The sequence below is a fragment of the Cryptomeria japonica genome, chromosome 1, assembly GCF_030272615.1.
Source record: "Cryptomeria japonica chromosome 1, Sugi_1.0, whole genome shotgun sequence".
In the NCBI taxonomy this organism is placed as follows: domain Eukaryota; kingdom Viridiplantae; phylum Streptophyta; class Pinopsida; order Cupressales; family Cupressaceae; genus Cryptomeria; species Cryptomeria japonica.
The window spans coordinates 700,538,947-701,115,662 of record NC_081405.1 but is presented as its reverse complement, the minus strand read 5'-3'; the positions used below and the strand labels follow the sequence as shown (position 1 = coordinate 701,115,662).

At 36.4% G+C, this 576,716-nt stretch overlaps 2 protein-coding genes across 2 annotated transcripts; one reads left to right on the top strand and one right to left on the bottom strand.

Annotated features, from left to right (window-relative positions):
- Positions 1-105,755: 105,755 nt before the first annotated feature.
- LOC131044650 (uncharacterized) lies at positions 105,756-108,213 on the bottom strand. The gene has a single exon (XM_057978014.2). The coding sequence runs from the start codon at positions 108,043-108,045 to the stop codon at positions 106,492-106,494; it is 1,554 nt and encodes a 517-aa protein (XP_057833997.2). The 5' UTR covers positions 108,046-108,213; the 3' UTR covers positions 105,756-106,491.
- A 272,145-nt stretch (positions 108,214-380,358) lies between these two features.
- LOC131044614 (kinesin-like protein KIN-14I) lies at positions 380,359-389,775 on the top strand. Its single transcript, XM_059221547.1, is given in 19 exon segments — positions 380,359-380,772; positions 382,332-382,495; positions 382,871-383,014; positions 383,677-384,006; positions 384,198-384,257; positions 384,457-384,525; positions 384,684-384,914; positions 385,015-385,096; positions 385,224-385,319; positions 385,414-385,593; positions 385,679-385,785; positions 386,237-386,530; positions 386,533-386,699; positions 386,917-387,170; positions 387,255-387,418; positions 387,726-387,923; positions 388,033-388,709; positions 388,946-389,118; positions 389,319-389,775. Coding segments are annotated over 19 exon segments (3,675 nt in total). The 5' UTR covers positions 380,359-380,600; the 3' UTR covers positions 389,432-389,775.
- The last annotated feature ends 186,941 nt before the right edge of the window (positions 389,776-576,716 follow it).

Genomic DNA, 576,716 nt, shown 5'->3' with positions numbered 1-576,716 from the left:
CGAATTGAGACCAAAACAACAATAACCAATCCATAAATCATCCCGATAACGTGTAGAGAACACGTTAACATGATACCAGTCCATAACCTAGATAGGTACCAGACCTAATCTGGGTCCACCATGCTAAAGAAATGTCTTCAATCAGTTGAAGCATGATCACATAACATCTTTAGCATCTTGAAATCCATCTAGAAGCCGCACCAACACCACTTATGCATCTTGCCAAAGATTCTCAGTGAAAGCTCTGCCGATTAAACCTTAAATCCATGCCGGTAAGGGTTTACAAGAGTGTATGATAGCATCTAATCACCAAGTCAATACCAATTGACCAAAACATGTTCCAGAAGCATGTAACACATAAAATTAATCATACTTCATTGATCCAAACATGCCGAAAGTGTCCAACAGATAGTCCCTTCTGCCGGTAACACTAGATCTTCTATCGGTAACCAAAACTTGTTTGCCGGTAACCAACCATAATAGCTAGTGTTGAAATCAATGAAAAAACATCAATGCAACACATAATCAATTCATCCATATTGCCAATAACCCCCATGACCAATGGTTGTAGGAATGACATTTTGAGTTGATGTAGCCATGATGTTTGAAGTGAAAGTAGGAACACTATCCATTGAAGTGGTCAAAGGAATAGAAGAATTGATTTGATTTGAAGGTTGTGAATTAACCTAAGTTATCAACACAACTCATGATAGGCATGACATTAGAATCAACAATATGAGCAATACCACACAATATATCAATTCCATTCTAATCACTTTGAATCATGTGTTTAAGGCCTTCAATTAATGGAAGAGCTTCACTATTAGGGTATTCTTGGGACATCCATTGTTGAAAGTTATCAAATTGATTGTCTAATTTTGAAATTTGATCTATGAAAACTCTAGTCAAAGCTTCTTCGTGTTCATCATGGGTTTCATCAATTAGATAGATAGGAATATGATCAGGATGGGAAGAAATAGCATTATCCTCATTAAAGAAGTCACCCAAATTAAGCTCCATCTCCTCGGTAATTAAACCTTGGGAGGCCTTAATTCTAATGCTTTGTCTAACGAGGATAGTGTAGGTAGGACTATTAGTGGTGAAACTCATGCACTAGAGGGAAAATTGAAATTTTGAATTTTGAACAAAGCTTACAAAATTGAGTAATGCAAAATTTAAGAAAATAACGATTAAACAATTTGAACTTTGTTGGAAGAAGGAAATGACACAATTTCCAAAATAAATCAAAGGAAATTGGAATTTTAAAATTAGGGCCAAGGGGATACCACTTAATTTTAAAATCAGAATTTTTAAAATTAGGGCAACTTATAATTAACCTCTTAATTTTAAAAGTTTTCTTGAAATTTGAAATGTTAAAATTTGAAGGTGTAGACACCTAAAATTGTCTTGTCTAATTAAATGCAATATTTTTATTTATTTAATTATTTAAGCCTAATTATTCTATTAATTAAATAAATCTTTATTTATTTAATTAATTCATTTATCTTCTTATAATCCTTTTCTCATTTAAATAAATACTTTTATTTATTTAATTAATCACAGTTCTTCTATTAATTAAATAAATCTTTATTTATTTAATTAATTCATTAGCCTTTTCTACCCATGACACATGTCATTTATCTCTTAATTTCTACACTACCTACCCTCTTTATTATTTTCTTATTTCCTCTACCTACCCTTTAATCCTAGCCAACCATCTATCTTTTACACCTCTTAATCTTATCCCTCCATTTCCTAAAGTGTCTTCTATATAAGAGGATGCTTCTTTCATTATCAACCCTCCTAAGCATTCTAATTGTCTAATCAATCTTATGCAATCAAGCCTTTTTGCGATCAAGCTATCAACCACATTTCCATTCTTTGTTGAGCTCTTGTGCACAAATAAAATATGAGAGAAAATATATCAAGCAAGATCAATGGAGATAAGAAGAATGGAGATTCAAACCCTCGTGGACATGTGATGGTATAATCTTTGTGATTTTGTTGATTTGCATTGTCTTAGGTAATCTTCATATGTTATGGTGGATCTTTGTTGTTGTTAGGCTAGGGTTTTGTGGTTGAATTCATTTAGTCTTTCAATATCTTTGTTTCCATTATCCACTTTTCACCATACACATTTTGGCACACCCGGTGGGACTCTTGTCCTTTTGCATTTAACATTTTTGGTTGCAGATTTTGTGTTCTTTAAAGTTGCAGATCTGACATTTTCCGACAACATTTCGACTTTTCATGTCTACACCTTCTGGAACCACATTTTTTTCTTTTCTGCTGCGTCTATGCTCTCCTGAATCGCGTTTGTGTTTTTGGTAGTATTTTCATTTTCTAGATTGCAGGCTCTCATTATAAGCACGTTTGTGGGAAATATAATCACGTCTGTGATAATTTTAACTGTGTCTGTATTCTGCAAGATTTTTTGTTTTACTTTTTTGCAGAAATGCGTTTGTGAGGTGTTAAAACATGTATGTGTTCCAGAACTGTATCTGTGGTGGGCAGAATCACGTCTATGTTTGGTTTTCATTTTTCATTTTTTTGTTTCTTCATTTAGGGTTCCATTTCGCCATTTTCTTGCATTTAGTGTTTCAAATCTAGTTTATGTGAGCTAATATCTTGTGATCCAACTAACGAAGTGGTGCAGCTTGTCTTTGAAAGCGAATCATGTGTTGAAGGCCCCTAATTTTCACAAAGTGTTTTGGGATTTTTTAAAAATAAACTTAACTTGTTTGCTTGTAGGAAGGGGTAATCATTTGAAAAAACCCAAACTACTAACAAATATTTGTTGCAGGATCTTGGCAATGGTTTTCTTTTGATTTTCATTTGTGTGCCTTGTTTTCATAGATTAGCAAACACTTCAATTGGTGCACTAAAATTGAACCAATGTCTTTTGTGTCTTGAGCAATAGGCTCTTTGTGTTTAATATTTAGAGGGCCTGCCTCCCCATGTGGTCACTAGGACTACTAGTGAGGAGGGAACGACCCAAGTGGTAGTGAGGCAAACCCCCCTGTTTTGAACCACTATAAATAACTGTATCCATGGTGAAAGCCATGGGTAACATGTGCTGATTAGTTCATACCGACACTGTCTCCCCATAAACCCGTTTGATCAAATTTATTTGATCAATAGTAGGGCATAACCCCTACTAGTTGAGAAACTTCTATATTTACAGAGCTGAAAGTGTTGCATGTATGGCCACACAAGCAAATGCCCTTACTAGCACCTTTTTGTTCTAGAAAGCCAAAATCCTTCTATTTGTTGGGGCAGGAGGTCGGACCTCTAGAGAAGCCCACACACATATGGTTCTTATTAGAGGTGCAAAGTTCACTATGAGGAGTTTTCTTGGGGATTGGTGCTTGGCTGTCCCAAAGAAGTGAGTGCCGAGGGTGGAGCCAGTGGGGTCAAAAACCCAAGTATCCGCTTTGAATAGCGTAGCCTTTGGGAAAACCCCATGTGGGATCAACAACTATTGTCCTGGCCAACCATAGGAATTGTGCTTGTCTTCTTTTAAACATTCAAACATTCAAGATCAAACATCGAAACATTGTGACTTTTGTGTCTTCAAGTGTATGCAAAACATATTTTACATCAAACAACACACTTTCTTTTGAGTCATTTTGAGTCTAAACACTTGCAAACATAGAGTCCTCGTCAACATTGTGTCCTCTTGTCACGAAAAAATGGTCACAAATTCAGATTTGGTCACAACAACAACTTCACAAATTGGAAAAATTGTACTCAGATTTTATAAACGCGTTTGTGTTTGACAAAAACATGACTGTGTACTATAACCATGTCTGTGTAGGACATAAATGCATCTGTGTCATCATTGCAAACTATATTCACAAGATCTTTAGAAACGTGTCTGTGCAGTATCTAGTCAATTCCGTGTTGGGTAACCGCGTCTGCGAAGTATATAGGCACATCTGTGTTCAGTATTGGGAAAATACAGTCTAGCAAACAAGAGCAATCAGTTTCAGAATTCTTGAGCTTCCTAGGTTATTTCTTCGGATTTTCATCTAGAATTCAGCCTATTTTTGGATCTCACAAAGTTCATCATTTCTTTACACCTTGCATTACATTCACATTTGTATAAACTTGAGTCAAAAGGTCATTTGCTTGTCCTCATCTTGCTTTGTCAACACAATACATACAACAACATTTTGCTAAGTGGTCCCTCATCAAGGTCTATCACCTTTGGGTCTCATTTGGTCTTACTTAGAGTCAAGGTCAACTTACCTCATCAAGAGATCTATCATCTCTTTGGAAGTCACACCTACTCTACTACATACATACTTGGTCTTACAGTTTGGACATTGCAAGTACACCTCAGATTTATTTACATTCCATCCAACTCTTGGTCTTCCATACTCTTTCCATTTTCATATAGTCTCACACATCTTGGTCAATACCTAGTTCATGGTTGAAACCCATTCCCAAAAATCTAGGAGAGAAGATAAAGAGGCCCAAGAGTCTGCAAACATGAGTGGCTATGAGTACGACAATAATATCTTTTTTAATTCTGATCATATCACATTACCTAACATGGACATCTATAGAAACATTCAGAATGTTGAGAACATGGATGATACAAACAATAATGATACACAAAATGACAATGTTGACAATATTTCAATTTATTCAGCAAAGGTGGAGGAAACTATTATGGATCCCCATTATAATAGATTGGTTGAAAAGATCATGAGAAGAGATAGACAATATTTCCTACGAGTGATGGCACAAAGTGGAGCTAAGATACTTCACGATTTTGACATGTCCCAAATATTAGAAAATCGACCTACTCAAGAAAGTCAAGTCAACATAGATCAAAGGAGATCTAATAGTGGAGGTAATAGGGGACCACGTTTCGTGCTTGAGTCACCAATTTTTGAAATTTTGCTTTTTGAAAAAGGAGGGAAATTGAAAATTTGAATTGTAGGACAAAAGTTAAGTCTGAAAACAGTCACAAATCTGAAAATTAAATGGAAATTCAATTTTTGCACAATTTCAAAATAATTTTTAAAAATTAGGGGATTTTCAAATTGAACAAGGCAATGAAGAAATTGAATTTGACAAACAAAGCAATTTTCAAATCTAAGACAATAACAAGCAATTTTTGCAAAACACAAGTTCAATTTCAATTTTAAAAACTAGGGTTCTGAATGAATTAACCACTAAGTTTGCAGAAAAAATTAAACTTGCAAATGAAAAATATGCAATGATTTTCAAGATATAAATCATGTAAGACATCATGTTCACCAAAATGTAATGTTGGAAAAGGTGAATGATGGAGAGATCGAGAGGAAATCTTTTCTTCCCTCTGAGGAGAGATGAAAGTTTCACTTCGGATTTTCCTTCAAACACATTTTCCACATTACATTGGAAGAGGGAGGGAAATACACTAGATTCAACCTCTAGAGAAAGAGATTGAATTCTGAGTAATGGTAAGTGAATCCCCTCTTTTGAGATTGAGATTTGAATTGATTGAATTATGTGCTTAGGACCAAGTGGAAAAGTGACAAAGATCTGACTATAACTTTAGATAGAAGCATACGATGAAGATGTGCACCTGGATCTGGCAATAATCTATCGAGACGAAGCCACCCTGCAAATTTGAGAAAAAACTCGCCTGAACCGTGGCGGGAATGTACATGGTCCTCCGAAAAATTTGCAAAATGAAAAGGGTTTTTCCGCCTCTGCAAATGGAGTCTAAATCCAAAAGTACAACCGTGCACTTGCAACCTACACATAGAAAAGAGAGGGAAAAGTGTTGGGATTGAGGGCTTGCCTTTAGGTCAAACCCTAGTTTTGGAATTAAACAAATGATGAAAGAAAGTACTTGCAAGTAAATGTAAATGAAAGACTGAACTGTAAATCACCTCAAGGGAGGTTGTGATAGAAATGTCGATAGAATTGCTTGTATGAAGTTGAATGTTGGAATGAATCTCCTCTTCAATGGTTGTGTTGGTTCCCACACGGGTTTATACTGTGGGAGGCAGAAACCAAGTTGATTCTTCAAATATTCATGGAGAGGCCAACTCCAACTATTAAAATCCTCAAGAACTTGGACCAACTGATAAGGATTTTTGCCAATCCTTCTACACTTTGGGCTCTGCAAGACCCGAGAGGGTGATCCCTTAGAAAATTTGTGATCTTTGCGCCACATTCACTAATTATGCTAGAAACAAAGCAGATAATCTCATAAACAAGCTCAACAACAAAGATAATGCTCAAGAATGGCGAATTCATTAGTGATCCTCAACCCTATCTAGAGCATGATTTAATAGGACAACTCAAACATACATAAAACTTGGAAATATGTCTCGATTTTAATGATTGGTGACAAACCAAAAGTGAAATAGATAGGAAACTGCTAAAGCTATGACACATGCTAGCAAATATCAGTGCCTTACTCCATTGGGCTCTGAGTCTATGAAATATTACTGAAACTTGATAGAAATTTATATTATAGCTACTTAAATCTTAAATAACACTTCCTTACAATATCATTCCATTTGCTATTTCTTACCCAAACTACTAATCAAATCCTATTACAAGATTTATCTCTCTATAATCTCATTCGAGCATTTTAATTAACCCCTTGGATTAAAGCATGGAATAGAAAATTACACACATCATAACAATGCAACAAGCGAACGAAACCCTTGATTCCATTAACTCAAAAGAAAATAAAATCATATACAGGAGCTCATAAGGATTTGAAAATGCACCTGTATTAATTTCAAAGGCTATCTTCTATCAGATAACATAGTACATTTCATTTACATAAAAACCCATATGAAATTTGAAACTAATGATTGTCTTCTATTTTCTCTACAAAATTACATTACAATTTTCTGCTATTTTACTCATGACTTCTCAAAACTGGAACCTAATCCTGCAGACCAAACCTACATAAAGAGACCCTATTTAAATATTTTGGAACCCTTTCTAATGGCCTTGATTTCCCTTTTATAGAAAATAAGGGCGCAACAAGCTTCAAGCCTAAGGACACATGTCACCAGAAAATTTAAGCCAAGGAAGCCATATGTAATTCTGTTACAAAATATTCCTTATTCATACGTCGATATCCGTGATGAAGTGGAATCAAAATCTTCAATTGATTATTGGTAGAAACAAAAATGCTTGAGCCATACCATTATCTCCCTGATGTCTTTGGATGGACCTTGAGATGCTCATTCTATCCTATAGAGCATTTCCCTTCTTGGAAGGGAAACTGGATCCTGGCAAGAATTAAAATTGCCCTCGAACTAGAGGAAGAGCTCCAACCTTTATTCCCAGGATCAGAGAAAGTGGAAAGGGGAACTTAAGGGTAAACATAATATGTTGAGAAGGGGTCACAACTTGCATGCCATCGCAGAGATGACTGGCTACCACTCCCCATTCGAACAAATCCTTCTTTTAGTTCCCTGCGGGCTCCTTCCTCAAACACCTTGTTTGCTATTGGGAGAGTAGAAGCAAATAATGTGTCATGGGTGGCTTCTTTTGATAAGAAAAGGCTTTCATGCCCCCTCTGACAATCCTTCAAACTTTCACAACCCCTCTGACAATGAGCAACCTCATACTAGAGAAAGAACATCCATCCAGTGTCAAAAGAAATGCAACAACTCGATGCATGATCCTATTCAAAAACCATCTTCTTTGCTTATGAAAAACCACTCTCAGAAAATGAAAAAGTTTTTGTTCTTTTCTACCCATTGAATCACCACCCCACTAAATTTATAACCGAAAATCAATTTAAAATGGCGGTGCTTATTCATGCAAAAAAATCATCATCCCGATACTTTCTACTCATCCTGCGAGCTATGGATTCTAGAAATCATGCCTATCAAACCTAGGTCACTGTCACATCTAGGCCATCAATCCACTACCTCCTACTCAGGCTCATCTTACGCAAACAATTTTGTTTTGATCTTATTCATCCTTGAGTGTACAATTTTTGCTTCATAATCCTTGTCAACAAGCGATCTCTGATTTCATTGGGGAACCCGTGATCCTTCATCTCCAACTCAGAAGCTATCCCAATCCCCTTATGCCTCTGAAATAGTCGTCCCTTCTTGTCAAATCAACCTTGACCCAATAGAAACCTTCCAAAGGGTCCCTCAGGGATGAGTTGGCATTCAAGTGTCCCAACTTGTTGCTATCTGTTCCATGTCGACAAGCCTATATTCTGTCCATTCTATCTTTCCTATGCGGGCGATAACCAATACCCTTAATAACCCTTTTATTTATTCGGTTTGAAACTTTGCCATAGATCTTGCCCAGCCCGACGAATCGAATAATCACCAATGGTCAATCTGACATTGACTCTCCATCGTGGCATGTGGACTCATTAAATCATGTGATATAGGAATTCTAACTCATCTTCTAACCCAACGCTGTCATCAGCCACACCGTCGGTCTTCTCGGTCAGCCTGAGACACATGGCATCATCTCGTGATGACGCGGTCCATAACCTTCTTGCATTTTCCTTCACGAGGCCACGAGGAATGTTGGATCTGTTCTCTCTTTACCTTGCAGCCACGGTGTCCGCCAACCTTTCTGAATCAAACGTCAAGCACCTTTTCGCCTAGATTAAAACATCTTCATCCATTATAAGCATGTGCAGATAGAAAACCTTTAGTAACTCGAACTTTACCCATTGGGAAACGGTAGTATCAAATGTGTGAAATTTCAAACTGCTAGCTTTCCCTGCCCACTCAGGATGCGTGGCATCATCTCGTGATGTCACAGTCCTTATCCTTTTTTCACTTTCGACTATGGGGAAGTGCGGATCGTCAGATCTACCCTGCCTTTAGCCGCCGATCGAAAACAACTCAATGCCTAGGAAAAACAATGGCCTCGCCAATGGTAGCCGACGCTTGGCTTAAGTGGAAAAAAGTAATGGAGGAATATAACAGGCTTAGGTTTCTTTTACAAGATTTAATTGGAAATTCATAAACCTTAAACCCTAAACCTTGAACATTGAACCTTGTAACACAGGACAGAGGGCAAAAATAATCTAGAATGACCAAAATCTTGACTAAAACATGAAAATTTTGCAGTCATTTTTAGGACTATCAGGTTGAATCCTTGAATTGAATGCAACACCTAGCCTTGAAAGGAGACTTGAGAATGCTCAATGCTAAAAGGAATGCTTGACTTCTCTTGAATGTTTGAATGTGTGATCCCATGTATCTTTGTTATATCCAACCTTATGCAAATGGGAGGGGGAATGTGACTTATATACTTGTCAATTAGAGCTAATTGACTGATTTTCCATCGCAGGCCGACACTGGGGGAGTTTTCCCGCTCAATGCACAACCACCAAAGCATAATTGAAAAGGAAGCATAATTGAAAAGGGTCCTGTCCCAAAATGGGGTAGGGATAGGGGCACCACGCCCCTGTCTTGCCCTTTTTTTGAGGACATGATGTAGTCTAGGAAGTGTGGATCACAAGAAAGATGCGGTTCTCAGGCATCAAGCAAGTCTCTGATCTCCGATCAGGCTTAGGGATTTGAATCCAGTGCGTGAGGACCCTAATGTGGTTGACAATTGCAAGGGTCACAATTTCATGACACTATAGAAAGATATGATGGTGGAATAGTTAGATTTGGAGATGACAAAGCCTGTGTGATCCATGGGGGAGGTTCTTTTTTTTTTTATGGTAAGCATAACACTAATGATGTCTTTTATGTTGAAGGTTTGAAGCATAATCTTTGGAGTGTTGGAAAGATGGTTGATAAAGGTTATGATCTAAAATTCAAGGATGGTAAATGCAAGATCTTGAATGCCTTTGGTATAGAGATTGCATTTGAAACTAAGACTGAAGGTAACATTTTCCATTTGAATGTTGGTGAGAAAAGCTATTTGATTGCTCAAAATGACAAGAATTGGTTTTGGCATAGGAGAACGTGTCATGTAAATTTTGATTCAATGATTAATATCTGTTCTACACATGTTGCTAGATATCTGCCTAAGATTGTTAAGCCTGCTAATCCGATATGTAAGGAATGTTAGTTGGGTAAGCAAACAATAATTTCTTTCAAGAGAAAACAATATACATATGATGGATTGCTAGATTTTGTGCATACTGACCTATGTGGACCTACAAATGTTAGAAGTGTTCAGGGTGATAGATATTTTAGGCTTCTAATTGATGATTATTATAGGATGATGTGGGTTGTCTTTTTGAAGGAGAAATCAAAAGCATTTGATAAATTCAAGATATTCAAAGCTAAGGTTGAGATTGACTTCGGATTGAAGGTGAAGTGTCTGAGATCTGATAGAGGTGGAGAATTTTGTTCCGGTGAGTTCAAATTATTCTATGAGAAGCATGAGATTATAAGACAATTATCTGCTCCTAGAACCGCTTGGCAGAATGGAGTTGTTGAGAGGAAGAACAAAACTATTTTGGATGCTGCAAGGACTATGTTGATTGAAGGGAATGTTCCAAAGATCTACTATAAAGAAGCTATTAGTACTATTGTTTACACATTCAATAGAGTTCACATTAAAGGAGATACCAATAAGACCCCTTATGAGCTTTGGTTTGGTCATGTTCCTACTGTGAGATATTTCAGAGTATTTGGTAGCAAATATTATATCAAAAGAGATGAGGATATATGAAAGTTTGATGCTAGAAGTGATGAAGGATTTTTCTTGGGATATTCAACAAAGAGCAAGTCCTACCAGTGCTACAATAAGAGACTGAGAAAGATAGTAGAAAGTACAAATGTGAAGGTGGATGAGAACCTTGGGAAAGAGATTAGAGCATGTGGTTATGATGATGGACAACATATTTTTTTAGCCCATATTTAGCCTGAAGAGCCTAAGCAGAATGATCCAGTAGAGACTATGAATTTGAATGTTGTTGCTGCTGGTGAAGGAGAGAGGAAACTTGAGAATCAGAACAATCAAAAGACTCCGAGGTATGTAAGACTGAATCATTCTAAAAAATCAGATTATTGGTGATAAGAATAAAGGTGTGATGACTAGAAGAAGGTTAGCTGCTGAAGAAGTATGCTTGATTTCCAAAGTTGAACCTAAAGATGTTGCCGAAGCCTGAAAAGATGAAAGTTGGATGAGAGCTATGGAAGAATAATTATATCAGATTGAAAAGAATAACACTTGGGAACTTGTGCCTAGACTTAAGGATAAGAATGTTATTGGTACTAAATGGATATTCAGAAACAAATTGAATGAAGCTAGTGAATTTGTCAGAAATAAAGATAGACTAATCTGCAAAAGATACTCACAGAAAGAAGGGATTGATTATGAGGAGACTTTTGCTCCGGTTTTCAGACTTGAAGTTGTTAGACTGTTGCTTTCTTATGTTTCTTATAAAGATTTCAAGGTATATTAAATGGATGTCAAATCTACCTTTTTGAATTTTGATCTAGAGGAAGAAGTTTACATTAAAGAACCTGATGGATTCTCACTGTCAAATGATAGAGACATGGTTTGTACGCTGAAGAAAGCTCATTATAGATTGAAACAAGCTCCTAGAGCCTGATATGCTAGACTAGATAAATATTTGTTGAAATTGGGATTTAGTAAAGGTGTTGCTGATAGTAATCTGTACTTTAAGATAGAAAATGATAACATCTTGATTGTTGAAGTCTTTGTTGATGATATAATCTTTGGTGGTGATGATAATTTGAGCATGAAGTTTTTCGATGATATGCAGAAGGAATTTGAGATGTTTATGATTGGTGAGATGAATTTTTTCTTAGGTTTGCAAATTGCATAGACAGGAAAAGGTATATTTATATCTTAAACTAAATATGTGAAGGAATTGAAGAAGAAGTTTGGATTAGATGACTCCAAACCAGTTGGAACTCCTATGGTGACTGGTTGTAAATTGTCTAAATTGATGACTCTCCTAAAGCTAATTAGAGTTTGTACATATCTATGGTTGGTGGACTATTGTATTTTACTCAGACTAGGATGGACATTATGCATGTTGTGTGCATGTCTGCTAGATATCAAGCTGATCCAAAAGAGAGTCATGTCACTATTGTGAAGAGGATATTCAGATACTTGAGAGGAATTGTAGATTATGGTTTGTGGTATCTGAGGAATGATGATTTCATGCTATGTTCCTACACTGATGCTGATTGGGCTAGTGATGTAGATGACCGCAAGAGCACTACCAGTGGAACATTCTTTCTGGGTAAGAAATTGGTTTCATGGGCTAGCAAGAAACAAGATTCAGTGTCCCTATCTACTCCTGAAGCCAGGTACATTTTTGTTGCTAGTAATTGCACTCAGGTAGTTTGGATGAAGCAAATGTTGAAGGATATTAGAATTATTTATGATGAGCCTACTGTTATATACTATGATAATTCTAGTGCTATCGATATGTCAGAGAATCCAGTGCAACATCCAAAGACTAAACACGTGTCAATCAAATATCATTACTTGAGAGAGAAAGTCAGTGAAGAGAAGGTGAAACTAGAGTATGTATCTACAAAGGAACAAATAGTTGATATTTTCACTAAGCCTTTCTTGCAGATACATTTGTCTATTTGAGAGACAAATTAGGGGTATCCACCCCTCCTAATGAGAAGTAGATGCATTAAGTTACATCAATCTGGTGGATTTCAGAGCCTTATCTTTTTATCCGGATTGGTGAGTTGGTGTCGCTCCTCTGGTGGAGTAGTTTGTTGATTCAGTTATGCATTTTAGGGGGAGAGATATTCACGTCTCTATTTTTGGGGAGAGAGTTTGGTTATCTATTTTACAACTTTGGCATTGCTGTCAAAGGGAGAGAGAGATCATGTGAAAAATTGCTTTATCTATCATGATCTTAGAGGGAGTTTGTTGGAGATATCTTCTTTTCTTTGCATTGATTGTTTTTCACATTCATATGTTGCCATCAATGCCAAAGGGGGAGATTGTTGGATAATGTTGGTCATTGCTGCTACCAGGATATGTTGTTGTCATTGATGTCAACATATTCCCATGATTTTCTCTGGTGATTGCAGAGGGAATATTTTCTAATCCGGTTTGCTAATCATTGTTTTGTAGAGTTTGGTATATCCTCTGGTATATTATGGTGTGATCAGATCTTGTGCTAAGATTTTGGGATACTTTTTTGGATGATCTTGTGTATCTTCATTTCAGATGGTTCATGATTTGGTTCTCCGCAAGTTATCTTTCTTTGTGACAGTTGATGATTGGTTGTGTTCTTGAGCTTTCAGACGTTGACTGATGAAGATTTAAAAAGTGGTGTTTGTGCAACTATTCCAGATAATTCTAACGCACTTGTTGGTGTTTCTTAGTCATGTCCTATTTGTTTTGGCAATCCGCATTGATTGTTGTGCAATTTTTTGGTGGTTTAAATCAACCAGTGATGATTTGCGTGTTATGCGGTATTTCTGGTGGTGTAGTGTGTTGCAGTTGATCTTGGCATGATTTTCGGTGGAGTTGTGAATTTGAAAATTTGAATTAGGACCATGTTATTCTATGAAAACCATTATATTTCTCTGGTGGTCGATATTTGTATCTTGTGATATAATTTTGGAATTGAGGGTTGAGGGTTTAGCTAACCTTGTTATAAAGGTTGATGAATTGTATATATAGGCGGTATAGTCATGTAATTTAGGTGTCGATGTTGTGTCTACATTATCAGAGAGAGGTTTGTGCATGAACAAGTGATTTGTCCTTCGGTGTTGATTTTGTGATGAGATTGGTGTTGTAGGGCAGACATCTATGCTTAACTGGAATTGTAATAAGGCATTTTGAGATGTTATTCTTTCAGTTCACTTCTTTTGGATTGTAGTCCGAATCTTATTGTAAGTCAGTGAGACTTCCCTGAGGGTTGTAGCCTTCCGTGCCATTATATTTGAGTAGTGAGCTCTAGGCAGTGTGCTTGAATGCATGTGCATTCCCCATTGTAACATTTTCACATACTACTGCAGAGTATCATCTTACTGTGGGTAGGTTCCCACCATGGTTTTTCCCTTAATCAGGTTTTCCACCTCAAAATCTTAGTGTTGTGTGTTGTGCTCTTAATTTGCTTATCTGTTTTATTACTACAGTTTGTCAAATCTGTGTTTTGTGATAAAGTTTGTTATTCCGGTGAAGACTGATTCACCCCCCTCTCAGTCTTCCTTCTTAGTTGTTGCTAACAGTTATTAGATCCAAGTATTTTAGGGATTACCTATTTTTCCTCTCATGAGATGATATCCATGGAGGGTCTTGTATATGGAAAAATATTATTAAAATAAGATTAATCCTCAATAAGTGTCTCAAATAGAAAATTCATAACAAGTTTGTTAAGTTATAAGAGACTTGCGGTTTCTAAATTTCTCTTTAGTTAATGTTATTGGATACATCCTATTTATATTTAGCTTAAGATTATTTGGGGTTTGGCTAATTGTAATGGTGAAATTTTTTAGGGTTTCCACAATTAGATGAATGAAAAATGCTAATATTTAGGCTTAGGGAACATTACATTAAAAGAGGGGTAAACCCAATAGATCTAGTCCAAAATCAACAAGAATAGGGCTAAGAATCCTTTTGAATTTATTAGGTTTGAATTGATTGCCCTCTTTTGAGTTGAATTGTAAAATGCTAAAATTGAAGTAATTATGTGTGAATAGTGAGTTATAGTCATCAAATCGAGCCACAAACCTGGATCTGAGAAATGTAAGTGTATTCAGATCTATTTCTAGAAAGAGCTCCTAAAATGTCAGGATCGGTATGCCAGTCGCACCAATCCTCCGCACTTTTTGTCGTAGGGGAATATGTTCTTCTCTGTAAATAAAGATAATCCTAAAGATCATAGCTCCATACCTACTTCCTACACATAGAAAGAAGGGGAAATAGGTTGGGAATAAAGGTTTTCCTAAGTCAAACCACAGTTTAGAAATTAAGCCTGAATGAAATATTGCAAATACTGAAATAAACAATAGAAAGATATACCTCAGATTTGCAATGATGCTTTTGTTCTTGAATGTAGTCACATATGTATGAAATGGCATGAACATGAAAAAACCCTAATCACCCACACATGCTTGCATATGAATGATGTAATTTTTCTCCACAATGGTTGAATAAAGAGTATGCAACCTTTAAGATCTCTAAAAATGCCTGATGATGAATGCTTCAATGCTTGAATATGGAGACTTAGATTGAAATGATATGGTTAACGTCTTTATATATTAGATCCTAGGTCAATTTATTGATTAGGCCGACCTCCAACGGTCATATAGAACAATAAATTTCATTTCCCGTCGGAGAGATAGGTCCCATCCTTCTCTTGAAAATTGGGCCCCATTGAGGGGAACCAAGGCACTAGGTGCTCTCCTCAATCAGGGACCAAAATTGAGTCCTACAGAGGAGGATACCCCTCTAGAGAGTCATTTGGTAGGTGTATATGGTATAAAAATTAGAGTTAAGGCACTGAACAAACTCGGATAGGAGATGAGGGGGATATACGCTTAACTAGGGGCACAAACATGAGGTGTAAATTGGCTTAGTGACTATTTATGATGCTACATTTAGCCCCCACTTTAATAGGAGTATGAGCCTATGCAAATACTCATGGTAAAGTAGATGGAAGATAGATGAAGGAGATGGAGAAAAGGAGCATAATCACAAGGAGTATAAAACATCACTAATTTCAAGGAACAAAGCCCCCAATCTTAGGATCTTAACTCACTCAAACACATGCAAGGGCACACAAAACAAGACAAAAAAAAAAGGAAAACAAAGGCCAAAAGACAAACAAAGACACAAGAGATAAAAACCAAAAACCAAAACAAGACCTCAAGTCAACTATATGAAGAGACCTCGATATCAAAATTTATCAACAACTAATATCATTCTTGAAAAAAATGCCATCTCAAGAACACAAGTGATCACATAAAATAGCAAAAGCACGCCTCATCCATGAACCACCAATAACAAAGATATGAGATCATGAGAAGAAAGAAAGAGAGTGTTCTAGATGTATTTTTCTATGTGATCCATGAGAAGAAGAATAAGAGAGGACATGGATACATATTCTAGTTGTGTTTTTCTAGGTGATCCATGCTAGGGAGGAGAGTAGTAATAGTCTAGTTGTGTTTTACTAGTTCCAATCATCCTTGTGTGTGTGTGCAAGTGATGTTTGGTTTCAAGTATATAGCACCCCGAATAAGAGTTTGTTTCCTTTGGTTTCAAGCATGATTCAACCTGTTTAAGACATATAATGCAAATGCAAATGCCAAGGGGTGAATGTTTAGTTTCAAGAACATCTCGTATACGAGTTTTTTTTCTTCGGTTTGAAGAATGTATAATCTTGTTTGAGGCATATACATGCCTGGTTTCGCAGACATCTCATGTATGAGTTTGTTTTCTTTGGTTTCAGTATCATGCACCTCGTCTAAGGCATACATCAATGTTGCATTTGGTTTTGGGCATGAAGCATCTCATATAAGAGTTTGTTTTCTCTGGTTTTGAGTCTGAACTGCGTTTAAGACATGCAAAGATATGGTACAAAGAGGGCAATATACATGCCCCCCCCTTTAGATGTCAACATATCCGTATGTTGATTTATTAAGAAAGATAGAAAAAAAGGATAGCCTCCTTCAACACCAAGGAGATATCCTTTAGGAAATAATGTCATAAATTCAAGCTAAAGAGGGAATACTCTTACAAGCAAGGATAGGATAGTTGAAAAGGAGATATCTTGCAACAAGTGTAAAGGGAACCTTGCAAGAGAAGAAATATTTGCTCAAAAGACATCTACCTCCAAGAGAATTTCTTGAAAAAACCTACCAAAAGAAGGAAGAAGAAAGAATGCCTACCTTTCTCCTATTGCTAGGTGACAGGGATTCTTCATAAAGGATAAAACACTTTCGACCTGAAGTGAGAGGTAAATTTATAATAGATATACATTAACAAGTGAAAAAGAGGTTGTAGCCAATGATATACACCTCTTTCATTAGAGTGAATCCTTGAGAAAACAATAAATTCACACAAGGAATGACATCAAATCGTAAGCAAACACCACTCAATAAAGGAAAAATGGATCCTTAGCAAGGAGAGAGAGAAAGAAATCATTTCCCCCCGAGAATAAGGACAATTAGAAGAGTTATACAACCTCTAAGGATATATTATACATAAGAAAATACACAATATACTCACATGAAGGAATATTCCGTTCAAGAATAGACATTAATATATGTAAAATGCAACTCTATGGATGAGGTAATCTTCAAAGGGAAAGAGAAATAATTAGAATGAAAGATCACATATTTTGCTAAAGAGAAATATTAGTCATGAAAGACATACCATTCCATGCAAGAAAGGATATCAAAACATGAAAAGTGCAACCCCTAAAGCGAATACTGACACTTTAGATAGAGCAAAAGAAAAGGATAAGTTTCTTGCCCCCCAAGTATAGAGAGAAGAACTGCTACCCCAAGATGTTTGATATTGAAAAAGCATAACATCTTATGGAAAAGAGACTCCAATTAAGTTAAAAACTTGTGTCATAGGGTGAGGAACAACATGAGGGGTGAATGGAGTGCTAAGGCATTGCCTTTTCACCAAGAAAAAGAGCAAGATCAGTGTGTGAGGTGTGCAAGAAAGATCATATTGTTCTTGAACAAATTATTTAAATGCTTTACACTTTCCAAGAAAGTGAGAACCACCACGATGAAAATGGTAATGTTCACTACCTTCTTTATGTTTATTTCTAAATTTTACAAAAGGAAAAATAACATTCTTATCATACTTCAATCTCCAAAAGATTCTAGTTGCTAATTGTTCTCAATCATCAATAGGTGTAGATTTAGTCTTTTGAGATGTAGGACAAGGGTTGTTAGAAGAAGAAGGATTGCCATCTATGATTTTAACAATTCCATTATCAACTAGTCTTGCATACTTTTTTGAAAATTTAGACAATCATTAGCATGATAGTCATGAGTCTGATGATATGAACAAAAAGGAGCATTTGAACAAGAAGCACCCTTAGATGGACGATAAGTTTTATGTCTTGTGAGATAATCCTTAAAAAATTTAATTCTAAGGAGATAATCCATAGAGGATTCATGATAGTTTCCTAGACCTTCATTATTAATTTGTGTAGGAGGGTTTATAGGGACTCCAATTCCTTGTTCAAATTTCCCAAGTCCTTGTCCTCTAAATCCTTGTTTTGATATGATGTTATAGCCACTCTTATAAGAAGTTCTTAATTGAGAAGGAGGAGGAACATTATAATGGATCTCTTTAAAATTTGTAGTGTAAGTATATTAGAAGGAGCAAAGGGAAAAGTAGATGAAGGAATGTCTTGTGTAGGGAGATTTTCCTTTCTATGATCATGCATATCCTCTTTGATGGGTTGGGAAGGAAGATCCCTATCATCTAAGACCTCATCTTTACTTAATGTTATGTTGGGAGATACATCATGAATGAAATGCATAACATAATATTCTCTACAAATATTTTGGTGACCAAGATATGCTCTAGGAGAATGCGGTGGATCTAGAGAGATGGAAACACCAATATTTTGATCTTGCCCGCTTTGCACTAGGGTATGTGTATGAGAAGAACATGGTGCCATGTTGCTTTTCAATTATTGTTCTCCATTAAAGAGGTAATTGATAGAAGTATTAGCTTGTTCTTCATTCACATTAGATACCCTAGGAGTGGTATGTTGGATATTGCTGCTGCTAGGATATGTTGTTGTCATTGATATCAACATATTCTTGTATTCTGGTGTTGCTGAAGAGCTATTTTGGTATTCCGGTGATTGTATTGCATTGATATAGTTGATTTATCTATTTGGGATGCTGAAATAATTCCTTATTGGTTTCAGTGATCCAGAAGATTGCTTGATCATATTATTTGATCCGATATATAGTTCAATCTTTTTGTGCAGTGGTTGGCAGAGTTTGGTGTTTGATCCAGTGAGCTCTTGTATGATCATATTTTTGGTTGTAGATTTGGGAGAATGTTTTGGATGTTTATGTGTATCTTCAGTTTAGATGGTTCATGATTTGGTGCTTCGCAAGCTATCTTTCTAGTCCGAATTGTTGTTGTTGAGTGTTCCTGTGAGTTAGCGTGTTGATCGATGAAGATTTGCATAAGTGATGTTGGTGCAGCTATTTCAAATGGTTCTAATGTTCTTGTTGGTTTTTCCTAATCATGTCATATTTATTTTGGTGGTCCACATTGAATTTTGTGCCCGTTCTTGGTGATTTTGATGATCTGGTGATATTCTTCGTGTTATGCGGTATTCTTGGTGGTGTAGCGTGTTGCGATTGATCTTGGCATATTTTTGGTGATGATGCACAATTGGAGATTCGATTTAGGTCCATGCTATGTCATTTATATCATTATATTAGTCCGGTGGTTCACATATGTATTGTGTGATGTAATTTTGTAATTGAGAGTTGAGGGTTTTGGCTAATTGTAGTCAAGGTTGATGGATTGTATATATAGGTGGTATAGTCATGTAATTTGGGTGTCGGAGTTATGTCTACATTATCAGAGAGTGGTATATGTGGTGCTTAAGGGAATTTATCCTTCGGTGTGTTTTATTGAGCAGAGATTGTTGCAGGGTAGACAAACATGCTTAACCAGAACTGTCATCATGCATAATGAGATGCTATTTGCAGTTCATGTAATCCAGATTGTAGTACGAATATTATTGTAAGGTAGTGAGCTCTAGGCAGTGTGCTTGAATGCATGTGCATTCCCCACTATAATATTTACACATACTACTGCAGAATATCATCTTATTGTGGGTAGGTTCCCATCGTGGTTTTTCCCTTAACTGTGTTTTCCATGTCAAAATCTTGGTGTTATGTGTGTTGGTGCTATTGTGTTTATCTTTATTGTTGTTGTTGTTGTTCAAATCTGAGATTGTGCTTAAATTATTTAATGCAGTGAAAACTGATTCACCCCCCTCTCAGTTTTCCTTCTTGGTCGCTGCTAACAAGGTACAAGTATTAGGTTTTCTATTAATATCTCTAGGATTGGGATCTACCAAAGATTTTATGTGATTTATATATGTAATACATTTCCCTAAAAACATCATGATAAGACAACATACAATATAAATGAAAACTTTGAGATCTAATTGATTGAAAGGAAGGAATTTGGAAATTCTAAAAATACAATATGCCAAAGTGCTATGAATGAAAAAAAGCAATGTGAAGCGGAAGAAACCATTATCCAACATATGATTACGATAAATGTAAGTAAAATTAAATATAATAAGATGTGAAATAGAAAATAAATAAGACTTGTTAAGTGTCATTATGAATGTTTAAAATCAGACCCGAAAATCAAATTGATGAATTATGCCACTCACAAATCCAATTAACCAAAATAAATTAGGGGTTTAATGAATAAACCTCTAAGTTTATGTAATTTGATTAAAATAAGATATATGAATGTAAATTTAAAATTTAAAATGTTTCCAAATCAGATCTAAAATAATTAATCCAAATTAGACAACTCACAAGCTCAATTTTAAAATTAAAAATTAGGGTTTTTGTTGGTTCAACCTCTAAATTTTTGAAGTTCAATTAGAAATTAAACTTGTAAATGTAAATTTGAATTTTAAATTGTATAAACACTCAGATGTGTAAGGAATCAGGTTCACCAAAATGTAATGGTGAAAAATATTCGGGTTTCCACAATTAGATGAATGAAAACTACTAATATTTAGGCTTAGGGACCAGTACATTAAAAGAGGGGTAAACCCAATAGATCTAACCACAAATCAGCAAGGACAGGGCTGAAAATCCTATTGGATTTATTGGGTTGGAATTGATTGCCCTCTTTTGAGTTGAATTGTAAAATGCTGAAATTAGGGTAGATATGCTGAAATTGAAGTAATTATGCCTGGACAGTGAGCTACAGTTGTCAGATCGAGCCACAAACCTGGATCTGAGAATTGTAAGTGTATTCAGATCTCTTCCGAGAATAAGCTCCTAGAATGTCGGGACCGGTATGCTAGTCGCATTGATCCTCTGCAATTTTTGCTATCCAAAGGGGAATCTATTCGTCTTTGTAAATAAAGCTAATCGTAAAGATTGTAGCTTCGTACTTGTTTCCTACACAAATAAAGAAGGGGAAATAGGTTGGGAATAAGGGTTTTCCTAAGTCAAACCCCAGTTTAGGAATTAAACTTGAATGAAATATTGCAAATACTAAAATAAACAATAGAAAGATATACCTCAGATTTGGAATGATGCTTTGCTTCTTGAATGTAGTCACATATGCTGTATGAAATGGCGTGAACATGAAAAAACCCTAATCACACACACAAGCTTGCATATGAATGATGTAATTTTGCTCCATGATGGTTGATGAAGAGTATGCAGCCTTGAAGATCTTTGAAAATGCTTGATGATGAATGCTTGAATGCTTGATTGCTTGATTGCTTGAATATGGAGACTTAGATGGAAATGAATTGGTTAATGTATTATATATGAGATCCTAGGTCAATTTACTAATTAGGCTGACCTCCAACGGTCATATAGAACCATAAATTTCATTTCCCATCAAAGAGATAGGTCCCATCCTTCTCTTGAAAATTGGGCCCCATTGGTGCCCTGGTTCTCCTCAATCAAACACCAAAATTAAGTCCCAAAGATAGGATATGAGGGGGAGAGGCGCTAAAGTAGGGGCACAAACATGAGGTATAAATTGGCCCGGTAACAATTTACGATGCTACACTAATTAACTGGAGAACTATAAGTTTTGTAGAAGATGAAAGTATCTCTCCATTCTTAACCAATTCCTTGATATCATATTACTCATTAACAAATTCTATAGCCTTCTAATATCTTCCCATGTGCCTATTTCCCTCATGATGATGAGCTTGTTTAACCTAATTCATCCTTTGGATATTAATTTGTTTCCTTTGAACTCCTTTTACTTTTCCCCCTCTTCCAACATGCCTTGGTCCTCCCTTTAGTTTAAACCTTCTATACTGAAAGTGAACTTATTTATTTGGTTAATCATTCAAGACAAGGTCCTTACCATGGATAATTTAGTTAAGGGATGATTTATTTTCTAGTAGATGTGTTCTAAGTGAGGGAGAGATGGAAAATTTTCACTATATTTTCCTTGACCATCCTTTTACTTAAGATGTCTAGTGCCTTATTCCCTCTTATATTTCCCTAGATTGGATATAACCCCCATTTATTCTTTAAGTTATTTCTTCATGGCCTTTATTTCTTACTTCCTAACCATTTAGATAGTTTTAAAAACTTAACTTCCCCCATGTTCTAAAAGGCTTATTATATAAAAGGAATGCTAGGTTTTTTTGAAGATTCCAAATCCTTTGAGTGTGGTATTTTTTATAATTATTTTATCCATAAAATAAATCTATTGTGTGCCTTAAGAAAAATATAGAGCACGAGTCCCCTCATGTGTATTATCCTTTAGACCTAAGGTTTTTGTGGGATATAATTTGAGGTCAATTTGGTTTCCTACCTTTAGATTTATACGTCGTGTAGATCCCATGTTCATTACCTTAGCCTCCTAGTTTAATTTGTATTTTAATGGGGTCTCTTAAGGTAACCTAGGGAATTATAGAGTGGATGTTGTTATTAGAAACCACATCATAAGAGTTGGTGGAGCTATCTCTATCCATTCATGGTATCAAAGAAAGCATCTTCTGAAACCTACCACAACCCTCATGGAATTATGCTTACCCGTGATCTAATTTTGCAACACTTAGTAGTTGAGGGGGATTCTTTGAACATCATGAGCTATCATGATAAAAATTATGCTTCTAGCCGATCTATCTCTAACTTGATTATGAACTCTATACATTTTTTAAATACCCTTCCCAATATGGAGATCAAACATGTATACCATGAGGGTAATCATGTTGATTTTTTTTCTAATTAGGGTATTTTTGATTAAAAATATATAAAGCAAAAAGGGGTCTATAACTTTCAAGGGAAGCTATTATCTTAATTAATGATGATTTCCCTTGAGACAGATAATGCAAGGCCTCTAACTCTTCCCATCCTTGAAGAGGTAATGGTTTGATGAAGCAGTATAATCAACAAACAGTTGGCCAAAAGATATCTTCCAATGCACATTATCCCACACAGATCTCCACATGCCATGGTGAGACCCAAAACAATACTCTAACTCATTCTCCAATACATATATGGAACAAAGAACATGATCCATTCAAGATAGCCTAATCAGACACACAAAACTTACAACACAACTGAATATTCCAAACATAAATCAATAAAGCTCTCTTACGCAATAAAGAATCTACCAAAGAAGCACTCTATGAATATTATACTATTGGAACTGAGGAAAAATCAACTCTACAGCTCCCAAAGATCACCTACATGCAAACCTGTCACTGAAAGAGAGAAGCAAAAAAGCTATGGAGGCCAGAATTCAAAGATCCAAAAAAGAGGAGTCATTTTGATTGTGCAACAAGAATGCAATTCAATAATTACAGTTGTTATGAAAATACAAAGAGAGAATCCTTATAAGAGGATACTTGAAACCCTAAAGGAGAAAACCCTAAAGAATTATAAGATTCCTAAGTTTAGCTTAAGCATGGAGTATAATAGACTAATAATTAAATAAAATATTATTAGCTAATAAAAGATAACTCCAACACCCCCCCTTAAGATGAACTTAGGGAGTAGCTAAAAAACAACTAAGGACTAAAAAAACATGTAAAAAATGCATGAAAGCAACAATGGGTGCCGACAACTAGGCCTGATGAGGTACCCAAGTACAATAAAAATCTCTGTAAAGTGGAGAAAAAAGAAAACCCTGTGGGAACAAAACTCCTCTCCAAGAAGAGATGAAAGCTCAAGTGAAGGACTAAGAAGCCTCCAAATAAGAGTGTTCTAGAAGATAGGAACAAGAAAAAATATGAAGAACGCCATTGAAGCATGAAATAGCTGCAAACACTATCGAAGAGTAACTGCTGATCTGAAGAACCTCCACTGAAATAGAACATGACCAGGTAGAGAATACTGTAATTTGCATGAGTGCCCTCAAATGACACTACTCAAATCAAATGGCAAACAAAGGCAAACAATTGAACTCAAAGATACAGATGACATGAAACACCAAAGCCTGAAGAGCTGATTAATCAAACCAAGGAAGCATTAGAACAACATGATAAACCTCCCCATAATGCTGAAAAGGGAGAGGGACATGTACACTAAAAAGAACGGCCAACAAGAACTGCATGATGAAGAACTGAAAACATTGAAGGTGCGGAGAAAGTACATAGTATCGTGGAAGGAACACTCACTTGACACACATTATGACACTAATATCATGGAAGGAACACTCACGTGACAAAGGTAGATGTCAAACAAAGGAAAACATCAACCCCCTCATGGCACTTTATAAGTAGTGCATGTACAGTAAGGCACAAGATGTGCAAGATCTCAAGTATACTATGTATGATGGAACTTTATCTCAGTACGTTTGCATAAATAAAATGCTACAATGATCAGAAGAGACAGAAGACTAGAAATAGAAAGAACAACCAAAGACGAGACATCCTACTCAAAGAAAGAGATATCAGGACCTGAAACATCCAATATATTCACTAGAGTGCTGGAAAACAAAAAACTGAATAAAATATACTTGGAGAAGAATCTAGAAAGAAAACTCATATGAATGGAAAGAACACAGAACAAGCTTTCCAACAATATAAAGTTTTTGAAAAATGGAGTTCAGATGCTCAAGTTATGTCTCCCAGAGTGCAAAAAAGAACTTCTAGCTTTGACAGCAAAAAATACTATCAAAAAATAAAAATCAGAAGATCAAATCTCCAGATCTAAAGAAAGCTCGAAAAGAGTTTTCCGACGATATAAAGTTGTTGAAAAAGCGCCTCTATATGACCAAGTTATGGCCAAAAGAAAAAAACCCCTCTTTTAGGGCATAAAAAGGGTAAATTTTTTTTTTTTTTTTTTGACTAAAATTTTCTGACGCATTTGTAGGTATAGCGGTACAGATTTTTCATGTCTCAAAAAATGTGCCAATAAAAAATATGCCCCACATGCCCCTGTCACCGAAAATAGGCAAATTATATATGAAAATTCATGGAATCAGCCTTCTGAATCCAACTATGAGGTCCTTTTGGCACTAAAATGTACCCAAAAATCAACTACCCCCAGAAATGAAAAAAAACAACTGTACAAACCCCCAAATACTCAGATCTGAAGAGCAAGGCCCAAAAACTCTCATGAAGAGAACACGAGCATGCAAATCTGGAGCTCTGATACCATATTGGAGTTGAGGAAAAATCAACTCTACATCTCCCAAAGATCACCTACATGAAAACTTGCCATAGAAAGAGAGAAGCAAGAAAGCTATGGAGGCCAAAATTTAGAGATCCAGGAAAGAGGAGTCATATTGATTGTGCAACAAGAATGCAATTCAATAATTACAGTTGTTATGAAAATACAAAGAGAGAATCCTTATAAGAGGATACTCGAAACCCTAAAGGAGAAAACCCTAAAGAATTATAAGATTCCTAAGTTTAGCTTAAGCATGGAGTATAATAGACTAATAATTAAATAAATAATTATTAGCTAATAAAAGATAACTCCAACATATATGAGTCGTAAAATCACATCCACAAAATTGCAACATATCTGGAGGCCACCAAAGACTTTTCAGACCAGTCTAACATACGTTCTTACTGCCAAAAAATAAAAATAACTATTTGAATCAAAATACCATAACCAACACCAAAATATCAATATCAATCTCAATCTGCAATGCAAAACACATATACAATAACCAAGAGCATATCTGGATGAGAATCCATCCAGATAACAAAGTTTGACATCAATGACAACCATACAAATTCATACTTCCAACAAAAATGGTATGAGGGTAATAATTATAGAGGTGTGAAATAATGAAGCTTCAAACACTAATTAAAATAGATTAATAAAACACCAGATGGATTGGAGTTAAACTCTAATCAAATTTGAAATGAAGATATGATAATATGAAATATTATATCTAAAAATTAGTAATATAAATAAGATAAAAATCCTAGGATAAATCTTAGAGGAATTTGAATGTTGGGTTCACAACAATTAAAAAAAATAAAATATCTCTTTATATAAATCCTAGGATAAATTGATTAAATAAGAATTGTGGTAGTGCCTTCTATGTCTTAGGGTTTTCTTTGCCCAGTTTAAAAAAAAAGGGTTTTAATATTATATCCTAGCTTAATCCCTAAGCACTCTTGGCTTTGCATCTTTTTTTTTATTTCATATTTGACCTTCTCCTAGTTAGCGGTTACCTAAGTTACAACTTACATGTCTTTTATGTCACATTGGTTACCAACACCTAATATTTCCTAAGTATTAGAAATGAATGCTAGTAATTGTGGTCCCCATTTTCAATTTGATCTATTATCCGATTGGCAACTCCTCATTGTATCACATTCTTTCCTTCTATTGTATCTTCCTATGTTGGCCTAGTAGTGGTGGAGAGCTTGTGCTCTTGAAAGAGAGGTCACAAGTTCAAATCCCACAAGGGATAAGGTATGTATGCCTTGTTTGTAGCGCAGTTAGGTGCCTCTCCCAAGGAGTACGAGGTAGTCTCATATTGGTGTAACCCTATTGCAAAGTTTGTACCGTTGGTCTCCTTGTGTTGTGTGACATAGTGCTTGGGTTTGCGACTTGGCTTAACCACCTCCTTTGGATTCATTAATTCTCATGGTTGTATCGGGCATTAATAGACCAATCTTTTGGTGCAACTGAAATCATGTTTCTAACAAGTGGTATCAGAGCCTAGGTCACGGGTTGAAACCCCTCGCTTACACTGGGGGGGATTGTTGCAAAGTGTTGTGCCCTTGGTCTCCTTGTGTTGTGTAGGTCAGTGCTCGGGTTTGTGACTTGTCTTAACCTCCTCTCATGGATTCATTAAATCTCATGGTTACATCGAGCATTAATAGTTCGATCTTTTGGTGCAACGACAATCGTGTTTCTAACAAACCCATTTGTAGATTCATATATAGATTGCTGGCATCATGGACTATAAAAGATCATTTCCTTTCCTTCTTTCCCCCATTGTCACGATCCTTGAAGCCATGGGCCCGCAAAATGATGACACTTGTTACACATGCTATTAGAGAAAGACTCAATCTTTTTCTTTATCCTTCAGCCTAATGGGGTGGCTCCACATATCCTCCAAGCTGGCATCTACATGGATGATTTTCATTGCATTGTTTTATTCTCTTATATGACATCTTCATAAGGTGGAACCTCAATCAAAGATGTGAGTATGCGAGATTTGGATGCGTGACAACCAATCCAACAATTTTCCTCACCCCCACGCTTCACAAGTTCACTATGCAGGCCCAATTTCAAGGTCATGAGCATGTAAAATGGCACCAAGTGTCTGTGCCTAATTTCTTCTAGTTGGTGTGCATGTGGTCGATTTTGATTGGATCATACTATAATTACATATTTCATGTTCTCAAAGGTGGGCTGACCATCAAAATGTGACTAAACGATATTTCACCATGTGGCTTAGTGGGACCATTGTGTTGTCTTATGCATGATTTAAGTTAATGTATTAATAACTTAAACCTTTTTCAAAATTGGCAAGATGTGACAATCATTAATTTGTCTACTAGCAACAATCAACAGTCAATATTCAAAATTACAAAGAATGACTAATTAGGAATTGATGGTTCACATGAATGAGCCTCAATGGCATTTCTAGTCTATATCTGTTGATCACCCAAATAATTATGTCATTATTGCATTCATTTGGAGACGTTTGAGGAGATAGCAAGAGCTTTGCTTGGTGAATTTATAGAATTTGAGTGGTGTGATCACCAAAGAAGAAATTAGGGTTTACAACATTGACAACAAGTAGGTTCAATTTCTCATATTTTTGTGTTTTTTTAATATTTGAACACCGATTGAAGACAAGTAATCATGTAATATGGCCTATATGTTGATGTCATTAGAAAATTGTTTTCATGCTCCTTGGTGTGTCCAAGAGGGGCTTATTCTATATATTTTCTAGATGTTCTAAATGAATCAAGGTTTATCCTTAAATACAATACCCTAGCATGCAATTCAAACATTTCATGATTCAAATCAACTTATAAACACTAAGTGGAAAGAAAACTTTAGGTCTAGGATTTAAATTTGAGTTTAAGAATTTTGGAGTTATTTTTATGATTGCACATATAATGGAGATCATTTATAAACAATAGATTTAATTTTAAGTGGATAATAGATAAAATTAAGGATTGGGTCTGAACCTTAAGAATTAATATGAATGAAATTATATAAAAATCAGATTCTTTATCAATTTCTACACAGAATATACAATTATGCACACTAACCATCACATTAAAAATAAACCCTATGATTTAGCCTTGACCAATGCTCATAAAACCTTTTTTAAATGACCAAGAAACAAACTACACATGATGCTCAATATATGCTATTGACTAAGGCCTAAGTTACACATGACATTCAATGCACATAACTTAATCAAATGCATATAATTAGCCAAATATTTCCATAAAACGAATTCTTTATTTAGTTAGTCGATGAAAATAGTTTTGAATTTGAGGATATGATGTATATGGTCTCTTCATGACACTCTTTTATCTTCTCTTGCACGAAACATGCACTAACATCAATAAACACAGACACCTTAATCCTACATTAAGTCAAGACAATAATAGTTTATGAAGATTCTTGCAATCTAACAACATGGATTGCAAGGCAACCTTCACATTATAATCCGATTTAATGGAAAATTTGCATCATAAGTTTTTCTTTCCAAGTAGGAGGCTTGGACATCACCCAATAATATATTCTTTTTCAACTGATTTATGTAGTTAAGCAAAGAATCAGACCAGAAGTATCATGGAGAGTTGTGCAATTGACAGATTATAATGTTTAGTTAATAATATTTTTGTCTTCAAATTGCAATAAATGGAATCTAAGCATGATCAGAAACTGTACTATGAAGAAATTGATAGGGTGAAGACAAAATAAAATGAATAAAAACATGGCAGACAGAGATTGCAAACTTCTACGTTCATTGTTTCAAGTGCATTTATTTTATGGCATGAAATTATGAGATGTGTTCCTTGCATGTGAACGTAAAATTTATCTATTCCACAGTCCTCAAGTAAAACTTATCTGTTCCTTGCATGTGAACGTAAAACCTTTTTTTTACCAAGAATATTCTGTGGGCGTTCAATTTTGAAGCAAGTTGAGGTAAGATTAAATTTTTGAGATGTGGGTAAAGGTCTGTAGATTATACACATTATATAAAGATTGGACAGTCGAATTCAAGATCAATAGAGAGAAAACCCACTGCCCAAGCCAACTCTCCTACTTATCGCAGGTTATATGAATGTAAAACTTATCTGTTCTTGCATGTAAACTAAAAAAACTCACTATGACTATTATTTTGCTAAAACGATAACAGTCATGATTAATAAATAGTTAATGGCACACATATTTGATTAGGCAACAACCCAAAACAATAAATCTTGTAATCTACAAAACTCTAACTTAACTCTGTATACTACAAGCCAAATATTGTACCAACATACAGAATATTCATGCAATTGCATGGTTGAAGTTTTTGTTTACTGCATAATGAAATATATTACTGCTTTTTGGAATAGTATATTATAAACTTTGGTAGGTGATTTTTTGAGAATCTAAAGCAGTTTTGAAAAGTGTGTGTTGGAAAGACACAGTCGACCATTCTTACAAAGTCTTATAATCTATCATTTTTCAATACTTGCTTTCCCTAGACTATCCACTTGTTGAAAACAAGCAAAGAACTCAAGTGAACATATTGTTTGAAAGAGTTCCATCTGATATTCAGAAGAGCTGCTCCATCTTATATTGAGGTTCTATTTTAGAAATAACTAATAAAAAGATGATGAGATTCGTTATAATTATCTAGAGTGTCAACTTGTTCAGGTATCTTCATTTGATATGCTTCTCAAAATTATCATTTTATTTTTAGAGTATTTAATGGATTCAAGCTCTTAGGATCACTTGCAGCATCAAAATATGCTTTGCATAAATTTTAAAATAAGAGAAAAACAACATCTGATTATTGGAAAAATGGATTGATTAAGATACATTGATCGAGAATATATGGTCTGCTGGTGAAGTTGAATGGCTCCAAATGAGGCCACCAGGGATCAAGTCTTGTTGAGTGCAAGCTTCGACATCATAAGGGATATAGTCGGGATCATTCCTCGGGAGAATTTGGCGGAATTGATACCCCTCATTCCTTGGCTCTTAGCTGAAGAGCTTTTGTGCCCCTATATCGAGTGGTTAAAACTACTTTGTGAAGGCCCTCGCTGGGGCGGTGTGCTTGTAGGTTTAAACATCCATATATATATATCCATTTTGAAACAAGTTATATTGAAAAGACAAGTAGCAATGTAGTCAAGGAATGCCAATCATGGTAATTGTAGATTCACTAATTCAAGTCAGTTGACACTTTAAGGGCTTGTTGGTGTGAGACCGTCAAATTTGTAGTCTAAGTAGAAGAAATTTATAAGAAACTATAAACATAAAAAGAGCTGCATGAAAGATCAACATCTACAGAATTAGCTTCCATAAGTTTTGGACTTCTAGCTTAACTGCATAAGGGATCCATGCAAGATTAACCCAACTTTTAAGCATTCTTTAGATGAGATTCTACCAATAAAATAATCTATGAGTAAATTAATCTAATCATTTGGATGCATTGCCAAAATTGAGAGCAGAAAAGATAACATTCGAGGAAGTATCATAAATCTTATCTCATGAAAGACATAAGAATTTTGTTATAGATTGAAAAGATAGTATAAAATGAAATATTTAAACAAAGAATACAACATCACTGTCAAATTAAGCTCTCTCACCCAAAAACAAAATTATGTATCTTTTGATTTTCAAAACCAACTGTACCAGTTTTTTTAATAAATAGTTTGAATAATATACATAAATATTATACTTTTCAGAACAAAACCAGATTACAAACCCTTCTTACATTAAAATTAACTATGCATAACCTCATTACATTGCAAGAGAAGAAAGAGTTTAAAACAACACGTTATCATATATTCCAATTTAACAGACAATGGGGATTGTATTGTTTGAGGAGTCAACTTAACAAAAAAAATAAAGCAAAAAATCATTCATCCATAGTATAGAAGAATACAGAAAAAGAAGCTAAAGAATTCAACTCAATTAATATTATTTACACAGTAGGCTCATCAAATTCAAGGACACTGCTATTAGAAAACAAAAGTAAACTTTATACATCATTTAAGAAAGGCAATATTCGAAGTCTTAAAAAGAATCTTGAGATACAATGCACTAGAGTGGAACTTAAGTACAGGAATAAGTTTTTAGTTAGACAACTCTGCAAAATAATCACTATTTAAAGAAGTTATCAACTTGATTAGTATTATATATATTTGTAAACTTCCCCAGTCTTGTTCTATTTCAAACCCTGGTTAAGACCCATCCCTTCAATACTGGTTTAACACATGTCAAGCACATATAAATCTTATACCATTTATGTACTAACTTTATTCTTTTTAAGATAAATTAACATTTAATTGTACAAAGGAGGTGACAGTGAGTACAATGGACAGAAATTGTGTATATGATTGAATGATAAACAATAGTATTATGATCTTGAAAGACAATATGAATGGAATCCAATGAATAATGAATGGAAGCCATGGACACATTTTGGGTAGGTGAAGATAAAAGCTGAAGTAATGAGAAACTTGGTTGTAACAGACAAAGCTTGCAAATATAACTAAACACAATGGACAACATATGTTTTGGTAGATTACATTATTTCATTGAATTGGCATTCATACTTGCATGTGATCTTACTGTACATACCCATTTGATTAACCTGCTGAGAAGTTTACAGGCCCACATTACTTGTTATCTTATTATGGGTATAATAGTCATGATTACTAAAGAAAGGAAGAATAAGGCATGATTGAATATATGCAGACCCGAAAATTATAACATATTAGAGAATATGCATGATTGAATAGATGCAAACTGGGTAACATTCAGACATAATCATAACAAATTTCAGAATATGCATGTTGTTCAGAAATAATGAAGTTATCTACTGCTTTTAGATTGGTGAGATCCTTGTTAAGTTATTTTGAGCTAAAAAGAATCTAAAGTAGGTTTAAAAGTATGCCAAAAACAAAGACAGCGAATAGACCATTCTGGAAATCTTAAATATATTGTTTACAATATTGAATATAGTATACATTTCTGTTAAAATGCAGTGAAGAACTCATTTTATTATTTGAAAGAAACCAAAAATACCACTATAAAAATGTTTAACCCAGGTTAACAAAGAGAACTTTGAGTAGTTAAGAGTACCTACCAACTTCAAGAGACAAAAACTTGCCATAACAGGAAAGAATAAACATTTTTAGCATTTACATTCATATTGTTAATTACATTGTATTGAACAATGCATACTTCATAGTTCATAAATAACAGTTAAATCATAATAATTCTCAAATTTTTTATTACAGTCTATTTTAGACAAAGTCAACCTACAAACTAAGTATAAAGTTCCAAAAAATTAAATGTAGCCAATGACTCTTGCTACTATGAAGAGAGCTATATTAGAGGGTTGAATGTCTTGACGATGAAACTCCTAAGTTAGAGGCTCTTCTAAGTCGTTCAATCACCACTATCATAGTTGCATTCCTTCATAATCAAGGACATTATTTTTTGCAATCCATTCAAAATTTGGATCAATCTTGTCAAGGCCAATTGGCTAGTCATCCTCAATGGCACTCGAGTTTGTTCATGTAGAAATTAGTCTTGACAAATGATGTGAAAAGAATAATGATTATAATTATAATTATGATTGCAAGTATTTCAAAACTCTAGCCTTGAGGTTTATTTAGCTTCAAGTGGACGTTGTCGTGAATAAACACTAGGTCGTTCGTCCATTGTTGTGTTAAAAAATGCTCATACAATGTTTCAAAGTAAATGAACAAGCCATGGCTATCTCTAAATGTGTCTTCTGATCCATCTAATATTTTTAGCTTCTTGGCCAAAAAATCCCATCCATGCACTAAAAGACAAATAATATTGATATGATATCATATAAGATATATGAAAATCTTATTACCTTCAATGTACATATCCATAATATAGAGAGAGCATCCAATGTTTATAGAATTACATAGTTAAATTATAGACTCTAGAGCCTCACATTACATGACTCATTCATTTTATCTACTTGCTCAACTTGTTCTAATATTAGTACCTCTCAAACTATAGTGTGTAACAACTCATAAATTCTAGTTTTGGGATCACGGTCCTATTGGTGTTTTCCAATTGAGTTCCCTAGAATCCTCTAAAGACCATCCCACACTCATGATGGAGGACTTCTAGGCTAGTGGCCAACAAACAAGGTTAAACCCTAAAGTCCAAACCTTCTACACTTTTGGCTCTGCAAACCAAGGAAGGTAATCCTATGACAATATCTCACAATTTATCTTTCGAAACTTGATATTGCACTTTTACCATATATATTCTCATGTGAGAAACCCAAAGTTTATGATGCATTCTTTTAGGCTAGGTTTTTTTGGATTTAATTTCCTTTTGATCAAAGAATGATAAACCATAAATTAAACAGAACTAAGAGAAAATAAAGTAAAAGAAAATAGATGTTTTTATTTTATTTTTGAATTTAAGAGAATGCTCTAAAAACCCTTCAGACCAGTATCTTATAGGGCAATGGAGTCCAATTAGAACACTATCATTTGTAACTTTTACACATATGTTTTCAATCCAAGGACTTAACTGATTCAATGCATTACATTAAACCTCCAAATGCTACTTGAAATGCAATTCTTCTTCAAGATCCTTAAAACAATATTCAATCCTTTGTATCCTCATTATAGCATTTTAACCATTTCCTTGAAATCGAACAAAAACCAAGACATGCACTACATGAAACATACAGAGATGAAAAAACTAATACTTTCTTAAGTACTTCAAAAGGATCAAATATAACAATAAGACATGACAAACACACTAGATAGACTCCAAAATCCATTTTCATTATCTTAAATGAAAAGTATTCTTTACAATTGCAAGATGATATGTCTGGATTTCTACTATCAACACCTAATACCAAACACTACTCCAAATTCTCCCTTAGAGAATGGCTCTAAATTCCCTTTTATAGGAGCAAGGGAGCGAACAAGCTTCAAGCCAATTGTATTTGACAATCATAAATGCACATCATCCTAAGAATTAGGATGTCAGAAGGTAGTGGAATATCAAAATAGAAAAGAAGTCAGAGAGAGGGGAAAATCTTTTTTTAGTAACAAAACTTGTTGACCAAATACATTCTTTATGAATTCCATTCCTCGGAGCATAATTGTGGCCACTGCTAGGGGAGAAGAAACATTTATTCCTTGTTGTTGCGCAAAATAGTACTGTGACTTGTGATACAAACTTCAATCTTCTCCATACTTTGCATCCCACTATCCAAATGTTGCATTGTCAAGCCAAGGATATTTCAACATCACATCCAATTTCTCAAGGTAGCAAGTATATTTTGAATCCAAGACTAACCTTGAATCCATTTGATATCTCTCACATATAACTTCAAATGTATAAAGTTCATCTAACAACTGATTCAACTTCTCCATATTCAATTCATCTTCTTCATACACAATTGAGAATATCACTATTTATATAACACAAATGTGAAATAAAACATGAAATAGGCTACACCATGCTACAACTTCATCCCCCTTTCTTCTAGAGTCTTTTGTCTCTTGGTAGTTTGCCAAAATTGCCCTAATTTCTTCCCCCATCCCTTTTTCATGACCTACCACTTTTTCCACCTTTTCCACTTCCTTAGAAATGCCAAAGATATCCCCTAAATGGTTTTTGGTGCCAAAAGGTATTTTTTTGAAATTTTTAGCTTCCCTCCTAAACTAATACAACTTTCGAGTCATAACTTTTGATATAGGTACCTGATTGAGACCCCTTTTTTTAAACTAAAGATATCGATGTGCACTACACGACACAAGTTGCAAATTTAGAAGTGGTAAAGCATTGATCAAAGCCTCATTCGATCATTTAAAGGCCCAAAATTCAAGTTTAATATTATAGTAATATTTTTTTACCTTGAAAATTTAATGTCTCAGTATCTACAAATGAGTTTTAGCTAATTATTTTACCATATGTTGATTTTACAATTTTGGAGCTCTAGATAAATTTCTAGATCAAGATGTGCTCAAATTCAAATATTTTAAATGTAGATGCCTTTCTAATTCAACCCTTTTAGGGTATTTTAAGGGAAATAAGCTTCATGGTACTTGGTGTCATCAAAAGATTTAAAGTAATTTATATTCAACTTAACACATTTAGATTTATTTAAATTATTTTTAGAATTAATAAATTATAAAAGTGTGCAAAACTATTTTATTTATGGACCAAGGACAAGCAAAAAATCATAATCTATAACTAATGATGTGTTTGGACAAAAGGTGGAAAATTTTGTGCATTATCATCTACCATATAAGAAAAATTAGTACCTAGGTTAAAGATAAGAAACCATTTTTTAATGGAGATGATGGGTATGCAAGGTTTCAAAATTGTTTGTGGAAATCTTAAAAATAAGTGTTCTACACATTATCATAGTTAATAGTGATTTTTTCTAGGCTAGGTATAATTTATTTATCTTCAATCATGTGTGAATATTAAATATTGTTAAAATATATGAAACTGTGTTGTTCAATTTTGTGTAAATGGTTTTTACAATAGATAAAAATAAGTGATGGTTTCAAGTGTTCTATTATATTTATCACTTGTTAAATGATATTTTCTCCTTACTTGATATGCATTTTTTATGTGTAGTTTTTTTTGAAATTATATTGCATTTCATCAATCATTTTTTCATTTACAAGCATAATTAAATTTATTCTCTAAAAATCATTCCAAAGTTGGTGCATATATGTATTTCAAATAATTGTTATTACAGACATATTAAATTGACACATTGTCATTTCAACTAATTACCTAACTATTTCCTCCATAATTGATTAAATAAATCTCTATTTATCAAATTAATCATCCATTTTCATTCCTCATTAATTGAATAGCATTTTATTATTTAATTAATAAAATTACTATTCATCCACTATTCACCCAACCACTATTTCTATGCCCTAGATCATTTAATCATCATTTTTCTATAATCCACCTTAGATAAATAAATGCAAATATTTGTTTATCTAAGGTCCTCATCCTCATCTAAAAAATTAAATAAAAATATACTAGTTTGTTTAATTATCTTTTTTCTCGCACTTTTTATTAAGTGAGCTAAAACCAATTAATCCATTAATCTTGCACTTGCACATTCTAAACCCTTATTAATCCCATCAAATCATGCATATACTCCAAAAGTGTATATAGGTATGAGAATTTCTACACAAGGTATGAGACTATATGTATAACATGAGTCAAATATTTGTCCATACTACCAAGGTACTCCAAAGTACCCTTTCATCCTATTCATCCACTTCTTTCACTGGAATACTTAGCCATTGATTTCCCTTAAATATTGGACCCCTTCATCCTCATCAATATGTGGAGACACTTTCCATGTCCTAACCAACTCAATCCTCTCACCCAATTTGATCCCTTGATCCCTCAAATTGATTAAATTCATCCAATCCCTCATCCAAAAATTTATAAGTTTGATGCAACCCAAGCCATTTTCATCTTGTCTCGGAACGAAACGTTATGTTGCTAGTAAGACCACTCACATATCATCAAATTAATCATCTTGAAGCACAACCACCATAGCTTGGTGAAAAAGGGTTGTTGGTGAGCCATTTTCATCAATATTTTTCTAACTCTTATACTTAATCGAAATGTCACATATATTGTGAGTAGGATATAGATTAACTTAGTTTGTCTTGTTCTTGTATGATCCAATTCGTATGTACAAAGTCACCGGGTTGTTCCTCCCAATTGCTCCTCTACATATATAATCGACCTCAAATTTCTCTTTTACTTTTCTTCTTTCCTTATTATTTTCATGCCTTAAATTTTAAAAAATACACAAAATATAAAGATTAATCATATGAGGGAGATGCCCCAATCAAATACAAAGGGGATTCATATTGTTGCATGTGATATTATCACATCTATAGCCAAAATTATCATCATCTATTGATCAAGTCAAATATATTTTACAAAGGATTGATTTAGCAATCTCAAATGCTAACAAAATGCATTAGAACATGTAATGTCCCCTTCTCAAACCTGATCCTTTCTGCAACCGTTGGTCTCTTTCTAGGAAGCTCGGAGGCCAGTCGGAGGGTAAAATTAGGGTTTCCTATTTTTGAGGAGGTTTTTTTGGATGGGTTCATCGTCGGCTTTTTCTGATGGTTCAGAGGGCTTCGCAACGATGTCTTCATCTCAGTTTTTGGAGCAGTTTTCAGAATTTACTATTTTTAGTAAGTTCTATTTTTGGCAGGGCTCGCGTGGCATCGGGCAATCTCTACATCCTGTTCAGTTAACTCCAGGAGCATGGTCAGGTTCTAGCTTCAGATTTTGGAGTTGTGTGGTCAAGTAACTTTATTTTAATTAAATAATCATTATAATTATAAAGTTGCTTATCCCCCCTTGGCCCAGTCCAACAACTTAAAAACATCACTTAAAAGGGGGACTTTATGGGTGGCGCCCTCATGGAAGATTTAGTTAATATTTTATCCTTGGCCAAAGTCAAAACATGGCGAAACTTACCAAGGTGATATTTTTATATTATTTCATTGACTTTTTGGCTAGGTGTGATGGCGCCATGTTGAGGAGGGGATTAGGGTTTGCCTTGGAAATCGAATTAGGGTTTTGAGGAGGCAAGTGAAGCTATTTATTGGAGTCTTGGGAGGATTGAAGGGATCTTTTGGCAGAATTTGTATTTGGGCAGCCGTCTGGCTCTGGACATGCTTCAAGGAATGGAAGCCTTCTAGCATAGGCATCTCTTCTTGCTTGAAAGATAGCAACTAGGGTGTTTATATTCTCTATGTAATTGCATTTAGCCGTAGTTTATCATCAGAGTTTTCATTGTAATCATTTAGGCTTATAGTTCATTCAGTTTTCTGCATCTAGAATTCCCGCGACTAATTTCATGTTTTGTTCACAACCAGAAAATACAAAAAAATTGCATTGTGGGTATTAGTTCTTTGCATTTGCCTCACCTAGGCGTTGCATTTCCTAGGGTTTCAGCAAGTTTGGTTCATGCATTTATTTTTAATGACAAATCGTATTTTGCAGCCAGCCGTACCATTTTAAATGCATTGGAAATCGTGCCATTTTTCATTGTGAGGGTTTTGCAGTGTTGTTTGAGTCTTTCGCAGGTTTCCACGTCACCAAGGCATTTTGCAATTAGTTTCCGGAGGAAAGAAGATTGTACGAGGACGAAATGAGCTGTTGGCAGTAATCCATGGGTTCGCGGCTGAATGTGCAGATTTATGTTGAATCAGAAACTCTCTTCTAAAAGGGGAGTTGTGAAAGAATTTCTTTTGATTGTACTCTGACCAGTAGTACTGGCAGTCTTGAACTGTGATCTTGGTTGTAATTGTCAAGCTAACCAAACTTATCTTATCTACCTCCATCCTATGGTAGCTCCTCTCCCTGTTGGGATTGAAAGCACATCCTGGATGTCGAGTGTCTTTTCAGTTTCTGCAATCAATTAAATTCAAGCATTTAAGTTTCACTCTGTCATATGGTAGCCCCTATCCGTCTGGAGTGGGTAGCACATACTTGGCGTTGAGTTCCTTCCAGTTCTAGATTTCAGGAACCCTCTGACCAATGCTCGCCATCCCGGCGCCATACTGGTTAGAGTTCTTTGCATAAGCAACTAAGACCCTCTGACCAATGCTCGCCATCCCGGCGCCATACTGGTTAGAGTTCTTTTCATAAGCAACTAAGATCCTCTGACCAATGCTCATCCACACGGTGCCATTTTGGTTAGGGTTGCTTCAGCAAATCAAATACTTTTTCTCAGAACTAATTGATCACTCATATAGTTGTTGTAATTAAGTTGATCAAAAATTTCAAAAAAATTGGCTAGGGATATTTCAGTGGTATCAGAGCCAAGATTCTGCCATCCTTTGAGCAACTTGTCTATGAGTGACAGAGAAAAACGATATTGGGCAAGAGAAGATAAGAAGGTTGGGAAACAATTTCAGTTTCATCAGCCTCCTGAGGGTCAAACAGCCTCAGAAGTCTTGTGGGCTCACTGGGAGTCTTCTCAGGAATCTGATATGGCAGAGGGTGAGAGATCAGTTGGGGGTAATGAGAGGCACACCCACAACAGAGAAGATAGCGGAAAGGAAAGGGAAAGATCTCTGAGTCCCGGGAAGAGGTTTGAAAGAAAGATGGATGCTTTGATGGACATGGTCTCCCTCATGATGGGAAAAATGGGTCAGAACACCACTCCTCAGAATAACTCAGGCCATAGAGGAGAGTATAGTGCTTCCAAACCGCATGATGAGCATGTAGGCCGAATAGTGCCTAATAATACCAACATTTCTTCCAGACCGTTTAAACCCACTTTCTTGGCACCTACAATCAACCAGCTAGATCCCGAGGAGAATGCTTCATTTGTGGAGCAGTTGAGACTCGGTAGAGCAGAGTATGATTCTCTGCCTGATGACATCAAAATGGATATGTCCTATAATGATTTTATGGATCATAAAAGGAAAAACAAAGGACAAGGGAGGTATTATGACCAAAGGAGATCATTCAATCAAGGGGATTTGTACCAAGCTGTCAACAAAGTCATCCTTCCACACTTTGATGGGAGTGAGACTAATTCAGCCCGCGCTTGGATTCAGAAGCTGGATAACTAGCTAGCTCTTAGGCCAATGGCAAAAGAAGAAGCGATTAAGTTCGCTACGCTGCACCTGGACGGAGTAGCGCACGAGTGGTGGTACCATGGCCTCATTACTCTTGGTCATCGATCTATCACAACGTATGATGAGTTCACCACTAGGCTCATCGAGAGGTTTGAGAAGAAGGATCCTGAAATCCATTTCAGAGAGCTTGCTCAACTGAGACAATATAGTACGGTCGAGGCTTACATTGCAGAGTTTCAAAGGCTCTCAGTCATGGTGACTGGAATCACGGAAAGGAGACTGGTGATTTTGTTTAGTGAAGGGTTGACAGAACCTCTCAAAGGTTGGATCAAAGCCTTTGACCCTCCATCACTGCAAGAAGCCATGAAAAAGGCAAGGAATATGGAGTGGGCTGCTCCTAAGGCCAAGTTTCTGTCAAATTCCCCCTTTCAGAAAAGGGATAAGGGAAAAAGGCCTCAGCATAGACCACCCTTGAGACCTCAACACCAAGAGTTCAAGAACCGCAATCCAAATGTTACCAGGTTGGATCCAGAAACCCTGAATGAACTTAGAAGGAAAGGGTTATGTTTTCGGTGTAGAGAAAAATGGTCTCAAGATCATGTTTGCCAAAAGGGGGTTAAGTTCAATCAGATTGAATATTATTCTGCTGGTGAAAGTGGGTCTGATTTATCCGACCAGCAATCTGATTATGAAGAAAGTGAAGGTGATAGAGCCCCAGAAGAATCTGGAGATGAAAAGGAGTGTGGTGGAGTCTTGGCCCAGCTCTCTAGTTTTCAAAGAAACGAATCATTCAAGGTTCGTGGGATGATCAAAGGGCAGCGAATTGTTGCCTTGATCGACACCGGAGCAACACATAACTTCATTGATGAAGTTGTAGTAGCCAAGAAGGGGCTGCAAACTGAAGAGTTTGAAGGGTTCAAGGTCATGGTTGCAGATGGATTTCATATCTCTTGCACCAAGAAGATTTCAAACATGACCATGCAGTTGGGAAACTACGAAGTCAAGGATGACTTCTACGTAGTACACATTGGGGATACTGATGCTGTCTTAGGTATTCAATGGCTGCGATCTCTTGGAGAGATCTCCTTGAATCTGCAAACTATGGAGTTAAAGTTTCAATCAGATGGGAAGAGAGTAGTTCTAAGAGGCATGTCTAATGGAGGTCCGCGAGTGGTGTCATTCAAAAGAATGGCAAGACTGATCCGTCATGATCAAGTTGAATGGGTTGCCGAATGTATGATCCTCCCTGCAAGTCCCATTGAGGCTAAGCGTGATCAACCTCCTGATATCCAGTCACTGCTTGCAAAGAAGAGTGCAGTTTTTGCCGACTTGCCTCCTGGACCTCCCCCTGAACGGGGTTCAGAACACATTATAGAGCTCAAGGAAGGAGCTAAACCAGTGATCACAACTCCATACCGGTATCCAAAGAAGCAGAAGGATGAAATAGAAAGGAATATTCAAGAACTCCTGGAGATGGGTTTCATTCGCCCAAGCAAGAGCCCCTTTGCTTCAGCAGTAGTGCTTGTTAAGAAAAAAGATGGGACCATGCGCATGTGCGTGGACTATCGTGCTTTGAATCAAAGCACCATCAAAAATAGATACCCCATTCCCAGAATTGATGAACTCATTGATGAGTTACATGGGGCCAAGTTCTTTTCGAAGATCGATCTGAGGTCGGGCTACCACCAGATTCGAATGAGGGGATCTGACGTGGAAAAGACAGCCTTCAGATGCCACTATGGCCATTTTGAATTCCTAGTCATGCCCTTTGGGTTGACTAATGCTCCAGCCACCTTCCAGTCTTGCATGAACCGTGTCTTTCAGAATCAGTTAAGGAAATTTGTGCTGATATTTTTTGATGACATCCTGATTTACAGCAAGACTTGGGATGAGCACCTTAAACATTTGGAGGTAGTGCTTAGTACCCTAGAGTCAGAAAGTTTGTTTGCAAAAGCTTCCAAATGTGAATTTGGAATGGAGGAGTTATTGTACTTGGGTCACATAATCAGTGCTGGGGGAGTAAAGGTGGATCCGGAGAAAATAAAAGCAGTAATGGATTGGCCACCTCTCGAGAACTTGACTCAATTAAAAGGATTTCTAGGTCTATGTGGTTTTTATCAGAGGTTTGTTAAGGGGTATTCCTAGAATGCAGCTCCTCTTACTGATCTCACCAAAAAGGGGGCCTTTGTTTGGTCCGAAAGAGCTCAAGAGGTGTTTGATAAATTTAAGAAAATCATGAGCTCGTGTCCAGTTCTAGCCATTCCAGACTTTTCCAAACCATTTGAGTTGCAGTGTGACACATCAGGTGAAGGAGTTGGCACTGTCCTGATGCAAGACAAACACCCTATCGTGTTTGAGAGCAGAAAATTGAGGGGTGTGGAGAGATCCTATTCAATTTATGACAAAGAAATGCTTGCCATTATGCATGCATTAGCCAAGTTCAGGCAGTACTTGGTGGGAAACAAGTTCGTGGTAAAAACAGACCACAATAGCCTCAAGCATTTTATGCACCAGAAGGATTTAAATGAGAGGCAACAGAAATGGGTGAGTAAGCTGCAAGCTTACGACTTTGACATTGAATATGTCAAAGGGAAAAATAATGTCGTGGCCGATGCTCTCTCCAGACGGCCTCATCTTAGCTCATTGTGTGAGCTTACTGCAGATTGGAGAGACATGTTGCTTGCTGATTATGCCAAAAATCAGTTTGCAACCAGCATTTTAGAAGGTACTTTCCATGATGAGAAGTATCAGGTGGTTGAGGGATTGATTCACTATAAGGGAAGAATCTTTTTGGTGGCTGATTCTAAGCTCAAAAGAAAGATCCTTGTGAATTTTCATGACATCCCAGTTGCTGGCCATCAAGGTTTTTTCAAGACCTATAGGCAGATCCGCGAAAGGTTTTCTTGGAAAGGTCTGAAGAAGGAGGTGCAACGCTACATTCAGGAATGTCCTGTTTGCCAAGCGAATAAGAATGAGCATACATTGCCCGCCGGATTGCTGCAACCACTTCCCATTCCCAATCAAAAATGGGAAAGCATTTCAATGGATTTCATCACTGGGTTGCCCAAGGCCCAAGGGAGGGATTGCATTTACGTGGTGGTTGACAGATTAACCAAGTTTGCTCATTTCTTTGCCATTACCAGTACTTTTTCTGCAGCCCAAGTTGCAGATTTATTTTTTCGAGAAGTGTTTAGGCTTCATGGATTGCCAAAGAATATTGTAAGTGATAGGGACAGTAAGTTCCTAAGTACATTTTGGCAGGAAGTCTTTAGAATGAGTGGTACTGTGCTGACTCCAAGCACAAGTTATCACCCCCAAACTGATGGGCAAACTGAAGTTGTGAACAAGTGGCTGGAAGGCTACTTGAGAAATTATGTGTCAGAGCAGCAGAAAGCTTGGGTTAAGTGGCTGCATATAGGCGAGTACTGCTACAACTCTACCTATCATATGTCAATCAAAATGTCTCCCTTCTTGGCACTTTATGGGTATGAAGCACCCAGCTTTGCAGATTTGGTGTTTGGGGATAGCAAAGCCCCTTTAGCCAAGGATTTATTGCAGCAGAGTCAAGACATAATGAGGTCCTTAAAGGATAATTTGCAGATTGCACAGAATCAGCAGAAGTTATATGCTGATCAGAGACGGGTAGAGCGTTCTTTTGAGGTTGGGGACATGGTCTATCTCTGGTTACAACCTTATAGACAGTCTACTCTCAAGAAGAGTGGAGCTGAGAAGCTGAAACCGCGCTTTTATGGACCATTTAGGGTCATCAGGAAGATTGGGGCTGTAGCTTATGAATTAGAGCTACCTTCAGATAGCAGAGTGCATAACGTCTTCCACGTGTCTCGCCTCAAGAAGGCACTTGGACACAATGTGGTTGCTTCTTCACAGTTGCCACCGTTGGACGAAGAAGGTCTATTGATTCTAGTTCCCGAGGAGATACTTGATGTCAGAGAACGTTCTTTGAGGAATAGAACTGTCAGAGAATATTTAGTGAAGTGGAAGAACCTACCTTTGGAGGATGCAACATGGGAAAATGATGAGATATTACAGCATCCTGGGTTGCGATTGCTTGAGGGCAAGCAATCTTGGGGAGGTCGGACTGTAATGTCCCCTTCTCAAACCTGATCCTTTCTGCAACCGTTGGTCTCTTTCTAGGAAGCTCGGAGGCCAGTCGGAGGGTAAAATTAGGGTTTCCTATTTTTGAGGAGGTTTTTTTGGATGGGTTCATCGTCGGCTTTTTCTGATGGTTCAGAGGGCTTCGCAACGATGTCTTCATCTCAATTTTTGGAGCAGTTTTCAGAATTTACTATTTTTAGTAAGTTCTATTTTTGGCAGGGCTCGCGTGGCATCGGGCAATCTCTACATCCTGTTCAGTTAACTCCAGGAGCATGGTCAGGTTCTAGCTTCAGATTTTGGAGTTGTGTGGTCAAGTAACTTTATTTTAATTAAATAATCATTATAATTATAAAGTTGCTTATCCCCCCTTGGCCCAGTCCAACAACTTAAAAACATCACTTAAAAGGGGGACTTTATGGGTGGCGCCCTCATGGAAGATTTAGTTAATATTTTATCCTTGGCCAAAGTCAAAACATGGCGAAACTTACCAAGGTGATATTTTTATATTATTTCATTGACTTTTTGGCTAGGTGTGATGGCGCCATGTTGAGGAGGGGATTAGGGTTTGCCTTGGAAATCGAATTAGGGTTTTGAGGAGGCAAGTGAAGCTATTTATTGGAGTCTTGGGAGGATTGAAGGGATCTTTTGGCAGAATTTGTATTTGGGCAGCCGTCTGGCTCTGGACATGCTTCAAGGAATGGAAGCCTTCTAGCATAGGCATCTCTTCTTGCTTGAAAGATAGCAACTAGGGTGTTTATATTCTCTATGTAATTGCATTTAGCCGTAGTTTATCATCAGAGTTTTCATTGTAATCATTTAGGCTTATAGTTCATTCAGTTTTCTGCATCTAGAATTCCCGCGACTAATTTCATGTTTTGTTCACAACCAGAAAATACAAAAAAATTGCATTGTGGGTATTAGTTCTTTGCATTTGCCTCACCTAGGCGTTGCATTTCCTAGGGTTTCAGCAAGTTTGGTTCATGCATTTATTTTTAATGACAAATCGTATTTTGCAGCCAGCCGTACCATTTTAAATGCATTGGAAATCGTGCCATTTTTCATTGTGAGGGTTTTGCAGTGTTGTTTGAGTCTTTCGCAGGTTTCCACGTCACCAAGGCATTTTGCAATTAGTTTCCGGAGGAAAGAAGATTGTACGAGGACGAAATGAGCTGTTGGCAGTAATCCATGGGTTTGCGGCTGAATGTGCAGATTTATGTTGAATCAGAAACTCTCTTCTAAAAGGGGAGTTGTGAAAGAATTTCTTTTGATTGTACTCTGACCAGTAGTACTGGCAGTCTTGAACTGTGATCTTGGTTGTAATTGTCAAGCTAACCAAACTTATCTTATCTACCTCCATCCTATGGTAGCTCCTCTCCCTGTTGGGATTGAAAGCACATCCTGGATGTCGAGTGTCTTTTCAGTTTCTGCAATCAATTAAATTCAAGCATTTAAGTTTCACTCCGTCATATGGTAGCCCCTATCCGTCTGGAGTGGGTAGCACATACTTGGCGTTGAGTTCCTTCCAGTTCTAGATTTCAGGGACCCTCTGACCAATGCTCGCCATCCCGGCGCCATACTGGTTAGAGTTCTTTGCATAAGCAACTAAGACCCTCTGACCAATGCTCGCCATCCCGGCGCCATACTGGTTAGAGTTCTTTTCATAAGCAACTAAGATCCTCTGACCAATGCTCATCCACACGGTGCCATTCTGGTTAGGGTTGCTTCAGCAAACCAAATACTTTTTCTCAGAACTAATTGATCACTCATATAGTTGTTGTAATTAAGTTGATCAAAAATTTCAAAAAAATTGGCTAGGGATATTTCAGAACATTATCATAAATATGGATATTCATATGTTCTTAGTAAGGAAAGAAGAATTTTGTTATATGTATGTATGTACGTAATGCATATATAAAGTTTAAAGTTATTATCTAAAATATCAACGTTCTACTAGATGACAATTCAAAAAAAAGTTTAATAATTTAAAAAAATAAAATTGTTTTAGGGGACATCTTAATAAGTTCTAGGTTGAAATCCCTATGAAAAAGCATAACATGGTTTTTATGATTATACATATAACCTAATTAATTTGCAATGTTGAGCAATTACAAGTTAGGGACAAAGGCACTTGCTACCCATTAATAACCTTAAATACTCTTTTATATATGTAGGAGATTTTTTATGGCTCCTTTTTATGGTTTTAGTGTAATTTATTTTTCTAACACCCTCTTGAGCTATGCTTTCGTGATATAAGACTTCTAATATAACTCGTATATCATGTTATTTCCAATGAACTAGCGAAGACATGATTTAATTTTTTTGTATAAATATACATATATGTTGATAATCTTAAAAAAAATATTATTGTTGTAGACTCGTTATCAATGCATATTAAAAGAAATGCAATTATTGAATTATGGTAATGTCCAACATTATGCTCCCCCTCTTGTGGGTAAGAAGATATCTTGAAGCCCATATAGGTATTTGGAAGATGGCAAGTTCCTACCATGACAAAGGTAGTTAGTGTAATTTGACATCCAAATTGGGAGCTTCGAGGCACCTAACATAATGTTCCAAAATAGTTATTTTTCCCTTAAGGGGTTAGATATTTTCCCTTAAGGGGTTAGATAGTGAGGAAATGCTTCTTGATAATTATTGAATGAACTATATTTTGGAATGTGAGGGATTTCAATGACCTCCCTTCAAAATACTTTGTTCATGATATTCATTCTAATTTTTCATATTTAGACATTCTTGTCCTGTAGGAGGTTAAAGTGTCAAGTTTTTTCCTTTCTACAACATGTTGAGTTTTTTGGCCATCCATTTTTTTTTGTACACTAACCATGAGGTTTGTCATGATAGAGTTGTCACCTTTTTCTCACCCAAGTGGAATCAACTATTGGTTGATTATGGATGTGACCCCACTAACCAGGTAGTGTGGGCTCTTTTCAATGTTAATAATCATTCCTTTGGGGTGATTAATGTTTATGCTTTTAATGATGATGTTCTTGAGAGATCTCTTTGACACTTGCCAATTCAATTTTGTCACGAATCGTTTTATTTAATAATGTGCAATTTAAAGATGTAATGTGATTTTGAAATTTAAAATAGATTAGATCATTCATAATCTAGTATGAGGAAATATAGTATGCTTTTTACTCCTGCAATTGATATGAAATTCGACATTTAAATATTCTTTTGGGTTTGTTAATATTGATAAACTTTTGAGTGCAAGTAATGCAGGATGAGGTGAAGGAGGTTGAATGCGAGAACATGAATCAGGTAGAATTGCTTTTAACTAAACGACTTCGATGGAAAAGGGAATCTCTCAAACACCACATTAGGATTTATAATTTGCATCTTGAAAATATGGATGATTTAAATGACCTTATTTGAGTGTTTGTTCAAATTGAAATGATGAATTTGGAATGAGAAGTAGATTGATTTAAATGTTTATACATGTGCATTAATTGCATGATGTGAGTAGTGTTTGAATTAAATCTAAGTTGTGTGAGTGATTGTGAAATATTATGCTTTATTGTTAAAAGAGATAGAATGTATAAACGATTCAAAAATGAATATTGACCCTAGGTTTAATGTTCTTTTTAGATATGTATAAATGTATGAAAATTGTACTTATAAGTTTACTTTTGAAAATTGAATAATAGTATATATATATATGAGAAATTTATTCAATCATTTACATACATCAATATCCAATTATCGTGAAATTTGACTTCGTCAAGAATTTTGTTTATACATATACGTAATCATTTGAGATTAAAAATATATACGGATTATATGTGTGTGTGTGTGTGAATTCTAATAATAATTTGATCATGTACTTGTAAATATGTATGTAATTATTGTATATGTATTTATGAAATTAAATTATGTAATGAAAATCCGATATATATATTTAATCAAAGAAAGGGTTTATCAAAGAATTTATTAAACAAAGTTTAATGTTTAATATTAATAAAAAGTCATTAAATATATATATATATATATAATATAAATAAATTATTAAAAAAAAAAAAAAACCATATTACAAATATATTATTGTTTTATTAAACATGTTAATAGTAAAAGGTGGCGGGTTAAGGGTAAACGACTGTTTGAAGCCAAAGGAAGAGCCGCTTTGGTCGGTTTGTTAGTCGACTCCCTCCACCCACGGTAGCCGTGGTCAAAACATTTACGCAGGCCAAGGCATGATGGGAGACTTAACACTCCCACGACCCTTGGTGGGTGACTTGGCATGCAACGTGACTTGGCATGCAACATGACTCTTCGGTGTATAAGCTGAGAAGTTGGCAATTAGTGTAAACGCCTCCATGATCCATGTTCGACTCAAGCAGCAATCAAAGCTCCAACTGAAATGGTTGCAAGTTTAAACAATAAAAAAGACTCGAGCTTGCCACAAAACGAGGGTCATATTTAATTTAAAGACATGCGTGGAGATTTCAGTTATAACCAACTAATAAACATGACAATAGAAATAATGGTAACAGTAAATAAGGCCCAAAGGATAGCAGCAAACGTAGCTGAAGATTAGAATAAATAGACGTATAAACACACACATTCTTTCATTCTTTCTCACAGGGAGAGGGGAGAAGAATAAGTTGGATATAGAGGAGAAGAATAGTTGGATAGAGAGATAGTTGGATATAGAGGTAAGAATAGTTGGATAGAGAGATAGTTGATATAGAGATAAGAATAGTTGGAGAGAGAGAGAGACTTGCGATCAAGGCATGGAATCATTTGACGAAGAACGACAAGGTCAAAATCTTACAATCCACTCTAAGTTTCCAAGAGGTTAAAATCCTTTGTTTATGTTTTATTTTATTTGTTAAATTTGGTATAAAATGTGTAGAAATGGAAGTTTAGATAATAGATATGTACGTCCAAATGGGTAGCAATTTTTATTATTTTATTTGAAATGCTTTGTAAACCATTGTGGAATAGAAGAAAAGAATTTAGAGAAAAGATGTTGTTAATATCGTATTTTGCACAAAAAATAATTAGTTCTATTTCTATTTTAAGAATGTGTTTGCATACTTTTGGTTATATATGAGATTAATTTCATACATGTATAACACCTTCTTTTGTATGTACTTTATTTAGTCGAAAGATTGATTTTAAGATTATTGCTTATAAAAGTTTATCGTTTTCCAAAATATGAAAGATTGTCTTCGATAGATATATATTAGACAAGTAATGATTAGTAAGGAAAAATGATATCTCTTTTTTTGTTTTAAAAGAAAGATTGTATTCTCAATGGAATTTGTGTTTGAGGGAATCAAGCTAGGGTTAAGCTTGAGTTAGAAAATTTACCTTTCGGGACGGGTGCCAAATGTGGATGTTTTAGGGAGAATAGTTGCTTTTTCCAACTATTATTTTGTTGTGCATGGCATATACTCAGTCGAGTTATTGTTTGAATTATCCATAGAAAATGATGGAAATTCCATATTTATACTCTCTACCACATCCTAGTATGATAGCGAATGCTTGTTTCTTAGAATGAAGTAGGAAAAATGAAAATGCATATATTATCTAGGCATGCACCAGATTCCCTCTTGCTTTCAAATTCTTTGGTTAAACCAATTCGTGCAGGGTCGGGTATTCTTGATTGACCAAGAATTCCGGGGAAGCGTAAGCTTCAAGGTTGGGCAGAAAAAGCGCCCGATTCTTGTTCTCGTCTGCGTTCAAAAGACAGAAGGAAGCGACTCAGACTAAAGATCGATGGGTGCATCTTCTTGTATATTCTTAAGGCAATTTGGAAGCCTAAGTAGGAAATAAGAACTTCTTAGTATTGGATATTGTATTATTCTTGTGCATTATTATGATATATCTATGAATGTAATTTATATCCATTTTCAATGTTTGCTTATATCTTGTATAAAATATGCTTAGAGATTGAAATTTAAGTTTATTTATGAATAAAGAGTAATTTAGGGTTAGATCCTAGATTGATGTCTTTACAAATTCTTGTCACCACTTGGATCTTGTGTAGGGATTTCAACATGATTTAGATGCTACATGATAAATGCGAGCTTTTACAATATGTTGAACATCTAGAAAAAGAGAGGCTTGGTTTTTTATGTGCAATAAATTGGGTCTTTTCAACCCCAACATTGGGTATCACTATGATCACATGACATGGTACATTTATCACAATTTGTGATCCAAACCTAACAAAGTCTAAAAAGGCTCAATCAACTTTGATTTTGGCTCAAACATTCTTTACCATTGGAAATTGTTACTCTTTGTCAACAATCCATTTGTAGATAGTCTTGTTTGATCATTTTTTGGAACAATTCTAGATTGAATGGTAGATATCCACTCATAAAGTCTTGAAGAGTTATTTTTTTCTCAATACATCTATTCTCCATAAAAATGTATATTAAATGTGTATAACATTTTGAGCCATGACCTTTACATTGTGTTAGGTGGATAGCTTGGTGGAATAATTTCTTAACCCACACTTCATGGATTCTTCATATTTATGGGCAACATTTGGATCATTTCCATCACCACTCATTTGAAGCCACCACTTAGGAGCTTTGCCTTGCCATAATCACCCTGGAAGCTCAACAATTTGACTTTATTGCCCAACTTTGTCTAGCTCAACTATGACAATAGAACAAAATTATGGATTCTCATGTAGCTTGTGGCACTCAAATCAATTTTTTGTTGTATTGGCTCAAGAACAAAGATAAGATCTTCAAAGAGTTCTTTCAAGCCTTGCAAGCTCACCATACTTCCCATACTATTAAGCATATTCAAGAAGGATAATAGTTTGTTCAAGAGATTCTTGATATCCTCCAGGCCTTTGTTCATCACTATGAGAAAGTTTTTGTGGCTCGAGATTGCATTCCTACAAGAAAGAATGCCTTGCAACAATGTCATGTGGTTGTTCCTTTCCAGCTCTTAAATTCCCAATGCATTATTCATGACTAGCTTCTTACTCAATATGATATTAACAAAACAATGTTTTATATGGACAATGATAATGCCCTTATCTTATATAGATTCCCTTATGAATTTTACAAACCTTCTGGGATATGGTTGGCAGTGGCTTGCACATTTTTTAATCTTGAAGCCATGTAAATTGGATCATTAGACAATCTCATTAACAAAAGAAATATTAAATTCATACCTAAAATAGGAGATCCAAAAGATATCAATAATTGGGCCCATCACATTGTTGAATGTGTCGTACAAGATCATAGCTAAAGTGCTAGCTCTTAAGCTTCATTCCATGTGACCTTTAATTATCCAACTAGAGAAAATAGGTTTAATTAAATCTACATTTATTTTGGATAATTTAATTGTTATGCAGGAAGGTATGGAATGGGACTGCCACTCTCAACAACCTTTCGTGTTTATCAAAATTAATTCTTTTTTTATGATTGCGTAGAGTGGCCCCTCATATTGGCTATGTTACAGGCTCTTGGATTTGACCCTCAATTCATTCAAATGGTTCAAATGCTTTTTGCAGATGCTTCTACTTGAATTACCATCTCAAGCCAACAATCTATATCTTCTAGTCTTTTTCAGTCCATTCACGGTTTATCTCTTGCTCTGGCTCTCTATATTTGAGTTGTTGAAGGTTCGGGAAATTTAATGCTAACTCAAGTTGCCTCTCAATCCTATGGAGGTGATTTCCCTTCCTAATTCTTCTCAACAACTTGTGAATGGGCATTTTTTTATGACTCTTTTCTCACTCTCCTTGAGGAGAATAATATCAAACTAGCTCTTCACACTACCTAGACATTTTTTGCCAAGATTTTGGCTCTAGTATCGAATGGCACAAGAAATTGTGTTACATATAATCTTTTCTTCCCAAGTCAGTTTGCCTTGATCGATTCAATTAGGAATGAATTAACCATAGGATTTTTATATTTTTGGGGAATCCTCTTTTCTTTCCATTCTACTCCTTTATAGCTTTGGTAAACCATGATTATGAGAATTGAGAAGAAATTACACTAATGCATTATTGAGTGTCTCCCTTTGATTAGGAAATTTTAAATTCTCTAATATTTTGGAGGTCACTCATGTTTATTATTCTTCATGTTGGGTCCCTTTTAAGGCTTCTTATTTGAAGGTCGAGAAGCTCTTTGGAAATTTTTTATGGGCTTATAGTGATGGGGCTTTCATCATGTTACCTAGAAATTTTGTTGCCTCCCTCATCAGACTGATGGCTTGGGATTGATTTCCATTCACTGCCAAGGCATTGCCTTGTGTGCCAAATCGATCATTAAAGATCTCCAAGGTAATGAAGCTTAGAAAATTATTGTTCATCGCTAAATTAGTATTGGCACACCTCAAGGTCGTCCATCTTGGAAAGGCTAAGACATAGAAATCTTTCTAATCATGAGAGAACATGTTTTCATACACTTTTGTTATCAAAAGTATTTGGAAGGCTTGGGAAGCCATTAATCCCTTCTTCACTAGGTTGGAGATGATTTTTGTAATGGTTTATCCATTAACCAATAGTACATTTGTTGGTCATCAGTTCTCAGCTCTCAATGGAGACTGCATGATCACTTACCATGGATTCATGCCTTGAAGTTCTTCAAACAAGGAGTGAGATTTTTCCCAAATTTTATTTACTAGGCCACCAAGAATTTTATTCCATGGCTAGAATTCAAACCTAAATTTAAGATTACTAATCAAGACCAAGAGTCTTATCAATTGGTTATTGATGTTATCCCTTAAATGATTCACAAAGTTGGGGTATAATGTCTCAAACCTTGGTGGAAGGACTAGAAGTGGTATCCAAACACCCCCTTTTGGAATTATGAATCATCTAAAGGTTATTCTTGGTTGTCTCTGTACTTACACATGGTAGATTAACTCAATCTCTACTAGCAAATTCAGTCCTCTCAAGGGACTTAGCAAAAATATTTTATAATATTTGATTCATGGTGTTGGAGCCCAAATTTGTTCACTTTACTCAGTGTTTTTTATATCAAGGCCTTCCTTTGGGGACTCACCTTGCTTGCATGAGAATTCCCAAACCTCATTTTCCTTTCTGTGGTCAACTCAAAACTCTTAAACATATCTTTTGGTTTTTCCCTCAGGCTTAGATTCATGCTCTTTTAGATCTTTCAAACTTGCCCCTTTTTCTTGGAACACAGTTTTTGTTGGAGACTAGCCTTGTCTCCTAGGCAAATATACCCAAATTTGGATTTCTTTTTAGGATGGAAATTATTTTTAATATTTGGAAAGATAGGAATGCTACTCTTTTTATTCATTGTGCTATTGAAAAGCATTTTTTGTACATTAAAGTAACCACTTTCTCTAATTTTCTCATGCAGATTTAGGCACAAGCTAACAAAGTTGCACTTGAATTTGCCCATCTCCAGGAGTTGTTGGACCATTGGGGCAATGTACCCTACACCATTGCCTAATTTCCTCTTGACTTCGCCTCCCCTAGAAGGCATTAGTGTAGGCACAACCACTTGTCTAGGCGGGATCATGGAAGCCATGGAGATCATGATTCTCATTCCCATGGTCTATTGCCTTGGAATCATAGGGACTTCTTCTTCTATGAAGAATGGTGTTAGCCTTCGCTTTCATCATCTCCTAGATAGGACTCTAGCTAATTGGACACTAGTGAATTCCCTCATCTACAACTAACAATTTCCTCAATCCATGCTCAACAGTCTCCCAAGGAGAATGAAGAGGACATTGTCTCTCTTACTAATTGGAAGGCAATTGAAGATGCCACTGCAGTGATGTTTGGGTGAAGCCTAATTATTGGAACCCTCCTCCTCCACCTGACATAGCCTTAATGGGTTAATTTTGTTTGTAAATTTGACCCTTGTTACTTGATCCTTATGTTAGACTCTACAATTGTATCATCTACCACCCTCTTTTTTTCAAATATTATGTTGGATGCTAAATTTCATCATGTAATCAACTAGAAATCAAAGGGAAATCACGAATCCCTATCCTAAGAGAATTCAAACAAAAACACAATGAAATAATGCAAAAGCAAGAAACAAGAATGTAAAATCTGTCAATCAATTCTCCCTATTATATTCCATGATTGCATATTGCTTCCATTGTTCTTATCCTCTTTGTGGTATGATGGCTCTCAGATATCGCGCTGGCAACCTGCAAATGACACAAAGATTCCAAGTTCGTGATTCATCGTGATTGTGAGGAATTGAATGCTGAATTTATAGAATTTTGGATAGGATTGATTGAAAGGTGGAATAGATTGATCAAGAAGTGGAACTCAGGTGAGCTCACATGAAGATTTATAATTGAACTGTTGATTTGGAGGTGGAACAGAATAGATCGAATAGATTAATTGAGTTAACTGATTGAGAAAAAAGCTGATTGAAAGATGAAAAAGAATGATTGGAGGAAATAAAGAGGAGGAGATAGTTAACTGATTGAAAGCTTTTTGGAAAAAAACAAAGTGGAGATAGAAATAGAGATGGAAAGATAATGATTTAATTAATTAATTAATTGAATTAATTAATTTAGCATGTGCTTGCACTTTGACTTTGATTTTCAATTTAATCTTTGCATGAGATTTAATAAGAAATATTGAATTTATTTTAAATTCAATTTGTTATTTGAATATATTTAAAACTTGACTTTGAAATTAAATTTGATTTTTGAAATCATGCATATGTATTTGAAATTAGAAGAAATTAAATGAAATTAGAATTTGGGGATTTGGAATTAGAAGAAATAATTAGTTAATTAAATAATTTAAACAAACTATTTAATTATTTAGAAATTGAATGTAATTAAATAATAAAATTTATTTAAATTAAAGGATTAAAATCCCTATTAATTCAATAATAAATATTTAACTAATATTTAGAAAAGGGTTGAATGATTAGATGATTAGAGATAGAATAAAAAAATGAAATAATTAGTAGTTTAAATTGAGGATTAAAAATAACAATTAATTAAACAATAATATTTAATTAACATTAGAAAATTGTTGAATGATTAAACAATGACAGAATTGAAATTCGAATAATTAGTAAGACGATGAGGAAATATGAAATTAGAAGAATAAGATTAATTAACTTAATTAAATAATCAAACAATTATTTAACTAATTTAGACGAATAATTAGTACATGATTAAAAAGACATTTTTAGATGTCTACATAAGGAAAGACTTCTATACAAACCTAATCCTACCATAATTAACCTAAATGCTTGTAATTTTTATTAAATATTAGACCATAAATTAACCTAAATGCTTATAATTTTTACTCAATAAACCTATGATAAAGTAAATTTGTGCTTTTATCAGAGAAGCACAAATTCAAATTCAAAGTGAAGTAGGGTCTATATGATGATGGCCCACAATCACTTCCTATAAACAATTTTGGATGGTATTATACAATTCAAGCTACTCAACAAGTCGATGTTCCTATATTCATATAATTTAACATATACTTAAAAGAAAAAGGTTGACACTAGTTGTGCATATGATTGACTCGTAAATTATAATCTTTAACTTCATAAAAAGTTGAGCTCTTGAAAGACTAAACTATATAACATATAACTAAATAAACAAATGAGCATAGATTTAGAAGATCTAGCCAAACTAAAATAGTGAGAACATGGTATTGGTAGGCATAGACAAAGATAGCATATAACTAAAGTTACATAACAAACCACATCTATTGTAATATAAGAGCATACTAGATATCTCATATAATCAATGGAGTTCATGCTTGCATGTGATTCAAGAGCACATGTTAGCTGTATTTTTTGTATAAGTAAATAAGGGAAGACTTCTATACAAACCTACTTCTTTTTGACTGGTAAGAAGTGTTTTTCTTCTTCTGAAAGTCTAAAGTATGTTCTAAAAGGCATGTCAAGAATAAAAAAAGAGAATAGAGCATTCTAGAAGCCTTTATTATGTTGCTTTTCTATACAATATGCATTTCTCTTGTTTGATTTCCAAAAAGTACAGCTGAGAGATCAGCTTTACAAGCTTGACTTTACCACTATAAAACAGTTTTAGTACCATCTCTTTAGTATTGCTTGTTTTTTAATCTACTGAGTTGGCTGCTTCAATCGAATGATCATACATTCCTGACAGTAGTAAAGTAGATTCTCCATAATTTGAGCATTACAGTCGAAGAGACAGGAATGGACAAGGCTTAGATAAAAACAATGGTATTTAAGGAACTATCTCTTCTGTCCTCCTTTTTCCTGACAACATGCTTATGCAAAATGTCTTAGTTTCCCTTTCAATCAGGGGCTATATTTTATGACTCTATGCCCGTATAGCATTTTTTCTCAGAATAAAATCAAAAGTTAGGAAGGGTTGTTACTATTCGTATGTATGTATGTACGTACGTACGTGTGTATTCGTTCGTATGTATGTATGTATTCGTTCGTATGTATGTATGTATTCGTTCATATGTATGTATGTATGTGTGTGTGTATTTGTTTGTATGTATGTACGTATGTATGTAAATTTATGATATTTGATTTTTAAATAAGTATATATTAGTATTTGAAAGATATTTTTGAATGAATTTGTTTGACAATAAGAGTAATTGTCAAATTCAGGTTTTACTTTCAATAATAAATTTTAATTTTAATGTATAGTTTTTTTGTTGCATCTGTTTGTATTGGTAGTTTGACTACCCAAAAGAATTGATCGTTGTGTTTATTTTCTAACATTCTACTTATTATATGCATATCTTGCTTGTTTTTAATTGATATCCTTCAATTCTTGACTCTCGATCAAAGAGATTTCACCCTAAGGCTGCTCTCATATCAATTAGTTAAAATGATTCTATGACTTTGATATAAAATCCTCCAAAAAAAACAAAGAAATAAAAAAATTGCAAAATAGAGTCTTTATTTTTTGAGTTTTAATTTAAAGAGTATTGCCATTCCTTAGTTAACCTTGTAGGTGGACTAATTGATCTCTTTTGTCTAGAGTCAAATATTATAAAACCAAATTCTTTCATGGCCAATAATGCTTGAAAAAATAATTAATCAAACCTGTAATCTAGAGATTTACCGCTTTTTTCACAACAATATCTTTAATGAACATTTAATCAAAACACGAAATCGCTCCTGCAACGTCAGTTTTGAGTGGGGTTCCCACTCTTGCAACTAGTACTAATATTACCTCTACTTTTGCTCTTGTCACTACTACCATGTGCTTGCCGCTTGTGAGTGTGTGTTCAATGCTATTTGGATCTCAGCCAGCTATGACTCCTATTGTACATGGGATTTCTATCAACGTTGTGGGTTGGTGTGTAGATTTGTTGGTCTTTGGCCTTCTCTCTCAGATCTTCATAAATAGGTGATGGATTCTTGGAAGCCCTTAGTTGCTAGTAACATTGAGATTTTTCCTTGTGCTTAAGGTTATTTTCTTGTTGCTTTTGTTTTTTCTTCTGACTGTGATTTGGAATTGTGCAAGATGTAGGCCTAGGGTGTTCACTCCCTCTCAGCCAAACCTTGGAAAACCTCCTTTAACCCTCTTACAGAATCACTCAGTGTGCATCCAATGTGGGTTTGTATTCCCAATCTTCCGCTTCATTTTTGGGAGAATTCTTGTTTTGAGGTCATTGGCAACTTTATTGACCGCTTCTTGTAGATTGATGATACCACCTCCTCCAAGGGTCTTTTTACCTTTTCATGCATTCTGATCGATATTGACATCTCCATACCTCTTTCTAGGGATGTCGTTCTCATGGTTGGGGATAAGACATGGACTCCTTCACTGGATTATGAGGGTCTCCTCTTTTGATGTCATCGTTGCTTCTCTATTGGTCACTTGGTCGCAGATTGTTCCCTCTCATGTTGTAAAGGCATTGCCACTTGGTGGAAGGATTCTAATAGTGATCACTTGATTATCTAGGCTTCTGATTCTTCCTCAGATGACTCTTTACAGGCTGCACCTGATGACTCCTCGTAGGATGATGTTTTGCTTCCTATTGTTGGTGTGGCCTATTTAGGCTATATGGATACTTCTTTGCCTCTTGCTGTTGGTGTGGCCCCATTTGGCCCCATGGACATTACTCTATCTGTGGCTCCTATTTTGCTCCAGCCCTTGGTGGATGATGTGTTTCCTACTCAACATTCTACTCCTTATCTTGGCAGTCTCACTAAGGGGATTTCCCCTCTTGCTTCCCTTTGTGATGATGTTCCAAATGATAGTATTTCCTAGACTGTTGTTCATTGAAGTTAAGGAAATAGCATCAATCAGCTGTGGGTGAAATTTCTACCCACTTTTGATGTGGGTTGCTAGTTGTTCTGCTAGTGTGTTGTGAGTGGTATGTTATGGCATGTGTTGTCAGTAGTCTATTCTTGACCAATCTTAAGTAGTCTTCTTGGCTTGTCTTTGTATAGGGTCAACACCATTTTTTTGTTGCTTTTATCATAGAAAATAATATCTTCATACCAATTACCAAATGCTAGAGTAGAAAGCAAATCATCTTTATGATATTGTTGCTTACAAAAACTTAAGTGAAATTGGGTATGTTAGAATAAACTATTTTATGATAACAACACCTAATTGAAATCTCATCATATGAACTTCAGATTGGTTGTAATAAAATATTTTTATGCAAGGTATATCTCTAAAGTTATCCCATAAAGTGACATTAGATGAAATAACTAATATAAAAGGTTAAAATGGTGAAATGAGGAAGGAAGTATTTATGTGATATGGTCAAATAGTATATAGGGATCTTCATATGAAGATATGGAAAATCATAATGCATAATTTTTCATTCAAAACTATTGCTGAAGATTCATATATTAGTTATTTGACTAAACATTGGGCTCTATATATATGAATGTGATAAAGATGTCATACTTTTCCACATTCGTACTTTAAAATGAATGGTGCATTGGAGGTTTATTTTTTCATTTAAAATGCAATTGTTTTGTTGAGAATGTCAAATGCACATTGTTGTAAAATTATAGGTTTTCATATTGTAATAAAGTCATCTTAGTGACTTAATTTTAGATTAAAATATTAATTAGTTGGGAGCTAGCCTCTCATAGATAGTTTGAAAAGTTATGGAATGTTACATGTTATAAATATTTCCACAAGTCATTGTAAAACCTAGCCTATATGAGCATTAATAATACTATTTTTATTTGTATACTCTAAGCAACAATGGTTTAATATTTCAACACCCAACACTACCATTTCTCATCATGTTTTTTATATTAAAAGAAACAAAACAAGGGTGCTGACCCTATATAAATTCAGGTCGAATAGGCCATTAATAGCAAGTCACAAGACCACTGTGAAAAACTAAGGCCAAACAAACCTTCAATAGCACACTAACAAAACACCTAGGAAGCCTACTCAAGAGTGGGAAGAAACACCCACAACTCGAGAAAGAGAATTAGGTGGGGAAGAATTACCTTTTCACCTACGACAAACAATAATGTAAGCAATACTATTGTTAGGAACACCATTACAAGTCAGATCAAGCTTGGGGAAATCCCTTTAGAGGTTGTGTCAACATTCGGAGCAAGAGGTTGCTGGTAAACAGGAGCAATAGGAGTAAGAACCACAGAGCTTGAGGAGGCTACACTAGTAACAAGAGGGGTGCTAAGATCCAAGGGGACAGGGGATGCCACAACATCAGTAAGAGGCACAACCTCATCTTGTGAGGAGTCATCATCGACATGTGAAGAGTCATCAGAATTAGAAGCCTTGACAGTCAAATGATTATTAATTGACAACCTCATCTTGTGAGGAGTCATCATCAACATGTGAAGAGCCATCTGAATTAGAAGCCTTGATAGTCAAATGATCATCATTAGCATCCTTCCACCAAGTAGAAACACCTTTACGACATGAGAGAGAACAATTTGTAGCTAAGTGACCAGTTGAGAAGCATCTATGAAAATGAAAGGGGAGGCCCTCATAATCCAACGATTGAGTTTGTGGTTTATCCCCAACCATAAGAACCACATCCCTAGGGAGAGGCATAAAGATGTCAATGTTGATTAGAATGCGGGCAAAAGTAGAATGACCCATGAAGGAAGTGATATCATCAACCTTCAAGAAGCAGCCGATAGAGTTGCCAACGACCTCACAACAAGAATGCTCCCAAAAATGAAGAAGAAGATTGAGAAGACGAACCCACATTGGACACACATTGAGTGGTTCAGTAAGAGGGTTCAAAGGATTTGTCCAAGATTTGACTGAGAGAGAGTTAACTCCCCAAATCCACAACTTGCTCAACACCAAGTCATGAGCACTAGAAGAAGCAAAGGAAGTAATAAAAAAACCCCTAGCACAAAGGAAAATGTCAATGTTACCAACAACAAAAGGCTTCCAAGAATCACTCACCCAATGATGTAGACCTAGGAGGGAAGGCCATAGCCCAACAAATCTTGTTGATAGAAGGCAACATTTTCCACCACATCTTGACAACAAATCATAACAAGGGAGGTCTTGGCACAGGGAAGAGGATGAGATTTCCACTTGGGGGGATGGGCAATAACAGATCTAGCAACATGTGCAAATCTCTTCCCACAAGCATTAGAAAAAAGTCTAGGAGGGGCCCCAACACTCACAATAGCTTTGGCAAGACCACCATCAACAACCCACCCACAACTAAGCGTGCATGTAGAGGACAACAAATTAGGGCATATTCTAGTGAATTGTATCCAACATGTTAGGGATCTTATTGATAATAAGTTGAAGAATAATACTATTTTGACTCCCACTAAGAATGAGATAGAAAGGTGTGGTTTAGTACACGATCAAGATTCTCCTCACAATGACAATGTGAAGGAATGTCCTTTTTTCTTAAAATTAAGTAGGCATAACTGAAGGTTGGAGGCACCATAATTTGGAGCAATATTATCAACTTGATGTAGCTTCTCACCTAGAGATGACACCCTGCATTAGAAGCACCAATTTTTTTGTCTCTTTGTGGAGCAAAGGGGGTTTTGGCAATTTTATGATTTGACAATTTTATGATTTGTGGATAATTGAGTGTGTCTTGATTGACAAAGCCAGGAGTAAGTCTCAATTCATAATTGGTTAATTTCTTCTCTTGTGGATGATTGAGGAATCTCAATTCACAAGAAGGGTGGTGTACATATGAATAGTCAAGTATGTCTTGATTCATAGGTATCATTGGACAATCAAGGAATTTGGGGTGTTCTAAGAAGATTTAGTTGTCAACCAAGATATTTTCGTTGACGAGTAATTTGGGGTGTTCTAGATCTAAGCAAAGAGATTAGGTGGAGATGGTTCTACTAATTTCTAGATGGGCTACTACAATCAATACATTTTGCAATGCTTTTTCTTTCTTCTTGTTTATAATGATGCATTGGAGGTTTATTGTTTTCATTTGAAACACATTTGATTTCTTGAGAGTGTTGAAAGCATGCATAGTATAGAGTGGTCTAGTTAGTTAACAAAATTTTCATTGTTGTTTTTATTTACTACTAACAAAGTCGGATCAACAAGCAAAATGGGTTCTATAGGAGCTTTATGTTGGAGAGGTGGAAAAATAATATTGGTTAAAATCCTATTTTATCCCCAATAATGATGTGTATTGATGTAAAACTATCATTGTGTAGGCCTAAACTAAATCAAAAGAGTGTAGATATTTTAAAAATGTGTGTAATTGGTCAATCCAATGGCATGAGTGTAAAAATAGATCATAAAGGTCACAAATGTGATGAAAAAATAGGCTTAGATAATATTGAAACACATGTTATTGATGATAATTCAAGTGATTTTTTTGTCACATGCAGAAATGTCTTGTGGTTTGATTATTCAAAATCTTGTTTTTGGTAATAGTGAAAATAGGGGTGAGAGGTGCAAGACTAAAAAAATAATATTAACTTGAATGGTGAAAAATTTGTGGACATTAGAGAAGATGATGCTGGTGCAGGAGCACCTAGTTTTGAGTGTATTTTCTTCATTTTGGTGTTTTAGTCCATAGTTTGATTTTGGATTGTGAATAAGGGACTACTCATAGGTCCACATGTGTTTTTGATATGCATTGGTAGGTTGGTTGTCAATGAGACCATGCATTTACTCAATTTTGGCTTGTAAGCCCTTGTAAGCCTAAAATGGCATAAATGTGCATTTTGGTGTAAAACATATTGAAAAGCCTTATTTGGCATGGAGACATGTCATGTTATTGGTTTTTAGTCATCCTAGGTGGTTTAGAAGGAGAAACAAAGCATGAAATGCAAAAATGCACTTTTTGGCAAAAGTTGTCAAAGTTGATTGACAACATTTTGCAACGTTTAGCAATTTTTTTGCAACTTTGAGCAAAGAGTTGGTTAAGCAACCGATGGAGAGTTAGTTAGGCCCAAAATGGCATATAAATTTCTTGAGTATGAATGTAATCAGGTTGGTGAGCATCTGGAGGAGATCAAAATACATCTTGAAGACCATTTTCCAAGTTTTTACCTTGTGTTTTCTCTAATTTGGAGCTGCAGTCCGTACTTCATGGATTGATTGCATTATTGTTCTTTGATAATTATTTTGTACATGTTCTTGTAGTGCTCAAGAAGCATCTAAGTTAGTCTTTGTTGTAGGTTTGAATTGAGTTTTTGATTTTGATAGCTCTCGGCCTGAGCAAGGGTTTGGGAGGCCCAAACATGGTTCTAGCTTGAAATCCCTTGAGTTTCTCTCAATAACCCTTGGGAATCAAACCATGGAGCCTTTGTATAGTGTAAATAGTCTTTGTTTTGATTTGGAGGTCATTGAAAGGCCATTGGACATCATTTCCTAGGCAAGCTCAATCATAGCCTGGTTAGGAAGTGATTAAAATTTTGCCATTGCTTGCAGGGATGAGCAGGGTTGGAGTTGCCAAGTGTTTGGCATGAGCAAGTGGGGTGTGGTAGAGCCTATGTGAAATTTTGGAGGTGTGGCAGATCAAGAAAGACATTAAACCCTCGAAGAAGACCAAAAAGACTCTAAAACCTTTCAAAACAAGCCATTTTCGGGTTCCGTACCTGTACAGTCATACTGAGTTTTCTGACTTCATGAATATTAAAGTTCTTCCAAAAGGGTACTCAGAAAATAAATGAGTTTGTCTGGTTCTTTGGGATAATTTTGAGTTATTCCTCAAAAACCGGTTAGGTAGGGCTAATTGGGGCTCTAGGGCTACTAGGCCTAGAAAATAGGAAAAGGAAAGAGCGATGGAGAAAGGGATGAAACCCAAACACAGAACTAGTTGATTGGCCTTGTAAAACCTTATGGACACCTACTACAACCCCTGCAAGCATATGTTAGGAGTTTGATGGAGTAAGGTTGGATTTACCCTTGTGAATCTCAACCATGCCTAAGCAACTGGTAAGCACATACTGAATGGGAGCACTCCTAGAGAGTTTGGATGTTTAGTTGGTTGATAGACCAGGGTGTAACGAAGGGAGTCCACTAAGACATCACTTGTCTTTCTTTTAGAAAAGGATTGACTCTCTTTGAGAACCACTCCCCATCAGATGCATTACACCCAACTAGAATTGATTATATTTAATGTTGCTTTGGATTATCATGTCTTGTAAGATTTTATTTTTTATTATTTTTGCTATTATATGTCATATTAGTGTGATAATTATGTTGTAATGTACATAGCCCATGTTCATTTGAAGTTATTGTTGGAGATATGCAAGATGAAAAGGCTTCCACATACTAAGAATCCTAAACACGTTGGACAATAGTTCGAAAGAAGCCATGTTCAAAGTAAGCCTTAATATATTAAAGAATGTGGTAGAGGATGCTTTCAATTGGTTCAAGGGAAAGTCAATTACTAGCAATATTAAATACAACATGCCAAGTTGTAACCATTCTAAATCATAAAAGATGGATATGAAATGCTAGAAAAGATAGATCAATTTTTTTATATAACATTGTGATTAAAGAACAAAAGCATTAGAAAATTCAAAGAGGAAAACTTGTTAGAGAGTATTAGACAAGGTTATAGAAAGGGATTCTCTCCAAAGGAATAAATTGAAGCTTTATTAAAACTACAAAACACAAATTAATGTCCCTAGTTTTTTTTATCCACATATAGTAGATGTATATATAAAAATTAAACATAGATGACTTTACATTGCTATGATAAAATAGTTAAATCAATGTAACTTCTATACATGCCCCATTTACTAGATGCATGTCCATATGAAATATATTGGTCCATAAATAGTGCTCTTATAATGTACATAAATCTTATATATTTCAGTCACCACTTAGTTGATTAAGTTCTTGTGTATAATGAAAAGAAAACACAACACAAGCCTATTTTCTCAAATGTATTATTATTATTGAGTGCAAATGTCGACAAGGAACATTATATCAGCAAATAGAAAGCAAGAACAAGCATGAAAATGAAGTTAAAAAAAATCAACTTTAAAAAAATTGATTTAAAAGAAAACTCCAAACAAGTTAAGACTCAGCTCCTAATCAATAACTTCTTGTTCTATTATTGAGATTTAATTAATTATCTAATACACTACCAGTACAGTTCTATTACAAAGATTTAATTCCTCCTTAGAAGATTGATTAATTATCTAATACTCTACCAATACAATTAAAGACAACTACTAGCAATTATACATAAAAGGTACCCCTTAATATAGCCCAAGGCTTCCAAAAGAAATCCAAAAGGAAGCCTAGACATATCTCAAAACACTATGACAAAGAATTCCAAACGTTCCATCTCCTTTATCCATGGCCTTCATATGTTTTTCCCTATTTAGGATGGATTCCATTGCAAATAAAACTAATCTATCTAAATAGTCATCATGGGTAATTTTATGGTTATAGTTGAGTTATATTACATTTTTAATCAAGGTTGAATTAGTTTTATTATGATTTTATTTAAATGAATCTTGATATCATTCAAGTGACTTGCTATACCTATTTTTACCATCTTAATTTTTTGTAATTTTTTTTTTAATTTTCAATTTAGGAAAATGAGCCTTATGTTTTTCTTATTACAGGGAAGTTTATAAAAAAATGTATAAGTGACAACTTTAGTCAATATAAATACTATCAGTTCTAATTCATTTTGGATTATACTTGAACCTAATTACAAGGTCTTTTAATCCCCCCAAAAATATGAAATCAATAGCTAAGAAAACAATTCCTTCACTTTACATTTTGGATACCATTTCTATTTTCCTATTTTTCTCTCTTTAAGACCAACCTACCATGTGTCATAAACCCTCCTTGTCATCCTCTTTTTTACATATATAACAAAATCCCTCCCCATTTATACTTTAGAATCAAACATAAGGTCTTCAATTGAAGGTAATGACAATTCTTCTACTTCGATTAATATTAAATGCTTGAAGAGAAATAAGTTATTTGCATTCATTACAAAATAGCCCTTCATGTAAGGCGTAAAACTAGTTTGAGAACATTCATGCCCACATTTTTAAAATCTTCAAATGAACCATATTATAGCTGCTTGTGCTTCCTTGCAATTGAAGGCATATTTCTCAAACTTCCTCAATAGAATTTTAAATCTTGTGAATTTTGGAGTTGATTTTTTCTTCTTAGTTCAACCCTCATTTAAAATTGTGGGTATATATAACCTATCAAACTTGTAGAGCATCCCATCTTGGAGATAGCAATCTTCTTGAAGTTCAAAGTCTGGTATTTTTAGCTTCACAACACATTGAAATGCATCCCAAAAATCCACATCATGCCTATAGGCTTCCACATAATTTTTTTTTTTTGTAAAAATCATGTTGATATAATATACCTAACAACAAACTAAAAGGAGGTTTAGATAAGATAGCAATCAATTTCTTGGTCACAACCCTCTCATACTTAATGATTAAATATAAAGTTTGCATGAAACTCAACCATATATAGTTCTTTTCTTTTTGCAGCTTAGATCAATCTTGCAAGTATTGAAGAATACCATGATTCATATGCACAATGGATTCCTTGCCTATCAAGTTGTACCTCGATTTCTCAACCACATGCATTAGAGCATATATTTCTTTTTCATAAGTCCAACAACTTAAAAGTGAACCATGATTTTTTTTAGTATTAACAATTGGAATTACATCCTTCTAGTAGGATAGCCCTCATAGCATACTCGCATCCAATTTTACCTCAAAATACTACTACAAATCAGGTAAATTCAATTCTTATAGCTAATTTTCTATATTAAATATATGATTGCTTTTTCTTCTTATCCCAAGTATAATTTTTACCACCCATTGTAATAAAATATGTGTGTTATTATACAAGACAAAACATTTTATGACCTTTGTCAAATATTAACCTATACCCACAAAAATCCTTGTTTGGCCAAACTAGAAGGATTAGACTAATTCAAAGGGGCCTTGAAATTTGATGTTCTCGATAGTTTTTTCTTTCTAAAATAAAGTGCTTTCGAAAGAAGCTAAAATGCGTCTTCAAAATTTTAATATGAGTTTGCAATCAGATGAAAGGTAATGTTAAAGATTTTTTTCCTCTTTAAGACTAATTCAATTATAGATTTTTTTTAATACATAAAACCAAGTGTTACCCTAAACCTCTATTTATTACTACTCCATACTTCCATGGTTGACTTTTGAACATGTAAGGAAGGCTTGTTTTGAGTAGCCTTACGTGTTTTCATTCTCTTCTTGCTAATAATCATTCTCTTCTTGCCAATAAGAAATTTCTATCTTTCTTGAATAAGACCACTTTTTTAAAGTTGCCTTCAAAAGAAAAATAAGATGTTGAGAGAAAACAAACTTATGATTTGAATAGGGATAACCAAAATTACAATGGAAGGTAGTGGTTCCTTGAATAGGTAGGGGTCACTTTAATCATTCATAAAATGGAAAAATGATATATTCAAGTGAAAAAAATTGAAAATGTGTTTTTGCATATTTGAAGATGATTTAGTAATTTTTGCATTATTGAAAAACAAAACCGTAAAGTGCAAATATATGATTTCATATCATAGACAAATTTTCATACATTTTCATATTGATCAAGCATGACCTGACTATCTAAGGCCAAATGAACATAATTAATTACATAAATATCCATATGACTCATTATAACTAACTAAAGAAATCTGTGCCACATTTCAGCTGTCTCCATTACCCCATAATATCATATATCTGGATACATAACATCGGTCTCACTATTCCATTTCTTTTAACAATAGTTACCTCCATTATTTTTCACTGCCATAAGCTTCTTCCTCTGCTTCTCGACATAGCTTTGGAGCTTTTGCAGATGCCCGAAGCTTCCAATTTTGTTAATTGTAAAGAACACCCCAATAATAAAGACGAATATATGTAGAGATTATCTGACAGAGACAAGTCCAACCTGCCCACAAATATCACTATGCACCAACTCCATAATTTGTTTTGAATCTGTATATGCTTGTGGCAAACTTCACCCTGCAGCTTCCCATATGTGCAGCTCTTGCTGAACTAACAATCACATAAACTGTATAGAGCCCCCAGAAAACATCAAATTGTGTAAACTTTGCTAACTAAGATTCAATATTCACTGGTAACAAAACATTAAGTTATCAATCAGTGTCTGTTAACTGCTTATTACCAATGCACCTACTGATTTCTTCTATGTTGAACTTGATGTTGATTATTAAGTGGCACTTGCTCCACTATTAGAATAGCTACCTGTATCCTTGGATTGTTGTTAATGGAGGGCAAGATTACTTCATCCAACTTGCACAAAGTTATAATGTTCACACAAAGAGACAAAAGAAACTCAACATCATTCTACAATCGCCCTTTGCAACATTTGTCACTCATCTTGCTCATTGAAAGTAAATCCCCACCAAACCTGAAATATACACAATGGCCGTCCATTGTGTTTCTTTCGTCTCTAAACTAAATCATCACAATTCTACTCACAATGTCCTGGTGTTCCAGTCATTACAAAAGACACTCTATTGTGTCTTTGATCCTCATAATTGTTGAAGCGCTCCTTGCAGCGAGCCACTTTAAATAAGGCTCCAAGTAACTGTCAGCCTACAATCGCCACAATTTCTTGGATGGTATTTTAGTCTTCATCCTCTTCAAGGTTGTGAGATATGGTTGGTGTTGGTTTCATCTTCTCATTAGTTAAACTATTCTTCTTCTCTGACAAGATTGGCTCTTAATATGTCCCTTACTGCTGCACTTCCACAGACCACTTTACTCAATTATTTCTGGCTTTTACCAAGAGACACATATTTTGACTTCTGTAGTTGAGGTTATTGAGTTGGAAGAATTCTGCCATTATTTAACTGGTACATTTTTAAATTTTTTTTCTCTTTTAAAATAGCACAAATATTTACAAACTGCATTTGAGAATGTTGTGAGAGGGTAATTGGTAAGCTGTAGCTCTTGGAAACAAGAGGTACTAGGCTCAACTCGCAATAGGAATTTTCACCACTTCCCAACTGGAAAGTATGTGCTGGTTAAACTTAACTTAAGTTTTCTAACTAGAGTCATGTCAAGTTTGATCTCTTTTACTACTTGCTGGTGATACATTGCTTATGTTGTCTCACTAGACTTAAGTCAAATTTGATGCCTTGAAGGACCTTTGGTGAAAGGAGATATGTTGAATTAGCATCCTTCGATACACTTTCTTAAAGCATTTTTTTGCAATAATTGCCCAAGGAAAATTTCCAGCTTCTATTTGTTACTTCCTCTGTTACTAATCATGTGACAAGATTGTCCAATCAACTTGATAGACAAGGCAAAGTAACACACTGATCCTACTTTGATAAATTCAGACCAACTATTATCAATTGGCTTACTGAAGTATTGAAAGCATTCAATTGATTAATAATGCTTCCTGTTTTCCCTTCTTAAAGAGATATAACCATTTTTGAATAAATATATTAAAATAGAAAAAGATACAAAGGAACAACCAAGAAAAATTAACCGGCAATAAGCTGGCAAAAGATGCCAAAGAGGCTACAAAAAGCTTTCTTTCCCCTTGCAATGCAAACAAAGGAGCAAAAAGGAGGGTTCTGATTCAAATTTGAGGATTTCTTTTACGTTTTGCACAACAATCCAATGGTCACCCTCAGAACCCTCAACAGAAAAAGGAATGTCTAAAATCCTTTGATCCTCACGTTTCTTCTCTTCCTCATATTTTTGAAAAACAACAGGTTTTTTTAATGAAACTATCAATGGAGTTGTAGCTTTGTTCTCTTTCTAGCCTTGAGGAGTAGAGCAAAATGTCACTTTCAATTGACCATGATGTTTATGATCATGAGGTAAAATCTTTTGGGGTGGTGTTGTGATGTTTTCACACATCGCCCCATTGCAAATGGGGACCCCTCTTTTCGCTGGCTAGGTTAGGTGTTTTGGTCAGTCTAGTGTTCGTTCGCTTGGCAACATTTTGTGGTCTTTAGCTTTAAAATGAGAAGGTTTTGTCATGACAAGTCCAAGGGTGATTTCGGGATTGAAAGAAGAAGTCTTGAGGGGTGAGGTTGCAATCTTGCTTTAGTTAGTGCAAAGGGTGGAATTGAAAGGTCCCCTTACAATTTCACCCAAATTCTGCATTTGATCTTTATATCCCCTAGTTGCATTGCAAAAGTTGCTTAAACCCTCAAATGTCTAACTGTGTGAAGTGATGAAGTCATGCATGAGCACTGCAAAGTTCCACTTTTATACATGGATAGGTGAAAGTTTCACTTTTATACGTGGACAGGTGAAAGTTCCAATTTCTTTCACTAAGTGATGAAAGTTTCCAAATCATACATGCCACCTTGTGATTTCCAATTTCTTACATGGAATCATGCAAACTGCAAATTCTTACATGAGGTAGCTAGAGGTTTGATTATGTGCAAAACAAGCTTGCAAATTCAGTTTCCACGATGTGAAATCTTGAGCATTTTTGTGCAATACTGTGGTAAATTTTGCAAATCATTGAGTAGGGATGAATCTTCAAAGTGGATCAAGGAGAGCACTTAAAGTTTAACATTTTGCAAACAATGCATGAGGTATGCTAATCTTCGCCCTTGTTAATGCACAATTCCTTGTTGATCCCGACCCTTGTTTTGTGCAAGACAACATGAAATCTCTGCCCTCCTTAGTGCATGCACACTAGAAATCTCCGTTTTCCTATGCATGTGCATAGGTAATTTCCGCCTTAGGCATTCATGCATGTACCTTGTATAAACCCACCACCTCTTGCTTTGAATAAAACATGTAAAACATGCAATATGAGTCAACCTTAAAAAGGTTGTCAAGACGTATGGGTGAAAGGGAAGAAGGTTAAAGAGGTTGGCTCATAGCAAGAGCCTTTAAAAATGCAATGGTAGGGTGTACATAGTACATGACACCCTCAAAAGTCCAAAATCCTACATGAAGGCATGAAATCCCCAAAATCTTTCATACACGATAAGTATTAAATCCTGAATTTGTACACGACACCTACAAAATCCTGAAATTATACATGAAGGGAAGCAAATCTCGATAATCAGTGCAAAGAAGATTTAAAATTGCAAGTCAGAAATGAATGCTAACATTGAATCCCACTAGGTGTATATATATGAAATGCAAGGTGTAATGGTGCATAAGGCCGACTTCGGTTTTACTTTAAAAAACAAAAATCAAAACATGAAGTTGTAAGGATCAATTAAGGCCGACCTAAGCATTAAGAGAAATAAAACATGTAAAATGAAATCTAAGATGCAAGGTGACCAGCTCCTTATTGAGAATTGATGATTATATGAGGGCATGTATAAATATAAGGTGAAAACCATCATTTTTTCCTCAATCAAGTGCAATTTCAACAAAATTAGGAGCAGAACTTATTGTGAATGCGACCAACAATAAAAGTAGGTATAATTTGAAGAGGGTAATAATTCTGAAATTATACATGTCAAGAGTTGATTTCCGATTTTATACATAATTGTGAGATTATGCTTGAAGCAACCAAGATCAAAGAGACCACAAGATAGCACAATGACGAGAGATAAAATATGACAAGAATAAATTGTATTCCTATCAAGATGCAAAAGAGATCAACTGGATCAATAATCATTATTACAAACAATGTAGATGAGCTTGCTTATAAAGGCAAGGCTAAGAGACAAGAGAGCACACAATGATGACATGTGGCTCAATGAGATGCAAGGGTAGTGTCGTGATGTATTCACACATCGCCCCATTGCAAATGGGGACCCCTACTTTTTTCGCTTTGTGAGGTTTTGCTTTCTAGGTTTTAGAGTTTTGTTAGTTAGCCTTTGCTTTTCGAGTGTCGCCAAGGGGATCACTAGGATGGCAGGCTTTGCTTGAGCCAAGGTGAGTCTTTGGGGCCCCAGAATTAGGGTTTCTTTGAAAGTCTTCCTTGGGGCCTGGTTTTGCTCTTGTTGCTAATTGTGTTTTACTTAGTGAGTGAATATCCTCTTTGAAGGTTTGAGTTAGGTCAAGTTGGTGAGTGATGAAGTCTGGAATGTCATCCTGATCTTCAAATGCCCTGAAATTTGGCTGTCTAGAATGTCTTCCTGATCCTGAAATTTGACTAAGTTTGGAAAATTGAAGAATATTCCAAAAACTAGATTTTGCATTATAACTCCTGGAGGTTCGAAACCACTCTCAAACATCCTGACAGTATATATGGAATATAACTTAAAGTATAAGAAATATCACTTATACTTAAATGTTATATTCCATAAATGAATCTTGGCGGAGAGGCTAAAATGTCAAATTAGAGCGAATTTCAATTTCGCTCCTGACCCTTCCAAAGGGTCTAGAGCGAAAATTCACCAAGGACTTGGGATCTCACCTAAGTCAAAGAGTGGTTGAACGAATGGGCAAGGATATGGAAGAATATGCATCAAGGCGTGAGTCTAGGCCAAAGTCAAGTCAATTCCAAAGTAAATCAAGCCTAGAATAGGAATTTCACTCCTGACCCTTCCAAAGGGTCCAGAGCGAATTCCTTTGTAAGACACTCTACATTGCCCAAAGTCACAAACTAGCTCATTCCCAGGCATTTGTGAAGGCAAAACACTTATTTGGAGTGAAGAAATGTGAAAATGAAGTCAGGATTTGAGCCCAAGGAGGAATTTCACTTCTGAACCTTCCAAAGGGTCCAAAGCGAAATTCATATAAAACCCTATTTTTCACAAAATCTTGAGCTATGTGTCAACTTAAAGAGCAAATTTGCATGGTCATGATGGAAGGAAGCCTAACAAAGTGTGTCCAAGGCATGAAAAGGAGAAAGGAAGTAAGAAATTAGCTCAAAATGAGAATTTCGCTCCTAACCCTTCCAAAGGGTCCAAAGCGAAATCCTCATTTGACCCTCAATTTTGGCCTAAGGCATTAAAAATGAAGATTTTTGAGCCAAGTGGATAGCAAGTGAACTTGAATATGGCGAGAGGAGGGTGAGTTTGATCAATTTTGAAGATGGATTGGATGAAAGAAGTGAGAAATCAACCCAATCTATGAATTTCGCTCCTGACCCTTCCAAAGGGTCGAGAGCAAAATTCCAAGAAGACACCTTTTTTCTCTTGGTTTGCACTAAAAGTCTTGTTCCTTAGACATGTTGTGAAGTTTTTAATATGTTCTTGCCTTGAGAAGTGATTGAAAGTGTTGAAAAGTGAGGATCTTGTCCAAGATTGTGAATTTCGCTCTTGACCCTTCCAAAGGGTCCAGAGCAAAATTCTTCATAAACCCCATTTGCTTCCAAGTTTAGGCCACAAACCCTGTTCCTTGGGTGAAGAATGATATATTTTTACCTTGTAAAGAAGATTGGAGTTGAAAAGATGGAGAGTCAAGCCTAGAGTTGAAATTTTGCTCCTAACCCTTCCAAAGGGTCCAGAGCGAAATTTCACAAAACCACTCTTTTCCCTCAATTTTGTGCTAAGTCAAGTGGGGACTAAGGTGAATTGAGACTGGGGATGTCCTTATGAGTGACTTGGAGTTGCTAGCAATCAATGAATTTGAAGGAATTGAGCAAAAACATGATTTTGGGTCTAGGGCGAAATTCTTAAAATCACCTATTCTCCCTTCAAGGCAAGTCAAGTCTTTGGTTTTTATGGCTTGGATGGATGTGAAGTAGTGTTTCCTTGACCTTTGAGGTGAATTGAAGGGGAAAAATGATGAAATAAGCTCAAAATATGAATTTCACTACTGACCATTCCAAAGGGTCCAGAGCGAAATTCCTTAAAACTACCTATTCCTTTCATTTTTATGCCAAGCTAAGCCTAGACCAAGGTGGGAGAAGTTGGGAGATGCCCTTAAGGTTGCCCTTGAATGGATTGTCACCTACAGAAATGAAGATTCTAAGCTTGGACAAGGATTTCGTTCCTGACCCTTCCAAAGGGTCCAGAGCGAAATCCTAGATAGGTCTTGTCCCTGGCCATAATTTTGAGCGAATTTTCCCTCTTAGCCATTTTTGAGGCAAAGTAAATGTTGTCCAGAGGTGAGAGGCAGAGTGAGAGGAATGGAGTTAAGTGGGGGAAAACAAGCAATCATGAATTTTGCTCCTGACCCTTCTAAAGGGTCCAGAGCGTAATTCTTCAAACCACCCTTTTCCTCCTTGAGTGAAGCTAAAACTTTGATACCTATGGCATGGTTGAAGGTGGAGTGAGGTATTCTTGCCTTGTGGGGTGAATTGAGGTAAAGGAAGTGTAAGATCAAGCCTAAAACTTGAATTTCGCTCCTAACCCTTCCAAAGGGTCCAGAGCGAAATTCTCAAAATGTCATTTTTCCTTCAAGTTTGTGCTAGGCAAGGACAGTGATCAAAGTGAATTAGACTCAAAGATGGCCATAGGCATGTCTTTGAATAGGTTATGAGTCCAAGGGGTAAGGATTTTGAGCTAAAGAATGATTTCACTCCTGACCCTTCCAAAGGGTCCAGAGCGAAATTCTCAATTTCACCTAATTTGCTCATGATGAAGATTAGGAGATCGATTCCCAAGCCTTGGTGGAGAGAAGACTAGTGTATGCTTGCCTTGGAAGATATTTCGGAGTGGAGGAGTGATAAAACTTGAGCCTAAACTAGAATTTTGCTCCTGACCCTTCCAAAGGGTCCAGAGCGAAATCCTCAAAAACTCCATTTTTCTCCAATTTTGCATCAAGCTTGATGTTGGTTGAGGTTAAAGGGATCCTTAGACATGCATTTGAGCAAGTTGTGGTCACAAGTTGTGAAGATTTTGTCCTAAAATGCAAATTTCACTCCTGACCCTTCCAGAGGGTCCAGGGCGAAATCCTTTGAAACCCCTATTTTTCACCTTGTTTGAGCTAGGCAAAGGGCTAGTTGTGAGATTATGATCAGAAGAGGTTTGAAGGCTAGGCATAAGATTATGAAATGATGAAATAAGGTCTAAATTGGCTAGAAATGCAAATTTTGCTCCTGACCCTTCCAGAGGGTCCAAGGCGAAATTTTATGGGGCTTGTCCCTGGGAAGGATTTCGAGTAAACTTCATTTTGATGTCTTCTTGTTGATGATTTAAGGTAGAAAATGCTATGTTAGAATGAATTTATTATGTGTCCTTAATTATCTTATGATTTGTTTTGCAGATGAAAGAAGACTAGGCCAGGACAAGGACGACCTCTTCCAGTCCGTCATCATCAAGGACGTTCCACATGCAAAAAGGGAGGATTCAAGGTGCGTTGAAGCGTCGGAAGACTAGGGGTGTTCAAGGAGTTCAAGTTAGCCTCAAGACCTCATTCTACCACAAGATGACAAAGAAAGGCTTCGCTAGCACTTCAAGGCAAGGTATGCTACCAAAGAAGGAAGACTTGATGATTAGAAAGCCTCATCAAGCACTTGGGAGTAAAAGAGGTACATCATTTATCAAATTGAGACAGAAAAGAGGATCAACCAAGTCACAAGCATTAGACAAGGTGGCCTCCCATTCATCATTCCTCCGGTTGGATTGGTCCACCTCAGCATGACCAGATTTGATGTACCTAATTTACCGAAGGCGGCACAAACTCTGATGTACCTACCCTTGCTTCCTATTGGTCCTCACCCTTGGAATGTAATTTTCTCATTGGCTAGAGGAAGTTTGTTGCGACAAACCCTAATTAGGGTTTTTATCTTGTAATCCTAGCCATTGATTCTAAATCAATCAGAGCTGTCTGTTTGTAAAGGGTCTCTATATAAAGCCCTGGGACCTCATTTGTAAAGGTTAATAGGGGGTTAAGAGATAGTAGTCAGAGATGATTAATAGAGAATAGCAAATAGAATAGCAATTAGAGTAGATCAGGAGGACAAGGCAAGAAATTGTTGCCATTGATTGTAAATAAACTCCATTTTCATTGAAGTTATGGTGAAGTGGGTTGTTTCTTTGCAATATGCATGGTCTCTTGTTGAATCTTCATTTTAGATGATAGATAATTAAATTGAATGAAAGAAGTTATTGAATGCACTCGCATGGAATCCACCTAGTCCAAACTACTAGCCTTTTGATGACTGTAAGAGCGCCTTGCGTGGTCAATTGGCATAGAACGAGCTTAATCCCGAGTCATAACACCTCTATTGTTCATGCATTATCTTGAATGGTGATCAGTATCTGATGGTGTACGATTTGGACATATTTGAAACATCCCTTAGAAGATCGCATTGAGTTGGTGTTGAATTGTTCAACCTGATGGTGAGACCTAGCCTAGTAGGACTCCACCTAGTTGTTCATCCATCTTCTTGCATTCTAGGTCTTAAAGTAGACTCTCTAAACCCTGTACCTTTTGCCATTTCTTTATCTTCCAGTTAGTAAATAGGACTTGTGATTCCAGTAAATCAGATGCTCAGGCAGTCAAATGTAAGTCCCCTTGTGATTCCAGCAAAATCACATCATACCACGAAGAGCTGATCCACACGTAGAGACCCTACATACAAGAACCTTGGAATTGCCTTGATTGATCCTTCGGCGAGATCCTTAGCAGTTGGGAAACTTTGTTCAAGAGAGGATAAGGTACCTTTAGGTATTTTATTTTGTGTTTGGTCGTGTACAAAAAACACATCAATAGGTAGGTAGGGGTAGGTAGGAGAAATGGTAAAATATTCCACATGAGGTGGATCACCCACCGAAGGTGGAATTATCACTCCACAATAAGTGGATATGATAGAGTAATAACAAGATCACACCATAAAAGGTGGAAATTCTCCTACATACACACTCTCAATGTATGCACATCTCCCTAAGTGTCTCATATGCACAATGGCATGCATGTACCTAAGTAAACTTAAGTAAAGTGTAACTATATCCAACATGAATAAATAATTACACCAACACCCCCCCTTAAGTGCAACTTAGGGGAATGCACTTAAGTCTACAATGCAACTAAGCAATGCAAGATGGGTCCCGGCTACATGGCCATGTTAGGTACCCATGTACAAATGCAAATGCAATCTTCCATAAAGCAAGGAAAGAGAGAAAAACCCTCCCCCAAAAGAGAGACGAAAACTATACAAAGAACTCTCATATGAGAAGGACAAAACCCCATGTGAGGAAAAAGCCCCCCCCCCATATGAGAGAAGAAGAGAAGTTAGGTAGCCCTCCCCCAATGTAGAATCTGCACCAATGATAGAAGCTCGAAGATGTATGAAGAAACTGCTCCATGAACGTCGAACAACGTTCCTCCCCTTGGGAAGAAACAAAACCAAAGGTGTATCCATGAACTCTCCCCAATCATGAAGGGGAGATGTAGGAAAAAAACTCATGATGAATCAAGTCTCTGAAAACTGCTCAAGTGTCCCCATGTCAATGCTAAAAGATACCCCCTCCAAAGGTGGCGAACTAATCCACACTGCTGAAAAAGGTACTCCAAGATCTAGGGGAGATGAATGTAGAACAAGTCCCAAAGACTCACATGTCTCCTCTAAGGATAAAGAGACCTCCTCCAACTATTGTAAATAAGTATCCACAATCATGTCAACCTCAAAAGAATGATCATGTAGAGAATGAACAAGAGGGTCAGAGTATTCCCTTGCAACAATCGAAGAAGGATCATCTTCATCAAAGAGAAGATGAATGTCATCAATGATGTCTCCCAAATCTACAATGTAGGACTCCACAAACAAACCTGCAATGTTTGTCAAGTACTCATCCTAAGAATCTAAAGCTGGAAGACAAGGTATATCCTGTTGTAGTGAATCACAAGAAGGCAAAACTGTCACACTATCCAAATCATCAGGTGCAATAGGTAATGTGATATCAATAGGAAGAGATGAAACACAAGGCTCAAGAACAGGGTCACATGTGAGAATCCCCAAGTTCAAGTACCTAAAGTTCTCCTCAAAATCTGAATCATCACAAGAAGTGTGATCATCATATGTAGAATCATCATATGTAAAATCATCCTCATCACTAGGAACAAAATCTGAAAAGGAGTATAACCGAGATGCATGATCCACCACCCCACTTGCAATGATAACTCTACTATCCATGTCTCTAATGAAAACCGACTCAGGTGTAAACTCCACAATTCTCTTTGTTGCCCCATGTGTGATTTGATAGATGGAAAGAAGATTGTTTGTCAAGTGGGGTACACACAACACATCATTGAAGGAGTTATCCCCAATGGAAATAGTTCCTTTCCCAATCACATCCATGTATGTATGATTGCCCATCAAAATCTGTGGCATGGTGCAAGACTCAAATGTAGAAAACATAGACTACAAAGATGCCATATAATGAGAAGCCCCTGAATCTAGAAGCCATCTCCTTGAATCATGACTTGTAGTAGCACAAAGAGCTTTTCCTTTTCTTGTCCCAAAAGAGTGAGTCTTCCCACTTGTTAAGGCCATGAATACTTGCCCTTTCCCCTTTGATTGTGAGGAAGTGGAAGGTGATGAATCCTCCTCCTTGTAGGCATTAGGCAAATCAACGTTGTGCTTTTTGAGGATGTGTGTGACCTTATCAATCTTCTTAGAATGACAATGATGCTCCTCATGACCAACCTTTTTACAATAGGCACAAGTAGGTCTCTCCTTCTGTGGTGAATTGTCCTTCTTGGAAGAGGATGAATCCCCTTGTTGTGGAGAAGGTGGTGCTTTGTCCTTAGGCTTTGACTTGCCTTTCTTCTTGTTTGAGTTATCCTTTCCTTGATTTCCTTTGTTCCCTTGATTTGCCACTAATGCTTGAGACTTAGAAGTCTTAAGAATGCCCATGATTATCAACTTAGTTTGCTCCATCATCAACATGTCGGTGAAAGCATCAAATGTAGGCATTGTGTAGCTTGAACCCATTGTCATCCTATGGGTTTGGAAACTAGAAACAAATGTTGCATATTCTTGTGGAAGCTTGCCCATCAAATTGAAGATCAATTGAGTATCCTTATCAATGCCACAATCCTTGAGTTGTACCCTCAACTCTTTTGCCTTAGTGACATAATCTTGCATAGTATCAAAGTTCTTGGGATCTAACATGGTGAGATTACTATCAATTTGATATCCCCTAATCTCATCCACTTGACCATACAAGTCTTGAAACTTTTGCCAAGCATCCTTAATTAAGGTACATTTTTCAATATGAAAGATGAGATCCTTTGATACATACTTTCTTGAGGTACCAATTACCATGATGTTTTTAGTGAGCCAATCCAAGTGACCATTGGGATCAGCCTTAGGATCCGCGGGAGCAACAATAAATCCATCAATGTAATGAGTTAATCCTTTTTCCATAAGTTTACTCCATGCATCAATTTTCCAAGTAGCATAATTATGAGGAGTTAAAAGAGGAAACTTAGGAGAACCCATAGCAGCAAAATGAAAGAACACAAGAGCAACAAAGCACAAGAGACCCCCCCCCCAAAAAAAAAATGATGATTTTGGCACTTTATATGTAGTGCGTGTACAATAGGCCACTTGCAAACAATGGAAAAGTGGACTTCTGATTTTGTTTTACAACTGCCCCAATAGGCTAAGAACTACAATGCAAAAGACTAGAAAGATAGATCTATGCAATACAAGTGCCAAATTGGCCAGAAAAGACCATATGCTGAAAGTACAATTTCTACTCAAAATTACTGTAAACTAACAGAAGATTATGAAAGTAGAAGAAAAATCATACACTTAAAAAAAAGGGCACCTGAAAAGGAGTTCATATGAGCCCAAACGGAGTCCCGAAAGTTGCAGAAACGGGGATTGGACAGCTACAGTCACCAAAAACTGAATTTTCTGAAAACTCTGTCAACCCAAATCAGAAAATAACACCACCTCGTGAAAACACACGAAAAATTAGCACATTTAAAAAAAATTGCACCAAAAAAGGAGCAAAAATGAGCAAGATATGGCCATTTGAAGTTGAACTGCAAAACCAAAAAGCCCAATGGTGAGGGGGTCAAAAATTTTGAAAAATGATGACATCAGCAAACCACTAGATTAAATTTGGCGATCATATGACCATCACAAAAAAATTCACTCCCTTGTTGATTGTGCATCCGTACTGTACGAACTGCTGACGTGTCAATATGTGATTGGCTGATATCGATGACGTGGCAAGTACAGTCAGGTTGATGTGTTAGGTACGACTGGTGACATGGTAGTACAGACTGCCTATGTGGCGTTGTGACTAGACTAATGATTGCGTGTACAGAGGAACACGTGGATGTTGACATGGCAAAAGGTACTATCGATGACATGGCAGTACGACTTGCTAATGTTGACTACCAACTGAGAAGTACAAACAGGTGACGTGTCCGTGGACAGGATTGTCTGTGTGGCAGGATGACGTCAACATCGTATGCTGACCGTGTATACCGCGTAGACGTATCAGAATGATCCACGTGGCAACGAGTGGTAGGCTAACTGGACACAAATTTGGATGCCGCGTGGACTGCGTGAGAGGTGCACCCGTGGGCTAGTGGCCGCTTGCCACGTGGCAGACGCAGGTCAAGGGAGCTGGGCTGACGGCAGCACACAAAGCAGCAATGATGGCGGCCAAAAAAAAACACAGGGAGTTGCCATCGACGGTCGGGAGGCAGTCGGGAGGCGGTCGGCAGTTGGGAGGTGGTCGGAAGTGTTGACGTGTATTTTGTACACGATCATACACAGAATAAAATACCCAAAGGCATCTTATCCTCTCTTGAATAAAGTCGCTAACTGCTGAAGATTCGCAAAAAGGATCAGTTAGGATGACTCCAATGTTCTTTTTGGTAGGGTCTCTACGTGTGGATAAGCACCAGTGGTCGTTGTGATTTGCTGTGTCCTCAAGGGGCCTTACGTTACCGAAGATTTTGCTAAACTAAACAAGCTTTTCAAAAAAAATAAAAAGAATAGGGTTTTTGCAAGAGCTCTAATCTAGTCTAACCCTAAGAATGGCTTCATGTGGACAAGACTTGGCAAGATTCGACCAACTTCGATTTTGCCATGAAATAACAACTCAATTGAAATTGATGCGATCTTCTAAGGTAACAAATGATTTTTCAATACATCAAAGATCAAAGACACTGCCACGAAGGTACATATCCAAGATACAACAATGATTGAAGGTTAAGTGATTCAAGTATTCTACAGTTGACCACGCAAGGCGTTCCTACAATCAGCAAGAAGCTAGTGGTTTGGAAAGCAAATCCTACCAAAGATCAAGTCCAACACTTTGTCCTTCGAATTAACACACTACTTTGATTGAGAATGATTCAAGAAAATTGAACCATGAAGATAACCAAGAAAATTGCAACAAAACACCATAACTTCAATATTTCATTGATTTCAAAGTCATCATGTACAACAATTGTTTGAATTCTTTCTTCAAAGCTCAATCTTGCTACAAAAGTAAATTGCTTCTAAACTCTAATCTCTCTAATACATCAATAATCTAATCTTCTTCTTACATCTAATTATTATCAAAATGAAATGAAATGAGGGTATAAATAGCACCCTCAATTACAATGAATGGTCTAGATCAAAAAGCAGATCAACGGTCAAGATCATGACACCTAAACCCTAATTAGGGTTTGTTACAAAAGTTCCCCTTTTATTGCACAACATTAAATGCATAGCCAATTATTAAATTTGGCACGAAAATCTAGGAGACATAAACCAATGACAACTAAGGTGCCATGTCATCTATAACAACCTCTCATCTAGAATCTTATTCCCTTTCCAATGCTCCTTTTTAGCATATGCAATGAATCTTGACACGATTCCTTCGATCTCAGCAATTGGAATCTCGGGAAGATTCTTCATTCTTTCTTCCAAGTGGATGACCTGATCAAATGCATCCAGAAGAGCTGCGTCCCATCCAGGTTCAAGTTCTTTAGTCTTTTCAATCAGGAGCATGGTAGCAAACATCTGGTCCTGTTGCTCATCTTTGATATTGGCGTCCTTGCAAAAGATGACCTTGATTCTATCCTCCAATTCCTGCAAATCCACATCTGTCTCAACTTCGATCCTCCTGCCAAGAATGGTACGTAGTACCTCAAATACTCTGTCCTGGATCGGGTTGATCACCTCCTCAACATGGCTACATCTAGTACTGATGTCCTCAAAGAGAACTTCCTTCATCTGGAGTAAGGTTGACCACTGAAGCAAACTATGAGGTCCTCCATCCATGATCTTTTCCTGCGCTAAGACCTTCCTCGATGTTTGTCTGATTACTTTCAAGACAGGAATGATAACCTCTTTGGTATGAGCAAAAGCAGCTACTGTTATCATCAAGTTGTGGATAATCTCAAGAACCTGGATAGCCCTATGAATAGTCTTCATCATCCTTGTTGTAAATTCTACGGCAACTGTATGAGATTTGTCCATCCAAGTACTCATACGCTGGACCATACTCTTGAATCTCTCTGCCTCACCAATTGATTGAAGGGGAAGTGCCTGTATGGGTGATCTTGCTGGATCCTGACGTCCTAAAGGTTGATTGAGATGGCTGAAATATGTTCTCCATGCACCAACCTCTCTCTCAAGCTTCCTATTCTTCTCCATTTCTTCCCTAAGCTTGTCTTTCAAGGCCTCAAATGAATCGGTGGCATCATCAAGTGTCTGCTCAGCTGTGGATGGACCTAGCTCAAATGTCTCTATATCATATTCCTCTGCTAAGATCTCACCTTCATACTTGTCCACTGCCGGTGTAGCTATCTGCAACTTTCTGGATCCAGTTTCATCTTTAATCATCTTGGACATCTTGGTAGCCTTCCTCTTTTCTGTCACTTCCTAGGAATGTCCGACAAGGCTCTCCAAGTCAATTACATTGTCTTCGTCCTCAATCACGATCACCTTAGTTAATCTTTCCTTCAACCAATCTGGGATGGCAGATCTTGTCTCTTTAACCTGTATTTCCTTGGGCAATTCTTCTTCTCTGGGAGGAGATGTTACTTCATTATTTTCCCCATCTTCATGCAACTCATTGTCTTGAAGAGATCCACCTATTGCCTGTCCTTCTTTATCATTCTGTACCATTGACTCCATAGAATCTTCCACTTCAAGTGTCCTCTTCTCAGGTCGAGAAGATGTGCCGGATGAACGATCTCGGTTGGCCCCTTGCTTCTTCTTGGAAGATTCTCTCTTTTCAGGTCTCTCTTTCCTCTTCGAGCCTCTTGGATGGAGATCGCCTTCACTTGCACTTCGAAGGTTGCCTTCATTTGTATTTCTGGGATTAGGATTACCTTCGCTTACACTAGCTCCACCTTCGGCTGGTTTCTCTTCCAAAGTGAAAGTCATAGCTATGCCTTGCTCTCTCAACTTCTGATGCTGCACATCAACCCATCTGCGAGTACAAGACAAGACTGGAGCCATCAAAGCATCTAGATCCACGACCTCGGGCTCATTCCAATCTAACCTTACTGATTTGCTTTCTCGGTCATAGGATGACTGGAGATGTCTGCCACTGTCCTGAGCTTGGTCGGCCACTCTGTAAATCTTGCATTTCCTGATGAAATCCAAAGGCAATCTAGAATGCATCTTTCTTTTCACTTCAAGATCGTCTAAGAGATTCATCATAAAATCTTCTATCTGAAATTCATGCTTAAACTTCCTACCGACTGTCTCCTCTATATATCCATGTGGATCAAAGCTTTCTCTCAAGGCAAAGGATGAAAAAGAATACAAAGCTAACTCCTTCTCTGCGTCATCCATGGCTAAAGCATTAGGACATACCTCAACTGAATTGCCTAAGATGATAGGTACAGGAACTCCATTTCCATGTCTGTGTCTGAATGCCTTCGCATAAGCTGCCAACTGTCTTGTTACCTCAAGTAACACTATTCTGTCTGTCGGATATCTCGGCAACATGTATGGAGGTGAAGGACATCCATGAACTCTGATATAAGTAAACTTCGGAAATTGGATAAACCAAGCACCGTACCTCTTTACTAGTTCCTGTGCATCCTGTGATAATCTGTTGTGAATCCCACCTTGCAACGTCCTCGTGATGTTCATCGTGAAGGTATCATTAACTAACTTGTAGTTGCTTCCTGGCGGATGATGCAAGTGGACATAGGAATCACAAATTCTGACCTCGCCGGGTCCTCTTCCAATCACTCCTCTGTGAGGTAGTCCTGCGTACTCAAAGCTCCTAATCAAGGCATATATGACGTATGAACTCATGTGGAAGGACTTGGTAGCTTTTAGTCTCCTCAACTGTACGTCCAAGCAATGGCTAATCATCCTAGCCCAATGAATTGTTCCTTTTCCCTGAACTATCACCTGGATAAAGTAGAACATCCACCTTTCAAAGTAGAAGGCTTGAGGGGCTCCTGTAACTCGGTTGAGCATTGTAATCAAATCTCTGTACTCCTCCTGGAAATCAATCCTATGTGGTGTGTTCGGGATCTTGCTCAGGCGAGGACGACTCTTGAGTAACCAGTTCTTGTTGATGATGCTTAGGCAAGCATCTGGATCATCTTCGTACATGGACCTGGCTCCTTCGATGCTCTTGTATATCATATCCCTGTGCTCTGGAAGATGGAAAGCCTCACTTATAGCTTCCTCTGAAAGATATGCTAAAGTGTTTCCTTCCTTGGACATGATCGTTCTGGACTGAGGATCATAATGACGAGCACACTCGATCATCAACTCATGGCACTGAACTGCTGGAGGGAAGCCGGCCGCCTTAATGATGCCACTTTCAATTATTCTCCGGGCGATAGGTGATGGCTTACCAATGTAGGGGACCTCTCGAAACTTCTTCGTGCTGAAGTTGCCCAAGTTGGTATCTCCAATGTTGCTCCATTTAGACACGATCTTGGTCTCCACTTCTTCGGTCTTTTGATCTTCCTTCATGAGAGCTGGACGACTGGTGGATGCTCCCGCCTTCGGGGTCGCCATACCTACACAACATTTCATAATAAGTAACTAGATATTGCAATGCATAACATGGATTAGATTAAAGATTAGGAAACTTCATGATAAGTCTTTGAGTTATCATTTCCTAAAAACAATTGAGCTACTGGAATTCAAAATTTCAAAATTCAAAATTTGGGAGCAATGACGATCAAAATTCAAAATTCAAGGGATCCTCGCCATACCTCACTTGAGAGTTTAACTCTAAAATGCAAAAATGAAGAAAATCGTCTAGGCAAAACTCGAAATTTGGTGGCTTCAACGTGATCTCTCTCAAGCTAGCAACTTCGCCACCTTTGGGGGGTCTTTGATGTGATCTTTAATGTCTTTGGCAAGTTCGCCTTACTTTGACTTCAAGTTCGCACTTCCTTGATGATGTTTGCGCCTTCCTTGGAATGGAAATTCGCTCCTTGTAAATACAAATCGCACTTCTCCAAAATCGCATATGGAAGATGATAAAATGATAATGTGAAAATGAAAATTTTCACCCTCCTTTTATAAGCGCTCACCTCTCATTTACCTCTAGGCCGACTTTGCCAAGATAAAGAAATTAAAATGATTTTTAAATAAATAACAAGGGCCGACTTTTACAAAATATTTAAATCCAAGCACTCCAATTTGATTTTTATTTAAAATAATAATTAATTCATTTAATGCCTTTGCAATTAATTAATTCGATTTTTAAAATAGGCAAAATTACTTAATTAAATATCCAAGCACAATTTTTTAAATGCTATCAATTTGATTTATCGATTTTTTCTAGCATTTAATAAAATTTAAAAAATTGTTTTAGCGCCAAAAATTAGGAGAAGGGAAAGGTACAAACCCCATCGCTCTGGTCCCTGACTGAGGGACAGGAGTGAACATCATTTTGGCCTTGATTCTTGTGCTTTCGACGTTCAAAAACCATCATCGTCACGTTGAAACTGGCATATTTGTAAGGAATTTCGAACTTGATTAACTTGGTTTCGTAACTGAATGTCTCTTGTGACCATCATTGCCCTGGTCCCTGGCTGAGGGACAGGAGCGATCTTGGTATTTTCTCCTTGATCTTAGCTTCTATGATCACCTAATTTCATCATGAGGAAGAAACAACGTTATCTTTTCGTTCCATGCTTGTTCTACTTGTCTTTAACAAGGCATTTTGGTGCTTGAAGGATCATCGCCCTGGTCCCTTGGTGAGGGACAGGAGCGAACCTTGTATCTTAGCCTAAATTTGTTGTTTTGTAACCTTTGTTTCTTGTTCATTGCCTTCCAAACGATATCCTTGATCTTGTGTATCCTTGCCTTGTCATGATTTTGAAGGAAAATGAATGATCTTGTGAAAATCGCCCTGGTCCCTGACTGAGGGACAGGAGCGATGTTGTCTCCTTGGCCCAATTGATCACCTTTTGACATTTGATTTCTTTGCATATCACCTTCTTAAGACACCTTAGACCCTGTGCAACCTTGTACAATCTTGACTTGGCATGATTTTGAAGGATTTGGCCAATATGGTAAATATCGCCCTGGTCCCTGACTGAGGGACAGGAGCGAATTTGGGCATTTGGTGCAATTCTTTCAACTTTAGCGGTCCTTGTAACTTTGTTCTTCGTTGAGATGCTTCAAAACGTCCTTGCCTTCATGTATCCTGACTTGGAGTGGTTTATACTTTGAGTGAAAGGCAAGATAATCATCATTTCGCCCTGGTCCCTGGCTGAGGGACAAGAGCGAATTTTCATGTGCAAGCTCAATTACACTTTGCCAACCCCAAAATTTATCTTCAATGATCTTGTTGTGCATCCCTTCATTCATCCATGGCTTGGAATTCATTCTAACTTGGCAAGAAATTGACCTAAGGCAAAAATCGCTCTGGTCCCTGACTGAGGGACAGGAGCGCCTAGGCCAATTTGAGTCTCCTATTGATGTCTTGTAATCTTCAATTTGTATTCAACGGGTTCATTTCACCCTCCTTTCTTGCTTCAAACTCAAAACTTGCTCAATCTTCACCCAAATTTTGCCCTATGAGGAATTTCGCTCTGGTCCCTGGGAGAGGGACGGGAGCTACACTGAATTTCGCCCTGGTCCCTGACTGAGGGACAGGAGCGAACTTTGCATTTTTGGTCCATTTTCCTTCACGAAGGCACTTCAAGTTATATTCAATTGATAAAACATATCTCCTTTGATCTCTTCAAATCGTCAAGTTGTTCAAATCCTGCAAGGACAAGGCAATGTTTGATTTTGAGCTTCGGTCCTTCACTGAGGGACAGGAGCGATTTTTGCTCCTGGCACATTTCCATGCTTATGAAATTCTTCAAATTATATTCAATGGAAAGATCATGCCTCCCTTTATCACTTCCACTTTGAAATTCATTTGGATCCTGCAAGGACAGTAAGATTTTTGAAAACGAGCTCCGGTCCTTCACTGAGGGACAGGAGCGATTTTGCTCCTACAGGCCAAAATATCATGATTTCGGGATCACAACCACTTCACAAGGCAAAAACAAGACCTTTCCAATACCTGGGATCAAATATCAAAATTTTCAAAATTTGGTCAAAATCACTCAATTGGACAAAATTTGCAATTTCATCATTCACACTTAGACAAATTTAGACTCTTCATTCAAAATTCCAATTAAAAATAGACCAACTCACTTAGCCTCTGGCAAATTCACTTTATTCAAAATTGCATCCTACGAAAGGAAGCTTGAAAAACTCTCAAGATTGACTGGACTCTGGCCTGAAAACGTCAAAACGGGAACCCTAAGGCTTGACCCTAAATCCAGACAACTGACAAACTACCAAAACCCTAAAAAGCAGAGAAAAAGAACAGGCAAAACGAGCAAAAAGAAGGGGGCCCCCATTTGCATGGGGCGATGTGTGAAATGGTCACAACAGGAAGTCAGGGGCCAATGGTCGGCGGTGAGTTGATGGTCACTGGGAGGACCGAAGAGTGGTGTACAGGCCAGCCGAAGAATGCAGCATGGGAGTAGACGCAGAGAAGCTGAAGACGGAGCACGAGTTGCCCGTGGCCGGCAGGAGGTGCCAGAGCCGGCAAAGAAAAAAGTCGGGAAGTGAAGATCCGATGATCGCTGCAATTCCAGTGTGGGCGGTGCTGGTGGGGGCCGTACTAAGGTACGGTCCCTGCAGATTTTGAAAGCGACAAAGTACGAGATGGGGGGTGGTCACGGGACCCCCCCGAAAAATATAATTTTTTTTAATTTTAAAAAATAACTTTTACAATGTAATAAAAAACTGCAAAAACAATAAAATAATTATGGAATTTGAAAAATAATTTTCATAGAAAAATTATATATTTTTTTAAACAAAAATCGTACCATATAGCCAAATTGGCTAAAATTTTCCTCCAAAGCCCCAAATCTGATTTTCACCCAATATAGGCGAATTTATAGTCAAAATTCATGGAAATGGCCACTCAGACTCAATGGCGAGGTTAGATATGGTCTAGGATGCCTCCAAAAGATGCTTCTCCTCAGATCTACCTCTTGACCTCCTTCAAAATCTCTCCAAAGGCTATACAAAGGTGCTCCAACCAATTTGATACCATGTGAGATTATGCTTGAAGCAACCAAGATCAAAGAGACCACAAGATAGCACAATGACGAGAGATAAAATATGACAAGAATAAACTGTATTCCTATCAAGATGCAAAAAAGATCAACTGGATCAATAATCATGATTACATATAATGTAGATGAGCCTTCTTATAAAGGCAAGGCTAAGAGACAAGAGAGCACACAATGATGACATGTGACTCAATGAGATGCAAAGGTAGGTAGGGGTAGATAGAAGAAATGATAAAATATTCCACATGAGGTGGATTACCCATCGAAGGTGGAATTATCACTCCACAATAAGTGGATATGATAGAGTAATAACAAGATCACACCATAAAAGGTGGAAATTATCCTATATACACACTCCCAATGTATGCACATCTCCCTAAGTGTCTCATATGCAAACTACAATGTTATGCATATACCTAAGTAAACTTAAGTAAAGTGTAATTATATCCAACATGAATAAATAATTACAGCAACAATAATTCCTCTCTAAACCTGATTTTATGCATGCATCATTAAGAATCCTGCAATGTATGCAAGAGCACTATCAAATTCCGATTTTATACATAGTGTCTCTCAAATCCCGAAATCATGCATGGGGGTTGGAAAATCTGAGGTCTTATACAAGAGTACATGAGAATCCTAACATCAGTTGCAAGGTGGCCTCTAGATGCCGAAAATCGGATCACAACAAGGGAAATTTCATCCAAAGAGAGTTAAAGGATGATAAGTTGATTAGCACAGGAATCTATTTAGAAGTCTTCAAACTGCAAAGTCTCAGATTCACACTTGGATTTTACATTTCATTAGCATAAGGATTTCATTTACTATTATGATTTATTGTGTTTACTCTTTTCAGGTGATGCATACAAAGAATATGATAGATGAAAGGAAATCAAGTTATGCAAGGATGAAATTCACAATGCAAATAGAGGTGTTTCAACCACAATAATAAGGACGTCTCAATATGCAAGGAGATGATATCACAACATCAGGAAGGACTTCACCATGTGAAAGAAAGATCAAAACAATGTATGAAGGTGAATGGAGGACTCAATGAAGAGAATGACCTTACAGATTCAATGTTTCAACTACAATATGAAGGATTCATCCACACAAGAGGAGTGCAACTCATGCCAAGGTGGAGGAACTAGTTACATCAAGGGGCAAGGTCAAGAGCTAAGACATGAAGGACTGCACAAAGCAACAAATCAAAGTCACTCAAGAAAGTCATGACATTCAAGGCTTGCACTAGAACATGACGATGATGAAAGCTCAACACATTCAAGGAAGGACTTAAAAGAAGGTTCAAGATGTCACAACAAGAGAAGAACATTGCAAATGGAAAATGTTACAACAATCTTGAATTTCATTTAGAAATCCAAGATCAAGGTCAGTACAACAAGGAAGTAATTCTGGTCAAGGACATCATGCATAAGTGATGATAAGAGAAGGACAATGTAAATGCAAATGGAGGATACACTTGCAACAAACACACATGAAGAACAAGCATTGATATCATGAAGGTGATGAAAGAAGGAGATAAATAGCAAGGAATGCATCGCTCCAATAGATAGTTTCAGAAGAGTTAATCAAAGATAGAAGATGATGCAATTTGGAAATATGAACCATTACAATCAGTCAAAAGCCACATGATGATGTTAAGTATCAAGAGATATTGCTTGAAACACAATCACTTCGTTGCGATGATCTAAAAGGGGCATGTTGAGTTGGGGGCCATTCATCATCAAACTAATCAAGAATTCAAAGTCAACATGTCCAGATTCATTGAACCTAGTCAAAGAAAGAAAGAAAGAAGTTACAACTAATTTCCCATTGGTCCTAGAAGGATGTGTAATCAAGCAAACTTAATTTTCTCATTGGTCGAAGAGGAGTTACTTATAACTAACCCTAATTAGGGTTTTGTCATGTAATCTTGGCCATTGATTCCAACTCAATCAGAGTCATTCATTTGTAATTGAGAATCTATAAAGGGCTTGCTCTCCTCATTTGTAAAGGTTAATAGACAATAGTTAATAGTTAAGTAACAAAAGAGTAGTTAGCCTTATAAGTAGAGTAGAAGGGAAGACAAAGATTGTTGCCAAGGCTTGATGGAATAAACATACGACTTTCATTGAAGATATGGTGGATTTTGTGTGTTATTTCAACATGTTGCATGGTTTCTACTTGTCTAGTTTAAATTTGAGTTTAGTTAAAGTTCATTGATCTTAATGGAGAAATGCAATGATATGTGATGAATTCCTTGGTTCATACTTTTTGTGGTTTGCTAATTGTAAGCTACAGTATAAAGCTATCTTGAACCTTGTTATTGTGGCTAAGTTCGATTGTGAATACTTGTTCAAGTTGTGTCAGCATTGGGTATTTGGATGAGTGTTTATAATAATGAAAATCATTCACTACCTTAGGAGATCGCATCAGTTTTGTGTAGTTGTTATCATGATGAAGCAAAGCTTGGTTTGAAGGATTTTGTCTATCAAAGCATTATTTGTTATCATCATTTTCCTCAGGTGTTAACATAGATTAGTCTTTCAAAACACTTTCCCTTTTGCCTTTTGTTTGAGTTTGAGTTAATGTAGTGTTGTGACCATTTCACACATCGCCCCATTACAAATGGGGACCCCTGCTTTTTGCTTTCTAGGGTTTGTTTTCTAGGTCTTTAGGGTTTTGTCTGTTAGCCTTTGCATTTTAAGTGTCGCCAAGGGGATCACCTGGATAGCAGGTTCTGCTTGAGTTAGGTCAAGTTGGTGAGTGATGAAGTCTGGAATGTCCTGATCCTGAAATTTGGCTAAGTCTAGAAAACTGAAAATCCTCCAAAAACTAGATTTTGCAATATAACTCCTGGAGGTCTGAAACCACTCTCAAACATCTTGAAAGTATATATGGAATATAACTTAAAGTATTTCTTATACTTAAATGTTATATTCCATAAAATTATCCTGACAGAGAGTTCAAAAAGTCAAATTTCGCTCCTGACCCTTCCTGAGGGTCCAAAGCGAATTTCGCTCCTGACCCTCTCAGGAGGTCCAAAGTGAATCTCACCCCTGACCCTTCTAGAGGGTCTAGGGCGAAAATCAACCTAGGACTCATTCCTTGCCTTATTTGACCAAATTTTGATTTGCAAAGCATTTTGTTTGGACTTTGAAATTGATTGAGAACCTTGAAGAAAATGATGGATTTTGGCCAAGATTAGGAATTTTGCTCCTGACCCTTGCTGAGGGTCTAGAGCGAAATTCATTATAAATTTCATTTGCCACCTTGTTTGAGCTTGAAACCTTGTTCCTGGCCTTGAAAACGATCTTACCTTGCCCTGTGAAGTGATTTGAAACTTGAAGATTAAGCAGTTTAGCCTAGATTGTGAATTTCGCTCCTGACCCTTGCTGAGGGTCTAGAGTGAAAATCTTATTTGAGCCTATTTGTCACTAACTTTGGCTAAATTTTTTATGTGCAGGGTCTCCTGGAAGGAAGGTTGAACATCATTCAAAGGTTTGGATGCTTACAAATTGATGAATTTTGGGCAATAAAAGCAATTTCGCTCCTGACCCTTGCTGAGGGCCCAGGGCGAAATTTTGAATAGCTCTCATCTTGCATGGAAAAAAGTCAAGTTTTGGACATTGACGAAACAAGGACATCTCCCTTTACCTACCTGAGAAAGTGTCAATTTGAAAAAGTGAAGGATTTTGTTGAAAATGCAAAATTCGCTCCTGACCCTTGTTGAGGGCCCAAGGCAAAAATCTTGTGGGAGATGTTTTTGCTTAGTATTGGAATGTCAAAGGGGTTTCAAGGCAAAAAAGTGAAACATTTTGGTCTAAATGGCAAAATTCACTCCTGACCCTCTCTGAAGGCCCAGGGCAAAATTCTCAAAAACACTTTTTTTTGCAAAGTCAAAATGATGTTCTATGATTGGAATGGATGTGAAAAGGCATGTTTTACCCTTTGAAGATAATTTGGATGGCGAACAAGAAGCAAACAAGCTAGATAAGCAAAATTCGCTCCTGACCCTTGCTGAGGGTCCAGGGCGGAAAACCTAAAATTGGATTTTTTCCTCCAGAATTGAGCAAAGCTAGGCCTATGAATAAGCTTGAGATGATGTTCTAATGCCTTGGAAAGTGATTCGAAGTTAGAAGGATAAAGGAGTTGTCCTAAAACCAAAAATTCGCTCCTAACCCTTGCTAAGGGTCCAGGGCGAAAATCACAAAAACTACATATTTCCTTCAAAATTTTGCTAAGGCAAGGTTAGGCTAAGGTAGAAAAGACCTTCAAAGCATGATGAATAATGATTTGCCTCTAAAATTTGATGATTCTAAGCTAGAAAGGAAAAATCGCTCCTGACCCTTGCTGAGGGTCCAAGGCGAAAATTTTGAAAACTCTCATTTTGCCTTGCAACAACAAAGCGAATTTGGATGGGATGGATAAGGAAGGACGTTGCCCAATGATGAGTAAAAGTTTCAACGAAAAATGATAATGGATTGAGCCTAATTTGCAAAAATCGCTCTTGACCCTTGGAGAGGGTCCAAGGCGAAATCTACACTTCCACCTAAATTCCTCATGCAAAATGTCAAAATTTGAAGTGCAACACCTTAACTGGATATGAATTTACCCTCCAGGAGATTTTGGAGTCAAGATGCGAAATATTCAAGACTAAAATTGGAAAATCGCTCCTGACCCTTGGAGAGGGTTCAAGGCGAAATTATTTGCAAGCTTCATTAAGCCTTGTTCAAGAAATTGATATTCTCCAATTTGCATTACATCGCCAAAATTGCTCATTTGGAAATTAAATTTAAATTCGCATTAATTAAAAGGCATTTTGCATTTAATAAATTAATTTTAAGCCTTGAAAAAATTGAAATTTTCCCTTAGAGGCATCTAAAATTAATTTTTAAAATTAAAAAAATACAAATGAGTGCTCAAAAAACATTATTTTACCTTTATAGGCAAGTCGGCCACCTTTTCAAGGAAATTTTATTTATTTTACCCCTTATTTGCTAGGTCAGCCACATGGTAAATCAAGGTGAGCGCTCTATAAGAGAGGAGTGTTGTGGACAAATGCAAATCATTCATTCATTGTGTTAAATGTGAATTTGAGGAGCAAATTGGAGAGGCGAATTTCTTGCTAGATTGGAGGATAATTTCTAGATTTTGGAAGGTATTTGAAGGCAAAATTTTGCTAAGTGTTGGAGGCTAAGGAGGGTGGAGCTCTTTTGAAGACTAATGGAGGTGTAATTCATCCAAGGGAGGACTATAATCTAAGCCTTGTCCATCAAAATCCGGTCTTCTTTCATCATTTGTCAAGGTTTTGTAGTTAAGCATTCAAGGAGGAGGTATGAAGGATCATTTTGAAGTTCTTATTCAAGACTTATTGTGATCTCATTGCAATTTTGTAAAATCTATGTTTTGAAAATCCAATTTTCATTCATAGTTAATTAGGAAATGATAATTCTAGATTTATCATGAAGTTTCCTAATTAATATCTTAAATCCTCCTTTTGAGCCTTATTTTCTACCCTTTAATGATCAAGGACTAATTTTGAAATGCTGTGTAGGTGTCAAGATGGCGACTCCAAAGCCTAGAGGATCTACAAGTCGGTAGGTTCTCATCAAAGAAGATCAAGCAAGGATAAAGGCGACCTCCTCCAGTCTAGCATCGACAAGGACGACCTTCTTCGGTCAAGCATCATCAGGAATAACTTCTCCCAATCCAGCATTCCAAGGCGAGGTACATCAATCATCCTGCACATCAAAGACAAAAGAAGTTAGAGCAAGGGTTTGTTGAAGAAGCAGATAGTTTCAAAAGAGTTAATTAAAGCTAGCTTCTCAACAACATCAAATTGGTGTCAACCAAGTGTTAGACGAGGTGGCATCCTAGTCATCGCTCCTCCAGTCAGATTGGTCCACCTCAGCATGTCTAGATTCAATGTACCTAACTCATCGGAGGTGGCACAAACTTCGATGTACCTACCCCGGCTATCCATTGGTCGAATATTCCAGAGAAGACATGTGTCCAATTAATACAATTATTTCATTGATCAGCATTAAGTTTGTTGTAACAACCCTAATTAGGGTTTTCATTGTTGAATCTTGGCCATTGATCTCAAATTGATCTTAGCCATTGAATTGTATTAAGGGCACTATATAAGCCCCGACTCTTCATTTGTAAAGAAAATGGAAAAGGAGAATAGAAAATAGTTAGCTAATAGTGGATAGTCAGTTGATAGAATAGCAATTAGAGTAGAATAGAAAGAGAAGGCAAAGATTGTTGCCAATATGTTGTTGTAAAAAACTTGTAAAGCTTCATTGAAGAAATGGAGAAATTTATGGGTCGATTCAACAATTTGCATGGTCTCTATACTTCTCATATTTGATTTCATGTTATTAGATGAGTGGAAGAAATATGTTTGATTGATGGTGAAATTCGTATATCCATACTACTAGCAGTTTGTTGATTGCAGACTTGCCTTGTGTAGTCAACTGGAATCATTCAGCTTAAGCTTAACTTCAATTGTCGCTTCTTCATTGATATGCATCAGCTTGATGGTGTCTATGCCTGTAGTGATGATCTGAACATCATAAAGCTTTCCTTTGAAGATCGCACTAACCTTGTGGAGATGGTCCTGGGATGTCAAAACAAGACTTAGTTAGAATTAAATCAAAGATCATTCATTGCTCTTACATTCTTAGTGTTAGGATTAGATCCTTTCCTCGCCCTCATCTTTTTTCCCTTTTTTCAAATCTAAGCCAATAAAATCTTGTGTTCCAGCAATATTCAAAGCAAATCAGACGTTTAGGTCGACAAGTGTAAGTCCCCTTGTGATTCCAGCAAATCACATCATACCACAGAGAGCTTATCCACACGTAGAGATCCTACAACAAAGAACCTTGAAGTCATCCCGATTGATCCTTTCCGCGAGATCTTCAGCATTCGGAGGCTTTATTCAAGAGAGGATAAGGTACCCTTTAGGTATTTTATTTTGTGTTCGCATGTGCATAAAAAACACATCAACATGTAGGAAGAAAGCACCATTGAATTGCTACATCAGATGATCAAGTTCTAGCTATGATTCATAAACGTAAGTCCCTTTGTGATACCAGCATATCACATCATATACACAGAGTCTATCCATTTGCAAAGTCAAGAGTTGACTAAAGAAACCTTGGGGTTATCTTATTTGATCACATTACTTAGCATATAAGGTTCCTTGTTCAAAAGAGGATAGAATACTTAGTATTTTATTCTGTGTTTGAAGTGCATAAAAAACACATCAACAGGTGGTCTATAAGGACATCTTTCCACCATGAGGCTTGTTTGATTGATTTACTTTTGAAGTGATGGGTTGCAGCAACATGACCTGTTTCTTAACATATCCTACAGTGGGGGGGAAGTCCTTTGAAATCCAATAATTGGTTCCAAGACTATGCCACTGTGTTCAGGAGGCTCGAGAAATTAATTTTGACTATAAATTTGGCCATTTTCAGTACACTTGGTTTTGTACCTAGTAAAAATCTTGTACCTAGCTAGTTCCTAGTGGGGACTTATTCACAAGACTTAAGTTTACTTAGGTCCTAGGTGTCATTCTAGAAGACTTAGTTTACTTAGGTCCTGTTGTGACGTTTTCACACATTGCCCCATTGCAAATGGGGACCCCCTTCTTTTTAGGCCCTCCCGATTTTTTTGGCTTGCGTTTTTGTGGTCTTTTCGCAGCAGTTTCGTCAGTCTATCTGCTTTGCAAGTGTTTGGGAGTCATATTGGTCAAGTATGCCTTTCGTTTGAGCAAATTCGGCTAAGCCTAGGGCTTGTTTTGTCTCGTTTTTGGGTTTATGCCTTTTATCCTAGATTTTAGGGGTTTCTGTTAGGGTTTTGGGAAAACTGAACATACGACTGGAATCAGGACCCTTCAAGGGACCTCCCAGTAAAATTTGAGCCCAAACGGAGCAACTTTCTATTTTTAGAAAGTCCCTATTTTTTAGGGATTTTTCTGAGTCCCAGAATGTCGCCATTTTGCCAAAAATCAAACTTACTATTTTTAGTAAGTTTCTATTTATAATAAGTCATTCATGCGTCCTGTTTTAGGCTCTAACTCTGACATTTTGGAAAGTTTCTATTTTGGGAAAGTCTATTTGTGGCAGGATCAGGCTAGCAGATAGCGAAGAATCAACATGCACAATCACTTCTAAATCTAGAAAGTTGAAAGCAGACAGGCAGGGGTCTAAAATGGCTAAGTATGAGAATCATCCCTGAAGTGGAAGGCACAAAATTGTTCTAAGTCTAGAAAATCCACCTTCAAAATCCCAAAGTGGCATCTCAGCACAGACAGTGGTCAAAATTTGGCTAAGTTTGGATCTCCTATTCCAGAAGAGGAAAGCAAGCATGATCATCCAAGTCCAGAAATTCACATCAATCCACCAATGTCATCCTGATCTGAAAATGGCCTGAAATTTGACTAAGTCTGGAAATTTGGAAGATCTTCCAAAATCCAGAATTTGCATTATGATTCCTATGGACCTGAAACCACTTTCAAACATCCTGAAAGTATATATGAAATATAACTTAAAGTATAATTATACTTAAATGTTATATTTCATATATATATCCTGACGAAGAGCCTGAAATAGTGGAAAAATCCATCTCTCCATGGACATTTCCAAAATGCGCCCAGGTATGGGCTAGGGCGCTAAAACCAAGAAGTAATTCACAAGTGCAATTTTCCGCCTCTCCATGGACATCTCCAAAATGCGCCCAGGTATGGGCTAGGGCGCTAAAACCAAGAAGTAATTCACAAGTGCAATTTTCTGCCTCTCCATGGACATCTCCAAAATGCGCCCAGGTCTGGTCTGGGGCGCTGAATCCATGAAGGCATTCACAAGTGGAAAATTCATGAATCCTTGGCGTGGTAAAATTTCACCTGAGCTAAAAAAAAAAAAATTGAAATTTTGCCTAAGACACGGAATCCAAGGAGTCAATGAGGAATAAAAGCAGAATTCCCCTCGGGCGAATTTTCAGTTATGCTATTTTTTCCTGGCCAAATATGGAAATTTTTATAGATTCCGAATCGGGATGAAATTCTTCATCCAATGAACCTGGCTCCTAAATTTTAGGAGGATCCCTAAAAAATAGGGATGTTGAAAAGGAGACATGGACAATTCACAAAACAATGAATTCCTTCCTCAGGAGGAATTTCCACCCTGGCCTTGTGGGGGGGCCCAGAATGAACAACGCACAAAGATATGAATTCCTTTATTCAGGAAGAATTGCACCCAAGAAGAAGAAATTCCAAGAAAGGTGAAAATTTGGCTAAGTGTCGAAAATTCCCTCCTTCAGGACAAAATTCCAGGAAAGGTAAAAAAAAATTGACTAAGTGTTTGAAATTTCTTCCTTCAGGACATAGTTCTTAGAAATCGTAAAATTTCTAAGGCAAGGAAGAAATACACCCAAGGATGAACTGAACATAAAATTTCTAAGGCAAGGAAGGAATCAGGGATGAACTAAACAAGAAATTTCCCCTCCAGGAAAAAAAAAATTTGAAAAATCCATGCTCGGGCATCAAATCACATCCAAATTTCAAAAGTTTTACAGATTTGTATTTGTAAGAGAATTTTCTCTCTCTTGGACCATGGAACCCTAATTTGGAAATTTTCCTAAAAAATAGGAAATGTGCAGAATTGATGAAAAACCTTCTCTGAGCAAGGAAAGTTGAAGAGAATTCAAGAAAATTCTTCCTAAATCGAATTTTCCCTCTCCAACAATTCCAGATGTGCAGGAGCGGATATACAATGACGGGGTCCACTTGCATGGCGAGGATCTATTGAACACATGGCAGTAGAGTGGCGCATTCATTACCGGAATATTTGACCAAATGGCGACCCGGTCATTGCATGTTGAATTTATGGCAGATTCCTTTTGCATGCAGTCGCCGCATGTGGAAATGATGGATCATTTATGACATAATGGGGTGATTTTTGCATGGATGAATATTCAACGCATGTTGGACGAATTTGAAGGAGGTGGTGCATTTAATGCGCAGTGGATGCTATTTTGGGTACTTTTGAATTAATTGTATATGGGCATGATGGGTTATTAATTGGAGATTCCCACCTTGTTGCATCATGTGTGGAGAATCTTTTGGGCAAACCCTAATTAGGGTTTTGCATGTAGCCAGGGCTTGAAGCCTATATAAGGGGTGACCCCCCTCATTTGTAAGGGAGGGATCTTTGTATGAAATTGTTGCGATAAGTTTTGAGATAATAACAGTGAAACATTGTTCTCTGATGGTGTCCACTTAAATTATTTTTTCAAAGCTTGCATGGTTTCACCTTCCTCACTTAGATTAGAAGTAGTAAAGTGCTTTGATTTCAATGGAGAATGTAATGGTGTCTGATGAATTTCCATGGTTCATACTTTTTGTATCTTGCTGATTGTAAGTTGCAGTGTAAAGTTAGCCTGAGCCACTAAACTTGTGCTAAGTTCGGTTGTGGACAGTCGTTTGGATTATGCCGTTTTGGGTATTCAAATGCTATTTCTCGATTTGAAAATCCTTCAATATCCTCAGAAGATTGCACCGGTTCTCACGGAGTTGTAGTTGAACTTGGCAAAGCAGAGCTTGGTTTATTTGAAATTTGTCCACCAGAGCACTATTCATTGTTATCACTGCCCTTAGGAGTAGATTTAGATCCTTCTGAACCCTTTCCCTTTTCTTTCAGTTCATTTTAGTCCATTCGAAGCAATAGCATCGCAAAATTGTTATATCCGATGATGGAGTTCCAGCCACAACAAAGAAGTGAAAGAATGATGCAAACGTAAGGCCCCTTGGATTACCAGCAAACACATCAGCCAACTGAGTCACGTCCACGCATTGAAGGAACCTTGGAGTCAATTGTTTGAACTTCTTGCAATCTTAGCATACAATCGCACTTTGATCAAGAGAGAGTGAAGTGACCGTTAGGCAACTTTATTCTGTGTTAGACGCGGTCATAAAAAACACGTCAACAGGTCCTAGATGTCATTCTAGAAGTATTAGTAGTCTAGATAAGATCTTATCATATCTTATCTTTATTTAATACTTGTTACCTAGATCATTTAATATTTGTTATGTTAGTTGTCTTATGTCATAAGATTAAGACACATGTCATGATCTTGTCTAATCTTATGCTATTATTGTAGAAAATGTTTTGTCATTGATGTTTGTTTTGGACATCTTTTAGCTGAGTGTTGTTTTATGTCAGCATTGTCTAGCTGTTTGTTTCTGATCGTTTCAAACTATGTTTGATCTGAGCATTTTGTTCAACCTTTTCCTTCAGTTCATAGGACTACAGGTGGCATTGTATTTTCATTATGTCTTGTTTGATTGTTATGGCAGAGATGTCAGGTATCCTCTGTCTCTTCAGATCAGTTTCACTTAATTGTGGCAGTGATCAGTTACTTCATCGATTCTCTGGCTTGTTCTTAATTTTGGCAGTGATCAGTTACTTCATCGATTTTCTGGCTTGTTTCAGTTGGCAGTAATCAGTTACTTCATCGATTCTCTGGCTTGTTTCAGTTGGCAGTGATCAGTTTATTGATTCTTTGGCATATTTCACAGTCTTAGTGTCATTTTTTTTGTGGCTGTGGCATTAAATTTGTATGTTTCAATGCTTTAGAAGATGTCACATCTGCATTTCATGTGTAAGGTTGTTCTTTTCTGATAATGCCTAGGAATATCTTGTCTGCAACCTACTATGTGTGTCAGGATGTGTAACACTCTTGCTCAGAAAAGCATTTTCTTCTGTATGGTGCGATTTCAAGTTTTGGAAGAATTATTATTTTTTGTGAGTGCAAAAAAAATGGTGTTCTATCTTCTTTTGTGTGATTTGGAAGGCAGTGGATAGTGAAGTGATGTATCGTGAAAGAGACATGAATTAATTTTGAGGATTGTTTTTGAATGATGTGTAGAATGTTCTTAAGCATGATGTCATGAATATAAGATCTGAGTTTTTGTTTGCTGAGCTGAGATAAGTTGTACCTCTGAAAAGATATTGGTAGTATACGTGTATAGAAAGTTTTTCAGAAAGCAGTCTGTACGTGTGTAGAATCTGATATTGGAAGCATACATGTTTAAAGGAGTTACTGCTATGGGTGCATAGTGTAGTTGTTCGACAGTTTCAAGTGAAAACTTTAAATGAAGATTGTCGTGATCAGTTTTTTAGGGTACTGAGTTCATACATTGAATATGCAAAAAGGGAGTTCTTGACAGTGGATTGTTGACTGTATGTTGTCTACTCAGCCCAGGCATAAAGATCATTATTTGTAGACAGTGATAAGTTGCTCTATTTTATATGCTGTTTTGAGTTGTGTAAACAGAAAACCTCTGTCTCAGAGTGATATCAATTTGCAGGTCAATGTATTGAGATATAGGAGTTTTACTCATTCCGAGTAAAACATTGTGCATGCTGGTTGTTTAAGTCTTTTTTTAAGAATTGAGTTGTTGCTCATTGATCATCAGGTTGGTGCCATGCAACTGAGATTGAAGTCTCAGATTGTAGTGTTGGAGCACTTGTTGTAATTGGGTTGGAGCCCATTTGAGTTAGTGATTACCATGGTTTTTTACCCTGTTGGGTTTTCCACGAGATAAAACTCTGCGTCTCTGTCTCTCTTATTTCATGCTGTTTATTTTTGGTTCATGTTGTTAAAAACACTGATTCACCCCCCCTCTCAGTGTTTTCCTATTTGGTTTTCAATTACCTTGCCTATATAAGGAAGGTACCTCTAGCATTGTAATATATCTCATATCTATCAATCATGTAGTCATCATATTGTATTCTTGATTTGGTGGAATAGCATCTTCAGTTGTTGCTTCTCTCTTGTCATGTGGAGGTTATTTGGTGTTGCAAATTAATGATCCCTGGTGCGCTCACTTCAACATCAATGACCAACATGTCCAGAGATTTGTGTTTCACTTTCAAAAGGGTTTACAATTTCACTTAATTTGGGCACATGCCCTCTCATCCAATTTTTGCTAATCCTTATCTGGCTACCTTACAAACCTCTCATTGTTTCAATCAATGTGTCCTCATCTTCAGCATCCACAAACTAAAGTTTTGGCAATTGAGTCTCCATCCTTGAGGTGGCAGGTAATGTCCCCTTTTGGGATTTACCTGAATTTAGTCTTGAAACAACAAATCCAACTCAAGATGTGAAATGCATGATCCTTGGTAATATAAACTTGTAATAAAGTTGCCAATTCTAAAGTCCCTTATTGGAATTATTTCTGGTTTAGGACCTACACACATCATTAATCACTAGAAACTTATATTAGTACAATAAACATTAATAATCCATAATAACATTTGATTCCATAAATCCATCAATAATATATAATTCAACATCAATATCATTTTGAGCAAGTATATTTTGATAGTTAATCATATTAGGAATTCATTGGGAATATCTTGCAAACCGCAATCTCAAGGACAATTGGCTTTGTATTGCAAGAGCATGGGTAGATCTCCAATCTAACCATCATCAGGTGGCGTACTTGATAAGACTATCGAGCCCAAGGGCACTCAATGCCCCCTAGCCCACGAGAGTAGCGGTTCAATCCATCTCAGGGTGGTACTTGATGAGACTCTCAAGCCTAGGGGCATTCAACAACCCCCGGCCCACGTTTATGGCAAGAGTAAGATCCCCTCCATCCCTCAATCCACCTTGGAGGTTGTCCTCCTTGTTGAAGCCCAGGGGCATTCAACATCCCCCCAGCCCACAAGTATGGCTCCAACCATCTTGGAGTGTCCTTGATGGGACCTCAAGCCCAGGGGCACTCAACGACCCCTGGCCCACAAGCATAACATTCATCTTGGGGTGGCGTGCTTCAGCCTTGTGAACTCGGAAGGCTGGCTATCCTTCCCATTTGCAAGACATTGATATAAATTCAAAATATATTGCTAAAGGAAAATCTGCTATAATAGGGGATAATAAATACCTCTTTTATTCTTTGAAATCACTCACTAGGAGAAATAAATAAATATAGGTTGGGGCTGAAGAAAATTAATAAATATGCTGGTCCAATATATATATGGCTCCTATGGATAACATTTCAATATCTGAAGGGCTGGGGGCCTGGCTCAATTGGCAAGAGCTTCCTATGGTAGGCATGAGATCATATAGTCCAATCTCCCCCTAGCCCAGGTGGTACTAGAGAGTGTGTCATGCCAGTGAGTGACTAATATTTCAAGACTGCCATTTGAGCTTCAAAAACTAATTTTTAAATTTATCAGAAACTGATAACTTTGATACAATATGATGGACAACTTTAGGATAAGGGATTGCTAAATACTAGATGACTCATTTTTCTGGGTGGATGCTGCAAAACAATATCAACCTGCATAAAAGAAACCAGCAATCAAAACAAATCAACTGGACAACACAATCCATTAAATGTATCTCAAAGAATTGGCTTCAACTCTCTCAAGTGCATCTTGTTCTCTTCACAACTAAGACGTGATATGCACATCTCGCTTTCCCACAAAATCAGATATGAGATGGGCATGGGAAACACCTAAAAGAAGAATTGAAAGAGAAGATTTGTATATCCTGCATTTCAGGGGTAGTTGAAACAGAGAGGCATTTCATACTAGAATACAGCCTAGATAGATGCCTAGAGAGTCGACTTCATGTTTGAGCTCTATGAGGAGATGACAATAAATTTTAATTAACACGGGATCAATTCTTATCAGAATCAATAGAAGAATATCAGCCCTTCAAAAGGAAGCAACATTGTCTTATACTTAACCTTTCAGGATTTGTATTTTGGTCTTTGTGTACTCTCCTTTTCTGCTAACTTGCAAAGTAAAACTTTCACATAATTGGTGGAGCTGTAAGCCTTGCGGTCCCATAGATCTTTGGGCCTTGTGAACATGATCAAGAGTAATTTCATTTCCTTTTTAGTACTGCAACATGCAACTACGGTTCTATGCCAGAGTTTATTTAAAATTGAGATTGCTAAAATGGCATTTGAATATGGAAGGGACTCACTATACCATTCCTACACCCAATACTGTTAATATGAAGCTTCGTGCACACTGCATGTGTAGGTTTAATCATTATGCAAATAAGGAAGAAAGGGCCAGTAAATCAATAAAGTAATTTGTCCAAAAGTATGATAAGTCATCATCTACCCATGAAAAAGCATCAAACTCAAGTTTCGCACGTCCCAAGATTGATTTCAAACACCATACCTTTTGGAAAATGTTCCTTCCCATTAAATTATTTCTTTCAATATCAACTCTTTTTTAGCATCATAAACAGAGTACATTTAAAAGATAAGATGCAGATTCTTTTCTTAGTTCCAAATCTGAAATAAATGAAACAAATGAAACAATGCAAGTTCTCACCACCTTGTACATACATTTAAACACATCAATGGCATTACCAATAAGCTCTGAACTTTTATGGAAGCTGAGACCGTCTATTTATAATTTAAATTTTTGTTTAGGCTGTTATTTGTGAGTTTCGATACTTTTCATCGGATTGCCAAAGTCTGGTTTGAAGTGTCCATTCTGCTTCTTAATCAAGGGGTAAGACTTGTGTTTCATTTCCACCTGTAAAACTGCACAACATACCACAAGTTTTTGGAGGTCCCAAAAAATGCATTGTAAATTAGTCAATATCATATGGTTGTTGCTCAGTTATATTTGAACCAAATTTGGGCCATATATATTATAATTTATTGCTTGAAATGGCAAAGCTTACAGTTTTTGATGGACCTAGTTCAAACTAAATTTGAGAGCTATCAAAAACGTTATGTGCAATGGCTACATTTTGTTTTGATTTTCATTATGCGAACGCCTAATTTAAATGAGGCTACTTATATTTTATCCAGCCATAAACAAAATAAGCAGCTTCAGAATTGTTACAGAATAAAGTTTTCAATGGGAATTTAACAGATATGCAATATTTTGTTAAGTTACACAAACGGGAAGTCAGGTAACTCTGCCTCTCTCTAATAGATTGTTATGTTAAGGTATACCAGACATGTCAAGGCCCAATGCTATCGTGTGAGTATACTAATGAGAATGCTTTTGTTATCGATTCTTAAGTGCTCTCATGTAAGAGTAGTTGGTCTAACCATCGAGCCACATATGTCATCAGTCTAGTATGTTATCACCAAATGCATCACTGGTCCAATATGAGACCATGCAAAAGTGTCACATAATAAGTTTAGGCCAAACAGACCTTGATTGTTCCGTTGTACAAGTCGCACATTGCCAAACATATGTTTGGCTTAAACAAGCAAGATTTGTATTTCAAACTAACCATACACATATCTATCTAGTATCAAGCAATGCCTCATAGACAAAATATCTGATGTCTAAACGTCCAGATAACAGATTCATGTCCATGGATGCCTCGTTGGCCCCAACAATTACTGAAACCATGAGAAACATAAATTTAACAGTTTCAGGCTCAAAAAAACCTATAGACTATTCAGATCACTAGAAGGGATACAGTATCTCCCCTACTGTTGCAAAGTGACTTTTTGGGGCATTCTTCAAGTAATTGAATTGGGCCCATACCTTCACCTTGGAACCTTGATCAGGTTAGTTTGCTAAACTCCTAGATTATGTTTAACACACAATTAAGACTAATCAAGCACAGAGAATTTTTTTCTTAAAATATAAATGTGAATAGTCAATAGAGACATCAAGCTTCCATGATCTGTGATGTTAAAGATGAGTTTTATAGAAAAACTGTGACTATAGTTGAAAGATCTAATGTTTCCTACCGTGCTTTATGGTCCATCATCAAGATGAATGATAAGATTACAAACAAAATCTCCTGTAAGAAAATGAACCAATCCACTATAGGGCTACAAAAAGCTTAGTGCTAGCTTGGAATCATCATTCCACTTTGATATGGATCATTTTAGGCTCACCTAGCAAGAAATTTCACTAGTTTTTGAGTTGTCATGGCAAGTTTACTAATTAACATGCTTATCAAGCCACTATCTTCGTTTGATGCCCATCATAACATTTTTCTCCATGTGAGGGCTAGCTTATATAAGTTTCATATACACATGGTGGCAACGTTATAGATATGCATTAATCTAGCATGGAAAGATAACTTTTACTTCTTAACAATTCATGTTCCTTTCTTCCTCAAAGTTAGAAATGGAATCTATAAGAAATAATGAACAGCAAGCTGCATGTTATGAGATTTATATTTCCCTTCAACATTTACTCCTTAAAAAACATGTCTACAACTTAGTATAATACTATAAAGGCTACCATTACTGATAGTGGTAGCTTAGTGCCCCCATCAGACTAGCAAGGATTATCCTTCAGAGACATTGAATAGCAGTAGATAGGTCATATCTTTCACATGTCTACAACCTAGTATAAAGGCTACCATTACTGATAGTGGTAGCTTACTGCCCCCCATCAGACTAGCAAGGATTATCCTTCACCGACACTGAATAGTAGTAGATAGCTCATATCTTTCATATAACAAGCATACGCGCAGCTGATCTTCCATCCTATAACCATCAGCCTTTACAAAACAAGGCGTGTCTTTGGATTAACCATGCATTTCCATTTCCCATATTCATTTTGACGTGCATATAAAAATTATACAAACAATCCTTGTTCGCCATGTCTTATAGAGTGTCAGGAGTCAGGACTAACATTGTGAGTACAAAGTGCAGGTTCAAGTCCTGTGTACTCTTGAGTCTTGGCCTTAGATTTACCAATTTTGGCTGGTCATAATTATAACTGGTTCTTGCAGCAAGTAGTTTTATTGCATGCTTTAGCTTGAAAGGTTCAACTTCAGAAACAGAACACAAGCAATTTGGCATAACGCCCAAGAGGTTACTTCATTTCCTTGTTATTGGAAACAAGAACATATATTAAACTGGGGAAAAGGAAGAGTTCAAAAATCAATACAAGAGCTCATAAGACAAACTCGGAAGCACAATACACAATAAGTACAGATTACCAGACTGTAAATGAAATGGAATACTACTCCTCGAGCATCAATGACTTTAGAATAATTGTTTCATCAAAGGATAATGCCAATGGAAATTTAAAACTTCTTCAGTAGGAGACATTTTCCACAGCAAGTCAAATTGTGATATTGCTATCAGGATTCAACTGTGATATTTCTTTTGTAGTTAGGTAAACATTAATAAAATACATAATGATCAAATTTCGAGAATCTGAGATAACATCTACAAGAACATGTTGAGCTAGATGAATTAATCTGTGTACTATGTGGCAGTATGTTTATATTGCCCTGTTCCACTAAAACCTTTGAACTAGCTAGAAGAACAATTTCATTCTGAAACAAAGATGCCAGAATGATAAGGGAGCAGACTTGTGTTTCCCATCTCTAATGACAATCCATCAACTGTCTCGTGACGATGTCCAGCTAATTCACTTTAGCTCTGATAGAAAGGGTTAAAATCTTCTGTAAGGACTCTGATTCACTCCATTATGTAGTAGCACTCTTAGTAAAGTGGATATGATAAAACATGGATGGATTTCTCAACAAGGCAAACTGGAACCCAAATTACTGAACCCAGGAAAACTTCACATCGAATTTATGCTTTCTTCAACCACACATTCCTCTCTGTGATATTCCATCACAATTAAGTGCTCAGCAGCCCCATTTTTGTGAACTAGGAGAGATCCTCTGTTAATAGGGCCTCCCCTCTTCCATTCCCACATTTCTGCAAACCTAGACAGGTTTAAAATTTCTATAAGCAATAACTGCATTAAATGGATCATTTGCCATTCTCCCCAGTAACCCCAAAACCCAGCCAAATAAAGACTTTGCTTCTGATCCGGGTAATTTTTTCACCACCTCTGGCTGTGTGAAGCCTGTGACACATTGAAAATACTGCACAACAAGCTGAATTCTACTATAATCTGTACCCTCTCTCCATGCACTGATTGCTTTCTCATAAAACATTCTATTGCTAAAGCTCACAATGCACAACCCACCAGGTCTAAGGATCCGATAAATCTCTGCAAAAACTTTCTCCGGCTGCTGAAGGTATTGAACACTAACTGTGCACAAAACAGCATCGAAGCTACAATCGTTGGCCTCTAAAGTTTGATCTTCATTTAGGTCTTTTACGAAAAAATAATCAAGCCTAGGGTTCCTTGCAAGCTCTTGGGCATTAAGACCGTGGCCAACTACTTTCTTGTATTGAATTTCAGGTGGAAGATGGCTTACCCAAGAGCTCATCAGGTCTAAGACTTCTGCGCCGGGAGGAATTCTTTCCCTGTATAGATCTGTGAGAGTGGATATGAAAGCATCATCAACATGAGTAACAAATCTTGGGAATGAATAGAAGTCTCGGTCTGATGACCTATTAAGTTTTAGCCTTTTGTCATTGCTGAGTACCAGACGGTTGGTTTGGCCCCCAGAAGTGGGGCTGTTGGAAGCATCATAACTGTTGTAGGTTTTGTTGACATTCATACGGGTCTTGATTTTGTTGGTATTGCTATTGCTATTGAAATTCAGATTGAAACTGTTTTGGATTGGATAAGCATTGTTGGTATATCTTACGCCTGCTGAAATTTTGTGGGTGCCATCGTAACAACTAAGGATTTTTTTGGTGCTCAAAATGCGATTATCATGGCTAGCTGAAGTGAGGATTCTGGCATTATCATTACGGTAGTTGGTTTTGTTGGCATTCATATTGCTGTGGATCCTGTCGCAAGATCTGTTTCTATTATTATTGAAATTGGTGATGGCATCATTAAAGGTTGGATGGAAATTGGCATACATATTGCTGCGCATTGAATTAGCATTGTTATCGATGTTTGCTATAGTTTTGTGAGTGCCCTCATAACAGTAAGAGATTTTTTTGAACTTCATACTGCTATTATCAATTTGGCCTACTGAAGCGATGTTGGTACCACCACAACTGTTGCACATTCTACTGAAATTGACATTAAAATTGTTGTGAATTGGATTGGCATTGTTGATGTTACTTTTTAAGCCTGCTGCAATTATGTGGGTTTCTTCATAACGACTTTGGATTTTTTTGATGTCCGTATTACTATTATTGATTTGGCCAAGGGCAGAAATGCTGGTGCCTCTATACACGTATATTCTACTGGAATTGATGCTTCTGTCTTTCATATCTGTATTCATGTGGCCAGCTGAAGTTCCCATTACAACTTTAATATTGCAGGGAGTTTTGTTAGAAGGGAGCCTTGTATTGAAACAGAGAGAATGACATAAGGCATACCTGTTATCACACGTGACCATTGGCTTCATCTTTATTGCTCCTGTGATTGTAATGCAATGTTGTTAAAAGTTTTTCTTGTTGAACCTTGGCAGCAGGAAAGAACATAAAAGCCATGTAATATTAGCCTGTAGATAAGCCCCTTACGGATTGAGTTAAATGGACTTTGAATGGATACGCATGGGAGTTGTGGAATCTTGATAGTCGTCCATATTATTTCTTTTCAACCTTGAATTAAATTAAACAAGACAAGCATTGCCTCCACCGAGGAAATTTACAATGGCAATCAAATGCTAAATGTATTGTGGCAAAATAACATCAGCAATAGAAGGGAAAGCCTTCATAACCCAAAATCTGACTTCAAGTATGATCCTCTATCTACAAGACAACTTTTGTTAAGAGGGGCTTCAACAATAGGTTCAATTCCACTAAAATTTGAGCCTATCTAGTATGAGAAAAAATTGCAGTTGCATGATTCATCTAAATAGAATAATTCATTAAGTTTTCTATACCAACATCGTAAGATTCACATAAGAAGTAAAGAGGAAGATGTGGGAAGTGGCAAAAGAACAAAATCCCAATTGGAGATTGAGTCAAAACAAACTATAAAAGAACCAGTGGCACAAGGGTATATTTCAAATCGTCCTTTACTAGGTCGCCACTTAAGAAATCCACCTATTTAAATTATCAATCCAAGGCCATTTTTTGTCAGATCTATCGCAAGATGGTCATATAGTGTGTTCTTCAACCAAGAGGAATCTCTCTAGATCTTAATGTGATGGCAATCATAAGCCAAATATCCTATTGAAAAATAATGCCAACAACATAAGGTAATGTCTTCATAATCCAAATTCTAACTTGAAGAATGTTCTTCTACCTACAAGACAACTTCTAACAATAGGGACATGGACAAGTCCAATTCCACTAAAATTTGAGCATAGGTGGTGTGATGAAAAATTGTAGTTGCATAGTCCACCTTAACAAAATGACCCATTGAATTCCTAATATTGACATAGCAAGATTCACACCAAAAGTGAAGAGGACAATGTGGGAGGTGAAACCAGAGTAGAAAATCCCTTGGCACAATGGTAGATTTCAATTTTTTGTTGTGTAAGAGGTCACCATTGCTAAGAAACACACATATTTAAATTTTAAATCCCCAAGACAAGGCCAAATTTATTTACTCTACAAAGTGAAACCATCATTAATCACATCCATAATAATATGTTCTTATAGTGCGTAGAATCCTCTAAAGTGGAACCATCATCAACCACCCACAATAAAATGTTCAAATAGTGTGTTCTTCCACCAAGAGAAAGCTCTTGAGACCTCATGGTAAGGGTAATCAAATGCCAAATATTTTGTGGAAAAGCATTGTTATCAACCAAAGGAAATGCCTTCATAATAAAAAATTTGACTCCAAGAATGGTCCTCTCCCTACAAGAAAACTTTTGTTAAGAAGGCTAGGACAAGTCATATTCCACTAAAATTCGAGCATAGGTGGTGTGAGAAAAAATAGTAGTTGTAGAGTCCACCTTAACAAAATGACCCACCAAACTTTTGTTAAGAAGGGCTAGGATAGGTCCCATTCCACTAAAATTCAAGCATAGGTGGTGTGAGAAAAAAACAGTAGTTGCACAATCCACCTTAACAAAATGACCCATCGAGTTCCCAATACCAACATAACAAGTTTCACACTAGAAATGGAGAGGAAGGTGTGGAAAGTAAATCCAAAATAGTAGATAAATGGGGTGAAAATGGATCCTTAGCCTAGAAATGCAAACTAGGAACTTATCCATTCACCATTTCTAATCGAGGATCATTTCATTGAGGGAACAATCAATTAGGTCCAACTTCAACTCTCAAGGAGAGTTGGGCATTTTTGTTATTTGTTCCCCTTTTTTATTTGATATGATTATGATCTAATAATGCTCTCTCTATGAAAAATAAAATAATATTGATAAAATTCAACATAAACAAATAGATACAAAACTAGAAACAAACACAGAAGTACAAATTTAGAATTAGAAGACAAAGAAGAACCTATAACTAAAATCTGGAGTTGAAAGTGCTAGACCAGTGAGCTAGGCGCCCTAGTCTCTGATGATATGATGAAAGAATAAGTATCTGGTAGAATACTAAGGAGGGGGGGAGAGTGAATCAGTATACTGAAAAACTGATACAAACTCCCAAACTCACAAAGTAAACTTTCACTGTCAAGATCAATACTCAAAGATTACCAACATCATCCGGTTTGATTGTTATACCAACTCAATAGTAAACAACTTCAATCTTGTAAACATAAAAAATGCTTAATCAAATATCAACATATTCCATCTCTCAATGCTTCTAGTTATCATGCCTTATCAGAATAGTTAAGTAGTTAATCAAATCAACAAATAAGATCATAACCACAAAAACATTCACCACTTGAAACAAATATTTGTAAGGGGAAAACCCAAATAGGTAAAAACCATGGTGAGATGAGACTCACAAGGATAATTATCTGAACTCTTCTGAAGTTTGCCCTATTAGGAGCCAAGCCTATTAAAGATTTTACAATAAGTCCTGTTAAGAACTGATTCTATTAGGAATCGCCCGGTTAAGGGATTTACAAAAATGCCTTGATGAAAAGCACAATACCCTGTTAGGAGTAACCTCAGTAGAGGGTTTGAGAAATCCAAACTAATGGACCACCTTGTTAGAGGATTTATGAAGTAACCAATCTTGTTAGAGCTTACCTGGTTAGGGGATTTCAGTTATGTTGTAATTGTTAGAAAACAACAGGTTTTCTTGATCTGTTTGAATAGCACTACATTTGCTTGATCAGATCCTTCTTAAGCTTCAATCTGCCTTCACTCAAACTGCAGATCCATTCTCTAGTTTGGCAACCACACACTCAATTGATTTTTGCCAACTTTGCCAACTCTTTTTCAAAACAACTTCATCGACCTTAAATACAAATCAACTAGGTCCGTAACACAACAAAAACCTAATTCTCATCATCGAGATTACAAACAAGTCGGTACAATCTTGTGTTGGTATTTTGGATGTGTTGCACTAGTTTTGTCATTGATGTCAACACTTATCAACACCTATCAGCACTTGGAGATCTTTGGTTATGTTCACCGATATCAGTGACTTATGCACAGTCACTAGTATCTGGTTCACCGACAGGTTATATTGTTCACCGGCACTGAGGATGATTTGTTATCATCTAGAGATTACTTGGTTATGTCAAAGACATTGTTTGGACACTTTGTTTTGGTGATTTGGTCATTGATCTAGTCGGGTTTGCATATTTGTTGTTACCGACAAATAGGTCTAGGTTATGGACCGACAAGCATTATCAACACGACACGTTATGGAGATAATTTATTATTGTTGTAAATACATTGAGCCGACATCATGCATCGCATATTGATTCATTTGTAATTTATTTAATTGTAATATTATTTGTAAGCCGACCTACACATTTGGTCTTAGGTTTTGGTATATATGTAAGATCTCATTTATGAGATTATGTAGAAAAGTGAGTGGTAAGAGGATTGTAATAAGGTATATGTGAATATAAGCAGAGCTATAAATGCAGACATCATTTGAAGATTCAAGGAAGGTATGAAGAAGACAATCAGAGCTTAATCGGTACTGAATCCAACATATGAAGATGTTATCCTGAGCAGTACATTATCATTGGATTTAACCATCCAATTGTAGTCAGTGTGACTCCCATTTTGTGATTGAGCAGTGAGCTCTAGGCAGTTGGCCTTTCTGCATGTGCAGACCCCATATTGTACACACATACTATCTGCAGTAGTATCATCTAATTGTGGGTAAGGTTTCCCACCGTGGTTTTTCCCCTTATAGGGTTTCCACATACAAATCTCTGTGTTATGTGTTGTGGATGTTATTTGTCTTTCTGTTTCATGCATTAAACTTTATCGGTATTGCAATTAACTGTTAAACTATTAACTGGCATAAAGTTTGGTTTACTAGTATTATGCACTAAGTTTGGTTAAGTTATATTTGGGTTAAAATTAATATACAACTGATCCCCCCCCCTCTTAGTTGCCTCTGGGTCCTAACATCTTGACCGTTAGAAATCATAACAATCTCTTCACATTAATCAAGAAAATTCTAACCGCTTCATCGGACTTGTAACTCATCACGCGCTATGCATTTGATGCAATCCACTTTGCTCATTCACAAGACAATCAAACACACCAAAATAACTTGAACTTATCCTCATACAATGATCACACGTGTCTCCATCTTTACCACTCAACATTAGATCTTAAATCAACAAACTTTGATCGGTTAGGGTTTGACACAAACAATTGACAGGGTTTACCGGTTACATAACATAGAAAGGTTTAACCTTATACACCGGTTTAACTTACAAACTACCATACTAGTTTACAACATCTTCCATAAAGTTTATCACACCGGTTACAAGACAAAAGCAATAACAACAATAACATCAACAATATCATGAATACCATTACCGGGTCAATTAACATCAATGACAACATAACATATCATTAATGCAATCTTTATGCAAATGCCAACAATCTCCCCCTTTGGCATTTATGGCAATACAAATATCAATGCCTCTGATTATTGTTGTGGATGGGTGAATAGGAATCCTGGTTTACATTACCAAGTATTCACCATGCTCTGTCTGCCTTCAGCCTACCGCTGGATTCCCTTTGCTAGTCACATAATTCTTCTCCTCAATCACATAATTCTTCTCCCCCTCTGACAACAATGCCAAATTGAAAGTAAAACATGTGATGTTGAATTTTCACTGTGCATCAACAACATACTACAACTTGATGCTCCCCCTGTGGAATACATCCACTGCTTCATCAATCCATGTAAAATTCTGCAAGTAATTTAGGGACTGATGCAATCAACATCATGTTCAACTGACCTCATGAAGAGGGACAACCCCCAACTGACTTCTAAGATACTCAAATGTAGTCTTAGGTAGAGGTTTGGTAAAAATGTCTACAAGTTGCTCCTTGGTAGAAACATGCTCTAAGATAACATCTTTACTTTGAACTTTTTCCCTCAAGAAGTGATACTTCAATTCAATGTGCTTAGTCCTTGCGTGCAAAACAGGATTCTTAGAAATATTAATGGCACTCGGATTATCACATAAAATCTTTATAGGTTTTGAGATCTTCATCTTAAAACCTTCCAAAATGTGTCTTATCCAAATACCTTGTGTGCAATTCATATAAGTTGCTACACACTTAGCTTTAGAAATAGATTGTGAAGTACAACTCTGCTTTTTACTACTCCATGAAACTAGCCTTCCTCCTAGAAAGAATGCTCCACCGATAGTACTTTTCCGGTCATCAATATTACCTGCCCAATCAGCATCAGTGTATGCCTTCAAATCAAGATTTCCTCCATATGGATACCATAATCCATAGTCAACTGTACCTTTCAGATATCTAAAAATTCTCTTGGTTGCTATCAGATGTGCTTCCTTTGGATTCTTCTGAAATCTGGCAACAATACCAACTACATGGGCAATATCTAGTCTGTTGTGAACAACATAGTGTAATTTGCCAATCATTGACCTATATTCTTTTTCATCTACAGACTTAGATGCATCTTCCTTGGACAACTTACAACCTGTAACCATTGGGGTTCCAACTGGTTAATAGTCACTCATGCCAAAAGTCTTCAAAACCTCTTTCACATGCTTAGATTGAGTAATGAAAATACCATTCTTCATTTGTTGTATCTGCAAGCCTATGAAATTTTTTATTTCCCCTACTAATGACATTTCAAACTCATTCTTTATTTCATCTGCAAAATTGTTGTTCATAACATCATTACCTCCAAATATAATGTCATCAACAAATACTTCACTGACCAGTATTTCATCTCCTTCAAACTTGAGATAAATGTTGTTGTCATCACTGGTTCTTGCAAAACCTATCTTCATCAGATGTGTATGAAGCCTTTCATACCATGCTTTGGGTGCCTGCTTTAATCCATATAAAGCTTTATGCAATCTACATACCATATCTTCCTTATCTGTCAATGCATAACAATTAGGTTGCTCTACATAAACCTCTTCTTCCAATGTCCCATTCAAAACTGCAGACTTAACATCCATCTGGTATACCTTGAACTTTTTATGGGCTGCAAATTCAAGTAATGTTCTAACTCCTTCCAGTCTTGCTACTGGTGCAAAAGTTTCGCCATAATCTTCTCCTTCTTCTTGCGCATAACCTTTGCAAACTAATCTTGCCTTATTGTGAACTACAACACCATCTTCATTTAACATGTTTCTGAACACCCATTTAGTACCTATGACATTCTTGTTTACTGGTCGGGGTACTAGGGTCCAAGTGTTGTTCTTCTCAATTTGATCCAATTCTTCTTCCATTGCCTTAACCCAATGATCATCACCAAATGCCTCCTTAGCACTTCTAGGTTCAATGGTGGAGATCATGCAATAGTTCTCTCTTATCCTTCTTCTAGTAAGTACTCCACCATCCTTATCCCTAATAATCTGCTCAGGACTGTGATTCAGTCTCACTTATCTAGGAATAACATGATCATTCTCCTCGGGTTCAACTTCTTCATTATCTTCTTCTTCTGAATTTATCTGTTTCGGTTGAACAAGTGCATCAGAATTTGCCTTACAGGTTTCAAATTTAACTATTTCAAGCTCCAAAAGCAAAATGCAAGGATCTTCATCCTTTTTCTCTGAACTGGTTTCTTCTAAAATTTCAAGACATTCATCTACTCGAACATCAACACTTTCAACAATTCTCTGTGTCCGGTTGTTGAAGCATTTGTAGGCCTTACTCTTGGTGGAATAGCCAATAAATATGCCTTCATCACTCTTAGCTTCAAACTTGCTTACATAATCACCTCTTTTAATAAAACACTTACTACCAAAGATCTTAAAATAACTAACATCAGGTGATCTTCCATACCAGTATTTATAAGGTGTCTTGTCCTTACCTCTTTTCACTAGAACCCGGTTCATTGTGTAGAATGATGTACTTACAGCTTCTATCCAAAATGTTTTCGCAACACCTCCTTGTATCAACATTGTCCAAGCTGCTTCAACCACTGACCGGTTGTTTCTTTCTACTATACCATTATGTTGTGGTGTCCTTGGTGCAGAAAGTTGCCGCTTGATACCATTCTCATCACAATACTTAGTGAACTCCACAGAAGTGAATTCATTGCCTTGATCTGTTCTCAAATATTTTATCTTTTTGCCACTCTCTTTCTCTGCTAAGGCCTTGAATGCCTTGAATTTACCAAAAGCTTCATTCTTATCCTTCAAGAATGTGACCCACATCATCCTTGAACAATCATCAGTGAAGATCATGAAATATCTATCATCTGAAATGCTTCTAGTTCTTACTAGTCCACATAGATCTGTACGAACCAAATCTAACAAGTTCTCTACTGAGAAGGACTTGCTCCTGAAAGTTGAAGAAGTCATCTTTCCTAATTGACATTCTTTGCAAAGAGCATTAACCAGTTTGTCTAGCTGAGATAGACCTCTTACTGTCTTTGACTTGCTCACTTTAACAATGTTATCAAATTTTATATGACAAAATCTTCTATGCCAAAGCCAGCTATCATCTATCTTTGCAATCAAACAATTGCTAACTTTAGGATTAAGATGAAATAGATTACCTCTGGTTTGTTTCCTGATTGCAATCAATTCACCTTTGTTGTCAAAGATTTTGCACATACCATTTCTAAACTCCAGTGGATATCCTTTGTCATTCAGTTGTGCCACACTCAGAAGATTATGCTTTAGACCTTCAACCCAATAGACATTGTCAACACTTCTCTTTCCATTAAGAGAAATAACGTCCTTACCTTTAACCATACAGGGTGATTCATTGCCAAATCTGACAACACCACCATCAAATTTCTTCAAGGAAAGAAATTTTCTCTGATCACCTGTCATGTGATGTGAACAACCACTATCAATGATCCAATCATCAGAGTTATCCATCCTGGACACTAGTGCTTTCTGATATGATATCTCTTCCTTAATAGCCACAAACACAATATCTTCACTAGCTTCATCATCAGATTCATCATCAGTAATACCACTATCAACCGCTATAAGACAATCTCTCTTGCCTTTACCCTTATACTTCTTAAATTTGTCTCTCTTGTATTCATTTTCACTATTAGGGCAATTTTTTGCTATATGACCAATCTTATTACAAGCAAAACATTTCAACGGCAGCTTACCTCTATATTTGTCAGTGCCTCTAGGAAGTTGTTTTGCCAACAATGCTTCAAGCTCCACTAAACTATCTTCGTCATTAGCATCTCTATTGGATCTGGATTCATAGCTATGGTCGATATCTCTATTTCTTCTCACAGATGGGTTAGAAACAAAAGCTCGAAATGCAGATTCAGATTTCTGTACACTACCATCATAGCCATTTAACTCAAAAGTAGTAAGTTTGCCAATGATAGAGTCAAGAGTTACCTTAGTTTTGTCAATGGATTTCAGCTCCCGAATAGCTGCAACTCGGATAGCATAGACTAGTAACAGGGTTCTCAGTATCTTACTGATCACTATGGCATCTTCCACTTTCCCTCTTGCACTCTTTATTTCACCAACTATCTCTTTTATTCTTTGACCATACTACTGGATATTCTCACCTTCAGACATTCTCATGTCATCAAACTTTCCTCTTAAACTCTCCTCTTTAGTAATCTTAACATGTTCATCACTGCTATAAATCTCTTCAAGTTTTTTCCATACTTCATATGCAATTTCAAGACCATGAACATCTACATATTCAGCATCAGACAGTGAACTTATAATAGCCTCTAATGCTTGATGATTCTCTTGTTGTTCTTTCTTCTGATCATCAGCCAGGATACCAGTAGGTGCAATATACTTAGTTTCTACATGATCCCAATACTGACTACCAAGACTCTTAATGTAAATCTTCATCCTATCACTCCCAATTATATATTTCTCTTTGTTGAACTTAGGACCTTCTTTCTTCGTCATGATCTACAAGATCTTTTCCTCAAGCTGTTAGACTTTTAGGTAAAGAGGACTTGAGATGCTCTGATACCAATTGATGATATGATGAAAGAATTAAGTATCCGGTAGAATATTGAGAGGGAGGGTGAATTAGTATACTGAAAAATTGATACAAACTCCCAAACTCAAAATCAAACTCACAAAGTAAACTTTCACTGTCAAGATCAATACTGAAAGATTACCAACATCAACCGGTTTGGTTGTTATACCAACTCAATAGTAAACAACTTCAATCTTGTAAACACCAAAAATGCTTAATCAAATATCAACATATTCCATCTGTCAATGCTTCCAGTAATCATGCCCTATCAGAATAGTTAAGTAGTTAATCAAATCAACAAATAAGATCATAAACACAAAAACAATTACCACTTGAAACAAATATTTATACGTGGAAAACCCAAATAGGTTAAAACAACGGTGAGATGAGACTCACAAGGATAGCTATCTGAACTATTCTAAAGTTCGCCCTGTTAGGAGCCAAGCCTGTTAAAGCTTTTACAATAAGTCCTTTTAAGAACTGATTCTGTTAGGAATCACTCGGTTAAGGGATTTACAAAAATGCCTTGATGAAAAGCACAATACCTTGTTAGGAGTAACCTCGGTAGAGGGTTTGAGAAATCCAAACTAATGGACCACCTTGTTAGAGGATTTATGAAGTAACCAAGCTTGTTAGAGCTTACCCGATTAGGGGATTTCAATTCTGATGTAATTGTTAGAAAACAACAGGTTTTCTTGATCTGTCTGAATAGCACTACATTTTCTTGATCAGATCCTTCTTAAGCTTCAATCTGCCTTCACTCAAACTGCAGATCCATTCTCCGGTTTGGCAACCACACACTCAATAGATTTCTGCCAACTTTGCCAACTCTTTTTCAAAACAACTTCATCGACCTTAAATACAAATCAACTAGGTCTGTAACACATCAAAAACCTAATTCTCATCATCAAGATTACAAACAAGTCGGTACAATCTTGACCATTAGAAATCATAACAATCTCTTCACATTAATCAAGAAAATTCCAACCGCTCCATGATCACCACTTCATCGGACTTGTAACTCATCACGCGCTATGCATTAGATGCAATCCACTTTTCTCATTCCCAAGACAATCAAACGTGCCAAAATAACTTGAACTTATCCTCATACAATGATCACATGTGTCTCCATCTTTACCGCTCAACATTAGATCTTAAACCAACAAACTTTGATTGGTTAGGGTTTGACACAAACAACTGGTAGGGTTTACTGGCTACATAACATAGAAAGGTTTAACCTTATACACCGGTTTAACTTACAAACTACCATACTAGTTTACAACATCTTCCATAAATTTTATCACACTGGTTACAAGACAAAAGCAATAACAACAATAACATCAACAATATCATGAATACCATTACTGGTTCAATTGACATCAATGACAACATAACATATCATTAATGCAATCTTCATGAAAATGCCAACAGTCTCAAGGTGTTTTTGTCAATCACAAGCTTCAAATTATAGATTAAGAGGCTCTATAGATATTTCCCTCCAAAATTCAGCTTAGAAGTGTCAGATAGGTGAGCTAATCAACATATTCCAAGGGTTTTTTCCTATTCAATGTTTGGGACTATGCATCTTAGTCTTCTCTGTGCAGTTCTAAAACTTTTGGTTGTTTGATTTGCACCAACACACAAGAAGAGGGAAAAAATTGTGCTATATAGGGGCATACCTAATTCAAACCTAGTGTTGGTATTTCCATCTCCACAAGAACAATGATAATGTTAAAGAGACCTTACCCATACTAGGGCAGAGGCTAAATCATAATTCAAATGCTGAAATGAAATGATATTACCTTAGGAATTGATTGATAATGGTGGTGAATCAATGCTCTTTAAACAAGTCCTTCAAGTGTTGATGCAATAACATGACAAGACAAGATGATACATAACAAGGTCAATCATGAAAACATACTTGCATGCAGGTTGTTGTAGCTTGTTTCTCCATTATGCTCAAATCTAAAGACAATAGCCCAATAAATATTGCTTGATAGGAATGATGTTTAACTTATGACTTTTTAGGTTTCTTATGAAAGATAAATGATTGCTTTATATAGGGTTATCAAGGTTTTTTTCTAATTCAAGTTGGCTTCCAATAGGCAAATGAAAATATCAAGATGAGATATGGCGATAATCGATACTCACACATGTGTAAATTTGGGCCCCATTTAGAGAGACTAAGGTGCTAGGTGCCCTAGGTAGTCCATTGGGAATAGGGTGCTAGATGTCATAGTCCACTTAAAAATGGAATAGATAAAGGTGGTTGCAAATTATCACGTCCTAGGACATAGGATATGGTCATAACATTAGCATATGATGATGATTTTGGTAGGATAGGGCCAAAAATAGGCTTAAAATGAACTAGGAGAGACCACCACAAAGCAAAGGCCCCAAAAAGTGTAAAATTATAGGGGGATACAAATTATGACTCTATATTTTACCCCTACTTTAGCGAGAGTATGAACTTACACTCATACTCACAATAAAGTATGGAGAGAAACTAGGACCAAGACTAACAAGATATTAAATGTTAGTCAAGAGAAGCAAGCCCCCCAAGCTTGGGATTTTAACTCACACAACAACATCGAAAGTGGGGCACACAAGGAAAACAAAAGGACACAAATGGGGTTAGTACCAAAAACAAAGGCTCCAAGTTGAAGAGACCTCAATATGAAAAATGTCTCAACTACAAATATCATTCTTGTAATGTTATTATCAGAGCACAAGTAGACTTATAAAAAGAACAAGAGCATACACCAATTGATGAGACAAGGGTCCGTGAAATTCCAACTAGAAATATGCTAGGGGTTCATGGAGAAAGAATGAATTCCACTAACCAACAAGGCATGTTATGTTGGGTGATTCATGTTTGCATCGTGGATTATATTGGCTAGTGAGTTGTGTTATAATAGGCGATCCATGAAGAAGGGCATGGATTCTATTGGGAAACAAGTTTGCATTATGTTGTTTAATCCATGTAGTGCAACAAATGATTACACTAGAAAGCTCTATTGTGATAGGTAACCAACAACGATGATCATGCTAACAATCCATGTTATGTTATATGACCGATTCTCAAGGATAAAAAAGTGTTAACAATGATCAAACTAGCAACCCTCACTATACTAGTTTATCAATGCTTAAAGGAGTGTAAACATGTTTGCTAAAGGATCAAGCTAGCAATTTGTGTTATGCTAGAGGATTAGGATGAGTCATAAAGATTCCATTCCATAGTCATAAATGATTCAAGGGATCACGGTAGTAAGCCACACTATACTAGATGATCACAATAAAAGTTAAATGTCATGCAAGTTTCTAGAGATATAATGATAACCATGCCTCAAGTGATGTTATGGAACACAATACCATAAGTTTGGAGGTACAAAAATTAATAAAATAAGCAAAAAGGAGGCCTCATATTCTCCCTCTTAAGATGCCAACATATTCTCATGTTAATACATCCTTCACCTTCACCACCAAGGAGATATCCTTCTAAAAAATAGATGGGTTCCAAGATAAGAAGAATATCCTTACAAATGATACAAATTTTTAAGAAAGATATTATTGTAATAGATACATCTTGCAACAAGGATAAAGGAATCATTTTTTCAGGATACATAACTATCAAAGAGGGAGGAATAGATATTTGTCTAAAGATATCTATCTCTATAAATTGAGATCTTCAAATAAATATGACATTTCATCACTAAAAGGGGAGGGAGATCAATAATACACAACTTCCCAATTGCTAGGACAGGGGATTCTTTATGAAGGATTATACACTTTCAACACCAGGGAAATATCATTTATAAAAGATATAGGTTTTCAAGCAAGGAAGAGATCCTAGGCAAGGATACACACCTCCAATCAAGGAGAAAATTCTCATGAAGGAAAAACAATTATATGCAAGGAAGGATAACTTTATAAAAGATACAACTTTAAAACTTGGGAAAGTGGGTCCTAATGAATGATACATGTTTGGAATTTATTCTTTCCCCCTAGTATATAGAAAAAAGCAATACATTATTATGATGCTACCTAAGTGTGATTGCACATGAAATTATACCATCATGAATGACAATGAGCCCCCAAGAGGTAAGTTGTGAATGTCACATAGTGAGGAGCAACATAACATGTATGAAAATGTTATGGAATTATATGGGAAGCCAAATTTGTATGAAGATTAATATCAATTTTTATAGGAATGATACCATTATGAACAAGTCTTCTAACTTCCTTTTCTAATTATCTACAATTAGCAGTTTCATGATTATATATATGATGATAAGGACAAAATAAAAAATATATGTGATCAACTTTTTTAGTTTCATAATTCTTATAAGGTGGAAGAATGGTTGACTGGTCTCTCAGGAAGTTTACAAGATTTGGTCCTCTTTAGATAAAGGAAAGTCTTTAGGTACCATGCCAATTTCATGTGAGGGAAAATGTTTTTGTATGTTTGGAGGTAATGAAGGATAAGGTGGAGGTAAAGGAGAAGTAGGGAATCATACACCCTATGTGTAATGACGAAATATGATATTTATAGGGACTTTAATTCCTTGTTCCATTCATCCAAGACCTTGTCTACTATATCCTTGTTTAGAAAGCATGTCAAAACCAACATTTTAATGTGTATGCAACTCTAATGGGGAAGGACTTTAATCATAAACCTCATTAAAAATGGTAACGTAGGTATATTTTAAAGTACCAAAAGGATGAGTAGATGAATAGGGATCAATCCTTGTGGGAGGATACACATATTTATTAGCAAAATTTGTCCATTTGGAAGGTAAAGGAGTCCTCTTTCATTGGGTTATTCTTATGAATTTCACCATTGTTTTCATCTTCATCTTTACTCAACATAATTTTAAGTGGCATGTTATTAAGGAAATGAGTAGCATCATGTTGCATTGAAATGTCTTGATAAGCAAATTAGTTTCTAAGAGAGGAATATGTATCTATGTCCATCAATGTGTTAGATTTGGGTTGCCAACATTTAAGTCATGTTCCTCTTGCACCAAAGTATTCTAATGGGGGAGGTGACTTTTAGGAGAAGAATCATCATCATTCTTTAATTCTTCATCTCCAATAGATAGATCATTGAAAGAAGTGTTAATGATATACTCTTGTTGCATCAAAATCTTTTCATGAATAAGATAATCTCTGGGAAAGGGACAAGTATGATCCGTCAAGGCTCCATCTCTAAAAGGGAGAATGTTAGAATGAATAGAAGGTAAAATGTTATCAAAGTGTTAAAATGTCAAATAGGCCATCATCACATGAATGATATATCTTTATTTTAATGCTAAAAAAGTGACGCACACACACTTGCTTTCTATGCCAAATTGAAATGAAATAGAAACTATTTGATTGATTAAACTATGTGATTTATTAACCAATGCAAGTAATGGCTTTCAGAAATCAATGCTTCCAAATCTAGAAATTTGATGCAAAAATGATATCTAATACTAAAAAATCTAATGTAATGCAAGTATAAGATACACCCAGTTCACCAAAATGAAATGGGGTGTAAATGGATCCCTAGCCTAGAAATGCAAACTAGAAACTTATTTCGATTCACCATTTCCAATTGAGTCTCATTTTATTGAGGGAACAACCAATTAGGTCCAAATTTAGTTCTCAAGGAAATCTAGACATTGTTGTTAATTGTTTCCCTTTTTTATTTGATATGATTAGATATAATTATGGTATGATATCAAAAATTCTAGGTAAAATGATATGAAATTGATAAGATTCAACATAAATATATATATAAATAAATAAATATATATATATCTATATATATATATATATATATATAGAGAGAGAGAGAGAGAGAGAGAGAGAGAGAGAGAGAGAGAGAGAGAGAGAGAGAGAGAGAGAGAGAGAGAGAGAGAGAGAGAGAGAGAGAGAGAGAGAGAGAGCTAGAAACAAACATAGAAGTATAGATCTAGAATCAGGAGACAAAGAAGAACCTAAAACTAAAATCTGGAGCTAAAAGTTTTGGACTAGTGAGATGGGCATCTTGTCTAAAGGTATTTTCATCAATTGAAAGATTTAGATTTTAAATCAAGAAGCTTTGTAGATATTTCTCTCTAAAATTCAGCCTAAAAGTGTTAGATAGGTGATATAATTAGCATAGTCTAGAGGTTTTTGCCTATTCAAAGTCTAGGACTATGCATCTCAATTTTTTGTACACAATTCTACAACTTTTAGTTGTCGATTTGAACTTGCTCACACAATCAAAGGGAAAAAAGTTGTGTTGTATAGGCCCTTGCCCAAGTCAAACCCCGTCTTGTTGTTTCCACCTCCACAACAACAATCATGATGTAAAAGAGAGCTTACCCTTGGTACAAAAGAGGCTAAATCATAATTGAATTTTTGAAATGAAATTATATTACCTTAGGAATTGATAATAGTGGTGATGAAATGCTCTTTAGACAATTCCTTCAAGTGTTGATGCAATAACATGAGACATGACAAGACATCAAAATTCCAATCATTGAAACATGCTTGCATGTAGGTTGTTGTAGCTTGTTGCTCCATAATGCTCAAATCTAAAGAAAATTGCTCAATAATGATTGTTCTATAGGAATGATACAAATTATAACTTCTTAGGTTCCTTATGAATGATAAATGATTGATTTATGTATGGTTATCAAAGTATTTCCTAATTCAGTCTGACTTCCAATGGTCAAATGAAAATATTAAGATCATATCATAAATGGTGGGAATTAGCACTCACACACATTTGAATTTGGGCCCCTTTTGGAGGGAATAGGGCATGCAATGCTTTAGTCAATTAGGAATAGGGTGCTAGGGGTCATAGTCCACTTAAAAAGGGACTAGAGAAAGGTGGTTGTGGAGTATCAGATCCTAGGACATAGGATCTAGTCACAACATTAGCATATGATGACAATTTTGGCAGGATAGGGCCAAAAATAGGCTTAAAATGAGCTATGAGAGAGCAAACCAAAGCAAGGGCCCAAAATAGAGTGTGAAATTGTAAGGGGATACAATTTATGATAATACAAGTAGAAATCTCAATGTTTTAGTGAGGGGATTAAAATAAACTAAAAGTTTTAGCAAGAGAGCATATTGGCCCTAGAACCATGAATAAAATCCCAATTATAGATCAAGTCAAAGGAAACTACAAAGAAACCCTTCACACAAGGGTATATTTAATTTTTTCTTTTCTAAGAGGTCACCATTTCTAATAAATAAACCTACTTAAATCCCCATGCGAAGGCCATTATTTTAAAAATCTATAAAGAGTAATCATCATCAACCACATCCAAAATAAGATGTTCATATAGTGCACAAAAACCTATAAAGTGGAATCATCATCAACATCCACAATTAGATGTTCATATAGTGTGTTCTTCCACCAAGAGGAAGCTCTTGAGACCTTAAGTTGAGAGAAATCAAATACCAAATGTCATGTGACAAAACAATTTCAACAAAAAAAGTGAGTACCTGAATAATCCAAAAAAATAATCTAAGACTGATCCCCTTCATACAATCCAACTTCTCTTTGGAGGGGGTTGGATAGGTCTACTTCCACTAAAATTTGAGCATAGGTAGTGTTACAAAAAAATTTGTTGCATGGCCACCTTAACAAAATGACCCACTTAGTTTCCAATACCAAGATAACAAGATTTATACCAAAAGTGAAGAGGAAGGTGTGGGAGATAAATCCATATTAACAAAAAAGTCAATATTTTAATGAGGACTAAAATAAGAAACCTAAAGTTCTAGAAAGAGAGCATGTTTACCCTAAAACTAAGAAAAAAATTCGTAATTGGAGATCAAGTCACAAGAAAATAGAAAGAAACCCTAGACACAAGGGTAGATTTCAATTTTTCATTTTGTAAATGCCACAGTCGCTAGGAATTATACCTATTTAAATCACCAATCCTAGACCAATTTTTTTAAAAATTTGACAAAGTGAAACCATCATCAACCACATCCACAATAATATTTTCATATAGTGCACACAATCCTCTAAAGTGGTACTGTTATCAACCACATCAACAATAAGATGTTCATATAGTGCATTCTTCCACCAAGAGGAAGCTCTCAAGACCTTAAAGTGAGGGAAATTAATTACCAAATTTCTTGTAGAAAAATAATGTTGCCACTAGAAGGGAATCTCTTCAAAATCCAAAATCTATCTCCAATAATGATCCTCTACTTACGAGACAAATTTTGATGGGAGGGGATCTGCTAGGTCCATTTCCACTAATAATTTGAGGATAGGTAGTGTGAGAGAAAATTGTTGTTACATTGCACACTTTAACAAAATGATCCGCTAAGTTACCAATACCAACATAGCAAGATTCAAACTAGAAATTAAGAGGAAGATGTGGGAGGTGAATCCAAACTAGTAGAAAATTAAAGTTTTCCCTGAGAGGATTAAAAGAAGAAATCCAATTTTTTTAGCAAGAGAGCATGTTGGCCCTAGAAACAAGAACAAAAAAATTCAACTTGAGACCAATTCAAAAGAAACTACAAAAAAACCCTTGGTACAAGAGTAGATTTCCAATTTTTCTTTCATAATAGGTTACCATTGCTAGTACTTCCACCTATCTAAATCACCAACCTAAGGGGAAAAGTTTTAAAATTTCCAGATTAAAACCATCATCAACCACATCCCCAATAAAATTTTCATGTAGTGTGTCATATAGTACATAAAAGCCTCTAAAGAAAAACCATCATCAACCACATCTACAATAAGATGTTCATATGATGCATTCTTCTACAAAAAGGAATCTGTTGAGATGTTAAGGTGAGAGAAATCAAATATCAAATGTCCTATGGAAACACAATTCCAAAAATAGAATGAAATGCCTTTGCAACCCAAAATATGACTCTAGGAATGATCCTCCACCTACAAGATAACTTCTATTAGAAGGGGCTTGGATAGGTCTAATTCCACTAAAATTCAAGCATAGGTGGTGTGATAAAATTGTGTCCACCTTAACAAAAGGAATTGTTGAATTTTTAATATAATCATAGAAAGATTTTCACTAATATAGAAGAGGAGTACGTGGGAGGTGAATCCATACTAGCAAAAAAATCAATTTTTTTAGTGAGGATTAAAAGAAGAAACCCAAAATTCCAACAAGAAAGCATGTTGGCCCTAGAACCAAGAATAAGAAATCCCTATTGTATAAGTCAAAAGAAACTACAAAGAAACCCTTGGCACAAGGATAGATTTCAAATTTTTCTTCCATAATAGGCTACCATTTCTAAATTATCCACCTATTTAAATCATCAAGCCAATCCCCAAATTTGTCAAATCTATACAATGGAAGCATCATCAACCACAACCATTATAATATTTTCATATGGTGTGTTTAAATAGTGCAGATAAGCCTCTAAACAAAAACTATCATCAACCACACCCACAATAAGATGTTCATAAAGTGTGCTCTTCCACTAAGAGGAATCTTTGAAGCTTGTAAGGTGAGGGAAACCAAATAGAAAAATTGTTGTGATAAAACATCAATAATAGAAGGGAATTCCTACATAATCCAAATTTGCCTCAAAGAATGATCCTCTATATACAAGAGAACTTTGGTTGGCATGGGCTTGGATATGTCTAATTTCACTAAAATTCAAGCATAAGTAGGGTGAGAGAAAGAAATTGGCAAAATATTTCAAGCTTTTAGTTAGAGTATTATAAGAAGAAACACAAAAATTTAGCAAGAGAGCACGTTATCTCTAGAACCAAGAACAAAATCCCAATTGGAGATCAAGTCAAAATAAACTACAAATAAATCATTGGCACAACCTGGTATATTTTAATTTTTCCTTCATCAATAGGCCATCACTACTAAGGAATCTGTGTATTTAAATTACCAATCCAAGGGAAAAATTGTCAAATCTTTAAAGTAGAACAATCATCAACCACATCCATAATAAGATGTTCATATGATGCATAAAAGCCTCCAAAATGGAATCATCATCAATCACATTTATAATGTGATGTCCATATTTGTAGCGTCCTAAAATTGTGACACTTGCGATTTCGACTACATTTGGGTCTTCACGATGGCGGTGCAACACTGAACCTGAATGGAGACCCCGAAACTTGCTTATGACACCAAAAACTGCATTTTTCAGCACCCTGGCCTGATCCTCCTTGCACCCTGCTGTCCCTGGAGGTGGGACCATGGCGCCCAGCACCCTGGTCCTTCAGGACTAAGGCGCCCAGTGCCCTGGTCCCCCAGGACCATGGCGCACAACGCCCTAGTCCCTGGCCCTATTTTGGGCCCGGTCTCTTATGGGGCTTCGGGTCTTTAAGTTTGCAAATTGGAAAATAATGTTTCCTGGTCGGCCTAAGGTCGGGAAAATCAGTCTATCAGCCCTAATTGACAAGTATATAAACCACATTTCCTCTCCCATTTGAGGAGGTCGAAAAAGAGGAAGACATGTGTGCAAAAGGCGGAAGCGATATTCAAACATTCAAACATTCAAACATTCAAACATTCAAACATTCAAGCATTCAAGCATTCCTTCAAGCAATTGAGCATTCTAAGTCTCCATTCAAGGCTAAGTGTTGCATTCAAGACAAGGATTCAACCATTGAAGAGGAGATCACATACAACATACAACATACTACATACATTACACCTTCGCATGTAAGAATACAAACATTCTTACAACAAGGTATCAGTACTTGTTTACATTACAAACATTTACATTTACAGCATTCTCATTTCTTGGTTAATTCCAAAACCGGGGTTTGACCTAAAGGAAAACCCCTCATCCCTAACCCCCCAATCGTCCTCTCTTTTTTGTGTGTAGGTTGTAGGTACGCAGCTGTAATTGAAGATCTGGAATCCTTGTGCAGAGACGAACAGATCCCCCTTCGTTTCGCAGATTTTTCGGAGGACTGTGTGCACGCCGGGCGCCATCGTCCCGTCAACTTTCGCTCAAATTTGCAGAATAGCACCATCTCGACATTTTACTGCTAATTCCAGGTCCGTAGCTTCATCCCATATCCCTATCTCTGTTTATAAGCGAATCTTTCCTACTTTACATGCATTCCTAGTTCAATCTTTCTATCTACATTCTTTACAAAAGAGGGTATCCTTGATGTCTTAACCCTTGAAACTCATATAGAATCCAATCTTGCATTGCGTGGGATTGGATCTTGTGGGTTTCAACCCCTCTTTTGAATGTAAAGTCTCCCCTAAGTGAAAACCATCAACCCTAGTGACTCTCCCTTTCTCTCTCCTTGGAGTTGGGGAGGGGAGAACGACTAGGGTTCGATTTTTCCGCTTTACATTTTAGTGAACCCGACGTGAACATCCTCATTCTGATTATTCATGGTTAGATCTGAAAATTTTGCTTTCCTAATTATATTTCCATGTTTGATCTTTTGCAAATTTTAGAGGTTGATTGCATAAAAACCCTAAAATTTTCTTTTTAAGTAATTAAACTTGTGAAATGTTTAATTGTTAATGCTTGTTTCAGATCTACCCTTATATTGCAAATTGTCAATTCATATTTGTGCTTTAATTCTGAAAATTAAGTGGTTAAATGTCAAAACCCTAATTTTTAAAACCTTCTTGATTCAACCTTTGACTGATAATTTCACTAATCAAAACACTTCCAAATCGGCTGTAACTTTGGATTCCGCAATAAAATCACAATATCTTTCATCCCTAAAAATTTGGAAAAAAGTTGCGAGGACCGTGTGCACCCCGAGCGACATCGTCCCCGACATTTTTTCCGAAATTTTGGGAGCTAGATCTTACTGTATTTTTCTGCTAAAATCCAGAATTTTGGCTGATTTTATCAATTTTAACACTTTCAAAATTAAAGTCAAAGTTGGTCTAGCGATTGCTCCGATTGAGGCTTCTAATCATTCAAAAACTGTTGAAATTGAAATTCATATCAAAATTGTGTTTCTTACTGTCCTAAATCTGAAAAGTGTGTTGGCATTCATTCGAAATTTCAGTATTTTATTCAAATTTTTACAGTTTGTGACTTTTGAAATTAAGTGTTTAATTGCAACAACCTTGATTTCCACTTTCAAATTCGAATTTTGCATGAAATCGAGTCAACTTTTAAATTTCAAAGCCTGCATTGCTTTCAGTATTCCCTCTAAAATCATAAAATTCAAAATTTCAGTTTCCCCCTCTTTTTCAAAATTCAAATTTTACAATTTTCAACAATCTTGGTAGGGTTCAATTTTGAGATTGCAACTTTAATTTGGCCTATCTACAGATCATAAAATCACTCAATTTTTTCAGATTAGCTTTAAAATCATCATAACTTTCATCCCTGAAAATTTCGAAAAAAGTTGCGAGGACCGTGTGCACTCCGTTCGCCACGGTCCCGGACATTTTTTCCGAAATTTTGGGAGATTGTCCTGATTGCATTTAACAGCTTAAATCTAGGAGATTGGCTGATTTTATAGAAATTTGCTACCTCTAAAATTCAAAATCTTCTCTCTCTCTTTAGTGCATGAGTTTTACAACAATAAGCCCTACTTACACTATTCCCGTTAGACGAAGCCTTAGAATTAAGTCTTTCCAAGGTGTAATTACTGAGGAGATGGAACATAATTTGAATGGCCTTTTTAACGAGGACATGGGTAATTCCTCTAATCCTCTTAATGATGAAGAAGTTCTCCATGAGGTTTCTGTAGAACAACTTTCAAAATTGGATAACCAATTTGATGATTTTCGACAATGGATGTCTCAAGAATACCCCGATAGTCAAGCTCTTTCATTAATTGAGGGTCTAAAACGTATGGTTCAAAGTGATAAGAATGGAATTGATATTTTGCGTGGTATTGCACACATTGTGGATTCGAATGTGATGCCTATGAAGAGTTGTGCCGAAACCTTAGGTTATACACAACCTCCTACTCAAGTTAATCATTCTATTCCTTTGACAACTCCTATTGCTAGTATACCTACTTTTACATCAAACATAATGACTACTTCAATACAAGACATTCCGCCTATGATCACCAATCATGGGGGCAATCCCTCTTCTTCAATCAACCCGCTTCTTTCATTCAATCCGACTTCTTCATTCATTCCTTCAATAAATGTCCCTATTATATCTCCATAAATGAACATGACACAAGGGGGCAATTCATTTAACCCTTCCATTCCTCCTTGTAGTGTTCCTCCTTTCCAATCATCTCCTATGACTAACTATCATAGTGTCCCACCACCTTACTCTCTACCTTCTTTCAATAACATAACACCTCCATCACAATCTAACACGTCTAATATGAACTCTTCGACTGAAGCAACCATTAACAATCTTGCACAAACTGTCTCTTCTTTACAACAACAAATTGCCTCTATGAATCAATCTAAGTTTAGTGTGCCCACATTTGATGTTGCGAGCCCACTTTCTCTTGACATTCTTCGAGCTATTCCCCCTAAACATGTTGAAATTCCGCATTTGGAGCTTTATAATGGTAAGGGTGATCCTCTAACACATGTTAAGACCTTTCAAACAATATGTACTGATTTTGCTTATGACCAAAGGTTGCTTGCAAAACTGTTTACTAGAACATTAAGAGATAAAGCCCGACAATGGTATTGCTCATTGCCTTCCTATTCTATTACTTCTTTCGAACAACTTGCAAATGCTTTTATTCAACAATTTCAAAACAATATAAGTCCTAAAGTTACTTTGATTGATTTAATGCATTGTAAACAAGGTGTTAAAGAAAAAGTGACTGATTTCATTGGTAGATATAAGCATTTGTATGCTCAAATTTCTTTTCGAGTACTTGACAATGATATTCAAAGAGTCTTTATTTCTAATTTACAAAAAGATATTAGAGAAAAACTTTTGTTTTCTGAGTTTACTTCTTTCCAACAGTTGTGCGCAACTCTTCACAATTATCAACTGACTGTGAGTCAAATGGAACAAACAAATCCTATGGCTCTGAGTGATAAGGGTGATAGTAGTCAACAACCATTTGGGAAGTTTAAACCGAACAGAGAGTCCATTAAATTCAATGAAAACATCATCAACAACAATGTGACTGCAGCATCAGGTGTGCCTCCTATTTCTAAGTTTTTCAAGAAAGAAAGAAAGTTTACTCCTTTGAATGAATCATTGCATAGTATTATGAATAAGTTATTGGAACAAAATGTGCTTACTCTTCCTCCTATAAGGCAAATAGACCCTACAAAGATTAATTCACCCTATTTTGATAACAAATCTTTTTGTCAATTTCATCGTCATCCTGGGCATGATACTGAAAAATGTTTTGCTTTAAAGGGTAAAATTCAAGATTTGATTGATAATAATACTATCTCTGTTTCTGGTGTGAATGATAAAGGCAACACATCTGTAGCTCCTCCTAACCAAAATCTTAAGATTTTTACTAATCCATTGCCTTCTCATACCTCTAATGCGATTAATACTAATGATTCCTCTGTCTCACTTGATAATCTTGTGTCTATGACTCCGAATGTGATTAACTTTGTGGAATAGCAGAAAATCCCTAAAGAACCTTCCATCACCTTTGATTCTAGTGAAACTATCAGGGCACCTGATGGTCCTTTATATATAATTGCAAAAGTCAAGAATACACCTTGTCGTGGAGTGCTTATTGATCCTTCTTGTATGGTTAATATCATTACTGAAGAATTCCTTTTTACTTTGCAATTGAATCAAGTGGTCTATGATGAAACAAATGTGGTTGTGAAACTATTTGATGCATTTTCTTCTCCTGCAATTGGTTCTATTACATTACCTATTGAGGTCCATAACAAATCCCTTGATGTGGACTTTGCTATTATTCCATCATCCGAACAATTTTGTGTGAAGCTAGGCTATCCTTGGCTATCTTCCATGAAAGCTATTGCTTCTCCTATTCATAAGTGTTTGAAATTTCCCCATAATGGTGAAGTTGTTACTGTCAATCATAGTCTCTTTAAACCAGCTGAAAGAACTTCTAGCATTCCTATTGATTACTTTTGGCCTAAACAATTCCAATCTCTTCCTCCGCGAAGTGATCATCTTTTCAAATCTTATCAAAAGTGGAAAAAAGATATGATCCTATCTCTAAGTGAACCTAGAACACCCAAACTTGACATTCCTATCATTCTTGAGAAGGAAGTTCTTCCTTTGAAAGATAAAACTAATGTCTTTCCTCAAGAAGATTCCCAACCCATTCCTATGAATGTGACTATGCCTATGACTAATAAACTCTCTAAAAGTAGACCTATCCCTCCTCGTCATGATGGACTTGGTCTCCTTCCTAAACCAAATATTCCTCCCTTATATGGAGCAGTTCCTCCTCCTTCCTCTTATGGAGAGAAGAGACCTTCCTCTTCTCCTATTGTTCAACCTAAGAGACCACAACCTAAACACCCAAGTGATAAGGATGAGAACATTCCTCCTCCTCAATCTTCTCAACTTCCTACTAAGACTAGACGAAATCGTTCTGCACGTGAACGTCGATGAAAGCGTCGTCTTAGAGCTCAAACTTTGCAATCCCCAAAAATACCTTCAGCCAATATTATTCCATTTTCTCCTCAGCCAACGATTGAGCCAAAATCTCCTAAACATAAGATGCATGATGGTCTTGATCCTGTGCGAGTTAAAGATCCTATTTTTGTAAATCTTGATGATGATATAGATGAAAATGTTATTCATGATGAAAATGTTACTCCTGTTCATTCTGAAAGTGAATATGAATATGTTGATGTTGATAACCATTTATCTAACGAATTTTCTAAAGCACTTATCCTAGCTCCTAGACAAGAACAACGTGGCTTGGGGTATGAACATAGCCCTTGTTTGGATCTTGTGATAGCTCCATCTGCTGTGTTGGATGTTCCTTCTCTAGCGTGTTTCCTACCTTCCCGAAATATCGATCAGCAAGATCGGGGGGTAGATGACGTGCTAGACTAGTTCATTAGCATAGCAGACTCTCTCCTCCTCTCTTGATCTCTTTTGTTACTTCTTCTATATGTTATTCTCATTCTTCTATTTGTTGTCCTTAGTGTTGTCTACTTGAGGACGATGCAAAACATTGAGATCTCTTTTGGTCTCTCTCATGTTGACTCAAAAGACACATGTGTTCCCTTCTTCTAGGTGACCTTCCTTGATTGGGGAATGAAGAACAATTATGCATACATACATATGATATACATGAATTATCATACAGCATACTGACCCCGAGGAAAGCAAAGTCACCTTGTGCTTTGTGTTTTGTGTCTATTATCCTTAGGCTTATCTCACACTTGGGGGCTAAATCCTTGTGATAACGTGCTCCTTTCTCATTTCTTATATGTATCACTACCTTAAAGCAATCACCCCCAGTGAGGCATGTGCGATCGCTTTAACGTAGGGGGGCATACATCCCGTTCATATCTTTTCAAGATACTTGAAAATTTCTTGACAAATTTAGCTTTGCCTTGAAAATTTTTGATATCTTTCTTGCATGACTCATAGTGAGGGAACCTTACTACTGACAGTCATGGTTCTCCCTCGTGATCTTCCCTTTTACTTTGTCAATCGAAGTCGTAAGATCCTTAGTCCACTGGGGGCTTGGTGTATCTTGCCTCCTTGACGTGGTGAAAGTTTTTCAATGTTGTTTCCTTGTAATTTACCGGAAGTATGAGCGTACGCTTATACTCCCGCTAAAGTGGGGGCTAAATGTAGCGTCCTAAAATTGCGACACTTGCAATTTTGACTACATTTGGGTCTTCACGATGGCGGTGCAACACTGAACCTGAATGGAGACCCCGAAACTTGCTTATGACACCAAAAACTGCATTTTTCAGCACCCTGGCCTGATCCTCCTTGCACCCTACTATCCCTGGAGGTGGGACCATGGCGCCCAGCTCCCTGGTCCTTCAGGACTAAGGCGCCCAGCGCCCTGGTCCCCCAGGACCATGGCGCCCAGTGCCCTAGTCCCTGGCCCTATTTTGGGCCCGGTCTCTTATGGGGCTTCGGGTCTTTAAGTTTGCAAATTGGAAAATAATGTTTCCTGGTCGGCCTAAGGTCGGGAAAATCAGTCTATCAGCCCTAATTGACAAGTATATAAACCACATTTCCTCTCCCATTTGAGGAGGTCAAAAAAGAGGAAGACATATGTGTGCAAAAGGTGGAAGCGATATTCAAACATTCAAACATTCAAGCATTCAAGCATTCCTTCAAGCAATTGAGCATTCTAAGTCTCCATTCAAGGCTAAGTGTTGCATTCAAGACAAGGATTCAACCATTGAAGAGGAGATCACATACAACATACAACATACTACATACATTACACCTTCGCATGTAAGAATACAAACATTCTTACAACAAGGTATCAGTACTTGTTTACATTACAAACATTTATATTTACAACATTCTCATTTCTTGGTTAATTCCAAAACCGGGGTTTGACCTAAAGGCAAACCCATCATCCCTAACCCCCCAATCATCCTCTCTTTTCTATGTGTAGGTTGCAGGTACGCAGCTGTAATTGAAGATCTGGAATCCTTGTGCAAAGACGAACAGATCCCCCTTCGTTTCGCGGATTTTTCGGAGGACCGTGTGCACGCTGGGCGCCATCGTCCTGTCAACTTTCGCTCAAATTTGCAGAACAGCACCATCTCGACATTTTACTGCTAATTCCAGGTCCGCAGCTTCATCCCATATCCCTATCTCTGTTTATAAGAGAATCTTTCCTACTTTACATGCATTCCTAGTTCAATCTTTCTATCTACATTCTTTACAAAAGAGGGTATCCTTGATGTCTTAACCCTTGAAACTCATATAGAATCCAATCTTGCATTGCGTGGGATTGGATCTTGTGGGTTTCAACCCCTCGTTTGAATGTAAAGTCTCCCCTAAGTGAAAACCATCAACCCTAGTGACTCTCCCTTTCTCTCTCCTTGGAGTTGGGGAGGGGAGAACGACTAGGGTTCGATTTTTCCGCTTTACAATATTGTATGTTTTTCCACCAAGAGGAAGCTCTTGATACATTTAGGTGAGGTAAACAAAAAAACAAATGTCGTGTGGAGAAAATAGTAGCAATAGAAGATATTGGCAAAACATTTCAAGGTCTCAGTGAGAGTTTTGAAAGAAGAAATCCAAAGTTTCAGCAAGAGAACATATTGGCCCTAGAACCAAGAACAAAATTCGAATTGGAGATCATGTCAAAATAAACTACAAATAAATCATTGGTACAAGGGTATATTTCAATTTGTCATTCATCAATAGACCATCACTGCTAAGGAATCCACCTATTTAAATTAATTCAAGGGAAAATTTGTCAAATATCCAAAGTGGAACAATCATCAACCAAATCAATAATACAATGTTCGTATAGTGCACAAAATCCTCCAAAGTGGAACCATCATCAACCACATTTGTAATATGATGTCCATATAGTATGTTTTTCCACTAAGAGGAATCTCTAGATACCTTTAGGTGAGGTTAACAAAAAATCCAATGTCTTGTGGAAAAAAATAGTAGCAATAGAAGAGAATTCCTTCATAATATAAAATATGGCTTATCCATACCCAATGATGACATTTTCCTTTGAACGACACTTTAAATCATACCATGTCCTAGTGATTTTACACATGAAGGATGAGGAAAGGATTTTTGTGACCTAAAAATGTACTTCATGATAAAGGTGAGAGATGTCATATGATTTGAAACCCTAACTACTCTATTAATAGTACCCTTGGTCATATTTCCATTTTCAATAGAGGTCCATGTGGGTTCACATACCCATCATTAAATAATCCCATTTTTCTTGCAAAATCTTTTGAAATGTGTGTCATCCAATTCAGCATAATAATGATTTAATCATGTAGAGAGTTAGGTTATGTGAATAGTTAAAAGAGGTGGGAATTCCAAAGTTTGATTGTTGGGGGAACTTCATGACTTGTACCATAAGTTAAGGGTTAGGGTTCAAAAGATAATTATTCTAGTAAGGGATAGTTTTCCTCTTTGACAAAGTCTTATGAAGGAATAGGGTTTGGTACAGAGGTATGGCATTATGAGAAACTCTAAAGCCTCAATGAGGTAAGAAGCGAAAATAGGGAATGAGTGGGAGGCATGATAATATGGGGAAGTCTGATACCCCAATAAAAATATAGGAAAGGACATTGCTAGAATGAGAATATTTATAACATTTATGACTTACAAATACTTATAGAATTGGAAATGTTGGGAAAATAATACCGGTTGATCAAACCATTTCTTACACAAACTGTGAGAAAAAAACATGCATACAAGCTTATCGAATAATAAAATGAAAAGATCAAAGACATACCATAATATTATATAAGATATACCTTGGGAAAACCCTCAAGAGATGAAAAAAAAGAAACTCAACCTCGAAAAGAATCCATACTCAATGTATTACCCAACATTAACAATATTACAATACACTTACAAATTTTCCATGAATACTTTTGAAACATGAACTCCTCCAATGCATTATTCATATTACCAAGCATGTATCTACACATCCTATGCCATGCTTCACATATGCAATCTTCAAAAGAATGATAACGAAGACAAAAAACAAAAAACCAACCCCACCAACCTCAACTGCTAAACATGTGCTTACTTTTATAGAATCAAGCTCACATAAAGAACCTAAGCGGCAAGGAAAAACCGCATTCCTCAAAACTATTGATTCCAACATTTATTCATATTTATAATAAACATAGTGATATAATTTAGAATGCCCAAATCTCAAACTCAACACAAATGTATCAAATTTATAGTACCACGTCCTAGGACTCTATTTGAGGCCATACACAGATTTATTTAATTTATAAACCAAATTACTTTTACCTTTTACCACGTAGTGCTCTAGCCATGTCATATAAATATCCTTCTCCAAATCACCATGAAGGAAAGTAGTTTTCATATCCATTTTCTTAACCTTTAAATCATAAGCAACAACAATAGAAATAAAAAATCTACCGGATGCCTTTTTTGCAATAAGATAAAATATCTCACCATAATCAACACCCTCAACCTGAGAGTAGCCCTTCACAACCAACCTCACTTTGTACTTTTCAATACCTCCATCTGAATCAATCTTTTTCTTGAACACACATTTACAACCAACAAGTTTCTATCCTCCAAGTAATGGTACAAGACCTCATGTATTACTCTTTTTCAAAGATCTCATTTCTTCTTCCATGGATATTTTCTAGGATTCCACATCATTCATGTATCTAATGCCTCTTCTACAGATCTAGATTCATCCATGTTAGTATTCAAAGGAAAAATGCATCTCTAATCATTAGGTGAATACCTTTAAGGTGAATTTCTATGCCTTGTATACCTTTGCATAAGATGTGTTGGAGGTTCTTCCTCCTCTTCTAAAGTTTCAGAGCTAGATGAGTTGTCCTCAACTTCTTGTCTAGATATGGGTCTCAATTCAAATTTCTTAGGTGTAGAAGGAAGTTGAATCACATCTTCCTATTTAGTTTGTTATGGTTTCATCATAATAGGAGGGTTAGTTTCTCTAAAAAAAATATTTATACTATGTATTACCTTCTATGCAATAGGATCCTGAAGCTTGTATCATTTTACGCCATAACTATACCCGATTAAGATACATTTCATAGCCTTGTTCTCCAACTTTTTTTTCTTCTCCTTTGGCACATGTGCATATGCCTCACAACCAAAAACTCTAATATTTCTCAATGAAGGCTTATGACCGAATCATGCCTTCATAGTCATTTTATCAACAAGAGCTTATGTAGGAGACATGTTAATTAGGTAGCAAGCAATGTAAACAACTTCAATCCATTTTTTTTTGTTCTAGACTAGTACCACTCAATATACTCCTAACCTTCTCCATCAGTGCCATGTTCATTCTTTCTAAAATCCCACTCTTCTATAGCGAACATAGACTGGTCTTCTATCTATGAATGCCACAATATTTATAGAACCTATCAAAAAACATTAAAAAAAATTCACTACCATTATCAGTCCTCAAACATTTTACTTTCTTTTTAGTCTACAACTTATCCATTGCTTTAAATTATTTAAATCAACTAAAAATCTTTAGATTCTCTATAGAAAACGTACCCATGTCCTTATGCTATGTTTATCAATAAATGAAACATAATGTGTGGTTTTTGCAATGGAAGGAACATTTATAGGACCAAACACATCAGGATGAATAAGATCTGACACACCACAAGATTATGAGAACTTAAGTAAAAATGAATGTAGTTATATTTTTTTTATAATTGGAATGCTCACAAAAATCAAAATCAATATTACAATCATTCAAACCTTCAACAAGGTTTTTATTTTTCAAGGTCCTTAGACCCTTTTATCTAATGTAGAAAAGTCTTTGGTACCACAGCATAGTCTTATATACAAGTAACTTAGTTTCAAAATAAAAAGAACCAGGCTTAGGTACCTAAAAGCCATAATCGTTTGTTGAAGGTGAAACCCTCACCTATTCTAACAAAGTATTCATAGACTTACTTTTCATATAAGTACTATTATACTCAACAATGTGTGAATCTAGCTTATAAAATGTTCCAAATTTGACACATCTAGAAATCAACATAGCACCTCTAACCATTCTGCATTCTACATTGGAAAAGACTACCTACACACTCACATCTATTAGTTTGCTCATAGATAAAAAAAAATGTGCTAGTATAGGGATATATGAAATACACCATTAATATTTTTTATTCTACCATTAGGAAACCTAACTTTAACTTTACCACAACCAACAATATCTAAATGAGAATTATCACCAAAGTATACCTTAGCTCCATTAAATTATTCATGTTCAAAAAATTAGTCTCTATAGAGGTCATATGTGAAGATGCACCTGATTCAATTAACCATTCATCATTCCTTGCACGAATGACCAAGTTTACAATGAATACATCACCATATTCCTTCTTAGACTTGGAATCATAATCAAATTTATTCCTTTTCTTCTTCTTTTCTTGTTTTCTCTCCTTACGAAAGTACCTAGACTTACCAGAATTCCAACAAATAACTTTAGACTTTGCAAGAGATTTGGATCTCCCCTTCGACTTGTATTTATTATGCTTCTCATTCTTCTTGCCTTTCCCGTTAAGTCTTCCACAAACACTTAGGGTCTCCTTGAAATTGATGGATACCTTCATCCTCATTTGTTTAGAAAGCAAAGACCCCACCACATCTTTAGTCTTCAAAATAATAAAAGTATCGTCGATAAACATAATGAGAAAATCTCACGAATCAAGCAAAGAACAAGGCTAGTTCTGACATTTCTCCTCCTCATCCATCTTGACACCAACAGATGCCAATTGAGCCACCAACATATTGAATTCTTCTAGGTGGTTTTTAATTTGTCCAGCCTCTTCCATTCTCAAGGAATATAATTTCTTCCTCAATAAAATCTTATTCACTAAGGATTTGTCTTGATACATCTCATCAAGTTTCTTCTATAGCTTCTTTATAGAGGACTCTTCATTGAAATTGATTAAAATAGAGTCTATCAAGTATAATTTGACTAGACCCTTGGATTTATGGTTAATATATCATATTGAGTAGCTACAATAAGATATGTAGGTATAAATACATTCTCATCAATAGTTTCCTGCATATCTCAATTTATTAAAAAATCCTCCATCTTTAGCTTCCACATCTCGAAATTATTTCTAAAAAATTTCTCGACCTCTATTCTCCTTAACAAAATTTATATAGATAAAAATACCTACAATAAGGTCATGAAGTATCTTTTTCACAAGTTGATGAGAGAAAATAATGTTCCATTTTATGCCATATTCTAACCCATTTCTTGCTTTTATCATCTTTACCTACTGCATTAATTGCTCAATCGATAGGGTTACTAACCCTAATACACCGTTTAATGATACATTCAATATTAACAGGTGTAAAACCGGTTGACAAACTTTCAAAAAACCGATAAACAAAGATATCAAGATTTCTCTCAGAATAACTCAAAAGTGAAAACTTTCTTACCACTCATCTTTCAAGGGGTCTGGAAGTAGATTTACCACTATGCTCCCCTTAGCCCTGTTGAAGGGCTTAATTTACTAGTGTAGAATTCTCCACACTGGGTGAAGGATTGGGTTCTTCTTTAGGCATATCATCACTCTTCTTTTTCCAGATTCAGTTCATCTCTTCTCTAATTTCCTCAATATTTACCTTTTGCTTACCCTTCTGGTCTATAGAATGATTAATCGGTTTGTTCTTTCTGGTTCTACAGAACTTCGCCATGTGTCCCAGTTTGTGACAATGATAGAAGGCCATTCCAGATGATCTCCAAGGTCCTACATTGCCTCTTCTAGTTCTCCTTCTGCAATTCATAGCACACGACCATAATTATTACAAATGGTGCAAATGACATTAGTTACCTTTTCTATCTCAAATGGACTAAACTGGTTGACATAGGATTTATGCCAGTTCATGTTTCCCCAGTTGTCATAGATTCTCCTTCTATTACCATTAGGTCTTGGATTCATGTGAGGTACTAGATTATTAGCTCCATATCTGCATTCAACTAATCTATGTCCATACATGTTGCATGTAAAACAATGACCTTGAAATCTCCTAGATACATACCTAGTATTTACATTGTAGTCTGTATTCTCATTGGGTCTATTTCTACACACATTTTTTGTATGTCCAGGTTTATGACAAATAAAGCAAACAGGATTAAAAACTCTCTTACTGGTAGGCTTGTTAGCCTTCGGAGTAGTTCTATCCTTGTGAATGTTGCTCTTTGTACCAGAAGACTCTCCTTTCTCAAATGTATTAAAGCCTAGTCCAGATGTGTCACCTTTCATCCTCTAAGATTGGATTTGTTCATATAGCATAGAAGAACTTTTATTGAAATTTTCCAGCTTTCTATTAGCCTCAGTGATTTCTCTTGTAGGATCTTCATTGTGTTTTGTCAGAGTCTCTCTTAGGGATGTTGCCATTTCAAGATCTAGTTTCAAAGCCTCTTTTTCTTCTTTTTCTGCATGCCAATGCTCATGCAAAGTTACATTCTCTTGTTTGATCTTAGCAATCTCATGATATCTTTCTTTGATTAGGTCTTCAACTCCCTTCCTAGCTTCCAACTCTTAACTCATGCAAATAGTTAGGGCTTCTAACTCTCTTCTCATATTTAGCTTCTCACCGCAATTTTTCAACTTCTTCAGCTAATGCATCAATGTTAGCTTCATCTGAAGAACTATTATCAGATATCTCTAATATTTTTTTAGACAACTCTCTCCTTTTGACTTGTGAAGCTTTAAATTTGACCCTTAGGGTTTCAATCTCTTCCTTGGTAGCTTAAGCATTCTAGCCATCTCAAAGTAGCTCATATCCCCCATGGTGGCGTTAGGGTTTCCTTCCAAGCGATTAAGCCTTAAATTTTTTTGGCCTTGATACCAATCGATAGACTTATAAAGAACTGAGAGAGGGGTGGGGGGGGGGGGTGAATCAGTGATAGTAAAAACAATACCACTTTAAACACTAATCGGTTGAGATACTTAACAAGTTTACTAAACACTATGCATGCAATCGAAAATGATATTAAAGCATCCACAATAAGTAAAACATCCACCATAACACAAGTATTTATACATGGAAAACCCAAATGGAAAAAACCATGGTGAGATGGAACTCACAAGTTAACTATTTGCAGTAATAGGTAACAGACCAGTTAAGGTCTACAAAAAAAGCTCTTCTAGGAGCGAATCCTATTAAAGATCCCAAAGCTCTGTTAGGAGCTATACCCTGTTAAAGGTAATACCCTGTTAGGAGTAACCTCGATAGAGGATTTCTGAATCCAAACTAATGGATCACCTTGTTAGGGGATTTGTACAATGAAGATTGTCAGAGCTTACCCGGTTAGGGGATTTGACTGTTGTAGTGATTAGAAAACAACATGTGGTGTGATCTAGAAGTAGCACAACTTGCTTGATTAGATCCTCTTCTGCTTGCTCAAAACTGCATCACCAATTTCATTACCAACATATTCTGCAATACCTTCAACTTTTATCTTGCATCATACCATATCAAAATAGTTCATCATAATGTCATTATATAGACATTAGATTTCATGTCGGCTTAGGAATTATATCACAATTTCCTAGGTGCAGTGTATCTGGACAATCTAACATAACTCATCACAAATTGCCGCCAAATTTTTCGGTTAGGGGTAACTCATCACACAATCAATGAATATGAGTTGGAACACCTATACTGGTTTGGAGTTAACCACTATCAACACACAAACCAATTGTTCTTCATTTGATTCTTTGATGGTTCCGTTGAATCTCCAAGTTGGTGTCAAGCCATTTCTGCATATACCGGTTGTCTACATATACCATCTAGACACCTTCTAACACCATCATAAACTAAACATCAATACCGGTTGCAATACAAGTAATCTTTAGAAGTAATACTAGTTTGTCTTAACTAAGATGACAATGTGAACATATGTGTGTATATATATGTTCCACCAATGACAACACATGAAGTCATCTATTACGATCATCATCAAGCCAAAATGGAACTTGCGTCAAACCAAGGTGATGATTTTATACTTGCTCTTCCTAATGAATGTAACATAAACTATCTTGATCTTCCATTACCATTTTCATAGGCGTCTACAAATTTTATTTCTATGGATGAGAAAGAACATATAATTAATGAATTTTTAGGACAATGGAATTATGAAAATGAAGATTTAACCATGTGTTGTTCAAATGATTGTTGCAAGGAGGAAGCTAAGTGTGCATGTCAAGTTTATTAAGAGGATGTGCTAAAGGACATATAATCTATAAGTGAGCCTCATCAGAATAAAGGTAAATGTGAGCTAGTATCCTTTGTGACTCATAGACAACCTCATGCATCAAATTGGCAAGATCAAGGTATTCTTGATAATGTTAACATGTCTTATCATTTCATTGGATTAGACATACAATGTGTTTCTTCACAAAATGCTTCTTCACCTACTATGTATGGTGAATGGAAAAATGCATGCTCACAACAACCACAATACCCATCACTACCATCTTCATCATATCCATCTTATTTATTACCGCCCACTCCATATCTACAACAAATTTTACCATTTTCATTATCCCATTCATATCATCTACCATACACATCCACATATCCACCAAAGGCAACCACGATGCCTAATGACACATTACATAATAATATTGTTGAAACTGCATATAATAATGAAATTTTGAGGATCCCTTTACATTTCACTCATGTGCTTGAAATTGATGCATCACAATTTGAATCTACGACTAAAGGATGCGATTTTTATTTGATTGAATTAGAAGAACAATATGATCAATTGAACAATAATCAATTTAGTTCTTCTTTCTACTTAGAAAATCACAAACTTTAGAAGGAATTCACACACATAAATGAACAATTCAATTTGAGTTTAATTTTACCATTACAATCATAAAAGTGTGTGCTCAAATTAATCTTGCAATGGGATATGTTGAACCATGTGCATTAATGATTCAAGAATTTTGTGGAATGAAAAATTAATGCCTACAAGATCTATCTTTTAATATTTTTTTCAAACATTTAGATCTTTGGAGGCCTATGGTAAAACTGTGTATTCCTCACATACTCATTGATTTAGGCCCCGTCAATAATTGATTTTATTCTCAAACATAACAAGATGGGTTTGGATGCATTAATTCCCATACCAAACATTGATAAGGATATAATTTTACAATGATATAATGCTACAAAATAATGATTGTTCAATGAGAAGGATAAAGGTATTAATATTTGTATCTTTGTCATTCTTGACTTTTTATCTTACGATGAACATTCATTAAAAAAAAAAAACTCAAGGTGTGATTTAATATATCATTGTATCTCTTGATTATTTAGATTATCTTAAGATGACTATTCATTGAATAAGGCTTAAGGTGTTATTACATCATTGTCTTTATGAATTCTTTAGATTATCCTAATGCCCCCATTCAGTATAAAATTAAGTTGGGGGGTGAAAATTGCTTAAATTTTGGAAATCCTTGGTTGATTCTTGACAAAGACTTCATTGATTATTTCATTGGTGCTTCTAGTATAAATAAATATGTGAGCTTTGGATAAAATCAAGGTATGCATTGTTGTGTTAGTTTGAATTGAATTTATATCATGTTTATACAAGCATTCATTGTAATTCATCCATTTTATTATTATTAAGTATTTATTCATACATATAACTCTACCATTCATTTTTTCATATATATATGGTGGAGTTATTGGATGGATCATATTTCTTTACTATACTTGATATGATTAGTCATGAGAATATGGTTGTAGGATTCTTTCAATGGTTACGCGATATTTTTGTACTAATTGATGATACTTCTCTTCATGAGCTCTTGGAGAATTTTGTTAGCCTTGCTAACTAGATGATGAGGTTTCTTTTGTGCTTCACTCTTGTAGATCACAAGAGGATTTTTGTGTCAATGTGTTTCACACTAATGGCATAAGTTCTCTTTTTCACCACCCTTGATGCTTCACCATGTGGAGGATAAAATGCAAGTCAGTGTCACCATGAATCTTGCATCACCAATTTTCTTGGCTAATTCTTCCCAAGCCACACATCCAGAGATAACTTGAAGACATGTGGAGGCCTTACAAGGAGCTTGCACATATTCTAATGTAGGTATATATACTTCATCATAAGGATTGATTCATCCTCCATCTAAAGCTATATGGATCAGTTGAGAGACTCCCATTGGTCTTTCACTCCATTGCCTTATCTTTGGAGAATTGCTTATGTTGTGAGTAATTATTTCAACCGAGTGCTTGGGCATGTATTCCAAACTTCTACAGTCAACTTTCAGATATGGTGGCATGCACTAAATGGGATCATATTATGGAATCATGTTATACATGGTCACTCTTGATGAGGTATATTTCTTGTCATTGGTCATCTTTTGAAGCTCTGCATCATGTAACTAGTTTCAATAATTTGAAGGGCTTCCAAAGGAACTCCTAGGTTTGGATGGTATCACTTTAAAATCCATATTAGAGTTTCATATTCTTTGATCATTATATGCAGTTTTTCATAAGAAAAAAAGCAATAAATTCTAACATTGAAAACCTTCGGGTGTTGTTAGACAACTAGAATTTGAAAACCATTTTTTGGTAGATTGTAGTTGAAATAATTCTTAATGATGAAAACTATTATTATAGTGCCACTAAGCGGTGAGTGATTGAAAATTGATTTACCAGTGCTCACTTGTCATTATCAAAATAAAAAAAAAAAAAAAAGTTAAAAAAGTAAAAAAATAAAAAATAAAATAAAATAAAAACAATGCAATAATCGGTGGTCTTCCTCTAGACTCATAATTTTGCAGGTACACTCAAATACTTCTATGTAGTCTCACTCTTTGAGTGTTTCTAGCACCTCTTGTCTCACTTATGTCAATATGCTCCAGTTTCTTGTGGTCACCATGACTTTGCTCACCTATAGAAAGTGCTACACATTTAGTTCAGGTGTTATGGAAAGTGGATTCACATCCCATTAGTTTGAACTATAATTCTTCAATCAGATGGAGATATTTCATGGAGTTGTAGTGTTAGTCACAATTTTTGGTTCTTCCCTTGCTAGTAGTTCAGAGTTGTTGAGTTATTTTGGCTACCCTACCTTGGCATAACTGGATGTGCGAGTTGGTAAAACAATCAGTTTTATTTTCATGGTTTTATCTCTTAACTTCATTAACATTTCTTATTATATTAATCATATATGCAACATCTATTCCTATCCTCTCCTTGTTTCCCGAGGATGGTCAACCCTTTAAGTTGCGAGGGAGTATACCATCCTTATTATCTATCATTTTAATCCATTATTTCACTTCATCGTTAATTATCCCATCATAGTATTCATTGTTCCACCCTACATGACCATTTCATATTCCTTATTATTTCAACCTTCATATTCCTTATCATTTCATCCTTCATGATTGCTTATCATTTCACCCACTTTACATATTTGAAAGTGAAGATAATTTTTCATGATACCTCCTATATATAACATTTGAAAAAATGATGTTATAAAGAATGGAAAATGAGAAAAAAGAATTTGAATTGTAGAAGAAAAAAAAAGTCAAAAGAAAAAAAAATGAAAATGAAAAGAAATAAATCATGAAAAATAAAGTAAGCAAAACCACAAGGCTTATTTATGAAGAGATGGTGAAACATAATTGAAAGTAAAGCCATGGAGATTTCTATGAAAGGGTATTGAAAGAAAATTTGAAACAAAAGGTGGTAGGAGATATAATAGTCAAGGGTGAAAAGGAAGGCCAAAGCCATAAATCCAAAAGGGCTACTAGTTCAAATCAAAGACCTCTTGATCATATTGATTGCACGAGGATGTGCAATGTGTTTTGTTGGGGGGAAAGATGAGAGCAAATAATGTTCCATTTTATTCCATATTCTAGCCTATTTCTTGCACCCTCATACCCATTCCATATCATACCATTTTGTCACCTTTATGTTGCATATGGTTAGGTATATATAAGAAGTATTTGATATAGTTTTGAGATTAAATTATGAAAAATAAATATTGATTGTTTTTATTAATAGGCATTTTTATTTCAAGTCTTGAAGAATATATTTTGTAGCATGTTGAAGAAACGAGAAGAATGGAGATTTCCTACAAACTTCTTGACATCTTCTTCATAGGAAACTTCTTGTCACCTTCTTCATAGGAACCTTCCTATCACCTTCTTCACCACAATACAACTTGTGCTCACTATTGTAGTTTCTAGTTTCCATGGTTGGAAAATATGTTTCCTGCCTATATTCTTTAGCTATGTGGATGTATTTCATGTACCATTAGTATCACTTGTGCAACCCGTTATTTCACATATGTTCAACCAAGTCGCCACTTCAACACATATAAGTTTCTATTAATTGTTGTATTACTGCCACATTAGATTCCATTTGCAAGAGCTAATTGAGGAGAACCTATAATGTATGTTACAACTATTTGGAAGAAACTGAAATCTTCCTATTTTCTATGTCTTGTCTGATATTATAACCAACTATTGTTATAACAAATTTGTTTTTAATCCCTAGACAATAGTAAAGGTCTCATGTAGACCATTGTATTATTTAGTATGTTGGTTGCAAGAAAAAACCAATCTGGTACACATTTGTTAGAGCTGTATAAGTAGCGTAAAGTAGATTTTTTGCAAGCAAATTTTATGTAAGTAGATTATTGTATGCAGACTACTGTGTATCTTTAGATAGATAAAAGATTATTTTCATGATCATCATAGTGTAAGAAATTCATTCCATTTCATCACTAGTGAACTAAGGAGGTAGATCCCACTTCTCGAGACATCTGGTGACTCCATAGTTTAGCAGTGTGTTTATTTCCATTTTTGATTTAATGTTGTTTTTATATCATTTGTGAGCGTGGTTTGTTATTTATTTAAATTCTGTAATTGTTATAAGTTGTTGTTGTTCCTGTCACTAGGAAGTGACAGTTCTTGTCGCTAGAATTATTTTACATTGTTGTAGGTTTATTTTCCCTAGTTGCATTCATTCCCACTCATCTCATGACTTTCACCCCTTTGTGGCATACAACTCCGATACCTTTTGCAATTTTACATCCTAGATTGACAGGTAGACCAAGCTGAATCTAGTGATTAATTCCTCTAATTTTTGTATCCCAGTGTTGGCCTATCACAAGCTCCCACTCAAATGTAGATTAGTTCAATAAACTCAACAACCTACAATTGAAACCAAAGGTGATCAATCTCTAATACCATTTGAAAGGAAGTTAAGGTATCAGAACAACTTCCTACACTAACCTTGAAAGGAGGGTTATGCAAAAAAATTTAGACATCCACAAGTTATAAAAAGTTAATAGATTAAACATAAATAAAATGCATACCAAAACATAGTCATTTACATGGGGAAAACCCTTTTGGGAGAAAAACCCCTCACTCAAAAAACTGCCCAATATATTATTCAGAAATCAATAGAATGTAATATACTTGTAGATAAAGCTTCTCACAGGAGTATCACCAACTAGAGATCTAGAGTAACTCGAAAACTATAAGACTCTTACACACAACCTCCATCTCATGTGCCTAATATATGTGAAATATAGTACATGAATCTATCAAATGGTATTCCAAAACCACGAGCTAAAACCACCCAAAAAATGGTGCCCAAATTATCTCCAATCCAAGGTGCCCTATGATGTGTCAAAACATACACCAACACATGTAGCTTCCTTGTACAACTCATTTGTGTCCAACACATTTTTATATTTCCTATTGACCCAAATTTTGAAGCCCATAACTTTTGATTTGAGTGTCCGATTGATGAAGCGTCAAAAAATTTGTGAAGTGATCTATCAAGCTTATATAACCAACTACACTAGTTAAGATTGTTTTTGGGCTTGTCTAAAGCCTCTAGGGCCTTCAAAATTAACTTTGAAACTTTTGTTTTTAACATTCAAAAACATAATCTTTAATATCTTCATATCTAGATATGACCTTGAAACACAAATTTATCGACATGCTTATTTAGCCAATACACAGCTTTACGAATTTTTTTGGACTAATCTATGCTCAAATATAAACTTACTATAAACAATAAACTTATGTAATTTCAAGGTTAAGACATCATTATCCTAACAATTATGTCCTCAAAAATGAGAAAATAGGACATCCCTAAGTTGCCCATGGGAAAATGATTCTTCAAACAAAAGTTGTCAAATTGTAAAAATTATGAAAAAAATAGTAGCATTGAAAAATAGACAATAAAAACATGTCAATGTGGACAATTAAATGTTAGGGAAGTCCTATGTTCATTTTCCAAGTCACTTGATCAATGAGGAGCACACTATTCCAAGGTTGCCACTAAAGAGCTCTAAGAGAAAAAGATTACCAAACTATGATAAATTAGTTCTCTTAACTCATATCATGTAGAAATATTTCATCTAAACCTGCAATTGGATATGAAATCCATCCAACTAACCTCTCTTAGTATTTTCCAGTTCAATCATGTTTGATTATACCAACATTGAATGCATTCTTGCAAAAATTGTCAATGAAAAGTACTGCAAAAATGACAAGATTAAAAACTTTTTGTTTCATGCATCATGAAAAAAAATTGATCATACCAACAGGTCAAGGTGGGATAGTAAAATTTCTAGGGAAGGCCTATTTTGGTTGCCCAAGTGACTTGATAATTTTGGAGTGCACTATCTAGCGTAGTCTCTAAAGAGCCCTAAAAACTAAAAACTACCAAACTATGATGAAGAACTGGGAGCTCCTGGCATGTAGGAATGTTTTGCATGGACCTATAAGTGGATAGAAAATCCCTTCAAGCTAAATGATCTCAATTTTCACCAACTCAACATTTTTTGAGCATTCTAGCATCAAATGCATTCTTGCAAAAATTATGAGTGGAAAGCAGTTCAAAAATCAAAGGAAGAATATTTTTTGTTTCATGCATCATGTAGAAAAACCAACTATATGAACACATTAAGGTGAGAGGGTCAAAACTAGGGAATGGCTCCTCGTATTGCCCATTTCCCTCAACGATTTCAAAGTGCACTAATATGGGGTAATCTCTAAAGATCCCTAAGAGAAAAAAATGCAAAATTGTAAAATTATTAGTAGTTTTGACAAATAAATAGCATGAATGTGTCAAGGTAGGTGTAACGTCATAAAATTGTGACCTTGCAATTTTTGACCGCATTTGGGTCTTCACATTGGCAAATGAATCCCTAAGCCTGATTGGAGATTCGAGACATACTCATACCACTTGAAACTTGTATTTTCTTGCACCCCGCACTACCTGATCTCACTTCCTGTCCTAAATTAGGGCAAGACAAGGGCGTGGCACCCCTATCCTCCTAGGACAGGGGCATGGTGCCCTTGTCCTTGGCCTATTTTGGACCCCCTTCACTCAAATCCTGCATTGGGCTTGTCAATCATGAGCGGGAAAAGGTTTTCCTATGTCGGCCTAAGACAAAAAAATCAGTTAGAAACCCTAATTGGCAAGTATATAAGGAGCATTTTCCCCTCCTATTGACAAGACATAAGTTGATGATAAGAGAAATTGATCACAAGTGAAATCAAGAATCCAAGCATCCAAGCATTCTTTTCAAGTATTGAGCATCTCAAGTCTCCTTTCAAGGCTAGGTGTTGCATTCAAGTCAAGGATTCAGCCATTGAAGAGGAGATCCCTATCAACATTCAAAGCATTCAACTTCACATATCCTTTCAAATAACTCCATATGCATTTCAATTGCATCCTCTCTTGAGGTTAGTTCTACTTCAAACATTTCTTTTCATTTGCTTGCAAGTATTTTTCATTATTTGGTTAATTCCAAGCGGGGGCTTGATCTAAAGGCAAACCCCCAATCCCAACAACATTTCCTCTCTTTTATGTTTGTAGGTTGCAGGTGCACAACTGTAATTGCAGGTTTAGACTTCATTTTCAAAGACAGAAAAACCCTTTTCGACACAGATTTTTGAGAGGACCAAGTACACTTTCAACCCGATCCTGATAACTTTCACTCAAATTTGTAGGGGAGTTTCGTCTCGACATTTCACTGCTAATTTCAGGCGCACAGCTTCATCCCGCATCTCTATCTCAAGATATAATCATTTCTTTGTCATCTTCATACTTAATCTCAAATTGCTTAATTCAATTTGTCCATTTTAAAAGAGGGTTACTTTACTTTCTAAATTCATTGTCAATTCACTTAGCATTCAATCTCTTTCCATTGAAATTGGATCTAGTAAATTCTGTATATGGTGAAAATGGATAACAATAATAACAATATTGAAAGGCTAAATGAATTCAACCACAAAACCCTAGCCTAACAACAACAAAGATCCACCATAACATATGAAGATTACCTAAGACAATGCAAATCACATGAAATCACAAAGATTATACCATCACATGTCCAATAGGGTTTGAATCTCCATTCTTCCTATCTCCATTGATCTTGCTTGATATATTTGCTCTCAGATTTTATATGCACAAGAGCTCAACAAAGAACAGAATGTGGTTGCAAGTAGGATTGTAGTGTAGTCAATTGCATAAAAGATGATTAGCATGAATGATTAGGATGATTGATTAGAATGATTGATTAGAATGAATGATTAGGGTTTGATAATGAAGGAAGCATCTCCTTATATAGAAGACACTATATGAAATGGAGGGATAAGATTGAGAGGTGTAAAAGGAGGTCGGCTATGATTAGAGGGTAGGTAAAAGAAATAAGAAAATAATGAAAGGGGTAGGTAGTGTATGAATTAAGAGATGAATGACATGTGTCATGGGTAGAAAAGGATAATGAATTAATTAAATAAATAAATATTTATTTAATTAATGGAAGAAGTGGGATCAATTAAATAAATAAGATATTTATTTAATTTAGGAAAATGATAATTTAAATAAATAAATGTATTTATTTAAATGAGAAATAAGGCTGGAAGAGGATAAATGAATTAATTAAATAAATAAAGATTTATTTAATTAATAGAAGAATTAAGCTTAGATAATTAAATAAATAAAATATTTATTTAATTAGACATGACAATTTTAGGTGTCTACATTTTGCCCCTCTTTGAGACAATGCGGCTTGTCGCGTTGTTTCAAAGAAGATAAGATGAACTGATACAGAGTTGCCCTAGAATGGGAATGATATGCCCCCTCGAGAGATTGGATGAAAATGTCTGAAAAGATTGCAGACAATCTCTCGATAAGAAAGACAAGATAGAATGGATTGACCGGATAAAGTGACAAAGTCACGGGATAACGAAGATTGACTCGGGAAATGAATGTGAGGGCTAGGGTAGGCTATAAGATAGACCACGGGGGAAAATACATCCTCATTGTCATCTACACATTCACAAGAGCATATTGCAGAGCAAAAATAGAGCAGGAGCAGTTAGCAGCGATGGCTTTCACTCATAGATTCGATCGCGTTCGTCGATTTCAGAGGCCAGCAGAGGCAGGAGAGCCGGTAAGTACCACCAAACCTCCTCATACTTTGATGCATTTAATTTTGTCATTAATGCATGTCGAATAGGGTAATAAATGCGCTTAGACTAGGGTCCAAAAAGTGTCAAAAAACGTCCAGGCACGTCTGTGTCAAGAAGGCGCGTCTGTGTTTTTCAGGTGCGTCTATGCAGTCTTTGAGCGCGTTTATGTCATGTAAGCGCGTTTGCATTTGAAAAGTATGAATTTGCATCTTCTAGGTCAAATCGGCAGTTCTGTGATGAACATATGTTGTCGATTGGATAAGCTGCTGAGGGGATACACTCAAGCAGGTCCTCTAGGAAGACTAGGATAGATCAAGGCACTTTGTGATGAACAGTGAGTACCAAGATAGAGTACTTTGTGATGAACAGGGAGTACTAAAATATGAGCAGCACTTTGTGATGAACAGGGAGTGCAAATGTGAGTAACACTTTGTGATGAACAGGGAGTGTCACACACATAGTACTTTGTGATGAACAGTGAGTACCACTAGGATAAATAGCAACACTTTGTGATGAACAGTGAGTGTCACTAGGGTAGATAGCCATATGCATTTAGATAGCGAGTAGCATTTTGTGATAAACAGTGAATGTCACTATAACTGACATGATCGAGCTGTTTGACTGCAAGAGTATTTGCCGATGCTAGAGTCATGGGAGAGATTCCCGTCGACGCATAGGTTGCAACCTGAGTTGTCGCTCGAGGACATAGCTACCATCGAGGAGATGGGTTTGAGACATGTGCTGTATGTGCCTGAGTTTTGGGCAAACATGGGTTTGCTGACTGCACTGGCTGAGAGATGGCACTCTGAGACGTGCACGTTTCATCTGCCGATGGGTGAGATGACAATCACCCTGGAGGATGTATATAGGATTATGCAGATACCGATTGATGGGGAGCTAATTCTGTACGATCGAGACGGAGACAGGGATGCCCTTAGACGAGTGTTCTAGGATCCAAGACTGGAGATGAGGGTGGGACAAGTGGCATGGGATACCATGACATGGAAAGGATTAGCACTACCAATAGTGTTGGCAGGAGTGATCAGTGAGTTCCTCTGTATCAGTTTTGTACCATTTTGTATAATGATGTAGACACCTACGAGTGATTGTAGCCATATGATTTTGACATCATTGTATCATGACACTTTATATATATATATATATATATATATATATATATATATATATATATATATATATATATATATATATATATATATATATATATATATATATATATATATATATATATATATATATATATATATATATATATATATATATATATATATATATAGTAGTCACATAAATCTGTCCACTTAATTAAATGAATACTTAGTATTTATTTGATTATTTAACCATCAATTAATAATTAATTAAATTAATATTTAATTAATTCATCTTAACCCTCTTCTCCTATTAATTAAATAAATTATTCAATTTATTTGATTTAATTCACTTAACTAAATTCATACCATTAATTAAATAAATAAATCATATTTATTTAATTAAATCTTCTCTCACATTTAAATAAATTAATATTTATTTAAAACCCCCAAAATCCCACCTCTCACATTTAAATAAATAAATCATTTATTTAAAATCACCTTTATCCTCCACCCACTTGCATTTTCCTACAGATACAAGTTGCACAATTATTTTAAATAAATAATTTATTTAAATCACCTTTATCCTCCACCCACTTGTATTTTCCTATAAAAGCAAGTTGCACAATTATTTTAAATAAATTATTTATTTAAAATCCTATTTATCCTCACCCACTTGAAACCTTTAATGGTTTCCCTTAAAGTATTCAAACTTGATGGCTTTAAAGTCTTCAAACTTGATGGCTTCCTTCTATAGTCTTCTTAAGACTTTAATGGTTCCCCTCAAAGTCTTCAAGCATTTTAATGCTTTATCTTCCTTTTTCTCATTTAAATAAATTAATATTTATTTGAATATTTATCCAAATACAACTTGCACACATTTATTGAAATAAATGAATTTTTATTTTAATAAAATCCTATTTTCCCTCACCCACCAAATCCACTTGCAAAATCTAATCCCCTTCTAGATTCTTCTAACCCCTTCCTAATTAGCTTAATCCATCCCCTAATTATTGTCACATTCCTAAGCAAAATGGAGTCACTTCTCAAAGCCTAAAAGTCTTGGATAACCTTTGAAAGCTTCCAACCTTCAACCACTAAATGGCTTAAAGTCTTTGATAACCATTGAAGGCTTTCAACCTTCAACCACTTAATCCCCAAAGTCTCCAATAACCATTAATGGTTACCTCAAACCCTCCCACATGGTTAAAACATTTGTTTTGACTCAACCTCTACCCAACCCAAGGGTCTCATCAAGCCTTTAATGCTTTGACCATGATTATCTCTTAATCATTTGCACAAAGGTTTATCCTTGGATTAACTCTTAATCCAATGGGTAATCTTAATTTGGACTTGACCCTTACCTTCTAGATAACCATGAGGTCTTCTCAGGCCTTTAATGCCTCCAACCTCTTCTCTCAACCCAATCCTATGTTGACACTTGTCACCATTTTATTGGTGCCAATTGTGCACATGGATCCCCAACTTTCAAACTTGGCCCTTGATTAAACCATTCAATCTTAACCCTTCATTTCCCCATTTCTTCTATAAATAGAACCCTTCTCCTCAAGCAAAAGGAAGCATTTTAGAGTATTGTTGTTATACTGGCATTAGCATAGAGCTTTTTCATAGCATCACTATCTACTCTTGCATAGTATTTGCTTATCATATTCAACCATCTTGAATCTCCATATGGCATCCATGGCTAGTGCTAAAAGCTGAGAGCTACACTCATTTGAGACTTGGAGAGGAGAGAAACAAGGGAGAAGCATCAAAAGGCATCATGGAAGCATCTTAGGGAGGCTCTTCTCCTTTCTTTTATTTTGTTAAACTTCTTTCATGCTTTTTGAAATCTCTCTTGATATGTTTGGAATGGTTTTTAGTTCTTTGTTTTGTTTTTATGGTTGAAACTAACTTATTAACATTGAACTTTGTTGTTGCCTTGTCCCCATTTCCATGACATCATTTGGTGAACCCGACGTGAATCCAACACCAAAAAGATCAACTTTTTTTTTTTTTTTAACCAATAACATGTTTGAATGTTGAAAATGTCACACAGGTTGCGCTTTTGACACTGTTTTGGTGCATTTGACATTATTTTGGCGCTATTCACCCTATTTCAGTGCTCTTTCCTTCTCTGTCTTTCCCTTTCTTTTAGTGTGTTTGTGTTAAATAGTGCCTCTGTTCAAACGCAGACTAGCGCTATTGTAACAAAATGTTGTACAAATCACCTTGTAACCAAAAAAAATAAAAATTAGGCTTGTAGAAGCCCACCAAATAGGCGGATTTTACTAACTATTTTTCTCTTTTGTGCAGATTTAAATTAGATTAAAAAGTAGATTTATATTTTTTACTAACTTGTTTTTGAAGTTGGTTTTAAAAATGAATTCACTTTTTATTTTGGTTTAAAATTAACTTCACATTTCAAATTTGGGCTTTTAAAAAAAGAATCACAAAAACAAACACGCAAATTTTTTTGTTGCAAAGTTAGGAACAAATTCTTTTGGTGCTTAAAATCAACAAGGCAAATTTTATTTCTTGCATCAAGATAAAACTTACAATCCACACTTCCATTTTTGGTGCAAATAAAATTCACAATCAACTTGTCTCATTTTTAAAGCAATTTTACTTCATGCAAACGTGTTTTTCATTAAGTTGACCAGGATTTTCAAATTCTAGTTTACTCCAACAATTGCCTTTGAAAATTAAAAAGAACACCATGATTGTTGGAGCAACATCTCCAAATAGATAGAAAATCATTGCGATGACAAATTAAAAGGAACAAGTGAATTTTGTGTTTGGCACACTTGTGCAAAAGAGTTGGTCGAGTGGTCCTACCTCTAACACACACTATCCTCTCCCTTGGCTCTCGTGGTCCTAGGTGCAAGAGAAAAGTGTTAGTAACACTCAAAATTTTATCTTTTTAAGAGAGGCCTGCCAAGAGACACATCACTCTTGGGAACGACCTCGAGCGGTAAATCCTTCAAGCCGCTATAGAAATCAGGTGTGAGCGAAAGCTGTAGCCTTGGGTATAGCTGTTCCTACAGTGTAACTAGCTGAAAGGACAAATGGGCCCCACCACCAGTTACAAGGCTCTTAAGTGAGTCACTGCAGAATGAACTTATGTCCAAAAACATCGAACATGACTAAACACCTTTAAGTAGTAGCCCACCCGTTTTATTGATTGAGGATATTTGAGATATAATTTAGTGCAAGAGCATAGATGGTTTTGCTCCCAAGATACTCACCATACATATTTCCTTGAGTAGAAACATAGCTTTTTGAAAAGTCACTTGTGGCTTGATAAAAGTGGTGACTCCCCCATCATAGGGATCATCTATTTGTTATGCTCGTGCAAGACTTAGTATATCACATCCTTACCTACCAAGGCCGGATTCATAAGGTATGTAGTACCAAAGTCGAAGAAATATCAAGATGTGGGCTAAATTTATCACAACTGGCCATTTGACCTTAGGGATAAAAAGTGTTTGAAGTGTGTTCGTTTTACAGACCTAGTGCAAATTGAGCCGACTTCAGGCTTTGGAAATACACCTTAAAATAAATCTAAAGGAAGGGTCAAAAACAAGTCCAAGGATTGGGTTGATCTAGACCCATACTCATTTGTGTCTTTGAGGCTACAATCTTGTGTTTGTGTGCTTGCTTTGTTTTCTTGTCAAAGAAAAATCAGAAAATCAATCCCAAAAACAAAGTATTCATCCAACATCTGTCAACACAACCAAAAATACCAAAAACAAAGTACAAACAACAAAGAGACAAAATTTATGACCATTCTTCACATCTTGCGAAAGAAGAAGTGTCATCAGAATATTACCTTGAAAAGAAGACCATTAAGCTCAAAGGCTTTGATCAAAAGGAGGAAATTCTTCTATCTCAATAGACAAATCTTTGTCTCACATAGAGTCTTTCTACATCGCATGCGTCTCTATCTTCAAGGTAAAACAAACGAGTTTGATTCCGAATCATTGAACCGCAGAGCTTTTATGCAATATAGAGCTTTGAGTTATCACAAAAATCAAGGAGGAAAGATTAATCCCAACTTCTTCCCAAACATCTGTATCACCTACAACACAGCTCGAGAAATGCCACCAACTCCTGAAAGGGAAGAAGTAGAGTTTGTTCCATTTGTAACACAAAGTTTTTATTGAAGTTGAAAACAAAACATCCATCATCTCATTCATACATCATTATTCCATCATCAATTCATCCCAAAACTCTCAAAACATTAAGAGGTTCTTGTCCCAAGTTCTCTTTTAGATATTGCTTGAATCAAACACATCACATCACTTTTTAGATTGTTTCTATATCTAGGATAAGCTCATCCTAAGAGACACATCTACGTAGGTTAAAACTAGTTCATGAGTGAATCCTCTCATTGCTAGGTAGTCTAAATCTGTAACACATCTCAGATTTCTCTACACCTTATCACATCCAAAATCTATCAAAAAAAGCAAGCAATTCAAAGAAGGAATTTCGGTTACATCTATCTCAAAGTGCTAGAGATCTACATACAAACACAAATCACCAACCATCAATCTTTCATTTCATCAACAACTCATCATCATCTTCAATCAACTTCAAAACCAAACTTGTAAACAAAATGGCTCAAACCCGATCCCGATCAAGGCAACGAGAAATAGAAATTGAGGAAGAAGAGGACAACCTCAATGAATTTCAAGAAGCACTTGGAGGAAATGTGAATGACGAAAACCCAAGTACTCCCACTCCTTCAACAATCGAAAGGGTTCAGCATAACCCTCATTTTAACAGATTATTTGATGAAATACTAAGGAGCAACGCAGATGCTCACTTCTTAAGACTTGCTCAAGAAGGAGCCAAACTCCCCTCAGACTTTGATCTTGCCCAATTAAGACAAGCATCAGAAAGACAAAGTCGCAATGAGGAGGAAAGGCGTAGAGATCCCATCAGATATAACATCCCTCGAGGTAACCCACCACCTCCTCCTCCAAATGAAATGGAGATGTTGCGGCAACAAGTTGAGAATCTCGCCCAACAACTTCATAGTGGTGTTAAGACCAATCAATTCTCACTTAACGACATCTGTCTCTATCCATTTGATAGGAATCTTTATATGCCACCCTTTCCACGCGGGTTCGAAACACCAAAATTCGAAAAATATAGAGGAAAGGGAGATCCCCGTGATCATGTCCGAGAATTTCATTCCGCTTGTCTTGAAGTCGCATATGAAGACACATACTTAATGCGCCTTTTTCCCCAAAGCTTGGGAGGAACAACCACATCATGGTTTTCCCGACTACCAGGTGGCATTAGAACATTTGAGGAACTCATCCAGAAGTTCCTATCACATTACTCTTATAATATTGAACGCGACATCACCATGGCTGATCTATGCAACACCAAACAAAAACCAGGTGAACTATTCTCAGTATTCCTGCAACGATGGCGCCAAATGTCTAGCAGACGTTCTCTTCAGTTACCTGAACGAGAACTAGTGGAAATTTTCATTTCCAACTTAAACGAAGAAATGGAATTTCACCTGGATGTCAAAGACACAAACTCTTTTAACGATATGATCACCAAGGGTATAAAATGTGAAAGGGCACTCATCAAAAAAGGACTCATCAAAATCTTTAATGAACCAAAAGATGCTCCTCGCCCGCGCTTCAATAGCGATAAACCGAACTTCTGGAACAAGAATAAGAATATCGTCAATGATGGAGTTGTGGATGCCAGGACTGTCCAAAATGCACAACCTGTGGTTTGGTTTGCAGGACAAAATCCTCCACCTCAAAATAATACACATGGTCCTCCTAATCAAGGTCGCATCACATCTCAGGATGAACCAAGACCTCGTCCACAAAAACAAAAATGCACTTACACTCCCTTAGGGGAACCCATTGAAACAATGTTGCGACAACTCCTCTCTCAAAATTTGGTCACTCTACCTAAGCTATCAAACTATGAGCCTCAAGTCAAACCAGCATGGTGGAAAGATACTGAACACTGTGAGTTCCATCAAGGAAGAGGACACAAGACAAGTAATTGTCACCGATTGAAAGATCTCATTCAAGATCTTATTGATCGAGGAGAAATTGAGATTGAAGGACATGATCCAAAAACGACAAATAATGATCACCTGATGTTCAAGAATCCACTTCCATCACAAGATCAAAGGGGTCCTTCCACTTCCAGGCGAGGCACCGATACCACTGACTATACACAGGCTGCGTATAACTACACTGTAAATCACCTATATGATGCCAGTGAGCAAATTGCAACTATAACCTTCAAAAATCCCACCTCAAATTGCAATGTTGTTACACGTCGTGGCAAGGTCACCATCAAGGCAGCTCCACAGGGCACCACCTCCGTCCCAAAGCAATATAATCTTGTGGAACAATTAGATAAAATGCTTGCGCTCATATCCATTTTAGAACTATTGCGCCTATCACCATCTCATAAAACAATCTTGGATCAAGCACTCCAAGAGGCGTCAGTCCCTGCAAACCTGAACACAGACCAATTTCAAGCCATGGTTGGAAATCTAAAGTCATCACCTTGTCTCACTTTTTCTGAAAGTGACAACTCTTCCTTCCAACAACCTCATAACGCCTCACTCCACATTGAAGGCTTTGTCAACCAACACAGGATCAAGCGAGTCTTGATAGATAATGGAGCAGGCCTAAACATTTGTACACTATAGTTGGTCACAACATTGGGATATGCAATAGAATCAGTGGATCCTCGCAAGAAGATCACCATCAAGGCCTATGATGATGCAGAGCGTTCATCCAAAGGAGCGGTGGTGCTACCAATCCGAGTGGGCCCTGTGGTAAAACACATAATTTGTCAGGTTCTGGACCTTCCTCTGCCATATAATCTATTATTAGGAAGACCTTGGATACATGCCATGCAAGCCGTTCCATCTACCTACCATCAATGTATCAAGTTCCCACATAATGGTGCAGAGATCACAATCCTGGGCGATGCAAATCCCTTTGCATTTTGCCATAATATCAGCCATCAACCAGAGATTACTGTTCCTAATAATAGGGAAGCTATTTCTTCCACATCATATGTAAATCCCGCCTCTCTTGCCAGTTCAAACACTCCTATACCCAAGCAAGAAAAGATTAAGATGAAAGTCGCAGAGGAAGGTCCTGGAGAATACAACTTAAGTCAGCTCTTTTGTGTGGGACAAATGCCCACTTCTCCTAGAACACATGGTAAACCACAACAGTTACTCCAGCAACCACTAATCACGCCTGCATGTGCCTTGACGCCTTTCATCCTTGGAAAGAGTCAAGAGGAAGAGACACAAGATGAGGACATAGCGGAATGGATCTATAAAGATCCCATCACCACTGAAAAACCGCAAGTTACACTTCCTACGGAACAGTATGGTAAAGGCCTCCTCATTATGCAAAGAATGGGGTATGATGGCCAGAGTGCTTTGGGATCCTGCAAACAAGGACGACATGAACCGCTACTGCCAGAGTTCAAGCCCAAAGGTAATACAGGCCTAGGCTTTGAAAAAGAAGTCCTTCCTAAACTCAAATTCAAAGGCAAAACCAGTAAACCATTTTGCCCACCTACTACAAAGAGGACACCTTTCATAATCAAAGCACCATCAAGCCATATCCCCACTGCCCCATTGAGGCTCACAAACCCAACACCACCATCTATAATACCAAACATCCCACCAATCGAACCAATACTCCCATCCGCAGCACCCATCACATCAATAATACCAGTAGCAGCAACAACTCTATCAAAACCCGCAGCAGCATCTATGGCACCGACAGTATCAGCAAAAGCAACTGAGTCAATATTACCACTACTCCTTGTGCCAGATTCCTTGATCCCCACCAAACTTCCTGCAACACCGATTACTACAAAGGTCCATAAACCAATCACGCCTGCAGTATTCAACTCCAGCGACATCCCAGTATGGTATAGCAATCGGATGCTGGAAAGTGATTCAGAGACTGACTCACATGAGTGGGAATTTGATTCTGTACAGCTTAACACTTTAGATGAGGAAGACACATCACCACCTCCGCCACGCAAAGACATCCCTGTTTACGGAGAAGCACAGATAAAAACCACTTGGGTACCTGAGCTGGAAACATCTTCCACAGACCCTACGTCTCATCCTACGCCGAATTCTGACAGGGAGAGTACCATCAATGACCTTCACCACACTGTCTTAACCCTCACTGATACATCTAATGAACTTAACTTAATCGATGAGGTAATGCCCATTATCCACCCTGAACTCATCGAATGGAACCAACCAAATCCCCCATGTCTTGACCTCTTCCAAAACGATGAGGCTATCATTGACTTTTTGGAATTAAGGGATAATCTACCAAGCGGGGATCACAAAGTTGGATTCGCCATTGAACTTAATAGCGCAACATACTTCAGGGTGGATGCCAAACCCTTCAGTTGCAAAAATATAACATTAAAACATGGATCTTCCAGTGAAAACCACACTGTGGCACTGTTTGATCCAACAAAAGTAAAAAGAAAGAGCGTATCCAACGGTGAAAACCTCTCTGAGGCACTTGAGGATGAAGGGTTTGACATTCTCCCTGCTAGTACACAACAGGAACAATCGACGATTCTCATTGAGGAGACTAAAGAATACAATGTGGGGACTCCTGAAAACCCTCATATCATACATCTGGCATCTCTTCTCACTCCAGAGGAACAACCTCAATTTATAGAGTTCTTCCAACAGCGTCAGATCAACTTTGCATGGTCATATGCAGACATGCCTGGGCTTGATCCTGATTTAGTCATGCATCATCTCACAGTAGCAAAAGGAGCCAAACCTGTCAAGCAGAAGCTTCATAAGATGCATCCTCAGATTGTCGTGCTAGTCGAAACAGAACTTAAGAAACTCCTGGATGTTGGTTTCATTAGACCAATTGATTATGCAGAATGGATCTCCAACATTGTACCAGTTGGCAAACCAAAAGGGGGCATCCGCATTTGTACAGACTTCAGAGATCTGAATAAGGCATGTCCTAAGGATGACTTCCCTCTACCAAATATCGACATCATAGTAGATTTGACAGCAGGACATGCCATGCTTTCACTCATGGATGGCTTTTCAGGATACAATCAAATAAAGATCGCACCAGAGGACCAACATAAGACAGCCTTCACATGTCCATGGGGCACATACTGCTGGAATGTAATGCCTTTTGGTCTAAAGAATGCAGGAGTGACCTATCAAAGAGCAATGACCACCATCTTCCATGAAATGATGCATACTATGATGGAAGATTATGTGGATGATTTACTAGCAAAATCACTTACTAGAGAAGGACATCTTCACATCTTAGATAAAATCTTTGATAGACTGGAACAATACCATGTTCGACTCAACCCAAAGAAATGTGTCTTCGGAGTGACCTCCGGGAAGCTTCTAGGATACATTGTCTCAAGCAAAGGTATTGAGGTCGATCTAGCAAAGGTTAAGGCAATCATGGACATGCCACCTCCAAGGAATATCAGTCAGCTAAGGACACTACAAGGACGGCTTCAATCCATCCGTAGATTCATTGCACAATTGGCTGATAAGTGTCACCCATTCACACACCTGCTACACAAGAACATCCGCTTTCAGTGGGATGCCCGATGCCAGCAAGCATTTCAGGCGCTTAAGGACTATCTCATGAATCCACCATTGTTGATGCCACTAGATCCAAGTAGACCGTTGTTACTTTATATCTCAGCAACAAGTACAACACTGGGTGTACTACTGGCACAACATAATGCAGAAGGAAAAGAGTGTGCTATTTACTACATCTCTCGCACACTGGTGGGCTATGAACTCAATTACACACCTATTGAGCGAGCTTGCCTAGCAGTAATCTTAGCAGCCACTAAATTGCGACACTATTTGTTGACACACAAGGTACAACTCATCGCAAAGATTGATCCACTCAAGTATTTACTCAGCAAAGCAGCATTGACAGGTCGCTTGGCCAAATGGGTAATGATTCTAAGTGAATTTGACATCGAGTATGTGGACCGTAAAGCTATCAAAGGGCAGGTCATTGCAGATCAGTTGGCCGATGCACCACTCATAGGAGATCATCCCCTCATTTCCAATTTTCCAGATGAAGAGATATTCATGATTACAGAAGCACAGTCATGGAAATTATACTTTGATGGTTCATACACTAGGCACGGCTCGGGGGCAGGCATTCTGTTTATCACACCTCAAGGTGATAGCATCCCGAAGTCTTACAGGCTCACATTTCCATGCACAAACAACATAGCAGAGTATGAGGCCTTGATCATAGGACTCAGATTAGCCATACAATGGAAATTAAAAGAATTGCAAGTATATGACGATTCCCAACTAGTCATTCGACAAGCAACAGATGAGTATCAGACCAAAGATGATAAACTCATGCCATACAAGCAAATGGTGGACAATCTAAAGACATCATTTACTACTATCACTTTTGAGCAGATACCAAGAGATCAGAATCGAGCTGTTGACGCCATGGCTACCATCGCATCTCTCTTAGATCTTCCACAGAATTCAACACGCTACGAGTTCTTGGTAGAACAACTTTGGATCCCCGCTTATGATATCCCCGAATCTGAAATGATATGTTGCCTTGTTGGTTCTGAATCCCCATGGTACGGTGAGTTCTACACCTATCTCCGCGATCACACCCTTCCTCCCAACCAATCAAATAACCAACGTAAAACCTTCATTCGCCAAACTGCTCGATATACCATTATTGCCGAAACCCTATACCGACGCGGTCTTGATGGTACTCTCCTTCGATGTCTGGAACAAGGTGAGATAACAAAGGCTTTGGAAGAGGTACATGAAAGAATTTGTGGGACTCACTCAAGTGGTCCATCACTAGCCAAGAAGATCATGCGAGCTGGATACTATTGGCCATCTATGGAAAAGGATTCCTACTACTTTGTCAGGAAGTGCAAAAAATGTCAAGTTCATGGTGACCTAATACATGCACCAGCTCAAGAAGTGCAACCAATCACAACACCATGGCCTTTTTGTCAATGGGGCCTTGACCTTGTGGGTAAGATTCATCCATCTTCATCCAACGGCCATAAATTCATTATTACCGCCACCAAATATTTCACCAAGTGGATCGAAGCTGTTCCACTTACCCAAGTCACTGGCAAGCAGATCGCCTCATTCATCCTCAATTACATCATCTGCCGGTATGGTGTGCCCATGTCCATTGTCACAGATAACGGTCTTCCTTTCAAAAATCAGGATGTTCGTGAGCTTTGTGAGAAATTTCATATCCAACACCGCTTTTCCACTCCCTATTACCCACAAGGCAATGGTCAGGTCGAAGCATCCAATAAAAACATATTGAGGATCCTAAAGAAGACAATCAATGATGTCGGCCGTGATTGGCATGTTCAATTGAATCCAGCGCTATGGGCATATCGAACTAGCATTCGGACCCCTACAGGTGCAACTCCTTATTCATTGGTCTATGGTGTTGAAGCTATCTTACCTATTGAGGTCGAGATACCATCACTATGGGTTTCCTTGCACAATCTCATTGATGATGAAGCTTACAGAGTCTCACGTCTTCAGGACTTAGAGTTACTTGATGAGAAGCGACAAGCTGCATACAACCATCTCAAAGCCTATCAGCAGCGCATGAGCAGAAGCTACAATCACCGAGTTAGACCTCGTACATTTGAGGTAGGTGATCTTTTTCTACGAGAGAATCCTCGCAACCAACCAAACCGAGAACATCAGGGCAAGTTTGAATCAAACTGGCTCGGCCCATATGTTGTCACTGCTGTATTCGGGTCCGGGGCATATCAGTTGGCTACATCAGACGGAGAACCGCTCGCAGATCCAATCAATAGCATGCACCTCAAACGGTTTTATACCTAAGGTGTACAGAGCATCAGGCTCCCCTGCATATCAGAAAATACCAAAAACATTCAGAAAAATGTCCTAAAGAAAATACAAAAAATATTCAAAAAAGTAAAGAAAAAAAATCATGCATCCAAACAGTGAACAACCACTCCGGTGGCACCTTGGGTAAGTACGATGGCGAAAACCTGGCAAACAGGCGCCACTCGTAAAGGCAATGGCTCCAGTATCTTTCAGGCTCGTTGCGATCACATTCATACATACACACATCCATCCATCTAACCATGGCTTGTTATTTGATCTGTCATCCAAGAAAGTACTTCATGCGTCTAGCATCCCGCTTTTTCATAAATCATGTCCAACTTGGGGGCAATGCCCTTACAATCTAGATGATGGAAGTGGATTCTACATTACTGGTGATTCATTGGCAAAAACATTCAAAAATGTCTCGCAAAATACAAAAACATTAAAAAATGTCTCGCAAAATATCAAAAACATTCAAAAATGACTCACAAAATCCACAAACATTCAAAAACTATTACACAAAATCCAAAAACATCGAAAAACCATCGAAAATCACCCAAAAAACATGACAACACCTTGTACATATTCATCTGATCAGATACAAAATACTCACACAAATGACCACTTATCAATCGACCAACACAATCAACACCAACAATCCAAACTGTCTTAAACAAGGATGCATCCTTCCTTATCAAAACAAAGACAAGATGACATTTTCTTTGACAAGAAAATTATGTTAAGCTATCAAATACTTGGTTGATTTGTGAGTACAATCGTTTGTTTATCTGTATTAGGATCTTTCAGCATTGTTTTGTATCATTTGCGCATTACTTCCGATGAAGTTCTGGGGCATGTACTAATGGTGTCTACGTGGGAAGTTCACCAAGCTACATGATCTTATGCCAAATGTAGTCATAGATCATTACGGCTTGCTGACTACAGCGTATACCTCGACCATATGAGCATGAACCATTACCAAGGATCCATATTCTTTATTCTTTATGTATATATTGTTTGTTTGCAGGTACAATTCTCTTTCTTTGGTTCCTCCTACCTCATCCAAACTAGATAAAGGTTTTATCTCTTATTACGGTATGCACTTGTCTCAGGATATGATCAGCCTAAGATCAAGGAGGACGATCCAAGTCATGCATGAAAGGAGATAATCCTTGTCTTTTCTGCAAGCAATACTCAGGTCAACTTGATCCATTATATCAAGTTGCTTGTATTAACTTGCTATATAAAATCCATGTAAGAAATACTCTAGTCACCTTGAATCTTTATGTCAAGTTGCTTGTATTTTCTTACAACATTTTAAAGCTCAATGATGAAAAATAAAGCACCATGGATCATCATTCCATCTCATCTGTATATATTGCATTTCGTTGCATTCCAACCATCCATACATTCATAATAGCTGCATATCATTCATACATAGTAATGACAATGGATACTCTATTTTTCCTCTTCTTCCATAGGAATGAGTCATAGGTTTTCCATATCTTCTATCTAACATCAAATCCCCCCTCACCCTCCCTATCTTGATCATCAACATCATCCTAATCCCTTCATCGCTTCCCATCCTCACTCATCCACAAAATTAAGCCAGTTACTCTATCTACACAGATACATCGACTCCCACACACCTAGACTATCAACAGATACTCTGATCAAGTATCTTTGGGTCTCAATAGGTAATCGATTATGGTAATCCTAGACTACATCAGGCATTTATCACAATGACCTAGTCTCAACGGGGTTGCCATGATTCCCCACAACCATCCATCACACGCACACACTATCAATTGATCAACCAATCAAACACAATCCAACGGACAATTACATCAATTGTCTACGTCTCAACGAGTATTTTGCTTCATATACCTTGACTTCATCGGGCAATTACATCAATTGTCTAAGTCACCATCAGGTCACTTTGATTCACTTACTCAGACTTTATCATGTCCAAGCGACCAACTGACATCAACTGTCACGCTTTGACTTGACCGGGGCAATTCAACCGATTGCACCAGATTGTCCAACCAATTTTGATCAATTGTATAGCATCAATCAAAACCCTACACTACATCTGCTATGTATCTCTTGCATGACCTCAGGGTACTCGCTGGCTTGTTGTTTCTTCATATTCACTCCATTTTCTCCCATTCTTTCATCATTAGTTCTAATTTCTTCTATTCTACCTCCCCTCCGCTTTTCATTCTTTTTCGAGAGATCGCCCGATTTTTCAAAAAACATTCGGCCCATCTCTCGAGGGGGCATACCACCCATTAAATTTACATTTTATGGGGCATTTCTTCACACCTATTTTTCTTTCTTTGAAACGACGCGATAAACCGCACCGTCTCAAAGAGGGGCAAATGTAGTCACATAAATCTGTCCACTTAATTAAATGAATACTTAGTATTTATTTGATTATTTAACCATCAATTAATAATTAATTAAATTAATATTTAATTAATTCATCTTAACCCTCTTCTCCTATTAATTAAATAAATTATTCAATTTATTTGATTTAATTCACTTAACTAAATTCATACCATTAATTAAATAAATAAATCATATTTATTTAATTAAATCTTCTCTCACATTTAAATAAATTAATATTTATTTAAAACCCCCAAAATCCCATCTCTCACATTTAAATAAATAAATCATTTATTTAAAATCACCTTTATCCTCCACCCACTTGCATTTTCCTACAAATACAAGTTGCACAATTATTTTAAATAAATAATTTATTTAAATCACTTTTATCCTCCACCCACTTGTATTTTCCTACAAAAGCAAGTTGCACAACTATTTTAAATAAATTATTTATTTAAAATCCTATTTATCCTCACCCACTTGAAACCTTTAATGGTTTCCCTTAAAGTATTCAAACTTGATGGCTTTAAAGTCCTCAAACTTGATGGCTTCCTTCTATAGTCTTCTTAAGACTTTAATGGTTTTCCTTAAAGTCTTCAAGCCTTTAATGGTTCCCCTCAAAGTCTTCAAGCATTTTAATGCTTTATCTTCCTTTTTCTCATTTAAATAAATTAATATTTATTTGAATATTTATCCAAATACAACTTGCACACATTTATTGAAATAAATGAATTTTTATTTTAATAAAATCTTATTTTCCCTCACCCACCAAATCCACTTGCAAAATTTAATCCCCTTCTAGATTCTTCTAACCCCTTCCTAATTAGCTTAATCCATCCCCTAATTATTGTCACATTCCTAAGCAAAATGGAGTCACTTCTCAAAGCCTAAAAGTCTTGGATAACCTTTGAAAGCTTCCAACCTTCAACCACTAAATGGCTCAAAGTCTTTGATAACCATTGAAGACTTTCAACCTTCAACCACTTAATCCCCAAAGTCTCCAATAACCATTAATGGTTACCTCAAACCCTCCCACATGGTTAAAACATTTGTTTTGACTCAACCTCTACCCAACCCAAGGGTCTCATCAAGCCTTTAATGCTTTGACCATGATTATCTCTTAATCATTTGCACAAAGGTTTATCCTTGGATTAACTCTTAATCCAATGGGTAATCTTAATTTGGACTTGACCCTTACCTTCTAGATAACCATGAGGTCTTCTCAGGCCTTTAATGCCTCCAACCTCTTCTCTCAACCCAATCCTATGTTGACACTTGTCACCATTTTATTGGTGCCAATTGTGCACATGGATCCCCAACTTTCAAACTTGGCCCTTGATTAAACCATTCAATCTTAACCCTTCATTTCCCCATTTCTTCTATAAATAGAACCCTTCTCCTCAAGCAAAAGGAAGCATTTTAGAGTATTGTTGTTATACTGGCATTAGCATAGAGCTTTTTCATAGCATCACTATCTACTCTTGCATAGTATTTGCTTATCATATTCAACCATCTTGAATCTCCATATGGCATCCATGGCTAGTGCTAAAAGCTGAGAGCTACACTCATTTGGGACTTGGAGAGGAGAGAAACAAGGGAGAAGCATCAAAAGGCATCATGGAAGCATCTTAGGGAGGCTCTTCTCCTTTCTTTTATTTTGTTAAACTTCTTTCATGCTTTTTGAAATCTCTCTTGATATGTTTGGAATGGTTTTTAGTTCTTTGTTTTGTTTTTATGGTTGAAACTAACTTATTAACATTGAACTTTGTTGTTGCCTTGTCCCCATTTCCATGACATCATATATATATATATATATATATATATATATATATATATATATTAGATGATGCATCTTTGCGGCAGCTATATGCATGTGTACCTATGTGATGAGATGTTCTTATGTGATGCTTATGATATGGATGCAAATATGTATATGATGTAATGCAATATATTTTTTTTTTGTTCGTTTATGTTTTATATGTGTATGCATGATGCAAATGTGAATGTAAGTAATGCGGATGAATATGATAATGCAAATGTAAATTGTGCTAACAGGTGTTGTGTGCAGGATGTGATGCAGTTGTGATATCTATATGTATGTATGAAATGCTTATATGTGGTAATGTAGGTGCAGCTACATGAAATGCAAATGTTTTTGGTGTGTCATTATACTCAGTCATGTGATAGTAGGCTACATGGACTTGAGAAGAACGATGGAAGTCAATCAAGAAAGGGGGATGGAAGACAGAAGATATGAAAGTGAAAGAGCTTCTTGTGCGTTATCATCATTGAGCTTTATTATGACAAAATAGGTTATGACAATCGAGGCATATGTTCAACCCAGAAAGTCATTGTACCTGTTTGCATGGAGATAAGATAGTCACAAACAAGGAATGCCCCAATTCATACTAGACTCACAGTGTCCTCATATCCTTGGACAAGTCATAGCATTACTAAGAGACAATCCACAGACAGAAAATACAAATAGGTGACGATACCCCATCCTCGCCTTTCTAGTCAAAGACATCCTGGAGATAGAATCTCTAGTCAAAGACATACTGGAAAAGCTAAAAGACATGTCACTAGAAAGATAAAATCAAAAGAAAACCAAGACTCGACACCAACACCCACTGTAGTCCTCAAGTTTAGTGTCTCTTGTCACATATATAAGTCTTATTTGATTGTGGTCACAATGTTTACTTTCACAGAAAGGATAGATAACACTGAACCATAATGTTGTCTGAGTCTGTTGAAAGATTTGATTTGTTTAAGCCCATTGTTGCTGCTGTGTCTCATCTGAAACTGACTGAATCCATGAAACTGATACTTTTTAGTGAAGAAGACAGAACTTTATTGCGGATTGGCGATGCAGATGCTTTATTGCGGATTGTGCGAGGATAGATTGAAGGAAGCTAGAAGAAACTGTACTCCTCGAAACATGTGATGTTCTTAGTTCCACACCCATCACTAGACGTAGGATTTGCCTTAGCCACAAATAGGATCTGATTTATTATGGATGGAAAGGGATGAAAAGGAATGTTTAGTATGAATGGCTAACCAATCTTGGGTAGATCAATAACAAGCCATGATGGGAATGGGTAAGTTTATTATGGATGAATTGGTCGTGAGTGTGTGCAAAGTGAAATGATGAAAGAGAATCCTAAAGGAGGGAGGAGCAATCTCTCTACGCATGGCGCTGGTGACCCAATTTTCACCATGGTACTTGCCTAGGGCGCCACCGAAGTGGTTTTCACCATTGGATGAAATTATTTCTCTTTACTTTTTTGATTTTTCAATGTTTTTTGTGTCACAAGGCACCTGTTTGCCAGGTTTTCACCAAGTAACGATTTTTTTTGTTTTTATAATAAATTTTTTTTTGTATTTTTGTATTTTTTGATTTTTTTGTATATTTAAATTTTTTTTTTGATTTTTTTTTGTATTTTTGAATTTTTTTTGATTTTTTTGTATTTTTGAATTTTTTGTATTTTTGAATTTTTTGATTTTTTTTTGTATTTTTGAAATTTTTGAATTAGGATACTCTGAAGAGCTATGTGTAAAACCTGCAAAGGTGCATGTTGTTGATAGGATCCTCCAAAGGTTCACCTTCTGTAGTTGAGAGCTGATATGCCCCAGATCCATATGCTGCTGTAATGACGTAAGGACCAAGCCAATTTGGTTCGAACTTGCCCTTCTTCTCTCTATCTTGTTGATTTTTGGGATTTTCTCTGAGAACCAAGTCACCTACCTCAAATGTGCGAGGCTTGACTTTATGATTGTAGCTGCATTGTTCCTTGACTGAATGATGTGTATCTTGACTGAATGTTTTCCTCGATGAAGGAACTCAGATAGAATTACTAGTGTGTGGACAATACAGGCCCGTATGCGTGTCACCTGAAGAAGTTTGGGCATCCCTGATAACAAAGTCCTTCAAGGAAGCTCCATTAAAGGTCCATGATGTATCGCCAAAAGGGAAATGATGTGTGGAACAAGTGGATGAGTGATGAAGGCTTATGATTGTGAAAAGAAGTGAAAGTAAGATGACATGATGGAGACTTAGGATCAACAAGTATTCTTTTTGGCTTGAAATTGTAGAACTTTTGCCCCCAGTTATTTTGGTATTAGGGGAGATCATCTCTTGTTCTTTTTTCTTCATATGATTTTTATTCTTGACTTTGATTTTTGCAGAGTCCAATAGCTTTTGATTTTGATTTGGACTAAAGGACTTTTCTTTATTATTGACTTTTAGATTTTTCTTTTCAAAGCTTGCTTTTTGATCCCCAATGAGTAAGGGCTTTTGTAATTCTTGTTGATCCAAGTCTGGAAGTGGAGTGGAAATGGAATGAGTGGATGAAATGGTAAAGCTATGTGAGCTCTCAAGAGGACTGGCGATACACTCAATAGATTCTTCGCTGGAACCACTCTTAGGACTATTGATATCAAGAGATGCTTGCACCACTAGAGGAGATTTGCATTCAAACTTAGTAGCCACAACACTAGGTGGTTCACACCCAGTTCCTTGGCATTGCAAATTGTTTGTAGATTGTTCCTATTGACAAAATGTGTTAGGAGATAGTGGGAGTTGATCAACATGAAAGATATACTCACCACATCCTAGGTCTTTAATCTTGAACTTTTCTTTTAGCTCTGCTTGTTTTGATGTAAAAGCTTTCAAGGATTCTGGATCCACATATGCTGAAGATGGAACAACTTCTCGATTAGCTAGAATTGTTATTTCTGATCTAGGTCATAGATTGTTGCAATATATGAATGGATTTGGATCCCCTTTGACGGTCACTTCAACTCCATTGTGTGGAAACTTGATAGATCGATGATATGTAGATGGGACTGCTCTCATCTCATGAATCCAAGGACGTCCTAGCAATATGTTGTATGTGAGATCAAGGTCTAGGACTTGACAAATCACATCTTTTGCAACTGGCCCAACTCTGAGAGGTAAAATGATTGTGCCCTTGGATGAACGCTCTTCATCATCATATGCCTTGATGGTGATTTTTTTTGTAGAATTCACAGCTTTATCAGAATATCCCAATTGTTTAATTGTGCTCAATGTACAAATGTTTAGACCTGCTCCTCCATCTATCAGGACTCGTTTGATTTTATGTTTGTGTAGGAAGGCTTCAATGTGTAATGGTGCATTATGTGGCTGACTTACAGAGGCGTCATCGGCTTCTGTGAAAGTAAGTGAATGTGGAATGGAAAGGTATCCCACCATGGCTTGAAACTGGTCCACATTCAGATCAGTAGGAACAACAGTATCTCTCAAGATTTTGTCAAGAATGGCTTTATGTGTAGGGGATATGCGTAAAAACTCAAGGATGGAGACGAGCGCGGGTGTCTTCCCTAACTGTTCTACAAGGTCATATTCAGGTTTGGTTGATGAAGAAGTGGTGTTTTTAGTTGGAGCACCTTGCAAAGTGATTTTACCTTGATGAGTTGTGACATTACATTCAGAGGTAGGTTCAGAAGAAGATCCAACACCTTTTAAGACAATCCTAGGTCTCTGAGTAGAATTCTCAGACGCTTTGTCCTTGATGATAATGGTAGAGACATAATTGTCCATCGAGATGTGATTGATGGTTGAATCATAGTTGTAGGATGTTCTGGTATAGTTGGTTTGATCCTCTGTGGCTTTAGCTTTTCCCTTGTCATGTTTTGGGAATGGTTCCTTAAACATCTCATGTTCTTGATTGGCTGAATGTCCCTCAATCTCAATATCACCTCTATCAATGAGATCTTGTATGATGTTCTTCAATCGATGACAATTTCCTGTCTTATGAACCTTGCTCTTATGAAATTCACAATACTCATCATCATTCCACCAATTTGGTTTGACCTTTGGTTCATATGGCGGGAAATCTGGAATTGTGATCACCTTGTTTGCCACTAACTTCTTGAAAACTGACTCAAGTGGTTCTCCCAATGGGGTGTACTTCCTTCATGATCTGGAAGTTGTTTGAGTATTCATTTGATTGTTTGTAGAACTTGATCCAGAAAAAATGAATTTGGGTCGCACTGTGTTGGCATCAACAACACCATCATTGACTGTGTTATTGTTTTTATTCCAAAATCTTGGCTTGTCTTTTCCTTTAAAGTCGTCTTTGTTTTCCTTGAATATTTTAATGATTCCTTGTTCAATTAGGACCTTTTCTGTCACTAAGCCTTTTTCAATGACGTCCTTGAAAGTGGACAAACAAGTTTTCCTTAGATCATAGCCAATGTCTTTGTTAACATTTTGTGTGAACATCTCTACCATTTATTTTTGTGGAATTTCACAAGAGCATCTGCTAGCTAGATTTCTCCATCTTTGTAAAAATGATGCAAAAGATTCTCCCTCTTTTTGCTTAGTATTGCACAAAGTAGTGATTGATATGTTTGTCTCTATGTTGTAGGAGAAATGTTGAATAAATGCCTCTTCTAAGTCACCCCATGACTTAATTCCAGGTGGAAGTTGGGAGAACCATTCCATAGCTTGATCACCTAAGCTTTGTGGGAATAATCTCATCAAATATGTCTCTTCTGCTGCTACCTCAATGCAAGCTGTGAAAAATTGTCTTATGTGTGCCTTAGGATCCCCTTTTCCTCTATACTTATCAAATTTAGGCATCACAAAGTGTGTAGGAAAAGGAGGCATTGGAATGCTCTTGTCAAATGGATAAGGACATATGTCTCTCATTGTGTATGTTGGCTTCGGTGTATTTATGTCCTCCATTTTCTTTTGTAAGTCCCTGATTTGTTGCTCCAAATTGCTCTTAGGTGGAGATCGACTTCTTGGACGATATCCTATGCTTGAGGCACCAATTGGAGGAGGAGCATGTTGCATATATGGATGATATTGATCATACACATGTTCATATGGAGGAGGTCTATAGTGATGCTGCATATATGGAGCACTTGGTATAGATTCATGTTGAGGAACGAAATATCTATTTTGTCCATGTATACCATACTCTACAGGCATGTCATGTTCTAATGTGCTAACCCCAAATTTGACACAAGGTTTCCTAGTGTCCAAATTTTGAGCATGCCTTTGAATATCCAATTGCTTTGGTGGTTGATCCTTAGCATTGGTATGTGATTGAGCATATCTGTCTGCATAAGACTTCCATAATGGTCTGCGAAGGTGGGTATCATATGTTTGACCATGTGTATGTGGGACCTCTGGTTTTTGAAGCAAAGCTGATGGTGATTCAGGTACCATATGTGGTCCTCTATTTCCTCCACTATTAGGTCTCCTTTGATCCATATTGGAGTGAGGTGGTTGCAAAGGTCTATGTTCCATTATTTGAGACATGTCAAAATCATGAGGTATCTTGGCTCCACTTTGTGCCATCATTTGTAAGAAGTATTGTCTATCCCTCCTCATTATTTCCTCAACCAATCGATTGAAATGGGGATTCATAATGGATTCTTCCACATCTGCTGAATGTACTGAAAAGTTGTCCACATTGTCATTGTGTGTAGCATTGTTGTTTATAGTGTCCATGTTCTCAACATTTGGAATGTTTCTATAGACATCCATGTCAGGTAATGTAGTATGATAAGAATTGAAAAAGATATCATTGTCATACTCATAAGAACTCATGTTTGCGGACTCTTGAGCCTCTTTAGTTTCTCTCCTAGATTTTTGAAGACAGGTTTCAACCATGAACTAGGTATTGACCAAGATGTGTGAGACTAGATGAAAAATGGAAAGAGTATGGAAGACCAAGAGTTGGATGGAATGTAAATGAGTCTGAATTGTACTTGCAATGTCCAAAGTGTAAGACCAAGTATGTATGTAGTAGAGTAGGTGTGACTTCCAAAGAGAGGATAGTTTCTCTTGATGAGGTAAGTTGACCTTGACTCTAAGTAAAACCAAATGAGACCCAAAGGTAAGAAACCTTGATGAGGGACCACTTAGCAAAGTGTTGTTGTATGTAGTGTGTTGACAAAGTATGATGAGGACAAGCAAGTGACCTTTTGACTCAAGTTTAGACAAATGTGAATGTAATGTAAGGTGTAAAGCAATGATGGATTTTGTGAGACCCAAAGACAAGTTGAATGCTAGATGAAAACCTGGAGAAACAACCTAGGAAGCTCAAGAATTTCGAAACTGATTGCTCTTGTTTGCTGGACTGTAAAATTTTTCCAATTTGTGAAGTTGTGACCAAATTTGAATGTTTGACTATTTTTCGTGACAAGAGGACACAATGTTGATGAGGACTCAATGTTTGCAAGTGTTTAGACTCTCCAAGAAAAGTGTGTTGTTTGATGTAAAAATGTTTTGCATACACTTGAAAACACAAAAGACACAATGTTTTGCTATTTGGTTTTGAATGTTTTGAATGTTTAAAATAAGTCAAGCACAATTCTTATGGCTGGCCAAGACAATAGTTGTTGATCCCACATGAGGTTTTACCCCCGAGGCTACGCTATTCAAAGCGGATACTTAGATGTTTGATCTCACTGGCTCCACCCTTGGCACTCACTTCTCGGGTCAGCCAAGCATCAGTCCCCACGAAAACTCCCCGTGGCAAACTTTGTATCTCTACTAAGAATCGTATGTGTGTGGGCTGCTACCAGAGGTCCGACCTCCTGCCCCAACAACTAGAAGGATTTGGGCTTCTAAAACAAAAAGGTGCTAGTAAGGGCATCCGCTCGTGTGGCCATACATGCGACACTTTTAGCTCTATAAATACAGAAGGCTCCCAGCTGGTAGGGGTTACGCCCTACAAATGATCAAATAAATTTGATCAAACGGGTTTATGGGGAGACATAGTGTCGGTATGAACTAATCAGCACACGTTATCCATAGTTTTCACCATGAATACAGTTGTTTATAGTGGTTCGAAAGAGGTGGGTTTTCCTCGCTACCACTTGGGTCATTCTCTTCTCACTAGTAGTCCTAATGACCACACGGGAAGACATGCCCTCTAAAAATTAAACAAAAAGAGCCTATTGCTCAAGACACAAAAGACAATGATTCAATTTTAGTGCACCAATTGAAGTGTTTGCTAGTCTATAAAAACAAGGCACACAATAAAAATCCAAAAACCCTTGCCAAGGACCTGCAACAAAGATTTATTAGTAGTTTGGATTGTTTGAAATAATCACCCCTTCCTGCAAGCACACAAGTTAGGTAAATTTTAGATCCAAAAGACTTTGTGAAATAGGGGCCTTCAACAATGCATTTTTTTGACCAATTAAAAGATCTAATTCATCATAAAAAAAGACCACCCGTAAAATTTCAAGAGATTTCCAGAAATGTAAGAAAATCCAAAAAATTTGCTAATTTGCTCCAAAAATTAATTTTTTATGAAAAATCATAAAAAATTCATATAAAATGCAAAATCAATCCAAAAACTCTGAAATTTTTACTGGAGAGTCTTGATGGTCTTCCAAACTTGTACAAAAAATTTTCTGCAACAAATCTAAGCAGTTTGTGAGATATGAGTAAAATAATGCAAAACCCTAATTTTCAAAGATCTGATTTTTGAGGAATGATTTTGTATCAAATTTAAAATCACAAAGAACATATCCTATTTATAATTCTGAGAGATTTCCAAAAATGTAAGAAAATCTGAAAAATTCACTAATTTTCTCTCAAAATTAATTTTTTATGAAAAATCATAAAAAATTCATATAAAATGCAAAATCAATCCAAAAAATCTGAAATTTTTATTGAATCTTTATGATACTTTGTCTGATTTGCACACAAAAGTTTATGTCAAAATTCAAAGCTGGTTGTGATATCTGATCAAAATAAGGAAAAACCCTAATTTTTAAAGATCCAATTTTTAGGGAAATATTTTGAATCAAAATTAAATTCACAAAGAACAGATCCTATGTATAATTATGAGAGATTTCCAAAAATATAAAAAAATCCAAAAAATTCTCTCATTTTCTCTCAAAATTAATTTTTTATGAAAAATCATAAAAAATTAATAGAAAGTGAAAATGTGCTCCAAAAGTTTTGAATTTTGGATTGAGAGCTCCTGATACTTTCTTCAACCGGAAAAAAAAATTTGGTGCAAAATTTCCAAGCCGTTTATGAGATATGATCGAATCTCTCCAAGATCTTGATTTTGTGTCCAAAACCCTAGCTGCACAAGGTTATTCTCCAAATTGTCTTACAAAATAGCAATATAGGGTTAGAAAAATCTGCAAAAAAAATAGATCTAAGAAAAATCCATGTCCCACGGGGCGTGGCAAAATGTATATGGTGAAAATGGATAACAATAATAACAATATTGAAAGGCTAAATGAATTCAACCACAAAACCCTAGCCTAACAACAACAAAGATCCACCATAACATATGAAGATTACCTAAGACAATGCAAATCACATGAAATCACAAAGATTATACCATCACATGTCCAATAGGGTTTGAATCTCCATTCTTCCTATCTCCATTGATCTTGCATGATATATTTGCTCTCAGATTTTATATGCACAAGAGCTCAACAAAGAACGGAATGTGGTTGCAAGTAGGATCGTAGTGTAGTCAATTGCATAAAAGATAATTAGCATGAATGATTAGGATGATTGATTAGAATGAATGATTAGAATGATTGATTAGAATGAATGATTAGGGTTTGATAATGAAGGAAGCATCTCCTTATATAGAAGACACTATATGAAATGGAGGGATAAGATTGAGAGGTGTAAAAGAAGGTCGGCTATGATTAGAGGGTAGGTAAAAAAAAATAATAAAATAATGAAAGGGGTAGGTAGTGTATGAATTAAGAGATGAATGACATGTGTCATGGGTAGAAAAGGCTAATGAATTAATTAAATAAATAAATATTTATTTAATTAATAGAAGAAGTGGGATCAATTAAATAAATAAGATATTTATTTAATTTAGGAAAATGATAATTTAAATAAATAAATGTATTTATTTAAATGAGAAATAAGGCTAGAAGAGGATAAATGAATTAATTAAATAAATAAAGATTTATTTAATTAATAGAAGAATTAAGCTTAGATAATTAAATAAATAAAATATTTATTTAATTAGACATGACAATTTTAGGTGTCTACAAATTCAACCCCCTCTTTTAAATGTAATGTGTGTGAGAGGTTGAAAAGAATCCTTTGTGAAACTTTCGCTCCTTTCTTGAGGAGGGTGAAGCTTTCCACTTGATCTCCTCATTGTTGGTATTTTGGTATGGTTTTGTCATTGATGTCAATACCTACTAAACACTTATCAACTCTGGCACTTTGGAGAATCAACAACATTCATCGGCAAGCAAGTGACTCATGCACAGTCACCGGTATCTGGTACACCGGCAAGATATAATGATCACCGACACTTGGAATGATATGGAAAACACCTGGTAATGTCGAAGACATCGTTTGGACATCTTGTCTTGGAGAATTGTTTTTTGGTATATTCATATTTGTATATTTGTTGTTATCGGCAAATAGGTCTAGGGTTACACCGACAGGTTTATCTTTTCCAGATCAGCACATGATGTTATGGAGATGATTAATTATTATTGTAAATGCATTAAGCCAACATGTTGAATCGGTTATTGCATCAGATATTGTATTATTTGCAATTTTTTTTTATTGTAATATCTTGTAGAGCCGACCTACTAAAATTGGTCTTAGGTTATGGTATAAATGTAAGATCTTATTTGTAAGATCAAATGTGGGATGCGAAAAAAGATTGTGTGAAGGTATATGCGAGAATAAGCAGAGCTATACATGCAGACATCATTTGAAGATTGAAGAAGGGCTTTTGTGAAGACAATCAGAACTACACCAGTACTGAATCCAGCATATGAAGATGCTATTTTGTGCAGTACATTCTTATTGGATTTAACCATCCAACTATAGTCAGTGTGACTCCCATTTTGTGATTGAGCAGTGAGCTCTAGGCGCTTGGCCTCTCTGCATGTTCAGACCCCATTTATGTACACTTACTATCTGCAGTAGTATCATCTGATTGTGGGTAAGGTTTCCCACCATGGTTTTTCCCCTTATAGGGTTTCCACGTACAAATATTGCTTTTATGTTTTGTGGATGACTTTGTCTTTATGTTTCATGCACTAATCCTTACCGGTATAGCAATTAACTATTAAAACTATCTACCGACATGTTAAACTGGTTTACTGGTATTAAGCAGTAAGTTGGTTAAGTTGTTTTTGGTTTGAATTTATTTGACAAATGATTCACCCTCCTCCTCTCAGTTGTCTTCAGGACCTAACAATTGGTATCAGAGCTTAGTCCTCTTTTGCAGAAGTTTAACAGCTTGAGGAGATCCAATGTCTACTAACTATTTCAGGATGGACAATCCTAAACTTGATGGAACCAACTATGGCATATGGAAGATCAGAATGGAGACACATATAAATTGCATTGGAAATGATATCTGGGATGTTACAAAGAATGGTTATACTACTCCTACTCAGAGTCAGCCCACTCCACCCAACTTGACTAAAGATGAGGAAAATGATTGCAAAGCAAGAGAAACACTTTTGAGCACATTATTAGATCAACAAATCATGGGACTATCAGATAGGTCTACTGCTAAAGCTATTTGGGATCATTTGGAAACACTGAATGAAGGATATTCCACAGTCAAAATTGCAAAACTTGAAAGCTTCCGGGTCAGGTATGAGCATTTGAAAATAGAAGAAGATGAAAAGATTTTTGCTTTTATGGAAAGAGTAAATGAGATTGTTTTGGGTATTAAATATTGTGGAGGAACCTTAAGTGAGGATGAAATTGTTTCAAAAGTTTTAAGAGGATTGCCACCAGCATATAAAATGAAAGTCACTACTATAAATGAGTTAAGAACAATGCCTAGTACATCAGTTACTAGGGATACATTAATTGGGAAACTTTCAGCTTTCAAAATTGAAGAATTTGGTCTTGTTGCTACTATAAAGACAGATTTGGCCTTTAAAGCATCAACATCATCTGCTCCATCATTTGACAAATCTAATTGGAAAGCCTTTTATGCAAGAGAACTTGAAGAAAGCAGGAAAGAGAATGAAGAACTTGAAGAACTTGAAGCACTATTTCCAAGAAAAATGTTGAAAGGTCCAGTTGGAAGTAAGTATGAAGGTAAAGCACCCTTTAAATGTTTTAACTGCAATAAGATTGGTCAATGGCTTCAAGATGCCTTGATAGACATGCTAGACTAAGAGAAGAAGCTAGAAGAACATACAAGCCTAACCCTGAATATCAGAGATACAGATTTAAGAAGAATAAAGACAAATCTTATTACATTGCTGATGAAGGTGTGACTGATGATTCTGATGAGGATCCAGCAGACAATGGATGGGTTTTTGTTGCTATAATAGAAGATCAACTGACACCTACTGCTCAACCGATAGAACAGGCCTTGGCAGCTAAAGTTGAAGTAAAGGATGAATGGATCATTGATTCAGGATGCTCACATCATATAACAGGAGACAAAGGTAAATTCTTGAACTTTCAAGAATACAATGGAGGCTTAGTAAGATTTGGAGATGACAAAGCTTGCTCAATCAAAGGTAAGGGTACAATATCTCTTGATGGTAAGCATAACACTGACAATGTTTACTATGTTGAAGGATTAAAGAATAATCTTTTGAGTGTTGGTCAATTAATTGAGAAAGGATTTCAGTTACAATTTAAAAATGGAAAATGCAAAATCATGAATAGAACTGGTTGGGAAATTGCAACCGGTAATCAGACTAGAGGTAATATCTTTCATTTGAATAACAGTGAAAAGACATGCTTGAAGAGACTCTGTCATGTAAGCTTTGATTGCATGGTGAAGATCAGTACTACTAAGGAAGTTAGAGATTTACCTAAAATTGTCAAACCTCAGAATACAATATGTAAGGAATGTCAATTTGGAAAACAAGTTAGAGCTAGTTTCAAAAGTATTTCAGAAAAATCCAATAATGCTCTTGATTTGATTCACACTGATTTATGTGGTCCAACTAGAACTAAAAGCTTACAAGGTGATAGATATTTTATGCTAATCATTGATGACTACTCTAGAATGTGTTGAGTTACTTTTCTTAGAGAAAAATCAGAAGCACTTGGAAAGTTTAAATTGTTCAAAGCAATGGTAGAAAATGAAACCGGTAAGAAAATCAAATGTCTAAGATCAGATCAAGGAGGAGAATTTACATCTAAGGAATTTAATACATTCTATGAGGTGAATTGAATCAGAAGACAACTATCAACACCTCGGACACCACAACAAAATGGAGTTGTTGAAAGGAAAAACAAAACTATCTTAGATGTAGCAAGAAGTATGTTATCAGAAGAAAACCTACCACATTTATATTGGAGAGAGGCAGTTAGCACAACGATCTATACATTCAACAAAGTTCACATCAAAGGTGAAACTGGTAAGACCCCTCATGAACTATGGTTTGGTAATACTCCTACTCTCAAGTATTTTAGAATTTTTGGAAGTAAATGTTATATTAGAAGAGATGAGTATATTGGAAAATTTGATCCTAGAAGTGATGAAGGAATATTTCTTGGTTATTCATCTAAGAGCAAGGCATATAGATGTTTTAACAAAAGATTACAGAAAATTGTTGAAAGTACAAATGTAAAGATTGATGAACAATTTAGAGGAACTTCAAGGTATATAGACTTTGAACCAGCAATAGAAATTTTGACAAATGAACCTACTCTAAATCCACTAATATAGAATGAAGATCCAGTTACCCCGGTATCATCTGAGGATTCCACAGTAACTGAGGAACAACAACAAACAAAGACACCCCGGTATGTAAGACTAAATCATTCTGAAGATCAGATAATTGGAAACAAGTTTAAAGGAGTTATGACAAGAGGAAGATTTGCAAATGAAGAGGTATGTCTTATTTCTCAAATTGAACCATCATCTGTTAATGAGGCATGTGAAGATAAATTTTGGATTAAAGCTATGGAAGAAGAATTAGAACAAATTGAGAAAAACAACACTTGGACATTAGTTCCCCGGCCTAAAGATAAAAAGGTAATTGGAACCAAATGGGTATTTAGAAACAAACTTAATGAAGATGGTAAGGTTGTCAGAAATAAAGCAAGACTAGTGTGTAAGGGATATTCTCAGAAGGAAGGAGTTGATTACAATGAAACCTTTTCACCGGTAGCTAGAATTGAGGTAGTCAAATTATTTTTGGCTTTTGCAGCACACAAGAACTACAAAGTTTATCAAATGGATATTAAATGTGCATTTTTGAATGGAGATCTTGAAGAGGAAGTCTACATTGAACAACCTGATGGATTTTCTTTGACAGATGACAATGATATGGTTTGCAGGTTAAGAAAAGCTCTGTATGGATTGAAGCAAGCTTCAAGAGCTTGGTATGCAAGATTGGATAAGTATCTTTTAAAGATTGGTTTTACTAAAGGAAATGCAAACAACAATTTATATTATAAAGTAACTAATGATGACATCTTGATTATAGAAGTATTTGTTGATGATATAATCTTTGGAGGAGAAGATGGATTATGTAAAGAATTTTCTATTAAAATGCAACAAGAATAATGTCTATGATTGGAGAAATAAAATTCTTTTTAGGATTGTAGATTTCACAGATTGATAAAGGTATATTCTTGAGTCAATCCAAGTACTTAAAAGAGTTACTAAAGAAATCTGGGATGGAAAACTCTAAACCGGTAAGCACACCTATGACAACAAATGACAAATTATCACAAAGGGATGAATCTACACCTGTTAATCAAACTAGATACATATCTATGATAGAAGGTTTACTGTATTTGACACAAACTAGACCTGAGATTATGAATGGAGTATGTATTGTTTCAAGATTTCAAAGTAATCCTAGAGAAAATCATGAATCAACAGTAAAAAGGATTTTTCGGTACTTACAAGGCACTATAAATCTTGGATTATGGTATCCTAGAGATGAAAAATTTGAATTATGTGCATATACAGATGCAAATTGGGCAAGAGATGTGGATGATAGAAAAAGAACCACCAGCGAAGCATTCTTTCTTGGAAACAGACTAGTTTCTTGGCTGAGTAAGAAACAAAGTTGTACATCTTTATCAACAGCAGAATCATAATATGTTTAAGAAACAACTAACTATATACAGGTACTATGGCTTAAGCAAATGTTGAAAGACATAAAGGTAAAATGCAAGGAACCTATTACTATCTATTGTGATAACACTGCAACAATTGATATATCTAAGAATCCGGTATTACATTCTAAAACCAAACATGTTTCTATCAAGCTGAATTTTCTAAGGGAAAATGTTGAAGCAAAGGAAATAAAACTGGTTTATGTGAATACTAAAGAGCAGATTGCAGATATCTTTACTAAACCTCTGCCTAAGGAGACTTTTGAATATCTTAGAGATCAGCTTGGGGTCATACCCCCACCGATAGAGACTTAGGAAGTTGATGATTGTCATCAACCGATAGAATTAATAGAGAAATCTTTTATTCCGGCTTTGATGGGAAGCTACTTCTTAGGGGGAGTAGTTGGTATACTAAATTGATTGTATATGAACTTGGTTTTGTTGTAACTTTGGCATTTGATGTCAAAGGGGGAGAGATTGGTATGGAAAAACTTTGACTTTGAAAAACACAAGGAAAACACATGTTGCTCCCAGGGGGAGAGATTGTTGTTTGGGAGAGATTCTTACTCTCTGTATCTGTATTTTGATTTCTAGTTATGATCTCTTTTTGGAGATTGTTGGTTTTTGGTATTTGGCATTTCTGTTTTGGCACTTTGATGGTTTTTCCATCTTGTGTTGCCATCAATACCAAAGGGGGAGATTCTTGGTATTTTGGTATGGTTTTGTCATTGATGTCAACACCTACTAAACACTTATCAACTCTGGCACTTTGGAGAATCAACAACATTCACCGGCAAGCAAGTGACTCATGCACAGTCACCGGTATCTAGTACACCAGCAAGATATAATGATCACCAACACTTGGAATGATATGGAAAACACCTGGTAATGTCGAAGACATCATTTGGACATCTTGTCTTGGAGAATTATTTTTTGGTATATTCATATTTGCATATTTGCTGTTATCGACAAATAGGTCCAAGGTTACACCGACAGGTTTATCTTTTCCAGATCAACACGACACACTATGGAGATGATTAATTATTATTGTAAATGCATTAAGCCGACATGTTGAATAGGTTATTGCATCAGATATTGTATTCTTCGTAAAATGTTTTTATTGTAATATCTTGTAGAACCGACCTACTAAAATTGGTCTTAGGTTATGGTATAAATGTAAGATCTTATTTGTAAGATCAAATGTGGGATGCGAAAAAGGATTGTGTGAAGGTATATGCGAGAATAAGCAGAGCTATACACACAAACATCATTTGAAGATTGAAGAAGGGTTTTTGTGAAGACAATCAGAACTACATCGATACTGAATCCAGAATATGAAGCTGCTATTTAGTACAGTACATTCTTATTGGATTTAACCATCCAACTGTAGTCAGTGTGACTCCCATTTTGTGATTGAGCAGTGAACTCTAGGTGCTTGGCCTTTCTACATATGCAAACCCCATTTATGTACACTTACTATCTGTAGTAGTATCATCTGATTGTGGGTAAGGTTTCCCACCGTGGTTTTTCCCCTTACAGGGTTTCCACGTACAAATATTGGTGTTATGTGTTGTGGATGACTTTGTCTTTATGTTTCATGCACTAATCCTTACCGGTATAGCAATTAACTGTTAAAACTGTCTATCGACATGTTAAATTGGTTTACCGGTATTAAGCAGTAAGTTGGTTAAGTTGTTTTTGGTTTGAATTTATTTGACAACTGATTCACCACCCCCCCCCTCTTAGTTGTCTCCGGGACCTAACACTCATCACCCTTTTTTCACCACATTACATTTTGGTGAACTTGACGTCTCACATGCTTGACATTCAAAATTGTTGCATATTTTTCATTTACAAGTTTAATTTTCTTGCCAAGCTTAGTGGTTAATCCATTCAAAAGCCTAGTTGTTAAAATTGAAATTGAACTTATGTTTTGCAAAAATGCTCTCTATTGTTTTAGATCTGAAAATTAAATTGCTTATCAAATTCAATTTATTCATTATCTTGTTCAATTTGCAAATCAAATTTACAAAATTAAGTGGTTAATTGTCCAAACCCTAATTTTCAAAATTCAACTTGAGCTTGTGAAAAAATTGGATTTATATTTAATTTTCAGGTTTAGGATTATTTTTAGATTTGTCTTCTTGACTAAAATTCAAAATTTCAATTTCCCTTCTTTTTCTAAAATTCAAAATTTCAAAATTCAGTGGTTAGGTCCTCAAACCCTAATTTTCAAATTTACTTGGATTTTGTGTAAATTTCAATCAATTTCAACCAATCTTAGTTTTCTAAATATTATTCTAGGTGGACCTATCTATTAAGTTTGACCTTTTTCAAATTTGCAATCTTATTTCTTATCTTTTTCAAAACCTTAATAGGGTCCTATTTTGACATTCAAACCTTAAATTCTCCTATCTAAACTTTGTAAAATCAACCAATTTTTTAGGGTTATCTCTAAAATCATCGTAGTTTTCATCCCTGAAAATTTCTGAAAAAGCTGGTCAGACTAGGTGCACTTTCAACCTGGTCCTCAACTTTTTTCTCAAAATTTTGGGAGACTGTTATGACTGTATTTAATTGCTTGAATCCAAAAAATTGGCTAATTTTTTGAATTTTGAACCCTCTAAAATAAAAAATACTTCTCAATTTCAACATCACAACTTTCAAGAAAACATTTAAAATTAAGTGGTCAATTATAATCTGCCCTGATTTTAAAAACCTTAATTTGGTTAATTTTAATTTTAAAATTAAGTGGTGTCCAATTGGTCCTAATTTTAAATTTAAATTTCTTTTCATTCATCATAAATTATCTTGGAAATTGTGTCATTTCTCCTTTTCAAAGGTCAAATTGTATAATCATCATTTCCTTGAATTATTCAATTTTGCAAACTTTGTTCCCAAAATTTAAAAATTCAACTTCAAAACTCAAATTTTTTATCTAGTGAATGAGTTTTACCACTATTAGTCCTACCTATACTATCCCCGTTAGACAAAGCATTATAATTAAGGCTTCTCAAGGTTTAATTTCTGAAGAGATGGAGCCTAATTTGGGTGACTTGAAATATTTGGAGGATGTTATTAGAACTATGAAATAACAGGTGGAGGAGGACAAAGACAACTTCAACACCCAGATTGCCCGTAATGAGAAGGCACTGAAAAGCCTTATGAACCACAACCTCTAGGTCCTTAAATTTTCTTCCCAGAATATGAATGCGCTAGTGGATCATTTGGAAAAGAAAAATCAGGAGAAGAACCAGGTAATTATAGAAGATGCTCCAACTTCCAGCCCTACCCACCAGAACCCTAGGTGTAGAACTAGGCAGACTACTGCTGAGAAGGACACGAAAATGAAAGAGAGTCAGATTGGACAGGAAAACAACGACCTGAGGGAAGCGGCCAAGGTGATGATTCTCTTGGTTCAAAATGCTGAGGAAACTATGAAGAGTTTTTAATTTTCTTGTAATGCTGGACTTGGGGTCAATTTCTTGCTGGCCTCTTGCTGTCCTTTTCTCTGCTGCTGCTTTTTTTGCTGGTCTTTTGCAGCCGTCTTGTTTTATTTCCTTCTTGAATATCTTTTGAATGTAATCGGGTTTCAGGTCCCTTGAAACTTGCTTTTACTTAATCAAAAACATCCCTATCTACCCAATTGATGATTCCAATGATGAAGAAGAAGCTTTTACTAGAGTTTCCATAGATCAACTTTCAAAATTGCACAATCAATTTGACAACTTTCAACAATGGATGTCCCAAGAATACCCTAATAGTGAAGCTCTTCCATTAATTGAAGGTCTAAAGCGCATGATTCATAGTGATAAGAATGAAATTGATATATTGTATGGCATTGCCCATATTGTTGAGTCTAATGTCATGCCTATAAAGAGTTGTGCTGAGAACTTAGGTTATTCACAACCTTCGACACAAATCAATCATTCTATTCCTTTGACCACTTCAATAACTAGCATTCCTACTTTCACTTCAAACATCATGGCTACATCAACTCAAAATGTCATACCTACAACTATTAGTCATGGGGGAAATCCCTCTTCCTCAATTAATCCTCCATATTTATCTATGCCTTCAATAACTATTCCTATTGTTTCTCAACCAATCAATGTGACACAAAGGGGCCATTCATCCAATCATTATATCCCTCCTCTTAGTGTCCCATTTCCTACTCAATCATCGCCCCATGCCTAATTTCCATAATGTTTCTCCACCTTATTCTCAATCAATGCCTTCTTTAAACAACATCACACCACCTTCCCAATCAAACATGTCTAACATAAATTCCTCAACCGAAGCAACCATTAATAACCTTGCTCAAACTGTGTCATCATTGAAACAACAAATTTCTTCTATGAGTCAATCCAACTTTAGTGTGCCCACATTTGATGTTGTGAGCCCACTATCTCTTGTTATTGTTAGAGTTGTCCCTCCTAAACATGTTGAATTCCCTCAAGTGGAACTCTATAATGGAAAAGGTGATTCTTTAACACATGTCAAGATATTCCAAACTTTGTGTATTGACTTTGCTTATGATCAAAGATTGCTTGCCAAATTTTTTACTAGAACATTAAGAGATAAGGCCTTACAATGGTATTTCTCTTTTCCTTCCTATTCTATTACTTCTTTTCAACAATTGGCAAATGCTTTTATTCAACAATTTCAAAATAACATAGGTCCTAAAATCACTTTGACTAATTTAATGCATTGTAAACAAGGTGCTAAAGAAAAAGTGACTGATTTCATTGGTAGATATAAGCATTTGTGCTCTCAAATTTCTTTTCAAGTTCTTGATAATTATATTCAAAGAATTTTCATTTCTAATTTATAAAAAGACATTAGAGACAAACTTGTCCTTTCTGAGTTTACTTCCTTTCCATAGTTGTGCACAACACTTCATAATTATCAATTGATTGTGAGTCAACTGGAGCAATCTACTCCTATGGCTCCAAGTGATAAGGGTGAGAGTGATCAACAACTATTTGCGAAGTTCAAATCAAGTAAAGGCTTCATCAAATTCAATGACACCATCAACAACAATAATGTAAATGCTACAACAGGCGTGCCTCCTATTTCTAAATTTTTCAAAATAGAAAGACAATTTACTCCTTTGAATGAATCTTTTCATAGCATTATGTCTCAGTTGTTACAAAGAAATGTTATCAAATTTCCTCCAATAAAACCAGTTGACCCTTCTAAGGCAACCTCACCTTACTTTGATAATAACTATTTTTGTTAATTTCATTGTCAACCTGGTCATGATACTAAGAAATGTTTTGCATTAAAAAGTAAAATTCAAGACTTGATTGATAGTAATACTATATTTGTGGCAGGTGTGAATGATAAGGGAAACACATCAGTATCTCCTCCTAATCAAAGTCTTAAGATTTTTACTGATCCTTTACCCTCTTATACCTCTAATATGATTGAGACTGAACATACCTCTTTCTCTCCTTCTGATTTCACTACCACGACTCAAAATTTGGTGAATATGATAGAGAAACAAGAAACATCTAAGGATCCATGTATCACATTTGACCCTAGTGAGACCATTAGAGCACCCGATGACCCTCTATACATAGTTTCAGAGATTCAATTCAAACCTTGGCATGGTGTGCTTATTGATCCCTCTTGCATGGTTAAACTCATCACTGAAGAATATCTTTATAATTTACATTTGCATCAACTGATATATGATGATACTAATGTGATCATTAAGTTATTTTATGGATTTTCTTGTCCTACCATTGGTTCTATTCTATCACACTTCCTATTGAGGTTCATACTAAATCTATGGATGTCAACTTTGTTATCATTCTTTCATCTGAACAATTTTGTGTGAAGTTAGGCTATCCTTGGCTATCTTCCATGAAATCTATTGCTTCTCCAATAAGTGTTTGAAATTTCCCCACAATGGAGAAATCATAACTGTTAATCATAGTTTATTTCGACCAACCGAAAGAAGCCCAAGTGTTCCTATTGATTACTTTTAGCCTCAACAATTTCAATCTCTTCCACTGAGAAGCGATGCTCTCTTTCAATCTTATAAAAAATGGAAGCAAGATATTATCTTATCCTTAAGCTAACCTCGCACCCCAAAACTTGATATTCCCATCATTCTTGAAGATGAAGTTATTCCCTTAATGGATAGAACTAATCTTCCTCCTCAGAAAGATTCCCAACCTATTCCTATGAATGAAACTATGACTTCTCCTAAGAAGAACAATAATGTTCCTCCTAAGGTTAGACCTGTACCTCCTCCTCATGATGGACTTGGTCTCCTTCGTACACCAAATATTCCTCCTTTATATGGTGCAAATCCACCTCCTTTCTCTTATCGAGAGAAGAGACATGCCTCTCCTCTTGTCCAACCTAGATGACCTCAACCTAAACCTCCAACCACCAAAGATGATAATATTCCTCCTCCAACAAATATTTCTCCTTCAACAAATATTCCTCTTTCTTCTTAGGCTTCCACTAAGACTCGACGAAATTGTTGTGTGAGAGAACTCCGATGAAAGTGTCATGATCGAGCTCATGAAGCTTTTCCTCAAAACATTCAATCTCCTAAAACTCCAATAGTTGGCATGATTCCATTTTCTCCTCAACAAGATATTGAACCTAAATCTCCAAATCATAAGTTACAAAAAACATGTGATGATTTTACTTCTATTCATGTTCGAGCTCCTCTTTCTATAAATCTCGATGAAGAAATAGGCGAAAATGTTATTCATGATGGGAATACAACTCCTAATGCTTCTGATAGTGAATATGAATATGTTGATGTGGACAAAAATTAATCTGTAGAATTTTCAAAAGCCTTAATCCTAGCTCCTAGAAATAAACAAAGTGACTTACCACATGAGCATAGTCCTTGTTTGGATCTCGTGATAGCTCCATCTATTGTGCTCGATGTCGCTCCTCTAGCATGTTTCCCGCCTTCCTGAAATAGTGATCAGCAAGATTAGGAGGTGGATGTCATGCTAGACTAGCTACATTAGCACCATAGATCCTCTACCTCTCTCTCTTTTCTTGTTGTTTTGTGACCATTCTTCTATGTGTATCCCTATTCTTCTATTTTCCCTAGTAATTTCCACTTGAGGATGATGCAAACCATTGAGATCTCTTTTGGTCTCTTTCATGTTCACTCAAAAGACACTTGTATTCCTCTTCTTCCAAGGTAGTTTCCTTTCTTTGGGGAATGCTGACTATTATATGCATATATATACATGATATACATGAGTTATCATACAACATATTGACCCCGAGGAAACTGAAACCACCTCATGCTTTGTGTTTTGTGTTCATTATCCTTGGCTTTATTCCTTGATTGGGGGCTAAATCCTTGTGATAATGTACTCCCTCTCTCTTTCTCTCTTGGGTGTATCCTACCTTAAAGAAATTGCTCTTGATAAGGCATGCACAATCTCTTTAACATGGGGGTATATACTCTGCTTATATTTTCCTTCTTGATACTTAAAGATACTTAGTGAACTTGGCTTTGCTTTGTAATTTTTTGTATCCTTGTTTTTCAGGACTCATAGTGAGGGGAACCTTACTATTTGCAGTCATGGTTCCTCCCTTTTACTTTGTCAATCGAAGTCATACTTAGTCCACTAGGGGCTTGGTGTATCTTGCTTCCTTGACATGGTGAAAGTCTTTCAATCTTGTTTCCTTGTACTTTACCGATAGTATTGGCGTACGCTTATATTCCTGCTAAAGTGGGGGCTAAATGTAGCGCCATAAAATTGTGACCTTGCAATTTTCGACCGCATTTGGGTCTTCACATTGGTGAATGAATCCCTAAGCCTAACTGGAGATGCGAGACATACTCATACCACCTGAAAATTGCATTTTCTTGCACCCTGCACTTCATGCTCTCACTTCCTGTCCTGAATTAGGGCAAGACAGGGGCGTGGTGCCCCTATCCCCCTAGGACAAAGGCATTCTACAATAGGGGCATGGTGCCCTTGTACTTGCCCTATTTTGGGCCCCCTTCATTCAAATCCTGCATTCGACTTGTCAATCATGAGTGGGAAAATGTTTTCCTATATCGACCTAAGATGGAAAATCAGTTAGAAACCCTAATTAGCAAGTATATAAGGAGCATTTTCCCCTCCTATTGACAAGACATAAGTTGATGATAAGCGAAATTGATCACAAGCAAAATCAAGCATCCAAGCATCCAAGCATTCCTTTCAAGTATTGAGCATCTCAAGTCTCATTTCAAGGTTAGGTGTTGCATTCAACTCAAGGATTCAACCATTGAAGAGGAGATCCCTATCAACATTCAAAGCATTCAACTTCACATATCCTTTCAAATAAATCTATCTACATTTCAATTGCATCCTCTCTTGAGCTTAGTTTTACTTCAAACATTTCCTTTCATTTACTTGCAAGTATTTTTCATTATTTGGTTAATTCCAAGTCGGGGTTTGACCTAAAGGAAAACCCCCAATCCCAATAACATTTCCTCTCTTTTCTATGTGTAGGTTGCAAGTGTGCAACTATAATTGTAGGTTTAGACTTCATTTTTAGAGATGGAAAAACCCTTTTCATCATGCAGATTTTTTGGAGGACCAAGTACACTTTCAACCCGGTCTTGACAAATTTTTCTCAAATTTGCAGGGGAGCTTCGTCTCGACATTTCGCTGCTAATTCCAGGTGCACATCTTCATCTCGCATCTCTATCTCAAGATATAATAATTTCTTTGCCATCTTCATACTTAATCTAAAATTACTTAATTCAACTTGTCCATTTTAAAAGAGGGTTACTTTACTTTCCAAATTCATTGTCAATTCACTTGGCATTCAATCTCTTTCCATTGAAATTGGATCTAGTGAATTCAACCCCCTCTTTTAAGTGTAATGTACGTGAGAGGTTGAAGAGAATCCTTTGTGAAAATTTCACTCCTTTCTTGAGGAGGGTGAAGCTTTCCACTTGATCTCCTCATCACCCATTTTTCACCACATTATAGTAGGTAGGTAAATGCTAGGGAAGGCCTCTTTTCATTTCCCAAGTCAGCCAATCATTCTAGAATGCACTATTTGGGGTAGTCTCTAAAGGGAACTAAAAGAAAAAATGTAAAATTTTTAGTAGTTTTGACAAATGAGCAATGTAGACAAGTCAATGTAGGTAGGTAAATTCTTCGGAAGGCCTCTTTTCATTACCCAATTCCCTTGATCATTTTGGAGTGCACTATCCAAGGTAGTCTCTAAAGAGGCCTAAATTTTTTTAAATTTTTTTTATAAAATTGTTAGTAGTTTTAACAAATGGGAAACATGGACACATCAAGGTAGTTAGGTAAATGCTAGGGAAGGCCACTTTTCATTTCCCAAGTCACCCAATCATTCTATAATGTGCTATCTGGGTTAGTCTCTAAAGGGCCCTAAGAACAAAAACTGCAATAATTATAAAATTGTTAATGTTTTTGACAAGTGGAAAACATGAACATGTTAAGTTAGGTAGGTAAATGCTAGGGAAGACCTCTTTTAATTTACCAAGTCACCCAATCATTCTGGAGTACATTATTTGGGGTAGTCTCTATAGGGCCCTAATAGCAAAAATCGAAAAAACTGTATAATTGTTGATGGTTTTGACAAACGGGAAGTGTGAACACATCAAGATAGGTAGGTAAATGCTAGGGAAGGCCTCTTTTCATTTCCCACTTAGTCACCCAATCATTCTAGAGTGCACTATCCAGGGTAGTCTATAAAGGGCCCTAAGACCAAAAAATGCAAAAAATGCAAAATTGTTAATAGTTTTGACAAATGGGTAGTTTGAACATGTCAAGATAGGTAGGTAAATGGTAGGGAAGGTGATGTAGTCATAGATGGATGGTCTAGAATAGAAGTGTCCAATCATGCAACATAGATTCAACACAACAAAATACTCAGTAAGCAAGAGGATCAATATATTTATCATCAAAAACACCAATTACATCATATGAATTGGTATTCAAAATAACAATGGCTGCACAAGCTTGATGTAAGGCATTACAACTTTACATAGGGTGCAATGGCTGGTCACAGTCACAAAAATTGGTAGAATTAAACTCTCAATGTGGATGTTATATCTTCATGAATCTATCTACTAATTGTCATGAATGATTACAGGAGGTTATTAAATACGCCTTAAAAGTTCTACAAAGGATCCACATCGGCCTCAAAGGTCTCAAACTTGAAGAATGATGAAACATGTAGGTCGACCTCAAAATAAATTATGGAAGGAGAAAACGGAATGCAAACCACAAGAAAGGATTCTCCTAGGTCCCAAATGTCTCAAATGATGCTCCAATCAAATCCACACACCACAAGAAGGGTCCATAAGTGAACTGGAACCATAGACATAGAATGTTGTGACAAAAGAATGAGATTTTAGATGTGATAACTTGATGAAAATCAAAAGATCTCTAGATATGATGTAGATGACCATACTCATAGTGTGAATCCAGATTTGCAAGGCAAGAAGAAACATATATAGTATATAATGCAAAGAGAATGTCGAGATAACTACAAACTAAAATGCAAGAAAGGGAGTATTTTTGGTTGATGCAGGATTTCTTGGTATCTAGGGATTCTCTTGCATCAAAAGGTCTCTTTTCAATGCCCAAGTCACCTAATCATTCTAGAGTTCACTGTCTGGGGTAGTCTTTAAAGAGCCCTAAGAGAAAAAAATGTGAAATAATTAGTAGTTTTGACAAATAGGCAGTGTGGACACGTCAAGATAGGTAGGTAAATTCTTGGAATGAATATTTTCATTGTCCAAGTCACTAGATTATTATGGAGTGCACATCCTGAGGTAGTCTCTAAAGAGCCCTAAGAGCAAAAAATTGTCAAATTATGGCAAAGTCATTTTGGGAGCTCATGGCACATAGGAATGTTTCGTCTAGAACTACAAGTGGATATGGGACCCCTTAAATCTAAAATATCTCAATTTTCATCAACTCAACACAATTTGAGCATTCCAAAATTAACTGCATTCTTGCAAAATTTATCAGTGGAAAGCAATGCAAAAATTGAAAGAATCGTATTTTTTGTTTTGTGCATCTTGGAGAAAAATCAACTATACCAACTAGTCAAGGTGGGTGGATAACGGGTAGGAAGGGCCTTTTTTTATTTAGGGTTTCCCATAATTATTCTAGAGTGCACTGTCTAGGGTAGTCTCCAAAAAGCCCTAAGAAGAAAATAGTTAGAAACTATGACGATGTAGTTCTCAGACTTCATGGCAAGTAGAAATGTTTCATCTAGTCTTGTAAGTGCATTTTGCATCCCTCCAAAGTAACTTCTCTTGATGTTTGTCAACTCAAAACCATTTGATTGTAGCAACATCAAATGCATTCTTACAAAAACTGTTATTGGAAAGCAGTGCAAAAATGACAAGAAACATATAAGATTTTTCAATCTATGCATCTTTTCATCATAATCGTCATAATTTGCATACATTCTAGACACATGTAATTAACATTACATATACAAGTGAAATTCGTGAACATACATTCAACTAGGTGCATACACATAAAATTTGTTATTCTATGCATCTTTTCATCATAATTATCATTATTTGCATATATTCCACACACATAATAAACATTACACATACACGTGATATTCATGAATATACATAAGTAGGTGCATACACATAATATTTGTTAGTCTATGCATCTTTTCATCATTATCATCATAATTTTATTTCATTCCAAAGACTCAATCATGATTACACATACATGTGACATTTTTTAACATACACATGACATTCATACTCAACATAATTTATCTTCATTATACCATCAATATAACCAATAGTGCCCATTGTTAGGTCCAACTAGGAAAGCTAATGTACTGAGAGGGGAGGGGTGAATCAGTACTTCAAAACTTTTCTCCAAAAACAATCTTACTGATAAACATAAATTGTAAACTACTAATCTCATAATACAAAACTAACACATAATTATAGAAATAACATTCATACACATTTCACTCCATAACACAAATATTTTGGTTACGCAGAAAGTCTTTGTTAGAGAGAAAAATTGCGTTGGGGATGGCACCCACAACTTCACTACTACAATAATAAAGGTTGCTTGGTTAGAGCTACATGTTTAGCTATTTCTGATAGCTTACCCTGTTAGGAGTATCAAGATCTTTAGATCTACCTTGCTAAAGGATTTTACAACACTTATACAAAATGATGCACTTGGTTAAAGGCTTTACAATTTATAGACTTTATTAGAGTCTTTTATCCTATTAAAGGTTTCTATTACAACTCAAATGATTCAATAAAATATTTACAAATACCTGCAACTTTACATCTGAAATGTTATAGCAGATTCTATGTGCTCAATATGAAATTACCTTGCTCATAGCATACCTCAGTAATTGATAAATCAACTCGGTAAACCCTTCAGTTTACTTTTTCCCTTAAACTATTCTCTGAAGACTTTCTTAGTGACCTTTGAATATCTCTGTCAGTTGTAGCAGTCACAACTCAATGTGTACTCTTATGATTTTCCTTTTTAAGTCTTCTATCACACATGTCTCTCTCTTTTTGATTCCAAATCACTCTGTATAAATAGATCTCTGGGACGGTGATCTTGTTCATGCTTCGATCTTACAAACAAGATTCATTGAATGAATAATCATAGAAATTATTTCATTGGATAAATTTCCTCAAAATCATACAAAATCTTGAAGTGCTATTTCCTATATGGTAATGGTTCCCTGTTCCTTGATTCTTGCAACACGTTTCCACATATGTGTCCAGGTTCATTGAATCTGGTAACACATTTCTACTCGGTTCAAATTACTCGGTATACCTTCTTTGCTGCTCGGTAGACATAGAACGTTACTCGGTAGACAACTCGGTGTATACTTAACTTTGTGACTCCTTTCTTCTGTAATCGAGTGCTTTAGTGCTTACCGACTGAATATTTCGGTAGTATTAACCGACTAGAGTATATAGGATGACTTTGGACATAAAACTAATGACAACTTAGTTAATAATAACAATCTCCCTCTTTGACATTAGTTTGGTATGTTTGACAAAACTCGTTTCAAAGTCATAACTCAAAATATTTATACTTACAAAATTTGACTAGAATGACAGTATATACAATTGTCAATAAATAGTAACATATTCAAATATATACTCCCCTTATCAATATACTGTAATGCTCCTGTGATCAATGCTTGGTGTTCTATGCTCTGTGTTCTATGCTCCCACTGTCAAATTCAACTATACATTCGGATAAATTCAACTATACATTCGGATACTCTATTTTGCTTAGTATACTGTACACTCTTATACTCGGTACATACTCAGTATACTCCCCCTTTTTGACAAACATCAAAACTAGTTACCATTAGGTGGAGGCAATTGGTCAAAAATAGATTTATACTTTGTACTGGCATCGGTGAGAGTAGTGGAGAGTGCATCTTTGACACTGTCCATTAGGGAATTCTGAGCTGTAATATCAACTAATAGTGAAATCAAACCATCTAAAGTGCTTCCCTCTTGTTGAGTGGATAAGTGGGTAGCTCGGTTGATCTGCTCTTGGACTGATGATAAGTGGGGAATAAATAAGGTCTGAAGAGTCATGATATCCATCCTTATTTTGTGCTCTTCATTCCGAAGTTCTAACTATTGAGCCATAAGAGTTTGCAGCTTGGTATAGAAATTCTGAATAGAATTTGGCTCGGTGGTCAATGTATTGGAGAGATCGGTGATCTCTTGTTCAATAACTTTGGTCTTATGCTTGATATCCTTAATAAATAATGAAAAATGTACAGAGCTTCTGAAATAAATAAAGAATATGTTTGAGTTGAGGGGAAAACTTAGCAATGAGTCTAACAAGCTTGACTTTACCTATGGCAATTGCTTTCTGCACTTCTTCAATCATTTTGGTTGTCAGCTCTTTGTCCTTCAACTTGCTTAGGTATTCTGATGCATCTACTCCTGATGCTTCTAATTTAGTGAGTAGCTCATCTAGTTGCATATGGATGGTAGCATCTTTATTCACGATAGCTTCAGGTAGCATGTCTGTCAAAAATGCTTTAACCTTCTGAAGTACTCGGTTCTTCTTCTGAATAGCCATTTGTCTTTCTTGTTCTGCTTTGGCTTTACATAGTTCTCCAAATTCAATAAGTGCTTGCCCTTTCAGTTTTGAAATGTCAAACGTTTGGCAACACAATAGGTTTTGACAGATCTACCTCAAAACTATGCTTCTTCACCTTCTTTTCTTTGGATGATGAGGCTTTCATCGGTTGAACAAGTACAATGGCTTTGGAGGCTTGTTCATCCTCGATAGGTTGCTCGGTAGAGGCAACACTTTTGTCAGTTTCTTTAGCCTCTGATGTGTCCTTCGGTGATTCTTTGCTTGGGGTCTCAATGGCAATAGTTTCAGTGCATGTAGGTGCTTGAGAAGTCTGTTCCCCGGTGGCCTAAGAAGTAGATTCTCCTTTTGTAGATTATTGACCCTCTTTGCCTTGATCAGTGTCTTGAGGTTTCTCGGTTGAAACTTGCTGAGTTATAGGAGGATAGGACTTGTCTTGTTCCAAAATTGATTCACTAGATACCAGTTTGGCATAGGCATTTCCTTCTCTCATCTCTTGTTCCAGTGTCTCAGTGTCCATGACATCCTCATCTTGTTGAATAGTTGAAGAAGGATCTTTCTCGGTAATGTCAACTATTTCAACTTCACCTTGAGTTTCTTCAGTTTGAATTTTGAAGATTTCTTGCCATTTTTCTTTTGTTTCCTTTTCGACTTCAAGATAAAGTCCATTCATCATTTTCAAGGTTCTATGCTTGACTTGAAAGTTTGTCTGGTAGTTTTTCAAATGATTTCTAATATCATCTACCGACATGTCTGGAAAGAGATGTACTAAAACTCTTTCTCTTATCTACTTCTCCGAGTCCATAACATATTTCCATCTGTTGCCAATGTGAGAATATAATGCATTTGGAAGAAAATTACTTACTTCCAATGAAACTACTCAGAATTTAAGAAGTGCGCATACAACTAACTCTTCTATTTGTCTCTTTTCTTCTTCTGTCTGGGAGTCATATTTTACATACCTGAATGACCCAAATCCACCATATTGTTTCAATTTGGCACAAAAGTTGTCAACACTGTGTACATATTCCTTGGTGCTTTTAACAATCTAAAATTTATTTTTGTCTTTAGATTCTGTGTCACTTGACTCCTTATTCAAAATGAGTCTCCTGGTCGACTTTCTATAAGTCTTTGTAACTTTAGGCAATTCAACCTTTTTCTGTTTCTTACTGGGTGACACTGCAGATGATCTAGTGTTAGGACGCTTCACTAGAGGAGTCAGTGATACCTTTGGTGTATCCTGTTTCTTCCTTTTCAATATTTTTCCCTTTGGCAACTCAATGCTCAGAGTAATTTCTGCTTCTTGAGCCTCAAATTCTTCCTCAATTATGAGTTGATCACTCTTTATAGGAGTGGAGGTAGAACCTTCTCCAAATTTCTCAGTTAGCACTTTGATCATTTTAGTGGCTTTCCTTGTAGCCTTTGGTACAACTATGCTCATTTTTCCTTTTTCTTTGACCTCTTCATAGGTACCATACCTGATCTTGGTAGCATGCCTTGGAAGTGACAGAAAGGCATCTATCTGCCATTGAGAAATATTAAGATCCATCTCATAACCCATGGATGGTAGAGATTGAGTTCTAGGATCTACTGCATTAACATAACATTAGTCAGTGTCTACTTCAAAATATATATCATTCTTATATTTTTCCACTAACTGAGGTGGGATTCTGTATCTGTTATGCATCTTTTCTTGAAATTTGTTGAAGTAGTCATCCATTATCTCATTGAAATTATCACCTAACTGATTGATAAAGTCATTTATTTGATGGGTGATTGGTCGGTGTAACTCCCAAACTATGTTACCGACTAATGGGAAGAATTTTTGAAAATAGAAAAACATGCACACTAAGAGTGACCCAAACTTTAGTGAGTTTTCCGAGTTATTCTTCTTAGGTTTCCTTATAGTGTTGAGATTTTCAAATAGGTTTTTCAACAACAATTCACATAGATCAATTTTCATACCCTTTTTCACAATCTTGTAGGCCAGATCTACAGCTGCACAAGGTACACTGTTTTCTCTTATTGATTGAAAGAAATAATAACCAATGACTCTAATTGCAAACTTTATCTCTGCATCAGTAACATTATTCAATTTAAGACCTTTGCAATCAGACTCAACTCCAGTTAAAGTTATCAATTCCTTCCGTGAAATCATTTTTTGTGCTCGAGCATGGTTGTATATAGGGTATCCAGTTATTATGTGAATGATCTCCTTGGTGATTTTGAACGGTTGTTCCTCTAACCACATAAAGTCATCATGAACTCTGCTCAAAAGAAATTTAACCCATTGGGGTTTGAAGACTCGAGAGTAGGTTAGGGCTTCGGTCAATCCCTTGACTTTGATATGCTCATACTTGCTATCTAGGATTCCATCAGTGCATAACTCATCATACATGTCTTTGATCTTGGTATGACCTAGCTCTTCAACATGACACTTAGTGTAGGATTTGACATCTTCAACCAATAGAACCCTATCCGGAATAAGAGAAAATGCAATTTTCTCATCGGGTTCAGATGCAACTTTGGGAGGTAAGGAATACTTCAGTGAGGGCTTCTCAATATTCTCAACTACAACAGGTTTCTGCAGCTTAGGAGCCATTTTAAACTTTTATTTCTACTAATGAAAGAGCTTAGGGTTTTAACTAACCAAAAAATGCTTTTGACTTAGTAAATATAATGCAGATGCTCACAACTGATATTGATCGGTTAACTGGCTTGAAAATGTGTTTGAGATTACTACATAAATACCTTGAAATTCGCTTGGGAGTTGTTTGATTGCCTTTGAATCACTTAGCTTTGCTCTTTTGATAACTGGTAAGTGTAAAATGACCTCGCGAAGAGCTTTAAGTACACATTTTACCTTATTGGGCTTTGTGCAGTTAGGTAAGAAAACATTAAATGTATTCGATTCCACTAAACCGATTAACTTCCTTTTTATGCTTTTACAGACTAGACATGTTTCCTGCACTTACCGACTTCTGTGGTACTCCAAAAGACTAGATAGAATTTCAAACTTGCTAATGCATCTTAGCTATGCAGATTTTGAAATTAAGTACATGATAAAATAGGAACTGTTAAGATCTAACCTTGAGAGAATGCAACCCCTTCATACCTTTACTGATTAATTTGAAGTAGATGCACCTAACTCGGTAGGTAAGGTGATTTCTTCATTTTCTGACTCAATTTCCTTCTTTTTCTAGATTTTCTGTAGTTTGATTTTTATTTCTTCAATATCTCCTCTGGGTTGATCTCTTCAATCTTTAGCCAAGTGTCCAACTTTATGACAATGAAAGCATACCATACCAGGATTTCTCCATGATCTTCGGTGGTTCATTCCAAACCTTATCATGTAGTTGGCACTTATATGTCCATATCTTCCACAACATTCACACCATATTCTTGTATTGTAATCCCATGGTACTACAGTATACTATCGGTTAAGATTTGTGTGAATTCAGTAGCTTCTAGTATTTTCTTGGTGTGAAGACGTCATATAGTTTTTTTGCTTAAACCAACACTTCTCGGTACTGTGTCCATATCTATTGCAGTTTTTGCAAAACCCCTTGAATTTTGCCTTCTAAAAATTGCTAGCAGACTTTGTCCTACATTGTTTAGATGTGTGACCATACTTATTGCAATTGTAATAATAACCATCAAACCTAGTGACATTCGGTTTCTTACCTTTTCTAATTTGGCACATGTTGGTAGTATGTCTTTGTTTTCCACAATAGTTGTAGATAGCCTTCTTTCCATTGATGTTCTCCTTGTTTCTAGCTTGCTTTGACGATTCCCCTCTCTCGGTGGTGTTAATTCCTTTCTCGGTAGAGTTTTTTCTTTTGTAACCGAGTCCTGCATCTTTGTTGGGTCTTCTTATATTTAGTTGCTCATCCAACATCCTTGATGCTTCATAACTTTTCTTCAGTGTTTCTTTTGATTTCTTCTCTGCTTCAAGTTCATTGGTCAATCTTGATAATTCAAATTTCAATGCTCGATTCTCATTTTCTTTTAGATTTGCTTCATGATGTGCATAACCCAATTGATCAGAAAGATTATGTTGAATTCCAGTCATTCTTGTGATTTCATCATTCTTTTCAGACATGAATGCTTCTAGTTGTTGTTTTTCCCTTTCCATGTCTCTTATGTTATCCTTAGCTATTCTTAATGCATCTGTAAAGCGGAAAAATCGAACCCTAGTCGTTCTCCCCTCCCCAACTCCAAGGAGAGAGAAGGGAGATTCACTAGGGTTGATGGTTTTCACTTAGGAGGGACTTTACATTAAAAAGAGGGGTTGAAACCCACAAGATCCAATCCCACGCAATGCAAGATTGGATTCTATATGAGTTTCAAGGGTTGTGATAGCAAGGATACCCTCTTTTGTAAAGAATGTAGATAGAAAGATTGAACTAGGAATGCATGTAGAAGCAAGAAAGATTCACTTATAAATAGAGATAGGGATATGATATGAAGCTGCAGACCTGGAATTAGCAGTAAAATGTCGGGACGGTGCTGTTCTGCAAATTTGAGTGAAAGTTGACGGGATGATGGCGCCCGGCGTGCACACGGTCCTCCGAAAAATCCGCGAAACGAAGGGGGATCTGTTCGTCTCTGCACAAGGATTCCAGATCTTCAATTTTAGCCGCATACCTGCAACCTACACACAGAAAAGCAAAGACGATTGGGGGGTTAGGGATTAGGGGTTTGCCCTTAGGTCAAACCCCAGTTTTGGAATTAACCAAGAAATGAGAACTGCTGTAAATGTAATGTAAAACAAGTACTAATACCTTGTTGTAAGGATGTTTGTATCCTTATATGCGAAGGTATAGATGTTGTTGTATGTTGTATGTTGTATGTGGTATGTGATATGTGATCTCCTCTTCAATGGTTGAATCCTTGTCTTGAATGCAACACTTAGCCTTGAATGGAGACTTAGAATGATCAATTGCTTGAAGGAAATGCTTGAATGCTTGAATGCTTGAATGCTTGAATGTTTGAATATCGTTTCCACGTCTTGTACACATATGTCCTTCCTCCTTTTTTCATCTACCCCCAATGGGAGAGGAAAATGTAGTTTATATACTTGTCAATTAGGGCTGATAGACTGATTTTTCCGACCTTGGGCCGACCAGGAAGTGTTATTTTCCAATTTGCAAACTTAAAGACCCGAAGCCCCATAGGAGACCGGGCCCAAAATAGGGCCAGGGACCAGGGCGCTGGGCACCATGGTCCTAGGGGACCAGGGCGCTGGGCGCCCTAGTCCTGAAGGACCAGGGCGCTGGGCGCTCTGGTCCCACCTCCCGGGACAGCAGGGTGCAAGGAGGGATCAGGCAGGGTGCTGGAAAAATGCAGTTTTTGATGTTGTGGACAAGTTTCGGGATCTCCATTTAGGTTCCGTGTTGCATCGCCATCGTGAAGACCCAACTGCAGTCAAAATTGCAGGTGTCGCAATTTTAGGACGCTACATTTAGCCCCCACTTTAGCGGGAGTATAAGCGTACGCTCATACTTCCGATAAATTACAAGGAAACAACATTGAAAAACTTTCACCACGTCAAGGAGGCAAGATATACCAAGCCCCCAGTGGACTACAGATCTTATGACTTCGATTGACAAAGTAAAAGGGAAGATCACGAGGGAGAACCATGACTATCAGTAGTAAGGTTTCCTCACTATGAGTCATGCAAGAAAGATATCAAAAATTTTCAAGGCAAAGCTAAATTTGCCAAGAAATTTTCAAGTATCTTGAAAAGATATGAACGAGATGTATGCCCCCCTACGTTAAAGTGATCACACACGCCTCACTGGGGGTGATTGCTTTAAGGTAGTGATACATATAAGAAATGAGAAAGGAGCACATTATCACAAGGATTTAGCCCCCAAGTATGAGATAAGCCCAAGGATAATAGACACAAAACACAAAGCACAAGGTGACTTCGCTTTCCTCGGGGTCAGTATGCTGTATGATAATTCATGTATATCATATGTATGTATGCATAATTTTTCTTCATTCCCCAATCAAGGAAGGTCACCTAGAAGAAGGGAACACATGTATCTTTTGAGTCAACATGAGAGAGACCAAAAGAGATCTCAATGTTTTGCATCGTCCTCAAGTAGACAACACTAAGGACAACAAATAGAAGAATGAGAATAACATATAGAAGAAGTAACAAAAGAGAGGAGGAGAGAATCTGCTATGCTAATGAACTAGTCTAGCACGTCATCTACCCCCCGATCTTGCTGATCAACGTTTTGGGAAGGCAGGGAACACGCTAGAGGAGGAACATTCAACACAGCAGATGGAGCTATCACAAGATCCAAACAAGGGCTATGTTCATGTTCCAAGCCACGTTGTTCTTGTCTAGGAGCTAGGATAAGTGCTTTAGAAAATTCATTAGATAAATGGTTATCAATATCAACAAGTTCATATTCACTATCAGAAGCAAGAGAAGTAACATTTTCATCTATATCATCATCAAGATTTATAAAAATAGGGTCTTTAACTCGCACAGGATCAAGACCATCATGCATCTTATGTTTAGGAGATTTTGGCTCAATTTCCAGCTGAGGAGAAAATGGAATAATGCTTGTTGAAGGTGTTTTTGGGGATTACAAAGTTTGAGCTCTAAGACGACGCTTTCGCCGGCGTTCACGTGCAGAACGATTTCGTCTAGTCTTAGTAGGAAGTTGAGAAGATTGAGGAGGAGGAATGTTCTCATCCTTATCACTTGGGTGTTTAGGTTGTGGTCTCTTAGGCTGAACAATAGGAGAAGAGGAAGGTCTCTTCTCTCCATAAGAGGAAGGAGGAGGAACTGTTCCATATAAGGGAGGAATACTCGGTTTAGGAAGGAGACCAAGTCCATCATGACGAGGAGGGATAGGTCTACTTTTAGGAAGTTTATTAGATATAGGCATAGTCACATCCATAGGGATGGGTTGGGAATCTTCTTGAGGAAAGACATTAGTTTTATCTTTCAAAGGAAGAACTTCCTTCTCAAGAATGATAGGAATGTCAAGTTTGGGTGTTCTAGGTTCACTTAGAGATAGGATCATATCTTTTTTCCACTTTTGATAAGATTTGAAAAGATGATCACTTCACAGAGGAAGAGATTGGAATTGTTAAGGCCAAAAATAATCAATAGGAATGCTAGAAGTTCTTTCAGCTGGTCTAAAGAGACTATGATTAACAGTAACAACTTCACCATTATGGGAAAATTTCAAACACTTGTGAATAGGAGAAGCAATAGCTTTCATGGAAGATAGCTAAGGATAGCCTAGCTTCACACGAAATTGTTCGGATGATGGAATAATAGAAAAGTTCACATCAAGGGATTTGTTATGGACCTCAATAGGTAATGTAATAGAACCAATTGCAGGAGAAGAAAATGCATCAAATAATTTCACAATCACATCTGTTTTGTCATAGATCACTTGATTCAATTGCAAAGTAAAAAGAAATTCTTTAGTAATAACATTAACCATGCACAAAGGATCAATAAGCACTCCACGGCAAGGTGTATTCTTGAATTTTGCAACTATGTATAAAGGACCATCAGGTGCCCTAATAGTTTCGCTAGAATCAAAGGTGATGGAAAGTTCTTTAGGGATTTTCTGCTGATCCACAAAGTTAATCACATTTGGAGTCATGGACACAAGATCATCAGGTGAGACAGAGGAATCATTAGTATCAATCGCATTAGAGGTATGAGAAGGTAATGGATCAGTAAAAATCTGAAGATTTTGGTTAGGAGGAGCTACAGATGTGTTGCCTTTATCATTCACTCCAGAAATAGAGATAGTATTATTATCAATCAAATCTTGAATTTTACCCTTTAAAGCAAAACATTTTTCAGTATCATGCCCAGGATGACGATGAAATTGACAAAAAGATTTGTTATCAAAATAGGGTGAATTAATCTTTGCAGGATCTATTTTCCTTATAGGAGGAAGAGTAAGCACATTTTGTTCCAATAACTTATTCATAATACTATGCAATGATTCATTCAAAGGAGTAAACTTTCTTTCTTTCTTGAAAAACTTAGAAATAGGAGGCACACCTGATGCTGCATTCACATTGTTGTTGATGATGTTTTCATTGAATTTAATGGACTCTCTATTCGGTTTAAACTTCCCAAATGGTTGTTGACTACTATCACCCTTATCACTCGGAGCCATAGGATGTGATTGTTCCATTTGACTCACAGTCAGTTGATAATTGTGAAGAGTTGCGCACAACTGTTGGAAAGAAGTAAACTCAGAAAACAAGAGTTTGTCTCGAATATCTTTTTGTAAATTAGAAATAAATATTCTTTGAATATCATTGTCAGGCACTGGAAAAGAAATTTGAGCATACAAATGCTTATATCTACCAATGAAATCAGTCACTTTTTCTTTAACACCTTGTTTACAATGCATTAAATCAATCAAAGTAACTTTAGGACTTATATTGTTTTGAAATTGTTGAATGAAAGCATTTGCAAGTTGTTCAAAAGAAGAAATAGAATAAGAAGGCAACAAGCAATACCATTGTAGGGGTTTATCTCTTAATGTTCTAGTAAACAGTTTTGCAAGCAACCTTTGGTCATAAGCAAAATCAGTACATATTGTTTGAAAGGTCTTAACATGTGTTAGAGGATCACCCTTACCATTATAAAGCTCCAAATGTGGAATTTCAACATGTTTAGGGGGAATAGCTCGAACAATGTCAAGAGAAAGTGGGCTCGCAACATCAAATGTGGGCACACTAAACTTAGATTGATTCATAGAGGCAATTTGTTGCTGTAAAGAAGAGACAGTTTGTGCAAGATTGTTAATGGTCGCTTCAGTCGAAGAGTTCATATTAGACGTGTTAGATTGTGATGGATGTGTTATGTTATTGAAAGAAGGTAGAGAGTAAGGTGGTGGGACACTATGATAGTTAGTCATAGGAGATGATTGGAAAGGAGGAACACTACAAGGAGGAATGGAATGGTTAAATGAATTGCCCCCTTGCGTCATGTTCATTTGTGGAGATGTAATAGGAACACTTATTGAAGGAATGGATGAAGAAGTTGGATTGAATGAAGGAAGAGGGTTGATTGAAGAAGAGGGATTGCCCCCATGACTAGTGATCATAGGAGGGATGTCTTGTATTGAAGTAGTCATTATGTTTGATGTAAAAGTAGGTACACTAGCAATAGAAGTCGTCAAAGGAATAGAATGATTGTCTTGAGTAGGAGGTTGTGTATAACCTAAGGTTTCGGCACAACTTTTCATAGGCATCACATTTGAATCCACAATGTGTGCAATACCACGCAAAATATCAATTCCATTCTTATCACTTTGAAGCATACGTTTTAGTCCCTCAATTAAAGGAAGAGCTTGACTATCAGGGTATTCTTGAGACATCCATTGTCGAAAATCATCAAATTGGTTATCCAATTTTGAAAGTTGTTCTACAGAAACCTCATGGAGAGCTTCTTCATCATTAAGAGGATTAGAGGAATTACCCATGTCCTCGTTAAAAAGGCCATTCAAATTAGGTTCCATCTCCTCAGTAATTAAACCTTGGAAGGACTTAATTCTAAGGCTTCGTCTAACGGGAATAGTGTAAGTAGGACTTATTGTTGTAAAACTCATGCACTAAAGAAAGAGAGAAGATTTTGAATTTTAGAGGTAGCAAATTTCAGTAAAATCAGCCAATCTCCTAGATTTAAGTTGTTAAATACAATCAGGACAATCTCCCGAAATTTCAGAAAAAATGTCCGGGACCGTGGCGCTCGGGGTGCACACGGTCCTCGCAACTTTTTTCGAAATTTGCAGGGATGAAAGTTATGATGATTTTACAGCTAACCTAAAAAAATTGAGTGATTTTACGATCTGTAGATAGGCCAAATTATAGTTGCAATCTCAAAATTGAACCCTACCAAGATTGTTGAAAAATGCAAAATTTGAATTTTGAAAAAGAGAGGGAAACTGAAATTTTGAATTTTATGATTTTAGAGGGAATACCAAAAGCAATGCAAGTTTTGAAATTTGAAAATTGACTCAATTTCACGCATTGAAAGCGGAAATCAAAGTTGTTGTAATTAAGCACTTAATTTCAAAAGTCACAAATTGCAAAAATTTGAATAAATCACTGAAATTTCGAATGAATGATAACACACTTTTCAGATTTAGGACTGTAAGAAACACAATTTTGACACAAATTTCAATTTCAACAATTTTTGAATGATTAGAAGCCTCAATCCAAGCAATCGCTAGACCAACTTTGACTGTAATTTTGAAGGTGTTAAAATTGATAAAATCAGCCAAAATTCTAGATTTTAGCAGAAAAATACAGTAAGATCTAGCTCCCGAAATTTCAGAAAAAATGTCGGGGACGATGGCGCTCGGAGTGCACACGGTCCTCGCAACTTTTTTCCAAATTTTCAGGGATGAAAGATATTATGATTTTATTGCGGAATCCAAAGTTACAGCTGATTTGGAGATGTTTTGATCAGTGAAATTGTCGGACAAAGGTTGAATCAAGAGGGTTTCAAAAATTAGGGTTTTGACACTTAACCACTTAATTTTCAAAATTAAAGCACAAATATGAATTGATAATTTGTAATAGAAGGGCAGATCTGAAACAAGCATTAACAATTAAACATTTCACAAGTTCAATTACTAAAAAGAAAATTTTAGGGTTTTTATGCAATCAACCTCTAAAATTTGCAAAAGATCAAACATGGAAATTTAGGAAGGCAAAATTTTTAGATCTAATCATGAATAATTAGAATGAAGATGTTCAGGTCAGGTTCACCAAAATGTAAAGCGGAAAAATCGAACCCTAGTCGTTCTCCCCTCCCCAACTCCAAGGAGAGAGAAGGGAGATTCACTAGGGTTGATGGTTTTCACTTAGGAGGGACTTTACATTAAAAAGAGGGGTTGAAACCCACAAGATCTAATCCCACACAATGCAAGATTGGATTCTATATGAGTTTCAAGAGTTGTGATAGCAAGGATACCCTCTTTTGTAAAGAATGTAGATAGAAAGATTGAACTAGGAATGCATGTAGAAGCAAGAAAGATTCACTTATAAATAGAGATAGGGATATGATATGAAGCTGCGGACCTGGAATTAGCAGTAAAATGTCAGGACAGTGCTGTTCTGCAAATTTGAGCGAAAGTTGATGGGACGATGGCGCCCGGCGTGCACACGGTCCTCCGAAAAATCCGCGAAACGAAGGGGGATCTGTTCGTCTCTGCACAAGGATTCCAGATCTTCAATTTCAGCCGCGTACCTGCAACCTACACATAGAAAAGCGAAGATGATTGGGGGGTTAGGGATTAGGGGTTTGCCCTTAGGTCAAACCCCGGTTTTGGAATTAACCAAGAAATGAGAACTGCTGTAAATGTAATGTAAAACAAGTACTAATACCTTGTTGTAAGGATGTTTGTATCCTTATATGCGAAGGTATAGATGTTGTTGTATGTTGTATGTTGTATGTGGTATGTGATATGTGATCTCCTCTTCAATGGTTGAATCCTTGTCTTGAATGCAACACTTAGCCTTGAATGGAGACTTAGAATGATCAATTGCTTGAAGGAAATGCTTGAATGCTTGAATGCTTGAATGCTTGAATGCTTGAATGCTTGAATGTTTGAATATCATTTCCACATCTTGTACACATATGTCCTTCCTCATTTTTTCATCTACCCCCAATGGGAGAGGAAAATGTAGTTTATATACTTGTCAATTAGGGCTGATAGACTGATTTTTCCGACCTTGGGCCGACCAGGAAGTGTTATTTTCCAATTTGCAAACTTAAAGACCCGAAGCCCCATAGGAGACCGGGCCCAAAATAGGGCCAGGGACCAGGGCGCTGGGCACCATGGTCCTGGGGGACTAGGGCACTGGGTGCCCTAATCCTGAAGGACCAGGGCACTGGGCGCTCTGGTCCCACCTCCTAGGACAACAGGGTGCAAGGAGGGATCAGGCAGGGTGCTGGAAAAATGCAGTTTTTGATGTTGTGGACAAGTTTCGGGGTCTCCATTCAGGTTCCGTGTTGCATCACCATCGTGAAGACCCAATTGCAGTCAAAATTGCAAGTGTCGCAATTTTAGGATGCTACAGCATCAAGATTTTCAGTCATCTGTGTGCTGAAATGTTCATGTTCTCTTTTCATTGCCTTCAGCTATTTAGTGAATGCTTTGTTCTTTTCTTTCAGTTCTCCAATCATTTATTTAGTCTCTTCTGATATACTGTTCTCAGATGATGTCTCAATTTGTTCCACCAACTCTTGTGAGTCCTGTAAATCATCAGACAACCTTCTTCAGACTTTCAGTGATCTTTGCATTTGTCTCTGCATATCTGCAATCACTTGGTTAGCATGATCCAATTCTTCTTGAAGATTCACAATCCTCCAAGATTGTTTGTAGCCTTCCATTGATAAGATCTTTCTCTTTAGGCTGTTAAACCCTTTTCCAAGATTGAATCTCTGATACCAATTATTAGGTCCAACTAGGAAAGCTAATGAACTGAGAGGGGAGGGGTGAATCAGTACTTCAAAAATTTTCTCCAAAAACAATCTTACTGATAAACCTAAACTGTAAACTGCTGATCTCATAATATAAAAATAACACATAATTATAGAAATAACATTCATACACATTTCACTCCATAACACAAATATTTTGGTTACACAGAAACTCTTTGTTAGAGAGAAAAACTACGATGGGGATGGCACCCACAACTTCACTACTGCAATAATAAAGGTTGCTCAGTTAGAGCTACATGTTTAGCTATTTAAGATAGCTTACCCTGTTAGGAGTATCAAGATCTTTAGATCTACCTTGCTAAAGGATTTTACAACACTTATACAAAATGCTGCACCTGGTTAAAGGCTTTACAATTTATAGACTTTGTTAGAGTCTTTTACCTTGTTAAAGGTTTCTATTACAACTCAAATGATTCAATAAAATCTTTACAAATATCTGCAACTTTACATCTGAAATGTTATAGCAGATTCTATGTGCTCAATATGAAATTACCTTGCTCATAGCATACCTCAGTAATTGATAAATCAACTCGTTAAACCCTTCTGTTTACTTTGTCCCTTAAATTGTTCTTTGAAGACTTTCTTGGTGACCTGTGAATATCTCCATCAGTCGTAGCAGTCACAACTCAATGTGTCCTCTTATGATTTTCCTTTTTAACTCTTCTATCACACATGTCTCTCTCTTTTTGATTCTCAAATCACTCTGTATAAATAGATCTCTGGGATGGTGATCTTGTTCATGCTTTGATCTTACAAACAAGATTCATCGAATGAATAATCATAGAAATTATTTCATTGGATAAACTTCCTCAAAATCATACAAAATCTTGAAGTGCTATTTCCTATGTGATAACGGTTCCTTGTTCCTCGATTCTTGTAACACGTTTCGACATATGTGTCCAGGTTCATTGAAACTGGTAACACGTTTCTACTCGGTTCAAATTACTCGGTATACCTTCTTTGTTGCTTGGTAGACATAGAACGTTACTCAGTAGACAACTCGGTGTATACTTAACTCTGTGACTCCTTTCTTCTGTAACTGACTGCTTTAGTGCTTACCGACTGAATATTTCGGTAGTATTAACTGACTAGAGTATATAGGATGACTTTGGACATAGAACTAATGACAACTTAGTAAATAATAACACCCATATACCATGTTTTCCATGTGATCATGTACAAATATAACATATCTCATCATGTAACAATCATAATAATCAACACAACTAATAATGCTCATATAATTTTATCCATGTCCTCATGTACAAATGCATCGATGCATCATGTTATCAAGCTATCCTATATACAACTAATATGTGCTTGTGATATCCTCACTATGTAATGTAGAGCTTGAACCACTACTACTCTAAAACAAACTTTCATTATAATATTATAAAAAAAATTAAAAAATAGAAAGAACATTGACTAAAAGTAATTAAGCAATGCAAGCAACATGACTCCAATGTTGGATGCATTGACATTGTAACCTCATGTCGTACTCCAAACTTGTGTAGAGTAGTGCTTGCATATGAATATTAAAAAATTATGAATTATAAACAACATGAACTTAACATTAATTGAAACCAAATGCAAGATTATAAATCACGAGGTAGAATTATATCAAGAAGAAACCTCCTTATGAATTACATTGAATATCTCCACAATATTCAAGCAAAATGTTATAACTTTTGGTCTGAATCACTTCAACACAATAGCATTTGTACATTTGTTAAGAAACATAAACTTTAATAGGTAATTTTGAATATATAATTCTTAAAATTAAACATGAATATCAATAAGACATGGAAATTATCATACTTATCCCATATGGTATTATCTAGATATGCTACTCAAGTGTGCCTAAAGGGTCATCTGTTACCTTCAGAGTATCCAATATTTCTTCATGATCAACATTACTAACCATCCATAGTCCTTTTGTTCTTGTTTTTGCATGATTCTTCAATAACTTAACATTTTTTTGTGACAAGGTGCAAATACATGAGAATTGTTTTGTGTTTCTTGTAGTCTTCAAATATAAGTATGTGATTATTTCTAATCATATATGTTTGCAACCAAGTTCCAACAAGTACAACTAAACCTATAGGATATATGAATCCATCATCATCTAACAACGGTTGTGTTAGTTTTTGATTTCATTGTACACATCATGCCAACCAATAGTTTTATCCCTCTCCATTCCCCTACAATGAAACAACTAAATAAAAATGTCCTAGTTGTACAAGATCTAAAAGATGGCTATAGTCAAGTGAACTTTCTATTTAATCATGTAAAAAGGAATTTTCTTGAGATAGAGAGGTTAAATATTATGAAATCTATGTATCTAACCACTCACTTGGATCACATTGATCCCAATCATATTGAATATATTTCTAACAAAAACAAGCTAACTCGCATGTCCAAATGGTCCATGTATTTGCATCTGAGCTTTGAAATGAATACATATTTTAAGATTCTTTAATTTTTTGATCATCCAATTTGTCTTCCACTATGCCCTCATCAACGAGCCAAAATAACCTATGCACTTATTAATCAATTGCCCCTCCTTGTGATAATGCATAGTTACACCAATCAACAATAGAACACAAATCATTGAATGTAGTATGACCTCTAATATTTAGTTGTCCTTTAACTAGAGCTCTCTTCACACATACACCTTCTATATCATGCTCCCCTTTTCCATGTCCTCTTCAAAAAAATCAAAATGTGATGTACACCTCTCTTTGCATGCATTCTATTCAACCAATAAAATATATGAGCATGTTTTTTTTTTAATTGACCCATGCAGTTATCTGACCAAATGAGATGTTGACCCATTACAATATCTTTTTCCTACAATAAATCAAATATTTTTGAAAACAATGTTGTACATATTTGATCAATGAGATCTATCATCACTCATGTAAAAATGGTACTCCTTGATTATCTTCCTAGCCTCTTTTATACTATCAGGGGCATATATATATGATTTGGACAAAAATAACTATATGGATAGAATTGAATATTTAGATTGAACCATATTTTGTGGTTGCAATGTGTAGTTTTCTACAAAGTCAACAATGGATATAATAGTTCCAATTGGGAAAGAATCCTTACACATCCTAAATTGTTGATATAACCACTGAACCTATGGCTATTCCTTACATACTTGTAATTTTTCTTCTTAAAATCTGCAATAAAATAAGCAACACTGATTTCTCTTATAACCAACTCACATATAGAAACTTCACCTCCACTATTCAAACTATATTTCATTGTTTCATATCTCTTTTTCTCAATAATTTTCTTTCCAAAATCATGTTTGTTTCCTTCATTAAAATATGATACAAACTTTGATAAATCGCCACATTCTAAACATTTCTCATTTAAACAATTATTTTTATAAAAAAAGCAAGTTCCATAATCTCTAACGCATAAAAATAAATCTAATAAGTCCCTAGCTGACTTTGAAAGTTGCATTTTACCAAACTCATTTAATATTTCATTAGTATGCAAAGTAGAATGAATATAGCATAATAGTTCATGATACATTGAAAATTGTACATGGTGTTCACAACATGTATTACAAATTTTAAGAGGTAAAAACCAAAATGGCTTACAATATTCAAAAGCTCTTTGTGAGATTTCCAAAGTTGGATAAGCTTCACAAATTTGTTTGGATACATTCCAAGACATGTTTAGGATGCAATGTACAAGCTTGATTGTCAATTCTTAACACAAAAACATCTTTTACATTGGGTGATAGTATAGAGTTAGAGTGCCACAATTGTTGAATTGCAACCTTTATGTTATTGATTAACTTCTTATCAACAAGTGGAAGCCTACTACTAAAATCTCGTGTATCATTTTGAAGAGGACTATCAAGCATCGATCTTCTTGCAAGTGCTCTAAATAATGTTTTAGGATTTAGGTTCAAATCAACACAAGTTTGCATCAATAAATGATCCTTTCTCAATTAATGGCTTACTAAAGAGTTCGTGATTACTCTATGAGCATCTCTCTTATCTCTTTCCTTGCTAGTATTTACAATATAATTAAGAGCATTACAATTTTTTTTTACAATAATATTTCTTTTTATTTGGCTTTTTGTTTACCCAACTCTTTAATTTAGCTAGTAAAGGTCTCATATTGTGCGTCTTTATTAATTATACAAAAAGTTGGCATTGTTCAAATAATATCTTATTGTTAAAGTATTCATCGAGATTGTAGCCCATAACTGAAAAATCTTGTTGACCTCTTTCCTTCAAGATTTACAATTATGTTCTCATTGATTTCAAGTAACCACTTTGGGGTTCTTGAATGTGGGTATGTGCACAAAGATGGTGGTCAGAAAAGTGGACACCACCCAAAAAAACATGAAAAAACAAGCAATGCATATGCGGTTCTAAAATTTGAAGTCACCTTGTATGCGCTTAGGTCTGTTGTTCCCGAGCCTAAAAAAGATAGCATGTATGCGCTACTTTTAGGAAAGTGAGCACGTACGTGTTCATAAGCCCTAAAGAACCGCATACGCAGTACCTGTCAAAAAAAGTTAAAAAAATAAATAAAAAAATTGGGTCTTATTTTCCCGTGACCATGATGTTTTTTCCTCCATTTCCTCCACGAAACTACGAACGGGCTACCTCATTTCTCCTTTAGATGCTATGGATCAAGGTTAGTTTTTCTTAATTTTTGTCTTTCTTTCCTGTTTGTTCAATTTGTTTTATCTATTTGAATTTAATTTCATTAATTTTGATTAGGTTTTTTAATTTTTTGTTTCAAAACCAGATTCTGATAATCCACAACAAGAACAACAAAATGCACCTCCTGAGAACCCCGAAGAAAACCCACAAGATACACCTTTAGTTCCTACTTTTGACCATACACCTGAAACACAAGAGCAACTTAATCAGTTAGGGTAGAACACGTCTATTTACGTCTAAAATAAATAGACTAATTAATAAATTGAAAACATCTAAGCTTGAGCATCATAAATCCCTTACCACTAGCCTGGAAACATTAGCTAGTGGTGCCACAACCATTTCCACACAAATTACAAAATGGGGAAACTTTACGGATAGGTGTCATCAATACTATGCTGATGGGTTATCATACGAGGGAGTGAAAAACAAAAATATTAGTAAACAATAAATATGTGCCCTTTTTGTTGATCCTAAAACTATTGAGTCAATACCTCTTAATGCAAAGATGTTTTCCATACATTGGTGTACCAATGTGTAGATGAAGAATATTTTTTGGAAGAGGTGGTGGATGGTCTTTGATGATCCACCTTGTAATAATTATGAGGTGCCATTGCATTTTTTGAGAAAAGTATAGTGTGAGTTTGTCCTCAATGTGTGGCCAAACTATTTTGACATGAGAGGCTTCCATGGTAGAGGTGGTGACTCTTCCCAAGATAGACCTAGAGCCCGTAGGCGAGTAGCCCCAGAGAGTCGTCACCCCCTAGCACCCAAACCCAAGGTGAATCAGGTTGTCCCAGTAGAGCTGAAAGAGTCGATGGAGCTACAAACTTTTCAGGTGGCCACAACATTGACTGGTGCCATCATCCAACATGGGATGTCGTTAGCACACCCTCTTGTACTGGATGATGAGCTATTAGTTGCTCTAGGTGGTGACATAGAGCCTATTTAGTATATGTGTGTCAGTTGCTCAGGGACGGATGATGCAGCTACTGCAGATGGGTTCACATCTCATTCATGCACGATTTGCGAGAGTAGATGTCAGGCTCGCACAACTAAGGATTTGATGGACATGGTGTTTTCCCATCAACGCCAGACATAGGTGTGTTGATTTGAATTCATAGATTTTATTTATCGACCACTTTAAATTTTTAATTACACAAATGAATTTTTATTCATACATCAATTTAAATTGAGATAAATAATATGTATTTCAGGATGCAACAATGGTATCCCATATGATATAATTCCCATTTCCTAACTGCACAATTTAGCTCTACTAATAGGCGAAAATGCGAATTAAAAATACTATGCATTTGGCGAGTTTTTTGGCGGGGGGGGAGCAGGCAGGTTTTCGCCTCTTGTCCGAAGAGCATCTCGGTCTTCAGTCCGCCTTGCAAGAGAATCCCTGCAAGAAACACAACGGTGTCAAATGCAAGAAGGGTTTCGGGCTTCTGCGAGGGCGACTCTAGGAGAAATAATGAAACTAGGGCAAGAAATGCCAAAACCCTGTCGCTTCCCTCCGACGGAAGATGGCAAGTGTATCATTCGAAAAAGACCCTCAAAAAGATGGGCAATAATAAAGGCACAACTTTAAATATGGATAAGCGCAAACAATCAGATCCTAAGCTTTCTCCGGCTACAGGGGCTAATTTGGTGCCGCTCGGGAAAGTTTGAATTTTTGAGCCAAAACCTAATTTTAGGCAGAGGCGTATATGCATGATCCCGGATTATCTGATGGACCCCCAATTCAATTTATATAGAAACTATGGGGTTTTTGTTAAATGGACTGGATTCGGTGATGATATAGAAAGGATTGTCGACTGGTGGCTGGCCCTATATCCAGGTCAGGTAAGTATTTCTATACTGGAAAATAATTTTCTTGCAATTTTATGTGATAATCATAATACAAAGGATGACATTTTGCATGGTAAGGCTAAATTATATAGAGGCTTTGGTTTTTTTCGATGTGTATGGAGGCCGAATTTTGACCCACACTCACAGAATATAAACAAATACCCTAGATGGATTAATCTGGGTTCTTTACCTATCGAATATTTGGATCTTAAAATTTTGGAATTCTTAGGGGAACAGTTCGGGTCCTTTTTGGGCTGTGAAAGGTTAGAAAGAATGGTTTTAAACAAAAACAACAAAATCTTAGTCGAATTTGACTGTAACTCCCGGGTCTTGGAACCCACCAAGCTAGTAACAAAAAGGGGGGAATGGAACATTAATCCCACCCTCTATGATGGGGTCATAAATGAATCCGATATCTGGTTGAAATCAAGCCCGTCACAGATTAAAAGTATCGAGCATAAGGAAAACCCTATTTCAGATCAGAATGTAAATATCACATTAAATTCTATCCATGATAATGCTGACTATCCTCCTGTGACTAATATAGATGAAAATATTCACAATAGTCTCAGTAATATTAATGACCTTGATAAGATAATAGTTGAGGCAAATTCCATAAAAGCAGAAGCCTTAGTGGAGATGTCAAAAAGAATCTCCGATTCGGTGGATTCATTGAAATCCCCTTCTGAAACAAAAACAGTCGAAAACTTGGGGCAAGAAATTGAGGCTGATCAAGAAGTAATGTCTTCTAGAATGGTTGCAGCTCTAGAGGTATTCAATAACAATGAAGTTGAAAATCTTTCCCCGGAAGAGGAAGATGAGAAGAGGTTTCTAATTCAAGAACTTCTGGCCTCTATGGATATGTGAGACAATAATGAGAATAGGGAAGAAGATATCTCCCCGCTACCTATCAATGATTACACAACTGCTCAGTCCCAGCTGGGAGAGGATGATGGAGAAGGAGTGACAATTCCCCATCAATCCTTAGGAATAGCTAACATATATGACGGGAAAAACACTCCTGACTGTGCTAGAGAAGCAAAAAGTAGAGGCAGAAAATCCTTAAGCGAATTAAGGTTGCAGGATGGAAATACAAAAGACCAAGGCAAATTAACTGCCTTCTTTGATGCTGGGAAGGGGAAGGGCCTTCCCATGGTCCAATGAAAATCTCTTCGTGGAATGTTAGGGGCATGAATGCCCCTAACAAACAGCATCTAATTAGATGCAACATCATCAAATGGAAACATGACATCGTTCTCCTTCAAGAAACTAAATTAGCCCAGGCAGAAGCTGAGGCTTTTAAAAGTAAACTAGGTCTTCTAAGCTGGGAATTTGTGGAAGCCAGAGGTGCCTCTGGTGGATTAGGTATTATTTGGAATCCACGTAGTATATTATTCTGTCCAATAGCAGGAAACAGAAACTGGCTATTGGGAAAGGTTACCAGCAAACTCAGTAAGCTCTCATTTACCCTTATAAACATCTATGGCCCGATTCCTGATGCTGGGAAACGTAAAGTGTGGTCGGAAATCTCGTTTATGATGGAACTCGATCCCTCTTCCCCTATTATTCTAGGAGGGGACTTCAATGCTATCCTAAATTTATCAGAGAAAAAGGGTGGTATTCGCAGGGAACCGCAATCCTTAAAAGACTTTAGAGAGTGGGTAGCCCGTAACAATCTGATTGATATAGAAACTAGTAATGGAATGTATACCTGGTACAATAGAAGATCAGGCTTTACTCAAATCGCTGAGAGATTAGATAGATTCCTTTTTAGAGGGAATCTGAGCGATCTAGCAATTAACCTCTCAGCTTCGTTACTCCCCTCTTCAGGCTCTGATCACTATCCTGTCATCCTCAATATTGAGGGTGAGGCTACACCGCGGTGCTGCCCCTTTAAGTTTGAAAAAATGTGGATGTAAAATCCGGATTTTTATGATCTCATAGCCAGGTGGTGGTCTGAGGTTAATTTTCAAGGTTCAAAAATGTTTTGCCTGGTAAACAAACTAAAACATCTTAAAAGCAAGTTACTGAAATGGAATTATGAAGTCTTCGGTAACATTTTTGAAACCAAAATTTCTTTAGAAAAAGAAATTGCAGACCTTAATGATAAAGTGTTTAGACTTGGAATGGATCAGGAAAGCTTCCTCAAAGAAAAGGAGCTCCTCGGGAAATATGAAGATACGTTAACAAAAGAAGAAATTTTTTGGAAACAGAAATCTAGAGAGAATTGGCTTCAAAATGGGGATAGGAATACTAAGTTCTTCCATAACAGTACAAAAAATAGGAGAATCACCAATAGTATTCACAAGATCATGAGCAATAATGGCATCCTTCTAGAAGATCAAAAGGACATAGCTATAGAAGCGGTGAACCATTTCAAATCCTTATTCAGTTCGGAATCTTCTCCTAAAGACGCCAATTTAGCTTTGCTTAGGAATATTCCTAAGATCGTAACTGAAAACCAAAACAAAGCACTTTGCAACAAAATTTCAGAATCTGAAGTAAAATTAGCATTGGGGCAACTTAACCCAGATAAAGCTCCAGGCCCCGATGGCTTTCCAGTTTGCTTTTTCCAAAAATGCTGGCACATTATTGGTAAGGAGGTGGTGGATGCTTTGGAAGCTGTTAGAAACTCTGGAAATATCTTAAGAGAGATCAACAATACTTTCATAACTTTGATTCCTAAGAAGGAGGAATCAAGAAACTTTGATGAATTCCGACCTATTTCCTTATGCAACACAATCTACAAGCTTTTTACAAAAATTGTAGCGAATACATTGAAGGGCATTCTCCCTTGCATTATTTCAGAGGAACAGACAGGATTCGTTCCAGGCAGATCCATCTTTGATGGAATTATTGTGGCTCAAGAAGTCATGCACTCGCTACAACAAAATCGTTCAGCGGCTATGATGATCAAACTAGATATTAAAAAGGCATATGATAAAGTCGATTGGAGATTTCTGTGTAAATGTTTAGAATCCTTTGGGTTTTCTAAACAATGGATCAATTTAATATTCGAATGCATCTCATCTCCCAGGGTATCATTACTCATTAATGGTTCCCCTGCAGGCTTCTTCCAGATATCTAGAGGGATTAGACAAGGGGATCCTTTATCCCCTTTCTTATTTATCATAATGGCAGAGGGCCTTGGGAGAATCATTTCAAGTGCTCGCATGAATCAGATTATTAAAGGGGTTAAAATCACTAACGGAATGGAGGCCATTACTCACTAGCAGTTTGCTGATGACACAATGCTGATGGGATGTGCGAATAGGGCAGAAGCCATGGCTTTCAAGAGGATTCTTGACATTTATGCTTTAGCATCGGGTCAGGAAGTAAACAAGAATAAATCGGAAATCTTCTTCTTTAATACATCGCAGATCTTAGAAACAGATATATGTAATATTTTTGGGTTTGATTGAGGAAAACTGCCATGTAAATATTTAGGGATACCGATGGATAAGGGAAACAATTTAATCTCATTATGGAAAGGTATCCTTGACAAGATGGACCTCAGGTTGAATTCTTGGAAGAATAAAAGCCTCTCTTCGGCTGGGAGGATTACTTTACTTAAAGCTATTTTGGCGGCTATTCCGATATATCAAATGTCCTGCCAGCAACTACCTAAAGGAGCTCGACTCGAATTGATAAAAAAGATGAGGAAGTTCTTTTGGATTATGGTTTCAGACAAAAAGAAATTCGCATTGATTTCATGGGACAAAATTAGCCAACCTATCAGTTTAGGGGGAGTTGGCATCAAAGATTTGGGGGTTCAAAACATGGCTCTGGGGGCGAAATTAGTCTGGAAAATGTACTCGGATCCAAATCTTAAATGGGTAAGGATCCTCAAAGCTAAATATCTTACTAATTCCAACCCTGATAGCATTTTGAGGACAGAAATTGTACCCAAAGGATCCAAAGTTTGGAATTTTATGATGGAATGTAGAAAGGTGATCAGGGATTATCTTACTTGGGATATTGCGGATGGTTCTGAGGCTCTATTCTGGGAAGACTCGTGGGGGGGCTATCTAGCCTTAGACAAATCTGGGATAAGCCTAGAAGGTATAGAACATTGCAAATCTATCAGGGGCAGGTTTGTTAAGGATTATATCAAGCTTATCTCCAATGATCCCGCTTTGGGTTGGGAGTGGAAACCCCTTGATGAGTTGGACTTGTCAAATTCTGATAAGGAGATCCTCTGGATTAATTTGAGGAATAGGCAATTATCATTACATTTTGGGAAAGACAGGATAATATGGGCGGGTAGCTCTTCAGGCATTTACAAAGCCAAAGAAGGATACTCACTTTTAAAACTCAGTCGAGCTGCAACTTACCCTAATATACCAATTAGCCTATGCTGGAATAACATTGGTCTCCCTAAAGCTGGCATCTTCGCATGGGCAGCTTCCCAAAAAAGAATTCTTACCTCAGACTGGTTCTCAAAATTAGGCTTCCTGGGTCCATCGAGATGTCCTCTATGCGAATCTGAGGAAGAAAATGCGGATCACCTGCTTCTCAATTGCAGTTTCAGTCAGAGATGTTGGGATTGGCTTTGCTCAAGCCTTGGATGGATGACGTCGAGACCTAGAGACATCTCAGAATGGCTGCTTAGCTGGCAACTGCCTCACACAAAGGATATATATCACTCAGTATGGTTAATTTCCCCGGCAATCCTCATTTGGGAAATATGGAAGGAGAGAAACAGGCGGATCTTGAAAGAATCAAATTTGAGGGTAGAATCCCTTCTAAATAAGATCGAAGCAACAATTGTGGAAAAAATCAATAATAATCTTAGACACACACAGGTTAAGTCCATTAACTTATCCAGATGGGATGAGGTTCTTCGATCTAAATGGTTGGGTTTGATAATACCCCCGTTTATTGGGAAAGGTGGGAATCAGGCTGAGATGGATAGGAAGCTAACAAAATGGGCACCTCCCCGAAAGGGCTGGGCTAAGCTAAATTTTGATGGCGCGTCCCGTGGGAACCCTGGTGTAACAGGTATTGGATGTGCTATCCATCAAGACAACGGTGATCTAATAGCTAGCATAAATATGCCCATAGGTGTGGCTTCAAATAACATGGCTGAGTTTTTAGCATTGCGGGAGGGTCTGATTTTAGCTAAATCACTCAAGATTAAATATCTGGAAATTGAAGGTGATTCGTCATTAACTATTAATGCAGTCAGGACTAGGGATATATCTAACTGGAAATTGAAAACGGAATTAAAAAGAATTATGGACTTGATCAAATACTTTGAGGAAACTTTGGTTAAACATATTTATCGGGAAGGTAACTCTATAGCTGACAAGTTAGCAAATCTAGGGGCAGATGGTAATTCGTCTGTCTTTAGGAAGGTTACTCCAGCGGATTAAAACTCTGGCGTTGGTATTGTCAGCATCTCACTTCACTCCTCTCCAAGTCCTCTCCTTGCCCTCTTATATATATCCTTGGATTTGTGGTCTTGGTTTCCTTAGTACAGCATTTTGGTAGTCTAAGTTTCAGATAAAATATATAGATATATATACAGATATATATATATATATGATCACATATATATATATGTATATATTTGTAGATTAACCCATATGGATTCGTTAAATACAAACATATACATAAATATATATTCATATATATAGATATATGTATATATTTACAATCATATTAAGAGACATATATATATATATATATACTCATATATATATATATATATATGTGTGTGTGTATGTATGTGGGTGTAAATAGACACTCATACACTTACACACTCACATACACACATATATATAAATACAGATATTATATATATATAAGTATGTGTATATATGTACTAAAACTAACTCATTGATAACCTTATGCTTGTACCATTCTATCCCCATAGGAAAAGGGGTGTTTCGGGAGTGTTGCAAGGTGATCGGTTGCTGTTGGTTATTCAGGTTTTGGCTCATGCTGGTCTTTCCTCCAATGCATGTTTCGAAGGCCCTGGGCAGCGTGGGTATAGTCTTCTATATCAGATTGATGTCTTTTATGGCACATTTGTGTCTGTCGTGATGCATGTCATCTGAGTTTAGAATGCCCTGGGCAGTGTGGGTATAGTTTTCAATGGCAGATTGGATGTCTTTTATGACAAATTTGAGTCTGCCGTGCTTTGTGTTTTCCAACTAAGGTTTTCGGGTTTTTTGTTCATTGCTTCGATTGATAGCCCTGGGACAGTTAGAACTGGTTTCTGTAGCATTTATAGAGGTAAAGCTGTGTTCTCAATGGTGTTGCATATATACGAATATACATATAACCTAACAAATATACATATTTATATATATTCTTATATATATATATATGTATATATGTGTGGGTGTAAACAGATAATCTTACAATTTCAATTGGGGATAGGATTATGCTGGTCTCCCCTCCAATGCATGCTATCTGTATATAGAAAGCTCTGGGCAGCGTGGGTTTAGTCTATAATGGCAGATTATATGTCTTTTATGACAAATCTGAGTCTGTCGTGCTATGTGTATTCAAGCTAAGGTTTTCTGGTTTTATTCTTTATTCAATGCATCGATTGTTAGCCATGAGTTATAGTGGGGTCTATTAGAAATGGTTTTTTGCTGCATTTATAGTGATTTTGCAGTGGTATTGGACTTTCCTTGGTTTTAGTTTACAATGGTGATGCATATATATGAATATATATACAATCTAACAAATATACATATATATATATATTCATATATATATATATATATGTGTATATGTGTGGGTGTAAGTAGATATTCATAAAATTACATACACACAGATATACTTATAAGAACAGAGACTATATATATATGAGTATGTGTATATATGTTCAAATATCCTTTTTCAAACCTTCATATATGTTTGTATCATCCTCTCATCTCCTGACCCTGTTTGTGGGTAAAGGGGTGTCTCTGGAGTGTAGCAAGGTGATGGGTTGATGCCGGGTATTCATGTTTAGGCACATGTAGGTTCACACTCCATCGCATGATATCTGTGTTTAGTATGCACTGGGCTGCACGGGTGTAGTCTTCAATATGATAGATATGATGTCTTTTATGACAATTGTGTCTACCAGGCTATGTGTATTCATGCTTAGGTCTGTGGCTCGGTTTTCTGATAATCTTGATTCATTGCTCCGGATGTGATTGTCTTTAGCCCTGTTTTATAGAGGGGACAGATTGCTCTAGTGTCTGTTGCAGTTATAGTGGTATAAGCTGTGAATTGGACTTTTCTCTATCAAGTGGGGTTCATTCGGATTATTATTATCTTATGCAAAATAATGGAATGTTTTTTAGTGGTTTTGAGGAGGGAAATTGAGATCAGCACAGTCTTAATCATTGCTTCAGATCTGTTGTAGGTCCTATTGAATTAGCCTCTGTTCAGGCCCTTTGATCTTTTGTTGTTTAGACTCTATGATAATCTCGCATATTGACATTTTAATGTGCATACATAGACATATGAATTCATTTATGCTATGGAGTATCAGATGCTTGCTGAGTTAAAAGTGATTAAGGAACTGTTAGAAATTGATCCTTCCCATTAGTGTAGGCAGAATTGTAGCCTGGATAATCTCTTAAATTGAAGCCTAAAAGGTTAAAATTGGTTTCAAGCTAAGGGATATCCAGGCTACAATCCTCTTACATAAAACAGGAAAGATGATTACTATTCATTGAATGATTTTTTACAAATTATCATGTTTACTATGCTACTAACAGTTTGGCAAAGTAAGTTGCATTAAGGTTTATGCAGATGCGGGATATAGGTCTTAAAGTTAAAGCTCGGAATATTAATGGATTCTCCATTTTTGTGAAGATGGGTTCATCCAGAAATTGGTGCAAGCTTTTATGTACAAAAAGAAACTAAATGTCTTATTAAGACAGTCATCTCACTCAGATGAGGAATTGTAAAAAAATTTTCAGTTGTTTGTTATCTGATCCCTTAAGGGATCTGGGCTAGACCGGAGGTTTTCTTATCTCCATTCTTTCCTACCGGTGCCCACACTGAATGGAGATGTAAAAATTTACAAAAGAAATAAAATATGGCTTCGGCCTTTTATTGATCAAAAAAAAAAACAATGGTATCCCATACTCCTCCCGCAATTACTACAACTACAACTTCGATGCCTAAGCTATAAATTTTGTAACATGTTAAAATAGAATAGTACACTTTGAATTCAAAAAAATTACAAGATATACTAATTATCTTTAATGCTTGGTCCAATTTTTGGTTTGTAGGTGTTGACGGGGGACCAAATGTCCCAGATTGATGACATCGGACTCTCAGCGATCGATTTTGGCCTACAAGGCTATACGGTATCATATTTTGTACAACCTTTTGTATTTATTATTTTGATGGGATATGCAAGTCATTTCATTTTAGATTTTTTAAACTATGTTTAATATATTATCTGTACTAATATCTCATGTTAATTTTGTTTTTTTAGGGTACCCCCTCCACGTCTAGGCCTGGTCCTAAGAAAAAGAATTCCTCGAAGATGCCAAAACATGGGAAGAAGGTAATTGAACACATTTCTAGTTGTACAATTGTTTGAAAATGTTGAAATCAAGTCTTAGTTGGGGTTTGTAGATTGATTAGTGTTTTTTTGTCTATTTTACATGTACAACGACCATTGAGCTAAGTGGATTTGTTGAATGCACCTGACTCACCCATGGATCAAGAGAGGGCAGAGGTATGTATCTCTACTTTATTTTCTCGATTTCATGATTATATACACGTGTACATGCGAACTTGTGATAAATTATAATCTTATAATTTTTTCATATAGGAAATATCCATAGCTGCTTTATCAATGGCGATCCCTCCTCTGTGCACTAGAGAAGCATCTCAGGATCTGGTACACTTTTATTTGATATATTACATTAATTATTTTTAACCTACAATACTTATCATTAAATTTAATTATATTTAATCTTTGATCATTTTTTGTATAAGTAATAGCGACAGTTTCTCCATCAATGGTGAGCCATCCTCAATCCATTGGAGAAGCATCTTAGGCACCGGTACACCATCATTCTCTATATTATAATTTTTAAGTATTTTTGATGTATTTATGTTAGTACATTGTATTAATTGTACATTTAATCTACAATAGCCCCCTTTGTGGTTCGACCATAAAGTGGATCCTTTTAAGTTTATCTTCAAGAAAACTCCTAAGAGTGACAAGGAGAGGAGAGCGAAGACATTAGCTCTGAGATAAGCCGATGAGGTAATCTACATTTCAATTACAAATGAATTATAGTTAAATGCATAATTATGTTGTTAATTATGAACTATTTTATACAAAATAATTCTAACTTGGCTTTTGAATTGTGGTTTTGCAGCCATCTACAGAGTCGCGTACTGCATCGAAGAGGCTCGATTTTGATGATCCGCCACAAGTTTAGGATCATATAGTGTTAGTTGTGGTCATAGAATGATCAATACATGTAGATATATTCTACATTTTTATTGTATATCGATTTGGACATGGCATATGCCACATTTTTGTAATACTTGTATTGACTTGGTAGACATGCCTTTTTTTGATATATATAAATGTTGATATTCGATCTAATAAATGTGTGCCGAGTTCATTATTATGTATTCATTGTATTTCATGGTTGTTCTTTTATAAAGTTAATTGATCATTTGCTGAAGTAATCAACAATATAAATATAAAGAACAAAAATCTATGATATAAAACATTGCAATCCTGGAATATGATTTGATAAAATTTCTAAAATATCGAATTAACCCTACAAAACTCCTTGTATTCAGTTCATTATTGTGTATTCGCTATATTTGGTGGATGCCCTTTTATAAATTTAAATGAATATCTGCCTATGTAATCAACAATATGAATATAAACAACAAAAATCGACAATATGAATATAAAAAACAATATGTTTGTGATGCGAGAGCACCCTCACGCTCGCAGTGGTCAAATTTTGGTTCTCATGTGAACAAACCGATGTCATGAGCGAGTCTGGGTGGGAAATTTTATGCTAGGAATTCTCCTCTCGTGCATCCCAAAGTGTTGGAACGTTGAGAGTCATACCCTACCGACGCGATCTCTCAAGTGCCTTGAGTCCAAAAAATTGTCAAACTTTGATGGATTGTTTCTTCCAATCCAAGACACATATGATCGATCTGTTTGAACCCGTGAAGTCGCATGAGGCTCCTTTACAATGGCCTATCTTGGCTTTGGATGACTCAGAGCTATTTTCAATTGGAAGCATTTTTTTGCCTGCTACAAAAACCGTCAATTGCATGCAATGCAAAGTTGAAAGATAGGCTAGAATTGATTTGGTTCGTTGTGTGCACAAACCGACATCACAAGCGCATCTAGGTGGGCATTTTTACACTAGGTATTCTCCTCTCATGCATCCCAAAGCATCAAAACATCGAGAGTCATACCCTATCGGTGCGATCTCTCAAGTGCCCCGAGTCCAAAAAATTGTCAAACTTTGACGGACTGTTTATTCCAATCTGGGACACATGTGATCGATTCGTTTGAACATGTGGGGTTACATGAGGCTCCTCTAAAATGGCCTATCTTGATTTTTGATGACTTAGAGCCATTTTCAATTGGTAGCATTTTTTTGCCTGTTGTGAAAACCTTCAGTTGCATGCAATGCAAAGTTTCAAGATAGGCTAGAATTGATTCGGTTCATTGTGTACACAAAACAACATCATGAACGCATCTAGGTGGGAAGGTTTATGATATAAATTCTCCTCTCATGCATCCCAAAGCATTGGAACGTCGAGAGTCATACTCTATCGACATGATCTCTCAAGTGCCCCGAGTCCAAAAAATTGTCAAACTTTGACAGAATGTTTCTTCCAATCCATGATACATATGATCAATCTGTTTGAATCCATGGGGTCACATGAGGCTCCTCTACAATTTCCTATCTCAGTTTTTTGGTGACTCAGAGCCTTTTTTAATTGGTAGTATTTTTTTCGCCTACTGCAAAAACTGTCAATTGCATGCAATGCAAAGTTGCAAGATAGGCTAGAATTGATTCAGTTCATCGTGTGCACAAACTGACATCATGAGTGCATTCAGTTGGGTAGGTTTACACTAGGAATACTCCTCTCATGCATCCCAAGGTGTCAGAACGTCGAGAGCCATACCCTACCGACGAGATCTCTCAAGTGCTCTGAGTCCAAAAATTGTCAAACATTGACAGACTATTTCTTCTAATCCAAGACACATATGAACGATCTGTTTGAACCTATGGGGTCCTGTGAGGCTCCTCTACAATGACCTATCTCATTTTTGGATGACTCAAAGCCATTTTCAATTGGTAGCATTTTTTTGCCTGTTACAAAAACTGTTAGTTGCATGCAATGCAAAGTTGCAAGATAGACTAGAATTGATTTGGTTCATCGTGTGCACAAACCGACGTCACGAGCGCATTCGAGTGGGCAGGTTTATGCTAGGCATTCTCCTCTTGTGCATCCCAAAGCATCGAAACATTGAGAGTCATACCCTACTGACACAATCTTTCAAGTGCCCCGAGTCCAAAAAATGGTCAAACTTTGACGGATTGTTTCTTCCAATCTAGAATACATATGATCGATTTGTTTGAACCTATGGGGTTGCGTAAGGCTCCTCTACAATAGCCTATCTCAGTTTTTGATGAATCAAAGCCATTTTTAATAGGTAGCATTTTTTTGCCTGCTACAAAAACCGTTAGTTGCAAGAGAGGCTAGAATTTATTTGGTTTGTTGTGTGCACAAACCAATATCACAAGCATGTCCGGGTGGGTAGGTTTATGCTAGGCATGCTCCTCTCGTGCATCCCAAAGCGTCAGAACATCAAGATTCATACCCGATAATGACAATAATGACAATTTTTACTCAAATTGTATCTAGACTCAATCTGTGACTCCTATGACTCGATAATGACTCAAATAATTCTCCATGATTATACAAGAATCAAGAAAGCTCATGATTGACCTTATCAATAATTGTCATGATCAACCTTATCACATCACATAAACTCAAAACATAGTCACAAAACATAAACACAAAACATTGTCACATATTATTCAAAAATTTGCCTCTAAATATGGTCAAATCAACTCTTGGCTATTTGAATATACAAAAAAATGTCTTACAAATTTTCTCATGGGCTTTTATACAAAATTTAGCATTACATTACGTGTGATTCAGCTCATTGCCATTTTAATATACAAAATTTGGCATCTAAATATGTACAAATCAACTCATTGCCATTTAAATATACAAAATTATACCCCTAAACATGTAAAAATCAGCTCATGGGCATTTATATATACAAAAAAGGAATACAGAATAATTTGTCAATGATATATCCAAAATTCTCAAAATCATTCTACTCTGAACAGTAGAATCAATCAAGTGAGCCTTCAAGATTGACTCTAACCCGTATTGTGTCAAGTATTGCCTCGTGGTCAGATTGACAAACTATCCATAAAATCTTGTTATGAGGTTGTGGTTAACAGATTTGTCCTTCCTAAATACCTTTCAAAAATGACTCCCAAATGCCCAAATTGAAAGACAAAAATAAGAACCAATAGTTGAGTCACTTGCAATGTTGAGTGCAAGTGCTCTCTGAATTTTGATATGAAGGTACAACTCCCTTCGTTGGATAAAAATATATTTTTTTGAATATGCCTTTAATCGGAAAGTAATAAAGATAACTAACATCTACTCATAGCCATGACACAGATGTGAATAGCAAATTTATAATGAAGTGAATGAAGATAAGTAAAACACAATTTAATTATCCACACCCACAAAAATACCCTTTTCAATAGATCAAAATGTTCTGGATGTTAATCGAGTCTCTCTCATGCCTCAAAGGACAAGGGAGATCAGAATACCCAGACAAAGAGTTAACAGTAGATTTCTTTCCAAATACAAATTATTTCTGAAATCAAAGTTTTAGAATCAAATGCATATACATAGTTTGATGTAACAGAAAAGACAATGAAAAGAAATTACAAGAGAGACAAAGCTCATTGTAATCAAAAGAAAATATTGACAAATCCACAGATCAACAAAATCTTCTTCATTCTATCAATGCCAAAAATGTGAGCTCACAAACTCACCACTTCTTAAAAACAAAACTGTGCAGTCCAGAAAACAATGCTGCCCCCTTCTTTTTACAGCAGAAAGATCCCCCCCCCAAAAAAAACCCCTCTTTTCTTTTTATCGCATATATATAACCTTTCTCATTTCTTTTAAGAGACTTTCAGTTATCAATAACTAATTCTTGAAAAGATTATTAATTAATCTTTTCTTTTAGCTTTTTTTTTTTTGCTTCAAATCTTTTATCTCATAATTTTTATATAGACCCGTACTCAGAGATTAATTACTTTTGAAAATGATAATATTTTTCCAATCTCTCCAGTGAGGATTTAGAAAACTAGGTTTTCTAAAACATATTAAAATTTCAGTGCGATCCAACGGTTAAATTGATAGTTATGCCCCCTGCACCGAGACTGATTTTTTTGTCTCAGAAAATTCATGGTTACAGATTACATTCAAAATTACAAACATTAGACATGCCAATGTTATTGGATTTTTGAACTCTTTGAAATCTTAAACTCACACACTTTGAACCTGCATCTGATGAATCTTTGAAATCTGAATTTGAACCTTTGACATCAAACCTTGAACCTTGAACCTACGGGCTTGAACCAAAGAAGGTTCAAAGTTCAAGTTCAAAGACCAAAAATTACAATGAACCAAAATTTGAACTTTGAACCTTTTGAACCGCCTGAACCTTTTGAACCTGCAAGGTTCAATCAGAAGGTTTAAAAACACAAACTGCCCCCACATTATGCTTCATTTATCACCTTGTTTTCATATTTGGTTGCCCATTGAACCTTTGAACCTTGAACCTTGAACCTTTTGAACCTAAGAAGGTTCACGGTTCAAGTTCAATGATAATTTTTCCTTTGGGTAGCTATAGAAAAAATTGCATAAATTTTTACTGAGGGCTCTGTTTCTTATGAAATTTTAACTATAGAATAAATGAGCTAAGTAGAGAATAACCCAAAAATCATTTTTGCATAGGACACATAAGACTTGGGATTTAATTGTTTGGGTATATGGGTAACCCAAAAATAAAACAATTAAAATCTCCCAGTCGACATGGAGTTTGGCCATAAAAAATTCATTATTAAAACATTAACAATAGCTGATTATGAGGCTTTAGGCACGAGAAAAAATATAGGGGTAACAGAGGTCTACCATGATACTCAATCAAATGAATATTTGTTGCAACAACAAAGTTGGAGAAATGAAGAATATGACTGTGTGTTTCAAAGTCCTCGAACAACCAAACATCTAAATTCTTGATAGGGTATCTCCTAAGCCATCTTCCTGTCATGAAAAAAGTCCCTATTGGGTACTCAATACCATCTCCATCAATGATTGTGGTTGTCAATTTTCTTTTAGGCTCAATACAACGACACAAATAGTAATCCGTTCCTTCTTCATTGTTCTCTTTTGCAACAACTGCATACACATGACCTGCCTTTTATAAAGTGATAATTAATACCAAAAATAAAGTGTGATGTACAACAAAATAAACCAAAAAGAATACTTGCAAAAGAATTAACTCAAAAATCACTTGAATGCACTAGGCTGGATACATGGTCAAAATCCACTAATGTCTCCATCTAGCTCAATTGTAGTGTTTTGGGAATTTGATATGTATCAATGGGAACCAACGGTCTACAAGACCATTTGTCAACCCACTCTTGTGATTTGCATTCTTCCCACAAATAATACATGCATGAAGAGAAAAAACATACCATCTATCTTGAATAAATTAGTAGTGAACTTGCATTTGAACTCATAAATGAGTGCATGTCACTCGATCCTGCAATTGTACAACAATCTAGATAGTTTTCAATGTTAGATTCAGTGATCAACCAAAAATATCTATGAACCATTGACATACCTGGATTACCTGGACCTATCGTAGACTTACACCATCGCACAATTGTTTCTGCATCTATCAACTCAACACCACCTTCGTACTTCAATTCTTCTCTAGCCAGGGCTCTTTTTACACATGCTCCTGCACCATCGTGCTCTCCCTTACAATGTCCAGCCTCAGTGGCGAAATTCCAAAAATGTTGTGCACCACTTGTCATATGAATTCTTGTCAACCAATAAAACATCTTTGCATTCTTGAATTGTGCGGTGCAATTATCTGACCATATTAAGTGTCGGTTGTATTGTATTTTTCTTTCCTTTAAATTATAATAGAAAACTTTAAAGCATCCTTGTACAAACTCTGATGAATGAGTACGATCATCACTTATGTAGAAGTGATACTCTCTTACAACCTTTTTATCGTCCTCTATGCTATCATCTGCATGCATAAATGTTATATGTACAAAAATAGAAACTTGTGTAGAATGATAATACATAGATTGCACTTCATTTTGAGGTTGTAGTGTATAATTTTCAGCAAAATCAATGATAGAGACAATGGTGCCAAGAGGAAATGTGTCCTTACATAACTTGAATTGCTCATCTAACCATCAAGCTCTCTGTATGCATTATGTACTCTTAAACTAGTTTCTTTTGAAACATTTTCATAAATTCAGCTACATATATATCATTTTTCACTAGCTCACATCTCTTCAAATCTTTTTCATCTTTAACTCCATATGTGACTATCTTGTATTTTCCAAAAGAAACTAGTTTCCTACCAATTTCATGGGTGCTATCCAAATGTACATATCTTAGTAAATGTTGCAAACCATCTCTTTGGTTGGGTGAAACTCTTGTGTTGTCATGCCAAAAAATTTCAATTAATGTTCTTATTGCATCAACAACAACCTTGTATTTGCATGGTATTCTACCCAAGAATGCTCAAGAGAATTATTGTTAGGTTCCTCTATTTTTTCTTGCCTTCGTAATGCTTTAATTAATGTTGTTCTACTAACATTTAATGACTTACTTTTTTTCCTTGTCAAATGATCTTTTTAAAATTTTCTTGCTCATTATGGTTGATGTAATGAAACGTCGAGTAGCATTAGAATCTTTAGTACGTGATTTTGAACCAATAGCTTGATAAGCATCAAATATATATCTCATAGTAGTTCTTTTGTTGTTACTTTCTGTAGACGTATAAAAATGACCATATTCCTAAATGAATATTTTATGTTCATTTCTCTATTTGATTAAATCCAATTTTATTAAATTACCCACATTCCTCTATTTAATTAAGTAAATTACTCAATTTATTTAAATTAAATTCACTATACCCATTTAATGAATAAATCATTTTATTCAATAAAACCCCCCTATCCACTTTTAATTAAATTCAAATTTAATTAAATAGTTATTCTAAATTGAATAAATCTAATTTATTTAATTTCTCTAAATTGCAACCAAATTGAATTAAATTACTTTATTTCAATTAAATCCTATTATCCCTCCATCCACTTGCAAAATCCCAAACCCCTTTCTAATCCCTTCTAGAATCTTCTAATCGCTTCTAATTAACCTAACCCCTCCTCTAAACTTTGTCACATCCCTAAGCAAAGGGAAGTCACTTCTCAAAACCTCAAAGTCTTTGATAACCATTAAAGGCTTCAAGTCTTCAACCACTTAATTACTCAAATTCTTTGATAACCATTAAAGGCTTCCAAATTTCAACCACTTAATCCCCCAAAGTCTCCAATAACCATTAATGGTTAATTCAAACCCTCCTACATGGTTAAATTATTTGTTTTAACTCAACCTTCATCCAACCCAAGGGTCTCATCAGGCCTTTAATGCTTTGACCATGATTATCTCTTAATCATTTGCACAAAGGTTTATCCTTGGATTAACTCTTAATCCATTGGGTAATCCTAACTTAAGCTTGACCCTTACCCTCTAGATAACCATGAGGTCTTCTCAGACATTTAATGCCTCCAACCCCTTCTCTCAACCCAACCCTATGTTGACACTTGTCACCATTTCATTGGTGCCAATTACAAACATGGATCCCCAACTTTCAAACTCAACCCTTGATTAAACCATTCAATCTTGACCATCCATTGCCCTATTCTTGCTATAAATAGAGCTTTCATTCCTCCATAACAATCATCTTTCAAGTTTGTAGTATCACACTTATGCTCAAATACATTCAAGCTTTCATATCTCATTTTATGCTTATCATTTTAGCCTCTCTTTTAAATCAGAAATTAGTCTAAATATGCATGTTTAGAATACTTTCTTTATCATTTAGCTAAATCATAGACTAAATATATCATGTTAGGATAGTACTCATACTAATCTTGTCATCTTATCATTTAGTTTACTGCATTTTAGAATCATACATAGTTTAGCATACCTTTCATACTAAAATCTATCAAAGCATCCCTCGTTCTTGCATTTTCCATCCCTGAACCATTTTGCTCAGTGATCTGAGAGCAAAAACCTTGGTTTGAGGGACATTGTGAGATAGAGAACCATGGGACCAACCTTGGGAAGCTGAGTAATACTTTGTTACTCCATAGCTTGCACCAAAAAGTCCTGTGTGTGTGTGTGGACTAGTATTTAACAATATTTTCACATATTGAGTTTTATCAGCCCACTTTTCCCACATACATTTCTGGCGCCCACCGTGGGGCCCGACCTCAAATATCAAATCGGTTTTTGAAACTAACTACTTTTGCAGGCACGCGGAAAAAATGAATTAGCGCATTCAAATCACTGTTTAGCGCATCCAGTAAACAGCATAGCGCATCCAGTCAACTATTCAGCGCGTGGGGTCTCTACTTCGGTGCGTAAAGTCCTTTCTTTAGCGCATAACCCCACTAAACTTTTCCTGTAGGTCTCAGTGCGGACAAAAACAGAGTAGCGCATGTGCAAACTAGATTGGCGCGTCGGGTCTGTCAGATAGTGCATCCAGTTTACCCTCTAGCGCTTTAAGTCCATCATCAAGTGCTTAGAAACCATCTTTTAGCACATCAAACTAGTATTTTTCCTGCAAGTCTCAACGCGGGAGAAAAATAGAGCAGCGCTTCCAACACACAAAGTAGCGCATCCAGAAAACAATGTAGCGCAGAGAGACATAAGTTTAGCGCATTTAGGTTTTATTGTAGCGCATATAGTCCTTTCTATAGCTCATCACAGACAGTGAGCAAAAAAAATAAAATTTAACATTGTAACTGAAATAAAATTTAGACTTGTAGAAGTCCACCGAAATCCAGATTTTCTAACTAAATGGATTGAAATTTTGCAGAATTCTGACAATTTCTTGTAGGTGGAGCGGGAAAATTTCTTAAATCGATTTCTTTTGTTGACCATCACGATCGAAAACTTTGCTTTGTTGACCAATTTTTTTTAATTTTTTTTTAGATCAGAAAATCATTGCCTTAAGAGGATAAAAAGAACACCATGTTTTCGTGGAGCAATATCTCCATATAGATTTTAAACAAATCATTATCTTAAAGGATAAAATGAACCTTGCTTGCCTTGTCTCGAAAGAGGAAGGAATATCCAGACCACTCTTAAAAAGCTTTATTTATTTTAAGCAATAAAACCTTTAGTAGGTCTGCCTTTCCGAGGAGTTGGAATCAACTCTTAAAGCCGTTTATGGCCAGTGTGAAGGGAACGACCTAAGTGGAGAACGACTTTGATGCCAAGAGTTCCAACCCACTATAATCAAAATTGGAGGGTGACGAAAGTCCCTTTCAATGGTTGCGCATAGTGATTAGCCTTCCCCCAGTATCCTCGAGATACATAAAGCCTTTGTTCTAAAGGTTGGGAAGCTTCCTGAGGGAGTTTATCACTGACGGCCGAACAGGAAGCCTGATTACGAACCATAGAAATAGAAACTTTGAACTGAGTCAGTAACCAGACATTTATAACATTATAGTGCAAGGGTGGGGAAGAATCCGCCCCCAAGATTACTCACCATATATCTTCCAAGATAACTACTCAACTGTGAAGCGATTCACTTTGAGTTAATTTCTGGCAAAAGGCAAAAAAATGGGTGCCCTCTAGGGGGTGACACGGCTGTTTGAGTTGACAGAGTATCGAGATTAGTGGGCTATGATGTTATTTATGACCCTTGACTAAAGAGTCTTTCTGAAGTGTATTATTCGTATCCAAACCTGTTAAAACATTGGGGATTTGAACACATCCTCACAGAACATACACTTTTTGTTAGATTAGGCAAAATGGTTGTACTTTTTGTGCCGTGTTTGCATTTATTACTTCAGAAAATCATCCATCAAACTTGAAAAATTCGCAACAAAAATTCAAAATTCACAAAAACCAAACCAAAGAAAAAATCAAGGCAGTTTAGCGCATAAGAGCAACTTCTTAGCCCGTAGGGTACTTTTGTTAGCGCATCTAAACCTCAAGTTAGCACGTCGGTTCCAAACAATAGCATTTTATCCCAAGACAAAATAGTGTTGAAACTTTTTAGCGCATCAGAAAAATAGTCTAGCGTGTAGAAGCAACAGCTTAGCACGTGGAAACCAACAATTAGCGCATAAAGTCCAAAAGATAGCGCGTGACAGACCCAGAATAACGCATAGGTTTTTCAACTGCTAGACAACAATTTTTTAAACAATCAAAACTTTGGCGCGTGTCTAGGGGCAGCCTAGCATGTGTGGTTATTATTTTAGCGCATGGAGGAAATTCAGTAGTGCATGTAGACTCTGTTCTAGCGCGTGATCCAAAAGCAGAAAAACAGAGAGCCAAACCGGAAATTTTTTTGAAATTTTCAAAAACATTTTTTTTAAGCCTTTTTCTATCAACATCATCTTTCATCAAAACGGAGTGATAAACAAACCATTAAAACTATTTCTCAAGCTAAATTTGAGTCAAAACAAAAGTTGTCAGAATCTTAAACGAATCACGCAATAAAGGATGTCTCTCCTATCATAATCTGGAAATTTCATCATCAGTATCAACAGAATCCTTTACCATCTTATGGATTTTTATCTCAAAACACTTGTTTAAAAACTTTCAAATTGTCAAATCAAGTTTCCAGATCGGGAGACTTTTATCCATATCATTTGACACGCTTTGTCGTGAAGGGGCATCTAAACCTTCACTCTGATAGAGTAAGATTTGAAATTTTCAAAAACAAGAATCAACTAAATCCAAACCAATCAAAGGAAACTATTAATCACTCATGCATGACTAATCCCCTTATTCTGAGAAGAAAGAACCTCTATCGTAACATCACGTTGAAGAAATAACAACCTAGTTTTTCCAAATTCATCAAGAGAAATAAGTTTTTATACATCAATCGTCAACTCTTCAAATCTCATCGGGTATTCCTTCATCATGTCAAACGGTATATCCAAAACAAATCCAGCGAATTTGACAAAGAACCTTTGAAGACAAGAGCATACTATCAAAAGTCTGCTTTTAATCAAACCATAAACCGCAGCGAAAAAATCAATCCCTCATTCTTACCCGATGAGTGTATCACCTATAACACATCTCGACCAGAACCACCCACCCCCAAACAACATATCAACGAGGCTTTTGTCCCTTTCATCACTGAGAGTTTCTACTAAAAATGCCTGTTACTCGCTCTCAAAGAGACAAACAAAGCAAGACACACGCTGAGTCTAGTATGAATCGAAGATTATCAAATTCTTTTGAGGTTCCACCCGTAGAAGAACCTGAAATTACTGAAGCACTTCTTCGGGAATGTCAAGAAAACCCTTCATTCCAAAAACTTGTAGAAAAGCTCATGGAAAATGACAAAGAAAAATATTTGCTCATGCTTACCAGCAAAGGAGTTAAACTTCTCGAAGATTTGGACCCAAACATCTTTAAAACTGGATCTCGACAATATGCATATCAAGAACAACAAAGAGAAGAAGAAACCCATAACTTTGAACAACATATACCTGAGCAACACATTCCAGAACAACGCATACCAGAAATGTATATACCTGAGCTAGAAACACCAGAGCAAAATATCCCATTTACCACACCTTTTTAGCTAAGAACCAATACAAGGCAAGAACATTTCCCTCGACAAGACAATATACCTTTGGCAACCCTTACTCAACAAATGCAAATGTTGCAAAGGCAAATATAGGATATGCAACAAGGGACAACAATGCGGTACTCTTTAAATGAAATTTGTCCTTACCCATTTGACAGAAGATTGAACATGGTGCCTTTTCCTCCAAACTCAGATTTCCCAAATTTGATAAATATGATGGGAAAAGTGATCCCGAGATCATGTTCAGGAATTTGCACACTGAGCCTTGAATTTGCTCATGATGACACCTATTTGATGAGGTTATTCCCCAGAAGCTTGGGAGGGCAAACCATGGAATGGTTATCCAAAATTTCACCACCTGTTAGATCATTTGATAAATTGGTTAACAAATTCATAACCCACTATTCCTACAACATCCAACATGCCATAACCATGCTAGATGTTTGCAACACCAAACAAAAGAACAACGAAACATTCATGGTGTTCCTTCAATGCTGGTGACGCATGGTCTCCAGATATTCCCGAAAAGGAGAAAATGGAAATCTTCATCGATAACTTGAATGGCGAAATGAGTTACAGACTAAAACTTCAATGCATATCATCTTTTGCTAAATTGATTGAAAATGGCATTCAAGTAGAAGAAGCATGTGTCAAAAAGGGCACACTCAAATTTTACACAGAGGGAACAAACTCATCAAACTACAATAACCAGAACAACATCAACCTTGACAAATCTCGATTTTGGACTCGAAACAAAAATGAAGGCAACAATGAAACACATGATCCCAAATCTAAACAACCAATGCTTGCATTATCCGAAAATACTCAAAATACGAAAAATCCTAAAAATGCTACTCCCAGTGCTAACACATATGTGCAAAACACCGATCACGAACAACTCAACACCAACAACACCAACGATACTCAAAACAAAAACATGAATCCAGGACCTAACAACAATTCATGCAACAACACAAACAATTTCCAAAAGCGTATCTTCACACCACTGGGACAATCATTAGAATCCACATTCAGAGAACTTTTGGCAAACAAGATTCTTTCTTTGCCTCCACTCAGCAACTATGAACCCCCAGTCAAACCACCTTGGTGGAATGATTCACACTATTGTGATTTCCATCGCAACAAGGGTCATAGAACAAATGAGTGCATGAGATTGAAACACATAGTACAGGACATAATTGATCGAGGTGACTTAACGGTGGATGGTCTCAAAACAAATGGTGATCACGAAGCCTTCAAAAATCCTCTTCCAAATTACAACAAAGATGGAGCATCAACTTCGGATGATACACGCGGAGCTCGTATCAACCATATCTACAACAACACCATAAATCACATATCAGCTGAAGATCATCAAGTCAATGTCATCACCATTCGAGATCGGCATGATCATGAATCTATCAATGTAACAACCCGAACTCAGAAATATGTCTTGAAGGGACATACTACACCTACAACTACCACACCCAAAATCCAATATGACTTGGTGAGCCAACTACACAAGACTCCAGCTCAGATATCTATCCTGGAATTATTGAAACTATCACCAAAGCACAAAGACATATTGGAGCAAGCGCTATTAGAAACAAATGTACCTCAAAATCTGGATACAGATAGATTTCAAGCTATGGTCGCCCATATGACAGGACCTCATAACCTCACCTTCTCAGAGCATGACAATACTTCCTTGAGTCATCCGCATAATACTCCTCTCCATATTGAAGTCATTGTCTGCAAACACCGAGTAAAAAGAGTCCTAATAGATGGAGGAGCCGGACTTAATATATGTACTTTAAAGCTTATCCGTGCATTAGGCTTCTCAGAAGAATCTATTGATCCTTGCAAGAAGATTACCATAAAAGCATATGATGATGAGGAAAGGTCCTCTAAAGGAACTGTGATATTACCCATTCAAGTAGGACCAGTACAAAAGGATACTATATGTCAAGTCTTAGACATAGATCTAACCTACAATATCTTGTTAGGGCGACCCTGGATACACGAAATGCAAGCAGTACCTTCCACATATCACCAGTGTGTAAAGTTTCCTTATGATGGACAAGAAGTATCCATATCTGCCGATCACAATCCATTCCAACATTGCAACGCAATGGGGGCAGCCCAAGACAGTTTGGTTCCTCATAATAGAGAAAAGAAGCGATCCTTGACATCAGATATACAAACAGCAAAGCCCAACTCCTTATGGGGAGACTTCAAACAGAAAATGCAAATCAAAGACCAAGGCATGGGAGAATACTCTTTGGAGCCTTTATGTTTAGCCAAATTGCCAACATCACCTAGATCACATGGTTTGCCTACTACATCAACACATCAGGCCACTCAGCCCATCACTAAATTTGATGGTACCTTCATCCAATTGGGTACTCTAGCACATGAATTAGAAGACAAGGACATTCTTAGCTGGTTATACAAAGATGAGGAAGAAGATCATAGAGCAGCCGCTCTGGACATTGTTCTACCAACACACCTCTATGGAAAAGGCTACTTAATCATGAAGCAAATGGGATATGGCGGTAAAGGACCTATTGGGAAACACAAAGAAGGAGTCACTGAACCTATAGATCTTCCTTCACAGTCTAGTAGAAACAAAGAAGGATTGGGTTCTAAACTCACATTCCTATTGAAACGGCCACCACACATGATTACGAAACCTCAATGGAAGGTAAAGAAAAAGTACAAAGAAGAATCCTGGTAGGAAGCACTCTTTGAATCAGCAGAAACAATCTGCAAGGCACGGGAACGTCAAGATCAGAAGTTGCATCAGGGAAAGCTTCTAAGTCATAAGAAGGCCCTATCTGCAGTAGTAGCTCATATTCAAACACCAATGTCTCAAAAATAAATCATGTTATCTTTAGATACCGTTATTCCTCCATGAGGAAGCACAGTCTATGAACAAATCTAGAAAGTAGAAGATGGATCTGATACAGAATCAACAAAAACCATCAAAATGGTATCCATCATCAAAGATTTGTTTTCACCATACAACATACCAGTTTGCAGCATAGATAGAATCTAGGATGATGCTTATGAGATAGATTCCAATGAATATGAATGGGGTACCTGCTCCAATGCTACTACATATATCCCTAATGATACTGATTCTATATCTCTTTCTCAAGAAGAACATAACGCAGAAGATAGACCTCTTGAATTTGGACCGCAGAATATCTATGACGCCACGGAAAGTGAACAGGAACATTATGAACAAGTCTATGTAGAAGATAATACCATCGAAGACCTCGACGAAATCCTGAACTTCTTTAAAAACAAAAACAATCATGAGGAAAACTCTGTCCTAACCCTTACAGTAGCAGAGCTTGATCCACCCAACGATTCCTTACCGCTTGTCTTTCCTGACCTCATCGACTGGGATGAACCTGAAACACATGATATACCATTTTTTCCAGATGATGAATCTATTATCCATTACCTATGTACCATAAATCCCAAAACAAGCTCTACCAGTGAACAAAATAATGATGTCTATCAATCAGGGAGTGCCAAGTCTCTCAGTCACAAAAATGAACTAAATAAAGGATTTGATGCTGAAAACCAGTCAATGGCAGCTCTAGATCACAAAAAAGTAAAAATAAAGGATGCATCTGAAGGTGAAAACCTTTTTAAGGCACCTAACGATGGGAGACTTGACACTCTTCCTGAACACTTTCATGAGCAATCACCCATTTTGATTGAGCCCACTCAATCAATCAACATTGGCACCACAAAAGCAGTTAGAAACATACACCTTGCAGAATCTCTAACAGAGGAAGAAAGATCAACATTTACATTTTCTTTAAAGAAAAGCAAATTAACTTTGCTTGGTCATATGCTGATATGCCTAGAGTGGATCCACACTTAATCATGCATCACTTGTCCATCTCTTCAGGAGTTAAACCAGTCAAGAAAAAGCTACGAAAGATGAATCCACAGGTGGCACTCATGGTCAAAACTGAACTGAAGAAACTATTAGATGTCGGATTCATCCGACCCATTGACTATGCAGAATGGATTTCCAACATCGTTCCAGTATCAAAACTAGATGGTAGTATCAGAATTTACACTGACTTCAGAGACGTCAACAAAGCTTGTCCAAAAGATGACTTTCCTCTGCCCAATATCGACATAATTGTAGATCTCACAGTAGGCCATGCAATGCTCTCACTAATGGACGGTTTCTCAGGCTATAATAAAATCAAAATAGCTCCAGAGGATCAAGATAAAACAACATTCACCTGTCCTTGGGGAACGTACTGTTGGAATGTTATGCCTTTTGGCTTAAAGAATGCAGGGGCCACTTATCAAAGAGCAATGACAACAATCTTCCATGACATGATGCACACATTTATGGAAGACTATGTGGATGATTTACTAGCTAAATCCTTCACCAGAGCCAAACATCTCAGCATCCTAACAAAGATCTTTGATCGATTGGAGAAATTCCAGGTCAGGCTCAACCCTAAGAAGTGTGTCTTCGGGGTTACATCAGGCAAGTTACTAGGCTACATTGTCTCAACTAAAGGTATTGAAGTAGATCTAGCAAAGGTACAAGCCATTATGGACATGCCACCACCAAAGAATATCAGTCAACTCAGATCTCTACAAGGACGACTTCAATCAATCAGATGATTCATCACTCAGCTAGCAGATAAAAGTCTACCATTTAACCATTTACTACACAAAAATGTACCATTCAAATGGGAGGCCAAGTGTGCAGAATCTTTTTACCAAATCAAATAGTACCTGATGAATCCACTAGTTCTAGTACCACCAGTCGCAAGAAATCCTCTTATCTTATATATCTCAACAACAGATATATCGCTGGGGGCACTATTAGCACAAGAAGATCAATAAGGGAAAGAACGCGCCATATATTATATCAGTAGGACATTGAATGGCTATGAACTCAACTATACATTCATTGAAAAGGCTTGCCTAACTGTGGTCTTTGCATCTCAAAAGTTCTGACATTATATGCTAGCACATACCATTAAGCTAGTAGCAAAAATTGATCCTCTCAAATATCTACTCAGTAAGGTAGCTCTTACAAGCTGATTGGCTAAATGGGTCATGATTCTTAGTGAATTTGACATCCAATATACAGAAAGATGAGCCATCAAGGGACAAGCAATTGAAGATCAGTTGGCTGAAGCACCACTCCCCGGCAAACACACGATGGAGATTGAATTTCCAGACAGGGATGTTCTTGCTCTTTCTACTAAATAATGGATCCTATACTTTGACGGATCCTATAAACAACATGGTTCAGGTGCTGGCATTCTGTTCATCACTCCTGAAGGACACACTATACCAAGATCATATAGGCTTATGTTTCCATGCACAAATAATGTGGCTGAATATGAGGCAATGGTCATAGGCATCAAAATGGTCGTAGAATGGAAAATCACAGAGTTAAAAGTCTATGGAGACTCACAACTAGTCGTTCATCAAATCAACAATGACTATCAGACAAAGGATGACAAGTTACTACCTTACAAACGAATGGTGGATGACTTCAAACAGTATTTTGTGCACATCACCTTCGAACAAATACCAAGATTAAACAACAAAGCAGCCAATGCAATGGCTACAATTGCTTCACTACTACAAATTCCAGAGCAACAGAGTTGTTACGAGTTCCTGGTAGAGCAACTGTTCTCCCCCGCTTATGACCACTCTGAATCCTAGGTTATCTATGCCTTGACTGGTTCAGATTCTCTGTTATATGGACCAATATACGACTAACTCAAGCATAATATCTTACCAATTGACCAATCCCGTAACCAAAAACGTAACTTTATCCGACAAGCTACCCGTTACACCCTTACTGCTGATACTTTATATCGTCGAGGTCTAGATGGTACTCTTCTTCATTGCCTTGATCGTAATGATTCCGATTCTGCTTTACACGAGCTTCACGAAGGTATTTGTGGCACACATTCAAGTGGTACTACTCTTGCTAAAAAGCTTCTAAGGATGGGATACTACTGGCCTACAATGGAGAAAGACTCATATCACTTTGCTAAAAAATTTCCTAAATGCCAAATCCATGGTAATCTCATACATGCACCAGCACAGGAACTGTAGCCATTTACAACATCCTGGCCCTTTTGTTAGTGGGGACTAGACTTGGTTGACAAAATTCATCCTTCATCTTCAAATGGACACAAGTTCATTATAACAGCAACAGAATATTTTACCAAATGGATCGAAGCAGTTCCCATGACCACAGTGACTGGGAAACAAATTGCCTCTTTTATCCTAAATTATCTGATCTGTAGATATGGTATTCCAAGTTCAATCATCACAGATAATGGAAGACCTTTCAAGAATCAAGATGTCCAAGAACTATGTGAAAAATTCAAAATCCAACATAGGTTTTCTACACCATACTACCCACAAGGCAATGGTCAAGCAGAAGCATCTAACAAGACAATCTTGAAAATCCTAAAGAAAACAGTAAATGATGCAGGCAAAGATTGGCACGTACAACTCAATCCAACACTTTGGGCATATAGAACCAGCATCCGCACACCTACAGGAGCAACACCATATTCATTGGTATATGGATCAGAAGCCATTTTACCCCTGGAGGTAGAAATCCCATCTCTCAGAGTCTCTTTGAAAGGTTTAATCTCAGATGAAGAGTATCGAGTTAACCGACTGCAAGAACTTGAACTATTAGATGAAAGATGCCAACATGCTTATACTCATCTCAAAGCATATCAACAACGCATGTGCAGGAGCTACAATCACAAAGTCATCCCCTGCAACTTCAAGGTTGGTGACCTAGTCCTCAAAGAAAATCCAAGAAATCAGCAAGATCGAAAAAAGAAAGGGAAATTTGAACCTAACTAGTTGGGTCACTATGTTATCATATCAGTCTATGGATTAGGTGCCTATCAGTTAACAAATTCTAAAGGAGATATGCTTGACGAACCAACTAACAACATCCATCTAAAGAGGTACTACACTTAAGTGGCCTAGTGCACGGAAAAAGCCAAAATAAGCAAAAAAAAAAAAAAAATCCAGAAAAAGCAAAAACATAAAGTACAAATAAAAACAAATGGTGAAAACCTGGTAAACAGATTCTCTTGTGAAAGAATGGCTCCTCCATCTATATCAATACCATTTTATCCATACAAACACTATCGGCCATCACCCAACACTTAGCAATTATCCATTCAGGACATACTTAGCGTAGTCACTATCCTGATTTGTCTATATATATCCTCTTACCACTAATCCACCATGGCTTGGAAATCATTATTCACATCAAGAGGCACACTCAGCTAGGGGCATTAACTTGTTCAAAAACTTGCAAACATTCAAGACATCACAACTATTGCAAAACTCAGACGCATGACATCCAACAAACAAAACTACGCTTCATCACAAAAACCAAAACAAAACAATTCACAAAAATACCAAGGATGGATGATTTTTTGAAGTACTAAATGTTGCATTCTTGCATAAAAATCTTGACTATTTTTGCATTTTGAACTTTTTCAAATTTGGATTTTCTTTCTTATCTCACGAAATGCTTCAAAGCTAGAGATCAAGGAGAACTTCCAATATTTTCTTAGTCTTCTGTCTGTGAGGTGATCACTTGTACTATGTGAATACATGCTTCGAGACGTGATACATCGAATATCACTGAAGGCCTGATTCCACTTCACGCATACAAATGATTTAATCTTGTATGTTTACGCAATACGCACTCAGGTCGTCCTGGTTCAATTATACCTTGACGCTTGTGCTATCTTGCAAAATCAAATATCATGTAATTTTTTCTCAGGTCATTATGGTTCAATTATACCATTATGCTTGTATAAATTTTCAACATATCCTAAACAAATCAATGCTCAATGATGATAGCTACAAAGAAAGCAAACAAATGGCTATATCGGATGGCAAATGCAAAATGAGGATGCTACCAAAAACATAGTTGCATATTATTTTACACATAGTTACATATCATTTTACAATTAGTTTCATATCATTTTACAATTAGTTGCATATCATATCATACATCTCATTTTCAAAATATCATTCATCATTCATCATTGCATCCCTCGCATGCATATCTATCACATCATCATGGAATCTTTCTTCACTTCCATATCTCTATCATTCTCCAACCTATCTTCTATCATTCTTCTAAACTATCTTCATCATTCTTCTAAACTGTCTTCATCATTCTTTCAAACTATCTTCTATCATTCTTCCAAACTATCTTCATCATTCTTCCAAACTATCTTCTATCATTCTTCTAAACTATCTTCATCATTCTTCCAAACTATCTTCTATCATTCTTCCAAACTGTGTGGGAGAAAAAGCGAGACTAGGTTAACATGCCCTAATCCTACCTTTTGACACACATTATGGAATACGAAAGAGCCTAGAGATATCGCACAATTGGCTACTTCTTTTGGTGAAAGAGAGAGCCACAGGATATCTATTAGGATTTCTATTCCCTTGTTGAAATTGTAAGATTAAGTAATGCAAGTTCAAACCCTAATCCCAAAATGCAAGTATGAACCAATAACAAGATTGCAGAATTGAGATTAAACAATGAACAGCTGTAAATGTAAGGATAAAATAAGAATGCAGATATGTACCCGGAGTCAAAATCGGACTGAAAATGTTCGAGACGGGGGCGCGGGCGCCACTGTCCTGAAAACTGCACCGGAAACCACTGTTCTGCACTCTGAAACACTGTCTGGAAACTGTCTGCAAACTGTCTATCCGGAGGACCAGGGCGCCCAACGCCTCTGTCCCAGGGACCAAGGTGCCCAGCGCCCCTGTCCCAGTCTCCTGCTCTGCAATTTCACACAGAGTGCTGTTCCAACTTTCTCTCTCCGGATCTGTATCCCGCGGCGTCGTCCGAATCCCGAAACCTGCAATAATATCTGAAAAAGGGGGAGGGGCGGCTATATAGGGTTTTGCCTTAGTCAAACCCCCGCTTCGGTGATTTCCACCTCCACGAATAGCCAAGTTGTTTTGTAAAATGTATTGTGTGTGCAAACCTAGTGTGTGTGCAAGGTCCAAAATGCAAGAAAGCAAACTAGAGCAACCTAGAAAGTAAACCCTAATTGCTTGCAAATGATAATGTAAATGCTCTAAATCAAGATGCAATGTGATCTAAAGCATGAATAAATGATGTATCAAAGCTTATGCAAAGACATGAAAACAATACGAAATCATACCCAACCCTCAAGGGAGCAGTACAAGCCAATCTTCAGTCAGTAATCTCCTATTGTTCTTCAATGTCTTCCAAGCCCTAAGTGGATGAATGAATTTGATAGATGCTTGATAAAATGATGTTGAATGTTGTTGAAGTCCTCAAAGATCTGCCCTTTCGCTGCATATGAAGTTCCTGGAAACAAAAATCCGATCCCTTCCAATGAAGAAAGAGAGCTCTTATGTATGAAACCCTAGGTCGTAAATTCATATTTTGGCCGACCTAGAGATTGAATATCCCACCAATTTCTTGGGGTTAAGCTTTATTTTATGATTGGATCGTGCTCCCAAAATTTTGGGAAAAATGTCCGGGACCATGTGCACCGGGTGCCATGGTCCCGACAACTTTTCACCAAATTTTCAGGGCCGTCGGATATGATGATTTTAGAGAGAATCCCGAAGTTACAGGTGATTTCGAGATATTTTGACCCCGAAACCAAGCCCCCAAGTTCGAAAATAGGACTTAATTAGGGTTTTTGATTAAGTGGTGTATTAGAGGAATAAAATGCAAAGGGCGTGCTTTAGTGAAAGGGCCCAACTTTGTGATGTAGAAAATGATGAAATAGGACCTTAGACCTAATTAATTTGATTAATTAAGTGCTTAAGGAGAAATGCAATGCAGAATGCAAAATGCACTAAGGTGGGTGCTAAACTAGGTGTGAAATTGTACCACCCTAGCGAGTGCGTACAATTTACGACACTACATTTAGCCCCCACTTTAGCGGTCATATGAGTACTACGTGCATATGCAAGCTAAAGTACAGAAAAGTAAACATTATTTTGAAAAAGGATATATCCATAAGATGTCGGATGAAGCCCCCAGTGGTATCTGCAGTACACAGTTAGGAACTGCACCCTACAAAACAAACGTTAGATCACAAAATCACCTAATGCTTACTAGGGAAAGTGATGAAATCTGTGAGTAGCTATATGCCCCCCCCTGTTTCGACTTGCTTATTAGGGAGGTGAAACAGGGTAGCATGTTTACTTGTGACAAATTGTGTAATAGAGTATTGATGAGGGGTGTTCGCGAAATAGGCTTCATCAGAGCACTTTTTGGAACATCCTGAGAGTAGGAGAAGGAAAATATGATTCCAACGCAACAAACGGCTCGAAAATCGCATCTTCCAAACTCAAGTTATGATAAGATGAATGAGAGAGGAAAAATTAGGGTTTCACAAAGTAAGAATAAACGAACGAGAGTATATACTTCGAAAGTGACACTTGTATTCGTCACTTTGTCGATTTTAGAATACTATTCAGTGCAGTGGAGCCCACCTAGCCATCACCATGCCTTCACGACGACTGGAGCGTCCCACGAGGATCGAGATCCTGTGCTAGGCCGTGATCGACGACGAGCCACTGGACGAGGTGAGTTGACTGAATGTTTGACTTTTGATTTTTCGCATGTTTGACTTTTTCGTGATCGTATGCGGGCCTTGAGGCCGACTGGGGCCCACCCAGGGTACCATGGTCCTTGAGGGGCGCCTTGGTCCCCCCAGGGCGCCATGGTCCCTGACAGGGGCGCCATGGTCCCTGCAGGGCGCCATGGTCCCCTCAGGGCGCCATGGTCCCTGACAGGGCGCCATGGTCCCCATCAGGGCGCCATGGTCCCCAATCAGGGCCTGGCAAGAGGTTACAAGGCTAGCATACAATGTACAACAGTTTGCATTTGCGATTTTGATGATCGAGTACTGATTATCATCATGTTTTCGTTTGCAGGGTCTCCCGTACATGAGAGTGCACACAGCGGGACATATTCTTCGCACTTTGCGAGATCAGATTCCGTGGCTGACTCAGTCAGAGAGAGACACTCTATCTATTGTAGGATTGTGGTACGTGATTCTGATGCCGGCCATTCGATTTCATCCTGCGATGCTGATGGCCTTGATGGAGCGATGGGATCCTGACACATGTACTTTTCACCTTCCAGTAGGAGAGCTGACGGTCACACTCGAGGATGTGTACCGTATACTTCGTCTTCCTATCAGAGGAGCGATAGTTACATACGTGACCGATCGGTCAGCGGAGGATCATCAGAGAGAGCAGGTGTATTGCATAGGGAGAGTCATGTCGAGCGAGACGAGAGGTCGCATCATGGTCAGCTGGCTCTTACATCCTACAGGGGAGGTACCACTTCTGAGATGCCTTATGATAGCCATCATAGCACTAGCCGTCTGCCCTAATGGGCGAGGGACACACATGCATGGGGGCCTCACATGGTGTATCAGAGCGATGGAGAGACACAGGAGAGTTTATGCATGGGGTCGGAGTATGCTTGCATATCTCTATCATGACCTTGAGGAGTATGTATTCGGACAGGGTTGCAGTTTGATAACATGCACACTTCTGCAGGTGTGGATTTTAGAGCACTTCACATGCACCAGGCCCGTCGGCTTCCCACTGAGTACAGCGAGCGAGCGACCTAGGGTGTTTGCTTATCCACTTACCAGCGAGTGGAGATTTGGCGATTTGTTGTATTGGAGAGTGATTTTTGACAGACTGACATCCGAGGTGATAGTGTGGAGACCTTACCTACTGATGCATAGATGGGATGGTATGGAGAGACAGTTAGCATGCCTACAGAGGAACTGCCTACTGTGAGGATGATATGCACACATCATAGTCCCTTTCTACCTTGATCGAGTACGGAGGCAGTTCGGACTAGAGCAGTGTGTTCCAGCCAATGTGCCCATCTATACTCAACACTCACGGGTCCTTCCCAGACCTGGAGCAGTAGCGAGACCGATGGTAGATGATATTGAGACGACAGACTTAGAGGGATCTGATCAGGATGTAGTCACTGACTATTCTGCAGAGCCTGGAGCACAGCGTAGATATGTTTCATGGTTCATGAGATCATATCCAGGTCCTATCTTTCCACCAGATCATCCGACAGGCTATCCAGGCCCATGGAGACATGGAGACCGAGACGAGGATGAGGGATCTAGGTCAGAGGAGCCAGAGGAGGGAGAGGATCATGAGGAGGTGGGAGATCCTGATCCACCTATAGGCGATCAGCCTAGTGACGAGGAGGAGGAGGATGACGAGGAGGATGACGAGGAGGAGGATAGAGATGATGAGGAGGAGTCGGATGCAGCTCCCCACCATTCAGGAGACGATACCATAGCTCTGGATCCACCTCTTATTCCCCAACAGGGGGAACAGGAGGCGATACAGAGACCTATCACCAGTACCGTCCAACCTACACCCATCGTGGATAGAGTATACAAGCGAGGGGAGCCTAGCGGTTCTCAGTCACAGATACTACCATATCATGATCCCTACTGGCGCGAGGGAGATCCAGGTATAGTAGGTTTATATTGATTGATTAATGTTTTGATGATATAGAATGGTACTAACAAAAATCTGTTCTACTGCCATAGCTAATGTGCAGGAATGGCGTTCCTTGATTCAGCAGGCAATGACAGACATTTCCATGATAGCACAGATCCCCAGTTCCTCACAGATTGCCTATAGGCCTCAGGGGAACGTGGGTCGGCATGAGGATTTGTTTTTCCCATTCTGAGTACAGGTAGATATATGGAGGGAGAGAGAGGGTCCTATCAGAGGACCTTCAGCAGGCGCGACAAAGAGAGAGAGTCCTATCAGAGGACCTCCAGCAGGTGCGGCGAGATCTAGCAGCGGCTCAGACCGAGGCTACCACCTATCATGCGATCCTTATAGATAGGGATCGTAGGATTTCCTCTCGGAGTCACTCACGATCTGTATCGCGCTACACATCCATGGGTCCACCTTCACGGCCAGACCAGGAGGGAGCATCCAGTCGACACTCTCCAGCCACTAGCCCTAGGGATAGGAGATGATTTTATGATGTAAAAGAGAGGTCACATTTTGGATATACAGTGACCTATTTTTGTATACGATCCACATATATATATATGTATATATACATGCTTCTCTTTGTCTCAAATGTGTTATCTTTAATGCTTAAAACAATGTATATTTTGTTTTGATTAAATCTAATTCATTTGGTAAATGTACATGTATGTTCAGAATTTAATTTCCATGTGATTGATTTCTCAATGCTCCATGATTAAATTGATACATGTGTGACTTAATTAAATATTTAATCAAGTACTACATTGATGATAAGGAAGACATATGCATTAAGTCTAAGAATCATATAACGAATGTGATTTAATTCTGAATTTAAACACAACATGATACGATTCTACTTAACACATAAAGACATTGTATAATATGCTAGCATAATAGGAATGTAAATCTTTTACAATTTACATAATTGAATTCAAGACAAACTATAAAGTAAGAAGACACGCTTGTCAGGAACGAAGCAATATAGATTAAACAACATAACATTTAATTCTATTTTGCTTTAATTAAGAGATACTAACATATTATCCAATGTTGAAGAATTGAAAAAGAAGATAGATGAAGAATGAAGAATTAAGCATAATATCTACGCAAGTGCATAGCATTAATAGGTTCTTTAAGAGGCGTACCATCTACATCCGCTATTTTGTAAGCACCTGATCCATAATCCTCAATAACAATATATGGTCCAAGCCAATTAGGACTAAATTTTCCCTTTTCTGCATGTAAGGCATTCACATTGCATTGATTCTCATAAAGGACTAAGTCTCCTACTGAGAAGGAATGTTGAATAACCTTATCATTATAGCTTCATTGTAGAGTTTTGTGATACACTTGAATATGCTCAAGAGCGTTTATACGCTGTTCATCAAGCATCTCAAGCTGTTGAAGTCGTTGTTCCCTATAAGAGTCATCATCTACTCTACCTTTGAGAGAAACCCTAAGTGATGGAATTTCTAACTCTAAGGGCATAATAGCATCAGCACCATAAACAAGATTATAAGGAGTAGTTCCCGTAGCAATTCGTACACTCGTTCGGTAGGCCCAAAGAGCATAGATTAGCTGGTTACTCCAATCCTTACCATGCTTACTCACGGTTTTGCGAAGAATTTGTTCAATTATCTTATTGGATGATTCGGCTTGACCATTTGACTGAGGATAGTATGGTGTAGAAAATCGATGTTTGATATGATACTTCTCAAGGAATTTCTTCACATCCTTGTTTTTAAACGATGTCCCATTATCTGAGATAATAGTGGAAGGTATCCCAAATCGAGAAATGATGTTTTCTAAGAGAAATTGACAAATCACTTCAGCAGTAGTAGAGCGAAGAGGAATAGCTTCTACCCACTTCGTAAAGTAATTTGTTGCAGTTATAATGAAGGTGTGTCCTTGAGATGAAGGAGGAGAAATTTTTCCAATAAGATCCAAACCCCATGCGGAGAAAGGCCAAGAAGCTACTTGAGAACGAAGTTCTTGGGCAGGAGCATGAATCAGATTATTGTGTTGTTGACACTGATGACATTTCTTAACAAATGAAAAGGAATCCTTCTGCATAGTTTGCCAATAGTATCCCATACGAAGCAACCTATGAACCAGGGATTTTCCCCCAAAATGCCCCCCACAGGCACCTGAATGTGCCTCTTCAAGAGCAACGGGGATTTCCGACTTGTTAAGACAACGAAGGAGAAGACCATCATAACCCCTTCGATAAAGGACATTAGAAAGGAAGATATATCTAGCAGACAACTTGCGGATTCTAGCCCTAGTGTTCCTATTAGCGGAATCAGGAAAGGTACCATCGGTCAAATATCTTACGATATGCGAGAACCATTCATCTGAGTCTACAAAGTCACAACATGTTATCAAGCTAGAATCATCTTCAATAGCCGGAGAAATAAGATTGTGAATAACAAAATTAAGATTGACCATAGGGTCCTCTAAAGATACTAGAGAAGCCACACATGCCATTGCATCCGCATGTCGATTATCTTTTCGAGGAACGGGTTCCATGGTATAAGAATCGAAATTTTGTAATAAAGAGATAGCAAGATCTTTATATTGTGATAATTTGTCTTGTTTTGCTTGATATATTCCTGTTACTTGTCTTATAATCAATTGTGAATCTCCATAGATATGTATGTGTTTTATATTCAGAGCTAAGGCTGCTTTTATTCCCGCTATAAGAGCCTCATACTCAGCAATGTTATTGGTACACAGGAAATTTAGACGATATGACAAAGGAATGGACTTCTTTGTAGGAGAAATCAGAACAACACCTGCCCCCGATCCCGTACGACACTTAGAGCCATCAAAGTATAACTCCCAAGTTTCATCTTTCTCTATAGAAAGAATGAAGTCATCAGGAAAAGACTCAGGGTTAGGGAAGGAGAAAGGTGAAGGGGCCTCAACTAAGTGATCGGTCAACGCTTGCCCTTTAATTGCTCTTTGTGAAACAAATTTAAGGTCAAATTCAGTTAACATCATAACCCACTTAGCTAGACGTCCTGATAAATCAGTTTTAGAGAAAAGATGCTTCAAAGGATCAAACTTAACCATGACATGGACTTCTGAATTTAAAAGATAATGTCTCAATTTCTGAGTCGCAAACACCACGGCCAAGCATTGTCTCTCTATCGCAGAATATCGGGTCTCATAATCAAGTAAGGTATGACTTATGTAATAAACCGGACATTCCTTACCATCTTTATCATGTTGTGCCAACAAGGCTGCGAGAGCATGAGAGGAAGTAGCTGTATACAGAAGGAAGGGTTTAGAAGGTTCGGCAGGTTGAAGAATAGGAGGACTAGCCAAATACACTTTTAAATCTTCAAATGCTTGCTGGCAATCTTCATTCCATTGAAAAGTGATATCCTTTTTAAGAAGTTGAGTAAAAGGAAAGGTACGATCCGCAAGTTGAGACACGAACCTACGAATAGCTTGAATCTTTCCTTGTAAGCTTTTAAGTTGAGACACATTTCGAGGAGGTGGCATGTTAACAATAGCATCTATTTTCTTAGTGTCCACCTCAATCCCACGATGCGAAACTATGAATCCTAATAGTTTTCCACTATCCACACCAAAAACACATTTTCGGGGATTCAAGCGCATGTGATATTTACGAATTCTTTCAAAAATTTGGCGGAGGATTTTAACATGATCCATGCGAAGAAAGGATTTAGCTAGAATATCATCAACATAATCCTCTAAAATCTTATGCATATAATCATGAAAGATAAGGGTCATCGCTCGTTGATAAGTTGCACCGGCATTTTTAAGTCCAAAAGGCATCATTATCCAACAAAACGTACCCCAACGAGTGGTGAAAGCAGTTTTGAATTGATCTTGAGGGTTTATGAAAATTTGATTATAGCCTGAAAAACCATCCATGAAGGATAACAAGGCATGTCCTGCCGTAGAATCAACTATCATGTCAATGTTTGGAAGAGGGAAATCATCTTTTAAAGAAGCCTTATTTAGATCCCGAAAGTCAGTACACATTCTTATTTTGTTATCTGGTTTAGCCACAGCGACAATATTTGAAATCCATGGGGAATAGTCAATAGGGCGGATAAATCCAGCCTCCAATAATTTTTCAATCTCAGCCTTAACAAGCAGAGCCACCTTAGGATTCATTTTTTGAATCTTTTGTTTCACGGGCTTAGCGTCAGGAACTAAGACAATATTATGAGTAACGATCTTAGGATCTATACCAGGCATGTCAGAATATGCCCAAGCAAAGATCTCAGGGAATTCATGCAATAGTTCTTCATATTGTTTCTGTTCCTCTTCATCCAAACATTTCCCAATTTTAATGACTTTCTCTTTATTGCAAGGATCCATCTTAACATCAGTGGTGTCACTTATGAGAAGATTACTTTGTTGAGGAGTATCCTTTAACTGAGGGAATTCTTTCACAATCTCATCATTATCAATCTCTTTTCCAAAATAGGCTTCGGTGTTCAAACAATAAGGGAGTCCCCTATTGTGATGATAATGAGGAAGAGTATCATAGGCTCCCAAGAACTCAGCTAAAGCATCATCAGTAGGGAAGATATCCAAAGCACAATCACCTGAAGAATCCTCATCAATATACTTAGGGTGTTGTATTGATAAAGATGTAGAGATAGCATTAACACTAATGCATGGTTTTTTAGAAGCTTTAGTACGTCTGCAGGGATTATAGCCAAGTCCAAAGGCATAATGTTGAAAATTAGTCTCTAGAGGAACTCTAATCCCTTGTTCATTAGCACCACAACCTTTTCCATGATACCCATGCTTAGAGAAAATGCGAAAACCACGACCATAACGATCAGCCATTTTAGGAAGAGAAGGTGGGTTTTCATAAGACAAAGAATCAAACTCTTCATAATTAGAGATGTGAGAAGAAGAAGTTTGAGAAGCGGCCACAAAATTATTACTCATAGATTCAGGTAAGGTTGATTGATTTTTAGCTTCTTCTTTCTTTTCAACTTTGTGATTTTCAGCTTCTTCCTTCTTTTCAATTTTAATTTCTCTAGAAGGAACCTTATATTCACCTACAAAGGTAGGGTTAAAATCAAGAGATCCCCAATCATCCTCTACAAGAACCTTCTCAGGATCAAAATCCTTTTTATGTGTAGTTTCAAGTCGAGAAGGATCTTCTTCAGGAGTTCCAGACTCATCCGAAGGATTTTGATCATCGGAGAGCGAAGACTCATCGATAGGTTTCTTGTTTAAAGAGTCATCACTAGACGAGGATGGCTTAGAAGAATCTCCTTTGGAATTAGATGTTTGCAGACAAGCTTGAAAATTAGTATCACCCATCAAAGTGTATGTCTTATTGTTATAAACGAATTTAACTTGTCTATGCAATGTAGAGGGGACAGCTTGCATGCTGTGAATCCAAGGCCTCCCTAATAACAAGTTATATGTTAAATTTCCCGGCATAACATGGATAGGAGTAGGCAAAGTAACAGGTCCCACTGTGAGAGGTAAGGTGATGATACCCAATGAAGTCTTAGCCACATTGTCAAAGCCACGAATGGGATGAGAGTCAGGCTCAATAAGAGATGTATCCACATTCATCTTATGCAATAGATTAATGCTACACACATTAAGGCCAGAGCCATTATCTACTAGTGTTCGTCTTATAGCAGTGTCTTTCATGAAAACCACAATCATCAAGGGATCATATTGTTGTTGAATTTCACTAGTAGGCAACTCATCTTGGGTAAACACAATTTGAGCTTTAGGATTCATCACAGAGTTAACAAAAGATGCTATATTACTAGACGTATTCGATGGAGGAACATTCAAATCTTTCAAGGCATCTTGCAACATTCCATGATGAACGGAAGAAGTTTGAATCAAATCCCAAAGGGATATCTTAGCAGGGGTAGCTTTAAGTTGTTCTATGAGATCATATTCCTTACCCATAACTTGCGAAATACGGGGAGCTTGAGGAAGAATTGGTTGAGGATTAGGAAGAGAGACTGGAATAACAGGAGGAGGATTAGGTTGCCTATTATTTATGGTATGATAAGTATGGGCAACCGCATGATAACTCTCTCTAGTTATTTGTTTAGCATAATTGTAAGGACTTATAGGTTTTCTTCCTTGCACAGTGATGATTGGTTTATTCGGGGTGTGAAAGGAATCATGATCATACCTTCCTTGAACAGTAAGGAGAGGTGATTTAGGAATTTGAAAGGTAGGAGAAGGATAAGCACCTTGGACTTCAAAGAGAGGCTTGTTATATTCATTTAAATTTATCATGTTAACCAATTTAGAGGTCTTGTTTTTGTTTATAGGTTTCAACAAAGCCACAAAGTCATCAAGAGCATCATCCAACAAAGCATGATCATATCGGTTAAAAGGTTTGTCTTTTGATTCGAAAGGAGACATCTCCTCATAGATGGGATTATTGAAAACAACCATGTTACTAGATTCAAGGGAAGAGTGGATAGGAATGTATCCTTGAGAGGAATCATTCGACTTATCTTTCTCATCACACCTAAATGGCATAGTAACAAGGTTTATGAGTTTTTGGTAAAATGAAGGTTTGGCATCTTTAGGGTTTAAAAACTCATCTAAAGCTTCATCTAATTCATCTTGGCTATACTCATAATAATCATCAAAAGCATGAACATTTTGCAAATAAAAATCTGACATTTTGAAAAGATTGCATAAAATTTAAACACACAATGCAAAGAAACACACTTTTTTTTTTTTTTTTCTTTTTAATGAAAATGAAATGAAAACACACTAAATCTAGATCTAGATCTAACAAATGCAATGCAAGAGGAAGCAATGATAGATTCACGTCGGGTTCACCAAAATGTGTGGGGGAAAAAGCGAGACTAGGTTAACATGCCCTAATCCTACCTTTTGACACACATTACAGAATACGAAAGAGCCTAGAGATATCACACAATTGGCTACTTCTTTTGGTGAAAGAGAGAGCCACGGGATATCTATTAGGATTTCTATTCCCTTGTTGAAATTGTAAGATTAAGTAATGCAAGTTCAAACCCTAATCCCAAAATGCAAGTATGAACCAATAACAAGATTGCAGAATTGAGATTAAACAATGAACAGCTGTAAATGTAAGGATAAAATAAGAATGCAGATATGTACCCGGAGTCAAAATCGGACTGAAAATGTTCGGGACGGGGGCGTGGGCGCCACTGTCCTGAAAAATGCACCGGAAACCACTGTTCTGCACTCTGAAACACTGTCTGGAAACTGTCTGCAAACTGTCTATCCGGAGGACCAGGGCGCCCAACACCTCTGTCCCAGGGACCAAGGCGCCCAGCACCCCTGTCCTAGTCTCCTGCTCTGCAATTTCACACAGAGTGCTGTTCCAACTTTCTCTCTCCGGATATGTATCCCACGACGTCGTCCGAATCCCGAAACCTGCAATAATATCTGAAAAATGGGGAGGGGCGGCTATATAGGGTTTTGCCTTAGTCAAACCCCTGCTTCGGTGATTTCCACCTCCATGAATAGCCAAGTTGTTTTGTAAAATGTATTGTGTGTGCAGACCTAGTGTGTGTGCAAGGTCCAAAATGCAAGAAAGTAAACTAGAGCAACCTAGAAAGTAAACCCTAATTTCTTGCAAATGATAATGTAAATGCTCTAAATCAAGATGCAATGTGATCTAAAGCATGAATAAATGATGTATCAAAGCTTATGCAAAGACATGAAAACAATACGAAATCATACCCAACCCTCAAGGGAGGAGTACAAGCCAATCTTCAGTCGGTAATCTCCTATTGTTCTTCAATGTCTTCCAAGCCCTAAGTGGATGAATGAATTTGATAGATGCTTGATAGAATGATGTTGAATGTTGTTGAAGTCCTCAAAGATCTGCCCTTTCGCTGCATATGAAGTTCCTGGAAACAAAAATCCGATCCCTTCCAATGAAGAAAGAGAGCTCTTATGTATGAAACCCTAGGTCGTAAATTCGTATTTTGGCTGACCTAGAGATTGAATATCCCGCCAATTTCTTGGGGTTAAGCTTTATTTTATGATTGGATCGTGCTCCCAAAATTTTGGGAAAAATGTCCGGGACCATGTGCACCGGGCGCCATGGTCCCGACAACTTTTCACCAAATTTTCAGGGCCGTCGGATATGATGATTTTAGAGAGAATCCCGAAGTTACAGGTGATTTTGAGATATTTTGACCCCGAAACCAAGCCCCCAAGTTCAAAAATATGACTTAATTAGGGTTTTTGATTAAGTGGTGTATTAGAGGAATAAAATGCGAAGGGCGTGCTTTAGTGAAAGGGCCCAACTTTGTGATGTAGAAAATGATGAAATAGGACCTTAGACCTAATTAATTTGATTAATTAAGTGCTTAAGGAGAAATGCAATACAGAATGCAAAATGCACTAAGGCGGGTGCTAAACTAGGTGTGAAATTGTACCACCCTAGCGAGTGCGTACAATTTACGACGCTACACAAACTATCTTCTATCATGTCTTATACAAGATGTATTTTTCCTGCAACCAGATGTTTTGATCAGCTCTTATACAGGATATATCGTTCCTGAAACCAGATGTTTTGATCAGCTCTTATACAGGATATATTGTTCCTGAAACCAGATGTTTTGATCAGCTCTTATATAGGATATATTGTTCTTGAAACCAGGCATTTTGATCAGTCTTATACAAGATATATCATTCTTGAAACCAGACACTCGATCATCCATGTCTTATACAGGCAGTATCATTCTTGAAACTAGATGCTCAATCATCCATGTATTATACAAGCGATATCATTCCTGAAACCAGACGCTCGATCATCCATGTCTTATATAGGACGTGTCATACCTGAAATCAATCTTAATCTCAATCCAATCAATCTAATCAATCTTATCAAACCCATGCATGCCATCACTATCTACTCTTCTATCTTTAAAAAAACATTCTTCTTCTTTCGAGAGATCATTCATGCTTTGTGTGCACGAACGATCTCCCGAGGGGGCATTATCATATCAAATCTCAACATCAAATCCAATATCAGTTTCCACATCAAAACAAAGATATCAAAATCAAACTCACATCAACAACATGAAAACAATTTGCTCATCTACATCAAGTTCAAAATCCTATGATTTCATATCAACTTGTAAAACAACTCAAGTTATCAAAAACCATATCAAAACTTGTAACACAACTCAAGTCTCCACAATCACATAAACTTGTAAAACAACTCAAGTTTCCCACCCATATCAGCTTGTAACACAACTCAAGTTTCCAACCCATATCAGCTTGTAAAACAAATCAGGCTTCACACATTGAACTTGAAACAAGGTATGCAACTCATCAAATCAAATCAAAAATTTTAAAAAAAATTGATTCACCTCCCAAGGGGGCATCACACATCAAAATATCGAATCTGGGGCACAACTTGCAAATCAAAAGAGTGACACAAAAATTGCATTTGATCATAAATCATGATAAGGCATCATTTTCTTTGAAATAACATGTGCACACACATCACTTCAAAGAGGGGCAAAATGTAGACGTATAAAAATGACCATATTCCTAAATGAATATTTTATGTTCATTTCTCTATTTGATTAAATCCAATTTTATTAAATTACCCACATTCCTCTATTTAATTAAGTAAATTACTCAATTTATTTAAATTAAATTCACTATACCCATTTAATGAATAAATCATTTTATTCAATAAAACCCCCCTATCCACTTTTAATTAAATTCAAATTTAATTAAATAGTTATTCTAAATTGAATAAATCTAATTTATTTAATTTCTCCAAATTGCAACCAAATTGAATTAAATTACTTTATTTCAATTAAATCCTATTATCCCTCCATCCACTTGCAAAATCCCAAACCCCTTTCTAATCCCTTCTAGAATCTTCTAATCGCTTCTAATTAACCTAACCCCTCCTCTAAACTTTGTCACATCCCTAAGCAAAGGGAAGTCACTTCTCAAAACCTCAAAGTCTTTGATAACCATTAAAGGCTTCAAGTCTTCAACCACTTAATTCCTCAAAGTCTTTGATAACCATTAAAGGCTTCAAGTCTTCAACCACTTAATTCCTCAAAGTCTTTGATAACCATTAAAGGCTTCCAACTTTCAACCACTTAATCCCCCAAAATCTCCAATAACCATTAATGGTTAACTCAAACCCTCCTACATGGTTAAATTATTTGTTTTAACTCAACCTTCATCCAACCCAAGGGTCTCATCAGGCCTTTAATGCTTTGACCATGATTATCTCTTAATCATTTGCACAAAGGTTTATCCTTGGATTAACTCTTAATCCATTGGGTAATCCTAACTTAAGCTTGACCCTTACCCTCTAGATAACCATGAGGTCTTCTCAGGCATTTAATGCCTCCAACCCCTTCTCTCAACCCAACCCTATGTTGACACTTGTCACCATTTCATTGGTGCCAATTACAAACATGGATCCCCAACTTTCAAACTCAACCCTTGATTAAACCATTCAATCTTGACCATCCATTGCCCTATTCTTGCTATAAATAGAGCTTTCATTCCTCCATAACAATCATCTTTCAAGTTTGTAGTATCACACTTATGCTCAAATACATTCAAGCTTTCATATCTCATTTTATGCTTATCATTTTAGCCTCTCTTTTAAATCAGGAATTAGTCTAAATATGCATGTTTAGAATACTTTCTTTATCATTTAGCTAAATCATAGACTAAATATATCTTGTTAGGATAGTACTCATACTAATCTTGTCATCTTATCATTTAGTTTACTGCATTTTAGAATCATACATAGTTTAGCATACCTTTCATACTAAAATCTATCAAAGCATCCCTCGTTCTTGCATTTGCCATCCCTGAACCATTTTGCTCAATGATCTGAGAGCAAAAACCTTGGTTTGAGGGACATTGTGAGATAGAGAACCATGGGACCAACCTTGGGAAGCTGAGTAATACTTTGTTACTCCATAGCTTGCACCAAGAACTCCTGTGTGTTTGTGTGGACTAGTATTTGACAATATTTTCACATATTGAGTTTTATCAGCCCACTTTTCCCACATACACTTTCAGATGAGCTTAGGCCTAGAATTTTCATTGTCTGTCTAAAATTCAAATTTTTAATCATTTGAACAATTAATAGACCTCTTGCGATTTGATTTAAGTTTTGAAAATAGTTTTGCCATATTCTTTTAACCATTCTCCTACAAGTTCATTCATTCATTTTATCGGGCATTGGCTTCAATATATTCTCATCAATGTCAATTAGATACTTTGGTTTCCTACAAATGATTCTAGGAGGTGTTAACATCAGTGCATTGTGTATAGTCAATTCATCAAATAGAGTAGGTGCATGTTCATCATTTAATTGATTATGCAATGTGGTATCTTCTTCAATTGCATTAGGTTCATACGGTAAATCAAATGTCTCTTCTTCAATTGCATTAGGTGCATTATGTTCATTTGGTAAATCGAATTAAGATGTTGAACATGAAATACCTTCTTCTTCCATTGTTCTTATGTCACGTAATTTCTTCATACGCTGCCTTTGTCTTTCATTTTCAGCCTCTCGTTGTTCCATCATTGCTCACTTGTTCTTTCCCATGGTTGATATCGGTTGTCCTAAATAGAATCATATTACATATATATGTAAACAAAAGTTCATAAACAAACAAATAACCATAAATATGCATCTTATCATATTTTTTTTGAATCAAAACTATTAAAAAACCACAATAATATTGACAAAACTAATAAGAACAACAATTCAATCATTTGAAATCATGCAAAAACAAAAAATTCACTTACTTCTATGTATAAAACAATGATAGAAATGCAAACACAGTTGCAGTGTGGCCTTCAACAACCTCAAAAACTTCTTTTGAGGCCGTTGAGGCTCTTGGGCAAATAAAACTATGTCTAAGTACCCTGTACGCGGTATATTAATAACCGCGTGCATGTTGTTAGTCCCTAAAATGTTGGTAAGACCAACAATATTTTGTTTTTCACCATGTATGTGCTTAGAACTCATAATTAGAGTGTACGCACTCCTACGTCTTAAAAATGTTATGGCAAGGCAACAAACTAATAGGCTCAATACCCCATACGCGCTATTTGTAGTAAAGAAAATGTGAAGGAAAAGGGAGGGAGGGAGAGGGAAGAGGGAAAAGGAGAGAGAGAGAGAGAGAGAGAGAGAGAGAGAGAGAGAGAGAGAGAGAGAGAGAGAGAGAGAGAGAGGGAGATAAGAAGAGAGAGAGATGGGGTATGGATGAAGGGAGAAGGAGAGAGAGAGAGAGAGAGAGAGAGAGAGAGAGAGAGAGAGAGAGAGAGAGAAGGGGAGAGAGGGAGAGGAAGAGAGAGAGAGAGAGGGAGAGGGAGGGCGGGAGAGAAGAAGAGAGAGAGGGATGGGGTATGGAGGAAGGGAGAGAGAGAGAGAGAGAGAGAGAGAGAGAGAGAGAGAGAATACACATACACACACATGTGTGTATATATATACAAGTAATATATTATATAAATATATATGCATATATATATATAAATATTATATATAAATTATATATTATATGTATAAACACATATTGTATATACAATATCATATTATACGCACTCCCAAAATTTAAACAAAAGTAGCATGTATGCATTGTTTATAGTTAAGATAGAGCATATGTGCTTCTTACACCATAAGTACCCCATACGTGCTTTTTATACCATAGGTACCCCGTGCACACTTTTGACTATTTAGGCTTGGAAATGGGCCTGGATTGATGAATAATGATGAACAACTAGTACTCTAATTGGTACTGAGAGGGGGGGGGTGAATCAGTACAGACAAAACTTGCTTTAATATTTTAACATTCACTGAACACAGATAGTCGGTTGTCTATACCACTGTACTTAACCATAGCAATACCAGTTAAACATAAATGCTTCAAAGAACTAAACCGGTAAAATAAAAGTACATCAAATAGCATACAACACTTTTCAAGTCTAGATAGCTATTTTATCAGTTTGAACATGCATGAGTTGCGTTAGCAATATCACAACCATTAGTTTTGCATGCATATACAACAGAACAAAAACTACTCAATCATCTCATAAAAGATACACAACCCATGACATAGATTTTTCACGTGGAAACCCAAATGGGAAAAAACACGGTGGGGATTAATACCCACAATCTTGTTTTTGAACTCTTTTGAAGTCTTCTCTGTTAGGAGCCTATTCCGGTTAAAGACTTTACAATAAGGTTCTATTAGGAACCGATCCTGTTAGGGATCACCCGGTTAAGGGATGGCTATATACCCTGTTAAAGGTTGAAACCATGTTAAAGGTTACCTTGCTAGAGGATTTAAATAACTCAATGAACTTGAGCCACCTGGTTAGAGGATTTACAACAAATTCTATTAAAGCTACCCAGTCAAGGGATTTACCATCTGTTGAAATGGTTAGAAGACAACAAGTAAAACACCGATCTGATAACAACACTTCTTGCTAAGGCAGATCCTTTTCAGTTCCTCTCTTTTGCAATCACACTCTATAGATTCCTCAATCTAGTTTGGCAAGTATCAAAACATGCGGACACACACACAACTTTTGCCAATGCAAACAATAACAAACATCATCAACCTTATAGACAACAACAATTAGGTCGGTTAGCATAAACCCTTCACCCTAAGCATTTTAGGTTTACAATTACAAGCGGTCCAATCCTGACCATTAAAATGCTTTGCATAGAATAGAACAATCTGAGAAAGATCTCAAGTCATTTTGCATCGTCCAATCTTCATCGCAACTGGAAAATAGTAACCCATCACGCACTTTTCTCATACCTCTAAGAAAAATGCACAATCCCGAGGTAGACATTCAATGCATTCAATCTTCATACGTAAGATCCTCGAAGAAATCCTTCACGTACACATAGCTGATGTGGCATCTTGATCCTTATCCTTATTCTTAACTAACTCATCACAAGACATCATCGGTTGCACCGCACAAGCCAAATCGAAAACCCTAGAGCTGAATTGAGACTAAAAACCGATAGTCAAACTGTGAACCCCAACATCAATTCACTCCATCCCGGTTGACTATAGCCGCTTCCAGTCTTCATACTGGTTCACCTACTTGGGTACCACATACCTATTCACTTATTGACATCAATGACAACATACATTGTCACCGCTTCATCATATGCCAACAATCTCCCCCTTTGGCATTGATGGAAATACTTAGGGAATCATTGCTCAGTTAAAAATGTACACACCGGTTGACACTATACCTGTGCAACTTAAAGAATCACCATTACCTGGACTGATCAATGTGTATATGCTCAACATCTTCTCCCTCATACATCATCAGATACTCAACATCTTCTCCCTCATACATCATCAGATATCTTCTCCCCCTTTGACAACAATGTCAAAGTGGAGGCACAAGCTTCCAATCTCCACTATGCTACTCCCCTTATGGAGTAGCATCCTTCAACACATCAATCCTGTAAGATCTGACATGATAGTACCTAATTGATGTGGAGGACACAACTTTAGTTTACTTCATGAACAGGCAAAACCCCTAATTCACCTCTCAAATAGGTAAATGTAGTTTTCGATAAGGGCTTAGTGAATATGTCTGCTAGCTGCTCCTTACTGAAAACATGTTCTAATACAACCTCTATATTTTGAACCTTTTCTCTTAAGAAATGATACTTGAGCTCAATATGCTTGGTCCTAACATGCAATACCATATTTTTGGAAATATTGATTGCACTAGTATTATCACAGAAAATACTCACTAGTTCAGATACAGTTAGTTTGAAGCCATCTAGTACATGCTTCATCCAGATTGCCTGAGTGTAGTTCATAAATGCTGCCACATACTCCACTTCAACTGTAGACTGGGAAATATAACTCTTCTTCTTACTTGTCCATGAGACGAGTCTCCCACCAAGGAAGAACGTTCCACCGGTTGTACTCTTCCGGTCGTCCACATTACCTACCCAATCTGCATTGGTAAATACTTTGAGATCAAAGTTGCCATTATATGGATACCACAGTCCATAATCAACTATCCCTTTCAGATATCTAAGAATCCTCTTTACTTCTACCAAGTGGAATTCTCTTGGACTCTTCTGAAAACGGGCCACTATTCCCACTGCATGAGTAATATCCGGTCTATTGTGCATGGCATAGTATAGCTTACCGATCATCGACCGATACTCCTTCTCATCCATCAACGTTGTATCATCCTCCTTTGTCAGTTTGCAGCCAGTCACCATTGGTGTTCCAACCGGTTTTCTCTCCTCCATGCCAAAGGTCTTCAATACCTCTTTCATATACTTGGACTGGGTAATGAAGATACGCTCCTTCATCTGCCGAATCTGTAGACCAATGAAGAACTTTATTTCTCCAATCAGAGACATCTCAAACTCTTTCTTCATTTCATCTACAAACACATGACTCATTTCATAATCTCCTCTGAAGATTATGTCATTGTTGGTATTTTGGCACTAAGTTGTCATTGATGTCAACCAACATGATAGAGATCCACATAAGGTGAGCATAAAGAATGAAGGTATACCGGTAAAGAAACTGGTCTAAAGGATAAAGAAATCAATCTGAAGGATGGTTGCTTTCTTATGATGAAGAGGCAGAATGCTAAAGTTGTCTCACACCACAAGAGGTGAAGATGTGCAACCGGTACAAGATTCTCTACCGATTAACAAAAGAAGAAAACTCTATCGGAAAAAGGGATATACCTGTATGCGTTTTCCAGACTGACTATGTGCTGGTGATCCATGTCTTGATCATTGTGACGCCATGTGAAGCATAGGTGGAAAACGTGTTGTGGTTGGTGAAGCCTCATCGACAAGGTTGATGAAATAGATAATTGCCATTAATGGAGGAGCCACAATTCATGAGATTGCATCTGACTGATTGTGGCTTGAGGAAGAAGGAATGACTGAGGAAGATCAGAGAGTAGTTGGCACTTGAATCTATGCAAGGGAAATTCATTCAAGAAGTCCTCGAAAAGAAAACTTCTAAAGCGCCTTATGTGTCGACTAATTTCATGACAGAAGATCTAATTCGAGATTGCCATTTCCAGTAAATGTGCATTGGATTATGGAAACCGTGTGCAGGTGCACCCTTCTAGGACATGTGGTTGATCCAAGATAGGTGGGATTGGATCTCATGAAGATTATGTTGGAAATAGGAAACCCTTACCACTCACTTTTTTTTTTAATTGCATTCTAGCAGGAATTCACCATATAAGAAATGAGAGCTCCAGATGGAAAAAGTTGTTGATTCTGTGAAGATTGAGAAGAGAAGAGAAGTGAGAGGGAGCAAGGAGAAAAATTGAGAAGGATTTATGAGAAAGTTGCAGTGTGAGTGAGCTAGCAAACCAATACTGGTAATACCATAGTCTTGTAGTTGAGCACAACCGGTAAGGTGTGACAGAGCAGGCAACATCATTGTGTGACACAATGTGTTGAGAGATTGTGTGTGAGAGGGAGAGAAAGATAGCAGAGGTTGGGAAACAAAGACAGTAATTCCACAACCGACAGTGTGATTTTCAGTGGAGGAGAAAAGACTGTCAACTGGCAAAGTGTTATTTAATCAAAGAGTTGTAGAATTCATTTGCAACAAGAAGCCTTAATTGTATTCAAATAGTATTTGAATATACATCACCAAGTTGAAGCTTGGTGCAGGGGTTGGTGCCCTAAAAGGCAGGGGCTGGTGCTCCTTGAGTTGGTGCCCAAAATCTTTGTAAGTCTGTGTTTTACTTGTGAGGCTGGATTGGAGCAGTAGTCTCCAGTAGCTTTTCTCACCGAGGTTTTTCCCATATTAAGTTTTTCTCATAAATATGGTGTTGTGAGTTACTTGTGTGTGAATGGTCTCTTTGGCTTTCTTTCTTGTATTGTCGGTGTGACTGTTTAAGTAGTTAAGTAAATAACTGACATTCTCAAGTTAGATTAGAAGAAGAAAAAGTTAAGAACCACTAATTCATGCCCCTCTCAGTGGTATTTTGTGTTCAACAATTGGTATTAGAGCCTAGGTTCCTAGTTATCTTTAAACCTTGGGTAGATTTTGGCCTTTGAGCACAATGGAAAGAAGTGAGTCTGCTTCCTCAAAAGCTCCCATGTTTTATGGATCAAACTATGCCTTTTGGAGCAGAAGAATGGAGACCTATATTTCATCTCTTGGTTTCGATGTGTGGATGTCGGTCAAGAATGGGTATGCTATTCCTAATACTCCTTCCTCTGATCCGGATGCCAAAAAGGAGTATGAGAATAATGTAAAGGCAAAACATGCTATCTTAAGTGGACTATCCGATAATGAATTTGTCAAAGTCATGCACTATATTTCAGCAAAGGAGACATGGGACAAATTGCAGAGGTTGTTTGAGGGAGATGCAAAAGTCAAAGAAGCCAAGTTGCAAACACTAAGGGGTTAACTTGAAAGCATCAAAATGAAAGATGATGAAAAGATTGCAGACTATCTTCAAAGATTTGATGAAAATGTGAATACCATTAGAGGACTTGGAGAAGAGATTGTAGATACTAAGGTGTCAGCCTTTGACGAAGCCAAGGATCTGAAGAATTTTACAATGGATGAGCTATTTGGCTCCCTGATAGCCTATGAGATGAGAACAACCGGTGATACTTCCTCAAGGAAAGAAGCAACATTCAACATCACCAAAAAGGGCAATTAAGTTATTACTCACAAAGAATCCAATGAAGATTCTGATGCAGAAGTAGCAAACTTTGTCGAGAAGCTCAAAAGAGGATCTAGTCGGTACAAAAGAAAGCTACCACTTAAGTGCTTCAACTATGGAAAGGTAGGACACTTCGTTGCAAACTGCCCCCACAAAGAAATCGGTGGAGATGAGTCAAGAGAGTTTAGAAGATTTGTCGGCAAAGATAGTGAAGAAATGACTACCAATAGGGAAGAAGAGGCTACCAAAACCAGAATAGCTTATATACCTTTGAGGAAGACACAACAAATGATGAAAATGCATCAAAAGATGATGAGTGTGAGAACAATAGAAAAGTCAATCTCTTCATGGCACTTGACAAACCAACTAATGAAGATGAGGAAGAAGTGGATCTTGAGGTTGAAGTGGATTTACAGAGCAAACTTATAAGTGCTCTTGAAGAATTGAGTAAAACAAGAAGAGAAATCAAGAGGGTTAAGCTTGTTGCAGTAGATGAACAAGATCTTTTGAAACAATCTCTAGAAGAGTCTGGTCAAGTCATATCTGACTTGAAGCTGCAACTGGAAGAAACCAAGAGGATTAGTGAAGCAATAGCCTTTGATCTGACAAAGAAAGAAAAGGAGAATCAAGAGTTGGAAGCTGAAATGATAAGGCTCAGAAAGGAGCTTGAAGAAATCAAGGAAGAAAAAAAAATAAGGAGCAAGTATGAAGGCAACACTGAGGCCTTAGATAAGATGTTGAGCAAACAAAAGCAATCCAAAGACATAGATGGCTTAGGTTTTGAAGAAGGTCAAAGTTTATCCCACAAAGATAAATTTGACAAAGAAATAATTTTCACCTCTTCAATTGAAGGTGAAGGAAAGAAGAAATTCACCATAGGCAAGGATACTAAAAAAAAGACATATGCAGATGCTGTTGGAAATTGTTACTCAAACTGGTATGCAGAAATGAACCAGAGGCCACACTTCTTGCACCAAAATGAAGATCCAAGGAGAAATTCCAAAATTGATCGTGAAGGATTCACTAGATTTAACAACATGAAGGGAAGACCCTCCATGAGGCAGCTCCATGCAGGACCAAGACAAATTAACCGATGTGTTTCAAACTTTCATGGTTACTATTAACGATGCAATAAATTCGGACATAGAATAGCTGACTGTAGATTAAACAATAAACCTTCTATGAATTATGAAAGTAGAAACCCATTTAATACACTCAGGGATATGAATGTTTTTTAGATTAATTAAAAACAGGTTTTAAGGGACTCAAAACCCATATACATAAGAAAGATATTCAATATAGCAACAAAAAACAACAACAACAAAACACCAGCAAAAAGACCAACAATAAAGGAAAGGATAGCAAAAGGCCAGCAAGAAATTGGCCTCAAGCCCAACAAAAGACAACAATTAGAAATTCTTCATGGTTTCTTCTGCATCCTGTACCAAAATCATCATAGCTTTTGCCACTTCCCTCAAATCAGTATTCTCCTTAGCAGTCTAGCTATCTTTCATCTTCATTTCCTTCTCCGTCGTAGTCTGCCTGGTTCTGCGCCTAGAGGTCTGGTGTTTTAGGCTAGAAGTAGGAGCATCTTCAATAACCACGAGGTCCTTCTCTTGGTTTTTCTTTTCCAGGTGGTTCACCAGTGCATTCATGTTCTGGGAGGAGACTTTTAGAACCTGGAGGCTATGATCCATAAGGCTTTTCAGGGCTTTCTCGTTTCTAGCCATCCGGGCATTGACATTGTCCTTATCCTCCTCCACTTGTTCCTTCAGAATTTTGATGATGTCCTCTAGGTGTTTTAGGTCACCTTTAATCAAGTCTTTCTCCTGCCAGTCTTCCATTTCCATTTCTTCCTCTGCTTCACTATTCTCCATCTCCTCATGCGGCTTCCCAGAATCAGACATGTTGATCAACTTGTTGATCTTAACTTCCAATTCCCTCTGTTTACCTTGCATGTTGGTAATGTTTTCCACCACCCACTTCTGAAAGTTGAAGAATTCAAGGGTGCAATTACGGGCGGTATTTAGTATGCTTTCTGCAGAATCTTTGCTTTGTTCTGTCTCCTCCTCATTAGGGTTTTCACCCTTAGGCTTCAGAGCCTCTCTCTCAATTTCCGAGCCGACAATATTATGTTGAAAATTCTCAGGGATATGAATGTTGTCTTCTATCAGTGCAATGGATATGGTCATAAGAGTTTTGACTGTAGGAAGAATAAACATGCACCCTACAATAATTTTAAGGACGTTCCCTTTAATGAAAATGTTAAATGCTATAATTGTCAAGAATTTGGATGCATAGCAAAATTATGCAAAAACAAGAAGATCAAGCAAACAAAGGCAAATCCAGATCAAGGGTTGGTAACTGAACCAGAGCTCAATATAGTAGTAGACAAGAAGAAGGAAATCAAACTAGTTTGGGTTGAGAAAGAAAAGGAACAGGCCGAATCAAGTCTCTTAGTACAGACGACCTTGCATGCTGAAAGGAAAAATCTATGGGTGGTAGATAGTGGTTGTTCAAACCATATGACTGGTGAAAAAAAGAAATTCATCAAACTTGAAGACTGGAATGGTGGATCAGTAAGGTTTGGAGACAACTCCTCAATCAAAATAAAGGGAAAAGGAACTCTAAGCATTGATGGAAAACTGAAGGCACATGATGTATATTATGTGGAAGGCCTCAAGCATAATCTGCTGAGTGTGAGTTAGATGTGTGACAAAGGTTACAAATTCACCTTTGACTCAACCGGTTGCCAGATAAAGAAAGACAGTATCAGTAAAGTTGTGGCAGAAGGAAAGAGAACTAATGGAAATATTTATAATCTGAAGGAATGCTATGAGTCACAATGTATGTTAGGACAAGTAGATGAAAGTTGGTTGTGGCACAAAAGATTAGGTCATATAAATTTTGATAACTTAGTTGCAGTGAGAAAAAAGGGGCATGTGAGGAACATTCCACTCATCATCAAACTGGTAAACACATTTTGTGATGAATGTGTAAAAGGTAAGCATACAAAAGTGAGTTTTAGGACAAAGGAGCACAACACCTCAAGACCACTTGAAATTGTGCATACAGATCTATGTGGTCCAACTTGAACAAGAGCACTTTTCGGTGAAAGATACTTTATGCTCTTCATTGATGACTACTCAAGGATGGCATGGGTCACCTTTCTACAAGATAGATCCAATATATGCATCAGCCGTGGCAAGCCAAGGTCTTCCCAAAATCACCGGATATCCTCCCAGTGTTGCCTTTGGAGATAGAATCATAAAGTCTGCAAGGTATTCCCAAGAATCCAAAATAACCACCACATCTTCAATCATTCCATCAGGTCTCATTGTAGAGCTATCAACAAGCTGTAGAACTATGGGTGTAGGCCTTAGACTATTGTTTTCAAGTTGTTTCATTACTTCTCTTGTCATCACATTAATGGCTGCCCCTAAATCAATTAAAACATTTCTTATTTGGCAACCATTAATGACTATACTTACAACAGGACTACCTGGATCAGAGTATTTTGGAATTGCAACCTTGCCTAACATAATATTTTCTAATTGACCCATAACATGCACAATTTGCGGATCCTTCTTCTTCCTGCCAGGCTTTTTTAAACATGCTTCTCTCAGTGCCTTACTATATATAGGAACATCTTTTATTGCTTGCAACAATGGAATTTTAACACAAACATGAATGAGTTGATCTATAATATCAAAACCTTGCTCTTGTTATGTGAGAACTTCTTTTTCTTGCAATCTCTGGGGAAATGGCGATAATATCTTCTTCTGAGGTATTGTATCTGTTGGATTAGAGATTTCTTATTCTTCTTGTACCTCAGTGATAACTGGAGGAGATGGATTAGGCAGAGTGGTCCTAGATCAGAGGTGAATATCACTCAGGGATAGAGAATAGGTTGGGTATTGATTAAGATCAGCTGAATAAGCTTGTTGTTGCTGCTGAGATTTAATATTAGGATTTGGGATTGGTTGAGTGGGCAACTGCGTTGGTTTAGGAGGGACTATAGTGGCTGCAGAAGGAGGCATTATTGCAGGAGGCTATGGCTACTGAATAGGCTGTTGATAACCAGAAGATTGGGCAGTCCATGGCTGACCCCCCCTCCATTGAGGAGTAGGTTGCCAATTCCCTTGAAACTGACTTCCTTGGCCTTGAGGTGGATACCAATTCCCTTGTGGCTGCTGCCACTATGGCATTTGATTAGCAAAATTCTTCCCTTGGCCTTGAGAACTATACTAGTTTTGATAATTACCAAAACTTTGAGCATATGGTGATTGCCATTGGTTATTGGGTACATAAGAATTTCCACTATAACCAGAAAAAGAAAGTGGATCTAGAGGCATACCTTGTCTTTGGAAATTTGGCCTCCTTTGAGCAACATAGAAAACTTTCTCATCCTCACCATGTATTGGCTTGAAGTCAGGAACCTCAACATTTGCAACCATTTTACATCTACAATCCTTCTTTCACTGTCTACAATGAGGGCAAAATTCTGTAAGAATTGCATCAACCTCTTCATGCTTCTTCTTAGTTGAAAGTGTATCCATCTGAGTAGCCATATTATTTATGATGTCCTCCTTAAAGTCCTTCAATAAATGGCTAAGTTCCATTCTAGAAACTCCAGTACCAGATGCTGATGAAGGTGCTCCTGGCTTGAAACACTTGTTTTTTTTAGAAGTAGATCTGGAATACTTGTTACAAATTTGTCCTATTTCAGCCCAAGTGGATTGTGTAATGTCACCTCCTCCCATAAGATCCAAAGAATTAGTGCATTCATCACTGATTCCTCTAAAAAATATCAACTTGAGGGAATCTTCATTTAGAGTACTATGTTTGGAATTTTTGACACTAAACAGAAACCTCTCCAGATAATCTTCAAGACTCTTATCTTCTTTCTGTGTCATTCTAAAGATATCATCCCCATGATGATCAGTGCCTCTACAATACTCTTTATATTTTGTAAGAAACAATCATTTCATCTCATCCCATGTATTGATTGTGCCACTACCCAAGCTCATAAGCCATCTTAAAGACGATTCCTTCAAGCTGGCAGGAAATATTTTGAGTCTATGGGCATTTGTAGTATAGACAAAACTCCTACAGAGAACATCAAACTCAAACAAAAATGTGTCTGGATCCTCTGTCACCAATCCATAGAATTTAGGGAGGGAAGAAGCTGGAATGTTCTTGAGATTAGTGTTATCATGTTGATTAGATATGGGGAACTCAAACATTGGATCCAAAGGTGGTGGTGGTGGTGGATTATTTCCACCAGGAGGTGGGTTTCCTTGCATTGGACTTGTGGGGGTAGTTACTATATGAAATTCTTCTTCTTGAGGTCCAAAGAGGAACTGAAGACTACCTTTTGGAAATTCAGATTCAAGATGGTTCAAATTCTCTGGGGTTTGATAAAGTTTAGCAAAAGGGTTTATATGTAAGGAATTATTTTATGCATGATTATGATGATTGGGCAGAAATCTACCTAGAACATCTCTTCTTCGCCTATGCATGAAGATTCATGAAATTTTTTCAAACAATCAGATGCCAAAAAAAAAACAATTAACTAAAAATTGAAAAGACAATAATAATAATAGGTTCTTAGTTTGACACCATCCCCGACAATGGTGCCAAAAATGTTCAACCCAACAATAAGAATAATAACTCTAGTTGAAGTCTCAACCTGAAGTTTGGACATTCATCTGGTAAAGTCACTATTTTCATAGCTAATGTTCATTTGATTATCAACCCAGGGACGTAATACTTGAAATGGGTCTGCACTATATATGCACTAAGTTCAGGTGCGACAGCTATTCAACATTACTGCTGCAACTAACATTATGTGGAAAAGCTAAGCAAGAATTGAAACTATAGAAAGGCTACAAGAAAACTTCTGCATAAATTCATAAAAACAATACTGGATAAATTCAATGTTGATAAACAAAAATTACTCTATTCTGGTTTGGTTGCAGGAACAGTCAGTGGATCTATTTCCAGTGGCTACAGGAATAGTCAATACAAGAACGTCTATTGTAGCTAAGGAAAGAAAACCAATCTTAACAAATGCACAAGAACACTCACCAAGTGGGCCCCCTTGGATGAGTGATACCAGGCTTCCCAAAAACAATGCTAAAAGCTCAGAATAACATATTTTTATTCATCGTTCTTTGGAAGTCATTACATGATTCAATATGAAAAGAAAACTCAAAAATACTTAGGAAAAATCCTCTACTATGTTTCTCTTCTCTCTCTATCTAACCCCTAAGAAGACAAATAGCTTATTATTAAAAAGAAATCATCTACAACAGACAACATAAATCATGCCGAAAAGAAGAGGCGGATAATTGACCAAGAAAGGAGATAGCTGGAGTTATGCTACAGGAAACGCGGATCTAAATTGAACCACAGTCATAACATACTATGGCGGTATTTACAACTTCAATGTCCACCTAAGTTAGACATCGGTAGTATTGCTTGATTGCTCCGCTTATGCCATTCCTTACGCTTCTCAGTTTTTTTGGAATTTGATCTTTAGTCATCTTCTTGAGTATCCTTTCCTTCAACTGGCGTGAAAGGCGAACATCCACTGCAGCATCATTTATTCCCTACACTACAAAAGAAATAACATACAAGAACATACATACGCATTTTATTTAATCAAGACATCTATTAATTTCACATATGATATTGCCCTAAACAATCCGCATGGCAACAAGAATAAATCACATGGCTGCAGGAATAAACCACATGGCTGTAGGAATAAATTGGCAAAGATAAAATATGATTTAAAAGGTTTAGGCTAACATATGGAATACATATAGTAAATTTCCAATACATCACTACTACTATGCACACCAAAAGATGACAAAAACTCAAGAGTTTTGAGGATAGAAATATGACAATGTCTCAACTCATCACCTATATTACCGGTGTGACTGTTTAAGTAGTTAAGTAAATAACCAATATTCTCAAGTTAGATTAGAAGAAGAAAAAATTAGGAACCACTGATTCACCCCCCTCTCAGTGGTATTCTGTGTTCAACAATCTACAAATACTTCACAGATGAGTATCTGATCACCTTCAGATTTCAGGTAGATGTTGTTGTCCTCACTTTTTCTCTGAAATCCTATCTTCACAAGATGAGAGTGTAACCGTTCATACCATGCCCTTGGTGTTGGTTTTAATCCATACAGGGCCTTGTGTAATCTACACACAATGTTATTATCTTCTGACAAAGAAAACCCATCCGGTTGCTCAATATACACTTCTTCTTCTAGGATTCCATTCAAGAATGTAGACTTCACATCCATCTAGTATACCTTGAATCCCTTGAATGCTGCAAATGCAAGTGGCATTTAGACACCTTCTAGTCTTGCCACCAGGGCAAAGGTTTCTCCATAGTCTTCCTCTTCCTAAGCATATCCCTTGCATACAAGTCTTGCCTTGTTCCTTACTACTGTGCCTTCTTCATTCAGCTTATTCTTGAAGACCCATTTGGTACCTATGACATTGTTGTGTTCCGATCTGGGCACCAAGGACCATGTTGCATTCTTTTCTATCTGGTCCATCTCCTCTTCCATTGCCTTTATCCAGTCTTCATCGGTAAGTGCCTCTCTAGTGGTTTTAGGCTCAAACTCTGAAATCATGCAAGAGTTTTCTTTCACCTTTCTCCTTGTGAGTATCCCTACATCTCTGTCTCCTATGATCTGCTTCGGATCATGATGTAATTTCACATACCTAGGAATGACCCTAGTTGGTTCCGCTTGCTTTTCCTCTTCTTCTTCTTCTTCTTCTTCTTCTTCTTCTTCTTCTACTTTATCTTCTTCTTCACCTACTGTAGATTCTGCTAGTATAGGAACACTGAGGTCGTTTTGGTGTTTGCAACTTGTTTCCTTCTTAATCGGTTCCTAGAAGGCTACAACCGGTTCATCTTCCGCTTTCTTGCTACTGGTTTCCTTGGGCTCCTCAGGGGATTCATCAACCTTGACATTGATACTCTCAACAATTTTTTGAGTCCTGTTGTTGTAGCATTTGAGAGCTTTGCTTTTAGTGGAATATCCTAGAAATATTCCTTCATCACATTTAGCATCAAAATTTCTCAAATGCTCACCTCTCCTGATATAGAACTTACTACCAAACACTTTGAAATAACTCACATTAGGAGTTTTTCTGTTCCAGTACTTGTAAGGCGTTTTGTCTTTACCTTTCTTGATGAGTACCTGGTTCATAGTATAGACTGCAGTGCTCACCGCTTCCCTCCAAAATGTGTGAGTGATATTTTCTTGAATCAACATAGTCCTTGCCACTTCAACTACAGTCCTATTATTCCTTTCTATTGTGGTGTGCTTGGGGCAGACAACTGCCTCTTGATGCCATTCTCTTCACAGTACTTGTTGAATTCATTAGAAGTAAACTCATCTCCCTGTTCGGTTCTTAGGCATTTTATTCTTCTGCCACTTTCCTTCTCCACCAATGCTCTAAAGGCTTTGAACTTTCCAAATGCCTCAGACTTGTCTTTCAAGAATGTGACCCACATCATTCTTGACCAGTCATCGGTAAGGATCATGAAATACCGATCTCCATAAATACTTCTTGTTTTCATCAGACCACATAGATCAGTGTGCACTAGATCAAGTAAGTTCTCTGCTGAAAAAGGCTTACCTTTGAATGTTGAGGAAGACATCTTCCCAAGCTGACATTCTCTGCATAAAGCATTCTCCGGTTTGTTCAGCAAAGGCAATCCTCTTACTGCCTTGATCTTACTAGCTTCAAAAATATTATCAAAATTCATATGACAGAGTCTCCTATGCCATATCCAACTATCATCAAATTTCGCCACCAAGCACTGACTAATCTTGGCATTTAGCTGAAACAGGTTTCCTCTGGTCTGCTTACTAGTGACAATAATTTCAACAAGTTCTTTCCAATTATTCTACAGACTCCACATTTGAACTCCAGAATAAGTCCTTTATCGTTTAGCTGAGCAACACTCAAAAGGTTGTGCTTAAGGCCTTCTAACCAATAGACGTCATCTGCACTGCTCTTTCCATTCAGTGAGATGGATCCTTTTCCTTTCACCATGCAAGGTGCATCGTTGCTGTAGCGTCCTAAAATTGCGACACTTGCAATTTTGACTGCATTTGGGTCTTCACGATGGCGGCGCAACACGGAACCTGAATGGAGACCCCGAAACCTGTTTATGACACCAAAAACTGCATTTTTCAAGCACCCTGGCCTGATCCTCCTTGCACCCCGCTGTCCCTGGAGGTGGGACCATGGCGCCCAGCGCCCTGGTCCTTCAGGACTAGGGCACCTAGCGCCCTGGTCCCCCAGGACCATGGCGCCCAGCGCCCTGGTCCCTGGCCCTATTTTGGGCCCGGTCTCCTATGGGGCTTCGGGTCTTTATGTTTGCAATTTGGAAAATAGTACTTCCTGGTCGGCCCAAGGTCGGAAAAATCAGTCTTTTAACCCTAATTGACAAGTATAGAAACTACATTTCCTCTCCCATTTTGAGGAGGAGGGACATATGTGTACAAGACGCGGAAACGATACTCAAGCATTCAAGCATTTCCTTCAAGCAATTGATCATTCTAAGTCTCCATTCAAGGCTAAGTGTTGCATTCAAGACAAGGATTCAACCATTGAAGAGGAGATCACATATCACATACAACATACAACATACAACAACATCTACACCTTCGCATGTAAGAATACAAACATTCTTACAACAAGGTACTAGTACTTGTTTTACATTACAATCATTTACATTTACAGCAATTTCTCATTTCTTGGTTAATTCCAAAATCGGGGTTTGACCTAAAGGCAAACCCCTCATCCCTAACCCCCCAATCGTCCTCTCTTTTCTGTGTGTAGGTTGCAGGTACGCGGCTGTAATTGAAGATCTGGAATCCTTGTGCAGAGACGAACAGATCCCCCTTCATTTCGCGGATTTTTCGGAGGACCGTGTGCACGTCGGGCGCCATCGTCCCGTCAACTTTTGCTCAAATTTGCAGAACAACACTGTCTCGACATTTTACTGCTAATTCCAGGTCCGCAGCTTCATCCCATATCCCTATCTCTGTTTATAAGCAAATCTTTCCTACTTTACATGCATTCCTAGTTCAATCATTCTTTCCACATTTCTTTACAAAAGAGGGTATCCTTGATGTCTTGACCCTTGAAACTCATATAGAATCCAATCTTGCATTGCGTGGGATTGGATCTTGTGGGTTTCAACCCCTCTTTTGAATGTAAAGTCCCTCCTAAGTGAAAACCATCAACCCTAGTGACTCTCCCTTCTCTCTCTTTGGAGTTGGGGAGGGGAGAACAACTAGGGTTCGATTTTTTCCGCTTTACATTTTGGTGAACCTGACGTGAACATCCTTTCTGATTATTCATGGTTAGATCTGAAAATTGGATGCCTTGATTACATTTCCATGTTTGATCTTTTGCAAATTTTAGAGGTTGATTGCATAAAAACCCTAAAATTTTCTTTTTTAAGTAATTAAACTTGTGAAATGTTTAATTGTTAATGCTTGTTTTAGATCTACCCTTCTATTGCAAATTGTCAATTCATATTTGTGCTTTAATTCTGAAAATTAAGTGGTTAAATGTCAAAACCCTAATTTTTAAGACCTTCTTGATTCAACCTTTGACTGATAATTTCACTAATCAAAACACCTCCAAATCGGCTGTAACTTTGGATTCCGCAATAAAATCACAATATCCTTCATCCTTGAAAATTTGGAAAAAAGTTGCGAGGACCGTGTGCACCCTGAGCGCCATCATCCCTGACATTTTTTCCGAAATTTCGGGAGCTAGATCTTACTGTATTTTTCTGCTAAAATCCAAAATTTTCGCTGATTTTATCAATTTTAACACCTTCAAAATTAAAGTCAAAGTTGGTCTAGTGATTGCTTGGATTGAGGCTTCTAATCATTCAAAAATTGTTGAAATTGAAATTTGTATCAAAATTGTGTTTCTTACAGTCCTAAATCTGAAAAGTGTGTTAGCATTCATTCGAAATTTCAGTACTTTATTCAATTTTTTGCAATTTGTGACTTTTGAAATTAAGTGTTTAATTGCAACAACCTTGATTTCCACTTTCAAATTTGAATTTTGCATGAAATTGAGTCAATTTTTAATTTTCAAAGCCTGCATTGCTTTCAGTATTCCCTCTAAAATCATAAAATTCAAAATTTCAGTTTCCCTCTCTTTTTCAAAATTCAAAATTTACATTTTTCAACAATCTTGGTAGGGTTCAATTTTGAGATTGCAACTTTAATTTGGCCTATCTACAGATCGTAAAATCACTAGCTTTAAAATCATCATAACTTTCATCCCTGAAAATTTCGAAAAAAGTTGCGAGGACTGTGTGCACTCCGTTCGCCACGGTCCCGGACATTTTTTCCGAAATTTTGGGAGATTGTCCTGATTGCATTTAACAGCTTAAAGCTAGGAGATTGGCTGATTTTATTGAAATTTGCTACCTCTAAAATTCAAAATCTTCTCTCTTTAGTGCATGAGTCTTACAACAATAAGCCCTACTTATACTATTCCTATTAGACGAAGCCTTAGAATTAAGTCTTTCCAAGGTGTAATTACCGAGGAGATGGAACCTAATTTGAATGGCCTTTTTAACGAGGACATGGGTAATTCCTCTAATCCTCTTAAAGATGAAGAAGCTCTCCATGAGGTTTCTGTAGAACAACTTTCAAAATTGGATAACCAATTTGATGATTTTCAACAATGGATGTCTCAAGAATACCCCGATAGTGAAGCTCTTTCATTAATTGAGGGTCTAAAATGTATGGTTCAAAGTGATAAGAATGGAATTGATATTTTGCGTGGTATTGCACACATTGTGGATTCGAATGTGATGCCTATGAAAAGTTGTACCGAAACCTTAGGTTACACACAACCTCCTACTCAAGTTAATCATTCTATTCCTTTGACAACTCCTATCGCTAGTATACCTACTTTTACATCAAACATAATGACTACTTCAATACAAGACATTCCTCCTATGATCACCAGTCATGGGGGCAATCCCTCTTCTTCAATCAACCCTCTTCCTTCATTCAATCCGACTTCTTCATTCATTCCTTCAATGAGTGTTCCTCTTATATCTCCACAAATGAACATGACGCAAGGGGGCAATTCATTTAACCATTCCATTCCTCCTTGTAGTGTTCCTCCTTTCCAATCATCTCCTATGACTAACTATCATAGTGTCCCACCACCTTACTCTCTACCTTCTTTCAATAACATAATACCTCCATCACAATCTAACACGTCTAATATGAACTCTTCGACTGAAGCGACCATTAACAATCTTGCACAAACTATCTCTTCCTTACAGCAACAAATTGCCTCTATGAATCAATCTAAGTTTAGTGTGCCCACATTTGATGTTGCGAGCCCACTTTCTCTTGACATTGTTCGAGCTATTCCCCCTAAACATGTTGAAATTCCACATTTGGAGCTTTATAATGGTAAGGGTGATCCTCTAACACATGTTAAGACCTTTCAAACAATATGTACCGATTTTGCTTATGACCAAAGGTTGCTTGCAAAACTATTTACTAGAACATTAAGAGATAAAGCCTTACAATGGTATTGCTCGTTGCCTTCCTATTCTAGTACTTCTTTCGAACAACTTGCAAATGCTTTCTGATGCTCTGCAAAAAGGATTAGAAAACCTGTTTGATGGCAACACACACAAGAGCACAAGAAACAAACGTTAGTGTTAGCAACAAAAGATTATCCTAAACAGGCATATCAAGAGAGATATTAAGCATGAAATAGAAAGCATATAAACATAAAATGAAATAGCTAATCAAGATGCTCATAGTTGCTCCTCCCTTGTTCCTCTCCTCTCCAAGTCCCAAATGAGTGTAGCTCTCAGCAGCTTTTTGCACTATGGATGCTTATGGAGGATTGAGATTTAATACTAAGCTTCAAATATGAAATGAAAAGCTAAATACTATGCTAGAGTAGATAGTGATGCTATGAAAAAGCTCTATGCTAATGCCAGTATAACAACAATACTCTAAAATGCTTCTCTTTTGCTTGAGGAGAAGGGTTCTATTTATAGAAGAAATGGGGAAATGAAGGGTTAAGATTGAATGGTTTAATCAAGGGCCAAGTTTGAAAGTTGGGGATCCATGTGCACAATTGGCACCAATAAAATGGTGACAAGTGTCAACATAGGATTGGGTTGAGAGAAGAGGTTGGAGGCATTAAAGGCTTGAGAAGACCTCATGGTTATCTAGAAGGTAAGGGTCAAGTCTAAATTAAGATTACCCATTGGATTAAGAGTTAATCCAAGGATAAACCTTTGTGCAAATGTTTAAGAGATAATCATGGTTAAAGCATTAATGGCCTGATGAGACCTTTGGGTTGGGTAGAGGTTGAGTCAAAATAAATGTTTTAACCATGTGGGAGGGTTGAATTAACCATTAATGGTTATTGGAGACTTTGGGGATTAAGTGGTTGAAGGTTGGAAGCCTTCAATGGTTATCAAAGACTTTGAGCCATTTAGTGGTTGAAGGTTGAAAGCCTTTAATGGTTATCAAAGACTTTGAGCCATTTAGTGGTTGAAGGTTGAAAGCCTTCAATGGTTATCAAAGACTTTGAGGGTTAATTTGTTGAACACACAAAGCATTAATTGCTTTTCAAAGACTTTGGAGTCTTTGAGAAGTGACTCCAATTTGCTTAGGAATGTGACAATATTTAAGGGATGGATTAGGCTAATTAGGAAGGGTTTAGAAGAATTTAGAAGGGGTTTAGGCATGCAAGTGGATTTTGTAGGAAAATGCAAGTGGGAGAAATTTTGGTATTTTCAATTAAAATAAAATCATTTATTTCAATTAAATGGTGTAAGTTGAATTTGGATAAATATTTAAATAAATATTAATTTATTTAAATGAGAAAATGAAGATAAAGCATTAAAATGCTTGAAGACTTTGAGGGAAACCATTAAAGGCTTGAAGACTTTAAGGAAAACCATTAAAGTCTTAAGAAGATTATAGAAGGAAGCCATCAAGTTTGAAGACTTTAAAGCCATCAAGTTTGAATACTTTAAGGGAAACCATTAAAGGTTTCAAGTGGGTGAGGATAAAGGTGATTTTAAATAAATGAGTTATTTATTTAAAATAATTGTGCAACTTGTATTTGTAGGAAAATGCAAGTGGGTGGAGGATAAAGGTGATTTTAAATAAATGATTTATTTATTTAAATGTGAGAGGTGGGATTTTGGGGGTTTTAAATAAATATTAATTTATTTAAATGTGAGAGAAGATTTAATTAAATAAATATGATTTATTTATTTAATTAATGGTCTGAATTTGGTTAAGTGAATTAAATCAAATAAATTGAATAATTTATTTAATTAATAGGAGAATAGGGTTAAGATGAATTAATTAAATATTAATTTAATTAATTATTAATTGATGGTTAAATAATCAAATAAATACTAAGTATTCATTTAATTAAGTGGACAGATTTATGTGACTACATTTGCCCCTCTTTGAGACGGTGCGGTTTATCGCGTCGTTTCAAAGAAAGAAAAATAGGTGTGAAGAAATGCCCCATAAAATGTAAATTTAATGGGTGGTATGCCCCCTCGAGAGATGGGCCGATTTTTTTTTGAAAAATCGGGCGATCTCTCGAAAAAGAATGAAAAGCGAAGGGGAGGTAGAATAGAAGAAATTAGAACTAATGATGAAAGAATGGGAGAAAATGGAGTGAATATGAAGAAACAACAAGCCAACGAATACCCTGAGGTCATGCAAGAGATACATAGCAGATGTAGTGTGGGGTTTGGATTGATGTTATACAATTGATCAAAATTGGTTGGACAATCTGGTGCAATCGGTTTAATTGCCTCGGTCAAGTCAAAGCGTGACAGTTGATGTCAGTTGGTCGCTTGGACAAGATAAAGTCTGAGTAAGTGAATCAAAGTGACCTGATGTGACTTAGACAATTGATGTAATTGCCCGATGAAGTCAAGGTATATGAAGCAAAATACTCGTTGAGACGTAGACAATTGATGTAATTGTCTGTTGGATTGTGTTTGATTGGCTAATCAATTGATAGGATGTGCGTGTGATGGATGGTTGTGGGGAATCATGGTAGCCCCGTTGAGACTAGGTCATTGTGATAAATGCCTGATGTAGTCTAGGATTACCATAATCGATTACCTGTTGAGACCCGAAGATACTTGATCAGAGTATCTGTTGATAGTCTAGGTGTGTGGGAGTCGATGTATCTATGCAAATAGAGTAACTTTCTTGACTTATTGGATGACTTAGGATAGGAAACACAATCCCTCCTATTTAGAGATGGATGGTGATGAACGTGGCTTGATTAGGTTGATTGGGACACGATGTAGGGTATGTGATGGTGATTATCGAAATGGGGAGGGTGGGGGGGGGTTCAATGTTAGATAGAAGAAATGGAGGACCTATTACATTCCTATGGAAGAAGAGGAAAATAGAGTATCCATTGTCATTACTATGTATGAATGATATGCAGCTATTTATGAATGTATGGATGGATGGAATGCAACGAAATGCAATATATACAAATGAGATGGAATGATGATCCATGGTGCTTTATTTTTCATCATTGAGCTTTAAAATGTTATAAGAAAATACAAGCAACTTGACATAAAGATTCAAGGTGACTAGAGTATTTCTTACATGGATTTTATATAGCAAGTTAATACAAGCAACTTGATATAATGGATCAAGTTGACCTGAGTATTGCTTGCGGAACAGACAAGGATTATCTCCTTTCATGCATGACTTGGATTGTCCTCCTTGATCTTAGGCTGATCATATCCTGAGACAAGTGCATACCGTACTAAGAAATAAAAACCTTTATCCAAATTGGATGAGGAGGAACCAAAGAATGAGCAGTGTACCTGTAAACAAACAATATATACATAAAGAATAAAGAATATGGATCCTTGGTAATGGTTCATGCTCATATGGTCAAGGTATACGCTGTAGTCAGCAAGCCGTAATGATCTATGACTGCATTTGGCATAAGATCACGTAGCTTAGTGAACTTCCCACGTAGACACCATTAGTACATGCCCCAGAACTTCATCGGAAATAATGCGCAAACGATACAAAACAATGCTGAAAGATCCCGATACAGATAAACAAATGATTGTACTCACAAATCAACCAAGTATTTGACAGCCTAACAGAATTTTCTTGTCAAAGAAAACATCATCTTGTCTTTGTTTTGGTAAGGAAGGATGCATCCTTGTTTTAAAGACAGTTTTGGATTGTTGATGTGGATTGTGTGGTTGTTTGGTAAATGGTCATTGTGTGAGTAGTTTGTCGCAATGTTTGTTTTGGTATCTGCATGGATGAGTATGTACAAGGTGTTGCCATGTTTTTGTGTGATTTTTCAATGGTTTTGTCGATGTTTTTGGATTTTGAATTGTTTTGAATGCTTTTGGTATTTTTGCGAGATATTTTTGAATGTTTTTGGATTTTTGATGATTGTTTGAATGAAGAACTTAATGAATCATAAGACAATGTAGAATCCACTTCCATCAATAGGTTAAAGGCATTGCCCCCAGTTTTAGACATGACTATGAAAAAGCGGGATGCAAGATGTATGGAGTACTATCATAATTGCAGAGGAATAACAAGCCATGGTTGATGGATGGATGTGTGTATGTATGAATGTGATTGCAACGAGCCTGAAAGATACTAGAGCCATTGCCTTTACGAGTGGCGCCTGTTTGCCAGGTTTTCGCCATCGTACTTACCCAAGGTGCCACTGGAGTGGTTGTTCACTGTTTGGATGCATGATTTTTCTTTACTTTTTTGTTTTGAATGGTTTTGTATTTTCTTTAGGACATTTTCTGAATGTTTTTGATATTTTCTGATATGTAGGGGAGCCTGATGCTCTGTACACCTTAGGTATAAAACCGTTTGAGGTGCATGCTGTTGATTGGATCTGCGAGCGGTTCTCCGTCTGATGTAGCCAACTGATATGCCCCGGACCCGAATACAGCAGTGACAACATATGGGCCCAACCAGTTTGATTCAAACTTTCCTTGATGTTCTCTGTTTGGTTGGTTGCGAGGATTTTCTCGAAGAACAAGATCACCTACCTCAAATGTACGAGATCTAACTCGGTGATTGTAGCTTCTACTCATGCGCTGCTGATAGGCTTTGAGGTGATTGTATGCAGCTTGTCGCTTCTCATCAAGTAACTCTAAGTCCTGAAGGCGTGAGACTCTGTATGCTTCATCATCAATGAGATTATGCAAGGAAACTCGTAATGATGGTATCTCAACCTCAATAGGTAAGATAGCTTCGGCACCATAGACCAATGAATAAGGAGTTGCACCTGTAGGGGTCCGAATGCTAGTTCGATATGCCCATAGCGCTGGATTCAATTGAACATGCCAATCACGGCCGGCATCATTGACTGTCTTCTTTAGGATTCTCAATATGTTTTTATTGGATGCTTCGGCCTGACCATTGCCTTGTGGGTAATAGGGAGTGGAAAAGCGGTGTTGGATATGAAATTTCTCACAAAGCTCACGGACATCCTGATTTTTGAAAGGAAGACCATTATCTGTGATGATGGAGATGGGTACACCATACCGGCAGATGATGTAGTTGAGGATGAATGAGGCGATCTGCTTGCCGGTGACTTGGGTAAGTGGAACAGCTTCGATCCACTTGGTGAAATATTCGGTAGCAGTAATAATGAATTTATGGCCATTGGATGAAGATGGATGAATCTTACCCACAAGGTCAAGGCCCCATTGACAAAAAGGCCATGGTGTTGTGATTGGTTGCAGTTCTTGAGCTGGTGCATGTATTAGGTCGCCATGAACTTGACATTTTTTGCACTTCCTAACAAAGTAGTAGGAATCCTTTTCCATAGAGGGCCAATAGTATCCAGCTCGCATGATCTTCTTGGCGAGTGACGAACCACTTGAATGAGTCCCGCAAATTCCTTCATGTACCTCTTCCAAAGCCTTTGTTATCTCACCTTGTTCCAGACATCGAAGGAGAGTACCATCAAGACCGCGTCGGTATAGGGTTTCGGCAATAATGGTATATCGAGCAGTTTGGCGAATGAAGGTTTTACGTTGGTTATTTGATTGGTTGGGAGGAAGGGTGTGATCGCGGAGATAGGTGTAGAACTCACCGTACCATGGGGATTCAAAACCAACAAGGCAACATATCATTTCAGATTCGGGGATATCATAAGCGGGGATCCAAAGTTGTTCTACCAAGAACTCGTAGCGTGTTGAATTCTGTGGAAGATCTAGTAGAGATGCGATGGTAGCCATGGCGTCAGCAGCTCGATTCTGATCTCTTGGTATCTGCTCAAAAGTGATAGTAGTAAATGATGTCTTTAGACTGTCCACCATTTGCTTGTATGACATGAGTTTATCATCTTTGGTCTGATACTCATCTGTTGCTTGTCGAATGACTAGTTGGGAATCGCCATATACTTGCAGTTCTTTTAATTTCCATTGTATGGCTAATCTGAGTCCTGTGATCAAGGCCTCATACTCTGCTATGTTGTTTGTGCATGGAAATGTGAGCCTGTAAGACTTCGGGATGCTATCACCTTGAGGTGTGATAAACAGAATGCCTGCCCCCGAGCCGTGCCTAGTGTATGAACCATCAAAATATAATTTCCATGGTTGTACTTCTGTGATCATGAATATCTCTTCGTCTGGAAAATTGGAAATGAGAGGATGATCACCTATGAGAGGTGCATCGGCCAACTGATCTGCAATGACCTGCCCTTTGATAGCTTTACGGTCCACATACTCAATGTCAAATTCACTTAGAATCATCACCCATTTGGCCAAGCGACCTGTCAATGCTGCTTTGCTGAGTAAATACTTGAGTGGATCAATCTTTGCAATGAGTTGTACCTTGTGTGTTAACAGATAGTGCCTCAGTTTAGTGGCTGCCAAGATTACTGCTAGGCAAGCTCGCTCAATAGGTGTGTAATTGAGTTCATAGCCCACCAGTGTGCGAGAGATGTAGTAAATAGCACACTCTTTACCTTCTGCATTATGTTGTGCCAGTAGTACACCCAATGCTGTACTTGTCGCTGAGATATAAAGTAACAACGGTCTACTTGGATCTGGTGGCATCAGCAAGGGTGGATTCATGAGATAGTCTTTAAGTGCCTGAAATGCTTGCTGGCATCTGTCATCCCATTGAAAGCGGATGTTCTTGTGTAGTAGGTGTGTGAATGGGTGACACTTATCAGCCAATTGTGCAATGAATCTTCGGATAGATTGAAGCCGTCCTTGTAGTGTTCTTAGCTGACTGATATTCCTTGGAGGTGGCATGTCCATGATTGCCTTAACCTTTGCTGGATCGACCTCAATACCTTTGCTTGAGACAATGTATCCTAGAAGCTTCCCGGAGGTCACTCCGAAGACACATTTCTTTGGGTTGAGTCGAACATGGTATTGTTCCAGTCTATCAAAGATTTCATCTAAGATGTGGAGATGCCCATCTCTAGTGAGTGATTTTGCTAGTAAGTCATCCACATAATCTTCCATCATAGTATGCATCATGTCATGGAAGATGGTAGTCATTGCTCTTTGATAAGTCGCTCCTGCATTTTTTAGACCAAAAGGCATTACATTCCAGCAGTATGTGCCCCATGGACATGTGAAGGCTGTCTTATGTTGGTCCTCTGGTGCGATCTTTATTTGATTGTATCCTGAAAAGCCATCCATGAGTGAAAGCATGGCATGTCCTGCTGTCAAATCTACTATGATGTCGATATTTGGTAGAGGGAAGTCATCCTTAGGACATGCCTTATTCAGATCTCTGAAGTCTGTACAAATGCGGATGCCCCCTTTTGGTTTGCCAACTGGTACAATGTTGGAGATCCATTCTGCATAATCAATTGGTCTAATGAAACCAACATCCAGGAGTTTCTTGAGTTCTGTTTTGACTAGCACGACAATCTGAGGATGCATCTTACGAAGCTTCTGCTTGACAGGTTTGGCTCCTTTTGCTACTGTGAGATGATGCATGACTAAATCAGGATCAAGCCCAGGCATGTCTGCATATGACCATGCAAAGTTGATCTGACGCTGTTGGAAGAACTCTATAAATTGAGGTTGTTCCTCTGGAGTGAGAAGAGATGCCAGATGTATGATATGAGGGTTTTCAGGAGTCCCCACATTGTATTCTTTAGTCTCCTCAATGAGGATCGTTGATCGTTCCTGTTGTGTATTAGCAGGGAGAATGTCAAACCCTTCATCCTCAGGCGCCTCAGAGAGGTTTTCACCGTTGGATACGCTCTTTCTTTTTACTTTTGTTGGATCAAACAGTGCCACAGTGTGGTTTTCACTAGAAGATCCATGTTTTAATGTTATATTTTTGCAGCTGAAGGGTTTGGCATCCGCCCCGAAGTATGCTGCGCTATTAAGTTCAATTGCGAATCCAGCTTTGTGATCCCCGCTTGGTAGATTATCCCTTAATTCCAAAAAGTCAATGATAGCCTCATCGTTTTGGAAGAGGTCAAGACATGGGGGATTTGGTTGGTTCCATTCGATGAGTTCAGGGTGGATAATGGGCATTACTTCATCGATTAAGTTAAGTGCGGGAGATGTATCAGTGAGGGTTAAGACAGTGTGGTGAAGGTCGTTGATGGTACTCTCCCTGTCAGAATCAGGCGTAGGATGAGACGTAGGGTCTGTGGAAGATGTTTCCAGCTCAGGTACCCAAGTGGTCTTTATCTGTGCTTCTCCGTAAACAGGGATGTCTTTGCGGGGTGGAGGTGGTGATGTGTCTTCCTCATCTGAAGTGTTAAGTTGCACTGAATCGAATTCCCACTCATGTGAGTCAGTCTCTGAATCACTCTCCAGCATCCGATTGCTATACCATACTGGGATGTCTTTGGAGTTGAACACGGCAGGCGTGATTGGTTTATGTATCTTTGTAGTGATCGGTGCTGCAGGAACCGTGATGGGATTTAAAGGATCTGTCACTAGAAGTATTGGTAATGGTGACTCAGTGGCTTTTGCTGGAACTACTGGTGCCATAGATGTCGCTGCGGGTGCGGAGATAGTTGCGGCTGCTATGGGTGCTGCTGATGGGATTACTGATTCGTTTGATGGGATGAGTGACATTGGTGATGGTGGAGTTGTGAGCCTTGAGGGGGCAGTGGGGATAGTGCTTGATGGTGCTTTGATTATGAAAGGTATCCTCTTTGCAGTAGGTGGGCAAAATGGTTTGCTGGGTTTTCCTTTGAATCTGAGTTTAGGAAGGATCTCTTTTTCAAAGCCAAGGCCTGTATTACCTTTGGGCTTGAATTCTGGTAGTAGAGGTTCGTGTCGTCCTTGTTTGCAGTATCCCAAAGCACTCTGACCATCATATCCCATTCTTTGCATAATGAGGAGGCCTTTGCCATATTGTTCCGTAGGAAGTGTAACTTGCGGTTTGTCAGTGGTGATGGGATCTTTATAGATCCAGTCCGCCAGGTCCTCATCTTGTGTCTCTTCCTCTTGACTCTTTCCAAGAATGAAAGGCGTTAAGGCACATGGAGGCGTGATGAGTGGTTGCTGGAGCAACTGCTGTGGTTTACCATGTGTTCTAGGAGAAGTGGGCATTTGTCCCACACAAAAGAGCTGACTCAAGTTGTATTCTCCAGGACCTTCCTCTGCGATTTTCATCTTAAGCTTTTCTTGCTTGGGTATAGGGGTGTTTGAACTAGCAAGAGAGGCGGGATTTACATATGATGTGGAGGAAATGGCTTCCCTATTATTAGGAACAGTAATTTCTGGTTGATGGCTGATATTATGGCAAAATGCAAAGGGATTTGCATCGCCCAGGATTGTGATCTCTGCACCATTATGTGGGAACTTGATACATTGATGGTAGGTAGATGGAACAGCTTGCATGGCATGTATCCAAGGTCTCCCTAATAATAGATTATATGGCAGAGGAAGGTCCAGAACCTGACAAATTATGTGCTTTACCACAGGGCCAACCCGGATTGGTAGTACCACAGCTCCTTTGGACGAACGCTCTGCATCATCATAGGCCTTGATGGTGATCTTCTTGCGAGGATCCACTGATTCTATTGCATATCCCAATGCTGTGACCAACTGTAGTGTACAGATGTTTAGGCCTGCTCCATTATCTATCAAGACTCGCTTGATCCTGTGTTGGTTGACAAAGCCTTCAATGTGGAGTGAGGCGTTATGAGGTTGCTGGAAGGAAGAGTTGTCACTTTCAGAAAAAGTGAGACAAGGTGATGACTTTAGAGTTCCAACCATGGCTTGAAATTGGTCCGTGTTTAGGTTTGCAGGGACTGACGCCTCTTGGAGTGCTTGATCCAAGATTGTTTTATGAGAGGGTGACAGACGCAAAAGCTCCAAGATGGATATAAGCGCAGGGGTTTTGTCTAATTGTTCCACAAGATTGTACTGCTTTGGGTTGGAGGTGGTGCCTTGTGGAGCTGCCTTTATGGTGACCTTGCCACGACGTGTAACAACATTGCAATTTGAGTTGGGATTTTTGAAGGTGATAGTTGCAATTTGTTCACTGGCATCATACAGGTGATTGACAGTGTAATTATACGCAGCCTGCGTATAATCAGTGGTATCAGGACCTCGTCTGGAAGTGGAAGGACCCCTTTGATCTTGTGATGGAAGTGGATTCTTGAACATCTGATGATCATTATTGGTTGTTTTTGGGTCATGTCCTTCAATTTCAATTTCTCCTCGGTCAATAAGATCCTGAATGAGATCTTTCAATCGATGACAATTACTTGTCTTATGTCCTCTTCCTTGATGGAACTCACAATGTTCAGTATCTCTCCACCATGCTGGTTTGACTTGAGGCTCATAATTTGATAACTTAGGTAAAGTGATCAAATTCTGAGAAATGAGTTGTCGCATCACTGTTTCAATGGGTTCCCCTAAGGGAGTGTATGTGCGTTTTTGTTTTTGTGGACGAGGTCTTGGTTCATCATGAGATGTGATGCGACCTTGATTAAGAGGAACATTTGTGTTATTTTGAGGTGGAGGATTTTGTCCTGCAAATCGAACCACAGGTTGTGCATTTTGGACAGTCCGAGCATCCACAACTCCATCGTTAACGATATTCTTATTCTTGTTCCAGAAGTTCGGTTTATCGCTATTGAAGCGCGGGCGAGGACCATCTTTGGGTTCATTAAAGATTTTGATGAGTCCTTTCTTGATGAGTGCCCTTTCACATTTTATACCCTTGGTGATCATATCGTTAAAGGAGTCTGTATCTTTGACATCCAGGTGAAATTCCATTTCTTCGTTTAAGTTGGAAATGAAAATTTCCACTAGTTCTCGTTCAGGTAACTGAAGAGAACGTCTGCTAGACATTTGGCGCCATCGTTGCAGGAATATTGAGAATAGTTCACCTGGTTTTTGTTTGGTGTTGCATAGATCAGCCATGGTGATGTCGCGTTCAATGTTATAAGAGTAATGAGATAGGAACTGCTGGATGAGTTCCTCAAATGTTCGTATGCCACCTGGTAGTCGGGAAAACCATGATGTGGTTGTTCCTCCCAAGCTTTGGGGAAAAAGGCGCATTAGGTATGTGTCCTCATAAGCGACTTCGAGACAAGCGGAATGAAATTCTCGGACATGATCACGGGGATCTCCCTTTCCTCTATATTTTTCGAATTTTGGTGTTCCGAACCCGCGTGGAAAGGGTGGCATATAAAGATTCCTATCAAACGGATAGGGACAGATGTCGTTAAGTGAGAATTGATTGGTCTTAACACCACTATGAAGTTGTTGGGCGAGATTCTCGACTTGTTGCCGCAACATCTCCATTTCATTTGGAGGAGGAGGTGGTGGGTTACCTCGAGGAATGTTATATCTGATGGGATCTCTACGCCTTTCCTCCTCATGGTGACTTTGTCTTTCTGATGCTTGTCTTAATTGGGCAAGATCAAAGTCTGAGGGGAGTTTGGCTCCTTCTTGAGCAAGTCTTAAGAAGTGAGCATCCGCATTGCTCCTGAGAATTTCATCAAATAATCTGTTAAAGTGAGGGTTATGTTGGGCCCTCTCTATTGTTGCAGGAGTGGGAGTACTTGGGTTTTCGTCATTCACATTTCCTCCAAGTGCTTCTTGAAATTCATTGAGGTTGTCCTCTTCTTCCTCAATTTCTATTTCTCGCTGCCTTGATCGTGATCGGGTTTGAGCCATTTTGTTTGCAAGTTTGTTTTGAAGTTGATTGAAGATGATGATGAGTGGTGATGAAATGAAAGATTGATTGGTTGGTGATTTGTGTTGTATGGGGATCTCTAGCACTTTAAGGTAGATGTAACCGAAATTCCTTCTTTGAATTGCTTGTTTGTTTTGATAAGATTTGATGTGATAAGGTGTAGAGAAATCTGAGATGTGTTACAGATTGGACTACCTAGCAATGAGAGGATTCACTCATGAACTAGTTTTAACCTGCGTAGATGTGTCTCTTAGGATGAGCTTATCCTAGATGTAGAAACAATCTAAAAAGTGATGTGATGTGTTTGATTTCAAGCAATATCTAAAAGAGAACTTGGGACAAGAACCTCTTAATGTTTTGAGAGTTGGGACGGATTGATGATGAAGTGATGATGTATGAATGAGATGATGGATGTTTTGTTTTCAACTTCAAAAAAAAATTTGTGTTACAAATGGAACAAACTCTACTTCTTCCCTTTCAGGAGTTGGTGGCATTTCTCGAGCTGTGTTGTAGGTGATACAGATGTTTGGGAAGAATTTGGGATTAATCTTTCCTCCTTGATTTTTGTGATAACTCAGAGCTCTATATTGCATAAAAGCTCTGCGGTTCAATGATTTGGAATCAAACTCGTTTGTTTTACCTTGAAGATAGAGACGCATGCGATGTAGAAAGACTCTATGTGAGACAAAAATTTGTCTATTGAGATAGAAGAATTTCCTCCTTTTGATCAAAGCCTTTGAGCTTAGTGGTCTCCTTTTCAAGGTGATATTCTGATGACACTTCTTCTTTCGCAAGATGTGAAGAATGGTCATAAAATTTGTCTCTTTGTTGTTTTGCACTTTGTTTTTGGTACTTTTGGTTGTTTTTGAGAAATGTTGGATGAATACTTTGTTTTTGGGATTGATTTTCTGATTTTTCTTTGACAAGAAAACAAAGCAAGCACACAAACACAAAATTGTAGCCTCAAAGGCACAAATGAGTATGGGTCTAGATCAACCCAATCCTTGGACTTGTTTTTGACCCTTCCTTTAGATTTATTTTAAGGTGTATTTCCAAAGCCTGAAGTTGGCTCAATTTGCACTAGGTCTGTAAAACGAACACACTTCAAACACTTTTTATCCCTAAGGTCAAATGGCCAGTTGTGATAAATTTAGCCCACATCTTGATATTTCTTCGACTTTGGTACTACATACCTTATGAATCCCGCCTTGGCAGGTAAGGATGTGATATACTAAGTCTTGCACGAGCATAACAAATAGATGATCCCTATGATGGGGGAGTCACCACTTTTATCAAGCCACAAGTGACTTTTCAAAAAGCTATGTTTCTGCTCAAGGAAATATGTATGGTGAGTATCTTGGGAGCAAAACCATCTATGCTCTTGCACTAAATTATACCTCAAATATCCTCAATCAATAGAACAAGTGGGCTACTACTTAAAGGTGTTTAGTCATGTTCGATGGCTTTGGACATAAGTTCATTCTGCAGTGACTCACTTAAGAGCCTTGTAACTGGTGGTGGGGCCCATTTGTCCTTTCGGCCAGTTACACTGTAGGAACAGCTATACCCAAGGCTACAGCTTTCGCTCTCACCTGATTTCTATAGCGGCTCGAAGGATTTACCGCTCGAGGTCGTTCCCAAGAGTATCGATCCCTTGGCAGGCCTCTCTTAAAAAGATAAAATGTGAGTGTTACTAACACTTTTCTCTTGCACCTAGGACCACGAAAGCCAAGGGAGAGGATAGTGTGTGTTAGAAGTAGGACCACTCGACCAACTCTTTGCACAAGTGTGCCAAGCACGAAAAACACCTGTTCTTTTTAATCTATCATTGCAATGTGATCTAACTATTTGGAGATGTTGCTCCAACAATCATGGTGTTCTTTTTAATTTTCAAAGGCAATTGTTTGAGTAAACTAGAATTTGAAAATCCTGGTCAACTTAATGAAAAACACGTTTGCATGAAGTAAGATTGCTTTAAAAATGAGACAAGTTGATTGTGAATTTTATTTGCACCAAAAATGGAAGTGTGGATTGTGAGTTTTATCTTGATGCAAGAAATAAAATTTGCCTTGTTGATTTTAAGCACCAAAACGAAGTTTGTTTCCTAACTTGCAAAAAAAATAAAGTTGTTTTTGTATAAGGTTGTGGTTCTTTTTACCTTTGAACAATGAAATTCTTTTTAAGAGCCCCAAACAAATGTGTGATTCTTTTTTAAAAGCCCAAACTTGAAATGTGAAGTTAATTTTAAACCGAAATAAAAAGTGAATTCATTTTTAAAACCAACTTCAAAAACAAGTTAGTAAAAAATATAAATCTACTCTTTAATCTAATTTAAATCTGCACAAAAGAGAAAAATAGTTAGTAAAATCCGCCTATTTGGTGGGCTTCTACAAGCCTAAATTTTTTTATTTTTTTTTTGGTTTTTTATTTTTTTTGGTTACAAAGTGATTTGTACAACGTTTTGTTACAATAGCGCTAGTCTGCATTTGAACAGAGGCACTATTTAACACAAACGTATTAAAAGAAAGGGAAAGACAGAGAAGGGAAAAGCACTGAAACAGGGGGAATAGCGCCAAAATAATGCCAAACGCACCAAAACAGTGTCAAAATCGCAACCTGTGTGACATTTTCAACATTCAAACATGTTATTGGTTAAAAAAAAAAAATAAAAATAAAAAAATTGATCTTTTTGGTGTTTGGATTCACGTCGAGTTCACCAAATGATGCTCTGCAAAAAGGATTTGAAAACCTGTTTGATGGCAACACACACAAGAGCACAAGAAACAAACGTTAGTGTTAGCAACAAAAGATTATCCTAAACAGGCATATCAAGAGAGATATTAAGCATGAAATAGAAAGCATATAAACATAAAATGAAATAGCTAATCAAGATGCTCATAGTTGCTCCTCCCTTGTTCCTCTCCTCTCCAAGTCCCAAATGAGTGTAGCTCTCAGCAGCTTTTTGCACTATGGATGCTTATGGAGGATTGAGATTTAATACTAAGCTTCAAATATGAAATGAAAAGCTAAATACTATGCTAGAGTAGATAGTGATGCTATGAAAAAGCTCTATGCTAATGCCAGTATAACAACAATACTCTAAAATGCTTCTCTTTTGCTTGAGGAGAAGGGTTCTATTTATAGAAGAAATGGGGAAATGAAGGGTTAAGATTGAATGGTTTAATCAAGGGCCAAGTTTGAAAGTTGGGGATCCATGTGCACAATTGGCACCAATAAAATGGTGACAAGTGTCAACATAGGATTGGGTTGAGAGAAGAGGTTGGAGGCATTAAAGGCTTGAGAAGACCTCATGGTTATCTAGAAGGTAAGGGTCAAGTCTAAATTAAGATTACCCATTGGATTAAGAGTTAATCCAAGGATAAACCTTTGTGCAAATGTTTAAGAGATAATCATGGTCAAAGCATTAATGGCCTGATGAGACCTTTGGGTTGGGTAGAGGTTGAGTCAAAACAAATGTTTTAACCATGTGGGAGGGTTGAATTAACCATTAATGGTTATTGGAGACTTTGGGGATTAAGTGGTTGAAGGTTGGAAGCCTTCAATGGTTATCAAAGACTTTGAGCCATTTAGTGGTTGAAGGTTGAAAGCCTTTAATGGTTATCAAAGACTTTGAGCCATTTAGTGGTTGAAGGTTGAAAGCCTTCAATGGTTATCAAAGACTTTGAGGGTTAATTTGTTGAACACACAAAGCATTAATTGCTTTTCAAAGACTTTGGAGTCTTTGAGAAGTGACTCCAATTTGCTTAGGAATGTGACAATATTTAAGGGATGGATTAGGCTAATTAGGAAGGGTTTAGAAGAATTTAGAAGGGGTTTAGGCATGCAAGTGGATTTTGTAGGAAAATGCAAGTGGGAGAAATTTTGGTATTTTCAATTAAAATAAAATCATTTATTTCAATTAAATGGTGTAAGTTGAATTTGGATAAATATTTAAATAAATATTAATTTATTTAAATGAGAAAATGAAGATAAAGCATTAAAATGCTTGAAGACTTTGAGGGAAACCATTAAAGGCTTGAAGACTTTAAGGAAAACCATTAAAGTCTTAAGAAGATTATAGAAGGAAGCCATCAAGTTTGAAGACTTTAAAGCCATCAAGTTTGAATACTTTAAGGGAAACCATTAAAGGTTTCAAGTGGGTGAGGATAAAGGTGATTTTAAATAAATGAGTTATTTATTTAAAATAATTGTGCAACTTGTATTTGTAGGAAAATGCAAGTGGGTGGAGGATAAAGGTGATTTTAAATAAATGATTTATTTATTTAAATGTGAGAGGTGGGATTTTGGGGGTTTTAAATAAATATTAATTTATTTAAATGTGAGAGAAGATTTAATTAAATAAATATGATTTATTTATTTAATTAATGGTCTGAATTTGGTTAAGTGAATTAAATCAAATAAATTGAATAATTTATTTAATTAATAGGAGAATAGGGTTAAGATGAATTAATTAAATATTAATTTAATTAATTATTAATTGATGGTTAAATAATCAAATAAATACTAAGTATTCATTTAATTAAGTGGACAGATTTATGTGACTACACTTTCATTCAACAATTTCAAAACAATATAAGTCCTAAAGTTACTTTGATTGATTTAATGCATTGTAAACAAGGTGTTAAAGAAAAAGTGATTGATTTCATTGGTAGATATAAGCATTTGTATGCTCAAATTTCTTTTCCAGTGCCTGACAATGATATTCAAAGAATCTTTATTTCTAATTTACAAAAAGACATTAGAGAAAAACTCCTGTTTTCTGAGTTTACTTCTTTCCAACAGTTGTGCGCAACTCTTCACAATTATCAACTGACTGTGAGTCAAATGGAACAAGCAAATCCTATGGCTCCGAGTGATAAGGGTGATAGTAGTCAACAACCATTTGGGAAGTTTAAACCGAACAGAGAGTCCATCAAATTCAATTAAAACATCATCAACAACAATGTGAATGCGGCATCAGGTGTGCCTCCTATTTCTAAGTTTTTCAAGAAAGAAAGAAAGTTTACTCCTTTGAATGAATCATTGCATAGTATTATGAATAAGTTATTGGAACAAAATGTGCTTACTCTTCCTCCTATAAGGCAAATAGATCCTGCAAAGATTAATTCACCCTATTTTGATAACAAATCTTTTTGTCAATTTCATCGTCATCCTGGGCATGATATTGAAAAATGTTTTGCTTTAAAGGGTAAAATTCAAGATTTGATTGATAATAATACTATCTCTATTTCGGGAGTGAATGATAAAGGCAACACATCTGTAGCTCCTCCTAACCAAAATCTTCAGACTTTTACTGATCCATTGCCTTCTCATACCTCTAATGTGATTGATACTAATGATTCCTCTGTCTCACCTGATGATCTTGTGTCCATGACTCCGAATGTAATTAACTTTGTAGAGCAGCAGAAAATCCCTAAAGAACCTTCCATCACCTTTGATTCTAGTGAAACTATCAGGGCACCTGATGGTCCTTTATATATAGTTGCAAAAGTCAAGAATACACCTTGCCGTGGAGTGCTTATTGATCCTTCTTGTATGGTTAATATCATTACTGAAGAATTTCTTTTTACTTTGCAATTGAATCAAGTGATCTATGACGAAACAAATGTGATTGTGAAACTATTTGATGCATTTTCTTCTCCTGCAATTGGTTCTATTACATTACCTATTGAGGTCCATAACAAATCCCTTGATGTGGATTTTGCTATTATTCCATCATCTGAACAATTTCGTGTGAAGCTAGGCTATCCTTGGCTATCTTCCATGAAAGCTATTGCTTCTCCTATTCACAAGTGTTTGAAATTTCCCCATAATGGTGAAGTTGTTACTGTCAATCATAGTCTCTTTAAACCAGCTGAAAGAACTTCTAGCGTTCCTATTGATTATTTTTGGCCTAAACAATTCCAACCCCTTCTTCCGCGAAGTGATCATCTTTTCAAATCTTATCAAAAGTGGAAAAAAGATATGATCCTATCTCTAAGTGAACCTAGAACACCCAAACTTGACATTCCTATCGTTCTTGAGAAGGAAGTTCTTCCTTTGAAAGATAAAACTAATGTCTTTCCTCAAGAAGATTCCCAACCCATCCCTATGGATGTGACTATGCTTATGATTAATAAACTTCCTAAAAGTAGACCTATCCCTCCTCGTCATGATGGACTTGGTCTCCTTCCTAAACCAAATATTCCTCCCTTATATGGAGCAGTTCCTCCTCCTTCCTCTTATGGAGAGAAGATACCTTCCTCTTCTCCTATTATTCAACCTAAGAGACCACAACCTAAACACCCAAGTGATAAGGATGAGAACATTCCTCCTCCTCAATCTTCTCAACTTCCTACTAAGACTAGACGAAATTGTTCTGCACGTGAACGCCGGCGAAAGCGTCGTCTTAGAGCTCAAACTTTGCAATCCCCAAAAACACCTTCAGCCAATATTATTCCATTTTCTCCTCAGCTGATGATTGAGCCGAAATATCCTAAACATAAGATGCATGATGGTCTTGATCCCGTGCGAGTTAAAGATCCTATTTTTATAAATCTTGATGATGATATAGATGAAAATGTTATTCATGATGAAAATGTTACTCCTGTTCATTCTGATAGTGAATATGAACATGTTGATGTTGATAATTATCTATCTAATGAATTTTCTAAAGCACTTATCCTAGCTCCTAGACAAGAACACTGTGGCTTGGGATATGAACATAGCCCTTGTTTGGATCTTGTGATAGCTCCATCTGCTGTGTTGGATGTTCCTCCTCTAGCATGTTTCCTACCTTCCTGAAATATTGATCAGCAAGATCGGGGGGTAGATGACGTGCTAGACTAGTTCATTAGCATAGCAGATTCTCTCCTCCTCTCTTTTGTCACTTCTTCTATGTGTTATTCTCATTCTTCTATTTGTTGTCCTTAGTGTTTTCTACTTGAGGATGATGCAAAACATTGAGATCTCTTTTGGTCTCTCTCATGTTGACTCAAAAGACACATGTGTTCCCTTCTTCTAGGTGACCTTCCTTGATTGGGGAATGAAGAACAATTATGCATACATACATATGATATACATGAATTATCATATAGCATACTGACCCCAAGGAAAGCGAAGTCACCTTGTGCTTTGTGTTTTGTGTCTATTATCCTTGGGCTTATCTCATACTTGGGGGCTAAATCCTTGTGATAACGTGCTCCTTTGTCATTTCTTATATGTATCACTACCTTAAAGCAATCACCCCCGGTGAGGCATGTGCGATCGCTTTAACGTAGGGGGGCATACATCCCATCCATATCTTTTCAAGATACTTGAAAATTTCTTGACAAATTTAGCTTTGCCTTGAAAATTTTTGATATCTTTCTTGCATGACTCATAGTGAGGGAACCTTACTACTGACAGTCATGGTTCTCCCTCGTGATCTTCCCTTTTACTTTGTCAATCGAAGTTGTAAGATCCTTAGTCCACTAGGGGCTTGGTGTATCTTGCCTCCTTGACGTGGTGAAAGTTTTTCAATGTTGTTTCCTTGTACTTTACCGGAAGTATGAGCGTACGCTTATACTCCCGCTAAAGTGGGGGCTAAATGTAGCATCCTAAAATTGCGACACTTGCAATTTTGACTGCATTTGGGTCTTCACGATGGCGGCGCAACACGAAACCTGAATGGAGACCCCGAAACCTGTTTATGACACCAAAAACTGCATTTTTCAAGCACCCTGGCCTGATCCTCCTTGCACCCCACTGTCCCTGGAGGTGGGACCATGGCGCCCAGCGCCCTGGTCCTTCAGGACTAGGGCACCCAGTGCCCTGGTCCCCCAGGACCATGGTGCCTAGCGCCCTGGTCCCTAGCCCTATTTTGGGCCCGGTCTCCTATGGGGCTTCGGGTCTTTATGTTTGCAATTTGGAAAATAGTACTTCCTGGTCGGCCCAAGGTCAGAAAAATCGGTCTTTTAACCCTAATTGACAAGTATATAAACTACATTTCCTCTCCCATTTTGAGGAGGAGGGACATATGTGTACAAGACGCGGAAATGATATTCAAGCATTCAAGCATTCAAGCATTTCCTTCAAGCAATTGATCATTCTAAGTCTCCATTCAAGGCTAAGTGTTACATTCAAGACAAGGATTCAACCATTGAAGAGGAGATCACATATCACATACAACATACAACATACAACAACATCTACACCTTCGCATGTAAGAATACAAACATTCTTACAACAAGTTACTAGTACTTGTTTTACATTACAATCATTTACATTTATAGCAATTTCTCATTTCTTGGTTAATTCCAAAACCGGGGTTTGACCTAAAGGCAAACCCCTCATCCCTAACCCCCCAATCGTCCTCTCTTTTTTGTGTGTAGGTTGCAGGTACGCGGCTGTAATTGAAGATCTAGAATCCTTGTGCAGAGACGAACAGATCCCCCTTCGTTTCGCGGATTTTTTGGAGGACCGTGTGCACGCCGGGCGCCATCGTCCCGTCAACTTTTGCTCAAATTTGCAGAACAGCACCGTCTCGACATTTTACTGCTAATTCCAGGTCCGCAGCTTCATCCCATATCCCTATCTCTGTTTATAAGCAAATCTTTCCTACTTTACATGCATTCCTAGTTCAATCATTCTTTCCACATTTCTTTACAAAAGAGGGTATCCTTGATGTCTTGACCCTTGAAACTCATATAGAATCCAATCTTGCATTGCGTGGGATTGGATCTTGTGGGTTTCAACCCCTCTTTTGAATGTAAAGTCCCTCCTAAGTGAAAACCATCAACCCTAGTGACTCTCCCTTCTCTCTCTTTGGAGTTGGGGAGGGGAGAACAACTAGGGTTCGATTCTTTCCGCTTTACAGTTGCGAAACTAGACAACACCTCCATCATATTCTTCCAGAGTCAGAAACTTTCTCCGGTCACCAGTCATGTGGTGAGAACACCCGCTATCAATGATCTACTCATTAGAGTTGTTAATGCGAAAGACAAGGGCTTTCTGATCAGACATCTCTTCCTTTACAACTACAAACACTATGTGCTCATTCTCTTCATCCTCAGATTCTTCATCGGTAACACCTTCATCCACTGCAACAAGACAATTTCTCCTACCACCTCCTTTATACTTTCTAAACCTTTCCGGTTTATCCTTATTATCATTGTTAGGATAGTTAACAACTATATGTCCTATCTTATTGCAAGAAAAACATTTTAGAGGAAGCTTAGATCTGTATTTTCTAGTGCCTTTTGGAAGTCTCTTAGCAAGAAGAGCTTCAAGATCCATTAGAATCTCCTCATCATCCATACTCTGGTTGGCCTTGATTCATAACTATTGTTGACCTCTTTTCCTTTTCTGGTTGGTGCAGAAGAAACAAATGCTCTAAAGGCTAACTCTGCATAGCTATTCATAGCTATTCAATTCATATGCAATCAACTTTGCAATAATAGAGTCTAAAGATACCTTGGTTTTGTTGATAGACCTTAGCTCTTGAATAGCGGCAACCCTGATTGCATAGACTGATAACAATGATCTCAAAACTTTGCTGACAACGGTGGCATCATCAATTGTTCCACCAGTGCTCTTGATATCTCCAACCACAGTCTTGATCCTTATGCCATATTGTTGAATGGTCTCTCCTTCAACCATCCTCATCTCTTCAAATTTTCCTCTAAGGCTTTCTTCCTTAGCCTACTTGACATGCTCATCATCGCCATAAATGGTTTCCAGTGTGTCCCAAACATCCTTAGGAGCGTCCTTATATTGTACATCAATGAACTCAATGTTAGAAAAGCTGCTAATAAGGGCTTCCATGACTTGCCCATTTTCTTGAATCTCTCTTTTCTAATCATCGGTCAGAGTGCCAGTAGGGATTACATAGGAATTCTCAACACAGTTTGAGTGTTGAGCACCCAAACTCTTGATATAAATCTTCATTCTGTCCTTCCATATTTTTAAGTTGTCCCTATTGAACATAAGACCTTCCCTCTTCATCATTAAAGCAGGATCTTTTGCCTCAAGTGGTTAAGCTTATATCACGGAGGACTTGGAGGTGCTTTGAATCCAATTGATGAATAATGATGAACAACTAATACTCTAAGCGGTACTGAGAGGGGGGGTGAATCAGTACAGACAAAACTTGCTTTAATATTTGAACATTCACTGAACACAGATAGTCGGTTGTCTATACCACTGTACTGAACCATAGCAATACCAGTTAAACAGAAATGCTTCAGACAACTAAACCGGTAAAACAAAAGTACATCAAATAGCATACAACACTTTTCAAGTCTAGATAGCTATTTTATTAGTTTGAACATGCATGAGTTGCGTTAGCAATATCACAACCATTAGTTCTGCATGCATATACAACAGAACAAAAACTACTCAATCATCTCATGAAAGATACACAGCCCATGACACATAGATTTTTCACGTGGAAACCCAAATGGAAAAAACCACGGTGGGGATGAATACCCACAAGCTTGTTTTTGAACACTTTTAAAGTCTGCTCTGTTAGGAGCCTAGTTCGGTTAAAGACTTTACAATAAGGTTATGTTAGGAACTGATCCTGTTAGGGATCACCTAGTTAAGGGATGGCTATGTACCCTGTTAAAGGTTGAAACCCCGTTAAAGGTTACCTCGCTAGAGGATTTAAATAACTCAATGAACTTGAGCCACTTGGTTATAGGATTTACAACAAAGCTTGTTAAAGCTACCCGGTCAAGGGATTTACCTTCTATTGAAATGGTTAGAAGACAACAAGTAAAACACTCTGATCTAATAACAACACTTCTTGCTAAGGCAAATCCTTTTCAATTCCTCTCTTCTGCAATCACACTTTGCAGATTCCTCACTCTGGTTTGGCAAGTATCAAAACATGCAGACACACACACAACTTTTGCCAACACAAATAATAACAAACATCATCGACCTTATAGACAACAACAATTAGGTCGGTTAGCATAAACCCTAAACCTTAAGCATTTTAGGTTTACAATTACAAGTAGTCCAATCCTGATCGTTAAAATGCTTTGCATAGAATAGAACAATCTGAGAAAGATCTCAAGTCATTCTGCATCGTCCAATCCTCATCGCAACTAGAAAATAGTAACCCATCACGTGCTTTTCTCATACCTCTAAGAAAAATGCACATTCCCAAGGTAGACATTCAATGCATTCGATCTTCACGCGTAAGATCCTCAAAGAAATCCTTCACATGTACATAGCTGATGTGGTATTTTGATCCTTATCCTTGGTCTTAACTAACTCATCACAAGACATCATCAATTGCACTGCACAAGCCAAACCGGAAACCCTAGAGCTGAACTGAGACTACTAACCGATAGTCAAACTGTGAAGCTCGACATTGGTTCACTCCATCCCGGTTGACTATAGCCACTTCTAGTCTTCATACTGGTTCATACCAGTTCACCTGCTTGGGTACCACATACCTGTTCACTTATTGACATCAATGACAACATACATTGTCAACGCCTCATCATATGCCAACATGGATGACAATGCTACAGTTTGGAAGTTTGATTTCCCTCCATTTCCCTCCTTTTTGATGTGTTTTATTTTATCAACTTGGTTTATCAACTTTGTCATCATCAGGTTTACACTTCATCAAGTGGGTATTTCTAAAATTGCTACCATATTTTCACCCATCTTTTGAGCTTTCTAACCATATAATTTTTTTAAATTTTGAACAACAATAACATATTATTATTGAATTTCTTTTACCAGTGTCTCCATAGTTCTCACAGACATACGTGCACCATTTTTTTAAATAGCTTTTGATATACTTATCCAAATTTGAAAAACTTTATATATTATTGTAATGCACTTGATTCTTTACAATTTAAAAAAAAAATGTATTTTTCAATTTTTTTAGTGCAACTTATGCTTCGCACACGAACAGGTACCTAATTTTCAGGATGTGCTCGATTGGAAAAATCATTAAAAAAAAATACACATTTTCTAGTGCTCACTCTTAACTATCTTTCTTCCAAAGGATTTGTCAAAATACTAAATCTAACTATGACGTTTTTTATGCGCACTTCACACACTATGTTATGTTTTTTAGAAAAAAACTAGGGTCTTTTTTTCGTGCGTGAAGGATTTGACCCCCTTAATTTTATCCAATTTTGAAAAAGTTTAGTAGTTTGGAAACTAGATTCAGAGTACTACAATATTTGTTCTTTGATCATCTTCATATCCTGAGTTGATGACTTTCAAATTTTGCTTCCAAGTTTAGGTTCACTTGATTTTAGAAAAAAGTGTCCACTTATAACCCCATTTTTGACCACCATCTTTGTGCACTTACCCATGTTTTGGATTTGGAATTTCTCTTTCTTCCTCAATTGAATTTCTTCTCTTGTGACATAATTTGGTGATACATAAGGTTCAATTGTTTCATTTTCAATGTTATCAACATTATCAACATTTTTTTTTTTCAATTTGATGTTCAACATTTTCAAATTCAATTTCATCTTCACTTTCAATCACATTTACGGGTTGAGAAGCACCTTCACCTTGAAGAGTATTTGACATGCCTTATCTTTGATTCTTCTTTCTTAATCTATCTCTTTCTTCTTGATTTCTTTTGTATGAGTTTTATCTTCTTTTTTTTTCTTTTTTTTTTTCTTACAACAACTAATGCTCCACATTATACCTAGACAAAAAGGAGTACAAAAATGATTGTTAGATTGAGATTTGTGTAAAAGAGTGCATAAAAAGTTTAATTTTATCTTTATTACATGGAAATCACATTCTTCCCAATAATAGAGAGCATGTGGGGGTGGTTGGAATGCTCAAAATAGTCATTTATTCCTTTTTACATGTTTCACAAAATGGATATCCATTTTGTATCACTTTTTAAAAACAAATCAACATAATAATGTAACCTTATTAATAATACATTATATATAGTTGTATCATCAATCTCTCTCTCTCTCTCTCTCTCTCTCTCTCTCTCTCTCTCTCTCTCTCTCTCTCTCTCTCTCACACACACACACACACACACACACACACACACACACATACACATACACATGTATATGTATATGTATACATGTGTATATATGTATGTGTATATGTATGTGTATATGTATACATGTATATACAGTGAAATACCATGTGGTGTGTGTTGCACACAAACTTCTTCCACAAATGAGATACAATAAAACCTCTATCTGACCATACAAATTGACATGACATCAATTTCCATTCCATCCATATCCACTCTACCCACCATTCTCTTTCTCGTATTCTTCCTTCATTTATAATTTTTAATCTAAAACATAAAATTCATATGACAATATCCCCTCAAACTATTAAGTACTTTTCTTATGAAACAAAACATACAAAAGTACTTATAAGTGACAATGCTAGATCACCAATTATTTATAAGTAACCATACTTATGTGAAACTAGATCACCTTACTAGTTTTTATCTCCAAGTAAATTGTCTAAACATGCAACTAACATTAAACATATTCAAAATTGATGAAATTATATACGATTTATTGTTTTTTTCTCCCACAACCCCCCTCTCATTAGATACATATTTGCCATTTGGTTCATGCTTATATATTTATGCATGCTATCATACAAATGAATTTAAATATTGACCTATTTAAAAACAATTTCAAAAGTTCCATAGGCTTATTGTAGGAAATGACATACAAACTCAGCTACAATATTCTTTTACTTTCTCTTCCTATATTTATATCTATACTTTACATTTTTATTATTATATGTTTTTTATTGTTTTCAAATGGTTATTACTTTTATTTTTATGTTACAAAGTTATTATTATTTTTTAATGAATAAATGTTCATATTATGGTTTACAAAATAATTATACACATTTCATTTGATTTTTTATGTATCATTAATATATATAAATAATTTAAGAAAACAAATATTTCAAATTTTAATGTTTATAAGATCAAGAACTATCAGAGATGTATTCTATAATATATCGGTTAAGGGTTAAGTGGTGTTATTCTTATGAGCATCAAGATTCACATGATATCAGAAGAGACGTGCCAGCATCACCTGTCACCTTAAAAAATTTACGTGACATTAGAAAAAATGAAAAACTATCAAATTATTACATGATGAAACGTTGTGCCAGCATCACCTGTCACCTTAAAAAGTTTACGTGACATTTTAAAAAATGAAAAATTACCAAATTATTTACAATTACAAAAATGAGTTACGTGACATTTTAAAAAATGAAAAATTACCAAATTATTTACAATTACAAAAATGAGTTCATCTGAATGACCCTATCAATCAAATATAGAGATGTGAACTCATAAATCAAAGAAATAATTGCTTATCTCACGTAAATGCTTTTCGGGTGGATATACACTGAAAACGATTGTAATGTCACTATTATCACATTCTAAGAAAAAGACGGCATAGCAAACTGCATTTACTGAACCTTCTGTAACTAGTTTTCTAATACTGAGTGTGCGTATCTCCAATCCCAGTTTCCAGTTATAAAAATATTTGAAATTTAGAGGATTATCCACTCAAAACCAGAACTGTAACACAAATCTATTCTATATATAAATTTTGACAAGAAATGGAAGATGGAATTGAAATACAAACTGTACCTTAAAGCTGAACCAAGAAATATCTGACCCATTAAATTCTCCAACAAAAGATTAAACCTCTTTATGAAACTCTCACATTCCTATAATTTATTCTAAAAAAGTGTTCTCTAATTTACAAAGTCCCAGGACTAACAACCTCATTAATACAGCTCTGATCATTTTGAAAAGTTCTGCAAGATCTGCTGTTTTTAGCACAACCCATTCTACCAACTATCAGTTCTGCAATATATAACATAGAACTTGCTGTTTCAAACATACCCACTTCTACTGACCATTAGTTTGGCAGTTTCAGACAGGGATCTCCTGCTGTTTCAAGCACAATACCCTACCCACTCCTACCAACCATTAATTTGGCAGTTTCGATATCGAACCCTGGGCCTGCTGCTATTTCCAGCACACCAACTTCTTTCAATCATCATAAGGAAACTTTTAAACATGGGACCTGCTGTTTCCAACTGATATTGTTCAGGTACCTGCACAACTCTTCCTTCCTACCATCACTTGTCTGTTTCCAACATGGGTCCTCCTGTTTCAATCACATTTGGCTTCTCCCATACATTTCGCATTCTGAAACATTAGAAAGAGACTGATGTCATTTAGGGCACAGTAGATCCTTTCACCCACCAGTTCCAGAGTTCATCAATGAGACCCACACCTGCATCTATCAGCCATCAGTGAAGAAATGGGACCCACTTTTTCAAGCACATTTATTTTCTCCAGTTATCAATTCTGCAGTTTTCAGCCATGGGACCTTGCAGGAGAATTTCACAGAGGGGACTTGGTTATTCCAGCACACCTTACAGGGACCCAGCAGGACCTGCTGATTCCAACACGCATCTATCAGTTTGGCAGTTTCCAACACTGCATCATACCAACTTCTATTACAGACACCCAATAAAATGTTCTCAAATATGATACTAAGTACAGTGGTGACCCAAAAACTTTATCCTCAACAACAAACCAACTTCCATTGAGTTACTGTAATTGAGGTTGTTTCCTTTATTCAGGACTGTTTGTTGATCAGATAATAAATTTGTTTTCTTCAAGTTGTGGCCCAAAGTCTGAAACCATACACATCTACCACCAACTACTATTCAATCAGAGGCAGTTTTAAAAGCATGTTTATGTGATGACTTGCGAAGCCCACCTAAATCAGAATAGTTTGTGAGATTCAACAGTGCGAGTTTTGTAATGTGTTTTGAAACTTTTTAAAATTAATTATTTTGATAATTCTAAGGTTTTTTTTTTATAATGATTTTTTTGTTAAGATTGATAAATGTTTTTTGATCAGGAGTTATGAATTGGTGGTGTCACAAAAGGGGAACTTCATCTCCATTTAATCAATTAACAATACCATCTCAAATGATAAATGCTTTTGACCAGGAGTTCTGAATTGGTGAAGTCACAAAAGGGGAACTTCATCTCCATTTAACCAATTAACAATACAATCCCAAATGATAAATGTGAAGTCACAAATTATGAATTGGTGAAGTCACAAATTATGAATTGGTGAAGTTACAAATGGGGAACTTCATCTCCATTTGACCAATCAACAATACCATCCCAAGGAGTTTGAACCTTGACAGCAAGAACATAACTTGGGCGAATAGCCCAGGCCGTCCGGTAAGCGGAGGAGGCCTAAGTTGTGGGTATGCTCCCCATTGTCTTGGGTTCGAATCTGCCCCGGGTTCGCCAATGCACTTGCTCTGCGGACTCATGGGTGCCTCCCTAGGGGGACTAGTTTCGCCTGTGCATCCCTAGGGGGACTAGTATAATAATAAATTTAACTAGTATAATTTTTTCATGAGTTTATCTTATTCCAATCTTATTATTGTTTATTTTCAAATTGGTTTTGATCTTTAGGTCTTTTATCTTTCATCTTACTTTATTTGGGAGTATCCAAATGACTCAAGTTATTTATGTAATAAAAAAGTTGAACTCTAAAACTTTTCAAAATCAAATTCAATTCAATTCTTGCTAGCATCTTCCTAGTAATCATTATGATGTGTCCTAGCACACATTTGTATTGATTTGTATGTTATGTTTGTGTATTTAATGACATTCAGTCATTCATTTGAAATCATCCTAATAAACTTAGATAAACACATAAATCATTAGAGAACATTGTCATAATGGTATTCTTCAAAGCATAAATAAATTTTAAGTATTATATTTTTGCACTGAATTAATCTTATGATGTTATCTTATTACAATCTCAATATTATTATTTTTTTAATTGATTTTCATTTTTAGATCTTTTGTCTACCATCTTGCACTAAACTTGGCATGACTTGACTAAAGTTATTTATGTTGTTAAAAAATGAACCCTTAACTTTTCAAATTTAAATTCAAATTAAACCTTGTTAATATCCTTCCCCTAGACATAATGAGCTGCCCTCGCACACATTCTTGTTGAATTGTATGCTATGTTATTGTGTTTAATGGCATTCACTCATTCATTTAAAATTCTAGGAAGGTTAGTGAATCACATAAGTAATTAGAGAGCACTACCATAGTAGTATTCATCAAGGCATACATAAATAAATCCTTGATCATTATTCCAAATTCATTGAATAGATCATCTTAGGCACATGACTAAGGAGAACATGACCCTCACAATTTAATAGATTCTCCAAATGTGTTGTTAAACTTGTCCCTTCTTACTGGTATTCAAACATTCAAAGATCAAGGTGAATTTATTTCAATAGTCAGACTTATGTCTAAACAATTTACAAAATTTTGAAACATTAATCTAATCAAGCCTTACTATTTCAACACCTTAGCAAGTCAATTTTTGGTGCCTTCCAGAACATATTTCCACCATAAGACAAAGGAGGTGGATGAGACAAAAGTGTAGGTTATTTTTTAATAAAAATTTAGCATATTCATTCTTTATAATGAGAAAAGAATATTTTTAGTAAGGTTCATATTTATTCAAAAGAAATTAGATTTTGTGTAATTATCACTTTCAAGAGATGCTAGTAGAGTCTCCTTTGTGTCTTTCAACCCCACCATAAAAAATTACACATCATCTATATTGGCGGTCTAGAAAACAACTACTTTTCCCACCTAGGTTTCTACCTTAAAGTCCTTAATGTCCTAAATAATTTAGTGCACATGTTCCTTCTTTGAATCCTCAATAATCTTATTTTTCCTCTAATTTTGGTTTGTAACTATAAACTTAAGATCAAAGATGCGAGGAGGCACCATGTTTGGAATTTAAGGTCACAACTATTTTTGGAGTTCAACGATGACTATCTTGGCTTAGGCCATAGTATTTTTCATATGTGTTCTTACCTACAATACTCATGCACTTCCTACAACAATATATGTACCTTAACCAGCAAAACCCATGTTTATTTGCTTGCATTTTACAGTCCTAACATGAAATACCCATTTACCCTAGAGTTAAATTATGAAATCTTGTCCATTTTTCTACATATTACATTCATTCTCCTATAGTTTTTATGCACATTCCCTAGCATTAAATCATGTCAAATATTATAATGCAAATCTCACAAATTTCTCTGCAAATCTTATGAATTTTCCTTAATTATTATTCATACATGAAGGGAAATTAAGTGTAAACTTCTTGCCCTTGGTTAAAGTAGTACTTAGTGTCATTTTAGATTGTGGCCTATGATAACTACTCTTGTTTCATGGATTGTGTTCAATTCATAAGGGCTTCTAGGTTATCTTCATCCTTGGTTTATGGTTCAATCTACACGTGATTTTTTGGGAAAATCTGAAATTCATAACCTCCTCCAAATCTATAGTGGTCACCTCATAGGTTGGTACCTTATTGATATAATTAAAAATAAAATAAAAAATTAGTAGCCTTTCTTCCATTGGATTCCTTGTTCCTATTCCACATAGATACTACCTGCTCTTTGAGTGTGCACCTCTATAAATAACCTCCCTTACCTCAACCGAAAAAAATATTTTATTTGTTTAATTCTTCATTATTCTATTTTTTTTTCAGGGGGGGTGGATGGAATTTTTATTGGTAAGTGGGAAAAAATCATTTAGGAGGTCGTAATAACATTTTTCCACATCAGAGGGTATTGCATATTTCTAGCAATAAGACTATTTTAAGTCAAAAGCCCAAAAAAATGAAATAAATCGCAATATTTGATATACATGATGCGTCTAATTCACATTGTTGGGTTAGATGTTCATAATTGAAATATTGCATCTAGTACATAACATAACTATATCAACAATGTATGTGGCTTTGTACCTATAAATCATTGAAAACAAATAAGGATATTGTCATTTTCATTTCTTTCAATTACCCATTTACCACTAGATCATAAGAAAGAAATATTGATAGGATTTTTTGCTTTATTTATTTCTAAGCAAGGTTATTGATAGGATGTCCTTTTTAGTGTACTACCTAGATGACACATACCTCTCTACTCTCACATGATTTATCCTCCCTTCCTTGAAATGATGTGTATGTTGAAAGAATGGGATTCTTCCATGTATCACTAGGTATATTGAAAGGGTGAATATATGAAGAGGTTGGTATGTCAATGTCTAGTAGTATATAGAAAAGGAAACTTGTTGGAGATATAAGGTACCAATCCATCTCTATTTGACAACAAAAGATAATAGGTCTTGATACATATGCAATCTTTGTAATCATGTCCACTGTATACACAAATGACAAGTTATACTTGTAAATTAATGTTAGTAACAAATAAGAATTAAAGATAACATGAGGATGTTGGAACTAATACAAGCCTTTATTTATGAATTTTTATAATCAATAAAAGATGTTGTGGTAAGAAACCAATAATTTTCAAAGTCATTTATAGAATTATAGCTCAAATCTACCTAGCTTAATACATAGCTCAACTATACCTTAAATTTATAAAATCTCAGTCATAGCTCACTCCAATCCTCTTCAATCTATAAATTACTAGCTCAACTAACCAATCTACAAATTTTAATCTTTATATAGCTTCTCCACTTCTCACTTCTTAGATTCTTAGCTACACATGACTCTATAATTTAGACAACATTTGGATATTTTGTTCTATTATTTATGTTTATATATATGATTGCAATGAATTTTTTTTATTTTAATACTCTCAACTATTCTCCTTCCCTCCAATTTTACCATTACTTTTATTCTTAATTTGATATGTACAAGCAAATATCATAATATACAAATTAGAAATTTTAATTATTGTAAATTAATTTAAAAGTACAATACATATAAAAAAAGTACTTGATTTGAACGAAATCAATTTTGATGAAGTTTACTTCCCTCAATTTGGGTGAGTGGGAGATCAAAAGGGTCCAAAAAGTGGCGATGTGAAAAAATGCATTTTTCATTTGCCCAAAAACATGAAAATCTACTTTGACTTTTTGCTTCAAGGGTTGGATAAAAGTAAATGTTGCCATGGTAAAAATCAAAGCAAATAAAATTGTTACTTATGGCAGATTATGAAAAAAACTGAGCTAGAACTTGTCGTTCTTACCTACAATAATGACAAGGAGATGAGAGAGGCTTAATGGATATCAAATTTGAAATATTATCCATTTGTTAAAGCCAAAATTATTTTGAAAAATCCATCAAGGTATTTTAAAGTAACAACTATTCTTCGGGCATGTGCACCAAGATAGGGGACCAAAAAGATGCCAAATTATTTTTTGCCCCCATCAAGCTATTGGGCGCGTGTGAAATAGGGCGAATGCCCTATTTAGCACACACAAAATGTAAAAATATAAATTAAAAAAAAAATCCCATTTGATCTATACTATTGCAACCCATGTTTTGGTCTTTTTCGGCGCTTCCATATAATGCTCACTAAAAGGAGAAGCCATTTTTCACTCTTGGACGTGTGAGATCTTCATCAAAATGGCACCACAATGTTGAGGGGGTTGAAGAGGTATTTATTTCTAATTTCTTAGTGTCAAATGTTGAATAAATTGTAGATTGAATTAGGTTTTTGAATTAAAATTTGTTTTAATTTCCAGGAATTGTGAATTTGCACTTGAAAATATTGAAAACCCACCATCACCTCCTCGTCAAGATCCTTCTGAAGAAAAAGAACAAAAAACACCTCCTTCAATTCATACACATCCCCCTAGCACACAAGAAGACATGCTAGGAAAAATTGAAAATAAAAAAACAACTTGAGTTGATCACAAGCCTTAAATATCTCACTTCAACAAACCCTCATACTAGCTACAATCTATCATGGTCCATGTAGGTTAAGTGAGTAGACAAATTGTTTTTTGGTCCAATAAAAGATAAGAACAAAAATATTTTTATGCAAACAAGCTATCATATGCAGAAGTAAAAAGAAAGGAAATTAATAAATATAACTTGTGTGCAGTTGTCACAGACCCTTGGACCAATCAACCTTTGCACCTTGGATGTAGGAGGTTCCCTATCCATTGGTGCCACCACGAAGGGATAAGGATTAACTTTTGGGATAGGTGGTGGATGGTTTTTTTATCAACCTCCATACAATAATCATAAGTTTCCGCAATAATTTTTGAGCAAACTCTATTGTGAGTTTGTCCTCAATGAGATCCCAAACTATTTTGAGTATCTAAATTTCCAAGGTAGAGGTGGAGGCCCCTCACATGACAGAGAAAGGGCACAATGTGTCCCAAACCTAGTACTAAGACCCTTATCCATACCTATGGTGGAGCATGTGATTGTTCCTTCCATTGTGAAGGAGAGTGTTGAGGTGGATACCTTAGACTCCATTAGCTTATTGACTCAAAGCCTTATATAGCATGCCATCCCTCTAGTACATGGTTATGTGGGTGAATCTTCTAGACCTAGAGTTCCAACTCACTTATGTCAATTATGCAAGTCTCTTTGTACTTATGACCCTGATAGTAGTCAACATGCACCTACATAAGAGACATCTGCTATAGACAATTTGGTCACATGACATAATCTTTGTTGAATGAGACAGTCAACATTGATGCTTAGGTAAAAAATTTCAAGTTCATTTAATTTTGTTTATAAATTTTATTTTGAAATGTAAGAATAACTAAATTAGAGGAATAATTATATGAAAATCCAAGGTCAGAGTATTTTCACTACCTATGGCATTCCCCAACCCCTGTTTTTCATGACACTATCAAGTCCACATGTATGTATCCAATAAAAATTTTAATTATTACATCTGAATGTTTGAACATTTTATAAAAGGTTTTCTTATAAGTCACTTTAGATGTCAAATAGTTTGATGTTGGACCTTCAACATTAACACCTTGTAGTGATGGTCGTCAAAGCACTTTTACCCAGGTAACCTTTATTCATTAATGGTATTGTCAAACAACAATAGGGTAATTTTGGTAATTGAACAATAGGTTGAAATCATATACTCCTAATATTCACACCAAATTGAAGCGTGGTATTTCTGTAGCAATAGAAATTCTTGAAGCTTTGACAAAGGTAAGAGACTAATTGGTAAATTTCACTTGTTCTTTTAATGGTCTATTAATGAAAATGTCAATGCTACTTGTATGTAGTTTAATTTCTATCTTGATGCTTTTTGTAGGGGCTTGTCACTCATCATCGTGAACATGCTTCCATTTTGGATGAACATCATAATTATCTATATGCGATAAGTGATTATTTTGTTATATGTCATTCTATAATTCAATTTTTATATATTTTATACATTAATGTCTATACTTTTTATTGTATCAACTACAACACTAGAAAAGTCTAGAGAATAGGACTAGTGAGTGCACTCAAAAGGCGCCAACATCATATACATCTCCATCCACTTGATAGTTGAAGGTAGCTCATGATCTATTTCCTTTCCCTAGTGAGAAGTAAGTAGACCAAGACCCTTTTTGTATGCATATATGGCATTTTTGAGAATATGTTTTGCATTATGGATATGTGACATTTTATATCTATACGGCTTTTGACAAGCATCTATCACTTTATTAGATTTATTTTATACTCTTCTCGACATAAAACGTTGTATGACTTTATGACTTTTTGGATAATGCAAATCATTTTTACAATTGTTATCCATAATTGCACTACAAATGATTAATTGAATAAATGGTTTTAGTTGTTTGTTAGTAACCTTAAAATGGGAACAAAATCTACTCACTATTCTTAGCAACCAATTTGAAACTTCCTTACTCACAAGAATTATAACCTCAAATGATTTTTCTTCTTTCCTTGATTTGCGTATAGAAAGTAAACACATCATTTGAATTTATTTTAGGATCTAATAAATAATAAATCAATCATAGGTGATTATATTTAAATTACATAAAGAGTTGAAACAATAAATGTAAAAGAGAGCTAGAACATGATTGGCTCTATGTTGCACTACAAATGATTAATTGAATAAATAGTTTTAGTTGTTTGTTAGTAACCTTAAAATGGGAACAAAATCTACTCACTATTCTTAGAAACCAATTTGAAACTTCCTTACTCACAAGTATTATAAGCTCAAATGAGTTTTCTTCATTCCTTGATTTGTGTATAGAAAGTAAACACATAATTTGAATTTATTTTAGGATCTAATAAATAATAAATCAATCATAGGTGATTACATTTAAATTACATAAAGAGTTGAAACAATAAATGTAAAAGAGAGCTAGAACATGCTTGGCTCTATGTTGGTTTATGGTTGTCAATAATGAGGATTTTGTTGCATATACATTTGATGATTGAAATCAAAATTTTTTAATTATATCAAAATTTGTTAGATTGTGATAATTATATACTATAAATCTTGGCTTGCTTAGAGTGGGTTGTTACTACTTATCAAATTGCCATTAGTTTTTATATTCAAAGTCATACTATATATTCTAGTCGGTTAGTACTACCGAATCATGCAGTCGGTATACACACAGAGAAGTCGGTATGCACAATCTCGTCGGTTACAAAAGAAAGTAGTTACAGGAAACACAGTATACACTAAGCTGTCTATCGAGTATCTTTTTGAGACTACTGAGCAGTAAAGATGACACACCAAGTTGATATTCACCGAGTGAAACGTGTTACTAGATACATTGAACTTGGACATGCATATGAAAATGTGTTACAAGATCAAGGCACATCTAACCGTTATTACATTGGAAATTGCACTGGAAGATTGTATATGATTTTGAGATCAATCTAACCAATGAAATATTTTGTATAGTTATTCATTCAAGGAATCTTGTTTGTAAGATCGAAGCAATGAATTGGATCACCATTTTAAGAGATCTATTTATACAGCATGAGTTAAGAGCAAGGTGTGTGCATGTATGTATGAAGGAAGACTGTTACAGAGACACAAAGGTCACCGAGAAGGTTTTTAGAGAAAAGTCGAAGAACAGAGTAAACAAAAGGGTTTACCGAGTTACTATATGGGTTACCGAGGTATACTATAAGCAAGGTAATCTTATTCTGAGCACATAGAATCTGCTATAACATTTCAGATGTAAAGATGCAGATATTTGTAATGATTTTATTATAATATTGTGAAGTTGAAAGAGAAACCTTTAACAAGGTAAAAGACTCTAACCAAGTCTATAAATTGTAAAGCCTCTAACCAGGTGTAGCATTCAGAATAAATGTTGTAAAATCCTTTAGCAAGGTAGATCTAACAGATCTTGTTACTCCTAACAGGGTAAGCTATCAGAAATAGCTAAATGTAGCTCTAACCGAGCATTCTTTATTATTGCACTAGTGAAGTTGTGGGTGCCATCCCCACCGCAGTTTTTCTCTCTAACTAAGAGTTTCTGCGTAACCAAAATATATGTGTTATGGAGTGAATCATGTATAATTGTTACCTATTTGTTTTAACTTTATTTTATGTTACTGCACTATTCAGTTTATGCATAACAATAAAGTTATTATTCAAGAAAAGTTTTGAAGTACTGATTCACCCCTCCCCTCTCAATACATTAGCTTTCCATATCGGGGCTAACAATTGGTATCAGAGCTTGAATCTTGGAAAAGGGTTTAACTACCTAAAGAGAAGGATCTTATCAATGGAAGGATATAAACAATCTTGGAGGATTGTATATCTGCAAGAAGAGCTAGATCATGCAAATCAAGTGATTGCAGACATGCAAAGGCAAATGCAAAAATCTCTGAAAGTAAGAAGAAGATTATCTGATGACTTGCAAGATTCTCAAGAGTTATTGGAACAAATTGAGACATCATCTGAGAACAGTATATCTGAAGAAATTGAAGAAATGATTGGAGTATTGAAAGAAAAGAACAAAGCATTCGCTGATCAACTAAAAACAATGAAAAGAGAACATGAACATTTCAGTACACAGATGACTGAAAATGTAGATGCATTAAGGACAACTGAGGATAAAGCAAGATATCTACAAAGAGAGAAACAACAACTTGAAGTCTTAGTATCTGATAAGAATGATGAAATCATAAGGTTAATTGGGATTCAACAAAATATGACAGATCAACTAGGCTATGCACATCATGAAGCAATTCTAAAGAATGATGAGAATCAAGCATTGAAACTTGAAGTATCAAGGTTGACTGATGAACTTGAAACAGAGAAGAAATCCAAAGAAACATTGAAGAAGAGTTATGAAGCATCAAAGATGTTGGATGAGCAACTGAATACAAGAAGACCCAACAAAGATGCAGGACTCGGGTACAAAGGAAAAGACTCTACCGAGAAAGGAATTCATACTACCGAGAAAGAAGAATCATCAAAGCAAGCTGGAAACAGGAATAAAATCAAAAGGAAGAAGCCTATTTGCTACTACTATGGAAATCAAGGTCATACTACCAACATATGCCAGATCAGAAAAGGTAAGCAACCGAATATCACTAAGTCAAATGAGTATTGTTACAAGTGCAATAAATATGGTCACACATCTAATCAATGTAGGATAGAGTCTTTGAACAACTATCAGAAGGCAAAATTCAAAGGGTTTTGTAAAAACTGCAATAGATATGGACATAGTACTGAGAAGTGCTGGTTTAAGCAAAAGAACCACATATGGTCTGCACACTGAGTAAACACTAGAGGTTACCGAACCCACACAAATCCTTACCGACAATATGTAGCAGTACCATGGGATTACAATACAAGGATATGGTATGAATGTTGTGGAAGATATGGACATATAAGTGCCAACTGTTTTATAAGATTTGGAATGAACAACCAAAGATCATGGAGAAATCCTGGTATGGCATGTTTTGATTGTCACAAAGTTGGACATTTAGCTGGAGATTGCAGAGATCAACCTAGAGGAGACACTGAAGAGATAATAGAAAAATTCAAGATGATTTGGAAAAAGAAGGAAATCATGTCAGATGAAGAAAGAACCTTACCTACCGAGTTATGTACACCTATTCCAAATTAATCAGAAAAGGTATGAAGGGACCGCATTCTCTAAAGGTTAAAATCATAATAGTTCCTATTCTATTATGTATTAAATTCAAAATCTGCATAGTTAAGATGCATTAGTAAGTTTGAAATTCTATCAAAAGTACTTTACAAAAAACCTGTCAAGTGGGTAAACAAGGAAATTTGGTTACTCGGTTAAAATGAAAGAAAAGAGAGTAAATCGGTTAAAGGTAAACTGAGTGCATTTAATGTTTTGACCTAACCCGCACAGAGCCCGATAAGGTATTTTGTGTACTTAAAGGTATTTTCATGGTCATTTTCATTCACCAAAGTTTCAAGAGAGCAGAGCAGAGCGAATCAAGGCGATCAAAACTTCATTCAAAACGAATCCAAGGTATTTACATCAAATCTCATCACTATTAAGCTGGTTTTCCAATCTTGTCAAATTGCTATTATCTACCGAGTGTGAAACGTCTGCCATTTGTAAACCATCAAACCCTAAGAATAGTTTGCTAAGTTTTATCTAGAATTACAAATGGCACCTAAGATCCAAGATCCCGTAGTTGTCAAGAATGTGGAGAAGCCATCTCTAAAATACACTTTGACTCCTAAAGTCGCCTCTGAACTGGATGACAAAACTGCCTTTTCACTCATCTCGGATCGAGTCTTGTTAGTTGAAGATGTTAGATTCTTCACCAAATGCCATGTTGAAGAACTCGGTCATGTTGAGATTAGTGACACATATGATGAGCTATGTACCGATGGCAAAATGGATAGAAAGTACGAGCATATCAAAATCAAGGGATTAACTGAAGCCCTAGCCTATCCCCGTGTATTCAAACCCTAGTGGGTTAAGTTTGTTTTAAGCAGAGTTCATGATGATTTTATGTGGCTAGAGGAGCAACCATTCAAAATCACTAAGGAAATAATTCATGTGATCACCGGATATCCTATCTATGACCATGCACAAGCACAAAAAATGATATCACAGAAGGAGTTAATTAGTTTAACTGAAGTAGAATCTGATTATAGAGGACTAAAACTGAATAATGTCACTGATGCAAAACTTAAATTTGCAATTAGAGTAATTGGTTACTGTTTCTTCCAATAAGCAAGGGAAAACAGTGTACCATGTGCCGCAGTTGACTTAGCCTACAAAATAGTAAAAAAGGGAATGAAAAACTTGTTTGAGAACCTGAACACAATAAGGAAGCCGAAGAATAACAACTCGGCAAATACACTAAAGTTTGGTTCACTTCTTGTATGCACGTTTTTCTACTTTGAGAAGTTCTTTCCCTCAGTCGGTAAAGTAGTTTGGGAGCTACATCGACCTATCACCCATCAAATTAATGACTTCATCAAGAAATTGGGAGATAATTTTAATGATATCATGGATGACTACTTCAACAAATTTCAAGAAAAGATGCACAACAAGTACTTGATTCCACCACAGCTGGTAGAGAAATATAAGGATGATATATGCTTTGAGGTAGACACCGATTATTTCTATGTGAATGCTGTAGAACCAAGGACTCAATCTTTGCCACCAATGGGTTACGAGATTGACTATGATATCACACAACAACAAATTGATGCATATCTTACACTGCTGAGGCATGCTACTAAACTAAGATATGGAACTTATGAAGAAGTTAAGGAAAAGGTGAAAATGAGCATTGTAGTACCTAAAGCTACAAGAAAGGCTACAAAGATGATAAAGGTTTTATTTGATAAATTCGGAGAAGAATCCTCCTCTACACCTGTCAAAGGCACTCTTGCCATTACCAAAGAGGAATCAAAAGCTCAAGAGGCAGCAATAACATTGAGTACCGAGTTTCCTAAGGGAAAAGTTTTGAAAAGAAAGAAACTGGACACTACAAAGGCCCTACCGACTCCACCAACAAAGAGACCCAACACTAGAGCATCAGCTGCATCACTGAGTAAGAAACAAAAGAGTGTTATTGTTCCCAAGGTAACCAAAACCTACAAGAAATCTACTTGGAGACTCATTCTGGCAAAAGAGTCTAGTGATACAAAATTAGAAGATGCCAACAAATTCCAAACTGTAAAAAGAAAGTAGGTAAATATTCATAGTGTTGAAAACTTTTGTGCCAATCTTAAAGAATATGGTGGATTTGTAGGATTTAGATATGTCAAGTATGAGAGTAGGAATAATGATGAGAAGTGACAAATTGAAGAAGCTGTCATCTGCACACTTCTAAAGTTTCGGCTAGCTCCATTAGAACTAGTAAAGTCACTTCCGAGTGAACTATACTTACATATTGATAACAGGTGGAAATATGCAATGGACTCAGAGAAACAAATTAGAGAACGAAGTCTAGTCCATCTATTTCCTATGTCTGTAGCAGAAATAAAGGAGCATTTGACAACATACAATTCTAAATTTCTTGTCAAACAGAGAGCCTTGAAATTGATGAATGGGCTATACATTGATGTAGAAAATGAGACAAAAGCCAAATGGCAGGATATCTTCAAACTAAAAGATGTCGGTGAACAATCTCAAGTTGAAATTGTTAATGTCACCAAGAAAGATCCTGATGTCACCGAGCAAGGTCCTGATGCTACCAAGAAAGACCCGGCTGACACTATTCAAATTGATGAAGATGTCATGGATGCAGAAGCACCGGAGCAGGAAATGATAAAAGGCACTACCTATGCAAAACTTGTATCTAGTGAATATGTGATAGTACAAGTTCAGCCTTATCTACCGGTCAAGCCACCTGTCTCTACTGAAGCTCCTAAAGATACATCACAAGGCACCGAAGGTCACAAGTCTGAAGCAACAAAAGGTACAACTAAAGATCAGACCTCTCAAGCACCGTCAAGCACTGAAAATGTTACAGCTGAGACCCCCAGTACCGAGACACCCAAAGACACCACAATGACTATAGGAACCGACCAAAGTGTTGCCTCTATTGAGCAACCTATCGAGGGTCAGCAAGCCTCACAAGCAATTGTCTTTGTACAACCAACCAAAGGTAAAGAGAAGAAAGTGAAAAAGCATAGTTTTAAAGTTGATTTAACTAAACCGATAGTGTTGCCCAATGTGGATATTTCAAAATTAAAGGGGCAAGAACTTATTGATTTTGGTGAACTATGCAAAGCAAAGGCTGAACAAGAAAAACAACTAGCCATTCAAAAGAAGAATAAAGTACTACAGAAGGTGAAAACATTGCTAACAGAAATGCTACCATCAACTACAGTGTCAACCGATGCAGCCATCCACATTCAACTGGATGAACTCCTTAATCAAATAGAAACATTTGGAGTTGATGCATCTGAGTACTTGAGCAAGCTAAAAGATAAAGAGCTTACTGCAAAAATGATAGAAGAGGTACAAAAAGTTCTAGCTATAGGAAAAGTCAAGCTTGTCAAATTCATTGCTGAGTTGTCCCCTCAACTCAAGCATATTCTTTATTTATTTTAGAAACTTTGTACATTTTCCTTATTCATTAAAGATATCAAGAATAAAATTGATAAAATTGAGAAAGAGATCACCAATCTCTCAACTAAGTTGACCACAGAGCCTAATTCAGTTCAGAACTTTTATACCAAGCTTCAACAACTCATGGCTCAATAGTTAGAACTCAGAAATGAAGAGCATAAGATCAGGATGGATATAATGACCCTCCAGACATTATTCCTTCCTCATCTCTCATCAGTTCAAGAGCATATCAATCGAGCTACATGCCTATCAACTACACAAGAGGGAAGCACTCTTGATGGCTTAATATCACTATTGGCTGATATTCAAGTACAAAATTCTTTAATGGAAAGTGTAAAGGATGCACTCTCAGTCGTACTTATCGACGCCCGAAAGAAATATAAATCTATTTTTGATCAGTTACCGCCCCCAGATGGAAATTAATTTTTTGATGTTTGTCAAAAAAGGGTAGTAATACTACATAAGGGGAGTAATATACTATATTTAGGGAGTAAACAGTTTTGATAATACAGTTTTGAGTATTATATACAAGGGGCATATACTGAGCAGAGTATGCAGAGCAAGAAGAGAGCACACAAGCATAAAACTGAGCATGCAAAATCAGAGTTATGTACAGTATAATGATAAGGGGAGTATATCTGATTATACTATTTCATTGACTATTGTATATATTGTCATTTTGCAAAGTATATAGATTTTTGAGTTATGACTTTGAAAGTAGTTTTTGTCAAACATCTCAACTAATCTCAAAAGAGGAGATCATTACTACTTATCAAATTGCCATTAGTTTTTATATTCAAAGTCAGACTATATATTCTAGTCAGTTAGTACTACCGAAACATGCAGTTGGTATACACACAGAGAAGTCGGTATGCACAGTCTAGTTGGTTACAGAAGAAAGCAGTTACAAAACACAGTATACACCAAGCTGTCTACCGAGTATCTTTTTGAGACTACCGAGCAGTAAAGATGACACACTGATTTGATATTCACCGAGTGAAACATGTTACCAGATGCATTGAACCTGGACATGCATATGAAAACGTGTTACAAGATCGAGGCACATCTAACCGTTATTACATTGGAAATTGCACTAGAAGATTGTATATGATTTTGAGATCAATCTAACCAATGAAATATTTTGTATAGTTATTCATTTGAGGAATCTTGTTTGTAAGATCGAAGCAATGAATTGGATCACCGTTTTAAGAGATCTATTTATACAACATGAGTTAAGAGCAAGGTGCGTGCATGTATGTATGAAGGAAGACTGTTACAGAGACACAGAGGTCACTGAGAAGGTTTTCAGAGAACAGTCAAAGAACAGTGTAAACAGAAGGGTCTACCGAGTTACTATATGGGTTACCGAGGTATGCTATAAGCAAGGTAATCTTATTATGAGTACATAGAATCTGCTATATCATTTCAAATGTAAAGATGCAGATATTTGTAATGATTTTATTATAATATTGTGAAGTTGAAAGAGAAACCTTTAATAGGGTAAAAGACTCTAACCAAGTCTATAAATTGTAAAGCCTCTAACCAGGTACAACATTCAGAATAAATGTTGTAAAATCCTTTAGCAAGGTAGATCTAACGGATCTTGTTACTCCTAACAGGGTAAGCTATCATAAATAGCTAAATGTAGCTCTAACCGAGCATTCTTTATTATTGCAGTAGTGAAGTTGTGGGTGCCATCCCCACCGCAGTTTTTCTCTCTAACCAATAGTTTCTGTGTAACCAAAATATATGTGTTATGGAGTGAATCATGTATAATTGTTACCTATTTGTTTTAACTTTATTTTATGTTACTGCACTATTCGGTTTATGCATAACAATAAAGTTATTATTCAAGAAAAGTTTTGAAGTACTGATTCACCCCTCCCCTCTCAGTACATTAGCTTTCCATATTGGGCCTAACATAGGTTGCACTTACAATATCTAGTCTTTAAACACTTTTTCTCTATGTTGACTATCGTGTACAAAATGGTCTTCGACTCCTATTTGCTTTCATCTATTTCTATGCTTGGGACAAATGGACATTGAAAACCACATTACGTGTTTTTTATTTGCAAGGGAAAGTACGGACTTCCTTGGTAATGATTCAAAGCCCTTGCTAACTTATAATGATTGAAAGCACATAAGACAATTCAAATTACCTTGATGAAAGCGTAATATCTAATGAAATGATATGTTGTTGATGCAAGAGTGGAGGTAACACTTTTTTATAATTCTTTTTCAATGTAATTCAATCAACCTTTGATTAATGCTATTATCCTAGGGCTTATTTGTCAAATACAAGATTATAGACACTTTGAAAGCCAAGATATTACATTCAAAATATATGAATAACCTATTAAGAAGGAGAGAAAATATGTTTGAAATGATTTTTTGTCCAAAGGATAAATCAAAACTTACAATATAATCTAGAATGTAAGAACACTAATAGTAAATGTTAGTCCATTTATAAATTGAATCAATTTGATAGATAATAGATGTTAAGCCTAATTATTTGCTCTCGGCCTCAAACTAGGGCAATGGTTTAACTTTTGATCTAATCATCCAAATTTCTTCAAATTTTGGATTCTTGATGCTTATAGGTGTACAAAAAAGTGTCCCAAGAATCATATTTTTCCCACATGCACAGATGCATTTTCATCAAACCCTTGGCTTGTAGTGTCTTATATGGCAATATGATTTTACTTGTGTGATTTCTAGTGCTTGAATAAATTATTTATATTAGAAGAGTTTGTATACATGTTAGATATGACTATTTACACATTCCTTATCAATATTAGGGCCTGATCAATCTATTTGATCTTTGTTGTTCTAAAACAATACTAAAAACAAGCCTAATTTGACTATAAACAATAATTTGTGACCATCTATCCCATACAAAACAACACTATCTTAATTTCACATATGTTTAATAACAGCCAAAAGGGTATCTCAAATGGGTCTTAGATCTCTACTATCAGATGCATGAAGGAAGTTATGGCAAAACATGCAACATAATTAGATAATGCACATGATGTTTTTTGGGGCAGCAAAAAAACTCTCACCACAAGAAAATTGTTTTGAGTCTTCAAAATATGAGAGAAGATATTATAGAGGGGCCTCACATGACCTCATAGCTTCAAATATATTGTTCGTATGTGCCATATTTTTTAGAAACGTCCTATCAAAGTTTGGCAGATTTGGTACTTAGGACACTTAAGAGAACGCATCGGCATAGTGTGGCCTAGAATGTTCAAGTGATTTGGTGAATGAAATGGGGTATGCCAGTATAAAATCAACCACCCAGATATGTTGGCATTGATGGTTTGTTCCCATGATGAACATAATTAAAGTTAGGGTATATTGCAACTTTTTGATTGAATGCCTCTAGTGCTTTTTGAGACAACAACAAAAACTCTCGCCATGAGAAAATGGATTTGAGAGCGGTTATTATAGAGGGGCCTTGCACAACCCCATAGCTTCAAACAAATTGTTTGTGTGTGCCATATATTTCAAAAAAATGCCTCATCAAATTTTGGTAGTTTTCACACTTAAGACTCTTAAAAGAACACATCGACACAATGTGCCCTAGAACGTTTAGGAGACTTGATGAGAAAAATGGGGGCATACCTAACATAAAATTGGTCACCCAAGTTTTTTGGCACTGATGGCTCATGCCCACAATGAACATAATTAAAGTTAGGGTTTATTGCAACTTTTGATTGAATGCATCTAACACTTTTTGGGGAAACATAAAAACTCCTACCATGATGAGTCTTGGAAATCTGAGAGAGGTTATTATGGAGGGACCTTGCATGACCTCATAGCTTCAAATGAATTTCTTGAATGTTTCATAGATTCTAATAAATAAATCATTAAAGTTTGTAAGTTTTGACACTCAAGATACTTAAAATGATATGTCAGCACAATGTGGCCTAGAACATTTTGGCGACTTGGAAAGTGAAATGAGAGCATTCCTAGCATAAAACTGACCACCCAAGTGTGTTGTAATTGATAATTCATACCCACGACAAAAAAAAAATGTTAGCTTCTATTGTAACTTTTGATTGAATGCATCTGATGCTTTTGGGGGCAATAGAAAAACTCTCACCACAAAAAAATGTATTTGAGTCTTGGAAATATAAGAGAATTTATTGTAGAGGGGCCTCACATACTCTCTAGCTTTAAATAGATTGTTTTTTATGTCCCATAGATTTCAAGAAAAACCTTGTCAAAGTTTGGTAGTTTTGGCAATTAGGGCACTTAAGAGAACATGTCAGCACAGTGTGGCCTAGAATGTTCATGTGACTTGGTAAGTGAAATGGGGGAATGCCTAGCATAAATCCAACCACCTAGATGTGTTTGTACTAACAATTTGTTCCCACGATGAATAGACTGAAAGTTAGGATACATTGCAACTCTCACCATGAGCAAATGGATTTGAGTCTTAGAAATATGAGAGAGGTTATTTTAGAGGGGTCTCACATGACCCCATAGCTTCAAATATATTGTTCATTTGTCCCATAGATTCTAAGAAATGCATCATCAAGGTTTGGAATTTTTTGGCATTTTGGGGCACTTAAGAGAATGCATCGATACAATATGGACTACAACATTTGAGCAAATTGGTGAGTGTAACGGGAGAATTCCTATAATAAACACAACCACCTAGACATGTCAGTGTTGATGGTTTGTGTCTAGGACAAACAAATTGAAAGTTAAGCTATAATAGATATTAGGCCTACTTATGTGCTCTTGGCCTCAAACTAGGGCAATGGTTTAACTTGTGATCTTACAGGCCAAATCTTCAAATTTTGGATTTTCAATTCTTATAGGTGTACAAAAAGATATGCCAATTTTCATATTTTCCCACACGTGTAGAAACCTTTTTCATCAAACCCTTGGTTTGTAGTGTCTTATAGGCCAATATGACTATATTGTTGTGATTTCTAGTGCTTGAATGAGTTATTTCTATTAGAAGAGTGTTTATACATGTTAGATATGCCTACTTACACCTTCCTTATCAATATTAGAGCCCGATTGATCTATTTGAACTCTCTTGTTCTAAAACAGTCCTAAAAGCAAGCCTAATTTGACTCTAAACAATAATTTTTCATCTATTCTATATAAAACAACCCTGTCTTATTTTCACATATGTTTAATAAGGGCCAAATTGGTATCTCAAATGGGTCTCATATCTATATTATACGGTACATGAAGGAAGTTATGGCAAAAAAGGTTACAAATCATACAACATAATTAGATAAATCACATCATACAACATACATTATCAACAATTAACACATGAAACCTCTTGAAAATCAAATCATCAGCATGGATATTTTTATAATTTAAAAAAATTATGCATTTTTTATATTTTATTACAAAAATCACACCTGAATTGTAGCACTATGTATCTCAATCATTGAAAAACAACAATATTGCACATAAGTATCTCATAAGACATATGATTCAAGATAAGGAACAATATTTCATTTGTACAAATATACAATTTATGTGTACATATATACAAATAATCTTGACATTATATTTTTTTTGCATTTACATTCAATCCAATAAACCACATGGATCCACTCTACTCTTTATCATGTCAAGTATTGCCTCGTGGTTAGACTCATGAACCTTTCATAGGTTTTTGTTTAGTGGTCTACCCCCATATTGGATCAAATGAAAATTTGATGCCATGACAAGGTTAGAATAATGAAGATTCTTTCTATGTGTCTCAAAGTCCTCAAACAACCATAACTTAGACTTCTTTACTAGGTACCTTCTAAGCCATGTAGTGGTAACAACCATTGATCATGTAGGGTATGCAATGTTTTCTCCATCTACCACAAGTCCATCCAATTTTTTTTACCTCCACATAATGAAATAGACAATAATATGTTCCTTCTTCATTGTATTTAGCTACAATAACCACATAAACATGTCTTGCAATATGTGCATTCAATGACATGAATTTACTGAACTATTAAGATCGAATAGTGAATTTGATTAAATATGTATGTAGATAATTTACCTAGTTGGACTAGATCTGACACATGGTCAAAGTCAACTAATCCTTCCATTTGTGTAAGTTACAATATTGTCTAGAGTCTATACATATCGATTGGGCTCAAAGTTCTTGTACACCATTCATGTACCCACTCCCTTGACTTACACTCATCCCAAGTTTCATTTGTACATGACAAACAAAATCACACCATATGTTGTGTATGGATACTCTGTGAACCTAAATTAGATCTTTTAAAATATTGTAGATCACTTGATCCTACCAACATGTACAACAATCCTTATATTTTGCAATGTTAGTATCATCTATCAATCAAAAAAATCAACGAACTGTAGACTTACCTTCATTACTTGGACCTATTGTAGCATTACACTACTCAACAATATATTTTCCATGTATCAATTTTTCTTTATCTTTGTACTATAAGTCTTCTCATACTAAGGCTCTTTTGATACATGTGCCTACACCTTCATGCTCCCCCTTTCCATGCTTGACCTTAGATAAATTCCACATATGTTGAACACCATTAACCTTATGCATCTTGCTCAATTAATAAAACATCTGAGAGTTCTTTAATTATGATTCACAATCATTTGACCATATGATATGCTAACAGAATGATATACCCTTCCTATCCAAATCATGATACAACATCTGAAAGAAACCTTGCACAGATTCTATAGAATGTGTGCGATCATTGCCAATATAAAAATGATACTCCCTCAATATCTTCTTGTCGCTATCTATACTATCACCTACATGAATGAATGTTATATGCACAACTACAAAAACATGTGTGGAGTGGTAATACTATGATTGCACCACATTTTGTGGTTGTAATGTGTAGTTCTCCACAAATTCAACTACTAGAATGATGGTATCACGTGGAAATGTGTCCTTGCATAACTTGAATTGCAAGTCCAACCATCGAGCTCTATGGGTATGCCTTGCATGCTCATACAATATATTCTCACAAAAAAGCCCATATACTGATACACAAGAATCTTTTATACACACCTTTAGTCTTCTTTGCCATCTTTTATACTATAGGCCATTGTCTTATATTTTCTAAATTCCACTAGTTCATTCCCAATTTCATGGTTACTCTCCATATGTTCACAAATTGGAAAGTGTTCCAAGCCACCGCAATGAACGCATATGTCATCTAAGCATAGGCTCTTGTAAAATTGTTCACTATCCACTCTTTCACATAAAAATGGTAGATATGAAATCCCTTGAAAAACTCGGTAGTGCCTTTACGTTATGTTCCTGCAAAATATTGTTAGTATGCAAATCTACACATATATGTCGATAAACATCATAATGAGAAGAAAATTCAAAATGTACTCTACAACAACAAGTTGTGCGTGTGTGATTTATTTTGACATAAAATGGCTTTACCATCTCAAAAAATATTTGACTAATTTTAATTTGAGGATACATCTCTATAAATTTGGCAAAAAATTGTGTTTGATTCGGATCCAAAATATGCTTTAGATGTGGATCATAGATTTGAGTACCAATCCTCCTTCTTACAACATCTCTTTGATTAGGAGATACCCTTGTGTTATTCTTCCAAAACTCTTCAATTAAGGATATAAAAAAATTGACAGTTTCTTTATCTTTTCATGGTAGTCTACTAGAGAATGCCCAAAAAGTAAGTTAAGTAGTGAAACAACTTCCTATAGTAACCTTGAGAGGAGGGTAATGCAAAAAATTTTAAAAATATTTACAATGGTTATAGAAACTTAATGGAAATAAAAATATATAGTATCCATACCACAATACACTGATTTATGTGGGAAATACTTTTTTGGGAGAAAAACCCCATACTCCAAAATCCACCCAATATATTATTCAAAAATCAACAATAGATTAGAGCAAGCCTCTCACAAGAGTATTACCAATGGAGATCCAAAGGTAACTCAATAACTATCAAACTCTTATGATACATCACACTACATAGTTGTAATACAATACCCTTATAATGTAGGGTTGCCTTCTAGGGGAAAAAAGCACACAATATATTAACCATTAGATCTATGACCTAATGATAAACGATCAAGATTTGCAATGATAAGTCCCAATTAATCTATGTTTATCCTATATTCATTAGGATTTTCATAATGAAGTTATGATAATCCTAATGAAGTTAGGAAAGTCCTAATAAAGTTAGGGCAGTTGTGATGAATGTAGACTAGCCATCTAACTTCATTTGAATTATCTTACATTCATTAGGATTGCTAAAGATTCATTAGGTCAGTTCGTCCTAATGAATGTAGGATAGTCATAAATTAATTATAACTATCAAAACTTCATTGAGCAAGTCCTAATGATAAAGATACTACTCTAACAATGAAAAAAATAAATAGAAAAAGATGATGAATATAATATTGATTCTAATTTTGAGTACTTATTACCATGCATTTATCATATTTACAATTTAAGCAAGATGATTCAGTCAAATAAACAAATACAAAAATAAGAAAATCAAATAAAAAAGGATTGTAATTGAACTAAGTGACAAGGTGGCAAGCACAAGACACAAAGAACAAATAGAGTGCACATTAGGATTCAAGAATTGATATTACAAGTTGCAAATTATGTCATGTTCTTTCATTTTTTGCTTCAAACCACTCAAAAATTAAACTTTTTACACAACTTCCTTCAAATTAAATGTTGAATCATGTGTAAAACTAATAGGATTAGTAAAACTATTAAAAGGAATGAGTCTATATTGTAAAATTTAAACATAAAAATTCATAATAAACATTTGAATTCTACAAACATGAGAATATTACCTCATACAATAAAAATTTATCCAAAAACTTCAAATTTTCATCTTCTACATTGTCCAACAAACAAAAAGGTGGTCAAATGGTGATGGAATATGCATAACATTCTTTTGTGAAATTTCAACACCATGAAATTGTGTTTCTTTATCAGATAATGCACAAAAAGATGACAAAATTAGAGAATGTGGGCCTAAATCACGGGTCAAATTCCCCTTTTTACCATTTTTAGTCCAAGCTATTTGGTGAGTGCCAAATGATCTCTATTGGATTTTTAAACCTTTAACAAATTGTGATAGAAGAGAGATACAAATAAGATAAAAAGAGAAGGAGACAAGCAAAGTGAATAGTAAGAGAGAAACACATACACAAAGACCCTGACACATAAGATAAGATATAGAGAGGGATGGGGGAAGAAAGGGAGGAAGAGACCTATAGAGGGAAAAGAAGGAGAAGATGATAGACAAAAAAATTAAATTATTGGACAAAGAAAATAGAGTCATTAAGGGAGTGATAGAGAGGTGGGTAATGTGATATATATTGAGAAGTGTAGAAGGAGTGAGAGAACTAGAGGGGGCTCCAATAGAGAGGTGACAGACCTAGAGGTGGAGAGAGAGGTGAGACACTTAGGTGGGGGGAGAGAGAGAGGAGTGGGAGGGAAAGATGAGGACCTAGACAATGGAGAGAGAGAGAGAGAGAGAGAGGTCTCATTAGGTAATGAGAAATGCTACATGATGATGCAAGAGGGAGTAGTGCTTGGCCATCACATTTATCAAAAAGGTATACAAGTTGATCTTATGAAAATTGAGGTAATAAAAAATTTGCTTGTTCTCTCTAAGAAAAGGGATGTTAAGAGCTTTCTAGGCCATGATGGGTACTATAAGAGATTCATTAAAGACTCTGGTAAAATTGAATCACCGTTGTTTGTTCTTCTTACTAAGGATGTGGAATTTCAATTGATTGAAGCTTGTCAAAGAGCCTTTCTAAAGTTAAAGGATTTCCTAACAGAGGCCCCTATTCTTATAGGACCCAATTGGAACCTCCCAATTCATATACACATAGATGCCTTAGACCATGCTATTTGAGTAGTGCTAGGGAAAAAAGAAGGGCTATTGAGTATGCAATATACTATGTCATTAAGAACCTACAAGCAATAGAACTCAGTCACATTGTCATGGAGAAGGAGATGTTAGCAGTCATCTATGCTATAAATATGTTTAGAAACTACATTATGGGATATTAAGTTTTTGTACACATGGATCATGCAACAATAAGTTATTTAATGAATAAACATGTTGTCACCAATAGGTTGTACTATTGTTACAGGAATTTGACATTACAATAGTTGATAAATGTTGGAAAGAAAAATGTAGTTGTAGACTTATTGTCTAGGCTAACAAATACATATTTAGATCTTGTGATAGATGACTCCTTTCCTAATGAGAATCTATTTTTCTCCAAGTTCATGATCATTGGTATGCATATATTACTAACAACTTAGTATTTGGAAATATGCCTTCTTATTTTTCATCTAGGGACAAGCATTATCTTGTTGAAAAGTGCTTTTCTTATTCATGGATATCAAGCTACCTCTTCTACATTGGATTTGGTAATGTGATGACATGATGGCTAAGGGAAGATGAGATACATCGCATTTTTCATGCATGTGATGATAAGCCTTGTGGAGGTCATTTTGCAGCCAAAAGTACAACTATGAAAGTACTCAATATGGGTTACTATTGGCCTTCTATTCATAAATATTTAGTTGAATAGACAAGGTAGTGTAATAGGTGCCAGAGGATTTGTAGACAAACTAATTCAAATAAAATGCCTCTACAACTCCAAATGATCTTGGCACCCAAATGGAGTTTAGACTTATAGGACCAATTAATCCACCCTCCAACAACAAGGAGTATATTTTGGTTTGTACAAACTACTTGACTAAATGGGTGGAGGTAAAAGAAATGAAGCATGCAAAGGACAATAAAGTTGTAAATTTCCTATATGAAGAATTTTTTACAAGATATGGAGTTCCTAGAGAAATTGTATTGGACCAAGGTCCTCAATTTACATCCACATTGATTGTAGCACTTATGAATGAATATCGGCTTCGATATAGAAAAATTTACCCCATATCACCCTAAAAAAATGGACAAGTGGAAGTCACTAACATGGAACTCTAATCCATCCTTACCAAAATAGTATCCATTCACAATAAATATTGGTCTTATAGGTTGCAAGAAGCAAACTGGTCTTAAAGGACCACATGGAAGACTACTATGGGCTTTACACCATTTGAGCTCGTGTATGAAGTTAAAGTTGTTGTGCTTATAGAGTTTGAGAATAAGACATTGTGGACAATAATACAGCTTGGAATTGATTTGTGACAATATCAAATGGAAAGGATTGAAAATCTAAATGCTCTAGATGAGTTCAAACAAGAGGGACTTCAACAAATGGAATAGGTGCATGCTTAAAGGATTCATACACTAGAAAATTTGATCAAGGAGATTGGGCTCTTCTTTATTATTCATGCTATAAGGATCATCAAGGCAAACTACATACTTGATGTTGGGATCATACAATATTGTTGAAGTATTTCCAAATGGTGCAGTCGAGTTGTAGACCATTGACCGAATGAAATTTTCATTGTTTCTCAATGGTCACAAACTCTTATTGTATAAAAAACCTATAAGTAAAGAGCAATTTTACTAGTAGCACGCTACTATAGTACCAACAATTTCTACTCTTGATATTCCACAATTAAGAACAACTAATATTTTACCTTAAGTTGATAAGTAAGAAATCATAATAAATCTCTCATTTCTTTGAGAGCATTACATAGCCATAATAAAATATTTCACTTCCACAGTTCATTAGTTAGTTGGAGCCATAAACAAGTTAGAGTGCCCTATTTCTTGTAGCCATGCACTTTGTACATATATTGTGAATAGTCAGCTTCTATGTGTCAAGCTTTTGACACTTTCTCCAGTTACATGCACATCAACCTCAAAAAACTTTGTCGCACTGCAGTTCATGGCATATTTTATTTCATATTATTCACACGAGGCCAACAAATTTCAAAAATCTACTTCTTGCCAACTCATCATCATTTAGTGTGACTCAAGATTATTTATGCATGCACCTTCTAATTGCACGCAAACTTCAATTCATTTCAACAATGCCTTCTATAAGTACCATAATCATTATTTTGTATATGCATCATTGTCTAATCCAACAATCTTTCATATTTGTTTACATGTACTTCAAAATTATTATAGTATTTATAGTATTATTAAAAGATTCATTAAAACCATATTCTTAGTGCTCTTGCCAAAATTATCTCCTCAACCCTACCAAATAGCACATGTGGACACTTAGCTAACTTTAAGATGGGGGAGGGTGATCTTGTCATAAGTTTTCATGCCCATTTTTTTTAGAAACAAGAGTTTATGATTAATGCAATAAGAATAATTAAATCTTTTCATTTCATTATCTCTCACTCTTCATTAAATGTGAGAAATAAGCTTTTCAATTCCATCTTATCATAACCTTCTCAAAATTATGTTGTCATTTAGATTTTGCATGCCTTATATTCTTTAAGCATTTTCTTGACATTCCATGAAGAACTAGTAATGAACACAAAATATAGAAGTAGACAAAGGGTTGAGTATAACACAGATGGAGGACTAAGCTGGGTAAGGAAGTGTTTAGAGGAGAAATTCATTGAGGAAAGGTTATTATTGTAGTAGAATTTATAGTTGGAACGATGGGTGGAGATCCATCAAGAAAAAATGTTCAATGCACACTCGAGTTGACAATGCCCATCACTGTAAGAAAGAGTTGGAGAATGCAAGATGGCTTGAGTATTTTCATAAGTTGGAAGAATATAACACATAGTTGGCACTCAAATTTGCATGGACTCTATAGGATAATGTAGCTATTATTAAAGGGATATGAATGAGTGCTAGTATGATGGATAATACAGGAGTTAAAAGTCTTTCAACTAATTGTGAGGATTATTATGAGCACCACAATGCTATTTCAGCCAGGGCAAAATTGACAAGGCTAGAAGACCCACCTCTAGAAACTTCCAACCAAGGAACAAAGAGGGTTTCTTTACCACTCAAGTGGGTAGAATTAGTTGAATTCATTATCAAATTCTTTTCTTGTGAAGGGAAGATGTTATTTCTTTACTCACAGTACTTTAAATTACTCAGTCATTTGTGTCATGGCTAGTTGGTGAATGTCCCTGATTATTTGGACTAATTCTAGACAAGAATGATGGTCAAAGTGCAAAAAGGTAAAGACACTTCATTGTCCAATCATTGTTTGATAATTATTCTTATCAAAATAAGTTTGGGTATTTACTTTCCTTATATGAGTTGGGATAATTTTTTTAACAATAACAAGGTTAAACATCTAAATTTAGGTCCCAGGAGTAGAAAATTAATATTTAGAGGAATGGAAAAGGGTGAAAGTACTAAATAGCTAATTGATTTAGACAAGGGGGAATCTAATTCCACTAAGGAAAAGGATACCTCTACTTTCTCCTTAACTCCTGAATTTGAACCTTCTCAAGAAGAAGAAGAAGAGGAATCCAAAGCAACTTCCCCTACAACCACAACTAGGAGTCAAAAATTAGCCCAAAGAGCTATGACTGAACCCAAGACTAAGGGAATCGGGAAACATTATAAAGAAAATTAGGGTAAGGAGAAAGGGAAAACTACATCAAAAGGTAAGAAATAAATCCCTATGGTTAACACACCTATTGCCACATCAAACGAGGGAAAAGAGAAGGCTCCTTCTATGAAATGGAAAGGGTTTGAGGAAAAGTCTTCTTCACCTTGAAATGAAATCAAAACCCTCAAAAAGTAAGAAAGTTAAAATTGATGAGGGTAACACAGGTGAGCAAGAGGAATTAGAGGAAACTGCTGACCATTTTTGTGTCAACCTTATCCATGCAGGCAACCGATTTAAGATATTTTCACTGGCTATAAACCCTATTAAAACCATTAAGGCCTAAAACCCCAAACACACAATTTGTATGATCTAATCCTCTTTTTTTGGTAACCTAACCATAGTTGGTTATGGTTTTTGAATCTAATGGTCCATCTGAGTTATGCCTGATCTATGAAGGCAAATTTTGTAGCTCTTTCAAAGGGTCCTCTCCCTATTTCTCTTATAGAAATTCATACTTTTTTGCAACTGTAAACTTTGTCTTACCTTTATATCAAAAAAATTATCTGTCTTGCCTCTCTTTCAGTTTAAAGATTTTGTGTAATACATATTACCTCTTATTTGAATGCATTCTTTGTTGATTCTTAGCTTATGTGATTGTGTTAACAACCATGCAGATGTTGTGTGAATTTCTTTGATTCCTCTCTTCATATTGTAGGATTGTAACCTTTGTATATTCTTAGGGAGCTGATTAGGATAGAAAATTGTGCATATCCTTAGGTAGTTTTCATTGATATCTTGTGTAGTTATGGGCAGAGAGGATCAAGTTTCAATCTAGGTGCATCACCTTATTTCCCTTTCAGCATTCCTTCTCCCTTTTTCCCCTCTAGATCATTAGAATAGGTTTTGTAAATGTTGGGTTGGTCCAACACTACACCCTGATTGATAAGGAAGTTAGCCTTCTCCATAGACTCAACCACACATGCACAAGGTCCCATACTTGGAGCTTATTTTCATGTTTCACAAGGTTGTCGAGCACTAGTGTTCAACAAGGGTGGAAATTTTTGTGACAATAGTTTCTAGCACACTCGGTGGGAGAGGTTTAACTATCTCTAATTCAAGTTTTTTTACTAAATTGTTGGTAGTTGGTATGTTTGTCGACAAGTTCTCCCTTTGGAGGCAACATTTTACATACCTAGTGACTAAGAAGAAATCTATTGGCTAAGCAATCCTAAGCCCAAACCAACTAAAGATTCAGTGTGTTCTTTAGTTCATCAAGCCTTTTAGAGGAAACATATTTCAAACACCTGGTAACTCTGCAATCATCTGATGAATCTATGATATGTTATCTATCTCTGGTTGGGCAAATTCATTTGCCCTTTTAAACATTTTGTTAAACAATCTCTATCTCTTTCAAATGTTTTAAAATGAGTTCATATCATGTGTGTAACTTCTATTCACCTCCATTCTATGAGAATGCAAGCCATTCTTCCCCTGCTTACCAATAAGCCCAAACAAGGATTGCTCCTAGTTTTACCCCCAACAAATTTGCTCCAATAGTAGGTGGGTATCTTCCTAATGCTTACCACCCACCCACCCCTGCTCAACCTTCTTGGCAATGTAATCAGCCTCAAAATAATGAACAAGCACAAATTGTAGAGCTCAAAGATATGATTATAGGCATGAGAAAGCTAATGGATAAGGTCAAGGAGGGGATGACCTATCAAGATAAACTTGAACAACAACAATAGTGGGATTTGTAGAAAGAGAAGATGGCCTATCAGGCTCAACAACAACAACAAGAGTTGGAGGCCCCAAGACAAAAACAACATTGGTATTTGTAGCAGGGAGATTGTCAATCTTCTCTTCAAGATCAGTAGTACGAAATGAAAAAGAGATTGTTTGAGGAGAGTCTCAAACAATGGATCACTGAAAAAGAGGTTGAGACAATGTTGTCACTTGCAAGGCAAGATAGCTCCAAATTCAAAGTTCCAAGTTTTAGACAAGGTGGGTCTCGTGCATCTCCATGCTCTTAAATTCCAAGTTTGGGGAGTCCTCGCTCATTTCAAGATCTTGTTCTTGATAAAGTACATCCTTATGAGGAGACCATTCAAGAAGCCCAACCAACTCCTTTTATTCTAGATGAGCTTATAAAAGAGGAAGTTCATCAATATGCCTTCCCAAGTTTTAGAAGATACCTACATTTGCATGATTATCAAACTGTACAAAATCGGGCTCAACTTCAAGAGCAAGAGTTGGAGGCCCAAAGGAAACAACATAAAAAATCCCTTGCAGAGAATCTTGCTTTTACTAGGAAGGAATAAATCAAGCAGTTGGTGGCTCTAGAGATCCAAATCATCCAGGAAGAAGGTTCTACACCTAGAGCCCCTAAGTTCAAAATCCCAAGCTTCAAGCAGGGGAGACCTTCCAAGCCTATAGAGGAGCCTATTCAAGAGATCCCCAAATTAAAAATCCCAAGTTTTAGGGGAGCTCCAACTATTGATATGTAGGAACCTACTATTCAAGCCCCTCTGTACCCTTTTCCTGATAGTAAGGGGAACATGGAGGAATCAAAGATGTAGTAGGAGGAGGTTAAGGATATTCAGTTGTAGCAGGCCATTAGGAAAGAAAAATTTAACAATGAGGAGGAGGGCCCAAATCTCTCATTCGACTATCTTCCTTTCTTCATTGATCATGTGGAGAAGGATGTGGCTACACCTTCCCTAGTGGTTGCTTGGGAGCGGTAGGCTAGTGTTGAGGAGGTCGCAAGGGGTAATGTTTTTGTAGCAAATAGCATAGAGGATGAAGCATGTCATGAACTTGAGGTTATTGCAGTTAGTTGCAAAGAAGAAGAGACAAAAATAGAGAGACAACCTAAAGATTTTAGATCTTCTTGTGAGGTATCTCATAAGCCTGAATTTTGTGTTGATCAGTTGGTTGTTAGCACATGTGATTTTGACTTGCAGGAGGAGCCCCCTTATGTAGATCAAGAAAGAGGTATGGCATGTTTTCAATACTCATGTGAGTTTGAGCCCTTTTCCTTTAGTTTTAACTCATACATGGAGCAGGACAATTGTGATAGCAGTGACTCTCCCTAATGTGAAGAGATTTATTTCTCTTCTATAGGGGTTAGTTCTTTTGATACTAGCCTACCTCTTGAATATCTTCCCTTTGTTGTTGAACCTACCTTTGATGTGCCTCCATGTGTTTTAGAGGCTTATTTTATATGGATTCCTTGTGGTAGAAAAGTGAATGGTGAGGTTTTCTTGCACCACATGAGCGGCATGTGTGACCTAATGCATGCATATAGGAGACTTCAATTGCTGCAGTTGGTCGGTGATTGCAACCATGGTCTGAGGGAGATCAACTCCTTCAAAAGGATCATCTTTAACAAAGGAAAAGGAATATATTGCCTCTTAATTATAATAATGTAAATATTAGTTAAGTTCTTATTTTCAAAGAAGTGCACAAGCACAGACCATTCTTCCCTAGAATGGCAAAATTTTGTATTTTTGCAGGTTGCAGGGGTAGAGGTTTATCTTAATTTTTCCAGTCTTGACTCTATGCTCAATGGGTCTCCCAAGCTATTAATCATGTGCCAAGCAAGATTTCTACCCCTCTGAGTCACCAGAATTGTTGACCATTTTTGTGTGAACCTTAGCCACGCACATAGATGATATGAGATATCTTCACTAGCTAAAAACCCTATTAAAATCCCTAAGGCATAGAACCCCAAACCCTTAAGGCTTTTGCCTTAAACTTTTTTGGCCTTATTCCGGCATGGGTGGTCATTTTACTTAAATATTACCAACTAGAGGGTCCCTTCTTCATGGTGGGACCGATCCCTTTCATCTGCTATCGGCCGGCGGGAGTCCTTTTTATCGCTTTGTCATGCAATCAAGACTTTCCACTTTTGTTCCCTACTTCCACTATTCTATTTTCACACGACACTGCGATGAGTGATATGGCTGGGAGAAAAAGAAGTTGTTATCACTTGGAATTTTCCTATCTTTCTTTCCCCGCAAGCAAGAACATTGTGGCTTTTCTGCTTTCATGTGACAAGGCAATAAGAGATGTGTTCAGGGGGAAGTGTCTTATCGTTGTTTCGTAGTGATCAGGAACTAGGTCCCACCCATGGCTACGATGTTGTGATGGTTGTTTGGATCATGGGACCAACTCATTTTCAAGGAACATGCTCCCCCACAACCCCATGAAGGATTTCAAAAGGTCATGAATGAAGCATGAGATAGAGGGGAGGAAAGGAGCTCCTTTTCCTAGCCACCCCACAAGGCAAGTATGGATATGTGAATATGGATATCACAGGGTCACAACGGTTATCCCTAACTATCGCTTGCCCACTGTGATATGGTGATAGTCCGCCAATGGTGTAGATATTTTATCATGCTATCACAGTGGTTAAAGAATGTGTTCTCTCTTTGGATGCGATATCATGATATGGTTGTTTAGTTGATGGGCTCAGCCTTCATGGTGCAATCTTGGTCGTGTTGACGACTGTTTTCACACACTCACCAACAATCAGGTAGTTTATGTGAACACTCACCACCTCTCCTAAAAATAAATAAGTTTTGGGAAACTAACTACTCCAAGTTCTCTATAGTCGGGTATCGATGGTGATGCGTAGCTCAATGGTTGATGCGGTTGTATATGTCAAGGGGCCTGCTAGTTGAAACAAATTCCAATAACTTCCAATAATTTAACTTTTTTTTGTATTTTATGATTTAGATTCTCTTTTGAAATAAACTACAAAATATAGATCAAGGAAACAAGAAAATAACAATGAAACCAATACAGTAACAACTTAATGAACTACGCAATTAGCACCCTGCAATCTAAAAATCATCAATATCATTCAAACCAACATTCAATAACGAACCTCCAATAAACATGCAAAGTCATGCAACCTCATAAAGTCATGGAAAGAATACCACCACAATATCATTCTATCACATTAATTCTCATACACCACTTACATGCATAATATGATTCATAAAGCAATAAAACATAAGACCAAAATAAGTTGTTGATTTCTGTTGGTGTAAATAATTATTCATCATGGATATTATTACACTTACTTAAGTTTACTTAGGATAATGCATTTCATAGTAGTTTGGATATGAGACACTTGGGTGTTTGTGCCTCATTGGGATAGTGTGTGTAGGAGAAATTCCACCTCTTATGGTGTTGATCTTGTTATTACACTATCATATCCACTTATTGTGGAGTGATAATTCCACCTTCGGTGGGTGATCCACCTCATGTGGAATATTATATTATTTCTCCTACCTACCCACACCTATTTCCTACCTACCCTTGTTTCTCATTGAGCCACTTGTCATATTTGTGTGCTCATACATCCATATGGCCTTGCCTATATAAGCAGGCCTCTATTCATTGTATTGGTTAATCCAGTTGATCATTTTTATATTGATGAGAATACAGTTTGTTCTTGTCATTCTATTGTCTCTTTTATGCTTTTCATTGTGCCCTTGATCTTGGCAAAATCCAACATGGTATCAGAGCCATTGGGACTTCGTTGATTAGTTTTTGGAGACATCGTGGAAGGCTTCTATTTTCGGATTTGGGGATCTTCATTTTTTGGAGGCATCATATAGCGATTTGAACATCACCGTTGAATCCGGGAGGCCATTTCCATAAATTTCAACTATAAAGTCGACCTACTTTGGTGAGGAAAAAAAATTTCTCCAATTTTGCTAATCGTACGGATTTTTCGAATATTCATATTTTTTTCAAAAATAAAATTTTCGTTTTTTTCTGAAAAATAGAAAAAATCAAAAAAAAAAAAAAATTCAAAAAATTCGAAAAAATAAAATAAAAAAAACGAAAAAGAAATCAAAAAAAATATATATTTGTTTGGGGGGTCCGCAGACCCCCCCCGTACCCCCGTGCTCCTGTGCGCGCAGGTCTGCAGACTGTCGTACCTTCCGGCAGACGGTACCCGCACGTCCGTCCGTGCCGCAGCGTACCGTATCCCCCGCCGTCTGTCCGAGCTCCGAGCCCGCAGCGCCGTATCCGCCGGTGCCTCCCCCGCGTCCCCGACCGAGCCGCGGTCCCTCCGCCTGCTGCATCCGCCTTGTCCACGACGTCTCCCGCCGGCCGCAGCTCCAAGGCCTCCTTCGCTTCGGCGCCTCCACAGGTCCTCCCGTCGGCGGCTCCCTGGCCCGAGCGCCGCCTCCCGCGAGCGGCCCCTGTAGTACAGCGCCGCCGACGCACTTCCTCCCGTGCAGCACCAGCTCCTCCGCCACGTAAACAGACAGGTGGAAACCGTACTGTGACACGCAGCTAATCCGTACTCACATCAGTCTGCCACGTCATCTATTCCGTACAGTACGGACGGTACAGTCAGCAGGCCGAGTCATTCGTCCGTACAGTACGGACGCCCAGTCAGCCAGGGAGGCGAAGTTTTGGCGACGGTCATATGGCCGTCAAATTTAACACAGTGTTTTGCTGATGTCAGCACCACATCAGCATTTTTTGAAAAATTTTAAATCCCTCTCCATTGGGCTTTTCAGTTTTGCAGTCCAACTTTGGAAGGCCATATCTTGCTCATTTTTGCTCCTTTTTTGGTGCAATTTTTTTTGAAATGGGCTAAAATTTTGTGATCTTCGCAGTGGTGTGGTTATTTTCTGATTTTGATGCATAGGTTTTTCAGAATTTTTGGATTCTCTCAGCTGTACCTGTCCAATCCTCAATTATGCAACTTCAAAGGCCTTGTTTGAGCTCATACGACCTCCTTTTCAGGTGCTGTTTTTTTTGAAAGTGCTTATTTTTTCGTCTACTTTCCGAATCTATGATCAGATTTCAGAGATTTTGAGTGACAATTGTACTTTCAGATATTGGTCTTATTTGGCCTATTAGGTACTTGTAAATTGCTTGGATCTTAGATAGATCTCTTGCATTATTAGTTTGAGTCTCTTTTGGCCTTCTTGAGGCAGTTGTAAAATTGTAAATCAGAAGTCCACTTTGCCATTTTTTGCAAGTGGCCCATTGTATACGGACTACTTATAAAGTGCCAAAATCATCACATTTGGGGGGGGTTCTTTGATTGAGTGAATTTGGGGGGGTGTCTTGTGTGATTGTGCCTCTCTTTGTGCTCTTTCCATTCTTGTTGCAATGAGTCCTAATAAGTTTCCACCATTAACTCCACATAATTATGCATCATGGAAAATTAAAGTATGGAGTAAACTAATGGAAAAGGGTCTCACACACTACATAGATGGAACAATAACAGCACCACCTGATCCTAAGGCTGATCCAAATGCTCAATTAGAATGGCTCACTAAGAATTGCATGGCTCTTGGAGCCTTACGCAAGTATGTATCAGATGACCTCATTTTCCACATTGAGAAGTGTAAAACAATTAAAGAGGCTTGGGATATGTTTCAGAAATTGTATGGACAAGTTGATGAAATCAGAGGCTATCAGATTGATAATGAGCTCACAAACTTAGATCCCAAGAATTTTGATACAATCCAAGATTATGTAACCAAAGCAAATGAGCTAAGAGCAAAGCTAAAGGATTGTGGAATAGACAAAAAGGATGCTCAATTGATATTCAACTTGTTGGACAAGCTTGCACCAGAATATGCAGCATTTGTATCTAGCTTCCAAACTCATCGTTTGATAGTGGGGAGTTCTTATGTTATGCCTTCTTTTGAAGCTTTCACAGAAATGTTGATATTGGAACAATCCAAGTTGTTGAACATGGGGTTTCTCAAGTCTTCAAAGTCCAAGGCTTTGGTAGCAAATCAAGGAAATCAAGGAAGTCAAGGCAAAAATTCCAACAAGAAGAAGAAGCAATCTAAGTCTCAACCACAACAGGAAAAGGGACAATCATCCTCTCCATCACAAGGCAATCTTCAATCCTCTTCCAAGAAGGGGACACCACCTAAGAAGGATAAACCAACTTGTGCATATTGCAAAAAGTATGGTCATGATGAGCATCGATGCCACGCAAAGCAAGTTGATGAGTTAACCAATCTTCTCAAGAAAAACAACATCAACTTGCCATCAGCCTACACAAAGAAGGATTCATCTTCTTCTTCTTCCTCACAGTCTAAGGGAAAAGGGCAAGCATTTGTGGCTACAACAGGTTCTTCACAGCAATGGATACTTGACTCGGGTGCCTCATATCACATGGGTTCTACAAAGGAGTAGTTTTCTTCATTAGAGCCATCTAAGGTACCTCACATTTACATAGGTGATGATACACAAGTAGAGGTTGAAGGGAAAGGTTTAGTTGACATGGATGATGGAACATTTGAGAATGTTCTCTATGTTCCTAACTTGTCTACCAACCTTCTCTCCATCTACCAAATCACTCACTATGGGAATGGGAAAAAGGTTGAGTTTACACCAGATTCAGTTGTGGTAAAGGAACTTGATGATGATGCCTTGGTAGCAGTGGGACAAGTCAATGACAACTCAAGGCTTTATTCATTTTCCCACTTTGTGCCAAGTTCACCTTCTAGGGCCTTGCTTACTCATTCAAATTCAGAAAGTAAGCTATGGCATGAGCGGTTTGGTCACCTCAACTACCGCTATCTTCAGCAGCTCAGCACTAAAGACATGGTCACAGGTCTTCCTCGAATCAGCTTTTCAGAGGGAGTATGTTCAGGTTGTTCCATGGGCAAGCATCCCGAAGAGAAATTTGATAAAGAGAAAACTTAGAGAGCTTTGGAAGTTCTTCAACTTGTTCACAGTGACGTAGCGGGTCCATTTCCAGCACCTTCATTTAGTAAGGCCCGCTATGTTCTTACCTTCATTGATGACTACTCCCGCTTCACTTGGGTCTACTTTCTCATTCATAAGAGTGAAGTATTTGACAGATTTCAGGACTTCAAGACTCGTGTGGAGAAGCAATCAGGGAAAGTGGTCAAGATTCTTCGTACAGATAATGGCAGGGAATATGTGAACAAGAGACTTGAGGATTTTTGTACAATTGAGGGGATTGATCTTCAGCATTCTGTTGCATACACTCCATAGCAGAACGGGGTTGCAGAACGCAAGAATCGAACTCTCAAAGAAATGGCTAGCTGTATGATTCATGCATGTTCTCTTGATCCCGCCTTTTGGGCAGAGGCTATCAGTTGTGCCACACACATCCAGAATCGGGTTCCTCACAAAGCTTTACAAGGTATTACTCCTTTTGAAGCTTGGGTTGGCAGGAAACCAATTGTGAGACATTTCAGAGTCTTTGGGTGTCCAGCATGGGCACGCATACCTCCACAGAAACGCAAGGCATTGGAACCACAGAGTCGGCCTTGCATATTTGTTGGATATCCTGAGGGTGTTAAGGCATACAGATTGATGGATCCAGAGACACATGAGGTATTCATTGAGAGGAGTGTTCACTTTGAGGAAAGCTCTCCTAGCTTAGCCTCTCTACCTCCTCCACCTTCCTCCATTGTGGATAGTGATGTTAGTGATTCAGATGATGAGACTCCCTCAACTCCGACTCACAGGGTTACACCTCCGCAGGGTCCATTTGTAGTTGAGGTGCCTCATTCTCCACCTCCACCTAGACCTCGTTGGGCTCGACAGACACTTGAGTCTGCGGGTTCTCTTGTTGGGGATCCTTCGGATACACAGAGAACTCGATCACAACATCAGGATCATCCACATGCATTTATTGCTACCGCCTCCGATCCACAGACATTTAGGGAAGCATCAGGGGTTCCTGAGTGGGACCAAGCTATGGAGGAAGAGTATAGTTCCTTGATAAGGAACAACACATGGGATCTAGTCCATCTCCCTAAGGGGAGAAAGATGGTTCGATGTAAGTGGATCTATTGGACCAAGTTTGCAGCGGATGGTAGTGTGGATAAGTATAAGGCTCGGCTTGTTGCCAAAGGTTTCTCACAGGTTGCAGGTGTTGACTATACTGAGACCTTTGCACCCGTAGCTAAGATGAACTCCATTCGTTTGACACTTGCTATAGCTGCAGCTCATGGTTGGGATGTACATCAGATGGATGTGAAGAGTGCCTTTCTTCATGGTGATCTTGATGAGGAGATTTATATGGAGCAGCCATAGGGTTTCATCCAGGATACTTCCTTGGTTTGCCGACTAAGGAAATCTATCTATGGCCTTAAGCAGGCCCCCAGGGCTTGGTATGCCAAGATGGATTCCTTTCTTCTCTCTGCAGGTTTCACCAGGTGTCATTCCGATCCGAATGTCTACATTTTGTGACAGGATGACTCTCACTTGATACTTGTGCTCTATGTTGATGACTTGATCATTACAGGGAGTACTTCATCCATCATTAGCAGGGTCAAATCTGCTTTGCATGACAGATTTTCTATGACTGATTTGGGTCTTTTGCACTACTTTCTCGGGATAGAGATTTCACAGTCACCTTCCGGGATTACTCTATCGCAGCCCAAGTATGCTCTTGATCTACTTGCACGCTTTCATATGGCTGATTGTAAGCCTGCCCCGACTCCCTTTCTTTCAGGAGTCAAGCTTGAGGCTCAGTGTTCTTCTCCACTAGTTGATGCCACTTTGTATCGTCAGCTTGTGGGTAGTTTCATCTACTTGACTCATACACGCCCTGATATTTCATTTGCAATTGGCATGGTTTCCCGCTTCATGCAGGAACCACATGAGCTTCATTGGAAAGCTGCCAAACGCATTCTACATTACATCCAGGATACACATCACTATGGGATTCACTATGCAGCAGGCACAGGACTTCACTTGGTTGGTTACACAGACTCCGATTGGGCTGGTGATCTAGTTGATCGTAAGTCTACTTCTGGTTACAGTTTTCACCTTGGTTCGGGCCCCATTTGTTGGCAGAGCAAGAAGCAACATGCTATTGCTCTCTCTTCGACTGAGGCTGAGTATCGAGGCGCTGTTAACGCAGCGACTGAGACCATTTGGCTCCATCAGATTCTCACAGAGTTTGGATTCCCTACTCCATGACCGACAATCCTATATTGTGACAATCAAAGTGCCATTGCCATCTCGAAGAACCCGGTCCAGCACCAGCGGACCAAACACATCGAGATTCATATGCACTATATCCGAGAGCTCATCCAGGAGCAGGTCATTGATTTGCAGTATTGTTCTACAGCAGAGCAGGTTGCTGACATATTCACCAAACCTTTCACTAAGAGTAAGTTCCAGCAGTTGCGAGCTCTCTTGGGGGTGCGGGATGTGTCATTGGGGGGGGTCAGCTGACTTCTCCTTCCTCTCTTATGGGGGGGACTTTTTCCTCTTTGAGGTTTTGTCCTTCTTCCTTGAGATTCTTTTGTGCATTCATCTCTCTTTTGGGGGGGAGTTTTTTTCCCACTGGGTTTTCTCCCTTTCTCCGTTTGTGAGAGATTGCATTGCATTGTTTTGCATGTTGTACATGGGTACCTATCATGGCCTCGTAGCGGGGACCCATCTTGCATTGCTTAGTTGCATTGTAGACTTAAGTGCATTCCACTAAGTTGCACTTAAGGGGGGGTGTTGGTGTAAATAATTATTCATCATGGATATTATTACACTTACTTAAGTTTACTTAGGATAATGCATTTCATAGTAGTTTGGATATGAGACACTTGGGTGTTTGTGCCTCATTGGGATAGTGTGTGTAGGAGAAATTCCACCTCTTATGGTGTTGATCTTGTTATTACACTATCATATCCACTTATTGTGGAGTGATAATTCCACCTTCGGTGGTTGATCCACCTCATGTGGAATATTATATTATTTCTCCTACCTACCCACACCTATTTCCTACCTACCCTTGTTTCTCATTGAGCCACTTGTCATATTTGTGTGCTCATACATCCATATGGCCTTGCCTATATAAGCAGGCCTCTATTCATTGTATTGGTTAATCCAGTTGATCATTTTTATATTGATGAGAATACAGTTTGTTTTTGTCATTCTATTGTCTCTTTTATGCTTTTCATTGTGCCCTTGATCTTGGCAAAATCCAACAATTTCTAACAATAGACATTACTAGATTGCAAAGAACAAATTCATAGCACATACACATAGATCAGGCAATCTATAAGTTGCTTCTTGTATTAACTCCAAAGAATGTATCACAAAACTACTCAAATTCATAACAATAATCTAAAATCTCTAAGTGGGCATCAAATCATCAATTTGTGGACCCTTACAATGAATCAAAATTTCTAATTTATAGAGTTTCTTGCCCCACTTTCTAGGAAATAAATCTATCTAAATTAATTACTAAAAAGCAACAAGTCACAGTTGACATGCACGTCTTTGCCTTGAACTCTAGTTAACTATTACAAAACTGTGACTGGGTGAGCATTACAAAAACATTGTTGCATGAGCCAACACTTCGTAATCATGCAAAAATACAAGTCTTTGTCTTGAACTCTAGTTAACTACTACAAAACTGCGACTAGGTGAGCATTACGAAAATAGTGCTACATGAGCCAACAATTCGTAATCATGCAAAAATGCAACTCGCTACCTGTGAACTCCACTTGACTATTATGAAACTGTGACTTGGTGAGCATTACGAAAATGGTGTTGCATGAACCAACACTTTGTAATCATGTAAAACTTGGTCAATAATCAAGGTACGTACTGGAGCAGCAATTGAAGTCCCAGTGTAGTGGTGGTGATGGTAATTTAGCATGCAAAACTAGCATTACAAAATGATGGGAGATGCAATCGACATGCAAGTCGCTACCTGTGAACTCCACTTAACTATTACGAAACTGTGATTGGGTGAGCATTATGAAAATGGTGTTGCATGAACCAACACTTCGTAATCATGCAAAACTAATGCCCAAAAAGAAAGTGTGACATCCAGTATCAGTTGAAGCTATAGTGGTTGTGATGGTGGCACTTCTCCAACATGCATTTTGCTTTTTCTAACTGCATGTTTGTCCTTCATTTCTCTTGTAGTTCTGGTAGTTGCTGATGAAACATTCTATGGAAGTGGTTGGTGGGTCAGAAATATACTCCATTCTGAATTTAAAACCTATGAGCACCTCCTATGTACTCTCTAGTCTTCTTTTGGGATGAGGTGGAAGGTTCCATAAATCTAATTCAACTATTACGAAACTAGTGCTCACTGCCCACTTCCTTACGGTGCTCCAGAGGTAGGTATTTCGTAACATGCAAAACAAGATACATAATCAGCTTCATCATATTAGCAAAATCATAAGGGACTCTAAAATTTCAGGATTTTGGGGTTCTACTTAACTATTACGAAACTAGCGCTCACTACTCACTTCTATGACAGTGCTCCAGAGGCAAGCATTTTGTAATTTCAGGATTCTGGGGTTTCAAGGTTCATTATTGATGATTTCAAGATTTTGAGAAACAAGGCCAACAACCTACAGATCGATAAAAGTAGATTTAATTGAAAGCATGAAATCTAACTCTAAACCCTAAACTATGAAAACAGGAAACACGAATTTTTTTTTAAGAAAACAAGGACAAGGAAATGAAAGATAAACCTGAAAAAGGAAAGACAAAAGAAACATGAACAATAAATGATAGGATGACAAAAACAAGCAAGGAGAAGACACACAACGAAGATGAAGATGGACAAGCGACAAGCTCGGAACCTCAGGGACCCAAGTTTCTGAAACACAGACAAAAAAACAACCCGGTAGTTCAGGAATCTGAACTTCTGGGGTGAAAACCAAAAGACGAACAAACACTACAGGACTCTAGGAACCCGAAGTTCTAAAGTGATGCTCTGAAATGACACAAAGAGAACTTGGGAGTTTGGGAACCCGAACTTCTAAACAAGAAAACATAAACATGACCCAGAACTTCGAAAACCCAAACTTTCAGAGCTACACAAACAAACAAATGAGACAACAACGAACTCGGGAACTTGGGGACCTAGATTCTTGAACAAAGAAATAGAAACAAGAAAACAACCCACCTTAGGAACTTGAGAACACGGGTTTTGAGGTGAATAAAACAAAATCTAAAAAGAAAAGGAAAAACTAACAGAAAAAGACAAAAGAGGGGACCCGTATTTTCATAAAAATGAAAATGATGGGACTAGATATGCAGAGCATAACAAATGGCGACTATCTAGGAAAAATGACTCTAGGCATTTTAGAACTTCAAAATCTTTGGTGTAACCTGATGACTAAGGCTACTATCATTCAAAATAATGCATAAGAGAAAAAAGATGAGTGAACTAACGAACAAGCAACCAAATCTAGAACTGAACAAGATAAACTCTTAAGTGTGTGCACATGATTCATTACTCCATCGTTCTCAATAATGAAGATAAACAAAGGAAATTGGGCCCAAGATATGTGGGTGAAGTCAATCAATGTGTTTCATGCAAAATCATCCTGGGCATAGCTCTATTTCCAGTCAGGCATCCATAGCCTCGATAGAGGTACCTCTGGCTCCCGTCAAGCAGTGCTCCACTACCAGCCAGGCATTCATAGCCCTGGTGGAGATTACTTGAAACACTTAAATTTAGTTGTTGCAAGTGAATCATTTCTTTTCTCTTTCTTTCTTCTCTTTTCTTTTTTTCAGATCATTTTTCACATCATAGAATATATAGAAGGATTATTTCTTCGTAATCTTTAAGTAACTTTCAAACATTGAAGTCTGATTACTAGGTTGGGAGCCACAGTGGACAACATGAAACATCCTGACTTTTGATTTTTCACTTGAAAACAAGTTCATCTGACATCTTAAAAAAATTTCTAATGTAACTTAGAGTGATGGTAGTGCTAAGTAATCAAGTTAGCCTTCTCCAATTGAGAGTCAAAAACTCAAATCATAATTAAACCATTATATATCACTTTGGACAAATGTAGACAAAGATTTCAAAATTAACCAAACAATAATGAAGTTGTAAAGAGCAAAGAGTCGAAGTCTCTCAATATCTTCTCAAGTTGTTATACGAAGAACATCTCTTCCTTAGAATCCCTAAAAAGAAAAACAACAAAATGAACCAAAACACAAGAAACAAAAGAAGACACAACACTGACAAACAAGAAGACTAGAAGACAGGAAAGACCAAACAACAAGGAAAAGCAACAAAAATAAAAAGAAAACTAAACTAATCCTCCCTAGCTAGCCTAAACTAACAATAAGATGACTTAAGACTTGATCTTAACAAGATAGGACAACAAAAAATTTCACCATTTTTTGACTGATTTTTCATTATGTTCAGTAGTAACAACTTAGTTGGCCAAGTCCTAAGTCTAGCAAATTTATTTTTGTACTCAGAAATGTAAAGTTTTAACAATTCAATTCATTTTGTGAGCACAAAACTTTAAAGATCAGTAATTGTGGGTGTTCATTATCTCTGTGATCTACCCACAAACATGTTGGTATTCCCCCCACCTCATATTCAAATACAAAGTAATCAACACATGGAGGGAAAAGGAAGGAAGCCACCTGATTTGATTGTGTTGTAGGTGCATTCTCTTGCATAGTGACTTCATCATTATGAGGTCCCAACTTGAGGGGAAACTTGTATTCCTGCTTAGGTTCATACATGTCAAGAGAAACAACATCCATTAGTAATGTGATATGTTGGTCATCAATATTAACTTTAACTTTCAATACATCATTATAATGAAGACCAACACCAAGAAGTGAATTGGGACACTTAACTTCCAATGGACTATTTACTTCAAACCCCTCTTCTAGTAAGTCAAAATCTTTAAGTTCATCATTCTCCAGATTATTAAATTCAGAATGTTTACCTTTAGCGTTACCTACCATGGCAATCTCCCAAGCCATGACAAAGTCTGGACAACTTACCTTAGAATGTGATTTCAAAGGATGAATCCTACATGAATCACATGTTGCAAAATCTAACATGTTGCGTGAGCAGCTATGACTACTCATCTCTATGACTTGTTCAGACACGAGATTCATTGTCCTTTCCATTTCTTGTACTGAGGTTGGTTGCATGCTATCTTTTCCTTTCAAAGTTTGAAACTCCTCTTCATGATGTACAACATCAATTCCCTGCACAAAATCATCAGCATTAGCAATTTCATTACCAAGGTTATGAGTAATTGATGAATAAGATATTTCTCTTGAAAGCTCATTAGAATGTGTGAAATCAAATGAAGACTTCCCTATTTCATGTTGTTGGTCTTGGTGAAGCACTTCCATTTCTGACTTTGTCTCTTGCATACACAATTCACTTCCTTGCTCTCCTTCAACTTGGAACATATCACAAACACTTTGTTGCAATAAGAGGTCAGTCTCATGTATGTATGCATTTTCATTGTTATTTTTCATAACTTCCAACTTTCTCTTGTGATTAGCACAAACCTAATCTAGACATTCATCAAAAAAAATTGGCAAGTTTGAATGTGGCTTTGAGTTATTTCTATGTTTGTATCAAAAGTCTCAATGTCCAAGTCATTGTTATGAATGGGGAAGAGGTCTTCCACTACTTCGTCCAATAATATATTGCACTATCTTTTGTCACTAACACTCTCTTCAACCAAATTAGTACTTGTACATTCCAATGAGCAACTCATATCATCCTTGGTCATGAAAACATCCCCAATCACATCACCTTTGTCCAAACAAGTCAACTTATTATTATTATTCTCAATCACTTCCAAATCTGCTCTAATATCACATTCCTTGCTTATGAAATCCATACCACGATCAACATTATGAACCTCTAAACATGAAAGATTATCATTCATAACTTTGTCCAAGAAATCATCCATTATTAACTCATCTTCTTTGCAAATTGAATCAATACCCAAATCAAGTTCAACCTCATTATGTGGCACTAATTCAATACTTATTTGATCAGGAGAAGAAGATCCATCCATTAGCATACCATCTTTGTCTTTACTTGTAGTGATTTCTCCATCATGTTGGTCTTTTCCAATCAACTCCTTATGAGGGTCTAGTTGTGAGTCTTCTTGAGATATATATAATAGGAATTTCTCTATGAATTCATTTGTAAGGTCCCAATGGTCTTCCATCAGAGTGAATACTTCGGTGAATTTGATTTCCCCCTTCAGGTATAAGTCCATTCTCTCAAGGAAAATAAAACAACTAGCTTCACAATGCTTGTTTGTGAGGTGTATTCTATAGCCATCTAATAATGCAATGTCAACCACACACTTGGAAACACCCATTTCTTTTAGACGTCGATTCAACCTACTACGTACAAATAGAATGTCTTCGAAGGAATACAAACTTTTCTCAACTTTGTTTTGTGATTGGTTACTATGGAAATCATGTTGAGAATGAACATGAAACTTTTTACTTGTTGATTCTCCATTGTAACAATGTTAAGGCAGTGTTGTCGACATTTCAAAACTAGTGGGACTTGATAATATGATGAAACTATAAAGATCCAGTCCACTACTAAGAGGGTCCCGGTAAATAAGTAGTTGGAAAATTAACTGAATTTTCACCAAACTTATTTTCAACTTAGAATCAACTCGCAAAGTTTATCGGTTTAGTCACTTTGACAAATTTGCAGCTACTCTGTCAAACCTTACTGGTTGACCTAATACTTCAGTGATATAATGCAAAAGATCTGAAACTCAAATATCCTTTGACCAAAACCTTAAATCACTTCACTAATACCAATAATAACATAATTCATATCATTTCCAATCATTTGAATATATCTATGTAGATTTACCAATCATTCATATCAACCATACCAAAAACACATCCACAAAATCATTCACCACTTGACACAATGATTTTTCATGTGGAAACCCAAATGGGAAAAACCACGGTGGGGATGAATACCCACAAGTATTATTTGAACTCTTTTGAAGTTTGCCCTGTTAGGAGCCAAGCCTGGTTAGAAACTTATACAAGAATGTTCTGTTAGGAATAGATCCGGTTAAGGACCACCCGGTTAAGGGATTGACTACAAATACCCTATTAAAGGTAATACCTTGTTAAAGGTAACCTCAGTGGAGGATTTCAAATCCAAGCTAGTGGTTCACCTGGTTAGAGGATTTCAACAAAAATCATGTTAGAGCTTACCCTATGAGGGGATTTCAAACTATTGTAATGGTCAAAGAACAACAGGTTCTTTGACCGATCTGGAAATAGCACTTCCTTGCTAAATCATATCCTTTACCGCTCCTATCTGCCTTCACATCTTACTGCAGACACACCTCCTGCTTCGGCAACAATCACTTTCACACTTTATCAAATTTTCCAACTCATTCAATCAATCCATCAACCTTATAAAAAAATACATTAGGTCAGTAACACAACACAAACACTAAAATTCTAATAAAGATTGCAAACACATCAGTTCAATCTTGACCGTTAGATTACATTGCAATCAACTTTACATTCTTCTAGGCATCTACAACTTCTCCTGGATCATCACACTTTGAATCTTGTAACACATCACGTGTTTGTCACTTCATACTATGAATTTGATCATTCCCAAGATAAATGGTTATCTTTACACACTAAAACCTTCTAGAAACTCATCACGTGCAACATGCTTTCATGGCATCTTCATCACTGATCATCATCCGATCATAAATCATCACAACCGATCTCTAAGCTCCATCAGTTAGGGTTTTTCTTCTCAACTGAATAGGGTTACCAGTTGATCTGCATTGCTTCATTACCGGTTGCTTTTACTGCTTCATTACCAGTTGCTTTTACTACTTCATTACCGGTTTCCATTGACATCAATGACAACACTTCCTAATATACTTCTTCAATGCAATCTTCATGCAATGCCAACAAGATTGTCATTCCTTACTCCAATCACATCAAGATTAATCATCAACTTAGTTTCTTTACTCAACAAATCCGAACACCAATCAACATTATTTTTACATGGTAAATTCAATTCAACATCTCTCTCATGTTCATTGATAAAGGAAGGCATAAACACCACCTTACCAGCTTCATTTGTACTTGTCATAAGTTCTCCATCATGTTGGCTTTCATCAAGCAAATTGCCTTCATGAGTGAACAGTTCTGAATCTTCTTGTGCCTTAAATAGTAGGAGTTGTTCTCTCAACTCATTTGCCAACTCGAGGTCCCAATGATCTTCCAAGGGAGTGAATACATCCTCAAGTTTAATCACATGTTTCAAATATCTATCCAATCTCTCGAGGAAAACACAACAATTAATCTCATAATGTTTCTTTGTGCAGTGTATTCTATATCTATCTACCCATGCAAAATCCCTCAAAGACTTAGAGACACCCAACTCTCTCAACCTTTCATCCAAATGTTTATGCGCAGGTGTAGTATCCAACCATAAACCCAAATTTTGCACACCTTCATCATGTGGTTGATCATCATGGAATTCACCTTGATAATGCATATGAAACCTTCCACTTGTTGATTCTTCTATAAAAGTGTTGGTTGTTAAATCACCTCCAATTCTGATTTTATGTTTTGTAATCAAAATTTGCAGCCACTTATTCTTTATTTTCAAACAAATGGTTCATGTTGCATGACTAATTATTGACTTTTGTAGCTACAACTTCATTATAATCTGGTGTTCTTCCTCTCAAATCATAACCAAAGAAAGAAGTGACAACCATAAAAAATTCATTAGCAGGTGTATTATTTTCATTCACATTTGATAGTTGCATTTGGTGATTGTAGTTTGGTTGATCTATTGTATTATTTAAAGTCATAGTAGGCAGATTTGGGACATTATAGTTTTTGAATGCTTGGTGTTGGATAGGCATGGTGTGTGCCCGAGCACAAGTTTGTACATATTAACAACCCTCTAACATAATTTCATTAAAACAGTAAAAATTATTATCCACAACATCATACCCAGATTGTGCTAAGATTAAGGCTATTCCAAGTGCCTGATGTGCATCTTTGACTTCACCAAAACTTTTAATCTTTTCTGCAAATATATTACCAATACCCCAAAAGTAATGACCTTTCAAAAATCTTGCATCTATTACTCTTCTTGTAGATTAAACTCTTTGATACATAAGCAAGAATATATGATTGAATTGAGCAATTGATTCACCAGATACTCTTTTCACACTCGCAAATTGAATTAGTGCATCTTTTGATCTTGTGAAAGGATCAAATTGACTTAAGAAAAGGAATTCAAATTCATGCCATGACCAAATCAAGATAGGAGAAAGACTTGCATACCATTGTGATCTCGAACCTTAAAGAGTTTGAACAAACAAGTTGCAAGCAACATCCTCTGGTGTGCTTTGAAGGGAAAACACTTGATGTTTAAAAAGATTTACATGGTATGAAGCATTTTGTCCATTTTCAGGCAAGAACATGGGAAGCCCATTATATGTGTGATGAGAAATTGAATGAACAATCTCGGGTATGCACAATGGACTACCCATTGAAGTTAACCTTTCCCAAGGTCTAACTCACACTAACTTAAGCAAATAATTTAGAAATCATTACTGGCCCTCCTAGCGCTAGTTTCTGTTGACGGGTGTTTTGACACACTCACCAACAGTCAGGTAGTTTATGTGAACACTCACCACCTCTCCTAAAAAGAAATAAGTTTTGGGAAACTAACTACTCCAAAGACTCTATAGTCGGGTCTTGACAGTGATGGGTAGCTCAATGGTTGATGCGGTTGTACCTATCAAGAGGCCTATTGGTTGAAACAAATTCCAATAACTTCCAATAATTTAACTTCTTTTTTTTTGTATTTTATGATTTAGATTCTCTTTCAAAATAACTACAAAAGGTAGATCATGGAAACAAGAAAATAAAAATGAAACCAATACAATAACAACTTAATGAACTACACAATTAGCACCCTGCAATCCAAAAATCATTAATATCATTCAAACCAACATTCAATAACAGACCTCCAATAAACATGCAAAGTCATGCAACCTCACAAATTTATGGAAATAATACCACCACAATATTGTTCTATCACATTAATTCCCATACACCACTTACGTGTGCAATATGATTCATAAAGCAATAAAACATAAGTCCAAAATAAGTTGCTGATTTCAAACAATAGACATTACCAGATTGCAAAGAACAAATTCATATCACATACACATAGATCAAGCAATCTATAAGTTGCTTCTTGTATTTACTCCAAATAATGTATCACAAAACTGCTCAAATTCATAACAATAATCTATAATCTCTAAGTGGGCCTCAAATCATCAATTTGTGGACCCTTACAATGAATCAAAATTTCTAATTTATAGAGTTTCTTGCCCTACTTTCTAGGAAATAAATCTATCTAAATTAAGCACTAAAAAGAAAGGAGTCGCAGTTGACATGCAAGTCTCTGCCTTGAACTCGAGTTAACTATTACAAAACTTCGACTGGGTGATCATTACAAAAATAGTGTTGCATGAGCCAACACTTTGTAATCATGCAAAAATACAAGTCTTTGCCTTGAACTCTAGTTAACTATTGCAAAACTGCAATTGGGTGAGCATTACGAAAACAGTGCTACATGAGCCAACACTCTGTAATCATGCAAAAATACAACTCGCTACCTGTGAACTCCACTTGACTGTTACAAAACTGTGACTGGGTGACCATTATGAAAAGGGTGTTGCATGAACCAACACTTCGTAATCATGCAAACCTTGGTCAATAATCAAGGTACGTGTTGGAGCCACAATTGAAGTACCAGTGTAGTGGTGGTGATGGTAATCCAACATGCAAAACTAGCATTACAAAATGATGGGAGACACAATCGACATGCAAGTCGCTACTTGTGAACTCCACTTAACTATTACAAAACTGTGACTGGGTGAGCATTACAAAATAGTGCTGCATGAACCAACACTTTATAATCATGCAAAAATAAAGCCCAAAAAGAAAGTGTGACATCCAGTATCAGTTGAAGCTATAGTGGTTGTGATGGTGGCACTTCTCCAACATGCATTTTTTTTTCTAATTGCATATTTGTCCCTCATTCCTCTTGTAGTTCTTGCAATTGCTGATGAAACATTCTATAGAAGTGGTTGGTGGGTCAGTAATATACTCCATTCTAAATTTAAAAACTTTGAGCACCTCCTTTGTACTCTCTAGTCTTCTTTCGGGATGAGGTGGAAGGTTCCATAAGTCTAATTCAACTGTTACAAAACTAGTGCTCACTACCCACTTCCATAACGGTGCTCCAGAGGTAGGTATTTCGTAACATGCAAAACAAAATACATAATCAACTTCATCATATTAGCAAAATCATAAGGGACTCTAAAATTTTGGGATTCCGAGGTTCTACTTAACTGTTACGAAACTAGCACTCACCGCTCACTTCTATGATAGTGCTCCAGAGGCAAGCATTTCGTAATTTCAGGATTCTAGGGTTCCGAGGGTCATTATTGATGATTTCGATATTTTGAGAAACAAGGTCAACAACCTACAGATCAATAAAAGTCAATTTTATTGTAAGCATTAAATATAACTCTAAACCCTAAACTATCAAAACAAGAAACATGAAAAAAAAAGAGAAAACAAGGACAAGGAAACGAAAGATCAACCCAAAAAAGGAAGGATGAAAGAAACATGAATAAGAAATGACAAGAGGACAAAAACAACCAAGGAGAAGACCCACAACGAAGATGAAGATGCACAAGCGACAAGCTCGGAACCTCAGGGACCCAAGTTTCCAAAAAACAAACAAAAAAACAACTCGGGAGTTCAGGAATTCGAACTTCTGGGGCGAAAACTAAAAGACGAATAAGCACTTTGAGAATCTAGGAACCTAAAGCTCCATAGTGATTCTCCAAAATGACACAAAGAGAAATTGGGAGTTCAGGAACCCAAACTTCTGAACAAGAAAACAACAACATGACCCAGAACTTCGGAAACCCAAACTTTTGGGGCTACACAAACAAACAAACAAACAAACAAGACAACAACGAACACGAGAACCCAAGTACCCAGATTCTCAAACAAAGAAACAAAAAAAAGCAAACAACCCACCTCAGGAACTCGACAACCTAGGTTTTGAGGTGAACAAAAAAAAAGCTAAAGAGCAAAGGAAAAACTAACAGAAAAAGACAAAAGAGGGGACCCGTATTTTCATAAAAATGAAAATAATGGGACTAGATATGCAAGGCATAACAAGTCATCCATGCGTGCATGATAAGGAGGATCTAATGGCTTGAATTGAAATAGGAGGTGATTGTTGAAATTCAAGCTCAATGGTGGTTTTTGACTTAATGGGTTGAAAATCAATTTCCAACCCCATCAGCTAACCAAATCAAATGCAATCTATCTCAACAACTTTCAGAGGGCCAAGGGATGAGTGCCATTACTCTGTAATGCTTTTGCAGACACTTATCTCAGGCTGCCCATCCTCATTTATTGCAGATTGAATACTTTTTGGCCTAGCAGAGGACAATTAGATGCCTTTCTTGCAAGGATTCTCCCTTTTTTCAGGGATTGTTGCTCTTTCCTAGTTCTGAGAGATATTTTTCAGACACAAAACCATCAGATCAATCTATTTGATCTAATCCTCTTTTATTTGTAACCTAACCCTAGCTGGTTAGAGTTTCTAAACCTAACATTCCATCTAGGTTATGCCTCATCTATAAAGGCAAAATTTGTAGCTCTTTCAAAGGGTCCTCTCCATGTTTCTCTTATAGAAACTCAATACTTTTCTGCAATTGTAAACTTTTCCTTACCTTTGTATCAATAAAATTTTATGTCTTGCCTCTCTTTTATTTTGTGTAATTCATATTACCTCTTATTTGAATGCATTCTTTTGTGATTCTTATCTTATGTGATTGTGTTAACACCCCTATAGATGTCTGTGAATTTCTTTAATTCATCTCTTCATCTTGTTGGATTCTAACCTTTGCATATATTCTTAGGGAGCTGATTAGGATAGAAAATTATGCATATCCTTGGGTAGTTTTCATTGATATCTTGTGTAGTTATGGGTGAGGAGGATCGATTTTCACTCTAGGTGCATCACCTTATTTCCCTTTCAGCATTCCTTCTCCCCTTTTCCCCTCTAGATCATTAGAATAGGTTTTATAAGTATTGGGTTGCTCCAACACTGTTCCTTGATTGATAAGGAAGTCGGCATTCTCTAGAGACTCAACCTCACATGCACAAGGTCCCACACTTGGAGTTTGTTTCCATGTTTCACAAGTTTGTTGAGCACTAGTGTTCAACAAGGGTGCAAACTTTTGTGACAACAAAAACACTTGCTACTATTGCAAAGAAAAAGAGATCAAAAACTCCCTCTTTTAGTGGAACTTAAGAAGAAACCTCATATTTCTTTTAATAAATCCCAACTAGTATTGCAAAAGAAACAAGCTTCTACTAGCACAACTGTTTTAGAAAAACCTCCTCCTAGTTCCTTTCAGATTACTGAACATATATTGTTTGTAGCTAGTCAAGTAGAAAAGAAAAAGGAGAAACGGAAAACTACTCCTAAGGAGCAAAGGAAGTCTCACAGGGTGAAGAATAAAAGTAAAGGAGGCACTAAAAGAAAGGCAACACCTAATCCAATTCTAGACATTGACTCTAAGATAAGTAGTGAGTGATATTTTTTGTTTAAAAGGTCACCCAATGTAGAGGAAGGAGAAGCCTCTTTTGATAATAATATGGATTCATTCAAAAAACCTATCCTAGATTGGCAACAAGGAAGAGGTGTAGAAGTTTCAATGGATATGCCATCGCCTACAAAAGAGCGTGAAGTAATAATTGAAGAATAGAATGTGATTGAACAAACAAAGAATATAGCAGGGTAGATAAAGGATGAAGAAGAAATTGAGGGGCATGATGTGGAGGAGAAAGAGATTGAGGTAGAAGAAGCTATGGCACCTGAGGATACTAATCTGTATAGGTTGGAAAAGATGACTGCCAAAGAGATAGAGGATGTATGTGAAATAATTCTGATTCAAGATTCTACATAAGTGACAAAGTCAGAATTGGGAATTGTTGCTAATATCTAGGTGTCTCATATCACTTCTACACTATCTTAGCCTTCTATTGCATTGAAAACATGGAAAAAGGTTAAAAAATTGTAGCTACTTGAGAAGGAATTGATGAAAGAAAAAAGAACAGTTACAAGAAGCAATGGAAAGGAAATTGAAGGAGAAAGAGACTGAGGTTGAAAGACTATGAGGTAAGGTGGACACCATGGCTTCTATGGTTCCTCAAATCATCAACTGTAGACCCCCAACAAGGATATATACATGGTTCCTTAGAGATCAATTTCTTAATTGAAAGTTTATACAGTTGTATTTGTATTTGCCTTTTTCTCTTGTTTCGCCTAAATAATTCTTTCATCTTTTTCAATCATCCACCCTAGAATTACAAAACATATTATGTGAGTTTTATCTATAGAATCTTGTTGTGTCCTATAATACTAATTGGAATCCCCTCTTGTATGTTGGTGACATTCAACTAAGGGCCTTCCATTTTTACACGAAGCATGAAGAAAACAAGGGAAGGAAAATGTTCACTTGAAGTTGAAAGAATAGCTACCTTATCTCTTAGAGTAGAATCTAATTATTTTAATACTATCTCGAATGACTAGGTGTTACTAACCAATAGACCTGATGTTTAGTAGTAGATACTAGTATTTAGAGTAGAAGTTGATATCATGATTCATGCATTGGGTAGGGACATACTAGAATTTTTTGCACATCATAGGTGAGAACTCATACATGAGTTAAAGAAGAAAGAGCCCCATTCCTTGTACAACTACCATGCAACCATCTAAAGAGCCAGGAAGTGTATGGACATAGCCAAAGCACAAAATTTGAAGTGGATGTGGCTCCTTTTCTAGCCTCCGATTCTTTTGTGGCCTTGACCAAATTGGAGGTGGATTGAGTACTTCAACAAGGAGGTAGAAGAACCAAGATGGCGATAATTACACAATCTAATGGATTCAATTAGAATCCACTAGCACAGAATTTGGGTGTTTTTGTTCATTCATATTTTAAGGAAATGACTCTTGCACAAAAATAGTTACTTGGGCCTACTTTGGGGCAAGTAGGAAGTTAAGTTGGGGGGATGATAAGTCCTTATTTTTTTCACTTCTAATAAGCTACATATGAAACTTTATTTAACTTTTATGTCATAAACATTACAAACTTTAGTCATAGTTTGAACTATCATACTATTAGCCTTCATATAACCACTCTTAATATGTTTGTTTAATAGATATAAATATAATACATATTAAAGCATCATAAATTGTATCCTTGTAAAATTTCATCCTTAGTTAGGCCTCACCTTGGTGTTTCAGCCTCTAGTTCTTCATACCTTCTTTGATTCTTCTCACACCATCCTAGATCTGGATTTTTAACTCTTTCTCTAGATCCAATTTAAGTTTAAGTCCTAATTGACAAGACCAAGATGCCCTAGACTGCTTGGTCCTCCCAAAAGGGGCCCAAATTTGGACCCCTCAATGGTCACTTCTTGAGGGTGGTAAATTTGCTTCCATCTCAGCCTACTCCAAAAATTAAAAAGATTATGGCACAGTTAGGTATAAAAGGAAGCCTACCCCCCTCATTTTGGGAGGAATCTCTGAATGTGGAAATCAATTGCACTCTAGCGAATCGAGGCCTAAGTGAGCAAGCAATCAAGCATTCTTCAAGCATTAAAGGAGAGGTCAAATCAAGTTCAAGCATTTGAGATGGCATCCATTATCAACATTTTACAAAGACATTCTAAATGGCATCCTAAACTCTTGTATGATGATTGAAGCAAATTTCATCAAGGCATCAAGTTTAATTTTTTTAAAAAATAGATCTAACCTTTCCCTCAAAAGGAGACCATTCTATTTCAATCCAATTCCATTTCCAAGTTCAATTATTATTTCAATTTCAAGGTTAATTCCTAAAATGGAGTTTGATCTGGACAATTTCCCATAAATAAACAAATTTCCATCATTTTATGTTTAGGAAATTGACTCAGGAGCCACAAGCAAAGAATTTGGAAGAATAGTTGATGACAAGCAAATTTATCTTTTGAAGGTGTAAAAAGTGAAGGACTGGGTTGTCCCACACTATCTAGTCTTAGGAATTTCTAACAAGCTTCCAATATGAGATTTTGTGTGTCATTTTGATCCAAAAAAAATTAGTTTCTCTACATTAAACATCTAGAGGACTAGGTCACCCCACATCTCCTGGTCCCAACAATCCAGCTTGAATTTTATGTCATGGGTTATGATCTATTTCTCATCCTCAAATTCAACTTTACAACTCTACATGACAACTAGAGCTTACTATTACTATTATTTTATGTCATATTCTTATTGTTTGTCCTGAATCTAGCATTGCAATTTGAACCTAATTCAAATACGATTTCAACTCAAACAAGGAGAATTAGTTTGATTTGTATTCAATCCTTCTAGGGTTGAATCAATCAAATTTAGTCCCCCTTATTGTAAGATGGTCCCATGAAATTAGTAGCTTTATTAATCTAATTTGTGAAGTCCTAATTTCACCACACTATATTTTGGTGAGCCTGATATTGTACTTCTATTAATTATGATTTCTTAGTCTCATGTCTAATTTTTATGCATTCAATCAATCATATTTGCACTCATAGATCAAATAGGCACTTAATTTACATAAATTTAGAGGTTCAATTTATAAAAACCCTAATTATTTTGATAAAACTGACTTGTGGGTTGCATTATTTCTTATTTATATTCCCAGATCTAATTATTATGACATGTTATTTTTACATTTAGAAGCATTAAGATATCACATCTCTCATTTCATTAGAATAAATAATTGGCTAATCAATCATTTTGCAAACAAATTGCATTGTTTAATCATAGACATAGCTTGCATTGCATTCAATATCTTGTTTTTTGTGCATTAGTTTTACTACCCATAGTCATGTTGAATGTCCAGACAACTAAGAGGGGGGTGAATCAACTATCAATTAAAATTTTTCATTTTTTCACAAATCCGAAATAACCAACTTATAAATTATTTAACATGAACAGATGTAAACATGAAAGCACACACATACATAATGAACAGTAGATATGATGTGGAAAACCCAAGAAGGAAAAAACCATAGAGAATGTTAGTTCTAAATATATAAAGTGTGTTAGGGTGACAACGATTAAGGTGATTTTTACAAAGGTGTCTCACGACCATAATGCTCACTACATGAGGTCTCACTACCCAAAAAGGCTCACTACCAAAAGATAAAGAAAGAAAATAAAATCCTCCACTATGATACAACTCTCACAAACAGCAATATTGAAACAGCCTCTGGTGCCTAACATCACACCACACACCTTCGCACAACTTCTCACATCAATCATCGATCGGATTTAGAATTTCAATCTCACATTTCTTCCATGCCTCATTCATTTTGATCATCCTTTACTTATATTATCCTCCTGACTACATAACCTTCCAATTCAGCCAAACAAAATTTGAAATAGGTTTGCACTAAATATTCATGTGGTGGAAAGGAATGAGAAGTGGGCCACACCACTACACACTTCATCGGTCAAATGAACACATTACAAATATTGGAGCCAAAACAAGATTCATACACTACATAAATGTCATTACACAGTCTCCAATTCTAGATTGGACCAAACCCAATATAACACTTCTGAACTTAGTAAAACAAGAATGGAACCAAGATAAAAATGAATCCAAGCAATCAACACCATACCCAAAAAATGGAGAAATCTTGATCACAAACTATCAATTACCAGTCAGCACTGAATATCATCTGAAGCACAACTTTACAAGCACCAAATAGTTTGGGAAACATATTTCGAATCACCAATTTAGAAAACCAATACCAGTACAGTGTGTTGACATCAATGACAACCATATTAGCACCATCAACATCACATTTACAACAAGTCCTACATCCAACATTCTAGTGAGAAGAAGTTATAGACTTAGCGCTTCCCGAAGTTTAAATACCAAGGATATGGAGACCAAGTTGACTAACCTATTCCATGTGAGCACTGGTACTTCCTCTAATCCAACACATGACATACCTAACATCATAAAGACCCATTCACTTTATAATCCTCATGATGAGGATGACTCTCTTGCTTGAATAATAATTGATCAATTGCGAAAACTTGACCAAAAGTCGGATGATCTCCAAAATTATATGACTTAAGAATACTCAAATAGTAAGGCAATCCCCTTGATTCAAGGATTGAGGAGAATGATTCAAAATGATTCACATTGTGTGGACGTGTTGCATGGCATTTCTCATACAGTTGATACCAATAATATGCCTATTCAAATTTGTGTCGAAGTTCTTGGTTATTCTCATCCTACTAGACAAGTTGAGAATTCCATTTTTATGTCTACATCCTTGCCTAGTGCACCTACATATAAATCTTCTATCATGAATACCTCTACACAAAATGTTAATCCTACACATGTTAATCCAGGGGCCAATCCTATTAATCAATACTCTTATATACCTCCTTTCAAAAATCTTCCATTTGTTTCCAAACCATCACCTATACCAGCTTATCATAATGTCCCCCCTCCTTATTCTCAACCTCCAACTACTTACAACAACATTACTCTTCCATCACAATCAAACCTCAAACCTTATGTAGTGATTTCTCCCATGATCAAAGACTCATGGCAAAATTATTTAATCATACCTTTAGAGATAAATCTTTACAATGGTATTGTTCTTTGCCTCCTTATTCCATCAATTCTTTTTAGCAATTAGTTAATGCTTTCATTCAGCAATTTCACAATAACATTGGTCCTAAACTTAATTTAACTGATTTGATTCATTGTAGGCAATGAGTTAAAAAAAAAGTGACTAATTTTATTGGTAGATATAAACTTTTGCATTCACAAATTTCCTATAATGTGCCTAGTCATGATGTTCAAAGAATTTTCATTACTAATTTGCAAAAGGATATTAGAGATAAGATTCTATTTTATGATTTTTCATCTTTCATGCAATTATGTGCAAAGCCTCATAACTGTTAGCTTCAAGTGAGGCAATTTGAATCATCTTCTTCAATGACTCTAGTTGATAAGAATGAGAGCTCTCAACAATTGTTTCCAAAGTTCAGCAAACACAACAAAGGTTTCATCAAGATAAATAATAACTCTTCCAAAAACATCAATACACAAGTGGCAACCACAACATCAAGTGTGGACCCTTTATCCAAATACTTTATAAAATAATTAACTCCTCTTTTTGAATCATTGCATAGTATAATATTGAGGTTGATTAATTCTAATGTGTTACAACTTCCTCCCATTAATCCTATAGATACTTTTAAGCCTCTACCACCTTCCTTTAACCACAAAGCCTTTTGCCAATACCATCATCAAGTAGGTCGAGTCTAAGCAACTTACATTTTCTCCCAATGATTTTGGTGTACTATCCAATAATATTGTGAACCTCATTGAACAACCTACCTAAACCAAAACTATGCATTACCGTTGATCCTAGTGAGACTATTATTGCACCTAATGGACCATTATACATTACTATGAAGATTAAAGACAAACTCTCACGAGGGGTGCTCATTTCAATCCAATATGTATGGTAAATGTTATACTAAAGAACATCTTTTTACTTAATAATTGCATCAAGTTACATATGATAAATTTGATTTTATGGTTAAGGTTCATGATGGCTTCTCTTGTCCTATTATTGGTTCTATCAATCTTCTTGTTGAGGTTGGTACTAAGTGCTTATATGTTACCTTTTGCTATTAATCCTACATTGGACAAATTTTGTGTGAAGTTAGGATATCCTTGGATCTCTTCTGTAAAAGCTATTCCTTCTACAATCCATAAATGTTTGAAGTTCCCTCACAATGGGAGTATCATCATAACCAATCATAGCCTTTTCCAGCCCACAAAAAAGCATGGAAATTTCAACCTTGATTATTTTTGGCCTACACAACCAAAACCTTTACAACCTCAAGATGATTCTTTTTTAAGATCTTATAAAAAATGGAAAATGGATATGATATTAGCCTTAAGTAAACCTAAGGGTCCTTCACCTATGATATTCCTCCTCCTCATTCCAGACCTGGACTTCTTCCTACACCTTCTATTCCTCTTATATATGTTGCAATCCCACCCCCTACATGTTATAAAGAAAAATACCCAACATCCTACATCTCTCAACTTACTGAGGTTTCTCTCGTTCCTCCTCTTAAAAGATAAGGAAATAATCCTATGTTTATTGATACCCAACCTTGGAAAATCTCAAGTAAAACTAAAAGAAATTGCAGTGTGAGAGAACACTAACAAAGACATCGTGCCAAGGCTCATGAACTTGCCTCTCAAACCAATTCCTCCCCAAAGACACCATGTTTTGCCTTATTTCCATTTGTCCAACCTTCACCTAACCCTAGGGAGGAAGTTCAACTTAAATCACCAAAGTTAAAATTATTTAAGAAAAATGATGGTTTAATTCCTTTTCATGTTAAAGATCCTATTCTGGTTAATTTGGATGATGATATTGATGATGTTAATAAAATTATTGATGTTAAAAATGTTGATTCTAATAGTTTTGATGATATGTATGACCTTTTTGAAAATTAATCATGAGCTATCTTCACACTTTTCAAAAGCATTAACACTAGCTCCTAGTGGCAAACAAAGTGACATGTCATTAGAGGGTGGTCCTTGTTTGGAACTTACAGTAGCTTCATCTACCATGCTCATTTTTGCTCCTCTTGCATATTGTCTACCATCCCTATGTTATGTTAAGAAAGATTGGGAGATGGATGACTTGCTTGACTAGCTCAATCTATGTTGTAGATTCTTACGTGTGTCTACTAGCACGTAATGTTCTTCCCCGGTGATGTGTTCCTTGATATGTCATTATGTTATGTTAGGTTCTCTTTGGATGAACCTTGTTAATTCATTGGTGCAAGGTAATGAGGAGGTCAAATCTATTGTGACATTCTTCTATTTGTATCTCAATTCTTCTTTATGGCATATCAATGCTATGTTGTACATGTGCTATTGTTTGTAAATGTGTCTTTGCATTGTCTACTTTGGGACGATGCAAAGTGTTGAGGTCTCTTTTCAATCTCTTCCATGTTGACCCAAAAATACATTTGTTTGTTAGTCCTATGTTATCTTCTTCTATTTTTCTTGTAGTTCCACCTCCTTTGGGTGATGAGGTTGATTCAATGTAATTATTCTTGATATACATTATTTATCAAAATTTCTTATTGATTCTAGCTAGTGGATACCTTATGTGCTTTTCCCTATATTTTTTGTGACCACTTCCCTTTGATTTGTCCTTTCTTGGGGGCATATCATTGTGGCAATGTGCTTGTATTTTGGATTTATGTCTGCTACCTTAAAGTTATTGCTCTTGATAAGGCATACACAATCGCTTCAAAGTGGGGGCACACTTCGCTCAATGTTAAATTTCATGCACACACCATGAGACTTGGTTTGCACACTTTTTATCACTTGCCATGACATGTTTGGTAAATGCTACAGTACCCATTTTTGTAATTCAATATTTAGGTTACTTTGTGAACTAAGCCTTTTTCTTTGTAATCTAAATTTGCACAAATTTTTTATATTTAACTCTTTAATCTAACATGAATCATAGTAAGCACAAGTGTTACTAAGCCAAGAATAGACTCTTTCTATATTTTTCATGTGTTGCTCCTTTTATCTCAATATTAAATTGATAAGATCATAAGTCCTTGAGGGCTTGGTGTGTCTTGTCTCTTTGGTATCTTGGTGAAAGTTTTTCAATGCAACTTTGTACTTTACTATGATTATGGGTATAGGATCAATCTCCCACTAAAGTGGGGGTTACATGTAGCGTCATAAATTGTATACCTATATAATTTCATCCTCACCTAGGCCTCACCTTGGCATTCCAACCTTCAATGATTTGTACCTGCTTCAGTTACGCTCACACCATCTTGGAATTTGTATTTTCAACTCTTTCTCTAGCTCAAGTTGAAGTTTGAGTCCTGATTGATAGGACTAGGATGCCTTGGGCACCCTGGTCCTGGCTCAGGACTAGTATGCCCTGGGCGTCCTGGGAACCCTAGTCCTTCCAAAAGGGGTCCAAATTTGGACCCCTCAATAGTCAATTCTTGCGCACAGGAAATTTAGCTCCATGTTAGTCTGCTTCAAAAATTCAAATAATTATGGCATGGTTAGGTATTAAAGGAAGCCTACCCCCTTCAATTTGGGAGGAATCTCTCAATTTGGAAATCAATTGCACTATAGTAAATTCAAGCCTAAGTGAACAAGCAATCAAGCATTCATCAAGCATTAAACGAGAGGTCAACTGAAGTTCAAGATTTCAAGATGGCATCCATGATCAACATTATATGAAGGCATTCTACATGAAATCCTAAACCCTTGTATGAGGACTCAAGAAAGCTTCATAAAGGTATCAAGTTCAATTTCAAGAATTTTTAGATCTAGCCTTTCCCTCAGAAGGAAAGCATTCTACTTCAATTCAATTCCATTTCCAAATTCAACTATTATTTCAATTTCAAGGTTAATTCCTAAACTAGAGTTTGACTTAGGTAAACCCCATCAACAAAAAAAATTCCATCATTTTGTGTGTAGGAAATTGAATCGGGAGCCACAAGTGAAGAATTTGGTAGAACAGACAACAACAATCAGATCCATCTTTTGAAGGCGTACAAAGTAGAGGACCAAGTCACCTCACACTACCTGGTCCTAGAAATTTCTGACAAGATTTTGATAGGAGATTTTGTGCATCATTATGATCTGGAAAAGATTCAATTTGTCTTCATCTGACATCTAGAGGATCATGTCACCCCACACCTCTTGGTTTCAACAATTTAGCCCAAATTTTTTGTCATAGGTTTTTATTCTATTTCTCATCCTCATATTCAAATTTACAATTGTCCATGACATTTGGAACTTACTGTTACTATTATTTTATGTCGAATTCCCACTATTTGTCCTAGATCTACCATTGTAATTTAAACCTAATTCAATTACAACTTCAACTCAAACAAGGAGGATTAATCTGATTTGTACTCGGTCCTTTTAGAGTTGGCTCAATCAAATCCAATCCCCCTTAATGTAAGATGTGTTGAATTGGTTGAATGAACCAAAATACTGAGAGGGGGGGTGAATCAGAATTCCTACATAATCATAAAAAAACTCTTTTCACAACTTCTTGACCTTTTATTGATGTGTCAGATTTATCGATTAAGCACATCAACATGAAATAACAAATACAAGATAAATAAATAAAAAATGTAGCCATAAATGAAACACCAGATTTTATACATGGAAAACCCAAATGGGAAAGACCACAGAGAGTGTTAACTCTCAAGATAATATAACTAGTTATATGGTGTTTACAAAATGGGTGGCTTACTACCGGATTACAAAAGCAGCTCAATGTCGAAATTCTCACTGCAATAGATATAAATGAACTAAGGAAATTTGCATCTCCAAATGCATGAAATCAATTCCAAGTTAAGCTCAAATCAAAACCTATAGTAGATTTGGTAAAAGATCTCTATACTACTATCCACAAACATCTGTAGCAGATCCGGTAAGGGATTACTACAATATTGTCCCCACTTTGACTCTACTCCAATTGGTTAACTATCCATGCCTTGTACTTCACACACTGCACCTTTATCTTCCACTTCTCATTCACTCATTATCCTTCTCATGCTACTAAATGTACACACACACACATATCAGAAAGCTTACACATCAGGATAATATGTCGGCCAAGCACAAATAATAGGTTGTTAGGAACAACACATTATCCAATAAAGCCTAAATAAAAAATATGATAACCAATCAGCCTTTGCAAGATCTCTACATGCTTCCTTTACACAATTTATTCACCGATGCACATTCCTTAATTACTAGAATAGAAAATGGGTCAACCAGACCCATAGATATTGACTCATAAACACAAAAATCCAACCACAACAACTCCAAATTCCAAAATACAAATACCACGCATAGCGCAAATGTTGGACCACAAAATATGATAGATACAACTGACATAATTGATTTCGAAATACACAACTAATACTAGGACCAAAATAAACATAACATAGGATTCCCATATCCAAAAACCACTCTAATAGAACATCTACGCCTTACTGCATCATATCCCATACTTGACTTCCAACAATATCAAAATTGCATGCATCATCTGCACATACCATCTGCATATATCATTTGCATATATCATCCATACCAAACCGGATAATTGGTTTGACATCAATGACAACAATGAAAATATTCACACAAGTTTGACAAGATGGTCCCATGAAATTACTGGATTTATTAATCTAATTTGTGGTCCTGATTTCATCACACGCACGCACATGTACATATATATACTTATAATTTTGTATGTTATGAATGAGAATGGATGGCTATTATGGTTTTGCAATGTTATATAAACTAACTTGATATGCAACACTTCACTCGAATTAGAAGCCAATTGTTCCTATAGCCACACACTGTGTGAGTTCCTACTTCCAAGGGTAGGATTGGCTTAAAAGTATTCAAAATCAATTCCAAGTGTGTTGAGCTATCTAGGAGTGTTACACGCATGTGGACCTCTTCCACAGCGTTTATAACCAACTAAGGATGTGTTATTTATTAATCTATTGTAATGATTTGAGTGGATATTTATGTCTTGAATTTTTTTATGAATTTTAATCCTAGTAATACTCTTCTTTAGTTTATGTCTCCTTTATCTTTTTAAATAAATCTCACCTAGATTTGGGGATCAACTAGTAGTTAGCTAGAAGAATAAGTTGTAGGTCTAAGTATATAAATAAGTCCTATCATAATCTATAAAGGTTAACAACACTATGATTATTATAGTATCTTTGGTTTTGCAAGCTAGGCATGTGAGCCCGTGATGAATAAAATACAATGCATTTCGAAACTAGTTGTGTGATTCTGTAATTTCATAGTGAGTACTTAACCAAGGGGGGCCAATTGTGGTAAAGTTACTATTAGTTTAGTTTATTTTACTTAGTTACATATCCTACATTTAAGTTAGATAGATCTTTTATATTCAAATTAGTTAACATTTCTATCATTTACTCTATTTTCCTATAGCAAATTATTAGCCGAATCAAATTAGATAGTGTAAACTTAGCAATTAATGGTTGTTTTGCTAAATTAGCAATAAATGGTTATTTTGCTTTATTTGATCTAGATTAAATTTTCTTTAGGATAATGTTTTTCTTTCATTATACTTGCTCTTTCTTTGAGATTTCTTTATTAGTTATAGTTGTTTTCAGTAGTTGTTTTCCAGCACTTTCTTTTACTACATTTTTTGCAATTAACATAGGATAGGAACCTAGGATAAGTTCATAATGTACATATAGTGTTGATTCATTTCAAGTTATACGACCCCTAGTTTTCAAGTAAATGCATCCTTTGAAACCATGAAGGATTGATCATTATGGATATATATCCCCAAGTTGTGAAGACTAGTGACTAGTCGCGAACCTCAATTGGAATTATAAGGCTCGACAATAGCCCTTGCTAGGATCAAGAAAAATCTCTCTTATTAGATCACCAAGCCACTTTCACTTGTTGGTAAATTATGGGTGTGCTCAAAAAATTTCACGTCCACTCGTGTTTGTTATTCCTCTTGTTTGGCTCCTTGTGAAGCCTCTTATTTAAAGTTGGAAAAGATTTTGTGGGATTTTTTATGGGCCTTTTCTAAAGACCACAAAGGTTTCCATAGAGTTGCTTGGGATTTTTATTGCTCCACCATGACTCCAGCAGGCTTGGAATCCACTCTACTTAGTGGCAAGGAATGACCCTTTGTGCTAGTGGATTGTTCGAGCCATTTCTAGCAATGAACCATAGAAAATTATCCTCATGCATTGTATTTCTTACAATTTTCCTAGTAACCAACCTGCTTGGAAGAGGATTGGTTTGCAAACCCTTCTAGTTGTGAAAGATGTTATTCACATCAAGGGCACCTTCATGGCCAAGAGTATTTGGCATGCCTAGGAAGTTGTTAAGCCTTGGCTCAAGTGGGTCGGCTCTGTCTTTCGAGATGGTGTTTCTAACCAGCATAACATTTGGTGGTCTTTGCTTATTCAAATTTAGGGTCTTCGTTTGGATTGGTTTTCTTGGGTTCATGTCTGGCATTTTCATAAGAGAATTATGGACCCTTATCCATTTTATGGTTAGTTTGAGTCCTTTAAGCATATCTTTTGGTTTTGTCGTTGTGCTCAGAATTTATGGAATTGGATATATGATTGTTTTTCACCCCTTCTAGCCTGAGCTATTTTCTTGGCACATGACTTTTTCTGGGGGATTGGTCTCGTTTCCCTTTCAAGTATGTACCCAATTTGCATTCTTTTAGGATGGAAATCTTGTTTTCTTTGTAGAAAGTTAGAAATTGCATTTTATTTGCTCACAATTCTATTTCCACTTATGTGTTTTTTTCACTAAAACATGTATTTGCATCAATATGTTTCTTTAGATATAGATGTAGGCTAACAAGGTGGTGTTGGAGGTTTCTCACCTCTGGGAGCTTCTTGAACATAGGGGTAATACCACATGCACTATGGCTCAAGTCCCTCTAGATAGTTCTACCTCCTATGGTTGTTCCCCACCTCGTGGTCGTTGGTGCAATAGAAGTTCGTCAACCCGACATTCTCAGACCCCTCAGCCTCAAGCTCCTCACCACCACTCTAGTGGTGAGAGTGGTTCTGCTTGATGGCACTTTGCATCTCCCCCACGTGGAGGTTTTGCCTCTAGCTAGAGCTCTAAGGGGCAGGGCTGAATATTGGTGGTGGCAATAAATGGTTGGCTTCTGGTGGTGGTGGTGGTTTGCTTGATTCTTTTAAAGGTTTTCCCAAACTAGCTCTAGCTATTTCGCCTATTTGAAGTGATAAAGATAAAGAGGAAGGTGAAGTTGTTGCTAACAAGGGGTGGTCTCTTCTTGACATCACTTTGGACCCTGCTTATGTATGGGGAAAACTAGATGACTGAGATCCCCCTCTGCCACCCTCTAGAGTTGCTCTCACCGCTTAAGCAACCACTTTTTATGTTTTTTTGCATTTCGGGCTCTGTCCTTATGAATGTTATTTTGTTTATTGAGTACTTTGCTTTTCGGGCTCTGCCTATGTGATTTTGATATATTTCTTCGGACCCAACTTGTATGACTTTGAGGGATGACCTTATGTCCCTCTACCTTTTTTTGTGAATATATGTAATATATTTTTGAGTTAATAAAAATTGATTGCATATTATCATAAAAATAAAAATAAAAAAAATTATATCAAACATTTTTTTACTAAAAAAATACTTTAACTTAATTTAATGAGCTATAAAAATATCTTTTTGCCGAAAACTTAATTATAAATATTTAAACCAATCCTAAATAAATTTGTAAGGCACTATGGAGGTTGTCATTTTAACTTGAATAGTATAAAATGTACTTAAATTACACAACATTATGCTAGAGAATTTTTCTTTGATAAATGATTTTATAAATATAACCACACATGGAGGGCCATAGAACTTTCAAACAATACTAATTAAAACAATTGATGCACCGACCACATATAGAATAACATGTCAATTAATTTATACTTTTTATGGAAAAGCACATCAAAGTTCATCATCAATCTTTTGAACTGCCATAAATCAAAATATCTGCTCTAATCATTGTTGTTTCTCATGTTATTGTCAATTTGATTTATTAACTTGAATCATCTTATAATTTATGTCAATAATCTTTTATTCAATCTCAAATAATGCCATGTTTTCATAGTCAAAAAGCAAATTCCATTTTAATGGCCCCATCCTCTTAAATATATATGACACTTAGTGTATGTATATATATAGTTTTATATTTTAGGTATAAGTGCTCCACAAGCATGCATTTTTCAATGAATATACTTGAATCCACACAAGCTGGTAGGAAATATCATCTTTCCCAACTAATCTTCTCCATTATACAAGCTATTGAATTTCCTTGCATAAGAATACATACTTGATGATAAAAATAATGAAGTATTCCAAAAGTTAGATAGATTTGGGTATTTTTATTTTTCTTTGCTTATAAAGTAGCAAGATTATCATGTGATGTTGCTTTACTCTTCAATATGACTGTTTGCTAACCTCCTTTTGAGACTTTCCCTCACTCAACTCATATTATAAGACAGGTGGAATCTCTCAATGCAAAATAAACATTAGCCATGTCACATCTCATTCTTATAAAGTGACATAGTGGTCCAACTGTCCTCCTTGTCCTCCTTTCTATTTGAACGGCTATGTAAATTATTCATTTCCACTAACTTTTAAACGTTACTTTTGCATTTTTATTAATGAGCTTGACTATCATATCTTGTCACCCCTTGTGTTTTTTTAACACTAAGATCATCACTGTTCAATGAATGAACTAAAGTTAGATACACAAAACATAATGGCTTAGGGCCATATTCATGTATATCCATCATTTATTAGACTAGAATTCGTGTATATCCATCATTTATGAGTATTGTATATATGGGCTTAAGGATTAAGTTACATTTTGATCCTCAGAAAGCTACATAAGCAAGTGGTATCATCATCATAATGGGTGTAACAAAATGATGCATTGTTATGTTTTAGGTTTCCTAGTCAACTTCTGGGATCCCCCTTGAATTGCTCCAGTGGAGCAACCATGTATAATTAAGTTTGCTTTTCTATACATTTTTGAAACCCTAATTATGCATAGGATTCTCATTTCCAACTCCATAGAAAGAAAGGAGGGGCCGGGCTACTATGTTTCTCAAATATGCAATGAGTTTGAAGTTAGTGGTGGGGACACACTCTTAAGTGTTGTTTTGATAGATTTACCTAATCTTGTCCATATGGGGACTTAGTTTTATTTTACCGTTGGGATGATGGATAAGAATAAATATGATTTGATTGGAGATAAATATGTAGTTGTATAGATTATTAATTATGAAATTCATATTTATATTTTAAAATAAATTTCAATAAATATGATATATATTAGTTTTTCCTTCTTCATAAATATTAGTTAAAACTATGGCTCTCTTTCTTTAATAAATTTTTAATATTTAAAATTTGTATTATATTAATTAATCATAATTACTTTCATTCGATAGTATTTATTTAAAAAAAAAATTAATTATAATTGTATTTTAAATGTACTAGTTTTTGTTTGTTGTTTAATAAAGTATTTTTTATATTTGATTTGGGAATGAAGGATTGGAAGATAGATATTTTTATGTGTTGTTTTTCAAACAATTTATTTTACAATTATTATGTCTATGGATATGTTTTAGGTAATCTAATGGATAATCTTTGTCTTTGTCATATAATTATTTTAGCCATCTGTACTTTTGGAGTTATTATCATTTAATTGGCTAAGACACATCATCTTGTTTGGTATGTGAATATGAGAGTGTAAAAACATTGTTGCAATTATGGATTGTAAGGTTAAGTGTTTTTTTACTAAACAAGTGTAAGCTTTAGGTGATTATAATTATTTTGATTTTATGGATTGAACTGTATCTTTAAGTTGAAAATATCAACATTATAGAAAAATAATTCTACAACTAAGTGACACCAATACACCTTCATGAGGGTTTTGAGTTTGTGATACATTTCACCAAAATAAACGACACAATACAATTTGACAACTCACATGCATCACGTCTATGATTGAAAAGGTATAAAAATATCATCTCACCTACATTATATCTATAATAAAAAAGATATAAAAATTACATATCATATCCTTCTCATTTATTATTACAAATATATGAAATTCACACTTCACATGTATCTATCATCTCACCTACATTATGTCTATAATAGAAAAAGATATAAAAATTGCACCTCATATACATCTCATTTATTATTAAAATGTATGAAATTCACACTTCACATGTATCTGTCATCTCACCTACATTATATCTATAGTAAAAATAGATATAAAAATTACACGCCATATACATCTCATTTATTATTCACACTTCACATGTATTATTTTTATGGTCAAAAAAGGTATGCAAATCATACCACAAAAACAATGAAAGTTTGTCTAAAGATCTTTTCAGGAGTTCACATTCTCAAAACTCTGAGATGCAACAAATTCCCTTCCACAACAAAAATTCATACAAAATTTCCACAAAACATGTTACTTCTTTTATCTGTACTGTAACTGTGAGACATAATATTATAATAAATTCCTCGTTTTAACAAAAATTCATACAAAATCTCCACAAAACATGTTGATTCTTTTATTTTAATTTTTAATTTTTTTACTGTGACCTAATACTATAATAAATTGCCTTCCACAGCTCATTTTTAACAAAAATCATACCTACAAAAATAATGAAAGTTTGTCTAAAGATCTTTTCACGAACTCTCTCAAAAATGTGATCTAATTACTACAACAAAATCCCTTCCACGGCTCATTTTTTTATTAAATTTCATACAAAATCTCCACAAAACACATTGATTCTTTTATCTTTACTATAAGTGACCTAATACTATAAAAAATTGCTAGAAAATCGTACCTACAAGAATAATGAAATTTTGTCTAAAAATCTTTTCATGAGTTCAGAGACTCAACTAAGATCTAATATTACAACAAATTCCCTTCCACGGCTCATTTTAAACAAAAAATCATACAAAATCTCCACAAAACACATTGATTCTTTTATCTTTACTGTAAGTGACCTAATACTATAAAAAATTGCTAGAAAATCGTACCTACAAGAATAATGAAATTTTGTCTAAAAATATTTTCATGAGTTCAGAGACTCAACTAAGATCTAATATTACAACGAATTCCCTTCCACAACTCATTTTAAACAAAAAATCATACAAAAACTCCACAAAACACGTTGATTCTTTTCTCTTTACTGTAATAAACCTAATACTATAACAAATTGCCTTCCACACAGAAAATCATACCTACAAAAATAATAAAAGTTTGTCTAAAGATCTTTTCACGAGTTCACATTCCCATACCTGTGATCAATAGTGTATTTTTTATCTTTAACATTATAATGAATCATAAAATATAATCCAAAATACCTAAAAAAATAAAAGTTTGTCTATTCAGGAGTTGACATTCTCATACCTGATCAACACCATTCTCATACCCGATACCCATACCCGATACCGTGAAAATAAAAGTTTGTCTAAAGATCTTTTCACGAGTTCACATTCTCATACCTAATAACTTGATCAACACACGTATTCAAAATCTTTTGGCTAGTTCACATTCTCATACCCAATAACTTGATCAACACGTGTATTCAAAATCTTTTGGCTAGTTCACATTGGCATACCTGATAACTTAATCAACACGCGTATTCAAAATCTTTTGGCTAGTTCACATTCTCATACCTGTGATCAACACATGTATTCTTTATCTATAACATTATAATGAACCATAAAATATAATCCAAAATACCAATACACACAAAACATCATTAAAAAAAACTAACAATTATCTTTAAAATATATTCTTAATCACTCCCCTCAATTAAACATTACCTTAATTACTATTTTTTAAATACCAAACATTCTTCCCAATAAAACAAGCAGGGAAAACAAGAACTTAAAAAATTTACACCATTACCCATAAGGAAACCAGCAAAAAAACAGGAAAGAAGACTCTCCACTCTCTCCAAAATTTAAGAACAATAAAAGCCAAATACTAAAGTAACCCTAAAAATAAGGAACAGAGTCCACCCACACTTTAATTTATTATAATACGCACGTCTTTTGGTCAAATGATCGTATGATGGAGAATACGTTCCGCACATCACGGAAAGATCGTGCCCGTACGTCTGTTAGAAATATTCTTATCCGTTTTAACGTTGTGGTTCACGTCTGTTGACGGCGCTGTCGTGTAAGAAAAGGCGGTTGGAAACTTTGAATCAATCACGTGTGGGACTCACGGGGACTTTTTTAAAGAAGTTGACACGCAACTTCAACGGCGACCGTCCGATATGACACGCTGGAAAACTAAACGTTGAACGATTGCCACGTAGCCGCCGAGATTATCCTAAACGTGAAGGTTACGCGGTTTACCGGGAGCTGCCGAAGCTAACACCAAACCAAAGGCTAGGACGGTTTCAAGTTATTTTCTAAAATCCGACAAAAACAGAATATGAAATTTTATTTTTTTTCTTTTTTCTTTTTCTTTTATTGTTATTTTATATTTAGGGAACAATTTCTTAGCATATGGGCGGCGTAGCTCGGACGTAGGCAACGTTTACTTTTTTGGAGTATTTCATTCGGACATTCTGATGAAATTCAAAGCCTTTTACTTGTATTGTGGAATTTCATACGATAATGATATTAAATTGATATTGATTTTTATATAAAATTATATTCTTAATATTAAAATGTAAGGTTGAACTATCTTTCTTAGAATGTAACATTAAATTGTAAGTATTTGAGTAAAGTTGGGTTGGGACTTAAGTGAAATGACACCAGTCAAATAAATATATGATTTTAATTTTACATCAGAAGGATAGAGATTTTGGCTACAATAATGACCTTGAACCTTCAAATATGACCTAGATTAGACAATTAAGTTGGATTTATTTATAATAAGATTAGAGTATGAATGATAATTAGAATCAAATAAATTAAGTCAATTGGGTTGGGGTTGCACACGCATAAGCACATGGAGATGTGCATAGCCGTGGGTGCAAGAAAGATTAGATATGTAGGCCCAATTACACCCAAAAATATGACATTGTTGGCTCTATAAATGCATTAAGACATTATCCTAAAATAAGCACAAAACTAAATTCGAAATGCATAAGGATGTATTTTCCACTATTACATTTTGCCCCCACTTTGAGGTGTATGTGAATCTCTAAGTATGAACCTTGCATTTCTAAGTATGCTCATTCTCAAATATGCATGAAGTAAATGCAATGTAGATAGATGAACTTAAGGTCCATGAAGGGCAAAGATTCTCTTCCATGTTTCTTTCTTTCCGTATGTTCTCTTTCTAAAAGACAAGGATAAAGGATTCTAAAAGTGGTTTCTAACTCGCAAGATTGTTCAAATGTAAAAATGAGAATGATAGTGATCATGTATGACCCTACCCCTATTTAGCAACACCTCAATGGAGACCATAGGGAGCAAGCACTTGTAGTAGCTACATTGTAGGGGGAAATAGTTGATCTAAATTGATAGTGATGTAGATAAATAGTATTCTCAAACAATGCACCCAACAAGAAAACATGGTCGATAAGAGTTGAACCTTATACCTACATGGGACAAGCCCAAAGCCTTAAAACAACCTAACCAACCATTTGAGCTAGCAAGTTTCCCCTTTTGATTGAGTACTTGAGTCAAGCAATTGTGTCCTATCAATTGTTATGAACAATCCTATAAAAGATTACCTAAATAGCTAAAATTTAAAAAAACACACACATTCTCTTTAATCAATAAGAACACTTAGAACCTTTCAACTTCACAAACAAATCAAGGTCATTTGACCTTTACTTATATTTAGTAATCATAGATTATAGTATAATATTTAGTATTATTTTTCTATCCATCTTTATCATCATACTATTTAAAATAATATACATTATATAAATATATTTAATTATAAAAAATAATTGATAAAATATAATGAATTATTTATTAGAATATCATTTTTCTTATAATTGAATCAATTTAAATTGTTTTTTTCCATCTGTATAATGAATCGCTAAGTATGATTAAAAAATTAACTAATTCAATTTTCTTCTAAAATGCATTAATACGTAATATTCAACATGATATTCTAATAGAAATACTCTTACTTCATATAATAAACGGAAAATATCATATTTTTCAATGCTATAATATGTTTTAAAAATTAATTAATAATTTAATTTAAAATGATTAATCACTTTTACAATTAAACTCTTGTAAATTACAAATTAGTAAATAGTAGATTAAATTTTCCTCTTTAATTACGTAATTATAAAAATAAAATAAAAAAATACGCTGCCCATTTTTCGAAGTATTCCACAAGTATTGGGAAAAGCTTTCACAGTGCCAAGACACGTACTCTTTAACGTGGTTGAGACATGGCACCGAATCTGAGGCTTGGGAAATCTATGGTTTCCGAACCTGAGGTCCGATTAAAACACAATTGACTGAGCCTATACAGGGAGCTCACGGCGATAAAAAGATTATTCGTCGAGCTCAAGAATGCTCTAAATATCCTATTTTCGCCTCAAAATCGCTGTTTTTGGCAGGCTTATCGTTTTCGTCTAGGCATGACGAACAGATCGCTGGTTTCCTCGGCAAAAACTCGTCAGAAATGAGCTTTGAATCGAAATAAATGTTAAGGAGTTGCCTTTTTGATGTTTTCTTGAGTAAGAAGTGAGGATTTTGAATTTTCTGCGTTCAATGGCGTCAGAAAACCAACTTTCGTTCAGTTTTACGATGAGCTCGAGCTTTCCTGAGAAAAATTGCGGAAATTCAAAGAAATTGAATGGTCAAGAGGCGGTTAATGGCGAAGAAGGGATGCAGAGCAGGCCGAGCTATGCAGCGCTGGCTTACAGGAAGGCAGAAGAAGCAGGTGATATGAGGAAAAAAGATTTTAGTTTTTTCAAATGAAATGTTTAATATCTGCAATGTTTGATGTCTGATTCCAGAGATGCAGTGAAGTGCTTGTAATCTGAACTTTAATGTTATCTTTGCAGTGTTGTATGTTTGTGATAATCTTCACTTAACAGTGTTGAATGTTTGGGAATGTCACATGGAAAAACTGCCTAAGGATCGCCTAACGATAAATTATGTATTGGTCTTAAAATCTCGATAAACTAATACGTTTTTATGCAGAATCTCATAAAGATGTTTGTAATCTGTTGCAAAATGAAGTTGCGTCTAATCGGTTAGAAGAGAGGATGTGGTAATAAAAAATTTAGGCTCATACGATATGTCTGTATGGACTGCAGGAACGATTTAGAAAAAAAACGTTCTATTTTTTGGGTTTATCTAGAGACTGGTAGTACATCCAGAAGATAATCAAACAAAGATATGTAAAAACTTTCCGATGATATTGTAAGCCTTTCAACAAGAAGATGGTGTAATTAATTAAATTCGTGTAGTGTATTTGAAGAGAAGGTGTTGTGGATTCATGATATGTTAAGAGATTAAGAATTGAAGATTTCAGAATTCCTGTAGAGCACGTCTGTTCTGTATAAAATCCTATATTTTTATTTGCTTACACAAACACATACAGTTTATCTGGACGATTATTTCTGACAGATGATGAAGGTTTTTACTGAAATGACTCTAATTCCGAGTTGTTGACGAAGATGCAATACAATTCTGTTTGAAATGCCTGTAATCTGTAAGAAAAAATGTGATGATGAAATGCTTGAAATCTATTCCTGAAGAAGATGCCATAAATTTCTGCTGAAATGCTTGCAATCTGTTTTTAAACAAAATGCAGGAAATTTCTTCTGAAATGTTTGTGATGTGTCATAAAAGATGTTAAAATAAATGCTTGTGTATTGTTCAAAATGTTGACTTTTTTAGCAAATTTTTGAGCTTACAGTGCAGGGTGCTGAAAACACGAATTATTTTATAAAATGGTTGTAAATTTTGAACAGTGGGAGGAAATTTTGTTAACGACAGATACAGCATGCTTTAAAAGAATTTATTAGCACACTAGCCGCTTGAATTTCAGTGCTTATGGGTATTAGTTTAAAAAAAAATCCTCCAGTGGATTTTGAATGTACATTTTAAGGCAGGTTCGACCTTCAAGATCGAAGTTTTGCAGCTCCCGTTAATCCTTATTAAAACAAAGCCTTCATTTGATTCTGTTTATACATTTAAATCCAGAATCGACCTTCAAGATTGAATTTTTGCAGTTTATCTGAATACTTTTAAAGCAAATCTTCCATTTCATTGTGTATGTAGAAATGCAGCCAGATTTTATCTTCAATGATTGAATTTCCGCAGTTTCTGAGAGTTCTCCTAATTGTATATATACTTTTCAAACCAGATTCGATTTTGGAGATTTGAATTTTTGCAGCTTATTTGTATACTCTATAAGCAAATGCTTCCTTCTATTGAGAAATTTCAGCATTTACATTCTTGTGTAGTTATACTTGCATGTGCATATTGCAGCTTCCAGAAGGTATCAAGCTGCAGCATGGCTAAGAGAAATGGTTGATGTAGCCGCGGATTCACTGCCAAATGAACCAACTGAAGAAGAATTTAGGCTGGGACTACACAATGGTCTTATTCTTTGTAATTTGCTTAACACAGTTAATCCTGGAGCTGTACCTAAGGTATGCTGCAAAATTCTGGCAATATAATTTCACATGTACGAGGGATCTGGATTTCTACAGTTATCGAAGTTTCTGCTATTAGTGTTTTGACTGTTCATATCTGTCTGCTTTCGAATCTTTATTAAGTCAAAGGTTCCTCAATTTATTTAGAGAAAGATTTGTAAATGGTAGCTAAGATGCTTACAGGATGATATAAATGGCGTAAATCTGCCAAAACTTGTGCATATCCTAGTCTAAATTACTCCATCCAATAGATCTTATACAGTCTGGAGGACACAAATAAAAACATTGTATTACAATTATATTTCCATGGAATTTTTCTATATATCTGGATTCAGCTCGAGTCGTGTTCATTTTCGCTTGAAATTGTAACAGGTGGTGGAAAATCCGGCACCTTCAGTTCCTTGTCTGGATGGAGCAGCCTTGTCTGCAATTCAATACTTCGAGAATGTGAGGAACTTCCTTGTTGCAGTTGAAGAAATGCAGCTGCCAACATTTGAGGCTTCTGATTTGGAACAGGTTTGTATCTATTGCCTTACTGTAGTTCAATATTTTCATGACTACTATCATTTGAAGGACCGTCTAATATTCGAATTCCACAGTTGTAGCAAGTCGGGATCTTTTTTATCCAAAGCCACCTTGTCATTGTGCCCTCACATCAAGGATTCATCGAAAGCCAATTCCTCTGCCCCATCCACCAAGCCAGATCTCTCTGTCAGGTTTTGAAAGTGGATCAACATTGTGATAATTCCCTCGGCTCCTAGTCATGCTGTTAGACCACGGCCCTGACAGACAATTCAAGATCTTAGTATAATAGACAAATATGTTCTGTCTACGGCACTTCAGGATTTTCCATTGTCATTTGCAAGCTATATGTGTGTTTTCATTAAAGCCCCATGTTTTGAAGCACGTTTTGCATGTATATTAAAAACAAAATGCTGTCCTCTTTGGTATCTTGAATTTCCATGTTTCTCCCAAACAATGCTCTTTGCAATTTTGGGAGTAGAATTTCATATTTTATTGCAGAATGCATCCAAAAGCATCATAGCAAGCCAAGATTATGTTTCTTGAATCTACTAAATAATACTTCAGTGAACATACAATCTTTTCTTAACGAAATTTCTAGATGAATGCTTCATCTTGTAGCATTATTTTACTTTACCAAGTGTACACATTTTCAGGGAGGGTCATCCATAAAAGTAGTGGATTGTGTTCTAGGCCTAAAATCCTACTACGACTGGAAGCAAACAGGAGCACATGGCCTTCTGAAATATGGTGTTAATGTGAAGTTTCCTGATGGAATAAAGCTTCCCATCAAAGGACCTGGGAAGAACTCTGAGTTAATGAATAATTTAACATTGAAGAGCAATCAGGAGCAACTCAAGCAACAGGATCTGCTCGGAAACAATGTTACAAGCGCTCTTTTAGAATACCTCAGAATCAAATTCCCTGAAGCTTTTTTGGCAAAGGACTACACAAACAAGGATCTCTCCATGAATTGCAATGGAACAGTAAGTAGGCTATAATTATTGCGAATTGTTTTTTCGTTTTGTCTGATCCCTTGTTGAAACCAATTTCATTTTTCTGTACAAGTTATGTTTCATTGATATTCTCATTATGACAAAAAAGTTGTATTCAAATTGAGAAAATTAATAGCTTTGGGAAGATCAATTGCTTGATTTAACAGCATCCATCACTGCAGGCACTCACCAATCTACTTCTCAAAATTCTTTCCGACAAAAAGGCTGAAGAACTGCCTATGGTGAGCCTTTGAATCCACTGTATATTTTGCTCCTCACTCAATGCTTGTCATATATGTGATGATGGATATCCCATATTTTAGTTGTTGATAATAGGGGTTTTGTCCAAGCAGGCATTGTGATTTGTCAAGCATCTGTCAACCTTTTTATTACTTCCTTGTGGTCTTGTCTGTCTCTTGAAATTTCTGATTGTCCTTCCAGCTTGTAGAATCTATGTTGACTAAAGTCATGGAGGAGTTTGAGAGGCGGCTTGCCAACCAAGGGGAGCAGGTGATGCTTCAAGTTTAACATCTACTTTACAAGTCTTTCAGATTTCATAAAATCTTTTGACTTGTTAGCACTTGAACTCTGATAGCTACACTAAGAACAATCATTAGAAATATGCTGTTCAAGAGAAAGCTTATAATCTCTACTTGTCTTTTTTACAGTTAAGAATGGTTCTAAAGGACCTTCTCAAATGTGAAGACGATTCATTGCTGAAGTCTGATTTTCTGGGAGCACTTAACAGAAGTTCATTTCAGTATAATGAAGCGAAACAAGGCGAAGATGCGAAAGTACAGAATGCAAAACACTTTTCTCATCTGTCAAGTCAAATGGATCATTATACAAGAGTTGATCCAAAGCAGCAACTGCAATTTAATCTTGAAAGAGAAATTGAGGTATATTATCAGAAATGAACTTAAATTGATTTCAACAAAATATTTATTTATGCATCGAAGTCCATGCTAGTCCTCTTCACAGAGCATTGAAATCTCACAGGAACTGAAGTACACACTCTACACCACAAAGGAAGGCATCAAAATGCTGCAACTAAAATGGACAGAAGAATTGGAAAATCTTGGTAACTTGTTACTACTCTTTGCTGAAGGATGCCACAATTACAACAGTTCCTTGTTTCCTTTTGTTTTGAGGAATTTGTTACCTTCCACAATAGAATACTTATCCCTTTGTTGAATGTCATGATGCAGGGATCCATCTTCAAGGGGTTGTACAAGCCGCAGAAGGGTATCACAATGTTCTAGAGGAAAACAGACAGCTATACAATCAAGTGCAAGATCTCAAAGGTATGTATCTGTAAAAAAAATCAATCTTATTGAGGTTAAATCTATGAGTTCCAAGTAAATATTTTATCCTCCTGATTTTTTCTTTCTGAATTAGGGAGCATAAGAGTGTATTGCCGAATCAGGCCTTTCTTGCCTGGACAGGCAGGCTGTCAAACTACAGTCGATTTTGTTGGAGAGAATGGTACTCTCATGATTGTTAATCCTGCTAAGCAGGGCAAGGAAGCACGCAAGACATTTAATTTCAATAAAGTGTTTGGAACCTCTGCCACTCAAGGTAATGCACCTGGACAATCATAACTCTGTTGCTTTAAGAGACACAATGGCATGTTCTAATTGTTGTTTATCATGCCAATGTACAGAGGAAATTTTCTTGGATACGCAACCTCTAATACGATCTGTCCTGGATGGTTACAATGTTTGCATTTTTGCTTATGGACAAACTGGTTCTGGAAAGACATTTACAATGGTGGGTCACATTATTTGTACTATCGGTATAATTAATTGAAGCCATTATTGTCATAATATTATAACAAAGCATACTTGTGGAAACATAAATAAAAATCAAACCAAATAGGAGCATATTAACAGACAGACTTATAATCATTCAGGGTGTGGAAACTAAGAGATTTGATAAGGAGAAATTTTGGATACATGAACAGTTCCATGTTTTCACCACAGCACTATTCTAGCCATGGAATTCATATAAACAGTTGTGATTTCCTTATTATCTGCTGCATATCGACATTGCTGCCCTGGTAGGTCATACACAGCAGTAGTGACAAGCATTGCCATATTGCACTGCTTTAAGAATAAATTTAATCTCCACAAATCTTGTCACTCACAATGTGTGCGTGGATGTTGAGTTAGGTTCATTAATGAAACAATTCTTGCACTGATTCATCTATGTTTCTTTTCAGAGTGGTCCTCAAGTAATTACAGAGGAGAATTGGGGTGTGAACTACAGAGCATTGAATGACTTATTTGAAATCTCAAAAAACAGGAAAAATGTGTTTGAATATCAAGTTGGAGTTCAAATGATAGAGATATACAATGAGCAAGTGAGAGATCTGCTTGCTACAGATGGTTCTAGTCGGAGATATCCTTTTCTCGTATAAGCCTATTACACTTGGGCATTCTCTTCAAGTTTCTTTTTTCTATATTCAAATTATGATTGCTTGAGTCTAAAAACTGAAGAAATCCTTGACTCCATGGAACACTAGAAATTCGGAACAATTCTCAGCAAAATGGACTCAATGTGCCTGATGCAAATTTAATACCAGTTGTATCCACATCTGATGTGATCAACCTGATGAACATTGGACAGAAGAACCGCGTTGTTGGAGCAACTGCTTTGAACGACCGTAGTAGTCGATCACACAGGTAATTCGAATCTGCTTTTTCAGTACATACTCCCAGCAATCATTGCATTCATGTAAATGATGGTAATTTTTGCATTTATTCTCTGCAATTTTTATGTTTTTATAAAATTTCTTTGTTCATCTCCATGGATTATCTTTGAATACTTCTTCAATAGATTTCTCCACTTCCAAAATTTAGAACTTGAAGCACAGGAACCAACAAAAAGAATGGTTTGTAGTGTTTTGACAGTACATGTACAAGGAACAGATTTGGCCACAGGATCAATCCTTCGAGGATGCCTTCATTTAGTGGACCTTGCTGGAAGTGAGAGGGTTGATAAATCTGAGGCTACAGGAGATCGATTGAAGGAAGCCCAACACATCAATAAATCACTTTCAGCCTTGGGAGATGTGATCTCTGCACTTGCACAAAAGAACTCACATGTTCCCTACAGAAATAGCAAGCTAACACAGTTGCTTCAGGATTCCTTAGGTCACAATCCTCTTTTCTTTTGTTGATTGTTAAAAACTTTATTTGTTATGTTCAGGAGATTGACTCTGTGTTTCTTTTCATTAGGGGGGCAGGCTAAAACTCTTATGTTTGTGCACATAAGTCCGGAAGCAGAGTCTTATGGAGAGACATTAAGTACTCTCAAATTTGCGGAGCGAGTAGCCACTGTTGAACTCGGTGCAGCTCGTTCTAATAGAGAGAGTGCCGAAGTTCGGGAGCTCAAGGAACAGGTGTGCTACTATTTTTTCCCCCAATTTGTGCTAGTTGAAAGGTCACAATATCATTATTGTAAATGAATCTAAAACTTGGATGTATTCTAATTACTACAAAGGGCATGTTCAAGCAAGTAAGAATTACCATCTTGATAGAATAGCAAAACATTGTGTCAATGGATTTGATGAGATTCTCAGATCAATCAGTGAGCAAGATTTGGATTCATTGGTGTTATAATTTCCCAATAAATTGTTCTTCAATCTAGATAGTTTTGAGTTTGGTCTTTTATGAAATAGAAATTAATTTCAATCTGGAAAACTGCAGATATACAATTTGAAAGTTGCATTGGCCAAAAAGGAATCTGAAGGAGAACAGTCTCAGAGCATGAGAAGCTCTAGGAGTAGTACTGAAAGACAGCGGATGAAGGTTGGATTATCACCATTGCCATTGCAGAGACAAATCAGAGATTCTCAAGCACAGTCAAACAGGAGACAGCCTATGGAAGAGGTTGGAAACATTGAGGTAAATGCAGAAATCTACATTTTCCTCTGATATTGTTACTGACAGACCTTTTTATATTGTTCTGTATGAAAGTAATAAGACTGAAATATTTGCATGAAAAAAGTCTCAGGGTAGGAGCATTTCTTCAGGAAGGCAAAGGAAACCCATCTATAATAGGGACCTTCCAGGGGAGGAAGCTGAAGTGAATTATCCCCGGCTGGTATGCCGACCATCTCCAGAGAGGAGATCATTATCTGCTGACAGAAGATCATTGTCTGCTGAAAGAAGATCACTCTCTGCTGATCGTGGAAATCACACAAAGAGCAGAATTAAACATGATATCTTAGAGGAACAAGAAGCAAGAAAATGGCAAGACAAGGTGATGGTAAATAGACATTTAACAATTCATAGTGCAGCTTCACGAAATGATGCTATGAGGGAAGCTTGTGAGTTGGCAAAACAAGATAGCATTTCTGATATGTTCTATCAGAAGTATTATGCCAATCCAAGGAAGATCTATCCAGAGAGAGAAGACATCCAATTTTTGATGGACCGTAATGAAGCACATGTAGGAAAAAGGAATAAACTTGAGGTGAAAGGGAAGCAAGAAACTCAGGTAAGAAGAACTCCACCCGGAGCAACAGATGAATCAGACATAGATGTGTACAGAACAAGTGACTGTTCTGAGACAGATTTATTGCAATTTAAGGAACTTAATCTGGGTGACATAACTACAATCCAACATGTTCCAAGGATTAGAAAGACTCCACAGACCTCTACAAGGAGTTCTCAACCTGTGGAGAGAAGGTAAACATATTGCATATTTCTACTCTTTACGAATAAGCTTCTAAAGTAGATGCACTCAATTTTAGTAGAGCTTGTCCTGATTAGAAATGTTTGTTTATTTGTTACTATGTATATCCGTTTACAACTAGTATCATTTTGTTTCTACTATTTTTTGGGAAGAAGAGTAGTGTATAAATTCATGTCATTGTCTATCCAATTTGCTTACATCATTCAAACAACCTCTTTTCCACTTGCAGAAGTCCAAGCCAAGCCAGAAGCCCTGCTTCAGCAAGCAGGTTGTACAATGGCAATGGACAGATGAAAGCTCGATCAGTGAGGCAATCAGTTGCTAGCCTGCCTCCTGGGGGAATGGAATCAAAACGCATTTCACCAGGAGGAAAATTCACATTCGAAGGCAGGGTTGCCTCGAGTAAGTAGCCCATGAACTGTACATTCCAATGAATTCTAATCATGCTGGATATTGAATGCTCGGGGAAAGGGAAAGAAACTTTATGGAAGAAAAGTATGGGTGGGTCTAAAATTTGCACATTGACTGTTCTTGATTGGACCCCAAAACCAGCTCTGATGAAATACCGGCTACAATCTTTGCTTTGATTCTATTTTCATCAGTTTCACCCGAAGGATCATCTCTCGAGAATTATGCAAAGACGACTTTTTACAGGCAGCCATTTGATACTCAGATTGGAGAGGCATCATCCACACCATCAAGAAGATGGCATTGAGGATTGTTGTCAGTATTACTGTATTATTTATTATATTTTTTCAATTATTATTTTGGTGTATTATTTATTTGATCAAAAGGAAGCTAAGAGCATTGATGAACCTATCCTAGATGATGGATAGAAGAGTGGAAAAACTGTTGATTAATTTCCATGCTTGTTGTGTGGTGTACATAATTTGAGCAGTACACACGATTGTGATGCTCTTATCACCAATGGGATATAATCTTATGGAAGTCCTGTTCTAATGGCTTATGTATCTCATCCTATATGTCTTTGGGATTTTGAGTTGTATATGTCTACCAGCTTCACCCTTCAGCAATAAAAAACAGAAATTTTTAGCTGTCTTTCTTGTTTGGTTTGTAAATTTCTCAGGGTTTTTAGATCTTTTGGTTTTGCTTAGTTTCTTTGCCACTCCTATTTATACTCTCCAGAATTTTGATGTCCCTGTGGGCATGTACATAGAACTGAGTAATCTACATTTTCGATCGGTTTTGTTGTACAATGGTGAAGGTGCTTAGCTGCTGTGTAGCGTACCAGTATTCCAGGGTTCCATCTGGTAGAATGCTTAGAGGCCCTAAAATGCGTCTCTAGAAAGTGTTTATCTTAGCAGAGTCATGATTAAATTTTTTACAAATAATAAAACAGAAAAGGTACGATTCAACAATTATTAATGTTTATTCCTCTTTTCTTCTCGATAATGTTTGTCGTGTACAAATGAAACAGTCTTTGGTGTGTTTTTCCCGATAATGGTTGAACCATATACATTCATTATAATATTCTATGCTATGCATGCATGTTGCTAAAAACAGAGATAGTGCCTCTAAGCCCTAAAGCTTAAAGTGCAAAATTGAACAAGCAATGAGAATTGTGTGTGAATGTAATTGTTCCAACTAATTATCTACCTTTTGGACATCATCTTCTCTATACCTCCATGTATTTAGAAATATTAAATCTCTGCCTAGACTATTAGCATGCAATGACCAAAGGATCATTCTTAAACCTGTCAATGGAAGGTGGGTGTACCTTCATAACCAAAACAATCATTTCCTTGATAGCTAGAACCTTTTGACATCTTAGTTGCAAAGAACATGACAGAGAGGGCCTAATTTCCTTGTTTTGGGTTCGCAACTTGTCCTCAACATGAAACAACTGTTGCATACTGTTTTTATGTTTTTCACTACCCAGCAGCCTACATCACAACCACAATCACCATGGCCACATTTTCAGAAGTTGGGGTTCATTTTCTAGGGCTACAACCCTAGTGAAGCAAGTAGAACGAAAGAAACAGAACTTTTTGAATACAAAATTTGAAAATCAAATACAAAGTTTGAAGTTTTGATCATTTTCTGCTTTCTGTTGGAGAAATCTGGTTTGAAATTTTGGTTTACGCCTCTACACAACCTTCAATGCATCCAACGCGCTTTTACAGCTTGGCTCGCACTATTCCTTGGACCAGCGTTCTGAAGTCAAGGTACCCCAACTATAAAGAAGAGCAAGAACGTAAGTTGTATGCATGTTCAACAATGTGCGTTGTGTTAACATCAACTGGACTCTTTAGGCGTCTAAAGAGAAGATGGATTACCTAGTTGTGAAGCTCTAAAAATAATGGTTAGGAGTGTTGGAAAAGTTTTAAGAGTATAAGTAGTGTACCTAGGTATTATAGGAATTTATTGATCAAGAACAAGCACCATTTGCACTATTTGCATTTTAACTACCTAACATGTTACACGATACACAACCTTGTTTGCAAATTAACTATTTATTTTTAAAAATTATTTAGACCAATGAAAAGCAACAATGAATTTTAAAAATTATTACTATTTTTATTTAATTAATTTGACTTAATAAAATTATTACTATTTTTATTTAATTAATTTGACTTAATAAAATTATTATCTATCAAGACTATTGTTATTTATTATTAATTTTAATTTTTCTTAATATTTAATTTTTTATATAATTTTGTTTACACATTTTTGTTTATTATATTTTAGTTTTTAAAATAGATTTAAATCTAAAACTATACTAAAAACAAGGCACCACTATGTGGCACTTGTTTTTCTTTCTTTAAATTTTTTTAATTAATTTTATAGTATAGATGCACATTTGTTAACATTATAATTTACAAAAAACTCAAAATAACATTTATCATATCAATAAAAATTAACACTAGGAACACACAAGAGTGGTAGTTACATATTTTCTTGACCAGTAAAAACTTTCACATATCATAACTAAAACATAGTTATTAATATGTTATTCATGAAATATTTTATAATTATAGATATTATTGTTTTAAAATCCCCCAAACTTTGCATGTATCATGACAAAGTTTATAATATAGATTAAAAAAATTAAGTATCAATGCCATGTTAAATTGTATAAATAATATTAAAAAAAATTAAATTAAAAATATATTAGTTACAATTAATAAATTACTATTTCAACTACAAATTAATAAAAAATAATAATACAAAATAAATTAAATTTAAGAATATATTAGTTACAATTAATAAATTACTATTTCAACTACAAATTAACAAGGCAAGTACTGACTACTATGTGGCACTTGTTTATTCTTATAATTGATTATATATTGTTCTGTTTTGTTTTTTCTTTAATTTTGATATATAACACTATATTATATTAGATTTTAAGTATAAAATTGTACTTATATGTGTCATTATATTTACAATTATTATATTTTATTCATTTTGAATGTAAGAAGGTATTTTTGCATTTCTCATTCACTTTCAAATTATAATCAAGCATAAATCACATATTATTTAAGTAGATTTATCTCTTAGTTTTTTAATTTTCCTTCGTGAAGATATTAGGCTCAACATAAATCATAAGTAATAGAATATATTTGCTCTCACATGATTGTATTATTAGATTTTAGATTGAATTTTAGTTGTACATAATACTGTATTTGTAGTATGTTCAAAGACCTATAGATGATAATTCTAAGGAAGAGGGTGCTCACACTAGTTGGGAATTAATTAATGATAATATTGTTTTTTATATTTAAAGCAGCCAAAACAAGGGGACTGACTCGAGAATAGAACAAAGAAACAGTGGCAAGCCAACTGTTTGTAGATCATCAGCAAAATTACAACCTTCTTACTTTCCTCTATCAAAAACTATGATCATTCTACGTAAGTTCAATAGATATATAAAAGTCTTAATAAACATTTAAAAATTGTCTGGTTGGGAAGAGGAAAATGGAAGAACATTGCCAAGATCTTCTCTAATCGGCCCAACCTGCTACCCATTGCTCTAGAGTTGCAGGATTTTATGTTGGAATGTAGAATTCCCCTAGCTCCCCAGGAAAACAGATTCATTTGGAAGGGGACCAAGTCGGGGGCTTTCTCGACCAAGTCTGCTTAGAGACAGCTCCTGAGACCCACTGGCGATGTTGAGTGTTGGAGGAAGATATGGAACTCACAACTAATCCCTAAAGTCAACTTCTTTTGGTGGTCCCTAATGCATGAAAAAATCTTAACTCAGGACAATCTAAAAAGAAGGGGTTTCCAACTTTCCAATTAATCTAGGTAATTAATACAATATGAATAGGAGGGAGATTTTTATCATCAAAATTTTCTCAAACATCATTAGAAACAATATTAGAAAAATCTCCCTCATATTGTATTAATTGCCTACTTATTTTTATATTATATGTGGTCTTGATCCAATTAGACTTTGGAAATGTATTTTTGTACCACCCATTTTTTTAATATTATATTTTACCTTTTTAACCAATTATAAAAATTAAATAGATTTATTCATTTAAAAAACAACATAATTTCATTTTAATCTCTTAAAAAAAAAGATTGAATAAAATTCAGATGTCTAATACAAGGAAAAAAGTATGTTTAGCTACAAAATCCATTGAAGGTGCAATTCAAAGGCAAAAACATTATAAAGAAAATAAGCCATATAAGATACTTGGGATACGTGGGATGAATGACTTGCACAATTTTACAATTGTGTCACAACCTTGAAAATCTCAAATTTGTTATTTCTCTAGTAGAAGAAAAAGGTGGAGGGATTCCATTCTATTGAAATATGATCAAAGTTCATTGGCATGGTATATCTTTAATACTATGCTCTCAAACATGATATAATACTATCCTATCAAACATGATATTGATTTACATAAAGAGTTTTCATCTATTAACTTGTAGAATAAGGAATAATGAATGTCAAATTACACTTGAATGAGTTTTATGAATCCTAATAAATTTTAATTTTTATGAATCAAATTTGCATAAATCAGTGGAATGGATAATAGATAGATGATACATAAAATCATAAGATAAAATTTTGATTTCATGTTATATTTTTATAAAGAAATAGACAACATCAATCCAATTTTTTGACTTGAAGCATTAAAAGTGATATATTTTCTATTTTAGAATAATAAAAATTAATGAAATGTATAATTTATAGTGTAGTTTATATTTATATATTTTTTTAATTATTTGGATATATTTTTTTATAATAATACTACTTAAAATAATAATAACAATAAGATTAAAGAGCCTTCTATTTTTTTACCATTTTACTGACTTAAAGCTTACTACATATGTATTAATTTTGAACAAAATATTTTTTAAAAAATAAAATTTTAATATTAAGAACCTAATTTAATGGGCTTTCATGTCCTAACAATTTATTAAGAATTTTTTAAAAATACCATTTCGACAAGGATTGTCCTCCTTTAGTGCATCAATTGTTTTTAATTCATTAAAAAAAATTCAATATATTTTTAAAATTTTCAATCATTATTATGTTTTATTGTAATGATTAAGCTATAGTGAAATTAAAAAATAAATTATAGAATTATATATATTCAAAATTAGTGCCCTTGGATCTATCGAAGAATATATTAAAAAATTTCAAAAAGTTTTCTTGATGCAATAATGTGGTTGAAAGGTAGGATTTTAAAGAGTTAAGAAAAACATGGGAAAAGTTGTTTCATCTCCTCCAATAGGATGTTCCAACTAAAATTATTTTAGAAAAAATGAATTTGTTTATAAATTTGATGGTTAATAATCCAACATCGAATGCGGATAAAGAGGATAAAGGTAAACCCCTGTGATGGGTGGTGGTCTAGTTAAGGATAATGATGGGTTTGTGCCAGTTAAGCCTTAGGCTAAGGGGCGGGGTCAAAAAAGACCTTTTCGAGATAGGCAATCTAATGAGGGTTTCAACTGGTTTGAGATGTTGGACACTTTGTCTTTGGAGGAAGGGAATCATGTGGATATGACTTATGGGGTTACTGTTATGGGTATGGAAGTTGTGCAGGAGCAAGAGGTTGTTCATGATCTTTAATCATCAGATGGACTACCCTAGGTGTCTCCTACTAGTCTAGTTTTGAGAGATCTAAGTGATTCTAGCACTCTTTTGCATGATGATATTGTTTTGGCAGACTTGGCTAAGGAGGTGCTCACACCTGGTAAAAGTAAAGGATCTTCCCAAGCTTTGGGTTTGCAGCAATGACCCCTTAAAAAAAGTCCTTTGGGGTAAAAGTACAAACTTGTGTCCCACTTTTATAAAGGAAAAGGCTAACAACACTAAAATTGTTCAACTTCAACGGCACAAAAGTGACATTTCTATTTCATATTTGAAGATGATGTAAACTGATGAAATGTGTAAAACTGGATGAATTTTATGCCTATTATTTTTATAAAAAAAATTGAACAAGATTTGATATGTTTTTTTTAATTTTTAAAGTCCATTTTTTAATTGCTGAAAAATACTACAAATCAGAGGTTTCACCTCCCACCAAAAAACTATATGTAAATAATCTTGTTTTTCTCTGATTTTGAAATATGTTTTAGACAACATGCATAGTCAGTGCAAAAAAAGAGAAAGATTTGTTTTCAATGTATATTTTCACCGTTATAACAATTCAAAGTCGAACTTACCCAAAATCGATAGTTTTCGTCTCCCACCATATTTCTCCTATCAAATATATACCAATCCCAAAACAAATTATATATTCTTGAAGAGGACTCTCTCCTCTAGTTTTATATATATTTTTCAAATTTTTCTGATATGATTTACTATTCTTTTTGTTTTTCTGAATCAAAGCATTCTCGAATGTTAATATACCTATTTGCAGTATTTTGTAATTTTAATATACTAATTCTAATCAAAATACTATAAAAATTATATGAAAATATTCTTGACTTCGAGCTCTACAAAAGGGTATTTTTAGTTTTTTCAGATTGTTTATTTTTTACTGATAAATTCATTGCAGAAGTTGAAAGTTCTGAAAAAGTGTATTTTTTGATGAGTAGCTAGCCACTTGGCATGCCACATAGGAGGAATCGACTCGGTCGAGTCCTGCTCAGCCGAACCCCCCAAGGGGTGGGACGCCCCACAAGCGGTCGTGTGGGTGAGCGACCGCTCAATATTTATTTGAGGTTGTTTTTTAATTTTTAAAATACAAAAAACAAAAAAATAATATCTTTTAATTGTTCTAAATCAAGTTTTATGAAGTTGAAGGAGTACAAAAGCGATTTTTTTCGAAGGAGGTGATTTTTTTTTTCTTAAAGAGTATTGAAGTGATTTATTTTTTGTTAAGGACTATTGAAGCGATTTTTGGAGAGCAAATTTCATGTAATTTGTGTAATGGGGAATAAAAGGAATAGAGAAAAAAAGTATGATCATATAAGGGATGACACAATGAAAGGCCATACAAAACGTAATCAAGAGCAACCTGTTGATGTTGAAGAAGATCTTGTTGATGTTGAAGAAGGTGCAACTCAAGTATGGGAAGAAATTGGTAGTATTCAAGGGACAAATATTTCTTTTGTCATGAGAAATTTGATGGAGATGAATGAGGATTCTCTTTTCAATCAAATTTAATCTGAACACTTGGTACCTAAAAGCACAATTAAATTTCATTGCAAAAACATGTGGGAGGAATATTTTGAAAAGAAATCTATGGTTGGGAGAGCACAACTATTTGCCAAGTTATTCAAGAAAAGAGAAATGACTCATGTTTTGGAGTTGTTTGGTGTTGATAATACCTAAAAAGCTTAGGAGGTCATGTAAAAGAAACAATAGTTGAAAATTTGCAATATGCATTGAACCTTATTGATACCACAAGTCAAGGAGTTGATTCAAGTGTTGCACATAGAGCTTTGATGACTATGATTTCTAGTAAGAGGTTGACACATAAAATACAAGTTAAAGTAATTTTTGAATTATTGAATATATCTGGAAAATTTGTTCAAAGATATATTAGGAGGAGAAATATGTTAGATGAAAACATTGAAATAAATTGAGTAAATATTTGTAGACTTCCTCGAAAAGATATAATTTCTAAAGCCACTCATGTGTTTCTTCCAATAAAAGGGACACTATATAAATGAAAGATGAAGAGACCGGTATGAAGATTTCACATCCTAAACATTTTGTAGATACAACACAAAGTGAACTATTTGAAGCATTCAAGGAAGAATTTTCAGATGTGAAAATATGTCAGAGAATGTTTGAGAGGTTGCACCCTTGCTTTGTACGCATAAATAAGATACGTGAAACTTGTTGTTGTCGAAATCATGTTGACTTTCATCTATACTTAGAGTCATATAAAAAAGATATGGCAGTACTTAATCCAGATATGGTCATCCTTGGAAGTACAACATAATTTGTGAAATCAATTTTATGTGATAAATTAGAAGATTTAGACGACCTTAATGTACAGTGTATAAAAAGTACATGCATTGATTGTGGAGATTCACAAAAATTTCCATTACAAATTGAGAATATTGATGTTTCAATGCCAGTTTTGTGGAAGAGATTTCAATATGAGAGATATCGAACTAAGACAGGAGATGAATCCAAAAAAATTGCATTGAAGAAGAGTGAATTGCCCTACCTTGAATTTATGAACAAATTTCATGCTATGAATTATCCTCGCATGGTGCACAATGGCAAGCTAAACAATTTCGTGATTCCAAAAATTGTTTTCCACCTAGTTGTATTCTTTCAATTGTAGATTTCTCTGAGAACTATACATTTGCCCCTCAATCGCAGATTCAAGCTCAATATTATCATTTTGACCAAGTTGCAATACTTATACAAGTGACCCATAGACACGCACAATTTGATCTGGATGGGGTAGAAAATTGTACTAATCCAAATGAATGTATTATCATCAAGGAGGTTCATTTCTATATCAGAGATGATAAGGTTCATGATAGGAGCTATGTAGCTCATTGTTTAGAAATATTTTTTGAAGATCTTATGAATCACAGGATAAATGTTTCACAACACTGGATTTGGTCGGATGGTTGTGCAGGTGAGTACATAAGTTTCAATTCATTTTCATTTATATGTAAATTTTTATTTGATTTCAATTTGATAAATTTTATTTTAAATGTTCAATTGTACATATACATGACATACAACTTTATGGAGCAGGACAATTTAAATTTGCAAAAGCCTTTAATTGGCTATCCATGCAACATGCTAGACACAATGTTGAGTTTCTATGGAAATTCTTTGAAAGTGGACATGGAAAAGAAGAGCACAATGGAGAAAGAGCATGTGTGAAGCATGCACTTCGCCAACATGAACTTGTAGGTACTATTAATTTTGTTTTCAATTTGTTTATATCTATTTCTTAATATAATTTCATTTAAAAAGAAGTGCACATAACAACATCTCTAAGTTCTTTTATGTAGTTAATAGCATAAAGAATTCAAACAAAATTGGTGAATGGTGTCAAAGTCATTTTGCTAGTCGAGACATGTCATACAACAAACATAATTTTTTGGGAAGTGAAAGGTAAAATATTTTTGTTCTCAAGAATTCTTAAAAAATTTCATCAGCTACATTTCACTTTTATCCTAAAGTTGTTGATCTAAAAAATGTGCAAATTTCATTTCATATTTGTAATAGGTATTGATCAATCTAATCCTTACAATTGTTAAACAATTGTTAGTATTAGAATTTTACATCAAGTGATGACTATAGGACACCACAAGCTTCCATTGATTCAAGTAAGAGAAAAATCATGCTTTTGTGTTGACTGTGTTGAGGACAATCCAATGAATCAATGTGAGAATATTGCAAATGGATATGTCTCACAATGGGATATGAAAGAGTTAACCAGAATGCCTCCTTATGAAGATGATGAAAATGACATAGACATTCATGATCCTATATATTCAACTGATTATGAGCATGTTTATGATTTAGTCGTTACAGGTACGTGTGGGCATACATGTGTTGGAATCCAAGAACACTGAGAGGGGGGGTGAATCAGTGTTCTACTGATAATGACAGTTTTGAACTTATTGCTTATTAACCGGTTAATAGAATAAAATTAAAGTGCATACACCCAATAACACATAAAGAGGAAACACCATAACACCAATATATATGTGTGGAACCCTACAAAGGGAAAAACCACAGTGGGGCGGATACTCATAATATCTATATATTTGATCAAGGTATACAAATATTACATGAAGGGGATTACACATGAAATCAGGCCAACCGCCTAGAGCTCACTACTCAAATAGAAGTCTCACTGACTCACACACTACTACAAGATGATTACAAACAAAATGAGCTCATAATATGCATCTAACCATGTTGGATAAGTTCTGGCTCATGCTCTAATGACCTTCATTATGTACCGGTTTCCTGATGTTTTATTCTGCCCTGTTATGCTACCGGCTATGTTGTGCACGTGAAACTGCACGCAGACGCTTCTAATCACTATCCAAAATGCATACCGATAATCACTAAATAATTTGCTACAGAAATTTCGCATTCCAAAACTACGTTGATCTATCGCTGAAAGGATCTCCTTAAATATCCTTCTATCTTCCACCATGTCGGCTTCAATGAAAAGTATAAACCTGTTGGCTTTCGAATCATAATGAATCTCAAACATAATCCCAATGATCATGTCAACCTTCACACATTACCATAAAATCCATGAAATAAATAATCGGGGCCTTAAGATCTCCTAGTCGGGTCCTATCCATTATCGGGTTCCAAATGCATGTTACCGGGGTCAAGACTTAGCCGGTTGTGAAGCAAAGTGAATGTTGATTAAGTGAAATGAATGTTGGTTAACCCAAACAAAACAAAGTAATGAATCCCGATAGAATATTTACAACTGGAGATGAGTTCCAATCACCTGAAGAAGATTTGTCATCAATGACAACCCTAAAAGCCATTAACCCTTAGCAAATGAGTGTCAATTGCCAACAACATGTTCTTTTATTTACTTTTAATTTAGGTCACAGTGATGTTCAAATTTAATCTACACCTTACTTGTATTTTAAATTTATATGGTGTCATCTGGATGTACATACATAGGTGATATTTTTGATGTGGTTGCGGATCTTGATAATGTGGAAGGTGTAGATTATTATCTATTAAGATGCACAAAAGAAAAATTCAAATTGTTGGAAGTAATTGTAGATGGTGATGGACACTCATATCCAACTGGTTCAGTTGTTATAGAAGGTACATATTATCAGCAAACTAAGATATAGAAAAATGGTGTTCAATTTATTGAATACGTGCATGGAAAAATGGTTCTACATTACAGTCACTTGGTTATAGCGACAAAGCTACAATTTGAGACATTGCCAAAAAAAGGACGTGGCAACCAAAAGTGGAGCTTACCTTTTGAAGAACATGAATTTTTTTTGGAGATAATAAAAGATAGAGAGGATCCAGACTATATGAATTAGGAGCTAACTTAGACTATCTAACTTGTTTTTGTAGCTCGTACTTTTATATTTGAACTAGAGTTTGAACTCATGTTTAATTTGAACTAGCACTGGATATATATATATATATATATATATATATATATATATATATATATATATATATATATATATATATATATATATATTGTAGTCACATAAATCTGTCCATTTTAATTAAATGAATATTTGTCATTTATTTTATTAAAACCCACTAGCCATCAGTTAATTAAATTAATATTTAATTAATTCATCTTCAAACATTCTCCTATTAATTAAATAAATTATTCAATTTATTTTAATTAATTCATTAAATCAAATTCACAATAAATTAAATGAATAAATCATATTTATTCAATTTAATCCCCTTTCCTCTTTTAAATAAATTAAATAAAACATTGTATTTAAATCATTAAATCCCCCCCCACTTGCATTTTCCTAAAAATGCAACTTGCACTTATTTGTTGAAATAAATGAATTTTATTTTAATAAAAATCCTATTTTCCCTCACCCACCAAACCCACTTGCAATTCTAATCCCCTTCTAGATTCTTCTAACCCCTTCCTAATTAGCCTAATCCATCCCCTAAATATTGTCACATTCCTAAGCAACTTGGAGTCACTTCTCAAAGACTCCAAAGTCTTTGAAAAACATTTAATTCTTCAAATGGTTAACCTCTAAAGTCTTCTAAACCATTAATGGCTCTTACAAGACCATTTATGGTTAAATCCATTTGCACCCATGGTTAGAGACTTTGACCCTTAACTCAACCTTCATCTTTACCATTGGTTATTAATTAACCCTTGCACAAGAGTTTACCCCTTGGATAAAAGCTTTATCCAATGGATGATTCTAACCCTACCTCCCAAGTTAACCCTCAGGTCATGTCAAGCATTTAATGTTTCTTCCCTCTCCTCTCAAGCCTCCTCATGGTGACACTTGTCAACATGGAATTGGGTTGAAAGTCTCACATGGATTGAATATCTTTCAATCCTAACCCTTGTTAAGATTGCTCAATCTTAACCCTTCATTTCCTCATTTATTCTATAAATAGAACCCTTCTCAAGCAAAAAAGGGAAGCATTAGAGTATTGTTACTATACTAGTATTAGCATAGAGATTTTTCATAGCATCACTATCTACACTTGCATAGTATTTGTTTATCACATCCAACCATCTTGAATCTCCATATGACATCCATGGCTAGTGCTAAAAGTTGAGAGCTACACTCATTTGGGACTTGGAGAGGGGAGAAACAAGGGAGAAGCATCAAAAGGCATCATGGAAGCATCTTAGGGAGGTTCTTCTCCTTTCTTTTGTTTTGTTAAACTTCTTTCATGCTTTTTGAAATCTCTTTTGATATGTTTGGAATGGTTTTTAGTTCTTTGTTTTGGTTTTATGGTTGAAACTAACTTATTAGCATTGAGATTTTTTGTTTCCTTGTCCCCATTTCCATGACATATATATTAATACTTAGAGATGATTTTTTAATATTGGATCATCTAGTTTGTTTATTTTTTTGACATGGTGAACACCGGTTTTCATATATTGTTATGCATGCTTGGTTGAAATGCTTTTATGTATGATTTTATGTATTATTCAATTACATGTACATGCTTTTACATGTTATGCATCCCCTTCAGACATGCGCTTTGGACATCCCCTTAAGACATCATCTTTGGACATCCCCTTAAGACATCCCCTTTGGACATCCCCTTAAGACATCCTAATAGGTCCTAACTTTAGAGCCCCTTATGTTAAGTATGCTAAATTATATAAATTGTTATGCATGCTTGGTTGAAAAACTTTTAAATGTATTCTTTTATGTTATACATCCCCTTAAGACATCCTCTTTGGCCATCCCCTTAAGACATCCTCTTCGAACATCCCCTTAAGACATCTTAATAGGTCCTAATTTTAGATCCCCTTATGTTAAGTATGCTAAATTATATAAATTGTTATGCATGCTTGGTTTTAAAACTTTTATATGTATTCTTTTATGTTATACATCCCCTTAAGACATCCTCTTTGCCCATCCCCTTAAGACATCCTAATAGGTCCTAACTTTAGATCCCCTTATGTTAAGTACACATGCTAAATTATATATACATTGTTATTTGATTTTTCCCGAGTTCACACACATGTAAATTCCTTTCTTTGTTACATTAGATTATTAATCATTATTTATATTACTTGAATTAGACTATTAGTAATTATTTATATTGTTTGATTAAGAAATTATGTACATATTTTTTGTAGTTTTAAACTCAAGACTTTTTCTTGATTAAGAACAAAGCACTAGTCATAATTGTATTATTCATATTTATTAGTGATTATTTATATTAATTGATTTAGAAAATACATTTTGATTTTTCATTGACATTCCGAGAATGTTAAGTATTGGATCTTTGTCAAGTATGTTTTTTCAAGTGAACATTTCCTCTAGAAGTATGTTTTATGTACATTGTTAGATTGGTAATATAATGTTAAAAAAACTGTAATGCTAAATAATTAATTGTGTCTAGTTTCCAATGTATTAAAACATTACATATAAACTCTCTTTGTCATTATATTGAATCTCAAGGAAAACTATTTTCATTAAAATACTAAACCATGTTAAAAAATAGAGTTTTGTGTCAAAAATTCCTAATCTATTGGTGAAAAAGAAAGATTATTAAGAACACACATCATGCATGCATATGTAATAGAAAATACACACAAATTTACATAAGCTTTTGAGATGATATCATTGGCATAATTTAAATTCTACATAAAATGTGATTTATAAATGTGAAATAAATGTGCGTAACAAATGAAATGTATCTATATAAACATGTAACACATAAAATGTCTAGATATAATGTCTAACATAAGTCTACAAAAGTACATAAAAATGACTGAAATGTCCACAATGTATCTAGAGAAATGTCCATAACATGTGTAATAGAAATGTTAGATCTACAAATGTCTATGGAATATATCAAGCGAGCATGTACACCAATATATCTCTATCTTGTGCCCTAACCCGATCCCCGATCTGATCCATCGCCTACTCTAGGTGCCTACATTGTACACAATTTCCATTTTAAAAAATTATAGTGTACAAACATGTGTGTACATGTATAGTTATTTACTAAATATATATATAAAAGAAAAAAAAAGATACACATGAATTTAAATTTAAATTTAAATATAAATATATATATATATATATATATATATATATATATATATATATATATATATATATATATATATATATATATATATATATATATATATATATATATATATATATATATATATATATATATATATATATTCACCTATGTATCCTGATGAATAAGATCATCAGGTGCCTGCAAATCTCCATAGCTCGCGACCATCGTAATATCCTGTAATATATTGAAAATTCAAAAAACATGTCATTCTAAATTCTAAATTCAAAAAATATGTCACTCTAAATTCTAAATATGTCATTCTAAATTGTAATATATATTCAATTAAATCAAATTCTAAATTTGGTTTCTTACCTTATTCCTCTCCTCGAATGCACGCCCGATGCTAGATATCTCAGAAGAGTGTAATAACATTGCATCTGGATCAATACCCTCATCCATAAGAAGAGATGAAAAACCTCCTCTTTGAAATCCTGGTGTCTGTGGTGTACGATCAATTGTAGTCTCAGGAGGTCTAGAATCAACACATGTTTGTTGCGGAGGAGTTGTAGGAGGTATCAAAATATCCTCCTACCTTGAACTACCACCTCGCCCTGCATCTCCACCTCCATGGTTGCTACTAGTGGAGGGTCTCTAGAGTACTCATCTAATGAACTTTGGAATCTCCTCAGGAGGGATACCAAGTACTGTAGAAAAAGCCTGATATGAATCAACAAGATCACTCACTAAAAAGGAGCTCATCTCTCGTAGTAGATCCTCAGGTAACTATGCAATCTCCTCATGCGACAGTAGCTCATGACGAATATAAGGATCATAAAATGGATCTGAAGGATCAACACTAGGTGTGGTACGAGAATGCAATATATATCTACCAATGTGATCAAAGTTTATCTCGTCAACCTGAGTCACAATGGTGCCTATGCTAGAATACATGTCAACTCATGCATCCTCATCTGCCATATCTTCTGCGCCACCTGTGGTAAAATCCAAACCTTTTGGAAGAACCAAAAGTTTTTGACCCACCATTGCCCTCTTACTAGGGGTTTGTGGTAGATCAGGGTGTCTGAATTTATCTCTGAATCTCCCCTTACCTTGGCCAGCATGCTGTGGATAATCAGTGTAGTCAACATCATAACCTAGGTGAAATTCTGCAAATAATTGTTTGCAGAAATACTGTGGCAACTCATCCTTTTACGACCACATATGATGTGTCACCAACCATCTCAGGTATATGAACGGTGCGACAAGATCATCCTCATACCTAGTGACTCGATAACCTCTAACGACTCTAATATCTATTTGAAATGGGAACATGGATTTGACATTCGTAGAGGATACATCCCTATCTACTTGTCTTCATTTAATAGTGTCAGTGTAGGATTTTGCCAAGATCAAGGGCACAATGAAAAGCATAAAAGAGACAATAGAATGACAAGAACAAACTGTATTCTCATCAATATGCAAAATGATCAACTGGATTAACCAATACAATGAATATAGGCCTGCATATATAGGCAAGGCCATATGGATGTATGGGCACACAAATATGACATGTGGCTCAATGAGAAACAAGGGTAGGTGAGAAATACTAGGGGTAGGTAGGAGAAATAATATAATATTCCACAAGAGGTGGATGACCCATCGAATGTGGAGTGTAACAGCAAAATAAGACCACAAAAGGTGAAATTTCTCCTACAAGCTCTATCCCTAAGTGTCTCAAATCCAAACTACGAAGAGATGCATTATCCTAAGTTAACTTAAGTAAGTGTAATAATATCCAAAATGAATATTTATTTACACCAACACCCCCCCTTAAGTGCAACTTAAGGGAATGAAGACTCAAGTCAACAATGCAAGATGGGTCCCGACTACTAGGCCATGATAGGTACCCATGTACAATATGCAAATGCAAGCAAAACTATGCAATGCAATCTCTCACAAACGGAGAAAGGGAGAAAACCCAGTGGGAAAAAACTCCCCCCCAAAAGAGAGATGAATGTACAAAAGACTCTCAAAGAAGAAGGACAAAACCTCAAAGAGGAAAAAGTCCCCCCCATAAGAGAGGAAGGAGAAGTCAGCTGACCCCCCCTAATGACACATCCTGCACCCCCAAGAGAGCTCGCAACTGCTGGAACTTACTCTCGGTGAAAGGTTTGGTGAATATGTCAGCAACCTGCTCTGCTGTAGGACAATACTGCAAATCAATGACCTGCTCCTAGATGAGCTCTCGGATATAGTGCATATGAATCCCGATGTGCTTGGTCTGCTAGTGCTGGACCAGGTTCTTCAAGATCGCAATAGCACTCTGATTGTCGCAATGTAGAACTGTCGGCCGTGGAGTGGTGAATCCAAACCCTGTGAGAATCTGCTAGAGCCAAATGGTCTCAGTCACTGCATTAACATCGCCTTGATACTCAGCCTCAGTCAAAGAGAGAGCAATAGCATGTTGCTTCTTGCTTTGCCAACAAATGGGGCCCGAACCGAGGTGAAAACTATAACCAGAAGTAGACTTACGATGATCAAGATCGCCAACCCAATCAGAGTCTGTGTAACCAACCAAGCGAAGTCCTGTGCCTACTGCATAGTGAATCCCATAGTGATGTGTACCCTGGATGTAATGAAGGATGCGTTTGGTGGCTTTCCAATGAAGCTCATGTGGTTCCTGCATGAAGCGGGAAACCATGCCAATTGCAAATGAAATATCAGGGCATGTATGAGTCAAGTAGATGAGACTACCCACAAGCTGACGATACAAAGTGGCATCAACTAGTGGAGAAGAACACTAAACCTCAAGCTTGACTCCTGAAAGAAAGGGAGTCGAGGCAAGCTTACAATCAGCCATATGAAATTGTGCAAGTAGATCAAGAGCATACTTGGGCTGCGAGAGAGTAATCTCGGAAGGTGACTGTGAAATCTCTATCCCGAGAAAGTAGTGCAAAAGACCCAAGTCAGTCATAGCAAATCCGTCATGCAAAGCAGATTTGACCCTGCTAATGATGGATGAAGTACTCCTTGTAATGATCAAGTCATCAACATAGAGCATAAGTATCAAGTGAGAGTCATCCTGTCGCAAAATGTAGACATTCGGATCAGAATGACACCTGGTGAACCCTGCGGAGAGAAGAAAGGAATCCATCTTGGCGTACCGAGCCCTGGGGGCCTGCTTAAGGCCATAGAGAGATTTCCTTAGTCTGCAAACCAAGGAAGTATCCTGGATGAAACCCTGTGGCTGCTCCATATAAATCTCCTAATCAAGATCACCGTGAAGAAAAGCACTCTTCACATCCATCTGATGTATAGCCCAACCATGAGCTACAGCAATAGCAAGTGCCAAACAAATGGAGTTCATCTTGGCTACGGGTGCAAAGGTCTCAGTATAGTCAACACCAGCAACCTGCGAGAAACCTTTCGCAACAAGCTAAGCCTTATACTTATCCACACTACCATCTGCTGCAAACTTGGTCTGATAGATCCACTTACATCGAACCATCTTTCTCCCCTTAGGGAGATGGACTAAATCCCATGTGTTGTTCCTCATCAAGGAACTATACTCGTCCTCCATAGCTTGGTCCCACTCAGGAACCCCTGATGCTTCCCTAAATGTCTGTGGATTGGAAGCGGTAGAAATGAATGCATGTGGAAGATCCTGATGTTGTGATTGAGTTCTCCGTGTATTTGAAGGATCCCCAACTAGAGAAGCCGCAGACTCAAGTGTCTGTCGAGCCCAACGAGGTCTAGGTGGAGGTGGAGAATGAGGCTCCTCAACTGCAAGTGGACCCTGCGGAGGTGTAACCCTGGGAGTCAGAGTTGAAGGAGTCTCATCATCTGAATCACTAACATCACTATCCACAATGGAGGAAGGTGGAGGAGGTAGAGAGGCTAAGCTAGGAGAGCTTTCCTCAAAGTGAACACTCCTCTCAATGAATACCTCATGTGTCTTTGGATCCATCAATCTGTATGCCTTAACACCCTCAGGATATCCAACAAATATGCAAGGCCGACTCTGAGGTTCCAATGCCTTGCGTTTCTATGGAGGTATGCGAGCCCATGCTGGACACCCAAAGACTCTGAAATGTCTCACAATCGGTTTCCTACCAGCCCAAGCTTCAAAAGGAGTAATACCTTGCAAAGCTTTGTGAGGAACCCGATTCTGGATGTGTGTGGCACAACTGATAGCCTCTGCCCAAAAGGTGGGATCAAGAGAACATGCATGTATCATACAGGTAGCCATTTCTTTGAGAGTTCTATTCTTGCGTTCTGCAACCCTGTTCTGCTGTGGAGTGTATGCGACAGAATGCTGAAGATCAATCCCCTCAAATGTACAAAAATCCTCAAGTCTTTTGTTCACATATTCCCTTCCATTATCTGTGCGAAGAATCTTGACCACTTTCCCTGATTGCTTCTCCACACGAGTCTTGAAGTCCTGAAATCTGTCAAATACTTCACTCTTATGAATGAGAAAGTAGACCCAAGTGAAGCGGGAGTAGTCATCAATGAAGGTAAGAACATAGTGGGCCTTACTAAATGAAGGTGCTGGAAATGGACTTGCTACATCGCTGTGAACAAGTTGAAGAACTTCCAAAGCTCTCCAAGTTTTCCCTTTATCAAAGTTCTCTTCGGGATGCTTGCCCATGGAACAACTTGAACATACACCCTCTGAAAAACTGATTCAAGGTAGACTTGTGACCATGTCTTTAGTGCTTAGCTACTGAAGATAGCGGTAGTTGAGGTGACCAAACCGCTCATGCCATAGCTTACTTTCTGAATTTGAATGAGTAAGAAAGGCCCTAGAAGGTGAACTTGGCACAAAGTGGGTGAATGAATAAAGCCTTGAGTTGTCATTGACTTGTCCCACTGCTACCAAGGCATCATCATCAAGTTCCTTTACCACAACTGAATCTGGTGTAAACTCAACCTTTTTCCCATTCCCATAGTGAGTGATTTGGTAGATGGAGAGAAGGTTGGTAGACAAGTTAGGAACATAGAGAACATTCTCAAATGTTCCATCATCCATGTCAATTGAACCTTTCCCTTCAACCTCTACTTGAGTATCATCACCTATGTAAATGTGAGGTACCTTAGATGGCTCCAATGAAGAAAACTGCTCCTTTGTAGAACCCATGTGATATGAGGCACCCGAGTCAAGTATCCATTGCTGTGAAGAACCTGTTGTAGCCACAAATGCTTGCCCTTTTCCCTTAGACTGTGAGGAAGAGGAAGGAGTTGAATCCTTCTTTGTGTAGGCAGATGGCAAGTTGATGTTGTTTTTCTTAAGAAGATTGGTTAACTCATCAACTTGCTTTGTGTGGCATTGATGCTCATCATGACCATACTTCTTGCAATATGCACAAGTTGGTTTATCCTTCTTAGGTGGTGTCCCCTTCTTGGAAGAGGATGAAAAATCGCCTTGTGATGGAGAAGATGATTGTCCTTTTTCCTGGTGTGGCTTAGACTTAGAGTGCTTCTTGTTGTTGTTGGGATCTTTGCCTTGACTTCCTTGATTCCCTTGATTAGCCACCAAAGCCTTGGACTTTGAAGACTTGAGAAACCCCATGTTCAACAACTTAGATTGTTCCAATATCAACATTTCTGTGAAAGCATCAAATGAAGGCATAACATAAGAACTCCCCACTGTCAAATGATGAGTTTGGAAGCTAGACACAAATGCTGCATATTCTAGTGCAAGCTTGTCCAACAAGTTGAATATCAACTGAGCATCCTTTTTGTCAATTCCACAATCCTTAAGCTTTGCTCTTAGCTCATTTGCTTTGGTGACATAATTTTGGATTGTATCAAAACTTTTGGGATCCAAGTTGGTGAGCTCATTGTCAATCTAATAGCCTCTGATTTCATCAACTTGACCATACAATTTCTGAAACATATCCCAAGCCTCTTTGATTGTTTTACACTTCTCAATGTGAAAAATGAGGCCATCTGATACATACTTGCGCAAGGTTCCAAGAGCCATGCAATTCTTTGTGAGCCATTCTAATTGAGCATTTGGATCAGCCTTAGGATCAGGTGGTGTTGTTATTGTTCCATCTATGTAATGTGTGAGACCCTTTTCCATTAATTTACTCCATACTTTAATTTTCCACGATGCATAATTATGTGGAGTTAAAGGTGGAAATTTATTAGGACTCATTGCAACAAGAATGGAAAGAGCACAAAGAGAGGCACAATCACACAAGACACCCCCCCAAATTCACTCAATCAAAGAACCCCCCCCCAAATGTGATGATTTGGCACTTTATAATTAGTGCGTATACAATGGGCCACTTGCAAAAAATGGCAAAGTGGACTTCTGATTTAAAATTTTACAACTACCTTAATAAGGCCAAAAGAGACTCAAACTAATAATGCCAGAGATCTAACTAAGATCCAAGCAATTTACAAGTACCTAATAGGCCAAATAAGACCAATATCTAAAAGTACAATTTCCTCTCAAAATCTCTGAAATCTGATCATAGAATATGAAAGTAGATGAAAAAATAATCACTTTAAAAAAAAATGACACTTGAAAAGGAGGTCGTATGAGCTCAAACGAGGCCTTTGAAGTTGTAGAATTGAGGATTGGACAGGTATAGCTGAGAGAATCCAAGAATTCTAAAAAACCTATGCACCAAAATCAGAAAATAACCACACCATTGCAAAGATCATGAAATTCTAGCCCATTTCAAAAAAAATTGCACCAAAAAAGGAGCAAAAATGAGCAAGATATGGCCTTTCAAAGTTGGACTGCAAAACTGAAAAGCTCAATGGAGAGGGGTCAAAAAAATTTCAAAAAATGCTGATGTGGCACTGATTTCAGCAATTCATTGTGTTAAATTTGATGGCCATATGATCGTCGCGAAAACTTTGCCTCCCTGCTGACTGGGCGTCCGTACTGTACGGACTGTTGACTGGGTAGATGACCATGCAGTACGACTGACAGGGCATACGTATTTGATGTGGCACTGTGCAGGTGTACGGTTTTGCCCACGGGCCAGTGGCTGCCTGCCACGTGGCAGATACGGGGCCGCCTGTTTTAGTGGTTGCCGGAGAGGAGGGAGCGACCGGAGCCGAGGAGGTCGGCGACGGGCCGGGAGCCGAGGCAGTTGGCCGCTGTTCGGGAGTCGAGGCAGCCGGCAGTGGAAGACTTGGGCGGCGGCGGTGGCGGGTTGCAGCAGCGGCGGGGTGCGGTGGCGGCAGGGCGAGCGGCCGCTGTGCGGCGGGGAGTAAGGTGCCGTCGGCGGGACGTTGACTGGTGGTGTGGCCCGGCCGGTGGACGGACTGGCAGCACGGAGGAGATCGGTGGTGACGGTACTATCTGCAGCGCCCATACGACGGCCATGTGAACCTGCAGCAATGCAGGTACTAAAGGGCACTGGGGAGGGTCTGCGGACCCCCCAAAAATGAAAAAAAAACAATTTTTTTTTTTTTTTTTTTTTTGAAAATTTTGATCGCTTTTTTTTGTTTTTCAATTTTTTTTTTCGAAATCCATACGATAATAGCCAAAATGGGGAAAAAAAATTTCTCACCAAAATAGGTTGACTTTATAGTCGAAATTTATGGAAACGGCCTCCCGGATTCAATGGTGATGTCCAAATCGCTGTATGACGCCCCCAAAAAATGAAGATCACCAAATCCAAAAATAGAAGCCTTCCACGATGTCTCCAAGTACTATAGAAAAAGCCTGATATGAATCAACAAGATCACTCACTAAAAAGGATCTCATCTCTCGTAGTCGATCCTTAGGTAACTATGCAATCTCCTCATGCGATAGTAGCTCATGACGAATATAAGGATCATAAAATGGATCTGAAGGATCAACACTAGGTGTGGTACGAGAATGCAATATATATCTACCAATGTGATCAAAGTTTATCTCGTCAACCTGAGTCACAATGGTGCCTATGCTAGAATACATGTCAACTCATGCATCCTCATCTGCCATATCTTCTGCGCCACCTGTGGTAAAATCCAAATCTTTTGGAAGAACCAAAAGTTTTTGACCCACCATTGCCCTCTTACTAGGGGTTTGTGGTAGATCAGGGTGTCTGAATTTATCTCTGAATCTCCCCTTACCTTGGCCAGCATGCTATGGATAATCAGTGTAGTCAACATCATAACCTAGGTGAAATTCTGCAAATAATTGTTTGCAGAAATACTGTGGCAGCTCATCCTTTTACGACCACATATGATGTGTCACCAACCATCTCAGGTATATGAATGGTGTGACAAGATCATCCTCATACCTAGTGACTCGATAACCTCTAACGACTCTCATATCTATGTGAAACGGGAACATGGATTTGACATTCATAGAGGATACATCCCTATCTACTTATCTTCATTTAACAGTGTCAGTGTAGGATTTTGCCAAGATCAAGGGCACAATGAAAATCATAAAAGAGACAATAGAATGACAAGAACAAACTGTATTCTCATCAATATGCAAAATGATCAACTAGATTAACCAATACAATGAATATAGGCCTACTTATATAGGCAAGGCCATATGGATGTATGAGCACACAAATATGACATGTGGCTCAATGAGAAACAAGGGTAGGTAAGAAATACTAGGGGTAGGTAGGAGAAATAATATAATATTCCACAAGAGGTGGATGACCCACCGAATGTGGAGTGTAACAACAAAATAAGACCACAAAAGGTGGAATTTCTCCTACAAGCTCTATCCCTATGTGCACACTTCCCTAAGTGTCTCAAATCCAAACTACGAAGAGATGCATTATCCTAAGTTAACTTAAGTAAGTGTAATAATATCCAAAATGAATATTTATTTACACCAACAGTCAAAGACAGTGCAGGATAAAGAGGCATAAAAGTGATCAATATGATGGTCATCATATGGGTTGTATGATTGAGCAAGGCCAATCATATGCATAAGCTCATCTAAAATAGAAACCAACTTTTCCCTATTAGGAAGGACATGAGTGTTTTGAAAACCCCGCTCTAGCTTCGCTAGAGCAACTTGCAATTTGACAATAGTCTATGCACGAACACTTTCCCTATCCTCAGGAGTACTGCTAGGAGTTACAAACCTATGTGGGGTCTGTTGAGGATCAGGATGCACACTTTGCTCAGAAAAATGATGATCAAAACCACTAGAAGCCATGATGTCAAATGTATGAATATATATATATATATATATATATATATATATATATATATATATGAATTTGTATGTGTGCATACATTAAATAAAATTAAAAAACAAGAACTCATATACATATGTTACAAACAAGATGAATCATTGTACAAATATTCTTTAAAAATATATTATAAACATTTAAACGAATCAAATGTTGTTAAATAAACATTGAAAAGATTACATTTGTACATGTAAACATTCTAAACATTGAAAAAAATTACAATTTTCATATATACACATGTTTATTTAACATTCTAAACTTGAGATGAATCATGTGTTATATAAACAATGAAAAAATTGCATTCATACATGTAAAAATTCTAAACAAATCTATGCTAAGGGGTCAAAGGGGTCTTAAGGGATCCTATTAGGGGTCTTAAGGGGTCTTAAGAGGTCTTCAGGGGTCTTAAGGGCTCATAACTTGGTCTTTAGGGATCGCAATGGTCTTAATCCCAGTCATAGGGGTCTTAAGGGGTCATAGCGTAGTCTTAAGGGGTCAAAGACGTCTTAGTGGTCTTAAGGGGTCATAGTGGTCTTAAGGGGTCATAGTGGTCTTGAGGGTTCAAAGAGGTCAAAGGGGCTTAAGGGGTCCTATTAGGGGTCTTAAGGGATCTTAAGGGGTCTTCAAGAGTCTTAAGGGATCATAACTTGGTCGTAAGGGGTCATAGTGGTCTTAAGCCCGATCATAGGGGTATTAAGGGGTCATAGCATGGTCTTAAGGGGTCATAACTTGGTCTTAAGGGTTCAAAGAGGTCTTAGTGGTCTTAAGGGGTCATAGTGGTCTTAAGGGGTCATAGGGGTCTAAAGGAGTCTTACAATATAATGGGGCCTATTATGTGATAATAGGTCCTATTACAACATAATAGGGTCTATTATGTGATAATAGGTCCTATAATGTCGAAATAGGACCTATTATCACGTAATAGGTCCTATTATGTTGTAATAGGACCTATTGTGTGATAATAAGTCCTATTATGACATAATAGGTCCTATTACATGTAATAGGCCCTATTACAACATAATGGGGCCTATTATGTGATACTAGGACCTATTGTGTGACAATAGGTCCTATTATGTCGTAATATATCCTAGTATCACATAATAGGTCCTATTATGTCATAATACGACCTATTATGTCATAATACGACCTATTATGTGATAATAGGTCCTATTACAACACAATGGAGCCTATTATGTGATACTAGTACCTATTATGACATAATAGCCTAGCCTATTATGTGACAATAAGTCCAATTATGTCATAATACGACCTATTATGTGATAATAGGTCCTATTATATCGTAATACAACCTATTATGTGATAATAGGTCCTATTACAACATGTAAGAGGTCTTATTATCACATAATAGGGCCTTTTATGTGATAATAGGTCCTATTATGTGGTAATAGGGCCTATTATGTGATAATAGGTCCTATTATGTGGTAATAGGGCCTATTATGTGATAATAGGTCCTATTATGTTGTAATACGACCTATTATGTGACTATATGTCCTATTATGTGACTATATGTCCTATTATGTCATAATAAGACCTATTATCACATAATAAGTCATATTAGGGGCCTTAAGGAGTCTTACTTGGGGTCAAAGAGGTCTTAGTGGTCTTAAGCCCAGACATAGGGGTCTTAGCCTAGGTCATAGTGGTCTTGAGGGTTCAAAGAGGTCTCAGTAGTCTTAAGGGGTTGAAAACCTGGGTCTTAATATCATAATAGGTCAGGTATTACGACATAATGGGGCCTATTATATAATACTAGGACCTATTACGACATAATAGGACCTATTATCACATAATAGGTCCTATTATGACATAATAGGACCTATTGTCACATAAGAGGTCCTATTACGACATAATAGGACCTATTGCCACATAATAGGTCCTATTACAACATAATAGGACCTATTATGTGACAATAGGTCCTATTATGTCGTAATAGGACCTCTTATGTGACAATAGGTCCTATTAAGTTGTAATAGTACCTATTATCACATAATAGGTCCTATTAGGGGTCTTACTTGGGGTCAAAGAGGTCTTAGTGGTCTTAAGCCCAGTCATAGGGGTCTTAAGGGGTCATAGTGGTCTTGAGGGTTCAAAGAGGTCTTAAGGGGTCAAACCTAGGTCTTAATATCATAATAGGTCCTATTACGACATAATAGGGCCTATTATGTGATACTAGGACCTATTACGACATAATAGGGCTTATTATGTGATAATAGGTCCTCTTATGTTGTAATAGGACCTATTATCACATAATCGGACCTATTATGTCGTAATAGGACCTATTATCACATAATAGGACCTATTATGTTGTAATATGACCTATTATGTGATAATAGGTCCCATTAGGGGTCAAAGGGGTAGATTAAGGGGTCTTAATATCATAGTAGGTCCTATTAGGGGTCAAAGGGGTAGATTAAGGGGTTTAAATGCATGTTCAATCCAAGTTATGTTTTGCATAATTCAACAATGGGAAAGTTGTTGCAAAAGTTTTAAGTTTTCAAGATGTTTTGAATTATTCCTATTATTCAAAAGAAAAAAAAAATTGAACTTAAATGATTGTATAGAATAAAAAAAATTTGACAAAACATGAAAAAAACTTTATATTTTACATATATATATTAAAAACATGAAAAAAACATTATATTTTACATATATATGTATATATATTTAAAAAACCATTTAAAACTTTAAAAAAATAAAAGGGATACTTAGCCCTACCTAACTCGGTCGAAGGTTGTCCTAGCCCCTCACTCACTCCAAGTTTTTTGGACTATGGAAATGAGGGGTTAGGAGATCGTGGGGGGTATATATGAAGGGGGGGCACAGTTGAGTGGTACTTGGCCGAGAAGGACTCAGTCGAGCCCCCCCGCCACTTGCCCTCCAAATAGGCTCCACGTGGAGCCATGCGAATTCGGTTGGGTTCCACTCGACCGAGTGGTGCTCATTTTTTGTGTCCCACTTAACCAAAAGTGGGACACAGGTCCTTACTTTTACCCTTTGAGAATTCTTCTAAAATTGGCTACAACAAGGATTGGGAGAAAGTTAAATTGGTTGGGGAATTGTTGGTTGAATCTGGGTTAGTTAAACCAACTGATGCTCACTTTTCCCATTCTCTTCCATGATTATTCTTTCCTGGAATGTAAGGGGGTTGAATAACATCCCTCAACAAAAGGCTATTCATGACTTGGTGGCAGCTCATTCTCCAAATATTTTTTGTGTCCAAGAGACTAATATTTCAGTTGATTCCTTGCTTCAGTGTGCTTATCGTATTTGGTATTTTGGTCTGTATCAAATTATTGGTTGTCGGGGTTGTTCTGGAGGTATGGCTCATTTTTAAGACCCACAAAAGATCGTTCCTCTTTGGTGGGTAACTAGTCACTCTACTCTCTCTATGGTGGCCTCTATATAAGAATCTAGGGAGATTGTTTTGGTCACTACTATGTATGCTCCTATTGATATTCATGGTAAAATTAAGCTTTGGTCTCATATTAAGTATGTTAGATCCTATGTTCCTCACTGATAGGGAGGATCTCACAAAACAGTTGCACCTTGTTTATTAGGCAGGTAAAATATGTTTTAGTGGGCTTCCATCCTTGTTCACACCCTGCTCTTGTCTAATATCAAGTCAAACAACTAAACTCCTTTGGAGTGCTCCCTATCAACTTGTTTGCTCCTATTACTCACAAGCATGGCTATGATTCACTAGAGTAAATCCAACTTCAAGTTGTCAAAACCTCCAACAGCCACCTTCAGGGGTCTTAGGGGGTTTAAAGAAGGTGTTTCAATTCCATCCATGTGGTTCTTTGATTGGTCCCTCTCCATTTTCCCACCGCTTTCTCTTATTCCTATTTTATAGGCCTAGTAGCCCTAGAGCCCCTATTAGCCCTACCTTCCCGGTTTTTGTTCAATTTCTCATAAAACTTCAAAAATACCTCCCAAAGGCTTTAGTGATCTAGATACCCTTTTAGAAAAACTTTTAAGTTCAGTAGGGTAGGTTGTCTGGCATGTCGGTACAGGTACAAACACCAAAAATGGCTCTTTTTGAGGGTTTGAGAGTTAACAATCTTCTCCAATAGGGTTTATTGGTTTCTACACCCTGTCACACCTCCCTGCTTCTACTGAGACTCCATTAGGATTCTTTCTTTCATACAAAACACTTTGCACATCCTCATTTTGTCTTCCCTGCAAACAATGGCAAAAATGATAGTCATATTCCTAGTCGGACTATGGTAGAGCTCGCCTAAGATATGTTGGCAAATGGCTCCCAAGAAACTTCCAAGACATTACAAAGAATATGTACAATATATAGAGGGTCCATTAATTTAATCCCAAGGGCCATTGAACAAACACAATGAGATTTCAAGTTGAAACCATGTCTAGGGTCTTAAACCCTTGCTCAGACCGAGAGTAGTGCAATAGAAGATAATTTGTAATAAAACACTAAACCTGCACTAAGAAAGAATAAAATCACTTTCTGAGCAACAAAACAACATATACTAAACTACCATGAAATGGCAGTACCAAGATCAGATCATCTGGTACGGACTGCTATTACCAAAATGATAAAATCTTATGCAAAAACCTAAAAAATTGCCTTCAAATATTATTCAAAGTCTGATCATGGAACTTCCAACCCATTTACAATAATTGAAAAATAATTTTATATGCCTCCTTGCTCATAAACAACCCCCCATCGGTTTTCTAACCACCGATTTGATCAATTTTGAAAAGTTGCAAAAAATTGTCAAGCAACAATGACAACTTTTGCTCCATTTTGCATTTTTGCAACTTATGCATTTATATTCACTCTAAAATCCCTAGGATGGTTCCCTAACATAAAACTAACATGACCAAATGCTTAATGAGACCTTACAATATTTTTACAGTATTTTGCAAAATAATGTCATTTGTGGCTTACAAGGGCACATTGGCCAAAACTGAGAAAACAAACAAACCTTGTTGAAAAACACACTTCAAATAACTCTGAAACAACTTTGTGACCTATCAATAGTCCATTGTTCATTTATTGATCCAAACATGATCGCTCACTCCAAAATTTTGAAAAATGCATTAATAAAACTAGATAAAACTAGGTGCTCTTGCACCGTACTCCCCCAATGAGAAAGAAGTCAAGTGACTCCTTTAGGCAACAAAGGGAGGGAAATTCCAACAATAGGAAATTCTACTCTAGGTTCCCAAGTGGCCTCAGATTCTGGAAGATGTTGCCACTTGATCAAATGTTCCACATAGGTGGTATGCCTAGTCTTCTTGAGGATTCTTGAATCCAATACCTTCTCAACATGTAGCATAGATGTAGGTGGTAAAGGCAGGTCTAAAAGTGATTGAGAGACCTCTGAGACTCTACTACATTCCTATGGAAGTGTGTCTTTGTATTTCACCAAGTCTGCAACATTAAAAATAGGAGATAAAGCCTTGTCCTCGGGTAGATCTAGTTTGTAGGCATTTTGCCCATACTTAGCTAAGTCCTTACATGGTCCAATCCTCCTCATTTGAATCTTTCTAGAGAAACCTTTCCGAAGCCTTTCCTTTCTCAAATGAACCATGACCAAGTCACCAACAACAAATTGAACATCCCTCCTCTTTTCATCCAATCTGTCCTTAATTCTTTGAGAAGATGTAGGCAAATTCAGCTTGATGGATGATCTGATCCCAAGCTTGTCCATAATATTTTGTCAAACACCTGAGAAGGTTTCCAAGTGTCCTATTTACCACCTCTACTTTTCCATCCATTTGGGGATGGTAGGTTGAGTTGAAAGATAAGTTAATACCCAATCTCTGCCATAAAGTTTCCAAAAATGACCAATGAATTTTGCTTCTCTATCTGATACTATATTGATGGTTAAGCCATGAATCCTAATGACTTCCTTGAAAAACAAATGAGCAATATAGCTAGCATCATGAGTCACCTTACATGGAATGAAATGGGCCATTTTTCTAAATCTATCTACTACAACATATATACTATCAAATCTTGATTTGGTCTTGGGTAAACCAACAACAAAGTCCATACTTACACATTCTCATGGATGGTTTGGGATAGGTAAAGATTGATAGAGTCCAGCATTAGAAGAGGTCCCCTTTGCCTTAAAAAAAACCACACATTGCTCCACATATTTTCTGATATCCCTTTGCATCTTTGGCCAATAGTAGAATCTTTGGACAAGTTCCAAAGTCTTATTCAACCCAAAATGTCCACTTTAACAACCATTGTGCTTCTCTTGCATCAAATTTTCTCTCATGGATCCTCTAGGTACACAAAGCTGTCCTCCTCTAAACAAAAGACCATATTGTAAGGTAAAATCTGCATATTCACCATGAAAATGATTTCTAAACTCTTGACAAACCTTGTAGATGGCAGCAAAGTCTTCATCATCTTGGTATAACCCTTTGAAACTATCCAATCCAATGCTCTTGAGCTGCACTTCTTGAACTGTTAGCAACCTTCTACCTAATGCATCAAAAAATTTATTGCATTGACCTTTCTTATGTTTAATGGTAAAAGTATTGGACTACAAATACTCTACCCATTTGATATGCATATGATTCAACTTTTCTTGTGAGTTGAGAAAACTAAGAGCTTGGTTATCAGTATATACCACAAATTCCTTAGGTAATAGATAATGCCTCCACTTTCTAAGTGATTGTATAAGTGCATATAACTCCAAATCATAGGAATAATACCTTTTCTTGGCTTCATTGAGCTTTTCAATGAAAAAATTCTATCGGTCTATTGTCTTGACTTAGGACCACTCCAATTGCTATATTGCTTGCATCACATTCTATGGTGAAGAGATTGTAAAAGCTTGGAAGAACAAGGATAGGTTGAGTAGCCAGCTTTGTCTTCAAGATATCAAATCATTTTTGTGCCTCTTTTATCCATTGAAACTTAGTCTTTACACCTCCTTTGATTGTATCAAGCATTGGTGCACATATCTCACTGAACCCTTTGATGAACTTCCTGTAAAATTGTGCCAAACCATGAAAACTCCTCACTTCACTTTTTGTTTTAGGTGTAGGCCAACTGATTATGGCTTCCACCTTTGAGGTATCCATTTTCAAATCACCACTTGAGATTACAAACCCAAGATATACCAACTCCTATTTCATGAACTCACATTTCTCCAAGTTGATAATTAGTTGATTATCACATAATTTCTTCAATACAATCTCTATATGCTTAAGATGTTCATCTTTAAACTTACTAAAAAGCAAGATGTCATCTAAATAAACAACAACAAATTTACCAATGTAATCCTTGAGTAATTCATTCATGAGTCTCATGAATGTGCTAGGGGCATTTGTGAGTCCAAATGGCATAATAAGACATTCCTAAAGTCCTTTTGTGGTCTTCAATGTTGTCTTCCATTCATCTCCCTCCTTGATTCTGATTTGGTAGTAGCCACTCTTGAGTTCTATCTTGGTAAAATACTTAGCACCCCCTAAACAATCCATCAAATCTTCAATTCTTGGAATGGGAAACCTATACCTGATTGTAATCTGGTTGATGACTCTTGAATCAGTGCAAAGTCTCCAAGCACCTCCCTTCTTTGGTGTCAAAATGGTGGGAACTACACATGGGCTGATGCTCTTCCTTATCAGACCATTGTCCAAGATTTCTTCGATTTGTTTAGCTACCTCTTTATTTTGCTCCGGTGTCATTTTGTAAGCTGCCTTATTGGGCAATGAGGCTCTAGGTATGAAGTCAATTTGGTGACTTATGGCACATTGAGGAGGTAAGGTTACAGGTGTTCCATCACTTATGATGTCCTTGAACTAATTTAGTATTTGCTGCACTTCATTAGGAATACTTACTTGCTTGTCCTTGTTTTCCTCTTTTGGTTTCACAACAAGGGCAAAACCCACTCCTTCTCCCCAACTAATAGCACATTGGAACCCTTAGATCTTCTCTCTTCTTGATCTCCTATGGACTGAATTTTATAGGTAACTCCATCTTTTTGAAAAGTATAGGAATTCTTTTCCCCATGGTGTTTTACTTTCCTATCAAATTGCCAAGGCCTACCTAGGAGTAGGTGGCATGAATCCATTGGGAAGATGTCACACATTGATTTTGTCCTTGTAGCCTCCTACATTGAACTCCACCCACATTTGTTCATTCACTAAAACATGTTTCCCCTTGTTGAGCCATGTAACCCTATAAGGATCACTATGTGGAATTCTTTGCAGGTTGAGTTTTCTTACTTCTTTTGACACTATGTTATCAGTGGAACCTGAATCCACGTCCACTCTACACACTTTACCCATGATCTTGCACTTTATCCTAAACAAGGATCTTCTTTGGCTAGCTTCCTCCTTAACTGGTTCTTTGATCAAAACTCTTCTCATCATGAGATTCTCTCCAACCTCAGAATCTAAACTCACTTATGATGTCTTCACATTTGCTGCATCTTCCTAAATGTAATTTACTCTCTTTCAGCTCCTTGGGATGAAGAAGACTTCTCAGGACATCTATAGGCTGGGTGTCCAAGTTGATGGCAATTGTAGCACTTCATTGTGGTGAAATAGGAACCTCTTCCTGATCCACTAGACCTTCCTCTACTAGAGTTTCTAGATCCCCTTCCTCTATAGTTTCTCTTGTTGTTGGAACCCCCACTCTACTCTACTAACTTGGATTCCCCTTGGGATCTTTGGTCTACATTTCTTCCACCATAGCTACCTCTATGACCTCTGCCATCTCTTCCCCTACCTCTACCTATATTGCTTTGCTCTTTTTTCTTTTTACTCTTCTCTCCCACCTTTAGTGCCAATTGATAGCACTTATGGATAGTACTAGGACACAACAAACTTAGCTCTTCTTAGATATTCCACTGCAAACCATTCAAGTACCTAGCTACCTTGATGCTTTCATCTTCCAGCATCTTATATCTCAAACATAACTTCTAGAATTCTTCAGTGTAGCTGCTCACATCTAGTTCTCTTTGTCTCAAATTTTGTCTTCTCTTGTCTAATTGAATTTCATTGTCTTCACTCTTCAGGGATATAGGCTTCTCTCACCTTGGCTATCATTCATTTCCAAGTAGCAATTGGGTTCTTACCCTCGTTTTGCCTCTCCTCTTGGATGAACTTCCACCAAGTCAAGGTTTCTCCTCTCAATCTAGATTTGGTTACCTTCACCTTTTGTACTTCACTAATTCCATCACATTCAAAGTGATTCTCCAACCCTTCAATCCATTCCATAACCAATTCTGGTTCCATTTTTCCACAAAAAAGTGGCACTCCTTCTAGCGACTTACCTCCTAAGGCTTTGATGGCTCTAAGGAAAGGTTCTTTAGGTAGAATAGTATCTCGTTCAGGTGTGCCATCATCTTCTACCACTTCTTTACCCTTTCCTTCATTGATTTTGATAGTTACCTTCTCAGTCTTGTCTTCTACTTCACCTAATTTGTTCTCCAATTGTTGCAATCTTACCCTGAGGAGTCTATTCTCTTCATCTTGGTCTTCTACCTTTTTGGCTAACTCTACATGTTTACCATCCTAAGGCTATTTTCACCTATTGACTCAGTCTCTGACTTCAACTGGTTTCTTCCCAAATCTTAACTTGCTTTGATACCACTTTGATGGGGAGGATCTCAGAAAAGAGTTGCATCTTGTTTATTAAGTAGGTAAAATATGTTTTAGTGGGCTTTCATCCTTGTTCAGACCCAACTCTTGTCCACTATCAAGTCAAACAACTAAACTAATTTGGAGTGCTCCCTATCAACTTGTTTGCTCCTATTACTCACAAGCATGGTTGGGATACACTAGAGTAAATCCAACTTCAAGTAGTCAAAACCTCCAACATACACTTGCAGGGGTCTTAGGGGGTGTAGAGAAGGTGTTTCAATTCCATTCATGTGGTTCCTTTATTGGTCCCTCTCCATTTTCCCATCGCTTTCTCTTATTCCTATTTTAGAGCCCCTATTAGCCCTAGAGCCCCTATTAGCCCTACCCTCCCAGTTTTTGTTCAATTGCTCATAAAAATTCCAAAACACCTCCCAAAGGATTTAGTGATCCGGATACACTTTTGGAAAAAATATTAGGTTCAGTAGGGTAGGCTATCTGGTATGTCCATATAGGTACGAACCCCAAAAATGGTTCTTTTTTAGGGTTTGAGAGTTAACAGTCTTCTCCAATAGGGTTTATTGGTTTATACACCCTATCACACCTCCCTGCTTCTACTGAGACTCCATTAGTCTTCTTTCTTTCATGCCAAACACTTGGCACATCCACATTTTATCCTCCCTGAAAGGAATTGCAAAAATGACAGTCATATTCCTAGTTGGGCTATGACAAAGCTCACCAAGGATATGATGGCAAATGGCTTCCAAGAAACCTCCAGGACATTACAAAGAATATGTAAACTATACAGAGGCTCCATAACTTGAATCCCAAGGGCCATTGAACAAACACAATGGGATTTCATGTCAGAAACATGTCTAGGGTCTTAAACCTTGCTCAAACCGAGAGCAGTGCAGTAGAAGATACTTTATAATCAAACACTAAAATTGCACTAAGAAAGAATAAAATCACTTCCTAAGAAACACAACAACATATACTAACTACCATGAAAGGACAGTACTAAGATTAGATCATCTGGTACGGACTGTTATTACCAAAATGACAAAATCTTATGCAAAAACCTAAAAAATTGCCTTCAAATGTTATTCTCAGTCTGATCATGGAACTTCCAACCCGTTTACAATAATTTCAAAAGAATTTATATGCCTCCTTTCTCATAACCAAACCCCCATCGGTTTCCTAACCACCGATTTGATCAATTTTGAAAAGTTGCTCAAAAAGTTGCAAAAAGTTGTCAAGCAACAATGACAACTTTTGCTCCATTTTACATTTTTGCAACTTATGCATTTCTATTCACTCTAAACCCCCTAGGATGGCTCCCTAATATCAAACTAACATGACAAAATGATTAATGAGGCCTTACAAATATTTTTACACTATTTTATGAAATAATGCCATTTGTGGCTTACAAGGGCACATTGGCCAAAACTGAGAAAACAAACAAACCTTGTTGACAAACACACTTCATATAACTCCAAAACAACCTTGTGGACCTATCAATAGTCCATTATTCATTTATTGATCCAAACATGATCACTCACTCCAAAATTCTGAAAAACGCATCAATAAAACTAGATAAAACTAGGTGCTCCTGCACCACTCACTTTCCTTGGGTTTTAGCTGGTGATTTCAATTCAGTGTTAAGTTTGGAAGAGAAAAGGGGAGGGTTGGATTTGAATGGGTCCTAAATCTGATCTCTTTCAAGTGAATGTTGATTCCCTTGCTTTAATTGATGTCAAACCATTTAATGGGGTCTTTACTTGGAATGATAGACGATGTGGAGAAGATGTTATCTCAAAACAGTTGGATAGATTCCTTGTTTCTTACTTTTGGGTGGGTGGGAGCTTGATTGCAAGTTTTAAGATTCTTGATTAGTGGGGCTCGGATGATTGGCCAATTAAATTTTCAGCAGTTTCTTTTGGAGCTCCTAAGAATCATCCTTTCAAGCTCCAACTTATGTGGCTTCTTGATTCATCCCTCCATTATTTAATAGCTCAATGGTAAAAAGATGGCAACCCTTCCTATGGTACTACTATGTATTCCTTTGTTAATAAATTGTAATTTGTTAAATTTGAACTTAAATGATGGAATAGGACATGTTTTGGTAACCTCCATGCCAGGAAAAGGAATGTTCAAGTGCACCTTAATGTTATCACTCGCCAAATTTAGGATTTTGTTTTCTTGGAAGCTTTAGGCAGGGTTGAATTTGAGGTCATGAGAGAGTTAGAGGAGTGGGAACTTTGTGAGGTGATTTTTTGAAAATAGAAGGCTAAGGTTGATTGGCTTCCGGAAGGCGATAGGAACACAATTTTTTTTTCATAATTCTGTTTAGGCTTATTGGAATATGAGTTATATTTCCTCTTTAGTTAATTTTGAAGGCATTCAATTATCTTCTCTTTAGGCTTTATCTTGTGAGGCTACTCAATACTATTCAGCTCTATTCTTTGAGGATTCACCTCCTGCTGAAGTTGAAGAGAATATGATCATTGCTTGTATGCCCTCTCTTGTCACTCATGTGCAAATGATTTCCTCATATGCCTGATCTTTCTATCTGAATTGGAAGAAGTTATTTTTGGGATGTATAAGGGCAAAACTCCAGGTCCGGATGGATTTCCTATAGATTTTTTTTCAAGAATTATGGGATAATTAATTTGGATTTGTTAGAGGTGGTATGAGAATATCTTGGTAGTAAACAAATGATCTAAGCCTTGAATTCTACTTTTCTTGTCCTTATTCCAAAAAAAGAAGGTGCTAATCATTTGGATTTTTAAGGCCCATTTCTCTTTGTAATGTGGTGTATACAATCATTACTAAATTGATTGTAGAGAGGCTCAAAATCTTCCTTCCATCTTTTATCTTGGATGAGCAAGGGGATTTTGTGGCTAGAAGATAAATTTTGGATCAGGTGGTGATTGCTTTTAAGTCATTCACTCTATTGCGACTTCTAAGGAGAAATCTATGTTTATCAAACTAGGTATGGCTAAGGCCTATGATAGAGTTAAGTGGTGGCTTTTGCTGAAAAATCTTTTATCCTTTGCCTTTTGTTCTAAATAGGTCAATTTGACGATGAGCTAAGTTACTTCTTCATCATTCTTGGTTATTATTAATGGAGATCCCTCTGCCTTATTTGGTGCTTCTAGGGGCCTTCACCAAGGGGATCCTTTGTCCCCCTATTTGTTTATTATTATGGTTGAGGGCCTTGGTAGATTTCTCAAGTCTCAAGTTTCTCGAGGCGTGATTAAGGGGTTCCTAGGCTTTCCCTTCTCCAATTTGTGGATGATACCACTCTTATGGGGATTGTTCGCCTTCATGAAGCTAAATCATTTAGGTGGGCATTAGATATCTATTTATTTGTTTAGGCCCAAAAGTCAATGAGCATAACTCTTCTATCTTATTTTTTCACACTCCAAAATCTATTCAGAGAAGTACTGCTAATATTTTGAGGTTTCAAATAGGTTCTCTCCCATTAATCTACCTAGTTATTCCTCTTGTTGTTGGTAGAAAACTCAAACCATTCTAGCAAGACTTTCTCGATAAGTTGCAAATGAAGGTTCATCATTGGACTCATCATTGGTTTTCCACTGCTGATAGGGTGACTCTTCTTCAATCAGTGATACATGCTCTTCTTATCTATAGGAGTTTTTTTCAAGTGGCTCCTATGTATTTCCTTAAGGAATTTTATCCTCTCTCGTGTCAACTCCTTTGGAGAGGCCGTAATTTCTAGACTTCTAAGTGGAGTTTAGTTAAGTGGGAGTCTATTTGTATGCCAAAGAAGGAGGAGGGACTTGGTCTTCATTTTGTTGTGTTGAATGGGCAAGATCTCATGGCCAAGTTATATTGGCATTGGTGTACCAGTTAGCATCAACTTTAGGCTCGTATTATCATGCATAAGTATCTAAAAGGGGTTATTTTCTTGGATGTTCCTCGCTATCCATTGGAGGGAAGGGGTTTTATGATTTGGCACACTCTGAAGACCGGGGTTCACCTAATTAAGAGTGGTCTATATTGGATTTGTAATAAGGGCTCTGAAGATCTTTTTTGGTTGGATTCTTGGGATGGAAATCCTCCTATTCTTTCTTTGTATCCACGTCTTCAACCCCTTTTTGATAGTTTTATTATTGCTAGTTAGGATAAGGTACGTTAGAGATTTTTAAGATTGCTCAAAATTTAGGATCAATGGTTGGTTGTAGATGGAAGGATCCTTGTGAATGGTCGCCAAGTGGTTGGGATGAAGACCAAGAAGAGTTGTATTGGATTTTGGTTGCTCATGTTTGCAACTCCTTGGAGGGACAAGATGTTTTTTTCAGGGGAAATGATTCTTCTAGTAAGTATTTTGTTTCTGTAGGGTATCTGGAGCTTGATAGACAGTTGTTTGGTGCCTTTGGGTTGCCCTGGTGGAAGTAGGTGTGGAACAAGTTTTCTTGGCCCAAAAGAAACTTCTCCACGTGGCTGGTGGTTCAAAACCAATGTCTTACTTGGGATAACCTATGCAAGTGGGGCTTCCTGGGTCCCTCGATGTGCATTTTGTGTCAAAATAGTGAGGAGTGTGTTTCTCATCTTTTTTTTCAATGCTCTTTCTCCAAGGAGATCTAGCACCTCTGGTGGGGCATTTGGAATCAAGTCTTCTAGAATGTGTCTTCTTTGGCCGAGTTTTGGGATCTTTGGGGTAAGGATCTTGTCAAGACTTATTTTCTTCAAGTTGTCTAGTCTTTGGGTCCTACCTCTATCATTTGGCATATTTGGTTGGAGAAGAATCATAGGATTTTTCATGGTGTTAGAATGGTTTCTCAAAACTTGTGGTTAAAAATTATTCATTCTCTTCAACAGACTATTTTGGCAAGGTATGATTTGGTTGGATGTGTGGATCTTGAATAGGAATTGCTATTTGCAACCATCTCAATTTTCCTCTTCAAGGAAGTGTTTCATTGTGTGCTAGGCTAGTAATTCGAAATATATGTAGACATCCTCTGTGGAAGTTAAATTAGGAGGGTCATTGGACCCCTCCTCCTTAGGGAATTTTAAAAAATTGACGTTGATGTTTCATCATGAGGGAATCTTGGTCATGCTAGTATTGGTGGGGTTGGTCATGATAATTATAGAATTTTTTCTATTTATAATATTCATACTAATAATTTAATGGAGGCTCTTTCCATCTTGTATGTTTTGGATCGTGGTTGTAGTCTTGGTTGGCGTAGGATTATTTATGAATCTGATTCTCAGGTGGTGTCAACTTTACTAAATGTTTGACAACTTGATGATGTTAGTTGGCACTTAGTTGTGGTTATTAAATAGATTCTTCAATTGTGTGGCTCTTTGGATTTTTTATACTTTTATTCATATTCCTAGGGAGTGGAATTGAGTTGCATATTATCTGGCCAAATGGGCTTTTGATTAAATGCAGAATTCAATTATTGTGGACTAGGGATAGTTGTAATGTAGAAGCACCTAGGACTTAGGCTCATAGTCCTTCCACAATTTTGTCTTGTACTGACCTTAGCCAAGTCAGGTTCCTAATAAGGACTCCAGGAGGATCCAAGGTGTGTGTTTGATGTTTGATTTGAGTCAACTGTAGGCCTAGTTGAGTTGGTTTTCTTCATAGGTTTGCACTTTGTGAATAGGTAGTAGTTTAAGTAGTTGAAGTGGCCTTCTTGATGGTCAACAGTGGCATAATTTGGTGTGAGAATTAGAGAGGTTTAGAATGGTCTTAGGAATGCTTAAAAATTCATGATTAATGACTTGAAATAGGTTGCTTAGGTTGGAAAAGAAAAATGTGGAAAGTTGTAAACGTTGTCATGACAACTTTTGTCCTAAAAGAGCTTAGCAATGGAGTTAGAGATAGCACAATTCCCTAGAATGACTCCACATGTGGGGAATACTATTTAAACCTCCTCTTGCATAGTTACCAAGGTTGGAAGTTTGATTTTGTATGATTGACAATGTGAAACTACTCATTTTTCAAACTGTTATCACTGTTTTTGGCTTATTTTGCTTAAAATGTGAATACAAATGGATTAAATCCATTGATACAGTTTTGGATTGTAGTTCTTTGGTGTTTTCTAGTGTCATTTGATTCATTTCATTCTTTGTAGTTAGTGTGTGTTAGTACTTTCTTTGTTTTGTTTCCAATTAGCCAATTTCGGCTTGTAAATAGCAATTTCATGTAAAATGGTTGCCCCATAAAATCCCTCCGTGCTACCATCACGGCCTATTGGGAAATGGAAGGAAACCCATTTTAAAGTGTAAATATGTTGGGAGGAGTTCTGGAAGTGGAGATTAACATGGCTACCACCTTGTTCTAGGTGGGTTCAAGAGCAACCTGGCTAGAGAAGACAGGGTGAAAATTGAGTGCATAGTGTAGAGGTGATTACTAAACCTTGGCCAATCCATTTGGGATGATTCATGAGGTCTATATAGAGTTCCAGTATCAAGGAGAAACCTTGACAAGTCATCTAGATGCCCGTTTCTCAAACTTGACTAGTCAATGCTGGTTAAAGGCCTAGAAACCCTACCAAACCCTCATTTTTGGGTTAGGGCATTGTACGACGAGTTGGAAGACCAAAAAAAAAAAATATCTTAGGTTTGGGTGAGTTTTTGAAGAAAAACCAATCTTGTTGTAGGGTCTTTTGGACCGATACCCTCAAAACCCTTGAAAACCAGTTTTTGGACGCCTAATAGGGGCTCATTCCTTGTAGCCCTATTTCTAGGGAAATTGGTGAAATTGGTAAGGAAGAAAGTGAATGCCAAACCAAAAATGGACCAAATTGAACTCAACCCATGGTAAATTCCACCTCCACACCTCTGCAATGACTCACAACAATATGCGAGTAAAATTGACAAGTTGTTGTCAAGATAGCAAATTGAGTATATGGGAAACACTTTGAAATGGTAGGGTTCCTAGTCAAACACTTATTGCAAACACCTTGAGATTGGAAAAGAGAAATTCCTAGAAGAGATTGGGAAGGACTTGGAGGTCTTGGAGCATAGCTAGACCTGGTGAGGTTGGTGGAATTGAGCAACACCAACTAGGTGAAGTGTGAGCAAGCTAGTTAGGTAAACCCTAACAAGTTGCCTCCAACTTTGTCTCATATGTTAGATAAGTTAGTGGAGAATGACAGGTTGGTGTAATTCTTTGTATCTCTTTTTTTGATTGAATAAATTTTTACCCCTCTTTTAGTCATTTAATTATAAAAAAAATGAGAGTAAAATTATATCAAATTATACATAATGCAGTATAAAGAATAAAGTATAGTAACACACGAGGGATAATAATTCTAACATTTCTAGATTTGAAATTAATTATGTATGATTTTTTTTGTTATAAATTTTGATCAATTAATAGAATTATTATGTTTTAGTTTATTTATCATGAATTATGTTAATTTTTTTTCTTTATATATTCCCTCTTCCCTTGGACAATTTTATGGTACACCAAGCACAACATTTAACAAGATTACCTTTTTTTATTGTAGTCTGTAATGTCGTAGAGGCATATTTGAAAGCTATAGAAGCTTCTTAGAGTTCTAAGGACTTCACTAAAACTTTTATTATGATTATTTTATATTTGCTTTTTTAAATATATGTTTATCTTTTCTTCTTTTTGGCTAATTTAGATTCTACATAAAAAGTCTCAAAAGTGAGGAATGCTACAACTCCAACACCGAACAGTTAGATAGACCCAATAATTTTAGTACCATTTCTTTTGGTGTCATTAAATAGTCTCATTTTTCACTCTACTTTATATATATGTTTACCTCTATGTATGATAAGTTATATAGGAAGTTTTGATATATTAAGAGAATTTATATTCCATTTCATCACTTGTTCATGTACCTTTAGCTATATAGGGAGGTGTGGTATATTTCATTGTTTGATTTATTACATATATAACTATATCAAAAGGAAAGAATGATGAATTGGAGTAATAAGGGTTTCTTCTAGGAGACTTAAAGATAAACTAATTGTATATGGTTTCTTGAATATGGGGTTTAGGGTTTTATGGTTTGAGGTTTGGGGTAAACTTTTTACAATATACATTACATTTATGATTTAGGGTTAGGGTTTTCGATCTCAATTTAAGGGCTTAATGTTTGAGGTTTTACCAATTTTAATAGTGTATAGGGTTTGAGGTTTCTAGGGTAATGGATTTGGATTTAAATTTTATGATTTAGGGTTCAACATGTAGGATTTTCTTGTTTTAAGTTTAGTGAATATAGAGGAACTAAGGTTTAAGGGTTTAGAACTTATCTATGGATACGATTTAGGGTTTAAGATGCCTATGACGTGTACTTGGCATTTTTTTATTCTATTTATTTCCCTTGGGAGAAATAATAAATGGAGGGATGATGTAGTGTTTAGGGTTTATGGTTTATTACTTTTAAAGGATTCATGCTTTAGGTTTTATGATGTATTGTTCAAGTTCATTCAAATGTAGAGTTTCTAAGTTTAAGTTTTGTTATAAGGTTTAGGATGTACATGGTTTAGGCCCAATAAATAAGGTTATAATAAATTGGAGGTTTAAATATTTTAGGTTTTAAGATGTGAGATTTGAAGTTTTCAAGGTTATGGTTTGAGTTTTAGGGTTTTTTAAGTTTATCATGTAAGTGTAGCATCGTAAATTGTAACCAATACAATTCACACCTCATATTTGTGCTCCTACCTTAACATGCTCTATCTCTATTCCCCCTGGGACTGTTTTGACCCTCTTTTACTCCCGATTTGATATCACTTGTGTACATGGTTGAGTGGATCCCATCTTAAGGCTTTGTCCCCTATGTTTAATGGCTTCTTGTCCTACTTTTGGAGGACAAGGATATTGTGTTTCCCATGCCTAGACCATGGCACAATGGTGTTGTGGTCCTCTTTAAATAGGACCCATTTTAAAGATGGGTAGGTACTTCCCCTCCCCGATGGATTTTGGTCCTCAAGCCTTAATGTGATCGCCTGAGGTTGGCTTTATCTATAATTTATCTAGGCAACCCTATATAAGGACACCTTCTCAATTCATTTTGATATATCACACATACCCCATCATTCATGCATCCATCAAGCATTCATCATCAAGCATTCTCAAGCATTCAAGACAACATTTCATATCCTCCAACCATCATGGAGAAAAGTCACATCAATCCTCATGCAAGCATGTGTGTTTGATTAGGTCATTCATGTTCATGTGTTTGTCTCATTATTACATCCAACATTTGTGATCATATCTAAAGAGCATTATGTCATCAATCTTCCTATCAACCATTGTAGATCTGAGGTATATCTTACAACATTTACTTCAGTATTTAGATTATTCAATTCAAAGTTAATTCCAAAACTAGAGTTTGACCTAAGGAAAGACCCTAGGATCCATAACCCATGTTCTTCTCTTTCTATGTGCACAAAATTGACTTGAGAGTTATGATTGAAGATTCTGACAAAATTGATGACAATGAATAGGTTTTGATTTCAACAGACTAAAAAGTGGAGGGTCGGGGTGACCTACCACCATAGTCTCAAGGATTTTTCCCAAGCTTTCAACAATGGATCCAGTGTGTCTCCTTGATCCAAAAGACATCCCACTTGCATGTCTCAGAGTTACATTACTAAGGTGACCTAGCACCACGGTCCCCACAATTCTACCCGAACTTTCAACAAGCTATGATCTTCTTCTTATGTTCAGATCCCTAATTGTGGCTCTGCCTAATATTTGTAGAATTATATTATTATTGTTTCACCTTATTTATCCACTTCTTTACCCTACATTTCACAATTTACATTCCATTTCAGCTCAAAAAGGGGAGACAACAAAATTGAGTGAAAGGAATCAATATTTTGTTGGCTTGATGTCATTGATGTGATTTGGTCCGGCATGTATGTTTTTGTTTTGGTTTGGTAGTTTACTTCAGTATACGTTATCTCTTTATTATGCAATGTATGTATTTACTTCGTGCAGTTTTGAGGTCCGGTATCTTCCTTACCAAAATATGTTTTAAGTCTAGTCCCATTTGAATGTGTTGAAAGCATAATCCACAAGAAATTTTTGGATCCGATCCCATTATGACATATTGGAGGCACATTTTACAAAGCACTTATGATTCAATTTGGAAGCAAACATCTTATGAAGATATTTGTTTGTTTTTACATGTGTATATTTTAGTCTTGACCCTTTCCGGTAGAGCCGACTAGTCAAAATACTTGGTGTGGATACATATAACCATCAATCTTGCATGTTGGAGGTATGATTGTTGAAAAACAACTATTTGTGTACATTGTGTATATGCGAAAATTTTGTGGATGTGAATGTTGTTATGTGGTATATGTACAATGGATGTATACGACAGTTTGTGCACTTCAATGGAACAATAATTTATGCATATGTCAGATGGAACTCTAATAGTTCAATTTTGTACTCTATCATCTAGCAGCGAGCCTTTTTGTATTTGGATAGTGAGCCAACCCCTTGTACTGTGTAACCAGTTACATATTGCATTATACCTAAGAGAACACTCTCTCTATGGTTTTTCCCATATTGGGTTTTCTACGTACAAATCCGGTCTTATGTGTTTTGTGTTAATTTTCTTTACTGCATTTAAATTATGTTATGTGATTGGTTAGTTACAAGTTTGAATAAGTTCAAGGGAATATCGATTCACACCTCCCCTCTTAGTATTCCGAATATTCAACATATTTCAACCCTTTTCCTAATTGAATTGTGGCAAGATCTATTGGATTCACCTTCCTTTTTAATGTGATGGTCTATTAGGTAAGTTTAGTGGCTTTATTATTGTAGACATATAAATCTGACCACTTTCCTAAATAAATATTTAATATTTATTTTAACCCCATTCCCCTTATTAATTAAATTTTATTTAATTAATTTCTACATGTTCATCTATTTGATTAAATGAATTACTCAATTTATTTAATTAAGTTCACCTAAACCTCTTCTAGTCTTTAATTAAATAAATCACTTTATTTAATTAATTTCTCTTTCTCCATTTTTAATTAAATTTACATTTAATTAAATTAATCCTTGCAAATAAATAAATCTAATTTATTTATTAAAATCCTCCACTTGTATTTATGCAAGTTGCACCTATTTTAGTTGAAATAAAGTAATTTTATTTTGATTAAAATCCTTTTCCCTCAACTTGCATTTTCCTACATCTCCCACTTGCCTCCTAAACCCCTTCTAAATTCCTCTAATCCCTTCCAATTTAGCCTAATTCATCTCCTAATTATCCTCACATTCCTAAGCAAAGAGAAGTCACTTCTCAAAGCCTCCAAAGTCTTCAATAACCATTAAAGGCTTTGTGTCTTCAAATGGTTAACCTATAAAGTCTTCCAAACCATTAAAGGCTCTTACATAACAATTTATGGTTAACTCATCTTTGACCTTTGGTTAGAGACTTTCCTCTAACTTAACCATCCTTTTGACCCGAGGGTCTCATCAAGAATTCATGGCTTTAACCTTGGTTATCCTATTAATCCTTGCACAAGAGTTTACCCCTTGGGTAAAAGATTTATCCAATGGATAATCCTAACCTAACCTAACCTTAACCCTTACCTCCCAAGGTAACCTTCATGTCTTCTCAAGCATTTAATGTTTCTTACATCTCCTCTCAAGCAACCTTTTGTTGACAATTATCACCATTTCATTGGTGAGAATTGTAAACATGGATTGGTTAACTTTCAATCCCAGCCCTTGTTAAGATTATACAATCTTGACCATCTATTGCCCTATTTTCCCTATAAATAGAGCTCTCATTCCTCATTTTCATAATCTCCAAGTTTTCACGCATCTACATTATAGCCTAAATTACTTAATATTTAGCCTCTCTTTGTTAAGTCATCATAATAGCATTTAGAAGCATTTTAATATATCATAGAATATTCATGTTAGACTAGTATATCATTGCTAGGATAATTTGATTATCTTATCATCATCTTTATGCTAGCTTAATCATCATAGTTTCAATATCATTCATCTTAGAATGCATTCATGCATATAAATCAAACATCACTCGCTCTTGGAGTTGTCATTCCTAAGTCACTTTGCTTAGTGATCAGAGAGCAAAAACATCGACTTTAGGGATCCTGTGAGATAGAGAACAATGGGACACCCCTTGGGAAGTTGAATTGATTGAATCAGTTCATATACTTGCACCAAGAGTCTCATTGGTATGTGGGTATCCTGGATTTGAGTTATTCATTTTCCTCACCACATTTCCCCGCACACATTTCTGGCACCCACCATGGGGCTGATCCACATAAATAACATCATTTTTTATGCAGGACAAGGATTACAAGCATGCAAGAATACCCTTTTAGCGCATCGGGAACTTTCTTTAGCACATCTGTGACAAATAGTAGCACGTTCATCGCACTGTTTAGCGCATTGGAACCTTTTTGTAGTGCTTTGGAGCTTATTGTTAGCACCTAACCCTTTTGGTTTCTTTCTTGCGTGTTGGGATATCAGTGTAGTACATTAGGTAATCAACGTAGTGCGTAGGAGTCATCCTTTAGCACTTTTGTACCTTTCTGTAGCACATCCATGTAGAAGTCCAGTGCGTAGTTCTGACCGAGAGAAAAGATAATTTGTAACCAAGATCAGAATTTAGGCTTCTAAAGCCCACCATCTTGATTTGATTTTGTGCTAACAGACTGTGTGCAAGCTCTAACATTTTGTGCAGGAACAGAAGAAATTCAAGTTAGTTTTCTTTGCTTTCTTTCAAAGTTAGTAAAAAGAACTCATTTTTCCTTTTTTTTTGCAAAGGTTTAAAATGGATCTCACATTTTCTTTTGGAGTTTTAAAATAAACTTCATGATTTTATTTTGGTGCTTAAAAGAAGACTCAATCTTTCCTTTCTTGCATGGATAAAAAGAACAACAAACTCAAATCCTTTTTATGCAAGTTAGGATAACATTTTCTTTGGGCTTTAAAAAGAACAAGTACAACTTTCCAATTTTTGCACAAAGTTAAAATTGAACATCACATTCCTTTGGTGCTTATTAAAATGAACTTCACCTTTATTTTGGAAGGCTTATAAAGAATCTTCACATTTCCCTTTTCAGAAGCTTTCAGAATTAAGATCGTTGTTGTTACATTGGCGATTCATTTGGTTGACAAGGATTTACTTTCAAAAGTTCAAAATTTTATTACCTTCACACATTTTGCTATGAAAAGTAAAAATGAACACCATTCTTGTTGGAGAAACATCTCCAAATAGACTTTAGTAAATCATTGTATAGAAGGTTAAAAATAATATTGTTTGCCTTGTCTCGAAAGTGGAAGGTATATGCTCTCTCCTTAAGTGGATGACCAAAAAGACAAATCACTTTTATGCTTTCTTTTACTTTGAGCAATTAAATCCTTTAGAAGGCCTACCCTCCTGAGTTTTCCTTAGGGCGCCATTAATGGCCAGTGAGAGGGGAACGACCTAAGTGGGAAATGGCTTTATCACCAAGTGTTCCAACCCTCTATAATCAAAAGTGGAGGCTGACGAAAGTAACCTTCAACAATTTTTCTCAGTGATTAGTCTTCCCCCAGTATCTTTAAAATACGTAAAGCCTTTGTTCTAAAGGTTGGGAAGCCTCACGAGGGATTTTATCACTAAAGATCGAACGTAAGCCTGATTAAAAAGCTTAGCATTAGAAACTTTGAACCGAGTCAGTCGCCAAACATTGGCAATATCATAAGTGTTGGTATTATACACTCAGATCAGAAAGGTAGATGTTGTCATTCATGGAAACAAAGTGGCAAGAAGGTTCAACAAGGTTCCAGTACAAAGTTCTTGTAGGGTCTTAACTTAGTTCTTGCAAATATTTTTCAGATTGTACATAACAGACTACGGGTATCTAGGTAATTTTTTAATTTTTGATACTTTTGACATCCTTTGTCATTGATGTCAAAGGGGGAGTGGTATAGTGAAAAAAATGTACAGAGTAAGGCATGGTGAAAAGTGAACAAAAGGAGATCATTTGCTCAGGGGGAGCACTTTTAGTTTTTTATTTTTCTCATGAGTGTTGCAATCAATGCCAAAGGGGGAGATTGTTGAAATTATACACTCAGATGAGAAAGGTAGATGTTTTCATTGATGGAAACAAAGTGGCAACAAGGTTCAATAAGGTCTTATAGGTTCAATCGGCAACATACTTCACCCACCGGCACCAACAGATACAACAATGTTTATTCATACTGGCTTCCAAAGCTAACTTGGGAATAACATTGTTTATGTAATGTAAATTATAATTGTATGGCTGACATGATGTATTGTACAGACTCATATATGTATGAGATCTTGTAGGTCATTTGGTTAGAAGAAGTAGGTAATGAAATGTGTGTATGTAAGCAGTATATGTGATAAGATAGGGATATGATACCAGATAATTGTATGTGCACTTTAATGTGTTTATCTTGAGAGTGAATAAGAAGTAGAGTAGAGCAAAGACTATAATGTGTAAGCAAAATTATTTATCAGCAAGGTTTTTGGCAGAGGTATTAGACAAAGCTTAAACTGGTACTGAATCTAGCATTGCAGATGCTATTTTGAAGTAGTGTATTATTATTGGATTTAACAATCCAATTGTGTAGTCAGTGGGACTCCATTTTTTGTTGAGCAGTGAGCTCTAGGCAGTTGGACGAGGTTTTTCCCTCACCAGGTTTCCTCGCCAAAATATCTGTGTTATGGTGTGTATTGATGTTGATTCTTTTGTTTCTCTTTACTGCATTATTGTTTGCTTACCGGTATATTAATTTCAGTTACAAAATTGCAAATAAGTTTAAATCTTTCATCTATTGGTCAGACACTGATTCACCCCCCCCCTCTCAGTGTCTTTCAGATTAACTAAATATCTAACAATAAGTGCAAGGGTGGGGAAGAATCCGCTCCCAAGTTCACTCACCATATATCTCCCAAGATAACTACTCAATTGTGAAGCAATTCACTTTGAGTTAATTTTTGGCAAAAGGAAAAAAAACGGGTGCCCCCTAGGGGGTGACAAGGTTGTTTGAGCCGACGAAGTATCGAGACTAGTGGGATATGATATTGTTGATGACCCTTGAATAAAGAGTTTGCTTGATTTGTCTTATTGTAATCCAAACCAGTGAAAACATCAAGGATTTGAACATATCCTCAAAAGAACATACACTACTTGTTTAGCATAGACAAAATTGTTATCTCTTCTATGTATCATGTTTTCAAGTCATTTTTCATAAAATCATCTATCAAAATCACAAGTGTTATTTTTTAACACAACAAAAACATCAAACAAAGAAATTAGGACAGTTAGCGCATATGAACAATATCCTAGCACGTCACAAGCATTCAATGGTGCATCTGTACCAAAACTTAGCACTTTCATCACTCAAACTAGCGCATAATTAGTATCATATTGGGAAAATTTTAGGTAGCACTTATCATCATCATTGTAGCGCATTCAAGCATTAGCCTAGCGCATTCAAGGTATATTATAGCACTTTCATATCAAACATTAGCGCCTAATCAAGACATGTTAATGCATGACCCATCCAACCAATTCATTATCAAAAAGTCTAAAGTAGCACATAGGGAAGGTAACATAGTGCATTGTGAATATTTTGTAGCGCTTTGGGAACTGTCTTTAGCACATAGGGTCTCTATTTTAGCACATGATCAATATTAGGGAAAAACATAGAGCAAATCAATCACTTTGGGAAAATTTTATCAACAATTTCAAATACCCTGTCAGGTCCTTTAGCAAATCTAGCAACAAAAATTCAAATCTGATCATCAGTGAGAAAATTTCCAAATCCAACAAGGCACTCTTAGAACAAGTTTTTCAAATCATTAAACGAGCTTGAGATTAGACTTCATCCAACAAAATTAGGGAGTATCAGAACTGTGATCAAAGTTTCACCATCCGGTGGATCCTATCAAAACAAGTACCAAGTTTGGTCCTTAAGTTGTCAAATCAAGTTTCCATATCAAGAGATTTTATCTATATCATTTGGCACACTTTGTTGTGGAGGTGAATCGAACTAAACCTCTACTTGATAAAGTAAACTTAAGTTTTCAAATGAAGTATCCAACATCAACATCAACATCAACCTTTGATCATTCGTGTATGACCACTCCTCATATTTTGAGAAGAACAAGTCTTCATAAAAAACCTAAGTTGACTAAGTTGAAGAAGAGACAACCTAGTTCTAAGACACTTGTTAAAAGGAATAAATTTCTCTATATCAATTGTCAACTCTTTGAATCACATCACACATTCTTGCATCATATGCGATTGTATATCGAAGGAAAAACAAATGAGTTTGACAAGGAGCCTTTAAGAAGTAGGGCTTACATTCAGACAGTGGCATTCAACCAATGCCTAAATTATGGAGGAAGGATTAACCCTGCTTTGTTTCCAAAGTTCCTTATCACTTATAATGAAGCTCAACTTGAGGTGCCAACACCACCAAGAACTCCAATAGAAGAAGAATAATTCATCATGGGAGAAATATATTAATAACCATTATCACTCGATCTCGAAAAAACAAACAAAAGAAATCACAACCAGAATCGAGAATGGATCATAGACTGTCCAAACCTTTTGATGAGTATGCCAATATGGGAGAAACAAAGATCACCGAAGAACTTCTCCAAGAATGTCAAGAAAACGTAGCTTTCCAAAAACTCATGGAAAGACTGATAGAAGTAGACAAGGAAAAATATCTACTCATGCTAACTAGCAAAGGCAGATTTTGGAGTAAGGTTTATGGTTATTGTATGAGCTTAAACCGGTACTGAACCTAGCATAGCAAATGCTAAACTAAAGCAGTACATTATATTAGATTTACATAATCCATTTTGTAAGTCAGTGAAACTTCTCTTTTTGTAATTAAGCAGTGAGCTTTAGATAGTTGACCTTCCTGCATGTGCAGGCCCCTATTGTAAGTAATATCCATTCATTGGCTAGTGAGTGAATATTGTGGGTCACAAATCCCACCGAGGCTTTTCCCACACTAGTTTTCCTCATTAGAAATCTCATGTTATGGTGTGCTTTCTATGTTGTGCTTATTGTTCATATTTATGACATTAATTCTTGTTTACCAGTACACTATTTTGGAATGCAATTTATTTAATAAGGTCAGAAAATTTGTTAACCAACAAGATACAGATTCACCCCCCCCGCTCTTAGTATCTTTGGGAATCCTAACAATTAGTATCAGAGCCTAGTCCTCTATTTTCAAAAGCCTAACAACTTGAGGGATATTCTGACATTGGTACAGATGGATAACTTGAGAAAGAAATTGGAAACAACTCTTGCAAATTATGATGCAGAAAAGTTGAAGAATATCAAACTTGAAGATGATGTGAAGGCTGCACAGGAAATCATTCAAGGACTTCAAGAGAATCTTACTATTTCTAGAAACAAAAGAAGAGAACTTCGTGAGAAGATAAACAGTGATGATGATGAAAAGGAAACTCTTAATGATCTTGTAAGCAAGATGAAGCAAGAAAACATGACCTTGAGGAATGAGATGCAAGATATGACTATGAGATTTTGTAAAGATATTGAAGACAGAAAGAAGAATGAAGATGACTTGGCTAGGAGAATCAATGGTGCTTGAAATGAAAATCTAAGACTCAGTCATTAAAATGATATGTTAAAGACAAATCTAATTCATTTGGAACATGATAAAACTGAACTCATGAGACAGAAGGATTTCTTGGAAAACGAGTTGGCTACTGCAAATCAACATAAAGAGAAATTCAAGAAAAGTTTAGAAGAACTTGATGGCATGCTGAAAAATCAGAAACCTAATGGAGATACTAATGGACTTGGCTTTGAAGTGTACATAAATGGGGTCTGCACATGTAGAAAGGCCAAGCACCTAGAGCTCATTGCTCAATCACAAATGGGAGTCACACTGACTATAGTTGGATGGTTAAATCCAATAAGAATGTACTGCACAAAATAGCATCCTCATATGCTGGATTCAGTACCGGTGTAGTTCTGATATTCTTTCACAAAAACCTAGCTTCACCTTCAAATGATGTTTGCATGTATAGCTCTGCTTAATCTCGCATATACCTTCGCACAAATCCTTTTTCACATTCCACCCCTGATCTTACAATCAAGATCTTAAATTTATACCATAACCTAAGACCAATTTTAGTAGGTCGACTCTACAAGATATTACAATAAAATCATTTTACAAATAATACAATATCCGATGCAATAATCGATTCAACATGTCAGCTTAATGCATTTACAACAATAATTAATCAACTCCATAACATGTCGTCTTGATCTGGAAAAGATAAACCTATCAGTGTAACCCTAGACCTATTTGCCAGTAACAACAAATATGCAAATATGAATATGCCAATAAGCAATTCTCCAAAATAAGACGTCCAAACAATGTCTTCGACATTACCAAGTGTTTTCCAAGTCATTCCAAGTGCTGGTGATCATTATTTCTTGCTAGTGTGCTATGTACCGGTGACTGTGCAAAAGTCACTTGCTTGCCGGTGAATGTTGTTGGATCTCCAAAGTGCTAGAGTTTTAGTAGGTGTTGACATCAATGACAAAACCATACCAAAATACCAACAATCTCCCCCTTTGGCATTGATGGCAACACAAGATGGAGAAACCATCAAAGTACCAAAACAAAAATGCCAAATACAAAAACCAACAATCTCCCCAAAGTAACAATCTCTCCCCCTGAGAGTAACATTCTCTCCCCCTGAGAGTAAGATGTGTTTCCTAATGTTTTTTTGTACCAATCTCTTCCCAAGAGATAATGTGTTTTTCCATATATATCTCTCCCCCTTTGACATCAAATGCCAAAGTTACAACAAAATCAGATCCATATACAAAATACCAACCAATTACAATATACCAACTACTCCCCCTAAGAAGTAGCTTTCTCATCAAAGCCGGAGTAATAATATATCTCCATTAATTTTGTCGATTGATGACAAACATCAACTCTCTAAGTGTCTACCGGTGGGGGTATGACCCCAAGCCGTTCTCTAAGATATTCAAAGGTCTCCTTAGGCAAAGATTTAGTGAAAATATCTGCAAGCTGCTCTTTAGTATTCACATAAACCAGTTTTATCTCTTTTGCTTCAACTTTCTCCCTTAGAAAATTTAGTTTGATTGAAACATGTTTTGTTTTAGAATGTAGTACCGGATTCTTAGATATATCAATTGATGTTGTGTTGTCACAATATATAGTTATAGGTTCCTTGCATTTTACCTTTAAGTCTTTCAACATTTGTTTAAGCCATAGTACCTGTGTACAATTAGTTGCTGCTGCAACATATTCTGATTCTGTTGTTGATAAAGATGTACAACTCTGCTGCTTACTCAACCAAGAAACTAGTTTTCTTCCAAGAAAAAATGCTCTGCCGATGGTGCTTTTTCTATCATCAATATCTCCTACCCAATTTGCATCTATGTATGCACATAGGTCAAATTTTTCATCTCTAGGATACCATAATCCAAGATTTGTAGTGCCTTGTAAGTACCGGAAAATCTTTTTTACAACTGATTCATGATTTTCTCTAGGATTACTATGAAATCTTGAAACAATACATACTGCATTCATGATATCAGGCCTTGTTTGTGTTAAATACAGTAAACCTCCTATCATAGATTTGTACCTTGTTGGATTAATAGGAGTAGATTCATCCCTTAGTGATAATTTGTCATTTGTAGTCATAGGTGTGCTTACTGGTTTAGAGTTCTCCATACCAAATTTCTTTAGTAACTCTTTTAAGTATTTTGATTGACTCAAGAATATACCTTTGTCAGTCTGTGAAATCTGAAATCCTAAAAAGAATCTTATTTCACCAATCATAGACATTTCAAATTCTTGCTGCATTTTAATAGAAAAGTCTTTACACAATCCATCTTCTCCTCCAAATACTATATCATCAACAAAAACTTATATAGCCAAGATGTCATCATTAGTCACTTTATAGTATAGATTACTCTCAGCATTACCTTTAGAAAAACCAATCTTCAAAAGATACTTATCTAGTCTTGCATACCAAGCTCTTGGAGCTTGCTTCAATCGATACAAAGCTTTCCTTAATCTGCAAACCATATCTTTGTCATCTGTTAAAGAAAATCCATTAGGTTGTTCAATGTAAACTTCCTCTTCAAGATCTCCATTCAGAAATGTACATTTAATATCCATCTGATATACTTTTGTAGTTCTTGTGTGCTACAAAGGCCAAAAATAATCTAACTGCCTTAATTCTAGCTACCAGTGCAAAGGTTTCATTATAGTCAACTCCTTCCTTTTGAGAATATCCCTTACACACTAGTCTTGCTTTATTTCTGATAACCTTACCATCTTCATTCAGTTTGTTTCTGAATACCCATTTTGTTCCAATTACATTTTTAAATTTAGGTCGGGGAACTAATGTCCAAGTGTTATTTTTCTCAATTTTCTCTAATTCTTCTTCCATAGCTTTAGTCCAATATTTATCTTCACATGCCTCATTAATTGATGATGGTTCAATTTGAGAAATAAGACATACCTCTTCATTTGTCAATCTTCCTCTTGTCATAACTCCTTTGTATTTGTTTCCAATTATCTGATCTTCAGAATGATTCAATCTTACATACCAGGGCGTCTTTGTTTGTTGTAGTTCTTCAGTCATAGTGGAATTTTCAGATGATATCGGTGTAACTGGATCTTCACTTTGTACTGGTGGATTCAGTATAGGTTCATTTGTTAGAATTTATTTTGCTGGTTCAGAATCTATATACCTTGAAATTCCTCTGAATTGTGCATCAATCTTTACATTTGTACTCTCAACAATTTTCTGCAATCTCTTGTTAAAACATCTATATGCTTTACTCTTAGATGAATAACCTAAAAATATTCCTTCATCACTTCTAGGATCAAATTTCCCAATGTACTCATCTCTTCTGATGTAACATTTACTTCCAAATATTTTGAAATATTTAAGAGTAGGAGTAATTCCAAACCATAGTTCATGAGGGGTCTTACCAGTTTCACCTTTGATGTGAACTTTGTTGAATGTATAGACCGTTGTGCTTACTGCCTCTCTCCAATATACATGTGGCAAATTTGCTTCTGATAACATACTTCTAGCTACATCCAAGATAGTTATGTTTTTCCTTTCAACAACTCCATTCTGTTGTGGTGTCTGAGGTGCTGATAGTTGTCTTCTAATTCCATTCACTTCACAAAATGCATTAAACTCGTTAGATGTAAATTCACCTCCTTGATATGATCTTAAACATTTGATTTTCTTACTGGTTTCATTTTCAACCATTGCTTTGAATAATTTAAACTTTCCAAGTGCTTCTGTTTTTTCTTTGAGAAAAGTAACCCAACACATTCTAGAATAGTCATTAATGATTAGTATGAAATATCTATCACCTTGTAAGCTTTTAGTTCTAGTTGGACCACATAAATCAGTATGAATTAAATCAAGAGCATTATTGGATTTTTCTGGAATACTTTTGAAACTAGCTCTAGCTTGTTTTCCAAATTGACATTCCTTACATACTGTGTTGTGAGGTTTGACAATTTTAGGTAAATCTCTAACTGCCTTAGTAGTACTGATTTTTACCATAGAATCAAAGTTTACATGACAGAGTCTCTTATGCCATAGCCAGCTTTCATCAATATGTGCAATCAAGCATGTCTTTTCACTATTATTCAAATGAAAGATATTACCTCTAGTCTGATTACCAGTTGCAATTTCTAAACCAGTTCTATTCATGATTTTACATTTTCCATTTTTGAATTGTAACTGAAATCCTTTCTCAACTAATTGACCAACACTCAAAAGATTATGCTTTAAACCTTCAACATAGTAGACATTGTCAGTGTTATGCTTACCATCAAAAGATATTCAACCCTTACCTTTGATTTGACAAGCTTTGTCATCTCCAAATCTTACTAAGGCTCCATTATATTCTTGAAAGTTCAATAATTTACTTTTATCTCCTGTCATATGATGTGAGCATCCAGAATCAATGATCCATTCATCCTTTACTTCAATTTTAGCTACCAAGGCTTGCTCTCCTGGTTGGACTGCAGGTGTCGGTTGATCTTCTATTATAGCAACAAAAACCCATCCATTGTCTGCTGGATCATCATCAAAATCATCAATCACTCCTTCATCAGCTACATAACAAGATTTCTCTTTGTTCTTCTTAAATCTGTATCTCTACTATTCAGGATTAGGCTTGTATGTCCTTCTAGCTTCTTCTCTTAGTCTAGCATGTCTATTAGGGCATCTTGAAGCCATATGACCAATCTTATTATAGTTAGAAGATTTAAAGGGTGCTTTACCTTCATACTTACTTCCAACTAGACCTTTAGGTATTTTTCTTGCAAATAGTGCTTCAAGTTCTTCAAGTTCTTCATTTTCTTTCCTGCTTTCCTCAAGTTCTCTTGCATAAAAAGCTTTCCAATCAGATTTGTCAAATGATGATGCAGATGATGTTGATGCTTTAAAGGTTAAATCTGTCTTTATAGTAGCAACATGACCAAATTCCTCAATTTCAAAGGTTGAAAGTTTTCCAATCAATGTATCCCTAGTTACTGATGTATTAGGCATTGTTCTTAGCTCATTTATAGCAGTAACCTTCATTTTATATTCTGGTGGCAATCCTCTTAAAACTTTTGAAACAATTTCATCTTCACTTAAGGTTCCTCCACAACATTTAATACCCAAAACAATTTCATTAACTCTTTCCATAAAAGCAGAAATCCTTTCATCTTCTTCCATTTTCAGATTTTAATACCTAACCCAGAAGCTTTCAAGTTTTGCAATTTTGACTATGGAATCTCCTTCATTCAGTGTTTCCAAATGATCCCAAATAGCTTTAGTAGTTGATCTATCTGATAATCCCATGATTTACTAATCTGTTAATGCACTCAAAAGTGCTTCTTTTGCTTTGCAATCATTTTCCTCATCTTTAGTTAAGTTAGGTGGATTAGGCTGACTAGAAGTAGTAGCAATATAACCATTCTTTGTAACTTCCCAGATGTCCTTTCCAATGCAATTCAGATGTCTCTCCATTCTGATCTTCCATATGCCATAGTTGGTTTCATCAAGTTTAGGACTGTCCTTCCTGAAATGGTTAGTAGACATTGGATCTCCTCAAGTTGTTAAACTTTTGCAAAAGAGGACTAGGCTCTGATACCAATTGTTAGGTCCCAGAGACAACTGAGAGGGGGGAGGAGGGTGAATCAGTTGTCTAATAATATTAATCTAAAAACAACTTAATCAAATTATTGTTTAATACCAGTGGAACAATCTATTATACCGGTGGGTAGATTTAACAGATAAATGCAATACCGATAAAGATTAATGCATGAAACTAAAAGACAAAGTCATCCACAACACATAACACCAATACTTGTATGTGGAAACCCTATAAGGGGAAAAACCATGGTGGGAAACCTTACCCACAATCAAATGATACTACTGCAGATAGTAAGTGTACATAAATGGGGTCTACACATGCAGAAAGGCCAAGCACCTAGAGCTCACTGCTCAATCACAAATGGGAGTCACACTGACTACAATTGGATGGTTAAATCCAATAAGAATGTACTGCACAAAATAGCATCTTCATATGCTAGATTCAGTACTAGTGTAGTTCTTATATGCTTTCACAAAAACCTAACTTCACCTTCAAATGATGTCTGCATGTATAGCTCTGCTTAATCTCGCATATACCTTCGCAAAAATCCTTTTTCACATTCCACCCCTAATTTTACAATTAAGATCTTCCATTTATACTATAACCTAAGACCAATTTTAGTAGGTCAGCTCTACAAGATATTACAATAAAATCATTTTACAAATAATACAATATCCGATGCAATAACCAATTCAACATGTCAGCTTAATGCATTTACAACAATAATTAATCAACTCCATAACATGTCGTGCTGATCTGGAAAAGATAAACCTACCGGTGTAACCCTGGACCTATTTGTCAGTAACAACAAATATGCAAATACGAATATGCCAATAAGCAATTCTCCAAAATAAGATGTTCAAACAATGTCTTCGACATTACCAAGTGTTTTCCAAGTCATTCCAAGTGTCGGTGATCATTATTTACTGCCAGTGTGCTATGTACCAGTGACTGTACAAAAGTCACTTGCTTTCCGGTGAATGTTGCTGGATCTCCAAAGTGCTAGAGTTTTAGTAGGTGTTGACATCAATGACAAAACCATAGCAAAATACCAATAGGTGAAAGCTCTAGTACTGCAAACAATCATGATCACAGTAAACTGGTAAGATAACCTAATATCTACAAATTTAATGTGAAATGCTTTAACTGTAACAAGTATGGTCATAGAGAAAATCAGTGTAGATCTAGAAACTATCTAAACACTAATGCACCCACCGGTCAATGCTCTAAATGCAACAAAACTAGTCATAATTCAGAAAACTGGAAAATGAATGCAAGATGTTATGTTTGTGGAAGATTTGGACACTTATCTAATCAATGCAGAACACAAATTGACATAGGCTATGGAAAGGCTATTCAGAAAAAACAATGTGACTTGTTATGCTTGTAACAAGATTGGACATATTGCAAAATTTTGTAGAAGTAAAGCATCACCAAAAAATAACAAAGGACACAGTTTGAAAGGTAAAGAGAAGGTTGATGAGGTAAAGCAAGAATTTTCAAAACAATGGATTAGAAAGTCAGATTAGAATGTTAATGAAGCTATTCCTTCACTAGTAGAATAGAATATCACTCCACCGACATGAGATTATTCATCTAACAAAGAGATAATCTTTTGGGGGTATGGTAACTAATTGAAAACATGCTAGTTTACCCTTAGTTGATGGTAAGAAGATGAATTGCTTCTTTACTGGAAGATGAGTTAAGTTTTCACTTAACCAATAGGCATTTATTATGGTAGTTGAATGGAATGACATTATAAAGCAAGTTTTTTTCACTCTTTTCACTCACCGAGCATTCAAATTTCCTAAGAGCACGAAAAACCCAAGTGAAGGCATCCACAGCGAGAAGTGAAGCAAAATATTTTCAAGCATTCAAACCTAAAGGCAAATTAAGGTATTTATCAATGGCTTCCTCCTCTGCACCTGAATTCATTGCAAACCCTACTATAATTGAAGTGGTTAAACACCCTAGGCTCATATTTAAAATCATACCCGAAGTAGTGAAGCATGATGATACCGTAGGTGCATTCTCTAAAATACCCAAGGGAGTTGCATATGTAAAAGACCCTAAGATATACATACATTATCATATTGAGGAACTTGGTGCTGATGAAATCATGAACATGTATAGGACTGTAATTTGTGATGAGAATGGTATTGTGAAACCTGAACATAAGATCATAGAAACCCTAGGTTTTGTGGAAATACTTAGTATTCCTGATTTTCCTAAGGAAGTTGTAAGAATTGTATTGAGTAAAGTTCATGGGGAATTCTTTTGGCTTGAAGCCATCCATAAGATCACAAGAGAAGCAATTATGGCATTGACTGGCTTACCTTCCACCGGTAGCAGGCCTGACAAAACTAAGAAAGTTCCAAACAACACTATGATGACACTAACTAGTGCAACCCATGACAACAGATCCTTGAGAGTTAATGATGTGAAATATATAAGTGTCAGATTCATTAGTATGATACTGGGATACAAGACTACACATGCTAACATATTAAACTCTGTTTCTAGTTTATGTATCAAGAGTGCTTATGACATGGTGGACATTAGCACTAATATTGACATATGTGAATGGCTAAAGGATGAATTGATTGATAACCTAAAGCAAATTAAAGGTGATAAGAAAGGTACTTTCAGATTTGGTAATCTACTTGTGTGCCTAATGCTATACATTACTAAGGAAGTTCCCAGTATAGGTAGGAAAGAATTTGGTTTTGACATACCAGTTGGTAAACAACTTTTGGATATCTTTATCGGCATGGGAGATGATAGGGAAAATAACATAATTGAATACTTCCAATCATTTAAGGCTAGAATGAAAACAAGGGTAAGGCTATCTCAGAGCATAGTTGACAAATATCAGAAGGAAATATGTTTTGTTATTAAGAAAGATGAAATCTTGATGGAAGCAATGGTTCCTAGAACTGTTTGGGTGACAGAAATGGATTATGAAGCAGATGAAAACATAGTTGAGACATATGCTAAAGCCCTACTTGAAGCCCCTAGAGAACCTGAAGAGGAAATATTTGGAAGTGCTGAAACCATAGAAAAAGGTGTTGAAACATTGAAAAAAAGGAAGAAAAGAGAACAATCTATCAGAAAAGCAACAAAACAAGCCAAAGAAATCAAGGAAAACATATTGAATATGATTGGTATTAAGGAAAGCGACTTGGAAGGGATACAACTAGAAGCTCATCTTTCACCAGTTGGAACTTCATCTGATAGTGAAATGCTAGCTGAGTTTAAGAGAGTAGAAAGGAAAAGAAAACCTTCACCAGTACCCTCTCCTACACCAAAGAGACCAAGAAGGAAACAACAGGCAGTAAGACCACCAGCAAAGAAAATGACCCCAAGGAAGGAGAAGGAAAAATGGGTTATTCCTCCTTTAGACAATCTTCTAAATGAAATAAAAGATGATGGAAACTTGTCTAATATCAGTAAACTGTATGAAACTTTTACTAATGAAGAAAAGGAAAGCATAGAAAATAGTATCATTCTACACTTAGACATTTACAAGAAATTTTTGATAGAAGTTGTAGATGATTTACCAAGTGACTTGTATAGAAGACTAGATGCAAAAAGGTTAGCTATTATGGAATTGGATAAGAAGATAAAGATAGAAAAATTGCTTGCAGTTCACCCTGTTAAATCAGTAGAAGAAATTGACGAGTTGATAAGTGAGGCAAATTGGACAATATTTTCTATTGGACACTGACATGTTGGTTTAATGGCTAGAAGAGTGAATGAAATCTTTGAAGAGACAGTGGATAAATGTGAATCTTCTTTGTGGAGAAAGAAAAGCAAGAAGAGCTCAAACAATACAAAAATTTCAAAGTTTACCAAAAGGATAAGGACAAAGGTAAAGGCAAGGTAGGTGGACCTCCAAACATAAAAGTAATGGATAATTTGCCCCCACCTCCCTCTGATACTCCATCAGTTGAGACTGTTGATACACCAACTACTGATAATATTAAGTTGGAATTAACACATGAGGACACCAATCCTAATTCATAAGTCTTGGACAAAATAAATATTGATACATAAGAGGTAAATATTGTGGTTGATAAGGAAACCACTAGTGAAAAGAAGATGTGGCAACTGAGCCATCGCTTGAGAATATTGCAGTGGAAACACAAGGAGAAGAAACAGTCCGAAATATTGAAATTGGGGTTGAGACACAAACTGAACAATTAGTCGATACCCTAGCTTCTGGAATGGTGACTGATACCACTAGTACACACATTGACAAACCCACAGAGTTAGAGAAACCGACAGTGTATACTGAAACTTCATCAGAGAAATTGGCAGTAGAAAGCACAAAGAAACAAACTGAGATGCACACTAAGAAATAGGAAGAGAAAAAGGTTGAATCATAGGTTCATACTGAGATAGTGCCACCGACAAATGCTGAGAAACCCAAACCTTTGCTAGTTGAGATGCAGACACAAACTGACCTACCTGAGGTCAATACAAGCAAAGAGGTTACTCACACTGGTGGAATACAGATTGTTAAGGTAGTTGGACAATCTTTTGGTTCTTCCATGATAGAATCAGACCGACTAATGTAATAGAGGTATTATTAGATTCCATCAAGAAAATCATAGAGTGTAATACACTGGCATATAAGGCTATTGATGATACAATTCCTTTATTAAAATTGATAGAACCTAAGTGCAATGTGGTAAACAAAGATTCTTTGAGAAAATTAGACACATTGCCTAAGTATATCACCGGCAACCTATTAACAGTTGAACAAATTAATGAGGAGACATTCAGAGAGAAAATGAATAAGGAAAGGGAGATATTCTTTGATGAGACTATTAAGAGGTGCACTGGACACATTGATACCCTTTTACCGGCACTTAGAAAAACAATAATGAAATTTAAAGAGTTGTATAGAGACACATGCAAGACAGATATTTTGACAGTGGATATAGACAAGAAGATCAGTGAAGTGCAGAAAGAAATAAATAATATTGCTGATAATCTCATTGGTTCACCTGAACCATTATCAGTTATAGAGCAGAAAATAGAAGAATTTGAGGAAAAACTTAAGAAATTGGAAAAGGAAAAGGAAAGAATAAAGTTCAAGGCTAAAGAGCTTAAATGTAGACTTGGTCCTAAACTTGACAACCTCATCTCTTTGAGAAAAGAGATCTCAGAGGCACTTTTTCCAAGACTAAAGACACTAAAAGAGCTAATGCACATCCTCACCAGTACAATTCAAATGACTGAAGTATCATTGAAGGAAAGTGAGAGGTTCACTCATAGTCTAAATTTTGTATAGGCTGATGTTTTTTAGATTGTAACCAACCAATAACATCGTTCTAGCTGATAACTACACTCAGTTGACATTTTTGACAACCTTTGTCATTGATTCCAAAGGGGGAGCAGTAGAAATGAGAAAAATGATGGACATAAGAGATCATCTGCTTAGGGGGAGCACACATCTGGCACATTTTTTTGGACTTCAAATTTTGGATACATTTTTGGATTTTTCTCATGGGTGTTGCCATCAATGCCAAAGGGGGAGATTGTTGGCATTGCACACTCCAATGAGAAATTGTAGGTGATTGAAGGTATTGTTATTGATGGCAACCTTACAATCTTATGGCACGGGCACCGTCAGACTCTACACTGGCATATAGTTTACCGACAACGTCAAAGATGATTACCAACACCCCAGCCGACGGGATTTTATTTATTGCATATTGTATTTAATTGTAATATCTTTTTGTAAGCTGACAAGGTGTATTGTAATAGGACTCATGTATAAGTATGAGATCTTGTAGATCATTTATGTAAGAAAGATATAAATGCAAACATGGGAAGATTATTGCAGAAGTAACATGCGAATACTAAGGCAGATTTTGGAGTAAGGTTTATGGTTATTGTATGAGCTTAAACCGGTACTGAACCTGGCATAGCAGATGTTGAACTAAAGCAGTACATTATATTGGATTTACATAATTCATTTTGTAAGTCAGTGAGACTTCTCTTTTTGTAATTAAGCAGTGAGCTTTAGGCAGTTGGTCTTCCTGCATGTGCAAGCCCCTATTGCAAGTAATATCCATTCTTTGGCTAGTGAGTGAATATTGTGATGAATAATGATGAACAATAACTACTCAACAGATATTGAGAGGGGGGGGTGTGAATCAATATAGACAAAAAATTCCTTAAACCACTTTGACTATAAAGACTGCACTAACTGGTAAACAGTATCACCAATCTAAAACAGGGCACTACCGGTAAAACATAGTGAGACTGTGAAACACATAAACCGGTAACACTTAGATCTTCACAAAACCTAATAACTAATTTCTAGTTCACCCATATGCATAAGTAAGTAATACATCATCAAAAATATAATGACCACTGGATCAACATGCTTTACCACTTGACAGAAAACACTAAGACATCACATGAAAAATCATCACACATAACACACTGATTTTTCACGTGGAAACCTAAGTGGGAAAAACCACGGTGGGAATGAATACCCACAAGTTGTTCTTTGGACTCTTCTGAAGTCCGCTTTGTTAGGAGCCTAGTCCGATTAAGGACTTTACAATAGGTTCTGCTAGGAACCGAGCCTGCTAGGGATCACCCGGTTAAGGGATGGCTAAATACCCGGTTAAAGGTTAGAACCCTGTTAAAGGTTACCTCACAAGAGGAGTTGAAGAACTCAATGATTTTGAGTCACCCTATTAAAGGATCTACAAAAATCTTGTTAAAGCTACTTGGTTAAGGGATTTTCCAACTGTTGAAATGGTTAGAAATCAACAGGTAAAACACTGATCTGATAACAACACTAAATACCAAGGCAAATCCACTTTAGTTCCTTCACATCCGTAATCACACTTTGTAGATCTTAACTCACTTCACCAATCTGGCAAGAATCAAGTATCTCTTCACTTGGATACACACACAACCATTTACCAACAAATTCACAATGCAAATCATCATCAACCTTATAGACAACAATTAGGTCGGTAGCCAAAACCTAAAACCCTAAGCATCTAGGTTAACAATATAGTCGGTCCAATCCTAACCATTCAATCACATTGCATAGTGTAAAACAATCTTGAACAAATCTCAAGACGTTCTCCATCGTTCGTTCTTTGCCGCTTCTAGAAGCTGATAACCCATCACGCGCTCTCCACCGTTTACTGAGACTTCACACATTCCTGAGGTAGATAGGATCAATCTTCTTCATGCAAGATCCTCAAAGAAATCCTTCACGTGCACAAGGTTGACATGGCAACACGATCTGATCTTCATTTCAATGCTAACCCATCACAGGATGTCATCGGTATAATCACACAGACTTGAAATGCATCAACCGAAAACCCTGAAGCTGAAACTTCCAACCGATAGTCATAACAAATGAAACCCCGATACCAGTTCACATTCCAACATACCGGTTCACCATTTCGCATATACCAGTTCACATCATCATATCGGTTCACTTCATACCATCATATTGGTTCTCTTGCCAGTTTGCTTTCTTCAATATACCGATTCATACTTCAACATATTGACATGAATGACAACATACATTATCATCATGTCAACCAACTCTACTCATATGCCAACATATTGTGGGTCACAAATCCCACTGAGGTTTTTCCCACACTGGGTTTCCTCATTAAAAATCTGGTGTTATGGTGTGCTTTCTATTTTGTGCTTATTATTCATATTTACTGCATTAATTCTTGTTTACCGGTACACTGTTTTGGAATGCAATTTATTTAATAAGCTCAGAAAATCTATTAACTGGCAAGATACTAATTCAACCCCCCTCTCAGTATCTTTGGGAATCCTAACAAGTTATCCATCGCTCCAGGAGCTAAGCCAATCAAGAAAAAATTAATAAAGATGAATCCGATTGTGGCATTATTGGTCAAAGTAGAACTAAAGAAGTTATTAGATGTCAGATTCATTCGACCTATAGACTATGCTGAATGGATCTCAAATATTGTACCAGTTTCAAAACCTGAGAGAAGCATCAGAATATGTACAGATTTAGAGATGTCAACAAAGCATGTCCAAAGGATGACTTTCCTTTACCAAGCATTGACATAGTTGTGGATCTAACAGCAGGCCACACAATGTTATCATTAATGGATGGTTTCTTTGGCTATAATCAAATCAGGATAGCCCTAGAGGATCAAGATAAAACTGCATTCACCTATCCATGGGGAACATATTGTTGGAACGTCATGCCTTTTGGCTTGAAAAATGTTGGGGCAACTTATAAAAGAGCCATGACAACAATCTTCCATGATATGATGCATACCTTCATGGAGGACTATGTGGATGATTTGCTAGCTAAATCATTCACCTGAGTAGAATATCTGGGAATATTAGATAAAATCTTTCAAAGATTGGATCAATTCAAGGTCAGACTAATCCCTAAGAAGTGTTCCTTCAGGGTCACATCAAGCAAACTGTTAGGCTACATTGTGTTAGAAAAGGGCATTGAAGTAGATCCAACAAAGGTACAGGCTATCATGGAAATGCCACCTCCCAAGAACATTAGCCAACTCAAATCTCTACAGGGATGACTGCAATCCATCAGGTGATTTATAGCTCAACTAGCAGATAAATGTCTCCCATTCAATCATCCGCTTCATAATAATATACCTTTTAGATGGGAAGACAAGTGTGCAGAATCATTTCACCAGCTCAAACAATATCTAATGAATCCACCATTTTTGGTTCCACCAATAGCAGGTAATCCACTCATTCTCTATATATCAACAATAAAAGTATCATTGGGGGCACTAATAGAGCAAGAAGATCCAGAAGGCAAGGAATGAGCTATTTATTACATCAGTAGAACTTTGAATGGATATGAGCTAAATTATACATTCACTAAGAAGGCTTTCTTAGAAGTGGTGTTCACTTCTCAAAAGTTCCACCACTATATGCTAGCCCATACAATCAAGATGGTAGCAAAAATTGATCCTCTGAAGTATTTACTCAGCAAGGGAGCTCTTACAGGACGATTGGCTAACTGGGTCATGATTTTTAGTGAGTTTGATATCCAGTATACAAAACATCAAGCTATCAAAGGACGAGTAATTACAAATCAACTGGCATAAGCACCACTACCAAACCAACAACCAATGCAGGTGCAATTTCCAGACATGGATGTACTCACTGTCACATCCAAGCAATGGACCCTATACTTTGATGGATCCTATATACAACATGCATCGAGTATCGACATCTTGTTTGTCACTCCAGAGGGGCACCCAATTCCAAGATCTTATAGACTGATGTTTCCATGCACCAACAACATAGCTAAATATGAAGCTCTGGTAACAAGAATGAAAATGGTTGTGGAATGGAGAATCATAGAATTGAGAGTCTATGGGGATTCTCAATTAGTTATCAATCAGATCAACGATGAATATCAGACAAAGGATGATAAGCTAATGCCTTACAAGAGAATGGTGGATGATTTCAAACAGTACTTTGTACACATCACCTTTGAGAAAATCCCAAGATTGGACAACAAAGATGCCGATGCAATGGCCACTATCGCTTCACTGCTACAAATTCTAGATAAACATAGTCATTACGAGTTCTTGGTAGAGCAATTATTTTCCCTAGCCTATAACAATTCCGCATCCCAAGTCATCTATGCCCTAATCGGTTCATACTCACCTCTATACGAGAATTTCTATGATTATCTCAAAAACAATACTCTCCCACCCAACCCATCTCATAACCAAAAATGCAGCTTCATCCAGCAAGCCGCCCACTATACCTTAACCATTGACACACTTTACCGCTGAGGTCTAGATGGTACTCTTCTTCGATGCCTCAATAGTAATGAATCTGACTCTGCCTTACACGAGCTTTACGAGGGTATCGATGGTATGCATTCAAGTGGTCCTACTCTTAGCAAGAAACTTCTGAGAATGAGATATTATTGGTTGACAATGGAGAGAGTCCTATCAATTTTCTATGAAATATCCTAAATGTAAAATTCACGACAATCTTATCCATGCACCAGCACAAGAGCTGCAACCGTTCACCACATCTTGGCCTTTCTATCAATGGGGGCTTGATTTAGTAGGAAAAATTCATCCTTCTTCTTCAAATGGACATAATTTCATTATCACAACAACAAAGTATTTCACCATGTGGATTGAAGTAGTCTTGATGACCACTATAACTAGAAAATAGATCTCATCATTCATTCTCAATTATCAAATTTGTAGATATGGTATTCCCAATTCCATCATCACAGACAATGGGCATCCTTTCAAGAATCAAGATGTGAGAGAGGTATGGGAATGATTCAAAATCCAGCATCTCTTCCCCACACCATACTACCCATAGGGGGAATGGTCAAGCGGAGGCATCAAATAAAACAACCCTGAAAATCCTCAAGAAAACAGTAAATGATGCGGGCAAGGATTAACCTGTATAACTCAATCCGACACTTTGGGCATACAAGACTAGTATCCGAAAACCTACAAGAGCTACACCATATTCATTGGTGTATAGTTTAGAAGAAATTCTACCTCTTGAGGTAGAAATCCCATCTCTCCGAGTATCTTTGAAGGGCCTCATACCAGATGAGGAATATCGAGTAAATAGGTTTCATGAACTAGAGCTTGTTGATGAAAAACGACAACATACCTATGACCATCTCAAGGAATATCAAAATAAAATGTGCAGAAGCTATAATCACAAAGTCATCCCAAGGGTTTTCAAAGTCAGTGATTTTGTACTAAAGGAAAATCCCAGAAATCAGCAATATGGAGAAAAGAAGGAGAAGCTTGAACCTAACTGGTTGGGTCCCTTTGTCACCATATCAACCTATAGCTCAGGAGCATATCAATTGTCAACTTCAGAAGGGGTTGTGCTCGACGAACCAAACAACAGTATCCATTTGAAGAAGTTCTACACTTGAGTCGTCCAATGCATGAAAAAATAAAAATAAAATCAAAAAATTAGAATACAAAAAAATAAAAAACAAATAAACCAAAAAGTAAAATAAAAACAAGTAGTGAAAACCTGGCAACAGGCGCTATTTGTGAGAGAACGGCTCCTCTATCTATCAGTACTCATATCTTTGATCCATCTAGTCTCAGCTAAAAGTCATTTCCAGCACACTTATTCACACAACATTATCCTAGACATACTTAGCATAGTCATTGTCCTTGATTATCAAAACAATTATCCATATCATATCCCACTATGGCTTGGTGATCAATGTGTATATCCACAATGATAAATATCTATGACTAGGGGCAAAATTCCTCTCACTTTAGCATTCCAACAACAACAAACAAGGATCACAACATATTAGAGAACTAATGTCAACAACTTCTCATCAGAATAGAAAACAAGACCATTATCCAACTACAACTTTAAACACACACATGATGGATGATTTTCTGAATTATGATTTGTTTATATTTTGGCATAAAGTTTTGACTATTTTTGTATCTTAATTTCTGAATCATTATCTCTCCTAAGTTACTAAAGGATGCATTGCGCTAGAGAAGCAATGAAGGAATCTGATATCTTCCTTTGGTTTTATGTTTGTGAGGCGATCATTTGTACGGTGCAAATTTATCTCAAGACATGACTGGAAACATATCATTGAAGACATTTTTCACTTTGCGCATACAAATGGTTAACTCTTGTCTGTTTTACACAAGAAACACTAAGGTCATCTTGGCTGAATTATATCTCAACGCTTGTGTCATCTTGTAATATCAAAATCCATGTAAGTTATACTCAGGTCATTATGGTTCAATTATACCATGATTCTTGTATTAACTTCCAACATATCAAAATCTCAATGATGACAAAAAAATAAAAAAACACAGAGCATAAACAAGTGACTAAATAGGAATGGTAACGACAAAATTAAAACATGCATTTAGTTGCATATCATTTTCAAACATGCATTTAGTTGCATATCATTTTAAAACTTGCATTTAGTTTCATATCATCTTAAAAACACATCATTATCATTATCATACATCTCATTTTCAAGTTACATCTCACATCATTAGCATTATCGTACATCTCATTTTCAAGATACATCTCATAAATCAAAGTAATCAAGGCAGTACATCATCACATTCTCACTCAACTTATCATGAATCATACATTCACATCATAATCAAAATCAAGAGCATTATTATCTAAGCATCAAATCAACCTCATAGAATCATAATGCATATCATAACTGATTTATCATCAATAACACATCACAAGGGATATCATGTCTGTCAAATACAACAAAGTGATGAAAACAATAGAGACAGGTCTCTCAAGTATGACTATCTCCTGAGGTTGATAGTCTAGCAGTAGATGTTCTAGCTCCTGGATCTCCACCAGTTGGATCATGTCGGGCAGGCCTCGTAACTCCTCTACTCTCTGTCCTTGTATAGACATCTATAATACTTAGTCTCCTTGGCCGAGTACTATATCTCTCTCAGCGTGTCCTGAATTGGGGCACCAATCGTCGCTCTCTCCAACCTATCAGCAAGAGCCTCTGCTTGACCCCGACACTCTATCTTCGTATCCCGCTCTATGATAACCTGTGTAATCTGGTGTTGCTGCGCTAGCACCTATTCCTGTAGCTACTGCATCGAAACTTGTAGAACTCTAATATATGAATCTTTTCGATGGGTGGGCACCCTAATCTGAATAGGTACCTATGTCATGGTCCCACCCACACATGTCCCTGTCTGAAGTGTCGGTGGAGGTAGAACATCAGATCTCCTTATCTGGGTAGGTCACCTATCATCCTCTATACCACCTACCATAGTTGGCACCACACCTACCCTACCAACCCCACCAACACTAAGAATGAGACCTCCTCCTCCACCATCCCCTCTACCTCTCCCTCTATCTCCTTCTCCTCCTCTATCCCTATCTCCACCCCCTCTCCCTCTATCTCCACCACCTCTCTCTCCTCCTCCACCACCTCCTCCACCATCTCTACCTCCCTCTCCTACCTCCTCTCCCTCCTCATCTCTCTATCTAGATCCCCCTTGCCTTTGTGGCTGCTCATCCTCATCATCATCAAAAGAGGGTTGCAGCTCTATCAGATCAGATATATGTGCCACTACAGGTGCCACGAAGTAGGCTAAAAAACTCCTCTGTCATCCCCACATCCACAACCCCAGCCCCATATTCCCAAATCTATCCTGCTAGTGACATGTACTCCTCAACCACTATTATGCTATCTAGAGTGGGTCCCCACTCTAACACATCATGTCATCGATGAGCATATAAATAGGCTCCATGTGGCATCCCCTGATGTATACCATACTGTCGTTGAACACGACTATGCAAAAATCACTCAATAATATAGGGCGTCCACCCAATCGGGTACCTCGACATACATACATAGGGCATCTCTAGCCCGTCCTCTACCCACACCTCACAATCCATATACAGTCTCCAAATGATAGTATCGATATCATCCATTACCCAACTTATGCTAGACAACTACACTTGTATACTCATAAGCATAAGCCCGACCAATTGGCCTATCCCTATCTGCAAGCGGTCTTGACATGGGAATATGCTCCCAGGCCCACACCTATAAAAATGTCACCCCATTTGATAAACTAGTGTATCCCAGATATACGACCTAGTGAAGCTCTTTGTATAGATGGGCCAACATATAGGACCCCCATGCAAACCTACATCCCTATGTCACCATGTCCTCCAACACCAATCCCCATCCCATGACTAGTCCCTTCGACCTATGGTCAGGACATAAAAACCCACCAATGAAACCTGCTAATACTGATGACAGTGAAGCGTAACCTAAATCCAAAAACTCTTGCTATGGAATCTCATACCCACTAATCTCATCATCCTAGAAGATGCGGCAGAGAGCCTCTACCCCACCCTACTCAGTCTGCTCATAAGGTAACAGAGCCCAACCACAGGAATCTGCAGAATTCGATAATAGTCCTCTAGTGTGACTATCATCTCACCAGCCACCAAGTGAAAGGTGTTTGTATCACTGTGCTACCTATGTTGTCAATAAACCTTGGTTAATGATATACCGAGGCATGTCTAGTAAGGAGGACAACCCACATCTCTTAATAATATCTTTGTCAGCTTGTGACAAATGTGGAATTAGTGTCCATGCCCTTGAAAATTGCTCTCGAGACTGGAGCATGCCAAGATCTACCTGCAAATCAACAAGTATCCATCATCAGTTCCCAAATCCATCCAATATATCAAATCAAAGCACAATCAACTTGAAATAGTGAAGCATCTCAAGAACACATCATAAACACATTCACATCAACCCGTGATCTAATCAAAGATCCACATCAAGAATCAAGGAACCATATCACAAATCAATCAAGGAACCATATCAAAAATCAGGACTCATATCGAAAGCAACATCAAGGAACCATATCGCAAATCAATCAAGGACTCATATCAAAAATCACATCAAGGACTCATATCGAAAGCAACATCAAGGACCCATATTGAAAGCAACATTAAGGACCCAAACCGAGAATCAAATCCGGACCCATATCGCAAGAAACATCATAGATCCATATTGAAAATCAAGGAACCATATCAATTAAGACTCATATCGGAAAGAAACATCAAGATCCATATCAAAATAAAAATCAAGATGCATATCGAAAATCAATTAACTCAGCACTCCATATCGAAAGCAATTCATATTGACAGTAGCAAGACTCGGATCATCCTACACCAGCATATCAAAATCAGACATCATCACAAAGAAGGACTCAGACTGGATCAAGAACCATAACAAAGCAATCAAAAAACACATATCGACATCTATGCCATCTATCTAATCTATTTGACTCATGACACATTCTTCACAATCACTTTTTTTAACCAACTTTGGACCCTACGCGCTAAACCAGGGCTCCTAAGTGCTAAGTTGCCACCTATGCGCTAGTATTTTTCATCAATGTGCTAGCAATCAAACCCTACATGCTAAACCTATCCCACGCGCTAACTAGAACTCCAATTACGCTACCCTATTTACCCAATGTGCTAGGTTATCCTATACGCTACCCAACATACCCATTACACTTCTATGTAGACCCAATGCACTAAATCATCCCATGCACTAACCTACCCCCCGATCTCGCTACAATGTGGTCCCCAGATGCTAAAACTCCTAGGGTTTTTCTACATGCTAACACTCCTATCGGATGCGCTAGACAACTTACCCGATGCGCTAAACCGGCAAAATCCGACCCAAAATTGAAAAACGTAACCAAAATAAATAAAATCAATAAAAAATGAAGAGGGATTTTGGCCACTTACTGGTGGCCCATGGGCGGTGAGTCTCTGGTGTTTCCCGACATGCTCAAATCGATGTGAGCAGTATGGAATCGACATCATCATCAAAGCTCCAAATGTCACAATCACAAAGAGACAAGTGTGCAAATAATTATTCAAAGTCACTTTTTATCTTTTAATAGGGTAAAATCAAAAAGGTTAATAAGTAGGGCATGTATTTTCCTCCCACTTTTTCATTTTTAACCTTATCAACATCATTTTCAGGAGATGAATCAATAATGTGCCTTCAACACACTCAATATTCTCATATTGCAATTAATTCAAAAACACTCATCAACTTGATAATTTTTCACTAAATCCTTGATTCATCTCCCGAGGGAGCATCATCAATATCGTTCATCAAATCTACATCTATGCCACCATATCGACATTTCAACACACAATATCATATCGATCAAACTTTGGCAGTATATCCAACAGTTTTCTTTGAATGAACATGTGCACACACGTCATTTCAAAGAGGGGAAAAATGCAGACATATAAATCTAACCATTTTCCTAAATAAATATTTAATATTCATTTTAACCTCATTCCCCTTATTAATTAAATTCTATTTAATTAACTTCTTCATATTCATCTATTTGATTAAATGAATTACTCAATTTATTTAATTAAGTTCACATAAACCTCTTCTAGCTTTTAATTAAATAAATCACTTTATTTAATTAATTTCCGTTTCTCCCTTTTTAATTAATTTAATCCTTGCTAATAAATAAATCTAATATATTTATTAAAATCCTCCACTTGTATTTGTAGCATCCTAAAATTGTGACACTTGCAATTTTGACTGCATTTGGGTCTTCACGATGGCGGCGCAACGTTGAACCTGAATGGAGACCCCGAAACCTGTTTACGACACCAAAAACTGCATTTTTTAGCACCCTGGCCTGATCCTCCTTGCACACTGCTGTCCCAGTTGGTGGGACCATGGCGCCCAGCACCCTATTCCTTCAGGACTAGGGCACCCAGGACCATGGCGCCCAGCGCCCTGGTCCCTAGCCCTATTTTGGGCCCGGTCTCTTTTGGGCATTGGGTCTTTAAGTTTGCAATTCAGGAAATAATGTTTCCTAGTCAGCCCAAGGTCAAAAAAATCAGTCTATCAGCCCTAATTGACAAGTATATAAACTACATTTCCCCTCCCATTTGAGGAGGCAAGGAAAAAGAGGAAAAGATATGCAAGCAAGAGGTAGAAGTGACATTCAAACATTCAAGCATTCAAGCATTCCTTCAAACAATTGAGCATTCTAAGTCTCCATTCAAGGCTAAGTGTTGCATTCAAGACAAGGATTCAACCATTGAAGAGGAGATCACTTACAACATACAACATACAACATACATTACACCTTTGCATGTAAGAATACAAACATTCTTACAACAAGGTATCAGTACTTGTTTACATTACAAACATTTACATTTACAACATTCTCATTTCTTGGTTAATTCCAAAACCAGGGTTTGAACTAAAGGCAAACCCCTAATCCCTAACCCCCCAATCATCCTCTCTTTTCTGTGTGTAGGTTGCAGGTACGCGGCTGTAATTGAAGATCTGGAATCCTTGTGCAGAGACTAACAGATCCCCCTTCGTTTCGTGGATTTTTCGGAGGACTGTGTGCATGCCGGGCACCATCGTCCCATCAACCTTCACTCAAATTTGTAGAACAACATCATCTCGACATTTTACTACTAATTCCAGGCCCGTAGCTTCATCTCGTATCCCTGTCTCTGTTTATAAGTGAATCTTTCTTAATTCCTAGTTCAATCTTTCTATCTACATTCTTTACAAAAGAGGGTATCCTTGATGTCTCAACCCTTGAAACTCATTTAGAATCCAGTCCTGCATTGTGTGGGATTGGATCTTGTGGGTTTCAACCCCTCTTTTGAATGTAAAGTCCCTCCTAAGTGAAAATCGTCAATCCTAGTGACCCCCTTTCTCCTTGGAGTGGGAGAGAACACCTAGGGTTTGATTTTCCGCTTTACATTTTGGTGAACCCGACGTGAACATCCTAATTCTGATTATTCATGGTTAGATCTGAAAAATTTGCTTCCTTGATTACATTTTCATGTTTGATCTTTTGCAAATTTTAGACGTCAATTGCACAAAACCCTAAATTTTCTTTTTAGTAATTGAGCTTGTGAAATGTTTAATTGTTAATGCTTGTTTCAGATCTGCCCTCCTACTACAAATTGTCAAATCATATCTATGCTTTAATTTTGAAAATTAAGTGGTTAAGTGTCAAAACCCTAATTTTTAAAACCCTCTTGACTCAGCCTTTGATTGATGATTTCACTGATCAAAACACCTCCAAATCGGCTATAACTTTGGATTCCGCAACAAAATCATAATATCTCTCATCCCTGAAAATTTGGAAAAAAGTTGCGAGGACTGTGTGCACCCCCAAGCACCATTGTCCCCGACATTTTTTCCAAAATTTCGGGAGCTAGATCTTACTGTATTTTTCTGCTAAAATCCAGAATTTTGGCTGATTTCATCAATTCTAACACTTTCAAAATTAAAGTCAAAGTTGGTCTAGCGATTGCTCGGATTAAGGCTTTTAATCATTCAAAAATTGTTGAAATTAAAATTCATGTCAAAATTGTGCTTCTTACTATCCTAAATCTAAAAAGTGTGTTGGCATTCATTCGAAATTTCAGTGCTTTATTCAAATTTTTGCAATTTGTGACTTTTGAAATTAAATGTTTAATTGCAACAACCTTGATTTCCACTTTCAAAATTGAATTTTGCATGAAATTGAGTCAATTTTTGAATTTCAAAGCCTGCATTGCTTTCAGCATTCTCTCTAAAATCATAAAATTCAAAATTTCAGTTTCCCTTTCTTTTTCAAAATTCAAAATTTTGCATTTTTTCAACAATCTTGGTAGGGTTCAATTTTGAGATTGCAACTTTAATTTGGCCTATCCACAGATCGTAAAATCACTCAATTTTTTCAGATTAGCTTTAAAATCATCATAACTTTCATCCCTGAAAACTTTGAAAAAAGTTGCGAGGACCGTGTGCACTCCATTCGCCACGGTCCCGGACATTTTTTTTGAAATTTTGGGAGATTGTCCTGATTGCATTTAACAACTTAAATCTAGGAGATTGGCTGATTTTATTGAAATTTGCTACCTCTAAGATTCAAAATTTTCTCCCTCTCTTTAGTGCATGAGTTTTACAACAATAAGCCCTACTTACACTATTCCCGTTAGACGAAGCCTTAGAATTAAGTCTTTCCAAGGTTTAATTACTGAGGAGATGGAACCTAATTTGAATGGCCTATTTAACAAGGATATGAGTAATTCCTCTAATCCTCCTAACGATGAAGAAGCTCTCCATGAGGTTTCTGTAGAACAACTTTCGAAATTGGATAACCAATTTGATGATTTTCGACAATGGATGTCTCAAGAATACCCCGATAGCCAAGCTCTTCCCTTAATTGAAGGTCTAAAACGTATGGTTCAAAATGATAAGAATGGAATTGATATTTTGCGTAGTATTGCACACATTGTGGATTCAAATGTGATGCCTATGAAGAGTTGTGCTGAAACTTTGGGTTATACACAACCTCCTACTCAAGTCAATCATTCTATCCCTTTGACGACTTCTATTGCTAGTATACCTACTTTTACATCAAACATAATGACTACTTCAATACAAGATATTCCACCTATGATCACCAGTCATGGGGGCAATCCTTCTTCTTCAATTAACCCTCTTCCTTCATTTAATCCGACTTCTTCATTCATTCCTTCAATGAGTGTCCCTATTACATCTCCACAAATGAACCTGGTGCAAGGGGGCAATTCATTTAACCATTCCATTCCTCCTTGTAGTGTTCCTCCTTTCCAATAATCTCCTATGACTAACTATCATAGTGTCCCGCCACCTTACTTTCAATCAATACCTTCTTTCAATAACATAATACCTCCATCACAATCTAACACGTCTAATATGAACTCTTCGACTGAAGCGACCATTAACAATCTTGCACAAACTGTCTCTTCTTTACAGCAACAAATTGCCTCTATGAATCAATCTAAGTTTAGTGTGCCCACATTTGATGTTGCAAGCCCACTTTCTCTTGACATTGTTCGAGCTATTCCCCCTAAGCATGTTGAACTCCCACAATTGGAGCTTTACAATGGTAAAGGTGATCCTCTAACACATGTTAAGACCTTTCAAACAATATGTACTAATTTTGCTCATGACCAAAGGTTGCTTGCAAAACTGTTTACTAGAACATTAAGAGATAAGGCTCTACAATGGTATTGCTCGTTGCCTTCCTATTCTATTACTTCTTTCCAACAACTTGCAAATGCTTTTATTCAACAATTTCAAAACAATATAAGTCCTAAAGTTACTTTGATTGATTTAATGCGTTGTAAACAAGGTGTTAAAGAAAAAGTGACTGATTTCATTGGTAGATATAAGCATTTGTATGCTCAAATTTCTTTTCCAGTACCTAAAAATGATATTCAAAGAATCTTTATTTCTAATTTACAAAAAGATATTAGAGAAAAACTTCTATTTTTTGAGTTTACTTCTTTCCAATAGTTGTGTGCAACTCTTCACAATTATCAACTGACTGTGAGTCAAATGGAACAAGCAAATCCCATGGCTCCGAGTGATAAGGGTGATATTAGTCAACAACCATTTGGGAAGTTTAAACCGAACAGAGAGTCCATTAAATTCAATGAAAACATCATCAACAACAATGTGAATGCAGCATCAGGTGTGCCTCCTATTTCTAAGTTTTTCAAGAAAGAAAGAAAGTTTACTCCTTTGAATGAATCATTGCATAGTATTATGAATAAGTTATTGGAAAAAAATGTGCTTACTCTTCCTCCTATAAGGCAAATAGATCCTGCAAAGATTAATTCACCCTATTTTGATAACAAATCTTTTTGTCAATTTCATCGTCGACCTGGGCATGATACTAAAAAAAGTTTTGCTTTAAAGGGTAAAATTCAAGATTTGATTGATAATAATACTATCTCTGTTTCTGGTGTGAATGATAAAGGCAACACATTTGTAGCTCCTCCTAACCAAAATCTTAAGATTTTTACTGATCCATTGCCTTCTCATACCTCTAATGCGATTGACACTAATAATTCCTCTATCTCACCTGATGATCTTGTGTCTATGACTCCAAATGTGATTAACTTTGTAGAGCAGCAGAAAATCCCTAGAGAACCTTCCATCACCTTTGATTCTAGTGAAACTATCAGGGCACCTGATGGTCCTTTATATATAGTTGCAAAAGTCAAGAATACACCTTGTCATGGAGTGCTTATTGATCCTTCTTGCATGGTTAATATCATTACTGAAGAATTTCTTTTTACTTTGCAATTGAATCAAGTGATCTATGACGAAACAAATGTGGGTGTGAAATTATTTGATGCATTTTCTTCTCCTGCAATTGGTTCTATTACATTACCTATTGAGGTCCATAACAAATCCCTTGATGTAAGCTTTTCTATTATTCCATCGTCCGAACAATTTCGTGTGAAGCTAGGCTATCCTTGGCTATCTTCCATGAAAGCTATTACTTCTCCTATTCACAAGTGTTTGAAATTTCCCCATAATGGTGAAGTTGTTACTGTCAATCATAGTGTCTTTAAACCAGCTGAAAGAACTTCTAGCGTTCCTATTGATTACTTTTGGCCTAAACAATTCCAATCTCTTCCACCGCGAAGTGATCATCTTTTCAAATCTTATCAAAAGTGGAAAAAAGATATGATCCTATCTCTAAGTGAACCTAGAACACCCAAACTTGATATTCCTATCATTCTTGAGAAGGAAGTTCATCCTTTGAAAGATAAAACTAATGTCTTTCCTCAAGAAGATTCCCAACCCATCCCTATGGATGTGACTATGTCTATGCCTAATAAACTTTCTAAAAGTAGACCTACACCTCCTCGTCATGATGGACTTGGTCTCCTTCCTAAACCAAATATTCCTCCTTTATATGGAGCCGTTCCTCCTCCTTCTTCTTATAGAGAGAAGAGACCTTCTTCTTCTCCTATTATCCAACCTAAGAGACCACAAACCAAACACCCAAGTGATAAGGATGAGAACATTCCTCCTCCTCAATCTTCTCAACTTCCTATTAAGACTAGACGAAATCATTCTGCACGTGAACGCCGACAGAAGCGTCGTCTTAGAGCTCAGGCAGTTGCTTCTCAAACTTTGCAATCCCCAAAAACACCTTCAGCTAGCATTATTCCATTTTCTCCTCAGCCGAAAATTGAGCCAAAATCTCCTAAACATAAGATGCATGATGGTCTTGATCCTATGTGAGTTAAAGATCCTATTTTTATAAATCTTGATGATGATATAGATGAAAATGTTATTCATGATGAAAATGTTACTTCTTTTCATTCTGATAGTGAATATGAATATGTTGATGTTGATAACCATTTATCTAACGAATTTTCTAAAGCACTTATCCTAGCTCCTAGACAAGAACAACATGGCTTGGAACATGAACATAGCCCTTGTTTGGATCTTGTGATAGCTCCATCTGCTGTGTTAGATGTTCCTCCTCTAGCATGTTCCCTGCCTTACCGAAACATTGATCAACAAGATCGGGGGGTAGATGACGTGCTAGACTAGTTCATTAGCATAGCAGACTCTCTCCTCCTCTCTATTGTTACTTCTTCTATGTGTTATTCTCATTCTTCTATTCGTTGTCCTTAGTGTTGTCTACTTGAGGATGATGCAAAGCATTGAGATCTCTTTTGGTCTCTCTCATGTTGACTCAAATGACACATGTGTTCCCTTCTTCTAGGTGACCTTCCTTGATTGGGGAATGAAGAACAATTATGCATACATACATATGATATACATGAATTATCATACAACATACTGACCCTAAGGAAAGCAAAGTCACCTCGTGCTTTGTCTTTTGTGTCTATTATCCTTTGGCTTATCTCACACTTGGGGGCTAAATCCTTGTGATAACGTGCTCCTTTCCTTCTCATTTCCTATATGTATCACTACCTTAAAGAAATCACCCCCGATGAGGCGTGTGCAATCACTTTAACGTAGGGGGGCATACACCCTGTTCATATCTCTTCAAGATACTTGAAAATTTCTTGACAAATTTAGCTTTGCCTTGAAAATTTTTGATATCTTTCTTGCATGACTCATAGTGGGGGAACCTTACTACTGACATTCATGGTTCTCCCTCATGGTCTTCCCTTTTACTTTGTCAATCGAAGTCGTAAGATCCTTAGTCCACTGGGGGCTTGGTGTATCTTGCCTCCTTGACGTGGTGAAAGTCTTTCAATGTTGTTTCCTTGTACTTTATCGGAAGTATGGGCGTACGCTTATACTCCCACTAAAGTGGGGGCTAAATGTAGCATCCTAAAATTGTGACACTTGCAATTTTGACTGCATTTGGGTCTTCACGATGGTGGCTCAACGTTGAACCTGAATGGAGACCCCGAAACCTGTTTACGACACCAAAAACTGCATTTTTCAGCACCCTGGCCTGATCCTCCTTGCACCCTGCTGTCCCGGGAGGTGGGACCATGGTGCCTAGCGCCCTGGTCCTTCAGGATGAGGGCACCCAGTGCCCTAGTCCCCCAGGACCATTGTGCCCAGTGCCCTAGTCCCTGGCCCTATTTTGGGCCCGGTCTCTTTTGGGCATCGGGTCTTTAAGTTTGCAATTCGGGAAATAATGTTTCCTAGTCAGCCCAAGGTCAGAAAAATCAATCTATCAGCCCTAATTGACAAGTATATAAACTACATTTCCCCTCCCATTTGAGGAGGCAAGGAAAAAGAGGAAAAGATATGCAAGAAAGAGGCGGAAGTGACATTCAAACATTCAAGCATTCAAGCATTCCTTCAAACAATTGAGCATTCTAAGTCTCCATTCAAGGCTAAGTGTTGCATTCAAGACAAGGATTCAACCATTGAAGAGGAGATCACTTACAACATACAACATACAACATACATTACACCTTCGCATGTAAGAATACAAACATTCTTACAACAAGGTATCAGTACTTGTTTACATTACAAACATTTACATTTATAGCATTCTCATTTCTTGGTTAATTCCAAAACCAGGGTTTGACTTAAAGGCAAACCCCTAATCCCTAACCCCCCAATCATCCTCTCTTTTCTATGTGTAGGTTGTAGGTACGCGGCTGTAATTGAAGATCTGGAATCCTTGTGCAGAGACGAATAGATCCCCCTTCGTTTTGCGGATTTTTCGGAGGACCATGTGCACGCCGGGCGCCATCGTCCCGTCAACCTTTGCTTAAATTTGTAGAACAACATCATCTCGACATTTTACTGCTAATTCCAGGTCCGCAGCTTCATCCCGTATCCCTGTCTCTATTTATAAGTGAATCTTTCTTACTTTACATGCATTCCTAGTTCAATCTTTCTATCTACATTCTTTACAAAAGAGGGTATCCTTGATGTCTCAACCCTTGAAACTCATTTAGAATCCAATCCTGCATTGTGTGGGATTGGATCTTGTGGGTTTCAACCCCTCTTTTGAATGTAAAGTCCCTCCTAAGTGAAAACCATCAATCCTAGTGACCCCCTTTCTCCTTGGAGTGGGGGAGAACACCTAGGGTTCGATTTTCTGCTTTACAGTATTTATGCAAGTTGCACCTATTTTAGTTGAAATAAAGTAATTTTTTTTTAGTTAAAATCCTTTTCCCTCCACTTGCATTTTCCTACATCTCCCACTTGCCTCCTAAACCCCTTCTAGATTCCTCTAATCCCTTCCAATTTAGCCTAATTCATCTCCTAATTATTGTCACATTCCTAAGAAAAGAGAAGTCACTTCTCAAATCCTCCAAAGTCTTCAATAACCATTAAAGGCTTTGTGTCTTCAAATGGTTAACCTATAAAGTCTTCCAAACCATTAAAGACTCTTACATAACCATTTATGGTTAACTCATCTTTGACCTTTGGTTAGAGACTTTCCTCTAACCTAACCATCCTTTTGACCCAAGGGTCTCATCAAGCATTCATGCCTTTAACCTTGGTTATCCTATTAATCCTTGCACAAGAGTTTACCCCTTGGGTAAAAGATTTATCCAATGGATAATCCTAACCTAACCTTAACCCTTACCTCCTAAGGTAACCTTCATGTCTTCTCAAGCATTTAATGCTTCTTACATCTCCTCTCAAGCAACCTTTTGTTGACAATTTTCACCATTTCATTGGTGAGAATTGTAAACATAGATTGATTAACTTTCAATCCTAGCCCTTGTTAAGATTATACAATCTTTATCATCCATTACCCTATTTTCCCTATAAATAGAGCTCTCATTCCTCATTTTCATAAACTCCAAGTTTTCATGCATCTACATTATAGCCTAAATTACTAAACATTTATCCTCTCTTTGTTAAATCATCACAATAGCATTTAGAAGCACTTTAATATATCATAGAATATTCATGTTAGACTAGTATATCATTGCTAGGATAATTTGATAATCTTATCATCATATTTATGCTAGCTTAATCATCATAGTTTCAATACCATACATCTTAGAATGCATTCTTGCATATAAATCAAACATCACTCGTTCTTAGAGTTGTCATCCTAAGTCACTTTGCTTAGTGATCCGAGAGAAAAAACATTGACTTTAGGGATCCTGTGAGATAGAGAACAATGGGACACCCCTTGGGAAGTTGAATTGATTGAATCAGTTCATATACTTGCACTAAGAGTCTCATTGGTGTGTGGATATCCTGGATTTGAGTTATTCATTTTCATCACCACATTTCCCCGCACACAATTATCTTAATTGGTGAACCCCTAATTTTACCACCATTATAGTAAGATATATGGTTTACAACTTAGGACATAGGGATTTTGGTTTTAAAGGTTTTATGGTAAACTATGCTAATTAGATTTACCTAGGTTTTATATGGGTTTAGGGCTTATATTTTACCCAATTATAAAGGGTTAAGGGTTTCCTTAAGATTTAGAAGTCTTGGAGTTTGGTGTTTGATATTTGTAGGGTTTAGGATACACATAAGGTTTAGGTTCAAAGAAAAGTCAATTATGGTTTTTGGAATAATTTTTGGACTTCATGCTTTACTTAGATATAAAAGGTTTGTATGGTTTTATTAGAGTAACAAAGATGTACTTAAAAAATAAAAACACACAACAACAAAGTAATGTATAAAATGAGTAATATCATATGCATTTTATGTAAAATTTTCAAATGATCCTTAATTATGAAGGCAAGGATGAATCTTTGTGAGAAGGTAGGAATGAAACTCTAACTAGCCCTCCAAGTATGAAACAAGTGGTAGGACTCTACGGACAAATGTTGGGACACTTGGTGAGTCTATACAATATTAAGTGTATTGTGAATAAGACTCTACTAGGTATGCTATAAGCTTATTAGTTTTATAATACCTCTTTTCACACTAACACTCCTCTTAAGATATACTTAGATAATAAGCTAAACATTGAAAAAGATGATTCTAAAAAATATGGCTTGATGAGGTTCTGATGTACAAGTAAATATCTCCCACAAATAGAGAAAAGGAGAAAACCGAATAAGATTCCTCTCTAAAAGAGAGAAATAAGAAGGATAATACCTCTTAAAATACACCCCATGAATATAGGAACATGATGAAGAAGAAGAAACCATTAATAATTTCAAAGATATAAACTCTATCGAAGATGAACTTGTGTTTGCTAGAATCAACAAACCTCCAAAGATGTAGATCCAAATATAAAAGATACAAAATACTATACGATTCAACCTGTACAACACTACTTAACCAAGAAGTTGAAGATGCATATAGTACTATGATTCTAGAGTACAATCAACAATTCATGAGTAACCTATAATAAACTACCAAAATGTGAAAGGTGCTCTACATAAATACTAGAATCTCACAAAATATGATCCACTAAAATAATACCCATAGAGAGATTAAAAGAGTAAGTATATGTGACCCTCTTGAAATTTTTGAAATTCATTTGGCTCCAGTAATGCTCCTCCACTGCTCTAATGAAACAAGTAAGAATTATAATAACCATGTGATAATTTCCCCCTTAATGCTAACAAGTGGTATTAGTAGACCAACTAAAATTAAGCATAAAAGTACACAATAATGTAGACCCAACATTAGGTCCAATAAAAAATGGAGAGCGGGAGCGGGAGGGGTTTCTTGTGAAGGAGTTGTAGAAGATGGGGAAGATGGTGCTACAGATGAGGATGATTTCCTCCCTCTCATCCTTTCACCTTCCATGTCGTGACTGTCTGATGGGGTGATAGGGAGGGCTTGGTAGGTAAGCACTCACAAGGCTAGTTGCTCAAAATGAACAATTTATTGGCTAAGGACTTGTAGAGTCTGTTGTGTTTGAATATCCAATCTGTCCTATTGTTGTCATGTCAAATTCTCAATGGTTGGCTTGCCCAACAAACTCCCTTCTAGGTGAAGTCTCTTGCCCATGCACAAAACTACTCAAAATACTTAACCTTTCCAACTATACTTACTCAGCCCCTGCTCTTGGCATCCAACTTGTTGTTTCCAAATGCATATTAGCAAATCCAACATGAACATGTGGGGGTAGCAAAGTTTTGTTCAAGGTTTGTTAGTCAAACTTGGTTTTAGACTCATAGTCATTTGCTTCTTCAAGTTACTCAAATCCACTATTCTAAGTCCAAACCCCCAAATGTCTAAACTGGTGTTCTGAGGGCTTAACAAGGTTTCCAAGGTTGATTTGGACTGATTTCAAAAGGTTTTACAAGGTCACCAAACCTTACTCCAATCAGATTCTTAGTTTTTCCCAAAACAGGGCTACAAGGAAAGAGCCCTTTTTAGCCCTCTTGAAACACTATTTTGCTCATTACTCACTCCCAACTTGGAATCTTTGAAAAAGGAAAATATTTTTGAGTACCCTTTTGTCCAAAATCATGAATTAGTGCCAAGAGAGGTCTTGGGAAGGTCAATTTATGACTGTCCTATTTCGTAGCCTCAAAACAAGGGTTTTCAAGAGGGTTTGGGTGCTTCCACCATGGATTCACTCCATCAAACTTGTTTCATCCTCCCATACTGCTTGGAGACCTCTGCCATAGAAATTTAGAGCTTCCCTTACCCTTTCCATACAATATTTTTAGCAAACACTTGGCAAGCAACTGAAAATGGAGAGAAATGTCATTAAGACTGTCAATTTGCTGCCCTTTACCAGTCAGACTGTTGCTGCACTCTTTGGACCTGTTACACAAGAAATATTAACTTTTACAGAGCCTCAATGAGGTCTTCAAAGACTTATAAAACCTCCTATTATGATTACTTCATGATTCAATGCTTGGATTATGCTCTTAAGGCATTCCATGAGCATTTAGTCAAATACAACTCATAAAAATAGTGAACTCATTGTTTGCTTACAAAGTGATAAAGTTTGATTGGATAAAGCTCAACCAATGAGTAAATTTGATATTACACACCATTGGCCATATGTCCATACCTCTTCCCCATGTATTTTCTCACCCCAAATTAGACTTTGGGTGCAAATCTTGAGTTTTAAACACACTACTAGCCGAGTAATCAATACTTGCCTAGTATTTACTCAAATCCTTCTTCCAACCACCATTTCGGCTTAAAAAAATGCATATGTATAGTATATACATGAGTTACAACTTGACTGAATCCATATTGTGGGATCCCAACCATGGATTAGTCAAGTGGAGTCATTTTGGAGCTTCAAACCCTTGACAGGGCAGCAAGCACCCAGTTTTAGAAATAATTTTGTAAAATCAAACCTTTTGAAGAAACCAATCCCACAATCAACTAAAAATAATTTTAAAAGTACCATGAACACTTTACCAAAGGTACAATATGGATTAAGAAGGTACAATATGGACCATTGTTCTAAAAGATACAAAAACTAGTCATAAAGCCATTATTTTCTAATTTTATTGAAGAACCTTTTGTTTTAACAATCACCAACCCTTTTCAAGGAAAAGGGAGGCCTTTTATAGTTTTTCCAGTTGGTTATCAAGCCTTAGTATGGACATGAGGCTTTCATAACTTCAATTTGTAAGAAAAACCCAAAAATGACAACTTTTGACAACTTTTAAAGCCAAATGACAACTTTTCTTGCTCCAAGATGCATTTTTCACAACCTAACCTTATCAACTTGTCTAAACCACTTAGAAATGTCTAAAAACACCTAACAAACATGTTCCAATGCCTTGGAAAGCACTAGAAAACTATTTTTGGCAATTTGCACATTTTTGCCAAAAATTGTCAACTTAAGGCCTAAAAGGCACAACTTGATCTCTAGGGCCCAAAATTAGATCAAAACCACTAAACCTGACCCAAAACAACCTAAAACAACATAATTAAAATAACACAAGACTTTACAAACATTAAAGCATTAAATGTTGGCAATATTACAAGGATATTGAGAAGGTTGTTGATGATTATGGACATAACTGATTAAACACAAGTTTGTTAAATTAGAAGATTATGATGGAGGTTATGTAAGATTTGGTAATGATGCACCATGTCTGGTGAAAGGTAAAGGTTCTATCACACTTCTTAACAATGCTAAATGTGATGATGTATTTTGGGTTGAAGGTCTAAGATACAATTTGTTGAGTGTAGCACAACTAAACAATACAGGATACCGAATAGAATTTTAGAAGGAATTGTCAAAGTTCATGACAAACATGGAAAGTTGGCTGCTACCGGGACTCAAACAAAAGGTAATACACTTCATCTTGACTCAACTCAGAACAATTGTCTATATGCAAAAATAGAAGATACCTGGTTATGGCATAAAAGGTTTTGTCATGTAAATTTTGATAACCTGATCAAAATAAGTAAGAAGCATCGAGTAAGAGGTCTACCGAGCTTGGAAAAACCTAAGAATGCAATGTGTCGAGGATGCCAGATGGGTAAGATGACAAAATCAAGCTTTACAAGTAAGTCTTACACTTCTAAAGGAATTTTAGATCTTGTGCACACTGATCTTTGTGGTCCTATGAAAGTTCAAAGTTATTATGGTGATAAATACTTCATATTATTTGTGGATGATTACTCAGGGATGATGTCAGTTATGTTTTTAAAAGAGAAATCAGAAGCCTTTCAAATGTTCAAATGGTATAAGGCAAGAGTTGAAAATGAAATAGGAAGACAGTTGAAATCTCTAAGATCTAATAGAGGAGGAGAATTCATTTTAGATGAATTTAACTTATTTTGCAATGATCACGGTATAAAGAGACAAGTATCTGCACCAAGAACACCACAACAAAATGGGATAGCTTGTTGGCAATATTACAAGGATATTGAGAAGGTTGTTGATGATTATGGACATAACTGATTAAAGATGTTTTACTATCTTGATATTATCATTTTGTCATTGATGTCAAGAAATTGATTTTCTAATTCAGTATGATGTTGCCATATCTTAAGAAATATGATATGAAGATTATAAAGAAGTCAGTAAAGACACAGGAAAGAATATGATGAATAAGGGGATAAGTTATTCAATAGGCAACTCTACTGAGTCAAAAAATGATGAGATCTTGATGTTTTAGATTGTTATAACATCATACATATGTTGTAAAATGTAAAGGTTAATACTACACTATGATATCAGGCAAAGAACCTAGTCGGTAAACCCTAAGGTTATCGTAGTCGGTTAATGAAGATAGAATGACTACCAAGTAAAGTTTAGTATTCAACGAGTTGTAACCGAGCTATAACAGAATGCATTAAATGTTTACATGTGATATTTAATGAAAGAAGCTAATGAGCTGGAGTGGATCAATGATTGGCAAGCCGTGGAAGAAGTTTGTTAACAAATCTAAGGCAATGGAAAGTTAGCAAGAAGATCTACAGCTTAGATTGAACCGCATTACCCTAACACAAGTTCCAAGGTGAATGTGAAAGTTTTGAGGCAGGGTAAAATGTTTTCAGATCAAAAGATACAATGAACCTGGACAAGATTGAAGATCTTATGGCTATGATTGATCATGGGAAATGTGATCAAGGAGATTAAGCGGTTAGAAGATTGTTTATAAATAAGGAACTGTTGATAAACAATGTATGCGAGCAAGTGTATGCACAGGGATGCTACATAGTGAATACCGAGCACATAAGCTTGAAGACCTGTTAGAATAATAGAGTATTGATGCCCAACAGATAGACAAGATTAGTTCTATGTCTAGATTGTATTGAACAAATAGGAATCTGCTTTAGCATTTTAAATGTGAAGTTGCAGACAGATTGTATTACTGTTATTTTGTGAAAGTGACAGGAAATCTCTTAAGCGAGTGAAATTAACAGTCTTATATGTAAATCCTCTAACAAGGTGACATTCTAAATGAGTGTTTGAAATCCTTTGACAAGGTCACTTCTAACAAAGTGAAGATCCTAACAGATCTGAGGGAAATCCCTTAACCGGGTCACATCTAGCAATGTGTTTTGTAATCTTTAACAAGATTGGCTTTTAACCGAGCATACTCTAGAAGAGTATATTTCTTAGTGGGTCTGAAATCCCATAGTGGTTTTTCCCTATTTGGGTTTCCACGTTAAATCTAGTGTTATGGGGTTTATATTGTTCATATGCTTTTGAGTTTGCATGTTTGATAGTTTTTGATTATATGACTGATATATGTTACCGAGGTTGAATCTGATATTTTTATGGATGAATAAATTTGTATGATTTACCCCCCCCCTCTCATCTTGTTGGCTATTGGATCTGTACTTATATTAAGTATCAAAACTATCAATTGGTATCAGAGCATCGGACTCCAAAAGGAATGTTTAAAGGCACTTGAGTTAAGGATCCAAAGATGTATAAGAGGGATGCACCTAAGTTGAACAAGTCAAGTTTCTCTACATGGTAGAAAAGGATGAAGCTACATCTATCAGGAGTTGGAGAATATGCGTTATATTATCTGGAGAATGATTTTGTTACACCAAGCACCTATCCATTGACTATGGAAGAGATAAAGGCAAAGCAAGAACACATTCAAGTAATGATTGAAATAACTTCTGCATTGACCGATTCATAGTTTAATGATCTACAAGGATGTACTGATGCAAAGGCAATGTGGACTAAGCTCATATTTGTATATGGAGGAGATGAACATGTTCAAAGAGAAAAAGTTGATAGTCTAAGAGGACAACTTGAATCTACGAGGATGAATGAAGGTGAGAACATAACCCAGTACAATACAAGACTAAAGGAGATTGTAAATCAAATCAAAGGAGCAGGAGGAACTATTGAAGAAAAGGATGTGACAAGTAAGTTGTTAAGAACCCTTCTACCTGCCTATGCAATCCAAGTATCTGCAATCAATTAATTGAGGTCTGTACCTAATATGCCAGTTTCCTTGGATGCTAATATTAGTAAGATACATGCATTTGAGTTAAGTAATTTTGATAACAGTGGGTCATTGGTAAATAAAGTTGAATCTGCACTTAGTTCTTTTCATCTGAATGAATCTAATGATTACAATGAAAGAAAGTAGAAGTACTCTGAAGGAGATCACAGTGGAGCAAGTGAAAGATTTCAGAAGAACATGGAGGAGGTACACAAACTATATGAAGAAATCAAAAAGAAAGAAGAATTTCAAGCACTATTGGCCAAAAGGTTACCAAGAGGCAAAGGTAAGTATAAAGGAAAACTACCCTTGAAATGTTTCAATTGTGATAAGATTGGACATATGGCTTCTAACTATCCTGACAAAGATTTCACTAAAAAGAGAGATTACCGAGATGACAGACAGAAAGATAATCATTACAGAGGACACTGAGACTTTAGAAGAAGAGATAGAAAGACCTGCTTAATTGCTGATGAGGAATCTGAAGATGATAAATCAGATGAGACTGATACAGAGGAAGTTGTTTATGTGGCTATCAAGGATGGATCAGATGAAGAAAGGTATGAAGAAAAAGCCCTAATATCTCACATAAACACTAATGATTCTTGGATTATAGATAGTGGATGCTAACATCATATGACAGGAGATAAACACAAGTTTGTTATGTTAGAAGATTATGATGGAGGCTATGTTAGATTTGGTAATGATGCACCATGTTCAGTAAGAGGTAAAGGATCCATAACACTTCTTGATAATGCAAGATGCAATGGTGTTTATTGGGTTGAAGGTTTGAGATACAATTTGTTGAGTGTAGCACAACTAAACAACATAGGTTACCAAATAGAATTTCAAAAAGGAATTGTCAAAGTTCATGACAAGAATGGAAAGTTAGCTGCTACCGGGACACAAACAAAAGGTAATACATTTCACCTTGACTCTACTCACAACAAGTGTTTGCATGCAAAGATTGATAACACCTGGTTATGGCATAAAAGGTTTTGTCATGTTAATTTTGATAATCTGACCAAGATAAGTAAGAAACACAAAGTAAGACATCTATCGAGTCTTGAAAAACCTGAGAATGCTATGTGTTGAGGATGCCAAATGGGTAAGATGACAAGAACCATCTTTACAAGTAAGTCCTACACTTCTAAGGGAATTTTAGATCTTGTGCACACTGATCTTTGTGGTCCTATGAAAGTTCAAAGTTATTATGGTGATAAGTATTTCATATTATTTGTGGATGATTATTCAAGGATGATGTCAGTAATGTTTTTAAAAGAAAAATCATAAGCTTTTCAAATGTTTAAGTGGTACAAGGCTAGAGTTGAAAATGAAAAAAGAAGACAACTAAAATGTCTTAGATCAGATAGAGGAGGAGAGTTCACATCTGATGATTTCAACCTATTTTGTAATGATCATGGTATTAAAAGACAAGTCTCTACACCGAGAACTCCACAGCAGAATGGAATAGCTAAAAGAAGAAACAGATCTATTGTGGATTGTGCTAGAACACTGATGATTGAGAAAAAGGTTTCACAAACATTTTGGAGAGAAGAAATAAGCACAGTTGTTTACACCTTTAACTGAGTTCAATTGAAGAAAGGTACCTTGAAGACACCTTATGAAATCTTGTATGGCAAGAAAACTAATGTAAGTTATTTTAAGATCTTTGGAAGTAAATGCTATGTTCATAAAGATGATAGAAATGGCAAGTTTGATCAGAAAAGTGAAGAAGGAACATTTCTAGGATATTCTTCTAGAAGCAAACCATTTAAATGTCTGATCAAATCGTCTAACAAAATAGTAGAAAGTGCAAATGTGAAAATTGATGAATTTGCAGAAAGAGCTAATGAAGGAAATTCCAAAGAACCAGAAGACTATGATGAATTTATCTATGTGCAACCGAGAAGTCCTACCGAGATAACTATTGAAGGAAATGAGGAAGATATCCAGTTACCGAGTGATGAAGAGGATCATATAGAGCCTACTGAGCCTGTATTAGCCAAATATGTCAGAAGACACCATGCACCAAGTCAGATTATAGGAGATAAGGATGATCCAGTGATGACAAGGAACAAACTGAGACAGAACACATGCTTGATATCTGAATTTGAACCGAGAATAGTGAAAGAGGCACTTAACAGTGAAGATTGGATAAATGCTATGACTAAAGAGACTAATCAAATCAAGAAGAATGACACATGGACACTGGTCCCAAGACCAAAGGATAAAAATGTAATCAGTACAAAGTGAATCTTCAGAAACAAGCTAAATGAGAAAGGTGAGGTCATCCGGAACAAAGCAAGATTGGTTTGCAAAGGTTATGCCCAAGAAGAAGGAATTGATTATGGTGAGACTTTTGCACTTGTTGCCAGACTTCAAGGAGTTAGAACATTGTTGGCATATGCTACTTTCAAAAACTTCAAGGTATATCAAATGGATGTCAAATCTGCATTTCTGAATGGAATATTAGAAAAAGAAGTTTTCATTGAACAACCTGAAGGATTTGTTGAAGACAACAATAAAGATTAGGTATGTAAATTGAACAAAGCTTTATATGGTCTGAAACAAGCACCTAGAGCATGGTATGAAAGATTGCACTCTTATTTGATTAAGATTGGTTTTATAAGGACAAGTGAGAACAACAACATGTACATGAAGAATGATGAAAATGGAATACTAATCTCAGCCATATTTGTTGATGATATTATATTTTGTGGAAATGACTCTTTATGCAAGAACTTTGGAAATGAAATGAGCAAAGAATTTGAGATGTCATTAATCGGTGAGATAAAGTATTTTATAGGCTTACAGATACTGCAAATGAAAAATGAGATTTCCATTACTCAATCCAAATACATAAAGGAAATCTTGAAGAAATTTGGAATGGAGGATTCAAAGCCAGTAAGTACTCCTATGACTACAAACTGCAAACTATCAAAAAATGATAAATCTGCATTTGTTGATGAGACACTCTACCGATCCATGATTGGAAAACTACAATATGTTGTTCACAGCAGGCTAGATATAGCACATGCAGTAGGTATTGTTGCAAGATTCTCTGCAGATCCTAAAGAAATACACATGACATCAATCAAAAGAATTTTCAGATACTTGAAAGGCATTGAAGATTATGGCTTAGTATATCAGAAAGGAAATAATTTTGATTTAAAAGTTTATACTGATGCTGATTGGGCAGGCAACATTGATGACAGAAAAAGCACAAGTGGAGGAGCTTTCTTCTTAGGAGAAAGACCAATGAGTTGGCTTAGCAAGAAACAAGGATGTGTTTCTCAGTCAATAGCCAAAGCTGAATATGCTGCTGCAACACTGAATTGTACCAACATTGCATGGATCAAACAATTGTTGGAAGTTATTAATGAGAAAGTTACCAAGCCAGTAACTATATTCTGTGACAATACTAGTGCCATTAATATTTCAAAGAACCCTGTCATGCACTCTAAGACAAAGAACATATCTATCAAATATCATTATCTTAGAGAAGAAGCTCAAGAAAAGAAAGTGGTGTTGGAATATGTTAACACAAAGGAACAAATAGCTGATATCTTCACCAAGCCACTACCAAAGGACACTTTTGAATATCTCAGAAGTAAGTTAGGGGTCCTACCCCTATCTTTTACTCATTGGCCGAGATTGGTGAAAGCATCACTTCTATGACTCTATTGAATATCTTTTGGGAGTTGATGCTGGAGTGATACACTTTAGAATGTTTTTCTGAAAGTGTACTGGAATAATATTGGGATAATACAGGAAATGATACAGGGAACAAGAATTGTAAACAAATGCTCTGACCGAGACTCAGTTGATACACAACAGCAGGAAATAACTTCTTAAAGAAACAAATTATGATTTAGTTCTTTTCTTTTTGGCATTGTTGTCAAAGGGGGAGAAGACTACCAGGGGGAGAAGACCTACTCAGGGGGAGAAGACTAAAGGAGGAGAAGACCTGAGAAGATTGAGAGAAGACTACAGATTGAAATAAAGACTGAAAATAGAAGAGAGTCTAACGTATGGGGGAGAGCATTTCAGCATTTCAGAATCACAGCAATCCGAATCTTTTAAAGGTCAAATCAATTGGTTTTGCCATCAATGCCAAAGGGGGAGATTGTTGGCAATATTACAAGGATATTGAGAAGGTCGTTGATGATTATGGACATAACTGATTAAAAATGTTTTACTATCTTGATATTATTATTTTGTCATTGATGTCAAGAAATTGATTTTCTAATTTAGTATGATGTTGCCATATCTTAAGAAATATGATATGAAGATTATAAAGAAGTCAGTAAAGACATAGGAAAGAATATGATGAATAAGGGGATAAGTTATTCAATGGGCAACTCTACTGAGTCAGACAATGATGAGATCTTGATGTTTTAGATTTTTTTAACATCATACATATGTTGTAAAATGTAAAGGTTAATACTACACTATGATATCAAGCAAAGAACCTAGTCGGTATACCCTAAGGAACCTAGTCGGTAAACCCTAAGGTTATCACAGTCGGTTAATGAAGACAGAATGACTACCAAGTAAAGTTTAGTATTCACCGAGTTGTAACCGAGCTATAACAGAATGCATTAAATGTTTACATGTGATATTTAATGAAAGAAGTTGATGAGCTGGAGCGGATCAATGATTGGCAAGCCGTGGAAGAAGTTTGTTAACAAATCTAAGGCAATGGAAAGTTGGCAAGAAGATCTATAGCTTAGATTGAACCGCATTACCCTAACACAAGTTCCAAGGTGAATGTGCAAGTTCTAAGGTAGGGTAAAATGTTTTCAAATCAAAAGATACATTGAACCTGGACAAGATTGAAGATCTTATGGCTATGATTGATCATGGGAAATGTGATCAAGGAGATTAAGCGGTTAGAAGATTGTTTATAAATAAGGAACTGTTGATAAACAATGTATGCGAGCAAGTGTATGCACAGGGATGCTACATAGTGATTACCGAGCACAGAAGCTTGAAGACCTGTTAGAATAATAGAGTATTGATGCCCATCAGATAGACAAGATTAGTTCTATGTCTAGATTGTATTGAACAAATAGGAATCTACTTTAGCATTTTAGATGTGAAGTTGCAGACAGATTGTATTACTATTATTTTGTGAAAGTGACAAGAAATATCTTAACTGAGTGGACTTAACAGTCTTATATGTAAATCCTCTAACAAGGTGACAATCTAAATGAGTGTTTGAAATCCTTTGACAAGGTCACTTCTAACAAAGTGAAGATCCTAACAAATCTGAGGGAAATCCCTTAACCGGGTCACATCTAGCAATGTGTTTTGTAATCTTTAACAAGATTGGCTTTTAACTGAGCATACTCTAGAAGAGTATAGTTCTTAGTGGGTCTGAAATCCCACAGTGGTTTTTCCCTATTTGGGTTTCCATGTTAAATCTGGTGTTAGGGGGTTTATATTGTTCATATGCTTTTGAGTTTGCATGTTTGACAGTTTTTGATTATATGACTGATATATGTTACCGAGGTTGAATCTGATGTTTTTATGGATGAATAAGTTTGTATGATTCACCCCCCCCTCTCATCTTGTTGGCTATTGGATCTGTACTTATATTAAGTATTAGAACTATCATTAAATACTCAAAAATGGGAGTTTTGCTCAAATAGGTGCTCCTACACCATACTCCCCAAAATTGAAAAAGTTCCAAGTCCTCTTGGAAATGATACCTGCAAATCATATAGGATTCATCTTGACCTTTGGCATGTACTTGTCTTCGGCTTCATCATGCATGGCCAAATGAAAAGCTCCTTCCTTCATCTTCACTCTAGGCCTTGCTTCAAAAATCAACATCCACCATAGTTGTAGCTGCTCATAAGGTGTAGATGATAACATCAACTGCCATTCTAGCAAACTCTCAGTCCAAGAACAACTCCATGAATAGATATGAGAAATCTCAATGAAGTTCATCTCAAAGTGAGGAGAAGTGCTCATTTGTGGGGACCAATAGATGTGCTTGGTGTCATGCATAGGTAACCTAGGATAGAGCATTGCTCCCATAAAGGTCATGACACCTTCATGCATGTAGACCACTGTAGCAACATAATGATCAGTAACAACTATCTCTATATCTGGCCTATCAATAGGCTTCTCAAGTGCATGTGACCCTTGTACCATGTCTTCTTCTTGTCTAATCTATTCAACAACTCCATCATCAAGATAAAGACCATGTTCTTTAGCCACATTGGTCTCTAACCTTTGCTCATCCTCAAGAACCTTTGCCATATAAGGTTCCTCTTCAACTCTTTGCTTCTTACTCTTCACTTCAGCATGCATCTGCTGCCCAAACTCAGTGAATGGACTATCTACCTCTTCAACTTCACCTTCTATGGTACTTGGGGTCACTTCTTCCACTAAACTTCCATTATGTACTACCGCACCATCTGCTTCTTCAACATCTTCCTTTCTCTTTTTCTCTAGTTCCTCTTTAAGCTCCCTCAATCTTGCTTCATTCACTTCTAAATCCCTTCTTAAACTTCTCAACTCATCTCGTGTCTTTTCTTCTTCTTCTCGCTTCGCTCTTTCGACTTCTTGTTTCCTCAACTCTTCTTCCTCTTTTCTTCTATCCACCAAACATTAGTTCTTTCCACTTCTTGTAAGAACCTACTATCTCTTTCTCAAATTTTGTGAACTCGATCTTCACCCCTATATCCCAAACCTTTCACTTTCTTTGATACCACTATGATAGGGAGGGCTTGGTAGGTAAGCACTCACAAGGCTAGTTGCTCAAAATGAACAATTTATTGGCTAAGGACTTGTAGAGTCTGTTGTGTTTGAATATCCAATCTGTCCTATTGTTGTCATGTCAAATTCTCAATGGTTGGCTTGCCCAATAAACTCCCTTCTAGGTGATGTCTCTTGCCCATGCACAAAACTACTCAAAATACTTAACCTTTCCAACTATACTTACTCAGCCCCTGCTCTTGGCATCTAACTTGTTGTTTCCAAATGCATATTAGAAAATCCAACATGAACATGTGGGGGCAGCAAAGTTTTGCTCAAGGTTTGTTAGTCAAACTTGGTTTTAGACTCATAGTCATTTGCTTCTTCAAGTTACTCAAATCCACTATTCTAAGTCCAAACCCCCAAATGTCTAAACTAGTGTTCTGAGAGCTTAAAAAGGTTTCCAAGGTTGATTTGGACTGATTTCAAAAGGTTTTACAAGGTCACCAAACCTTACTCCAATCGGATTCTTAGTTTTTCCCAAAACAGGGCTACAAGGAAAGAGCCCTTTTTAGCCCTCCTGAAACACTATTTTACTCATTACTCACTCCCAACTTGGAATATTTGAAAAAGGAAAATAGTTTTGAGTACCCTTTTGTCCAAAATCATGAATTAGTTCCAAGAGAGGTCTTGGGAAGGTCAATTTATGACTGTCCTATTTTGTAGCCTCAAAACAAGGGTTTTCAAGAGGGTTTGGGTGCTTCCACCATGGATTCACTCCATCAAACTTGTTTCATCATCCCATACTTCTTGTAGACCTCTACCATAGAAATTTAGAGCTTCCCATACCCTTTCCATACAAGCATTTTAGCAAACACTTGGCAAGCAACTGAAAATGGAGAGAAATGTCATTAAGACTGTCAATTTGCTGCCCTTTACCAGTCAGACTGTTGTTGCACTCTTTGGACCTGTTACACAAGAAATATTAACTTGTATAGAGCCTCAATTTAATGAGGTCTTCAAACATTTAGCAAACCTCCTATTACAATTCCTTCGTGATTCAAGACTTGGATTATGCTCTTAAGGCATTCCATGAGCATTTAGTCAAATACAACTCATAAAAATAGTGAACTCACTGTTTGCTTACAAAATGATAAAGTTTGATTGGATCAAGATTAATCAATGAGTAAATTTGATCTTACACACCATTGGCCATATGTCCATACCTCTGCCCCATGTATTTTCTCACCCCAAATTAGACTTTGGGTGCAAATCTTGAGTTTTAAACACACTACTAGCCGAGTAATCAATACTTGCCTAGTATTTACTCAAATCCTTCTTCCAACCACCATTTCAGCTTAAAAAAAAGCATATGTACAGTATATACATGAGTTAAAACTTGAATGAATCCATATTGTGGGATCCCAACCATGGATTAGTCAAGTGGAGTCATTTTGGAGCTTCAAACCCTTGACAGGGCAGCAAGCACCCAGTTTTAGAAATAATTTTGTAAAATCAAAATTTTTGAAGAAACCAATGCCACAATCAACTAAAAAGAATTAAAAAAGTACCATGGACACTTTCCCAAAGGTACAATATGGATTAAGAAGGTACAGTATGGACCATTGCTCTACAAGATACAAAAACCAATCATAAAGCCATTATTTTCTAATTTTATTGAAGAACCTTTTGTTTTAACAATCACCAACCCTTTTCAAGGAAAAGGGAGGAATTTTATAGTTTTTCCAGTTGGTTATCAAGCCTTAGTATGGACATGAGGCTTTCATAACTTTAATTTGCAAGAAAAACCCAAAAATGACAACTTTTGACAACTTTTAAAGCCAAATGACAACTTTTCTTGCTCCAAGATGCATTTTTCACAACCTAACCTTATCAACTTGTCTAAACCACTTAGAAATGTCTAAAAACACCTAAAAAACATGTTCCAATTCTTTGGAAAGCACTATAAAACTATTTTTGGCAATTTTGCACATTTTTGCCAAAAATTGTCAACTTAAGGCCTAAAAGGCACAACTTGATCTCTAGAGCCCAAAATGAGATCAAAACCACTAAACCTGACCCTAAACAACCTAAAACAACATAATTAACCTAACACAAGACTTTACAAACATTAAAGCATTAAATACTCAAAAATGGGAGTTTTGCTCAACTAGGTGCTCCTGCACTATGGGGCTCTTCGTGGCTATTCTTTGCTGGATTGGTGGGTGGAGGAATTTGGTGCAGAGGAAGGAGTTGAAGTTGGGGTAGTGATGGAGGCATTTTGGCATGGGTTTTTTGTGGCCTCTATTTTTGGTCTTTAGGGGTGTGCGATGGTTCCTGTCAATGGCCTTTTTTCTGCTCTTTCTTTGGTGGGTGGTGTTCTCCTGCTTGTGTCTGGGATGGTGTCTAGGCAGATCTGGGACCCTAGTGGATGTCTTGTGGAGAGTCTCTTTCTATTCTCTCCTTTCCTCTATGCTGAATATTTGTTGTTGTTCTGGCCTTTGATGTTCTGGTTCTTCGAAGGAGCTTCCTTTTTCGGTTCTTCTTTGTTGGGCTACTCTACTATTGAAGTGGAGAGTTTTCTTTGGTGTGAACCTTTGAGAGGGGTTTCTTGGCTCTTTCTCTTTTCTCCTTCTTGTCTATTAGAGGTGACCATATTTCTTATGGAGGTGGACATTTGGTGGAGGGGAAAGGGCTGGTTTTTGCTTGTTGTCTTTCTACTTCATTCTTCGTCCTATAGAGGTGGAGCTCTTTCCTATTGAGGTGGAGAGATGGAATGTTGGGGATTTTTGACTTTTGGTGCTCCTCTTGCTACTCGCTATGGATGCCTGTTTCTTCTCTCATGGGTGTCTCCTTGGGTGGGTCTGGAAGTTCTTTTTTCCAAACTCCCAACTTGTCTCCTAGACTGGTTCCTTTTTGTTGTTTCTTGGTTTGGCCTCCTTCCTTCTGGTTTTTAGGGTCTTTGTTCCCCCTTTTTTCTAGTTGTGGGTTCCTGGTTTATCCTATAGATAGGTTGGTTGCTAATAGTTTTAAAGGGCGTAGTCTATCTTTCTGTTGTCTTTGGTTTGGGGATAATCTTGTGTTTGGAGTTTTGAGCTCATCATTTAAGGTTGAGGGTGCTTAGAAAAACCCCTGGTTGCTAGTTTTGGGTTCCATTTTAAAACCCAGTTTGAAGGTGGAGGGAGCCTTTCAAAACCCCTACTGGCCAGATTCAAATTGTATGAATATCTATTATAATCTAGTGTTGTTATTGAAGGTTAGCGGTACCTTTCAAAACCCTGAAAGTTGGCTGAGGGTGCTTGTTATACCCTCGATTACTACTCTTTTGTGCTATAGTTTGGAGTTGTAGCTTTGTTGGGTGTGGCGTGACTATGCTAGTTGTTGCTGGTTTTAGTCATCTTTGCTAGATTTTGGCTGCGGTTTTTCATTGTTTACTTCTTTCAGCAGTCTTCTTTGTTGGGTTCTAGACTCCGGTAAAATCTATTGGGTTTCGGGTCCCTCCAAAACCTGTTTTATGGGGTTTCGAGTCCCCTCAAAACCTATTTTTCCCCTAATAAAAAACATTAGGTCCAATAGATGTACAAGGAACTGAAAAAATGGTGTCCATAAAGGTACACACACATGAGGAAAGAATTACAAAGATCCATTTAAGTAATGGAAAATCCAAGGCACTACCCAACCCCCCATTCTAGTTTATAATTCTATTTAACTACAAATTTTCCTCCCTAAGGAATGTAGAATAAGCTTTTTGGAACTTTATATGAGTATATTTATGGACTTATTCATTGTTTGGAGATTTCTTACAAGTTTATGTCATGAGGTGGACAATGAAGAATATATTAAGTATGCCTTTTATTCAAAAAACATGAGCCCTCCTTGAAATGTTATAGGGATATATGGCACTTAATTTTAGTGTATTACATATTTCACAAAGTGGAAATGATGTACAAATCCTCAAAAGAAGGATATTAAAAATTTGACATTTTGAAACATAGTCATGAAAAACTAAGAAAAGCATTCTATAAAGCTCAAAAATTTATGTAGGTTCAAATAATGGGCATCCAAAAAGGAGTTTATAGGAGCCCAAATAAGCCTTCTAAAGTTCCAAAAATGAGAACTATGTAGGTTTTCCTTTAAGAATATGAAATTTTGAAAAATCGATACAACATTCTGCAAAAAAACTACACCATGGGAGAGAAGGAAAAAAAATACACATAATTACAAAAAACTCACCTGAAAAGACATATGTTGGGTGGGTGGGAGGACAATTACAAATCCCCTTCCACCCTACAGGAAGTCCCCCACCCACCAACTAAGATGGCTGTAATAACTGTGGGGCTACTAAAATTGAACCAAAAAATTAGAACAACCCAATGATGAGGGGTCAAATTTGGGGAAGAAAATGATAATATCGTGTGTTTATGTCAATAGTAAAATTTTGTAATATTCTATCAAAACATTCCTCTCAAAAGAAATATTCCAAAACCACTTTTCTTTTCTCAAAAAAAACACCAAAAAAGTCCAAAATCAATGTCAAAATATTGAAAAACCACCACATACTAGGTGTAGGTATTTTTCGCTCGACAATATTGATGTTAGCAGAGTATTGTGTCGAATAAAGGAAAAAGGAGCACTAACCAAAAATGTTGTTGTGTGGACCAAATACGTACTTTCACACCAAAAATGTGCCTAGACTTACCAAAAAAATGTTTTGTTTCTAGTTTCCTACACTTCTAGCCTTATTTATGATTAAATAAATGCACAATGACAACAAATAGGCGATGTACTTACTAGCTCACCATAGTCCTCTAGTTGATTGTATCTCCACACATGCTCAAATCAATGAAATCACTTTGGAACTCCTACCATTTGTTGGAAGAATGTTGCAAATATGTGCTTGAGAGATATTTGACAGATGTGTTGTCATTGATGTCGACATATTTCTTTGTCTGAGATAGTGATGCAGTGAATTTCAATGATTTAGTTTATTCTACGTAGTAAGTATGATGAAGATTAGAGTTTGCGGTTTAAAGGGTTGTCTGTAGTTGATTTAGCTCAAGTTTCAGAGGTCTACATGGAGATCTGATTGAGTTATGGGTATCTGTGTTGTGGATAGTTTTTCAGTTATTTAGTGCTGACAGAGTGACAATATTTTGATCTACATTGCTTTGCATTGTAATATCTTTTATTGTGAGGATCCAGTTAACACTAAGAGGGGGGGGGTGATTAAGTGATAACAATAAATTGAAATCTTACACCAATCTGCAAAATACTTCACAAAATAGTTCATAACCAGTACCAATAGTTGATCAAATAGTATTCAAATTAGATTTACCAAAACATTACTGGTAGCTACTAAAGTGTTCATCATTAAGCAAGTATAGCAAGGACGTCAAATCAATAACTCAACAATCCATCTAAAACATGAACACAAGGATTTTTTACGTGGAAACTCAAATGGGAAAAACCACGGTGGGAATTGGTACCCACAAAATTTGCACTCTTTCAGAATGTGCCCTATTAAAGGCCTATCACAATTAGGAGCTTTACAATAATGCTTAGTTAATTGCAAACCCTATTAGGAGTCACCCGATGAAGGGATTTCAACCTCAGCTCTGTTAGGAGCTCTACCCTATTAGGAGTAACCTCACTAGAGGATTTAAACCCAAATTAATGAGCCACCCGGTGAAGTGATTTACAAGATCAGGCCTATTAGGACCTACCTGATTAAAGGATTTTAATACTACTACAACTGTTAGGAAATAATAGATAAATGATCTGATCAATGTACTCTCTGCTTGCTAGTATAGACCCATTTCAGCTCCAATCTTCTTCACACATGCAGACATCTCAATTCGGTTCAGCACACTCTCCTTCTCTGATCACCGACACAATAAACCTTCTAAAAGTTGACCTAATTAGACGTCACAATTAGGTTAGTTACATAACCCTAACTTACAATGAATTTACATCATAGATCATACCATATCATTACAAATCTTTACAATTCATCCTACAGATCATTACAACAAATTTCAAGACAATTACAGTCGTTGAATGATCATAACTCATCACTGCACATCAATCTGATAAGTTGTCAAACCCTTAACACATTCTACTAAGCACTCAGTTGCTTCCCAGTAAATTTGCTCCTTGTACATGCTTAAATGCAATCTTATCATCACACACAGTTTATTACACGTCATCATCAACTTATGAACATGAAAAGAATCACCGCCAAACTATAAAACATCACTGGTCAAAGATCTTGTTACCAGTTCTCAAACCCTACATTGAATAAACAATAGTCAATTATAAACATGACTTCCAATTCTCCAAACATGATGCGGTTCAAGTCATAGAATCATTACAATTTCATAAGCATACATTCCAAACCACAAGACCTAACTCAACACGGATCACTACCGCAACCATCTCCTTCACTATTCCTTCTTATTGGTTCACTATCACTTGGCATTTTTGCATTCTAACTCAATCCATTTCAATCTATTACTGGTTAGACTTAACTGATAGACTTAGATGACATACCAAAACATAAAAACACATGGTTTCCATCAATGACAACACAAATAACTGATCATTAAGAATCATATCATAATTATATCATCACCAACAGTCCATCAATATATCATCACCAACAGGCCTTTACCGATACACCATCATCTCCATCAATTATGTCAATATGCCAACAATATCTTGTTTTGCGGATTTGGAGGTAAGTTTGGGATGTTGGTGTGTATCCTCAATTCAAGTGGTTTGTGGTTTGAAGGTCCACAAGTGATTTTTCAAGGTTGACAACCATTGCAGTTAGTGTTTTTGTGGTTCAATATTAAGATGCTAATTATTCTAGTAATTTGTGTTGGTGTGGATGTTGCTATGGTAATTCAAGATGCTTGTGGATGTCTCTAGATCATGTGTCTTTTGTGTTGGTGGTCCGCATTGATCGTTGAGCTCGTAATTAATGATTTTCTTGGGTATATTGGTGTTCTTCATGTTCTTGGTCGATTGTATACTTGTAATGCGTTGTGGATGTTTGAGGCGTAATTCTTGGAGGTGTAACATGTTTGAGGCAAAAGATTTGGGTTCGTACTATGTCTTGGCCAACATTTCTTTGTCCACATGTAATATTGTATTGAGTGTGGTTGTATTTTTGTAATTAGGTGGTGAGTGTTGAGCCGACCTTGATGATTTCTCCAAGGTTGATGTCATGTATAAATAATTGTAATAATATTGTATTCGAGTGTGGTGGTGTGTGGATGAGTTTGAGTATGTATGTGTGTTGAATGTATACATCTTTTGAAGGTAGACAAGAAGTACGAATAACTAAGTTGTGTTGTGCTTCAATTGAACTAAATTGGGCATTAAGGAGATGTTATTTCTCAATTCATAATTTTTGGAAGTGATCCGTGATTGTTTGTACAGGTAGTGATCCTTCCCTAGGCAGTAAGCCATTTTATTTTGAGTAGTGAGCTCTAGGAAGTGAGCCTAAATGCATGTGTATTCCCCATTGTAATACTTCTAATAGAGTATACCTATATTATGGGTGTATCCCCACCATGGTTTTTCCCTTAACAGAGTTTTCCATGTACAAAAATCTTGGTGTTATGTGTGTTTATAATGTGTTGTTGATTTATGTTTTTACATATTTAATTATTAGATCAGAGAATAAGTTTAAGTAGTGTGATTTTTTTGTGATAACTGATTCAGCCCCCCGCTCTCAGTTGTCTACCCTATTTCCATTAAGAAATAAACTTACCAAAAACATGTTTTCAATCCTATTAAGTTTCTAGTTTCCTACACTTCTAGCCTTATTTATGATGAAATAAATGCACAATGACAACAAATGGGAGATGTACTTACCGGCTCACCATAGTCCTCTAGTCGATTGTATCTCCACACATGCTCAAATCAGTGAAATCACTTTGCAACTTCTGCCATCTCCATTGCTGCTATGCCCTCTTTCCCTATGCTCTGCTTTGGGATAAATTTCTAAATGTGGATACAAATGATGAATGTGACACTCAAAGCTCAAATATATAGGTGTTGTAACCATAATCTTGGTCATATCCTTCACTAATTTGATCCCATTTTCTATTGTTCCTATCAAGCTTGCCCTTCTCTTCCTATCGAGAGATTTTCCAAATCTTTTTTCATTTTTTCACCCAATCTCTCGACAGGGCATACCACCTTCCCTACTAGGGAAAACTGGGCCATGTATCAGTTAATTCTATTCTTTGAAACAATGTGATAAACTACATTTTCTCAAAGAGGGGAAAAATGTAGACATCTAAACTTGACCTTTAATTAAATAAATGTGTATTATTTATTTAATCATTTTATACTAGTGTCTTCTATTAATTAAATAAATATTTTTATTTATTTGATTAATTCATTAGTCTTTTCCACTTTAATTAAATAAATAGTTTAATTTATTTAATCTCACCTATTTCCTTAATTAATTTAAATATTTTTATTTATTTAATCTAGCCTCCTTTCCACTATTAATTAAACAAATACTTTTATTTATTTAATTAATTTGTTACCTTTTTCCTTGTTAATCCTAGCCCTCTAACTTGTTCACATGGATCACAATCTAAAATCATAAGAATGTGACAAGTGTCAATTGTCTCTTCATTCACTTTCTATCATAATTGCTAGGATACCAAAGTTTACTAGGAATTCTCCTTTTACTATGTCCCAGGTGGTTGCATGGTTAGGGTAATACTTAATGTACCATTCAAGTTTCTCCTTCCTTAGTGACCATACGAAGTCCAACAGTTTCTCTTTATCTACAAACTTTTCTTATTTCTCCCAAATTGACTCTAACAAAAATAGTATTACACTAATTCAATGGTGTCTATTCCAAATACCAAGATCCTGATTGTTGTATCCATATGGGAACTTTGTATGGGATTTGGTGTTGTCTTAAATCTTGATGTTGATTGTCTTACCAATTTTTATATTGCAGGTTTCTTCTTCTTTATAATAGTACTTTGGGGCTTTGATTCTTTAAACTTGTCTCTTGCTAGTCTTATGTCAAAATATTCATCTCCTAATATCTAATTCCAAGGGATGTTTTTCTTGTTGCTTTCTTTCTTCTACTCTTTTTATTCTTGCTTCTTTTCCTTATTTACTTCTCTTTGTTTTGGTGGTTTTTGTATCACAATTCTCTTACTTTTAGACCTTAGGGGGGATGGGTCCAAGTCTAGGGGTTGTGAATCTTCAAAGCTTCCTTTTCTCCTCACATTATTAAACGATGTATCATTGGGTCACACCTCTATTCTTAATGCTTGACTAACATCCTCTTCCTTATTTTCTTCTTCATTTAATTTACTTATATTTCTATTTACTGTTTTCTTCAAATATTCATTAGTTACATATATGAATTTATCGAGAGTTTTCAAGATCTCCTTAAACTTGTGATCCAGCTTGATTATGACATTAGGGTATGTGCGCAAAGTTGAGTCCCACTTAGGGGGAAGCGTGTGCATTGGAATACATACCACTAGGAATGGGTCCTCATTATTTTATAAACAGGGCCATGTTATGCTTTGGGGACCTGAGCTGAAAAACATAATGGGACCCCACTATTAATAGATCTCAAACCATAACAGGGCCTCATTTAGAAACATAATGAGGCCTTGTTATTTTCTAAATAGGGCCCCATTACATGAAAGCAATTTATTTTTTAATAGCCTGCTATTTCATTTTTTTCCAGCAACAATGGAGAACTAAAATGGACCACCGAGTTCTCTTGCCATTTTCCACCTCCCACCAACAAATTTATGGCCTCCTAGGTATGTTATTTCTTATATTTTGACATTTTAAATTTTTTTTGTGTTTTGTATTTTGTTTTTTTTTCTATTATTTATGGGTTTTTTATTTAAATTTAGGGTTTGTATAATTCTTCTATTTTCAATGTTATTTGCTTATATGTTCATAATCACTATGATGATATGATGAACTATGAACAAGCTAAGTGCCCAAACATGAAAATGAAACTTTTTAAAAGTTACTAGTAAATATAGGATCAAATATTTTCAATAAGCCCCCCACCCTCATATCATACATCCATTATGCATAAAATAATTGTAAGAAAAAGTTACACATGTTGACCTATAAAATCACCAAACTATGATTATCATAAATCATCTTTGAACAGTTTGAATAAGATAAATTGAAGCACCCAAGTTACCAAGATAATTATTATATGTTATGACAAGTATAAGGAATATGTTTTAATTAGCACGATGAATATTCTTAGGATTTGAGTGTCACTTTTTAGTGCTATTATCCCATGATATTACGATTCCCCTTTGGCGGATTTTCATTCATTAGTTTGTCTATTTATTGGGTTCATGGAATAGAATTTGCATAAATTATTTCTATATGTGTTGTTCTACTATTAGTATTACTCAACATCTAAGTACTGGTTTTGTTTCCTATAAATACTTCTTGTGTATCTATAAATATCTTGTCACACTTTTTGTTAATTTAATGAAATTGCAAACTTGTTGATGCCATGAACTTTTATCTCTTTTCCACTTTTCTTCCCATCTTTTTCTCCATCTCTCCATTATTCTTTAGCTTTGTCATTATTTTGATTAATTCACAAACCTTGTCAATATTTTGCACCTATAGGAAACTAGTGCAGGAGCACCCTTCTAAGGTCTTCCTCCATGTGACTTTTGTTGGAATTTTGCTTCTTTAAGAATCCATGTAAATGTAATAAGAGCCAAGAGCTCATTGGTCTTGTTTAGGTCCTAGGTTCACAAGTCTAGGTTGAGTTTTCTTGTGGAGTAGAGGGTATGTGTGCCTTTGTTGAGTTTGGGGTCCTTTTGGCATGGTTGTGTCCATAGGATAGCCCAAGGTAGGCCCAAAAGTCAAGAAAAGCAACACTGTAAAAGTTGCTCAAAAGTTGTAAAAAGTTGCATGACAACTTTTCAAAGTTGTCATGTAACTTGTCCACCAAATAGGTCATAACCTTAGCTTGGTATTGGGAACCCTAACCATGGCACACAAACCGAGGTAGAGACACTATAAACTATTGCAAATCCTAAAATTAGGGGTTGGATGCCAGATTGTACGGCCCAAGAGAAAAGACCTTGACTATAACTGTGTTTTTGTTGCCAGTCGGCACAAGTGGAGCATTAACAGGCTGATAATGAATTGTTTTGCAAACTGAATGGTGTTGAGAGTCTTGCATTGTGTTTATAATTTCATTTTGAGCACTTAGGTTAGGTTCTTGTGTAGGTTTTTGAGTGTTTTGTAATTATTTTGTGAAGTTACTCTTTCACTGTCCAGTTTTGGACTATTTTGTGTAAATGGGTTGACAACTCCTATCCCCATTGTGGAAACACCATGAAACCATGGGGAATAGGAGTGAAAACCCTATACAATACCTCAGAGGAAGTAGGGCCCCTGAAAATGTAGGAAAGCTTTTCAAAGACCCACTCCTAGGCGAGACTGGACTGTGCCCAGCTAGGAAGGGTTGAGGTTGCAGAGGTCCATGAGAGCAAGGTAGGACAAGAAAGGAGGCACCCTTTGGAAGAGTTGTAGAGGGGTGTGTGGAGCACCATTGGTGAGAAGGAGGAGCTTCCACCAATCCAGTTAAGGTGGTAAAGATAGCAAACCATCACTGTGACCTTGGCAGGCCTTAAAACCCTCATAAAAACCCTCAAAAACCTAAAAATTCACCTAGGGTAGTGTACGGACACTTGGAGGCCCAAAACTAGGAAAATATTTGAGCCCTTGCCAAATGATTAGCAGTCCCTTTGGGAAGTTTCACAATTTTGTGCATCATTTACAAGAGGGAGCCCTAAAAGTCCAAAATGGAGGCCTAATTGGGCACATTCCTTGTAGCCCTATTTTGTAGGAAAGAAGCAAAATAGTGAGATCAGTAACAAAATGGAAAGTTAAAACCTCTTGGGGGCACATGAATGGATGGAAAACCATGTCAAAGACCTATCCTATCCTTGCTAGGACCTAAGAAGTTGTAGGAGGAGCTAAACCCTTATTAGCCTATGTGAGGGTTTTTGATGCTTGTGAGTAGGTGTGACCTTAGGAGAAGTATCACAGGTTGTTGGTGGGTGGATTGGGCAAGGTCAAGGGATTCCATAGGCAAGGGAAGTCCTAGAGACCCTAGGGTGTAGTTGGAACACCTAGTGATCCAAGGAGAGGATCAAGGAGCATAGACTAGGCTAGTCTATCCCATACCCATTCCCATCAGATTGGTATCAGAGCAAGTTAAAGATTTGGTGGATCGTGCATGTCTCTATATTCTGGTGAATCAGTAGGGGAGAACATAATGGTCACTAATGTAGAGCTAGCTAGGGAGGTAGAAGAGAAAAAGGAGAAAAATAGACTCCTTGAAGATGCTATGAGTGAGATAAGGAACAAGCTGCAAGAAGTGGTTGATCAGAGAGCACAAGAACTCTGGGGTGCAGAAACTAATGACAGAGGCAAGAAAGCTATTGATATTGATGACATCATACCTGAACCAGACCCCTTAATCAATGAGGAACCTTTTGTAAAGGCCATTAAGGCTTTGAATACAAAATCTTTTGAAGGATTGCCACATTTCAGTGGAAGGAGGGACATTGACAATGTCATGGAATGGATTGAGGGTATGGAGAACCACTTTGAGTTTGAAGGTGTGACAGAAGCTCAAAAGGTTAAGTTTTCCAAATCAAGACTAAGGGGAGCAGCCTTGACATGGTGGAAGTACTTGCAAGAGGAGAGAGTTAGCATGGGAAAGCTACCTATTGCAAACTAGATGGCCATGGTGAGTAAGATCAAGGAGAACTACTTGCTAGAGGATTATGAAGTCCAACTTCATAAGAAGAGATAGGGATTGAAGCAGAAAGACCTTGATGTGACCTCCTACACAAAGGAGTTTCAAATGCTTTGTCTTAGATCCAAAGTCCAAGAAGAGGAATCTATCAAGGTGGCTAGATATCTAAGTGGCTTAAAGTGGAATATCCAAGAGGAGATAAGCCTATGGACTCCTACCACTATCCAAAAGTGTCATCAACTTGTTGCTAAGGTGGAAGAGAGGAACAAAAGGAAGGGAGACTCCAACAACAGGGGTAGAGGTAGAGGTAGAGAACAAATGAGTCACCGAGGTGGTTACCAAAGCAAGGCAAATGAGCAAAGGAATCAAGGAGAGTCCAAGTTGATTGAACATAGCAGTGAAACCAATCTTAGAGGAGGCTATTCTAGAGGAAGAGGTGCACAAGGGGGCCCAAATAGGGGTAGAGGTACCGACAGGGGTAATTCCTACTTTGCAACCATGAAATGCTACAACTGTGGTCAATTGGGACACCCAGCCTATAGATGCCCTGACAAGCCTACCTCATCAAACAGTGGAAAAAGGGTTACTTATGCCCATGAAGACACATCAAGTAGCAAAACACCTGAGGTGGACCATATTGAATCAGAGATTGGAGAGAATCTAATGTTCAATAGAATCTTGATAAGACAACCGGTTAAGGATGAACCTAAGAATAGGAGACCATTGTTTAGGGTGAGATGCAAAATCTTTGGTAAGGTTTGCAAGGTGATAGTTGACTCAGGGTCAACTAATAACATCATATCAGGTGAGGCAGCCAAGAAGTTGAAACTTACAAAGATACCCCACACTATCCCTTACAAGGTGACATGGTTAAATCAAGGACAAAGTGTGCTTGTCAATGAATAGAGTTGGGTAGAGTTCTCTATTGGAGGATACAAGGACAAGATCCTTTATGATGTGTTACCCATGGATGCTTGTCATCTGCTACTAGGTAGACCCTGGCAATTTGATAGGAAGATGATCTATGATGGAGAGGAGAACTCCATTTCCTTCAAGAAGGATAGCAGAACCTATAAGATTCAGTCTCTGACAGAGAGTGGTGAGGGAACCTCAAGAACACCTAGTGTCTTACTTAATACTGGTAAAGAGTTCTTACACCTGCTACATGAAGAGGAGATAGTGGGATGTGCCATCTTTGTGAAGCCAAAGGAGGAGGAAGATAAGTTGTAGACAGAGGTACCTAAGGATGTAAAACAAATGTTGCAAGAGTATAAAGATATAGTGAGTGATGGAGCACCTGCAACACTTCCACCAAGAAGGTCTATTAGCCATCAAATAGACTTTGTACCCAGTGCATCCCTGCCCAATAAAGTAGCATATAAGCTCACACCTGACCAAAATAATTAGGTGGCAAGGCAAGTGTAGAAGTTGTTGGATCAAGGACTGATCAAGAATAGCATCAGCCCATGTGCAGTCCTGGTAGTACTAGCAACCAAGAAGGGAGGCAAGTGGAGACTTTGTACTGATTCAAGGGCAATCAATAGAATCACCATAAGGTACAGATTTCCTATACCTATAATTGAGGATTTGATGGACTATTTAGGAGGTGCCATGTATTTTTCTAAGTTGGACCTTAAAAGTGGTTATCATCAGATTAGAATTAAGGAGGGTGATGAGTGGAAGACCGCTTTTAAGACCACGGAAGGGTTGTATGAATGGCTTGTGATGCCATTTGGACTTACTGATGCCCCAAGCACCTTCATGAGGTTGACGAATGAGGTGTTGAAGGAATTCACAGGCAGATTTGTGGTGGTGTACTTAGATGACATACTCATCTATAGCAGAACCAAAGAGTAGCACCTAGAACATTTGTGGTTAGTCCTAGAGAAGTTGCATGAAGAGAAGTTGGCAATCAACCTAGAGAAGTGTGACTTTTTGATGCAAGAGTTAGTCTACTTGGGGTTTGTGGTGTCTAAGGGAACCTTGAAGATGGATCCAAGCAAAGTGGAGGCAATCTTGAATTGGCCTGCCCCTAAAACAGGGACTGAAGTTAGGAGTTTCCATGGTTTAGCCCAATTCTATAGAAAGTTTGTGAGGAACTTCAGTGGTATATGTGCACCAGTACTTGATACCATAAAAGGAGGCCTTAAAACTAAGTTCAAATGGACTGAACAAGCTGATAAAGCATTCCAATTATTGAAGCAAGAAGTAGCCACAAAACCCATCCTACTCTTACCTACTTTTGACAAACTATTCACATTGGAGTGTGATGCAAGTGGCATTGCAGTAGGGGGTGTATTGAGTCAAGAGGGAAGGCCTGTGCCATTTTTTAGTGAGAATCTTAATGAGGCAAAGAAGAGGTATTCAACATATGATCTAGAGTTGTATGCACTAGTTCAGTCTCTCAAGAAGTGGAGGCATTACCTACTCCCAAAGGAATTTGTGGTGTTCATAGATAACCAAGCTTTGAGTTACATCAACACTCAAGAGAAGCTTAGCAATAGACATTTGAAGTGGATGGAGTACCTCCAATCCTTTACCTTTACCATCAAGCATAAAAAGGGGCAGCTTAACAAGGTGGTAGATGCTTTGAGCCGGAAGTTGTTGACTATCCAAGAATTGCAATTGCAGAGCATAGGGATAGAAGGTTTCAAGGATCTCTATGAAGAAGATGAGGACTTCTCATCAACCTACAAGATCTGCAAGGAGTTTGAGAATAATTTTCATGGTGAGTATTTAGACTACACCCTTCAAAATGGTCTCTTGTTCAAAGGCAATCGGTTATGTGTACCTAGAGGATCCATGAGAGAAAATCTCATACAAGAGAAACACAATGGTAGTCTAAGTGGACACTTTGGAGTCAATAAAAATATGGCTCTAGTGCAGAGGTACTACTATTGGCCTAGGTTACCAAGGAATGTGAGAAGGTATGTGGAGCGATGTGGTGTGTGTCAAAGGGCAAAAGGAGGATCATGTAATGCATGCCTCTATCAACCAATACCTGTCCCAAATAGGCCTTGGGAGTGTGTGAACATGGACTTTGTGGTAGGACTCCCCAAGACAAAGACAAGTATGGATAGCATCTATGTGGTGGTAGACAGATTTTCTAAGATGAGCCATTTTATTCCATGTAGAACTACTCATGATGCTAGTTATATTGCACATCTCTTCTTTAAGGAGATTGTAAGGATTCATGGACTCCTAATAAGTATTGTTTCATATAGGGATAGCAAGTTCATGGGCCATTTTTGGCAAACCTTATGGAGAAGACTAGGGACTAATTTGTCATTCAGCTCAGCTTACCATCCACAAACTGATGGTCAAACTAAAGTCATTAACAGGGTGTTAGGCAACTTGTTGAGGTGTCTAACCAAGGAGTATGGGCAGACATGGGATCTAGTTATTCCACAAGCTGAGTATGCCTACAATGACAGTGTAAATAGGACCACTAGAAGGAGTCCTTTTGAGGTTGTCTATGGCAGACATCCAAGAGGAGTGTGTGAACTAAGAGAGCTTGGTTCCATGGAGATGAAGAGTGGGCAAGCAGAGGACTTCACTCAAACCATCAAGGAAGTCCAAGAACAGGTCAAGAGAGCCATCCTAGAGTCTACTCAAAAACTAAAAGCAAAAGTGGATGAAAGAAGTAGAGAGGTTCAGTTCAAAGTGGTTGACTATGTGATGGTCCATTTAACCAAAGCTAGAATGCAAAGCGGTAAGCCTACTAAGCTACAAATGAAGAGGGTAGGACCTTGTAAAATTCTATCCAAATATGGTGAGAATGCCTACAAGGTGGATCTTCCTTCAGATTTGGCTATATCATCAGTCTTCAATGTTGCTGATTTGATACTATACAAAGGTTAAATAGTAGGGCAAACTGAGAATCAAGCCATGGTCTTGTAGGACTTGGATTTGAATGCCTTACCTCTAGTGAAGCAACCCATAGCAGAGGAGATCTTGGAGTCAAGTGTGAAGAAGTCTACTAGACACCAGGTCTACATGGAACACTTGGTGAAGTGGGTAGGTCAACCTAAGTTTGAAGCCACTTGGGTTGAAGAGAGCAGGTTCAAGAAACTTGATATTGACCCAGCTCTCATCTCTCCCCTAGTTCCTTAATTTTGTGTAGAGGGGGATTATGGTGTAGGAGCACCCTTCTAAGGTCTTCCTCCATGTGACTTTTGTTGGAATTTTGCTTCTTTAAGAAGCCATGTAAATGTAATAAGAGCCAAGAGCTCATTGGTCTTGTTTAGGTCCTAGGTTCGCAAGTCTAGGTTGAGTTTTCTTGTGAAGTAGAGGGTATGTGTGCCTTTGATGAGTTTGGGGTCCTTTTGGCATGGTTGTGTCCATAGGATAGCCCAAGGTAGGCCCAAAAGTCAAGAAAAGCAACATTGTAAAAGTTGCTCAAAAGTTGTAAAAAGTTGCATGATAGCTTTTCAAAGTTGTCATGCAACTTTTCCACCAAATAGGTCATAACCTTAGCTTGGCATTGGGAACCCTAACCATGGCACACAAACTGAGGCAGAGACACTATAAACTATTGCAAACCCTAAAATGAGGGGTTGGATGTCAAATTGTATGACCCAAGAGAAAAGACCTCGATTGTGACTATGTTTTTGTTGCCAGTCGGCACAAGTGGAGCATTAACAGGTTGATAATGGATTGTTTTGCAAACTAAATGGTGTTGAGAGTCTTTAATTGTGTTTATACTTTCATTTTGAGCACTTAGGTTAGGTTCTTGTGTAGGTTTTTGAGTGTTTTGTAATTATTTTGTGAAGTTACTCTTTCACTGTCCAGTTTTGCACTATTTTGTGTAAATGGGTTGACAACTCCTATTCCCATTGTGGAAACACCATGAAACAATGGGAATAGGAGTGAAGACCCTGTATAGTACCTCAGAGGAAGTAGGTCCCCTGAAGATGTAGGAAAGCTTTTCAAAGACCCACTCCTAGGCAAGACTGGATTGTGCCCGGCTAGGAATGGTTGAGGTTGCAGAGGTCCATGAGAGAAAGGTAGGACAAGAAAGGAGGCACCCTTTGGAAGAGTTGTAGAGGGGTGTGTGGAGAACCATTGGTGAGAAGGAGGAGCTTCCACCAATCCAGTTAAGGTGGTAAAGACAACAAACCATCACTGTGACCCTGACAGGCCTTAAAACCCTCATAAAAACCCTCAAAAACCTAAAAATTTACCTAGGGTAGTGTACGGACACTTGGAGTCCAAAACTAGGAAAATATTTGAGCCCTTTCCAAATGATTAACAGTCCCTTTGGGAAGTTTCACATGTTTGTGCATCGTTTGCAAGAGGGAGCCCTAAAAGTCCGGAATGGAGGACTAATTGGGCACATTCCTTGTAGCCCTATTTTGTAGGAAAGAAGCAAAATAGTGAGATCGGTAACAAAATGGAAAGTTAAAACCTCTTGGGGGCACATGAATGGATGGAAAACCATGTCAAAGACCTGTACTATCCTTGCTAGGACCTAAGAAGGTGTAGGAAGAGCTAAACCCTTATTAGCCTATGTGAGGGTTTTTGATGCTTGTGAGTAGGTGTGACATTAGGAGAAGTATCACAGGTTGTTAGTGGGTGGATTGGGCAAGGTCAGGGGATTCCATAGGCAAGGGAATCCCTAGAGACCCTTGGGTGTGGTTTGAACACCTAGTGATCCAAGGAGAGGATCAAGGAGCATAGACTAGGCTAGTCTATCCCATACCCATTCCCATCAGAAACCTAACACCTTGTCATATTTTTTGAAGTTTTGTGACACACTAAAATTACTCTTCTTCTACTATACTTTCATAGAGTCTAAAAACTTGTGAGCTTTGTGAAATGTATAACTTCTTTGATTTTTTCCCTTTTCTTTCTTTTTATTTCAAAGTTTGCAAACTCGTAAAATTTGTGACATTATGAATTAGTTGGATACCCTCTTTTCTTAATTTTTGATGTCTTTGGATATAAGTTCATTATGCAGTAACTCACTTAAGAGCCTTGTAACTTGTGGTGGGGCCCATTTGTCCTTTCAGTAAGTTACACTGTAGGAACAACTATACCCAAGGCTACAACTTTCACTCACACCTGATTTCTATAGTAGCTCAAAGGATTTACCGCACGAGGTCGTTCCCAAGAGTGATGTGTCTCTTGGAAGGCCTCTCTTAAAAAGATAAACTTTGAGTGTTACTAACACTTTTCTCTTGCACCTAGGACCACGAAATCCAAGGGATAGGATAGTGTGTGTTAGAAGTAGGACCACTCGACAAACCTTTTTTTTGCACAAGTGTGCCAAACATGAAATGCACTTGTTCTTTTTAACTTGTCATTGCAATGACGTTCTATCTGATTGGAGATGTTTCTCCAACAGTCATGGTGTTCTTTTTATCCTTCAATGGAAAAATGTGTTGTAATCTAGGAATTGGAAATCCTGGTCAACTGAATTAAGAGCACATTTTGCTTGAAGTAAATCGATTTGAGAACAACTTTGACAAATTGGGGATTATTTTTTTAACTTGCACAAAATGAAGTGTTGATTGTGAATTTTAGTTTGATGCAAGAAATAAAATTTGCCTTATTAATTTTAAGCACAAAAAGAATTTGTTCCTAACTTTGCAAAAAAAAAAATTTGTGTGTTTGCTTTTGTGATTCTTTTTAGAGCTCTAAACGAAAGATGTGGTTCTTTTTAAAACTCCAAATGAAAGTGTAGTTGATTTTAACCCAAAAGGAAAATGAATTTATTTTATCCTAACTTGAAAGACAAAGTTAGCAATATGAACAAATTTATTTCCTAAGCTAAAATTGCTAAAAAAATTCCTATTGTAGGGGTTAGTTAAAACTTGCACAAAAGTTAATAGGTTAGAAAAATCCACATGTTTTGGTGGGCTTCTACAAGCCTAAAAATTTTGGTTTTCGGTTACAAGGAATTTTCTTACAACTCTTTGTTACAATAGCTCTACTTTGTGTGAAAACAGAAGGGCTATTTAACACGAAAGAGCAACAGTATAGACAATAGCACTAAAGTATCAATTTGCGAAGGCGCTAAACTAAGAACAAAAGCGCAAGAGCATGACCTGTGTGTCAATTAAAACATTCAAAAGTCCGTAGTCTTCAAAATGGTTTCTCTTTGATTCACGTCGGGTTCACCAAATATAATGCCATAAAACGGTTAGTCCAGCGGTTAGTCAAATCAACATAAAACTAAACCATTAAAAAGCATTATCAAGAAAGATTAAGCATATAAGCATATTAGAGATAAAAATGAATAAAAATTAAGACTTCACTCATGATGCTCCCTATGCCATTAGCTCTCCCTTGTTCCTCTCCTCTCCAAGTTCCCAAATGAGTGTAGCTCTCAGTAGCTTTTTGTACTATTTTTGGATGTCTTATGGAGATTCAAGAGTATGAAGTAAATGCTCATGAAAATGCAAACATGAACAAGCTAAGAAATGAGATATTATGTAACTAAGTAAGACTAATTTTATACCAAAGTGAATTATGCTAAATACTCTCTAGATTTTTCTATAATCTAGATGCATACAAGTTTTCAGGATCTGGATTATGAAGAAATGGGCTCTATTTATAGGAAAAATGGAGCAATGGATGGTTGAGATTGAGTAATCTCAACAAGGGTCAGGATTGAATGATATTCAATCCATGTGAGGGCTTTCAACCCAATCCCAGGATGACAAGTGTCAATATGAGATGGGTTGAGAGGAGAGGGAATAAGCATTAAATGCTTGACATGACCTGAGAGTTAACCTGGGAGGTAAGGTTAAGGTTAGGTTAGAGTTATCCATTGGATAAAGCTTTTATCCAAGGGGTAAACTCTTCTACAAGGGTTAAAGGGATAACCATGGTCAAAGAAATAAATGCTTGAGGAGACACATGGGTTACATGAGGGTTAAGTTAGGGGTCAAAGTCTTTAACCATGGGTGCAAGTGGAATTAACCATTAATGGTCATGTAAGAGCCATAAGTGGTTTGGAAGACTTTAGAGGTTAATTTTTTGAACACACAAAGCATTAATTGCTTTTCAAAGACTTTGGAGTCTTTGAGAAGTGACTCCAATTTGCTTAGGAATGTGACAATATTTAGGGGATGGATTAGGCTAATTAGGAAGGGTTTAGAAGAATCTAGAAGGGGGTTAGGTTTGCAAGTGGATTTGGTGGGTGAGGGAAAATAGGATTTTAATTAAAATAAAATTAATTTATTTCAACTTGTGGTTGCAACTTGCATTTGTAGGAAAATGCAATTGGGGGGGGGTATTTATGATTTTAATAAATGTTTTATTTAATTTATTTAAAAGAGGAAAGGGCATTAAATTGAATAAATTGAATTTATTCATTCAATTGAGTGTGAATTTGGTTGAATGAATTAATTAAAATAAATTGAATAATTTATTTAATTAATAGGAGAATGTTTGAAGATGAATTAATTAAATATTAATTTAATTAACTGATGGCTTAGTGTATTTTTAATCAAATAAACATGAAATATTCATTTAATTAAAATGGACAGATTTATGTGACTACAACTACTATATAAAAATTGTTGCTAAAAAGGATAATGATTTTCTCTCCTTATTCCTTATATAGGATCTAGCAACATGATATACTTGTCTAGATAATATATCAACTAACATTATTGTTGATTAATACATTAGTTTGGATTTTGGAGGCTAATTTTTTTTTCCAAAATTGTTTTTCTTAAGATATACCATTGCATTATGGTGAGTCATTTTATTGAATTGTTTCTTTCTTGCAAATCATTTTACAATTAATTTTATGTTCATCTCTACTCTTAGGTTACTGTAGAAATCAATTTTTCACCTTTTTTTTATTTTATTTGGTACGAGAACCTAGTCATCAAGTCTTGGGTGATATGAATATTTATATTGTCTAATCTTGGTTTGAGTGGGAGTATGCATAGAGAAGGAATTTCATTTATAAAAGATGGAAAGCACATCTAGAGTACACAAGCATGAAATATAAAAGATTGAATGTATTTTTGTTGACATTAGTAGCTCCAATTTGTATGCTACATTGCTAATCGTTTGTAACAACTTCTGGGTAACATAATACTTGGTTGTAAGATTATTTTATTTCTTACTAGATAATGTAACTTAAAAACTTACTAGATATTTTACTTCAATCATTGGTTTTGTATGTGTTTATTTGTCATGTATTTGTACAAGTGATTTGCATTTTAAATCCTTAAAAATAAATGTAGTAGTAAATTTATATAGTCAACTTTGATCACATGTGTTCTATCAAATTGTGCATGTTTTTACTTATAAATACCTTTTTTATAATATGTAAATAGATTCTTGATCTTGTAATTTTGTATATAATTTATGTATATTTATATATATGAAGATGTTATCTTTATCATAGATTAATTTGACATTGATGATCTATTACATCAAAACGTCCCACCTCCACCCCTTGGATTAGACGAGGCTCAATTTAATGAAAACCCTGAGATCATACCAAAATGAGCCTATCGCCCCCCCTCATCTTATATAGTTTGCAACTACAATGCAAGCTATTGTACAGTATGTTTGATCTATTGATACAAAATTAAATGAATTCCATGAAAGGAGAGAGTGGATGCATTAGTTTTATGCTAATGGATAAACTTATTAAAAAAATGATCTTAAAATCACCAAAGGACATATAGCCCCATATTTCATTAACCCTTAAATAGGACTACCCATTCCTGCCACCAAAACCATAATTTTAATTAGGTAGTGTCAACATTCATAGATATTATCCATACATTTCTGGGATAGGTGGTGGATGGTTTTTGATCATCCACCACATCATAGTTATGAGGTGCCTTTTTATTTCACTTTTATCTTTTAAAGAATTTTTTTGTGAGTTTATATTGGATATAAAACCTAATTATTTTGACATGAGGTCATTTCAGGGTGTTGCTAGTGGCATGCCACAACATAGATTAGGGGCACGTACTGTTACACCCTTACCTAATCCACCCATAGTTCCTCATGTTTCTCCCACTATTCTTGCACCTATGCAACATAGAGTGGTGGTTTTTGCCTTAGGTGCTTTGAGTGTCCTCTTGGGTAATGTCAATGATCAAGCTTCCCACATAATAGTTGCTCTGCAATCGATGCCATATATGTGTACACGTTGTAATCAAATATGTGTATTGTTGGCAATTGACACTCAATTGGTTGATTTCAATATGTTGTCATTGATGGCAACATGGTATCTTGTTTCGGCTTCATGTTTTGGATCAATTGTGTACCAACAGGCACTTCATAGACACTTCATCGACACCGGCACCGACAGGATGGAAGGATTCTTTGGTTACCAACAATGCATGCCAACATGGTTTAGAATAAGGTTATCGGTATTGAAGGCCGACATATTTTGGATCCGGCATCAGCAATTATTTTTGATATTCATGTATTTATGTTATCTAGCCCACACACACACACACACATAGATATATATATTGATATTGTAATTATCTTTGTAAGCTGACATAAGACATGGTAAATTGTATAGGGTATATAGGTCAATTGGATTAGATCATTTTGATATATGAAGATGATGATAAGGATGCGAATATGGATGGATAGAAGATGCAAAATATATGAGAGAGATTATGTACGAGAGGATATTTTTGTAAAGGGTTATTTCGGTAAAGGGTTTAGGGTTTCAAACTAGAACAAACATAAATTAATTGAAACTATATTTAAGCATAGAAGATGCTATCTTAGCAGTTCATTCATTTCTTCAGATTGTAGTCTAGATTTATATGTAGTCAGTGAGGCACCTTTTGTGACTAAGCAGTGTGCTCTAGGTTGTAAGCCTTCCTGCAAGTGCAGGCCCATATATTTTGTAATATATCTTCATATGGCCAATGGATTGTGATGAATAATGATGAACAATAAATACCCTAACTGGTACTGAGAGGGGGGGTGAATCAGTACAGACAAAAACTTCTCAACAACTTATCAAGTTAAAACAATGATAATCGGTTGTCTTCATCACTGAACTTAACCATGGCAATATCGGTTAAACACAGTAAGACTTCAAACATCTAAACCAGTAAAACTAGATACTTCAAATATCATTCAACACTTGATAACTACTTCACCAATATACTCATGCATGTGTTGTATCACTAATACCATAACTATTAGATTTTCATGCATAATCATATAAACAAAGAATACTCAATCATCACATGAAAAATGCACAAGTCATGACACACAGATTTTTCACGTGGAAACCCAAATGGGAAAAACCATGGTGGGGATGAATACCCAAAAGCTTGTTTTTGAACTCTTTTGAAGCTCGCTCTATTAGGAGCCCTTTCCAGTTAAAGACTTTACAATAAGGTTCTGTTAGGAAACGATCCTGTTAAAGATCACCTGATCAAGGGATGGCTATATACCTCGTTAAAGGTTGAAACCTTGTTAAAGGTTACCTTGCTAGAGGATTTGAATAACTCAATGATCTTGAGTCACCTGGTTAGAGGATTTATAATAAGCACGTTAAAGCTACCCGACAAAGGGATTTTCCTACTGTTGAAATGGTTAAAAGACAATAGGTAAAGCTCTAATTTGATAACAACACTATATGCTAAGGCAGATCCTTTTCAATTCCTCTACTCTGCAATCACATTCTGAAGTTTTCCACTCATTGGTCTGGCAAGTATCTCATCACTCAGATACAAACACAAAATTTGCCAACACATACAATATCAAAACCCATCGACCTTATAGACAACAATTAGGTCGGTAGCATAAACTCTAAACCCTAAGCAATTTATGTTTACAATTGCAAGCACTCCAATCTTGACCGTTCAAACACTTTGCATAGAATAAAACAATCTCAAATAGATCACAAGTCATTATGCATCATCCATTCTTTACCACACATAGAAATTAGTAACCCATCATACTTTCTTCTCATACCACTAAGAAGAATGTTCATTCCTGAGGTAGACATCTAATGCAATCGATCTTCATATGCAAGATCCTCAAGGAAATCCTTCACGTGCACAAAACCGATGTGGCATCTCGATCTCATCCTTATTTCTTAGCTAACTCATCAAAGAATATCACTGGTTTCATTGCATAAGCTAGATTGCCAAACCAGAAACCCTAGAGCTGAGACTACCAATATGTAGTCACGGTTAGTGAAACCCCGACACCGGTTCACTACATCTCTTCATACTGGTTCTCCAACTTGAACATCAATAACAACTTCTTCCAATCTTCATATCGGTTCACCTATACTTATTGACATCAATGACAACATATATTATCATCATATCATCATATTGATTCATCATATGCCAACAGATTGATATTGTGGGTCACAAATCCCACCGTGGTTTTTCCTCTTTGAGGCTTTCCACATATAACTCTTTGTGTTTTGGTATTCATTTATGTGATTGGCTTATTGGTTTCTTTACTTCTTTCAATTATATATGTACCGCTATACCGGTTGTTTCATGCATGCTTTAATAAGGTTAAAATTGATCATACCAGTAGAACACTGATTCATCCCCCCCCCCTCTCAGTGTTCTTGGATTCCAACAATTCGTATCAGAGCCCTGTGCCTCGAAGGAAGTTTAACATCTTGAGGGAGATCCTAAATCTGGAATTCATGGATCTATGAGTTTGGAAAAGCAACTTGAGGTGACACTTGAAGATTATGATTTTGAAAGGATAAATAGCTTGAAGTTACAAAATGAATTGAATTCTACTCAGGAATTCATTCTTGTCCTATAGGAGAGGTTGTCATCTATTCAAGCTAGGAGGAAGGAAATTTTACAAAATCAGGATGATGAAGAGAAAGATGCACTTAAGGATTAATAGTGTCAGAAGCTGAGTCAGGAGAACATGGTCATGTGAAATGAAATGCAAGCTATAACTATGAGAATGTCTAAGGAGATTGAAGATCGAAAGAAAAAGGAAGAAAATTTTGTTGTATCTCTGAAGAACAAATTTTAAGAATGTGGTAGGTTGGCTCATGAGAATGATATGTTGAGAACATATTTAGTACAATCCCAGAGTAATGAACAAGAGCTTGAGAGACAAATGATAATTCTAAGAGATGATCTAACTATTGCAAGTGAGTATAGAGAAAAATTCAATATTAGTTCAACACAGCTAGATGAGTTATTAAAGAGACAAAGGTAGAATGGAGATTCCAATGGATTTGAATTTGAACAAGGATAGAGTTCTAGCATTGCTAATAAAGATCAAAACCATAAGGCACTGGTAAGGTAGTTAAACACTTATAAATTTTATGGCAGATGATTTGTTTGCAATAAATTTGGTCACATGACTAGGCAATGTAGAAATAGAGCAAATCAGAACAATAATTCTCCTCCTGGTCAATGTTCTAAATGCAATAAGAATGGTCATAAAACAAAAGATTGTAGAATGAATGTAAAATGTTATGGACATGCAAAATTTGGGCATATGGCTAATCAATGCAGGTCAAACAATTATACCGGTTTTAGCAAAGCAATTCAAAAGAACAATGTTACATGTTATGCATGTAATGAGGTTGGACATATTGCTAAATTTTGCAGAAGCAGAAATTCATCGGTTGGTAATGGAGGATCAAATGAGAAAGGGAAAGAAAAGGTTAATAAAATCCGACAAGATCATACCCAGAGATGGGTCATGAAGACTGAAGAACAATCAGCACATGGGAATGCACTGGTTACTTATCTGACAGAGGAGGTTGCTCCTGCATCGACAAGAAGCTCATCTGGTAACTGAGGCCGATGCCTTAGGGGTAGTAAAAAATTCATGAAGATGTTGCATATGCCCCGGGAAGAGGTTCTGGAAGATGTTCTAGATAGTGGAGATGCTTATGTGGCATGGAGATGTTTTATCGAGATCTGGTATCTTCCATTGGAAGTAGTTTATATCGATGACATATTAGGGTTTTTCTTGGAGGATAAAAGGTTGAATCTACTTCATTTCTGATCACCTTGCATTCAAAAATGATTAAGAGTGATTTAGAGCGATTAAGGCTGATTGAGTACAATCAGATATCTTCTGGAGTGATTTCACTAGCAATTGCAATAAGTCTTTAGGGTTTTTCATTGGCAATGATTTATAGGTATTTATCTTCAATCATTGAAGTAGGATCATCATTTGTACCTATCTTTGTTGCAAATCCAACTGCTCTTGAGTTCAAGGACCGTCCCAGGTCGACTTTCAAGTGATAAATGGATGTTGCTACCCTGGACGATTCAGTTGGCGCTTTTTCCCGTGTCTCAGAAGGAGTTGTGTATGTCAAAGATGTAAGAGCTTACATCCACTATCACATTGAGGATTTGGGAATGATTGATATCAAGAGAATGTACATGAATGAGATAATGGGATATTCTAGAAAGATTAAGACTGAGTACAAGCACACTGAGGATTTAGGGTTTACCGACATTTTGGACATTCCGGAATTCAAAGATGAAATCATTAGGTATGTTTTGAGCAGAGTGTATAGAGATTTTACCTGGTTAGATAGACCATATAAGATTACAAAGGAGGCCATCAGGGCAATCATCGGTTTACCACAGGTTGGGTAATGTCTGAATAAGAAGGTTTCTAATGATCATGTCAACAAGATTACTGACACAACTTCAGATAGCTGATTTATGAGAATCAACACTATCACTGACATAGACATCAAATTCGGTAGCATGGTCATCGGTTACAAAGTAACTCAATCAAACTGACTGAATTCTATTTCTAGCTCCTACATTTTTGTAGCTTATATGATGATGAGAGAAAATGAGAAATTGGATATATATGGTTGGATGTTGGATGAACTGCTGATAAACCTAGGAAAGATTAAAGGAGAAAAGAAAGGGACTTTCCGATATGGTAGCCTAATTGTCTGTTTAAGGCTATTTTTCATCAATGAGACTCTCGGTTTTGGGAAGAGACAATGGTCATTTGATATCCCAATGGCGAGGCAACTGAAATAGTAAATTGCTACATTGGGTAGTCAGAGAGATGACAAAGTATGGGGTTATTTGAAGGCATTCCAGAAGGCTGTGAAATCTAGAGAAAGGATTACTAAGTACATTGTTGAGAAATAATCAATTGACATATGCTTCATGGTGAAGAAAGATGAAACACTCATGGAAGCGGTCAAACCCCAGAAGATCTGGATTGAGGAGATGGGCTATGAAATTGATACACGGATTTTAGATGCTTATGCAAAGATGTTGATTGATGCATCTATTGATGAAGATGAGAAACCCTATGGTACTACTAAGCAGAAGACACAAGAGGTTGAAACTAAGTTCAACCGGAAGAAGAGAGAGAAGCGGGAAGGAAAGGTAAGTAAATTTGTTGAAAAGGTTTCATAGGATATCAAAGCATTGATTGATGTTGTCCCAGAGAAAGGCAGAAAGAGAAAAGAACCAGAAGTATTCATTAAGCCTATTGTAGCAAAATCAACATCTGAAGATTACACACCCCTGGCATTAAAAAGGGTAATAAGGAAGAAAACAAAAGAAACCAAGGTAGAGGATAAAAAGCAACCGGTTAGGAAATTTACATTCAAGTTATCGGCACAAAATCAAGCTCCAAAAGAAACACCTTCTGCTCCATTCGGTACTGGAAGAAGGAAGAAGAAGGGTGGCATTGATCTGGCAATTGAATCTAGTAATGTAACTATCATTCCACCAAAGACTTGTGTAGAGTTAGTTAATGAGATTACTAAGGATGGTATGTTAAAGAATGTACAATTTTATTATGAACATTTAGAGGATGATGAACAAAGAGAGGTAGAGGAAGCAGTATTGTTATATTTGGATATTTATAAGAAAGCCTTGATAGAAATTGAAAACTAAAAACCAACAGAATTGAATGATATGTTAGATGCTAGGAGACTATCAGCAATGCAAGAGGAAAAGCATATAAAGATACAAGAGTTGTTATCTATTTGTGTTTCTATTGCTCCAGAGGAGATGGATAAGACACTTGAGGTTGCAGATAGGAAAATATTTAATAACAAACATAGAATAATTAGTCTTATGTTAGGTAGAGTAAATGAGATAATCAAGGAGACCCACAAGGCATGGGTTAAGTTCTTTGAAGAGAACCGTGGTTTTTATACTTCATCAGAATAAAAAATAGATATTGCAGACATACCGGTTGAAGGAAAAGGAAAGGGCATTATGGGTACTTCACCCTCAATTTTGAAAAACATTAAGATAGTGAAAAGTAAGCCCCATGTAGATACAAATGTACAGGAAAATGTTGAGATACCGGAAAATACAAAGATTGTAAAGGTTGATAATATACATGATACTAATGTTAAGGACAACAATCCTCCAGATACAAATGTATAGAATGAGGTTACAGTTTCTAGGGAGAAACTGCCAGTTACTGAGATTTCACCAAGTGGCAAAGCCACCGGTGCAAGTAAGGAAGCTATAATGGTTAAAACATTAGAGGAGAAGAAAGGGAAATCCGACAGGGAACCGATAGTGAGTCCATCATTGTTGTCAATTGACACCTTGCAGGTTATAAAGAAAATCATAACTAAGATGAGCTCTACTGAACTCATGATGATGGTTGCACAGAAAATGATGAAGGAGGGATCTATGGATAAAGGGATTATTGATCAGTCTATCACCATTTTTCATAGGTTAGTCCCGGAGTGCAAGTTTGATAGAGAAGTGAGCCCATCCGGCAAGCTTAAGATAATTACATAGCACATTTCAAAGGATTTTCAATCCTTGCAACAAATATCAAACCAGCAAGCACTGGAGTGGTTCTCACAGGCAAAGAGAGCTGATCAAATGACTGAGTTTGAAAGGAAGGAAATCAATAATAAGTTGAAATTGATAGATAATTCTTTAAAGCAGTGTACAAATATTTACAGAGTATGTTATAACACAGATGTTCTTATATTTAATTTGGATAAGAAGATTAAGGAATCTCAGGAGAAAATTGCAAGTATAGCCAATTCTTTTGATGGATTGAATTCATTGACTACATCCATTGATGACCAAATTTTGGTTTTGGAAGCCCAAATTTCTTCTCTTGAGAAAGAAAAAGAACAAACATAAGAAGAGCCAGAAGTCTTAGAGGTTTGGTGAGTCCTCGGTTGAATTCACTCAGTGTACATAAGGAGTGTATAGATATGGTTGGTAAGACCACACCGATAGAGTTAAAAGAGAAAGAGTCATTTGCCCATATGCTAAATGAACTTGTATCTATTTCTGGCACTTTCAAATCTGGTTGGGATACTTAGCTTGAGCTATTGCAGAAGGCATATCCGGATATTTTCAAATATATTGAGCTCTGGTAAGGTATTTTTGGGATATTCATTGTACATTATCTTTCATTCTTCGTCACGATTTTGGAGTTTTGGTATTCCTTTTAGAATTTTTGATGGCATTGATGTCAAAGGGGGAGAGATATTAATGTAAAAAATAAAAAGAGGGAGTTGTATGCATTAGGGGGGTATATAGATGGAAAACTAAGGAAGTATGGAGTATTTTGTATTGATGGATATTCAACTCAGGGGGAGCAAGCTCGGGATGAAACTAGCAGATGAAACCATGATCATTTTTCACATGAGTGTTGCCATCAATGCCAAAGGGGAAGATTGTTGGAAGTTGACACTCAATTGGTTGGTTTCAATATGTTGTCATTGATGGCAACATGGTATCTTGTTTTGGCTTCATTTTTTGGTTCAATTGTGTACCAACAGGCACTTCACAGACACTTCATTGGCACCGACACTGGCGGATGCAAGGATTTCTTTGGTTATCGGTAATGCAGGCCGACATGATCTAGAATAAGATTATCGGTATTGAAGGCCGACATCTTTTGGATCCGGAATCGGCAATTGTTTTTGATATTGATGTATTTATGTTATCTAGCCGACATATATATATATATATATTGATACTGATATTATAATTATCTTTGTAAGCCAACATAAGGCATGATAAATTGTATAGGGTATATAGGTCAATTGGATTAGATCATTTTGATATATGAAGATGATGATAAGGATGTGAATATGGATGGATAGAAGATGCAAAATATATGAGAGAGATTATGTATGAGAGGATATATTTGTAAAGGGTTATTTTGGTAAAGGGTTTATTGTTTCAGACCGGAACAAACAAAGATTAACCAAAACTGTATTCAGGCATAGAAGATGCTATCTTAGAAGTTCATCCATTTCTCTGGATTGTAGTTTGGATTTATATGTAGTCAATGAGGCTCCTTTTGTGATTGGGTAGTGTGCTCTAGGATGTAAGCCTTCCTACAAGTGTAGACCCCTATATTTTGTAATATCTATTCGTATGGCCAGTAGATTGATATTGTGGGTCACAAATCCCACTGTGATTTTTCCTCTTTGAGGTTTTCCACATATAACTCTGCGTGTTATGGTATTCATTTATGTGATTGGCTTATTGGTTGCTTTACTTCTTTCAATTCTATATGTACTAGTATATCGACTGGTATATACATGCTTTAATAAGGTTTAAATTGATCATACCAGTAAAACACCGATTCACCCCCCTCTCAGTGTTCTTGGATTCCAACATGTATGTCTTACTCCTGGTCCTGAATCCACTTCAAATGTACCTGCACCTGCATCAGATGATATCACATAAAGGTATACATGTGTGTGTGTGTGTGTGTGTGTGTGTGTGTGTGGTATAAATTAAGTTTGGACTTTTTTAATACAATCTAATGTTTAATTAAAATTGTTTGGTGTATGTAGATGAGGGCTAAACCAAATGTTTGATTCAATAGTTCATCTACACCTACACAACTTGGCAATCCCTTTGGGGTAATTTATAACAATTTATGTAGACATTGAACTACTTAAGTTATCATGTTAAATATTGACAATTAAAAATTAAATCAATAAAATTAGTGTAGACACATAAATATGACCACGAAATCAAATAAATATTTAATGTTTATTTAATTCACTAACAATTCTCTTATTAATTAAATTAATATTTAATTAATTCACCCACTTCCTCTAGTGATAAAATAAATTATTCATTTTATTTGATTCATTTGGCCAAATTCTAACTTTTAATTAAATAAATCATATTTATTTAATTAAATACATGTTTCCCATTTATTTAAATTTATATTTAATTAAAACCCCTTTTAGCTTTAAATAATTCAATATTTATTTAAATCAACCGAATGCAAGTTGCAACCCACTTTTTGAAATAAATTAATTTTATTCCAATTAAATCCTTAAAATCCTCCCACTTGCATTCTCCTACAAAATCCACTTGCATGTCTAAACCCCCTTCTAGATTCTTCTAATCAACTCCAATTTAGCCTAATCCCCCTCATAATCATTTGCACATTCCTTAAGAAAAAGGTCACTTCTTAAAAACTCCCAAAGTCTTCATAAACCATTAAAGGCTTTATGTCTTCAACAAGTTAACCTCCAAAGTCTTCATAACCATTAATGGTTAATTCACCTTCTACCCTTGGTTAGAGACTTTCCTCTAGGTTAACCATACTTTTAACTCATGGGTCTCTTCAAGCATTCATTGCTTTGACCATGGTTATTCCTTTAACTCTTGCACAAGAGTTTATCCTTTAGATAAAATCTCTATCCACTAACTCAACCCTAACCAAACTCTCCTAGGGTAACCCTCATGTCTCCTCAAGCATTTAATGTCTCTTCTCTCCCCTATCAAGCCTTCTCATATTGACACTTGTCAACATGGGATTGGTTTGAAAGTATCACATGGATTAAAGATCCTTCAATCCTAACCCTTGTTAAAATTACTCAATCTTAACCATCCATTTGTCCATTTCTTCTATAAATAGGCCTCATTTCTTTCATTATCCATCATCCAAGTTTCATGCATCCAAATTATAGTCTATTTTATCAAGTCTTAAGCTTTTCATCTCTTTGTTTAATCATAATCTTTAACATTTAGAAGCATTCCATATCATTAGCATAGCATATTCATGTTAGTATAGCATGCTAGTATACCATGTTAATATAGCTTAATATCCATATCATAGCATAGTTAGTTTCATTACCATAGCATAATATCTCATCTTAGCAAGCTTTGTTAAATCATCATATAGATCTTAGTTGTTTTGCATATAGATCATCTTATCACACATCACTCATTCTTGGAGTTGTCATTCTAAGAGTTAATTGCTCAATGATCTAAGAGAAATCATGACTCAAGGAATCCTATGAGATAGAGAATAATGGAAGGGTTTTGAGAGGATGTTGGCATAACTTGATTTTCTTAGGTCCTAGAGACAACTGAGAGGGGGGGGGGATTTAGTTGTCCAATAAATTCAACCAAAACTTAATGCTTAATACCGGTAAACCAAACTTTATGCCGGTAGACAATTTTTATCAGTTAATTGGAGTACCGATAAAGATTAATGCATGAAACAAAAAGACAACAACATCCACAACACATAACACAAATATTTGTACGTGGAAACCCTGTAAGGAGAAAAAATACGGTGGGAAGCCTTACCCACAATCAAATGATACTACTGTAGATAGTATGTGTGTACAATATGGATTCTGCACATGCAGAATGGCCAGCTGCCTAGAGCTCACTGCTCAATCACAAAATGAGAGTCACACTGACTACAATTGGATGGTTAAATCCAATGATAATGTACTACATAAAATAGCATCTTCATATGTTGGATTCAGTACCGGTTTAATTCTGATTACCTTCACAAAAACCTTCCTTCAACCTTCAAATGATGTTTGCGTGTATAGCTCTACTTATTTTTGCATATACCTTATTATAATCCTTTTCCCAATCACATAATAATCTCACAAATGAGATCTTACATTTATACCATAACCTAAGGCCAACTGAATAGGTCGGCTCACTAAAAGATATTACAATAAAATCAATTACAAATAAATCAATATTTGATGCATGATGTCAGCTCAAATGCATTTACAATAATAATAAATCATCTCCATAATGTGTCGTGCTCACCTGGAATAGATATGCCTATTGGTGCATATCCTAGAACTATTTGCCGGTAACAACAAATATGCAAACCCGAATAAACAAATAATCAAATCTCTAGAACCAAGGATCAAATAATGTCTTTGACATAACCAAGTAGTCTCCAAGTCATTCCGAGTGCTGGTGAACAATATAATCTGTCGGTGAACCAAATACCGATGACTATACATAAGTCTCTGACTTACCGGTGAACATAACCAAAGATCTCCAAGTGCTGATAAGTGTTGACAAGTGATGATAGGTGTTGACATCAATGACAAAACCATATCAATATATCCAAAATACCAACAATCTCCCCCTTTGGCATTGATAGCAACATGAGATGGAAAAACCATCAAAGTGCCAAAACAGAAATGCCAAAAAACTAAAAACCAACAATCTCCCAAAAAGATCATTAACCAAAAATCAAAATATAGATACAGAGAGTAATCAATCTCTCCCCAAAGTAATAATCTCTCCCCCAAGGGATAATGTGTTTTTCCATATCAATCTCTCCCCCTTTGACATCAAATGCCAAAGCATTACAATAACCAATTTCATATACAAAATACCAACTCATTCAATATACCAACTACTCCCCCTAAGAAGTAGCGCTCTCCTCATCAAAGCCAGAATAAAAGATTTCTCTATTAATTCTATTGGTTGATGACAAACATCAACTGTCTAAGTCTCCACTGGTGGGGGTAGGACTTCGAGTTTCTCTCTGAGATATTCAAAAGTCTCCTTAGGCAAAGGCTTTGTAAAAATATCTGCAAACTGCTCTTTAGTATTCACATAAACCAATTTCACTTCTTTTGCTTCAACATTCTCTTTTAGAAAATTGAATTTGATAGAAACATGTTTAGTCTTAGAGTGAATATAGAGTTCTTTGATATATCAATTGTTGCCATATTATCACAGTAAATAGTTATAGGTTCCTTGCATTTTACCTTTATGTCCTTCAACATTTGTTTGATCCATAATACCTATGTACAGTTAGTTGTTGTTGCAACATATTCTAATTCTACTGTTGATAGACTTGTACAACTCTGTTTCTTGCTCAACCATGAAATTAGTCTGCTACCAAGAAAAAATGATCTGTCGGTGGTGCTTTCTCTATCATCCACATCTCCTACCCAATTAGCATCTGTGTATGCACATAAGTCAAAATTTTCATCTCTAGGATACCATAAACCAAGATTTGTAGTGCTTTGTAGGTACCAGAAAATCTTTTTCACTGATGATTCATGATTTTCTTTAGGATTACTCTGAAATCTTGAAAGAATAAATAGTGCATTCATAATATCAGGTCTTGTTTGTGTCAAATATAGTAAACCTCCTATCATAGACTTGTATCTAGTCGGATTAACAGGTGTTGATTAATCCTTCAAAGATAATTTATCAGTTGTAGTCATAGGTGTGCTTACCAGTTTAGAGTTTTCCGTGCCAAATTTCTTTAGTAATTCCTTCAAGTACTTAGATTGACATAGGAATATACCTTTATCAATCTATGAAATCTATAATCCTAAAAATAATTTTATCTCTCCAATCATAGATATTTCAAATTCTTGCTACATTTTGTTAGAAAAGTCTTTACACAATCCATCTTCGCCTCCAAAGATTATATCATCAACAAAAACTTCAATAACCAAGATGTCATCATTAGTCACTTTGTAGTATAGATTTTTGTCAGCATTACCTTTAGTGTATCCAAGCTTTAAAAGATATTTGTCCAATCTAGCATACCAAGCTCTAGGAGCTTGTTTTAGACCATATAAAGCTTTCCTTAACCTGCAAACCATGTCTTTGTTATCTATCAAAGAAAATCCATTAGGTTGTTCAATATAAACTTCTTCTTCAAGATCTTCATTCAGAAATGCACATTTAATATCTATTTGATATATTTTATAGTTCTTGTGAGCTACAAAAGCCAATAAAAGTCCGACTGCCTCAATTCTAGCTACCGGTGCAAAGGTTTCATTGTAATCAATTCCTTCTTTCTATGAATATCCCTTACACACTAATCTTGCTTTGTTTCCGATTACCTTACCATCTTCATTAAGCTTATTTCTGAAAACCCATTTAGTTCCAATTACATTTTTGTATTTAGGTCAAGGAACTAATGACCAAGTGTTATTCCTTTCAATTTGTTCCAATTCATCTTCCATAGCTTTAATCCAATATTTATCTTCACATGCCTCATTAATTGATGTAGGTTCAATTTGAGAAATAAGACATGCCTCTTCATTTGCCAATCTTCCTCTATTCATAACTCCTTGAAATTTATTTCCAATTATCTGATCTTCAGAATGATTTAGTCTTACATACCAGAGTGTTTTTACTTGATGTTGTTCTTCAGTAACTGTTGAATCTTCAGATGATGCAGGTGTAACTGGATCACTATTTTGTATCGGTGTGTTCAAAGTAGGTTCATTTGTGATTATCTCTATTACCGGTTTAGAGTATGTGTAACTTGAATTTCCTCTAAACTGTTCATCAATCTTCACATTTGCACTCTCAACAATTTTTTGCAATCTCTTGTTAAAAAATATATATGCCTTGCTCTTAGATGAATAACAAAGAAATATTCCTTCATCACTTCTAGGATCAAATTCGCCAATATACTCATCTCTTCTAATATAGTATTTACTTCCAAATATTCTGAAATATTTAAGAGTAGGAGTATTACCAGACCATAGTTCATGAGGGGTCTTACCAGTTTCACCTTTGATGTGAACTCTATTGAATGTATAAACTATTGTATTGACCGCTTCTCTCCAGTATATATGAGGTATATTTTCTCTTGATATCATACTTTTGGCTGCATCCAAGATAGTTTTGTTTTTCCTTTCCACAACTCCATCCTACTGAGGTGTCTGGGGTGTTGATAACTGTCTTCTGATCCCATTCACTTCACAGAATGTATTAAATTCTTTAGATGTGAATTCACCTCCTTGATCTGATCTCAAACATTTGATTTTCTTGCCGGTTTCATTTTCTACCATCACCTTGAATAGTTTGTGATGCCCTCCTAAATGACACAATGTTAGTTTAAGATCAATCAACACAAAACACACAAGACGTTAGAGTTAATCAATCAAAAACCAAACACAATGAAGGCATTCCAAAAGAGACACTAAAAACAAACATGCTAATGAATCTTAACTAAAGAAGTAAAGACAATGAGATATCTCCAACTATCTCTCAGCATGATATTAGCTCCTTCTCCCTTGTTCCTCTCCTCTCCAAGTTCCAAAATAGTGTAGCTCTCAGCAGCTTTTTGCACTATGGATGCTTATGGAGGATTGAGATTGTAGTATAGCTCCAAACATGAAATGAAAAGCTATTTTTAATGCTAAAATGATATATTTTAACCAAAAAGACAAGATTTAGTTATGCTATGCTAAATGCTCTCTAAAATGGCTATAGTCTAAATGCTTACAAGTTTTCAGGATTTGGATTATGAAGGAATGGGCTCTATTTATAGGAAAAATGGAGCAATGGATGGCCAGGATTGAAAGGTTTAATCAAGGGTCAAGCTTGAAAGTTGGGGATCCATGTGCACAAATGGCACCAATGAAATGGTGACAAGTGTCAACATAGGGTTGGGTTGAAAGAAGAGGTTGGAGGCATTAAAGACCTGAGAAGACTTCATGGTTATCTAAAGGCTAAGGGTCAAGTCTAAGTTAAGATTACCCACTGAATTAGGAATTAATTCAAGGATAAACCTTTGTGCAAATGATTAAGAGATAATCATGGTCAAAGCATTAAAGGCTTGATGAGACCCTTGGGTTGGATAGAGGTTGAGTCAAAACAAATGTTTTAACCATGTGGAAGGGTTTGGATTAACCATTAATGGTTTTTGGAGACTTTGGGGTTTAAGTGGTTGAAAGTTGGAAGCCTTCAATGGTTATCAAAGACTTTGAGGAATTCACCGGTTTCTTCGATAAGAATCGTTGATCGTTCCTGTTGTGTACTAGCAGGGAGAATGTCAAACCCTTCATCCTCAAGTGCCTCAGAGAGGTTTTCACCGGTGGATACGCTCTTTCTTTTTACTTTTGTCGGATCAAACAGTGCCACAGTGTGGTTTTCACTGGAAGATCCATGTTTTAATGTTATATTTTTGCAGCTGAAGGGTTTGGCATCCACCCTGAAGTATTCTGCGCTATTAAGTTCAATGGCGAATCCAGCTTTGTGATCCCCACTTGGTAGATTATCCCTTAATTCCAAAAATTCAATGATAGCCTCATCGTTTTGGAAGAGGTCAAGACATGGGGGATTTGGTTGGTTCCATTCGATGAGTTCAGGGTGGATAATGGGCATTACTTCATCGATTAGGTTAAGTGCGGGAGATGTATTAGTGAGGGTTAAGACAGTGTGGTGAAGGTCATTGATGGTACTCTCCCTGTCAGAATCAGGTGTAGGATGAGACGTAGGGTCTATGGAAGATGTTTCCAGCTCAGGTACCCAAGTGGTCTTTATCTGTGCTTCTCCATAAACAGGGATGTCTTTGCGGGGTGGAAGTGGTGATGTGTCTTCCTCATCTGAAGTGTTAAGCTGTACAGAATCAAATTCCCACTCATGTGAGTCGGTCTCTGAATCACTTTCCAACATCCGATTGCTATACCATACTGGGATGTCACTGGAGTTGAATACTGCAGGCGTGATTGGTTTATGTACCTTTGTGGTGATCGGTGCTGCAGGAACCGTGATGGGATTTAAAGGATTTGTCACTGGAAGTATCGACAGTGTTGATTTAGTGGCTTCTGTTGGAACGGCTGGTGCCATAGATGCTGTCGCGGGTTCCAATATAGTTGCTGCGATGAATGGTTTTATTGATGGGATGGCTACTGTGGATGGGATTACTGGTTTGATTGGTGGGATGTTTGGCACTGGTGAGGGTTGCGGCGGAGTTGTGAGCCTCGATGGGGCAGTGGCAATATTGCTTGATGGTGCTTTGATTATGAAAGGTGTCCTCTTTGCAGTAGGTGGGCAAAATGGTTTGCTAGGTTTTCCTTTGAATCTGAGTTTAGGAAGGATCTCTTTTTCAAAGCCTAGGCCAGTATTACCTTTGGGCTTGAACTCTGGCAGCAGCGGTTCATGTCGTCCTTGTTTGCAGGATCCCAAAGCACTCTGACCATCATACCCCATTCTTTGCATAATGAGGAGGCCTTTACCATACTATTCTGTAGGAAGTGTAACTTGTGGTTTGTCAGTGGTGATGGGATCTTTATAGATCCATTCCGCTAGGTCCTCATCTTGTGTCTCTTCCTCTTGACTCTTTCCAAGGATGAAAGGCGTTAAGGCACATGCAGGCGTGATTAGTGGTTGCTAGAGTAACTGTTGTGGTTTACCATGTGTTCTAGGAGAAGTGGCCATTTGTCCCACACAAAAGAGCTGACTCAAGTTGTATTCTCCAGGACCTTCCTCTGCGACTTTCATCTTAAGCTTTTCTTTCTTGGGTATAGGAGTGTTTGAACAGGCAAGAGAGGCGGGATTTACATATGATGTGGAGGAAATGGCTTCTCTATTGTTAGGAACAGTAATCTCCGGTTGATGGCTGATATTATGGCAAAATGCAAAGGGATTTGCATCACCCAGGATTGTGATCTCTACACCGTTATGTGGGAACTTGATACATTGATGGTAGGTAGATGGAATGGCTTGCATGGCATGTATCCAAGGTCTCCCTAATAATAGATTATATGGCAGCGGAAGGTCCAGAACCTGACAAATGATGTGCTTTACCACAGGGCCCACTCGGATTGGTAGTACCACAGCTCCTTTGGATGAACGCTTTGCATCATCATAGGCCTTGATGGTGATCTTCTTGCGAGGATCCACTGATTCTATTGCATATCCCAATGCTGTGACCAACTGTAGTGTACAGATGTTTAGGCCTGCTCGATTATCTATCAAGACTTGCTTGATCCTATGTTGGTTGATAAAGCCTTCAATGTGTAGCGAAGCATTATGAGGTTGTTGGAAAGAAGAGTTGTCACTTTCGGAAAAAGTGAGACAAGGTGATGACTTTAGATTTCCAACCATGGCTTGAAACTGGTCCGTATTAAGGTTTGTAGGGACTGACGCCTCTTGGAGTGCTTGATCCAAGATTGTTTTATGAGATGGTGATAGGCGTAATAGCTCTAAAATGGATATGAGCGCAGGCATTTTATCTAATTGTTCCACAAGATTATATTTCTTTGGGGCGGAGGTGGTGCCTTGTGGAGCTGCCTTGATGATGACTTTTCCGCGACGCGTAACAACATTGCAATTGGAGGTGGGATTTTTGAAGGTTATAGTTGCAATTTGTTCACTGGCATCATATAGGTGATTTACAGTGTAGTTATACGCAGCCTGCGTATAATCAGTGGTATCAGTGCCTCACCGAGAAGTGGAAGGACCCCTTTGATCTTGTGATGGAAGTGGATTCTTGAACATCAGATGATCATTATTTGTTGTTTTTGGGTCATGTCCTTCAATCTCAATTTCTCCTTGATCCATAAGATCTTGAATGAGATCTTTCAATCGGTGACAATTACTTGTCTTGTGTCCTCTTCCTTGATGGAACTCACAGTGTTCAGTATCTCTCCACCATGCCGGTTTGACCTGAGGCTCATAGTTTGATAGCTTAGGTAGAGTGATCAAATTTTGAGGAATGAGTTGTCGCAACACTATTTCAATGGGTTCCCCTAAGGGAGTTTATGTGCATTTTTGTTTTTGCTGACGAGGTCTAGGTTCATCGTGAGATGTGATGCGACCTTGATTAGAAGGAACATTTGTGTTGTTCTACGGTGGAGGATTTTGTCCTGCAAACCAAACCACAGGTTGTGCATTTTGGATAGTTCGAGCATCCACAACCCCATCGTTGACGATATTCTTATTCTTGTTCCAGAAGTTTGGTTTATCACTATTGAAGCGCGGGCGAGGACCATCTTTTGGTTCATTAAAGATTTTGATGAGTCCTTTCTTGATGAGTGCCCTTTCACATTTTAAACCCTTGGTGATCATATCGTTAAAAGAGTCTGTGTCTTTGACATCCAGGTGAAATTCCATTTCTTCGTTTAAGTTGGAAATGAAAATTTCCACTAGTTCTCGTTCAGGTAACTGAAGAGAACGTCTGCTAGACATTTGGTGCCATCGTTGCAGGAATACTGAGAATAGTTCACCTGGTTTTTGTTTGGTATTGCATAGATCAGCCATGGTGATGTCGTGTTCAATATTATAAGAGTAATGAGATAGGAACTTCTGGATGAGTTCCTCAAATGTTCTAATGCCACCTGGTAGTCGGGAAAACCATGATGTGGTTGTTCCTCCCAAGCTTTGGGGAAAAAGGCGCATTAGGTATGTGTCTTCATATGCCACTTCAAGACAAGCAGAATGAAATTCTCTGATATGATCACGAGGATCTCCCTTTCCTCTATATTTTTTGAATTTTGGTGTTTCGAACCCGCGTGGAAAGGGTGGCATATAAAGATTCCTATCAAAAGGATAGGGATAGATGTCGTTAAGTGAAAATTGATTGGTCTTAACACCACTATGAAGTTGTTGGGTGAGATTCTCGACTTGTTGCCGCAACATCTCCATTTCATTTGGAGGAGGAGGTGGTGGGTTACCTCGAGGAATATTATATCTGATTTGATTTCTACCCCTTTCCTCCTCATGGTGACTTTTTCTTTCTGATGCTTGTCTTAATTGGGCAAGATCAAAGTCAAAGGGGAGTTTGGCTCCTTCTTGAGCGAGTTTTAAGAAGTGAGCGTCCGCATTGCTCCTGAGAATTTCATCAAACAATCTGTTAAAGTGAGGGTTATGCTGAACCCTTTCGATTGTTGAAGGAGTGGGACTACTTGGGTTTTCATCATTTACATTTCCTCCAAGTGCTTCTTGAAATTCATTGAGGTTGTCCTCTTCTTCCTCAATTTCTATTTCTCGTTGCCTTGATCACGATCGGGTTTGAGCCATTTTGTTTGCAAGTTTGTGTTTGAAGTTGATTGAAGATGATGATGAGTTGTTCGATGAAAGATGGATGATTTAGTGTTTTGTGTTGTATGGGGATCTCTAGCACTTTAAGGTAGATGTAACCGAAATTCCTTCTTTGAATTGCTTGTTTGTTTTGATGATTTTTGGATGTGATAAGGTGTAGAGAAATCTGAGATGTGTTACAGATTTTGACTACCTAGCAATGAGAGGATTCACTCATGAACTAGTTTTAACCTGCATAGATGTGTCTCTTAGGATGAGCTTATCCTAGATGTAGTAACAATCTAAAAGTGATGTGATGTGTTTGATTTCAAGCAATATCTGAAAGAGAACTTGGGACAAGAACCTCTTAATGTTTTGAGATTTTTGGGATGAATTGATGATGGAGTGATGATGTATGAGTAAGATGATGGATGCTTTGTTTTCAACTTCAATAAAAACTTTGTGTTACAAATGGGACAAACTCTATCTCTTCCCTTTCAGGCATTGGTGGCACTTCTCGAGCTGTGTTGTAGGTGATACAGATGTTTGGGAAGAAGTTGGGATTAATCTTTCCTCCTTGATTTTTGTGATAACTCAGAGCTCTATATTGCATAAAAGCTCTACGGTTCAATGATTCGGAATCAAACTCGTTTGTTTTACCTTGAAGATAGAGACGCATGCGATGTAGAAAGACTCTATGTGAGACAAAAATTTGTCTATTGAGATAGAAGAATTTCCTCCTTTTGATCAAAGCCTTTGAGCTTAATGGTCTTCTTTTCAAGGTAATATTCTGATGACACTTCTTCTTTCGCAAGATGTGAAGAATGGTCATAAATTTTGTCTCTTTGTTGTTTGCACTTTGTTTTTGATGTCTTTGGTTGTTTGGAGAAATGTTGGATGAATACTTTGTTTTTGGGATTGATCTTCTGACTTTTCTTTTGACAAGAAAACAAAGCAAGCACACAAACACAAGAATGTTGCCTAAAAGGCACAAATGAGTATGGGTCTAGATCAACCCAATCCTTGGGCTTGTTTTTGATCCTTCCTTTAGATTTATTTTAAGGTGTAGTTCCAAAGCCTGAAGTCAGCTCAATTTGCACTAGGTCTGTAAAACGAACACACTTCAAACACTTTTTTATCCCTAAGGTCAAATGGCCAGTTGTGATAAATTTAGCTCACATCTTGATATTTCTTCGACTTTGGTACTACATACCTTATGAATCCCACCGTGGCAAGTAAGGATGTGATATACTAAGTCTTGCACGAGCATAACAAATAGATGATCCCTATGATGGGGGAGTCACCACTTTTATCAAGCCACAAGTGACTTTTCAAAAAGCTATGTTTCTACACAAGGAAATATGTATGGTGAGTATCTTGGGAGCAAAACCATCTATGCTCTTGCACTAAATTATATCGCAAATATCCTCAATCAATAGAATGGGTGGGCTACTACTTAAAGGTGTTTAGTCATGTTCGATGGCTTTGGACATAAGTTCATTCTGTAGTGACTCACTTAAGAGCCTTGTAACTGGTGGTGGGGCCCATTTGTCCTTTCGGCCAGTTACACTGTAGGAACAGCTATACCCAAGGCTACAGCTTTCGCTCTCACCTGATTTCTATAGCGGCTCGAAGGATTTACCGCTCGAGGTCGTTCCCAAGAGTATCGATCCCTTGGCAGGCCTCTCTTAAAAAGATAAAATTTTGAGTGTTACTAACACTTTTCTCTTGCACCTAGGACCACGAGAGCCAAGGGAGAGGATAGTGTGTGTTAGAAGTAGGCCCACTTGACTGACTTTTGTGCACAAGCGTGCCAAATACGAAATTCACTTGTTCTTTTTAATCCATCATTGCAATGTGATCTAACTATTTGGAGATGTTGCTCCAACAGCCATGGTGTTCTTTTTAACTTCAAAGGCAATGTGTTTTGTAATCTAGAATTTGGAAATCCTGGTCAACTTAATGAAAAACACGTTTTGCTTGAAGGAAAATTTGTTCTCAAAAAATCAAAAACAAGTGAATTGTTCTTTTTACTTGCCCAAAATTTGAAGTGTGGATTGTAAATTCTTTAGTTTGATGCAAGAAAATGGAATTGTTGATTTTAAGCACCAAATAAAGTGTGTTTCCTAACTTGTAAGAAAATAAATGTTTGAAGTTGTTGTTCTTTTTATCTTGCAATAAAGAAAGATGAATTTTCTTTTAAGCACCAAAAACAAGTTTGAGGTTCATTTTATGCACTCCAAAATGAGATGTGAGGTTTATTTTATCTTGTACAAGAAGGAAAAATGGATTCTTTTTAACCAACTTTTGTTTGAAAGAAAGTAAAAAAGAAACTTTTAAGCATCTAAACTAACTCCTTCCCTTGCACAAAAAAAGATTAGAACCTGCACACAGTCAATGATCAAATGTTAGTGTGGGCTTACACAAGCCTAAGTTCTAATTTTGGTTACAAATTTTACAAATCCTGATTCTGAAATACCCTGAAATTTGACTAAGTCTGAAATTTGGAGGATCTTCCAAAAACTAGATTTTGCATTTCAACTCCTAGAGGTCGGAAACCCCTCTCCAACACAAAACACACAAGACGTTAGAGTTAATCAATCAAAAACCAAACACAATGAAGGCATTCCAAAAGAGACACTAAAAACAAACATGCTAATGAATCTTAACTAAAGAAGTAAAGACAATGAGATATCTCCAACTATCTCTCAGCATGATATTAGCTCCTTCTCCCTTGTTCCTCTCCTCTCCAAGTTCCAAAATAGTGTAGCTCTCAGCAGCTTTTTGCACTATGGATGCTTATGGAGGATTGAGATTGTAGTATAGCTCCAAACATGAAATGAAAAGCTATTTTTAATGCTAAAATGATATATTTTAACCAAAAAGACAAGATTTAGTTATGCTATGCTAAATGCTCTCTAAAATGGCTATAGTCTAAATGCTTACAAGTTTTCAGGATCTAGATTATGAAGGAATGGGCTCTATTTATAGGAAAAATGGAGCAATGGATGGCCAGGATTGAAAGGTTTAATCAAGGGTCAAGCTTGAAAGTTGGGGATCCATGTGCACAAATGGCACCAATGAGATGGTGACAAGTGTCAACATAGGGTTGGGTTGAAAGAAGAGGTTGGAGGCATTAAAGGCCTGAGAAGACTTCATGGTTATCTAAAGGCTAAGGGTCAAGTCTAAGTTAGGATTACCCACTGAATTAGGAATTAATTCAAGGATAAACCTTTGTGCAAATGATTAAGAGATAATCATGGTCAAAGCATTAAAGGCTTGATGAGACCCTTGGGTTGGGTAGAGGTTGAGTCAAAACAAATGTTTTAACCATGTGGAAGGGTTTGGATTAACCATTAATGGTTTTTGGAGACTTTGGGGTTTAAGTGGTTGAAAGTTGGAAGCCTTCAATGGTTATCAAAGACTTTGAGGAATTAAGTGGTTGAAGGTTGAAAGCCTTTAATGGTTATCAAAGACTTTTAGACTTTGAGAAGTGACTCCATTTTGCTTAGGAATGTGACAATAATTAGGGGATGGATTAGGCTAATTAGGAAGGGGTTAGAAGAATCTAGAAGGGGATTATATTTTTGCAAGTGGATTTGGTGGGTGAGGGAAAATAGGATTTTATTAAAATAAAAATTCATTTATTTCAATAAATGTGTGCAAGTTGCATTTGTAGGAAAATGCAAGTGGGGGGGGGGGGATAATGATTTAAATAAATGTTTTATTTAATTTATTTAAAAGAGGAAAAGGGGATTTTAATTAAATAAATAGATTTTATTTATTTAATTGATTGAAATTTGATTTAATGAATTAATTAAAATAAATTGAATAATTTATTTAATTAATAGAAGAAAGTTTGGGGATGAATTAATTAAATATTAATTTAATTAATTGATGGCTAGTGGATTTTTAATCAAATAAATATGAAATATTCATTTAATTAAAATGGACAGATTTATGTGACTACAGTTTGAATTTCCCAAATGCTTCAATTTTTTCCCTAAGAAAAGTAACCCAACACATTCTAGAATAGTAATCAATGATTAGTATAAATTACCTATCCTCTTGTATACTTCTAGTTCTTGCTGAACCACATAAATCAATATGAGTTAAATCAAGAACATTGTTAGATTTCTCTGGAATACTCTTCAAAGTTGCTCTAACTTGCTTTCCAAATTGACATTCCTTACATACCGGATTGTGAGGTTTAACAATCTTAGGTAAATCTCTTACTGCCTTAGTAGTACTGATTTTCACAATGCAATCAAAATTTACATGACAAAGTCTATTATGCCATAACCAACTTTCATCAATATGTGCAATCAAACATGCTTTCTCAATGTTGTTCAAATGAAAGATATTACCTCTAGGTTGATTACCGGTCGCAATTTCCAAACCAGTTATGTTTAAGATTTTGCATTTACCATTCTTGAATTGTAACTGAAATCCTTTCTCAACTAATTGACCAACACTCAAAATATTATGCTTCAAACCTTCAACATGGTAAACATTGTTAGTATTGTGCTTACCATCAGAAGATATAATGCCTTTTCCTTTGATTAAACAAGCTTTATCATCTCCAAATCTTAATAGACCTCCATTGTATTCCTGAAAGGTTAAGAATTTACTCTTATCACCAGTCATGTGATGTGAACATCCTGAATCAATAATCCATTCATCCTTATCTTCAACTTTAGCTATCAGGGCCTCCTCTATCGGTTGAATACTAGGTGTCGGTTGATCTTCTGTTATAGCAACAAAAGTCCATCCATTGTATGTTGGATCTTCATCAGAATTATCAGTAACTCCTTCATCAGTATACTACCAAGATTTGTCTCTATTCTTCTTAAACTTGTATTTCTGATAGTCAGGGTTAGGCTTATATGTTCTTTTAGCTTCTTCTCTTAATCTTGCATGTCTAACAGGACACTTTGAATCCATATGACCAATCTTATTATAGTTAAAACATTTAAAGGGTGCTTTACCTTCATACTTACTTTGAATTGGACCTTTAGGCATTTTCCTTGCAAATAGTGCTTCAAGTTCTTCATTTTCTCTCCCACTTTCTTCAAGTTCTCTTGCATAGAAGGCTTTCCAATCAGATTTATCAAATGATGAAGATGATATTATAGATGATGATAATGCCTTGAAAGCTAGATCTGTCTTAATAGTAGTAACAAGACCAAATTCCTCAATCTCAAAAGTTGAAAGTTTTCCAACCAAAGTGTCAATAGATACTGATGCATTAGGCATTATTCTAAATTCATTTATAGTAGTAACTTTCATTTTATATGCTGATGGAAAAGCTCTTAAAACTTTAGAAACAATCTCATCTTCACTTAAGATTCCTCCACAACATTGTATACCCAAAACATTTTCATTTACTCTTTCCATAAAAGCAGAAATTCTTTCTTCTTCTTCCATTTTCAGACTTTCATACCTGACGCGGAAGCATTCAAGTTTTGAAATTTTGACTGTGGAATCTCCTTCATTCAATGTTTCCAGTTTGTCCTAAATGGCTTTAGTAGTAGATCTGTCTGATAATCCCATGACTTGTTGACCTGATAATGTGCTCAAAAGTGCTTCTATTGCTTTGCAATCATTTTCCTCATCTTTAGCCAAGTTAGGTGGATTAGGTTGACCTTGAGTAGGAGCAGTATAGCCATTCTTTGTAACATCCCATATGTCCTTTCCAATGCAATTCAAATATGTGTCCATCCCAATCTTCCATATGCCATAGTTAGTTCCATCAAGTTTCGGACTGTCCTTCCTAAAATAGTTAGAAGACATTGGATCTCCTCAAGTTGTTAAACTTCAATAAAAAGAGGACTAGGCTTTGATACCAATTGTTAGGTCCTAGAGATAAATGAGAGGGGGGGTGAATCAGTTGTCCAATAAATTCAACCAAAATTAACTTAACCAAAACTTAATGTTTAATACCAATAAACCAAACTTTATGCCGGTAGATAATTTTTATTAGTTAATTGCAGTACCGATAAAGATTAATGCATGAAACAGAAAGACAACAATGTCCACAACGCATAACACAAATATTTGTGCGTGCAAACCCTGTAAGGAGAGAAAACATGGTGGGATGCCTTACCCACAATCAAATGATACTACTGCAGATAGTATGTGTGTACAATATGGATTCTGCACATGCAGAAAGGCTAGCTGCCTAGAGCTCACTGCTTGTCACGAATCATTTTATTTAATAATGTGCAATTTAAAGATTTAATGTGATTTTGAAATTAAAATAGATTAGATCATTCATAATCTAGTGTGAGGAAATATAGTATGCATTTTTACTCCTGCAATTGATATGAAATTCGACATTTAATATTCTTTTGGGTTTGTCAATACTAATAAACTTTTGAGTGCAAGTAATGCAGGATGAGGTGAAGGAGGTCGAAGGTGAGAACACGAATCAGGTAGAATTGTTTTTAACTAAATGACTTCGATGGAAAAAGGGAATCTCACACACCACATTTGCATATACATTTATCTTTGCATTTATGAATGAAATATTATGTTAAATTCGACCATATAGAATCAAAAAAATTTATTAATGATTGAATTATATAGTGATTCCATGATTTCATTTGCTTTGTGTGAAATTATCAAAGTATCCTTGGTTTTCGGAATTTCATTTTAGTCGTACGAATTAGGACTCTATACAAACTTGTATATTCAAAAGTGAATAGTTCATGATTTATATTGAATATTTTAGTATGATTAATTAGTCGTTAAATAAATTGAATTATATGACCTAGTTTATGAAATGATTAGTCGTTTGGTAGACAACTTGATTTGGTCGATTACACGTATTCGTAAATATAGAATTTTAGGCAAAATTGTAAATATTAATTAAGACAAATATTGTTATAAGCTATAAAAATGACTATTCATAAAACATATTTATCTAACATATACGTAAATTATACAACTTTAAATATTTCTAAGTTTATTATTTATATTAAATAGTCGCATTTTAATGGGTGGTGGAATTAGTTTGAAAGGCGACTATGTCGCATGAACTAAGGAAGACCGATTAGACTCCAGTCGATAAATGCATATCAACTAACATGGAGTTAAAAACCACGACTAATATAAGTCGATATACATGGCATAAAACAAAGATATTATTAAAACGTAGAAGATAAAGGTTTTAATGCATGAATTAGAAGATTTTAATGTGGAACTTACCATGCAAAAGACATAAGACCATAGTTAACATTAGAAGATGCAAAAACCAACAACTAAATGCAGAAAATGGAGGATTTTAATGTGAAACATAGCATGCAACATCTTAAAACTAAGTTATAAATAAACATAGACTAGTGGCATCATAAAAATAGGAACGTAGAGACCTTGGATAGACCTGGCAGCATGGGCAATAGTCTCACCATGATAGAAGATAAGTCTTATATGCCAAACACTTCACATGAGTGATAAATTTGCTATAATGCATGATAACTACAGTTTTCCTTCTCCATTCCATGCAGCACATGTTGAAAACTTCAGTTTACTTCCCCATCCCACGCAGCAAGAAAAAGAACTGTAGTGGTGGCATAAACCAAGCAAAACGTGTGTAGACCTAGCAAATATAACAAGTAAATTGTTGAATGCAAACAAATAAGAGTTTGTTACATCTTCCCAACTCTCCATTCGACCGATAAGAACTGGAGGAAGAATGAGTTATAAGCTGCAGTGCACATAAGATAACCTACACGCAAGTGACTGTCATATCAAATCTGCAGATAGACTCCCCATCTCACGGTGTTAGGAGAAAGACCTGTCCAACGTAGAAGCCAGTTGAATGCCAAACACGCATCAAAGGATAACATATCTATTAGATGTGGAAGAATAAGAGGAAATAAAGGTAAAAGACTTCAAAACCTTTGCAATCACTGAGCCCTTAATAAAGGAGTAAACGTAGGGAAAAAGTGACTAAATAGAGATGGAGGACGAGAGGAAAACACATTCATTCAATAATTTTTCTCAAGCAGAGAAGGGCGATAAACTCTTGAAGGGAAGGATAGATTAGAAGAGAGGAGAAGATAATTTGATATTATCGAAAGAGAGAAATAGAATAGAGATAGATTTGATAGGAATAGCTTTGAGAGAGACTTGTGAAGAAGGTGAGGAACTATTGGATGAAAGAACATCAAGGTCATACAAATCAGATCAAGTTTTTTAAGAGGTTAGAATTCCTTTGTTTATGGTTTTTTTTTTTAATTTGTTATATTTGGTAATAAATGTATAGAAATGGAAATTTAGATAATAGGTACGAATGTCCAAATGGGTAGCAATTATTATTATTTTATTTGAAATGCATTGTAAACCATTGTGGAATAGAAGAAAAGAATTTAGAGAAAAGATGATGTTAATATCGTATTTTGTCCAAAATAATTAGTTCTAATTCTATTTTAAGAATGTGTTTGCATACTTTTGGTTATATATGAGATTAAATTCATACATGTATAACACCTTCTTTTGCATGTACCTTATTTAGTCGAAAGATTGATTTTAAGATTATTGCTTATGAAAGTTTATCGTTTTCCAAAATATGAAAGATTGTCTTTGATAGATATATTAGACAAGTAATGATTAGTAAAGAAAATGATATCTCTATTTTTTGTTGCAAAAGAAAGATTGTATTCTCAAAGAAATTTGTGTTTGAGGGAACCAAGCTAGGGTTAAGCTTGAGTTAGAAAATTACCTTTCGGGACGAGTGCCGAATGTGGATGTTTTTAGGGAGAATAGTTGCTTTTTCCAACTATTATTTTGTTGTGCATGGCATATACTCGACCAAGTTATTGTTTGAATTATCCATAGAAAATGATGGAAATTCCTTATTTATGCTCTCTGCCACATCCTAGTATGATAGCGAATGCTTGTTTCTTAGAATGAAGTAGAAATATGAAAATGCATATATTATCTAGGCATGCACCAAATTCCCTCTTGCTTTCGAATTCTTTGGTTAAACCAATTCATGCAGGGTCGAGTATTCTTGATTGACCATGAATTCCGGGGAAGCGTAAGCTTCAAGGTTGAGCGGAAAAAGCACCTTATTCTTGTTCTCATCTGTGTTGAAAGGACAGAAGGAAGTGACTCAAACTAAAGATCGACGGATGCATCTTCTTGTATATTCTTCAGGCAATTTGGAAGCCTAAGTAGGAAATAAGAACTTCTAAGTATGAAATTGTATTATTCATTTGCATTATAATAATATATCTATGAATGTTTTTATATCCATATTCGATGTTTTCTTATATCTTGTATAAAATATGCTTAGAGATTGAAATTTAAGTTTATTTATGAATAAAGAGTAGTTTAGGGTTAGATCCTAGATTGACGTCTTTACACTGTTCAATCACAAAATGAGAGTTACACTGACTAAAATTGGATGGTTAAATCCAATGATAATGTACTACATAAAATAGCATCTTCATATGCTAGATTCAATACCGGTTTAGTTCAAACTGCCTTCACAAAAACCTTCCTTCAACCTTCAAATGATGTCTACGTGTATAGCTCTTGTTATTTTTGCATATACCTTATTACAATCCTTTTCCCAATTGTATATCAATCTCACAAATGAGATCTTACATTTATACCATAACCTAAGACCAATTGAATAGGCCGGCTCACTAACAGATATTACAATAAAATCAATTACAAATAAATCAATATCTGATGCATGATGTCGGCTCAAATGCATTTACAATAATAATAAATCATCTCCATAACGTGTCATGTTGATCTGGAATAGATATGTCTTCCGGTGCATATCCTGGACCTATTTGTTGGTAACAACAAATATGCAAACCCGAATTTTAAAAAAAAAAAAAATCGCCAAAACCAAGTGATCAAATAATCTCTTCGACATAACCAAGTAGTCTCCAAGTCATTTTGAGTGTCGGTGAACCAAATACCAGTGACTGTGCATAAGTCTCTGACTTGTTGATGAACATAACCAAAGATCTCCAAGTGTTGATAAGTGTTGACAAGTGATGACAGGTGTTGACATCAATGACAAAACCATATCAACATATCCAAAAAACCAACAGTTTTATCCTTCATATGTAATGTTTCATTGGTATACTTGTTCATTTAGTTCTTAATTGATCACTAACATATTTTTAGGTATACAGTTATCATGTTGAATGTTAAATGTTTGTTGCTCTAGGGCCCAGGTTATGTAGCCTCTACGTTGTACCAACCAGAGGGTGTTTCAAGTGTAGCTCCTACATCATCGAGTATTGAGCATGATCCATCTACTGGATGTATTTTATATATATATATTTGTGTGTGTGTGTATGTGTGTACTTAGGCATTTGTACTAGTTCAATTCAACACAACTCACACACATATGTTCACTAAATATAATTTTAATATATACATGTTTTCAAGTGGACACTACTATTAGGATATGCTATCCTCATGACATTTATCAAAGCCAAAATCAAGGGCCATCAACATCATTTCAAGTCTAAATACAATATTTATTTATTTATAGGGATTAACAAAGTTCATACTTCAATATATTTTTTGACCTAATTTGTTCATGCACACTTTATTTGACCTTGTACAGGAGTTAGGTACTACAACTTTTGGTCCTGATTTGGGTGCACCTAGACTTCTAGATGCATAGGATATTGGTAGAGGAGATGAGCAACCTCATGTACAATATTTTAAATGTTGATCATTTAATCAAATTATAAATTAATTATAAATTTAAAAAAAAAAATTGAACATGTGTGTGCATGTGTTTCTTATCTTGTATAGGATGACACATAACCTAAGAAAATACTACATGTTGGGCAAGTTGTTGCAGGTGATAAGCACTTGCATACATTAATTTTACGAAATTTACATCAAACTTATGGCATTGGCGCGTGCACACAATTATTTGAAAAATATTTAATTTTTAATAATAATATGATTTGAATATTTTTTTGTCTTGTACAAGATGAGACTAGTTAATCCAGTACACGTGAATTGAAGAGGACACTAGATTTTACTGATGATAGCACATAGATTTTAGTGATGTTAGCTTGTTTTTACTTATCATATGTTGACATATATTTTACATGTATTGAATTATGCTTTGTATTTATTTATGGACTATTGACATGTCCTAGAACACATTTCATGCACTATATATATGTTTTTTTGAACATACGTTTATATATGGACAACATTTTTGGACAAATATATATATGTATGTATATATGTATGTATCTATGTATGTATACATATGTATTATATATATACATACATATATGTATCTATATATATATATACATATGTATATGTATGTATATATATATATATATACATATGTATATGTATGTATATATATACATACTTATATATACATATTTATATGTATGTTTGTGTATATATATATATATGTGTGTGTGTGTGTGTGTGTGTATTTGTATGTATGTGTATATATATATATATATATATATATATATATATGTATTTATATGTATGTATGTATATATATATATATGTATGTATATATATGTATATATGTATATGTATATGTATATGTATATGTATATGTATATGTATATGTATATGAGTGTGTGTGTGTGTGTGTGGATCTATAATTGGATCTTCAACAGGTGAAAGGAATGTAGTTGAAGGGCTATGGTTATCCAATGAATGCCTGAATAGATTAATAGCCACCTCCCAATGCACCAGAATTGGAATTGGATCTGAGTCTTCCATACCATCTTAGGCTAGGACCCATACCTAAACACTATGAATATCATTCCATATACAGTGTCAGATCAAGTTGTTGACGCTAGGCAACTAAAGTTCAAAGGGTGAGACCCATAAGCGCTTATTTCATCATTACCATCTTGATGAACCAGAATCCCTCCCCATTCCTTATATAGTTTCATCCTCCTAGCTATCGAGCCCCATTATATGTATATATATGTGTGTGTGTGTGTGTGTGTGTGTGTGTGTGTGTGTGTGTGTGTGTATGTGTATGTGTGTGTGCATGTGTGTGTATATATGTATGTATATGTATATATATACATATATATGTATGTATGTATGTATATATGTATGTGTGTGTGTTTATATATGTGTGTGTATGTATATATATGTGTGTATATATGTGTGTGTGTATATATATGTATTTGTATTGTGTGAGCTTGAATTTCTTCCTTATAATATTACCTGTAATAAGTTAGTTTCACAAAATACAAATGGAAATGCATACAGGAAATCCAAATTCAACCAATGAAACTACATGCAATACATACTAAAATAAAACATTATTTTACCTTCATGATTTATGTCTCATTGTGTCCTAACTCCACTGTTTCTGGTTGCAGATGGTGTGCTCTCAGACAATGCACTATTGGCTTCCAAGATGGCATATGAAGAATGGATTGATAACTTGTAGTTAACTGATACTATGATATGCAAATACTACATGATTATGCTAAAATGATTATGCTATATGATATTTGCTATTTCTATTGTTATTTGCTTCAAAAACTCATAGATGCATATGATTGATTGAAAAACTATTTTGAACTCTTGATTTTCTAACTCTCTCTCAACTAAAGCTCTTGATTTTATAGACTTTGAGAGGATGAGATGATGTGGCTCAAATCAATGATCATGATCAGATCTGCAGATTTGGATGGCTATGAGAAAAGATGAAGGTTGAGAGAAAGGGGAAGGAGAAGACAAGTGTCACTCATCTCACCTTGACTGGGTTGTTGACTGAGAGAATCTAGGGATGGTTGGAGGAAATTTAGGCATGAGAGGACAAGTGGACTCAAGTCCTTCCTAAGATGTAGGGGGTGTTGGAGAGAATATAGGAAATGGTTATGAAATATGTGTACGTACACAATTTTCATTAAGTTTGGAAGTTGGAGATAAATGATAAATTAATATTTAGGAAATATTAATTTCCTTAGCCACATGTTCGATGAGTTGGCAAAGGGAGATGAAGTGGAGATGGAGAGTGAGTTGGATAAGAAAGATTAAATAATTTAGGAATTATTTAATATTTGAGACTATAGGATAGGAGAATAACTATTAAATATTAGATATTTAATTGTTTGGAGGAAATAATTAAATATTAGATATTTAATTAACTTGGTTAGAGGAATAATTAAATATTAGATAGTTAATTAATTAGAAGAATAGGATAAATGAATTAATTAATAAAATATTAATTAATAGAAAGATATGAAAATTAATTAAATTAATTAATCTTTTCAAATTAACTATTTTAATAGACAAATAAATATTAAATAAATTATTTTTTGCTCATAGCCAATTTTAGGTGTATACATTTTGCCCCTCTTTGAAGCGAGGTGTGATGACGGGTTGATTCAAAGAATAATTTCATTTGATGATGATATTGGTTTGATAGGATACCCCAGACCTTGGTTGATAAATTGCAGTACGATGATGCCCCCTCGGGAGATCAATTGAGATAATTGATTGGCAAAGCGATTGGATGATTACGAGATTGATGTCTCGATTAGAAAAGGTTTGATTCTGTAACTTTGATTAATGAAAGTGCGAGTTCTTTGATCACAATGGTTTAGTTTTCTATTGATAAGATGAGATCGATAAGATCTACATATAGTCCAGTTTCAGGAATGACACCTCCTGAATAAGACAAAGATGATCAAGAGTGTCTGGTTTTAGTAAAGATATATCCTATATAAGATGTGACCAGAATGTCTGGTTTCAGGAAGGATACATCCTGTATAAGACATGATATGATAGATTAGATGTGATCGATTGATAGAATGGATTGAGATTGATTGGATAAAGAACTGATAGTTTGTTGATATTAGGTTGCAGGATCAGTAGATATGTTGATGGTGATTCGGTTGAGGGGGTGATATAAGATTGGCATTGGGTTGACAATATCATGAGAGAGATGAGTCATCAGTTTGATTGTGTATACACTTATGATGATGCTTTGATGATTCTTGTGATGGATTTAGCCTTGGATAAGATGAGCTTGTAGGATCTCATTCAAGAATGAAATGCAAGCTAAATGCAAATGTGAAAGCAATGATTTATATACAACTAAATGAGATGGATAATGATTAAAATGATTCTAAAAAAATGAATGCACCTATAATGATTAAATGCAAATTGTTTTTGTTGTCCAAGTATACTCAATCTTTATTTATGACCGTTGATCTATTAATGAAATGATATGCTTATAATGCAACTGATAATGAATGCTTATAATGCTGATGAATAAAGAGCTAATGAAATGATCCAACTAAAAATTGTACTGCCATTCTTCATGTGCTATCGGGCAACAGTGCTTGATTTCATCATTAAGCTGTAAATGTTGTAAGAAAATACAAGCAACTTGACATAATGATTCAAGATGACCTAAGTATTTCTTACATGGATTTTGATATAGAAAGTTAATACAAGCATCTTGATATAATGGATCAAGTTGACCTGAGTATTCCTTGCAAAACAGACAAGGATTATCCCCTTTCATGCATGACTTGGAACGTCCTCCTTGATCTTTTGCCGATCATATCCTGAGACACGTTCATACCATAGTAAGAGATAAACCACAGATAACAATCAAAGAAAATAATCATACCCCATCATAGCTTCTCTAGTCATGGACATCCTTGAGTTGCATAGAGTACATGGTTAGCAATAAAATCAAGATATAAACATTGAATCTTGTATGTCATTCACATGTTCTTATGGTCATTAACTGATATAATCATCTTAATGAATAATCTTTGATAATCCCATATTACTTGTTGATTGATTCTTTATTTTTTACGATTCAATTGTTATGAAATGCCTTGATTTATTTGTTGTTTTATTGCTTGTTATCTGTTTCAAAACCCTAGATGTTTTTGGTTTTTCTAAGTTTTTTTAATGTTTTGGGATTTTTAAAGATTCAAAAGATCACTTTAGCAAAAGGAATTAGGATTTTGCATCCAGTGGAAAATAAAATTATTATGAATGTATGAATTGATCAAGATCCAAACCATGGCGAGATACAAATGCAGATTGGTTGATGTGGATAAAATCTAAGACAGTGACTATGACGAGTATGTCAAAAGGTTATAAATGTTGGTAAGCTACATATTTCTTGCTAATGGTTTAGAGCAATGTATGTGAAATATGGAATGAATAAGCTAATATAGATGGAAGCAATAGGTGCAAGAGGATAGAGCGGATAGGTGCACAAAGCAATCTCATAGATGGAGGAACTCATGTTTTAGATAGCACCTGTTTACCAAGTTTTAACCACTTGTTTTTATTGCACATTTTGATTTATTTTTCTGATTTTTTTGTCTTTCCTGATTTTTGAGAGATGAAACATGTCCTGCCATCAATTGATAAAGATAAGACTACCGAGAATAGAATCCAGTAGTCATACTGATCTATGTCATTGTTTTGATTTGTTCGATGATTGATAAGAATGTCTAGTTTCAAAGAGTGAGTACCTCATGTAAGACCGATCTGTCTTGTTTCAAGTGTACCTATCGTTGTATAAGACATGTTGATGTTCATAGATGGATTGATTAACTAGACATGTGATCAGTTTGATTGCAGTATTTGATAAGTGCAAAAGCTAAAAATCACTTTGATGATTAGATTTAATGTGTTTGATGCACATGTATGATGAAATAAGGACTTGATTGATTGATTTGATTGATCGATTGATTGATGTTGATGGATAGATTGATTTGATTGCTTGATTGTGTGATTGGCTTGATTGCTCAATAGATTGCTTGATTAGCTTGATTGCTTGATTGATTGTTTGATTAGCTTGATTGCTCGATAGATTGCTTGATTGATTTGATTGATTTAATTGGCTCTAAGAAACTGATTTAGTTTCTAATGCAAGAGATTAGCAGAGTTTTGATTGAACTCAGTGATTGATAGAAAACCATGATTGATAGGTTTTTAAAAATGATTTGATAGCTTAAGTTGCTTCAATTTGATTTGATGGATTTGATAATTGATGATTGATTCAGTTTGATTGTAGACTTTGATAGTTTTCATATTGTTGATTTGATGGATGGGCCATGCGCTCATGCTTTGATTTTCCATTTTGATAATTGATGATTGATTCAATTTGATTGCAGACTTTGATAGTTTTCATATTGTTGATTTGAGACATAAGCCATGAAGTTTTGTTTGTTTTAATAGTTTTTGGACATTTTTATTTATTTTTTGAGCTTTTTGGATTAGAAGAAAGATGTATTTGGTTTCCCCAATGTATAGAAAGACAAGGAATAGATGAATTGTTAAGCTGAAGATGAATGGGTGAAAGATGGAGGTAGCTTATGAGGAGACACATCAAGAGATTTTTTTGAAATCATGTTTTTGTCCTTAGTTTTGATCAAGATGAAGGATAAAAAAGGGGATATGGATGGAGATAGGATATGTATAGGATAAACAAGATCATAGATAGTGATAGATGATGGGAGAAATGAATAGTTAGGATAGATGGTATAGATTAGCATGAAGCAAGATCGTAGATAGCACTAGATGAAATTAGATAGAGTAATGGATACAGGAGGAAGGATAATGGGAGATGTGATATAAAGAATAGAGTAGAGGAAACTTTGACCCAAAGTGTAGAAGTCTCCGTTTGTAAAGAGGTGATATGTAAGATCGTCACAGTATTAAGCACCATTTGAATAAGTGTTCCTAAACTTTTCAAAGATAGAGACCCAACCCACACTTAGAACCTCTGATAAATTCAACCAAACATATCTAGCAACTAGGAAATAGACTCAAAAGGGAAGAAGAATCCGAAAATGGATCAAGGTACTTAGTCTTTGATTACCCATGTGTGTGCAATTGGTTCATTCTGGCTCATATGATCATTGTAATCTTTAGAATCCAACGTAGCTAGCTACATGAGTTACCCTGACTTCAAAAGAATCCTGGATAGAGCCTTAGTGCTAGAAAGAATCCATAGCTCCAATAAGGTTATCGTTGTAATATCAAAAATATTACTCCATTGCTAGCCAGGCGTCCATAGCCCCGATGGAGTTACTCGCATTTTCCCATAGCCAAGCTTTTGATATTTCATTTTTTTTCTTTTCTTTTCTGGATATTTCTTTTCCTGATCATGCTTTGGATCTTTTGATATTGTCTTTTTCTTTTCTTATTTTGATTGCATTGACTTGTAAGTAATAAAACATACATGGGTCTGATAATTACAATGGCACTGAAGTAAGATTTTAGATTTTTCATTAGCCATGTCTTCGACCAAGAGATCACAATGATTTAGAGCAATTGATTAAGTGTATTAGATATAGTAATCAAAAGGTGTTCGTACCAAGATACAATAAGTGGTTCTTTTCTGGATTGAGTGTCTATCCCAACCAAAAGGTAATGTTGAAGAGGAATAACCTTGGATTCTGAAGTGTATCATGAATATATATCTAGGAAAAGGACTGAACATGATATTCAAGCATGGGCAAGCATGTGACAAAATGACACAAATGCCTATTTCACAGATGATGAATTTATGCAAAGGGTTGAATGAAAGGGATGGAAGGATAGAAAATATGTGTTAGATAATAGATAGAATGTTTGAAGATTTGTGTGAGGATAGATGGAAATGTATTCAAGATGAGTGTTGGTACACAACTTAAGAAGTAGTGAAGATATGGAGGAAATTAAATTTTGGGACATAAAAACCCAAAATAGATAAAGAAAATGATGGAAGAATAGTTTTGAAAAGATGTTTGGATATTTGTTTGAAAGAAGCTCAAATATGTGTTCCTTTGTTGATCTTTCTTATGGATCATTTGAGGTGATGGAATGGTGGATGGAGGGAAGTAAGGACCCAAGATGGATGGAGGGGATAGAGAGTTTGACTTTGGAATGAAAGGACCTAAAATGGATTTGGAGGATGAAGAGTTTGAATTTCGAATGAAAGGACCTAAAAAGGATTTGGAGGATAAAGAGATTGACTTTGGAATGAAAGGACCTAAAATGGATTTGGAGGATGAAGAGTTTAACTTTGGAATGAAATGACCTAAAATGGATTTGGAGGATGAAGAGTTTGACTTTGGAACGAAAGGACCTAAAATGGATTTGGAGGATGAAGAGTTTTCTTGATCTTGACTTGGAGTAGGATCATTTGAGCTTGTGTTTTCCATTGATTTTGAATTAGATTAGTGAAGGAGATGGAAGGGATGCCATGCTCTTTCTTAGGAGGTGGATGTTGAATGGGACTCTTCTCTTGAGATAAAATAGGATCATTGTGGATGGAATACCAAAATTTTAGGGGATCATCATAAGATTCTTGATTGGTAGGATCTTGATAAAAATTGGGATTAGATTGGAGAGCCATGATATCTTGATCTTGATTTAGGATAGGACTCATTTCCTTTGAATAAGCTTCTTCTTTTTCAAGTGACAAGGGATGATCACATGAGTGATCAAAGTTTCACTTTAGATAGGTTGATTTTATTGACTTGTTGGATACTTCGTTTCGGATACTCAAGCTCACTAAGTCGAATAGAGGGTTTGTTCGATAGGCCCCTATGACAAAGTATGTCAAATGATATGGATAAAGCCTCTTGATATAGAAATTTGACTTGACTAACTTGAATACCTATCTAGCTATTGTTGTCATTGAGATAGTTGGATGATATACTCTTGATCACTTGGTTTGATCTGGTGTTTCAAATGTTGGAAAGCCTTTGTATTACCCTTTTGATCAAAAAAATTTTCAGCAATTTGTTGGATTTTTGCTCACTCGTAGATGATAATATTCTTCAATTTTTGACCATTTGGAACATGTTACAGACATAGAAGACATAATGTTTAATAAACAAAATGCACAAGCAAGTACAATTCCTATGGAAGGCTAAGACAATAGTTGTTGAATCTCACATGGGGTTTCCCCCGAGGCTACGCTATTCAAAGTGGATATTTAGATGCTTGAACCCACTGGCTCCACCCTCGGCACTCACTTCTTTGGGGCAGCCAAGCACCAATTTCCATGAAATCTCTTCATGGCAAACTTTATATCTCTACTAGGAACTGTATGTATGTGAGCCGCTTCAGAGGTCCGACCTCCTGTGCCAACAACTAGAAGGATTTTGGCAACTAGTACAAGTGGTTTTTAGTAAAGGCTTCTAGTCATATGGCCATACATGTGGCACTTTCAGCTCTATAAATACAGAAGGTTCCCAGCCTATAGAGGTTACGCTCCCTAGGGTTTATGGGGAAACATAGTGTCAGTATGAACTTATCAGCACATGTTGTTGGGACTTTCGTCACAAACACGATTAATTTACAATGGATTGGAAGGACTCGGTATTAGCCTGTTTCCACTTTTGGCCGTTCCCCTCTCACTGGCCCCCTCAAGGCAGCTCAAGAAGGCAGGCCCTTTAAAGGATTAATTGCTTGAAAGTAAAGAAAGTGTAAAAAGAGTGGGTTTGGCTTTTTGGTCACCCAATTAAGGGGAGAGCATATACCTACCACTTTCGAGGCATGGAATACAAGTGTTCTTTTTAACCTTTTCAAAGCAATTTGCTAGCTAAGTCCTATTTGGAGATGTTGCTCCAACAAGCATGGTGTTTATTTTATCCCCACATAGCAAATGATTTTCTAAACTAGGAATTGGAAATCCTAGTCAACAAAATGAAAATCGTTGCAAAAAGTAACTTGCTTTGTAAAAATGGACAAGTTGATTGTTCTTTTTAACTTGCAAAAAAATAAGATTGATTGTGTTTTTTACCTTTGCAAGAAAATGAAAGATTGTTGTTCTTTTTAGAGCCCAAAATTTGAGGTGTGAATCCCAACATTGCAAGAAAGTAAATGTTTGATTTGTTATTCTTTTTACCTTACAAATGTGATTATTTTTAGAGCCCAAAAACAAGTGAGGTACTTTTTAGAACACCAAATTGAAAAATGAAGTTCTTTTTACCCAAAAGGAAACATGAGTTCTTTTTAACCAGCTTTGAAAAAAAGCTAGAAAAGAAATCACTAAATCCTAACTTAACTCCTCCAAATCTGCAAGAAATTGTTGGAAACCTGCAATAAAAAAAAAAGTTAGTGAAAATCCAAAACCTTAGGTGGGCTTCCACAAGCCTAATTTCAAATCGTGGTTACAAATTTTTCACTCCTGATTCTGAAATGCCCTGAAATTTGGAGGATCTTCCAAAAACTAGATTTTGCATTATAACTCCTAGAGGTCTGAAACCCCTCTCAAACATCCTGAGAATATATGTGGAATATAACTTAAAGTATATTCCATATATATTACCCTCGCACAAGCCTAATTTCAAGATTTGATTAAAAAATTTGCACTCTATTTCAAATGCGCTATCTTAGAGAACATATACGCTAAAACAATTGTCAAATGCACTAACCCCTCTGTCAAATGTGTTAACCTGCATTACAAAAGCGCTAACCTATGTTCAGTAGCGCTAACCTATGATGCAAATGTGCAGATTTTCAAACAAAAACGCTAACCTACATGATATATGCGCTAACCTGTGATGCATATGCGCTAATCTGTGATGCAAATGTGCTAACCTATAGAACAAAAGCACTGTCAGAATTCACAGATGCGTGAATTTGCATTACAAATGTGCTGATTTAACTTTTTGCGAGATTTTTAAAGGTATATGCGAGGTCCTGCCCCACGGTGGGTGCCAAAATGTGTGAGCTTGAATTTCTTCCTTAGACTATTACCTGTAATAAGTTAGTTTCACAAACTACAAATAGAAATGCATACAAGAAATCCAAATTCAACCAATGAAACTACATGCAATACATACTAAAATAAAACATTATTTTACCTTCATGATTTATGTCTCATTGTGTCCTAACTCCACTGTTTCTGGTTGCAAATGGTGTGCTCTCAGACAATGCATTGTTGGTTTCCAAGATGGCATATGAAGAATGGACTGATAACTTGTAGTTAACTGATACTATGATATGCAAATACTACATGATTATGCTAAAATGATTATGCTATATGATATTTGCTATTACTATTGTTATTTGCTTCAAAAACTCATGGATGCATATGATAGATTAAAAAACTATTTTGAAGACTCTTGATTTTCTAACTCTCTCTCAACTAAAGCTCTTGATTTTATAGACTTTGAGAGGATGAGATGATGTGGCTCAGAATCAATGATCATGATCAGATCTGCAGATTTGGATGGCTGTGAGAAAAGATGAAGGTTGAGAGAAAGGGGGAAGGAGAAGACAAGTGTCACTCATCTCACCTTGACTGGGTTGTTGACTAAGAGAATCTAGGGATGGTTGGAGGAAAGTTAGGCATGAGAGGACAAGTGGACTCAAGTCCTTCCTAAGATGTAGGGGGTGTTGGAGAGAATATAGGAAATGGTTATGAAATATGTGTACGTACACAATTTTCATTAAGTTTGGAAGTTGGAGATAAATGATAAATTAATATTTAGGAAATATTAATTTCCTTAGCCACATGTTCGATGAGTTGGCAAAGGGAGATGAAGTGGAGATGGAGAGTGAGTTGGATAAGAAAGATTAAATAATTTAGGAATTATTTAATATTTGAGACTATAGGATAGGAGAATAACTATTAATGAATAGATATTTAATTGTTTGGAGGAAATAATTAAATATTAGATATTTAATTAACTTGGTTAGAGGAATAATTAAATATTAGATATTTAATTAATTAGAAGAATAGGATAAATGAATTAATTAATAAAATATTAATTAATAGAAAGATATGAAAATGAATTAAATTAATTAATCTTTTCAAATTAACTATTTTAATAGACAAATAAATATAAAATATTTATTTAATTGCTCATAGTCAATTTTAGGTGTATACATGTATATATGTATATATATGTGTATATATATGTATATATATGTGTGTGTGTGTATACATATACATACATATATGTGTGTGTACATATATATATATATACATGCATATATGTATATATGTATATATGCATGTATATATGTATATATGCATGTATATATGTATATATGTATATACTAATGAATACTAAGAGGGGGGGGTGAATTAGTATACCAATAAATACTATAAACAAACTCTTAAATAGTTTAGCAGATAACCAATGCAACAGATTTACTAATAAACCAGTTAAGATTAATGCAAACCAAATAGGAAACAAAGCATTCACCCACAAGAGCACAATCACCATAACACAAGATATTTGACGTGGAAACCCAAATGGGAAAAACCACGGTGAGCATAAACTCACAAGTAACTATCTGCAAAATAGAAACCAGACCGGTTAAGGTCATACAATGTTCTTCACTAGAACAGATCATGTTAGGAATCTAGATCTCTGTTAGGAGATAAGTCCTGTTAAAGACTACCTTGTTAAAGGATTTCAGATCCACAGTTGTGAACCACCTTGTTAGAGGATTTACAAAGGCTTCGTTAGGCCTACCTGGTTAAAGGTTTCAGACTTTGTTGAAGATGTGACTAATCAATAAGTGAATGATCTAGATACTAGCACAGTATGTTTAATCAGATCCTTGACAGCTCATTGTTAATGCATTTCAACATTACTTCAATCTTCAATATCTCCACAATATAACTCTTCACACATACCTAATCTTCTGTGCAAAGATCACACATAACCTTATCACACTTCTCATACATAATGCATCTCTCTTACTTGTAAACCCTAGACATGATGTCCTTATAAAGGAATCTGATTTCATGTCGATCCAATAGGATTAGATTACAAGTTCCTAGATTCAGTGCATCTAAAGACATTTGGTAGCATGACACAAAATCACCGCCAAAGTGTCGGTGGATGATAACTCATCACACATTATAGAAATACCGGTTGGTAACTCATCACAGAGTAATACCGGTTAATAAAATATACTGATTACCGGTTGACAAAAATGAAGACTGGCAGAACATAGTATTCTGATCAGAAGTTAACAACCTCTTGGTTCCTTTGTACTGCTTGATCTCCTCAAATCGCTTGGGGTCTTCATACCGCTTGAGCTCTTCGAACCACTTGGGGTCTCCATACCTCTTGAGGTCTTCAGTCAATCTCTGACCGATAAACATCTTCTGCAAAATACTAATAGTCTAAGGACTATACAATCAATAATACATAATACCGGTTGGAACAATTACCGATTGAGTCATAACTCATACATAAAGAAAGTGTGTGTCCATCATCAAGAAAGTGTGTGTCCATCAATGACAAACAAAACATCATGAAAATGCCAACAATCTCCCCCTATGACATTGATGGCAACACTTAGGAAAATTTTGACATCTAAGTGTTTTTACAACAAAAAATGTCATAATCAAAATTACTCCCCCTAAGGATATACACTATCCCTTTTGCAAAAATTACAATATACACTATTCCCCAAAGTGGTAACATGAAAGTATACATGAAATGGTAACATTTACCAAAAATTTAATGTACACTATGTTGGCATTATGTGAACTAGCATGAAGACATAATGATATTGTATGTTTTCATTGATGTCAATATGAGACATGGTGAGAACCGGCACATGTTATAGGTGAAGAGAGAGGAACTGACATATGTATGAACCGGTTTATATGCCAAAGTGAAGTGGCACATTTGTTCAAGGTGAACTGGCATGTAGTTATGAGAACTGGCAAATGGAAGCATTGTATGGCTACTGGTTGGTAGGTAGCTTCCACTTCAGGGTTTTCAGTTGGAGTAACTCAAGTGACTCAATCGGTAATCTTCATTTGATGCATTAGTAGTATGATGGAGGATAGATCATGTTGCCACGTAAGCTCTGTGCGCATGAAGGATCTTGCATGAAGAAGACTATTCCTATCCACCTCGGGAATGTGTGAAGTTTGTCAAACGGTGATAATGTGTGATGGGTTATCAGCCACCATGAAAATGGTGGATAATGGACGATGGAGAATGTCTTGAGATCGATTCAAGATTGTTGCAATTAATGCAGTATGATTCAATGATCAGGATCAATTGCTTAACCTAACAGGTTTAGGGTTTAGGGTTTTTGCTACTAACCTATATGTTTCCTATAAGGTCGATGTTGTGTTTCTTTCTGAGGTTGTTGGCAAAAGTTGTGAATGTGTATCCAAGGGAAGTGATACGTGATTCTTGCCAGACCAAAGGAGAGAAGAGATATCTGCAAAGTGAAAGTGCAGAAGGTGAAGAGGAGCCAAAATGGATCTGCATTAGCATTGAGTGCTATTAATAGATCATTGTAATACCTATTGATCTCTAACCACTTCAACAGTTGTAAAATCCCCTAACAGGGTAGCCTTAACTGGCTTGATTCAAAATCCCTTAAATCGGGTGGTCTTAACCAACTTGCTTCAAATCCCTTAACTGAGTAACTCGAGGCTAATGAGTTCTAAGAAGCTAGAGAAGCTTAGGAGATCCTTTTAGCTATTGAGTTCTTAAAATCCTCTAACAAGGTGACCCTACCGGGTTTAACCCTTAACCGGGTGATCTCTAACAGGATCGGTTCCTACCAGAACCTATTGTAATGTTCTTAACCGGACAAGGCTCCTAACAAAGCCGACTTCTAAAGAGTTCAAAAAGCAGCTTGTGGGTATTCATCCCCACCGTGGTTTTTCCCAGTTGGGTTTCCACATGAAAAATATGTGTGTCATGTGAAATGCTTTTGTCTTGTGATGCTTTGTTTTATCTGTTATGCACATGAAGGTTCTATGTTTTATACCTATCTATAAAACATATTGAACTCACTGTTGTGAAGATTTGATGGTTAAGTCTACTAGTTCATGCATGTGAATATTATGATAATGTGGTATTGAGCTAAGAGAAAAGCTTATTGAGTGACCGGTTCATGACTGATTGAGCTATACTGGATGTTACCGGTATCTCTGTTTATCAGTCAATTGGAGTGTTTGCTGTCAAACCAGTTTTGGACTATATTTGTGTTTGTACTGATTCATCCCCCCTCTCAGTACCGGTTTGGTACTAGTGGTTCATCATTGAGTTATCACACTACTCCGCCTTTGCCAACAATGACAAAGGAATGCAGAATAACCCCTGTTTCCTTATATATTAAAATAGAGTAAATGTTTATGACAATAAGGAATGAAACTTATCAAAAATAGATTTAAAGTCCTGCATAAACATTTTCATGGCCAATGTCCATGATTCAAGTAATGAGGTAGCAACCTCACTTTCAATCTGCATCTAGAATACCAGTTCTTCCATTGCATCAATGGTACTCATCTCTTGAGTTACCGTGATGGCTTCCAGGTTGAGAAAACATTTCTGAAGAATCTGCAGTCTTGACAATATGACCAGTTGAAGCTCCTACAAATCTCTGGTCCAGTTGCAGATTTTTTATTCCATCCTAGCAATCTGAAGCTGATAGTGATGAATTGTTTGCCAATATGTAGTGAATGAATCATATGGCATCTTGAAGTTGCTTATATATGTCTATAACTCTGATTGGATTTTATCTTTTTGGGTAAGCACATCATCACAAAATAGATGGGGTTGGTAGATTTTACTCAATAGTAATTTGCCCTCATCCATAGCAACACTGATATCCTTCTGCCACTTCAGAAGTTGTGACCAGAGCTCATTCATTTTCTTGACTAAGGCATTGTTGAGTGCATTTTCATGATTCTTCTTCGCAGTGGCTTCAGGAACATCTTCCAAGCATTGTACCTAGTCCTCCACTACGGTACAAAGAAGTTTGAGCTTGGATAGAGAGGAATCAGTACAGGGGAGGTTAGTACGGGGAATCAGACTGGTAAGGGTGTCAATCGCAGTTTGAATGACATCTTGTTCCCTCTTCCTCTGCAATTCTTCCAGTCTCTCCTGTGCAAGTTTTATGCTTTGAAGCAGCTCATACTCATTTGTTGATTGAAGATCAATCGGACTGGTGGTGTCAACTAGTTTGACTTGACCACCGGTTGCCTTGGGAGTCTCCGGTTGTTTGGTCTTCTCTGCTTCCTTCTCCTCTTTTGCTCTTTTATTTTCCTCTTCTTTATTCTTTATCTCCTCTTCTTTTTTCTTCTTCAGTTCTTCCTTCTTCTTGTCTTCTTCCTGCTTTTTCTTCTCTTCCTCTTTCTTCTTCTCTTCTTCCTTCTGCTTGTCTTCTTCTTTCTTCTTCTCCTCTTCTTTCCTCTTCTCCTCTTCTTTCCTCTTCTCCTCTTCTTTTCTCTTCTCTTCCTCTTTTCTCTTGATATCTTCTTGCCTTGATTTTTCCACTTGCTCTTTCTCTTCTTTCTCTTTATTAACCTTTTCCTTGTCCTATTTCTCTCTCTCTGCTTTTTCTTTGTCTTGTTTTTCTTCCTTTGCTTTTTCTTTATCATGTTTCTCTTTCTCGTTGTCCAGAGTGACATCCTCAACATCTAATGCATCCACATCAATATTATCATTTTGCTCTGTCACTCTTTCCTCTTCGTCATCAAATGCCTCATCCAACTCGCCTGATGGTAGGTCAGGTTCTTGTTTAGCCTTCATATTGGCCTCAGACACTTGGTGTAGCCTAACAACAGCTTTAGCATTTAAATGTGTGTCCTTCTCCACTTCAGAAGCTCTGCCTTCTAGCAACCTGAGTCTTCTCCTTCTCATGAAGAAGAGGCCTTTGTTCTTATCCATTATCTCAAATAATTCTGAATTTGATGCATCAGGAAAATATTGTGCAAAAATTTTCTCCTTGATCTCTTGTTCTTTCTCAATGGCAATGTGCCATTTATTATCTAAAGAATTATATAAAGAATCTGTTGTAACCGATCTAATTTCTGATGGTGACTGGTCATTAACACATACAGATTTAATGATTTCCTGCTCTATTTCTTCTTTCTCATTATCATTAAAATTATCAAAATACTCCTTTAGATCATCAAGCACTTTTCTCCTAATATTCTTAATAGTCCTCTGACAATGTGTCATTGGTTTATAAGAGGAAATATCTATATTTACCGATGTTGAAGTTGTAGGAACATTATCGGTAGATTTTGCCTTCTTTCTTGATTGTCTTGTCTTCTTTGGTTGAATTTTTGACTCAATATCCTCTAACTCCAGTGACATGGTTTTGGTTTTCCGCTTCCTCTCAAAGACTTTAGCAAGAATAACCTCTGGTTTCTTCTTAGCAGGTGACCGCTTGGTTTCTTTTAGACTGGCAGAGGTGACCGTTGCAGATACTGATGGCACTGCTTTATCCTTTTTATGTTTTGTTTCTTCAATCGGTGTTACCCTTTCCAAGTAGGTACTAGTTCTCTTTTTCTTAGCATCCAGTGGTGAGGCAAGTAGGGTAGAGGCATACCCAATCAACATGTGATTCACCACTTCATAAACCATAGTGATAGGGAGTTTGCTAGGAAAGTGCTCAATAGGCCATAAAAGGAAACAAGATGTATAGTTTTTGTCTTCTCCTTTTGTTTGCAAACATCTAGTTTAGTCCTACTTGATAGGTCTCTCTCCAAGTCTTCACTAACAAACTCCCCTATTGGTGTTGGCTCACACCCATGCTCCAAATCTACTTAAATTGCTCACTCCATCCATCTACACACCCTCAATCTCTATTATTTGGAATTCAACCCTCTGTTTCAAAGTTCTTTAGAATTCTTTTACATGTACATGTAGGGGCAAAAAAAATTTGTTCAATTTTTGGTGTTCACAATTCAGTTGAAGGCTCATAGCCTTAGCCTACTCAACTCAACAACCAAGGGTCAAAACTCCAACTGAGGCCATGCACTCTCCAAGGTCCTATTGGTCATTTGATTTACTTTTTTAAAAATTTCACACCAAGTCTTAAGAGCCCCAAACTCCTCTTTGCAATCGGGTTCTAGAAAATGTGTGTTATGCAACAAAAAGGGCTACTAGCTCGTGGAGGCCTAATTGGCCTAGTTTTGCTCACCCTGCCCAACGATGGGCTTCTTGACCATGGGAGATGATTTAGATGGTGTGTAATAAGTCTAGGCTAAGAGACTTTTGTGGTTTTGGTCTTCCTCAACTTGGTTTACTGATTGTCCACTATTTTAGGCATAAGCATAGGGTTTCATGAGGGTTTTGAAGATGTAAGGGTTGTTTTGCCAACTCCTTGATGTATCAAGGCATAACACTGATTGAGTAGGTATGCCCCAACATAGAGACCACTATACAATTCCTTTCCTTTTTTCATATTTCCAAACACTTAGCAAACCTTTGTGGAAGTAGAAAAAAATTGACACTTTCACTGTCAAAAACTGCCCTTTAACCAATCACCTGCTGCCACTTCTTTCGACCTGCATATCAAGGAGTTTTTACTAGAGATATACCTCAATGAGGTCTGAAAAAAAACAATCAATCTTCCTATTACATTTCCTTTAGAGTTACAAGGCTTGGATAATGCTTTTGAAGCATCCGATTTGGCATTTTGACAAACATAGTTGCAAAAATAGTGAACTCACTATTTGCTTACAAATTGAGAATATTTTTAAAAGGAAAAAGCTACTCTAACAAACCAAAATGATTCTCAACACCCTTAGTCACATGTCCAGACCTCTGCCTCATTCATTTGTTCACTCCAAATTTCTTTTAGGTGCAAATCTTGAGTTTTTGTTCATGCTACTAGCCAAATAACCAATATTTGCCTAGTATTCACTCAAGTTCTTCTCCCAACCACACTCTTGGAACAAAATAGAGCATGTGTATAGTATATACATGAATTAAAACTTGACTGAATCCATATTGTGAGATCCCAAGCATGGATTAGTCAAGTGGAGTCATTTTGGAGCTTCAAACCCTTGACAGGGCAGCAAGCACCCAGTTTTAGAAATAATTTTGTAAAATCAAACTTTTTGAAGAAACCAATGCCACAATAAAATAAAAAGAATTACACAAGTACCATGAACACTTTCCAAAAGGTACAGTATGGATTAAGAAGGTACAGTACAGACCATTTCACTAAAAGATACAAAAAAACCAGTCATAAAGCCATTATTTTCTGATTTTATTGAAGAAACTTTGGTTTTAACAATCACCAACCCTTTTCAATGCAAAGAGAGGTGTTTTTATAGTCAACCAAAGGGGTTATAAAGTTTAGTATGGACAAGAAGCTTCCATAACCACGTTTTGCAAGAAAAACACAAAAATTGACAATTTTGACAACTTTTTGAGCCAAATGACAACATTTCTTGCTCAAAAAGGCATTTTTGACAATCTAACCTTGTCAACTTGTCTAATCAACTTATAAATGCCTAAAAACACCTAAAAAACATGTTCCAATGCTTTGGAAAGCATTAGAAGACCTTTTTGGCAATTTTGCACATTTTTGTCAAAAATTGTCAACTCAAGGCCTAAAATGCAAGAGTTGATCTCTTAAGCCCAAAATGAGATCAAAACCACTACACATGACTCATAACAACATAAAAAACCTATCACAAGACATTACAAACATGAAAGAATTAAAAACTCAAAAATGGGAGTTATACTCAACTAGGTGCTCCTACACCATACTCCCCCAAAAACAAAAAAGTCATGTGACTCCTTGAGGCAGCAAAGAAGAAGGAATGCCAATTGTCTGAAAGTTAGCTTCAGGTATCCATGTGGCCTCTAATATTGGTTGCTCCTTCCATTTTATGAGATGCTCCATGTAGGTGTGATGCCTTGTCTTTTTTAGAATTCTGGAGTCTAGAACCTGTTCTACTTGGGGAAAATAAAGAGAAGGGAGAGATAGATTAGAAAGGGATTTGGAAACATCTGAAGCTCTTTGAATCTCCTCAGGTGGCTTCCCTTTGAAAGCAATCAAATCTGCAACATTAAAAATGGGGGACAAAGAAACATTAGTAGGCAAATCAACTTTGTAAGCATTAGACCCATACTTAGCCAAGATATTGCAAGGGCCTATCCTCCTCATCTAAAGTTTGATTGGAACTCCCTTTCTAATTTGTGCCTTGTTCAAATGAACCATCACATAATCACCTATAGATAACTGAACATCTCTCTTTGTAGCATCCACTCTTGCCTTTACTTTTTGAGATGTATCCTGGAGAGCTTGTCTCACTTGCTCATGAACCTCCTTCATGGAGTGAGCCATGTCATCTGTTGTTCCACTCTTATGCTGCAAGTTAGTGATATCCCTCAACTCCATTATACCCCTTGGATGCATTCCATAAACAACTTCAAATGGACTTTTACCTGTAGACCGGTTAACACTATTATTGTAGGCATATTCTGATTGATGAATGAGATGATCCCAACTCTGCCCATATTCCTTTGTCAAACATCTAAGCATGTTTCCAAGAGACCTATTCACAATTTATGTTTGGCCATCAGTTTGTGTATGATAAGCTGAACCAAAAGAGAGATTAGTACCCAATCTCTTCCACAATGTTTTCCAAAAATGACCAAGAAACTTAACATCCCTATCTGAAACAATGCTAGTAGGCAAACCATGAATTCTAACAACTTCTTTGAAAAACAAATAAGCAATATGACTTGCATCATGTGTTGTCTTACAAGGAATAAAGTGAGCCATTTTGTTGAATCTGTCAACCACTACAAAAATGTTGTCAAATCCTGCTTGAATTCTAGGTAATCCTACCACAAAATCCATACTAATGCAATCCCAAGGCCTATGTGGAATGGGAAGAGGCTGATATAAACCAGCATTAGAGGAATTACCTTTGGCTTTTTGACATACCAAGCACTGCTCAACATACCTCCTGATGTCTCTCTACATCTTAGGCCAATAATAGAACCTTTGAACCATCTCTAAGGTATTATTGAGACTGAAATGTCCACTTAAGCACCCAATGTGCTTCTCTTGAATGAGGTTCTCTCTCATAGAACCCTTTGGAACACACAACTGTCCACCCTTGAATAACAAACCATCCTGCAAAGTGAAATCAGCATATGCACCATGAAAATTATTCTCAAAATCTTGACAAACTTTATAAGCTTCAGCAAAATCATCATCAATAGGATACTATAGCATCGTAAATTGTACGCACTTGCTAGGGTGGTACAATTTCACACCTAGTTTAGCACCCGCCTTGGCACATTTTGCATCTTGCATTGCATTTCCCCTTTAGCACTTAATTAATTAAATTAATTAGGTCTAAGGTCCTATTTTATCATCTCCCATATCATAAAGTTGGGCCCTTTCATTAAAGTGTGCCCCTTTCATTTTATTCCTCCAATACATCATTTAATCAAAAACCCTAATTAGGTCCTATTTCGAACTTGGGGGCTTGATTTCGGGGGTCAAAACATCTCGAAATCACCTGTAACTTTGGGATTCTCTCTAAAATCATCATATCCGACGGCCCTGAAAATTTGGTGAAAAGTTGTCGGGACCATGGCGCCCAGAGTGCACATGGTCCCGGACATTTTTCTCGAAATTTTTGGAGCGCAATCCAATCATAAAATAAGGCTTAACCCCAAGAAATTGGCGGGAGATTCAATCTCTAGGTTGGCCAAAAGATGAAATTACGACCTAGGGTTTCCTATATAAGAGCTCTCTTTCTTCATTTGAAAGGATCCGATTTTTTGGCTTTCAAGGACCTTCTATGCAGCGAAAGAGCAGATCTTTGAAGACTTCAACAAAATTCAACATCCATCTATCAAGCATTTATCAATTTCATTCATCCATTTAGGGCTTTGAAGACATTGAAGAGCAATAGGGGATTACTGACTGAAGATTGGCTTGTACCCCTCCCTTGGGGTTGGGTATGATTTCATGTTGTTTTCATGTCTTTGCATAAGCTTCAATATATCCTTTATTCATGCTTTAGATCACTTTGCATCTTGATTTAGAGCATTTACATTATCACTTACAAGCAATTAGGGTTTACTTTCTAGGTTGCTCTAGTTTGCTTTCTTGCATTTTAGGACCTTGCACACACACTAGGTCTGCACACACAATACATTTTACAATACAACTTGGCTATTCGTGGAGGTGGAAATCACCGAAGTGGGGGTTTGACTAAGGTTAAACCCTATATAGCCGCCCAAACACCTTTTCAAATATAAGTGCAGGTTTCGGGACTCAGACGACGCCGTAGGTTGCAGATCCGGGAGAAGCAGACTGAGACCGACCTTTCCCACCAAATTTTAGAGCAAAAGACCAGGACAGGGGCGTGGGGCACCCTGGTTCCTGGGACAGGGGCGCTGGGTGCCTTGGTCCTCCTGACAGATAGCATTTTCAGCATTTTTGACAGCTTTTCCAGGTTGCAAAACAACAGTTTCCGGAGCAGTTTCAGGGGCAGAATCAGGACAGTGGTGCCCACGCCCCCGTCCTGAACATTTTCACTCAGATTTTAACACCGGGTACGCATTTGCATTCTTTCCTTGTCCTTGTTTTTATAGCTTTCCATTGTTTAAGTTCAATTCTGCAATCTTGTTATTAGTTCATACTTGCACTTTGGGGTTAGGGATTGAACTTGCATCATTTTATCTTTCAATTGCAACAAAGGAATAGAAATCCTAATAGGTATCTCGTGGTTCTCTCTTCCACAAAAATAAGTAGCCAATTGTGTGATACCTCTAGGCTCTTTCGTATTCCACAAATGTGTGATTGAAAGTGAGATTAGGGCATGTTTGCTTAGTGTCACTTTTTCCCCCACACAGATACATGTCTTTGAAACTATCAATACCAATGCTCTAAACTTGAATCTCATGAATAGTTAACAACCTTCTACTCAAAGCATCTACTACTTTATTCAACTGACCCTTCCTATACTTAAGAGTAGAAGTGTAAGCTTGTAAGTATTCTACCCATTTAACATGCCTATGATTTAGTTTATCCTGTGAGTTCAAGAAACTAAGTGCCTGATTATCTATGTAAACAATAAATTCCTTAGGAAGAAGATACTGTCTCCATTTCCTAAGTGCTTGTACTAATGCATAGAGTTCTAAATCATAGGAAGAGTACTTTTTCTTTGCATCATTTAACTTTTCACTAAAGAATGCAACTGGTCTATTTTCTTGATTTAAAACAAATCCTACTGCAATATTTCTAGCATCACATTCAATAGTAAAAAGCTTATCAAAACTAGGTAAAATGAGCACTGGTTGAGTAGCTACTTTAGTTTTAAATAACTCAAACCCCTTATTGGCTGCACTTGTCCATTGAAACTTTACCTTTACACCCCCTTTGCTGGTGTCCAACATTGGAGCACAAATCTCACTGAATCCCCTGATGAATTTTCTATAAAACTGTGCCAAACCATGGAAGCTTCTGACATCACTGGTTGTCTTAGGAGTTGGCCAACTGATTATTGCTGTAACTTTAGATTGATCCATTTTTAAATTGCTTCCTAATACAACAAAACCAAGATAGACCAATTCTTGCTTCAAGAAATCACATTTTTCAAGATTAATGGTTAGTTGTTCATCAGATAACTTTCTCAAAACAATAGCTAAATGTTTTAGATGCTCTACTTTGGTCTTACTGAAAATAAGTATATCATCTAAATACACAACAACAAACTTGCCAATGAAATCATGTAAAACTTCATTCATGAGTCTCATGAATGTGCTAGGAGCATTAGAGAGTCCAAATGGAATGACAAGCCACTCATAAAGACCCTCATTTGTTTTTTATTCTTATTTGATGGTAACCACTCTTCAAATCAATCTTACTAAAATACTGTGCACCCCCCAAACAATCCATCAAGTCCTCTATCCTGGGTATGGGAAATTTGTATCTGATGGTGATCTTGTTTATGGCTCGAGAATCTATACAAAGTCTCCATGTTCCACCCTTCTTAGATGCCAACATTGTAGGTACTACACAAGGAATAATGCTTTTCCTAATCATCCCTTGGTCTAAGAGTTCTTGTATTTGTCTTGTTACCTCTTTGTTTTGTTCAGGGGTCATCTTGTAGGCTACCTTATTGGGAAAAGAGGCTCCAAGAATGAAGTCAATCTGATGGCTAATGGCTCTAGGAGGTGGTAAAGTTGCAGGTGTACCATCACTGATTATTTCTTTGAAGTTATCAAGGATTTGTTGCACCTCATATGGTATCTCAACTTTATTTTCTATCTTTTCTTCCTTAGGCTTCACTATGAGTGCAAATCCTACTCCTTCACCTTCTTCTAGTGTTTTTATGAACTCTTTCTCATTCACTAACAAGATGTTAGGCACCTTATTGCTTCTCTTTCCTTCTTTTGTGAGGGACTAAATCTGATAGGCTACTCCATCTTTCTGTAATGAATAGGAGTTTCTTTCCCCATCATGTTGTGCTTTTCGGTCAAACTGCCATGGCCTACCCAACAACAGGTGGCAAGCATCCATAGGAAGGATGTCACATAGGATCCTATCTACATATCCCCCAATGTGGAAATATACCTAGGCTTGGTCATTTACTAACACATTTTGTCCCTTATTCAACCATGTGACTTTATATGGCTCCTTGTGTTGTATCCTAGGTAGTTTCAGTTTGCTTACTGCTTCCTCTGATATGATGTTATCTGTGGATCCTGAATCTATGATCACCTTCCACACCTTTCCCATGATTTTACACTTGATCCTAAACAATTCTCTTTTCTGTGAGGCCTCTATACTATGTGGCTTCTTCATTAACACTCTCTGGATCATCAAGCTCTCACCATCTTCTGAAGCTAGGTTGTTCAGTGTTGAAGTTCTGGTATTACCTCCATCTTCTTGAACATAGTTTACTCTCTTTTCACCACCATAGGATGAACTAGGATTCTCTGGGCATCTATAGGTAGGGTGGCCCAACTTTTGGTAGCTATAGCACTTCATGGTTGAGAAGTAGGACCCTCTCCCTGGTCCATTAGATCTACCCCTACTCGGGTTGCTTGATCCCCTTCCCCTATAGTTGGGTTTGCTCTAAGAATCTCCACTTTGTTCTATAAGTTTAGACTCTCCCTGGGATCGTTGATCTATGTTTCTTCCCCCAAAACTACCTCTATGGCCTCTACCATCTCTTCCCCTACCTCTTCCTCTGTTGTTTTGTTCTTGCTTCCTCCTACCTTTCTCTTCCACCTTAAGTGCTAGTTGATAACACTTGTGTACTGTTTGTGGGCATAACAAGCTCATCTCCTCCTAGATGTTCCATCTTGACCCATTCAAGTACCTTGCCACTTTGATACTCTCATCCTCTACTACTCTGGATCTCATGCACAGTTTTTGAAACTCTTCAGTGTAGCTACTGACATCTAGGTCTTTTTGTCTCAAGTTTTGTCTTTTCTTGTGAAGTTGTATCTCATAGTCTTCAGGAAGGTAGGTCTCTTTGATTTTGGCTACCATTGATTTCCAGGTGGCTAGTGGTTTCTTACCTTCTTTCACCCTTTCCTCTTGGATTAACTTCCACCAAGTTAAGGCTGCCCCTCTCAGCCTTGATTTTGCCACCTTAACCTTTTGTGTTTCAGTCACTCCATCACATTCAAAGTGGTTTTCTAACCCTTCAATCCACTCTATTAGAGCATCTGGATCCATCTTCCCACTGAAAAGGGCCACTCTTTCTAAGGTTTTACCACTCATTTCTCTCAGGGCTTTCAAGAATGGTTCTTTCTCAATGACAGGGTCAAGTATGGGAACCTCATCTTCTATGGCCACCATATTACCCTTATCACCAACCTTATCATGGACCTCTTCAGTTTTGACTTCTACTTCAGCTAGTTTCATTGCTAGTTGATCTAATCTGTCTCTGAGTGCCCTATTTTCCTCTTCTTGATCTTCAACCTTCTTGGCCAATTCTGCATTAGTCACCATGTTTGCCTAATGTTCCTTTCCTCCTGAATCTTTTGTTCGCTCTGATACCACTATGATAGGGAGTTTGCTAGGAAAGTGCTCAAAAGGCCAATTTTCTCAATAGGCCATAAAAGGAAACAAGATGTATAGTTTGTGTCTTCTCCTTAAGTTTGCAAACATCTAGTTTAGTCCTACTTGATAGGTCTCTCTCCAAGTCTTCACTAACAAACTCCCCTATTGGTGTTGGCTCACACCCATACTCCAAATCTACTCAAATTTCTCACTCCATCAATCTACACACCCTCAATCTCTATTATTTGGCATTCAACCCTCTGTTTCAAAGTTCTTTAGAAGTCTTTTACATGTACATGTAGGGGCAAAAAACTTTTGTTCAAGTTTTGGTGTTCACAATTCAGTTGAAGGCCCATAGCCTTAGCCTACTCAACTCAACAACCAAGGGTCAAAACTCCAACTGAGGCCATGCACTCTCCAAGGCCCTATTGGTCATTTTATTTACTATTTTAAAATTTTCACACCAAGTCTTAAGAGCCCCAAACTCCTCTTTGCAATCAGGTTCTAGAAAATGTGTGTTATGCAACAAAAAGGGCTACTAGCCCGTGGAGGCCTAATTGGCCTAGTTTTGCTCACCCTGCCCAACGATGGGCTTCTTGACCATGGGAGATGATTTAGATGGTGTGGAATAAGTCTAGGAAAAGAGACTTTTGTGGTTTTGGTCTTCCTCAACCTGGTTTACTGATTGTCCACTATTTTAGGCATAAGCATAGGGTTTCATGAGGGTTTTGAGGATGTAAGGGTTGTTTTGCCAACTCCTTGATGTATCAAGGCCTAACACTAATTGAGTAGGTATGCCCCAACCTAGAGACCACTATACAATTCCTTTCCTTTTTTCATCTTTCCAAACACTTAGGAAACCTTTCTGGAAGTAGAAAAAAAATGACACTTTCACTGTCAAAAACTGCCCTTTTACCAGTCACCTGCTGCTACTTCTTTCGACCTGCATATCAAGGAGTTTTTACTAGAGATATACCTCAATGAGGTCTGAAAAACAACAATCAATCTTCCTATTACATTTCCTTTAGAGTTACAAGGCTTGGATAATGCTTTTGAAGCATCCGATTTGGCATTTTGACAAACATAGTTGCAAAAACAGTGAACTCACTGTTTGCTTACAAATTGAGAATATTTTTAAAAGGAACAAGCTACTCTAACAAACCAAAATGATTCGCAACACCCTAATTCACATGTCCAGACCTCTTCCTCATTCATTTGTTCACTCCAAATTTCTTTTGGGTGCAAATCTTGAGTTTTTGTTCATGCTACTAGCCAAATAACCAATATTTGCCTAGTATTCACTCAAGTTCTTCTCCCAACCACACTCTTGGAACAAAATAGAGCATATGTATAGTATATACATGAATTACAACTTGACTGAATCCATATTGTGAGATCCCAAGCATGGATTAGTCAAGTGGAGTCATTTTGGAGCTTCAAACCCTTGACAGGGTAGCAAGCACCCAGTTTTAGAAATAATTTTGTAAAATCAAACTTTTTGAAGAAACCAATGCCACAATAAACTACAAAGAATTACACAAGTACCATGAACACTTTCCAAAAGGTACAGTATGGATTAAGAAGGTACAGTACAGACCATTTCACTAAAAGATACAAAAAAACCAGTCATAAAGCCATTATTTTCTGATTTTATTGAAGAAACTTTGGTTTTAACAATCACCAACCCTTTTCAATGCAAAGAGAGGTGTTTTTATAGTCAACCAAAGTGGTTATAAAGTTTAGTATGGACAAGAAGCTTCCATAACCACGTTTTGCAAGAAAAACACAAAAATTGACAATTTTGACAACTTTTTGAGCCAAATGACAACATTTCTTGCTCAAAATACAAAAAAAAAAAAGTGGTTGTCTACTTGCTTTCATCTCATGTGTATGCACTTGTAGGTGAGATCCACAACAAAGCTATTTGGAGAAGAAAGAAGGACAATGGAGCCGCATGAAGGAGACATTTAGATCTACATCTGGTTTGCTTAGTTTTTAGCTTTGAATGTTTTGCTTTTCATGTCTTTATTGAGTGTGTTAGGATTGATCATTGCATTTGTGCTTTCGTGATTGAGCTAGATTAGTATTTTGATATTTGCTTTGATGATTCCTGATTTCCTAGCTACAAATGGTCAATGCTTGCGGAATCATACTTTAAATTATAGATTTCCCGATTTCCTAGCTACAAATGGTCAATGATTGGTTGAATTAGAAATTAGGAAAATTAGAAAATTGAAGAAAAAAAAAAAAAAAGAAATAGAAAATTAGAAAATGAAGGAAATTAGGAAGTTAGTGAATGAATTAATAATTTTTCATTTATTAATTAATTCACAAAGAGGGAATTTAAAAATTGAGGAATTTAGGAAAATAGGAATGATGAAAAATTAGGTAAATCAATTAATAATTTGTCATTTATTAATTAATTCACAAAAAGAGGAATAATTATTTAGCCAATTAAATTAAACATTTAATTGTGACACAAATACCTAGGATAAATAAATAAATTATTTAACCTAGAGGGAGAAATGACAAACAGGGTTAAATGAATAAAATCATGAAACCCTAGAAGATGAATTAGGTCTTGATGAAAGATAATTGACTCGATTATGATTCTGATTAACAAAGGACCAATCTGATAAATGATTTGATTGATAAATGCGCCAATTGATGAGGAACAATGACAAATTGATCCAAATTGACATAATTGAGACAGACAATGTTCGATGGCAAATTGATCACAAAATGACAAAATTGACAAGAGGACAAGGATTGATGACAAAATAGATTGCAAGATGACAAGATTGAAAATGACCACGATCGATGACAAATCGATCACAAAATGACAAGATCGAACATGACAACGATCGATGACAAATCGATCGCAAAATGCCAAGATTGAAAATGATAAGGATTAATGACAAATCGATCGCCAGATGATAAGATTGATAAGAAGACAAAACCCTAATTAGGATTGATGATGTCCAAAATGATGACAAATGAGCATGCACATTGATGCGACAGGATAAGATCGATCAAAATCATGACTGGAGAGTGTTGTCGACAAGACCAAATTTGAGAGCGAGATGAATGAAGAATGTAGAAGAATGACTCGATGCTCGCAAATGATAAAAATCAAGTGCGTGACATAGGAGAAATGTTAATGCGATGCAAAAACCTAAAATGAGGCAATGCGCAAATGTTAAAGTATGATTCCACAAGCGTTGACCATTTTTAGACGTCTACATTTTGCCCCTCTTTGAGACAATGCGATTTTAAGCGTTGTTTCAAAGAACTTAAATGAAAATGCCCCAGACAACTGACAATGACATATGCATGCCCCCTCGAGGAATTGGCTGGAAACATGCAGAAAAGAGGCCAATTGATCGATAAAAATGATAGGATCAAACGGACTAACAATCGGAGATCGGATGCATGAAGGACAAGCAATTTAAGATGCAAAAGACCATGACCAACATAAGATGGATAGGGTGCACATCCATCTATGCACTGACAAAGATCTATAAATGAGACCAAGAGAGCGAAAATTGCTCAGGAGGATTTGTTGCTCTGGAAAAGGACACTTGCAGAGAGATGGTGAACATTCCAATGGCAGATCACCTCAGAGAATGTGTACGCACATACAGACGATCGGACGACGCAGGAGCAGCGGTATGTATCTCAAAAACCCATGTTTTCAATTTGATGAATTTGACTTGCTTGCGAGACATTGCGGGGCCCACAGCAAAGGCAGAGAGGGACTTCTATGCTTGTGTAGGGTCTTCTGCACTTGTGTAGGGGAACACAGGCGCAGGTTATGTGACACGGGCGCAGGACTCATCACAAAAGCGCAGTTGTGCTCTAGGAACTTAATTTAGGTCAAAAACAACATGCAAATGATCCAAAAAGGGGGGATAAGGGTAGGATAGGTTAGAATAGATGAAAAACACCCTGATTTGGACATAAAAAATGAGGAAATGCAACCCATAGGAGCAAACCTAAAAACTGACAAAATGTGCCCCAATTGTGATGCAGAGTCAATAGTATCCATTGATCATGCGGGAGAACCGACTAGACTGCTTCATGTTATGACATAGACTTAGAAGCACGGATAGAGATACATTAGTAGGAATTGGGATATACTATGTCACATTCATGCCTGAGATTAGGGCAAACACAGGACTGCTTACCACATTGGCAGAGCGATGGTATTCGGAGACCTCCTCATTTCATCTAGCGACTGGAGAGGTGACGGTGACACTGGAGGATGTATGGTGTATCCTCCGCATTCTGATTCATGGAGAGATGGTAGAGTACGACCCAGTGACAGGGAGAGATGCACTGTGTAGATTATTTGAGTGCGACGCAAATGATCTGGATATCGTAGAGAGGGAGATTGGCTGGGAGACCATGGCATCAGAGTACGATCGACGATATGTGGTGATAGTCGTGGTTATAGCATGCCTACTATCAGGAGACAAATGAGGACATGGATTCCCTATTGGATGGGGAAGAGTGCTAGAGTGGATGGCAACAGAGGGGATAGTGTACGCATGGGAACCATGTGTACTGGCTATGCTGTATTTTCAGTTGCATTAGATAGCATATCAAGGAGTGCAGACGTTGAGCTGTGGAGTCACACTGCTACAGGTATGGGCATTTGAGCACATAGCCATATGTCGACCGATTACAAAGAGACAGGTAGTACCACACTGACCATATGTGTATTGCTATGGTGGAGCACTGAGACAGGGTCCTTCTGGATACATATTGTATTGGCGACACGAGCTAGACAAACTAAGAGAGTTCACATGGAGGCCATATCATGATTGTCCTGGATGGTCAGATGATAGTGAGGAGTTACCGTATTGTCGACAGGAGAGGTACCTGATTGGGCGACCAGTGAATCACCAGAGAGTGATTGAGATGTACCTGCTAGAGAGAGTCAAACAACAGTTTGGAGAGAGGCAGGATGTACCTAGGAGGACTGCACACTTTGCCCAATCTCACAGAGAGACGAGTCAGTGGGGGAGTATGATTCATCCACACATAGCATATACTGACTTCACATAGCTACAGCAGAGATAGTGGAATTGGAGATCAGATGTGGAAGACGTCGGGACGATAGAGGAGTATGAGAGATGGTTTGCACGACGGTGGCCAGTGCCATTGACAGATCCTGAGATTCCAGTACCGAGGAGACTAGAGGACTTCCCACTCACAGGAGAGGAGGAGGGAGATGATGAGGATGAGGAGGATGAGGATGGGGATGAGGATGAGGGGGATGACGATGATGAGCTAGATTCAGGTGATCAGGAGCCATTGTAGGATATACCCATAGAGCCGGAGACAGCTAGCATAGAGGAGATGGAGATGTGCAGGGCTACCATAGCGAGTCAGCATGATCATATTGCGACATTAGAGAGAGAGAATGAGTAGTTCAGAGCAAAGATAGCCAGGCTTACAGCGGCTCGAGATACAGCAATAGCTCAGGCACTGCGAGAAGAATAGAGATTCACCAAGTATATTGGGTCGATTAGGGATGTCAGTGCACGGGAGATGGCACAGATGCTGGTAGAGACCGGAGAGGAGATACGCCATTGGAGGACACTATATGAGAGTGCAGTTCCACCAAAGTAGAGAGCAACTTCATATCAAGAATGATCAAGGACAAAGAGCAGGGCACACTCTCGAAGGTCATTGAATAGTATGGGGGTGAGTGGACCGATGAGACCACCATAGCCAGGACCAGGAGGAACATCATCCGTGAGACATGGTAGGGATGAAGAGGATAGAGGGAGCACCCAGTGACAAAGGCACATGCTCCATATGACGGACAGTGGACATTATGTAGTTTGACATTTTGTAGTCAGCTTGTGGGCCATACTTAGGACAGGCAGTCCAATTTTTTGTACTCTGATATTATTGTGACATATGATATGATATGCATCGATATGATGGGATGCAATATGTTATGACTGATGCTATTTTCCATGTATGGATGACTTATGCACTGTTTATGTACCATTGTGGAACATGTATGGATGTATCTTTTTTTATGTGTTTTGTTGATGCATTTATAAAATGAAATGGATAAAATGCTTGATATGATGTTTGATGTAATGCAAATGTACTAACCAAATGGATGCAGGATGCAACATATGTTTTTGGAGATCGGAGCACTAGACCGAACTAACTATCCAAACGAACGGAAGAAATGTTAGTAAGAAGAAAATGAGACAGAGGATAGTTAGAGACGAAGAAAAACTTGCTTTCAGTATTGCACTTTGTAGGTGAGAACCTTTATTTTAATGTAGCAAAACGGATGCGTAGCATCATGGCATGGAAGGCCAGAGCTGAAATGCAACTCTTTTGGCAAAAGATAGACACATCACAGACAAACAACAATCACAACCAAAAAGAAAAGGATCATGATCCATCCTGGTCACTCTAAATCACTCAGTGACATCATCGAGCATCATAGGAACATGATCGAAGCCAAAGATAAATCAGTAAAAAGATAAGATGCACAAATTCCAACAAATCAAACTAACATCTTGATCTTCATTGTCAAAAGTTGAAAGTGCTGATAGGACGATCATGTTGTCTGGTTTTAGGACATGCGGTACCCCGTCTAAGACAGGACATAGTCTGGTTTCGAGTATACCACACCCTGTATAAGACCCATGATAGTGTGCCAAGGACCAATGATATTGATGCTGACGTTCGATCGAGAAGACAATTGTGATAAGTTTGAATGTCTGGTTTGACTGAAAAATTTCATCTGTTTATGCATGATTTCATTAAAGCACAGTGTGTGATTGCGTGTCGTTGGATGTTGTAGCGTCGTAAATTGTATGCACTTGCTAGGGTGGTACAATTTCACACCTAGTTTAGCACCCGCCTTGGCGCATTTTGCATCTTGCGTTGCATTTCCCCTTTAGCACTTAATTAATCAAATTAATTAGGTCTAAAGGTTCTATTTCATCATCTCCCACATCATAAAGCTGGGCCCTTTCATTAAAGTGTGCCCCTTTCATTTTATTCCTCCTATACATCATTTAATCAAAAACCCTAATTAGGCCCTATTTCGAACTTGGGGGCTTGGTTTTGGGGGTCAAAACATCTCGAAATCACCTGTAACTTCGGGATTCTCTCTAAAATCATCATATCCGACAGCCCTGAAAATTTGGTGAAAAGTTGTCGGGACCATGGCGCCCGTGCAACATGGTCCCGGACATTTTTCCCAAAATTTTGGGAGCACGATCCAATCATAAAATAAAGCTTAACCCTAAGAAATTGGCGGGACATTCAATCTCTAGGTCGGCCAAAATACGAATTTACGACCTAGGGTTTCATACATAAAAGCTCTCTTTCCTCATCGGAAAAGGATCGGATTTTTGGCTTTCAAGGACCTTCTATGCAGCGAAAGAGCATATCTTTGAAGACTTCAACAACATTCAACATTCCTCTATCAAGCACTTATCAAATTCATTCATCCACTTAGGGCTTGGAAGACATTGAAGAACAATAGGAAATTACCGACTGAAGATTGGCTTGTACTCCTCCCTTGAGGGTTGGGTATGATTTCAGGTTGTTTTCATGTCTTTGCATAAGCTTCAATATATCCTTTATTCATGCTTTAGATCACTTTGTATCTTGATTTAGAGCATTTACATTATCATTTACAAGCAATTAGGGTTTACTTTCTAGGTTGCTCTAGTTTGCTTTCTTGCATTTAAGGACCTTGCACACACACTAGGTCTGCACACACAATACATTTTACAATACAACTTGGCTATTCGTGGAGGTGGAAATCACCGAAGCGGGGGTTTGACTAAGGCAAAACCCTATATAGCCGCCCAAACACCTTTTCAGATATAAGTGCAGGTTTCGGGACTCGGACGACGCCGCAGGTTGCAGATCCGGGAGAAGCAGATTGAGACCGACCTTCCCACCAAATTTCAGAGAAAAAGACCAGGACAGGGGCGTGGGCGCCCTGGTCCTGCCAAGACAGGGGCGCTGGGCGCCCTGGTCCCTTCTGGGCGCCCTGGTCCCTACTGGGTGCCCTGGTCCCTGGGACAGGGGCGCTGGGCGCCCTGGTCCGACAGCATTTTCAGCATTTTTGACAGCTTTTTCCAAAGTGCAAAAACAGCAGTTTCCGGAGCAGTTTTAGGGGCAGAATCAGGACAGTGGCGCCCGCGCCCTTGTCCCGAACATTTTCAGTCAGATTTTAACTCCGGGTACGCACCTGCATTCTTATTTCATCCTTGTATTTACAGCTTTCCATTGTTTAAGTTCAATTCTGCAATCTTGTTATTAGTTCATACTTGCACTTTGGGGTTAGGGATTGAACTTGCATCATTTGATCTTCCAGTTTCAACAAAGGAATAGAAATCCTAATAGATATCCCGTGGCTCTCTCTTTCACAAAAAGAAGTAGCCAATTGTGCGATATCTCTAGGCTCTTTCGTATTCCGTAATGTGTGTCAAAAGGTAGGATTAGGGCATGTTAACCTAGTCTCGCTTTTTCCCCTACACATTTTGGTGAACCCGACGTGAATCTATCATTGCTTCCTCTTGCATTGCATTTGTTAGATCTAGATCTAGATTTAGTGTGTTTTCATTTCATTTTCATTATAAAAAAAAAAAAAAAAAAGTGTGTTTCTTTGCATTGTGTGTTTAAATTTTATGCAATTTCAAAATGTTAGATTTTTATTTGCAAGATGATCATATTTGTGATGATTATGAGTTAGATGAAGCTTTAGATGAATTTTTGAAACCTAAATATACCAAACCTTCATTTTACCAAAAACTCATAAACCTTGTTACTATGCCATTTAGATGTGATGAGAAAGATAAGTCAAATGGTTCCTCTCAAGGGTACATTCCTATCAACTCTTCCACTGAATCTAGTAACATGGTTGTGTTCAATAATCCCCTCTATGAGGAATTATCTCCTTTTGAATCAAAAGATAAACCTTTTAATAGATATGATCATGCATTATTGGATGATGACCTTGATGACTGTGTGGCTCTTAAAAAATGCTCCCTTCATGAGGATCCTTGTGTGCAAGAAGATGACATTATCCCTACATTTCCTAGTGATGGCCTTTCCTTTTCCAACAAAATTCCCACTAGAGATGATGAATTAATGATAAATGCTTACCCTTCTCCTAAAGTTTGTCTTACCCATAAGCATCCCTTAGAGAAAGAAGATGAAATAATAAGCACTTTCCTTAATTCTCTCTCCCCTAAAGATCATATTGAACATATTTTGAGGAAAGAGGATGAGTTTAACACATCTATTGATGCTCTCCCTTCTAAGGATGAGGAATTAATAAACAATGTTATCTCCTCTCCCGAAATTGACAATACTTCAAACATTCCTTTCAACAACCTCACTATTTGGGATGAACCATTAGAAGAAGGTATAGATTATTCTCTACCCCTAGCCAAAGGGGATAAAATCAAGATTGAAAACTCCCTTGATAGTTTCTCACCTTCCTTGAATCTCAATTATTCTCCCTCTCCTCAACTTGGTTCTACTCATAAGGATACCCTAGTTCAAAGCAAGATGGTTAACATTTCTTTCAAAGATCTCCCTCTCAAAAGTGAGACTTTAGAGAGTAGTGTTGATCCTTCTCCTAGAGAGTTTATTCCCCATGTAGATCCTTTGATGATAGAGGATGATATGACCTTTCCTCTTCCTACTAGAACATCAATGCTTACCCCTTGTCTCTCTCCTAAAATTGATTTAATCCGTGATAAGATTTTAGTGCAAGAGAAGACTATCAATAATTCTTCCAACACTTTTGTTCATTCCTCTAAACCATCCTCAATCAATTTGATACATGTGAATGAGACACCTAACAAACCTCTCTTCACTGTCCAAGGTGCTTGTCCTTCTCAAAATTCTCAACCTTTAAATAAGCCTATCTTAGTGGTTCAAGGTGGTTATGCTAATGATTCTTTTTGCACTCCTAAGAAACCGGTTATTACTGTGCAAGGAGGTTATCCCTCTAAGAGCCCTTATGAGTATGCTAAGCAATTAACTAGAGAGAGTTATCATGTGGTTGCTCATACCTATAACACAAGAAACAATAGGCAACCTAGTCCTCCTCCAGTTATCCCCACTTCACTTCCTCCTTCCCAACCTATTCTTCCTCAAGCGCCTCGTATTTCACAAATGCTTAGTAAGGACTATGATCTCATAGAACAACTTAAAGCTACCCCTGCAAAGATATCTCTTTGGGATTTGATACAAACTTCTTCTGTTCATCATGGAATGTTACAAGATGCCTTGAAAGATTTGAATGTTCCTCCACCTAATATATCTAGTAATATAGTGTCTTTGGTTAACTCTGTGATGAATCCTAAAGCTCAAATTGTGTTTACCCAAGATGAGTTGCCTACTAGTGAAATCCAACAACAATATGATCCCTTGATGATTGTGGTTATCATAAATGATACTGCTATAAGACGAACACTGGTAGATAATGGCTCTGGCCTTAATGTGTGTAGCATTAATCTATTGCATAAGATGAATGTGGATACATCCCTTATTGAGCCTGACTCTCGTCCCATTCAAGGCTTTGATAATGTGGCTAAGTCTTCATTAGGTATTATCACCTTACCCGTCACAGTGGGACCTGTTACTTTGCCTACTCCTATCCATGTTATGTCGGGAAATTTAACATACAACTTGTTATTAGAGAGACCTTGGATTCACAGTATGCAAGCTGTCCCCTCTACATTGCATAGACAAGTTAAATTCATTTATAACAATAAGACATATACCTTGATAGGCGATACTAATCTTCAGGCTTGTTTGCAAACATCTACTTCCAAAGGGAGTTCTTCTAAGCCTTCCTCTTCTAGTAATGACTCTTTGAACAAGATACCTATGGATAAATCATCACCCTCTAATAATCAAAATTATTTGGATGAGCCTAAAGCTCCTAAAGAAGATCCTTCTGGACTTGAGTCTACACATGAAAAGGCTTTTGATCCTGAGAAGGTTCTCGCGGAAGACGATTGGGGATCTCTTGATTTTAATCCCACCTTTGTAGGTGAATATAGGGTTCCTCCTAGAGATCTTAAAGGTAAAAAGAAGGAAGAAACTAGAGATCAATCAGTCTTACCTGAATCTATGAGCAATAATTTTGTGGCCGCTTCTCAAACTTCTTCTCCTCACACCTCTAATTATGAAGAGTTTGATTCTTTGTCTTATGAAAAACCACCTTCTCTTCCTGAAATGGCTGATCGTTATGGTCGTGGTTTTCGCATTTTTGCTAAGCATGGGTATCATGGAAATGGTTGTGGCGCTCATGAACAAGGGATAAAAGTTCCTCTAGAGACTAATTTTCACAATTATGCCTTTGGACTTGGCTATAATCCCTGCAAACGCACTAAAGCATCTAAAAGACCATCTCTCAACGTGAATGCTATATTTAGTAGTGATGATGATCTCACTTCAACTAAATCATCTTCTACTTCTATCAACTCTCATTCCCCTCATAAGGAAATCTTGGTGATGAACAAATCTCTTTATGACTCCCCTCAAATTTCTAAATCCACTTATGAATCTTTATCTCCTATTCATCATAAAGTCCTTTCCTCTAGGGATAAGGCTCTAATAAATTACACTCATCCCTCTTCTAAGATTTCATGTGACTTTTCTTCTTCAAATTTTATCACTTTATACAAGTTTTTGATCTCACTTATAGTTGAGCATTTAACATGTCATATTCAAATACCTCATTCAATCTATCATGTCTTTAAATAACATTAATGGCTATTATGTTGCTCATCATTATGTGACATGGGTAGCTCATTTACTGGGGGCTCATTGTCATTCATGATGGTACAATTTCAAGTGCAATCATATATTTTTTGAAGCAACATAATAGCCTAATTTTCTATGTTATCTCTTGTTCCTATGGGGGCAAGAGTGATTTCATATATCTCTTCTTTTGCTTATGTCCAAATCTCTCCCTAGAAGATTGTGTAAGTCCTTCTCATTGAGGCAATGATCTTTCCTTATTTTTATCTAAGGATCCACTTTTTCCTATTTTGTGGATGGTGTGAACTTTATTACTTGATGTTATTCCTTGTATGCATTTTTTGTTGTTTGTTCAAGGATTCTCTCTTACAAGAGGTGTAAGTCCTTGACTACAACCTCTTTTGCACTTGGTAAAATACATCTATAATGAATTCACTCTCCTAATTGCGTTAAAAGGAGCGTCATCCTTCATTAAGAATCACTTTCACCTCGCAAAAGAAGGAAGTATTGCATTCTTATTCTCTTCTTTGTCTTATTCTAGAAGATGTTATATTTGTCTAACTCATGGATCACCAATGTGTGTATTCATGCCTTTTTTTCCTTTCTTTTTCTTCTCTTTGCATTTTTGTTTCCATGTACATCCTTCATCTTGTGTTAGAGAACTCTCAAATCCTCACACTCTTTGTTGTGTTGAAATTGAGATTTAGTCCTCTTTCTTACCAAATGATTCTCCATTAGTTTTTGATCTCATATCAAATCTTCTTGTGAGCATTTGTCATCAATATTCTTTAACAATTCGAAGTGGTAAACATGATACCCTGTTTCAACTCACTAAAATTAGCAAGCCGAAACAGGGGGGGGCATATAGCTACCCTCGAATTTTCATCACCTTCCTTAGTAAGCATTAGGTGATTTTGTGATCTAACGTGTGTTTTGTAGGGTGCGGTTCCTAACTGTGTACTGCAGATACCGCTGGGGGCTTCGTTCGACAGACTTATGGATATATCCTTTTTCAAATAATGTTTACTTTTCTGTACTTTAGCTTGCATATGCACGTAGTGTTCATATGACCGCTAAAGTGGGGGCTAAATGTAGCGTCGTAAATTGTACGCACTTGCTAGGGTGGTACAATTTCACACCTAGTTTAGCACCCGCCTTGGCGCATTTTGCATCTTGCATTGCATTTCCCCTTTAGCACTTAATTAATCAAATTAATTAGGTCTAAAGGTTCTATTTCATCATCTCCCACATCATAAAGCTGGGCCCTTTCATTAAAGTGTGCCCCTTTCATTTTATTCCTCCTATACATCATTTAATCAAAAACCCTAATTAGGCCCTATTTCGAACTTGGGGGCTTGGTTTTGGGGGTCAAAACATCTCGAAATCACCTATAACTTCGGGATTCTCTCTAAAATCATCATATCCGACGGCCTTGAAAATTTGGTGAAAAGTTGTCGGGACCATGGCGCCCGTGCAACATGGTCCCGGACATTTTTCCCGAAATTTTGGGAGCACGATCCAATCATAAAATAAAGCTTAACCCTAAGAAATTGGCGGGACATTCAATCTCTAGGTCGGCCAAAATACGAATTTACGACCTAGGGTTTCATACATAAAAGCTCTCTTTCCTCATCGGAAAAGGATCGGATTTTTGGCTTTTAAGGACCTTCTATGCAGCGAAAGAGCATATCTTTGAAGACTTCAACAACATTCAACATTCCTCTATCAAGCACTTATCAAATTCATTCATCCACTTAGGGCTTGGAAGACATTGAAGAACAATAGGAAATTACCGACTGAAGATTGGCTTGTACTCCTCCCTTGAGGGTTGGGTATGATTTCAGGTTGTTTTCATGTCTTTGCATAAGCTTCAATATATCCTTTATTCATGCTTTAGATCACTTTGTATCTTGATTTAGAGCATTTACATTATCATTTACAAGCAATTAGGGTTTACTTTCTAGGTTGCTCTAGTTTGCTTTCTTGCATTTAAGGACCTTGCACACACACTAGGTTTGCACACACAATACATTTTACAATACAACTTGGCTATTCGTGGAGGTGGAAATCACCGAAGCGGGGGTTTGACTAAGGCAAAACCCTATATAGCCGCCCAAACACCTTTTCAGATATAAGTGCAGGTTTCGGGACTCGGACGACGCCGCAGGTTGCAGATCCGGGAGAAGCAGATTGAGACCGACCTTCCCACCAAATTTCAGAGAAAAAGACCAGGACAGGGGCGTGGGGCGCCCTGGTCCTGCCAGGACAGGGGCGCTGGGTGCCCTGGTCCCTTCTGGGCGCCCTGCTCCCTACTGGGCGCCCTGGTCCCTAGGACAGGGGCGCTGGGCGCCCTGGTCCGACAGCATTTTCAGCATTTTTGACAGCTTTTTCCAAAGTGCAAAAATAGCAGTTTCCGGAGCAGTTTTAGGGGCAGAATCAGGACAGTGGCGCCCGCGCCCCTGTCCCGAACATTTTCAGTCAGATTTTAACTCCAGGTACGCACCTGCATTCTTATTTCATCCTTGTATTTACAGCTTTCCATTGTTTAAGTTCAATTCTGCAATCTTGTTATTAGTTCATACCTGCACTTTGGGGTTAGGGATTGAACTTGCATCATTTGATCTTCCAGTTTCAACAAAGGAATAGAAATCCTAATAGATATCCCATGGCTCTCTCTTTCACAAAAAGAAGTAGCCAATTGTGCGATATCTCTAGGCTCTTTCGTATTCCGTAATGTGTGTCAAAAGGTAAGATTAGGGCATGTTAACCTAGTCTCGCTTTTTCCCCTACACAGATGTATACTCAGTGATCTGTCTATGCACAAAGGGGTTAAAAATGCTTGTTTTTGGATTTTAATATTTTTGAAAAAAAAAATTTGTTCATTTTTTTTTTTCAGGACTTTATATGATTTTTTAGGGATTTTTTCAAGACATTATTTGATTTTTAGAGATTTTTTTTCAGGACATTTTTCAATTTTTTTGGATTATTTCAAGACATTTTTCAATTTTTTTTTGATTATTTTTTTTTTTCAGGACATTATTTGATTTTTTTGGATTATTTCAGGACATTTTTCAATTTTTTATGATTTTGCCCCCAGTGTCTAGCAAGGCAAGGAATATGACAGGTGGATAAACAATCTTGCTGAAATGTTGGTGGATAGAGGGAAGACAAAGGCCTTTTATTATGAAGACAATACGGATGCAATTTCCAAGGGCTATTGCGTGATGGGACAAGAGACTGGATATGACAATGTAAAGTAGTGACATGGCATGAGGGACATGTCAAGAGGTATTTGAAACTATGTTTAAATTTTGCGTCCTTATGTCAGATCAAGATCAAGGGACAGAAAAAGTGTATGGATAGTGATAAGATATGGATAGGATAAGCAAGACCAAGAATGGATAAGGGACATGGACTAAAGGTTGGGGTAGGCTAAGGGATAGTGGCAGAAAGTTGCAATAAGCTAGGGAATATGGATGAAAAGTTATAATAAGCAAATGGATAAAGACCAAAAAGCTATGATGGACTAAAAGCTGCAAACAAGATACATGATGCTCATGAAGATCCTTAGCCTTGTCAAGATCAAAGGTGGAAAGAGGAAATGGACATGAGGGACAATAGGATATGAAGGGTAATGACAGGGGTTCGATAGGATAATGGAACAATGAAGGACAAAAGGATATGATAGGAGGAAACCTGCC

Bases quoted from the DNA above. Each gene is read 5' to 3' on its own strand.
- LOC131044650 (XM_057978014.2), bottom strand. From the start codon at position 108,045: ATGAAGCCAATGGTCACGTGTGATAACAGGTATGCCTTATGTCATTCT.